Below are 536,178 nucleotides of genomic sequence, written 5' to 3' on the forward strand. Positions count from 1 at the left end.
AAGGCACATTGTATTGAAGCTGTCTAAAATCAACGACAAAGAAAGAATCCTCAAGGCAGCCAGGAAAAGAAGATGGTAACTTACAAAGGAAAGCCCATTAGATTATCATCAGATTTTTCAGCAGAAACTCTACAAGCCAGGAGGAGTGGAACCAAATATTCAAACTATTGAAAGAGAGAAACCATGAGCCAAGAATAATATATCCAGCAAAGATATCCTTTAGATATGAAGGAGGAATAAAGACCTTTCCAGACATACAGAAGCTGAGGGAATTTTCTAATACACGACCTGCACTACAAGAAATACTAAAGGAGGCTATTCGACCACCATCAACAGGGACAATTTGTGGCAACCAAAACTCAAAAAGGGGAGAGTAAAGGCCTGAACCGGAATATGGGAATGGAGAAAGTAAGCGTGCTGAAGAAAATGGAATACTCTAAATATCAAACTTTCTTTTACATAAACTTAAGGGTAACCACTCAAAATAAATCCAGAATTGAAATACATACTGAAATAAAAAAAGAAACAGAGGGAAACATCATAGAATACCACCACACAGAAATAATAGACAACAACAAAAGGCAAAGAAACAATGGAGACACAGCCTTACCAGAAAACTAAAGATAGAATGACAGGAAATCCTCACATATCAATAATCACCCTAAATGTAAATGGACTGAACTCACCAATAAAAAGGCACAGAGTAGCAGATTGGATCAAAAAACTAAACCCAACCATATGCTGTCTCCAGGAGACACATCTCAGCTACAAGGACAAGCATAGACTCAAAGTGAAAGGGTGGAAATTGACACTCCAAGCAAATGGTACCCAGAGAAAATCAGGTGTAGCCATAATGATATCAGATGAAACAGACTTCAAGGTGAAAAAGATAACAAGAGACAAAGATGGACATTTCATAATGGTGAAGGGACTGTACAACAAGAAGACATAACAGTCATCAATATTTATGCCCCCAATCAGGGAGCACCGAAATACACCAAGCAACTACTAACAGAACTAAAGGGAGAAATTGACCAAAACACAATTATACTAGGGGACTTAAATACATCATTGACAGCTATGGATAGATCATCCAAACAGAAAATAAATAACGAAATAGTAGCCCTAAATGACACATTAGATGAAATGGACATAATTGACATTTATAGAGCACTTCATCCTAAAACATCAGACTATACATTCTTTTCTAGTGTACACGGAACATTCTCAAGGATAGACCATATATTGGGACATAAAATCAGTCTCAACAAATTTAAGAAGATTGAAATCATACCATGCATATTCTCTGATCACAAGGCTTTGAAATTGGATATCAACTGTAAAAAGAAAGGGGGAAAAACACAAATACATGGAGATTAAACAACATACTTTTAAAGAAGGACTGGGTCAAAGAAGAAATTAGAGGAGAGATCAAAAGATACATAGAAACAAATGACAATGAAAATACATCCTACCAAAATTTTTGGGATGCAGCGAAAGCAGTTTTAAGAGGGAAATTTATCTCATTACAGGCCTATCTCAAGAAACAAGAAAACTCCCAAATAAATAACCTCATGTTACACCTTAAAGAACTAGAAAAAGAAGAACAAGTAAAACCCAAGGTCAGCAGAAGAAAGGAAATAACAAAAATTAGAGCAGAACTAAATGAAATAGAGAACAAAAAGACAATAGAAAAAATTAATGTGACAAAGAGCTGGTTCTTTGAAAAGATTAACAAAATTGACAAACCCTTGGCTACACTTACTAAGATAAAAAGAGAGAAGACACTGATTAACAAAATCAGAAACGTAAAAGGGGAAGTTATCACGGACACCACAGAAATACAAAGGATCATCCAAGAATACTATGAAGGACTATATGCCACCAAATTCAACAACCTAGAAGAAATGGACAAGTTCTTAGAAACATATAGCCTTCCAAGGCTGAACCATGAAGAACTGGAAAATCTAAACAGACCGATCACCAGTAATGAAATTGAATCAGTCATCCAAAACCTTCCCAAAAGCAAAAGTCCGGGACCAGATGGCTTCACTAGTGAATTCTACCAAACCTTCAAAGAGGATCTAATACCAATTCTGCACAAACTCTTCCAAAAAATTGAAGAAGAGACAGTACTCCCTAACTCATTTTATGAGGCCAACATTACCCTGATACCAAAACCTGGTAAGGACAGCACAAAAAAAGAAAACTACAGACCAATATCTCTAATGAATACCGATGCAAAAATCCTAAATAAAATTCTAGCAAATCGAATACAACAATGCATTAAAAAGATTATTCATCACGACCAAGTGGGGTTCATCCCCAGGGCACAAGGATGGTTCAACATACGCAAATCCATCAATGTGATACATCACATAAACAAAATAAAGGACAAAAATCATATGATTATATCAATTGATGCAGAAAAAGCATTTGACAAGATACAACATCCATTTATGATTAAAACACTTAATAAAATGGGTATAGAAGGAAAATACCTTAACATAATAAAGGCCATATATGACAAGCCCTCTGCTAATCTCATAATTAATGGAGAAAAACTGAAGCCCTTTGCTCTATGTTCAGGAACACGACAGGGATGACCCCTATCACCTCTGCTTTTCAACATAGTGTTGGAAGTCCTTGCCAGAGCAATCAGGCAAGAGAAAGAAATAAAAGGCATCCAAATTGGGAATGAAGAAGTTAAATTATCACTCTTTGCAGATGACATGATGCTATATATAGAAAACCCTAAAGACTCCACCAAAAAGCTATTAGAAACAATCAACGAATACAGTAAAGTTGCCGGCTACAAAATCAACGCACAAAAGTCCATTGCCTTCCTATATACTAACAATGAAATCTCAGAAGAAGAAATAAAATAAAATAAAACAATCCTTTTGCAATTGCAACAAAAAGAATAAAATACCTAGGAATAAACTTAACCAAGGATGTGAAAGACCTATATGCTGAAAACTATAAGACACTTTTGAAAGAAATTGAAGAAGACACCAAGAAATGGAAAGACATTCCGTGCTCATGGATTGGAAGAATCAACATAGTTAAAGTGGCCATATTACCCAAAGCAATATACAGATTCAATGCAATCCCCATCAAAATCCCAATGGCATATTTTAAAGAAATAGAACAAAAAATCATCAGATTTGTTTGGAACCACAAAAGACCCCGAATAGCCAAAGCAATCTTAAGGAAAAAGAACAATAATGGAGGTATCACACTTCCTGACTTTGGCTTGTACTACAGGGCTACAATAATCAAAACAGCATGGTATTGGCAGAAAAACAGACACATAGACCAATGGAATAGAATTGAGAACCCAGAAATAAAACCACATAAATATGAACAGATAATTTTTGACAAAGAAGCTAAAAACATACAATGGAGCAAAGACAGCCTCTTCAATAAATGGTGCTGGGAGAATTGGATAGCCACGTGCAAAAGAATGAAACTGGACTGCTATTTGTCACCATGTACCAAAGTTAATTCAAAATGGATCAAAGACTTAAGCATAAGACCTGACACAATAAACTGCATAGAAGAAAACATAGGTACTAAACTTATGGACCTTGGGTTCAAAGAGCATTTTATGAACTTGACTCCAAAGGCAATGGAAGTAAAAGCTAAAATAAACAAATGGGACTATATGAAACTTAAAAGCTTCTGCACAGCAAAAGAAACCATTGACAAAATAAAGAGGCCACCAACTGAATGGGAGAAGATTTTTGCAAACAGTGCCTCCGATATGGGCTAGTGTCCAGAATATACAAGGAAGTCATGCAACTCAACAACAAAAAAACAAACAACCCAATTGAAAAATGGGCAGAGGACTTGAAGAGACATTTCTCCAAAGAGGACATACAAATGGCAAATAGACATATGAAAAAATGCTCAACATCACTAATCATCAGAGAAATGCAAATCAAAACCACAATGAGATATCACCTCACCCCAGTCAGAATGGCTATCATCAACAAGACAAATAGTAACAAATGTTGGAGAGGCTGTGGAGAAAAAGGAACCCTCATACACTGTTGGTGGGAATGCAGACTGGTGCAGCCGTTATGGAAGGCAGTGTGGAGGTTCCTCAAAGAATTACGAATAGAATTGCCATATGATCCAGCAATCCCTCTCCTGGGTATCTACCCAAAAAATCTGAAAACATTTAGAGATAAAGACACATGTGCTCCAATGTTCATTGCAGCTTTGTTTACGGTAGCCAAGACATGGAAACAACCAAAATGTCCTTCGATAGATGAATGGATAAAGAAGTTGTGGTATATATACACAATGGAATACTATTCGGCAGTAAGAAAAGATGATATAGGAACATTTGTGACAACGTGGATGGATCTTGAGAGAGTAATGCTGAGCGAAACAAGTCAGACAGAAAAAGCAGAGAACCATGTGATTTCACTGATATGTGGTATATAAAACAAAAACAACAAAAGAACAAGACAAACAAATGAGAAACAGAAACTCATAGACACAGACAATAGTTTAGTGGTTGCCAGAGGGTAAGGGGGGCAGGGAGTGGGGGTGGGAGATGAGGGTAAGGGGGATCGAATATATGGTGATGGAAGGAGAACTGACTCTGGGTGATGAACACACAATGGGATTTATAGATGATGTAATACAGAATTGTACACCTGAAATCTATGTAATTTTACTAACAATTGTCACCCCAATAAATTTAATTAAAAAAAAAATTTAAGAAGATTGAACTCATATTGAGCATTCTTTCAATGACAATGGTAAGAAACTAGAAATCAATTACAAGAAAGATGGAGAAATCACAAGTATGTGGAGGTTAAACAACATGTTACTGGACAACTATTGGGTAAATGAAGAAATAAAGAGAAAAATACATAGAGACAAAGGAAAGTGAAAATACAACATACGAAAATCTTTGGGATGCAGGAAAAATAATATTAAAAGGGAACTTTATATACAAGCATACCTCAAGACAGAAGAAAAATCTCAAATAAGTAACCTAATTTTACACCTTAAGGAACTGGAAAAGAAGAACAAAGAAAACAGTCAGAAGAAGCAAGAAAATAATAAAAAGAGTGGGAATAAATTAAATAGAGACAAACAGAAAATATTAATAAAACTAAGAGATGGTGCCTTACAATGACAAACAAAATCAACAAACTTTAGCTAGATTCACTAAGGAAAAAAGAAAACTCAAATAAATAAAATCAAAAATGAAAGAGAATAAGTTACCATGGACACCACAGAAATGCAAAGGATGATTTTAAAAAGATTATGAAAAGCTATATGCCACCAAATTAGACAACCTATATGAAAATTCTTAGAAGCAGAAAACCTTCCAAACAGAATAATGAAGAAATAGAAACTCTGAATAGACTGATTACTAGTAAGAAAATTGAACCAGTAATCAAAGAATAGACTAATTACTAGTAAGAAAATTGAACCAGTAAACAAAAGCCCATGACCTGATGGTTTCACTGATGAATACTACCAAACATTCAAAGAAGATTTAATGATCATCCTAATCAAACTCTTCCAAAAATTTTAAGAAAAAGGAACGCTTCCTAACTCATTTTATGAGTCCAACATCACCCTTATACCAACACAAAGCAATAACAACACACACAAAAAGAAAATTAGAAAATTACAGACCAATATCTCTGATGTTTATGGATGCAAAATTCTCAACAAAATACTAGTAAATCGAATACAACAATATATAAAAGGATTATACACCACAATCAAGTGAGATTTATTCTTGAAATGCAAGAATAGATTAACATCTGCAAATTAATAAATGTGATACACCACATTAACAAAATGAAGGATAAAATCATATGACCATGTCAGAAGACACAGAAAAAGCATGTGACAAAATACGACAAAAACCTCTCAATAAAATGTGTAAAGAAATAAAGTACCTCAACATAATAAATGCCATAAATGACAAACCCACAGCTAAAATCATACTCATGGTGAAAAGGTAAAAGTGTTTTCCTTAAGATTATGAATAAGATAAGGATGTCCACTTTCACTACTTTTCAACATAGTATTAGAAGTCCTAGCCACAGCAATCAGAAAATAAAAAGAAATGAAAGCATCCAAGGTGGAAAGGAAGAAGTAAAACTGTCATAATTTGCAGATGACATCATAGTATATATACCCAAAGACTCCATCAAAAAACTATTAGAACATGTCAATGAAATCCGTAAAGTAGCAAGATACAAAATTAATATTCAGAAATCAGTTGCAAACTATCAGAAAGAAATTAAGAAAACAATCTTACTTACAATTGCATCAAAAAAATAAAATACTTAAGAATACATTTAACCATGGAGGAAAACACCTGTATTTTGAAAATTATAAGACCTTGAAGAAAGGAATTAAAGAAGATACAAATAAGTGGAAACATATATCATGATCATGGATTGGAAAAATTAACCCCCCAAAATGTCCATACTACCCAAAGAAATATATAGATTTGATGCAACCCCCATCAAATCACCAATGGCATTTTTCACAGAACTAGAACAAATAACCCTAAACTTTATATGAAACCACAAAAAATTCCAAATAGCCAAAGCAATCTTGATAAACCAGAACAAAGTTGGAGGTACCAGGCTCTCTGATGTCAAACTACAAGGCTACAGTAATCGAAACAGTATGGCACTCCAAAAAACAAATAACCCAATTAAAAAATGGGCAGAGGTCATGAGGAGACATTTTTCTAAAAAGGACATACAGATGGCAAACAGACATATGAAAAAATGCTCAACCTCACTAACCATCAGAGAAATGCAAATAAAAACCACAATGAGATACCACTTCACTCCAGTCAAAATGGCTACCATCAACAAATCAACAAGTGCTGGCGAGGATGTGGAGAAAAGGGAACCCTTGTGCACTGTTGGTGGGATTGCAGATTGGTGCAGCCACTATGGAAAACAGTATGGAGGTATCTCAAAAATCTGAAAATGGAACTACCTTATGATCCAGCAATTCAACTCTAATTCAAAAAAATTTATGCACTCCTATGTTTATTGCCGCACAACAGCCAAGACATGGAAACAACCAAAATGCCCATTGGTAGACGACTGGATTAAGAAACTGTGGTACATTTATACAATGGAGTATTACACAACCATAAAGAAGAAAGAAATCTTACCATTTGCAACAACATGGATGGACCTAGAGTACATTATGTTAAGTGAAATCAGTCAGACAGAGAAAGACAAATGCCACATGATCTCACTTATATGTCTCAGAGACATAGAGGAAAAACTGAGGGTTGCTAGATGGGAGGGGGGCTGGGGATAAGGAGGAAGGTGAGGAGATTAGAAAGCACAGTCAGTAACCACAAGATTGCCACAGGGTTACGAAAGTCAATTTGGGGAATGTAATCGATAATGTAAAGATTTTGTAGGGTATCCGATGGACACTTGTCTCGTTAGGGAGAACACCTCAGGGATGATGTAGATGCTTGATCACTGCACTGAACACCGGAAGCTGAAGCTGAACAATAATGAATGTCAACTACAATTTTATATATATATATATATATATATATATATATATATATATATATATATATATATATATATATATAAATGTATATAAGTATATATATATACATTTATATATTTTTATATATACTATATATAATATATATAATATAATATACTATATATAATATATGTATTTATATATATACAGTTACAAGAATATATATATACTATATATACATATACTATAAGTATACATAGTATATTTATACACATATACTATAAGTATACATAGTATATTTTTATATATATATTATATATATACTATAAATATACATTATATATATATACTATACATATACAACTACATATATACTATATATAAATATTATGTATATTTATATATATATTATATATACTATATACACTATATATTATATATATAATATATATACTTATAAGAAGCAGAGCACAGCATTAGGAATAGATACAATGGAAATGTAATGGCTGTGTGCGATGTCAGAGGGATAGTGGATGGGGGGAGGGAGGTTGACACTGTCAGGTATATAAATGATAAATGTCTAACTGTTACATTGTTTTGTGCACCTGAAACTAATTTTAAAAATGTTAAAACGAGAAAACAAAAACAAAAACAAACCAGTGTGGTACTGGCATAAGAGCAGACACATAGATCAATGGAACAGAATACAGAACCCATAAATAAACCTATATGTTCACTGAAGTTAGGACAAAGGAGGCAAGAATATACAATGGGGTAAATACAGTCTCTTCAATAAATGGTGTTGGGAAAACTGGACAGATATATGCAAAAAAATGAAACATACCACTTTCTTACAACATATACAAAAATAAACTCAAAGTGGATTAAAGACTTAAATGTAAGGCCTGAAACCATAAAACTCCTATAAGAAAACAGAGGCAGTAAACTCTCTGACAGTGCTCTTAGTAATATTTTTTTTTTTGGATGTGTCTCCTAGGCTAAAGAAACAAAAGAAGAAAATAAACCAATGGGATGACATCAAACTAAAATGGTATTGTATAGCAAAGGAAACTATCAGCAAAATGAAAAGACAACCTACTGAATGGAAGAAGGTGTCACAAATGATACATCCAATAAGAAATTAATATCCAAAATATACAAGGAATTCATACAACTTAACACACACACACAAAAAAAAAAAAAAAACCACAAAAAACAAACAATCCAAAAAAAATGGGCAGAAGACATGAACAGACATTTCTTTAAAGAGGACATACAGATGGCCAAAAGACATGAAAAGATGCTCAACATCACTAATCACCAAGGAAATGCAAATTAAAACCACAATGTGATATATCACCTAACACCTGTCAGAATGGCTGTCATCAATAAATTAAAGAGCTTTGGAAATGATTTAAAGAAAAGTGAATCCGGGGCCGGCCGGTAGCTCAGCGGTTAGCGCTCCCTGTTCCTAACTATGAAAGCTGTCGGTTGGATTCCCACATGGGCCAGTGGGCTCTCAACCACAAGGTTGCCAGTTGAACTCCTCGAGTCCCGCAAGGGATGGTGGGCTTCACCCCCTGCAACTAAGATTGAACACGGCACCTTGAGCTGAGCTGCCGCTGAGCTCCTGGATGGCTCAGTTGGTTGGAGCGCATCCTCTCAACCACAAGGTTGTTGGTTCGACTCCCGCAAGGGATGGTGGGCTGTGCCCCCTGCAACTGGCAACGGCAACTGGACCTGGAGCTGAGCTGTGCCCTCCACAACTAAGACTGAAAGAACAACAACTTGAAGCTGAACGGCACCCTCCACAACTGAGATTGAAAGGGCAACAACTTGTCTTGGAAAAAAGGCCTAGCAGTACACACTGTTCCCCAATAAAGTACTGTTCCCCTTTCCCAATAAAATCTTAAAAAAAAAAAAAAAAAGAAAAGTGAATCATCATGCATCAAAGTGATGGAAAAGAAAAGCCTACAACCTAGATTGCTTTATCCAGCAAGGCTATCATTTAAAATTGAAGGAGAGATAAAGAGCTTCCCAGAAAAGAATAAGCTAAAGGAATTTAATACCACCAAGCTAGCATTGCAAGAAATATTAAAAGGATTTCTGTAAACAGAAGAAAGATGAAAACAATCTAACTATAAATTTAAAAAATGGCAATAATTATGGGGCCGGCCCGGCGGCTCAGGGGGTTGGAGCTCCGTGCTCCTAACTCCGAAGGCTGCCGGTTAGATTCCCACATGGCCAGCGGGCTCTCAACCACAAGGTTGCCAGTTCAACTCCTCGAGTCCCACAAGGGATGGTGGGCTCCGACCCCTGCAACTAGATTGAACACGGCATCTTGAGCTGAGCTGCCACTGAGCTCCCAGATGGCTCAGTTGGTTGGAGTGTGTCCTCTCAAACACAAGGTTGCCAGTTCGATTCATCGAGTCCCACAAGGGATGGTGGGCTGTGCCCCCTGCAACTAGAAAGGGCAACTGGACCTGGAGCTGAGCTGCGCCCTCCACAACTAAGACTGAAAGGACAACAACTTGAAGCTGAACAGCACCCTCCACAACTGAGATTGAAAGGACAACAACTTGACTTGGAAGCACACACTGTTCCCCAATAAAGTGCTGTTCCCCTTCCCCAATAAAATCTTTTTTTAAAATGGCAATAATTATGTACTTATCAATAATCACTTTAAATGTAAACAGATTAAATGCTCCTATCAAGAGACATAGGGTGGCTGAGTGGATAAGAAAACAAGACCCTTGTATATGTTGTATACAAGAGACTCACCTCAGATCAAAAGACACATACAGGCTGAAAGTGAAGGGTTGGAGTAAAATATTTCATGCAAATGGAAATGAGAAAAAAGCTGGAGTTGCAATACTTATGTCTGACAAAATTGACTTTAAAATGAAGAACATATTAAAAGACAAAGATGGGCACTATATAATATAAAGGGATCGATCCCACAAGAGGACATAACCCTACTAAACATCTATGCACCCAACATAGGAGCACCTAAATATATAAAACAGATATTGACTGACATAAAGATAGAGATCAACAGTAACACTATCATAGTAGGGGACTTCAACACACCTCTGACAACAAGGGACAGTTCTTCCACACAGAAAATCAATATGGAAACAATGCCCTTAAATGACACATTGGACCACTTGGATTTAATCGATATTTTCAGAGCATTTCACCTCAAAGTGCAGAATACACGTTTTTCTCAAGCACACATGGAACATTTTCCAAGATAGACCACATGTTAGGCCACAAAACAAGTCTTGATAAATTTAAGAAAATTGAAATCATACCAGTTGTCTTCTCTGACCACAGTGCTATGAAATTAGAAATGAACTACAGGAAAATAACTGGAAGACACGCCAATTCATGGAGGTTGAATAACATGTTACTAAATAATGAATGGGTCAACCATGAGATCAAGTAAGAAATCAAAAGATATCTCGAGACAAACGAAAATGAAAATGCAACGACCCAAAATCTATGGGATGCAGCGAAAGCAGTCCTAAGAGGGAAATTCATAGCATTGCAGGCCTATCTAAAGAAACAAGAAAAATCACTAATCAACAGTTTATCTTCACACTTAAGTGATCTGGAAAAAGAACAGCAAAATAAGCCCAAGGGAGTACAAGGAAGGAGATACTAAAGATCAGAGCGGAAATAAATGAAATAGAAACCAGAAAGACAATACAAAAGAACAATTAATCCAAGAGTTGGTTTTTAGAGAAGATAAACAAAATCGGCAAACCTTTAGTCAGACTCATTAAAAAAAAAAAAAAAAGAGAGATAGGACCAAAATTAATAAAATCAGAAATGAAAGAGAAGTGACAACAGATACCACCGAAATACAAAAAACTTTAAGAAATTACTATGAGCAACTATATGACAACAAATTTGACAATCTGGAAGAAATGGACGATTTTCTAGAAGCATACAACTTTCCAAGGCTAACTCAAGAAGAAACAGAAAACCTGAGTAGACTGATTACCACCAGGGAAATTGAATCAGTAATCAACAATCTCCCAAAAAACAAAAGCCCTGGATCAGATGGCTTTACAGGTGAATTTTACAAAACATTCAAAAAAGAATTATCACCTATTCTCCTCAAGCCCTTCCAAAAAACCCAGAAGGAGGGAAGACTCCCAAACACTTTTTACGAGGCCACTATCACCCTGATCCCAAAATCAGACAAAGACACCACAAAAAAAGAAAACTACAGGCTGATATCTCTAATGAACATAGATGCAAAAATCCTCAACAAAATATTAATGAACAGAATTCAGCAATGCATTAAAAAGACCTACACCATGATCAAGTGGGATTCATCCCTGGTATGCAGGGGTGGTTCAACATCTGCAAATCAATTAATGTGATACACCACATTGACAAAATGAAAAATAAAAATCACATGATCATATCAATAGACGCAGAAAAAGCATTTGACAAAATCCAGCAGCCATTTAAGATAAAAACACTTAAGAAAGTGGGAATAGAGGGATCATATCTCAACATAATAAAGACCATATATGATAAACCCACAGTTAACATCATACTCAATGGGGAAAAGCTAAAACCATTCCCCTTAAGATCAGGAACAAGGCAAGGTTGCCCACTTTCTCCACTCCTATTCAAGATAGTGCTGTAAGTTCTAGCCACAGTAATCAGACAAGAAAAAGAAATAAAAGGCATCCAAATCAGTAAGGAGGAAGTAAAATTGTCATTACATGCAGATGACATGATACTATATATAGAGAACCCTAAAGACTCCATCAAGAAACTATTAGAGCTCATAGATGAATTTCGTAAAGTAGCAGGGTACAAAATTAATATTCAGAAATCAGTTGCATTTGTACATACCAATAATAAAACATCAGAAGGAGAAATCAAAAAAACAATCCCATTTACAATTGCTTCAAATACTATAAAATACCTGGGAATAAATTTAACCAAAGAAATAAAAGACCTGTACTCAGAAAATTATGACATTGAAGAAAGAAATGAAAGAAGACACAAATAGACGGAAACACATACCATGTTCATGGATAGGAAGAATTAATATAGTTAAAATGTCCATACCGCCTAAGGCAATAAACATATTCAATGCAATTCCTATCAAACTACCAATGACGTTTTTCACAGAAATAGAACATATAATCCTAAAATTTATATGGAACCATAAAAGCCCCCAGATAGCCTCAGCAATCTTGAGAAATAAGAACAAAGTGGGAGGGATAACGATACCTGACATCAAATTATACTACAAGGCTACAGTAATCAAAACAGCATGGTACTGGCATAAAAACAGACACATAGATCAATGGAACAGAATAGAGAGCCCAGAAATAAATCCATACCTATATGGCCACTTAATCTATGACAATGGAAGCAAGAATTTACGGTGGGATAAAGACAGTCTATTCAATAAATGGTGCTGGGAAACCTGGACAGACACATGCAAAAAAATGAAGCTGGACCACCTCCTTACACCATATACAAAAATAAATTCAAAATGGCTTACAGACTTAAATGTAAGATCTGAAACCATGAAATTCCTAGAAGAAAATATAGGAAGAAACTTTGCAGACATTACCTGGAGTAAGATTTTTACTGATATATCCCCTCGGGCAAGGGAAATAAGAGAAAAAATAAACATATGGGATTACATCAAACTAAAAAGTTTTTTCATAGCAAAGGAAACCATCAATAAGACAAAAACGGATCCTACTGAATGGGAAAAGATATTTGCCAATGATATATCTGATAAGGGGTTAATATCACAAATTTATAAAAAACTCACTCAATTGAACTCCAAAAAAACAAACAACCCAATTAAAAAATGGGCAGAGGACATGAAGAGACATTTTTCTAAAAAGGACATACAGATGGCAAACATATGAAAAAATGCTCAATCTCACTAACCATCAGAGAAATGGAAATAAAAACCACAATGAGATACCACCTGACCCCAGTCAAAATGGCTGTCATCAATAAATCAACAAACAACAAGTGCTGGTGAGGATGTGGAGAAAAGGGAACCCTTGTGCACTGTTGGTGGGATTGCAGATTGGTGCAACCACTATGGAAAACAGTATGGTGGCATCTCAAAAATCTGAACATGGAACTACCTTATGATCCAGCAATTCCACTCCTAGGTATCTATCCGGAGAAATCCAATCTCTAATTCAAAAAAATCTATGCATCCCTATGTTTATTGCAGCACTATACACAATAACGAAGACATGCGAACACCTGAAATGCCCATTGGTAGATGACTGGATTAAGAAACTGTGGTACATTTATACAATGGAGTATTACGCAGCCATAAAGAAGAAAGAAATCTTACCATCTGCAACAACATGGATGGACCTAGAGAACATTATGTTAAGTGTAATAAGTCAGACAGAGAAAGACAAATACCATATGATCTCACTTATACGTGGAATCTAAAGAAAAGAATAAGTAAATGAACTAATCAGAAACAGTTTCGGAGACATAGAGGAAAAACTGAGGGTTGCTAGATGGGAGGGCGGTGGGGATAAGGAGGAAGGTGAGGGGATTAGAAAGCAGTCAGTAACCACAAGATTTCCACAGGGTTACGAAAGTTAATTTGGGGAATGTAATCAATAATGTTGTGAAGATTTTGTAGGGTATCCGATGGACAGTTGTCTCATTAGGGATACCACCTCAGGGATGATGTAGATGCCTGATCACTGCACTGTACACCTGAAGCTGAAGCTGAACAATAATGAATGTCAACTACAAGTTTATATATATAAATATATAAATATATATAAATATATATAAATATATAGAAAAATATATAGAAAAATATATAGAAAAATATATATAAATATATATATATTTAGAAGAAGCAGAGTACAGCATTAGGAATAGAGACAGTGGAAATGTAATGGCTGTGTGCCATGTCAGAGGGATAGTGGATGGGGGGAGGGGTGTCAACACAGTGTGAGGGATGTAAATGACAAATGTCTAAGTATTACTGTGTTTTGTGCACCTGAAACTAATAAAAAAATAAAATAAAATAAATTAACCCAACTAAAAAAAAAATTCTCATAAAATTTTTATATAGGTTTGGATGTTTTTTCATGAACAGTTTAAACTCTTAATTAAGTAGGATTATGTATAACTGAGAAAAAATTCTTTACAACTTGTTTAAGATGACAATAAAGTATTTTAAAAGCAAATATAGGGGGTAACATATTTGCAAACAAATGAAAAATGAAAATGCCTCAGCTCTTTTAAAAAATAGAATTGGTTCTCTTAAGTAATTAAGGACAAGCAAAATTGGTGGACTAGGAAGCTCCAAGCCCCTGTACTCCCACAGAAATATCAAAAAATAAAACCAGAATCTTTCTGAACAAACTTAAAGGAGCTCTGAAAAACATTCAAAAGTTTATAGCAACCAAGCAAATGCCTAACCAAGAAAAATCCCACTTCAAAATGGTAGGAAAGTTTGTGATATTTTGCTGATGCTGCCCCTGGTGCAGCTGCCATCTTGGTATTGAGCAGTCAGCCATCAGATTCCCAGCCCCTCCCATCAAACCAGAGGGAGGAGAGCAGACATTATCGTGTACAGCTGCCTGAGATGTACCTGAAGGACTGATTGCAAGGTGCCCCTTTCACATAACTCACAACCCAGGTGGAGAAAGCAGCAGGCACTGCTCATAAAAGCCACAAGAGAGAGACTACAAACCCGCAGATGCCTGGGGCAAGAGATTACAGATGGAGACGTACAACGGGCCATCTAAACCCAGAGAAAAGGTGGGGGTAAGATTCTTTGGGAAAGTAGGATATCCAGAAGAAGCCATGTATATGGGGAAATTTAGAAAGCCATGTACACACCGTGGGCAAGATCCATGCTTGGAAAAGTTCTGAGGTATTAAGTTTTCACCTAAGGACAATTCCAAGGCTCAGAGCCAGCCTCACTAAGTAGTGAAGGAAGCACCCTGACACCACAGGGAGAGGTGATTGCTCTCTCTCTCTCTCTCTCTCTCTCTCTCTCTCTCTCTCTCTCTCTCTCTCTCTCTCTCGTGTGTTTCAACCCCTGGCATTCAAAAAAAATCTGTCAAATATTAGCTCGACATGGGTGTATTAAGTCTGTTCAGGCTGCCATAACAGACTACAACAGACTGGGTGGCTTAAACAACAGAAATTTTCTAACAGTTCTGGACCCTGGAAGTTCAGCATCAAGGTGCCATCAGGTTGGTCATAGCCTATTGATAGTGATATTGCCGGATAGAAATGCCTGAGGCACTCACCTGGGCTGTACTATTTGTGACAGCCCCACAGACATTTTTTCAACTGGAGCCAATGTTGTGGCTAGATCAGCCTTTGTGGTTCTTATTATGATTGCAGGACGCACCTTAGCAACAATGTTCTCACCAGGGAACTTTGAAAAACTTTTATGACTCACAGATCCTGGAGGGTACACAAGATGCCAGGGGTCACACAGAAAGGGCACAGTGTCACACAGAAAGAGAGGGCATGGACCTGGGGCTCTGCCTTTATTAGGGGTCAATGGTGGGGTACCTAGTGTTTCATGGGTTCACTCTTTATTGGTGAATTTAAAACATAAGGGCAGGAATTAGGGCATGGGTGGGAAAGCAAGTGTCACTCTGTTATCTATGTCACCCACGGCTTTCTAAAAGGGGAACTTCATGGGTGGTGGTGGCCTCATTTCTTATCAAGTAGTGTTGCTAGTAGCTGTGTCATGCAGCTGGCTATATGCTTAGCCCAAATAGATGTCTTTGAAATTGATGCCTTAGCAATCAAAAGTTTAATGTCAGACATTAATACTACATATAGGATTGTTTCTGGGGAGACCTATCTCCTCAGCTTGTACATACCTGGCTGCCTTCTTACTGTGTCTCACATGCCTCTTCTCGGTGTGCATATGAAGATACCTCTGATGTTTTGTCCTCTTCTTATTTCACCTTAATTACCTCACTAAAGGCCCCATTTCCAAATATAGCCACAGGGAAGGTTAGGGTTTCAACCGTTGCATTATGAGGGAACACAATCAGGCCCATAACATTCTGCCCTCTGTCCCCCCATAATTTATGCCCTCACATGTGAAATATATTCACCCCATCCTAACAGCTTCAGAGTCTTTACACATTATACCATTACTTCCAAGTGTCAAGTGTCATCTAAATATCTAAATCTACTGTGGGTAACCCTCAAGGTATGATTCATCCTGAGGCAAAATTTCTCTCCAGCTGTGAACCTGTGAAACCAGACAAGTTATGTGCCTTCAAAATACAATGATAGGATAGTCATAGAATAACATTCTCAATCCAAAAGGCAGAAATAAGACTGATGAAAAAGATAATAGGTACTACTGTGTTTCTCCGAAAACAAGACCTAACTGGACCATCAGCTCTAATGTGTCTTTTGGAGCAAAAATTCATAGAAGATCTGGTCTTATTTTAATATAATGTAATGTAATATAATATAATACCAGCTCTTATATTAATTTTTGCTCCAAAAGATTCATTAGAGCTGATGGTCTGGCTAGCTCTTATTTTCAGGAAAATATGGTAAGCAAGTCCCAAATCTAGAAAGGCAAGCTTCATTAGATCTTAAGGCTTGATAATAATCCTCTTTGGCTTCATGCTACTCTTTCTGGGCCTACTGGGACTATAGCAGTGTCCTCAGAACCCAACGTGGTAACTGCACCCATGCAGCTCTTTGTGGCCGCCTTGCTCACATATGTCTTTGCAGTGGCAGCCTGGCCTGATGAAACTGAAGAGGTGGGCCCAGCCTCTGAAACCAAGGAGGAAAGTCTTGCCCCATTGGTCTATGGTGTGTGTGGAAGTACTGATGACCTCTAAATTACCTTTAGGCTATTCTACCATTTTCTTGAAGGATAAAAAAAAAAAAAAATGTGCACAATTAAATTGTCCCATCCTATAGAATCCTAGATGTCTAAAAACCTTTTTTTGATTTCATCCTGTCTCTATTCCTCTTAGTCCAAACTGGCAGTGTCTTTGCTACCGTATTTCCCTGAAAATAAGACCACATCTTATACCATATTTCCCCAAAAATAAGACCAGGTCTCATATTAATTTTTGCTCCCAGAGATGCATTTGGGTGTATTTTCAGGGGGTGTCTTATTTTTTCATGTACAACAATCTACATTTATTCAAATACAGTCATGTCATCTTCTTCTGGAACATCATCATAGCATACTAAATGTGTCCATCTGGCTGACGATCTTAACTCGGCTTATTTTCGGGGAAACACGGTAGTATAATCCCATCTCTACTCCTGGCTTCTGCTGACATGCTGATTAAATCTGTGATCCACACCCATTATCTTCCTATGATTTTCCAGCCATATTATTGGTGTTTTCTCCAGAACATAATTTCCCACTTTTTGCAATATGGATAGGCTGAGAATTTTCCAAATTTTAACATTCTGGTTCCTTTTTGCTTACCAATTCTTTCAGTTTATCTTTCCTCTTGCATTATACTATAAGCACTAAGGAGAAATCAGACTGTACCTGGCTTGTAAATATCCTCAACTAGATATTCAATTTCATCACTCACAAGTTCTACTTTCCAAAAAACACCAGAACACAGTTAAGCCAAGTTCTTTGTCACTTTATAACACGGATCACCTTTCCTCCAATGTCCAATAACATGTTCCTCATGTCTGTCTGGGACCTTTCCAAAATCACCATTAATGTCCAACAATCTCTTCAAGGCAATATAGGTTTTTTTTCTAGTATGCACCTCAAAATTCTTCCAGCCTTCACTCATCACCCAGGCCCAAAGTCACTTCTACATTTTTTGGTATTTGTTACAGCAGCACCCCACTTCCTGGTACTAAATTTTGTATTAGTCTTCTTAGGTTTCCATAACAGATTACTGAACATCATGTGGCTGGAAAAACAGAAATTTATTTTCTCACAATGCTGGAGGTTAGAAGTCCAATATCAAAGTGGCATCAAAGTTACTTTCTAATAAGATCTCTCTTCTTGGCTTATAGATAGCCACCTTCTCACTGTGTCCTCACATGGTCTCTTCTCTGTGTACACATCAAGAGAGGGCTATCCATTGTATAGTGTCAGATGTTTGCTGGACTTATCATGGTGATCAATTCTTAAAGTATATAAATGTTGAATAACTGGTGTACACCTGAAACTAATATAATATTGTATGTTAGCTATATTTTAATAAAAATCTTTAAAACTTCTTTCTGAACAATACAGCTAATGTTTTAAATAAAATTAACATTTTAAAATTTTAAAAAAGAGAGAAAACTCTTTTCCTAAGAGAAGTCTCTCTTCCTATTTTTATAAGGACAGCAACCATATCAGATTAGGGCCCCACCCTAATCTTCATTTAAATGAATATAACTTCATTTAATATTATTTCCCCAAAAACTCTATTTCCAAATATAGTCACTTTGGAGGTTAGGGCTTTAATTTTAAGGGGGGACACAATTCAGTCCATAACAATGAGCTAAAGGAACAAAGACTTCAGTGATCACACATAACAAGCAATATTTTTTTGCAAGAATGCTTTGAAAAAATTTCAAACAAATGGACTACTACAGTCTACAACAACAAAAAACAGCAAATCCTGGGGAAAGGGAGAATTTGATGTCCAGTTACCATATTATAATAGTGAAACGCACAATTTTATACAAAAAAAACATGAGCATATGAAGAAAAAGGAAAACATGGTTCACTCAAAGGAACAAAATTAATTAACAGAAATCACCTAGCTCAGACATCAGAACTATTGAACAAAGATATTTTTTAAAATGTCTTAAATATGTTCAAAGAACTGAGGGAAAATTTGACCAAAAAAAAAAACTAAAAGAAATCTGGAAAATTATGTATGATCAAAATGAGAATAAAAACAGAAAGGCAGAAATTATAAAGAAGAACCAAAGAGAAATTATGTAGCTGAAAAATAACTGAAGTGAAAAATTCACATGAAGAATTCAAAAACATTGACATCATAAAAATGGCAGCATGAGCCTTTGGAAATCTCCCATGGAATTTACAACAAATTGAACAACTATAACTCCACAAAGGACTCCCTGCACAGCAGACAGTCAAGATGAAGAGGCTCACTACTGAATTCACCTAAAGGTGGGCAAATTGTGCAAGCAGGGGAGGAGGGAAGGGAGAAGTGCGGAGACGGGCCGCATGGGCGAAGGACGCAGACCTAGCTCAGTGCTCCGAGCTCGCTGCTTCCCGGAACTACCGCAGCTGCGGGAGAGGGAAGAACTCGGACTGCTAGGGCTCCGCTTATGGCCCACAGGGCTGAGGGGACAGCATATAACACAGCTGAACCCAACACTCACGGCAGAGACCTTGCAGAAAAGACTGAGGGAAGAAGTCTGAAAACGGTGGTTTAAGCCCTCACTGCCGAGCAGAGAACGGAAGCCTTAGGCACTGAGACTAGCCGCCCCCTCCCTCCCCTCCCAGAGCTCACCCTGCCCCCACCTGCCCGGTGCTAGAAGCGAAACAGTAGCAGTGTCAGAACAAAAGGACAGAATATTTGCTGTTCTGAGACTGTGGTCCGCAGACACAGATTCTCAGCCCAACTAGTTTCGGCAAAGAGGAGGGAGCTGTGGAAGCACGACTGGCTGTGATGGTAGTCGCTGTCATTGCTCTGGGCCACCACTCACCACCAGCCCCGCCCCTGTCCTCACCTATCTGGGTGGATCCCTGCAGGAGTAAACAGAACTGCTGAAACACACGGGCTCTGAACCTGGTGCAGGAAGAGCTTTGGAGCTCCAAAAGCTCTCCACATCCCCACACGGATGCAGCGCTCTTTGACCCAGGCGAACTGTTAACAGAGGAGAAGCCCACCTTCCAGGGAATCGCCCCCCCCCCATTGTGTGATAAGCTGGAATAGTGCAGAGAAAATGTAACACTACAGTGTGAGAGAGAAAAAGGCTGCAGTCAGAGAGAAAATAAAACATTCCACTAACATGTACTGGAAAACAAAAAAAAGACCTCTTCCTATCAACCTGTTGCAGAATCCATTCCTGTTGAAGTCTAGGAAGAGAAATAATATCAGCCCTAAATGACACATTAGATGAAATGGTCATAATCGACACTTATAGAGCACTTCATCCTAAAACGTCAGACTCTACATTTTTTTCTAGTGTACATGGAACATTCTAAAGGATAGACCATATATTGGGACATAAAACTAGCCTCAGCAAATTTAAGAAGATTGAAATCATACCAAGCATATTCTCTGATCACAAGGCTTTGAAATTGAATATCAACTGCAAAAAGAAAGCAGGAAAAACCACAAATGCATGGAGATTAAACAACATACTTTTAAAGAACGACCGGGTAAACAAGAAATGAGAGGAGAGATCAAAAGATACCTAGAAACAAGAATGAAAATACATCCTGTCAAAATTGTGGGGATGCAGCGAAAGCAGTTTTAAGAAGGAAATTTATATCATTACAGGCCTATCTCAAGAAACAAGCAAAACCCCAAATAAATAACCTCACGTTACATCTTAAAGAACTAGAAAAATAAGATCAAATGAAACCCAAGGTCAGCAGAAGAAAAGAAATAATAAAAATCAGAGCAGAACTAAATGAAATAGAGAACAAAAAGACAATAGAAAAAAATAATGTGACAAAGAGCTGGTTCTTTGAAAAGATTAACAAAATTAACAAACCCTGGGCTAGACTCACTAAGATAAAAAGAGAGAAAACACTAATAAACAAAATCAGAAATGAAAAAGGGGAAGTTATAACGAATGCCACAGAAATACAAAAGATCATCCAAGAATACTATGAAGGACTATATGCCACCAAATTCAATAACCTAGAAGAAATGGACAAGTTTTTAGAAATATATAGCCTTTCTAGGCTGAACCATGAAGTACTGGAAAATCTAAACAGACCAATCACCAGTAAAGAAATTGAATCAGTCATCCAAAACCTTCCCAAAAGCAAAAGTCCAGGACCAGATGGCTTCACTAGTGAATTCTACCAAACCTTCAAACAGGGTCTAATACCAATCCTGCTCAAACTCTTTCAAAAAATTGAAGAAGAGACAGTACTCCCTAACTCATTTTATGAGACCAACATTACTTGATACCAAAACCTGGTAAGGACAACAACAAAAAAAAGAAAACTACAGACCAATATCTCTGATGAATACAGATGCAAAAATCCTAAAAAAAATTCTAGCAAATCGAATGCAACAATGCATTAAAAAGATTATCCCAGGGGTATAAGGATGGTTCAACACCCGCAAATCCATCAATGCGATACACCACATAAACAAAATAAAGGACAAAAATCATATGATTATATCAATTGATGCAGAAAAAGCATTTGACAAGATATAACATCCATTTATGATTAAAACACTCAATAAAATAGATATAGAAGGAAAATACCTTAAAATAATAAAGGCCATATATGACAAACCCCCAGCTAATCTCATAATTAACGGTGAAAAACTGAAGCCCTTTGCTCTACGTTCAGGAACACGACAGGGCTGTCCCCTATCACCTCTGCTTTTCAACATAGTGTTGGAAGTCCTTGCCAGAGCAATCAGGCAAGAGAAAGAAATAAAAGGCATCCAAATTGGGAATGAAGAAGTTAAATTATCACTCTTTGCAGATGACATGGTGCTATATATAGAAAACCCTAAAGCCTCCACCAAAAGCTATTAGAAACAATCAACGAATACAGTAAAGTTGCCCCCTACAAAATCAACGTACAAAAGTCCACTGCATTCCTATATACTAACAATGAAATCTCAGAAAAAGAAATAAAAAAACCCAATTCCTTTTGCAATTGCAGCAAAAAAAATAAAATACCCAGGGAGGCTGGCCCGGTGGCTCAGGCGGTTGGAGCTCCGTACTCCTAACTCTGAAGGCTGCCGGTTCGATTCCCATATGGGCCCGTGGGCTCTCAGCCACAAGATTACCAGTTCGATTTCTGGAGTCTCACAAGGGATGGTGGGCAGCACCCCCTGCAACTAAGATTGAACATGGCATCTTGAGCTGAGCTGCCACTGAGCTCCCGGATAGCTCAGTTGGTTGGAGCATGGGCTCTCAACCACAAGGTTGCCAGTTTGATTCCTCGAATCCCACAAGGGATGGTGGGCAGTGCCCCCTACAACTAAGATTGAACACGGCAACTTGAACTGAGCTACTGCTGAGCTCCCGGATGGCTCAGTTGGTTGGAGCACAGGCTCTCAACAACAAGGTTGCCAGTTCGATTCCTCGAGTCCCACAAGGGATGGTGGGCTGCGCCCCCTGCAACTAGCAACAGCAACTGGACCTGGAGCTGAGCTGCACCCTCCACAACTAAGACTGAAAGGACAACAACTTGAAGCTCAACGGCACCCTCCACAACTAAGATTGAGAGGACAACAACTTGACTTGGACAAAAGTCCTGGAAGTACACACTGTTCCCCAATAAAGTGCTGTTCCCCTTCCCTAAAAAAGCTTTCAAAAAAAAAAAAACACCTAGGAATAATCTTAACCAAGGATGTGAAAGACCTATATGCTGAAAACTATAAGACATTTTTAAAAGAAATTCAAGAAGATACGAAGAATTGGGAAGACATTCAGTGCTCATGGAGGTGAAGAATCAACATAGTTAAAATGGCCATATTACCCAAAGCAATGTACAGATTTAATGCAATCCCCATCAAAATCCCAATGGCATTTTTTAAAGAAATAGGACAAAAAATCATCCGATTTGTTTGGAACCACAAAAGACCCCGAATAGCCAAAGCAATCTTAAGAAAAAAGAACAGTGCTGGAGGTATCACACTCCCTGACTTTAGTTTGTACTAAAGGGCAAAAATAATCAAAACAGCATGGTACTGGCAGAGAAAAAGAGACACATAGACCAATGGAATAGAATTGAGAACCCAGAAATAAAACCACAAAAATATGGACAGAAAATTTTTGACAAAGTAGCAAAAAACATGCACTGAAGAAAAGACAGCCTCTTCAATAAATGGTGCTGGCAGAATTGGAAAGCCACGTGCAAAAGAATGAAACTGGACTGCTATCTGTCACCATGTCCAAAAATTAATTCAAAATGGATCAAAGACTTAAGCATAAGACCTTAAGCATAAACTGCATAGAAGAAAACATAGGTACTAAACTTATGGACCTTGGGTTCAAAGAGCATTTTATGAACTTGACTCCAAAGGCAAGGGAAGTAAAAGCTAAAATAAATGAATGGGTCTATATCAAACTGAAAAGCTTCTGCACAGCAAAAGAAACCATCGACAAAATAAAGAGGCCACCAACTGAATGGGAGAAGATTTTTGCAAACAGTGCCTCCGATAAGGGGCTAGTATCCAAAATGTACAATGAACTCATGCAACTCAACAACAAAAAAGCAAACAACCCAATTGAAAAATGGGCAGAGGACCTGAAGAGACATTTCTCCAAAGAGGACATACAAATGGCAAATAGACATATGAAAAAATGCTCAACATCACTAATCATCAGAGAAATGCAAATAAAAACCACAATGAGGTATCACCTCACCCCAGTCAGAATGGCTATCATCAACAAGACAAATAGTAATAAGTGTTGGAGAGGTTGTGGAGAAAAAGGAACCCTTATACACCGTTGGTGGGAATGCAGACTGGTGCAGCCGCCATGGAAGTTCCTCAAAAAATTACAAATAGAATTACCGTATGACCCAGCAATCCCTCTCCTGAGTATCTACCCCAAAATTCTGAAAACATTTATCTATAAAGACACGTGTGCTCTAATGTTCATTGCAGCTTTATTTACGGTGGCCAAGACATGGAACAACCAAAATATCCTTCGATAGGTGAATGGATAAAGAAGTTGTGGTATATATACACAATGGAATACTATTTGGCGGTAAGAAAAGAAGAAATAGGAGCATTTGTGACAACATGGATGGATCTTGAGATTATAATGCTAAGCGAAATAAGTCAGACAGAAAAAGCAGAGAACCACGTGATTTCACTGATATGTGGTAAATGAACCAAAAACAACAAAAGAACAAGACAAACAAATGAGAAACAAAAACTCATAGACACAGACAATAGTTTAGTGGTTGCCAGAGGGTAAGGGGGGTGGGGGGTGGGGGGTGGGGGGTGGGAGATGAGGGTAAAGGGGATAAAATATATGGTGATGGAAGGAGAACTGACTCTGGGTGGTGAACACACAATGGGATTTATAGATGATATAATACAGAATTGTACACCTGAAATCTATGTAATTTCACTAACAATTGTCACCCCAATAAATTTTAATTTTTTAAAAAAGTGAATATAATAAACAAGTTTTATAACCAAAAAAAGTTATACTGCTTCAATCTCTCTAATAATTCACAGTTAATTAAAGATTCCCAATGTTAAACTAAAAACAAGATTCTTCAGCCTAGATTTTTTCTTCCTTACTTCCTAGCTTTCCAGTTTAACAGAACTTAAGGAAACTTCTCATTTCTCTTTTATTCATTATTATAGATATTACCTCATACTGTTGCCTACAATGTGTCTCAGCTTACAGTTTACCCACTGGCCTACAAGACAACAACATCCTCATCTGGATGTGCTCATCTACCTGGACCCTTAGATAAACCTCTGGACAAACCCTAGCTGCCGGTCTCTCCCTACTACGCCCCTTCTCAGCCTGAAGCAGCCAGAGCGGTTGTTGCCCCTATTCCCTAACAGCAGTTAGGGTTTTGTCTTCAAAGCAGGGATTGAGACAGGATAGTTAGCATGTCCCTAGGTAGATAGGGGGGTCCCTGGTGGAATAAACAAAAGACAGCTGTGGGGACAGAGCCAGGAGTCCAGTTTCCAGGCTCTCAGCCTCACGTGGAGGGGTGCTCACTCGGGTAGTAAATGGCCATCAACTGTGATTGGATGGCCATCAGCTGTGGCTAGTTGGCCGTCAGCTGTAACTGGTGAGCCATTGGCCGCTGATATAACTGCCATGGCTACTCTAGCAGAAAATGGGGACTAGCAAGAAGATGCTGGCTGAGCTAGCAAGCACGGATTGCAGCTAGCAAGCGCGGAGTGCGGTGGAGTGTGGATTGCGGATTCTGTGGCTCCTGCTTCCTGTGTCTCCAAACCAGCTGCCAACGAGACTGTAGTGAGATGACTCCCCTATCTATGGCTCCGTGGGTGTTCCTTTTTGGCCTCACCATGTCCTGCGTTACTATGTGGGTAGCGGGACAGGAGACCCTGCCTGCCACTCTGCATGACAACAGCCATATCCTAAAACTCCAGGTTTTGAAATCACTTCTTCTCTCCAGGACGAAATGTAACAAGGACTTGAGATTAATCATAAAATTCCTTTTGGCCTAACAAATGGAGCTGATCTGATAGATAAAAGTGGGTTACTTTGCTAATTCCTTCAGGATGGGCAAGCAAAACCAACCTGGTAGACTAATTTAATTAGAAGGCGCCAGTTCCCTTCTTCAAACAGTTCCCTTCTTCAAACAACTCCCCTTCCCCAAACAGGCAAAGGGAAGGTGTTGTGCGGGAGACTCTGCTCGCTGAGCCATTTGTCGGGCTATTTTCTTCCTATCGACCCCTGCTGCCACGAGATCATGCCACATCTGTGCGCGTGTTACTCTCTGAGGCCCGCGACCTCGCCCCTTTACCTTTGGTTTGGGCTTCCAGGTCTCAACTGTGCGGACCTCCTGTCTTAACTTTCTTCACCTCCGGCTTTCTACATCCCCTAGGGTGGCCATGGCAGTTGTAACTTCATGGATCCGTCGTCCTACATACGGTGTAAGAATAGCAACCAAGGATCCAAAAGCACTCGCAGGTGCAGTATCCAAAACCAGATCTCTCATGCTGGCAGTAAAAAGCTCGTTATCTGGGCCCTGCATGTTGAGGTCAAAAATAGCATGTCTCATACCCATTTCACAGATTATTTGTGTAAGTTCTGTATATGACTGCCATTGACTCACAGTGTCTGGCAGCTTGCCAGCCTGTCCCCATACTGTGCGTACTGCAGCAGTGAGCCACGCCATTAGAGAATGGTTGCCCTGGTTGTTGGCCAACCTATGGCAGTTTTGTAATCTTTGTCACAGGGACGGATGCACTGTCACGAAGGCTAGCTTTTCCATCTCGCCTGGGGAGCAGAGAATGCTGTCTGCTCCCTCATCCCATAAATGTAATAGCCAAGCCGAGACTGGCTCTCCAGGGTGCTGTCTGTACCACCTCCCCAGCTCCTGCAACTCAGTGGGAGTGTAAGGGGTGTAGGTCGTGAACTCAGTCACAGCTGGGTTGCCGGCAGCAACGCCCCCGGGGCCCAAAGGTTGCTCATGTTTTACCCTTTGCTTCAAGATTGGCCGGGCTTGGGGGTTGGGAGCTACGTTGTCTCCACTTGCTTCCTCCGCCTCTGCCTCAGAGTCTCCACCTTGGGGCCCCTGTTCTAACAGGCAGACCCGGGCTTCCAGCGCTTCCAACCGGGACACCTCATCCTGCACCTGGACCATTTCATTAAGCGCATTTTCCGTGTTGAGACTCAAGGCCGTGAGGAACATCCAGCCCGTGCGGCCTGCTGTAGCCTTCTCCTCCTCCAGCAACCGCTCAGCCAGAGCCTGCAGGGCCCTCTCTACACTGGCCGGAGAGCCGTCCATGTCCTCCCACCTCTCCTTGGGGGTCCAACTTCTGAGAAAAGTGGCCACCGAACACCATATACTGTGTGGGGGCCACACGTCCTCCTGCCCAGAGTCAGACGCCATTCCTACCTGGTTGGAATCTTGTCGCCGTGCCAGGTGTCTGAGTGGGTGGAGGCCTCAGTGTAAGATGTCCACAACCCTCGGAGCCTAAGGCCGCAGCAGATCACCAAAATGAAGACAACACCGTCCATGGCCAAGAGGGTGATGTGCCAGCTGGAGGCTTGAGTCTCCCAGGCAGACCATGCCTCCTGCTCCCGGCGTCGCTCCCCATGGGTGTTCCGAAACTGGGCTCTCACAAGCCGCTCCACCATGCTTCGGTAGGTTTTGGCCGGCACCGTATTCTGCTTACGAAGCTGAGCTTTTATACGTGTAAACTGCTCCAGTATATTCCGGAGAGTTTCAGCCGACACCATACCCTGCTCACTGCGCCATTTGTCGGGAGGGGCGGCCTGTGGGTTCTCTGCTTGCACTCCCCACACAAGAATGCAGGATATGGTGAGGCCAAAAATGAACACCCACGGAGCCATAGGTAGGGGAGTCATACCACTATGGTCTCACTGGAGGCTGGGTTCACTGGACGTGCGACCTGCTGTCCGTTTTTTTGCCAACCCACCAATGACTCTCCTCCACTCTCCTCGGCTCTGTTCCTCAGCTCTCCTCGGCTCTCCTCGGCTCTCCTCGGCAATCCTTGGCTCTCCTCGGCTCTCCTTGGCTCTCCTCGGCTCTCCTCGGTTCTCCTCGGCTCTCCTCGGCTCTCCTCGGTAGCCGCAGCAGTTATATTAGCAGCCAATTGGCTAACTGGCCACAGCTGACGACCAACCAGGCTCAGCTGACGGCCATTTACTACCCGAGCCAGCACCCTTCCACGTGAGGCAGAGAGCCTGTAAACTACTTTCTGGGGCTCTGTCCCCACAGAAGGTATAAAAGTAAGAGCTTTTGCCTCAGTCAGGGGGCACCCCTATTCGAGACCCCCTCCCGCTCGGGAGCTTTGACTCTTTGCTTCCAATAAACTTTTAAAACTCTTTGCGTCTCCTTGGTCTGTGTTTCCATTCTTTCGGTCTCACGAGACACGATCCCGGCCTACACCCAGAAACTGCTGGCAGATCCAACATCATCTACGTCATTTGGGGACTCACAGGAAAATATTCCTCCATCATTATCCATCTCACACATGTGCGGCCATAGTCCTGTCCCTATTAGTAAACAACTTGTTTTGCAAACCTCAATCCAACATATATAATACATTTTATATGCTCTGTACAATATATCACAGACTCAGAGCTGAAGAAGCCAATAATCAGCAGGAGCAAGCTCCTCCCCTCCCCCACCTCCCCAAAGCTATAGCCCAAAGGCCAGAAAAGGAGGGGATGGCCTTTGGAGAGAAGTCCTCCATCCTCCCAGAATATCGGCATTTTGGATAAACCTGCTTTTCTTTAAAAAAAAAAAAGAAAGAAAGAAAGAAAGAAAGAAAGAAAGAAAGAAAGAAAGAAAGAAAGAAAGAAAGAAAGAAAGAAAAAGCCAGAAAAAGGAAAGCCTTGCAAGACAAAAACTTTAGACAATATTTAACAAAAACCTCTTACTCCAGCTAGATAGTATAAAAAACACTGTGGCTGCACTCCACTACCCTAGCAAAATCCAGACTTCTACCCTCTTAAGATTATAACAAGCTATTCTAAACCACCCCTGAAACTGGAGGCAAAATGTGTCCGGGCTCGTGCTGCCTGTGCCGCTCAGCCAATAGATCGACACAGGAGTTGGGTCATAGAATAAGCGATTATTATCAGAGCACCGGCGGTGTGAGAAAGCAGCGGGTTAACACCTCCAAAACCTGCCTTAACATTCTCAGACTGGCTTGGGGTTTTTAAGAGAAAATTTGGGTGTTCCTCTAGAGCACGGGTGTCAAAACTGTGGCCCGCGGGTGTCATGCGGAGTGTTATGTGGGGTCTCAGCTCCCGCTCCCTGCACAAGAACACAGGTGTCGTGCAGGGCGGCCTGCGGGGTCTCTGGTCCTGTTCCCCATATAAGAATGCAGGATGTGGCCAGGCCCAAAAGGAACTCCCACGGAGCCATAGGTAGGGAAGTCATACCACTATGGTCTCACTGGAGGCTGGGTTCACAGGACATGCGACCTGCTGTCTGCTTTTCTGCCAACCGACCGACGACTCTCCTCCACTCTCCTCGACTCTGCTCCTCTACTCTCCTCGACTCTCCTCCGTAGCCGCAGCAGTTATATTAGTGGCCAATGGCTCACTGGTTACAGCTGACGGCCAACCAGCCACAGCTGACGGCCATCTACCACCTGAGCCAGCACCCCTCCATATGAGGCCAAGAGCCTGGAAACTGCTCTTTGGGGCTCTGTCCCCACAGCGGGCCAACTGCGGTCCGCAATCCATTGTTAATTGGCCTGCAGCAAATTCCAAAAATATATTTAGTTTACTTAAATAAACCAGGTGAGGCAATACGTACTTCACCTCAAGTGAGTGGCCCGGCTGTTTCTGTATTTTACAGCATATGGCCCTTGGTAAAAACGTTGAAAAAAGTTTGGACACGCCTGCTCTAGAGGCCACAAGATGGTTCCGAGGTCTGCATGGAGCCTTCCCTCTGATGATGTGGCTCTGTTACTGGAGATTGGGCCCTTCTCGGCATGGTGTCCAGGTTCTTGGCGTCTCGAGCAAAGAATTGAATGAGACACAGAAATACAGTGGTGAAAGAGCAGTTTATTAGAAGCGAAAATACACCCCAAAGAGATAGATACAAGAGGGCGGCTCAAGGGCACCGACAAACAGGGCCTTGGTGGTTTTATTTTTTCTCTAGGATGGGCTACTCCTTTCCAGGTATGGGGCCATTTGATTGGCACCTGTGATTGACAAGAGGCTATGACCTCGTCTTTTTAGACTGTGCATGTTCCTTCCCAGAGTTCAGTCTGTTATAATGATATTAATGAACTTCCGGGCATATGTATGATATAATGACGGTATAATGAGGCCCAGGTGAAATGAAAGTCGTTGTGGCCTTTACTGCACAGGTGTGAGTGACCAGTCTAATCCAGTTAGGTAGTCAGTGTCTTCTAGTGTCCTCATAGTGGTTAATGGTTATGGCAGATAAGGGAAAAGTTTGGGTGTAGAGGGGAGGTTTTGGGGAGGTCTCTGGGCGGTTGCTCTCCATAGGCCGTGTCAAATGTGCAGGAATGTCTGGCGACACCATTCCTATCTCTAACTGCCTGCCCATGTCCCCTGAGAGGCATGACCCCCATAAATCTCTGTGGGAAGTTGAGGGACAGGAGGTCTCTTCTTCTGTATCTGTTTCCTGCTGAATGTGGTTGTTGTCCCTGCATATCAGGGATCCATGGAACTCTCGCCCTATCTGATCTTAGATGAGAGAAAGGGGTCTCGGGATCCCATGTTGGCCTCCTTTGCGGGGTGCACTGGAAGCCTTGCTGGGACATCATTTGTATCCTGATGGCTCCTAGATGAGGAGAGAGCGATTTTGGTTAATAGATTAAAAGTGCTGGCCCGAGGAGCAGGACTCAGAGCTCCTGACACAAGGTGGAGTCCATTTTAGCTTCATGGGGCTTTAACTAGTCACTCAGGTGGCGTTGTTTACCCAGGAATTGGGTCTGGAAAGGCCAGGAGAGAATGCTGGGCTACAATGATTACAATCAACAAGCTTAAGTCACAGGCTTCTAAGTAGTTATCTGAAGCAGGGGGTGAGAGACACTCCATGATCTAGGCTAGGAGCAATCTCCAGTTTAAGACCAAGAAACTGATTTAAAAGTGATTAAAACTAGGGATTAGGAGCTAAGAAACTAGGGAAAAGGAGACTTAAAATTCCTACAGTGAGGGGGCTCTCCTGTATCAGCTCCCCTTCATGGTCATCAACCCAGGAGCAGTGATGACAATAACCTGGAAAGAATGCTAGTGAAGTAGGAATATTTTTCCATGAGTCCCCAAAAGATGTAAATGATGTTGGACCTGCTGGCAGTTTCTGGGTGTGGGCTGGGATCGTGTCTCGTGAAGCCAAAGAATGGACACACGGACCAGGAGAGGCAAAAAGTTGTAAAGGAAGATAGTTTATTAGAGGCAGGAGAAGAGGTTGCAGCTCCCGAGAGGGAGGGGCTCCCAAATGGGGGTGCCCCGTGACTGAGGCAAAAGCTCTACTTTTATACCTTCCCTTGCCTGCTTGGGGAAGGGGGCTGGAGCCTTCTAATTAAATTTATCTATCAGGTTTTTCCTGTTTGTCCATCCTGAAGAGATTAATGAACCACCCCATTCTTATCTATCAGATCTGCTCCTTTGTCCAGCCAGAAGGGATTTGAGATTATCTATTAACCTCAAGGCATATTCTCATATCCCTGTCCAGGAGTGGAGACATTCCAGGACCTGGAGTTTCAGGATATGGCCGCTTTTTGTTTATTCCACCAGGGACCCCTCCTGTCTACCTAGGGACATGCTAACTCTCCTGTCTCACTAGGCCATAAAGATTGTGATCAGTAAGCAAGCATGAGTTTCAGGGTAATTATCTAAAACAGGAAACGGGGACAGGGGACATTCCAAGCTCAAACCGCAGGGAGGGGGGTTGATCAATTGTTAAGCTCTAGGGCAGGGAGAGGTGAGGCCAGGGACATTGCAAAGCCTCTTTTGTGGGGATCCCAGCTGGGCCCTGCTTCACCCCCACCCCTACCCACTAGGATGGTGTCAGAGAAGACTGAGTACAGAGAATGGGTTTATTTCTTTCTAAAATATTTTCTTTTTAAATTTATTCTTACAAATTTTATTGTTTTGATAATATTATAAATGGGATGGTAGGCAGAAAGAATAGGGCCATGGGAGAGAGGGGAGAAGAATGGAAGGAAGAGGAGAAGAGAGACAAAGAAAGGAGATCATTCTTAAGAAAAGGTGCAGCTACCAGACCAGCCAGAGCTAGATTTTGGTGACTCAGGATGCCATCTTGTCCCTCAAGGTGAACTTCAGCTAATTGTAACAGATTATAGTACTATTAGCATTGTGGGTATGGAAAACCTTCACCCCTGTGTCACCAGGATAGTTCTAACAAGGGCCAAGTAAGAACAAGAGAATCACTCCTCCTGACTGGGAGTAGTCAGCCAGGACCCACCTAGGAACGCCTATAATGCCACCCCTAAATTTCGAATATTTAACACCCTCTTTTGAGGGGAATAAATTTCTGAGCCTCTTTGTTCTTCGATACAGTTGCTCTTCTCCTGGCCTGCTGTGGGGGCGGAGCCCCAGAGAGTAGTTTCCAGGCTCTCGGCCTCACATAGACAGGTGCTGGCTCAGGTAGTAAATGGCCAACTGTGATTGCATGGCCATCAGCTGTGGCTAGTTGGCCGTCAGCTGTAACCAGTGAGCCATTGGCCACAATATAACTGCTGTGGCTACGAGGAGGAGAAGGGAGAGGGAAGAGAGGAAGAATGGAGGCTAGCTAGAAGATGGCGGCTGGCCTGGCAAGTGTGGACGGCGGTTTGCGGACAGTGTGAATCCAGCCTCCAGTGAGAGTATAGTGCCGCCAGAGAGAATATAGTGGTATGACTCCCCTATCTATGGCTCCTTGTGTGTTCCTTTTTGGCCTCACCATATCCTGCGTTCTTGTATGGGGAGTGGGAGCAGAGACCCCGCCGGGTCTCCTGCACGACAAATGGCGCTGTGAGCAGGATCTCCCACATGACAAATGGCGCAGCGAGCAGGGTCTCCCACATGACAAATGGCGCAGCGAGCAGGGTATGGTGCCGGCCAAAGCTCCCCGAAGGGCGGTGGAGCAGTTTGTGCATATGAACACTCAGTCTCATGAAGACCAGGAGGAGCAGCTGCCGGAGAGCTGGACCCCCGTGGAGGGGTGGGAGGATGTGGACGGTTCTCCCACCAGCACAGGAAAAGCCATGCAGCTGCTGCAGAGATGGAGCCCTGTGGAGAGGTGGAAAGATGTGGACGGTTCCCCAACCAGCACAGGCCGGAGAAAGCGAAGGTCGTTGCAGCCCTGTGGGCCGGGGAAGTTCCTGCTCAGGCAGCCCGGATGCAGGACTTATAGTCCCAGGAGGTAACGCTTGCTGAGTCCTCCGTGGGAGATGAGGGTGAGGTCAAGGTCATCCCTCACCCCCAGGACAGCCCTGGTGAATGACTATGGACTATGGGGAATTGCCTTCCATCCCTAATTTAATGGACCGCTTGACTGTTTGTTTGGGAACTGTAGTTAGTGGAACTGGGGGATATTTGCTTTTGTCTCTTGACTGGCCACCATTGAGAATATGTAAGCACCTTGATTGTGAGTCGCTGTTGTTCCAGCAGGGTACCCTGAGAGGCACAGAGAGAGTGGCAGTGCCCTGAGAGCCCTGGCTGAGTCCAGGAAGTCTGGCTGAGCCCTGAAGATACCCTGGCTGTGCCCAGGAAGTCGGGCTGTTCCCAGAGAGAGTGGCAGTGCCCTGAGAGCCCTGGCTGAGTCCAGGAAGTCTGGCTGAGCCCTGAAGGTACCCTGGCTGTGCCCAGGAAGTCGGGCTGTTCCCAGAGAGAGTGGCAGTGCCCTGAGAGCCCTGGCTGTGTCCAGGAAGTGTGGCTGTGCCCACAGAGAGTGGCAGTGCCCTGAAAGCCCTGGCTGTGTCCAGGAAGTGTGGCTGTTCCCAGAGAAAGTGGCAGTGCCCTGAGAAATCCTAGCTGTGCCCGGGGAAACTAGTGGTACCCTAAGAAGTCCAGGAAGTCTGGCTGTGCCCAGGAGTACTGGTGGTGCCCTGAGAATCCCTGGCTGTGTCCGGGAAGACAGGTGGTACCCTAAGAAGTCCAGGAAGTCTGGCAGTGCCCAGGAGTACTGGTGGTGCCCTGAGAAACCCTGGCTGTGTCCGGGAAGACAGGTGGTACCCTAAGAAGTCCAGGAAGTCTGGTTGTGCCCAGGAGTACTGGTGGTGCCCTGAGAAACCCTGGCTGTGTCCGGGAAGACAGGTGGTACCCTAAGAAGTCCAGGAAGTCTGGCAGTGCCCAGGAGTACTGGTGGTGCCCTGAGAAACCCTGGCTGTGTCCGGGAAGACAGGTGGTACCCTAAGAAGTCCAGGAAGTCTGGTTGTGCCCAGGAGTACTGGTGGTGCCCTGAGAAACCCTGGCTGTGCCCAGAGAGCCTGGCTGTGTCCAGGATATTGCATTCACCCCCAGGCTCCTCGCACAGGTCCCCTCGCGGAAGACGCTTGTCGCGTAGATTGTGAGGCGAGAGCCTGTAGGGGTGGAGTGTGGGGGCGGAGCCCCAGAGAGTAGTTTCCAGGCTCTCGGCCTCACATAGACAGGTGCTGGCTCAGGTAGTAAATGGCCAACTGTGATTGCATGGCCATCAGCTGTGGCTAGTTGGCCGTCAGCTGTAACCAGTGAGCCATTGGCCACAATATAACTGCTGTGGCTACGAGGAGGAGAAGGGAGAGGGAAGAGAGGAAGAATGGAGGCTAGCAAGAAGATGGCAGCTGGCCTGGCAAGTGTGGACGGCGGTTTGCGGACAGTGTGAATCCAGCCTCCAGTGAGAGTATAGTGCCGCCAGAGAGAATATAGTGGTATGACTCCCCTATCTATGGCTCCTTGTGTGTTCCTTTTTGGCCTCACCATATCCTGCGTTCTTGTATGGGGAGTGGGAGCAGAGACCCCGCCGGGTCTCCTGCACGACAAATGGCGCTGTGAGCAGGATCTCCCACATGACACCTGCCCACTCCATTTTGGGAGTGTACTCTTGTAAGGGTGTGTTGTGAGCACCTGGAAAGGCAGTTGCCATATTTCAGTCTCTTCCTGAAAGTCAAGGGGACATTTACCCCTGGGCAGGGCCCTGCGTCCCTGCGTGGCACTCGTGATGCAAGTGGGGAACAAAGTTCCGGCACACAGGTTCAGATAGAGTAACACAGCTTTATTTGGGAACCAATGTCCCTCCAGAGGTCAATGCTTGGGTAAGCACAGAAGGTTATACTGAATAGAATAGAATTTCAGAACGAACCAAGTCCCAGAGTCAATTGAGGTGGAGAAGGTCCCTGGTCTGGGAGAGGCGACTGGGCCCACGTTGGGTCTGAGGGGAGCTGGTCTTGCGAGGAAGAACTTCAGAGAGTCCCGGTATCGCGGCTTGCATCCCACAGAGGACTCTGTCGGATCACCCAGAGGAATGTTCCAGAGGATCGTTCTGGAGTGTCTCCCTCAGAGCCTCACACAGGGTCTTAGCCAGAGCACCCAGTCAGACCACTTATGGCATTGCTCTGAACTTCTGCTTTTATCCTCTTTGCCTTGGACTTGTTTATCTCTTAGATGATAACCAGTAGTTGTTTGCCAGGAGTTGTTTACCTCTTAGGTGATAACCAGAAGTTTTTTTGGTGAAGGTGTTTATCACTCAATTTTGTTATGCTCAGTTTCACACAAAAACATGTTTTTTACTTCACTCTTATCAGTCTCACATATGTGTGGTCATAGTCCTCTCCCTACTAATAAACAACATGTTTTGCAAACCTCAATCCACATATATGATACATTTTATACGCTCTATACAGGGTGAAATTTGGGAATCAATAACACAGACTAAGGTCGTTTACAGTTTGACTCACCACATATCTTGCTATCTAGCCTCCTGTAATTAGACTTAGTTTGCACTTAGATCCATCCTGATATTCAGCTTTTTTGTTTCTCCCCTTGCTGATTAAGAACTCTGTTTTGTTGCCTTTCTCATGGCTGCCCGTACCTCATTAATCCATTTAATTAGCAGAATCCTAACCTGGAAAGGGCAACTTCTTAAGCCTCATGTGTCCAGACACAGGAATCCAATATGCAACTGCCTTGCAGTTTTTACTGGTGACGCATAAAGTCCCAGGCCATGGTGGCTGAGTCTGGAGTCCAGAGATAACATTATCTTCAAACAGACCAGACCCCAGGAAGCAAAGTCTGCCCTCAGACCTGTCTGCCTGACTCCCCCTTCCTTTGTTCTTCTTGTGTACTTATTGAGGACGAAAAGGGGTTACAAGTTAAACCTGACAAGCTGAGGAAACTGAAAATAACCACGTAAGACGGTGTGAACATAAAAGAATTCATAACTAAGGTGGGCCATGGTGAGAAGTCACATCTTTAGCCTGAAGCTTCCTTCATAAAGTCAATCTTCACCTGAAGTGAGCCTGTCTATTGTCTTTTTGCACCTGAGATGACATCCTCAGAATGTCAGTAATCCCTTTTTCCAGACCGGAGCAGGAAACTACAGAATCCCTCATTATTATTCTTGTCCCTTGATTAACATCTCTATGTGAACTATTAACTATCCCGCACCCACCTATGTGAAAGAAGTACCTGTCTCTCCAATTTACTTTTATCCAACCCCAGTGATTTCCCTGCTTTGCTTGTTCCCATTCTCTTAACCTACCACCAATGAATTTCATGTAACCCTCCTCCTTTAATTCTGTGTATAAAATAAGCTGCAAACCGCCATTCTCTGGAGCATTTTCTCAATCCATTAAGACTTTGCTTCCCTGCAATTGTCATCAGTTTGGCTCAAATAAACTCATAAGCTTTCTGTTAGGCTGGATGTATTTTGTCGACACTATACAACTTCCTAACCACTTTAGGAACAGGAAGATGGCCTTTGGACAGGAGTCCACCGTTTTACCAGAATGCCTGCATTCTGAATAAACCTGCTTTTCTTTCCACCAACCATGTCTCTTGATTTTTAACTTTTTCAAGCAGCAGGCAGCAGGACCTTAGCATGGCATCAACTCTTCTTTTCTTTTAATACATCCTCCACTCACTTGGTTTATTCAGTGCGTCCTTGAATTCTTTCTTGTGATGTCCACCAAGAACCCGTTTCTGGCAAGTTTCTTTTTATATATATATATAATTTGTCATTACTGTATAGAAATGCTACTAACTTTTGTATGTTAATTTTGTCTATCCTGCAACTTTACTGAATTCATTGATTAGATCATGTTCTTTATGTTACAAGGGTTTCTTTGTTTTGTTTTTTCAGGTTCTTTCTTTTATGCTTTCCTATTTCAATAACTTCCTCTAACCAGTCTTTAATGGTAGATCTTCTAGTGACAAATTATTTTAGTTTCCATTGTCTGAAAATATCTTTGTTCTCCCTTAATTACTGATGGATAGGGAATTTGCAGTTGGAGGTTTCTTTTGGGGTTTTTTTTGTTTGTTTGTTTGTTTTCAGCTCTTAACAAAATATTGTGTCACTTATTTCTGGTCTCCATGATTTTAAGTGATAAATCTATTCTCATATGATTTGCATGATGTTCTCCTAGAGGTAATGCACTATTTATCACTGGCTGAGCACAAGATTTTTTTTTTTTTTTTTGTCTTTTGTTTTCAGAAGTTTAGTTATGATGTAATCTTGGTTTGGATTTCTTTGGGTTAATCCTGTTTGAGATTTGCTCAGCTTCATAGCTTCATGAATCTCTAGATTTGTGTCTTTCAGTAAAGTTGGAAAGTTTAAAAACTTTTTTTTTTAAATTTTTATCGGGGAATATTGGGGAACAGGGTGTTTTTCCAGGACCCATAAGCTCCATGTCAAGTCGTTATTTTAATGTAATTGTGGAGGACGCAGCTCACTGGCCCATGTGGGAAACAAACCAGTGACCGTGGTGTTATGAGCACGGCGCTCTAACCACTGAGCATACTGGCTGCCCCCGTATTTCTTGATATACTCTTTCAGCTCCATTCTATTTCACTTTTATGATACAATGGGAGGGATTGACCTTCAGGCTCATTGGTTCTGAGAACTGGCTGTGACTAATGTGGAAGAGCTGACCCTACAGAGCAGGATCTGCCTCAGCAGGGCTCTGGTGCTTGCCCAATCTACCCCTTGGGTGTGTCATTCTTGGAGGCAGCTGGGTAATGTTCCAGCTCGTTTTCCAGCTCCAGTACCACTTTGGAGGGGATCCACTGCTGGTCAAGTTCAGCCGCAGACTGTGTCCTACCTGGAGCCACCCAGCAGGAACCACAAAAAAATCCGCAGATGGCTGTCACCTGTGCCATTTCTGGAAGTGCCTCAAGGGGCCGAGTCACAAACCAAGGCTGGCTGCCACTAGTGGTGGGCTTAGGGCTGCTCAGCCAGAGGTACAGGACACACTCAAGCCAGATGATGCTTGTCTGGGTTCTGCAAACCTTTGAGAGACCCTAGGGAAGTCTGCAGCATGAACTAAGGTAGGCAGTTTGTATGAAAATCCACTGGAATCAGCTTTCTGGGTGTGCCAGAAAGTTGGGTGGGATGGGGTCTTGAATCACTGGGGGGTGTGGGGAATGAGAGGCATGAGCCAGTTTGATGGAGACTGAGATACAGCTTTTGCATGCCAGGAAGGGGGAGGGCTCAACAAAGAAACAATAGTTTCCACCAGCTCCTCTGTCTGGAAAACAGCTGCTCCCCACACCCTGGCCTTGCCCCAAGCCAGACAACTCAGTTCCCCCTGTATGTCCCTGCCCCCTTCTCAGCTGCTGCCCCAGCGCTGGAGCTGAGTCAGTGTTTCCTTCAGTAAGTCTGTGTGCAGTCCCTTTAAGAGGAGCATCTGGGACTCCAGCCACCCTACGTCTCACTCAGTCACAATCTCTGCAGGTTTTTACAACCAGAAATTATGGGGACTTCTCTCCCTGGCACTGAAACCCTGGGTTTGGGTGGGGCTGGGTCCCCTTGCTCCTCTAGTGCAACCTCTGCAGCCACGATACCTCTCCTAATTTTTCATGGTCACACACGGGTGTGGGACGAACCCGTTCTGCATCTCTGTCCCTCTGTGGGGACAGAGCCAGGAGTGCAGTTTCCAGGCTCTTGGCCTCACGTAGAAAGGTGCTGGCTCAGGTAGTAAATGGCCATCAACGGTGATTGCATGGCCATCAGCTGTGGCTAGTTGGCCGTCAGCTGTAACCAGTGAGCCATTGGCCACTAATATAACTGCCGTGGCTACTCTAGCAAAAAATGGGGGGCTAGCAAGAAGATGGTGGCTGGCAAGCGCGGATTGCAGTTAGCAAGTGGGGTTGGTTGGTTGGCAGAGAAGTGAATGGCAGGTTGCGGATAGTGTGGCTCCTGCTTCCTGTGTCTCCAACCCAGCCGCCAGCGAGACTGCAGTGGTGTGACTCCCCTATCTATAGCTCCGTGGATGTTCCTTTTTGGCCTCACCATGTCCTGCGTTCTTATGTGGGGAGCGGGACCAGAGACCCCGCAGGACACCCTGCATGACAGTGTTTATTACTTTCACTTATTTTAGGACAGTATTAGTGTTGTGCAGGGAGGCCTGCGGGGTCTCTGGTCCCGCTCCCCACACAAGAACGCAGGATATGGTGAGGCCAAAAAGGAACACCCACGGAGCCATAGGTAGGGGAGTCATACCACTATGGTCTCACTGGAGGCTGGGCCCAACGGACGCGCGACCTGCTGTCTGCCTTTCCACCAACCGACCAACCAACGACTCTCCTTCACTCTCCTCGACTCTGTTCCTCTACTCTCTTCCGCTCTCCTCGGCTCCTCGGCAATCCTCGGCTCTCCTCGGTAGCCACAGCAGTTATACTAGCGGCCAATCGGCTAACCGGCCATAGCCGATGGCCAATCAGCCACAGCCGATGGCCATCCACCACCCGAGCCAGCACCTTTCCACGTGAGGCCGAGAGCCTGTAAACTACTTTCTGGGGCTCTGTCCCCACACTGAGTCATACCACTATATTCTCACTGGTGGCTGGGTTGGAGAAACAGGAAACAGGAGCCATTCAATTCTCAACCCTCACTGCTCCGCTTGCAGGCTCAGCCACCATCTTCTTGCTAGCCCCCATCTTTTTTACAAGCCTAGCCACAGCAGTTATATTAGTGGCCAATGGCTCACTGGTTACAGCTGATGGCCAACTAGCCACAGCTGATGGCCATGCAATCACAGTTGATGGCCATTTACTACCTGAGCCAGCACCCTTCTACATGAGGCCGAGAGCCTGGAAACTGCACTCCTGGCTCTGTTCCCACACCCTCCTACTAATCTCGAGGTGGCTTCTTTTGCATGTCCTTAGTTTTAGGGCTTCGGTTCATCAAGATTTTAGGTGATTCTCAATGATGGTTGTTCTGTAGTTTAGTTGTAATTTTGATGTGGTTGTGAAAGAAGGTAAGCACAGTGTTTACCTACTCTGCCATCTTGACTGGAACCTATTTTGTTATGTTTAACGTTTATGTTTGTATTTTGATGTAGAGCTAGTTTTTGTATATGGAGAAATATAGGTCAAGATTCTGTATGTGTGTGTATTTATGACAATCCACTTTTCCCAGAACAATTTTGGGATAAAGATTATCCTTTTCCCATTGAGGTCCTTGGCATCATTTGAAAGAATCAATTGAAAATATCCATATGGGTCTATTTCTGGATTCTCTGTCTTAATGATATATTTGTTATCTTTATGCCAATTTCAGTCTTAATTATTATAATCTTATAAGTCTTGAAATCAGGTTAAGTCCTCCATCTTTCTACTTCTCTGAAAATTTATTTGGCTCTTAAATCCTTTGCTTTTCCATATCAAATTTAGAATTAACTTGCTCATGTCTATGAAAAAAATCCTGCTGGGATTTTGACTGGGATTACATTGAATCTATAGATCAATTAGGGAGAACTGTCAGCTTTAAAATATTGAGTCTTTGAATCCATGAACACTACTATGAACTAAATTGTTCCCTCAAAATTCATATGTTGAGGCCTTAGCCACCATGTGACCATAATTACCTTCATAAAGGTAATTAAGGTTAAATGAGATCAGAAGGATGGGGCCCTAGTTAAATAGAACTGGTATCCGTATCCTGACAAAAAGAGGCAGAGACATCAGGAGTGCGCATGCACAGACAAGAGATCATACGAGGACACAATGAAAAGGTGGCCATCTGATAATGCCAAGGCGAGAGCCCTTAGGAGAAACCAAACTTCCAGACATATTGATCTTGGACTTCCAGACTCCAGAACTGTGAGAAAATTTCTGTTGTTTAAGCCTCTGTCTGTGGTATTTTGTTATGGCAGCCCTAGCTGACTAACATGATACATCAGTTTCACTTATATAGGTTTTCTTTATTATCTCTAAGCAATATTTTGTAATTTTCAGGTCAAAGGTACTGCACATCTTTGGTCAAATTTATCCCTGAGTATTTCCTGGTTTTTGATGCTATTACAAAAAGAAATTTGACTTTTCTTCACTTATTAAAAATACTTTTAAATTGTTTCAGATTCCCATATACCTCATACCCAGTTTACCATATTGTTAATATCTCACATTATATTTTTTCAGCTATTTAACAAACAACAACACACACACAATACAGGCAGACCTCAGAGATATTGCAGGTTTGGTTCTAGACCACCACAATAAAGCTAAAACAGCAATAAGGTGAGTCACACAAGTGTTTAGGTTCCCCAGTGCATATAAAAGCTATGCTTATGCTATACTGTAGACTATTAAGTGTGCAATAGCATTATATCTAAAAAACAGCATACATACCTTAATTAAAAAGCATTTTATTTGTAAAAAAAATTCTAACCATCATCTGAGCTTTCAGTGAGTTGTAATTATTTTTTGCTGGTGGAGGGTCTTGCCTTCACTTTGTGAAAATCACAATATCTATAAAGCACAATATAGTGACACAATAAAATGAGATATGCCTGTATTGTTAACTAAAGTCCGTATTTTATTCAGATCTCATGAGTTTTTTCCTAAAGACATTTTCCTGTTCCTGGATAACATCCAGAATGTCACATATTTAGTTTTTATGTCTGTTTTGTCTGTGACAGTTTCTTAGACTTTCCTTATTTTTGATGAACTGTCCTTTAGATGAGTGAGGCATTCAGAATCTCTCTGAATTTGGGTTTGTCTGAGATTTTTTTCTCATGGTTAGACTGGGGTTAGACTTCTTGGGAGAAGCAGAGAGATAAAGTAGCATTCTTATGTCATATTGAGGATTGAGGATATGCTATCATGACTGGTAATGTTAACATTTATCACCTGTCCGAGGTAGTGTTTGCCACTTTTCTAAACTGTGAAGTTACTTAAAAAAAAAAAAAAATCAACATTTTAATAACATACATGAAAAAGAACATTAAAAAAATTACCTTATACCTAACAAAATAATTTCTTGTGTTTGATGAAGACTTTAGTTGGATTTATCTTTGCAGTGTTCATTTATGTAAAATTTTTGTACTGCATTTACTCCATTATGATGAAGTTCAATCCTTTTGTAATCACAGAAGAGATGAAACCAATACGGCTACAATATTGTGCCCTCCTGAAATGCTTCTATTCACTTCTGAGCCAAGCTGTGAGGAAGTTACTTTTTAACCCTCTTCCATACTCTACTCTTTGGAAGTAAGTCATTAAGCAGAGCCCACTTTCACAGTATGGGGAGTTAAAATACACTGCCTTCATGGGGACTATGTATATAAATTATTTGGAATTCTGTACAGATTTGTCTTTTCGCTATGTATTTAATCATTTATATCAGTATGGACTCATGGAAATTTATTTTATATAGTCCCCCTAAGTGGATGTATAAGCCCCACCCCTAGTGGATGCATGAAACAGGACAGTATCAAAACCTATATATACAGTTTTACCCCTTTAGGTGCTTATCTATGATAAGGTTTAATTTATAAATTAGGCACAGTAAGAAATTAACTAATAATAGAACAACTGTCACAATATACTCTAATAAAAGTGAATGTGGTCACTAATTTCAGGGGATCCCTTGCTGAAGTCCTCATACTGACAACTAAGTTTGCGAACTCATCCTAGAAAAAGTGCGACATACCTTATTGCTAAGTATCACCATGGTCACATTCGAAGTACTCCCCTTGGGAAGCTAAGCACCAACACCAGTGCCTAGTCCACCCTTCAAAGACAGTTTGGAACTTTTTTTCTAGAATGGTCATTAGAGCTATTGCCATATTAATGATGTCCTGAATGTCATCAAAATTTCTTACTTTTAATATTTCCTTTATTTTCGGGTAAAGAAAGAAGTCACTGGAGGCTAGATCAGCTGAGTAGGGAGGGTGTTCCAATACAATTATTTGTTTACTGGCTAAAAACTCCCTCACAGACAGTGCCGTGTGAGCTGGTGCATTGTTGTGATGCAAGAGCCATGAAATGTTGGCGAAAAGTTCAGGTTGTCTAACTTTTTCATGTATCTTTTTCAGCACTTCCAAATAGTAAACGGTTAACTGTTTCTCCAGTTGGTAGAAATTCATAATGAATAATCCCTCTGACATCAAAATGGTTACCAACATTGTTTTGACTCTTGATTTGGAGTGACGAAACATTTCTGGTTGTAGAGAATTGGCTGGCTTCCATTGTACACTTTGACACTTTGTTTCAGGGTTATATTGGTATACCCATGTTTCATCACCAGTGATAACATGGCCCAAAACATCGTCTTATTTCGCCAAAGGTCTTGGCGAACTTCGACTCTCCTTCGCTTTTGTTCATTAGTGAGCTCCTCAGGACCATTTTTGCACACACCTTTCTCAGGCCAAGATTTTCAGTTAAGATTTTCCCAATTGTTTCTCTATCAATATTTACTTGGTCTGCTATGCTTCTCAGTCAGCTGATGATTTTGACGCACAAGTCAACACATTTTTGCAATGTTTTCATTAGTTCTGCTCATTACTGGCCGCCCTGACCTCTCTTCATCAGTGACACATTCTCTCCCCTCAGAATGCTCTTTTCTTCATGGCATTATCCCCATAAACTTGGACTAACATGTTCCTGATTTCACTTTCACTCTTGCCCAAAACACGCAAAAATAATGAATGCAACTCAGCAAGAAACCGCCACACATTGACACAAACGCAGCCATGAGACACTGATATACCAAGGTTATGAAACCTTACTGAGCTGTTATTTGTACAGTGCTGCAATGTAAGCACCAAGTTCGCGAACTTAATTGTCAGACCTTGTAGAGCTTCCGTGCTTTCTGTGCAACATGCTGCTGTTGATTGGCACACATTTTTTGTTCATGTCTTATACCCATGAATTTAATGCCTTTTCCATCTGTTAAGCATTTATCATGCACTGTGGTTTTAACTTTTGCAGTTTGATGTGGGAGAGTAAAACTAGCATAAATTTTTTTCCTTCTTCACAATTTTCACAGGTAGAAACATTTGTTCTTACTGTAGATCTTACCAACCTCAGTATACAATTTTTCCTTTCCCGTGTCAAGAACTTCCACCTTTTCACTTAAAGGAAGCACTTTATAGCTTCTCTTTGGCATCTCCAAGTTGCCAGCATCACTACTCTTGTGCTTTGAGGCTGTTATTAAGTAAATAAAGGCGACTTGAACACAAACATTGCAATATTGTGACTGTTGATATAATTGAGACAGCTACTGCTGTGGTTCCCCAAAAATAAGACCGAGCCGGACCACCAGCTCTAATGTGTCTTTTGGAGCAAAAATGAATGTAAGACCTGGTCTTATTTTAATATAAGACTGGGTCATATAATAAATTATAATACTGGTTCTTACATTATTTTTTGCACCACAAGACACATTAGAGCTGATGGTCTGGCTAGGTCTGATTTTTGGGGAAACACGGTGAGTGACTAGTGGGCATGGATATGCTAGACAAAGAGATGATTCATGTCCTGGGTAGGACAGAGGGGGACAGCTTGAGATTTCATCACACTACTCAATTTAAAACTTATGAATTATTTATTCCTGGAATTTTTCATTTAGTATTTTTGGGCCACAGTTGACTGTAACTGAAAACATGTAAAATGAAACCACAGGTGGGGGTGGGGGACTGCCATACTTTGGATTTAATCCAATACTAATTTTTTTCTTGTTCAAATTGTTCCAGCTTTGGCTACTGGGAGCAGTTACAGGTTGGCTTCTTCCTTTAACAATAACAAATCTAAAAATTGTTATAAAAATTACATAAAATTTACCAGCTTAATCATTCCTAAGGATAGAGTTTAGTAGTATTAACTGTATTTACATTGTTGTGCAGAGGACTTCTAGTACTTTTTCCTCTTGCAAAACTAAAACCATTCCATTTTACCAACTCCCCATTTCTCCCTCCCTGCAGCTGCTTGCAACCACCATTGTATTTTGTTTTAATGAGCTTGACTATGAGGTGTGATCAAACAATAGTGTTTAAATGAAAAAATTTCAGTAAAAGACACATTGCCATTAATCCCCCTCAAAATACTCCCCCTCGCTTCGAACACACTTATCCCATCATTCTTGCCATTTTCTGAAGCAGTTCTGGAAGTCCTCTTTCATGAGTGTCTTTAGTTGTGCTCTCATAGCTACCTCGATGTCCTTTAAAACTTAGGAGTTATTTATTTCTGGAATTTTTCATTTAATATTTTTGGGCCATAGTTCACTGTAACTAAAAACATGTAAAATGAACTGCAGATGGGGTGGGGGACTGCCATACTTTGGATTTTAATCCAATACTAATTTTTTTGCTTGTTCAAATTGTTCCAGCTTTGGCTACTGGGAGCAGTTACGTTTTGAATTGATTCAAAACGTTTACCTTTCATGGTCATTTTGACTTTGGGGAAGAGCCAGCAGTTGCACAGTGCCAGATCCAGTAAATAAGGTGGATGAGGATACACCGTAATGTTTTTATTTGACAGAAATTGCCATACAGAAGTGATGTGTGACACGGAGCCTTTCCGCTGTGATTACAAAATACGGTGAATGTTGCTGCCAAGTGCCATCCAACAGACAGACAGGGATCTTCAATATGGGGAGTGGTGCGTCAGACCTTAGTAACTGTGTGACAAGTTTCACCTTGTTCAGTGCTGTCAGGTGTAAGCTACAGTTGAAAGGTGTGTTTAAAAGTGGGCTGTAAGTCATCCTCCATCATGACAATGTTCTGTGTCATACATTGCTTCTGGTATATGGCAATTTCTGTCAAATAAAAACATTACGGTGTGTCTTCATTGACCTTATTCACTGGATCTGGAACCGTGCGACTTCTGGCTCTTCCCCAAAGTCAAAATGATTCAGGACATCCAGGCAACCATGACAGTGCAACTAAAGACACTCACGAAAGAAGACTTCCAGAACTGCTTCAGAAAGTGGCCAGAATGCTGGGATAAGTGTTCAAAGCCAGGGGGAGTATTTGAGGGGTATTATTGGCAATACATCTTTTACTGTAATAAATTTTTAAATTTAATCTTTCACAGTATTGATCCACCTCGTAGGTACTTCATGTAAGTACAATCATACAGCATTTCTTTTTGTGCCTGGTTTCACTTAGCATAATGTCCTTAAAGTTCATCCTTCTTTCTAAAGACTGAATAATATTCAATTGCATATATAGACCCCATTTTCTTCACCCATGTATCCATGTATCCCGCAATGGACGTTTGGATTGCTCTATCACTTGGCTGCTGTGAACAATGCTATAATGAACTTGGGTGTGGAAATAGCTCTTCAAACTCTGCTTTCAGTGCTTTAGAGTATATACCCAGAAGTGGAATTGCTGGATCGTAAGGTTGTTCTATATTTAACTTTTTTTTTTTTAATTGGACATAGGAGTATCTTTTTTTATTTCCTTTCCTTTTTTTTTTTTTTTCAATTGGGGAATGTTGGGGAACAGTGTGTTTTTCCAGGGCCCATCAGCTCCAAGTCAAGTCGTTGTCCTTTAATCTAGTTGTGGAGGGCGCAGCTCAGCTCCAAGTCCAGTCCAGTCACCATTTTCAATCTTTAGTTGTAGGGACGTGCAGCCCACCATCCCATGCAGGAATTGAACCAGCAACTCTGTTGTTCAGAGCTCGCGCTTTAACCAACTGAGCCATCCGGCTGCCCCTCCGGCAGCTCAGCAGTAGCTTGTTGTCTTTAATCTAGTTGTGGAGGGCGCAGCTCACTGGCCCATGTGGGAATTCAACTGGCAACACTGTTGTTAAGAGGTCATGCTCTAACCAACCGAGCCATCCGACTGCCCCTATATTTATTTATTTTTAAAGATTTTATTGGGGAAGGGGAACAGGACTTTATTGGGGAACAGTGTGTACTTCCAGGACTTTTTTCCAAGTCAAGTTGTTGTCCTTTCAATCTTAGTTGTGGAGGGTGCAGCTCAGCTCCAGGTCCAGTTGCTGTTGCTAGTTGCAGGGGGTGCAGCCCACCATCCCTTGTGGGACTCGAGGAGTTGAACCGGCAACCTTGTGGTTGAGAGCCCACTGGCCCATATGGGAATCGAACCAGCAGCCTTCGGAGTTAGGAGCATGGAGCTCCAACCGCCTGAGCCACCAGGCCGCCCCCGCCCCATATTTAATTTTTTTAGGAACCTCCATACTGTTTCCCACAGTGACTGTACCATTTTACATCCCCACCTACAGTGCACAAGGGTTCGAATTTCTCTGCATCCTTGTCAACATTTATTATTTTGTTTTGTTTCTTCCAACCTTGTGGGTTTGGATTTGAATAGTTATTGTAGCATCCAGAGAGATGCACCACGCAGATTTCCCCTTAGGGGAACATGATGCAAGAAGCATAGCTGGTTGAAAGCTTCCAGCCACTACACATTCAGATCCACCAAGGCGTTCGTGCTGAGACCACGCCTACCTGGGGCTGCGCCAAGCCACTGACTAAACAATGCAGCAGTACAAAGACAGGTCATTTATACCCAACTCTGGACTCTTTCTAAAAGGAATCCTAGTCCTGGGACTCTTGATTGACCTGACCAAGATTTTCTGAAAGTTGCACTGCACTCTAGGCTGTTTCTAATTAATCTTCCTCTCATCTTTTCCCAGGTGCCAGACCTAAATTGTAGTCTGCAGGCACCCTCTATTCTTGCTCCTTCTCTTTACTCCTCATGTATATTTCCCCCAGTGAATTCTTGAATATCTAATTTTGTCTTGGCATCTGCTTCTTTGCCACACAGGATTTTGGGAAGGAGTAAAATGAGATGTTTTAGTCCATGTTTTAATACAGAAGTCACCATGAAGTTTCTGTGTTCTTTAAAGATTATAAATTTCAAGTTTCATTAAACTATGAGAGAATGAATTACTTTTAATACATCTATTATCTGAGAGAAAGCATGTTTATTGTTATGATTTACTATTCCATCAAATTACCCAGGAAAATCCAGGTAGCTGAAATATATATAACAGTGTCCATTCCTTCAAGAGGTCTTATATTTAAGTTTTAAAAGACCATAGAATTATATATACCATGCCATTTAAATCACTTCTACCTTCTATACTTAAGAGTTTAAGCAGAGAAATGAACTCTGTAATGCTGAGGTAACACTGTAACCTCTATCAAACATGACTGCATAGGTGTTTAGGTTAAGTGTGAATATTACTGTGAGGTGTCAAGCCACTTGTTGAATCAATCCCATTTCATATTCAGACCAAAAACGGAATATTATGCTTGTACATGCACCTGAAGGAAATATCTTCTGTGTGTGTGTGTGTGTGTGTGTGTGTGTGTGTGTGTTTGTAGGGACAGGTACACGCCAGGAAAAGGCTGACTAACGACACTGATAACTGAATGTTAGAAGTCAGCTGTTGTCGGTAATACAGAAATATACACAGTCTTCGCGTTCAAAGTCTTCATGGGAATTTCCTCTGTAATTTCTGGAATAGAAGGAAGTTAAAAAATAATAAATTTTCTACCTATTCTGGATATTTAAAAAATGTTAACTGCCCAAGTAGCAATGAATTTGGCCTCACCTTAGAGAGGTGTGACCTTTGTCCCAGCTCCTGGGGAATCTAATGAGTCAATCATGCCTACATAACGAGGGCTCAATACAAACTGGACGCCAAGGCTCGGGCAAACTTCTCTGGTTGGTCACACACTACATACTGATATGCATCAGGGCCAGGACTCCTTGGAGAGAAAACAACTGAAGCTCTGTGTTTGGACCCCTCCCAGATTTGGTCCTGAATATCTATTCATTTGCCTCGTTCTACCTTTATCCTTTCCCTGTAATAAATGTAGTTGTGAATGCAATAGCTCACAGTAAGTTCTGTGAAATGTGTTAGCAAATTACCAAACCTGAGAGTGGTTTTGAAAAACCCTCTGAATTTGCAGTTAGTACCAGAAGAGACAGTGGCCTTGTGTGGACCCTTCCCTTTGAGGCTGTAGTTGGACCCTAACCTCTTACAGTTGGGATTAGAAGTCTTGGTCAGACTTATGGAGCACTGTGCCCTCAACCAAACTAACTCGGTATTGCCCAAGATGTCCCCATAACCCCTCACTCCATACCACCACACAGATATTTCCTATGTTTACAGAAAAGGCTTAGACATAAAGCCAAGCCAGTAGCCCCGATTTGTGGTTCCTGTAACAGGAAGAACAGCCATTTCTAGGTCTGGGGAAGTAAGAGTACATGGTAAGACTAGGACATCTTGTGATGCCAGAAAACAAGATCTTTTCCAAGACTGAAGGGCTCATGTCAAAGAATATGGGAGGCAATATGGCCAAAGGTAAAAAATTTGAGTATCCAAAGCATAAAGCAAATGCAGTTGAATATATAAAAACTCAAAAAGGGAGAGGGAATGAGAAAAGAAAAAAAATTCATTACCTAGTGTGGGGCATTTTGCTTCTAGTGAGATCTAAATTCAAAGGAAAGGATCAACTTTCTCCAGAAATGGGTCCTTCCTGGCAGGAATATTGACTGTAAAAATATTCTCAATGCTACCTTCTTAATAGATTAACTACAGGATCTGGAGATGATATTTAGAATCTAGTGGAATAAGCAAGAAGGCATCAGTGAGTTTTTAAAACTGTAAGCCTTATGTGATCCTTCTAATTTACCAAATTATTAACATTTTATGAAAGGCAATTTTCAGAGGAAAAATACAGTGAAAATGAGGCTAAAGATACCAGCTTGTGTGTCAGGCTGCTTCCTTGCTTGGCGGTGGGCCTAAAGACAGCAGCCCATCTTCCCCGCATGGGACCCTGGCACATAGTTCCAGGAGGAATAGAGCGACAATACTGTGTTACTATTCTAACCTGTCTGGGGGCTACATGAAATGCTTACATAAGGAGCTTATCTTTGTTTTGCCTAACTTGGAACTCACTCAGAGCAGAAAGTGGTAGGTATTGCTTAAAAATAATGTAAGGCAAATAAAAAGCTCACAGCTGTGTTGGCAAAAGATTATGATTGAAATATACATAGATTGCGTGAGGCCTGGGAGGAAAAGCAGGAGAGTTTCTGTGGACAATTAGGGCATTAAAAATCGCCCAGGCCAGGATGCATATACAGAAAAGACCTGAGAAGACCCAAAGCTTTGAATACTGAAAAAGGTAAAGGCTTTTCTGGCCAAATCTGGCTGCTCCTCAGGCTCAGTGCAAACAGGACATGAAGGCTGAAGCAGAGTTGTAAACAGCCTGGTTGTGCTGATGGAGTGACCCACACGGAGCCAATCCGCAGATTGGGAGAGGCAGGTATTCTGTTTTTAAACTTGAAGCTCCTGGAGGTCAAAAAAATCTCTATCAAACAGTAGCTGGATACAAGCTAAAGGAACAGAGACTTCAGTGACTATAGACAAGCAGGATTACAGTCTTTGCAAAAAATCATTGGGAAAAGTCATAAAACAAATGAACGATTATAGCCTTTAAATATCAAAACCAGCAAATTCTAGGGAGGGGGAGAAACTGATTTCCAGAGTTACCACAGTATAGTATTCAAATGTCCAGTTTTCGACAACAACAACAACAATAACAACAAATCACAAGGCAGACAAAGGAAAGTATGGCCCATTCACAGGAAAAAATAAATTGATAGTATCTGTCCCTGAGGAAGTACAAATACTTGAACTTGCGAACACTCTAAAACAACCCTCTTAAATGGAAAACCACAGACCAATGGAAAGGCCAATGGAAACCACAAAGAATTAAAAGAAAACCATGGAAACAAGTATCAATAAATTAAGAATATCAATAAAGAGAAACTATAAAAAAGAACCAAATAGAGATTCTGGAGTTGAAAAGTACTATAAATGAAACCAATTCACTAGAGGAGCTAAACAGTGTATTTAAGCAGGCAGAAGAATCAGTGAGCCTAAAGATAGGACATCTGAAATCATCCAGTCAAGTGGATCAACATACAATACATTATGGGAGTTTCAGAAGTATAAGAAAGAAAAAGGTAGAAAGAATATCTGAAGAAATCATGACCAAATCTTGAAAACAGTGAAAAAGAAGCAACGTAACAGGGATATTCAGTAATATTAACAACCTATTTCTAATCAGAAAACATGGAAGCCAGAAGGCAATGGGATAACATATTTAAAGTGCTGAAAGAAAAAACTATCAACACAGAATTCTCTATCTGGCAAAAGTATTTTTCAAAAATTAAGGAGTGATTAAAACACTCCCAAACAAAGCAACAAAAAGCTTGCAAGTTGAAATGCAAGGACGCTAGACAGTGACTCATAACTATGTGAATGGTTACTGCATTTTTGGTTTGTAGCTCCAGTTTTTGTTTTGTACATAATTTAATAAACATAAAACACAATTAAAAATTTATATTTATGTATAAAGATGTAATTTCTGACAAGAATATAAATGGGCAGAGATGAATAGGAGCAGAGTTTTTATAAGTTAAATTGATATTATTAATTCAAACGAGATTGTTATAAATTAGAATGTCAACTGTAATCTCCATAGTAAACACTAAGAAAATATCTAAAAAAATACACAAAAGGAAGTGAGAAGAGAATCAAAATGGTATACTACAAAAAATCAAATACACACAAAAGGTGTCAGTGAATGAAGGAAATGAGGGACAAAAAAGGTATAAGACTTTCAGAAAAGAATCCCTGCAAAATGGTGGAAGTCCTTCCTTATGAATAATTACATTTTATTATTTTAATTTTTTTAAAAATCAGAGCCTAACTGACCCAGGGGAAGGGGAATACCCAACTCTAGCCCCTTATAGCCTTCCTTTCTCACCTAAGGAGAAAAAAAATTAAAAAGCTGAGAAACACCTGTGAAGGTCACAGCCCAGAGCCACAGGCTCACTGAAGACTGAGTGAGACCTAATCATAAAATTATAGATACATTCCCACTTCCCCTCCCTCCACACCCTACCAGGACATCACACGGAGCCCTGTATGATAACGGGATTACAGCTGAAAGAATGGAAATAAAGGACATTTCAGAAATCAAAACAGTGTAACAAAAATGAAGAATGCCTTATACGCAAGCATATCATATTCAAACTGCAGAAAATCAAAGGTAAGAGGTAACTCTGGAAAAGATAAGGCCAGGCAGTTTTCCACCAGTGCTAGAAGACAACACAAACCCTGATTCTGAAAGTCCAATAAATCCCAGGCTATAAGACTGTATAAATAAAAACATGGAATGGTAAAAGGTTTTGAGTTGGGATGATAAGGATGGCTATAAAGAGAAAAAACAGACACCACTGGAAACTTTGGGGAAATGATTTCAATGACAGCAACATTAAAGCGAACATGCCCGATGTGCAATACGGATTATAGAGCAGAACTTAGAGGGGAGGGCTCAGATATCAATAGAGAAGTTGTCAGGACAGCATGGACGCTGATACCACAGAAGTGGATGATGCAAAGTGGGGTATGAGAGAGAGAACATTTCCTTGCAGACACTGGCCTGTGCCTGTGCAAGCCATCGTCCTGAATCTATCTTCTGAATCAGTGGATGGGGAGTATGTCAACTGATGGCCTAGCTCTTCACATTCTTATGCAACTCATTGAGAAAATGCATGTGAGACTGCTTTATAAACTGTAAAGGAGGAGGCACAATGTGTTATAAGTTTCCTGCAAGCTGTTATTTTACAACAGTGTTATCATTTTGATTCAAAGAGAACAATTTAGGATCTGCAAATATGCTAATTTTTCTAGAAACAGGGATTTTTAATAGCACACCAATATAATTTTTAGATTATTTCTAAAGCAAAAAGTAATCATCCTTTTAAATACTATATTTATAAAGATTATATTATGGCTAATTTCTGGAGAAAGCGAAAAAAAAAAAAAAAAAGACAATACTAGCACCACCTTTCACACACATAATCTACAATTGGTCAGTGGTATCAAACCTATTTTCAACAAAAGAAAAACAGACAAAACAAAAATGTGGCATGTTCTACTATCTCACCATCCATCTGAGTCTCATTCAGAAACAGCTTTAGCTTCCTGCTGCGAAGGCCAAACAGCTTGGCTGCTTCATTCTGAAGACCTTGGTAGGTAAGTCCATTCTGCCCAAGTGGGTTTTCAAGGAGGAGAGTACCCACTGTTCCCATTAAACCCTCTGCAGAAGAAAGAACAAACTGGATTAAATCCTGAGCATTCACCTCTAGGTACTGGAGCTCTAATGGAGGTGGTGACTGCTGAAGGCTTGGAAAGCCAGCAGCAGTAGGTTTAAGAGCACGAGTGGAGTGGGACAGCTGTACAGTTTCCAGAAACAGCCTTAAACATCTCACAGAGGGAGAGGGGGACGGGGAAAAAGAAAAACCAACCAGCAGAAAAAGCCCAGCAGCTTGGGGAACAGATATTCAGTAAACAGTCAAATGAAGAACCCGAGGCTTTGGTAACAAATGTGTACAATGAGGACCCCAAAATAACAAGAGAAAAATAACAGTTTTCAAAACATTTTCCAAGAAAGAAAATAAGGCAAAATTAAAAAGTTTTGGCATTTAAACTATTCAGCTTCATTTAGCTGTAACTTTACCTAACCAATTTATCTCATTTCCTCACCAAGTCAAATGTTCCTACATAAATACGCCAAAGGAAACAAGCCCTTGTGTGCCACTAACGCAGGGTGGGACTTAAATCACTACAATGATGCCAACCTGAAAAGTCCACATAAAACAGAGAGATTGAATATTCAAGTAAGCCTTAATGCCCAGCACCCACAACCCACCTGCCGAAGGTGTTCACAGCAGAGGCACGCACCTTGCGGGTTTGTGTTCAGGAGCTGTAGATTGATATACTGACAAAGAAGAGTACTAGGACCAGCAATCAGACAGGGAGCTGATCCTGCAGTCACACACAGTGTTTTTCCACTAAGACTCAGTAAGTTGGTTTGGCTTTCTATTTCTAAAAATAACAAAAACAATAATAAGAAATCATTCTTTCAGGGGTGGATAGTTCAGAGCTGAAGTCATTCACTTTTTCCTATTTAATTATTAAACTATCATATATCCATCTTTACAGGGATTCTTTCCACTTAATTGTTTATCAAAAGACATTGCCTTTTCTATAAAATCAGGCTTCCTGAGAACTCACCAGCTGACAGAGCTGTGTGAATGGTTCTACACAATATGCTACACCATTGAATGGGCGGCCCTGAAGAAGTGTGGCCAGGAGTCCCCAATGGGCATAGCTTCATTCACCAAGCTGTTCATGATGCTCAGGTGAGATGGTCAGGGAATGGATCTACACTGATCCGTGGGCAGTGCCTAATGGTTTGACTGATTAGGAATGACCAGGGACTTCGAACAGAATTGAAAAACTGGTGACAAGGAAGTCAGGGTAAAGGTATGTGGACAGATTGCTCCAAATGGGCAGACTGTGAATGAGGATCCTAAAAACCAGGTAGACAGTATGACCCATTTTTGGAAGTCCTTGCCCAATGGACCGACAAACACAGGGGCTGCTCTGGCTGTGAGGGGGTCATACAGGGCTCAAGGAACTCGACTTCCACTCTGAAGGCTGATTTTGCTGGTTGCACAGTGCATCCCACCTACCGTATCGTATGATTGCCAGGGAGAATGAGGGCACCTGCTGGCAGATTGGTTACTGGGCCACTTCCATCATGGAAAAGGCAGTGCTTTGCTCTTATGGGAATAGACATCTGTTTTGGTTGGTCTTTGTTGCCTGCAATGCTTCTATCAAACCCATTATCCATGGACTTAGGGAATGTCTGGCATCTCACACAGCATTGCTTTTGCCCGAGGAACTCGTTTTTTCAGCAAATGAGGTGTGGCAATGTGTGTGTTCAGGGAATTCACTGGCAATACCCTGTTCCCCATCATGAAAGAGCTAGAAAAATGGTGGAATGGTATTTTAAAGTCTGTTTCAGGACCACCTAGGCAGCAACAGTTTGCAGGGCTGGATACCCTTTACACTTTAAACCTGGGATAGGCAGAATATGGTCCCTGGCTGGTTGCCTGTTTATACAAATAGTTTTAATAAAACAGCCTTGATCATTTTTGTTTTTTACATTTTTAGAAATATATGCTCATGGCTGCTTTTGCACTTTAATGGCAGCTATAGCTCCTAGTCTAAAATATTTACATTCCCTTTGAGAAAGTTTGCTGACCCCCGCTCTAAATCAGAGACCCACATATGGTGCATAATGGATGAAAACTTTGACCACGTGTTCAGTTACAGAATTGAGATTGTAATGGTTATGACTTCTTATTTAGATAATATATTTGTGTATTTAACACCAATTCTTATTTTTCTACTCTCTTACTTTCCTACCACATAGCATAAAACATATTAACAGAAGTTAACTACATTATCAGTAAAGGACAGTAATGGGGAAAATGTAACTCAGGCTAGAAATCAACGTCACCTAAAGATGGGTAAGGTGACTTTTTATGAAGTTTTGGGTAACAAGTTAGCCAAACATGGGTAACATGTTTTCAGTTGAAAGAATTTTTTTATTTTATGATGGTCCTATCTGTAAGTTAGATATAGTTTACAGAGCCTAGTATAGATGCCAAAATCACAAGGAGTGGACTGTAATAGTTTTACTGTTAACTTAGCTAAGCTAGAAGTTTCCCAGAACTTTCTGACTGACCTTGTTGGGTTGGGTTAGAGGTGACCATAGAGAAAGGTGCACAGGATTTGGAAGGCAGTTTAGTTACAACCATTATGTTCAAAAGGTCAATGTGGGGTCCTGGCACCATGCAGCCTTCACAGGCTGTTACTCAGGGGGTCAGAGGGGCCAGCAAGCAGCCCATACACGTTCTGTGCTCTTCCGACTCCTGGGCCAGGTGCACGAGCAGTTACCATGCAGAGCTACTTCTGCATGTCCTGACGGTGGGTGTTAGATGTGGCCAGACAGGTATGACTTCCAGTCTGCCCTTGATGTCCCCTCTTTCTCATCCGACAGCGACTTCAGGTGGAGACCCAAACCTTCCACTGATTTACAAACCAGCTCCCCTGGGAGGATCCTGGCCAGATCCTCCAACTAAGCACCCTCCTCCAGACCTCTGCTTCCCTGGTTTCTCCCACATCACGTTTGCTTCCCTTCTTCACCCGTTAACGGGTACGATAGCGTATGGTTTTCTATGGTGGTTCTAACAATTTACAATCGAGCAGTGAATTAGAGTTCCTCTTACATAATACCCCCGACAACATTTAATACTGAAAAATTTTCCTAGTTTTGGCCAATCTGGTGGCAAGTAATAGTACCTCCCTGTGGTTTTTACTATTGAGGTTCAGCAGGTATTCCTTTATTGGCCATTTTTATTTTCTCTATTTAAAAGTTTCTGAAAATGAACATTTGGATTCATAAGATGAGTGTATTACTTTCCTAGAGCTGCTGTAAGAATTGTAAACTAGGGGTCTTAAAGCAACAGAAATGTATTGTTTCAGTTTCAGAGGCTAGTGTCTGAAATCAAGTTGTTAGTAGAGCCATGTTCCCTTCTGAAACCTGCGGGTGGACCCTTCCTTTCCTCTCCCTAGCTACGGGAGGTTCCCAGCAACCTTTAGTGTTTCTCTGCTTGCAGCTGTGCAATTCCAGTCTGCCTGTCATCACACGGTGTTTTCCTTGTGTGTCCATGTCTTCACATGGCTGTCTTCTTATAAGGACACCAGTCATGTTGGAGCAGGGCTCACCTTACCTCACCTTAACTCTGCAATGACCCTATTTCTAAAGAAGGCCACATTTAGTGGTACTGGGGTAAGGACTCCAACATGTCTTTTTTTTTTTTTTTTTTTTGCAAGATGTGTCTCACATTTTAACCCATGATGGGGAAAGAATGTACTTACAATTTTTAAAAATTTTATTTAGGCTTACCTTACTGAGAATCTGGATTTAGCAAGATGCAGGCACTAAGTTTAATAAAGTTAAAACTCACCAAGAAAGTCTCTGAAGCCCAGAACCCATCACATGGCTAGGAGGTGAGAGGGTAGGATTGGAGCTTTCGCCTCCTAATAAGCCCAGTGTGCTTTCAGCTGTGTCACACAGTGCAAAGGTGCAGAGACAGTGCGCTGATGCACACTCAGCAGGAAGGCAAAGGCTGTGGGGCATAACTGCTATCAAATTACCATATTCACAAGTCCGCCTCGTGTCAAAGGCCATGGGTGTCCTGCAACTTCTCACATACCTGTTTCACCATGGAAGACAGCCAGCTCTGCATCATTCACACCAAAAATGCTAGTAACAACACTCTTCAGCTTTAAAAGGTCCAACCTATTATCGCCTTTTGGATTTTCCAGAAGCAATACGCCACCTAAAAAGTCACATATTTGTCACTTATATTTAAGTACAACGGAAGAAAAAAGTTAAATTGGAGTAACAAGTGAAGGGAAACTGGGTGCTCAAGCTCGGCTTTCTAAGTATATACTATGGCTTTCTAAGTGCTCTCAGTGTGTGCTTCGGCAATCCTGGGTAGATGAGTTCAGGCATAGAACCCATCGGGCAATCTTCTCAATTCAAACTTTTGTCTTTGTGACCCTCAGTTTTCATTTTGCACCATTTATAAATCCCTAGAGTTCAGCAGTCAAAAATATTATCTAATTTAAAAATAATACCTTCAAATGACCCTTGATATTGATTTATCATATACCTTAGATTTAACCACAGATATTTACTTTATTGATTTAAACATTTTATTTTGAGATTTCATTAAAGAGTCACAGTCACATGCAGTTATAATAATAATAATAATAATAATAATAATAATAATGGAGATTTCCTGGGCCCCTTGCCCAGTTTACCCCAATTAACATCCTGTAAAAAGTATAGTACAATATCACAACCAGGGTATTGACATTGACGTAGTCAAGACTGAGCAGTCTGATCCCAAGACTCGTGTTGCCTTTATAATCCACACCTAATTCCCTCCTGCCCCTACTCCTTATTTAGCCTCTAGCAAACAATCTATTCTCTATTTCTATAATTTTCTCATTTCAAAACTGTTATGTATGTGGAATCATACAGTATATACCGTTCTGCAATGGACTTTTTTTCACTCAGAATAAATCTGTAAAGATTTACCCACGGGGTTACGTTAATAAAAGGTTTGTTCCCTTTTATTGCTGAGCTGTGTTCCATGGTGTGAATGCACCACAGTTCGTTCAAACATCACCTGTGAAGAACATCACTTGTGTACAGTTGTTGGCTATTATGAATGCAGCTACTATAAACATTTGGGTAGAGGTTTCCTGGTGAACATAAACTTTCATTTCTCTGGACTAAATAACCAGAAGTGCAGCTGCTGGACCACTGTGGAAAGCACATGTTTAGTTTTTAAAGAAACTGCTAAATGTTTTCCAGAGTGGCTGTCCCATTTTACATTTCTAGCAGTAATATATATGGGAGATCCAGTTTCTCTACATACTCACCAGCATTTGGTATTGTTACTACTTTTTATTTTAGCCATTTTGATAGGTGTGTAGTGATCTCATTGTAATTTTAATTTGTATTTCCCTAATGACTAATGATGTTGCATATTTTCATGTGCTTGCCTGTCATCTGTTTATTCTCTGTGGTAAATGTCTATTCATGCCTTTCCCATTTTCTAACAGGATTTTCTTTTCACTGTTGGGTTTTGTGAGTTCTTTATATATCCTAGATACTACCTTTGTTGGATATGCAGTTTGCAAAGATCTCCTTGTCTGTATTTTGTTTTTTCATTTCACCCTTTTTGTCCCCCCACTGGTTGCCAAACGATCTTAAATTGAAATGTTTTCCTTTGTAGTCTTAACTAGCTGGGCATTCCACTGCACCACTGTTGATGTCATGAGGGTGGCGGCCATCAACATTGCAGCCCACAAGCTGGGCAGTCCCTAAGACTGGTTCCAGAGAATTCTCTAGCTAAAGATCGGTGCCGCATCTGTCGGGCAATGTTGACAATCTCATCAAAAGGGATATTCCCACTTTGCTTAATGTTTTTTTGCTTCTTTCTGTCTCTTGGCGGTTCTTTGAGCGCTTTGATGATCAGAGCAGAGGCAGAAGGTACCACTTCAATTTGGGCCTGTCATTTCTGAATGGTCAGTTTCACTGTGATCCTCAGACTCTTCCAATCACCGGTTGCTTTGGCGATGTCATCACCAACCTTTTTTGGAGACAGACCTAGGGGGCCGATCTTGGGGACCAGGGCAGACCTGGCACCGACTTCCCCACCAGTGCACCTCAGATATACGACTTTGATCTCGTTGGGGTTGAATGTCGGTGGCATGATGGAGGCAGCTGGTGTTGGATGAACCTGGATTCGGGGTGACCAAAGAAAGTTGCACCGTGGCCTCCTCTGCGCTGAAAGCCGAAAACTGTTTTTTCATCCTTTACACGATCATTTACAAAGCAGGATTTTTAATTTTGGTGAAGTTCAATTTATCAGTTTTTCTTTTCATGGAATGGGTTTTGGTGTCAAGTCTTAAAAACTCTTTGACTAGTGCTAAATCCTAAAGATTTTCTCCTATTTCCTTCTAAATGTTTTACATTTTAATATTTTGCATTTAAGTCTGTGATCCATTTTGTGCCAATTTTTGTATGAAGAGTAAAAATTAGGTGAAGGACATTTTTTTTGTGTGTGTGTATGGGTATCTAATTGCTCTAGTGTCATACAATGAAAAGACTCCTCAATTGAAATGCTTTTGCTTCTTTCTCAAAAAGAATTTGGCCACATTTTGTGGGTCTATTTCTGTGTTCTTTATCTGTGACACTGATCTAAATGTCTATTCTATGTTGATGCCACAGAGTCTTCAGATATGTCTTGAAATTGGGTAGAGTGATTTCTCTCATTATGTCCTTATTTTTCAAAATTGTTTTAGCTATTTTATTTCCTTTACCTTACCAGATAAATTTTAGAATAATTTTGTCTATAGCTACAAAAAATATTGCTGAGATTAGATAGGAATTGAGTTAAACATGTATATTAATTTGGGGAGAACTGATGTGTTTCCTGTACTGAACTTTCCATGGAGCATCTCTCCATTTATTTAGATCTTTTGGCATAAAAGTCCTGTTACGTGTTTTCTTATATTTATACTTATGTGTCCTTTATTTGGGCAACTATAAATGGTATTACATTTTAAATTTCATTTTCCATGTGCTCATTGCTAGTATACAAAAATTAGATTTTTGTATATCTTATATCGTGTTAATTTTATTAAAGTTTTATTATATAAGCAATATGATTGTACTCAATTACTTTGGAAACAAAATTCCCCAATTAATGCTTGAACCAAAAAGACATACAAAACTTGCCAAAAGAAACTTTCAAATAAATTTAAAGATAATTTGTAGTTTTTTCCCCTCATGAGCGCTTTCAGCAAGATAGTAAACTATAAACCAAATTAAATCATTTTAATGCAGATGATTAATCTATGGTTGCATGTGGGAACCACTAACTATTCTTGGGGAAATAATCTTGTTGGAGTTGGGAGCTATTCTTCCCAGTTGTTTGGTCCGTTGGCCTCAAAAAGTGCAGTACCGGAGCCACCAGATGGGGGAGCTTGGCCCAATCTGTTTTGTCTGCTTATTCTGCCCGCCCTGTGACTGAAGCTGACACAGAACCCTGGCGGTGTTGACATCACTCATGCACATCCATTGCCCATCCAACAACTGACTCATTTCACAGGTTCACCTCACTGCCTCCATCCAACATGGCCAGGATGTTACATGTAATGATCAGCTCACACGTCACACATCATTGAATTTGTGCAGTTTAGGGGACCACATATAGCCTGAGGCATTATCACAGCTCCAAAAGAACACATGACCATCCTGGAAACAGCTGGTGCTGGTGCAAATCAATGGAGGGGTCCTACGAGACATCTCAATCTGTAGATTCCTTGGGATTTTTCTATGTAGACAATCATGTCATCTTTAAACAGGGAACGCTTTTTTCTTCCCTTCTGATTTGAATGCTTTTTATTTTTCTTTCTTGCGATATTCCACTGGCAAGAACTTCTACTACAATGCTGAGTAAGAGTACTGAGAATAGGCACCATTGCCTTGGTTCCGATCTTAGGTATAAAATATTCAATCTCTTCCCACTGAGGATAATGTTAGCTGTAGGTTTATGTTGTAGATGCTCATTATCAAGTTGACTTGCAATAGAGAGAAGTTCCTCACTGTTTTTCTGACAGATTTTTAAAAATCATGAATGGATGCTGAATTTTCTGAAAATTTTTGTTAACAGTTGGTATAATCATGCAACCTTTTAACCTGTTAATATGGCAGATTACATGTTGGCTCTTGAATATTGAACCAGCCTTGCATAACTGAAAAAAGAAAAGTCATTTGTCACGATACATAATTCTTTGTATATGTATTTTTTTTTTTTTATCACTCTGCCAATTTAAATGATATCTATGAGAGATATTAGTCTGCAGTTTTCTTTTTGTGGTACTGTCTGTATCTGGTGTTAGTGTCAACACTACCTTAAAACAGTGAGTTAGTGGAGTGTTCATTCTCTTATTTTCTGGAAGAATCTGTGTAAAATTGGTGTTAAGTTTTTAAAATGCCTGGTTGAATTCTCTAGCTAAATCTTGGGCCTGAAGATTTCTTGAGAGTTTTTAAATTACGAATTCAATCTCCTTACTAGCTGGGGGGTACTGAAATTACTGATTTCATATTGGGTGAATCGAGATAGTTTGTGCTATTTAAGAAATTGGTTCATTTCATCCAATTTGTCAAATTTAGGTATGGAGAGTTATTGATAGTATTTATCTTTTTGATTTGTGTAGTCTGTATTGATAACCTTTTTCATTCCTGATATTGGTAATTAGTGTCTCCTTTTGTTCTATATCAGTCTTGCTAGAGGTTTATTGATTTTATTCATTTTTATAAAAGAACCACATTTTTGTTTCATCCATCTTCTCTATTTTTCTATTTCCAGTTGCATGGATTTCTGCTCTTATTTTCCTTCTTTCTGCTTGCTTTGAATTAATTTTATTTTGTTTTGAGATTCTTGACGTTGGACCTTAGATTATTGATTTGAAATCTTTTCTTTCTAAAAAATATTTATTTTTTCCAGTTATAGTTGAAATTCAATATTATTTTATATTAGTTTCAGGTATATAGCATAGTGGCTAGATATTTATATATTTATGCAGTAATTTCCCCCTGCCCCAACCTAGCACCGTACAAAGTTGTTGTAACATTAAAGACTATGTTTTCTATGCTGTACCCTAAGCAACGACCAATTTGTATTTCTTAACCCCTTCACCTTTTTCACCCAGACCCCCAGCCGCCCTCCCCTCTGGTAACCATCGGTTTGTTCTCTTTATTTGAGTCTGTTTTCTGTTTTGTCTGTTTATTTTGTTCTTTAGATTCCACACGTAAGATCATATGGTATCTGTCTTTCTCAGCCTGACTTATGTCACTATTATAATACCTTCCAGGTCCATCCACATTGTTGCAAATGGCTAAATTTCATTCTTTTTTTATGGCTGTTCATTTATCAGTTCTAATAGTTTTTTTGATGGAAACTTCAAGGATCTCAATATACAGTATCATGTCATCTGCAAATAATGACCGTTTTACTTCCTCCTTTCCATTCTGGATGCCTTTTATTTCTTTTTCTTGTCTGATTGCTGTGGCTAGAACTTCCAATACTATGCTGAATAAAAGTGGTGAAAGTGGGCATTCTTCTCTTCTTCCTGATCTTAAGAAAACTTTTAGCTTTTCCCCATTGAGTATGTTAACCATCGGTTTGTTGTATATGAACTTTACTATGTTGAGGTATGTGCCCTCTATCCCACATTGCCGAGAGTTTATATCATGAATGGATGCTGGATTTTGTCGGATGCGTTAGGATTAGGATCAGGGTCACGGTCAGGGTCAGGGTCAGGTTCAGATTCAGGGTCAGGGTCAGTTTCAGGGTGAGGGTGAGGGTGAGGGTGAGGGTGAGGGTCAGGTTTAGGGTTAGGGTTAGCGTTAGGGTTAGGTTCAGGGTCAGTGTCAGATTTAGGGTTAGGGTTAGGGTCAATGTTAGGGTGAGGGTCAGGGTTAGGGTTAGGGTCAATGTTAGGGTTAGGGTCTGGGTTAGGGTTAGGGTCAATATTAGGGTTAGGGTTAGGGTCAATGTTAGTATTAGGGTTAAGGTTAGTGTTAGGTTTAGGGTTAAGTTTAGGGTGAGTATTAGGGTTAGGGTTAGCGTCAGGGTTAGGGTCAATGTTAGGGTTAGGGTTAGGGTTAGATTTTTGGTTAGGTTTAGGATTAGGGTTAGGGTCAATGTTAGGGTTAGGGTTAGGTTTAGGTTTAGGGTGAGGGTGAGGGTTATGGTTAGGGTCAATGATAAGGTTAGGGTTAGGGTTAGCGTTAGGTTTAGTGTTAGGGTCAGGGTCAGGGTGAGTTTAAGGGTCAGTGTCTGGGTCAGGTTCAGGGTCAGGATTAGGGTTAGTGTTAGGGTTAGGGTCAGGGCCAGGGTCAGTTTCAGGGTCAGGGTCAGAGTGAGATTAAGTGTCAGTGTCAGGGTCAGGTTCAGGGTCAGGTTTAGGGTTAGCGTTAGGGTTGGTGTTAGGGTTAGTGTCAGGGTCAGGGTCAGGGTTAGGGTCAATGTTAGGGTTATGGTAAGGTTTAGGATTAGGTTAGTGCTTTTCCTGCATGTATTGATGATACGACTTTTATCTTTTATTTTGTTTATGTGGTATATCACGTTAATTGATTTGCAGGTTTTGAAACCACCTTACATCCCAGGAATAAATCCCAACTTATTATGGTTGTATGATCTTATTAATGTATTGCTGAATTTTTTTTTTTTAAAGATTTTATTGGGGAAGGGGAACAGGACTTTATTGGGGAACAGTGTGTACTTCCAGGACTTTTTCCAAGTCAAGTTGTTGTCCTTTCAATCTTAGTTGTGGAGGGTGCAGCTCAGCTCCAGGTCCAGATGCAGTTGTTAGTTGCAGGGGGCATAGCCCAGCATCCCTTGCAGGTGTCAAACCGGCAACCTTGTGGTAAAGAGGACACGCTTCAACCAACGGAGCCATCCGGGAGCTCAGCTCAAGGTGCCATGTTCAATCTTAGTTGCAGGGGGCACAGCCCACCATCCCTTGCAGGAATCAAGGAATCAAACCAGCAACCTTGTGGTTGAGAGCCCACTGGCCCATGTGGGAACCGAACTGGCAGCCTTTGGAGATAGGAGCACAGAGCTCCAACTGCCTGAGCCACCGGGCCAGACCAATGTATTGCTGAATTTGGTTTGCTGATATTTTGTTGAGGATTTTGGCATCTATGTTCACCAGGGATATTGGCCTACAATTTTCTTTTCTTTTTTTTTTATAACATCTTTGATTTGGAATAAGGGTAATGGCTTTGTAAAATGAGCTTGGGAGTTTCCCCTCCTCTTCAATTTTTTGGAATGTTTTCAGAAGGATAGGTGTCAATTCTTTGAACGTTTGTTAAAATTCACCTGTGAAATCATCCGGTCTAGGACTTTTTTTTGTTGGGAGTTTTTGATTAATGACTTGATTTCATTATTAGTTATCAGTCTGTTCAGATCTTTGTTTCTATTCGACTCAGTCTTGAAAAATTGTATGTTTCTACGAAATTATCCATTTATTCCAGATCGTCCAACTTGTTGGCATATCATTGTTTGTAATATTTTCTTATAATTTCGTATTTCTGTGGTGTCAGTTGTCATTTCTCCTCTTTCATATCTGTTTTATTTGGGTTCTCTCTTTTTTCTTTGAGTTTCGTTAAAGGTTTATCCATTTTGTTTATCTTTTCAAAGAACTTGCTCTTGGTACTGATCTTTTGTACTTTTTAAAGACTCTATTTCACTTATTTCCACTCTGATCAATAGAACTTCCTTCTATTTCCGCTTTTAGTCTGGGCTTTGTTTGATGTTCTTTTTCTAGTTCCTTTAAGTGTAAGTGTATATTTGAGACTTTTCTTTATCCTGAGGTAGGCCTGTATTGCTATGAATTTCCGTTAGGACTGTTTTTGCTGTGTCCCACCGATTTTGGGTTGTTGTGTTTTCATTGTCATTTGTCAAACTATCTTTTTATATCTTCCCTTGATCCTGCTGACCCATTCATTACTTAGTAAAATGTTATTTAGCCTCCACGTGTTTGTGTTTTTCATTTTTTTTCTTGTAACTGATTTCTAGTCTCATACCACTATGGTCAGAGAAGGGTGCTGATCTTCTTAAATTTCTTGAGACTTGTTTTGTGGTCAAACATATGGTCTATTTTGGAAAATGTTCCATGTGCACTTGAAAAGAATGTATATATATTCTGCTGGTTTGAGGTGAAATGCTCTAAAAATATCAATTAAGTTCATCTGGTCTAGTGTGTCATTTAAGGCCGCTGGTTTCCTCATTAGTTTTGTCTAGATGGTCTATTAATTGATGTCAATGGGGTGTTAAAGTCCCCTACTATGACTGTATTACTGTCCAGCTCTCTCTTTATGTTGGTCAATATTTGCTTTATATATTTAGGTGCTCCTCTGTTGGATGCATAGATGTTTAGTAGGATTATGTCTTCTTGTTAGATCGATCCCTTTATCGTTATGTATATCCCTTTTTATAGCCTTTGTTTTAAAGTCTTTTTTGTTTGATGTAAGTATTGCTATCCAAGCTTTTTTCCCATTTCCATTCACATAAAATACCCTTTTCCATCCTGTTACTTTCAGTCTGTGTGTCTTTCAATTTGAAGTGGGTCTCTTATAGACAACATATATAAGGGTCTTGTTTTCTTATCCATTCAACAACCCTGTCTTTTCATCGGAGCACTTGCTCTCTTTACATTTAGAACAATTATTGATAGATACATAAGTACTGCCATTTTATTTTTGTTTTTCCCTTCTTAAAGAAGTCCTTTTAACATTTCTTCTTTAGTGATGACAAAACTCCTTTAGCTTTTTCTTGTCTCAGAAACTCTTTATCTCTCCTTCTATTTTAAATAATAGCCTTGATGGAGTAGTAGTATAGAGTAGTCTTGGATGTAGGTCCATCACTTTGAGTATTTCTTGCCTGCAAAGTTCCTGTTGAGAAATCAGCTGACAATCTATGGGAGCTCCCTTGTAGGTAACTAGCTGCCTTTCTCTTGCTGCTTTACTGTCTTTCTTTAACCTTTGCCATTTTAATTATGATGTAGCTTGGTATGGGCCTCTTTGAATTCATCTTGTTTGGGACTCTCTGTGCTTCCTGGACTTGTATGTTTATTTCTTTCGCCAAGTTAGGCAAGTTTTCAGTCATTATTTCTTCAAATAGGTTCTCAATCCTTGGACCTTGGTTTTCCTCTTCTCCTTGTGGCAAGCTTTATGATGAGAATGTTGTTATGCTTGATGTTGTTCCAGAGGTCTCTTAAACTATCCTCATTGTTTGGAGATTCTTTTTCTTTTTGCTCTTCCAATTGGGTGTTTTCTGCTACCTTGTCTTTCCTCTCTTCTTCCGCCTCCCTCCTCCCCCCACTGTGGTTCAAGCCGTTGTTTCTCAGTCTAGTTGTGTAGGACACAGCTCCCTGGCCCATGCTGGTGGTATTATGAGCCTTGCGCTCCCCCCAGCTGAGGCAGTCGGCAGCACACAGCAGCCCTTGGCTGCTCATACTACATGCTGGCCACTCACGCTGGCCACCGGCCGATCTGGCAGCACACAGCAGCCTGCGGCAACACACAGAAGTCCACGCCAACCTCCGGCTGCTCATGGTAGCCCAGCTCCAGGGAAACGTTATTCATAATCTTAGCTGTTAGAGGGTGCAGCTCACTGGCTCATGTGGGAATTGAACTGGAGACCTTGGTGTTAGGAGCATGGTGCTCTAACCACTTGGGCCACCAGGCCAGCCAGCCTGCTACCTTGTCTTCTAAATTGCTGATTTGATTCTCTGCTTCATCTAGTTTGCTGGTGTTTCCTTGAAGTGCATTCTTCATTTAAGTTACTGCATTCTTTATTTCTGGGTTTTTTTAAATGGTTTCTGTCTTTTTTAATGCTACTATCATTTTGTTGAAGTTCTCACTAAGTTCATCTGTTCTTTCCTAAGTTAATTGAACATCCTATAACCATTGTTTTCACCTGTGTATCTGGTAGGTTGCTTGCTTCCATTTTGTTTAGTTCTTTTTAGAGTTTTCTCCTGTTCTTTCATTTGGGACATATTTGTTTCCTCCTTTTGGCTGCCTCTCTGGATTTGTTTCTATGGTAGAACTGCTACGTCTCCCAGTCTTGGTTGGGTGGCCTTATGTAGTAGACGGCTAATGAAGTCCAGTGGTGCAATCTCCCTACTCACCTGCTATGGGTGCTCAAGGCATACTCCTTGTATGGGGTATATGTGCCCTCCTGTTATAGTTGAGCCTTGGTTGCTCTTGGCATGTCAGTATGTGAGATTGACCCTCAGGCTTACTGGTGGTGGGGTTTGTCCACATCCACAGCTTCATGGCTGCTGTATAGGGGGCTTACCCCATGGAGCGGGATTTGTCCCAGCAAGCTCTGGTACCTGCTGAGACTGCCCTTTGTATATGCCACTTATGGTGCTGTGTGATGCTCCGCTATGGTCTGAAGCCAACCGATAGGTATGTTGGTTCTGGGGCATCTTGGTAGAGGCTCCAGTGCAGGCCCTGGTCAGCCACTGCCTTGACTTAGGACTACCTGGTAGGTGGTACAAAATGATCCATGGTCGGTTGCTTTGTTGGAGCTGGCACGTATGGGATAAGCCACACTGTGAATTGAGTGAAGCCACTAGTACCAGTAGCTACACAAAAAGGCCAGGGAACCCCATGGAGTGCTGTTGCCTGCCAGCTCCCACAAGGCTCAGAGGCTGACAGAGCCTCACGCAGTATGCGAGTTGGGTGAGGTGGAATCTCAGGGATACACCAGGATGGCATGAGTCATGTTTACTACGGTGTTTCCCTGAAAATAAGATGGGTCTTATATTAACTTTTGCTCCGTTAGGGTTTATTTTCAGGGGATGTCTTATTTTTTCATGTACCACAATCTACATTTATTCAAATACAGTCATGTCATCTTCTGGAACATCGTCATAACATACTAAGTGCATCCGTCTGTCTGAAATCTTAATTGGGGCTTATTTTCGGGGAAACAGGGTAGTTAATGTAGATTCTAGTTTGGTGGCAGTGCTGAACCTGGAGCTACTCAGTAAGTCTCAGAGCACAGTAAGTCTCAGAGACTAGCTGCCAGCCACCTGTGGACTGAAAATTCCTGGGAGTTGTCCAAGAAAGAATGCGAAGTGGGCAGGGCTGGCTACCGGCTGAGAATATGCCTGTGGCATTGCACGAATAGGATGAGGTGGGGTTCCAGGGAGTCACCGGGGTGGGGTGAGCAGAGCTCATCAGACCAGTACAGATTCAGGTTTGGCCATGTGGGGGAGGGCTAAACACCGGAAAGATGGTGCCCCCGTGTAGGCTGCATGAGAAGACTCTATCTACACAGGAAAAGTGGCAAATGTCCCGTTAGTCCTTGCCCTGAAGCCAGACAACTCAATCTCTCCCTTTATGTCTCTGACTCCTCCCAAGTCACCATCCCTCCGATGAAGCCCAGGCTGAGGGCCTGCAAGTGAGTGAGTCTATGCACAGACCCTTTAAGAGGACGTCTGGATTTTCAGCAGCTTTCTGTCTCACCCCGATGGTTGGGTTCCCCAATGTTTTTCATCACCAGCTTTTTTGGAGGCTGGGGAACCCAGTATGGGGTTGGGTCCCTCACTCCTTTGGGGCAGCGGGGGAACTCTGTGGCTGAGATATCCCTCCTCTCAACTGCTGTATGCAGGTGTGGGGCTGGCTCGTTTTGTGTCTCTGCCTCTCCTACCAGGGATGATGTGGCTTCTTTATATTCTTAGTTATAAAACTGTTCAGCCAGACTTCTGATGGTTCTCCAGGTTGCTTGTTCTATAATTTAGTTGTAATTTTAATGTCTCAGGAGGAGGGAAGCACAGCATTTATCTACTCTGCCATCTTGGACCTCTTCTAGTCATCGGAATCTTCTCTTCTAATGTTAGTCCTTAGACATATAAATTAGCTGCACTCTACATAATTTGATATGTTCATTTTCCCTTTCACTCAGTTTTATTTATGATTCTTTGATACTTTTTCCCAGATCATGGGTTATTTAGAAGTATGTTGTTTCACTGCTAAGTGCATGTAGATTTTACTTTTATCCTTTTTTTTTTTTTTTTTTTTTACACATTTATGGGTTGATTCTATGGTGGTCAGAGAACATAACACTATATGATTTCAACTCTTAAATTTGTTGACGTTTGCTTTAAGGCCGAGGCTATAATGTGTTTTGATAAATGTTCTGTGGGAGCTTGAATAGAATGTGCATTCTGCTACTGTTGGGTGCGGTATTCCATAAATGTTGATTCTGACTTTCTGTCTAGCTGTTCTATCAATTGTTCAAAGAGGTATATTCAATTCTCAAACTATAATTCTCCTTTAAGACTTATCAGTTTTGGTTTCATGTATTTTGCAGCTCTGTTAGGTACATACACAGTTATGATCATTTATTTTCCTTGTGGATTGACAGTTGTATCATTCTTTAATGTCATTGGTGACTTTCTTTGTTATGAAATCATCATTATTGAAATGAACATAGAAATTCCTGCTTACTCTGATTAGTGTTTGCATGGTATCTCTCTCTAGCCTTTTACTTTCAACCTACCTATACTGTTATATATGAAGACTCCCATATGAAGACTGCTATATATGAAACCCAGGTAATGTGGTTTTTAACACTCTGCCAATTTAAACCATTCACATTTAGTGTAATTAAGTAAGATGTTAAGCTTAAGTCTTCCAACTTATTTTTCTGCTTTCTGTTTGTTCTGTTTTATTTTTCCAAGCATCCTGTGGGTTTTCTGAATGTATTTTAGAACTCCATTTTTGTCTAGTGTTTTTGTATGTATCATTTGGTATAGGCTTTTTTTAAGTGGTTGCACCAGGTGGTACGTTATACATATATAACTACTAGTCTACTGGTCTTGACATTTTACCAGTTTCAGAGAAGTGTAATAACCTTACCTCCCTTTACATCCCTTTGCTTTTCCCTATTTATCAATGCCTTAAATATTTCTTGCACATGCACAGAAATGTTAATTTCTGTTTCAACTATCCAACATAATTTTAAAAATTCGGGAAGGAAAGTCTGTTGAATTTACCTATAGTTTGGCTCTTTCCATTGTTCTTCTGTCCTGATGTCCCAAAATTCCCCTTTGTATAATTTTGTTTTACAAATTTCCTTGAGCTATTCCTTTAGGAAAAGTCTTGCTAACAACAAATTCTTCTACTGTTCCTTCATCTGATAATGTCTTAAAAATTTTCTTTTCATCCTGAAAGATATTTTTGCTTGATATAAAATTCTTGGTAGTTAGTACAGAAATGTTGTCCTTTTACCTTTTGGTCTCCATGGTTTCTGATAAGAAATCCAGTATTATTCAAATTGTTTTACCCCTGTAAGTTAGATGTTACACATCTCTCAGCTTTCAAGATGTTTTCTTTACCTTAAGTTCTCAGAAGTTTGACTATGCTATGTCTTGATGCAGATTCTTTTGGGTGTACCCTGTATGCATTTCCCTCAACTTCTTGAAATCTTTAGTTCTACATATTTTGCCAAATTTAGGAAGCTGTCAGCCGTTATTTCTTTGAATACTTTTTCAGTCCTGTCCTTTCTTCTCTTTTCCCCAGAATTCAGTGACAAGAATATTAAACATTATTCCACAGATCCTTGAGGCTTTATTTTAATAAACTCTCTGTTGGAGCCAGCCTGTGGCTCAGGTGGTTGGAGCGCCGTGCTTCTAACGCTGAGGTTGCCGGCTCGATTCCCACATGGGCCAGTGAGCTGTGCCCTCTACAGCTAAGATTGTGAACAACAGCTCTCCCTGGAGCTGGGCTGGCGTGAGCAGCCGGAGATTGGCGTGAGCTGCTGTGGAGCTGCCGCGGGGTCCTGAGTCCTACTGTATGCTGCCATGAGTAGCCGGTGGCCAGCAACCATCATGAGCTGCTGTGCACTGCCGTGGTCTCCCCTGTGCTGCCATGAGTGACTGGCAGCCAGCGTGAGTGGCAGGCAGCCAGCGTGAGCTGCTGTGTGCTGCCGTGGGCTACCGTACACTGCCACTGAGTGAGTAGCCAGCATTCAGCATGAGTGGCTGGCAGCCTGCAAGAGCTGCCGTGAGGTACTGTGAGTGGCCAACCTATGACTGGTGACTGACTGCCTCAGCCGGGAGGAGTGCAAGGCTCATAATACCAGCATGGGCCAGGGAGCTGTGTCCTACACAACTAGACTGAGAAACAATGGCTTGAGTCGGTGGTAAGGTGGAAGAAAGGGGAAAAAAACACACAAAAAAACTCTCTGTTGTTCAGGATGGGTTAATTCTATTGTTCTTTCAGTCCACGGATTTTCTACCATCTCTTTTGTTGTTGAGTCTATCTACTGAGTTTTTATATTTTAGGTATTGTATTTTTCAGTTCTAAAATTCTTATTCTTTATGTCTTCTATTTCTTTGAGGAGGCTTTTAGTTTCCCTTGTTTCCATTGTGTTTGCAATTGTTTTGTGAAGCATTTTTATTCTGGCTGCTTCATATTCCATTAGATAATTTTAATATTTCTGTTATCTTGGTGTTCACATGTATTGATGGTCTTTTTACATTTAGTTTAAGATCTTCCTGGTTCTTGATATGAGTGTAATTTTCATTTAGAACCCGGACACGTTAGGTTTTATGAGACTCTGGTTCTTACTTAAACCCTCTATTTTAGCTGACTGTGTTTGACATCACACTGGCAGGGGAGAGGTGGCATTGCTTCATTATTGTTTGGTGGGAGCATAAGTACAGGTTCCCTATCATTGACACTGAGGTTAGGACTCCTTGTCATTTTTTGGGGGGGAGGAAGATTGAGTTCACACTTCTCTAGGCCTCCACTGATACTTTTCTAGGTGTGAAGAGATGGAGTGCCTCCTTATTGCTCCCTATATGGCTTTCACTGACACCTCATCAGGATGATGGGGGTATGTGGCCTTATTGCCACTGGGCAAAGGCAAAGGGAAGAGACGCTTTGTTGCTGCCTGGTGGGGATGGAAGTGCAGGCTCTCCACATGATCTACACTGACACTACTAGGCAGAGGGACTGCTTACCGCCCAGGCAGGATGACAGCCCCAGCTCCCTATAGTCTTCTCTGACACCACCATGGCGGTGAAGGCTTGAGGCTCTTCAGCCTGCCAAAGGTGGAAGTGTAGGCTCCCCACCTGAACTTTGCTGGTGTAAGTGGTATTAGGGCCATGGTTTTGTTGTCGTGTTTGGCTGGAGGATAGTATTGTTTATAAAAGCTTTCTGACTTGCTAGGCTGTCCTTCTCCTGGTCCTTCGTCTACAGAGAACAGGATTTTGCTGGGGTGTTTTTGTCTCTGCTTATTGACATTTTCAGATTTCTGGCTTCTTCATCTCCAAGTCTGGGATACATATGAGGCAAAAAGGAAAACCAGAGAATACAGTGCTGTTTTGTTGCTTGGTCCCAAAATCCCTAGCTGGTCTGCCTCCTTCCCTCCACCTTTAAGAGTCTTTGTACTATAAGCCCTGACCTACCTTCCTCTACCTTCCCTTCTTTCTTTTTTGAAAGGCAGGTGTTTGACTTAAGCTTTGATTGACCAGGCATCCATTTTAAAGCCAGCTATCTCCAATAAACACATTGATAGCCACATTACTAGACAAAAAGTCAGGCTAAGGCAGACTGCCTCCACACACTGAGGCTCCTTTGTTTTAGAGATCTTGGCTGATTTCAATAACTGATCATTTGGGCTACTTGTTGTGTTCTCTTCCCATGCTTTAAATTCCCACTTTTATGTTTTAAGGACATCAATAGAATGAGTCTGTGAAACCCTTGGCCCCTACCCTCGACTCCAAGAAAAGCAGAACCTCAGGCTTGTGCATGTGTGTGCTTGCGTGCTCTCTCTGTCTCTCTCTCCCCACTGCGACCTTGCTGTGTGGCCTCAGATATGTTGTGCAATTTCCATGTTTTATAAGTAATAAATCTATACCTTTTCAAAGTTTCCTGATGGTCACTGCTGAAGGGTGTCTTGCAATCATAATACAAACAAAAAGGGCTGGTCCACCAACAACACTGATTATTGACAGAAGGAGACCAGTACAAAACAGTCTTCTGACGTTGGTTTTTATATATAATGTGCAGGGTATTTAGCTGTACTTTGAGGGAAGAATAGGGAAAAGTATGTCTACTCCATTTTCCTAGTAGTGCAAATCCAATAATTTACTTTTGTGGGTTCATTTTGATGACAATTAAAAAGTTACCCGATTTTACCAATTTTGTCATAGCCTTTAAGATATTCAGAGGTTTAACTAAAAAATAAAGTACAAATCATGGAACTCTTACCTTGCTCACTGCCATTTGTACAGATGTTAAGATTGACATATGCACAAGCAGGGCCCGGCTTGGATGATCCTCTGGTGAGTGTAATTTCCAGGTCAGACCCCTTTAACTGAGCACATGGGAACATGAGATTGAGTAACCACAGCATCTGACCAGTGTTACCAACTAACACAGAAACTATTTCTTCTACGAACAAGAGCTCTATACAATTCTGAGAGCTAAACTCTGTCACTGTAAGAGTCAAGAACTACAATTCTTGCCTCATATTTTTCTTTTTGCCTTGTTTTTTCCTTAAACTATGCAAAATAGAAAATGAAACCATCTTGTGACTTGAATATAGTGACTCCAAAAGTGACTTGAAGATAGTCACTTTTAGCCCTTGCTTGTCAGTCTTATTTGTCCCATATAAAGTTGGAACAAGACAAGGAGTAAGTAACTGAATAAATGACTGACTGACATAGAATTTTTTCCCCTGTTATAAATGACCAACTTTGGCCATGTCTTGCTATCGGATTTCCAGTTACATCTAAAATGTACCAATAAGAAATGAAATTTTAATTTTATGTATAACCTACTCCCATAAAAGTTAACTGCTTTCCAAGTCAACTGCCATGTACTTTAACAATAATTTCCAGAATCCACAATATTGACTTTTCTAGTTTTAGATGCAACAGGACAATATAGCCATTCAATCTCCCGACAGTTCTTAGGTACTTCCTGGCGATCTTCCCCAAGAGAACTGCCATGAGAACAGCTCTACCATCCCACCCCGTCTCCTATTCTGGACATCATCTCTTTGACCCTGCTGACCACCATCCAGAACAACACTTCAGGACTGAACCCTGTATCAGTCGCTCCTGAGGGGACAGACTCTCAAGATGTGACTAAACAATCTTAACATAAAGTCTAATTAATATTAAATGTCTTAATAGCTCAACAGAACTCAGAACTCACCTGCATTTTTTCTTGAATAAGGATTTTATCTGATGGAGGAACTGGATATGGTTTCAAGGGAGCCTTTATGGTAGCACATATGAACTCCGTGTGGCTTTCGATAATGGTATTTAGATACTTTCCTTCAGACTTTGCTGTGTAATAAACTGTTATTTCATCAGTTGGAACCAGATTGCACTGAAAGCACATACAGAAAATTTAAAAAGGGAAGTACTTTGTTAATCAAAATGTAAGGTGTCACTGAACAAGGGGTGACAACCCCATGCTGAATCATTATGGAAGGTACAGTTTCCTGCCCCGTCCTTCTCTGAAACAAAGGAGTGACACAGCGAGAGCCCACTCACGAAGCTCTGAACTAAGACAGAGCTCACAAGCAGCCTGTGTATCCACTGGAAGTGGCCTCTATAGACCCCGAGCTGCAGACCTCAAACACGGCCTATGGAGGGCTGGTGGGAGCCCTCCTTGGGGCACAAGTCTCCTGCCTCTCGCATGTGGTAGGGGCAGGCAATGGGTTCTGGGTGCCTGCCCTGGCCCTCAGCTCCCAGATAAAGAAGAGCCAGCTCTCTCTCCAGATCCAACAATCTCCCCACCGAGCTAGAAGCCCTTCCATGCTGACTTCACTGCACCTCTGCTCTCTTCAGGGAAACCCAGTACTCTCTGATGCCTTTATGCACCAGTCAGGATGGCTATTGATTCAGATGATTTTGTGGAAGCCCCAGGGAACTGCAAGAGGAAGACAAGGGGCACAGGTTGGTTGAAAGCTCCTGGTCAGAGAAACAAAAGAGCCATGTCCAGCTGGGGAGTGAACAAGTAGGGAGGGGAAGGGGCCTAACTGTCCTGCAGAGTACAATCTGAATGGACTATAGATTAGTAACTAATTATCATTAATCTATTACTATTGTTTATATTACCTACCTCTCCGATGCTCCCCAACAACCAAAACAAACAAACAAAAACCAAACGAAACTCCAAAACAGTAGCTTGTTCTTAATCTGACAAACCTTTTTGCGAAGTTTCTGGATGCGATTGATGACTTCCCGAGCCATCCCTTCATCCACCATCGACTGGTCAGGGCTGACATCTAAGAGAACCAAAGCCTGTAGGAATGAACAGAGTGTACCATGCCATGAACCAAATAAGGAAAAATGGTTCTTTTGAACTCAGTGAAATGCTATTTAAAACTAAATTCTGGCAAGTCTAATATGCAGCGTTATTTTTTCACAAAGGACATTGTTAATGTAGTTTCTTCACAGTTTGGGTCCTTGTTTGTAAGCAGGGATTTCTTCCTCTCTGGAGAGAGGCATAGTTTCCTTTCCTTCCTCAGGGTGCTTCTCATAGGAGATCCCGAGACCAGCTTTGTTAGTCTCTCATGAAACTCTGCTGTTTGTCTATCTAATAAATAATATCACCTCTTCTGATACATAAGCTCAACAGTCATGAAGCCCTGACAGCAGCACTTCTCACAACGACTCCACCACATGAATGGACTGAAGGCCTCCAAGCAGCCATCTGTTATTTTCTTAAACCATGACCTCTTTTTATCCTTTGGTTTATAAGTGTGATTCAAGAAAATTTCTACAGTGGAACAAAGTACTTTTTACATGATTGAGTTTAAATAGCCATCTTCTTGTCAACTTTGTATACTTTTCTGTCTCATCTGTTCTGAAGGTTGTCAGTGATCATGTGCTAATAATGAGTGTCACTCCTATGACAGAGGGGAATGTACTGTAAATTAGGCATCACCCCCACTTACCTCTGAAGAAGCTCAATCAGAGAAGTTAAACTTCTGGAAGATGTAGAAAGTAGAACTGGAAATGGATGATGAATCAGGGCAGGGCGACCACAGCCGCCAACACACAAACCATGTCAAGAAACTCAGAAGCATCGCAATACACTCCCTTCGGTGTAGACCACTTCTTCAGGCCCTCCTTCACACTGGCTGTACTCAGGAAGAACTGCACCCTTTCAATGTCTAAATCACCCTGCACTCATTCCTTCTTTCCTCGCTTCCTCACCAACGGCTCCTTATCAGTCTGCCCACATGCAGTTATGTCTACATCTAATTCAAGCCCCTGTGCAAAGGCCTGAGGAGGCTGGCCTCTTCACACAAGGTACCCCTACTCTCCCCTGCATGTGGCATGGTAGGCACAAAGGGGATCCACCAAGGCCCCTATTCCCACACTGGAGGTCCTACAACATGTCTGCCTGGAGAAGTCTGGTCAGGAGTAAAAAGATCCATCGCAATAAAAAAATGCTCACCCCAGAATCCCAAACTGCCTGTATACCCTCTTCAGGAAGGCTACCTAACCAGTCCCACCTTTACCCCAGACTTTGGAGAGGAGCTCTTCTGTACTTATTTCTGCAAGATAACTTATCAGGCCTCAATAACTGGCTTACTTTCCTGTCTCCATGACTGACTTATTCCTTAAAGGGTGGGATTACATCTTACTCATTTTTGTACAACCCAACACTTAGGACAATTACTCGTATGTGGAAATCACAAAATGTCTATTTATGCACTGGTTAAAGAAATGCCTATCTAAAGAGTATCTAATAGAGGAGTAACAAGCCAATCTGAAATGAATAACTGGTTTATTTTGCCCTGAGACAAGCCATCAACACTGTCAGGAAAGGCACAGGTAAATACTTTCTCCTCTATGTTCTTATCATGGGGTAAAGAAATGTTCTAGGGAACAGAAAAATACCTGAGCATCCGAATGTGCTTCAAACTGCGCCGTCCCACCTGGTACCTGATCAAAGGTGTACATGAGACGAATGTCTTCCTCATGCAATTCATGGCCTCCCACAACAATGGTCCCTGTGGAGAAGCAACTGCCACTGTTACTCAGTCCCCGCCCCTCCTCCAGCCATCCTGCTATGAGCATATTGCACCATTTTTTGATAGAAACTTCCCAGCATTAAATTACAGAGGCTTCAAGATACCACGTCCTCCTGATACACGTCCTTGTTGTCCTCAAGGATGTAACAAATCTTTACAGTGCACCATGCTGCCTCGAGGACAACTAGGTCACCACCACCAATATCTACTGTATATATAAGCTCCCAGGTTGGAAGATACATGTCAGGAGTCCACGAGGCCTTCCGTAAATACAGAGCATCGTGATGTCTGCAGAGTCCAATCAGACTTAGGCCCAGCACTCACTGATGGTAGGACCTGCTACAATTACTATGAGCAGGTGCAGTGTGGTGGGTGAAATGAGGTGAAGAGTGTGAAATTCTGAGTGTCACGCCCGTCCACAGCAGGCAGAGTGTATAAACAGCTGAGGAGGGCAAGTCCCCCTTTCAGGAAGTGCGCTGAGATCACCCACAACAACGTTCTTGCTCTCCGAGCATTGGGCTGTCATTCTCACCTCATGTCACTGTGTTCTGAAAAACTATTTTGTTTTCCATCAGTGCAGAACAGTCTATTCAGAAAGTACAGTTTAAAAACTGCAGTTTTTTTGGTTTCAAATAAAGTTTATTTCAGGAATTTTTGATATTTTGGCCACCTGGTGAACCAACTTAAATTTGTGACTTGAAGATTGATAAAAAATTTTATTAATTTAATATACCATATTAAATTAGTTATGACTCAACTTTTACTTGCTAGTCTCTTATACTTGATAAATTTTATCTAACAATTTTGGGGAAAATTAGGGACATTTTCCCCAATTTCCATAACCACTCATCTGACTGGAGTCTTTAAATGTCTCCTTATGTCACCTCTGTACTTACGGTTTTCAGCTTCAGAGGGAGCCCTAATACTCAAACACCTGTGCCCTAGGAGAGCTACAGGACGCCAAGCAGCCACAGTAAGACCAAGTATAATTCTAATCATGACGGAGCTGAGAACTCCTGGGCGGGCACATGGAGGCTCTCTAAGGGAGATGGGGCAGGACTGAGTCCCCTTTCCTAACCTCCTCACACTATCCTGCACGTTTCCTTCAGAGCACTTATCAAAACTATGATTATTTCCATGTATCTTCAGCACCATGAGGACAATGTTAGTCTTATTCAATTCTATGTTCCCAGGACCAGCCAAACAGAAGGGCTTTAAAAAATGTTTGCTGAATGAACAAATCCAGTCTTGCCCAATTAAGAGACCAAAATATGGATTCTAGCTAGAGAAACTGTGATAAGCTCTGACCCAGTTCTCTTTCACAGAACGCTCCAAACCTCAATGTTAGAGCTCCTTCTCCAACAACACTTTAATCTTTTTATTTATTTATTGGAATATTTTCGTCTTCATCGTGACACCTCTAAAAGTAATCATCTGTTTTTCTCCACTAGCAACATTTGATAACAGTGACAGTTTATGCCACTGGCTGGTAATGAAGCCTCCGAGGGCTCTGTTCTCTGTTGCACTAAGGTAGACTTCCTAGGGTACATGAGCATTTATAGAATTCAATGGTAACCTACGGGCTACCCATCTGATTCAGTAATTTCTATCTAGAAATCTAGCCAAAAGGAATCAATTCCATAAAATATTTACAAGTGAAAACATTCACTGAAATATTATATATAATATTAAAAGAATGGAAACAACAGAAAGTACCAACAATACAAGACTGGTTAAAAACATTATCAGGTATCCATATGAAGGCAAACTATGAAGTTATTGAAATAGTATTTTAAAGATTAATACACAGAAATGTTTATACTGTAAATTAAAAATACAAAATAAAAAAAATAAAAACAAAATGTAAAAATGAGTGAAAAACATGAAATTATAATGTGATCGCTATTTTGCAATGTTAATTATATGACTATATGTGTAAGTAGAAGGAAATAAATCAGGATTTTAACAGTGCCCCAGCACCTAACAGCGGAGAGTGGGCACTCAAAATATATTAAATGGTGGGGAATGGGTCATTATTATCTTCTTTAATTATTTCTAAAGTTTCAGAATTATTCATAATAAACATTTTTCTGACCAGAAAGGCTTTTAAGAAAAGGCTGTGACAGTAAATATCTAAGAGTAAGACCCCACCAGGCTAAGGAGTGCCCCGCTGGAGGAAATACACACCACTCTTCTGGAATTGCTCCAGCTCCTCACTGCTCAGCTGCTTGATGCATGCCATCACTGCCTTGAAGGCTCCCTTCAGGCGCTTCCCCAAGACCATGTGATCCGGTTCTGCCCTTAGGCGAATACCATACTTAGTTTTATCTGTAGACAGTGTAACTTTTCGAACATTTAATTCCTATGGTTGGTGGACAAGATGAAACAAAAATGAGAGAAATGAAAACATATGTCCACAAAAAATTACACGCCAATGTTCATAGCAACATTATTCACAATAACTAAGAAGTGCACAACCCAAATATCCATCAGCTGTGAATGGATAAAAAAGTGCGGTCCATCCACACAATGGACTTATTTAGCAACATAAAGGAAAGAAACACTGATTCATGCTATAACATAAATGACCCTGGCACTAAGTGAAACAAGTCAGACACAAAAGACCATATATTATGTGATTCTATTTATATGAAATGTTCAGAGTAGGCACACCCAGAGACAGAAAACCTATTCAATGGTTGCTAGGGACGGTGGGATCTTAAAGGAAAAATGGTGCATGGAAGCCAGTGGGTATTGGGTTTCTTTATGAAAATGTTATAAAATTGTGGTGACTGGTTGCACAACTCTATAAATAATACTAAAACCCATTGAACTGTATGGTATGAAAAAATCTTTCTCGTCCAGATCAGTCAAGATAGTTGAGCATACCTTAACTAAAAAGACAGTAGAATTAGAAATATGCATTTCACCTCTCAGGGGTAACATTTTTTCAGCAATTACAAAGCACAAGGTTAACTAACCAGAAGAATCAATCATAATATTTCATGCCTCCATTGTGCTAATTAAGGATTACTAACGCAGCAGGAAATGGTGAGAGCACAGGAAATATGAAAAAGATATCATGAAATTGTTGATTGAAGCAAGTTGTAGGGAAATGTCTAGTTTTGCCATTATGCTTAACTGTATCATGTGACCTCATTATAGTGATTAAGATATCCACATTTGCGAGCATTAATTACAAAATTTACCTCTTTAGTTTCTAATATTTACCTGGAATGCTCAAGTAATTCAAAACCAACATAGATATTAATATTTCTACAATAGTAAATTTAAATACCACTGGTGAAAGAAATAAAAATAAAATTTAAAGTATGATATATTTGTTTTTAAAACATTATGGGATAAAGCTTTTTGGAAGGACAACTGACACTAATTTAGACTCTTCACTTCTAGGAATCTATGCAACATCCATACCTGACATATGCACAATGATATACACAAATCTTTTGTTTATAATGAGTAACCTACATTTCCCACAATAGGAGAGAAATTAACTAAATTATGATATAGCCAGAAATGAACATTATGCAGATGTTAAAAAGAATAAAGTAGATCTCTATGTCTTAACATGGGATGCCCTTTAAGAAATTCTAAGTGGGGGAGGCCAGATGGTTCCGTTGGTTACAGTGCGAGCTCTGAACAACAGGGTTGCCGGTTGGATTCCCACCTGGGCCAGTGAGCTGCGCCCTCCACAACTAAATTGAAGGACAACGACTTGGAGCTGATTGGCCCTGGAGAAACACACTGTTTCCCAACATTCCCCAATTGAAAAAAAAGAAAAGAAAAACCAGAAACCAAGTCTGTATTTCTACAAAAAAAAAAATCTAACTGGAAAAAGCAAGTTAAAGACTATATACACTCTGTATGCACAAACAAAACCAATGGTGATGCATATGTCTGTACAAATGTGTGTACGTGTGTAAAGCGCTAGGAACAACTCTGGCAGGAGATACCCTAGTGAACAGCCCTAGGAGGGGACGGAATTACTGCGAGCCAGTGGGATAGGAAGGGACTCAAGTTGTACTCTGTGCTAGTGCTACAACTGTTTACAACTAATGTGTTCATTTGTTACTTGTATAATTTGAAGGAACAAAGTCTTTTTGTTAATTATCAAAAAGTACTTTGGGGAAGAGAAGTGGATGAAGGTATAAATGATCCAACTAAGTTAAGGAAATTCATTGACCTTGAAATCATTTTTAAAGAATTATAATTACATTGTAAAAATTCAGGATGATTTTAAACAAAGAGTCAAATTTCATGGATAGTTAAATTTACGTATACAGCTATACACAATAAAAAGGATAAATTATACATTAAAGTGTAGTTCACTGAAAAGTACTAATCAAAATAATCTCAGGGAAAGAAGTCTATTTGGGCTCAAAGAGACAAATCATCTTTCTTACCTCAATGATATACTTCTCCAAAGATCTGATATCATTCAGAGCTTCTGGATCTTGATGGATAACCACAATTTCTTTCAAAGGATACTAGGAAGAAAAGGGAAGGAAAAGCTCTCTAAGCAGCTAGTCCTCAAAACTGCAGAAAAATGGAATTTTACCCAAATGGCAAGCTCCAGACTAATTAGGCTCAACTAGTAGTAAGTCATTTAAACCCTTATTGCAGAAAAGAATAAAAATGTATGCCCCTGCTGGAAGCTGTCTATATTAAGAAAACACTCAAAAACATAATTATTTAGGTCCATGCGATGTAAAAAACAAAAAAAAATCTCAAACCTTTATAGGAAGAGTTTTGCGGTCTCGAATCACTCGCCCAAGTTCAATCACAGACTGCATTCGAGATACTGCACTCTCAGTTTTCTTGTCAATCAGTTCCTCTCTAATTGGAAGAAGCAGGGATGTGAAAGAGATTAGATTTAAAAGGAAAAAAAATCCCAAACAGGAGACATGCCTAAGTGAGGAAGAGGGTCATACTAAACATTGGATGGTGTGGTGAGGCCTCCTGGTGAGGCACCTGGGGACAGCATGTGCTGTTGGCTTTGGGGGTATGTAGCGAACAGTAGCAAGCCTGGGTGTGCTGCTCAGTATCCAGCAGATCCCCAAGGTGACCTCACGGACCTGCCCACACCCCCTGCTGCAGTGCTGCAGGTGCTTCCACACGGAGCATCCTCCCACCCATTCTGAAGCCTCAGATGAGTGGCAGGAACTCCACTTGAGTGTGTTTCTTCCCCAGCCATGGCCCAAGTGAGCCTTACTATTTGATTCTTACCGAACATGGGGCAGCATGAGGTAGTGGATGCTGAGTGTGTCCTTGTTCTGGATAGAAACCGGGTCTATGAGCATTTTTAGATTCTGGTACATCAATTCAGTAAGAAACGGTGTATAGGGCGCCTGTATGAGGACAGGGGACATCATGTCATTCACACGCAGCCATCATTAACTGATCTGAGTGGAAATCAGGAACTAAACATTTTACAGATTGACATAGGAACACGCACACAAGTGGACACGAGCTTACTACACATGTCTTATGAGAGAAATGACTGCATCTTGAACTTGGCGAGATGAACTTCCCGTGAAGCACAACAGGGGTCAAGCCAGGACCCAAAGCATCCTGGAGGATGTTTGTAATAACACAGGAGTCGCTGACATGTGCCAGCAAAGTCAATGTAAGGAGAACTCAACGTCTGTAACACTCGGAAACGTCATCTGCAAACTGGGGGAACACTACCTGCGTCATGGAATGAAAGTGAATGAGGTCATAAGTGAAGAACCAGGCACAGGACCTGGTATACAAAGTGGGTTTGCATTCCGTATATATTCAGAAAATAAATAGAAGGCTTATAAATTATACCGGAATAGCAGAAATAGAATATGGGAATTAAAACTAGATTGTTTTACTTGTATGTCATTTAATTTATATTAGATCAAGAGCTTCACTGTTACTCACAGTCAATTATAGGAATCCACATGAAGATGAGGGATGTTATTCAAGGGAACTGTGGCAATTCAGTCTAGATGCAAGAACCATGACCTGAAATGTACTGTCAGTGGTGAAAAGAAACAATCCAGCTTTTGAAACTAATGTTTCTAAGCCCTTACTTGACATATGTAACCTAAGAAGACTTCTGAAAAGGAATTAGAGATGTCTTTTAAAACTTCTATTTCTATTTCTGGTGGAACAAATACAGAATAGACGGAGGTACTGCAAGCAGCCCAGAGGGCTGGAGTTGTAGAGTGGGGCAACGCCTCTCACCATAACTCTGCACAGAGAAAGCAGAACACTAAACAAGGTCTCCAGGGCCATGACACAATCCCCCTTCCCATTTTCACCCTGGGGAATAAAAAAGAAACACATATTAAATTGTTAAAATAAGTTTATTAAAAAGAGGAAACCCATAGAGAGCTAATGGTGTACAGACAGAGCAAGAACAAGTGGTCACAACCACAGGTGGTCTGGGTTCAGCGCAGAAATGCCACCTCTGAGGCCCAGCTGACAGGGAATGGGTCTATAACTATGAGGTAAGACCAACTAGAGAACCTGAAGGCTGGCGGTGAGGTTCACACACAACAGACAGGAGTTGCTAACACAACAAGTTAAAGTACTTTCAGATAAAATTTCTTGTTTTTTAAAAAAGCACTAGTATATGCCGTACATTTAAAAAATAATTATATTAATTCGTTACAGGAAAAAGTAAAGATAACCAAAAAGAAAACTCAACCCTAACGAAGTTGTTACCCAGACTACCGTAAACATTTTAGTGCACATCCTTATAGTGTGTATTTACACACATACATGTATAACGTGTGTATTTTAACAAATGAAATTACCATTGTGTTACAGGCTTTTATCATGAAGACATTTGAAGGCAAAGCTGATGGGTAGCGGGAGCTTCCGCCTGGTCTGTGCTATGACATCCCTCCCTTCCTGTCTTCTATCATCTCTGTCATGCTCGGCATTAGTCCAAGGATAGGACCCATGCTTCACTCACTCTAAATCCCCAACAAGCTTAAGGATGACTTTTGTCCATAAATAACACCCAGAGGTACAAACAAAGAGGTGTGCCTCATGTCACAGTTGTACATAACATTGGAAAATATTTGCATAAATTTATTTTGGGTTTTAAGAGGTCTGCTCAGTTGAGACCCACATGGCCCTGAGACTTTCCCGTCAATATGACATGGCCATAACTGTGTTCTGAAAATATGCAAGATGACTTTTAGAACTTATAGGTCCCTATCCATCAAATGACGAAAATACAGTTAATATGCAATATGTGAGTAAATAGAAAGGAAAATGGTAGCTTCAAAAACTGAAAGCATTTGAAAATGTTCCTTTTCCTTTTGGCTTTGCTTATTTTCCCTCAATTTTCACACTTCCTGCACTTTCTGCTCTTCCCAACAGCAGCCTGGCTTACCTTTAATCTTCTGCGGTTCATTCTGACATACCAATTGGTCAGAACATCCACAAACTTGACGAGGCGAGGCACCACAGTATAGAGCCTATAAGCTAAAAGTAAGACCAATCAATCAGGCAGCGAGAATATACTAAGCCTCTGGAGTACTTGGGGTAGGGGTGGATGCCAGAAAAGAACAGTTAGCCTCCTGCCACGCAAGGGCTGCTCTGTTTGTTAAGGAGACAGGAAGAATCAAGTGAAGCAACCACAACCACTCACTCCCTGAGCACATATTATCTGGCTGTCAAGTGTCCAGAGATGCACACAAGTCACCCTGTGAGCCACTGTCAGCGAGAAAAGTGGAAACCCACGTGTGGCGGAGAGGCCGAGGCTGCCCACACATGATTCCATGAGGCTCGTGTACCTGGGGCTGGGCAATGCTGCAGCCCAACGAAGGCCCAGTTTCCTTCCTGTGCTGCCCTGCACCTCAGCTAAGACCGAAACCAAAATCTCAAACTAGAGGCTAAGGGGCATAGCATAGGCCAGTGTTTCTCAACCAGAACAACTTTGTCCCATAAGGGACATTGGCAGTGTCTGGAGAGACATTCTGGTTGTCACAACTGGGGAGGTGGGTGCTCCTGGCCTCTGGGCCCCAGTGATTTTACTCAGCCTCCCCCCACCACAGAGAACCACCCAGCCCTCACCCAGCCCTAACTGTCTGCAGTGTTGCCGCGAGAAACTCAGCAAAAGCGATCAATAAAACAGACAGGCTTTCTAAAGATCAAAATACAGGCACACCTCATTTTATCGTGCTTTGTTTTATTGCAATTCGCAATAAAGAAGAAAAAAAAATAAAAAATAAAATATATATATATATATATATATATTTTTTTTTTTAAACAAACTGAAGGTTTGTGGCAACCCTGTAAGTCTATGGTATCATTTTTCCAACAGTCACACTCTGGTAATCCTCGCATTATTTCAAACCTTTTCATTATTATACTTGTTCTGATGTTCTGCGATCAGTGACCTTTGACGTTACAATTTTAATTGTTTTGGGGCACCACGAACTGCGCCCACATAAGACGGCAAACTTAGCCGATAAATGCTGTGTGTGTTCTAACTGATCCATCGACTGGATCTCTCTTTCTCTCTCTCTCTCCTTGGGTCTCTCTATTCCCTGAGACAAAACAATATTGAAATTAGGCCAATTAATAAACTTACAATGGCCTCTAAGTGTTCAAGTGAAAGGAAGAGTCGCATGACTACTCCTGGTCAAAATGTGGCAAAAATTGTTGAAATGACAACGAAGCATTTAGAATATTATATAAACTTAGCTGATAAAACAGCAGCAGGGTTTGAGAGAATTGGTTCCAATTTTGAAAGTTCTATCGTGGGTAAAAAGCCATCAAACAGCACCACGTGCTACAGAGGAATCATTCCTGAAAAGGAAGTCAACTGATGCATCAAACTTCATTGTTGTCTAATTTCAAGGAATTGCCACAGCCACCCCAACATTCAGTGACCACCATCCTGATCAGTCAGTGGCCATCGAGCCATCCATCCTCCACAAGCAAAAAAGATTACAACTCCCTGAAGGATCAGATGATAGTCAGCATTTTTCAGCAATAAGGTATTTTTTAATGAAGGTATGGACATTTGTTTTCTTAAAGTGTGCTATTGCTCACTTAATAGTGTAAACATAACTTCTATACCCACTGGGAAACCAAAAAATTTGCGACTTGCTTTAATGTGACATCCATTTTACAGTATTACCTCGGTTTTCGAACGTCTCCGTTGACGAACATTTCGGTTTACGAATGCCATAAACCTGGAAGTAAATGCTTCGGTTTTCGAACACGCCTCGGAGGTCAAACATGTCACGTGGCTTCCGCTGAGTGCAAGATCCTGAGGCCTAGCTGTTGGCTGTTTTCCAACGTTTCAGAACTCGAAGGGTCTTCCAGAACGGATTACGTTCGAAAACCGAGATACCACTGTATTGTGATATTCTCGATTGGGTATTTGCTTTATTGTGGTGGTCTGGGACCAAACCCGCTGTATATCCAAGGTATGCTTGTAAGTCAAGGAAAGAAAGCTGAAGGAGGCGGTGGAAGGAGAAAAGAGCCTTGAGGAATTATGAGTAGAAAGATTTGAAGGCTCCTCTGAGGAACTCAGAGGGCAGGCAGGAAAGTTAAGGGCGTCTAGGTAAACTTATTTGAGGCACAAGCTTATTTTAAGGATTTTCCCATTCACCTTCCTTTTAACTGATACTCTGTTGCACAACAAAAACACAATTTATATTAGTGAAAAGAGTTCAGTGACTGTCAATAAAGCTCGTGGTCTAAGTCAGCAGCAGAAGTTGCCAAAGACAGAGCTGCTCTAGGCCAGGCCCATCACTGGCTGGCTGCACGTTCCTAGATGGGATTTCTGTGATCAGAGGCCTAAGTTATTTCTAGGTTTCCCAACACTTTTCGACTTCTAGGAAGCCAGCATTTCCTATGTTCAGGTTTTAAAGCTTACAGAGTAAATTATGCCCACATATAATGAGCACACAATAAACAGAAACAGCAGCAGCTACTGCTGAGATCACTAACATAAGTTGTCGATTCTTCAAGGATGCTCCTCCTACAGATGCTATGTTGACCAGGGAGCTGATGGCACGAGCTGGGAGGCTGGTGCATTGAGTCTGGGTCCGAAGCCCATCCCGTCAGCTGTCCGCATACCCCTTGTTCTCCCCTGGCTCTTCCTACTCAGCTCACGTGCACAGCTGCTGCTTAACGTCTACTCCCCACGCGGTGGCCAGGCAGCCGTGTCCCGGCCAGAGTGTACACTCTGGAGGGCATGGCAGCCGCCCAAAGATGGCAGGGGCCCCAGGCAATAATCCCAGCACTGTTTCCCACCAGCTCATCTCACTCAGGAGGGAAAAGCAAGCAGGTGTCCCCAGGAGCGTGAACTCCCAGCTCAGGAGTCTGCCTCCCACATACATTTCCAGCTTCACGTCTATCAACAGCTTGACAGTCACATGATCCTTATTATGAATGTTTACGGGTGTGGACACAGTCCTCCAAGATGACTGATAAATATGCGCAATTTCCTCAGCTAACTGTCCTGCTGTGCCCAGTGCAGAGGCAGCTACTGCAGTCAGCCACGGACCGGCTGAGGAGGGGCAGACCCCGATGCAGCACAGGCTGCTCCGCCTGCCCTACCCACTGGAGTGCTGTAACAACACCACAGCCCCAGCAACCACAGGGCGCTGGCGGAGGCAGGTAGGCCAAGCCAGGGTGTGCACAGGGAAGCCCACATATTCTCAGACCGGTCTCAGGTGTCCTAGTCAATAACTTTCTGCAATTTCTCACCTTGACTTATGGTTGTTCTATCTCTAACCTCAAGGAAACCAACACAACTGACTTTTCCAACCTCTATAAAACCAAATTCGTTGTTAGGTAATGGAAACATGGGGAAATGTCTACTCCATTACTGCTTTTCTGTATTTCCTAATTTTTCTGGACTGAACAAGGACGACTTATTTAATAATTATAGTAGAACTGAAAATAAAAAAAAAGATATTAACAAGTACTACTTATTGAGTAGCAATTATCTGCCAGCTACTTTATTATGTACATGATCTCTATTTGAGCCTTGTAATAACTCTAAGTAGGCATTTTTCACAGAAAGAAACTGAGGTTCATACACTAGGCAATGCTTCCCCAGGGATACCTGGTAGAGTTGGGTTTTGAACCCATAGCCACCCAGTACTAAAGCCTGTGATTCCACAGGCCCATGTGATACCTGTTGAGGGGTGAGGCTGCTGGATATTCTGACACAATTGCCTAGGCCTTGGACCCATTTCTACAAGTAACAAGCCTTAACAAAATTATATTTGAGTGTTAAAAGAAACAATTGCTTATCTACTATTCTGTATCTCTTAAAATTTCTATAAAATTTCCTCTATGTTTTTAGTAAAAAGTTAAATATCTAAAGAGCAATCCTAAAGAGAAGAGTCTTTAGTCCTGGGAGGACGGCCAGGGAGAGACGCACCTGCCATTTCGGTCTCAAAGAACGCAATGAGCGACTGCATGAAGGACAGGACCCACCGGTCTGTGATGTTGGCACTTTCTTTAACTGTGTTCTCATTGTAGAGGAATTCCATTTCTTCCTCCTAGTAATTGACAATTATTGAAACGTTCTGTATGCTTGGGGGAAATTAATGTAAAGAAATGAACTTTTTAAATCATTTAAACTGAAAAGCAAGAGCCAACCAAAAAACCCCAAAAAACAACAAACACACAACAACCAAAACCGCAGACCCACTGGCAATCTAAATTTCTGATTCTTAGTAATATTTTCCAGCTAAGCTCTAAACTTGGGATATTAAGTCATCAATCAGTGAATTACATTTTTGAGTGAAGGAGAATTTAGGAAAAAATTATTCCTCTGCACAAAAGAATGACCATGAATAGAGACATAATCCAAAATCTTGTCAATAGGTACAGGGTTTAGTTGCTTTAAATCTGAGGAGGGAAAGACAGTAGAATTGGCAAACACTGGGTAACTGTCTCTAAACTGAAAATGAGCACCAGGAATTAATGTCTCTGCTTATATTATTCGTTTTACCCCGAGTGCTCCAGTCCACCCCTTCTTTTTCCTTTGCAAAATCTTCCTCAGTTCTGAAGGCCCAGCCCACCTGTCCCTGCTCACACAGCATCACTACCAGGCTGGCAGGCAGCAGCCATGCTGACCCTTGCCCTGATTTATGTGCCTGATGGTGGAGCCTGTGTCTTGCTGCCATGCCCAGACGAGACTGCAGACCAGCAGAGGCCTGCAAGTGGACCTGCCCAAGGACTGCTGGCCTTGAGAGGCAGCAGGATCAAATGCCAGGAACACACTAGGGGCCTGGGGAAGATGACTGCCTTTCTACATTCACAGGGAAAAGTGCTCACTGGGAAGGTTTGTCAGCAGACCTAGACAAGCAAGAGGCAGCAGGAAGCAAGTGACCAGACTGATGGCGTGTGATGTTCAAAGCTCAGTTTTCCCATGAGTTTTTCAGGAAGGAATAACATCACATGCTTAGTCAACAGTAACTTAGTACACAATTCTGCTGGTAAGGTGCTGGAGATACAAAAATGAGAGGTATCTGGGCCCTGATCCCAAACGAGTCCTGAAAGCACAGACAGGCACATGTGTCATGAAGCCTGCTAGCCTGAGAGCAGTCAGCGGTGCAGGGGAGGTGGCTTCTCAGAGAACGCCTCCAGGGCCAGCAGGTAACGCTCTGAAGGCTCTTTCACATGTATCACAATCGGTATTTTAAATCCTAACAACTCAATGAGAATTTCTGTCTCAGCCCAGATGCACCCACTGTGGGACCTTCCTTAACCACACCTACAGCGCGGCCTTTACCAGGCATTCACTCTTCACTGGCTCCCCCACACCCCACCCACCCCAACTGGTTCCACGAGGGGAAGGGAATTGGCTGACTAAATGAACATCCAGGTGAGGCCCTGTGTCCGCAGAGGTGAGCCTGCACAGATGGTCTAGCTCTGGGCCCATGCTCCCAGCCTAGCAAGGACCCTAGATGCCTTCATTTGTGCCCTCCCCAGTGGCTCTGAGCCCCCACCCACAGTGCCGCAGCTCACACCTTCTGCAGCCTCAGGACATTCTGGATGAAGAAGCGATAGGCGTTGTACCAAGGGAGCAGCACGTCCTTCAAGACGTCGCGCACACCCTCCTCTTTAAAACGGAGGTTTTCTGCTCTCACCACCGGGGAGTTAATCAGATATAATCTAGAAGAGAAAAATTATACAGAAAAGGAACGCTGACAGTAACCAAGATGACCTGACATTTTGGCAGGGCAACACCAAACTTAGCATTTTTTTTTTCCTACTAAAGGGGATTGTTTGAACTCTTCTAGTGGTCTATTTAAAACCGACAAAGCTCTCACTTTGACATGTAAGAGACCTATCCAATTATAAGGAAGATGTCACTCTACACCAATCTAGATGATGTCCTGGGCTGGCTGCAGTGCAGGCCATGGCGGCGTGGCAGAACCCAGAGGAAGCAGCCAGCGTTCTCCTAGGTCACCATAGACAGATACCGGAGACTCACAGAGCAGCTGTATGCTCTGACACCACAGAGGGGCTGGCAGAGGGGGTGGCTTTGAACCTGAACACTCAGTATTCATGACTGTGGCTACTTCAGACAGCAGCTCACATTCTCTAAAAGCTTTCCAGTATTCGTTTTTATTTGCTCTGGCATGAATATACCTCCTGTGGCTCTTGTGGAGATTAAGTGCAAAACTGAAATAAAGGATGTAACTCTAACGAGATGGAGACTTTAGAGAGGGAGTGAGGCGGAAACACCAGCAACTGGCCTGGGAGTCCCTGGCTGCTCAATGAAACCCAGCACAGGTCCTCATCCTCCAAGGGTCTCTAGATTTGGAAATGTCTTTATTATTTAGAAAACTACCTTGGGGGTTTCAAGTCAACACCATACAAATGTAACTCTCCCTAATACAGAGATACATTTTTAAAAAGCTGATTATAAACCAAATCTAACGAACATGATTAACAGAAGGAGAGATGTTTACATAAAAAATGACAAATACACACAAGGCAGAGCACTGGTTTGTACCTGAGAGCGTCGGCACCATATTTATGGATGATTGAAAGTGGATCTGGATAATTCTTTTTTCGTTTGCTCATTTTTTGGCCATCACTTGAAAACAAAAGGGAGATGTCAATTAAAATAAGTCAACATCACAATTTTTCTTTATGTATGGTTACAGATTATTTTCAGTTGGAATACATAAATGCAAATGGCACACAAGCTAATGTTCAAGTTGTTCTGTTAATATCAGCAAGCTTCTTTTTGAATACTGTGTTGAGTCAATGGAGAAGCTTTAGGACAGATGAAGGCAAGAAGACATAATGTAACAGTTAAAAACACAGGCTCGGCATGTACCCCAAAGAAATGAAAACTTACATTCACACAAAACCCGTAACAAAGCTTATAGCTTTGCTCATTGTCAGCAAACACTGGAAACAATCCTGATGTCCTTCAGCAGGTGAACAGTCCAATTGGTCACCCTCCCCAAGGGACTCTGCTCAGCAATGGGAAGGAACTATGGATACACAAGCATCTGAGGAACCTCTGAGGAATCACACTGAGTGAAAAAACCAATCCCAAATGTTGTATACGGTATGATTCTACTTATGTAACACACTGGAAACGACAAAATTCCACAGATGGGGAACAGATTAGTGTTGCCAGGGCTGGAGATGAGGGTGGAGGGGCAGGAGAATATGGGCAACAGAGGGATCCTGTGATGCTGAAAGGGTCCAGTATCTTGACTGTGCTGATAGTACAGGAACCTACTCATGTGATAAAGCTGTACTTAACTAAATACACACAGCAAATCAGTACACACAAAACTGGGGAAATCTGAAGAAGATTGGTGGATTGCATCAACACCCTGGTTGTGACAATGTAGTAGTTTTGAAAATGTGATCATTGGGGAAAGTGGGCAAAATTCGCAAGGGGTCTGTTATTTTTTACAACTGCACACAAATCTGCAATTCAAGAAAATTTTCAATTAAAAATTTAAAAAAGCACAGACTGTAAAGTCAGACTCATTTTGCTGTGTGACCTTGGGCAAGTTACTTAGTTTTTCTGTACCTCAAATTCCTCAGAGTCAAAACAGGGTAATTAAAGAACCCATCTCCAATAGTTCTGGGGGTAAAATGAGGTAAGACATCTACATGCTCACAACAAGGCCTGGCGTAATGTGTTAGGTATCCTCCTCCTCCTCTAACAGTACACAAAGCAGGGTATCTATTAAGCATCTCTATTCATTTACGATTTTACATTTAGTGACTAGAGGCATTAGAAAATAAGACTTCTAAATAATAAAGAACCCATAACTTCCTCATATATTAAAAAGAGGACAACAGACGTCTATCTTAAAGGAGCACTGCACAGATTACATAAGAGCTGTAAGCCAAATACTTCATAAAATTCTAAAATGACAAATATTGTTTTGACTAGAAATACCACAGGAAATTCCTGCCTCCTCCGTGAGGCTTAGCCCTCAGTCCTGCCCTTCTCCCTAAGCGAGAGGGGTGTGTGGAGAAGGCATGCTGAACATAGAGAAGTGCACAGGACAGGAGCTGGATGAAAAGGAGGATGGCAAGGAGTAGCAAAGCAGAGGGAAAACCATGGAACAGAACTGGGGCATTCCTAAGCTCCAGAATGGTTAGATCCAACCAGAACCTGGCTGCCAGAATGAAGGGGAGCTAGAGCCTGGCATTACACCAAGGGGGCACCTGCCTCGCGAGGACGAGCCCATTCACAATCACGTTCCTGAAAGGCGGCTGCCCAAACAGAGCTGTGGAGAGCACCAGCAGGGTGTAAAACCTGGAAAAAAAATCGAACAAAGAAATAGTTAAAAAAAAACCAAACAAACAGAAAAGGAGACCAAGTATAGGCAAACACTGTTGACTTATTGAACTGAATTTCTATTTTAGATCTGTTATAGCTTGTGATAACATGATAATCATTTAAAGCAAAGGTTCTTATTTCTGGTGACACATTAGAATCACATCTGGATTGCTGAAAAATTACATGCAGGACCCACAGTGGATTAGTCACATTAGAGCTTCTGATTAGGGAAAACATGTGCTTTATTTAAAGCAAGCGAAGGCCCAGAGAGCTGGGCGGACAGCCATAAGGCAGGGCAGGGCAGCACTGGGCAGTCTCTCAGGACCTCCCCAAATGCAAGGCTAATCATCAAGAGACGGGTGTCGCCTTTAGCACAGGGTCTAGGGGACAGTCTGATGATAAAAAAAAGATCCAAAAGTCAAAAGATGGACTACAGGAACATAGAAAATGTTTTATTCTGTCAGATATCATGTATGTCATTTATTTGCTAGCTAGCTTATTCCCTAAAAGAACTGCATCACTTTCATGTGATGCTCGTATCACCTCTAACCTGATCTTGCACCTCAAGACCCATCATAGGATGTGAACTGATGAGGATGGAGACCACACCCCATGCCTAGTAAGTACCTGACCAGACATCCCTTCCTCTAGGGCAGGTCACGAGAACTCTGGTGCCGAGGAGAGGCAGCCACACCTGAGGGAAGGGGGCCGAGGCAGTGTGTACACAGGTACCCACATAAGGCGAGTTGCCAAGCGCACCACTCCTCAGAGAAACAGCCTCCTGGTGAGTCATCAGGCCCTTCCTAAGAACAGCAGTTTGTGCCTGGGAGCGGCTCCTACAGGTAAGTGGATTGGAAGCTGAAAGCAGCACAGTCCAAAGCACTAAGGCTGGAATTCAATACCTTGTGATGACCACTGTGATTTGTTAAAGCAGAAAACGATAGCCACATTCCTGAACACTCCTGCAGAAACATCACTGATGAAAGTGTAATTAGAACCTGGCCAGCCAATCTCATCCACAAACAGAATGTGACTTACCTTTTGATAATTAAGAGGATGAGAGTAGTTTTAAATAGGCACCAGATAAAACTGATGCTAAAATCTCCTCCCCATGTTTTTTTCTTAATCTACATTTTTTCAGAATGTTAATTTTGTAAGGCTAGCCGAACATTTGAGCACATTTCCAAGTCTCCCCCAAATCTGTAGCACCCAACCCATTATCTTGTATGTAAATACTCATTAAACATGTGAATAAATGATTTGAAGAAAACAAGCAATGACACATATTGTGTTTTGTATAACTTAAACTTCCAGTAAAATAAATCTCTATATTCTAAGATGTCAGTGAGATAATTCAAACATTAAACTACAGCCCAGCATAGTACGAGATTCCTACTCAAAAGCCACTTTAATGGTTTGATTGGTGGTGAGGAGCAGGGGGCAGGGGCAGAACCTGTCTCATGGGACACAAGCTCCCTAGCAAACAGCTGATAAAGGCTAGCTAGGTGCTCAGTATAATAACTGCTAAATAAAATCAAATCAACGAAGCACTTGAAAGAACAAGAACATACCATCCTCTGGTCTGGTCAATGCCTTCGGCAATGAAGTCTGCAGGAAACACATCCTCAAACTCCCTCTTATTTTCAAATGGATAATGAACTTGAGCATAAGGCATGCTGCCACTCTCGAACCAACAGTCAAACACTTCAGAGATACGATGCAACGATCCCTTCCCACAGCGTGAAGGAATAGTCAGATGGTCGATGCTAATAAACAAAAAAGTAGCCATTTCTATTAATTTTAAGCACAACAAAACTTGCTGTTTAATTGCCAGCAGGAAACACAACGTCCTGACAAACTTTTTCTTTCAATTTCCATTTATTTCTGGTACGTGGGTAATGTCATTTTTTTCCAATATGAAAAAAAGCAAGTTCAATAAAAAACAGAAATTTGAAGTGTAGGGTAGGACAAAACCAGGGGTGAGGGTAAATGGCAATAGCTAAAGAGATGAGTTGTTGCCAAAAGATGGTGTGCTGTACCCTCTTCTCTGGGGAATGACTCAAACATTTACGTGGCAGGGCGTATACCTTTCCACACACAAGCTTTCATATGCATCTACAAACAGAAACATTGGCAGTTATGACAGACTTAAGGTTATATACCAAAGTCCCCTGTCACCTAACTCAGGACAGAGGTAACCACTCCTCAGTAAGACACAAGTCAGCAACAACCTGGAATTCGGCAAACCGGTGTTTCATTCCTACATGGAGCTCTGTGATCTGCTATACAGACTATGTCTTAACAGGCTAGGACCTAGCCTGATCCTCTCTGAATGACAGAACTGACATGAATCAAACATCCAGAACTGACCTCTCTCTGTGGAGATCTGAGACCTTTGCTCCTGACAGTTCTTCAAGTTCTGCTGTTGACCCAACGCATACCACCTGTCAAAACAAAGTTAAAAAGTAGGAATCACTGAGCCAGAGATCACACAGAGTTAATTTGTGTAATGCTCACATTTAGTTTTAAAACTGAAGCACAGTTGTCATCAACGTGTCTTACCCTCATGGAAGGCTGTATGCAGGTCACTGTCTGAAGAGGTGAGCAGATTTCACTTACTTGCTACCTACTCCTACATCAGACGGAGGCCGTACATTGAGAGGATTTTAAACATTCACAGCCATCATCTCTACAAGTATTTCCTGAGGGAGTACTATGTAGAAATCTTTGCCAACAATAACCAGAAGTAAAAAGCCTAGACTATTATTCTAAGGCATCTTAGTTTCCTCCTGGCACTTAAGTTTGGCTCTTTAATCTGAATCTTCCCAAGTCAAAGCTAGAACTAAATTACTGTGATGAATAAAAAGAATTATGTCACAAGATGCTAGGATTATGTCCAGGTAAGGAGGCTGAGAGATGGGCCCCGCTGGGGTACTCACAAAGGGGGGAATCACCTGACAGGGGCTGCACTGCCAGGCGCCGCTGTGGGTCTCAGCCAGGGCTGTCCGCTACCTAGCGAACAACCACGGCCTCTCCCGATCAGTCCTGAAAAGGATTCTGATCCAGCGGCTTCTCTGTTGCCTTTCAGGTCCCTCCACACAGAAGAATCACAGAGGTCCCTGGGCTGCTGCGGTTCACGACTGCTCTAGTGCTCTCAGCTGTCAGGGCTGGATGGAAGGGCCCATCATGGGAACATGTCTATAGTACTACCTACATAGGTTTATATAGACAGACACACACATACACTCACATAATCACTTGGTTTATACAGGTCTGCAATGCTTTGGTAATGTTTTTTAACTCTTCCTTTTTTTATAAGGTAGGTTTAATGCACTATAACTTAGTGCAGGGGCCAGAGTCCATGTTTTGTTCATCAGTAACTCACAAGAAGAAAAAGATCTGAGCAACACAAACAATTTACTGTGTGGTTTCCTTGAGAAAAAGACAAATTGCGTTCTCCGCTTTTACAAGGGAAATTTTAAAAAATTCTCTTAAATTACTGTAAAGTAAAAATTAAAAACCCTAATAATTCTTATTTATGTCATAATTATACGAAGCAATAATGAGGAAAAATAGATGAAATAAGAAAGGGGCAAATAAAAATAAAAATCATATTCTTCTACCCCATGTTCCAACGGCATGAACAAAAGTCTCCAGCAAAACCAACACGGGGACACACTGCCAGCCTCACCTCCTCGAAGTCCTCGCTGACCCACAGTGGGATAGGGGTGCCCCAGTATCTGTTTCTAGAAATTGCCCAGTCATGTGCATCTTTCAACCAATTTCCAAATCGCTTTTCTCGCACAAACTCTGGGACCCTGCAATAAACAGGTCAGATACACAATCACGTAAGAACATCAGTAAGTAAATTTGTAAACGAGGTCTGTACAAACCTTTGTATGACACTTTGTGAACCTAACACCCTGGAAACGCTGAGCTCACACGTAGGAAATGGTCTTTTGCACAGACAGACCAGGCGACCCACAGTGGAAGCTATGAACTCATCCCATGAAGAAGTTCTTTAATAGGAAACCCCACAGCACCCCCGCCCCCCTTTGTTCTTCAACTGGAGGACTGTCACAGTCCTTTGACCAGTCACCATGGTGTTAGTTAGCCTGGTCCCACTCAGGTCTAGTCTCTAGGTCATCGACACAATAACGCTTTACCTGTAACTCACTAGGAAGAGGCTCCCAATCACCTATGAGTCCCAACAGGCTAGGCTACCGGTAGCCGGTGGGTCGCCGCCTGTCCAGGCTCACCTACACTCAGTCCCCTTGGCATTGCACTTCAGGCTCTAGCAATGAGGCTCCTTAGAATGCAGCTTCCCATCCTACCGCCTTTGCTCGCACCATCCCTCCCGTTATAACCTTCACTCCATTTCAACCCTCCAAGCTCTACTGTCTCTGACTGGTAAATGTCTCCTTATCCTTTGAAGTTTGGCTTTGCAGGAAACCTTCCCAAGCTCAAGGCTGAGTTAGGTCCCAGATATCCTGTTGTCTGAGGTACTATGGTTACAGTCCTATATTATAAATGTCAGTTTATGGACCTGCACCCACCACGAGGCTACCCTACTAATATTCCATACCCAGCACTTCACACATTAGGGGAACTAAAGAGCTGCCTAGGTATAAAAACGGAAAAAACTGCTTTTTCTTGAAAAATTAAGTCACTTTGCTAGAAAATATAGAAAACTATAGCCATTTCCTTTTACAGCCCTGAGTTCTCCCCATTGTTCCAAAATCAAATGCAGTTTTTAAGGTGAGTTGGGTTGTAGTGGGAAGTAAGAAATAGTGATTACCCTCCAAACTCAGTGAAAAACATTCTTCTGGAACCATATATGTAGCCTTACTTCACTTTATGTTTGTACCTCTAGGTTGAAGTAACACCTGTCTGCAGTCAGATAGAGCTAAGACCTCGGCTTCTGTCCCCACAAAGCTTCTCCATGAAGCCAGCCTGCGCAAGACACCATCACCCCCATGGAACTCCATAAGAGTCACAGCAGTGCAGCTGATCCCTGAACAACATGGGTCCACTGAGACGCAGGTTGTTTTCAACTGTCTGTGCAGTTCAAACCCGTGTTATTCAAAGGTCAACTCGGAGGTCGGGAATCCACAGATGTGGAGGGTGACTATAGTTATACAAGGATTTGACTGCGCAGAGGTTGGCGCTCCTAAATGCCTGCGTTGTTCAAGGGTCTACTGTAATTATAAATGGCTTTTGTAGGTACATCCAAAAATAAACGTTTATCCTCAAAACGACTATTATTTTATTAAAGCTGACAAACTCTGAGAGTACAGCCAGATTTTTTTCAGTCATTCCATTCTGTAAATTAAATAAACAGCAGTTTCTCATTTCCACTGTTTTTATTTTTCTTTTAAAAAGCTTCTCTATATGCCTTATCATAAGAAGGACGCTACTTTGTTATATAATATCGATTTGTCCTCCTAAAGGTGCAGAATAAAAAAATAGGCATTCTTACAATATACAATAAAAGATGGCTATTAAAAGTATTGTAATTTGGGGGAAGTGCGAACCCATACTCACTAACTACAAGACAAAGGACATAATGAAGACACGTGTCACTGCTCACCAGTAGCACTGGTCGTTGTTACTCAGCAGCTGGCCCACCATGTGCTCTACCCGCACGAACCAGCTGGGCACTGCCTTGTAAATGAGGGGTGTGTCAGACCTGGGGAAGCAAACGTGAGAATGGGCTGGTGAGACAGAGGGATGAAGGCACCAGGCTCACAATGACCTTTATTTTCCTCCTGGAATCACCTCCACCCCTCCGGCTTTCTGCTCATGTTCATTCCCACTGCAAAACTAATGTGCAGGTCCTCAGTATTGGTCATTTCCCTCCAAAATACCAAAAAAGGCAAATGCTAATAAAAGAACAAGACAAGAACAAAAGTATAGTTCTGTTGCTGTGTGACAACTGTCTAAAAAATGAAGTCAACTTCAGCAAAGACGAAACGTGGAAACATGCCACTGAACATTCCATTTTCATCCATATCTTTTTTTTTCATCCATATCTTTATAATGCTCTTGTACGAAAATTTATATCACATATTTTTCACTAAATTCCATTCAAAAATTTTAGTGATGTATCTCATCCTAATGTGGCCACAATACAGAACATATTTGTATATATGAGATAACAGAAAACACACACACATACACAGGTCTCTGCCCCTGGTTCCTGGCACAGAGCTCCTGAAACCCTTGTAATTTCCTGGGTTATACCGTAGGACTGTCTTTTGTTCTAATGAGGTGACTCTGTGTGGGGTCCTGGATAAGGGCTGGTCACCAAAGAACAAGCCATGATAGAAACTTGGAATTTTCAGCCCCGCCCTCCATCCTTCTGAGAGGGAAGAAGGGCTGAAAATGGAGTTAATGATCCATCATGACTCATGATGAAACCTCCATAAAAATCTCAAAAGTATAGGGGTTAGGAAGCTTTCAAGTTGGTGAAAGTACTGGGAGGGTGACACACCCCTACTCCATGGAGACAGAAGCTCCTGTACTCAGGACCCTCCCAGACCTCACTCTATGTATCTCTTTATCTAGCTGTTTATCTGTACCCTTTATTATGTCATTTAATCAACTGGTAAATGTAAGTAAGTGTTTTCCGGAGTTCTGTAAGCCTCTCTAGAAAATCAGGAGTCGGTAGTTGGAACCTCGGATCTACAGTTGGTACGTCAGGGGACAACCTGGGTTTTCGACTGGCACCTGGAGAAAGAGAGACAGACAGAGAGACAGAGAGAGAGAGAGAGAGAGAGAGAGAGAGAGAGAGAGAGAGAGAGAGAGGAGGAGAGAGGAGAGAGGAGCTAGGAGAGAGGAGAGAGGAGCTAGGAGAGAGGAGAGAGACAGACAGAGATGGAATCTTATGGGACTGAGCCCTTCTATGGGATCTGATGCTATCTCTGGATAGATAGTGTCAGCATTCAGTTAAATTGTAGGACATCCAGCTGGTATCGCAGAAACACTAGTTGGTGTGGGGAAAAACCTAAACAATTTTGGTGACCAAAAGTGTCAGAAATGAAGTGTTTTATTTGAGTGGTAAAGGAGACTAACAGGATAAAGAAACACAGTAGGAAAGAACTGGGTTTTTCTCTGTGGCACAGGAGACTACTATATTTCTCACACTACTCCTGAGGAAAGAAATAACTGTATGCATTTACAAAATTCTTCTTGAAACAAGAAGGCAGTTTCTAAACACTAACTCAAAGAATACAAATGAGATGGGAACCACAAACTGATGGGATGGGCACACGTATTAAGTGTATCTACAAATCTAAAGCTCTAGCTGCAACACAGTTTTCATTTCATTTCTTCTCACCTCCAGCAGAAAGGGTAGTTGTGAGTGAAGGTGGTGGCGACAAGAAGTCGGCCTTGTTCCTTCAGGGTCCTGATAACATTTTTGTCAGCATCCTGTCAAAAAAATTAAAATCCAGCCATTAAAATATCCTATAATACTTAGTAACACAATATAATTACTAAAATCTGATATTTGGATACCTTTATTATGAGTAAAAGGCACAAATAAATTATAAAAATATTTGGTCTGTATTTTAGCCACTGTGTCACTTCACATACTTTTAAGTACATTCCATACATTCAAGGTAGTGAAGTTTTCGATCAGCAATGATTACCCCATGGTCACAAAGTTGCTTCATAAGTCCCAAAAAAAGAGCCCCGTTTTTCTAATTCCTATGCTTGAAACTATAGCACGCTTCCTCTGAAGAGACTAGACCCTTGGAATGTAGCTGATAATATCTGTCTATCTTTCCTGATTTTGTGCTGAAACAAAACAAAACAAAACAAAACAAAAACAACTTCCTGGAAAAAAATCCCAGATGTGGAAGCTATCTGATAAAAACTGATTAATGAAAAAAGTATGACAAAAGTGACATCTTTCTATGTCATCCAGTCACAGAACAGACCTTCACATACTGTCCCACGAAATCTGTCACTTCAGCTGTGAAACAGCCTGAAGCATCCACAGGGCAAACAGGGACAGAGTCTTTCTGAATGATGTTGAAGTCCATACAGACTCGATAGTCATCCTGGGAAAGGAAAGGCGGTGGGGGAAGGAAGGAAGAATGAAACAGTTTAAGTGGGTGGGGCAAGAGGGGACAAAATGATCAGGCCGAGAGGAGTCTGTGGGTCCCCAGTGGGTACTGCATTGGCAGCTGTGACTGTGTACACTCTCACGGTGCCAGGCACTCTTTACAGAAGATTCCATTTAATCCCTGCACGTCTCCAGACAGGCAGGTCCTAACACCCTGTTACAGAGGAGGAAAAGGAAATCCAGCCAGGCCAAGTAACTTACCCTGGGACTACCCAGGTCTTTGACTGAGCACAAGGTCTGGTTTGCTCTAAAACACGTGCCCTTAATCCCTACACTCTTCTATTTTATTCATTTACAAATTACATTAAAAGGATTATATTTTTTAAAAAATTGCTCTGGGCAAAATTTAAAATTAGCCACACTGTAGAGCTCTGAGAAGAGAGGTGAAATTCTCCCTTCAGATCATGAAGTATTTTGTCAAGAACACAGCAGTGATGATGGAACCTGTCCACAATTTGATGGTTATGGTGACAGCACACCCCTATGCCATTGTCCAAACTCACAGAACTGCATACCACGAAGAGCAAAGTGTACGGTAAGTAAATCATGAAGGAATGAAAATACAGCCTGCCTTTTAGAAAGACTAAACACCTAACAACACATAGAAGTTAGCCCATCCTTTTCAGAAAACAGCTCTGGGTGAAAAGGAATCAAAGACGCAAATTTTATAAGCTGTCCCTGGGGGCATGAGCCTGAAAACAGGCTGACCCCATGGCTTAAACGAGAATGGTGACGACAATACACACACACACACACACACACACACACACACACACACACGGTGATGACTCAGTGGCCACTCACATTTACTTCTTATAAATACACTTGCAAGATTTATACTACTCACAGCGCCGAAGTAAGGAGCTTGATGTACAACCCCGGTGCCTTCTTCTTCCCTCACGTAGTTGTCAACAAGCACAGTAAAAGCCCCATTCTCTTTACACTGGAAAAGAAATGTTAGCAGGCTTAAAGGATGAAACACTACCATACGACAATATTAATTTAGTAAGTTTTTAAAGCCTGAAAAAACATTTAACATGCGAAATTATTTTTAGCAATGGAAATGACAATAACTCAGATTGGGAAGAAATATGCTAATTCTATACATTAATTCCATGAAAAATGATTCATCACTTGTAAGTAATTATCTGAGACTTGCAGAGAATTTTCTAACTTCCTTAGTACAAAATGGGCTTTGTCATTAATTCTTCTGGACATGCTGCACCCCCAGCATGTAGTTTATCAAACAGCCTCAGAGAATATACAGACTCCTAAACTCTGCCGTTCTTGCTATACAGTTGACCGTTGAACAATGCAGGGGTTAGGAACACCGACCCCCATGTACTCGAAACCTGAGTATAACTTTTAACTCTACAGTTGGCCCTTCGCATCCTTGTATTCCACCAACTGCAAATAGAAAACCGTATTCTCAATCTGCAGATGCTCTGGGAATGTGAAAAACTGTTTTTGATCCACGGTTGGTTAAGTAAAATCTGTGTATAAGTGAACCCGCACAGTTCAAACCCTTGTTCAAGGGTCAACTGTATTTTCAATCACTGCATATGCTTTGCTTCTCTTTCTCCTTCCAGACCAACTCAAGTTATTCAGTTGTAGAAGGCAAACCTTGAGGGAGCTAAGAGTTACAAATTGTATTTACAGGCATTCCACCCTCTGTAACACTTTGAGGGGATTTCCTTTGCAACAATAAAGTCAGGTTAATAAATATAAGGCTATATACCTACCTTTTTCTCCCTTCATCTCTTAGTATTTTTCACCTACCCTTTGTTTTAGCCAAACTGACCCTTTGCTTTCTCCTCTCTACCTTTGTAAAAAGTACTTTCAGAAATGATTTGCACAATTAAACCTGTAATCCTGTGAAAAAGGTATTAGTGTTTCCATGTTTTAAAAATATTCTGGTTGTATTTGCATCTCACGGGTGAACAACTCACAACAAAGATGAGACGGTTTGCCCAAATCACATAACCAGCCATGATGAAGGCAGGACCTGAAACAAAGTCTTCCGGTTCCAAATACAGTATCATCTTCAACTACATCACAGCTCTGTAACTGTTTAACACTTGTTTAACACTAAACATATAAAATCACCATAAATTTTTAATTGCTGTGACCCGAATCACTTGGGATGTTGGGGCATGGTATAACAGGTGCCGAAAGGTATTTCTTCCATGGTTTACACATGGAGAGAGAATATGTGTGTCCTTAGAACCTTAGAGTCCATAGGAAGGAACAAGGAACCCAAAGTATCTTACTGTTTGTAACTGTAGAACAAGATACCCCACACTGATTCCTACCTCTCAGGGTTCAGCTCTGGATCTGGCCCTGCTGAAGCTGAGGGGGGTCCGCAGTCACCAGACAGCGGCAGTGCTGCCTCCCAAACATATACAGCACCCACTCTCATAGCTCCTATTTAATATTTCAGAACACGTGTATTGTAGGTATACAACAGAATTTGAAGCATCTATCTAAAATTCATGGAAGGTCCCGGAAATTTCAGGAAGCTAACTGAGTGGATGGGTGTTATTCAACTTAATTCTACATACTGAGTACTTATTCCAGACAGACCTCTGACTGAACTGAAAGTTCCTATCTAGAGTGTCCATGTGCATTTTCTGAGAGGGTTGAGCTTTCCACAGGTTCTCAACAGGGTCTGTGGTTCAGAAAGGTTAAGAGTCACCGATTTACTGGAAGAATTTTAAAACAAAAACAAATACAAATATGCAATTATATATGAGAAGAATGCAGTAATGACGTTTTTTCAGAAGGAGAAACCAAAGGGGCATTTCAGAAAACAGTTTTTCAGGTGGCATGAGTTCAGCCTTTACAAGTGGGTTGAACTCCAGCAGATACCACATGACAGAAAGATGAGGGATTTTTTTTTAAACAGAAGGAAAACTTAATGAAAACAAAGGCAGGGAGGGAGGGAAAAAAAGGCAGTTTGCGCAAAAGATATATTTAGAGCAACACTAAGGGCTGTGACTAGGAAGCATGTCTGACTCGTGGAGAATGGAAAACACCAGCGAGGAACGTGCTGGCAAGCGTGTACAGGAAGGGGCCACACCAGGCAGGGCACAGGGGGTCCCACTCAGAGCAAGGAGACCAGGAGCATGGGGAGACCTGTGTGCAAGAGAAAGAGGTGGGTGGGAGCAGTACTGTCTGTGGTAACCAAGCTCTATCCCGCACTGAACCAGGACAGGCAGGTGGGAAAACGTTTTATCCTGGCCGGGGGCGTACGGTGTGCCAGCTCCTGCTATGCACAGCTGAATGTAATCTTTACCCAAGTGAAAAGGCCATCTGAGGGTGCTGCTCAGCATTTTACTCCAAGACCTATTAATAAAGACCAGCAGGGAACTCCTGCTGACCCTGTTCCTTTCTTGGTGGCGGGGTCTGCAACTACAGATGAGAATTCTGTTGTCAGAAAATGAAAACTACATAAAACAGCTTTCTGATTCCTAAAAAAACTAAGTTACTAAATGTCTGAGCTTTGTTGCGGTGCTAGATTTCAAGCACCCACCTTGTCAGCTTCCTTGAAATGAACTCTATTTACTTTTGCACACAGTTTTATTCTGAGCACTATTCTAAATCTATAAAACACAAAAAAAACCCTCATTCCTGGGTGGTATGTAGACTATAAACAATAAAAATATACACACAGAAATCTTTTTTTTTGTTTTTTTTTCTTTTTTGTTTTTTTTCAGAAATCTTACCAAAGTGATTTTGTTATGTAATTTGAGAAAAAGATTTTAAATATCCTATAGGATTTTAATTATTAGAACAAGAAGGCAATGCAAACAGAATTGAATTTCGTTTTATACTAGCAGACTTGAATTCAGGAACACTCATACGAACAATGTAACAACAAGGCAATGCGAATACCACTCCAGTTACCACCATATCCCTCCAGTTAGCAGATACAGTGGTACCTCGGTTTGCAAACGTAATCCATTCGGGAAGTCGGTTCGAGTTCTGAAACGTTTGAAAACCAAGGCACAGTTTCACCATAGAAAGTAATGCAAAATGGATTAATCCTTTCCAGACCTTTAAAGTCAACCCCTAAAACTGCAAATTTAGCATGAATTTTACTATCTAATACCATAGATCCATAAAATTTACAGCGTTCGTACACCGAAAAGTTCATCAACGTAGACATTCGAAAACCAAGGTACTACTGTACTGTACATTGGCTGTGGAAACCCCTGCAGTAGAGGTCCCTATGCTCACCTTCACAAAATAGTCAAACAGGGGCCTGTATTTCTTGCCTTTGAGAGAGGCACCAGGAAATCTAGAAAAAGGAGAAAGGCAAACACAATTAGATTTAAACTGTCAAAGAAATGAGGCTGCAGCCACACATCAAGTCACTACTCCCTTCTGGTTTACTTGTTCCTTAGTCACAATGCTTAAGTACTCAGTATTTCAACCAACACTAGTAATATAAGGAAGGGGCATGAGGACTGGTTTTCAGAAGAAACTAGGAGCTTGGATTCCAAGCCTGCTGCCTACAGCTCCAAGACACAGAACTCAGGCAGACGCTAATCAATGACATAGCAAATCAGTGAAAGACCAGAGATTCCATTAGGACCATCCACGTAGTAAAGGCCATGGAAAGAAAACACAGTTTGTGCTTTACAAGAGTTAAAGACAAACCTGCCCCTATCCTTCTTGCATCTTACTGAAGTTAAAGATAAACTTAACCATAGTTTTTCTCCCTTCCCCCACTCCCCCATACCAATGAATTCTCCATGGAAGCAGAAAATACACATAAAAACCCTAGCCTGGAATGGAGGGAGTCTCTCTTCCACTAGCCACAGAAAACCACTCTGGCTATAGAATGGCCTTTTTTTTCCTAACTGACTCTGCTAAATAAACTTATCTCTACTTTAAACTCTGTATCGGCTCACATTTGAATTCTTCCCTACATGAAACCAAGGACCCTCTTTTCCTGCAACATTAGCACTTAAAACTAAACTTGAATAATACAGCTTTTAGATAATAGAGTGTTTTACTTTTTCAAACTAAAGACACACACCTATGCACAAATCAATGACTTGTTTATTTACCTTTCAAGGATCTCATAGTCACTCTCCAATTTATAGAGGGCTGGTAATCGGGCTTCCATTAAAATGAGTAATTTTCCTCTGACAACATCTATAAGAACAATGGAAAAAGTGGACTTCAGTGATATTCAGACTTTAGCTTACTCCAAAAACATACATCAGCATACTTTTTTCTTCAGGTTCTCCTCTATCATCTTGTATCACACTGCATCCAGTGTGCTCAGCACTGACAGAAAAATACTAAAAAGAATGCTAGGACACGCTGCTTCCTAGACACGAAAAAGACAAAAACATCAAAAGCTATAAGGCAGCTCATTAGTTGTTGTGAATTGCACCTCTGTCCATTTTAAGTAAATCAATATTTTCTCCTACCAAAGGTAATATATGGGAATGTTTCAAAGTCATAATGTGAACATGCCAAGAAGCTCACAGATTAACTTGGTAATCTCACCCACCCTTAGGCACTCATTTGAGTGCCTGTTCTTCCAGGCATTTTTCTACATATATAGTAACATACATGTTATGTGAATGGGTTATTTTAAAAAAAATAATTGTGGGATATAACTCAATATAGTTTTGTAATTTGTTGTCATGTAATATATTGTGAACATCTTTTCATGTATCAGCACACATATATCTTTCTCATTCTTCTAGATAGCTCTATAATACTCCATTTTAATGGAAGTACAAGTTAGTTTTTACCATATCAACCAATACTAGACATTTCAGAAGTTTCCAAATGATTACTACTATAAACAGCAGGATAATAAGTATCCTTATATGTATCTTTGTCCTTACTGGAACAGAAAAACTGGAACAAATGTATAAACATTTAAAATTTAATAGATACTGACAAATTGCCTTACAAAAACTTAGGTAAGTTAAACTGCCACCTATAAAGTATGACATACCGAAGAATTTACTAGAGTCTACGATATACATTTAGCTCGCTTTAAGAAAAATGAGAATCTATGATTCATTCATTAAAAAACTGCTATAAATAATTCTGCCAATCACTAGCTCTGACCCCCAGAAACTTCTTAATAAATGGACCCTACATTTTTGGAATAAAACTCAGGACACATGGTCCACCAAGTACCAGAGGGCACATCCAGGCAGAGGAAAGACAAGATGATTGAAACCTCAGCCAGAAGGCCCCTAAGACTGTCAGGCTCACACAGAATGGCCACATCTCTGAGGTGACACAGGTAATCTGTGCAGACGGGATGAACCTGTCCGGAGAAGTAGCTGGGCACCAGACCCAGGTTCTGTGTGGACAACAGCCCTTTCCCAGCAGGTATCCCCTAACAAACCAACTCTTGGTCCTCTTCATTCCCAAGGCACAGCTAAATAATAATAAAAACACCTGTTTTCTCACCCGCAATTCTCTCCCATTCCTTTCTCAGTATTTTGCTCTTGCCAGCAAAAGCTACTGTGGATCAAGCAAATTGTCATCAGGCGGATTTTCTTTTTTTTTCTTTTAAGATTGTTTTTTTTATTGGGGAAGGGGAACAGGACTTTATTGGGGAACAGTGTGTACTTCCAGGACTTTTTTCCAAGTCAAGTTGTTGTTCTTTCAGTCTTAGTTGTGGAGGGCGCAGCTCAGCTCCAGGTCCAGTTGCCATTGCTAGTTGCAGGGGGCGCAGCCCACCATCCCTTGCGGGACTCGAGGAGTTGAACTGGCAACCTTGTGGTTGAGAGCCCACTGGCCCATGTGGGAATCGAACCAGCAGCCTTCGGAGTTAGGAGCATGGAGCTCCAACTGCCTGAGCCACTGGGCCGGCCCAGATTTTCTTTTTCTGGCTATGCATTTTTATTTCCCTGGCTTCCCCCTCCCTCCATAAACTATCAAAACCTGAAGGTATTGATCTTCCTTTTTCATATAAATCTTTCTGGAAAGGGCCTCATTGAGACTACAGTTAACTTTCTACAAGGGAATATTTGAAAGGCACAAAGTCAAGGTCTGGTACTGGTTCTGTGATATTAAAATTTGTAACATATAGCGGGGGTGCCAAAAAAAGTATACACATGAGTAGTATTCATCTTTTATTATTGAGTATTACAATTTTAATACAGTTTTTTCCTTTCTTAAAATGTGTATACATATTTTTGGTGCCCTCTGTATTTGGTCTTAGTCCCTGTTCTAGGCAGAGCTCCTAAAACCCTTAGACTTTCCTAAGTGATGAGAGCCACATTCGTCCCACCCTTGTTCCATGGGGACAGAAGCTCCTGTGCTCAAAACCCTTCCAGACTTCACCCTCTGTACTTCTTCGTCTGGCTGCTCATCTGTATCCTTTATCATACCCTTTTATAATAAACTGGTAATCTAATAAGTACAATATTTCTGAGTTCTGTGATCTGCGTAACCAAATTAAATGAACCTGAGGAGGCCAGAAGCATAGGTGACGACCTGGACTTGTGTGACTGGAGTCTAAAGTGGGGATGCGGTGGTGGGAGAGTCTTGTAGGACTGAGCCCTTAACCTGTGGATCTGATGCTAACTCCACATTCAAGTATCTGAACTCAGCAAACTGCTTGGCGGTATTAAAAAAACACACACCAGAGATTCCTAATAATGATGAGATGCCACCACTCTAATTCTCTGTTTTATAATAGGGGCATGATGTGCAAAGGTGTATTAAAATCTGAAAATTATAAGGAAAGTTTACTTTTTGTATCTGTGTACTATTTTAATTTTTTTTGTTACATTTTCAATCTGTTAAATAGAAAACCACAGGCCCAAAATGGTAACTCAGGCTAAAAGCCCATGATACCAAACCTAGACTTATTACCTGACCTAATAGCTGCTTCAACTTCTCTCAGAAACATAATCTTAATCGACCAGTTTGGAATTTTCTGGTCAACACCAATGAAGTAATCTGTCACCTGGGCTCTCTCCATCCCTTCCCATCCCCACAGAAAGATGAGGCAATCTGCATGATAAAAAAAAACCTTGCCATTCACCTCCCACCCCAAAGACGTCCTGGTCTAAAAATGATCCTTCCTTTTCTTCCCCTAATAGCTCTATTTCCCCACCATTCTTCCTACGGAAACCCGCCATTTTGTACAACCCTAGGAGTTCTCTTCTAGTGGTTAGACAGGATACTGCCCACTTAATAAGCCAATTAGACCTTCAAATTTACTTGGCTGAATTTTGTTTTTTAACAGATTAGAAATGAAAAAACAAAAAACAAACAAACAAAACCCCTCAAAAAAACTCTTTTAGAGGTTATTTTCTGAATGTCTAGCACTTTCTCAAAAACTATTATTTTTACTCCAAAAAGAAATGTCAATTTCATTTTTTCCCCCCAAAACATGTCAAAATTATCTTATCCATACCAATCATGAGTAACCAGGCTCACACTTACCTTTAATCTTCACATATTGCATATCTGGATTAACACACAGGGCAAGGTTACTAGGTAGAGTCCAGGGAGTAGTTGTCCAAGCAACCAAAGATATATTTTCATCTTCCTCCAAAGGGAAAGTTACAAATACTGAAGGATCTTGAACATCCTGAAATAAAATGACGTGAGTATTTTTTTACAAAATGCATAATAGCCACGAAAGAAAAAGGAATTAATCCTCAAGAATAAATCGATTTCATAATAAATGGCCTTTATAAAACCATTTGCCATATTTATAAAAATAAAATACAAGGCAAGAAATTTTTTTCTAATGTACTTTAAAAGTTTTAACAATTACTTTAGTAAAATTAAATTACATGTCGCACAACATTTTGGTCAGTGGACAACATATATAGTGGTGATCCCGTAAGACAATAATGGAGCTGAAAAATTCCTACCATCTAGTGATGACATACCCTTCCTAAGGTAGTAAGGCAAAACTTTACACAAGTACTTAGCATTGTGTTAAAGTTGCCTGCAGTATTTAGTACAGTTAACAGGCTGTATAGGTTTCTAGCCTAGGAGCTGTAGGAGAACAGAATTTGTCATCCCCAAATATGTCTATTTGGCAGAAGGATTATTTTAGGCTGATTAATTTTGAGACATGGGAGAAGCTCTGAAAACCAAGTAGCAGTTACCCTTTGTAAAAGACATTTATACTTGTAAGAGAAATCACCATTTGTAAGGGTGTCACCTCTCCAGGCAGAGGAAGTATATTTAGAAACTCTTATCAATGCATAAGACAACTATGTAAATCTGCAGAACAACTTTACCTTTGTTTACTTTGCTTTTCCTTGTCACCTCCCATAACTGACTGCCCCCACCCCCAGCATATTTTGTCTTTAGCTGAAGAGGGTAGTTAAGGTGGTGACTTCAGCTGTTTTGGCAGGTTACTTGGCTTTCCTGGGTCTCTCCCATGTATATAAGACATATACATGTTATTAAACCTTTTTTGTTTTCCTCCTGTTAATCTTTTATTACAAGGATGTCTCAGCCAAGAACCCAGAGGAGTACAGGAAAATTATTTTTCCTCCTCTGCAGTGGAATAGGCTATACCATACACCCTAAGTGTGTAGTAGGCTATACCACCTAGGTTTGTGAAATTGCACAAAAATAAATTCTCCTAAAAGATCCTTAAGCAAAGCATGACTGTAGTCACAAACAAAACATTTTAAGTGTATCAAGAGGGATATATAATTGAGGTTTTGCTATTTCAATGATCTATTTTATAAGTCCAGAAAGAGGTAGGTCAACAAGACAATTGTTTTGGAAAATAGTTATTCTTTATTCCAAAAGTCACTTTGAAACATCATATACTTGAAATTGCAATATGCCAAAACTGTAACAGGGTGAAATGGTTGGCCTCTCTGACTCCATCTTGCTTATGCCTGCTTTGTTCCCATGGCCTTCAGGTTAATAGCTTCTGTTTGGTCTTGCATATAGACATGCTAATCATTAGAGGAATTCTGCTTGTGGCTTGAGTTATATAAAAATAGTCCCTTATGGGGCGGCTGGCTCAGTTGGTTAAAGCGCGAGCTCTTAACAACAAGGTTGCTAGTTCAATTCCCGCATGGGATGGTGGGCTGCGCCCCCTGCAACTAAAGATTGAAAATGGAGACTGGACTTCGGGCTGAGCTGCGCCCTCCACAACTAGATTGAAGGACAACTAGTTTGAGCTGATGGGCCTTGGAGAAGCGTGCTGTCCCCCAATATTTCCCAATAAAATTTATTAAAAAAAAACACACAAAAAAACCAGGCCCTTATGGGAAACTACCTCTTCTGTGGAGATAAGGGAAGTATGTGCAAAAATAATGATTTGTCTATCAAAGATTTGACCTGCTTCACATCAACTAGAATCAACAGACTAAGAACAAAGAAGTTTCACATCTAACTAGGACTCCTGCTGGCACCCAGGTGTCTGTGGGTGTCAGTCACCTCTTGCCCCACCTGTTGCCCATTCCCTTGACTTAAAAGAAGGCTGAATTCTGTATTTTCTTAAGAGGGTCCTTTAGGACGCTAGTCTGCCATCTTCTTGGCTTGCTGGCTTTCCGAGTAAGTAGCTTTCTTTGCCATAACCCCTTTTCACTTGACTCATTGGTTGTTATGTGGCAAGCAGTACGAGCTTGGACTCGGTTACAAAATTAATTCAGTTCATTAAAGAAAAACAACCAAAACAAACCTTAGTGGCAACAAATATACAATCAGTGAATTCCTACAGTGAAAAAGGAAAATGCCAAGTCTTGGCAGGATGCAGGTAAGCAGAACTGTCTAGTGGGAGTACAAATCAGTATAACCACTTTGGAGCACTCTGTTAGAATGGGGAGAAGCAAATCACAGCCCACAAGCCAAATCTGGCTGTCATCTGTTTTCATACAGCCCAAGAAGTAAGAATAGTTTTGACAGCATTGAATACTTGAGACAGAGACCATCTGGCTCACAAAGCCTAAAAATATAATATTTACTGTCTGGGCCTTTACAGAGTTTGCCAACTCCTATACTGGAGCTAAATGTAAGTGTACCCTATGATTCAACAATTTCATTCCTGGGTATGAATAAAACAGAAATGTGTGTATTATATGCTCCCCAAAAGACAAGTTCTAGAATGTTCACAGTAGCACTATTGATAAGAACCACAAACTGAGACTTACCCAAATGCCCATCAACAGTAGGATAAAATACTAGACAGTAATTAAAATGGTGATCTACAAAACACACAACATGGATGATTTTCAGAAACAGAATCTTGAGCGAGAAGCCAGACACAAAAAGAGCACACTGTATGATTTCATTTATAGTTTAGCATCAACAAATCAATCAATGATGTTGGAAGCGGGGATAAGGGGTGTGTGGCTAACCTGAAGAGACCACGAAAGGGGAGAGCTATTGACAGGTCAATAAGGTTCTTCCTGTATTTTATCTGGATGTTGGCATCGCAGATGTCGTCACTTTGTGCAAGTAAATAGAGTAGAGCAAGTAAATGAAAAGAGAAAAATGTTGCCTTATCAATAAACCAGGCAATGGGTACTAAGATGTAAAGCATTAATGTTAGGATGTATACTAATGAATATAAAAAAATTAAAATAAAAACCCTCTCAAGGGAAACCTAAATAAAACATTAATAATAATTGCCTACGGATACTAGGATTATAATTTTTTTCTCCTTCTTTATATCTTTGTATGGTTTCCAAATTTTTCACAATGAGCATGAATTTCATAAATAATCAAACCAACCAGACTTCTAAAAACTAAAAATTTAGACAACAAATAAATAAATATTTTTATATACTACAAGCTGGTTTACAGTTGGAAGGACTTTCTCCTATAACTCAATTTACTGCTGCACTGCTTGCTCACTCCCAATAAGAGAATGTAATCTTTGAAAATTCTAGGGGCTCATAAGACATTACAGGGGTCTAATAGTAAAAATTCTTTTTGTTTTTTTTCGTTTTGAAATTTTATTTTATTTTTTTTAATTTTTTTATTTTATTTTATTAAATTTATTGGGGTGACAATTGTTAGTAAAATTACACAGATTTTAGGTGTACAATTCTGTATTACATCATCTATAAATCCCATTGTGTGTTCATCACCCAGAGTCAGTTCTCCTTCCATCACCATATATTCGATCCCCCTTACCCTCATCTCCCACCCCCCACCCCCCGCCCCCCTTACCCTCTGGCAACCACTAAACTATTGTCTGTGTCTATGAGTTTCTGTTTCTCATTTGTTTGTCTTGTTCTTTTGTTGTTTTTGGTTTATATACTACATATCAGTGAAATCACATGGTTCTCCGCTTTTTCTGTCTGACTTGTTTCACTCAGCATTACTCTCTCCATCCATGTTGTCACAAATGTTCCTATATCATCTTTTCTTACTGCCGAATAGTATTCCATTGTGTATATATACCACAACTTCTTTATCCATTCATCTATCGAAGGACATTTTGGTTGTTTCCATGTCTTGGCCACCGTAAACAAAGCTGCAATGAACATTGGAGCACACGTGTCTTTATCTCTAAATGTTTTCAGATTTTTTGGGTAGATACCCAGGAGAGGGATTGCTGGGTCATATGGCAATTCTATTCGTAATTCTTTGAGGAACCTCCACACTGCCTTCCATAACGGCTGCACCAGTCTGCATTCCCACCAACAGTGTATGAGGGTTCCTTTTTCTCCACAGCCTCTCCAACATTTGTTATTATTTGTCTTGTTGATGATAGCCATTCTGACTGGGGTGAGGTGATATCTCATTGTGGTTTTGATTTGCATTTCTCTGATGATTAGTGATGTTGAGCTATTTTTCATATGTCTATTTGCCATTTGTATGTCCTCTTTGGAGAAATGTCTCTTCAAGTCCTCTGCCCATTTTTCAATTGGGTTGTTTGTTTTTTTGTTGTTGAGTTGCATGAGTTCCTTGTATATTCTGGATACTAGCCCCTTATCGGAGGCACTGTTTGCAAAAATCTTCTCCCATTCAGTTGGTGGCCTCTTTATTTTGTCAATGGTTTCTTTTGCTGTGCAGAAGCTTTTAAGTTTCATATAGTCCCATTCGTTTATTTTAGCTTTTACTTCCATTGCCTTTGGAGTCAAGTTCATAAAATGCTCTTTGAACCCAAGGTCCATAAGTTTAGTACCTATGTTTTCTTCTATGCAGTTTATTGTGTCAGGTCTTATGCTTAAGTCTTTGATCCATTTTGAATTAACTTTGGTACATGGTGACAAATAGCAGTCCAGTTTCATTCTTTTGCACGTGGCTATCCAATTCTCCCAGCACCATTTATTGAAGAGGCTGTCTTTGCTCCACTGTATGGTTTTAGCTTCTTTGTCAAAAATTATCTGTCCATATTTATGTGGTTTTATTTCTGGGTTCTCAATTCTATTCCATTGGTCTATGTGTCTGTTTTTCTGCCAATACCATGCTGTTTTGATTATTGTAGCCCTGTAGTACAAGCCAAAGTCAGGAAGTGTGATACCTCCATTATTGTTCTTTTTCTTTAAGATTGCTTTGGCTATTCGGGGTCTTTTGTGGTTCCAAACAAATCTGATGATGTTTTGTTCTATTTCTTTAAAATATGCCATTGGGATTTTGATGGGGATTGCATTGAATCTGTATATTGCTTTGGGTAATATGGCCATTTTAACTATGTTGATTCTTCCAATCCATGAGCACGGAATGTCTTTCCATTTCTTTGTGTCTTCTTCAATTTCTTTCAAAAATGTCTTATAGTTTTCAGCATATAGGTCTTTCACATCCTTGGTTAAGTTTATTCCTAGGTATTTTATTCTTTTTGATGCAATTGCAAAAGGAATTGTTTTTTTATTTCTTTTTCTGAGATTTCATTGTTAGTATATAGGAAGGCAATGGACTTTTGTGCGTTGATTTTGTAGCCGGCAACTTTACTGTATTAGTTGATTGTTTCTAATAGCTTTTTGGTGGAGTCTTTAGGGTTTTCTATATATAGCATCATGTCATCTGCAAAGAGTGATAATTTAACTTCTTCATTCCCAATTTGGATGCCTTTTATTTCTTTCTCTTGCCTGATTGCTCTGGCAAGGACTTCCAACACTATGTTGAAAAGCAGAGGTGATAGGGGACATCCCTGTCGTGTTCCTGAACGTAGAGCAAAGGGCTTCAGTTTTTCTCCATTAATTATGAGATTAGCAGAGGGCTTGTCATATATGGCCTTTATTATGTTAAGGTATTTTCCTTCTATACCCATTTTATTAAGTGTTTTAATCATAAATGGATGTTGTATCTTGTCAAATGCTTTTTCTGCATCAATTGATATAATCATATGATTTTTGTCCTTTATTTTGTTTATGTGATGTATCACATTGATGGATTCGTATGTTGAACCATCCTTGTGCCCCGGGATGAACCCCACTTGGTCGTGATGAATAATCTTTTCAATGCATTGTTGTATTCGATTTGCTAGAATTTTATTTAGGATTTTTGCATCGGTATTCATCAGAGATATTGGTCTGTAGTTTTCTTTTTTTGTGCTGTCCTTACCAGGTTTTGGTATCAGGGTAATGTTGGCCTCATAAAATGAGTTAGGGAGTACTGTCTCTTCTTCAATTTTTGGAAGAGTTTGTGCAGAATTGGTATTAGATCCTCTTTGAAGGTTTGGTAGAATTCACTAGTGAAGCCATCTGGTCCCGGACTTTTGCTTTTGGGAAGGTTTTGGATGACTGATTCAATTTCGTTACTGGTGATCGGTCTGTTTAGATTTTCCAGTTCTTCATGGTTCAGCCTTGGAAGGCTATATGTTTCTAAGAACTTGTCCATTTCTTCTAGGTTGTTGAATTTGGTGGCATATAGTCCTTCATAGTATTCTTGGATGATCCTTTGTATTTCTGTGGTGTCCGTGATAACTTCCCCTTTTACGTTTCTGATTTTGTTAATCAGTGTCTTCTCTCTTTTTATCTTAGTAAGTCTAGCCAAGGTTTTGTCAATTTTGTTAATCTTTTCAAAGAACAAGCTCTTTGTCACATTAATTTTTTCTGTTGTCTTCTTGTTCTCTATTTCATTTAGTTCTGCTCTAATTTTTGTTATTTGCTTTCTTCTGCTGACCTTGGGTTTTACTTGTTCTTCTTTTTCTAGTTCTTTAAGGTGTAATATGAGGTTATTTATTTGGGAGTTTTCTTGTTTCCCTCTTAAAACTGCTTTCGCTGCATCCCAAAAATTTTGGTAGGATGTATTTTCATTGTCATTTGTTTCTATGTATCTTTTGATCTCTCCTCTAATTTCTTCTTTGACCCAGTCCTTCTTTAAAAGTATGTTATTTAATCTCCATGTATTTGTGTTTTTTTCCCGCTTTCTTTTTACAGTTGATATCCAATTTCAAAGCCTTGTGATCAGAGAATATGCATGGTATGATTTCAATCTTCTTAAATTTGTTGAGACTGATTTTATGTCCCAATATATGGTCTATCCTTGAGAATGTTCCATGTACACTAGAAAAGAATGTATAGTCTGATGTTTTAGGATGAAGTGCTCTATAAATGTCAATTATGTCCATTTCATCTAATGTGTCATTTAGGGCTACTATTTCGTTATTTATTTTCTGTTTGGATGATCTATCCATAGCTGTCAATGATGTATTTAAGTCCCCTAGTATAATTGTGTTTTGGTCAATTTCTCCCTTTAGTTCTGTTAGTAGTTGCTTGGTGTATTTCGGTGCTCCCTGATTGGGGGCATAAATATTGATGACTGTTATGTCTTCTTGTTGTACAGTCCCTTCACCATTATGAAATGTCCATCTTTGTCTCTTGTTATCTTTTTCACCTTGAAGTCTGTTTCATCTGATATCATTATGGCTACACCTGATTTTCTCTGGGTACCATTTGCTTGGAGTGTCAATTTCCACCCTTTCACTTTGAGTCTATGCTTGTCCTTGTAGCTGAGATGTGTCTCTTGGAGACAGCATATGGTTGGGTTTAGTTTTTTGATCCAATCTGCTACTCTGTGCCTTTTTATTGGTGAGTTCAGTCCATTTACATTTAGGGTGATTATTGATATGTGAGGATTTCCTGTCATTCTATCTTTAGTTTTCTGGTAAGGCTGTGTCTCCATTGTTTCTTTGCCTTTTTGTTGTTGTCTGTTATTTCTGTGTGGTGGTATTCTATGATGTTTCCCTCTGTTTCTTCTTTTATTTCAGTATATATTTCAGTTCTGGATTGTTTTTGAGTGGTTACCCTTAAGTTTATGTAAAAGAACGTTTGATATTTAGAGTATTCCATTTTCTTCAGCACGCTTACTTTCTCCATTCCCATATTCCGGTTCAGGCCTTTACTCTCCTCCTTTTTGAGTTCTGGTTGCCACAAATTGTCCCTGTTGATGGTGGTCGAATAGCCTCCTTTAGTATGTCTTGTAGTGCAGGTCGTGTATTAGAAAATTCCCTCAGCTTCTGTATGTCTGGAAAGGTCTTTATTCCTCCTTCATATCTAAAGGATATCTTTGCTGGATATATTATTCTTGGCTCATGATTTCTCTCTTTCAATAGTTTGAATATTTGGTTTCACTCCCTCCTGGCTTGTAGAGTTTCTGCTGAAAAATCTGATGATAATCTAATGGGCTTTCCTTTGTAAGTTACCGTCTTCTTTTCCCTGGCTGCCTTGAGGATTCTTTCTTTGTCGTTGATTTTAGACAGCTTCAATACAATGTGCCTTGGAGAAGGCCTGTTGGGATTGAGGTAACTAGGTGTTCTATTTGCTTCTTGGATTCGAGGGTCCAGTTCTGTCCACAAATTTGGGAAGTTCTCATCGACAATTTGTTTGAATATATTCTCTGTTCCCTTCTCTCTTTCTTCTCCTTCTGGTATGCCCATTATTCTTATATTGCTCTTTCTGATGGAGTCAGAAAGTTCTTGTAGAGTTCTTTCATTTCTTTTAAGTCTCAAGTCTCTTTCTTCTTCTATTTGTGTCATTTCCAGGTTTCTATCTTCGATGTCACTGATTCTTTGCTCCATCTGGTCAACTCTACTACCTAAGCTGGTTATTTCATTCTTAATTTCTTCTATTGAGTTCTTAATCTCCAGAAATTCTATTTGGTTCTTTTATAAGATTTCAATCTCTCGTAAAATGCTCATGCTGTTCTTTGATTGAGTTTCTGAGTTCCTTTAACTGCCTATCTGTGTTTTCTTGTATCTCGTTGAGTTTTTTCAGAACTGCAATCTTGAATTCTCTGTCATTTAAGTCACATATTTCCGTATCTTTAAGTGCCTTCTCTGGAGATTTTTCACTTTTTTTTTGAGCTATCTTGTTGCCTTGGTTATTCATGGCGATTACTGGTTTACTATTTCTCTTCCTAGACATCTACAGGAGTGACTTCTGCAACAGGTTGATAGAAAGCGGTCTGTCTTTTGTTTGCCAGTACTTGTTGGTAGAATGTTTTATTATTTCTCCAACTGCAACTTATTTTTCTTCTCCCACACGGTAGTGCTATGTTTTCTCTGCACTATTCCAACTTCTCACACAATGGGGGGATTCCCTGGGAGACGGGCTTCTCCTCTGTTAATAGTTCGTCTAGGTCACAGGGCGCAGTGCCCCGGTGGGTATGCGGAGAGCTTTTGATGTTCCAAAGCTCTTCCAGCTCCTGATTCAGAGCCCGTATATTTCAGCAGTTCTGTTACTCCTGCAGGGATCCGCCCAGATAGGTGGGGTCAGAGGCGGGGTGAGTTGTGAGAGGTGGCCCAGAGCAATGGCGGTGACCACCACCACAGCCGGTCCTGCTTCCACAGCTCTCTCCCCTTTGCTGGAACTAGTTGGGCTGTGAATTTGTGTTTGCGGCACACAGTTCTCAAAACAGCAAATTTTCTGTTGTTTTGATCTGACACTGCTACTGTTTCACTTCTAGCACCGGGCAGGTGGGGGCGGGGCGAGCTCTGGGAGGGGAGGAAGGGGGCGGGTAGTCTCAGTGCCTAAGGCTCCGTTCTCTGCTCGGCAGTGAGGGCTTAAACCACCGTTTTCAGCCTTCTTCCCTCAGTCTTTTCTCCGAGGTCTCTGCCGTGAGCGTTGTGTTCAGCTGTGTTATATGCTGTCCCCTCAGCCCTGTGGAGCCCTGGCGGAGCCCTAGCAGTCGGAGTTCTTCCCTCACTCGCAGCTGCGGTAGTTCCGGGAAGCAGCAAGCTCGGCGCACTGAGCGAGGTCTGCGTCCTCCGCCCGCGCGGCTCTGTCTCCTCGCACTTCTCCCTTCCCTCCTCCCTCCACTCACGCGATTCTCCCACCTGTCGGTGACTTCGGTAATCAGCCTCTTCGTCTTGCCTGTCTGCTGTGCAGGGAGTCCTTTGTGGAGTTTTTATTGTTCAATTCTTTGTAAATTCCAGGGGAGCTTTACAGAGGCTCACCTCACGCCGCCATTTTTCCGGAAGTCAATATGTAAAAATTTAATTGCCAAAGGAAACGCTAGCACAAGTACACAAGGATTTATATAAAAATGTTTAGGGCAAAACTGTTTGTTACCATTAAAAAAAGTTATGTCCCTTCAAAACAACTCAAATGTTTATCAAAAGAATGAAAAAATAAATTGTAATCTATTAGTTATGTGAAACACTATACAGCAGTTAAATATAAACTTAAAGCTACAAGTATCAAGATGAAGAATACTTAAAACATAATGTGTAGCATAAAAGACAAGGTACGGAATTAGTACAGTGGGTAAGATTTAAAAACACGCAGAACAATGCCAATACTTATGTAGATAGTAAAAGTACAAAATATACATGGGAAAGAAACACTGAAATCAGCATAGTGGTTACCTATCAGAATGTATGGAAGGAAATGGAAAAGACAAAAGTACTGTAAATAAATAAATTGTGGTACATTCACCTACACAGAAATTAGAACAAAAGCTCTGTAACGACACATGACATAGATCACTGTCAGAAACATAATGTTGAGTGCGAATAGCCAGATACAAAAGAATACATAGTGCATCTTTCCTATATTTCTATAAAGTACAAAAACAAGTCAAACTAATCAACTGTTATCTGTACTATTTGATGCATTTTTGAAAAAAGACACCTTTGTTGGAACCCATCAAATGGTACACTTAACATTTGTGCATTTAATTGTTTATAAATTTTAATCACCTTCCTTTGACCACCCCTCCCCTAAAACCATAAACAAAACACTGACTTCTATTAATGACATATATAAAGAAGGAAAAAAACAAACATAAAAATAAAGTTGTAATTTCTATAAAATACAGAGGACAGAGAAAACGTTAAATTAGACCATGGAGAAGTAATCAGGAAAATTTATATTGTGGAAAACTCTACAAGACAAAAACACCGGTCTCCTAAACAGTAATTTTTAAGGGGGGAAAAAAAAAGAGAGACCAAAAAGACAGTTATTACCATGTATGAACTTTCCTTAGATTCCAATACAAACAATCTAACCCAAAAAACTAACAATAACCAAGGGGCAAAGGATATGATATTTATCAGATAAACACAAATGTGAACATTGATAATATCTAGAAATTAAAGAATGATAAAGTATTTAATACTAAGGATAATTGATGATTATTTTTTTAGGTGTGATAATGGTATTACAGTGATGTTAAAAAAAGACAGTGCTTAGTATAAGATTCTCTACATTTACATGTGCTTAAAATATTTTCTTAAACAAATATAACAGAACATGAGCGCTGGCATAGAAGGGCATTTAAGAGACAACGGGAATCATGCTCACCTCACAAGGATTCGCAAAGATCAAATGGGATATATGAAAGCATTCTGCAAGGTGAAAAGTACTTTCAGAATGCAAGTTTTAATAATTTAATTTCCAAATCTGAGCCATGATATAGAATTCCAAAAAAATCAATCTCCTTCAAAAACAGAGAGAAACTCTCAGAAATGATAACACCTCCTGCATATACACACACGAGAACAGCCAGCTCACAGAGAGTTTCAGGAGACTTATTGACTGCCTTCACTATCTGTCTAGATAAGGTAAAGCAGAATACTTTGTAAACATCAGGCATGTCTAAACTCTTCTACCATACCACCAACAGCAGAACATTCCCTTCATCAGAGAAAAGATCATAATACTGTGTACTGATCCCTAATCAAATTTTTTCCAAATATTTTTAACGAATAAAGGAACTATGAGGTCCCAGATGAGGCATAACAATCACCCAAACCAACAACGCCTCTGACACAGTGACTAAAGGCAAACAAGGCAGAGCTGCACTTGTTAACCAAAGAGAGGCACAAAAATATGATCAAAACAAGCATAACCCCTCACATTAAGACACATCATTCATAAATCTCATGGGGAAAACCCCTCGTTTTTAATCTTAACAGAGCCTTGGTTGGTTCAGCGACTGGCGACGTTAGCAGCACTCAGTAAGGAATGATCAAATTTACAAGACGCCCCAGGCTGACGTCCCACCTCTGGAGGAGTGACTGGTCACCACAGTCACCTAACTTCCATGTACGTAACTCAATGCCCAATGATGCCATACATACCTTGTAATTCTGGTGAGATTCGAAATTGGAAAGTGGAGTGTTGCACGCAGTAGAGAAGGGCATGACTTTTACACCTCTATAAATAAGGCCTTTATCATAGAGTTGTTTGAAAACCCACCTAGCAAAGTAAAGAGACAAAGTTTTATAATGATTATAAATCAAACGTCTGGTCTGTTTCCCCAAATGCAAATATTTATGCTGGTTTCTGTCAACCAAAGAGGTGAAAACACAATGTCTCTCAACTGAAGACTAGCTAGTAAATTACAATAGATCAGTATAATTAGACATTATATAGACATAAAAGTGCTAATATCTGTTGACATGGAAAGATGTTCATGACTTAATGTTGACTGGAAAAAGTTAACTGACACCATATTATAATGTGAAGTATTGTACAATTATGTAAAACTGTACATTATCAGTATAAATAGTTGCATTTTTTTAGGAATGCTAAAAAACAGATTTTCACTAATATCTTAACTACGGCTGGAATTTCAGTTTTTGTTTTTTTAATAGATGTCTGGTGTTATTGCTTAAATTTCACTATAATGGGTAGTTTTACAAAGCAATTTAAAAAGTACAGTATAGACCACTGAAATTAGGACCAGGCATCTCTCCTACAGCTAATCAAAAACTTTTATTGAATACTTACACATGTTGCTTTAAGCTCAATGTACCAAGGCCCTGCAAATGTCAGTAACTGTCATCCCAACTTCTCCCGTGGTGACTACTCACTTCTAGGTAACTGGATGCCAGAATGCATTGGTGCCATTTTAAAATTAATTTTTATAGTCCAATTCCTATGTGCCTGTCATAATAAATGTATTAAACTCTCTCCCCTTTGCTAAAATATATTTTTGTGAAAACTGTGCATATGTTTTCATCCTATTCTTTTGGCTTTAAATAAAGCTTAAAAAGTAATGTTTTATAACACATTTCCCAAGTTTAACCTTGATCTTAAATTATATACTTTGATGCAAGGACATTCACAGGGAACTAGAGGAAGAGTGTTAGATTGCTATCATAACACCCAGTTTTCAAGCCTAAGAGCCATAAAATTAGCTGTGTGATCTCAGGCAAGTTAGTCACCGGCCTTCACCCCAAACAGGGTCCTAACCCAATCCACACGACTGTCTGGATCTAGGAAAATTCATGCGGAACTACTTCACACACTCCAAAGCAGAGCTGCAATCTCAATTGCCACCATCACTAATGTTGGTATCTGCTACTATGTAGTAAAGGAAGCTCCTACTATTTTTTATAGTCACCCTAGGTCTATGTGACTTATTTACATGCCAACACATTCGTTCCTCAGTAACATTAACACTCAAATACCAAGAGGTTTTAGAAACTGTTTTCCTGATTCAAGTAAGTTTTGTGTAAATTAAGAATATGACGCAGAGCTATATTTCCCAACATTCAGGCACTTGCCACAGGTGCTCATTTAAATTTAGATTCATTAGCATTAGAAATTCAGTTTCTCAGGGCAGAAACCACATTTAAGTGCTTAACTGCCTTGATCTAGACCATAAATAGTACTCCTTTTTCAGATGTTTAACACAAACCCTGGTGTTTAGATGCTCTAATCCTGAGAACTCCAACTGCTCAGTGAATGGGAAGCCCCACCGTTCCAAGTCCCTGGTATGTCAGAGAAGCTGATCAGCTTCCACCCATTGGTCCATAGACTTGGAGGTGTATGCACAGGGACACATCAGAGCCAAAGGCTCCGAGAACTGCCCCCAGGTATGTAGCTCCTCAAAGGCAAAGAACACGTGCCAGCAGGTGCAGCAGATGCTGACTAATGGATTTGAGCAGGTGGTCAGGAAAGGGGAAGGAGCCACAAGCACCTGCGAGGCAGTGCAATGAAAGTGCATCCTACAAAAGACCTTTGCAACTCCTCTGTAATTATGCATAGTTCGATAAAAGCAGGACTTCCTCAAGGCCTGAGTTATGCACAGAGGACATTTTACAACCATAATAATGCTACTTAGCCACTGATGAGATGTAGTGATTCTCAGACTATAGTAGGAGGCTCAAGTTAAATCACCTATGGAGACTGGCACTGCAACAGTTGTCTTATAATAGTAAAAAGAAAAACCCATTTTGAAACTTATCGAACAGTGACTGCACTATACACCTTCTCTCAGTATAAAATTTAAGTACACAATCTCTTAGACTTAATTCTTAAAGAACAAACTTCTGAAACCCAAGTTTGCCTAAATTTTCTATCAATCCATTATGGCAAAAAATCCCTTTTAATATCAGGCCATTTATATTCTTTATTCTACTTAGTGCAAACAATTGTATGTTCTGATGCAGAAATACTAACGTATTTGATTACAGGTTGCTGCTCAATCTTCTGGAGCCATTATATATGACAAAACACATGCGTATCTTATTACCCATCTAGAATCTGAAATTTACTGAATTAAAAAACCAATCTCTGTATGATACTAGAATGATGGAGATATGTCATTACAAATTTGCCCCAAACTATAGAATGTACAACACGAATGAACACTAAAGTAAACTATGGACTTTGGGTGACTGTAAAGTATCCATGAAGGTTCAGTTGTAACAAATGTCCCGTCTGGCGGGGATGCTGACAGTGGGGCAGGCTGTGCACGTGGGGGCACAGGGCACATGGGAATCTCTGTACCTTCTTCCTAATTTTATTGTGAACCTAAAAATGCTCTATAAAAATAAAGTCTTTAAGAACAAAATCAAAACATATCCATCCCCAAAGATTTCAGATAAATAATTATGGACCTGAAAACTGATTCATGCTAGAGAATCTCTCCACTAATATAACAGAATATTTATTATATTTATAATTTCAAATAAACCTACCAGACAGATTCCATGAATTGAGGATACAGAGTTTTATAGTCATTGTCAAAGTCAATCCATCGACCAAGTCTGGTAACAGTAGACTTAAAAATATAAATATTAGAGTTATTAGAGAATGATATTTATTATTGTACATCAATGTATTTTACTTCTATTATCACCACATATAATGATTTTGAGAAAACAGAACAAATAGAATTGCCATATGACCCAGCAATCCCTCTCCTGGGTATCTACCCAAAAAATCTGAAAACATTTAGAGATAAAGACACGTGTATTCCAATGTTCATTGCAGCTTTGTTTACGGTGGCCAAGACATGGAAACAACCAAAATGTCCTTCTATAGATGAATGGATGAAGAGGTTGTGGTATATATACACAATGGAATACTATTTGGCGGTAAGAAAAGATGATATAGGAACATTTGTGACAACATGGATGGATCTTGAGAGTGTAATGCTAAGCGAAATAAGTCAGTCAGAAAAAGCAGAGAACCATGTGATTTCACTGATATGTGGTATATAAACCAAAAGCAACAAAAGAACAAGACAAACAAATGAGAAACAGAAACTCATAGACACAGACAATGGTTTGGTGGTTGCCAGAGGGTAAGGGGGTTGGGCGGTGGGGGGTGGGAGATGAGGGTAAGGGGGATCAAATATATGGTGATGGAAGGAGAACTGACTCTGGGTGATGAACACACAATGGGATTTATAGATGATGTAATACAGAATTGTACACCTGAAATCTATGTAATTTTACTAACAATTGTCACCCCAACAAATTTAATAAAAAAAAAAGATAAATTAAAAAAAAAAAAAAAAGAGAGAAAACAGAACAATCAATGGTTCAAGTAAATCTACATTACAATCAACACACAGTAAGGTTAAGAACCAGTTTTTTGTGTGGCATTCATCCTCTATGCAGATAATGTTATTTACAAATATTAATATTTCTTTATGAAAGTCTAGCAAAACTACCATTCAGAAAATGCCACAGGTATAACGGTTGCTAGCACAAATTATCAATGGATGCTAAAATTACTGAGTTAAAGTATAAAACGGGATATTTGCAAAGAATCTCCCCATAGGATACTTATTAAATACAAAGGAAAAACTCCAACTTTACAATGAAGAAAGCTGACAGAGATCACCTTAGTAAACACAGTTAACATCACCAATGAGACATATTAGCATTACAGGCCTCTTGATATGATAGACTTAGAAAGGCATAATGTCACTTTTGAAGCCTTCCTTCCAAAAATGCAAAACTAATATCTGAGGAAATATCAGATATTGAGGGACGTTCTACAAAATAACTGGTCTGTACTGTTTAAAAGTGACAACTGTCTCTGGGTGATGAACAATGGGATTTATAGATGATGTAATACAGAATTGTACACCTGAAATCTATGTAATTTTACTAACAATTGTCACCCCAATAAATTTAATAAAATTAAAAAAAAAAAAAATAAAAGTGACAAGGTCATAAATGATAAAGAAAGACTAGGGGAATATTCCAGATTAAAGGAGACTAAGAAGGTATGACAACTAAATGCAATGTGTGCTTCTAAATTGGATTGTGGTTCAAAAATAAAAATCAGTAGGACAACTGGTTAACTGAATAAAGTCTAAAGTATTGTATCAATGTTAATTTCCTGCTTTTGATAATTATACTATGGTTATTGACGATGTTAGCTGGGAAGTGGGTGAAGGATATAGGGGAGCTCTTCAGACTACTTTTGCAATTTTTAATAAGTCTAAATTATTTCAAAATGAAAAGTTAAAAAAAAAGATTTTTATGGAAAAAAAACCACCAAAAACCCATGCATATTATCATCATCAAGATTTTCTCCTACTGGTGACCAGGCAAGAAAGTTAAAGAAAATTAGGTTAGGAGAAAACTGAGAAGCTTTGATTTTCAGGTTGATTAAGTAAAATTTTATTCACCAACGAAGAGAAGCAACTCAATGTTTTGAGCAGGAAAGAGCAAGATAAACAGTCTTGTGGGAGAGAGAACTCGGCAGGCTAAATGGGAAGAACATGAGCAAGAGACCAGTTAGGAGACTGTTAGAGAAATAGAGACAATGGTGGGTGAGAAGCTAGGGAAAGGTTGTAGGAATGAAAATAAATGACTAGATAAGAGATATTAAGGAGAAAGACCTGATAGGATTTGGCACTTGATTTGAACATGCGGATTAATGTTTGAAGCCTGGAAGACTGATACCATTGGCAGAACAGGGAATTCTGAAGGACAGTAAGTTCGAGAAGTCCAAGTGGTAAGATGGAGAAGATGAAAAAAACAAAAGCCAGACCTGTTTTTAAGCTATAGAGACATACTCATCAATCTAAGAGCCCGGGAGGAAAACAGGGAGTTGAGGACCTTTGTTTCTAAGAACAAGAACTCTGAAAGCACTTGACAGTTACTTAAGAGGTACCAGCTGTGGGAGCTCTACTACGAAAAGAAGTGGGCGAGATAGGAGTCAAATGAATGTAACAATGGGTACAAAGTTGAATTGATTTGCACATCTGAATTTTTTTATTACAACATTCAAGTTAATGTATTAGTTAGGACAGCCTCATTCCTGTCCTATACTGTGAGTAGGTAGGAGATTAAAAATGCAAGACTAATCAAGCACTCAGAAATAAGACAGTTTAAGCTACAATCTAATAGGGTTGGAGATGGAAGCTAAACACTCCTTTAAAAGGATGGTCGACCCCTCTAAAGTCACAACCTTACATGGACATAATTTTGAGAGCATCATGAAAAGCAAAAAGGACCATAAACCATTTTAACTCCCATTTAAACTTAAAATTTTTGTTCATTCTACTGAAAATAACATACCTTCCACTCAGTAGAATATCTCATCACAATTGCTCGGCACTGGTTGTTATACTCTACAATCCCCATTTTGGTTACATCCTCTGGTCCTCTGATTCCCAGAGCCTTGTCGATTTCATATTCCTGAAAATTTACGGTAAGATTGTTAACACTCCTGCCCTATGGAACAAATACAATTCAGCAGTTCTAGCAAATAAAACAGATTTAAATAAATTAGTTTTCAGAAAATCTACAGAGAAAATGAACTATAAATAGTATCACAGAAATGAAGTAGAAGGTCTGTTATAGTAAAAGTTCATCATACTTTAACACACTATATGATGAAATCGAATGCTTAAAAAATCAAAACATTATAAGGCTGGTTACTCAAACATACCACAGGTAAGCCATGACAATCCCATCCAAATCTTCTGTCAACATGAAACCCACTCTGGTGAGCATATCTTGTAACTATGTCTTTAATTGTCCCTGCAAGTATATGTCCGTAGTGAGGTAGTCCAGTTGCAAAAGGAGGACCATCATAGAAGGTAAATCTAATAGAAGTGATAAAAATATGTTAAGTTGCTTTAAAATAGCAAAAATTTAGGACATTTTTCTATAGCTGGCTCCTGTGACAGTGGAGTCTTCAGGGAGAAGAAAAGCAGTGAGACCAGGAAATTCAGATAACTAATTAGATATTTACTAGAGGTCTACAGCGGAGCTGGAGAGACCTCCATTGGGCCATCCATTCTTCATTTATTAGTTCTACAACATAATCCAAGTTATTCATACTGATGTTGAATGAAGTTAGTCACTAGAAAAATAGGGCAACAAACACCTATCTCACAGTTTCTGAGCACATGAGATACATGATAAAAACAGTAATTAAAGAAAGGACTGGACTTCAGGTGAATGGAGACTAGAGGCAGGAAGTACCCTAACAGAAGGCTACTACTAGTCTAAATACTTAATGAGGAGGTGATAATGAGAAAAATGGAAAGGAAGAAAGTGATATATAAACTCTATTCAACAACAGGTCCAAATTTGAATTGTTTGAGAACATCTTACTTTTATTAGAACATTTAAGTTAATCTATTCAGAAGAACTCTTAAAGAAACTGAATCTACCCTAATAACTAAGAACTCACTCATTTAATACACAGGGTGTGATCCAAAAATACAGTGAATGTCTAAATTTAAAAAATTTATTACAGTAAAAGACACATTGCCATTAATCCCTCTCAAAATACTCCCCCTCGCTTTGAACACACTTATGCCATCGTTCTTGCCACTTTCTGAAGCAGTTCTGGAAGTTCTCTTTCATGAGTGTCTTTAGTTGCACTGTTGTGGCTACCTCGATGTCCTGAATCATTTTGACTTTGGGGAAGAGCCAGAAGTCACATGCTGCCAGATCCGGTGAATAAGGGGGATGATGACACATGGTAATGTTTTTATTTGACAGAAATTGCTATATACTAGAAGCGATCTGTCACACGGAGCATTGTCATGATGGAGGATGATTCACAGCACATTTCAAAACACACCTACTCTCACCCATAGCTCACACCCGACTGCATTGAACAAGTTGAAACTTGTCACACACTGTTACTAAAGTTCGACGCGCCACTTCCCATATTGACGATCCCTGCCTTTCTGTTGGATGGCACTTGGCAGCAGAATTCACCGTATTTTGTGATCACAATGGAAAGGCTGTGGGTCATACATTGCTTCTGGTACACCAATTTCTGTTAAATAAAAACATTACCATGTGTCCTCATCCACCTTATTCACCAGTTCTGGTACTGTGCGACATCTGGCTCTTCCCCAAAGTCAAAATGACCATGAAAGGAAAGCGTTTTGAATCAATTCAGGACATCATGGCAGCCATGACAGCACAACTAAAGACACGAAAGAGAACTTCCAGAATTGCTTCAGAAAGTGGCAAGAACAATGGGATAAGTGTGTTTGAAGTGAAGGGGAGTATTTTGAGGGGGATTAATGGCAGTGTGTCTTTTACTGTAACAAGTTGTTTTTTTTTAATTTAAACATTCACTGTATTGTTTAATCACACCTGTATACCTACTATTGAGAGTATCCACAATATAAAGAGCTAGGAGACACTGGGACTACAAAGATGAATAAAAAGTTCCTGCTTTAATGGAATGCAGTCTAAGAAATGACTATTCTTAAGGACTCTACCTTTACCAAAGAAATTCACATACTTAGGCTTATGTTTTGATTGCTTTAAGCATTCTTGAAAACAATTAAATTCGGACCAGAACTGCAAGATTTTCTCTTCTTCGGCAGGAAAATTGATGTTTTCTGGAACTTGCTGAACCATATTGTTGCTGCAAGAGAAATCAAATGTATCATTCTTAAAAGATAAGTCTAGGAATAATAGAGTACCATATACTAAAATGACTACGTATTACTACCTATACTACATGGTATTTAAAAAATAATTACAGCTTTTTTGAGGTCAAGTTCACCTACCATAAAATTCACCCTTATAAAGTGTACAATTCCATAGTTTTTAGTATCTTTACAAGCGTGTGCAACCATCACCATGCTCTAATTCCAGAACATTTTCATCACTGCTCCCTCTTTGCCCTTTGAAAACCTGTACACATTAGCAGTCACTCTCTAGTCCCTCCTTCCCAATCCCTCTGACAACCATAAATTTGCTTTCTGCTTCTATAGATTTTCCTATTCTGGACAATACATCTAAATGGAATCATGTATCTATAGCCTATTTTGTCTGGCTTCTTTTGCTTAGAATTATGTTTTCAAGGCTCATCCATGTTGCAATACACATTCATACCTTATTATTTTTATGACTGAGTAATATTTCATTGTATAGATATATCACATTTTGTTTATCCACTCATCAGTTCATGAACATTAGGACTGTTTCCACTTTTTGGCTATTATAAATAATGCTGCTATGAATATTCATAAGATTTTGTGTGGACACATATTTTCAGTTATCTTGGGTACATATCTAGGAGTGAAATTGCTGGGTGATATGGTAACTCTGTAATGCACTTTTTAAGAAACTGCCAAGGTGGCCAGTTGGTTCAGTTGGTTAGAGGGCGGTGCTCATAACACCAAGGTTGCCAGCTCAATTCCCACATGGGCCAGTGAGCTGCACCCTCCACAACTAGATTGAAAACGACGACTTGACTTGGAGCTGAGCTGCGTCCTCCACAGCTAAACTGAAAACAACGACTTGACTTGCAGCTGATGGGTCCTGGAAAAACACACTGTTCCTTAATAAAAATTAAAAAAAATAAATAAATAAGAATAAAGGATGACAAAAAGAAAGTGCCAAAATGTTTTCCAAAGCTGCTACATCATTTTACATTCTTCCAGCAGTCAATGAGGGTTCCAGTTTCTCTAAGTCCTCGCTTTATCATCCATTATTGGATTACAGGAAATCCTAGTGGGTAAGAAGTGGTATCTCATTGTGGTTTTGATTTGCATTTCCCTAATGATTAGTGATGTTGAGCATGTGCTTAATCGTCATTTTTGTATTTTCTCAGAGAACTGTCTATTCCTCCTTTGCCCACTGTTTAACTGGGTTGTCTCTCTTTTGTTGAGTTGTAAGAGTTCTTTACATATTCCAGATACAAGCCCCTGATTATCAGTTACATAATTTGCAAAAAATTTCCCCTATTCTGTGGGTTGTCTTTTTATTTTCTTCATGGTATTCTCTAAAGCACATACATTTTTAATTTTGGTGAAGTCCAGTTTATCTATTTTTTGTCTTGTTACTTGAGCTTTTGGTGTCATGCCTAAGAAACCACTACCTAAAACAAGGTTGTGAATTCTTAGCTCTTGATTTAGCTCGTTGCTCCATTTTGTGTTATTTTTATAAACAGTGTAAAATAGGGATAAATGTTATTTTTTAAACTGTTGCAAAACTTGTGTCCAAATCATACTTTTCACCTATTTTTCAACTATAGTATAACATTTAGTAATTGTAGACAATATACTTCTAAAAGTAAACAAGAAAATATTGGGAATTCTATCTCATCACAAGAAAAATTCAGTAATAGTAATCTGAAAAAAATAATCAAAGTAGGTAAGAATTCGTATCTACACTCACAGGACAGAAAGCAATTCTGTTGAAATAACCTCATTTTGTTAACCTCAATAACAACAACCTGCTATTGAGGAATAACAAGAAAGACCTAAAAAAATTTGAAATTCAAAAGATGAGACTGTCATATTCAAATAATTCCTAGCTCATTCCAATTTTCCATTTTATCCCTTTTGTTGTTTATTCATGGTTTTTGGAAAGGACAAATCCTATACTTCTCTGATTTAATCACTAGTGAGAGAAGTCTTAAAATGTCCTTTTAAGAGTTTTACTAATAACCTCATGTAGAAACACTTGCCCAATCCATGGCTTAACTATCTAGCAAGCATTCTGGAGCCCATTCCTCCTCAAAGCTTATTTCGTCTCTCCTTTCCTTTATTTTTGAGATGTGAGAGTGCCTTTGAAGTTTACATAGGAAAAAAATAACAAAAGAACAGGCGGGCTGTTTAATTAACTCAACTATCCATTTCTGATTAGTGTGCCAGTAAATAGTACTAAATAGAAGTTGAAAGTATTTTGGATCTTCAGCTCTTTTTACAGCCTTTCGGGAACAGAAAGAGGTATTGGTTTGTGCATTTACTGATTTATTGAGGTCCTACTGGTTTAGTGACTACCTTATTAGAGACCAACAGAAACTTAAGGGAACTCATTGGAAGACTAGTAGATGTTTAGAAATCAACACATTTACTTCTGTCAAGTCTAATGATTACCAGGACCTACGGGAGCTATTAGAGTAGATTCACCAGCCCCACCTCTGAACAAGGAGTCAGAACCTGCATTTTTAACAAGATCCCAGGGGATTAGCATGCACATCAAAGTTTGAGTCACTATTCTGAAACTGTTCTAACCATTATTCAGGAATCCTTTTTTTTGAGAAAATGATATTTAAGCTTTCTGTGAAGATGGCTCATAACTCTTATAAATTTTTCTAGGGAGCCTCTACTCCCCCTAAGATTAGGATCCACTGCATTATGCCAAACACAAAGACCAATGTAATCGCATTGAGTTTTCCAGGAAAAGCCATGTATCAGTGACCGGGCTATGGTGGCTACTGAGAAGAAACAGCCCCCATGCATAAATCACAGGATTGCTCTGGCCCCTCACTTCCACTGGAGAGCTGTACCTGCACAACAGCATCCAGTAACCACAGGGCGCTGGGAGGGAGGGCGGGGGGGAATGGACCTCACCAGGTTTGCTGAGGAAAGCAATCACCTCTTCTTCCCTCACTACAATCCAGGCCTCCACACTTCCCTCCAACTCCTTCAGAGCACATTAGTCTCAACTTTCTGTTCGGCAATTTCTTGATATCCTCCTTCACCTTTACTTGTGCTTACCTCAGTAGATCTTGGAAAAGCAGACAAAAAATTTTTTGTTAAACTAAATCTCATGATCTTCCTTGTCACCTGCTCCCATTTTTAATTCCACTGTAGTAGTTCCATTACTCATTCCCATTACCTGAATTTTCTGTCATCTTTACTACCAGATACCCACATTCTACTGATCACCAAGTCATATGGATCCGAGTCTATTTTTCTGTTCCCCTTTCTTCATATCGAGGTCTTCATAACTTGTTACATTAAGTCAAATTTAACCCCAGAGGTTGCCATGTTCAGCCTTTTCTCAGTTTAGTAATATCGTAGTAACAAATACCCCAGATATACAAATATAGAAAATATGTACAAACACAGTAATTGAAGCATTGTTTCTATAAACAAATATCTGAAAATAACTTAAAATATTCATGAACAGATGACTAAAATAAATTACGGTACATCAACACCATACAGGCATTAAAAATAAGTCATAATATATCAAATATACATATTTCCTATACATATTAAGAGGAAGTCATAGTTATAGCAATTTATACTATGTGTATCACAGCATCACTTTCAAGAGAATCTTTATTTAAGTAATTTTGTATTTGAATAAAGAAGGCTATCCACCAAACTTAACTATAGGTACCATCAGGGAATAGAATTTGGAGGGGAAGGCATGAAAGAACAGATCTTTATTTGTTACTTCTGACAAGGGGAAAATTCTGAGATGTTCTAAATTAAATTACAGTGGCCAGAGAGTGAGAGACAGAACTCTTAGGTTGTTAATGAACTTCCAGGTGACTATTTCCACTTGTTCAACCAGGCACCATCTAACTCCAGGAGCCTCTGCTTGTTGTTTCCATGTGGGTTTTCTGGACTGCTGCCCCCAGCAATCTACAGGAGTGGACATTTGTTCATGCAGACTCTGTGCCTATCCCAGACCTGGCCCTGCTTCACCTTCTCTCATCCTTTGCCCATAGTTAACATTAATTCTTTCAGTTTACCTTCCTTCCTCCTCCCCCCTAACTTAATGTATAAAAAACGCTTGCTGCCTGATCACTGCACTGTACACCTGAAGCTGAAGAATAATGAATGTCAACTACAAGTTTATATATATATATATAAACTATATATATATATGTATATATATATGTGTGTATATGTATGTGTGTGTGTGTATATATATATATATATATATGTATGTATATATATATGTGTGTGTGTGTGCTTACAAGAAGTGGAGTACAGCATTAGGAATAGAGACAGTAGAAATGTAATGGCTGTGTGAGATGTCAGAGCGATTGTGGATGGGGGAGGGGGGTTGACACAGTGTGAGGGATATAAATGATAAACGTCTATTACTTTGTTTTGTGCACCTAAAACTAATTAAAAATAAAAGGATTAAAAAAAAAACTGGACTTCTCAAGGGTATGCCAGTGGTGGAGGTGAGGGGCAATGGCTGCCCACAGAAGCTTGGTAAGAATTATCCCAAGTCAAGTTTTCTCCTTCTTTGAGGAAGATGTAAAAAGTTTCAACCAGATTTCTATATCAAGATGGTAGATTCAGCACATGAGTTTACCTGTCTTCTTTCCCCAAATCGATTTAAACTTTATTAAATATATACAATGTTAAGAAAAAAATGCTTGCAAAATTCTGGGATTATGGACATGCTATCTTTTCTACCTAGCCACGCTGCTGGTAGTAGCCACGGCCCAAGACCAGTCTTCTTTTTGGCTAGCATTTTTGGCTCAATAAAACCTTACTTACAAAAGACTTTCAGCAGTGAAAGTTAAAATTTTTTTTAACACTTCATAGTACTCTGCTTTGATTTTTGTTTTGCATTACATACTAACTTTATCACAAAATAAAGAGAAAAAGAAATATTCTATATGCTACATACCACTGTAGAGTAGTAACCTTAATGGAAAAGCTCTGAAAGTAATATTTCTGTATTAAAAAAAAAATCCAATGCCTCCTCATTCCCAACAGAATTCGGTAGACTTTTCAGTGGAACACTCAGGGCCACCATGATCTTACCCCAAATTATTCTTACTCCTGACTTTTATGCCTATAAAACTCAAGCTACAGCTATATCACACTCTTGGTCACTGTTGAAAAACAAAACCGTTTTCCTCTATCAGGCCCTTTCTCTTAATACTCTAACATTACACAGCTTAAATGTATTCTCCTTTAGGAAGTTTCCACCAATCCCCATTTTTCAGAATATCCCCTCCCCTGAATCTGTTCCTCTCCTACACATTGTGGTTTATTTGCACCGAAATGTCCCCTACACCCTCCAATTCAACTGTAAGCTTGTTGCCGGCAGTAGGATTTTACTATCTAACCTCCAGTGTGTGTTTACACATGGTAAGTGCTCAAAAAATGTTTGTTTAAATGAATCCCGCTGTCACCATCCTTAGTTTCCTCTAGTGACACTCTTTCCACCTGCCTTTCCAATCTATCCCACTCTATGAGCTCTTCCTAGCCCAAGATAATGGTTAAGAGGATTGGCTTTGGAATTTGACAGTTTTGGTGTGAACACTTAATATGTGAGATATAAGAAAAGTTATTCAACCTTTAAACCTCAGTTGTAGCATCTGTAAAATAAATGTCATAAACACAATGCTAACTTAATGAAATAATGGCTATTACAGCTTACAGCAATCACATGTCATCTATATAAATATTACTTCTTTGCCCACAAATTCCAGTCTATTGCCCTTGCCCAGCCACTGTATCATCTTTCTCAGAATATTTAAATAGTACAACCAATGGTTAGCTTTCTCTCCCCTACTGTCCACCATTTTACCGATAATTTACTTTTCAAAAGTTCATACTGGCAGGCCCCGTGGCTCAGGCGGTTAGAGCTCCATGCTCCTAACTCCGAAGGCTGCTGGTTCGATTCCCACATGGGTCAGTGGGCTCTCAACCACAAGGCTGCCAGTTCAATTCCTCGAGTCCCGCAAGGGATGGTGGGCTGCGCCCCCTGCAACTAAAGATCGAACACGGCACCTTGAGCTGAGCTGCCTCTGAGCTCCCAGATGGCTCAGTTGGTTGCAGTGCATCCTCTCAACCACAAGGTTGCCAGTTCGACTCCCGCAAGGGATGGTGGGCTGTGCCCCCTGCAACTAGCAACAGCAACTGGACCGGGAGTTGAGCTGCGCCCTCCACAACTAAGACTGAAAGGAGAACAACCTGACTTGGAAAAAAGGCCTGGAAGTACACACTGTTCCCCAATAAAGTCCTGTTTCCCTTCCCCAATAAAATCTTTAAAATAAAAATAAAATAAAAAATAAAAATAAAATAAAAAATAAAAAACAAATAAAAATAAAGAAATAAAAAAAAGTCAATACCCAGTAAAAAAAAAAAGTTTATATTACTAGAAATCCCCGAAATCTAGTATTTTGCCTCTAGTTTCATCCTTCCTGAGATCTCTGCAAAACCTGAATGCTAAAAGAAATACTGTGCCACTTTATACAAACTCATCTTCTCTCTGGACACATTTCAAACACCACTTTTCAGGAAGGAAACCATAAATTCATAAGGCTGGAAGCTAAGTGATTACTGCCCACTTCCTGAATCAAGTTTGAAATCCTGCTGTACATAAAAGTCCAGAGGAACCTTTTTAAAAAAAATTAAAAGTTTATTCAGATAATGATTTGCAAACCAGGAGTGTAGTCCTTGGTATGAATGGAAAATCCAAAACAGGATTGATAAAGGCAAAAGTTGCAAGGTGCTGATGATCAAAGAGATAGGTTGCCAGGGGAAACAAGATCCTAAACCTACATCACCGGTTTTCTAATTGGAGGAGGTAACTGGACTTTCAACCCTGGGCTGACTCTGCGGTTGTTAAGATCAGAACAATGGGTAATACGTGATTAAGCATTATCAACATTTGTTGTTTCAGCCCAGGCCTGTAGAACAAAAAACTGTCTTTGATCACACCATTATAGTGCAGGGAGTATTATTTAAGAACCATGCAAGGAGTACAATTTTACTACTTGATTTATCAAGTAGTAAAATCAGCACAGGGCCGTGGGAGGAAAGGGCTGCTTGCTCTGCAGGCAGTTTGGGACGCCAAAAAGGCCAAGTTATGCTCTGTAAGCAGTTTTAGAGCGCCAGCTGTAAAAAATCCAAATATTGGGCCACAAGTTATGACATTAAAGTTCTTATGTCTTCACTGCTATACTTTACTAAGGTCCCCTGGCCCTCTCACTCCCTCCCCTAACTCCTTATCTTCAAGGCCCCAAGCCCATCGCAGCTCCTGAGAAGCCATCTCCTTCCCCCACTTTCAAATCCCACGGAAGATGTGCCCTCCTTCTCTGTGCACAATGAACTGCACCGGCAGACTGTATGCGAGTCCGGGACGAGGACGCCGTGCTTACTCTCCTCTAACCCCAGGCACCCAGCAATAAACGCTCCTTCTTCCAGCGAGCCTCGGAATTGATCTGTTCATACCTCGACTTCCAAGTCATTTCTAAGTTCGCCCACTTTCTGCACTTACTCCAGCAAGCTCTATCACACCAAATTCCACAACCACCCAACGGTTTAAGCGTTACCATGATCCCCGTCTGAAGAGGCACTTCCCAGGGTTGCCACCCTCCGCCCGAGAGCCTGGATTCGTACCCGGTTCTGAGGTCTTTAGCTACAATTCCTCCCAATTTTCTACTTGGAAATAGATATATTCGCAACTAACCCACAGCTCTGAAGAAACATTAAAAAAAACAACCTTGCGTACCACACAGAGGTGCCGTACCTGAGAGGGCCCCGGGCCCGAGCGCCTCACAAGGAGCCGCGTGCACGCCACAGTCAGATGTCGCGAGGTGATGCAAGACCCTGACAGCGGCCCGCACAGAGGACGGAAGGCCTCATCGTCTAATCAGCGTGCGCGGCTGCAAACCCATCAACAAGCCGGACAACGATTGGCTGCGCGGGGCTCTGGCTATGCCCATCCAGGTCGCGCTCCGCGGTGCCTGCTGGGATGGCGGCTGGATGGTTCCACGCCGCTGGGGCTGAAGTGGAGGAAATGACCATGTAGTGGTTGGTCTCCGGCGAGGGGCCGGACTGGGACAGGCATGGAAGGGCGGCTGAAGTTCTGCATCCTGACCGGGCGTTGTTTCACAGCTGTACGCGTTTGTCAGTGTTCACCTCTATGTACATTGGACAAATCAAATCTAACGACAGTGGCCTCAGTAATTACACTGTGGGGCCATAAGCATGCAATCCCAAGGTTGCATTCCTAGGTGACCGTTAAAGGAAAGCAGCTTGGCTCTAGAGCTATGTTTTTCATTGTGGTGGAGTCCTCCAAATCAGGACTTTGCAAAAATGCGGAGTACTGGGCCGCGTTCCAAGCCTGCTGAGACTGGAGGTGGGTCACAAACATCTGCATTTTAACAGGCATCCTGGATAATTCTACACACTAAAATTCCTGACTCACCTAGAAAAACGCAGGGGCCACAATACTATGTCTGGACGGAGCTGAAGCACTGGTGGGCAGTGGTGTTCCAGCGAAGGCTCCTTTTCTGTTCCTTCAGTGCCACCGCTAGAGTTCTGGATTTTACTGCAGTGATTATGGTAAACGGCAATATGGAGAGAGAAAACAAAAAGGAAAGAAATACCTGGTAACCAGCCTTAAAATTGTTTTAATGTTTCCTGTTATGAAAACAAAATTATTTATCTGCTTATGTATTTAATACTGTTGTGTGTCTGCCTGGCACCAATGCATCTGCTGGTTAAAAACCAAAGAATCTGGAGTTATGCAAAGGACAGTAGATCTCCAGCTTTGGCACCAAAGACGATGAAGGAAATTTTAGGCCTTGACAACTTGAGAGTAATTCTGCATGTGACTGTTTATTGTACCCATTAAAGGAGTTACGAAACTCAGGTTCTGCTGCTTGCTGCTCCTGAGCCAATGATCAAGAGACAAGGTTGGTGGAAAGAAAAGTTCATTCAAAATGCCAGCATTCAGGGATGGTGGACTGCTGTCTCAAATACTTTCTTCTCCGTTACAAGAATGGCCAGGTTTTATAGGCACCTTAAGAAAAAAAGAAAAGAAAAAGGGGAGTTAGGAGGTTCCTGGGTGCTGACGCTTGGAAAATTCCTACTAGGGTCAGTTTTGCTTCCGGATAGTTATCTAGAACTCGGTCATGGGGGTGTTGTGTCATCCGATGGAAAACTGCAAGGGAGTTGCAGGCTGGTTTTTGGCGCTCAGGTGTTTAAGGGCTGAGTTAGTTTCTTCCAAGTTAGTGTTTTGGTGATTAACCTGATTAATACCTTTACAAGGTATGCATGTAACCTTGGGAAGAACAGAGCAATTGAATCAGGCAGGAGAGGAAGGCAACAAAAACTAAATTAGATTGTTAAATCTTGAAAAATATACCGTCACCCTTATAAAGGGACAGAAAAACTTGATCTGGCCAGAATATGTAGAAAACATTCCCATAGTAAGTTAAAAGAACAGTTTGATTGTCTATGTAGCGTTCATTCAACAGTCACTTAAGGTCTAGGAACACCCTACTGAGTGTCAGGGACAAGAGTAAAGTGGGTTTCATGTCCTTCCTCAAAGGGGTAACTCTTGACCCAATAACTTATCTCACTTACATATATTTAGTAGTTATGTGTCTTCAGCTTATTAACTAGAAGTACTTGGAGTGTTTTAAGTCTTTACATTCCTCAAGTTGCCACCTTGTTCAGATCCTTTTTATTATGTCTAGACCAGGGGTGTCCAAACTGCGGCCTGTGATCCATTGTTAATTGGCCCGCAGCAAATTCCAAAAATATATTTAGTTTGCTTAAATAAACCAGGTGAGGCAATACGTACTTCACCTCGAGTGAGTGGCCCAGCTGTTTGTGTATTTTACCGCATATGGCCCTTGGTGAAAAACGTTGAAAAAAGTTTGGACACCCCTGGTCTAGACAGTCCAGATTAGAGCAGGACAGAGGGCTCCCAGACAGATGAGACCAGGGGAAAAAGGCAGGGGTGAGGATAGGTATGATTATTTAAAAATTGGATTGAGAAACATTTTATGGTACTGTTGGGAGGTATGGGAAGACTAGGTCTAGAAAAAGCTGAGCAAGTGAGAAAAGGAGATTCTAGGAAAAAAGTTAAATGTAGTCCAAATATACTACTTGGATTAGAGTTAAATCCTGTTTTCGAGTAGGAAGTCAATAAGTAATGTCTAAAATTGAAAAACCAGGAACTCATAGCATAAGCATGTTAGGTAGAAATACTGAGTTAAGTATCAGGAAGCAGATACAATTGTTGAAGGTGGTTGTATCTTGGGAGCAGGAATTTGGGTTAGGATGCCTACTTGATGTTGCTTTGGTTTGGAGATGTAGAGCATGACGACAGATTTAAACATGATCACAAGTTGACACTCCTCCCACTGAGAGGTGAGGGTCTATGTCCCCTCTACCTTTTTAACAAATTCTTTTTGTATTAGTTTCACGTGTATAAAACAACATAATGATTAGACATTTACACCCCTCACATAGTGATAACCCCAACAAGTCCCTCTGACATTGTACGAGGTCGGACAATTAAGTTCACGAACTCATCCTAGAAAAAGTGCTACCTACCTCACTGCTGAATATCACTATGGTCACCTTTGGTGAAGTGCTCACTCCCCTTGGGAAGCTCTGCACCAACACCAGCACCTAGTCCACCCTTCAAAGCAATTTTGGAACTCTTTCTGGAATGGCCATCAGAGCTATCTTCGTATTACCTTTGATGTCCTGAATGTCATCAAAATGTCTTCCTTTCAATATTTCCTTTATCTTCGGGTAAAGCAAGAAGTCATTGGGGGCCAGATCAGGTGAGTAGGGAGGGTGTTCCAATACAGTTATTTGTTTACTGGCTAAAAACTCCCTCACTAACGGTGCTGAGTGAGCTGGTGCATTGTCGTGATGCAAGAGTCATGAATTGTTGGCAAAAAGTTCAGGTCGTGTAACTTTTTCACAAAGCCTTTTCAGCACTTCCAAATAGTAAACTTGGTTAACTGTTTGTCCACTGGTACAAATTCATAATGAATAATCCCTCTGATATCAAAAAAGGTCAGCAACATTGTTGCAACAAGTTCACGAACTTAATTGTCAGAGCTCGTATATAGCTGTTACAATACCATTGCCTACATTCCCTATGCTGTACTTTACATCCTGAGACTGTGTGTGTGTGTGTGTATATATATATATATATAAATATATATATATATATAAAATCGTTGCCAGTCAGTATTATTCTACATCAGCTTCAGGTGTACAGCGCAGTGGTCAGGCATCTGTAGTCTATGAAGTGATCCCCCTGATAAGTCCAGTGCCTCCTTGCACCTTACACAATCTTTACAACATTGTTTATAATCCCCATACTGTATTTCACTATTTTGTGACTACCAATTTGTACTTTCTAATCCCTTCACCTTCTCCCCCATCCTCCAACCTCCCAATGTCCCCTTCTTTTGAGTCTAGGTGGGCTCTGTTGTTTTGACCTATAGAATATAGTGGAAATGACTCAGCCAATTGCTGGGCTAGGCCTTAAGAGACTGGCAGCTTTTGCTTCCTGCTCCTGAAGCCTGTGTCCCTACCGTAAGGAAACCCACAGGCACTGAGTGAGTGTGCCATCTTAGAAGTGGATCCACCAGCTGAGCCACTCCAGTGACACTACATGGAATAGAAATGAGCAGTTCCTACTGAGTCCTGAATAATTGCTTATTTGTGAGCAAAATAAATGAATGGGATGACTTATCATACAGCAAGAGATAAGAAGGTATAAATGTAACACAACATGAGAAGGTGGAACATTTGGATTATTTATCCTGCTAAGTGACTTTCCATTCTCCCTGAAATCTGAAGTCTTAGAAACACAGGAATGACTCTTCAGCTACTCAGTTCCTTGGACCTTGTTTATTAAAAAATGTATGTACTGAGGACCCACTATGTGCTAGACACGGTTCTAGGCAGTGGGGACTTAATCGTTAACCAGAAGACATTCCAGCCCTTATTAAATGGATATTCAATCAAGATATAAACCAATAAATTCTTAATGTCAGATATACACTTTATGGCTCAATGATACTCCCTTGGGATTGTCTATATAATGCAATTTTGTACAGATCCCAGTTTCATAAGAGGTTTATCTTTCATTCCAGTCAGGTTGATTTAACAAGGTATTAAATCTGCTTCCCTATATGGACTTAGGGTCCTGACTCCTGACTGTCTACATACCTTTTAGGCACTTGGACTTTTCATAAATCTCTGGTTTAAGTAGAATTTTGGGATTGATGAGCCTGCCTCTATCAATTCCTGGAGGCCAAGGACAGAAAAACTCTGTATTTTGCATCCCTTTCTGGTCCTCACAGAACTCTCCCATGATGTTGGTGGAAAATATCCTGCAGTTCAGTAAGTTATTCATCAGAATGCAAGTACAGAACTCAAGTTTGACTTGTGTTCAACCTCTTAAACAAAAAACACAAAGTGGAGGTAAGATGTAGTTGATACAATCAGAAATAAATATTTTAGGTAGCCTATAATTCACACAAAGCCTGATTTGAAAAACACAAGTGTCTGACTCAAAAGGCTTTATGTAAATCTTAGATCAGAAGATGCCATTAGTTATTGGGGATGGAGGGCAAAGAGATTATATACAAAAAATATTTCTTGAGGGACTATTTTGTGCTTTATTAAAAAAAAGTTCAGGTTAATATTTTTTGAAGTAATTGGTCCTAAGGAAGAAATACAGGAAATCCACAGAAAAAGATAGCAACCAGAATGATATCAGCCAGCTTTTGTATACTCCTTCACTCTGACTTGTTGTCCACTAAAAATATTTTCTAGTTTATCCAATTTCCATAGGTGAGTCAGTCTTGTTCACAATCAGTATCAAAAGCAATAATGATGACACTTTATTTTGGTTTCACTCTCCTTTTGGCATCTTTATGTTTCTTCCGACAATCCTAGAAAAACAAAATCAAACGCCTTTTAAAAAAATAAATGTAAATTATTTTCAAGTCGTTCAGTAACTATAAAGTAAAATTTAGGATTATTCAGTATCAAGGTAGTGGAAACCACTTTGGAGATGCTCAGACTATTTAGACTTTAGCTTTAAGTGTTTACAATGGGAACTCCAATGCAGTCTTTCAAAAGTCTCATGATTTCCTGATACGTAGTGAGCGTGGCTGAAACTTGGGACCAGTAACGCAATTCAGCAAGTCTTCAATCTTCTCACCTGTACCACGTATGTTGGATTAAATACCTCAAAGTTTTAATACTTCGGCATTATAATTCTCAGTGTTTAAATCATATTCTCAGTTGTCATCCTTTCTGTCTTAAGTTTCATACCTTATTCCCATATTCTTACACAAGGCAAATATTAATACAAAGATAACATCGTATCTATTTTAGGAGATAATCAATATGAAGATACAGTTACTCACCATACGCAAGTTGTTTGTTCTGGCCTCCCAAGAATTCCTGCTAATATTACCTCCCATTCCACTCCAGAATAAGTCAAAGCCTAATAGGGGAAAATCAAGAAAGACAAGGCAGCAAATACCAAAAAACACAATATTCTAGTGCTGGCATTATCAAGGTCTTCAATTCTAGTTAAGACCTCCCCCCATCAATTTACGCTAATTAAAAAACATTTTAGTTTTTTTTTTTTTACGAAACGAAAATGTAGAACCACTAGGATTTTACTGTCTATAAACCATTTACTATTACGTAACTTGGTTTATGCTTGTACTAGGCTTTAAGAAATGAGTTCACCAACAGCCTCAGAGTTGTTATTATTTTTTTTTAAATTGGGGACTGTTGGGGAACAGTGTGTTTTTCCAGGGCCCATCAGCTCCAAGTCAAGTCGTTGTCCTTCAATCTAGTTGTGGAGGGCACAGCTCACTGGCCCATGCGGGACTTGAACTGGCAACCCTGTTGTTAAGAGGTTGCTGCGCTCTAACCAACTGAGCCATCCAGCCGTCCCCAGCCTCAGTTTTCACATGAACTTTTAGAGTACTGAAAACAGGAGTTTTTGTCTGGCATCTAAGCAAGTCCTCGAAGCAAAACAAGCCCTTGAAGATAATGAGTGAGGGAGGTAGTGAGTGGGAACCCCTAGCCCCCCAGAGCTTTTCATGCCGACATACATCAGTCTAACAGAGGGGGCTAAACCACGTGACATTGTAAAGGGTCAGCATTTTTGCCAAATGATTACCTGTTCTGTACCTTTTAATCGAAAAATGGACTTACCATGAAGTCTTTCATCATTCTTACAGAAAAAGAACAATCTAGTAGTCTTTTTCTCCGGTAATGACACTCCTCTGTGGGGGGGGGGTGTGTATGGGGGGGGGGCGGTGGGGACACATGGGGGAGAGACAGAGAGAGAAATTGGCTGGTGAATTTCAATATTTAAGAAGAATGTTTACATTGAAAATATACTACTCCTTAAATATAGCTGCTCTGTATGTTGCTTATTTTGCTCTGAGTTAAGGTGCCCCCACGTTCTCTCTTCAACCTTCTTCTCTTCTACTTGTACTTGTTTAAGTACAAGCTCTGTCTTCTCCATACTGGTTGCTGATACTCTCACTCTACCGCTGCCACCCCGTCTGCCAGTGTTTCCCACGGGGTAGCACCCAGTCAGCTGCTGCATCCTCTTGGCAGACCAGGGACTTCAGTGTCAGGCTTCCTTCCCTGTACCACATCACCACCCCCATCCCGTGATATCCAAATCTCAAGAAAAGGAAACATGCTCCCCATTACAGAAAGCCTACAGAACTCTCTAAATGAGCTGATAGAATAGTCTTGAAAAGATAAACTTAGATACTTCAAGAATATTTCCAAAGCATGTCTAACTCAGATTTTACAAATTATGAAGTGTACCTGTACAGAAACAAACTGCTTACCCAGGGCTGGGCATTCTGTCATCTGTTTCTTCAGTAACATCTTCCCCTTCTGAACTGCTGTCTTGGAAACGAGGGGCTCTCTGCCAGGCAGTCTTAGCAGGATTCACTGTCTCAACTCTATATGTCTCTATATTGTCATGACAATGAAAGAAGACGGGATTGTAACCAACAACCAAGCATTTCTCAACACACTCATTTGATTCCTTTCACCATGCATGCTTATCTCTAAATTTCCAGTATCTTAATCATTAATTAAAAACAGGTAGTATCTTTTAAGCTTTTCAAATATTAATTGAGAGAAGCTACTATATAATATTTTGGCATTGCTAGGGTGATCTGATAAGGAATATAGTAACACTGTAAAAAGATACAAAAACTAAAGGTTTATAAATGGGCAACATAGTTAAAAAAAAGCAGAAACAAAATGTGGCACTGTGCTAGCATGAGAAGCCTAAAATATAACACAATGTAGTGAAATCAGTTTTCCCTCCTGCTTATTCATAAATGAGAGAAGGTACATATGTTTACAGTTTCAATTTCCAAAACCTCTTTCTAGAACTGCTAAAAAAAAATTTGTAAGATGTGGATGATCATCTCACGAGTCCCAGAGTGTCCCAAGTGCTTAAAGCACGTCCCCCAGATTGCTGAATTTTCTTAGTACTCATTTCAAGACCAATTTCTCACAGTTGGCTCTGTTATTAGAATTATCGCCAATATCCAAATCACACCAACTCTGCTCCACAGGTTAGGACTTAACTTTGTACTCAAATGGACAGCACAGGAAAGACAAGGTAAGGAGTGATATATTGTGTCTTATTTAGGACAATGCTTGAAAAACTCCTAGATTTTTGTGGCTCCTGCTGGAATACTACAGAGCTGAGATTTAATACTTATCTGCTAAACACCGATGCCCTTTTACCAGCTGATCTTTAAAGTAGAATCCACTGTAGGTGTGCTTATATTGTCCTGTAGAGGCATACCCTGCTTTTTGTAATGAAGTTCCAGGAAAGCTGCACTTGCATTCTGAACACTAGGTGAAGAGCAGCCTTTGAAGGACCAGGTGTTTTTAACTTTTGGCCCATGTTGGCCTTCAGAGGTAACCCTCCTGAAATGGAATGCAAAACTGTACATGCTGGAGTTGGTGCTTTTCGCTAGGTTCTGGCAAATGTCCAAGGATGAAGTTAGAAAACAACTGGCATTTCTATGACATAGCATATTTGTACAAAGCCAAGGTTACCTATTTCTTCCTTTCCCCTATCATACAGAAGTCATGGCTTCTCCAAATACATTTAAGATATGAAGCTATTCAAATATACTATACTTACTATACTTCTTCATGACTATTTCTTTCTACTCAACAGAAGGGATACTGTACATCATTCTCCAGCTTCTAGAAGCTGGCACCCTTAAAACAAAATACTGAATCTCATATTGTTTACCTAGGTGGAAGGAAGAATCTGCTCTTCAGCTAATGTTAGATCATTACATTTAATGTAGACTCAATCAAAATTGAGTTTAAACTTTCTGGAATGAAAAAGTTAAAAAAAAAAAAAGTACCTTCCTTTGCATCTCTGGCGTCTAAATGAAAAAAGGAGAATGTGAACTCGCTAGGCTGCTGGGCCCCGGTCACCAGAGTGGGAGGGTCATGGACTTCCTCGGCTTTCTCTCCACCACAGTCCTCATTCCAGGGCATGTCTTCCTTTTCACTGGTATCTTTCATAGTTTGGAATATTTCTTTTAAATCCGTAGCAATGTTATAATACATTTCTTTAGACACCTCAGGTAGCTTCTCAGCTTCCTCTCTCTTCTTCTTTCGCTTTGCTTTACTGCATTCACAGACATGTGCATCACAACAAAACAGTCAATTTTTGGAAAATTTCCAGAAATCAAGAAAGGAAAATACCTTGGATAACTTTAATTCCATCCTTCCAACAAGCAGTAGGATCCACATATAAAACTCTACTCATAAAAGCAGAATCTTGATCAATAAGTTTCTTATACACAAAACTATCTCAAACAGCTCCAAGTATTAAATATGATACTCTCCTATCTCTATCCTCTAAACTAAAATTCAGAAATTACTCCTAAGATACTAGCTTTGAGTAAGAAAAAAAAAATCACTTCACAACATTGTGCCTCAGTTTCCTCATCTGCAAAATGAATGCAATAAATCAGGTGACTTCTAAGCCCTTCCCAGGTTCTAAAATTCTTTAATTTTATAAAACCGGCATAAAAGGATTTAGTCATAGTTCAGTTTTAGAAATGAATTATAAATATGCTAAGTCTAGTTTGTTTTGGAATGAAAATTTTATATTACCATAAACCTGCTCTATATTTAGGAATATGCTTTTCTCTTTGATCTTAGATAAAAAGTTACGTGGCAGTTTCTAATATCAAGTTTTTAGCTAATAAAAGATTAAAATCCTTTTTCTTATTAGAGTTGACAGCATATATATTGTTGAGTAATATTTGGCCAAAATTCTGTGTTCTCTAAAATGATGAGATGTCCTAAATGATCATCTTATTGGTGGAGACTATTTCACAGTGATAACTTTTCTATACTTCATTAAATAAACCAATTTGGCTAGGATTTAAGGCAGATATGCCTCCCCTGGAAGCAAACTCTGTAATACCTGGTGTTCTTTAGACAGTTCCAAGGGATTGTCACTGAGCTATGATGTAGTGGATATCAAAGTGGTCCAAAGATCCTCTGATACTTCTTTACGCAGTGGAATGAATTCCCCCAATCCTGGAGTGTGGGCTGGGCTTAGTGATCTCTTGAACCAGCACAGGAAAGCAGATGTAATGGTGTGTGACTCCTGACACTAGAGTTAGAGAATGCACTCTGGCTTTTTCCTTGCTCTCACCTTCTTCTGGATCACTGGAGCAGCTGCCATGTTGTGAGGGCACTCCAACAGCCAAATGGAGAGGCCAACGAGGCAAGGAACTGAGGCCTCCTACCAATGGTCACATGCACACACCACCTTGTAAGCAGATCTCAAGCCTTCAGAGACTGCAACCTTTTGAGACCCTGACCAGAACCACCTAAAGAAGGTGCTCCCAAATTCTTGACTCATGGAAACTTTGAGATAATAAATATTTGTGGTTTTAAGGTGCTAAGTTTTGGACAATTTATTATGCATCAATAGATAACTAATATACCCTAGATGGAAATAAAAACTAGTATGTTGAACAAAATACCTCCTACTTATGTACCATGTTCAATGTGGATTATCCTAAAACTCATATGAAACTTCTATATTGCAGGGAATATTTATGTTACTTCTACTTTGGTCTGATATTGATTCTTTTTTAAAAAACCTTTAATTTTGGAACGATTTTGGAATTACAGAAAATTTGCAAAGATAGTACAGTGTTCCCAAATAACCTTCACTTAGTTTCCTCTCATGGTAGCATCCTATATAACTATGATAGAATTGTGGAAACTAAAAGATTAACGTTGTTACATTCCTATTAGCTAAATGCAAACATCATATTCTCATTTTACCAGTTTCTCCACAATGTCTTTTTTGTTCCAGGAGCTAATTCAGGATAACACATTGCCTTTAGTGATTTTAACAGCAGGAAAATGAAGGTGGTTAAACCAGGTGAAGTGACTGGTTGCTCCATATATATGGCCTACTTATCAAACTAACAGGATAGCCCTAACTCCTGGCACCTGTAAATATTATTATACCTTAGTGGGAAACAGGGTCTTTGTAGAATAGTTAAGGGCCTTGGAACAAAGAGATTACCCAGCACTATCCAGGTAGGCCCTAAATGCAATCAAAAGTGTCCTTATAATAGATACAAAGATGACATCCACAGAGAAGAGAGGAGGTCATGTGAAGATGGAGGCAGAGACTGAAGAAAAGCAGCTGGAAGCCAGGGAATGCCATGGACTGTTGGCAGTCTCCTGAAGCTAAGAGAGAGGCGTGAAATGGATTTTTCCCTGAATCTCTGGAAGGAACGCAGCCCTTCCAATAAACTTGATTTCAGAGTCCTAGCCTCCAAAACTGTGAGAAAATAATTTCTGTGGTTTTAAACCACCAAGTTTGTGGTAATCTGTTACAGCAGCTAATATAAATAGCTAATATAAGAAACTAATGTAAGTAGGAGGTGCCATAGTAGATTAGGAGCACATATTATCATTTATATGCATAAGATTCCTTTGTCAAAGTTAAGGCTCTCTCTACCATGTCCATAATTCCACTCTAACTGCTCCCTCCCTAGTCTTAAACTAAATACAGTGGAGACCAATGGATGGGATATTGGTTACTATCTACTCTTCTCATTATCCAAAATGAGATTAATTCATACGATCCTGCTACTAAAAGAAGTAGCTTGATTTACCTTTCTTTTGGTTTATCATCTCTTTTTCTTTCATAAGTGGCATGGTCATGCTTTGTTGGATCATAGTGTATGATGTCCCTATGTAAAAAAAGGAATGATAAATTGGAAGAGATAAATCAGAACACACATGCAAAATGTTAATAGCAAATTATAATTCAACATCAGAATGATTCTAATTTTGAGCAAGGCAAAGCTACACAACATCAAAAATGAGTATTAGGATCTCATTAGAAACAATCACATTTTAAATTGTCTAGTTTTGAGTTTCTCCGGATTTTTCTGTCAATATTAAAATTCATTTTAAACATACTAAAATAATTTAAGATTAGTTTCTTGAAGTTGAATCACTGGGTCAAAGGTAAATATATTTTTAAGGGTCTGATACTATTGCCACTGCCCTCCCCAGGAAATTTAAAATGGCCTAGTTTTAAACTGGCAAAGGAAAGCAGGGTGGGACGGGATAGAACATAAATCATACTTGAATTTCTTAGCAGCTGCTGCTGGTCCTTTGTTTGCAGGACCTCGTAGGCTGGCGCGCAGGACACTTTGTACAACGCCCAGGGCTTTCAGCTTTTCTGCAGCAAGCTCTTCCTCCTCAGTGGTCGTCTTCTCATTTACCTCTTAGAGGGAACGATCATTAGCAATCTCTAGGCAAACGTACTTAAGAAGTCTCAATCATCAAATATTTATTAATCACCTAAATATGTGCAAAGCACATTAAGATAGGAAGAAAAGTTAAACCTCATTTTCCTAAGCTCCCTACCCCCAGGCCCTCAATGCCACAGTGAATCAATCCAGAAGATGCATGACAAGCAAATAAGTCCCATTTTTATTTCTAATTATAAAAATTGAATCTGGATTTAATGGCTTTCAGTGGCAGTCTAACAGTTTTTAATGTAAAGACTGACAAAGACTAATTACAAAACAAATGATTATAGACTCATTTTTTTACCTTCTAAAAATGTGAAAAATTAAATTACATGTAAATCTAAAAGTGAAAGATAGTAATTTTACGGACTATTAATATGTATTAGTAGACAGTTGTTTCTGCTTTTGATTCAGTAATATTGCGGGAAAGAGCCATAGGCCTATCCACACAGGGTATCATAGAAGCCTGTAAGCTGTTATCCTCAACTACTAGAAAAAGACAAATACCAGAGAATAAAGTTAAACAGCTAGTTTGGATTACAATTGAAAAGAAGTCTAAGCCTTAAAAACCCTTTCAATATAGCACAGGATATGAACCAAGCAACAGAAGCCGGCACAAAATGCTGATTTGAACAAGTTCTCTACAGAGATGCTCCCGCAGTTCCTAAGGTTTCAAAGGAGGTAAAGATTATGTTCAATTAGATCAAGAAATGCTTTATAAACCAGGTAGACTATAAGGGAGGAAAGACAAAGTGGATTCCCTGAGGTGGGAGGAGAGCCTGGCAGGTGTAGGAAACAAAATAAACATGTACGTTAAAGAAAGTACAGAAGAGTTTTATACTGCAGTAGGTTGAGCCATATGAACTACTAATATTCAACAACTTTTGACTTCAAAAATGGCGGGCAATTTCAATTTTAATCTAATAATGACCACTAGGAGCAGAACTTATACCAAAGGGCTCACGGTGTTTGTAGGCTGGCCATGCTGCTTACTTGCAAGAGTCTTTGCAATTCACAAAAAAATTGAGCCGTGGGAAGGAAAGACACAAAAGAGAGAGGTTCCATGTCTGAGTACCTAAGAATGGAAGTACCATCAACAGAAATAGAAGGGTCCAAAGGAGATGAAATTCAATTTGGGAGTTTTAACACGGGCCCAAGAACACCTGTGAGAAATATCCATCCGGCACTCAGAAAAGAATGGCTGGAGCTCAGCAGAACAGTCAGGAGCCAAGACGACCCCAATTTGGAAAATATCCACATATAAGAGAAGACTAAAGCCACAAGAACTTAAAAGAACCTTGAGAAGAGCCTACCTCTGGAGGGAAAGGGAAAATCAGGAATCAAGAAGAAGAAAACCAGGATATCATGGTATAATGAAGCCAAGAAGGGAAAGAGAACATTCAAGAAGAGATGGTCAACAGTGACAAACAGTATGGGCAGGCTGAAGAGGGTGAAGCTTGAGAAAATGCCCCTGCATTTGGTGAACTGGTTACTCACAGCTCTGAGGGACACATACCAGAATTTGGAAGGACAGACCAAGTGGCAGAAGTTAGGAAAGTAACCTCTAAATGCAGCTCTAAACGGAGTCTATATTCCCAAGGTTCTGTCCATTCCTATGTTTCAAACATGGAATTTTGGGTGACAAGCTCTGAAACATAAGTTCATATGGATCCTAGAGAATTTACTCTTTGAACCTGAGCTTCTGGAAATGTACAATACACATGATAATCATCTCAAAGAATTGAGAGCGTCAAATCACAGACTGTATGTATTTTCAATAAAAAGTCAACGGCTTCTGAATTAGATGCAATTTTCTTTTTTTTTTTCATTTCAAGTTTAAAACTAAAAAAAAAGAAGGGAGTGGCAACTTGAAAACTGGCAGGGCTGAAGAAATGGCTTTTGGACCTCTGAGAGCAGATTTCGTAGAAAGAGGGAAGGGACTAGAAGAAATGTGAGAAAGGGGGGAACGGGATGTATAAATCGAGGGATTAAGATGCAGGTTAGGTGAACTCAGGAAGGAGATAAAAAGAGATGTAAAGAAAAGAGAAGTTCTGAGACTGGAGAGGGAAGCAAGGAGCTCACTGGAGGATAAGAGTAAAAGGTCTTGTAGAGGAAGTTTAGAATCACTGCTACAAAAAAAGCTAAAGGAAGTCAAAGAGTAGAATTAGCATGCGTCTGATAGCATCGTTACTGTTAGATATACCCTAAGCAGGATGAATTCAAGTAGAGTAGCATTCAACAGCATATTGCTTTTTAAAAACCTGCACCAGCACACAAAGAAGGGAAGCTGAAGACTCTCTTGTAGAAGGCCAAGTGTGACTTACCTGTGTTCCATGGACTCACCTGGACCTCCCAATCTACTGCTAGGCAGGGACCACCTTTTCTCTTATGCCAGAGATAGAATGGAGGAAGATGGTGCCTCTGGTGGATGCTATCTATTCCTGTCCTCTTTGGCAGCTTCAACTAATTTAAATTTTCTAAATAAGTTACTATGTACAAACAAACTCAGGCAGTACTGAGTAAGCGAAGCAATGGATTATAAGCTCCACAATTCACTGTCTTGGGGTGTAGAGTTTCTCCATGTGTTAAGTGACGCAGCTAAACTAGGTGACTTTTCAGGATGTCCCAGCTCTGACATCAGGACTGTTTGGACAATGAGGCATTTACCTTCTTGTTCCTCTTCACTGTCACTTTCTAGAAATCGGGAGTCCATGCGAAATCTGTCATCAGTGGCAAAATGAGACTGCAAGTCCATGAGCTCAAAGACAAAACACACACACAAGTAAAGGCCACATTCCCAAGAAATTGCTTCTAAAGAAGACCCCCCAAGTGCCCTCCCACACCTCGAAACTCCAATTGCTGTCTGCATATCCTCACCTACCCATGAACCAATCAGAACAGGTTGTGCAGGACTTACTCCCAAAATAAATAAACAATGGTGTATGTCAAGGTCGGCCTGCATTTACCTAGACTGATGGACTATGTCAAAAAATAAGGACACATTGCAAGTTTTATTATTTTCAGTCTTCACTAACCTTCTTTCCAGATCTACCCTCAAACTGAGGTTTAATTCTGAACCTGCTACTGTCGTCTTCGGAATCAGATTCCTCACCATCACTGCTGTCGAACAGCTTCCCAGATGCTGCAGCCAAGGACTCCTGTTACACAGATGAAGACAGAAACATTTATTAAAAACTGAGGCAATCAGTGTTTTCTTCATGTCATCTTCTCCTCACGTTTAAGAACGAACAACCCAGATGCATCTCCCAGGAAAGGGTGGATGGTGGTGAGAACAGAAACTCCCGACTCAGGGATATCTACTTGGCCTCTTAGTGCACTGGTCCAGAGGCTCCCACATAGCCTGAATGCGGGAGGGGGGTCAGGATAGTTATTACATATGTGAGAATACTTTCTGCAGGATTTCACTAATACTGATGTCACTGTCCGATGATGTGGAGGATAGGTGCATGCGGGAGAAAATCTCAAAGGTCCTGTAGGCTCTGGGTGGGCTGGAATCTCCTCACAGCGCCTGGAAGGCTATACGTTGAGCCTGGCAGTTGTGGGCATGTCTTGGTATGTGAAAGGCAGAACTGGATCTGCAACCACAGAGGAATGCCCACACAGACAATCTGAACTTCTTACTTTCACTGGTTTCTCTCCCAGATGGCTTTGCTCCCAAGTGGCTGTCTCCACTGTCTCACTTTCACTGTCGGAACCAAAGATGACGTGTGTTGGTTTGTCCTCTGGATGATCGTCCTAGAGCATTATATCAAAAGCATTACATCTTAAGACAACCCCCCGGCTCCTTTCCCTGCCAAGTCTACTTCTCATCCTCTTTTCTTGTCTAGTCGATGCCACTGTCCACTTATTTTCCCAAGACAGACACTTGTGACTTCTCTTTCTTTGCATATCCAGTTGATCGCCAAGTCCCATCAAATGGACCTTCTTGGTAACTTTTCTGTCTATTCCCACTGTTACCATCTTGGTTCTGGCTCATGACCTCCCAAAGGCTGACTCTGGTTCCAGATTTGCCCCAATTCGATCTGTTGTTTGTCGTGGCCTGAACAATGGTTTCCCAGAGCTTGGCAAACTTTTTCTGTAAAGGACCAGAGAGTAACTATTTTAGGCTTTGTGGTCTTGGTCCTGTATTCCTTTTTTAAAATGCTTTAAAACATAAAAACCATTCTTAGCTTGGAGGCTATACCAACATGGGCTGGATGGCCTGGGAGCTGTAGTTTGCCAATGCCTGTTCCAACATACACACAACCAGCCTTCATTTTCTTGCTTAAAGCTCTTCATTCTTCTCAGTCTTAAGACTATGTCTAAACTCCGTAGCCTCTTCACAACTCCCCCTACTTACCTCTGTAGCCTCATTTCTTGCTACCCCATACTGTATACATCCCAGTCACACTGACTGGAAATACTCACTTCGCCTTTCCTCTCCCTTCGCACGCTTTGACCTCTGCCGACCAGTTCACTGACCCGTCACACCAGACTCTGTTCAGGCTGAGGAAGGCCCTACCCCATCCTCCCGACCAACCTGGTGTTCCTCCCATGTGCTGCCAGGGCTCAGGGGCATACTTGTCTCTTGGTCAGTGGCACTGAACTGTTCCCTTCTGCTCACCATACTATGAGCTAATAACCACCTGCGGCGGGGACCGTGAGCCTCGGTCCTCATTCTGTAAACCCAACACTTATTGAAGGCCTGGAACCTCCTAGGTACTGAGCAGTTGTTTAAAGAATGAATAAAGCTCATTATAGTAAATCTTGGGATATAAATCACTTGGGAAATGATTTATATGTAAATTCAGACATCAACTATACCACTTCTAGTTTCTAAAGGAAATTATGAAAAAAACGTTAGATAAAAACAAATGAAAATGTTTTATAAATAGTTTAATCTCACTTCCTTTGGGATATACTAAACATATACGGTGATAAAAACTTCTAACTCAATGACTCAGCACATGGAAATGGTGGGTGCTAAGATACTAACCTCTGAAGGGGCACACCTGCCTTCATGGGAAGGGAAGAATGAAATTTGAGAGCTCTTGTTAAACCCATAGACTGCAGACACTTACCAGATTTGCCAGAGCATCATGAACCAGCTTCTTCTGCAGTGCTTTTGCCTTCTGCCTCGCCGCTAAGGCTGCCAGACGCTTCTGGTTATCCTCAGCGTGCCTGGCCTCAGCATTAACACCTGATGAACCACCAAGAGAACGTGGGATGTCAGCTTCACCTCCCTGAGACTGTCTCCTGGAGACCTCTGGTGACTTCTCAGGGGCCACGTGGCTGTTTAGATCAGGCCTCTTTTCAGAGCCTTCTCCCATCTTTGTGCTCCTGTGGCAACAGTCTTCATCAAAGGGAGTCTCTACACCAAGACTTAAAGATTTCTTATCTTTTAATGGCAACAGACTAGAAACAGAATTTCTACTTCCCTTTCCTGAACTGCCAGGCAACACCACTTTTTGATCCTGGTTCTGAGAAGTGGACTGTCTCTTTTGAGGCCAGATATGATTTGGGTCATCTGCTTCTTTTGTACATTGGGAAGGAGTCAGTTTGCTTGATGAGCCATTAGCATATGGAAACCCCATTTCCATGGACACACTAGTGGGATCCTCAAGTTTCAAGGAATTCTGATTTTTATTCATATTGTTAGAGGCAACACTCTCTTTCAAGGATTTTTTCACTGATTTCTTCCCATAGAGACAGCCTACTCCCTTGAATGCCTGGAATTTTGGCTTTAAGTTGTTTTCCTTTTGTTTCTGTTTCCCAGGGGTATTCTCTTCTCCCTTGAAAAGGGAAGCCAAAATCTCCTCAGGATGAATACACTGTTGACCTCTGTGGAGGCCACCAGAACTCCTGTGGAGGCTCTTGGAGGCTCTGTGACACTTGGCGGTGATTTCCCAGCCATTACTCTCAGTATCTTCTTTTGGAGCCTCCAGGTCACCACCAGCCAACTGTGCCAAATCAGCTAAAGTGAGAGTCACAGAAAGACAGTTTTTCATCATGGCATTATACTCATCTTCCCCAGACTCGGCTGATTCTGACACAGACTCAGTGTCTTCACTGCTACTAGAGTCGGACAGAGATTTATGACTAAGACACTTCACTCTATGACTGCTGGCTAGCTCTACGTTGGTTTTTTTGGGTAGTTTAATATAATGATCAGAAAGTTCACAGTTTTTCCTATTTTTGAAAGAAATTTTCTTATGCATAGGCTTTTCCATTTGTGAAAATTCTGTACTATTTTTGACTTTACCAGCATTTTTTTTCATTGCAATGATTTCATCTGTATCTCCTGAGTCATAGTTGCAATCATTTCCCACATTATCTTCACTATCAAGGCAAGAAATGTTATTTTTGATGCCTAAACCTGTTAAAGAACAAGTTTTGTGAACACCTGATTTGAAATCATCCCTTACAACTTCAAAGGGATCATTTCCAGACTCATTTGTTAAGGACCATGCAGTTCTCTCTCTGTTTTCCTCTCTTGCAATCATTAGTCTTAATTCATCTTCAGAATCAAGATCATCACCAGACATGCTGTTTTTGCTCCCGGTAGTTTCCAGGCCAGAAGTCTGAAAAAATGCATGTTTAACTTTCTGATTATCAGAATCAGGTGCATGAGGTAACTTAGGAGCAAAGGGGTTATTAGGTATTTCTTGTATGGCCTGTTGCTGTGTCATGTGTGGACTCTCCACTATTACCCTACTGGGTCTTGGTCTCACAGCCACAGACACAGTGGAACCCTCATCCTTCTGCGCTTGTATTATCTTCTTGGGAGGGCTGTAAAAGTCAGAAAACTCTCCTCGTCGTTTCTTACTCATAGGATCATTCCCTCCTTCCAGTTCCCAAGTGAGGTTAGATATAGGGACGACATTTGTGAAATCCTCCCCTATTTTCTTTAAGTTGTGGCAGTATTTTGATGGATCATATTTCATGATGTTACCAAAGTCAAGGAACAAAACAAAGGCACTAGGTTTTAGGAAAATCTGTCAATCTGGTGAATCAAAAGGAATAGTTTAATTTTACCCTCAGTTTCCTATCCAATAAAATGAGAATTTCACTGGATGACCTCAGGGGCTTTGGAATTGAGCTGTCTTTCCAGAGTTAAAACAAAGCACCATCACTATTAACTGGCAGAATATCTACTTGAATATAGATATTATAGTAATCGGATTCAGATTACATTCTAGGTATAGAGGCCCCATGACTATTGTATATAAATCCAAGAAATCCATCCACTGAATTGATGCTGTAAAGCAGAGTAGAGGGGCACCCCCAGAGGGAAACAGCTGGACACTGCATGTCCTCGAGTTTCAAATTCTTTTGGCCATTTCTGCCTTCTCAATGCTGGCCTATCCTAGCTCCGATTCTCCTAGCTCAATAACCTCTGTTTCACATTGTACTCACTCTCTGCAGAAGTCTTTATTATAGGTTGGTGCAAAAGTAATTGCGGGTTAAAAAGGTTAAAAATAATTGCAAAAAGCGCAATTACTTTTGCACCAACCTAATAGAAAGCTATTACTTCTTTACCAGGCCTGTTCTGTTGCTGATATTATCCAGAAAGATTCTAGCTAATGTCTATACTGTGATGACAGCTGGCATTTGCTGATTTCCTAAAACATACAAATAGTCAAGTAGAGTTGCTGTAAGTTATCACTCCTGAAAGTTTCTTTGTTCACTTAGTAACTACTGAATATATGCCAAGTATGTGAGATGTGCCCGTGTCCACTGTCTCTCAGCTTCACACTTCCCTTCAACATTCTCCTCTGCTGTTAGTGGCTGCCATTGGTGGGAAGCCTGCAGGTAGAGCAGTAGCAGATGTGGCCAGGGCTCGAGGCCTGTGGCATAGAAGCCACAAGCAATGAGGACACACCTGTCTACTTGTCTAGCCCCAGGCTGGCAGCAGTTTGCTGCATTTATTCATCTTTGGACAACCAATCAACTTCTAGCTCCTCCTGCACTTTTTAAACTAACTGCATATATTCTATGCCCTCTGTTTGAAATACGTGGAACTGCTTCTGCTTCTCTGACTGACACACACTGTAAGAGCTAAAGGATGCACAAGCTGTACCCTCTGCCCAGAAGTTCATGACACTAGGAATTCAAGGTCTTAGACAATTTGACCTCATTTTCTCAAGGGAACAGGTGTCTGAATTTGCTTATCCTGGGTTCCAAACTATTTCTCCACCCACCTGCTTGTCTACATATTTCTATCTACTAATTTCCTTTTTCTTGGAATCTTTCCTATCACTTTTCTATTAATGTGAAAACTACTCCATTTTCTCTACAGCCTACCTTACCAATGGCCCCATGTTCACTTGCCCTACTTTAGCTCTTTTAGCAATGACTTTGAATCCATGAGAGGAAGCACATACAATAAGTGAAAAGGCTTCTCTGACAATCATCATTTGTATTACTCACTTGTATAAAACCTTGTTACATTCTCTTATTATTCTCTTAATTTTTCTATACATGTAGGCAGGTAGATCTTACCTTGCCTAGAAATTAGGAACATAAAACTGTTAAACATCTAAAGATTTCCTGACAGAGGCAGGGAAATTCTAAAGTAGGAATTAAACTTTTGCAATTAGCCATCACTGTGGTAAATAATAATTACTCTAAAAACCCAATTGCAAAGGATATTTTATGTTTATGTTGATTCTTTAGGTGAAGGACAGGTAAGACTCTTCCAAATTTACTCACAACCCAATTCTAAAAGAAAAACAATATATTTACTAGATGTGTCACAAATGGAAAACATTCACCACATTGCATAAATGTAACTTTTTAAAATATTGAACACACAGTTGGCCATGATTACTGTTGGGTTTACTTTCCTGATAAGGAAACATAAGTTCTCAAAAAGAAGTTATGAGGAAAGTAAAAAGAAGGAAAACTGGGGCAGCAACCGATCCCATATAAACACATAGGATGCTACACAAAAAACACCAGTTGTTAGTGATGTCAGCAGCATGGTGGCATGTAGGACGTCCAGGTCTCCCCCTGAAATTACAAGTTGGACAGCTGTAATTCAATAAAGGATTCCCTGCTCAACACACAAATGCATCCTAGGGACGCATCTACCATTACAGCAGAGCCTGGTAGAGGCAGCTGAGACACCCGAGGCAGAGTAGTGTGGCTGGTGGCTTCTGGATGCAGGAAAGTGATGCCGGGAACACAGACCAGGAGACCCATAGCCTGCCACATATCACCATGGAAGTGGTACCCTACAACAAAGGCGACGGAGTTAGAAAAAGGATGGCAACCTCCTTGGGGATCATGGGGTGTTTTCAATGGCTGAGGCAACACCAACACACAGAGATCCTGAAAGCTCTAGGAGTGCAGGTAAGAGAAAACAAAAAAAGTGTACTTCACTGCCACCTACTGGGAAAAAAAAGAGACAACTATCAACCTGATAAACAGGAGTCATATACTTAAAACAGATTTCCTTCCCACAAATGCCCAGGCAGAGAAATAATTCACAAGCACAATGAATAATCAAGGTAACAAGGGAGCTCAGAAACAAAATGAAAAATATCCAGAAAATAAACTTAAAGGCACAGAAGACGATGATTTAAATGACCTAAAATTCAAGACTACGTTCTGCAAAAACTTAATGATATACAGAAAAACTGAGAAAAGCAATTCAAGAAAGTCAGAAATAAAATCAATGAACAAAAGGAGTACTTCACCAAAGAGAGTGAAAGTATAAAAAAAAAACACAAACAAAAATCCAGAAATTCTGGAGGTGAAGAACTCAGTAAGTGAGATGAAGAATGAACTAGCGAACTTAGGAAATAGAGCAGACCAGATGGATGAAAGAATCAGTGACACAGAAGATAGAAATCTAGAAATGACTAGGTGGAAAGAGCAAGAGAATTGAAAATAAAAAACATGAAAGAACTGAATGAGAACCATGTGATCTATTCGAAAGAGCAATATAATAATGGGTATACCAGAAGGAGAAGAGCAGGAGAAGGGCACAGAGAGCCTATTCAAACAAATAGTTGAGAACTTCCCAACTCCATGGAAAGAACTAGATTCTCAAACCCAAAAAGCTAACAGAAAACCTGATTATCTCAATCCCAAAAGGCCTTTTCCAGGGCACATCATAGTAAAACTGTCAAAAATTAATGACAAGGAAAGAGTTTTCAAGGCAGCCAGGGAAAAGAAGACAGTAACCTACAAACCCCCATTAGATCATCATCGGATTTTTCAGCAGAAATCCTACCAGCTAGGAGAGTGGAATCAAATATTCAAAATATTGAAAGAGAGAAATCAACAGAGAAGAACAATTTATCCATCAAAGTTATCCTTTAGATATGAAGGAGAAATAAAGGCTTTTTTAGACAAAAAGCAGCTGACGAAATTTACCATAATACCTGTATTACATAAAACAAATGTTAAAAGGTGCTCTTCTACCTGAAAGAAAAAGACAAAGGGATACAAAAATGTGAGTTCACTAACAGACAGGAAATTGCAACCCTTTTTCAGAACGGTATTAAACACTTAAATATAAAGGTTAAAGGAGGTAAAAACATTAAAAAAGAAGACAACAGCTCCTGCAATTTGGAAATGAACTCACAGCGTAAAAAGGGATAATTTGTGACACAAAAATATAAGAGAGGAGAGGGTAAAGGACTGAACTTGCTCAGGACAATGGAGATAAGCTACAATCAGAAGAGAAAGTACTGCATACATGAAACTGTCTTTTGCATAAACCTAATAATAACTATAAAAGAAAAATCAAGACCTGAGATACATAAAATAAAAAAAGAAGAAATGGAGAAAACTATTAGAGAATATCACCGAACTAATATAACTGAAACACAAAAGAAATGAAACAATGGAGACACAGAGCTACTAGAAAACAAAAGATAGAATGGCATCAGAAAATCCTCATCTATCAATACTCACCCTAAATGTAAATGGACTGAACTCACCAATAAAAAGGCAGGATGGGTCAAAAAAACAAAACCCAACTATATGTTCCCTTCAGGGAGATACATCTCAGCTGCAAGGACAAACACTGCCTCAAAGTGAAGGGGTGGAAAATAATACTCCAATCAAATTGCAGAGAAAAGTGGGTGCAGCTGTACTTAAATCTGACAAAATAGATTTCAAGACAGAAAGGTAACAAAAGACAAATATGAACATTTTACAATAAAAGAGACAATACATCAACATGACATAACTTCTTAAATATATATGCACCCAACCAGGGAGCACCAAAATATGTAAAGCAACTACTAACAAAACTAAAAGGAGATACTGACAAAAACACAATTATATAGCAGGGGACCTAAATACTCCATTGACAGCTATAGACAGATCATCCAAACACCAAATTAATAAGGAAATACTGGTCTTAAATGACACATTATTCCAAATGAACATAATTGATATTTACAGTTTCACCCCAGAACATTGTAACATACATTGTTCTCTAGTGCACATGATACATTTTCAAGGATAGGCCATATGTTGGGATACAAAACTAGCCTCAACAAATTTAAGCCTGAAATCATATCAAACACATTCTCTGATGACAATGCTTTGAAATTGGAAACCAACTGCAAAAAGCAGGAAAAACCGCAAATGTGTAGAGATTAAACAACATGCTACTAAACAATGACTGTGTCAAAGAAGAAATAAAAGAGATCAAGATACATACAGACGAATGAGAATAACAATACAGCATATAAAATTTTGGGGATACAGCAAAAGCAGTAATAAGAGGGATGCTTATGTCATTATAGGCTTACTTCAAAGAACAAGAAAAATGTCAAATAAATAACCTAACATTTCACCTTAAAGAACTAGAAAAGAATAAATGAAGCACAAAGTTAGTAGACGGTAGGAAATAATAAAAATTAGAGCAGAATTAAATGAAATAGAGAACAAAAAGACAACAGAAAAAATTAATGCAACAAAGAGCTGGTTCATTGAAAAGATAAAAACTTGACAAACCTCTGGCCAGGAAAAAAAGAGAAAAGACACAAACAAAATCAGAAATGAAAGAGGAGAGGTTACAAAGGACAGCACAGAAAAACAAAGGGCTATAAAAGAATACTATGAAAGGCTATACACCACCAAATTAAACAACCTAGAAAAAATGGAAAAGTTCATAGAAATTTGTAAACTGCCTAGATTGAATCATGAAAAACTGGAAAATTTAAATAGACTAATCAACAGTAATGAAATTGAAACAGTCCTCAAAAACCTCCCCAAAATTAAAAGTCCAGGACCACATGGCTTCACTTGTGAATTTTACTAAACATTCAAAGATTTAATACCTATCCTCTCAAGCTCTTCCGAAAAATTGAAGAGACAGTACTTCCTAACTAATTTTATGAGGGCAAAATTACCCTGATACCCAAATCTGGCAAGGACAACACAAAAAAAGAAAATTATAGACCAATATCTCTGATGAATATAGGTGCAAAAATCCTAAACAAAAGACTAGCAAATAGAATACAACAATACATGAAAAAGATTATACATCATGATCAATTGGAGTTCAATCCAGGGGTACAAGCATGGTTCAACATACACAAATCGACCAATGTGATGCAGCACATAAACAAAATAAAAAATAAAAATTATATGATATCAATAGATGCAGAAAAAGCATTTGACAAGAAACAACATCCATTTATGATTAAAACACTCAATAAAATGGGTATAGAAGGAAAGTACCTCAACATAATAAAGGCCACATATGACAAACCCTCAGCTAATATCATATTCAATGGGGAAAAACCGAAAGCTTTTCTTCGAAGATCAGGAACAACACAAAACGCCCTCTCTCACCACTGTTATTTAACAAAGTATTGAAAGTCCCAACCCAGAACAATAAGGCAAAATAAATAAATAAAAAGCATCCAAATTGGGGATGAAGAAGTTAAATTGTCACTTTTCGTAGATGACATGATTCTTTATATAGAAAATCCCAAAGATGCCACCAAAAAACGATTAGAAAAATAAACAAATACAGTAAAGTTGCAAGATTCAAAATCAATGTACAAAAATCCATTGTGTTCCTATATACCAACATGACATTTCAGAAAAAGAAACGAACAAATTCCTTTTGCAATTGCAACAAAAAGAATAAAATATCTAGGAATAAATTTAACAAAGGATCTGAAGGACTTATACACTGAAAACTACTAGACATTTTTCAACGAAACTGAAGACACAAAGAAATGAGAAAACATTTCATGTTCATGGATTGGAAGAATCAACATAGTAAAATGGCCGTATTACCCAAAGCAATATTCAGATTTAATGCAATTCCCATAAAAATAATGGCATTTTTTAAAGAAATGGAACAAAAAATCATCAGGTTTGTATGCAATCACAAAAGACCCAGAAAAGCCAAAGCAATTCTGAGAAAGAAGAACAAGGCTGGAGGTATCACATTCCTTAACTTCAAATACTACAAAGCGACAATAATCAACACAGCATGGTTTCGGAAAAAAAGAAAAAAAAAAAAAAAGAGATACACAGACCAATGGAACAGAACTGAGAGTACAGAAGGAAACCCCCAAGTATATGGGCAACTAATTTTCGACAAAGGAGCCAAAAATATGCAATGAAGAAAGAAAAGCCTCTTTGGTAGTAAATGGCGCTGGGAAATTGGAAAGCCATGTGCGAAAGAATTGGAAAACCATGTGTGAAACTAGACTGCTATTCGACACCATATGCAACTCAAAATGAATCAAAGACTTAATATGAGACCTGAAACAATAAAATACATACAAAAAAACACAAAGGTACTAAACTTATGGATCTTGGTCTTAAAGAGACTTTTAAGAACTTGACCCCAAAGGCAAGGGAAATAAAAGCAATAATAAATGGGACTGTATCAAACTAAAAAGCTTCTGTACAGCAAAAGAAACCATCCACAAAACAAAGAGGCAACCTACAGAATGGGAGAAGATAATTGCAAACAATACCTCCCAAAAGGGGATAATGTCCAAAATATATAAATAACTCATGCAACTCAACAAAAAAACCAAACAATCCAATTAAAAAATGGGCAGAGGACCTGAACTGACACTTCTACCAAGGAGACATATAAATGGCCAACAGATAGCATATGAAAAGATGCTCTGCTTCACTAGCTACCATGTTTCCCCCAAAATAAGACCTAGCCGGACAACTAGATCTAATGTGTGTTTTGGAGCAAAAATTAATATAAGACCAGGTCTTATGTTATATAAGACCCGCTCTTATTTTACTATAAGGTCTTATAGTAAGGTCACACACACACACATTTTTGCTCCAAAAGATGCATTAGAGCTGATTGTCCGGCTAGGTCTTATTTTCGGGGAAGCATGGCATTAGGGAAATACAAATCAAAACCACAATGAGATACCACCCCACACCTGTTAGAATGGCTATTATCAACAAGACAAGAAATAACAAGTGTTGGAGAGTCTGTGGAGAAGAAGGAACCCTCATACATTGCTGGTGGGAATGTAATTTGGTACAGCCACTATGGAAAACAGTATGGAGGTTCCTCGAAAAATTATGAATAGAAGTATCTTATGACCCAACAATCCCTCTTCTGGGTATCTACCCCAAAAATTTAAAAACATATGTTGGTAAAAATATAATTACCCCTATGTTCATTGCAGCATTATTCATGGTAGCCAAGATACAGTAACAATCTAAGTGTCCTTTGATGGACGACTGCATAAAGATGTGGTACATACAAATGAGGGAATACTGCTAAGCCATAAGAAAAGATGAAATACTGCCATTTGCCAGATCTTGAGATTATCATGTTATGCGAAATAAGTCAGATGGAAAAGGACAAGAACCATATGACTTCACTCACATGTGGGATGTAAAACTGAAAGCCAACAAATTAACAAACAAAACAAAGAAACGAACTCATAGACACAAACAGTATGAAGGCTACCGAAGGGTAAGGGGGTTTGGGGGAGGATGAAGAGGGTAAACGGGGTCCAATATGGGAATGGAGGGAGACTAGACTTTGGGTGGTGAGCACGCAGTGCAATGTACAGATGATGTATTATAGAAATGTACACTTGAAACATACAATGTTATTAACCAATGTCACCCCAATAAACTTCATGAAAACCCAAAACAAAATACCAGATGTTAAAAAGGCAAACCTGGGTACTCCCTGACTTCCTCACCACCTAGTTCCCTTGGGAGACCCACCTCTATTTCAGTTTTGGTTTTTCTCTCTGTAAAATGGGGTGAACAGTGCTTACCCAAGAGTTGTAAATGCACTTTAAAAACCATAAAGCACTATCTGTGTTAAAAAGCAACTGCTTTAGACAAGACACCCAGTCACGTGGTCTTAGGAGTCGGTTCCTCGCCTAGTCAGGTTGCCAGAGGAGACTCACTTTGTGCCCTGGTACTTCTGTCCCTGGCACAGCTTTCACATGGAAATCCACCACTCCCATCTTTTCTAACAATTTGGGGTTGCCTATTGTTGATTTTTCTTTCTTTACTCTGGCTTCTTGTCTCTCTTGTGCCAATCTGAATCAAAGAGAAAATATAAATACAAGAGTTAAAATAACTAACCACACTATTAACGGTGCTTTTGTTTTGCTTTTAACACTATAATGCTGTTTAACTTTACAGTCGTCATTTAGCGTCTCTCAACTTTCCCCTTCAACTTGTGTACTTTTGGCATTTTGTCCCTTCTCGATGCCTTCAGTTCTCCTCATGAGGAGGAGGTGTCTTCAGAGCCCAATCTGCCAAGTCTTGACTATGTCTATACTCATAATGAAGAAAATGCAGAGTGCCATGTCAACCTTTTGATTCAAACTCCACCACCTTCTTTAGGCCTGTACAACTGTGCTGAACAATTCTCGCTGGCTTCTCTGCCTCTGGTCTGTCTCCTTTACACTCTATCTTCCAGAATGCCTGTCAGATTTCTTCTCCTCAGGCACACCTGTGGATACCTCATGGCGGTAGCACTGTATTCTCACCCTTCTCTGGACTGGGGTCCCAGTTCCTGCACACAGTAGGCACTCAAATGCTGCTGAATGAAAGTCTCCTGACTACCCTGTTCAGAGGTTTCCAACTGAAGAACAAAATCAGATCCTCACCTTTCTCACCAGACCCCTCCCTCAAAACACGCCTCCAGTGGCTGCTTCCCACTTGCCTTAGATTTTATTTTTCCTTGTACCAATGCCTTGGTCTAGAACAATCTTATCAATGATCCTGGATGCTCCATCTGTACATTCTTAAAATGCTTTCTGTTTTGAAAGTTCCCAAACTTACATAATCTTCCCTCCCTGAGAATACCATTAGGGTCTTAAAATGCTCTAATAGTTGTTACAACCTTTTGTTCTTAAGTCACTTGCCTAATGAATCTTATGTTTACCATACAGGCACTTCCTGTTATTTCATACTTTTGTATGACACTAGCATTAATAGTCAAAAACAACACAAGCAACTTGGTAGTATCTGTTAAACTTCTAAATGTATATAACCCCATGACACAGCACTCGCCCCCTTGCTGATGTCAACTCCAGAGAAAACCTTGCACAATGGAGAAGCCATCCTCAAGGGCCATCTATTATCATGAAGACATGGAAACAGCCTAAATGTTCATCAGTGGGGGATGGCCAACTACACTGTAGTATAGCTATTTTCCCAAACGTTACTAAACAGTCAATATGAAAAGGGGGAAAGACCTACATCACCACAAAAGATTGTGTCAAAAAAGATGAAATAGGCATCAATTTTTAAGGCTAAGAACATTACATTATGTAAATACATTGCATTATTGTTTTTGGTGGGGTTGGGTTGTGAGGAGTCACAGCTGAGAGGCATTTTAGCTCTACTTGTCATGTTGAATTGGCTAATACCACAATATATTACTCAATAGTTTCAAATTAATTAAGTGAATATATGAAACCACTTACAATATAAATAGTGTTTAAATTCATGTATAGCAAATCTTACCTGTGCAAAAAACTTTCTTTTGCTAGCTGAATTTGTAGTGTTCCACCTTTCCATTTTGTTTTATTTAGAACAGACATACCTGTAAAATAAAGAATTATTACCCAAGTACATGGCAATGCCAAAATACATTTCAGCATGTGCTTTTTCTAATTATTTAGTACCAAAGAAAGTAATTTGTTAATCACAAGGAGATACAGAGGAAACAGAATGAAGAACTTGAGACCTGGAGTGAGAAGTCCTAGGTCCCAGTGTCATCCTGATCACTTATCAGAATCTTTATATTCCCTGTATTACTACCATGTTTCCCTGAAAATAAGACCTAGCCGGACCATCAGCTTTAATGCGTCTTTTGGGGCAAAAAATTTAGTATATGTGCTGCCGAAGCGAGCACAAGGAGCAAAAATTAATATCAGACCGGGTCTTACCTGGTCTGATATTAATTTTTGCTCCAAAAGACGCAGTAGAGCTGATGGTCCGGCTAGGTCTTATTTTCAGGGAAACATGGTATAATGAAGCAAAGGTATAACCTATAAAGCAAAATTCGTCATTTGTTTATAAAGTAATTTCAGAAACCTCTGCTGAATGACTGATATTTCCTTAACATTTCATTGTTATGTCCCACACTAAAATTATAAAGTATTAATGTAATTTTTCTAAGGGAACCAGGACACTTTGGAATCCCGTAGTACCTCACTTTTATTTATCACTTAATACTAGTTATCACTGCGCAACTTCCAAACAAATTAGCTGCAAGTGACTAAACTGTGTTTGAACTGCTATGCCCCAGTAGTTGATGTTTATCAGTATCTGCTACCAGCTTCCTTATAATAACCACTAACAGAAAGAAGTTTTCATTGGTAGGTACTATTTTAAATAGAAAGGTACTGTTCAATTTAATCTTCACAGTAATATTATGGTGCAAGTGGTATCTTTGTCATACATCAAATAAGCAAAGTGGGGCCTAGAAGTTTAAATAACTTGCCACAGTTCACATGCCAGAGCTGGTGCGTTCTTAACTACAATTTATTTGTCATATCTGTTTCCTCACTGGACAATAGAATAAATCAATTTCTTTTTTTTTACAATTGAAATGCAAGGCCGATGGCCGCCTTTCTCTATTAGCATGTTCCCTTTTCAGTATCTCTTGACTTTTCAGCCTCCAAATAACTAGAATACATTACTGCATCAGTGGCAGTATGGATTATCTCCCCTTTCTTCTTCAATAAAGACCACCGTTTGCCCTCATCTTTACTAAATTTATTGACAGATTTCATAATTTCCAGAACATGGTCATATAAGGACATACGTTAAAGCGAGCCCTCTCCTAACAGCATTTAATGACAAGAAAATTAGCTACCCAAGAAATGGACACATTGGGAAGGAGGCTATACTATCCAGTGGAATATGTGTAACAGACAATTTCTATGAAGGTTTTGTCTCTTGTCCAAAACATTTGAAAATACCATTTTTGAGCAAACCCATTAGTGATGTGTTACCACAGGTTTGCTAACACCAACTGGTATGAAAACTAAACCTGCTGAACTGTAGGATACTGGAAATCTCTTGATCATGGTTGTCTCTCTGGATGATTTAAAAGTGGCTGTTATGGTTTAGATTTAGAACAAAGTTATTTCAAGTTACACAGTGACATAAATTGGCAAACAGTATAAAAAAAATATGACCTTACATTTTTTCAGGTCTGTTTCTGCTACTCTGATGTTGATATATGCAAAGACTTTCTGTGGGTTTCCTAAAAATAAATAAATAAATAAATAAATAAATAAATAAATTTATTTAAATTTTTATCCAGAGACCAACGTAAAAATGATTAAGTTTCTAAATTTAAAAGATGAACTCTTGAAAACTTACTCTTTCAAAGAAAAACCTTGTTTATTTTTCACTGGACACAAGGATTGCCTTTTTTCTAAGTGTGATTATTAAAATATTCCAAAAGAAAATGAGTAACAAAAAAATGTCAAGTGGTCAGTTAAGGTAACATTTTGATTATGAGTTAGTGATAGTCTACTTAATAGGGCATTTAATGAATATTAGAATGTTAGCTCTGAAAACTGAAAGTTACATTTCTGAAATTGGATGCTTTAGAATTTTGCATTTTTTTTATTTCAGAAATATAATTCTGGGCAGGTTGCGCATCATAAGTAACACCTCCAGGGCATGGGGTGGTGTACATCAGACAGCATCCTACAATGAGATGCACATCACTTTAGTGTTCAGGGTTAACATTCATCTGTGGGGGTCCTTTATTTTGTGATAACTGACTTTAACTACCCATGAAGGACTATAAGTTTACTTTGGATTTGCCTTTAACTACCCATGAGGGACTACAAGTTTACCTTGGTCATCTTTCCGAGTGATGATCTCCACATCAGAAACTTCTCCAAATCTGCTGAACTGATTTTGTAGGTCTGCCTCAGAAACGTTCTGGCCAAGTCCACCCACGAAAAGGCGCTTTGTTTCTCTGTTGGTTTTCATGAAGACTGGGCACACACTCAGTAAATTTTCTATTTACAGAGAAGAGTTCTTTCTCTTCGTTCGTCTCAAACCTAAAAAACAAACAAACAAAAAACCCAACTCCTTTCCTTGAAACTTCTATGCTAAATTGGTTGCCTGAACTTTCACTTATTATTTCTAAATTTTATCCCTGGAGATTCTGGTCAAGTCCTACATCTACTTTCTCCACGAACACACCTTGGAACAGCACCTCTGCACACACATACACACATATACAGGCAGATGCTTTCCCTCAAATAAGCACAGTATTATAGGTGTCCACCCCTCCTCATTTACTTATCCGCGTTGTTAGGTGTTTTTTCTTTGTTCATTTATACATTCATGTATTCACTGTAACAAACGCTGACAGAAATGAGATGTGGCAGGTTAATATGCTAAAGGTTAAAAAGACAGCTCCATCTGGGAGCTCCTCAGTCACGTGAGAAGTAAACAAATAATGCAGTTACAATACTTTGTCACAAGAGAAGCATCTGCAAAATGCTGTCCAGGCAAAGAGAGAAACTGATATAGCCAATACAGACTTGTTTTGTTTTTCACTATGTGAGGAGAGGTTAAGTCACTTTCCAAATGCCATTCAGAGAATTAGTGGTGAAGCCAGAATTACAAACCAAGTCAAATTTCAGAACCTATAAATTTTAGCACTATACTAGGAAGGTTGTTGGATTAGAAGGGACTCATGAAAACTCTTCCAGAAGTACTAAGATTGAGGCCCATTACGAGACCCTCCAAGCTTAGTACCAGGAAGGCGCTCATCTCCCACACCCTGTCCTTCCCCAAGAGCAGACAGCCTTCTCCCATTCATGACCCCAAAACTGTGCCCAGAAGCCCGAAGCGTGGCTCGTGTTTCGGGCGAGAGCCACGGCCTACATCTTCCAGGTAGACGCCTCCGCCCCTAACCTACAGACGCCCGCCTTCATCCTCCTGAAGACCCAAAGACGAGAAGGGAAAGGGTGGACCAAATGGCTCGGTCATTTCCCACGTCCAAACACACTCCTTACCAAGTCTTCTTCCACACCCAACACCGCTTAGGCCCCTAACTTCTAGTCACGTGTCCCAACAGGCGCAATCTCTCTTCCTTCCTACTCGATTTCCAACCCATCCCCCTAAGGTTCCGTTACCATATTCAGTTCCTGAGTGCTCTTTAGTTAGTTCCCTGTCCTCTTGGATGCCACCATGCCTCCGCCCCCTGCCCTCAACATCTTCAAAAGACCGAAACCAAAATTCCATAATTCATACTTAAGGTTATCGCCTTGCGTTTATCCACTCCTGGACTAGGCTGCCGGAAGAGAGAGAGGGGAAGATAAATAACGGCGCTCCCCTTCACATAGCCGGGAACCTCCTCTTTAGTGACGTACAAATCCGGGTTGTTCCAAACCTTGATCAGCGTGGGGTGGACGGCCGTGCGCTTGTGCTTCGGCTTGAAGCGAACGAACTCTCTCGAAGTGTAGTGACTGCTGGGGACAGGTGTGGCAATGTGTCCAGGGACTGCAACGAGCCCGGGATAATGTGAGAGCTCGGGCTGTACTCACGAAAGTCGCGTATACTCCCTCGCCTCCTCCGTGGAGCTCCTGGGATGGTCCACGCCTGGAGCGCGGGAGGTTTGAAGCGCTGGGTGAGGCGCGCGTCTATCAGGCCGCCTCCTGTCAACGTCGCGCCATGGATTCTGAGCTGGCGGAGGTCCGCGCCCTGGAAGCCGAGATTGCGGCCTTGAGGCCGGCGTGCGAGGAGCCGCCGGCGCCCCGGGGAGACGCCGCCAGTGTCCAGTACGTGGCCCTCCTTTGGCCGGGTGGGGCGAGCGAAGGTCTCTCCTCTTGGGCGTTCCGGATCTCCCTGCAGACATTTCCCAAGCACCAAACGTGGGTGGGAACACATATTTTTTAACTGGGCGTGGCATGAGTCGGCGATCGGCCGGGTTGCAAGCGCCTTGACGTGTATGAACAGATTCAATCGCAGTCATGGGAAAGTGGTTTTCTTTTACGTTCTTTCTCTTGTGGGTAACTATCAAGGCGAAAGCCTTGCTTATCTCCTTAATTAGCTTGTCTTTGATGGGGAGCTGTATCTAGTTGGGATTTAATAAGTCTGGTTTCACGGTATTTGTTTTTATGGGTTACCTATGGCAAGTGATAATGATTTTTCCTTTATGCTAGTGATATAAAATTTCCTTTGAGAAGTAATTTAGGTAAAAAAGTAAGTTGATGTAAATAAAAATAACTAATATAGTCTGCAGGAGAATTTTGTAAACGTCAGGCAGGTGGTTGTCAAATGCCTGCAGCTGGGGAACCACGCTGTAAAGAAAGTAGGGGAACTCCCTGCCTAAAGGAAAACAGCCGTTATGCACTAATAAGCAGAGATAAGTGGAGAGTGCTGTTTGCCACAGAGTGATGGCATCTTAATAATGTCTTCGTTACTATGTAGTAATAGTCTATCTGGATGCAGAGGTCTTTATGTGCAGCATCTCTTTTAGTGCCTATGACAATCTTTTGAGGTAGGTGCTTGTGGGGACAGCCAGGAGTGCAGTTTCCAGGTTCTCAGACGCACGTGGAAAGGTGCTGGCTCGGGTAGTAAATGGCCATCAACTGTGATTGAATGGCCATCAGCTGTGGCTAGTTGGCCGTCAGCTGTGACTAGTGGGCCATTGACCACTAATATAACTGCCGTGGCTATGCTAGCAGCAAATTGGGGCTAGCTAGGGCTGAGTGTGGATTGCGGATCGTGTGGCTCCTGCTTCCTGTGTCTCCAACCCAGCCACCAGCGAGACGATAGTGGTATGACTCTCCTACCTGTGGCTCCGTGGGTGTTCCTTTTTGGTCTCACCATGTCCTGCGTTCTTATGTGGGGAGCGGGAGCTGAGACCCCGCATGACACCCCGTGTGACAGTGCTGTTGTTAACCCCGTCTTAAAGTTAAGGAACCTGAGACCCAGAGAAGTTGCTTCCTCAAGTTCTCAGAAAAAGAGTCAGAGCTGGATTGGAGCATGTCAAGAACGACTGCTAGGCTCACAGTCTGCACTGCAGTCTCTTCCTGCAATTCAGGGGGACTAACCCCCAAGATCTCAGACCCCCCAGGATCTACCTGGCACTGACTGAGGCCTCCGCGGTAGCCGTGGCACGAGCGAAGAACAGAGCACGCAAGACCTTAAATGCCTTTCAGTATGCTCTTTACTCAGACATCAATCATCCATGCACCACTCAGTAAAGCAGGCACAGTAATCCAATAATTGGGTAGAATAGAGTAACGAACCAGTCCCAGGACTCTGGTGAATCAGCATCCTGGTGGAGGGGGTGGCTGGTCCGGGAGGTTGGTCTGGCAGAGGTTCAATCTGAGTCTGCTGGAACAAGCAGGTTTTTGGAGCAGAGGAGCAGCATGAGCCACTCAGTTGGGACTGGCTCTCTGAGCTGCAAAAGTCCTTAGTTCTTACGCAGTTCTGAGTGCCTTCCTGACATCACCTTATCAGGGCAGCTAGTCAGTGACCCTGACATATCTTCAGTAGCAGACCTTCGGGGTGTAACTGGTTACACCCAATTACCAGGGCAACTGGGCAGTGGCTTCCTGGGCGTTGTCTGCTAAGTTCTTTGTGCATGTCCAAAATGGAGTTACTGATGCTCACACGAAACTCATTCTAACAGCTTCCAGGGGTGTTCTACACAGAACCCAAGAGTAACTTAAAAGCTCAGAAACTGCTTAACTGAACAAAAAGAAGAAAAAGGGCCTAGAACAGTTATGTGCATATCGTCTCAAACTTGCAGGCTGCTTGAAAGCAGAGACTATCTTCCTTTTTTTTCAGTCAAGACTAATTTGACATAGGTGCAGAGAGAATGAGATTTTCCTGAGCTGACTGGACAAGACTTGGTAGAAAATGAGGAGGAGTTCTAAAGAAAATGTTTGCATGCGTGTTGGATGGGATCTTGACGTACAGGAAGTAGTGACTGGTAAAAAGAGGGAGGGAAGCAGGTGAATGGGAACAAATATGTACCTCCTCAGGTACTCCACGGGTGCCCCACGGAGTGGAAGCATTAGCATCTCTTGGGAGTTGGATAGAAATACAGATTTCAGCCTCACCCTGAACTACTAAGTCAGAATCTGCACTTTATCAAGACTGCCACACTATTTTATGTACCTTTGAAAATTTGAGAAGTGCTGTATCATATTGTGGGGAAAAATTATTTTTCTACTAGCCACAAGATGTTATTATTAGCCCGAGATAGTATGTAGACTATTAAGATAATCTGAGCTTCCTCAGTGATCAAGTTGGAAAAATCGCAAGAGTCCAAATTGTGGAAGACATTAAGTTAGTTCTGGGTATTCAGTTTTAATGTGAAGTTTCTTTTCACTTTGGTGAAAGGAGGAAGGAGAAGGAAGATTGGGACCTATGTATCCAATATGTTTTTTTTTATTGTGGTGAAATACCATAAGTTTTGCCATCTTAACCATTTTTAAGCATACAGATCAGTGATGTTACGTACATTCATAATGTGCAGTTATCGCTACCATCCATCTCCATAACTCTTTTCATCTTGTGAAACTGAAACTATACCCTTTAAAGAAAAACTTCCTATTCCCCACTCCCCTTAGCCTCTGGCAACCACTATTCTACTTTCTCTGACTTTAACTTCCCTAGGTAACTCATGTAAATGGCATCATACATATTTGTCTTTGTGTGACTGTCTTGTTACACTTAGCTTAATATCCTCAGAGTTCATCCATGTCATAGCATATTGCAGAAGTTCCTTCCTTTTTTAGGCTGAATAATATCCCATTATATTTCGCTGACCCATTCATCTGTGGATGGGTGCTTGGGTTGCTCCCAGGTTGTAGCTGTTGTGAATGATGCTGGTATGAATATGGGTGTACACATGTCTCTGAGACCCTGCTTTCAATTCTTTTGGATATACACCAAGAAGTGGAATTGCTGGATCATATGGTAACTCTACTTTTAATTTTTTGAGGAATCCCATACTGTTTTTCACAGTGTTTGTACCATTTTACATCCCCACCAATAGTCCACGAGGGTTACAGATTCTCCACATCCTCACCAACACTTTGTTTTCTGTGTTATCTCACTGTAGTTTTTGTTTTGCATTTCCCTAATGCTTAGTGATGTTATACATCTCTTCATGTGCTTATTGGGCATTTGTATGTCTTCTTTGGAGAAATGTCTATTCAGATCCTTTGTCCATTTTTGAATCAGGTTGTTTGACTTTTTTGTTGTTGAGTTTTAGGAGTTGTTATATATTTTGGATATTAATATCTTAACAGATATATGATTAGCAATTATTTTCTCCCATTCTTTGGGTTGCCCTTTTACTCTGTTGATAGTGTCTTTTGATATAGTTTTCTTTTTTTCCATGCAGTTCAATTTGTTTAGTTTTTCTTTTGTTACCTGTGCCTTTGCTTTCACATCCAAGAAAACATTGCCAAATCCAATATTATAAAGATTTTGTCCTGTACTTTGTCCCAAGAGTTTTTATTGTTTTAGGTCTTACATTTAGACCTTTCTTCCAGTTTAAGTTAATTTTTGTACATGATTTTAGGTAAGGATCCAACTTCATTCTTTTGCATGTGGATATCCTGTTTTCCCACCACCATTGAATGGTACTTGTCAAAAATCATTTGACCACACATACAAGGGTTTATTTCTGAGCAATCTGGTCTATTTTATATGTCTATATGCCATTGCCACACTATTTTGTTTACTGTAGCTTTGAGGTAAGTTTTGCAACAGGAAGTGTGAGTCTTCTAGTTTTGTTAGTTTTCAAGATTGTTTTGGCTATTGAGGAACCCTTGAGATTCCATATAAATTTTAGGCTGGGCTTTTCTATTCCTGCAAAAAATTTAATTGGGATTTTGGAAGGGATTTCATTGAATCTGTAGATTGCTTTGGGTAATATTGACATTTTAATAATATTGACTCTTCCAATCCATGAACACGAGATGTGTTTCGATTTATTTATATCTTCTTTAATGTCTTTTCAGTGATATTTTATAGTTTTCATTGTACAAGTCTTTTATCCTCTAGGGTAAGTTAATTCCTAAGTATTATATTCTTTTTGATGCTATTGTTTACAATATTGTTTCGATGGAATTGTTTTTGTGATTTCCTTTTCAGATTGTTTGTTGTCGATGTATAGAAATGCATCTAATTTTTGTGTGGCTACTTTGCTCAATTCATGTATTCTATTTTTTTTTTTTTTTTTTGTATGTTTGCATGTGGAATTGTTAGGGTTTTCTACATATAAATCATATCAATAGCAAACAGATAATTTCATTTCTGTCTAATTTGGATGCCTTTTATTTCTTTTTCTTGTCTATCTGCTCTTGCTTGGAGTTCTAATACCATGTTGAATAAATGTGAGAGTGGGCATCCTTGTCTTGTTCCTGATCTTAGAGGAAAAGCTTTCAGCTTTTCATCACTGAGTATGCTTTTCACCACTGTGTATGATGTTAGCTCTGGGCTTTTCATATATGGGCTTTATCATGTTGAGGTATGTTCCCTCTATACCCAGTTTGTTGAAAGTTTCTATCATAAATAGACATTGAATTTTATTAAATGCTTTTTCTGCATCTATTGGGATGACCATATGATTTTTATCCTTCATTTTATTAATGTGGTATACAATTTTGATTTGCAGATTTTTATCCATCCTTGCATTCATGGACTAAATCCACTTAATTATAGTGTATGATCCTTTTACTGTATTGTTGAATTGGGTTTGCTAATATGTTGTTGAGAATTTTTGCATCTATATTCATCAGGGATATTGGCCTGTAATTTTCATTTCTGTAGTGTCCATGTGTGGTTTTGTGTTCCTCCTCTTCTGTTTTTGGAAGTGTGAGAAGATTGGTATTTTTCTTTAAATGTTTGGTAGAATTCAACATTGAAGCCATACGGTTCTGGACTTTTGTTTGTAGGCAGGTTTTTGATTATTGATTCAATCTTCTTACTAGTAACTGGTCTATTCAGATTTTTTGTTTCTTCATGATTCAATCTTGGTAGTTGTATGTTTCTAGGAATTTTTCCATTTCTTCTAGGTTGTCCAAGTTGCAGGTATATAATTTTTTATAAAATTTTTTTCTTTCAGCAGTTTGAATATATCATGCCACTTCCTTCTTGCCTGCATTGTTTCTACTGAATAATCTGCTCATAGTCTTATGGGGTTACTTGCGTGTAACAAATTTCTCTTGCTGCTTTTAAAATTCTCTCCTTGTATTTAACTTTTGACACTTTAATTATAAAGTGTCTTGGTGTCTCTTGGAGTTCCTCTTATTTGGTACTGTCTGGCCTTCCTGGATCTGGATGTTAGTTTTCTTCTCCACATTAGGGAAATTTTCAGTCATTTTTGTCTTCCCATAAATTTTCTGCCCCTTTCACTCATCTCCTTCTGAGACACCATAATTCAAATATTGGTCCATTTGTTGTCTCATAAGTCTTTTAAGCTCCTTAACTCTTTTTCATTCTTTTTTGCTGCTCTGACTGGATCACTTCCACTGCCCTGTCTTTGAGTTCCCTGATTCTTCTTCATTTAGTCTGATGTTGAACCCCTGTATCAAATATTTCAGTTCAGTTGTAGTCTTCAGCTATAACTTCTATTTGATGCTTTGTTATGTTTTTTAACTCTGTTGAAATTCTCACTTTCTCCATCCATTGCTCTCCTGAGCTTGGTGAACTTTTAAATTTTTTTTTTACTGTTATTTTGAACTCTTTATCAGGAGAATCACAGATCTCTGTTGCATTAAAGTCTTTTCCTGAGGTTTTATGTTGCTCTTTTGTTTGGAACGTATTCCTGTGTTTCTTCATTTTCCTTGACTTTCTGTTTCAGTTTTTATGCATTACATAAAGCAGCCACCTCTTTCAGTCTTAAAGGAGTGGCCTCCTGTAGGAGCTGAACCTTATTGTTCAAGGCTGCCCTTGGTTTTCTTGTCTTTCAAACCATTGTGATTGTCCAAGCAGACTATATTCTTACTGGCTCCCAGTAATTAGGGTATGTCAAGACTTGTCAGTGTCCCAAAGGAGATCTCACCTATACATTCAGGCTGTTTGGAAACGAGACCCTCAAGCAGCAGCTGTTAAAGTATGCAAATATACCTCTTTCAGGAAGACTGGGTGATGGGCATTTCTGTCTCTTCCCTCTACATGGAGCTTTGGTGTGATAGCGAGGTAAGAAGTGTTTCTTTGCTATTTTCCTATTGAACCTGTGATCACAAGCCCCACTGGCCCCAGAGCCAGGTTTCATGGGATGTGTCCTCTGGGCGGCACCCACAGCAGCTGGGGTGCCAGAGGTACCCAAGAGACTTTCTTGGAGACACTGATGACTTCCTGATCCTCAGGCCTCAGCTACGAAGGTAAGCTAATAAGCCTTTGTCACAGAAAGACTGAAGTGTGCTTCATTTGGCTGGCTCTGCGCTGTGCCGGGGCAGGTAGTTAGTAAATAACTGTTTCTCCATTTGTTACAGTCCTGTGGGACTTGTGATTATAAGTTCTAGCTACCAGAGCCAGGCGATCATGAGGTGTTCCCTGGTGGCAGCCACAAAAATTGGGGTGCCAGACAAGTGCACAAGCGTCTTTCCAGGAGATATTGGTGATTTGAGTCAAAGCAGCAAGAGAGTGTGAAGTTGGTGTCCACTAGCCTTTGTCTTTGGAGATTATTTCAGGTGGCACTGGATGTGTGTTAAGTTAGAAGTATGCCCTTTGGGCTGAAGCACTAAGGTAACAGAACAGGCCTCTTTCTCGGAAAGACTGGCTGCTTTGCTGTTGGCTGCCTCTGTGCGAGTCCTGGGGTGGGTGAGTCCGCGTTTGTGAGCCCGATGAGAACTGTTTCTCAGTTGACTATAGCCTTGTGGGTCTCATGGACACAAGCCCCGTTGGCTTTCAAAGTTAGTTGTTTTGGGGACTCATCTCTGACATGCTGGTCCTAAAAGTTAGGGTGCCAGCTATGGTGCTCAAATCTTTGCTCCTTAGGGAACAGCTCAGGGTTGTTAGTTCCCTCTTGGTGCCTGGGGTGGTGTTTATAGTGGGATTGTGCTGTTCCTATCCGTTTTGATACGGATTTTTTAAATATATATCATTTGTTCAATGTATAGGAATTGCTTAGCTAGTTTTTGGGTTTCTTTCAGAGGAAATTGTTCCATATGAAAGTGGATATTTGGCGAGTTAGTGGGAGGAGGTGAGTTCAGGATCTTCTTATGTCGCCATTTTGAACTGGAACCCCAACTATTATTGTAGAATTGTTTGCTATTTGTTTTTTATATGCCCTTAAGCCTTTTTGTTCCTCATTTCCTAAATTTCTGTCTCATATTGGGTAGTCGGAGTGAATTGTTAAAACCCTTTCTCATTTTCATTTGTGTATATTCTATAGTAGCTATATTGTTTGTAGTTACCAGAGGGATTACATATAATATCCTAAAGTTAAAACACTGTAATTTGAATTTACACCATCCTAATTTCAGTCATGTACAAAATCTCTACCTGTTTGCACCTTTGTCCCCACTTTTTTTTAAATTAAAGTTTATTGGGGTGACAATTGTTAGTAAAGTTACATAGATTTCAGATGTACAATTCTGTAATACATCATCGATATATCACATTGTGTGTTCACCAGCCAGAATCAGTTCTCTTTCCATCACCATGTATTGGATCCCCTTTACTCTCATCTACCAACCCCCTCCTCTCTTACCCGCTTATAACCACTAAACTATTGTCTGTGTCTAAGAGTTTTTGTTTTCTTCATTTGTCTTGTTTTGTTGTTTTCCTTTTTTGGTTTTCAATGTCAAAATTACATCTTTATACATTGTGTGGCCCCAAACATAAACTAATAATTCTTTTAAATGCATTTGTGTCTTAAATTTTGTAGAAAACAAGATTTGGAGTTACAAATGGAAGTTTCAGTAGTAGTAGTTTTAGGCTAATAATTTTTTGAAATGTTAATGTCTTAATCACATAGAAAACAAGAAATGCAGTTACAAACCAGTAACTGCAATAATACTAGATTTTATAATTGTTCATGTATTATCCTTAGTGTAATCTTTATTTCTCTGTATGTCTTCAAGTTACTGTCTAGTTTACTTTTATTTTACCTTGCAGGACTCCCTTGAGCACCTTGAGCATTTCTTGCAGAGCATGTCTAGTGGTAACAAAGTCCCTCAGCTTTTGTTTATTTGGAAATGTCTTAATTTCTTCTTCACTTTTGAAAGATAATTTTGCCAGATACAGGATTGTATTTTAGCATGTTAAGAATATAGCAGCCCATGGTCTTCTTCTTTTAAATTTTATTGGGGAATATTGGGGAACAATGTGTTTTTCCAGGACTCATCAATTGTTGTCCTTTAATCTAGTTGTGGAGGGCACAGCTCAGCCCCAAGTCCAGTTCCCGTTTTCAATCTTAGTTGTAGGGGTCACAGCCCACCATCCCATGAGGGAACTGAACTGGCAACCTTGTTGTTGAGAGCTTGCACTCTAACCAACTGAGCCATGTCGTGCGGAGTAGCCTGCGGGGTCTCTGGTCCTGCTCCCCACATAAGAACGCAGGATATGGCTAGGCCAAAAAAGGAACACCCATGGAGCCATAGATAAGGGAGTCATACCACTATATTCTCTCTGGCGGCCGGGCAAGACACATGCAGTAATAGCCACACGATCCGCAGTCTGCTATTCACTTCTCTGCCTGCCAACCAACCAACCAATCAACGCAGCCCCACAGTTACATCAGTAGCCAATTGGCTAACTGGTTACAGCTGATGGCCAACCAATCACAGTTGATGGTCATTCACTACCTGAACCAGCACCTCCCCACTCAAGGCCAAGAGCCTGGAAACTGTTCTCTGGGACTCTGTCCCCAAACTCCACCCCTCTAGGGTCTTGCCTCACAATTTACACGACAAGCATAGAAAAAAACATTGGCCAAGTCCACTACACAGTGATATGTCCTCAGGCGGACAGTCAGATGATCCATCAAATCTTGAATTGAAGGTACTGCTGTGTGCAAAGGTGGCGTCACCTTATTTAACTCCCTATAGTCCACAGTCATTCGCCAGGTCCCATCTGGCTTCTTGACAGGCCATACCGGGGAGTTAAAGGGACTGTGCGTTGGCCTCACAATATGTGCTTTCTCCAATTCCAATATTGTACGACCAATCTCCTCCTGCCCTCCTGGCAGGCGGTACTGTCGCACTGTAACCACGCGCCAGGGCTGTGGCAACACTTGAGGGTGGTGAGCATGCCCACGTGTCACCGCTTTCACCACCCGGATCCGGAGACAGAACTCTCCTACCGACGTCTGTAAGCTGAAGCCATGTAGCACGTCCACCCCTAGAATATACTCCGGAATGGGGGAGACATAAACCTTGTAGGTAGAAGGGGGAAGCCTTCCTATACCCAGTGGTAAGGAAACGGCTTTCACAGTCACAGTCTTTCCCCTGTAGCCATCAATGCAGATTGCTGGTCCGGGGAACAGTTCTGGGTTCCCATAAATAAGACTGCAGTCTGCTCCAGTGTCAACTAGGGCCAAAACCCTCTGCACATTAGAAGGGGACCAATGTATGGACAGTTCCACGTGGGGCCTCCGGTTCCCGCTCGTCCCCTCTGACCAGGTACATTGGCCCCACCCCTAATCAAGCTGAAAGGAGTCGGCCTCAAGTGGCTGCATGACGTACTGGAGGGACATGGGTCGCGCTTTTCCAGACTTCTCCTTTAGACTTCTCCGGAATTGCTGTTCCGGATGCAACTGTTTCCAAAGTTCCCACAAGAGTGCATTGGGTTGTCCGTCTATTTTCTCCAGATCTACCCCTGCTGCCATGAGATCACACCACATCTGTGCACGTGTTACTCTCTGAGGCCCGCGACCTCGCCCCTTTACTTTTGGTTTGGGCTTCCAGGTCTGAACTGCGCGGACCTCCTGTCTTAACCTCCTTTGCCTCCAGCTTTCAATATCCCTTTGGGTGGCCATGGCAATGGTAACTTCATGGATCCGTCGCCCCACATAGGGTGTACGAATGGCGACCAAGGTTCCAAAAGCACTCACAGGTGCAGTATCCAAAACCAGATCTCTCATGTAAAAAGCTCGTCATCCGGCCCGTGCACATTAGGGTGGAAAATAGTATGTCTCATACCCATTTCACGGATGATTTGCGTAAGTTCTGTATATGACTGCCATTGACTCACAGTGTCTGGCAGTTCGCCAGCCTGTCCCCATACGGTGCGTACCACAGCAGTGAGCCACTTCATTAGAGAGTGGTTGCCCTGGTCTTGGGCCAACCTATGGCAGTTTTGTAACCTTTGTCGCAGGGACGGATTCCCCATCATGAAGGCTAGCTTTTCCATCTCGCCTGGGGAGCAGCGAATGCTGTCTGCCCCCTCATCCCATAAACATAATAGCCAAGCCAAGACTGGCTTTCCAGGGCGCTGTCTGTACCGCCTCCCCAGCTCCTGCAACTAAGTGGGAGTGTAAGGGGTGTAGGTTGTGAACTCAGTCACAGCTGGGTTGCCGGCAGCAATGCCCCCGGGGCCCAAAGGTTGCTCACGTTTTACCCTTTGCTTCAAGATTGGCCGGGCTTGGGGTTTGGGAGCTACATTGTCTCCACTTGATTCCTCCGCCTCTGCCTCAGAGTCTCCACCTTGGGGCCCCTCTTCTAACAGGCGGGCCCGAGCTTCCAGCGCCTCCAACTGGGATACCTGGTCCGGCACCTGGGCCATTAAGCGCATTTTCCATGTTGAGACTCAAGGCCGTGAGAAACATCCAGCCCACACGGCCGGCTGTAGCCTTCGCCTCCTCCAGCAACCGCTCAGCCAGAGCCTGCAGGGCCCTCTCCACACTGGCCGGAGAGCCGTCCATGTCCCCCCACCCCTCCTTGGGGGTCCAGCTCCTGAGAACAGTGGTCACCGGACACCACACACTTTGTGGGGGCCACACGTCATTCTGCCCAGAGTCAGACTCCATTCCTACCCAGCCGGAATCCTGCTCGCCATGCCAGGCATCCGATTGGGTGGAGGCCTCAGTGCAAGATGTCCACAACCCTCGGAGCCTACAGCAGCAGCATTACTAAAAGGAAGGTGACGCCTTCTATGGCCAGGAGAGAGGTGTACCATCTGGAGGCTTGAGTCTCCCAGGCAGACCTTGCCTCCCATTCCTGGCGCAACTCCTCTTGGGCCTTCTGAAACTGAACTTTGACATGCACAAACTGCTCCACCATGCTTCGGTAGGTTTTGCCTAGCACCATACCCTGCTCGCTGGCCATATGTCGTGCTGGAGACCCTGCTCGCTGCATCATGTGTCATTCAGGGAGTCCCAATTCCAACCACATGGAAGCAGGTGTGCACATAGTCCTGGAGCAGCTTGCAGAGCTTAGAGAAGCCAGGGTGAAACAAAAGGACTCAGTCCCCCAAAATACTGAGTATCTACTCCAGTTGCTGCTTCTGATTACAGAGGTGCAGTCAAAGAGAAAGGCAGTGTGAGGAAAGAAGCAGGAGTGCAGTTTCCAGGCTCTCTACGTGGAAAGGTGCTCACTCGGGTAGTAAATGGCCATCAACTGTGATTGGATGGCCATCAGCTGTGGCAACTTGGCCGTCAGCTGTAACCAGTGGGCCATTGGCCACTAATATAACTGCTGTTGCTACACTAACAGAAAATGGGGGCTAGCAAGAAGATGGTGGGTGAGCTAGCAAGAGCGGATTACAGTTAGCACGGCGGATTGCAGCTAGCAAGTGAGGTAGGTTGGCAGAGATAAGCGGACGGCAGGTTGCAGATCATGTGGCTTCTGACTCCTGTGTCTCCAACCCAGCCGCCAGGGAGACTATAGTGGTATGACTCCCCTACCGATGGCTCCGTGGGTGTTCCTTTTTGGCCTCACCATGTCCTGCGTTCTTAGGTGGGGAGCGGGACCAGAGACCCCGCATGACACCCTGCGTGATGTGCAGCCATTATTGCTGCGCCTCCCGCAGTGTTGCAAGCCCTTCCCCTCCAGCTGAAGTGACTTCTAGATTTGAAAAGCCATAGCTCTTTTTCCTTCATCATTTTTGGTTTTATACCCTTCCAGGAACCAGATAGTTAAAGACTAGGACATTCAAAACAACTGACTATACGGAAAAAAATAAGAAAGTGACTGTGCATGCCCAAGGAAGGGTCAGGAAAAAAACATAAGAAGTCATAATAAGGTAGAATAGCTATGTGAGAGAGCTGCTACTGTGCTAAGAGCCAGAATTGACCACAGTTTATGTCCAAGCTTTCCCTCGGAAGTTGCAAGCCTTCAGCAGATTCCAGAGTTCCAAAAAGTTATACAGATTCCACCAGTGCAATTGTTATCTAGGTGGGGAGATGGATTCCTGGTGCTTTGTATTCCATCATCCCAGAATGCTAGCTCATTGACTTCAAAATTCAAGTCTCATGTAGATTGGTTTTAAGAGACAAGTTGCTTGTGAACCTCTACTCTTGACCGAAAAAAATTTATGCTAGTAAAACAAATTTATAAATAGTAAAACTACAAAACCAATAAAATTCATGAGCCCAAATCATTCAAACTAACATCATTAATTGAAATGGACCAATTATATTTTGCTTCAAGTAAATCACTGCTATGAATGAGAATATGCAGGTTGTCTTTTATGGGGTAAAATATGCATAACATAAAATTTACCATTTGAACCTTTTTAAGTGTGGAGTTCAGTGGCATTAAGTACTTTCACATTGTCATACACCATCACCACTATCCTTCTCTAGAACTTTTTCAGTGCCCCAAAGTAAAACTCTGTACCCATTAAACAGTAACTCCCCATTTTCCCCTTTCCCTGCCACACGGGTTTTTGTTTTGTTTCTGTTTTTTGTTTTTTGAGTTCTGCATGTCTGTCCTGTAATGTGATGACTTAGTTCTCTTATCACTTTGCTCTTTTGGAAATACCTTGACATTTCATTCATAGTTAGTGATGATATTATTTGCTATTCACTGGGCAGGAACTCATCATTTATATATGAAGATTCCATCTCTCCTTTTTTCATTAAGTTTCTGTATTTAAAGTAACTTTTTCTTTTTATCAATCATGATGGCAAATACAAAAGAGCATATGGTAGTCTCAGAATACATGAAGTGTGATCAAACAATACGGTTAATGTTTAAAAAAAAATTATTACAGTAGAGGACACATTGCCCTTAATCCCCCTCAAAATACTCCCCCTCACTTCGAACACACTTATCCTATTGTTCTTGCCACTTTCTGAAGCAGTTCTAGGAGTCCACTTTCATGAGTCTTCAGTTGCGCTGTCTTGGCTGCCTCGATGTCCTGAATCATTTTGACTTTGGGGAAGAGCCAGAAGTCGCACAGTGCCAGATCCAGTGAATAAGGTGGATGGGGACACTGTAATGTTTTTATTGGACAGAAACTGCCGAACCAGAAGCGATGTGTGACATGGAGCATTGTCTTGGTGGAGGATGATTTATGGCACACTTTAAAACACACCTTCTCTCAACCATAGCTCACAACTGACTGACTGCACCAAACAAGTTGAAACTTGTCACACACTGTTACTAAGGTTTGACGCGCCATATTGAAGATCCCTGCCTTTCTGTTGGATGGCACTTGGCAGCAGCATTCACTGTAGTGTGATCACAATGAAAGGCTCCATGTCACACGTCGCTTCTGGTTCGGCAATTTCTGCCAAGTAAAAACATTACGGTGTGTCCTGATCCACCTTATTCACCGGATCTGGCACTGAGCGACTTCTAGCTCTTCCCCAAAGTCAAAACGACCATGAAAGGTAAACGTTTTGGATCGATTCAGGACAACAAGGCAGCCACGACAGGACAACTAAAGACACTCTCGAAAGAGAACTTCCAGAACTGCTTCAGAAAGTGGCAAGAACGATGGGATAAGTGTGTTCGAAGCGAGGGGGAGTGTTTTGAGAGGGATTAATCGCAATGTTTCTCTTACTATAATAAATTTTTTAAAATTTAAACATTCACCATAGCTTTTAATAATACCTCATACTTACATTAAAATTTCAAATTAGCATTAAAACAAATTTTAAAAATTATTACCAACTTTGTATAAGTTTTGGACTTCCCCTGTGAAGAATACAGTTAGGTTATTCCTTAGAGACATAGTATAAGGTCATAAGAGCATAGACTAATGCGATTTAGGAATAGAAAAGGAAGGATAGCTATGTGAGGGAGCAGAAAGTATGGCAGTAGATCCACTTATCAAGAGAGTAATGGAGCCAAGGATGACTCGAAAGATACGGAGACTGAGCTATAAACGGACAGATTTTACCATTAATAAAAGTAGAGTAATTTGGAGGAAAAGCTAATTTGAGGAAAAAACATTTGGTGTTTTTGGCTAAATCTACTTTCAGGAAGAAGAGATATTTGATTGGAGATGTGCTTTAGGAGTTACTAGCATGGAGGAGCTGAGATTAGTAATTGAGTATTTCTCTGAAATGAAATAATACATATTTAGGATAGCAGAGGCAAGAATGTTTTCTCCTAAGGTTGGAGGCAAGTAGGGGGACAGTGGAGGGCCAAAGACGTAAGATGAGAATTGGGATAATCATGCCCCAGGATCCAAGGAAGGCATGTTTTAAGATGGCTGAAGTCAGCAGTGTAGGATGTGGCAGAGAGTATGAGGGCAATAAAGAGTGACAACAGTAAAATGCCACTCAGTGTGATTATTAGCTGAAATTTCACTCTTTTTCAAGGAAAGTACAGTTACATGTTCTCAATGAAGAATATCTGATTGCAGTGTTGTTTTGGGAGATTATACTATTTCTTATTCCTTTGGAATTTTTACTCCCTGTAGTCTCAGATTTACTGAGAATCTCTTTCTTAATATGAAGTGCTCTGTGAAACTTGTTTTGGAAGTTAAAGCTAACTAATTCATTGTGTTTTTAATTTTATGACATCTTTTAAAATAATTTGAGATGTCTTAGGATATCAGACATTTAGGTTGGAACATTTTAATTCTGCAAAGTACACCTGTGATGATTTATTTTACAGTTGTTTCCAATACGTAGAAATACGGTAGTATAATTTGGTTAGGTTTGTTTTATGTTGTGATTAAAGGTTGCACTGTCATCATGTTGATTTTGAATTGGTTTTAATAGGAAGAGAGTAAGAAGGACAAAGTGGGAATGGTTTGAAGAAATTTGTAGCTATTAGATATTTTCTTCACTGGAGTAATTATTTCCAATATTTGCTTTTTAGAAAATCATTTCCAGAAATATACCAATCAGATTCTGAAGGATGGGAATCTTCAAAAGACCTGAGAAGTAATCGTGGACATTTAGAATCAGAACTTCTATTTCTAAGTACGCTTACTGGCATCAGTATAAGAAATTACTCCAAGAAGACAGAGAACCTAACAAGCCCTGAGATGGCAGAAAAGAGTAAGTGTTCATTTCAGTCTAGAAGTGGTGGTGAAGTTTACCTTGTTAAGCATAGGAAATTGGTTGGGATATGGTTGAATAAAATTGTAGAAGGTAACTATTTGAATGTGTGGTTCTGTAGGGTTGAAGCTTGTTTTGTAGGGTGTCTTTTGACCATCACACTTTGTATAATACTCTTTTAAAAGGTGCCTGAGGTGGATACTAAAGAAGATACAGTCTCCCATTAAATAACGTAATAGTCACAGAACAGAGATAAGTATTGGATGAACAACAGTACCATTAATTTTGTAATTCTCAGGAGAGTTGTCCCCCACTGACTTGAGAGCTGCCCCATATGCAGTGCTGTCCTAATGAATATGGCCTGGGGCCAAGATAAATGTCTCAGCATCTGGACCATTTTCTGGAGGAGGGTTTCTGGTCTCAATAACTAAGTTTTATTGCCAAGGATCTGTGATGCACTAACAGGAAAGGGGAAGCTAATTCAGCTGTGCAATCGCATGTCAGGAACTTTGTTTGGACTAAGGTAGCATTTCCTGAAGAAAGAAGTGCTTTTGGAAATGCTTCCTGACTTCCACCAAAATAACCCTCATGACAGGGGAAGAGGGAGAGTGACCCTCACAGGGTCTTGGGCAGCTCACCTCAGTGGAAGTTTGAATGGCATACAGAAATGAGTGATGGCATTTAGATATTTCAGGTACTTGAAATGGAGAGATGGGATACAGAGAGGATGGAGAGTGAGGGTAGGTCAGGTATGAGACTTGTGCTGGTACAGAAGTCTCAGTCTCCCTGTTTTCAGAACCAAGTTCACCCACATCTGTTGACACTTGTGCTGCTGGTTCCGAATGTCTTTCTGGTCCTCTGCTATGTAAGTGGGCTTGATTTGGAGCTTTCCCCATTGCTGGCTTAGGTTTTGGTTTGCCTGGGTCTGCCAGGTCAGTTCTACTTTTCCTTGTGATATCTCACTCATCCATCTGATTTTCAGCTTCCAAAATGGTGTTATTCTCATCTTTCTCCCCTTTATCCTTGTAGAATTGTGCCCTTCTAAAAATACTTTCATTAGCAAAACTAGATGGTGATAAAGTCAGAAAAGTGGCTGTCTCTTGGGGTGGGGTAGCGTATAGCCTGGAAAGGGCATGGGGCAACTTCATGGAGTCCTTTAAAATTTCTGGATCTTGATTTCGGGGGCAGTTACATGGGAAATACATATGTAAAAAAATATTGTGCTGCATATGTAAGAATAGGGTATTTTATGTATTTAAGTGTATTCATGTTATACCTCAAAAAAATAATCTTGCTATCATTTTAGTAATGTTTTGAGAGATAACAGAGGTAAATACATATATTCAATTTACTGTCTTTAGAACCAGGTAATGTCGAAAAACTGAAAAACATCTAACAGTTGTCATGATTCAAACTTGTCTAGGGTTATACTAGCATATTTCTATTTCTTACCTTAATCTTTGGTATAATTGAGAACTAGAAAGTACAAGTTGATTTACTCCTATTTCACAAAGGTAATCAGTTGGATGTACATTATTCTAGATATTTTCAAGGCAAATACTAACATATACTTCACACATATACCAACATGAGTATTATAGATAGTCACACAAAATTAAATAATAAGTATTTGAAGAATCTTGTTATTTGCAAATAAAGCATTTGTTCTTCTGACTTACAGGTATAAAGAAAGTTCTACAGAGACACAGATTATCAGGAACTTGCCACATGATTTCCTTTCAACTTGAATTTCAAATTCTGGAAATCCAGGTAAATTAGGATCTTGTTGTGATAACAGAGGCTCTGTTGCTATGTAATAAAAGTTCCCCTCCCACAGCCTCCAGCAGGGGCTGCGCTGTGGAGGAGTTTATGAATCAGGATCTTCGTAGAGCACATTTCTGCAAAGTGGTGCATTTCACCACAATTTTAAAGGATAAATACAGTACTGCAGCCACTACAGATGGTAGAGCTGTTGCTGAGGGTGCTTTACTGACGGGTAGGTAGCAAGACGCCCCTGGGCTTCCAGTGCAAGGCTTGAGATCATGGGAGCAATGCTGGATGCCTTCACTAGTCAGTTGGTGTGCCACATGTCTGTTAGCGGTTATCTGTTGCTGCTTAACAATTTTCCCCAAATGTAACGGCTTAAAACAACAACAACACTAACGTTTATTATGTCACCCATTTTCCGGCGATCAGGACTTTGGGAGCAGCTGAGTTGCGTGTTCTTGCTTAGGGCCTCTCGTGAGATGATGGTCATCTGGGACCACAGCCATCTGCAGACTGCTCTGGGCTGGAAGATGAGACTTCCGGGTGGGTCACAGTGAGCCGGACTGCTGAGACACAGCACAGGAGGCGGATCCTTCTGCTAAGGTTCTCCATAAAATCAGGAAGCAGACAGAATGGTCACTTGTGCACCTGGCCAGGATGGGGCAAAAGAACAAGGCTCAGACACTTTTAAAAGCTGGCGCTGAGAAGAGTGTGATCCAGGTATAATTTTGAGAACTGACAGGGGAAGGCTCATGCTTTGGTAGCAGAAAACACTTTCGACCAGTTGGATTTGCCAGCTGGGCCTTCAGGGAGTGTGCAGAGGCCAGGAACAAGGAATGGCCTTAGCCGCAGCTCATGAGATGGCTCAATGGGGCATAGACTAGTCGTCATACCAGGGTCACGGACAAGGTGCTTATGTGCAGTCATGTCGTGTACCAGGTTTACACATCCTTGCCCTCAGCCACAGAAATAGCCCCAAGTTTTCCCTCTTTTATCTGGGACAGATCATGACTCCGTCACCTTAGATATCAGACAACCACCCCCACTAGTGAGGAGCGCCTGGGTCCAGATCCTGGGATAGAGGTTTCGCTTCTGAAGAACTCTTTGCAGTCCATGTCCTCGACTGTCACCACTGACCCTGGCGGGCTGCAAATAAGCTGAGGGATTTCTAGGCCCCTCATCTGATGTCAGAGCTCCCAGCTTGCTCTTACCTCAGTGTCCTCTTTCAGCATTGCCAGGGAGACCAGGAACATCCACGGTTCGGGCTTGCCGAGGCCGCTGGAACAGAATATGACACAGTCAGAAGCACAGGTCAGGAATGGCCCTCAGGGCTGTATACTGTCCCCAGGTTGGCACCAGGCCTTGGGCCATGCAGGGTCACCAAGGTGCTGTCCTTGTTCTGCATGACCTCAAAGATCATCTCCTGAAGACTGAAACAGAAATGGACCCAAATGGATTAGTCTCATTTGGGACGGACAGCCTCTGGAGTTGCTTAAACAAATTGTAGAGTAAGTTTTCAAGGGCCAGTATGGTGGCTACATGATCATCCGGCTTTGCCATCACCCACGTGACTTCCCAATCACGGTGTGTTTCACTTTAGCATCTCAGGCATCAGGAAGGGGAATGGACAATCAAAGGCTCACCTTTTCCATTGAAGGACACTTTCTAGAAGTTGTCATGTCCATAGTTTTCACCTACATCCTGTTGGCCAATAAGTTAGTGCAAAGGAGGCTGGAAATTTAGTCTTCATTATGCATGACAATGTCTCATGAAAATTTGGGGCAAGAAAGAAGTACAAAATTGGAGAATACCAGAAGTTTCTGTCTCTATGCTTCGGGGGATGCAGGAAAAAAATCTAAAGAGAGGAAGAGTTGATATTCTTTGAAATTGCCAAATCTGTCAAGAGATGTGAGCTATCATTGTTCACATTTGAAAGTATGTAGGTGTTTTTGAACTACCAAGCTTTAATTGTAACAGAAAGCACGTTCTCCCTGGCTGTGTTAAGAATACTCACTTTCTCTACTCCCCTTTCCAATTTCATGATTCTTCTTGAGGACCACACTGGTAAGCAAGGTGTTGGAAGCAATCACAAGCAACTCTCAAATCAGCAAGATTTTAGGGATAAGTCACATGTGGCTCTCAGGCTTTTTTGGAGAAGAAAGGCACAAAGAGAACTGTCCTTTATTTTGGTTTTGTTTTGTTGCTTAGAATTCTGATGTAGTGGGGTAATGAGAATTACTTTTTAAATTTTTATTATTATTCTTTTTTTATTAATTTTTTTTAATTAAATTTATTGGGGTGACAATTGTTAGTAAAATTACATAGATTTCAGGTGTACAATTCTGTATTACATCATCTATAAATCCCATTGTGTGTTCATCACCCAGAGTCAGTTCTCCTTCCATCACCATATATTCGATCCCCCTTACCCTCATCTCCCACCCCTCACCCCCTGCCCCCGTTACCCTCTGGCAACCACTAAACTATTGTCTGTGTCTATGAGTTTCTGTTTCTCATTTGTTTGTCTTGTTCTTTTGTTGTTTTTGGTTTATATACCACATATCAGTGAAATCACATGGTTCTCATTTGTGACAACATGGATGGATCTTGAGAGAGTAATGCTGAGCGAAATAAATTTTTATTATTTAATAGTAAGTCTTTATATATTCTAAGCCTACTCGTATAAGTATACCTATAGAAATATATTTCTAATAGAATTGCTAGGTCAAAGGAGACGTACGTGTACATTCTGATTGATAGTATCAAATTGCCTTCTAAAACGGTTTGATCATTTTATGTTGAGATTTTTATCATTGAGACTGATAGACAAAAAAACACACACCAATGAAGACAGTAACCTTGTGTTCTAAAACATGTTTTTAAACGAAACTTCCACTAGAGGGAGATGTTTAGCTATCAGAAAATTTAAAATATAAATAATAAAATTGCCTTACTTATAGAATGTTATAATAAAATCATAGTAATACAATGTTAGAAGCAAAAGTGACCTCAAATCATATTAACAGAATGTTGGAACCAAAATGACCTTATAGATTATCTACGGCAACCGCCTTTTTTTATAGGGAAATATACCTGGAGAGTTGCTGCCCATGTTGGCACAGCCGCTGTTGTCAGAGGTGGTGGGATGCGCTGTCTCCAGATTGACTGTCTGACGGAGTGAGCGCTGTCCTCTCTGTGTGGAGTTGCAAGGATGGCAGAAGTGCCATGTCAGCATTCGTACATAGTCCATGCAGCATGATGAGTGAGGGGGGTGGGAGTTTGTGGGAAAGGGACAGATAAAGTATATTTTCATAACTTCTGTCTCTAAAGCGCAATGAAATGAACAAAGTGATTCAAAAATAGGGAAACTTTTTTTTAAAAAGATAAACCCTACCATTCTTCTCCTTTTTTTTTTTTACAGGACTTTATTGGGGAACAGTGTGTACTTCCAGGACTTTTTTCCAAGTCAAATTGTTGTCCTTTCAATCTTAGTTGTGGAGGGTGCCGTTCAGCTTCAAGTTGTTGTTCTTTCAGTCTTAGTTGTGGAGGGCGCAGCTCAGCTCCAGGTCCAGTTGCCTTTGCTAGTTGCAGGGGGCACAGCCCACCATCCCTTGTGGGAGTTGAACCAGCAACCTTGTGGTTGAGAAGACGTGCTCCAACCAGCTGAGCCATCTGGGAGCTCAGCGGCAGTTCAGGTCAAGGTGCCGTGTTCAGTCTTAGTTGCAGGGGGCGAAGCCCACCATCCTCTTGAGTCGAGGAGTTGAACCGGCAACCTTGTGGTTGAGAGCCCACTGGCCCATGTGGGAATCGAACCGACAGCCTTTGGAGTTAGGAGCACGGAGCTCCAACCACCTGAGCCACCGGGCCAGCCCACTAATAACCATTTATACTAGTTTTTAAATAGACGTGTTTTCATTTTTCTTGGGTATATATCTAGGAGTAGAATTACTGGGTCAAATTGAATAATCAGATGATGGCTGGTGATGCTGAGCCTCTTTTCATGTGCTTATTGGCCATTGTATGTCATCTTTGAAGAAATGTCTGTTGGGATCCTTTGTCAGTTGTTGATTGGGTTGTCTTTTTATTATTGAGTTGTAAGGATGCCTCAGGAATGTATGTTTCTAATTATAGTGGTAGATGCCCGCAGATAGCCTAGTGAAACTGCAGTTGTTCCTAACAATTCCCACTATACCCTCAAACACCTGAAAAACTAAACAAAGATTATAAACCATCAATATCCCTTCTTCAGCAGCTCAAGATACAAGGATACAAATCAGATAGTATCCAGACAAATGGGGAAGAGTCAAGGAGTATCCACTCACTCTGTTCCTGGAAATAGCAAACATTTCTAACCTACTCCTGTTAACAAGTAGGAGCCACAGAGTTCAAAGCCCAAAGATGGTACAGAGTTCTTTCTTCATCTTGTAGGACCTACCTATGCAAAAACACTACTATGAAAGAAATTAATAAGAAAATGGAGATAAGTTCACTTTATTAACCAGGAAATACAAGAACATGCTATATAAAAATTGCTCTGACTCTCAAATGAAAGGCATTTAAAGAAAATTAAATAAGAATAGAAGAAAGCTGAGAGGGAGGCAGAAGGAAGGAAGGAAATAATGATCACAGTGCTGAGAACTACAGAAGTAGCCAGGAGTAGAATATAATATGGAGGATAGGCTTGAGAAAAATCACCTGTAAGAGCAATTGAAAAAAAGAAAAATCTGGAAGATAGACAATATATGATTTTTCCAAAATCAAGAATATAAAAAAAAAAGAAAGAACTTATAGGCAAATATGTAATAGAAGAAAATTGACCAGAGTAAAAATGAAAACCTGAATTTGCTGTTTAAAGTATGTAGCAGTTTGTTTAGCAATCCTCATTATTGAAAATAGAGTTTTTTAGGGTTTTTATAATAAATAACCAGAAGTTTTTGTCTTCATTTCATAATACTTTAGGATAGATTCTTAGAAGTCAAATTACTGAGACAGAGACTATGAATATTTTAAGTTATGCATTGCCTAAATGATTTTATAGAAAAAAAAAGGTCATCTCATTGCTTTAATTTACATTTATTTTATTACTAGTGAGAACGAACAGTATTTTCCATGTAAATTGGCATTAACCTGAGTTTTTTGTTCATGTCCTTTGCCTTTTTCTTTGCACTTTTCCTATCTCCTTGTTATGTTTATGGTAAAAATTTTCCTTAGTTTATTGTTTCTCTTTTAGTTACAAAGTCATTTTTAGATAGATATTTTGAGTTTTTCATGTAATCATATTTGCTTAGATTTTCTATTACCATTTGCTTAGAGAGTTCTTCCTTGCTCAGTTATCTGTTCAATGTCTATATTTCCTCCTAATATTTTATGTTTTCAGTGTTTATATTTAAGTAACAATTAATTTGGAGTTCATTTTGGTTTGATATGGAGCAAGATTCTGATTTTATTCTTTTAACAAATAACCAATATTTTCAGTACCTTCTGTTGATTACCTTTTTCTATTACTTGGTGGCATTTTATTTTTCATATTTTTAAGTTATTTTTATCTTTTTATTTTATTTAAAAGTTGCTGTGCTCTGACGCATAAACTTTTTTTAAATTTTAGAATAAGGAGAATTTATCTTCTGTTATTACTGACCTCAACATAATAATGGAGCCCACCACCACATATTCAGAATTAAAGGAATTTGTATCTAGGTAAGCTATTTTACAAATTTATTTTTTTTAGGGAATTTTTTTCACTGTGTACTTTTGAGTTTACCTGTTCTCTCTTCTTGATAAATAAATATCAAAATATCTCTGAAAGCATGACAGCATTATTATGGCTTATATTTAAGACTATATTCTCTATATCTATTATTCTGTCATTCAGTAAAAATGTGTTATACATTCACTGTGCCCTAGGCATTAAAATTAAAATGTGAGCAAAAACAGATGTAACCCTTGATCCTGATGGAATTTATAGCCTAGTGGAGAAGTCAGGTATTAAATAATCACAGAAATCTAAAGGCATGCCTGGGTTAAACGCTGCACAGAGGAGTTGCATAATGCTGTTGAAGCAGATATGCGTACATCTGGGAGACTTTCTGGGCGAACATGGAATGATTTCCTGAAACTTGTGCTGACATCTGAAAAATTAGTAGGCGAAAACAAAGAGATCTTGGACCGAGTAGTTTGTGTGTAGGAACTGTGCTCGGAGGGGGCATGGCATCTGTGAACAACTGGCAGGAGGCCCGAGAATTAGAGGAGTGTGGGGTAAGATGAAGCTAGCAAACTATGGAAGGTCCACATTGTGTGAACTTTGGTGTAAGGAGTTTGGTCACAGTCCCAAGACCAACATGAAGCTATGGAAAGGTTTGAAGCAGAGTGTAAGGAAGGCAGAAGTGTGACCCCCTAGAAAGAATTATTCTGGATGCTGCAGGGAGAAGAGATTGAAGGGGTGCCATAGGGGAACGCAGTAGGTTCAATGAGTAGCCAGTGAAGACCATTCAAGCAACAGAAGTTTGTAGTTTGGATTAGAATAATGGTAGTTGAAGTAGAGAGCTGGATGGGTTTCGGGGATATTTAGGAAGCACAATTGAATGGATATAGCGTTGGTTGAATAAGAGGGGTCAGGAGTCCTTGACAGGGAATAACTTCTTGATGATGGTGATTGCATTTGTTGAGACAGGGAAAGTTGGAAGAGGACCAAGTCAGATGAGACTGTGACATGTTGGACTTGAGTGCCTATGAAACACTGAAATAAAAGTATGAAGTAGGCAGCTCAGAAAAGGTATAGGTGGGAGATATAATACTGGAGTTATCTGTCAGTGGATAGAAGTTAAACACTTGAGCAGGAATGAGATTGCCTATGGAGAGAATATAGAGTGACGATAGGAAAAGGACTTGAACTGAACCATGAGGAATTCTAAAATGTACTGCCGAATGGGCGAGAAGGATCCTGCAAAGGAATTAGAAAAGGAACTGTTTTTGAGAGGTGGGAAGAAAACCAGGAATGTGTTGTTGACCTTTGACAACTGCCTTGACAGTTTTTCTTCCAATATTTTCTGGATTGCATAGGTTGTGACAAGTCAGTTCATTTTGTTATTTTCTGTGTGTGTATTTTTTTGGCGCCTTCAGACCTTTCTCTTAATTTTTCTTTTCCACAGTTTGTATTACATCTAGGGTGTATTTGTGTGAAAATTTCCCACCATATCTTTTCAGATACTTCTGTCCTGTTCTCTATTCTTCAACTCTAATTACACATACGTTAGACAATTTGACATATTGTCTCAGTGTTTGGATGCTCTGTTCTGTTTCTTTCACTCTTTTTTTGCCTTCGCATTTCAGTTTGGATAATTTCTATTACCCTGTCTTCAAGTTTACAGAGTCTTTCCTCGGCTGAAGTCTGCCAATGAGCCCATTAAAGGAATTCTTCAGCTCTAATGTAATGTTTTTTAGTTCTACCATTTTCATTTGATTCTGAATTTCTCTCTCTGCCGAAATTCCCCATTTGTTTATGCATGTTGTCCAACTTTTCCACTAGATCTTTTAATGCATTAATCATAATTATTTTTAACGTTTTATTATGGGAAATTTCAAATATATGTAAAAATAATAGTATGGTAATTAACCTGCAGCTACCCATTAGGCACCTTCAACAATTATCAATATTTTGCCAACCTTACTTCATTTATTCTTACACACGTGGTTTTTAACTTTTAATTCTGAAATAATTATATGTTCACAGGAATTTGCAAAATAACCAATATACAAGGAGATTTCATACACACTTCATTTAGTATCCAACAATGTTAACATCTTGTATAATTGCAGTATACTAGCAAACCCAGAAACTTGACAGTAAAACCCACAGAGCTTTTTCAGATTTTACTAGTTCTATAAGCACTTTGTGTATGTGTGTGTGTATGTTCTATGCAATTTTATCACCTGTGTAGCTTTATGAAGCCACCACCACATTCAAGATACAAGATCATTTCATACTCCTTTGTATTAGCTCCTACTTTTTCCCTCAATTTTTTTTTATTGTGATAAAATGTATCTAACATAAAATTTACCTCCTTAACCATTTCTAAGTGTAAAGTTCAGTGGTATTAAATACATAACGCTGTACTACCATCATCATTATCCATCTCTATAACTCTTCATCTTGTAAAACTGAAAGAGTATCTCTATTAAACAATAATTCCCCATTCCCCCTACACCAGGCCCTAGCAATCACCATTCTTCTTTTTGTCTGTGATTCTTAATTATGGTTATTTTAAAGTCCCTGTCTGATAGTACCAACCTCTGAATCATCTTTGAGTCTAATTCTTCTGATTATTTTAAAATGGGTGGTTTTTTCCTTGAATTTTTGTCATATAATTTTTTATTGAGTGATGGGCATTATCTGTGGAAAAACAGTAGAGAGTGAAGCAAATAATATTTATGCCAAAAGAAATGGGTACATTTATCAGGCCGTTAGTATGGGCATTAATTTAAGATAGTCAGCAGTTGAGCTGGATTTGTGATTTTTGTTGCTTTCGTTACCTTCAGGCACCATAGGCTTCAAATTCTTCCAGCAGTGAATTCAAATTCACTTCTTCCTCATGCTTAGAATGGGGTTTGGGAACTGGAGGGTTTTCATTGGTGTTCCAGCCTCACTCAGCTCTCAGCAGTCCTACGTGTCTGTACCTCATCAGGGAATCTTTCTCTGCACTTGACTCTCCACTAGCAGTTGATGTTGCTGCTTGTTACTTGGTGGGAACAAAGGGAGTTCTGTGTTTTCATGGTCTGTCCTCAGTATTGGACAGGTCCCAAGGACCTGTGCCTGGGGGGTAGGACTCCCAGTGTTCCTTTTCCTTCTTCCCAGTGCGGCCAAACCCTCAGCCTGGGCCTATGAATGGTCTTGGGTGAAAGAGCTCCTTGTCCTTCCCCCAGTGGTGGCAGATGGAGGCTTAGTATTGGCGTGGGTCCTGGGCCCAGTGGGTTTCCCGTCCCTCCACAGAACAGAAGGCTTTTTCTCTGCCCCTTTTCCAGAAGCCATGGATCTTTGTCTTGGTAGCAGGAGTGTGTACTGCCCTTCTCCCACAGTCAGATGGGTTTGACTTCTGCTCGTCCCCTGGAAGTAAGGGATTTTTTCTTCCATAGCTTTGCTGCCTCTCCTTCAATGGCTTAGGGTTTTTGCTTCCCACCGGAGAAGAGTTCTGGCTTCATTTTGTACCCCAATAGCTGATTAACTCTTTACGCCTATAGCACTGAGGGGAGCTCTCTCTACTGCCATGACCCCAGTGTTTCTGATGGAGTCCCTTTGTTTCTGGGGTTCCCATCTGTGGAGTTCTCAAATGACAGTCTACTTCACATTTGTCCTTTAAGAATCTGTTGAAATTTTAGCTGATTTCTTGTTACCCACTTGTGTGGTTGTTGCTTCCCTTTAACCAAAGGTGAAGAATAATTTATGTGTCGTGTTCTCCTTTGAGGGAGAACAATGTTAATTTTCATGGTTGTCTTGTGACTTCAGGTCTTTGATGGGCTCAAGATTTTATTCAGATTTTACTTGATATTAAGTTGAGAGTGATCTTCTCTGCAGCTTTTTACATCCTAAGTAGAAGCAGAACTCTTTCCTGATTTTCTCTGATTCTCATTCTGGAATTTGAGACATATTATCCTTTTATCTTCTGCGTTTGACTTACCCTTTCTTTATATTTTCTATCTCTTCATATCTTTGTGCTTATTCCTGATTATTCCTCAGATCTATACTTCAGTTCAGTGGGAACTGAAGTATAGATCTGTAATTTTTTGACTAACTTGCTCTTAAACCCCCTTCCACTGAGATTTTTCAATTTCACTGATAGTACTTGTCATTTGTAAAAGTTCTATGTATCTCTCTTTCAAATTTTCCTGTCCTTTTTTAAAATAAAGAATCTTGATTTTTCAATAGTTGCTTTCCCATGCAATTATTCTGAATTATCTCCTTAGATATGTTCCAGTAAAGGATAATTATTTCTTCAAATTGTGCCTAAGTTGCTGTTACTAAACCCATCTATTTTTTTTTTTTTTTAAAGTTTGGGGAAGGGGAACAGGACTTTATTGGGGAACAGTGTGTACTTCCAGGACTTTTTTCCAAGTCAAGTTGTTGTCCTTTCAATCTTAGTTGTGGAGGGCACAGCTCAGCTCCAGGTCCAGTTGCCATTCCTAGTTGCAGGGGGCGCAGCCCACCATCCCTTGTGGGAGTCGAACTGGCAACCTTGTGGTTGAGAGGACGCGCTCCAACCAACTGAGCCATCGGGGAGCTCAGCGGCAGCTCAGCTCAAGGTGCCGTGTTCAATTTTAGTTGCAGGGGGCGCTGCCCACCATCCCTTGCGGGACTCGAGGAATTGAACTGGCAACCTTGTGATTGAGAGCCCACTAGCCCATGTGGGAATCGAACCCGCAGCCTTCGGTGTTAGGAGCACGGAGCTCCAATTGCCTGAGCCACCGGGCAGGCCCTAAACCCATCTATTGATCGTTCAACCTCACTGTCAAGACTAGAGATGTCTCAAAGTTATCCTTTGAACTTTGTGACCTCTTTCATAATTAAACTTGTTTTTCTTTTTCTAAAATTTTAAATATTTTAATTAACATACAATAAAATTTACTTTTTTGTCATAGAAGTCTTACCAATTTAATACAAATATAAGTATATATTCATGTAACTACCACCATAATCAGAATAAAGAACAATTCCATAAAACCAAAAAATACTCTCTCATGCCTCCCTTTTTAGATCTAACCCCCACTCACCCTTCTATACCCTGGCAACCATTGGTCTGTTCTTCATCAGTAGAGTTTTGCTTTTTTCAGATGGAATCACACAATATGTAAACTTTCAGGACTGGCTTATTACACTCAAGATAATGCCTTTGAGATGCATCCATGCTGTTGCATATATCAATAGGGTTTTCCTTTTATTGCTGAGTAGTATTGTATGGGTATTCCACAGTTGAGACATTTACCTGTTCAAGGGCATTTGAGTTGCTTCCAGTTTTTTGCTATTATGAATAGAAGTTCTATAAACCTTTGTGTAGAGGGTTTTGTAGAGGGTAAATGTAAGTTTTCATTTCTCTTAGGGATGGGCAAACTTTGATTTACAGACCAGCTGCCTATTTTTATAAAAGAAATTTTATTGAAGCACAGTCATACCTATTCCTTTACGACAGAGGAAAGTAATTGTAAGAGACAATGTAGCCTGCAAGCTTGAAGTATTTACTGTTGGACCTGTTAAGGAAAGTTTACTGATTTCTGCTCTAGGATGAACACCTGGGAGTTGAGCTGTTCGATCATACGGTAGGTGTAGTGTATGTGTTACTTTATAAGAAACTGCCAGGCCATTTTCCAGAGGGTTGTACCATTATGTATTCCAACCAGCAATGTATGAGAGTATTGGTAGCTCCACATTCTCTTCAACACTTGGTGTTTATGTATTTTTGAATTGAGCCATTCTAGTAGGAGTATAGTATATCTCATTTTCCTAATGGTTAGTAATGTGAGCATATTTACATATGCTTAATTGCCATCTGTTCATCCTTTATGTTCAAGTCTTTTACTCATTGCTTCATTGGGTTGTTTTCTCACAGTTGTTCTGAGAGTTCTTTATATATTCTGCATATAAATCCTTTGTCATATATACAATTTCCAAATTTTCTTTCCCATTCTGTAGCTTGTCTTTTCATTTTCTTAACCATATCTTTCAAAGAACAAAGTTTTTTTATTTCGACAATATCTCATGCTTTTGGTATAATGTCTGAGACCTCTTTGACTAACTTCAGGTCATGAAGATTTTCTTCAAAATTTTTAGAAATTTTTATTATTTTATTGTTTATATTTAGATCTATTATTCATGTACATTTAATGTAATAGTTGATATGTTTGGATTCAGGTGTACCTGTTCAGTAGTCAGTTTTTGTTCTCTCTCATGTTTTGTTCTTCTGTTTTCCCTTTCATGCCTTTTCTGGATTATTAGAATGCTTTTTAATATTCCATTTTAATTTGATTTTTGATATCACATATATGAAATATGTACTATAAAAATATACATATATATTATATATATTACAGGTTGCTATAGAGATCACAGTCTACTTAGAATTAATATTTTGCCACCTCAAATGGAATAGAGAAAACTTATACCAAATAGATCCCTTTACTCTCATCTCTTCATGTTGTAATTTTCATGTATTACTTCTACATACATTGAACTCCCCATCAGACGATGTTATAAATATTATTTTCTGCCTTTTTACATATTTTAAGGAATTTAAGAGAAGTATAGCCTGATACATTTACGCAGATTTTTACCATTTTGGATGCTCTTCCAGGTTGCCCTCTGATACCATTTCCTTTTCATTTGATGAACTCTTTTTAGTATTTCTCTTTAAGTAGGTTCACTTGGACAAATTCTTGTAGTTTTCTTTCATCTGAGATTGTCATTATTAAACCTTTGTTCCTGAAGGATGTTTTCACTGGATATTGAATTCTGGATTGACAGGTCTTTTCTTTCAGTATGTTAAAAATGTACATTCACTTCCTTCTGGCCCCCATGGTTTCTGTTGAGAAATCTACCATCTTTGAATCCATGTTTTCTTATATGAAATGTGTCTGTTTTTCTCTTAACTGATTTCAGGATATTTTCTTTTTCTTTAATTTTCAGTAGTTTGATTATGATGTGTTTAGGCATGGATTTCTTTGTGTTTATCCTCTCTGAAGTTATCTGAGCTCTTTGAATTTGTAAGTTTGTCTTTTACCAAATTTGCTAAGGTTTTCAGCCATTATTTCTTCAAATACACACACACACACACACACACACACACACACACACACACAATGAGGTCAGACAATTAAGTTCTCGAACTCACCCTAGAAAAAGTGCTACATATGTCATCACTGAATATCACTACAGTCACCTTCAAAGTACTCCCCTTGGGAAGCTATGCACCAATGCCAGTGCCTAGTCCACCCTTCAAAGCAACTTTGGAACTCTTTCTGGAATGGCCATCAGAGCTGTTGTCGTATTACCCTTGATGTCCTGCATGTCATCAACATGTCTTCGTTTCAATATTTTCTTTATCTTCAGGTAAAGCAAGAAGTCATTGGGGACCAGATCAGGTGAGTAGGGAGGGTGCTCTAATACAGGTATTTGTTTACTGGCTAAAAACTCCCTCATAGACAGTGCTGTGTGAGCTGGTGCATTGTCGTGATGCAAGAGCCATGAATTGTTGGCGAAAAGTTCAGGTCGTCTAACTTTTTCACACAGCCTTTTCTACACTTCCAAATAGTAAACTTGGTTAATTGTTTGTCCAAATTCATAATGAATAATCCCTCTGATATCAAAAAAGGTTAGCAACATCATTGCAACAAGTTCATGAACTTAATTATCAGATCTCATATACATATATACTGGGGGTGCCAAAAAATTGTATACAAGTGGACACTTTGGTCAACGTTGCTCAAGCAGTAGGTCGCCGTAATCAGAAATGTCTGGACGCTGACAGTAACCTCTTTGAGCACCTCTTGTAATTGCAGAAGTCAAGTGTGACTTGTATTCATCTTTTGTTATCAGTATATATTGAGTATTACAATTTTAATAGTTTTCCTTTCTTAAAATGTGTATACATTTTTTCAGTACCTTCTGTATATACATATACATATATATGTGTATATATAATTCACACACGCTTCTGGGTCTTGGATGACATAAATATAAAACCTTCTAGTATTGTTCCACATGTCCCTGAGGCTCTGTTCATCTTTTTCAATCTTTTCCTTTTTGTTTTATTCAGATTGGATGGTTTCTGTGTAATCACCAACACAATCAGAATATTGAACAGTGCCATCAACATAAAAAAATCTCTTATGTTCTCCCTTTTTAGTCACACCCTCTCCCGACTCTTAATGCCTGGCAAAAACGACTCTGATCTTCATCACTAGAGGTTTGCCTTTTACAAAATGTCAAATAAATGAAATCACATGTATAACCTTTTGAGACTGCCTTCTTAGCATAATGTCTTTGAGATTCATCCATCTTTTCACTTCTGAGTAGTATTCCATTGTATGCATACAGTTTGTTTAGCCATTTGCCCATTGGAAAACATTTGGGATATTACCTGTTTTGGTGATTATAAATAGAGCTGCTGTAAACATTCATTAGAGGTTTTTGTGTGTCTGTACCATGTTTCCCTGAAAATAAGACCGAGTCTTATATTAATTTTTGCTCCAAAAGACACATTAGGGCTTATGTTCAGGGGATGTCCTCCTGAAAAATCATGCTAGAGCTTATTTTCTGGTTAGGTCTTATTTTTGGGGAAACATGGTAAGTTTTCTTTCTCTAGGGTAAATAACCAGAAGTGGGATTGCTGTGTCACATAATAAGGATATATTTAAATTAATAATAACTGCCAAGCTTTACCAAAGCAACCATACCATTTTACATTCCCACCAGCAATGTGTGAGAGTGACTAATAATATTTTGGGAATTTAACTATGGATGTTCACTTGATTTTAGACCTGATAGTCCTAGGAATTTATTTTTGAAATTAAAGTTTAGAATTTTTATTCTAAATTTCTCTTTGTTTTGCTATATCCTTGAGAAAGAGACATTGGGGTTATTTTATTTTTCTGACTACTCTAGTTGAAATGTATCATTGCCAACATTTTGTGAAAGAAATTCATGGCATCTGTTTTACATTTAGTGAAGTTTGGACTGTGCCTGGAAAAAGCAGATAAATTACAACCACTCTTACAGCTATACGACATACACACACATGCAATTTCTTTCTATAATGGAAAACTGTGCTGTCATAGAGTACCCTTTGTGGAGATGTGAATGGGTTTGAAGAAATTGTGACTTACTCCACTATTAAATAAAGTTCTTTTTTAAAATGTATGTAACGGAACAGTCTCGTTCTCTTTCCCTGTCTCTGAGTATCTGTAGTCTGTAGTTTACACTTTGGCCATTGTAGATTATAAGATTTTTTTCTTGGCTCACTTCCTTAGCACATGACCAAGAGCTTATTTTTGGCAACCTTGTTTGATGGAGATTAAAATATGTCACTTAGATCTGTAAGCTCTAATGAAGTAACTGCTTCTCTTTAGACCTATATTCTTTGGAGAGTGACTTGTTCACTCAGACATTAAAAGGGTATTTGTAATAGATGTTGGAGTAAGTTTTAACACTTAATCTTGAGTTTCCCTGTAAAATACTGGTATATGCTTATGTAGCTGTGTGTTAAATGCAGCTACTCTTTTATTTTCTTCTTTGTTTTCTTTGTGTCCCATTTGGGCTTTTGTTCCTCTGTTCCCATTTCCTGCTTTCTTTTGGACTATTTAAATATTTTTTAGTATTCCATTTTAATTTATCTACTGACTTTTTGGCCATATCTGTTTGCATTTTTTTTAATTGATTACTAGAGAGATTGCAATATACATAGCCTAACTTTAACAATCTACTTAGGTTTAGTACTTTACCACTGCAAGTACAGTCTGCAAGCCTTATAACCATAGATCTCCTTCCCCCCCCACTTCATGTTAGCGTTTTCACACGAATTACATTCATATGTATGCACTGAAAACCGGATCAGACAATGTTAATAATTTTTTACTTTCGACCATCATACATAATTTAACAAACTTAAGAGAAGACTAATAGTTTGTTATATTTGTCCAGCTTTTTACAATTTCTGTTGCTCTTCCTCATGGAACCTTTTTAGAACATTTCACATATGACGACTGTGTTCTCCTGAAGATGATGGTGTGCATTTCTAAGAATAGAGATATTCCCTATAGACTCATAGTGCAATGATCGACTTCCTGAATTGACATTGATATAATATTTTTTTCTAACTTGCCATCCATATTCAATTTTGTTAGTTCACCTAATAATTTCCTTTATTGCATTTTCTTTTCCCCTGTAGTACGTGATCCAGTGTAGTATCAAATATTGTATTTAGTTGTCATGTCTCTGTAGATTCTTTTATTCTGGAACAATTCCAGAGCCTTTCTTTGCCTTTTATGACTTTGCCATCTTTAAAAAATACTGTTCTTCCACCTCCTGCCCCCATAGAACATTCCTTATTTTGTCCTTGATCTTTTCTTATGATCAATTGCTATTAAGTATTCTCAGGTAAAACATTGTATATGTGATATTTTATCCTCAGATATATATCCCTAATAGGTGATGATGATTTTGATCATTCAAACGGTTGCCCGATTCTCCACTGTATCATCACTGTTACTGTTTTTTTCCCTCTCTTGCAACTAGTAGGCAGTCTGTGGGGAGACACTTTATGACCATGCATTTTTATTTTTTTAAATTTATTTTCTAATTTTTAAATTATAGTTGACACACAATATTATATTAGTTTCAGGTGCACAACATAGTGATTAGACATTTCTATAACTTAACAAGGGATTGCCCTAATAAGTCTAGTACCCACCTGGCACTATACATAGTTATTACAATATTATTGACTATATTCCCTGTGCTGTACTTTATATCCACATGATTTTTATAACTGCCATTTGTACTTCTTAATTCCTTCACCTTTTTCACCCAGCCTCGCAAACCCCCTCCCATTTGGTACCATCAATTTTTTCTTTGTATCTATGAGTGTTTTTTTGTTTTTTTTTGTTTTGTTTTTTAGATACCACATATAAGTGAAATCATATTGTGTTTGTCTTTCTCTGTCTGACTTAGATTCCACATATAAGTGAAATCATATGATGTTTGTCTTTCTCTGTCTGACTTATTTTACTTAGGATAATATCCTCTAGGTCCCTCCATGTTTTCGCAAATGGCAAGATTTCATTCTTGTCTGAGTAATATTCCATTATACATATCTACCACATTCTTCTTTATCTAATTATCTATTGAGAGACACTTAAGATTGTTTTCATGTCTTGGCTACTGTAAATAATGCTGCAGTGGACATAGGGCTGCACATACCTTTTTGAATTAATGTTTTAGATTTCACTGGACAAATGCCCAGAAGTGGAATTGCTTGGTCCTAAGGTAGTTCTGTTTTTAATTTTTAAAGGAATCTCCATACTGTTCTTCAAAGTGGCTGCACCAATTTACGTTCCCACAAACAGTTGCATGAGGAGGGTTTCCTTTTTTCCACAACCCTGCCACTGTGTGTTGTTTGTTGATTTTTTGATGATTCCCATTCTGACAAGTATGATGTGATATCTCACTGTGGTTTTACCTTGCATTTCCCTGAAGATTAGTGATGTTGAACATCTCTTCATATGTCTGTTGGCCATCTATATGTCCTTTTGGAGAAATGTCTACTCAGTCCTTGACCCATTTTTTAATCGGATTATTTGGTTTTTTGGTGTTAAGTTGTATGAGTTCTTTGTAAATTTTAGATATTAACCCATTAATTGGATGTATCATTGATGAGTAACTTTTCCCATTCAGTAGGTTGTCTTTTTTTAAAATTTTATATTAGTTTCAGGTGCACAAAACAAAGTAACACTCATTTATATCCCTCACACAGTGTCAACCCCCCTCCCCCCATCCACTATCCCTCTGACATCACACACAGCCATTACATTTCCACTGTCTCTATCCCTAATGCTGTACTCCACTTCTTGTAAGTATATACATATATATATAAACTTGTAGTTGACATTCATTATTGTTCAGCTTCAGCTTCAGGTGTACAGTGCAGTGATCAGGCATCTACATCTTCCCTGAGGTGGTCTCCCTAATGAGACAAGTGTCCATCAGATGCCCTACAGTATCTTTACAACATTATTGATTACATTCCCCAAATTGACTTTCCTATCCCAGTGGCAATCTTGTGGTTACTGACTGTGCTTTCTAATCCCTCACCTTCCCCCTTATCCCCACCCCCTCCCATCTAGCAATCCTCAGTTTTTCCTCTGTGTCTCTGAGACTGTTTCTGATTAGTTCATTCATTTATTCTTTTCTTTAGATTCCACATATAAGTGAGATCATATGGTATTTGTCTTTCTCTGTCTGACTTGTTTCATTTAACATAATGTTCTCTAGGTCCATCCATATTGTTGCAAATGGTAAGACTTTTTCTTCTTTATAGCTGCGTAATACTCCATTGTATAAATGTACCACAGTTTCTTAATCCAGTCGTCAACCAATGGGCATTTCGGTTGTTTCCATGTCTTGGCTGTTGTGTATAGTGCTGCAATAAACATAGAGGTGCATAAATTTTTTTGAATTGGAGTTTTGGATTTCTCCGGATGGATACCTAGGAGTGGAATTGCTGGATCATAAGGTAGTTCCATTTTCAGATTTTTGAGATACCTCCATACTGTTTTCCATAGTGGCTGCACCAATCTGCAATCCCACCAACAGTGCACAAGGGTTCCCTTTTCTCCACATCCTTGCCAGCACTTGTTGTTTATTGATGATAGCCATTTTGACTGGGGTGAGGTGGTATCTCATTGTGGTTTTTATTTGCATTTCTCTGATGGTTAGTGAGATTGAGCATTTTTTCATATGTCTGTTTGCCTTCTGTATGTTCTTTTTAGAAAAATGTCTCTTCATGTCCTCTGCCCATTTTTTAATTGGGTTGTTTGTTTTTTTGGAGTTCAATTGAGTGAGTTTTTTAAATAAATTTTGGCTATTAACCCCTTATCGGATATATCATTGGCAAATATCTTTTCCCGTTCAGTAGGATCCCTTTTTATTTTATTGATGGTTTCCTTTGCTGTGAAAAAACTTTTTAGTTTGATGTAATCCCACATGTTTATTTTTTCTCTTACTTCCCTTGCACGAGGGGATATGTCAGTAAAAATCTTACTCCGGGTAATGTCTGTGAAGTTTCTTCCTATATTTTCTTTTAGGAATTTCATGGTTTCAGATCTTACATTTAAGTCTTTAAGCCATTTTGAATTTATTCTTGTATGTGGTGTAAGGTGGTGGTCCAGCTTCATTTTTTTGCATGTTTCTGTCCAGGTTTCCTAGCACCATTTATTGAATAGACTGTCTTTACCCCACCGTAAATTCTTGCTTCCATTGTTGTAGATTAAATGACCGTAGAGCAATGGATTTATTTCTGGGCTCTCTGTTCTGTTCCATTGATCTATGTCTGTTTTTATTCCAGTACCATGCTGTTTTGATTACTGTAGTCTTGTAGTATAATTTGATGTCAGGTATTGTTATACCTCCCACTTTATTCTTATTTCTCAAGATTGCTGAGGTATCCGGGGTCTTTTATTCTGTGAAAAACGTCCTTGGTAGTATGATGGGAATTGTGTTGAATATGTATATTGCCTTAGTCAGTATGGACATTTTAACTATATTAATTCTTCCTATCCATGAACATGGTATGTGTTTCCATTTATTTGTATCTTCTTTAATTTCTCTCTTCAGTGTCGTATAATTTTCTGAGTACAGATATTTACTTCTTTGGTTAAATTTATTCCCAAGTATTTTATAGTCTTTGAAGCAATTGTAAATGGGATTGTTTTCTTAATTTCTCCTTCTGATGTTTTATTATTGGTATATACAAATGCAACTGATTTCTGAATATTAATTTTGTATCCTGCTACTTTACTAAATTCATTTATCAGCTCTAATAGTTTCTTGGTGGAGTCTTTAGGGTTCTCTCTATATAGTATCATGTCATCTGCATATAATGACAATTTTACTTCCTCCTTACCAATTTGGATGCCTTTTATTTCTTTTTCTTGTCTGATTGCTGTGGCTAGAACTTCCAGCACTATGTTGAATAGAAGTGGAGAAAGTGGGCAACCTTGCCTTGTTCCTGATCTTAAGGGGAATGGTTTTAGCTTTTCCCCATTGAGTATGATATTAGCTGTGGGTTTATCATATATGGCCTTTATTATGTTGAGCTATGATCCCTCTGTTCCCACTTTCTTAAAGGTTTTTATCATAAATGGTTCTGGATTTTGTCAAATGCTTTTTCTGCATCTATTGATATGATCATGTGATTTTTATTTTTCATTTTGTCAATGTGGTGTATCACATTAATTGATTTGCGGATGTTGAACCACCCCTGCATACCAGGGATGAATCCCACTTGATCATGGTGTATGATCTTTTTTATGTATTGCTGAATTCTTCGCTAATATTTTGTGAGGATTTTTGCATCTGGGTTCATTAGGGATATCGGCCTGTAGTTTTCTTTTTTTGTGGTGTCTTTGTCTGATTTTGGGATCAGGGTGATAGTGGCTTCGTAAAAAGTGTTTGGGAGTCTTCCCTCCTTCTGGATTTTTTTGGAAGAGCTTGAGGAGAATAGGTGATAATTCTTTTTTGAATGTTCTGTAAAATTCACCTGTAAAGCCATCTGGTCCAGTGCTTGGGTTTGTTGGGAGATAGTTGATTACTGATTCAATTTCCCTGGTGGTAATCAGTCTATTCAGGTTTTCTGATTCTTCTTGAGTTAGCCTTAGAAGGTTGTATACGTCTAGAAAATTGTCCATTTCTTCCAGATTGTCAAATTTGTTGGCATATAGTTGCTCATAGTAATTTCTTAAATTTTTTTTTTTTGGTATTTCTGTGGTATCTGTTGTCATTTCTTCTCTTTCATTTCTGATTTTATTAATTTGGGTCCTCTCTTTTTTTTTAATGAGTCTGGCTAAAGGTTTGTCGCTTTTGTTTATGTTCTCTAAAAACCAACTCTTGGATTCATTGATCTTTTATATATATATATATTTTTTGGTTTCTATTTATTTATTTCCACTCTGATCTTTATTATCTCCTTTCTTGTACTCCCTTTGGGCTTATTTTGCTGTTCTTTTTCTAGATCCCTTAAGTGTGAAGATAAACTGTTGATTAGTGATTTTTTTGTTTCTTTAGGTAGACCTGAATGCTATGAATTTCCCTCTTAGGATTGCTTTTGCTGCATCCCATAGATTTTGGGTCGTCGTGTTTTCATTTTTGTTTGTCTCGAGATATCTTTTGATTTCTTCCTTGATCTTATGGTTGACTCATTCATTATTTAGTAACATGTTATTCAGCCTCCATGAATTGGTATGTCTTCCAGTTTTTTTCCTGTAGTTCATTTCTAATTTCATAGCACTGTGGTCAGAGAAGACAACTGATATGATTTCAGTTTTCTTAAATTTATCAAGACTTGTTTTGTGGCCTAACATGTGGTCTATCTTGGAAAATGTTCCATGTGTGCTTGAGAAGAACGTATATTCTGCAGCTTGGGGTGAAATGCTCTGAAAATATCGATTAAATCCAAGTGGTCCAATGTGTCATTTAAGGCTGTTGTTGCCATGTTGATTTTCTGTCTGGAAGACCTGTCCCTTGTTGTCAGAGGTGTGTTGAAGTCCCCTACTATGATAATGTTACTGTTGATCTCTGTCTTTATGTCAGTCAATATCTGTTTTATATATTTAGGTGCTCCTATGTTGGGTGCATAGATGTTTACTAGGGTTATGTCCTCTTGTTGGATCGATCCCTTTACTATTATATAATGCCCATCTTTGTCTTTTAATATATTCTTCATTTTAAAGTCTATTTTGTCAGATATAAGTACTGCAACTCCAGATTTTTTCTCATTTCCATTTGCATGAAATATCTTACTCCAACCCTTCACTTTCAGCCTGTGTGCATCTTTTGAGCTGAGGTGAATCTCTTGTATACAGCATACACAAGGGTCTTGCTTTCTTATCCACTCAGCCACCCCTGTGTCTTTTGATGGAGCATTTAAGTGATTACTGATAGGTACATAGTTATTGCCATTTTTTAAGTTTGTAGTTAGATTGTTTTCATCTTTCTTCTGTTTACGGAAGCCTTTTTAATATTTCCTGCAATGCTGGCTTGGTGGTTATAATGTCCTTTTGCTTATTCTTTTCTGGGAAGCTCTTTATCTCTCCTTCAATTTTAAATGATAGCCTTGCTGGATAAAGCAATCTAGGTTGTAGGCCTTTGTTTTGCATCACTTTGAGTATCTCCTGCCACTCTCTCCTGGCCTGCAATGTTTCTGCAGAAAAGTCATTTGATAGTCTTATGGGAGTTCCCTTGTATGTAATCCTCTGTCTTTCTCTTGCTGCTTTTAGGATTCTCTCTTTGTCTTTAACCTTTGCCATTTTAACTATAATGTGTCTTGATGTGGACCTGTTTGGGTTTATCCTGGTTGGAACTCTCTGCACTTCCTGGGCTTGTTTGTCGGTTTCCTTCATCAGGTTAGGGAAGTTTTTGGACATTATTACTTCAAATATATTCTCAATCCAGTTCTTCCTCTCTTCACCTTCTGGTATTCCCTATGATGTGCATGTTGCTGCACTTGATTTTATCCCAGAGGTCTCTTAAACCATCTTCATTGTTTTTTATTCTTTTTTCTTTCTGTTGTTCTGTTTGGGTGGTCTCTGCTAACTTGTCTTCTAAGTCTCTGATTTGATCCTCTCCTTCATCTAACCTGCTGGTAATTGCTGGTAAAGTGTGTTCTTTATTTCAGTTATTGTATTCTTTAGTTCTAACTGGTTGTTCATTATGATTTCCCTGTCGTTCTTTACGTCATCACTAAGCTCCTTAAACATTCTTGTCATCAGTGTTCTGAACTCTGTCTCTGATAGGTTGGTTACCTCGATTTCATTTGGTTCCAATTCTGGAGGTTTCTTCTGTTCTTTTATTTGGGACTTGTTTCTTTGTTTCCCCATTCTGGCTAACTCTCTGTTTGCTTCAATGTATTAGGTAGATCCCCTAGAGTTGTTAGTTTTTGCTGGGTTTTCTTATGTAGTTTGTGTCGTTTATATTTGACTTGCACCACTTCCTTCTTCTCTGCATGTGCTCAAAGGTGACTCTTGTGTTGTGTATATTGTCCTGTTAAAGTCGATCTTTTGTTGCTGCTTTTAGCTTGTGAATAGGTGGGGTTGACTCCTAGGCTGATTAGTTGTGAAACTTGGCTCTGCCCATAGCAGGATGTTCTGCTGCATGAGGGTTGACCGCTGAAATGAGGTTTGGCCTCTAGGGGCTCTTGTGCCTGTAGAGAATTCCCTCTTGGTGTGTCACTTGTAGATCAAAGCCGGTAGTACTCTGGTTTAGTCTAGAGTTGGCCTCTGGGTGTGTTGAATCTTATGTCTCTTGAGCTGGGCCCTGGTTTAGGACAATTTCAGAACAAAGCAAATCACCAAGCACAACACAACATCAACAACAAAGGAAAAAACAAATACATTCACATGTAAAAACAACTGATAACCGACACTCAACACAGGCAAAAATATCAAAGATATAAAAACAAAACAAAACGAAAAACGTAGCGCCAGTCTTGGCTTAAGCCCACCAAATAAGCTCCAGGTTGTCCTCTGCTGTACCAAAGAGTCCTCTGCGTATTGTGCAGGCATAGCTGGTCACTTGGTGCTCAGAGTGACCTTGGGACTGCTGATTTAGATGAGTAGGGCTATGGAGTTTGGATGGTAGTTTCTACAAAGTCCAGTTTCTGCTCTTGCCTGTACATATTCGCACTGAGAGTACCACAGCCAGCCCTGTGCCCAGGTCTCCTGAGTCTTAGAGCACTTCTTCTGTGTGTGTGTTTGTGTGTGTGTGTGTGTGTGTGTGTGTGTGTGTGGAGGGTGGGAGATTTCTGAGCTGCTGAAAGCCCAGAGCTGCGTCTGCTGCCTTCTGCTGACCCCTGGGGGTGTCTCCACAGTTGTAATTGCCCTGCCCTAGGCAGGCCAGAAAGAGTGGGGGCTGGGGATGAAGAGGTCTTCTCTCTCCCAGGGCAGCAGTGTCACACTCTTCCCAGCCTCTTCCCTGGGTCACAGCAGCTGCAAACCAGGTACTCCCAGATCCTGAGAGCTACGGCTCCTCTGTAATCTGACACTACTCCTCAGTTTGAGTCTCTGGAAGGGCGGGTGTAGGATTGGGAGAGTGGGGGGAGGGGCCCAGGTGTGGCGTTTACATCCTTTGTCCGACCTAAGGCCCAGCTGGAGGTGTCAGCTGAGGTTACTGCCTCAAATGCTGGATATGCTGCACTCTGAACGGGAGAGATCAGCTGTGGGATGCAGGGAAAGAGCCTACCTCCTGGCTCTTGTGATCTCTGTTCCGTCCTGGGAGCCCCTGCATCTCTGCAGCCGCCGATGCGGGCCGCATCTCCACTCCGCAACCTTCCCTCTTCCCCTGCTCGCCCAGTTTGCCCACCTTCAAGTAATCCTCATATGAGTCTCTTAGCTGTTCTGTGTAATGGGTTATAGATGTTCAATTTGTGGTAAGCTCCGGAGAACTCAAGAAGTTCTCCTCGCTGCCGCCATTCCTATGATGTCACCTCTCCAGTAGGTTGTCTTTTTGTTTTGTTAATAGTTTCCTTTGCTGTCCCAAAACTTTTTAGTTTGATGTAGTTCCATTTGTTTATTTTTTTCTTTTGCTTGCATTGCCCAAGGAGATATATTAGAAAAATATCACTAAGAGCAATTTCAGAGTTACTGCCTATGTTTTCTTCTAGGAGTTTTATGGTTTCAGGTCTAACAGTTTAGTCTTGAATGCATTTTGAGTTTATTATTGTGTATGGTGTAACAAGGTGGTCTGGTTTCATTTCTTTTTGTTAGACTTGATTTTGTCATAGAGGTTTCTTAAACTATCCTCATTTTTTGGATTCTTTTTTCTTTTTGTTGTTCTGATTGAGTGTTGGCCACTACCTTGTCTTCCAGATTGCTGATTGGATCTCCTGTTTCATCTAATCTGATGTTGATTCCCTCTAATCTTGATTCTCTTTAATTCTTATTTCAGTTATTCTTCATTTCTGACTTTTTTTATGGTTTCTGTCTCTTTGTTTAAGTTCTCACTGAGTTCATCTATTCTTCCCCCAAGTTCATTGAGCATCATTATAACCAATATTTTTATCTCTGTATCTGGTAGATTGCTTGGCTTCATTTCATTTATTTCTTTTTCTGGAGTTTTGTCCTGTTCTTTCATTTGGGACATGTTTCTTTTTCTCCTTATTTTGGCTGTCTTCCTGTTTTGTTTTTTTGTGTTTTTTTCCTATGTGTTAGGTAGATCTGCTATGCTTCCCAGTCTTGGCAGAGTGGCCTTATGTATTAATAGTAGGTGTCCTGTGGGGCCCAGTGGCACAGTTTTCCTGGTCACCTGAGCCAAGTTGTTCAAGGATGTCCCTTGTATGTGTTGTATGTGCCCTCCTGTTGTAGTTGAACCTTGATTACTGCTGGCACGTCACTGGGTGGGATCCCTCAAGTGGACTGGCTGTGACTAAAGCCAACAAACTGTTGTGTGTGGGCTGACTCCATGGAGCTGGATTCACTTTAGCAGGGCTGTGGTACCTGCCCAGCCTGCCCTTTGGGTGTCATTTGTGGAGCTTGTTGGCTGGAGTTCTGGTGTGGTCTGAAGCCAGACACCACCAGATGTGTTGTTTCTGGGGCCTCTTGGGAGGGGCTCTGGTGTAGGTCTAGGTCAGCTACTGCCTGTGTTCAGCCCGTGGCCACCTGCTTAGAGCTACAAAGTAATCTGCATTTGGCAGCTGCCTGTGCTGGGCTTGGAGGCACATGGGAGAGGCTCTATTGGGAACTGAGGCCAGCTGCTATGAGTGCCAGGCTTGGGTCCACTTAGGAAGAGGTACAGGGCACAGTGAAACTGGTTGCTGCTTGTTTGGGGTTTGCAGACCTTTGAGAGATTTTTGGAAAGTCTGCAACGTGATACACAGCGGGCAGTTCATGTGAAAAATCTGCTAAAAGATGTTTGGACTGGTAGTGCAATTTGGGTTGGGTGGGTTCTCAGGAAATCACCTGGGTGGGATGAAAGGTGTTTAGCCAGGTTAATAGAGAGTACCTGCCTGGGCCTGCAAGATGGGTAAAGGGAGAGCTCCCTGGAGATAGCTGCCCTGACCCCTCCACCTCCAGCTCTTGCCATGAAGCTAGTCAGTTCATTTCCTTTTTGTATGTCTCTGGTGCCTTTTGAGCTGCTGCTTCTGCACTGTAGCCCTGAGCAAGCGATTTTGTGAGTCAGTTGAGTCTGTGTGGGGCCACTTTAAGAACTGCAGTGCCTCTGTTTCTTGCAGCCTGTTGTCTGTCTCAGACACAATCTGCACTGGTTTTCGTAACCAGATGTTAAAGGGACTTCTTTTCCCACCACTCGTGCCCCAGATGGGGAGCCTTGTGTGGACTGGGACTCCACACTCCTCAAGGGGGACCTCTGCAGCTGAGATATCTCCAGATTCTTAATCACCACACTCTGGGGGTGGGACCAACCCATTCCACATCTCTGCCCTTCCTATCAGCCTGGATGTGGCTTCTTCTTTATATCCTTAGTAATAGGAATTCTGTTCAGCTAGTCTACAGAGGGCTCTCAATGATGGTTGCTCTATAATTAGGTGTAATATTGATTTGGTCATGGGAGGAGGTGAGTACAGCGTCTGCTTACTCTGCCATCTTGACTGGAAGTTTCCATTTTTTAAATAGCATGGTCAGGGAAGACCTCTTCGAGAAGGTGACGTATGAGTAGTTCAGGAAACTAACCTTGCCTAAGTTCACCCAGTTGGCTATCAACTCTAGGTATTGTCTAAAAATGTATCACATTTTGCCTTGTAAACACTCAATATGTATATCTTATCCTTAGTGTAAATATATAATAAATATGCGATAAGGATGGTGTACCTTCATATATCATATTTCTTTTACTTTTTTCCTTAGACTCATGGCTAATGTCACTGAATTAGGAAAGATGTTTAACCTCTGTGGAGCATTTTCTTTATCTACAAAATGAAGAAACTGGATAAAATTATTTGCAAAGTTCCACCTCTTTCCAAAAGTTTATATGTTTATAAATCAAAGATTAAAAATATTTTGAGAAATAATGGAACTTATTGGAGTTGGAGTAATAGAACTTTTAGAGGAACATCCATGAGTTTACAACACGGAGTGATTGCCAATATTTGTGGAATGCTGTTCAGCAAAACTGGATCTACAGAACACTGTTCCTAGGGCCACCCACTCTGCATGGAATTACTTCATTTTACAGATTGCTTATTGTGTGGTATTGCTTGTGGCCCAGACTCCTAAACTCCTTCACTAAGCATGCATGCCCACCACTATTTACAACATACTCAACTGAGCTAGTTGCAAAAATTACTGAAGAATGAATTGAATTCTATGTGTCAGTTAATTAATTAATTTATTTTTAAAAAAGCTATAACTTGGAAGGATTTGGGAAGAAACTGTTTCTCAGATTAAGCATAGTACAGGTAAGCTGAATGATTACACACACGCTCATTTTTCATATGTCTGAGGCTATTTCTAATACATTTTTAAAGAATCGCGATTCAATTAATCCCTTTATTGACTTCTACAATTGCCCTCATGGAGCTATTATTCCAAGTTCTAATATGCTCACCGAGATTAGCAAAAAGTGGCTGCACAGGGCCACTTACTTGATGATCAAGAGCTGCCTTAAGTTAGTCACCTTTATAGAAATGTAACTATGGTTTCCATGAAGAACAAATTATTGAGGTCTCTGAGAAGTTTTCCCAATGGGCTTGTCATCTGTTAGAGAACCATCTGCCAGAGTGATCAAGTGTGGAGAAAATAAGCCTCACCACTGCTGTTTATGTATTCTGGGGTAGTCTTGCTATCTGTAGGAGCAAGATAGGTGTTTACATTTGACAGAAACACCGATTCTCATATGTACTGCATGGCTAATATGTAAAGGTTGAGAATAAATGCATGGGAGCCTGTTTTGATAGGTGTCCTTATTATTTGATTACGGCCAACAGACCAGGAGATACTGCCATTGAAGGACAGTTCCCAAGAGAAGGGGAAGACAGTGACACCGCGGGCCGCAGGGAGAAGTTCTGGAGCCCATCAGGAGGCAGAGGGAGGGGGACGGGGCAAGAGCCTTTGTTGTGGTTTCTGAGGGAAGTAACAGGTGACAGCATGAGCAGGCTTTGGCTTGGTGAGTGGAAATCATTTCAGGAGAGTCTGGACCGGAGGTGCTTTCCCTAGTTGTCTGGTACCTGGCCGTAGTGTGATTAGGGCAGAGGGTAGTGGCCAGAGCTGGAGAGCCTGATTAAAGGACGTCCTCGGGGTGTGGGCACTGGACTGGTGGGATGACATTTGAAAAGCAAGCCTAGGAGTGAGTTGTGTACTATCTCTAGGAATTGGTGAAGCCTGGGCCTGTCGGTAAGGCCCAAGGTGTCACAGCATCGGGATACAGAAATAAAAGATGGAGCTCTCTCTGAGTTGTTTTAAAATCCAAGGCATAGATATCAGTGAAACTAGCAGAGTGAGTAAGTACCTTTGAAGATTCTCACCTCCATAAGAACAGCAAGAAAACTGGCAAAAATGGCAAGAATCAAATATTTCAGAATTCTAGAAATGAACCAAAGGCTTGTAACTATCCAGGGAGCATTTATTCAGGAAAAACAACAGAATCTTGGTAAAAAGAGTGAGCTTTGTGGCTGTCTAACTGCCCTGTTCCGATCTGACTGTTACCAGCTCTGAGGTAGCCTTGATAACCCAAAACCTGCAATCACCAGAGGGAGCAGAATAGGTTCAAAATCTTTCAAAGCCTCGTTGTCATTATTTGACCTGTTTCTTGGTTCCCTGAAAAAAATCTTACTTATAAGGCTGTCTGTCTTTGAGCTGACTCAGAATTCATCTAGCATGAAAGCCTTTTCTCTAGGAGCATTTGTTGAAGATATTTGGAGGCAATTTTTAAACTTCCTGGCTACCTGAGGTGGTGAATAACAGTTGTAGTAATTAATAGGATAACCAAAAGCTTCAAAGGAAAAGCTGGAGAATGGGATGGCCATAGGGACATTGCAAAGCTCTAATGTACTCCTGGGGAGCTGCCCATGTGTTGGGATGTGTGCATGCCCAGCATATGCAATGGTCAGGAAGGACTTGGCAGCACCCGATGTTATTGCTCCTGGCTAATCCTGTGGCTCTGCCAAAGCAGGAGTGAGGCTGAGGTAGTCGTTGGTGGCCTTGCTGAGTACTGAAGGTGTTCCCAGCAACATGAAGGGCCCTTTGGCAAAGATGGGGGGACATGTGGGTCCTAGGTGTTAAGTAAATCTCTGTCCAAATGTTAGCTAACTGGGCAGAGACTTCAATAGCCACACACATCAAAGAGTACACACTTTACAGATTAGTTCAGAGAAGTAACTAAACAAATAGAAAGAACAAAAAACAAACCCTGGAGAGCGAGGCAGTCTGATTTTGAGAATTGCCACAGTACGTCGTTTAAAATGTTCAGTTTTCAACAAAAATTACAAGACAGGCAAAACACAAAACCAAAAACAAAAAAGAAAGTATGGCTCACACACAGGGAAAAAAAGCAATCCATAGGAACAGTTCCTGAGGAAGCCCAGACACTGGATTTACTAGACAAAGACTTTAAATCAGCTATTTTAAATATGCTCAAAGAGCTAAAAGAAACCATGTGAATGATGATGTTTCTGGGAATAAAATACCTTAATTTTTTTTCTTATGAGAATGCATTTTACTTTCATTTCTGAAGAAGATTTTCTCTGGTTATAGAATTCTAGTTTGACAGTTCTTTTCTGTCAGCCCTTGGAAAATGTTTTGACACTTGCTGTGGTCTCCATGGTTTTTTGATGAGAAATACACAGTTATTCAAATCATTGTTTCCTTATTTGTATTGCCTCATTTCTCTCTGCCTGCTTTCAAGAACTTTTCAGAAATTTGGTCTTTGTTTGTCTGGGCTTAGACATCTTTGTGAATCTGTAGGTACTTTTTAAATCAAATTTGGGAAGTATTCAATCCTTATTTCTTCAAATATTTTTTTCAGCCCCAGGCCCTTTCCCTTCTTCTTCTAAGATTGATGACATGAAGGTTAAAATTTCTGTTCTTCTTTCATAACTATCTAAGGATCCCTCTCTCCCTCCCTTCCAGTCTGTTTCCTCTCTGTTGATATTGGATAATTTCTATTGATCTATCTTTAAGTTCACAAATTCTTTCCTCTGCCATCTCCATTCTACTATGGAACCCACCTGGTGAAATTCGTATTTACATTATTGTCAGTTCTAAATTATTCACGTCGGTCTTCTTTTTATCTATTATTTCTTTCTTGATACTTTCTATTTTTGCATTTCTTTCAACAGTGTTCATGATAACTTGTTGCAGCATTTTTATGATTTTTATGTTGAGTTTTAAGAGTTCTTTGTATACTCTGGGCAATATACCCTTGGCAGATATGTTTTGCAAATATTGTGTAGTTTGTCTTTTCACTCTCTTGATAATGTTCTTGGATGCACAAAGTTTTAATTTTTATGAAGTCTATGTTTTTCTTATTTTTTTTTATTTTGAGGTTCATGATTTTGCTGTTATATTTAAGAAACCATAGCTAAATCCAAGGTCAGATATTTGCCTCCATATTTTCTTAAGACAGTTTTATAGTTTTAGCTTTTATATTTAGGTCTGACTCATATTGAGTTAATTTTTGTATATGGTGTGAAGTAAGGGTACCATTTCATTCTTTTGTATGTGGATATCCAGTTGTCCTAGCACCAGTTTTTGAAGACTGTTCTCACCGCCATTAAAAGGTCTTCACACCCTTTTCGAAAATCAACTGACCATAGATCTACGGTTTTACTTCTGGACTCTCCTGTCTATTCCATTGATCCATATGTTTATGTTTTCCCTATTCCACCCTGTCTTGATTACTGTTGATTTATAGTACATTTTAAAATAGGGAAGTCCTCCAATTTTTTTCTCCTTTGTCAAGATTGCTGTGGGTAGTCAGTGTCCCTTTAAATTCCATATGGATTTTAAGGTTAGCTTTTCCAGTTTTGCAAAAATGACCTTTGGGAGTGTGATAGAGCTTGCATTGAATCGGTAGACAACTTTGGAGTTAAGTCTCCTGAACATGAACAGAGATGTCTTTTCATTTATTTAGGTCTACTTTAATATCTTTTCGGTAATGTTTTGTTGTTTTTGGTATACAAGATTGAACTTGTTTGGATAGATTTATTCCTATGTGTTTTATTTTTTGGGATGGTGTTGTAAATGGAATTGTTTTATTAATTTTATGTTCACATAGTTCATCACTAGTGTATAGAAATGTGATAATGGTGCATTGTCCTTTTATCCTGCAACTTTGCCAAATTTGGGTTAGTGTTAACAGATTTTTGTAAATTATTTAGTATTTTCTAAATATGTCACATCTTACCATCTGTGAATAGTTTTCCTTCTTCCTTTCCAATGGATGCCATTTCTTTTTTTGTTGCCTAATTTCCCGGAATAGAAATTCCAGTGGCGTTGAATAGAAGGGTCAAAAGTGAGCATCCTGCCTTGTTCCTCTTCTTAGGAGGAAAATTTGTAGTCTTTCACCATTGAGCATGATGTTAGCTGTGGATTTTCTTATATGGCCTTTATCATTTTAAGGGAATTCCCTTCTATTTTTAATGTATTGAGTTTTTATCATGAAAGAGCACTGGATTTTGTCAAGAGCATTTTCTGTGTCAATGTAGATAACTGTGGTTTCTTTCCTTCATTCTATTAACGTTGTATATTACACTGATTGATTTTTCTTATTTTGACAAGAAAAACATCCAGCCTAAGAGAAAGCTTATAAGAAAAAGAGTTTATTTGATCCTGTTGACGCAAAACATCCAGCCTAAGAGAAAGCTTGTTTCCCAGCCTAAGAGAAAGCTTTTATTTGAGACAAATTGACGACACTTGCAGGGAAGCAAAATCTCGACGGATTGAGAAAATGCTCTGGAAAATGGCGGTTTGCAGCTTATTTTATACATAAAATCAAAGGAGGAAGGTTACGTGAAATCCACTGGTAACTTAAGGGGGTGGGAGAAAGCAAAGCGAGAAATCTCTGGGGTTGGATAAAAGTAAATTGGAGAGACAGGTACTACTTTCACATAGGTGGGTGCGGGATAGTTAATAGTTCACATAGAGATGTTAATCAAGGGACAGGAATAATAATGAGGGATTCTGTACTTTTCTGCTCTGGTCCAGAAAAAGGGATCACTGATATTCCAAGGATGTCATCTCTGGTGCAAAAAAGACAACAGACAGGCCCAATAGAGACACCGATTAACTTTATGAAGGAAGCTAAAGATGTGACTTCGTGCCATGGCTACTTAGTTATGAAATTTTTTATGCTCATGCCATCTTATGAGCTTTTTAGGTTTAATCTGTGGCCCCTTTTCCATCCACACTTATATTGAAATCACCCTTGTATTTCTGGGATAAATCCTACTTGGTCATGGTATGTAATCCTTTACATATGTTCTTGGATTTGTTGACCAGGGTTTTTGGAGGATTTTACCTCTGTATTTGTAAGAGGTATCAGTCTAGAGTGTTTGCGTTTTGGTGTCTAATTGTGCACTCCTGCCAAGGCCCTTCACAGCTCTGCATAGCCTCTGCTTCCTGCCCGTCTGGAACCTAAAGAGCAGCCAGAGGTGACAGCTTACGGTCTTCTCAGGTCTTTTCTGAGTGTGTGTCCTGCCCTGGACATTTGTGTGGCTTTCTAGGTCCTTGATATATAGGGGCTCTTTTCAAAGTCCTCCTTCTCTAAAGATCCTCACTCTGCACCTTTTCCTTCCTTGGCTTTTGGCATGTCTTAACTGTGACTTTACCCCAAGCAACAGCAGCTTGTTCATTTGACTTTCAGTGTGTTTGAGAAATGTCTTCTGCATATTTGTGTCTTTACTCCAAGAAAGTTCTGAATTAGGTGAAAATAGGCCCCTTTTGTTAGTCCTAGGGACCCCACAGAGAGACCCAAACAAACACAGTTCGCTTGGGAACAAGATGTACTTTCCTGTGGTTAAGACAAGGGTCCCCTGCCAAGAAAGCGGAGTGCCACCTTCAGGACTGCCACCAAGTCCAGGATGGGGTGTACTTGGCCTCAGCTAACATACTACAAAACTTTCTTCTCTGCTCAGTGGCCCTCTCCTGGTTCAGTGTTTCTGTGGTTACTGTAACCATTTTACTACCTACCCGAATGCCAGGAAGCGTGATTTTGGCAGGGATGGCGATGGTTTTCAGTGTTTCTGAGCACGGAAGGCCCTCCCCTGGTCTCTGCTTTGCCGTTTTTGCAGTTGTCCTTGTCAACACACTTTTATTCAAAAGCAGGTCCTGACTCACTTTTGTTGTAACAGACGGGATTGTAATGGTGGCACTATGTATGTATCTTCTATTTTGAGATTTGGATCTCTGGTGTAATTTGATTTAACAAGTGTAATTTAGCTTGGGACTCTTTGAAAGCTTTTTCTTTCTTTGCCTCTTAATGATTCTGCTTCTTACACACTTACTGTGCAGACCAGTTTCAATGTTTCTATTTACTTCAGCCCAGTGCTGGACCTGTGACTTGGGAGAGGTTTTGCATCTGTGTGGGATCCACTCCTGGCTCCAACTTACATCTATGTAACATATGCAAAGGTTGCCGTAACCAGCTTAATTTCACCTTCCCTCGCCCCAATGGACAAAGCTGAACTCAATAGAAAATTCCACTACAGGCCGAAGCAATTTACATCCTGGTTAGAAAATATAAAACTTGAGACCAAACAGACTCCACGCAGTAGTTTGCAGTAGTTTCCAGCAGACTCTTCTCTTCCTTTAATAAATCTTCCTTCTGTATTTCTTCCTGACTCGTGAATTCCTTCGCGGCCCTCGAGCGAGCAGCCACAAATTTTATGTGCGATAGTTTAAAGAGTGCTCTTTTGGTTTGCCCCTCTTGTACACTCCCCTGAGAATCTGAATTCTGGGCAGCATTCTACACCATAGTTCAGTTCTCAGCATTGTTTTTGCTTTATTGTTTCTGGTCAGATTTGTTTGTGGGCCTTTTGGTGGTTATCTCATGACTTCATCCCCTGATACAAAGGATCCCTTTTTTCAGGTTTCTGCTCTGATCCTACTCTGTGCTTGGGATCGCTTAGTGTAGGGTGTTGAGGTTGGAAAAGGGGCCAAGGGTGAAATCTGACAAGCTCAGGAGACTGAAAATAACCACATAGGATGGTGTGAGCGTTATAAAATATCCTAACTAAGGTGAGCCATGGCGGAAAATCACATCTTTAGCCTGAAGCTTCCTTCATAAAGTCAATGTTCACCTTAAGTGGGCCTGTCTATTGTCTTTTTGCTCCTGAGTTGACATCCTTGGAATGTCAGTCATCCCCCTTTCCAGACCAGAGCAGGAAACTACAGAATCCCTCATTTTTATTCTTGTCCCTTGATTAACATCTCTATGTGAACTATTAACTATCCTGCACCCACCTATGTGAAAGAAATATCTGTCTCTTCAATTTACTTTTATCCAATCCCAGTGATTTCCCCGCTTGGCTTTCTTGCATCCCCTTTATCTACCACCAGTGGATTTCATGTAACCTTCCTCCTTTGATTGTATGTATAAAATAAGCTATAAACTGCCATTTTGCGGAGCATTTTCTCAATACGTTGAGATTTTGCTTCCTGCAATTGTCAGTTTGGCTCAAATAAACTCTTATAAGCTTTCTTTTAGGCTGGATGTTTTTTTGTCGACAGTGCGAAAATTTTAGAGTATCTTACTGTGTGTTGAGATAAGAAACATCCAAACCTGTAGAGAAGTTAATGAGTTTATTTGACTAAAACTGATGAAAATTGCTGGGAAGCACAATCTCAATGGATTAAAAATATGCTTTGGAGAATGGCAATTTTACAGCTTATTTATACATTAGAATCAAAGGAGGAGCCATAAGCAGGGTTACATAAAATCCACTGGTGGTAGATTAAGTGGGTGGGAGAAAGCAAAGTGGGGAAATCTCTGGGATTGGATAAAAAGTGAAATGGAGAGACACACACTTCTTTTACATTGGTGGGTAAAGGATAGTTAACTAACATTTACAGCACATAGAGATGGTATTTGGGGAACAAGATAACAATGAGGGGTTCTGTGGTCAGTTCTTTGGTGCAGTGAGCTGTGCCCTGAGTGGTCTGGGAAAGGGGATTACTCTGACATTCTAAGGGCATATTATCTCAGATGGGAAAAAAACAATAGACAGGCTGATGGATGCTACAGGCCAAGTGATGGGGAAACTGACCTTAAAATGGTTCCCTGCCACGTGGAACTGACCTAAAATGGTGGCCCCAGCGGAGAGAGAGGTCCCCAGCCTAAGCCCCAGCCCACTTCCGCGTAGCCCCCTCCAAGCCACACCTTGAGTCAATCACCAGACGACACCTACCCCTTCCCCGACTCGAAGTCCCCAACCCATAAAAACCTGCTCAAAACCTTGCTGGGGGCTCAGTCTTTTGGGAAGGATCCCGCTGAGCCTGCTGGCGTAATAAAGCTGTGTTCTCCCTGATCTCTGCGTGCCGCTTGAGTTTCTTGGTCCTTGCCGTTTTTCTGCAACACAAGGACATGACTACCAGCAATGACCCTCTTTTAGTTAAAGATTTTTATATTCAGACCTTCCTATGTGCTTAATTTCAGTCTCTGAGTTTGTAGGGCCTGCCATGCGGGCCTCCACTGAGCTTGTCAGGTTTAGTATGTGGCCCCTTTTCATCCACATGTGTTTGTGGGAGCCATTCTAGTGGAAACAGAATAGCACTCCCTCTTTCCTCCAGTTTGCTTGGTGTCCGGTGGGGCTTGTTGGCAGAACTTCCTCCCACAGTCCCCTAGCAGCACGTTCGGTCAGGAAGTGAGGGCCCTGCTTTTCCTGGTGTCTGCTTATTGCCAGCAGTGCCGGTCGCCCAAATGGGAGAAAAGGCCTCAGCAACTCTTCTGTGTCAGAGTTCTGTCCTGCATCTCCTCCCTCTTCTCTTCTTACATTATGTTCAGTGGATTAAATTGCATGATTTTGAACACTAGTTTCTTTTAAATTGCCATATGGTTGACATGTAACATTATATTAGTTTCAGGTGTACAACATAATGATTCAATATTTGTGTATGTTGCAAAAACGGTCACTACAGTAAGTCTGGTTAACATCCATCACCACACGCAGTTTCAACTTTTTTTCTTCTGATGTTCGGATGAATTTTACTCTCAACAACTTTCAAATATACAATACAATGTTATTAACTATAATTGTTACCATGCTAAAGGTCCAGCTGCTCTCTGCATGAAAGCCAAAATTCGAGAGATGAGGTTGGTGGAAAGAAAAACAGGTTTATTCAAAATGCTGGCATTCTGGGAGGATGGAGGACTCCTGTCCAAGGGCCGTCCCCTCTCTCCCAGCATGGCCAAGAAGTGTTAGAGGCACACAAGGAGAGGCAGAACAAAGGAAAGGGGAAGTTGGTCAGGCAAGTCCTGGAAATAGGTGCTTCCCAGAGGCTGGTGTGTTTCAGGGATAGGAGCGGATCTAATGCAGATGTGAAAACTTTCAAGTCAGTGTCCTGGAGGTTTTCTTGAGGAGCCAGGGTCATTGAACCTAGTATGCAGACAGCCTGGAGTAAACAGTCATGGAAACCAGCTCGTATAGTAATGTATAGTAAACAAAATCATTAAGGTTTGGTGGGAGGGAAGAAAAGCAAAGAAAAGAAAAACTTTCAAAAGTCCCAGCTAAACTACACTGTCAAATCTAATTACACTAGGTTTAAATTTCAAGCTAGAAGATATAGTGTCATTGTTACATAATCACCATGCTGTCCATTATATCCCCATGACTTATTTATTTTGTAACTGGAAGTTTGTACCTTTTGACCACCTTTACCCTTTTCGCCTACCCCCACCCGCCACATTTGGCAACCAACAATCTGTTGTTTATATCTGTGAGTTCCATTATGGGTTTTTGTTTTTGTTTTTGTTTTTGTTTTTGCTATTGTATTGTGTGAGTTCTTTATATATTTTGGATATTAACCCGTATCAGATACATGATTTGCAAATATTTCTTTCCATTTCGTAAATTGCATTTTTAGTATGTTGATGGTTTTATTTACTGTGCAGAAGCTTCTTAGTTTGACGTAGTCCCTTGTTTATTTTGCTTTTGTTGCTCTAGATTTTGGTGTCAAATCCAAAAAAATCATCAGCAAGACAAGTGTCCTCCCTCTTCTTATCTTCATGGCCTCTGCTGGCTAGAGGGAGCAGTCTTTCCCCTGGCCTTGTTTTTTTTAAACTCTACCCTATGGCAGTCCTGGGTTGCAGTGTGCTCCAGGATTGATTTGGAATATGTATACAGGAGGCAAAAATAAATCCTATGGAACTTAACACCTGGTCCTCCATTAATTCCTGAAGTGCCTGCCCATTCTGCCTTCCGTCCTCACTTCAGTCTTCCAATACTTGATCTGTGTGTTATGTCAGTGGTTCTAAAGTGTAGTTAATGGAAGTTTGTGGATGAAATGTGCTTACTCCAGCATGACTAGAATGGGGACTCTAGTCTCACATTTATTGAATGAATGATTAAATTAATATGAGTTGTGACAATTAAGTTCACGAACTCATCCTGGAAAAAGTGCTGCACACCTCATTGCTGAATATCACTACGATCACCTTCGAACTTCCTATTAATACAGGACCTTGAAATGACCTTTCCATTGTTATAACAAAGTAGTATTCTCTCCTGGGATATCTTCGCTCACAAACCAATACTTGATTGCAAGTTCTGCCCTTTTCTCCTATTTGCTTTGTAAACAACTTTTTCCCAATCATTTGTGAAGAAACAGCTTTTGCTTCTTCTGGAGAGAAAACTAGCTTTACTCCTCCTTTGAGGCCACTTTCAAATGTTCCTTTTCCTCTAAAACCTGTGCCTTTATCACAACATCTTTTGAACCTAATTTTTTGGCAATTGCATAAGCTTCATCTGGTAACTTAGCCACGTGTCCTTTGGGAACGACAACTCCAGCTTCTTGCAATAATTCCATACTCATGTATTCATGTAGGGAGAGATTCCTTTGTTGTTGCTGCTGTACTTGGAGTCCATGGTTGTTAAACAATCCAGAACTTCCCAGAACCTGGGCAGCGGCCCGCAGCGCCGTCCGGGGCAGGTGGCTCCTAAGGGTGGCAGCGGCCAATAGCTGACTGTAGACTATGGAAGCAGCCATTTCTCCAATATTTCCTTTATCTTCAGGTAAAGAAAGAAGTCATTGGGGGCCAGAACAGGTGAGTAGGGAGGGTTTTGATACAGTTATTTGTTTACTGGCTAAAAACTCCCTCACAGACAGTGCCGTGTGAGCTGGTGCGTTGTCGTGATGCAAGAGCCAGAGCCATGAATTGTTGACAAAAAGTTCAGGTGGTCTAACTTTTTCATGCAGCCTTTTCAGCACTTGCAAATAGTAAACTTGGTTAACTGTTTGTCATTCTTACGATGGCACACAAAAACATGCAACAACAATAATGAACTCTATCAGCAAGACACACTGCCACATGTCGACACAAACAGAGCTGTAAGACACTGATATACCGAGATTATGAAACGTTATTGAGCTGTTTGTACAGTGCTGCCAATGTAAGCGCACGTTGGCAAGTTCACTAACGTAATTGTCAGACCTCGTACACGTATGTTGCCTATAAGTTGCTTGTGTTTGTGTTGTCAATATAACAATAGGTATAATATTAAGAGAATTAAGATAAATTCCTATGGGAGCTCATAGGCATAGAAAGGAAATCATGTTTAGTGAATTTGGAATGGGACATGTGGTGTGGTGGGTAAGGTCATTTTTCAGACAAGAGTTCTCTGACACTGACTGAGTGTCCTTTAATTCAGTTCAATCCAGACATAGACACACAGGTTAAGGACCAAGTCCTCCACAAGATGCCTCATTTCAGATGCCAGCCACAAGTCTCAGGGGCCACCTGAACTTCTGACCTATTTGGCTATAATTTGAGTATCCCCACAATCCCCTAAGATTTGATAATTTGCTAGGACTCAAGAGAACTCACTGAAAGTGCTATATTAAAATTATAGTTTTATTGTAAAAGCTACAACCTAGAAACAGCTCAATGGAAGCAACGAATAGGCCAAGGTCTGGGCCTGGGTGGGGTTGGGGCCTGAGGTGAAACGTAGAGCTTCTGTGCTGTTTCTCATGAAATCCATGCGCATCAGTTTCCAGTCATGTCATTGTGTTTGTTCACCCACCAGGAAGCTCCACTGAGCTTTGTTGCCCAGATTTTAATTGGGGTTTCCATCCTTACATAGGGATCATTGATGAAATGGTTGCCCATGTGCTGGAGCCCCTCCTGCCCACTCTCCTCCCTGTAGGTCTGCTTGGTCCAAAGTGTCAGTCTCTTTAATCAAATGGTTGATTGATTTTTGTGGTGACCAGCCCCTGTCCTGAGGTGGCTAGGGACCACTTTGAGTCACTAGCAACATAACAAAGGCACTCTTCTCACTCAGGAATTTTAAGGGTTTTTGAAGCTCTGTGTCAGCAACTGGGGACAAAGACAAGATATACCGGGGGTGCCAAAAAATATATATATAATTGGACACTTTGGTCAACGTTGCTCAAACAGTACTTTGCCATAATCAGAAGTGTCTGGACGCTGATGGTAAATTGCAGAAGTCAAATGTGAATTGTATTCATTTTTTGTTATCCGTATATATTGAGTTTTACAATTTTAATACAGTTTTCCTTTCTTAAAATGTGTATACATTTTTTGGCACCCTCTTTATTATACCACAGTCATCAAATAAGATTTCAAGGAGAATATGGCATTTGAGTGATGCTTGCAAGATGGGTGGGATTTAAACATTTGGAGATGGGCTAAAGGGCATTCCAGGCTGAGAAAGCCACATTAGCAATCACACAGGGCACGTAAATCAAAAGTGCAGAGTTCAGTATGGAGAAATAGATCTTTCTTTTTTTTGGCTTTAGTGGGATATATAAAAAGCGGTAATAACAAGTAAAGCCAGGCTGGGGCTCTCATTTAATGATATTTATTAATCACAGAATTTCTTTATTCTTACAGAGCAGAAGAAAGAAGAGATCTGTTTATGTTTTTCCGAAGCCTACACTTTTTTATGGAGTGGTGTGACTATCGGAAGCGCACATTTAAACATTTCAAGGTAGAGTCTAAAGTCTTTACATTTAAACATATATGAAAAAGTAAAACTCATGTGAACTTGGGGATTTAGCATACCATTCTCAAAGTTTTTAAACAACAGAAACTGTTCTCATGGGATTTTGGAATTTGCCTGTTTGGAATAAATGAAGATGGAATACTTCTGTACAAGTCATTGAATCTCATATGATAGAATATCTTGAAGGAAGTATATATAGTTATATTATTGATTTTATAACACATATTTTGAAAAATTATTCTGTCAAGGGTACTTGAAGTACAATGACAAATGCTAATATAGAATACAGTCACGATAGGCTTATCACAGAGCATTATAATCTTTTCTTCCTGAGCCAGACTGTATTTTGACCTTCTTAATTATCGTATATTTCAAGTTTAAATACTGAAGCCCCCCATTCTTGTAAAGTGGTGCTTCTTAAGTCTGATGCTGGTTCATTCAAAGGCTCCTTTTTATTCCCTTTGTTTGTCTTCTGGCATAGCTAGCATTACATTTGGCTGTATTGTAATCCCCCAGGTCCTACTTAGGTGGATAGCATTGAGTTACTGACAGCAGTGATCCACACAAGCAGCACTGAGAGTCAGCAAATAATGTCTCACTGTTTGGGTGCCCTCACAAGCCAAACTGGGTCAAGACTGCTGTTTTTATGGCTGGTAATAACTCTCCTTTATTTTGGATTGTTATTATTATTATTATTAGCATTGTATTTGGCTGAGCTAATGAAATCTGTCAGGCACAGGGTTTTCTTTAGAACAAAATGTGCGGGTACCTATCCTGTACCTGTACCGTGGTCCCTTGAGCAGTTCTCATGATTATGTTGTTGACTTGCAGGTGCTCTTGCACCGGAACTATCAAATAGATCTGCTTCACAAATGACTGAGGAATATGGTGGAGGTTATGGTTATGAATCACCTAATGTGGTTGTTTTACTTATAATTTTGGACGGGTTGTGGGAAATGTGAGTGCTAGCCCCGTTTCCAAAGCCAGTTGGCCTTCAAGTGCTTTCAAGGCAGGTACGGAAGTATAATTGATGTGTTTTTCCTCTGGAGGGTAGGGTGCTTCTGTGAGCTGGTCATACGGTTGCCAGAAAGAAAGAAGCACATGGCTGTGCAGCCCTGACCAGGGTCTGTCTCTGGAACTTCTTCGTCATCCCTCCCTGACCCTCTGTCCCCATGACACTCAGCTCGCCGTTCCCTCCTCCCCCAGCTCCTGAGAACTGCCACTCTGTCTTCTGTTTCTGTGAATTTGATTACTCTAGGTACCTACCTCATTTAAGCAGAAAAATTAAATGTATTCCTTCTGCCCAGCTTATGTCACATCGCATAATGTCCTCAGGGTTCATTGATGTTGTAGCGTGGGTCAGGATTTCATTCCTTTTTAAGGCTGAATAACATTCATCTATTCACATTTTGTTTATTTGTTCATCTGTTGATGGACACCTGGGTTGCTTCCACCTTTTGGTTGTTGTGGATAATACTTCTATGAATAATGGTGTACAAGTACCTGTTCGAGTCCCTGCTTTCCGTTCTGTATGTGGAATTGCTAGATCACATGGTAATTCTATATTTACGTTTTTGAAGAACTTAAGATTCTTTTGCACAGCAGCTTCACCCTTTGCATCCCTAACAGCAATGGACAAGTCTTCTGCTTTCTCCACGTCCTTGCCAACATTTGTGATTTGCGGTGGGATTTTTAATTTTTTTGTCAGAGCCAACCTGATGGGTGTAAAGTGGTATCTCATTGTGGTTTTGATCTGCATTTCCCTGATGATTAGTGTGCTAAGCATCTTTTCATGTGCTTATGGGCCATTTGGGTGTTTTCTTTGGAGAAATGCCTATTCAAGTCCTTTGCCCATTGAATCAGGTCGTTTGGGGTTTTTGTTATTGTTCAGTTGTAGGAGTTCTTTATATATTCTAGATATTGATCCCTTATCTAATATGTAATTGGTAAAAAATGTCTCTTTATTCTCTTGATAATGTCTTTTGTTGCACAAAAGTTTTTAATTTTGATGAAGTCAATTTATTTTTTCTTTTGCTGCCTGTACTTTCGATGTCATATCCAAAAAAATCATTGCAATATTTAATGTCATAAAATTTTTTCTGTTTTCTTCCCTAAGAGTGTTGTAGTTTACTTCTTTAGTTTAAGTTCTTGATCCACTTTGTAAACTAAGGGTCCAGCTTCATTTATTTGCATGTGCATATTCAGATTTCCAGCACTGTTTGTTGAAGAGACTCTTTCTTTTTATATTGAGTGGTCTTGGCACCTTTGTTGAAAATCATCTGACCATATATGCTCAGTTTTGTTTCCGGGTTCTCTGTTCTAGTCCCTTGATCTGTATGTCTGTCCCTATGCCAGTGCCACACTTTTGACTGGTGTAGTTTTGTAGTGACATTTTGGAAGGAGGATGTATGAGTCCTCTAATTTTGTTCTTTTGAAATTTGTTTTGGCTATTTGGAGTTTGTTGAGGTTCCTTATGAATTTTAGGTTCCTATTTCTTCGAAAAATGTGACTGGGGCTTTGATAGGGGTTGCATTGAAGCTGTTGATTGCTTTGGGTAATACTGACATATTAACTATTCAGTTTTCAATCCAGGATCACAGGATGTCCTTTTATTTATGCATGTCTTCTTTAGTTTCTTTCGGGAATGTTTTTAAGGGTAAAATATTTTTAATTTTAAGCCTCAGTTTCTTTAATTATCAGTGTCAAGAATGAAGCAATATCTATTTAAGATAATGAGATCAGCATGTTTTTACTGTCTCATTATTTTATTTGTGACTTAAGGATGTATAAAAGGTTGTCAGGTACCCATGTTCATGTCTTCTTTTTATATAGAAGTCTCAAAATTATTTTTTAATGATAATTCTATAATTCAGAATTTTCCCCAGTGCTCTTTTCGAATTATTATTTTATCTAAACCTCTGGCCTTTAAATTCTCTAAAATTTGAGAGTTATTTTATGATTTTTTTTCTCCTTAAGTTAAATTATATAAAGAACATAAGATATTATTTGTCTGGCATTTGGAAATGTGACGGGCGTCCCCGCTGACCGTTCTCCTCAGTATCAGTCCCATGGCGCAGGGCTCCTTATCAAATTTATTATTCCAGATAAAGATACAGTTTATTTCTGTTGATTTAATCAAGATTGCAATGGTTCAAAGATTCTATTTTTCCAAGTAAAACAGGGCTCTTCTGTTTGAATGGATTTTATTTTGCACTATTTGTTTTATATTCAAATCAAATGTGCTCACTCTTATGCTAAGCACTTTAAAAGTATAAAGAGAATATTGAATGTGCTTAGTGTACTCAGCTTTCAGTCATAGAGAAATGAGGCATGCATATAAAATAATGAGAAAGCAGTACAATATTTATGATTATCAGTTACCAAAACAAGTGAATGAGTGTTATGGGGTAATTACTGTGGCCTTAAGAGATCACAGATCATTTAATGAAAAAGTTTCATTTTGGGGTCATTGAAAAGTTGGGGAAAAATTGAAAATAGATAGGTCATTTTAGGTAGGGAAAACAGAGGCAAATGCTTAAATCTAGGAATACGTATTTGTTCTGGAAATAGTATACAGAGACCAACTTGATTCTAATGTGTAATTTATGTTGAAAACAGTGTTGGTAATTTTTAAATACATAGTTCAAACTCATGTTTCTAAAGCACTGATAATTTTGTATTGTAACCCCAAAGCCATGTGGAGATTGTGACTTTTGAGTGAGGTTTGGGCAAGTGGAAAGTTATTTTCGGAACTTCAATCTGACAGCATTGTGTTATCATAAATCATCAGTATTAGATTAAAGATGATTTCTCAGCGTTAAATGTATTAGTTAATTATGGGTCTTTAGAAGATGTGGCTCAGAAGCTTTCTTGTTAATATACAGTCTGTTTGTATGACCATGGATCTGTATTGGTTGGTGGCACGGTAGTGTGTAATAAACCACATAATTCATTTTGTTTTCATGTCTTATATTCGGACAAATTTATTAATAAGAGTCTCATTCCTATAGTGTAAAAGAAAATAGTTTGCAGTATTTATCATGTTTGCAAGGCTTTACAATAGAAAACTTCATGGCTATTTTTTGAAAAATGGGATACACTTTCAGATTTTTTTTTTAATAAGCATACTGATTTTGGTCTGCTTGACTTCATAAAATGTTTTATACTAGATTTAGAATGTTAATATAAAGATAAAAGAAAATGTTGTACTATTTTACTAAAGCCTTTAACTGTGTGACTACAAAGCAGAAAAGGTTTGAGCGTTACTATATTAGCTCTTTATCAGAGAGTAAAATTACACTTTATTTGGAAAGTGTTTCCTAGGTATGAGACTATGCTCTATTTCTCATGCTAAATAAAAATATAATAGCTGCCTTAATAGAAAGACAACAGAGTTTCTATTTCATAATTAACAATGTGTGAATCATAAAAGAAAAATGGGAGATCATTGGGAATATTTATCTTTTCAAAGGTTTGGAACATTAGCCTTAAATTCTTTCTGGATCCAGTAAAGGCCAAATAAGACAAACAGTTATAAGTTTCTTGGACTTATCCTCTTGCTTCTTTACTAATAGAAATAATGCTTCTTAAATTTGAGTATTTATATAAAAACATACCTTTTAAATGGCATTCTACTATAAACAACAAGGATTTTGTAATGTTGTTTAAATATTTTTCACATTACTTTGTTTTCAACTTAGAGATTCAGTCTTAGTTTTTACTTGTTATATGTGAGCTTTTTGAACATCCTTGCTTAAAACATAAAATTCCTTCATAGTGGGATACAAAGTTAATATTAAACAAATATTTATGCTCCTTTAGCCATTGTTGAGACAGATTATACGTACATGTGTACTTTAGTTTATATGTTGCATTGACAGTGGTTAAAAGTATGACCCTACAGGTAATCTTTTTAAGCAGATGAAACTGTTGGGGTGCTTTCCCAGGATGATGGGATTTCCCTCCAAACGTATCTCTTCTATGCGGTCCCGAATGTAACGGGTGTCATTAGCCTTGCAGAACGTGTCATCTGTAATTGAAGTTATGTTGTTAAACTGGAAAATAAAAAGGAAACATTTTTCAGATATCAGAAATCAACCTTTGGTATACTATGTATGTGGGATCTCACAGAATATTTTGTTTAAAAAATGATTTTTTAAAACATTGTGCATACTGTGTATCCATGATAATAAAATCTTCTCTGTGCAATCTGAGCCTTTTTTAAAAGCCTATAGTGTGACCTTGGAAGAACAGATTACTTGTTGTTACTCCGAGTAATATCCATGTTAATGGAAAGTTCTGAGTCTAAGATTATACCAGCTGGAAAATGTATCGTATTTTAGAGTATCAACTCAAAATGCATACTGTGTCCTTAAATATTCTTTAAAGAAGTACAGTAAATAGGAATTTTGGTGATGCTGAAAGACCAATTTTAGTTTATTTTCATTCCCTCTTCACTTTTCTATTACCACAAGTTGATGTTGGATAATAAATTCAGTTGAAAAGTCTCCAAAAGCAAATATTTACTGCTATTTGGAGAAAGAAACAGAAGCCAGAGGTCGTCGTGTCCCCTAAATTTAAGTCCACATGCCAGAATCCCTCGGAAATACTAATGCATAGCTGGAGACAAACCCTGGTCTGAGAGCAGAGCTCACTCACACCTAGTGTTGCTGGGCCGCTCCGGCTGCTCCGGACAGAGCCGGGGCTCCAGGGCAGGAGAGTGCATCGGGCTCAATAGGAATACTTGGGACAGGCAGACTTTACCTGAGAATGTGAGTTTCCTAATGAGTCATAAGACTGACCCTTAGTGATTTAAATTGAAGTCAGAGATTGTGAAAGGGGCATCATACCTGAAGATGAATTACACGTAAGCTTTCTGGTAAATTCGGAGGCACGGATTCCAGTGCATTGTGGTCCAAGTAGAGGAAGGATAGCTTATTCAGTTTCTGTAAGGAAAAGGCACTTTTGTTGTATTTTTTGCATTTCTTCACAAGATTCAAACTCAACACACACATATATGTACACTTGGATATATACATAGATACTGATATAGACACATATCAGTACTATTAATCATTATTTGGCTTTGGGATTGTTTTGGTTTTGCAAATTGTATATTTTGGTCCTTTACGACGGGCAGCAGAGCCTTGCTGCACTCCCACATTTCTGTCCACTTATCTCATCTCAGAATACCCAGCTGTGCCCGGCTCAACCCTCGTGCCAGTTTCTGAGGGCTTCGAGTTTGTCTTAGACACAGCTGATGAGGTCAGTCCTCTGCAGGATTGAGTTTGGATCCTGGTGCCGCTATAACTTCTCTGAGCCTCCAGAACTTCCCATTTTAGCTCCAATTTGTAGCAAAATGAACACTCCTAACAGATGTGTGTGCTTATTAGTAAGCTGTTTCCCAAAGCAATTTAGTAAATACCTCTCAAGTTATGACTCTTCCCCCTAAGAGCCTAATATTGGGTTACCCTTCATCATCAATAATCCAGTATTGTGTATAATTTTATAATATGATTTCAAGATGTAGTTTCCTCTGACATTAATCTTTTAACTTTCTTTGATATGTGTCCTATGGCAGAATTTGCTAATCTTGTTTTTTTAGAATTAATTTGCTGGTATTTTGATTGTTTCGTAAGCATTCTACCATCATCCACCATACCTTACCCAAAGAGCCTCTTTGCATAGGTTGGAGTAACCTGATTTTACCAATGGCTTTTGCAGCCCAGGGCATTAAGCAAAACTACAGAGTAGCTTAGTTTATCATTTCTATGCCAGCTTGCCGTGAATCCCTTCTGTAATGCATGTGCAAAATCCAAAATATTCAAACATTTCTTTTCTGAAGTGTTCACAGTTCCTGTAGGTCTCAACATGCCAGTTAGTAAAAGGCCTACCAGCTCAAATTACATAGCTTCAAATTACAGGGTTTTTTGTTTGTTTTTAAAGTGAGTCCAGTTTTTAAAAGTCCCCTAAGGGTCCCTTAAATTCTGAGGAACTTCGATGTGTCTCCAGATAATCCCTTAAATTTGAAAATGGATTCTTTAAATGTAGACAAAAAGAAAAGAAAAAATAGTTTTACATTTCTGGCAGATTGTACACTTGTGTGATTATCATAAACTTTATGACAGTGACTATTTGATAGCTTGAGGTGCTTCTCATTAGAAGCTACAAATCTTCCTTTTGACTGAAGTTGTCTGTCGCCAACAGTAGAATGACCCTTTCATCTGAGGCTCCTTCCAGGCCTGGAATGAGAACATCAGCTCTCAGCCGAGGTCATTACTTCTCCACAGACTGTGCATTTTGAGACAACCTGGTGACCCAAATCAGAGCAGATCACCTTCCCATTTAGGTGATTTACTCTACATATATTTTCTTGAATTACTAAGTTAAGAAATGTGTTTAATTTTTGCTACATGCACAATTTTGTATCAGATGCCATGTGGAATTCAAAAGAAATCCTCCTTACAGAATTCTGTGGCCTGATACATTTAAGTATTAAAAGTAAAATTCAGTGTTTACTTCTAGAACTTTGTTTTTTCTGGCATTTGTAAATTACTAATATTGTAAGGAAAAAGAAACAGGAAAAATTCCCATTTTGAGGTTTTATACAGTCTTGGTGCCACGAGGGTGTGAACCATGTCTGTACAAATCAATACTTGCTGAGTGAACAGATGGAAAAGATGGGACACAGTGTTGTCCATGAAACAAGATAACAGTTCTATAATTTCAAGTGAGGTACAGGCATAAACTAGACAGAGTGAGCCTAACAGTATGGCTATTTGTTATGTAAATAATGTCTTTGTTTATTAAATTGAAGTAGCTTAATACATAAAACCAAATTCTAATGGAGATTTTTCTCTTTCTTTTATCATGTTCTATCATGTGATTATTGGCTGTAGAAAACTGACACTGTGTGCAGTCATGCTCTAAAATACTTACTTTGAATGTATTTGCTTTGATCCCTCTACTCTTGATTTTGTTGTACTTTGCATTAAACAAAGTAAGCTTAGGAGGAAGAACTGGAAGTTTTAGTAGTTGATTTTCAGCTAGTGTAAGTTCTTCCAACAGAGAAAGTTTTGAAAAAGTGCCGTCTTCTATGTCCTCAATCAAATTTCCCGTAAAATCGAGTCTTCTTAAGTTAGCTTGAAAGGAAAACATACAAAACATACAGAAAATATACAAAATAAGAAGTTAAATTCTCCTTTGTCTGGACTGAAGGAAAGCATTTGTTTAACAGGTCATTCAAACATCTTTTATTTTTAGTGTCTAGTAGAGTGTCTGCAATTAGTAGCTTGGGGAATTTTGTTGAATGAATAGATGCCGAGCATCTATCTATTCTATAGTTGACACTGATTGATGGCCTTTCTCACTGGAGTCCTAGGATCTCAGGTTTGGAAGGGAACTTCAAGTTAATAGAGTCCTTCAATCCTTCTCTGTGTGAATTCTCAGGATACTCAGGCAGTTTGAAAGACATTCTTGCTGCAAGTCAGGGAACATAAGCAGCACAAGTAATTGAATAGAATCCTGTAAATATTTTGGGATATTTTGGAAGTACTGGGGTGTTGCATTGTCATTGTGGGTATATTATCTTAATCTCTCGGTGCCTTTCTGCTTAACAACAATAGACAAAAATGTTCCCTAATTTGTTAAAGTAATGCAAGCTAAGAGAAATTCAGTGTGTGTGTATATGTGTGTATAACTTTTGTCTGTCTGGGGCGATTAGAAAATATAGTTACTTGCCATTTGAGATAGTCGTATCTATAAAATTGCTGCAAACACTGAATTAGTAGATACGGAACCATTGCTCCTATGGAAAATACAGGTCTAGGTGCCTTCGAGCATCTGGTCACACGTTTTCATCAGCTAATCAGTACTATATAGTTTTATGTGTGTTTCTTTTAAAAGATGACTTACTAGTATATATTGTTGATACACTAACAGTGAATTCAACAGCCACCAGCACTATAACACGCATTTGATGATTATTTAACACATGTATTTTTTCCGTAAGGCGCATCTCAGCCCTCTCGCACTTGGGAACACTAGAAAGCACTTCAGCACTACATTTGGGGACCATTTTAAACAGCAAAAAGTACAATAATGTGAAAAATGTGGCACTAAGTAAACTGAACAGGACTCTTGTTTACAGTATAAAAGCAGAAACAACAGATCAGAGCACCACCTTGTTCGACCGTGGCTGGGGAATTCCATTTTTCCCTTTTGCCACTGTGCACATATCTGCCAATGACTGTGACAGTGGGGCAGATGTTAAGTGGAGTTACAAATCAATTGTAGCAAGTAGGTGAGTTTGGAAACTTGCAGTCCACAAATGATGGGAACAACTACTTCAGCCAGTCGGGCTGAAAATAAATTGCTACCTAGCGGTGGCAGCCTGAGCCCAGTTATGGTTCGTTGTGTAAATGCAGCGGTGCCAGCATTTCTTGGTTTGATTTTCTTCAGAAGCACTTGACAACACAGGAATCTGAAAAACTTAGGGCTTGGTGATCCAGGACTGGGACTAGGCACCGAGGAAGTGCAGGGTTTTGGTGCTCAGCCTAGAGGCGGGTGGTTGTAAGGTTTGGTAGGATGTCAGAAGGCCGGGTGTTAACCACCTGGGAAGGAATTACACGGCGCTGTTCTCAGTACAGTTCCGTATTAGAATCATGGGAGGCATTCAGTTGTGTTTCATGGTGATGCCTGGGCCTCTCCCCAGACCTAAATTAGAACCTCTGGGGATGAAAGCCGGTGTCAGCAGTTTACAGTGCTTCCCCAGATACTTTTAATCGTGCAGCCATATCCAAGAACCATGAGTTAAAGTAAGGAAAAGCTATTTCTGTGCTTTCATAGTGAAGGTAGAAAATAAGACGTTGGAGAAGCACCCTGACGAGGTTGGTGCTACTGACTGGCTGAGGCAAATGCATCTGGAAGTACTGGGGTTGAGAAGGCATTTGCCTGTGGGTTAGACTGGCTGTCAACAGAGACACCAACGTCACCGGCAGAGAAAGAGGACAGGAGCTCTGCATGGGAAGGAGATTCCGATCTTTGTGAAATGTGATGGGGACATCAGGACTCCAGCAGAGACTGTCCTGGGAGTGACAGGCCACAAGTGCTTACTCTTGTGTTTATGTGACTTAAATGCTAACATGAGTCAATCAATACTGATATCTTATTTAAAACTAACTTCCAGGGAGCATTTGAGGTCTTGCTTCCCAGCATGTCTTCAGTTTGGCTCAAATAAACTCTAATAAAAATTTAAAAAATAAATAAATAAATAAAATAAATAAAACTGACTTACGTATTTCTGCAAAATCTTTGGCAGTCAGCTTTTTAATTTTGTTGAATCGTGCATAAAGATAGGCTGATTCTTTTGGCAAGGGTGGGACAACATCAATGTCGACTTCTTCACAGTATACAGAGCCACTTAAACAAACACACAACAGGCACGTAGGCATTTCTAAATTGGGGCACAAAATCATAAAAATAGAAACAGTAGTTTAAAAATGTTTGGCCTCTAGTGGCAACATTTTTGCTATTTTGAAAAGATACTTTACAGAATTATAGGTGATAGTAGGAAAGATATCATGGGTATGATGGGCTAGTAACTGTGTTGTATTGTAATTTATAATTCACCAGAATTTTATTTTAGATTTTGTAATCCACAATCTCTTTTATTCTGTTTTTTCATTGATCCCTTAATTGCTGAATTGATTTCTTCATTTGAATACCAATAAAATTCATAAAGCCGGACTTAAGATAAACACAAGCTTAATTTATCACTTGGTATGGCACAAACATATTTCAGATTGGTGATAGCTAACAAGTTTAGAAACCACTAGTTATATAAGCAGACTCTTAACTGGCAAATTAGAGTCATCGTAGGCACCATTGGGATTCCGTTTCACTCTACCATCATTCATTGCGTTTACTTGTCATGCCTCTTTTGTCTCTGTCAACCTGGAACAGTTTCTCAGTCTTTATTTTTCATACCTTTCACTTTTTTGAAAAAAAATTAATTTTTTTTAAAAAAATTATTTTTCAGGGTATTTATTTTGCAGAATGTCTTTTAATTAAGTTTTGTCTGAGGTTCCCCATTTTTGGCAAGAATACCATGGAAATGATGTTGGGTCCTCAGTGCCATGTGTCAAGGAGCACACGGTACCTATCCATTCCTGATAATGCTGTCTTTGGTCATTGGTTCATTAGGTGTCCACCATGTTTCTCTCTCTGCAAAGTAAATATTTTTCACTTTGTAATTAATAAGTATCTCCCAGAGAAGTACTTTGAGATTTTAATCAGCTGGTTTGTCATTAAACTTTCACCCACTAGTTTTATCATCCATTGATTCTTACCTGAATTGTTTATCACTAAGATAGTTGCTAAATAATAATTTTCTAATTCCATCATTTTTTTCTATACTTGTTATTGGCATTCTGGTTAAGGGTGGACCATTCCCTTCTTATTTATTTCTGTCAGTATGAACTTATAAATTCCTCATCCCATGGGTCATAATACATTACCATCATAGTTATTTTTATAGTCAATTGTCACAGATTAGCCAATGAAAGCTCTTTTAAGATGTTTTTTATACTGCCACAGCTTTTTTTATGGTTAAATGATGTACAATAAATTGCACATATTTAACTTGTATAAGCGTTTGACAGTATATACCCATGAAATTATTACCACAGTCAAGATAATTAACATAACGATCACCTCCAAAACTTTCTCACACCCTTTGGTAATTCCTCCCTCCCAGTCTTGTCCCCAAGCAACCACTGATCTCCTTTCTGTCGTTATACATTGGTTTACATTTTCAAAAATTTTATATCAAAAGAATCATGTAATATATGCTCTTTTGTATGGCTTCTTTCACTCTGCGTAGTTATGTTGAGATTCATCTGTTGTTGCTTGCATCAGTGGTACGTTCCGTTTTATTACTGAATAGTATTCCATTGTGTCAATATACACAATTTAGTCATCTCTAACTGATATTTCGGTTTCCAGTTTTTGACTATTTTAAAGAAAGCTGCTAAAAACATTTATGTACCAGTTGTGTGGACTTAGGGGTAAATTCCTAAGAGTAGAATGGCTGAGTTGGTATATATATACCTTTTGAAGAAAGTCCCAGATGGTTTTCCAAAGTGGTTGTGCCATTTTTATTCCCTTCAGCACTGCATGAGAGTTCCAGTTGCTCCATATCCTTGCCAACATTTGGTATGGTTGGACTTTTTAATTTTAGCCATTGAATCAAGTAAGGTGTGTTGTGGTAACTCGTGTTTTAGTTTGCATTTTCCTAATGACTAATGATGCCAAGCATCTTCTTACATAATTTGCCATCTACAAATTTTCTTTGGTGAAGTATCTGTTTATGTCTTGTGCCTGTTTAATTTTTTAATGGGATTTTTGTATTATTATTATTATTATTATTATTATTATTGAATTATAAGATAAGACATTATAGATATGTCATTTACCATATTTATGTTTTGCAAATATTTTCCTCCAGTCTGTGACTTGTCTTTTTGTTTTCTTATCAATGTCTTTTGAAAAACAAACATTTTAAATTTTAATGAAGAACAATTGGTTTCTCTATAGTTGTGCAAAATCTTTGGCAGTCAGGTATTTATTTATTTATTTATTTATTTATTTATTTATTTATTTAGAAATAAATCTTTGCCAACCACTAAGTTTTTATCCTTTGTTTTCTTTTAAAAGTTGTGTAGTTTAAGTGCTTTATATTTAGATATAGGGTCCATTTTGAGTTAATCGGTATATATGGTGTCAGGAAGTGTTAGAGTTTTTTTTCTTTTCTATAACTATTTGGTTCTTTCAGTACCATTTTTTGGAAAAGATTATCTTTTCTCCATTGAATTGTATTGCCACCATTGTAAAAAGGGAGTTTGCCATATTGTGTAAGTCTATATCTGGACTCTGTTCTGTTCCATTCATCTATTTGTTTATTTTTATGCTAATACCACAATATCTTTATAATAGATAGTATAAATCCCCCAACTTTATTCTTCTTCAACATTGTTATGACTATTATAGGTTCTTTGCATTTCCACCTAAATTTTAGAATCAGCTTAATTAAAAAAAACCAACAACCTAGGATTTTAATTGGGATTGCATTGAATCTACAGATAAATTTAAGAAAAATTACCATCTTAATGACATTTGAGTTTTCTTGTACTTGAGCACAATATATCTATCCATATGTTTAGGTCTTTTTAATTTCTCTCAGCATTTTATCATCTAGATTTTACTGTACAGGTTTTATACATCTTTTGCAAATATATACGTATGTATATTTAATATTTTGATTAATTCTTTAAAAGTTAAATGTCTCCTTTATTCTTTGAAAACTTCCTTATTTTCTGGCTTCATAAGATGTCCCAGACCAATCTTGCCTTTTTCCTACCTCAAGCCTGAAATCAGCTATTTCTTCAAGGAGTACTGGTTACTTTCAGTAGGGAGTGGTATTTAGAAACCAAGATCTAGATGTGCACATGCTCATTGCTACTGGGATCTCATTGCTTTAGGCTTTTTCAGCAGAGAGAGCTAGGAAATATAAGTATGTATATTTGTGTCCTCTCCATATATAATGCACATACATACACACGTGTATAGGTATAAACTATATTTATACACATATGCACACATATAGACATACATATACACACACACAACATATACATATATACACAACACATTCACACTTACACAGAGAGACAAACACATCTATATCTATTTCTGTATACAAGCCATGAGTTGATGGTACTATCTTCCATTCCAATTCAATTTCACAGTATTCATTCTAGCCTTCTCCCTTTCCATATTTGTAACACTCTTCTCGGATTCTGAGAAACCTAGTTCGCTTATCACAGTGTGTTTACTTTACTTTGATCAGTCCTAGAACAAACATTAAGTTGTTTTATTGTTGCTAACCTGTAACACTGTGGAAAACAAACCTATTCACTGGAATTTTAGTATTTGTCTATTGTTCTTTTTTATGTTTATCCTGAAGGTACATAGTCAAAATACTGTGTTCAAGGTGTACTTGGATTAGATTGCCCCGACACCCCGCCACCTCAGTGTGTTATGTTATTCATTTGAAATGGAATTCAGTTTCTATTTTTCTGTTTGTATTTCAGGTTTTTTTTATGTTATCATTGAAATTTTTTTTTTTAATTGGGGAACAGTGTGTTTCTCCAGGGCCCATCAGCTCCAAGTCGTTGTCCTTCAATCTAGTTATGGAGGGCATAACTCAGCTCCAAGTCCAGTCACCGTCCTCAATCTTTAGTTGCAAGGGACTCAGCCCACCAGCCTATGTGGGAATTGAACTGGCAACCCTATTGTTCAGAGCTCGTGCTCTAACCAACTGAGCCATCCGGCCACCCAGATATTATCCTTCTTAATTTTATTTATAAATGTATTTGTTTGCCTGTGTGAAACCTATCATTGTTCTAAAATCAAATCTACACAAAAAGTGTATACTCAGAGAAGTGTCACTGCCCTCCCCACAATACCCTTCATTTCCCATTCCTCCTCCTTTTTGCCACTGGTCCCATCTGTAACCTGTAGGTAATTAGCCTCAGTGTTTTCATTACCCTTCTTGATTTTCTTTTTCACACAGGTGAGCTGATACCTGTATATGTTCTTCTACTATCCCCTCCCTTGTGTGACGAAAGGCAGCATACTATAGATACTCTTTTGTACTTTGGCTTTTTCACATGACGTATTCTGGAAATCATTCCATGTGTTCATAGAGATCTTCCTTATTTAGTTTTACAATTGCGTAGTATCCCATTGTGTGGCGGTACCATACTTGATTCAGCCACTCTTGAAGGCATGGACAGTTAGATTCTTTCCAATGTTTTGCAATTGCAAGCAATGCTTCAATGATTTTGAATATGTATTTTCTTACTTTTGGGGTTTATCTTTAGGGTAAATTCCTAGAAGTTGATTGCTATGTCAGAAAATAAATATATATTTAATTTTGTTAGATATTGCCAAATTCCTGTCCAAAAGTGTTGTATGAGTTTGCATTCTCATCAGAATTGTAACAGAGTTTGACACCCCATAGCCTTGCCAATGGGATACAGTAATATATTGCCACACTTTTAATTCTTTTCAGATAGGTTAAAAATGCTATTTCAATGTAATTTTTACTTACATTTCGCAGTGTGTGAGGTTGAACGTCTTTTCATGTTTAAGGGTCATTTTTATATCATTTAGTGAATTGTCTGTTCATCTCTTTTGCCTATTTTCTCCAATGGATTTTTGGTCAGTTTCCTTTTCCTGGATTTTTATGTGTTTTATTTTATTTTTTCTTTAAATAAATTAGAGATATTAATTCTTTATCAGTGGTATAAGTTGCAAATAGCTTTCTCAATTTTCCATTGTCTTTGACTTCATTTATGCTGTTTTTTTGCCATGCAGAAGTTTCATTTTATAGAGACAAATTTAATGATTCTTTTTCTATTATTGTCTCTAGATTTTGAGGCACCTCACACCCACGTTATCTTTAGTATTTGTATGGTTTCACTTTTTACATTTAGACTCGAATTTATTTGGAATTTGTTTGTCTGTGTAAGGTATAGATCTAATTGTATCCCTTTTTAATCAACTTCTCAGTTGTCCAAGCACCATTTCGAAAACACATAATCTTTGATTCAGTGATTTAAGATGCTGACTTTATTATATACTAATTTTCTACGCATATTTCTGTCTGTTTCGGGACTTTCTAGTCTATTAATGCACCAGTATCACACTTTTTTAAAGTGTAGAAACTTTGAAGTATGTTCTAATGTGTGGCACATCTGGTTCTTGCAGGTGCCTGTCATTTTTCAGTGTTTTCCTGGCTGTTTGTGCGGGCTTGATTTTTCCATGTGAACTTGCGATCAATCTTACCAGATCTTTAAAGAAGTTTATTGTTATAAATTTAGGGAGAGCTGACATTTTTATGATACTGAGTCATCCTATCCAAGAGCCAGGAATATCTTTCCATTTGTTCAAGGCTTGTGCTATGACACTTTTCGGGTTTCTTAAGATACATTATCTCTTTTGGTCAATTTTAATTTTATTGTAGAAATATAGAAATTAGTATGTGATTTTTTTTCATGTTGTCATGTGAAACAATGTTCTGTGATAGAGCAAGAATAAACCAAATAGATAAGAACTATTAAGTAGGACTTTGTAGTTTGTTATCCATTTTCTATAGTTTTAATTGAAATGTACATTATTACTATTTATGTACAGTCATGTACCACATAATGATATGCTGGTCAGTGATGGACCACATATACGAAGGTGGTCCTATATGGTTAGAAGGGAGCTGAAAAATTCCTATTGCCTAATGAAGTCGTAGCCTTCGTAAGGTCGTAGCACAATGTATTTCTCATAGTTTGTGGTGATGTTGGTGTACAACCAACATACTGAGCCACGAGTATAAAAATATTGCACATACGAGTATGTACAGTCTTGATAATGAAAATAAGTGACTGTGTTACTGGTTTATGTATTTACTACACTATACTTTTTGTCATTATTTTAGTGTATGTACTCTTTCTGCTGATTAAAAAATATTTGCTGTAAAACAGCATTTCATATTACACTGGCAGCAGCCTCATCCATCTTATTTGCCATGTCTTTTGATGGCATCATTCTCTCTCTGGGAACAATAGGCTAAGCCATAAGTATGTAGTAGGTAGTACCATTCAGGTTTGTGTGAGTCTGACGTTTGCAGGATGAAGTCACCTAATGATGTATTTCTCAGAAGGTATCCCCAGCATTAAGCACAACATGACTATATACAGATACTCCTCAACTTACGATGGGGTTATACCTGATAAACTGAAACTTGAGAATATCCTAAGTCAAAAGTGTTTTGATATGCCTAACTACTGACTATCATAAGTCAGGGTCAGTCTGTATAGCCATCTCTTCTGTGAGTTTCTTGAAGGCATGAATTACATTTTGTTTACCTTATCCTAAGACTGTACATAATACATATGCTCCTCAACTTATGATAGGGTTACATCCCGATAAATCCAGCATAAGTTGAAAATATTGTAAGTTGAAAATGCATTTAATACACCTAACCTACTGAACATCATAGCTTAGCCTGGCCTACCTTAAATGTGCTCAGAACACTTAAATTAGCCTACAGTTGGGCAACATTATCTAACATGAAGCCTATTTTATAATAAAGTGTTGAATGTGTCATGTAATTTACTATGAGTACCACTTTAGAACCATTATAAAGTTGAAAAATCAAGTTGAATCATCGTTAAGTCAGGAACTGACTGTGTTTGAAGATAATTGGTATTTAATAACTATTTTTTGAATTGTTTTTATGTAGGCAGAAAGACAATTTTTAAAGGCTAAACTTGGACTAAGCCTTGATTGTTCTTGAATGTTCCTCATTCATTACATGGGACGGGATAAGATGTGCACTCCTAATATACCTGTTGGATTTTATCTAGTAGATAAAATTCCAGTGTTTGGATTTACTATATCCTGAGGCAATTTTTGATTACTATAGCAAATAAAATTCCATTACAAGCTGTTTTTTAAAGCTCTTTAAAATAATTAGATAATAAACTATTCATACTTACCATCGTTTTCTTTCTTGGTGGGTAATGGTGTTAAACTCTCATCTTTTTGTAACTGAAGACTTTTCTCGTCAAGTATTATCATAGTTTCTTTTTCCTATTAGAAAAATCAAAATTTATTGTCAAGTGTGATAAAGTCTAATTTTGACTATAAAACCGAGGGAATCACAGATAAAATCTGTCTTCTTATAGTCACAGTTAATGGCATTTCTTTTGTGTTGCAGTAGGATTTTATACATAATTCTATTTCATCATTATTAAATTATAATGTAAATATTTGTTTTGCTTGGTTTTATACCATATTGTGAGCTTCTTGTATAAAAGAACTAGGTCTTTTTTTATTTTTATATCTCCAAAAGCCAAACTCAGTGCTTCCTAAATGTTGAACATATTGAAATTCCAAATGGGAACTAGGAGAGAATTCTCTGACTTGGAATTAAAGTTTTTCTGAGGTGAAGCCTAAAATGAAAATGGTGTCTTGAGATTATTTTTATGTAAAGTAGCTATTCTTTATTGTTCTTGTCCAAACTGAGTTCTTGATGTCATATTCTACCATGTTGAACAGAACTAAAGCAGAATAACCAGTCATGTAAACTCTTTCTGTCTCTTCTGGAAGTGACCCTTAACTACCTACGTGCCTCTATTAAGTCCTGGCCCTTGGAGTCCTTTTTATTCCTGCCTACCCACTGGCCACCGTGCCAGGCTATTAGCTCTAGGAGAACTGGGGTCTTTATAATTTACTCTCTCATATTCTGGGAGAGAATGTTTTCTGCCTTACACTAAAGTATGTTATGTGGAGTCCTGGTTTCTCTACCCTTTGGAAGCATTTTCCACCTTTAGTCTTGGCCTTGACTCCTTCATTCTCTTGTGTGTGGTCTGGTTCAACAGTCCCTTCCACTCTGTTTGTGTATTAAGTGCTGTTGAATTCTACTCCTTTTCACAAATATCTTAGTTCCTGCATTTATATTAAGATAGACTTCTAAAGCAACGTAAATAAATGAAACAGATAACTTATTTTACTTATTACATTTTCGGACTAGGAACTTTGAAAGTATTCTTTTAACCGATCGATAGATTCAAATTATCCACGTGGGAGGGGGGTTATCACTTTGTGAGGGGTGTAAATGTCTAATCATTACATTGTTTCGTACACCTGAAACTAATTTAAAAAATTATTCATGTAAGCCAATAGCTTATTATGATGGGCTTTTTCTTTTTAATTTGAAGCTATGACTAGTGATACCTATATTTTTTGTCTTAGTTTTGACCAAGAATAATACTAGTATATTAACTAATAACCCCATTGAAAGAAACTGTTAACATTTGCTCATGTGAACTAGAAAGAAAAGAAGGAAAGGAAGAAGGGAAGGAAGGAGGGAGAGAAGGAGAGAGAGAGAAAGACATAGTTATAACTGGTCACTCTTAAAATCTTTGCATCTTATTTATAGTGGAGAAGCACTTTGAAGCAATTAACATTGCTATATATTTGGCTGTGTTTCTCATTGTTCCATTGTGTTTGTGTGTATGTGTGTCAAACACAGTAGGCAGGCAACAGATACTTATGTGCTGTATTAACTTTTTCCTTACCCAGTGTTCATTTCTGTGTGCCAAGAAAGCCACAAGTAATTGCTTAGCTCATACAAGTGGAGTAGGAAAGATTTGGTATAGTATTTACTCAATTACAATTACGGATACTTGGTACAAATTGACAGAGTCTAAATTATTGAAACTGATTTAAAAAAGAAAGCTGCATATTAAGTAGTTTCTCATTCTTTTGGTACTGTGTATAGTTGACATATATAAATTATTGTGAAATACTATACATATCAAAATAACCAGTACTTTTTTATTTTCTTGAACCACTACTTCCTAAAATAATACACTTAAGCTGGTAATCCATTGTTATTTCTCCTAATAAACATTTTTCCTATTTTGTTTTGAGGCAGTGTGATATGCAAATGTAGGGCATTGTGTAACACTACTTAACATATAAATCTCAACTGGTCAGGGATCATCTTAAAGTTTAGTTTTCCTTAAATTTTATGTATTGGTTACTATAGATACTGTTCGGTTGCCATAGGTACTATTTATTAATTTAGGAGGCATGCATACTTTAAAAATATAATCTTAGAGACACTTATTTTTATGTTTTCAATTACTTTGAATCACATAAAGTGCTTTTTCTGTCCTCTTAGAAAAAAACAAAAACATGCATTTAAATGGGCTAGACTGTTTTAGAAGTTAAATTTAGAGTAGAAATAAGGTACCTTAATATTTTTTCCATCCAGGTATTTATCCTCATAATCTTGGGTAAATAAGGTTTCTTCAAAATTATCTGTCCCATAATCATAGATGATACGTGAGTCCTGCTGCGTTGGTGGTGCTGGCTTTATCAGAGGCACAAACAGTAACAGGAGAAGAAGTGTGGACTGCAGAGTCTTCATTTTAACAAACATTAAGGTGACTGGAAGTTATTAAGCTAGTGGCCTGCTGGCTGGGATAATACTCTTTTTTCCCTGGAAATAAAAATGCAGACCATCGAAGCAACATTTAAAAGCTTAGAGGACTTTTTGGCAGGGTGTACGCAGTAGGGACCAGAGAACAAGTATTTAACCCTTAGTGATCTTTAATTAGATGCTGTAAGTTTTTATGTATCAGTGACATTCTGAAAAACAGTTTCAGAAACTGGTTTTATTTATTTTTTAATCAAAAACCCAAACATTGTTGACAATTTCAGTTTCTTAAAAATTAGGTACCTTGAACAAAGGTACTTGTATGCTTTTGAAATTGTCTTCAGATACCTGTAGTATAAATAGTTAAAATGAAGACCCAAGATCCTGTCTCATGTGAGTTTAAAATATCATATTTCAACTTTTCTACTTTATAAAAACACTTGATTTGTATTGGTACGAACAAAATCAAATTCCAAGAAAAGTTTTAAAACTTAGACTTTAAATTTAACGTTATGAAAAGTAGTCACTAGCACTTCCTTTTAGGTGGCACAAAATATAATAAAAGCCATAATTTAAATTTTCTTTAATTTTTAAATTTTCATGTATATCATTGTTTTTAGTTAATAGCATTGCTTTTTAAATTTAAACTATGAAAAATGAAAAAATAGTATTGCAGACTAGAAAAATATAGAACTTTAATCAAGGATTCAGGAGGATGTAATAGGAAGGGCTTCCCAGTGGGTTTTATCTGGTAGTGCGCATTTCAGACATTTTTTTAAAGTAGTAACTTCAAACACAATCACTCAGAGTTGCTGGTGCTGCATTGTAGATGCCAGTTCGTCAAAAATCAATGGTTGAAAATTAAGAATAACATGGTTTACGACATTTGCAGCACCCTGTTCTTGCCTGCATGGATATTAAAGTTATGCAATGGTATATATTAAAGTGCTTGTTAAAAATAATTGTTCAATGTAGCTGAAACTTGAAAAACAATTAGAAATAGCCTTTACATTTATTCGCATTGTTAGATGAGTCACATCTTCTAAATGCTATTTAGAATAAAATGTGAAAATAGAGCCTACCGTTGTAGCTATTTTGAAGTTTTTTGTGGTTTTTCTCAATAGATGTTCATGCCTGTGCAGAAATCCAAGTGGGAGGGTGAATGAGGAAAGCTGTGGAGTGATTTCAGACTGCAGAACAGAATTTCAGGGCCCAGCAGTTTAGAAGCAATTTCCATGTGGTGGGATCTTTGCCGACATTCTTTCTCGGGGTGAAATACAGTGTGTGGTGCTAGAGAACTGTGCTTAGAGTGTTTATAACGATTGTACTCAGTCTGCTTCTACCAGTTACCTTAAGTTCGTGTTATTTTCACCTTGCAAAATAAACACTAATGTTTTTGTGAATATTAGTTTATGAAGATGACATAGTTATAAAATCATGCCTTCATTTCATTGCTTTCCCAGGAGATGAAACATCTGCTTTTTGAATGAAATAAAACACCAAACCAAAGAAGAGTTTATGATCTTAATTTTATGAGAAGTAAAACATTGTTCTAGCACGACAGTATATAGCTAAGAAATTTCCAACGTAAAAATTAGTTTTAGCACAAATTATTTTATAGTTTAGTCATTTGGGGTGCCCTCTCCTTTATTTTAGTTACACATAAAATAACCCAAGAGTCAAAATCAGCTTTTAAAAAGTAAATTTGATTTATAATTTGGGTTTGATAATAAAATGTATTTTTGTTTGCTAAGTGAAGAAAACTATAAATATTTAATTTTTTGCCTTTTTCTTAATTTTTTTTTTAAAAATTTATTGGGGTGACAATTGTTAGTGAAATTACATAGATTTCAGGTGTAGAATTCTGTATTATAACATCTATAAATCCCATTGTGTGTTCACCACCCAGAGACAGTTCTCCTTCCATCACCGTATATTTGATCCCCCTTACCCTCATCTCCCACCCCCCAACGCCCTTACCCTCTGGTTAAATATTTACTTTTTAAAAGTTTAAGTGGTATTTTAGATAACTATATGATGATCTTTAAAGATTCACTTTTATTTTTATCATTCTTTCATGCTTTTAGCAAACATTTATTTCTCCTCTCAGCTAAATATTCAATAAACATGGATATGGATAAATATTTTAAAAAAAGAAAATGAAAGAATACGTATTCTCTTTTCTATTCAAAATTGGCTTTAGGTCCTTTCAAATAAAGCTTAGATAACCTAAGACTTAAATACTCATGTTTTTATTTGACTGTGTGTTATTTTAAATTTAGTTGTGACATTTTCTGATTTTGGTTGATATAAATCGTCAATTTTATGGTTTTAAGGATACAATAAAACTTTTAAAGTCTTTGAAAATATCTAATAATGAAACAGCAGTTACTGATTTATTTTTGCCTTGTATGGAAGGTTTAACAGGATGTGGAGAAGTAAACTGGATAGATATTAAATGTCATATATAGAGGATCTTAGAAATTCATAGATTTGCTGATAGTATACACAGTTTGATACTTTGTACTACAAAAAATTACTTGTGGATTGTAATATCTTTTCTTGAAAAGTTATGACCAGTTAATGATATAGTTTTATTAACATTCATTCATTTAGTAAAAGTTTATCGAGCACCAACCAGTTGTCTGCCAGAATGACAGACAAAATAAGCTCAGGCAAGGAACTTGTTGTCTGAGTCAGCAGGAAGGGCAGCAAACACAGCATAGCACGCGCAGTGGGACCTGCTCACAGAGCCTGGGACACGGGGAGACCACGGAGGCTGCGCCAAGCTGACTTACGTAGAGAAAATGGGTGAGGAGTGGGGCTGAGGGCAGAGGGTGAGGTGTTCTAGGCAGGGAAGCATCACAGGCTGGGGACAGTAAATCACTGAGAAATTTGTAATAAGTGGTATATGGCTGGAGCTTGGAGGGAGGGAGAAAAGAGGTGAGAGGGGTGGGGCATGTCAGATGGGACTAGAGTCAGATCACAGAGTCTTTTATATCTTGTTAAGGTGTTTGGGCTTGGTGCTGTGGCCAGTGAGAGACCACTGAGAGATTTGTTTTTAGCCAGTGAGTGACATCCTATTTTCATTTTATAAATATCCCACTAATGTTGAACTTTTGAAGAATACCACTACTTGTCTGTTGTATTGGTTATTTATTACAACTTTAGAGGCTTAAAATAACACATGTTCATTATCTCACATTTTCTGTGGGTCAGGAGTCCAGGCATGGCCTTGCTTGGTTCTCTGTTTCGGGATGTTACCTCGAAGCTGCAATCCAGGTGTTGGTTGGGCCTGCAGTTCACTTCAGGAGCTGGCTAGGGTAAAGGGTTCGTGTGTGAGCCCATGTGGTTGTCGGCCACAGCTTCGTGCAGAGTGTGCAACTAAGTGCCTCAGTTTCTTGCTGGATGTCAGCCAAAGGCCACCTCCAATTCCTTGCAGCATGGCCTCCTCCATCAGGCAGCTCCTAACATAGCAGGTTGCTTCTTCGCATCCAGAAACGGAGATAGTCTCCAGCAAGATGGGCATTACAGTCTTTGTAGCAGTCATGCACACATAATCACATGTATGCCATCATCTTTGCTATGTCTTTTGGTTAGAAGCAAGTCAGAGTTACACCCAAATTGAAGGGGAGATGACTACACAAGGCTAGATTCTAGAGATATTCAGAACTGCACTGGAAAATAAACCATCTTCTTTCCCAGAGTTAGCCAAACTTTAAAGTTTGTGGGCACAGTCCTCAAAACCGCTCTCACATTTGATAATTTGCTAGAAGGACTTACAGAACTTACTGAAAGCACCATTATAGTTATGGTTTATTACATGAGAAGGATGCACCTAAATATCAGCCAAAAGAAGGGATGCATTGGGCAGAATCTGGGATTGTTCAAGAGTGCAGAGCGTCATTGTTCTCAGGATGCTTTACCCTCCCGGCATTGATGTGGGACAGCATGGCCTCGCTGTTCAGTTTTCACTGGGATGTTCTTACATAGGCATCACTGGTGAGTGTCCTTGTGGTTGCACTCAGCATCCAGGTTGACTGATGCTGAATGACCCAAAGTCCCCATCCTAAATCACATGATCCTTCTGTCTCTTTCTGGCATGGTCAACCCAACCCTAAGACTATCGGATATGACTAGTCCCACCCTACCAGGCAACCGAAAATGTATTGAATGGAATTGAATGTTGGAAACAAGGGTTTCCTAGGAAGAATATTGTTTTGGAGGAGGCTTAGTTCTACTGATAGAGAACACATAATTACCAAGTGGATTAAGTTTCAAAAAAACCACAATCTGGAAGAGTCTTCCCTCTATCTTCTTCGTCCTGTAATTTTATAGGAAGTAGTATAATTTAGGAGTCAGAACACCTAGGCATTAGTTTTCTTCTGTCGTTAACCTTCCCCTGCTCTGGCTGAGTTAACTTCTTTGTGGTTTATTTTCTTTATCTTTTGGACTAGACTCTAGTTCCTGCAGAGTTTCTCAACCTCAGCACTATTGAAATTTTGGACCGGATCGTTCTTTGCTGTGGGGACTGTCCTGTTCATTGGAGGACATTTAGCAGCATCCCTGCCCTCTGCCCACTAGATGCCAGTAACACTCCTCCACGCCCTCGTCCCTGCTGTGACAACCACATTGTCTCAAGACATTGCCAGTGTCCCCTGGAGGACAAAGTCACACCCACTGAGAGTCACTGAGTTGCCAGATATTTATAGATGCTTTAAAACCCAGTATTCTAGGATTTTATGGAAATCGGTGATTTGACTCTCATTGTCAAATCTTGTTATATCCTGAAGTCCAGTCATTTGGTGAAATGAGATAAAGAGGAGAACCTAGTACTTCCCAGACTAAAGGGTGAGATTTAAAGGGAGGGGAATTATGATTCAATGTGAAGAAGGGTTCATGTTAAAAATATATCATATTTGTGAGTTTAATTTTTCTGAGTAATACATAAATCTCCATATAGTGGGTTCACAACCTAAATATGTAATGTAATGGCAGACATGTCCATGATTTTATAATAGTTACATGCTAGGCATAGTTATATTTAAAGAAACTTTGTATATTTTAGCTACTATGATTTAATTTTGTTTCTAGCTGCTGTTAAACTTTATTTCCAAGATTTAGAAAAAAGGATTTGAAATCAGGAAACCAGGATTTTAGTTCTAGCCGTCCTTGGGGTCATACGAATTCTCTGCAATAATAAAAATATACAGAAGAGACAATGTTTGTTTCTTCTATTTTGTTCCCGTGGAGTTGGTTAAGTGTGTTATATGATATGCATACATCTGCATTTGAGTTCAGTGGTCCCAGCTTGAGGAATAAAGTCAAAATGTTTCAGGTAATATTTAAACACCAGCTTAACATTCTCAACTAGTAATATTGTGAGCAAATTTATGAAATATCCTTTATTTTTATGGCCTTTCTAAAAGCTAAATAAATGTATGTTATGCTTTTATGTTTGTTAATTACGCTTTGATTCGTGGGATGATTTGGATTTGTTTGTTAGTGGTCACAAGCACAGTTCAGCCTAGTAATTAATATAATGGGTATTTTGAAGTGTAATGAGAAAGTAGATGAATTTTCATCTTTTTCTTTCCTGTTATAAATATCAAATCAACTGGTTTTAATCTGTAATCTTGATGTGCTTGTTGATGTTGCTGCACTTTCTCCTAGGGAAAGTATTGGGGGTTATTTGTTTTCAATGGGAAATACTTGGGGTGAGTATGAGTTCCTTAAGGCATTTTTAAGTAACGAAGATGTTTGTTAACCTGCTTTCTTATTAGTCCTGCTGCTGAAGGCCATTTGCGCTGTGTTTGCAGATATGCACCTTTGGAGGGAGGGACCAGAGCAGAGCTGATCTCGTTTTCCTCCTGTACAGGAGTCTGAGCACGTGCTGGCCAGAGTGCCTTGGGAGGGATTGGAGGAAACCCTGCTCTCCTCCATGGCAGGCGTCCAGAGGTGTTTTGGAAAGCTGAACTATCAGATAGTGAATTGTAATATGTTTGTTGTGCATGTATGATTTAAGCACCCTCCTCTCTCTCCCTAGTGAAACTTTTAATAAAGTCTCTCTCGTTCACTAATCTTTCCTATGAGTATAGTCTTGGAAGGAACCAGAAGGTTGCTGACTCTGTTCTAGGGGCCCTGAGACAGCACTGAAGTGTGCAGAACACAGCTGATATTTGGGGAGCACATGCGAGGTGTGATCACAAATACGGTAAATGTTTAAATTTAAAAAAATTACAGTAAAAGACCCATTGCCATTAATCCATTCAAAATACTCCCCTTGCTCTGAATACACTTAGCCCATCATTCTTGCCACTTTCTGAAGCAGTTCTGGAAGTCCTCTTTCGTGAGTGTCTTTAGTTGTCCTGTCATGGCTGCTTCGATATCCTGAATCATTTTGACTTTGGGGAAGAGCCAGAAGCCACACTGTGCCAGATCCAGTGAATAAGGTGGATGAGGACACACTGTAATGTTTTATTTGACAGAAATTGCCGTACCAGAAGGGATGTGTGATACGGAGCATTGTCATGATGGAGGATGATTTACGGCACACTTTAAAACACACCTACTCTCAATTTTAGCTCACACCCGACTGACTGCACCAAGCAAGTTGAAACTTGTCGCACACTGTTACTACTGTGTTTACCCGAAAATAAGACCTAGCTGGACAATCAGCTCTAATGCGTCTTTTGGAGCAAAAATTAATATAAGACCCTGTCTTATTTTACAATAAGACTGGATATAATAATAATATAATATAACATAATATAACAACATAACATAATATAGCATAATATATAATATAACATAACATAATATAATATAGTAATATAATACCAAATCTTATATAATATAAGACCAGGTTGTATATTATTTTTGCTCCAAACGACGCATTAGAGCTGATTGTCTGAGCAGGTCTTATTTTCGGGGAAACAGGGTAGGTTCCACGCATATTGAAGATCCCTGCCTTTCCATTGGAAGTTACTCGGCAGCAGCACTCACTGTATGTTCTGATCACACCTCGTAGGTCTAGCAGGTGGCTGGGCTGGACATGCTGAAATAATGGTTCCTGCTTGTTGGGTGCCTGTGACTGGCATGGGCTTTGTTACATGCTTTGTTACGGACACTTTCTCTTTATTCCTCTAACTATGTGAACCACCTTTCGTAGAAATGTGGAAAGGGGGCCTTCCAGCAGTTAAGTAACTTACTCAGAGTCACCTAGCTTAGTTAGAAGTATGAAGTCAGGCTTCTTCTACTCAGGCACATCTGATTTCAAATTCCTTCTTCTGAATTGTTAAATTGTACTGTTTTATTCTTTGTTAAGGCTGTTCTTTGAGGATTAAAATGTATTTTATCAGTTTAGGAGATAGAAGCCCCCAAATTCTGAAAATTGTAGGGTTTTTATTTTTTTTAACTGTGCAAGAGGTGGAATAAGTAATTACCACATCTCTGTATTAATCTCGCCCTGGGAATATGTTTTCTCCACTCTTGCCATTCAGTTCCTACTCACACATCTTCCTTGAAGCCTTCAACTACTTCACCACATCCCAGCCAAGTTAGAATATCTGTGTTCACATTGCTTTTCATAGTTACTGCCACTTCAGCATTTTATTTCTTTCCTCGTGTTAGAATGAGTTGTTTTATCTTATTTTCTTTGTTAAATTTTTTTAATAACAGCTTTGAGATAATTCACATCTCATACAATTTATGCTTTTAAAGTATACAATTCAATAGTTTTTCAGACTTGTACAGCCATCACCACAATCAATTTTAGAATATTTTTTTCACCCCAAAAAGAATCCCTCTACTCATTATCAGTCACTCTCCACTTTCCCTCTATTCCCCTGCCACCTAGCCCCAGGCAGCCAATAATCTCTCTGTCTCTGTAGATTTGGCTCTTCTGGACATTTCCTATAAAAAGATTGATACAATATGTGGTCTCCTATGACTGGCTTTTCACTAGTATAATATTTTCATGGTTCATCCATGTTGCAGCAGGTGTCCTTACTTCATTCCTTCTTTCGGCCGAGTAATATTCCATTGTGTGGATAGACCACATTTTGTTTATAAATTTATCAGCTGATGGACATTTGTGTGCTTTCTGGCTGTTAACGGATAAGGCTGCCATGAACATTTGTGTACATGTTTTGTGCGAACATATGTGTTCAGTTCTCTTGGTTATAAACCTAAGAGTGGAATTGCTATATCATAGTTACTGTAATTTTGTGAAGAACTGCCAGACTGCTTTGTAAAGCAGCCACAGCATCTGACATCCCTACCAGTGGTACACGAGGGTTCCACTTTCCCACCTCCTTGCTAGCAAGTGTGATTGGCTGTCTGTTTGCTTAGAGCTTCCTATGAGTGTGAAGGGGTATCTCATTGTGGTTTTGATTTGTTCTCTGTGATGTCTTTCATTAACTTAAACCATTCTTGGTAAGAAATAGTCTTGTCTTATCTCCTAAAACACCCACAGTGTTTTCTACATATTAGATCATAGTAAATGTTCAAATTTATAGCCCTATTTTTAAGAAATTCAATGAAAGGGTAGGTGGTCCTTAAAATTTTTTACCTCTGTTGAAAGTGGGCATTACCCACATCGCCAGCATTTTGCTCTGACCTTTATGCTCAGCCCTACATCTTACGATGTGCCAGGTATACATGGGTATTCCATTGCTAGACCTCTCATTGCTGAGCCCTGCATACCAAATGACTTGATGAATGTTAATTAAATGAATGAATGGAGAGTTGCCTGTGTTCATTCTGGATTGTTGAGCTTGTCCCTGGGCTCAGGTGGGTGTTCTGTTTCTGCAAATGCTAATAACCTACTCAAAGACATAAAGAGCATTAGAGGCTTCATTTTAAACTGTCATCTCCAGAAAAATAAAGACTCGCCATTTGAAAACTGCTTCAAAATATTGTTTTACTTAACTGGTCTTTGCGTATCGTCCAAATTATTGTTTGTTCTTTGGCTTCTCTGTATAGACAGCCCTATATTTGTGTTTATTCTTTATCTGAGGAATTCTATGAAATGTTAGTCAAGAAACATTTCTGGTAAATCAAGAAACTTCATTAAGCAATTAGATCATCTTCATTACAAGGCATACTTAAAATACTTCAAAATGATAGATTAAATAATATGTGATTTTTAAGATTTTAAACAAGATATAGAAGCTGGTCTATTCAAATTTTAAAGGAACTCTATTCAACTTTAACCCTATGTAAATAAACATTGGCTGATACACATAGATGTTTCTAATTAATTGTGCTAGAAAAATAGAAGTGTTTAATAATGTTGATATACTTTCTTGTGCCAACATTAACTTAACCTTGTGAACAAAGCAGTCATTTATTAGGAAATCTTTATGTAACTAAACCAAAGAAACCTTTTTCTAGTGAATTTACTATAAAAACATTTATCCCAGTTATAATGAAGCACAGTAAAGATTGTTTTGGACAGTTGCTGAAATTTGCTAAATACAGATTTTGATGAAATAATTTGGTGTTTTTTAGTTGTCCAAACATAGGGTTTAAAATTTTGTTGCTTTGGTGCTCTGAGAGAAAAACAAGACTCGTTGATTTTATGAATTCCATGCCTTGGATACTTAGTAGGATGGCCTCTTTTGAAAATAAAAAATATCCGGTGCTGTAAGTGGTAGGGTCATGGGGATGACATCTCAAACACAAGTGTGAGAGCTTTTTCGGAGATCAGGTCAAAGAAATAAATCTATTCCTTAAATGAACGTCTGCCTATTATTATATTAATGTAACCTCCAGGCATTTAAACACTATCCTCATAATAATTCAAAGCAAATGGCTTACAGTTCTCAGCTTCTAACACTATTTCTTTCATCATTCTTAGAAAAATTACATTCCCTATTACTAGAAATGGCCTACTCGCTGTTTTTCTCAACATGATAAAATTGTTTAAAGTTTAGTGTTTGATTCCCGCTTATCATTCTAATTTATATTCTTAAAGACTTGTATCATTTTGAGTTAAGTTCTAATTCTATGTAATGATGAAGATGTTACCAACAACTTAAATTCAAGTACTTGATCTTATACTAATACATAATTCTGGATATATTACCGTGAGCGGTAAGATTTTGTGAAGTTACACATGTATATCTATATAGTTTCTTGCCATTCTTGACTTCCATAGTAGTGAGGGTCCATGTTTTCTTCTGTTTCTTCTTGTTCTGGGCCTTCATGAGCATCATCATCATCATCTTCACTATCAGCATCATCGTGAAATCTCCTTAAAACTTGGGTCTTCAGTTGTATTGTTTGACCATTAGTGCTTCTTTGTTCACCATAATAAATACTATGTATATGAGGGAAGCAGAGGAAAATATATGAGCTTATTGGCTCTTTTAGCTTATTTTGGTCCACACGAATGTATGTTAAATGGTGGTAAAATAGTGGGTCAACAGATGGACACATCACTGTAACATTGATATCTGAAAAATACAAATTAAAAATTAATCCTGCTATATTACATTCATAATCCTATGTTGGATTTTATTAAAATGTTTTATGAATATAATTTTATTAATCAGAATACTTATAAGTGGAATTAGGTTTAATTATTTTTACAATAATCAAATATTAAAATGAAGAAAATGAAACTAAATGAATTTTATATTATCAAAATAAATTATGACTTCATTGGATATTTAATAATTATTTAAGTAATAAATTATTTAAGTAATAAATTCTGAGTAGAAACAATCTCAAAAATAAATAATGAAAATCACCTGTAGCCCCACTACTCCAAATACTCATATTTCTTCATATACTCCACAGTACTATTTCTCAATGTTCAAGGTGATAAAATTTAATAGAAAAGACTATACATTTTATAGTACACCTTTCTCTGGGGCCAATTTCTGCCATTTTCCTAGCTAACTTTAAAGCAACTATTTTCTACAATGTGTAAAGCATAGCTTTATAAAGATTTGTTCTTTAAAAGGTCAAAATACTATTCTTTCTGTCTTTAAAATATAATGAAATTTTACATACTTTCAATTTCATTATTTTCTAGGTATAGGTGTTCTAAATTTCTTGGAATATAGAATGCTTGCTTCAGTTTGTTGTGTCCAACATTGAGCTCTATAAGGTTGGAAAGATTAAAAATATTGTATGGAATGTCTTGTAGTTTGTTGTGTGACATTCTCAGAGCATGAAGTTTCGGAAGTTCACTGAAGTAATTTTCTGGTATAGAAGAAATTGAATTGTTTTCTAAAGACAGATACATAAGTGAAGAAGGCAACCCAGGAGGCATTGATTCCAATCTGTTATTACATAGGTTGAGCTGCATTAATTTTTCCATTTTGGCAAGGTTTTTGTCTTGTAACGTGGAAGCATCAAGATGGTTATAACAGAGATCGAGCATGGTCAAGTTTACTAGCCCATCCACGGCATTTGTCTGCAGTCTGGAGATCTCATTGTAACCAAGAAGAAGTCTTTCCAAAGACCTCGGAAGAGGAAACGGAAATTCTTCTAAACTGTTATACTGTAGGTGAAGTTGTAGTAGATTTGACAACTTAGCAAACACGCCATGATCAATCTTTGGAGATTTAATTTTGTTGTGGCTGAGATTGATTTCTTTAAGATGAGTTGCATTCATGAATGAATCTGCAGTCACAGCCTCAATTTCATTGAACTGAAGATAGACTTGCTGAATGTGTGACGGAATATTTGGAATAGTCTGGAGTTTGCGATTATCACAGTACATTGATGATGGAAAGTTGGGTGGACAGAAGCATTCACTGGCACAGCCTAAAGTATGCTGATGAAAAGGTACTCTATAGTCTACATTTTGATGATACTGGAATTCTGGTTGGTAGACATCATCTGATTCTTGGTCATAATCTTCATCCCATTGATAACTTTCATATTGGCAATATACCTTGACTCCAAGAAATAAGAGAAGGACACATACTGGACCTAAAAAGCCCATATTCTTTTTTTGTCCTATTGCAAGGAGAAAAGGAAATAACATTGTTCGAAAAGTGAGTGAAGCTTAGAATAATTCTTGTATAAATTAACAGTTATATAAAGCACATAATATCTATATCTGTACTGAAATTACAAAAGAATGTCCAGAATAAATGGGCAATGCTCAAGTCAACATTGATGTTTAAGTACCAGTAAGGAGTTTTTTTCTTTCTTAAAGTCACATATTGCATTGAACAAGAGGAAATAATCTTCTTTTAAGATAATCTGTTTGCCTTGCTTACGAGACTACAGATTTGCAACCACAGCATGATTCCTCTGCTCTCGATGCTGGGTGTTGTCACTGACTGGTCCCTCAGTGACGGTCACCACTGATGAGAGGGGAGACCCTGTGCTTTAGCTGCAGAGCTTTTGTCTAGGAGATTCTTCCTTAATATTAACCACAATTTTCCCACTGCAACTTCTGTCTGCTGATGTTCTTTCTGTCCTTTGGGAAGACATGAGAGAGCTATCATGTTTTCCTTGAGAAAAAGTTGTGTTTCCTCTTTGTGTTTTCTTTCCAAGCCTAACCGTGACTTCAGATTTTCCCCATGAAACATTTTCCAAAATCCAGTTATTTTTGTCTCTGAGTCTACTTGAACAACGACTTCAAATCCCAAAATACACACAATATTTACATTCTGCTAAGTTATAATATCGCATAGGTTATTCTATACATTTCGCGTATTACCTTCCTAGATTCCTTCTTTCTACTAATATTTTTGACTTACGTTCTACGTATACAGATATTTAAAAACAATCTGTTCTGTCTCCTAGGAGTTTGACCCCTTGGAGGATCTGGAGAGACATGTAATGTGGTGAATAGAAAGGTATGTCCTCGTAGATTAAAGGAGGGAGCACTCAGCTCGAGAAACACAGACAGTCAAGGCTTATGCTGAAACTTGAGGTTGTAGTGAATGGTGGAGGCTGAAAACCTTCATTTCAGTCCTGTCACAGGATGGTCAAGTCACTTAACATATCTGCCTCTTGCCTCATCAATGAAATGACGGATATAATTGCTTGCCTGTTTATCTCACCTGGTAGTTGTTAGGGTCATATGAGATAGGCACATAAATGTGCTTCGCAAATTGGAAAGTGATCCAGATGGAATAAGTATATTATTTAGGAAAAGGTTAAAAAACACACACAAAAAGGAAACCTACCTACCGTGTTTCCCCGAAAATAAGACCTAACCAGAAAATAAGCCCTAGCATGATTTTTCAGGAGGACATCTCCTGAACATAAGCCCTAATGCGTCTTTTGGAGCAAAAATTAATATAAGACCTAGTCTTATTTTTGGGGAAACACGGTGTTTTATTCTGAGGCCATTTTTCTCTGTCCTTCTCAGCCAGAGTTTCATGAGAGAATTAATGTCGTAATACATCACTGTATGTAATGAAGTGACTTATCTCCTGTTTACCTAGAGTGGTACTAGCTATTTTTCATCATTGGGATAATTGAGGAAGTAGTTACTTCAGTCATTTTCCCTGATAGAACCTAATTTTAGAAAGACTGTTGTCTTTCTAAACATCTCAGTTTCTTGTTTCTTTTCTTGTAAGAAACTAAAACTTGGTAGAATGTAAATATTGTGTGTATTTGGGATTTGAAGTAGTTATTCAAGGAGAGTCAGAAGCCTATGATCTTTTTTCCTTTATGTTTCCTGCAGTCTTCCTCTCCAGTCCTTCCTGTGACCCCACGCCGTGGGCCTTGTCATTACTAGTGCTGCAACCCTTCCTACTCTGACCGCTCTCTCCTATTTTTATCCCTTCCTCCAGTAATGCTTCCCCTTCAGTGGCACCTAAATGATAGTGATCCTGTAGTTCTTTCTTAGCACCCTAGATCCGTAGTGCGTTGCTGTTGTCACTTTGCACCGGCCCTAAACTTTCTGGTCCCATCCATCCCCGAATGCTTCTGGTAAACCCCAGCTCTCGTTACGTCGCTTCTCCATCTATTCTTGGCCTGAGTCAGGAAACTGAATATGACAAGAGAAAACCAGGATCATGACAACTGGTCTCACTTAAATTCCTGACTGTTCAAGTGCTGCCGGCAACATCTGTTTAGTGCATTCTTTCCCCTTCTTTTTTAGACAAGCCTCTAAAACCTCCTTCCCCATTGGTTTTGGTGATGATGACCTTATTTCCTATTTTTACCAAGGAAATAGGATCAAACAATCGTATAGTTCTAATACATTTTCTTGTATTTAGTCTTGTCACTACCTACAGGAAATGCCAAAATAGCAATGGTTTGATCTTTTTAAATAACCTGTGATTTTGAGACTCATAATTTTCTATTGCAAATCTAAATTGACTTCATCCATTGTTCTTATATGTGGGATTCAAGGAAGATGTGGCATTTGAACAGACTTTGAAAGAATATTAGGGAGCTGCTCACAGAAAGAGAAGAAGATTTCCAGATAGAAGAGATGAGCAAAAATATATAAGCAACAAAGGGAGGGGTGTTTGGGAACTGGTGGTTAACCAATTGAAAGAGCCAAGTAAAACCACTATGAACCTTGTGGACCAGAATCTGGAGGGCCTGGATTCTGACCTGAGATGCACTCTGGGAATGAACACCTGATTTCACTCATTAGTACAGCTGGGCTGTGATCTCCACGCTGCAGTGTTCGTGAACTAGCAGAGTCCTGGCAGCTGAAGCCTTATTCCAGAGGGTCGTGTTCAGTGCTGGCAGAGCCACACGGGGATTGGGAAGCTCCCAGTGGACCTGACTGGGAGGGCTATCACCTGCTGTGGTTAGAGACCTGTACTAGGTGCTGTGTGAGCCTGGTTAGGAAAGCATCTTACAGCTGTTAGTAGTTACTTAGTTTGCTTGGGTCACTTCAGTTAATCATCGTCTTGAATTATTTCTAGGTGTAAGGCACTGCTAGGTGGGGAACACAGAAATGAGGTTCCTTCTGTAATGAGCATACAGTTTAGCAGACAAGAGACACAACACAGCGAACCATTTTCTCAGGCAGAGGAAAATATGGTTTATAGCAGAGACACCAGGCCTTTGGGAGTCCATGGCTTAACCCTGCCTGGGGGGGAAGGGAAGTCTTCATAGGCATCGTTTGGCCCAGACATCATGAGGTTAGCAGGCCTGGGTATAAGATGTCCTATTTACTCACTAGTTGATAATAACTTATGTATTACATTTGTAGCATTATTCTCATTATAGTAGCATATAAACTTTTTGAAGTACTTATCACACTTCATGTCAATCTCACTGCACCATGGAGCTCTGTGAGTTTGCCGCCTCCCAGAAGGTGGAAGTAGAAGCAGAAGCAGACACGTGGCTGCGAAGAGTCAGGCCATGTGGGGGTCTCGCATGCTCCCTGGTACACAGGGGAACTTTGTAAAGAGCGTTGCTCATCAGAACTCTGAACCTTATCCTTGTGTTAGGAATATTAGCAATCATTAATTACATGATTACATTTGAGAATTAAAGTCATGACTCTGTTGTTCAATAATTATGAGAAATTATTGGAAAAAAAGGAGACTTGGATGATACTTTTGATCCTGCACCTTATTGCATACCTGTGACTTGGAATCAAGACCTCAGAAGGGGCCGCTCTGGAAGTAAAGGGATTCTTGTGGTCTTGGCCACGAAGAAGAAAGGTTTCTCTTTTGAACTTAACTCATCATCATTGTCCTCATCCCTCGAGAGGGTGGCCCTGTACCTCCCCCTTGCCCCACTCCCTGTGACTGTTGTTTGTGCAGCTTTCTGGTCTGGAATCCATCTCTATGTCCATTATTTTCCATTCCCCTTATTCTTCCATTTCACTCCTGAGATTTTCCCGTTACAATGATCTCATTTCTTCTCGTCCAAATGTTCATTCAACTAATCTCTTCCCAGCCATTTGCCAAGCATATTTTTATCACTTCTGACCTTTCATGTTTTACAATTTATGCTTGTTGGCTACAGGCTAACTATAGCAAAATAGTGTAACTCATTATCAATTATCTCATTTCCTGACCTCTAATTTTTGACAGAATCTAGTAAAATGCTAAAAAATTTGGATTAATAAGTTATAGATTCCATCTTGTTAATGATACTTATCACTATTAATGTTGATTATTTCTAGGCATTTATTTTGCCACGGTGATTTCTTTAAATGAACAGTCACAGAGAATGTGGCTGTTCTCTTTTCTGTTGAATATTTCTCCATCACAATATACTACATTCTTCACTTTCCTATTGCATTGTGTAGTTTAAAAATAACAAATGTAAAAAAGAAAGTTAAAGTAAAATACAGGTTACCAGTTTTAAAAAATATCCATTAATATGTGAATTTTTCATATTATAGCTACAAAAGTTTCTAGGTCATAACATTTCTCTTACTTGGAAGAAAAGCACTCATACTTTTTATCCAGAAAGTTTTAATTAAAATTATTAATCAAAATAAGATAGAAGTTTGTTCTTCAAAGTTTAAAGTAATTGGAAAGCCTCATAGCATTATACTAATTTAAAGACTTAATTGTTTTATTAGTATGCCACAGAAACTAGAGTATAAGAAACCAAATATTAATATATGGTTCAGAATTTTTTCCAAAGCAGTTTTCAATTTAACTCTTTAAAATTAGTGTACATCACTATTACACCCAAGGCCTAAGGAAGTAAGACTCTTTTGCTATTAAAAATATGAAAGTCTTAAAATTATTTTTAGCCGTAATACATTTAAATCTTAATTAACCGAAACCCAAGAAACTAGATCCTTCAGAACTAGATACAGTATTCATGTCTTCCCTTTGAGAAACAGGCAAATGAAAACAAAACCATTCTAATATCATGAATTTGGTTAATGGAGAAATTTTGAAAAAATTTCTAGTGAAATTTGTACAAATATCCATCTTCCCTACCACCAGAATCTCTAGCACTGCTCAGATGTATGGCCTAAAATCATTTGTCAATTTTTTTGTCATTTAAAGTTGAGAGAGAGAAAGAGATAGAAAATTATTCCATTAACCTGAGAATCATTCATTCAAAACAATTAACAATAAGAACAAAAATATATACGAGTTTACAAAGATTATTTGTTGGGTGGATCTTAAGTTAGAAAATTAAATTCACTGTAATACTTCTTTCCCTGAATATTTTGGCTAATCAAAGTTTTAATGTAGCTTTTACCAGCTATTGCTTCCAAAAATTGTGCTTTTATGATGCCTACAATCTATTTTAATGTTAAACACATCCAATATACTTTTTAATTTTTAACAGTAGGAATACTTTCTTTAAAAATTGAAAAATTATTTTATCATCATACCTGTTGAGTTTGCTTTAGTTTTCAGGGGTTGATGAATTTGCAAATCCTGTAAGTGAATCAGAAATTCCTAAATTCTTTAACCGAGTCTCTGAAAAATCCACAGTAACTGTATGTCCAAACAGGGCTGTCTGTTGAATTACTGAAGCAATTTAAGCAAATATAATCTGCCTGGAAAACACTTGGGATGAATTAAAATTATGTATTTCTTTTCATTATCCAAAACTTTGTGGATTCAAATTAAGATTCTTGTGTTCTCGGTCAGATTTATGTGGCTTACTTCTTTCTTTTCCCCTGAATTTTGGTTTGAGGTGTGGCAAGAATTTCCTCTAATATGAAAGGCAAACAGAACTAAATGAAACAGCGTGTACTGATTACTGTTTTTATTTTCATTTTCATGCCAAAGAATTCCTTAAATTAAGGTCCACTGTAACATTTCTCAGCAATTTAAGGTGGAACGCGGAGTCGTCTTGAGACTGGTTGTCTGATACCCTGTGTTCACACCAGTGCTTCCCTTCATTAAGACAAGGACCTAGGATTAGAAACATAGCATTTCACATCTAGTTTATTTTTAAAGTGAAATAGATTGTCACTGGAGACACAGGTTAAATGTATAACTTCTCCATGCAAAGAATTATACCTCCTTTTCTATCACCTGTCCCCTTTCTCACCTTTCCTCGCAAATACACCCACAAGAATGGCTCTGATCACCTTTGAAATAAAAATTCAACTCTTGGTTATAGAATTCAGTGTCTTGCCTTCAGAAGGTATATTTCAGATTTGTCTGTTTTTAGGAGTACAAAAATAATTTTATAGTATTGAATAAGATGGAAATAGGAACTTCTGCTGACCAACTACTATTGCCTTTATTTTGCAGATGTAGAAAATTTCCTGATTTCACTGAACTGTCTCTCCTGAAGAGCAGCAATTAACTGTTGAAATGCTATCTTTTTATACTAATGTTTTCACCCTTAAACAGCGTTAACTTGTATTTCTCAGCAGTGAACTTTGAGTTCATTCTTTGGGAGATTCTTTCAAGCTTGTGCAAACTAATAAGGTAAAATGAATCCTGGAATTCATTTTCGTTTCTTCAAAATAGTGTTTTCCATTAAGTTTCTACAAAGAATTCACAAGATTTATTTTGTTACATTTCAGATTTTTAGAAAGTGTACAGTGTTTCAAGTGATGTTTTGGCAATATTTAAAAAGTCTCCTCTATTATTTGAGACACTGGTATGTAAAACGTGGCAGACTGTGTTTGGACTAAGAGTTCATCTTGTTACTAATCTTTTCCATATGTTTTCTATTAGTCTTTGTTCTTCAACCTCAGTCTTCCACACTAAGGAAAAGAGAGCAAGTCTGTGTACTTTTTCCAAAAAGTATTTTACATGCCCTCTCGGTTCTTTTGGAAGATTAATTTAAAGTCAACACTTAATTTTTATAAAATTCCTCTTTTAACTCTGCAATTTGAACTTATGGTAGTGATTATGTTGTTCATGTTCCTCACAAATGTGGAAAGAATATCAATAGACAGCTCAAGCATACAGAATCAAAGGTGTCCACGAAATTTACGTGAGGTTGACCGTGTCCAGGAGGTGTAGGTTTGGGAGGGAAGGTGGAATGGGGGGGCGTGAGTCAGGCCTTAGAGGGAAAGTAGAAGCTGTGATTGTGATAGTTCACTGTTTCAGCAAGGTGTTTATAATTGAAGCAATTGAGGAGACAAGTCAGTTGAATTGCTGAAAAGTCTAAATGATATTCTACGATTATAATTTGATTGAAGTAGATACAGTATTTCAAGGCTAAATAACATGTTGCTGGCTCAGAAAGGCCTGATTGAGACCTGCTTAATTATGATCATAAGCATGAAGATGATTTTTCATTTACTTAGTCAGCTAATGTTTATTGAGCAGCTACTTTGTTCATGGCAGTTTTCAGTGCTAGGGACTCAGCAGTAAAAGTGCCTGTGGTCATGGAGGAGGAAAACAGAAAGTAAATATGCTCCTGATGTGCTTGGAAGACTTAGCCTCCCAGCATTCCAAATCAAATCATGTTTAGGAGGCAGGTGAGCTGTTTCTATCAGGAAGACCTCAGGCAGCCCTACAAAATAGTCCAAACACTGTGTGTCACATGTGCCCAGTAGAAATGGCTAACCTTTTGCATCTGCCTTTACGGGCCTGTGAGGAACGCACACTGCTGAACTCATGGCTGGTTTCCAGTTCCCTCGTCATTCACTTCTCCCATAAAATGGTGCCCGCGTTCCAACCTCACCCATTCTTATGGAAGCCCAAAGTTTGAGTCCTGAATCAACGCATCCCCAAGTGTGGAGGGAGGCCCATCAGTATGCTAGTTGCCAGGGCTGCTAGCTTCAAAATTCAGGTTCCAGCATCTACACCCAGACCTGCAAAGTCAGAACCTCTGAGTGTGGGCCCAGGAACTTCTATTTTAACATGTGTCCCAAGTGCATGCAGCCTGGAGAACGACTGATCTATCACCTTCTGGCCCTCACGTCCTGATCGGATCAGCTCCCGAGCCCTTTGTGCCCAGTACCTAAGGAACTTCCATGTGTGTCTGTGGCTCTTGGTCTCTGCTGCCACCGTCTTCCTTCCAGCCACTGCTGTCTCTCACCCAGATGCTCCCAGTCGTGTCTCCACCGGTCTCCCTGTGTCCACACATCTCCTTTTCCAATCCATTTTGCATCTTGTTCTATATAGAAACCAGTCTAAACTGTACAGTGCTTCCTCTAGTGGCGCCTCATATTTAAAATCCTAAGCATGACCTTCACGTCTGGGGAAGCGCTGATAGCCTGCCTCTCGCCCGTTCTTGGAGCAGCTGACTGTTTCTGGGCTGTGCCCACACTGGCCCGGTCCTTGCTCACTAAGGCCTCGGCACGCGCTTTTCCCTCTGCTTGGAACGCTGTGCAGTTGTTTGTCTGATTTCTCCTTTCCATCTGGACTCTCTCATGTCCCCACATTGTCTGTTCATAGTGGGTACTGAGTAAATATTATGTGAATGAATGCACAGTACCTTCCAAGCTTCTCCCTCTTCTCCGTTTTCTGGATATCTTTCTAACTTCCTGCCTGATGGAGAAAAGGTGCTCCTGGAAAGCTACCCTGTACCAACACAGAGATTATCTTTCTAACTTCCTGCCTGTTCTCTTGCTGTTGGCTCCCGGACATCACCTGGTCAGCTGATCAGTGGACATCATATGTCCTGCATATAGAACATATCTTTGTTAGCATAAAAACATAAATACAGTAACACTGAGAACAGAAGACACTCTTGGTAACTGGTTGGCTGCTGTCTACAGAAGAGAGAAAAGGGAAAGAAGAAATGAGAAGTTCTTATCCTTAACACAGCATCTGAATCACCTGTGGAGGTTTGGAAACCAGGTCTGGATGGAACACAGCCAATATTATGTTAATATTATGTTTAAATATTATGTTAAAAGGAAAAATGTCATTTCCTCTACTTATACTCACAGTACTGACACCATATATCTGGGGTTTTTTCCACCCCTAACCACTTCTCTGACACCACCTGGGTATCCTACAATTCAACTCAATTTGGACACTTTACCTGCAGTTAGCATCAGACCAGACCCCACAGGGAAGGGCTCAGTCCCTGAGCTGCTTCCGCCCACTTCAGACGCCAGTTGCAGTTAGTAAGTCTTTAGGTTACCCACACTTCTGTCTGACTTGACTACAAATCGGGGGTTCCCAGGACCTCCTCCTCAGATTAGGTAATTTGCCATAATGGAATTTAGAGAAACACCATGTTTAGTGGTTTATTACATAATAAAGCATATGATAAAGGATACAAATGTACAGCCAGAGGAAGAGATTGGAGGACAATTAAGTTCGTAAACTTGTTGCAACGATGCTGCTAACCTTTTTCTCACATTAGAGGGATTATTCATTATGAATTTGTACCAACTGGACAAACAGTTAACCAAGTTTGCTATTTGGAAGTGCTGAAAAGGCTGCCTGAAAAAGTTATTCGACCTGAACTTTTCACCAACAATTCATGGCTCTTGCATCACGACAATGCACCAGCTCACACAGCACTGTCTGTGAGGGAGTTTTTAGCCAGTAAACAAATAACTGTATTGGAACACTCTCCCTACTCACCTAATCTGGCCCCCAGTGACTTCTTTCTTTACCTGAAAATAAAGGAAATATTGAAAGGAAGACATTTTGATGACATTCAGGACTTCAAGAGTAATACAATGACAGCTCTGATGGCCATTCCAGAAAGAATTCCAAAGTTGCTTTGAAGGGTGGACTAGGCCCTGGACTCGGTGCATAGCTTCCCAAGGGGAGTGCTTCAAGGGTGACTGTAGTGATATTCAGCAATGAGGTATATAGCACTTTTTCTAGGATGAGTTCGTGAACTTAATTGTCCAACCTCGTACATATGGTGAGGTCTGGAAGGGTCTTGAGTGCAGGAGCTTCTGTCCCCATAGAGGTGGGGTGTGCCCCTCTCCCAGACGGTGCATGTGTTCACCAGCCTGGAAGCTCTCTGAACCCTGTACAGTGGGGGGCTTTATGGAGGCCTCAACATGCTCAGCTCCAGCCCCTCTACTTCCCTGCAGGATGGTGGGTGGGTGTGGCTGAAAGTCCCAAGCTTCTAATCCTGGCTTGGTCTTTCTGGTGACCAGCCCCCCTCCTGAAGCCATCCCGGAGCCCACCCAGAGTCACATGCTTAGAACAAAAGATGCTCCTGTCATTCAGGAACTTCCAAAGGATTTAGGAGCTCTGTGTCAGGAATCGGGGTCCAAGACCAACTATTAGAACAAAAGATGTTCCTGGTGTTCCTATGGAAATTACAAAGTTTTAGGAGTTGTGTGTCAGGAACGGGAGCAGAGACCAACTATATGTTTCTTATGTCACAAAGGTATACCATGAAAACTCACTCTGCAGCTTCTGTCCCCCAGCCACCTGGTTCCCACACCAGCAGTCCCTGCGAAGGACCACATTGCATGACTCCAGGAGACACACTGCTGAGACCTTCAGTAGAATACAGTGTTGTCATTTTTGTGTGAATCATTTCAGAATATTTTATACGTCTAGAAGCCAGTGTGCATATTTTTAAATCATTAAGTTGAAAAGAATTCTTACATGAAATCTGAGAGGTTTCTAATCTTTTCCTAATATAAACAGTGATTCAATTAATAACCTTCTGCATCGCTTTGCACGTGAATGTGAGCACATTTGAGGGATGAGCTCGCGGCCGTGGGCATGCACCTCTGTAGTTGTTCCTGTTAAGTCCTCGGGATAGTCTTTATCAAGTTTTTATCCTTTGGTGTCTGCTAGGTTAAATGGTATCATAGTTGGAGCTTTCATTTCTCATACTGTGTGTCTGTTCGATTTTCTTGTCTTACATTTTGCAGCCAGGCACGCTTCTTTTTCTGGACTATCTGTATCTTTTACTTTTTTCCCATTGTCTTGTAGGTCTTTTCTGATTGACTCTTAGGAGTTTTTATATATTAGGGCAATAAAAACTAAGTACTGTGACTCATTACTGTTGTTTTCCAGTTTGTCATTTGTCCTTTGACTTTGCTTTTAACAGTTTCACCATGAAGACTTTTAAGTTGTTGAGTTTATACATTTCTGTTTAAGGACCTCCTGGCTTTTGTGTCATAGTTAGAACCACCTTCCTTACTTCCACATTGTCAGAAAAATTCTCCCATGGTTTCCAGTTTCTTCTAGAAACATTATGGTTTCTTTTTTTGCATTTAAATTTCTGATTTGTTGGAATTTACAATACCTATTATGAGGTGTCCCCTTCCTGAACGTTTTGCTGGATGACTCTTTCAGGTGTGCCAATGGAATTAACTGAACAGCTGGCTTCCCCTGTCCTATCTGACGTGCCACTGTTACCAGGCATTAAATGAGTTGTTTCTTAGCGTCCCACTGTTTCCCCTTGAGCCGTCTATCGACTCTCGCACCACCAGTACTGTGTGACTAATTATTGCAGCTTTTTAAGTATCTGCTTCCCTCATTACTCTTCTTTTTCAGGATTTGTTGAACTATTGTCACTTGCTGTTACTGCTGCTACTGCTGCCTTGTTTCATTGAACTTGACCTGCATATTTTCTTTTCTTTAATATTTTCCACTATTAAAGTTATCCATCTGTTTTATATTGTGGGTAATTTCTTTACTTCTGTTCTTCAGCTTATTTTTATGTGTGATCGACTCATTAAGGGTATAGTTCATATATAGAAAAAATAAACATGAGTATAAGATACCAAGACTAATGAAGCAAACATGTATTTACTCACCATCCAGCTTAAGAATCAAGACATTATCGATGCCTTTGAAGCCCCTCTACTTGTTTCCCTCTTGCTTTGTGCCAATGGGAAACACTGTTTTGAGTTATGTATCGAATATTCCCTTGCATGCCACATGTACCACATATGTATGGACCTGTAAATCATATAGTACTTCATTCATGCAGTTGCGTTTTCTATAGATGAGGTACTACTATAAGGTATTCTTGTATAATTTGCTTTTATCACTCAACATTGTGGCTCATTCATTTCACTGTTGCACACTGTTCATACTACTGCATGAAAATACTAGCATTCATCTGATTTCTTCTATGAAAAGACATTTAAATTGTTGTCATTTTTTTGCTGTTATGGAAAAATAATCCCATCACTATTCTTGAACATGTCTCTTGGGGACATTTGCATGGTTTCATTGGGGTATACATATACCTAGGGATCATTTCCTTCAACTTTACAAGATGCCAGGTTATGTTCTAAAGTATTTATACCAGTTTGCACTCTCACTAAGAATGGGTAAGGCTACAGTTGTAGATCTCATTGGTACGTGGTATTACCTAACTTTTTCCACAATTTCAGAGATATACATATAATGGCATTACTTGATATTTTAATTTTTATTTCCCTGATTACTAAAGAGGTTGAACATCTTTCTAACCATTTGGATTTTCTCTTCTGAGATATGTCTTAATATTTTTTGCTCATTTTTTATTGTGGTATTTGTCTTTTTCTTATTTTTTGTTAGTTATACATGTGACTGTGTGCCATCATTTTTCAGTTTATTTTCTTGGGTTTTTGAGGGGATAGCTCTTTGTTTCAAAAAGACATTTTACAAATCTTTAGTATCCAGATAATTGGACTGTAGTTTGTGTTTCTCCCAGTTAGCTCCCAAATAAACCACATGAGATAAAAATACACTTCTAGTCAATAAGCCACATGGTAACAAAACGATCAGACATCATAGAAACCTCATCAAATAAGGAGGAACAGAGAGAAGAATTTTAAAAGACTAGCACACTACTAGCTGCAGGAGGCAGAGAGAGTGAGGGAGCATTCAGAGGCAGCTTGAAACAGCCAATACTCTCCACCCTGACAGAGCCAAGTTCCAAGATAATATGTACAATTAAAAAATACTTGTCTAAATGATCCATTCAATGTTTCTTTTGCGTTGACTAAGAATGAGTAAAGAGCAATAGCATTTTCAGACCCAGGAAAGGGTGATAAGATGTGTTTCCCTTGGCCAAATTAGTAGGAAAATATTCTTTTGTGTTAAGGGGGGAGGATGGGACATATGGACGCAGGAAGCAGAATTCCATGAATTCCATTATGTTTATTTGGTTTGCAGTTATTAAGAAAATTTATAAAAAGAAAGTTTTGAGGAGAGGGTGATACTTCTGGTGGCAAAGTTCTGGGGTGAGTATGTGTGATTGGTGGCGTGAATGGATGAGTGGGTGTTTGCTGGGGAAGTGGATGTACAGACTGGAGAGGACCAAGGAAGAGCCTCCTAGGGTGATGGAACTTTTTTCTATCTTGATCTTGATCTGCTTTGAATAAGTGGTACTAAGACAACTGGATAAGCACATCATACCATATGCAAAAATTAGCTCAAACTGGGACAAAGACCTAAGTTAAGAGCTAAAACTATTACATTTTATAAGAAAACATAGATGTCAGGATTTATGACTTTGGATTAGGCAACAGTTTCTTAGATGTGACAGTAAAATCACAAGAAACAAAAAAATAGATAAATTGGATATCATCAAAATTTTAATTTTTTTGTGCTAAAGGACAGTGTCAAGAAAGTGAAAAAAAAAGCAGCATACAGAATGGGAGAAAATTTTTGCAAATCATGAGTCTGATAAAGACTCGCTCAGAATAAAGAGCTCATACAACTCAATAACAGCAACAACAACAGATACAACAATGACACCAATCAGTTGAAAAATGGGTGAAGGATCTGAAGAGACATTTCTCCAAAGAAGATAATAAATGGTCAATAGACATCTGAAAAGATGCTCAGAGTCACTAGTCATTAGAGAAATGCAAATGAAAACCATAATGAAGTACCACGGCACATTCTCTAAGGACAGCGGGTGTTGGTGGAGAAATTGGAATCCACACGGATTTCGGATAAGAATATACAATGGATAGATATATACGATGTCAGAGGGGCAATAGATTGGGGGAGGGGGTTATCACTTTGTAAGGGGTGAAATATCTAGCTATTACATTGTTTTGTACACCTGAAACTAATAAAAAACAAAAACACACCCAAATTGCCAAAAAAAAAAGAAGAAAAAAAAAGGAGAATATACAGTGGTGCAGCCACTTTGGAATACAGCCTACAGTTCTGAAAAAGTTAAACAGAGTTGCCATTTCACCCAACAATTCCACTCCTAAATATATGCCCAAGAAAAATGAAGACACATGTCCACACAAAAACGCTAACATTTATAGCAGCATTATTCAGAATAGCCCAAAGTGGAAACAATTTATATGTCCATCAACTGATAAATGGATATGTAAACGTGGTCCATCCATACAATGGAATATTACTTGGCAATAAAAAGGAATGAGGTACTGATACTGCTGCAACATGAATGGACCCTTAAAACATTATGCTAAATGGAAGAAGCCAGTCATAAAAGACCACGTAGTATGTGATTCCATTTATATGAAATATCCAGAATAGAGACCAAAAGTAAATTTGCAGTTACCTAGGGTGGGAGTAATTTTAATGGGTGCAGGGTTTCTTTTTGGAGTGATGAGAATGTTTTTGAAATTGATTGTGGTGATGGTTGCTACCCTGTAAATAAACTAAAGACCATTGAACTGTATACTTCAAATTGAATTATATAGTTTGTAAATTATATCTCAATGAAACTATTATTAAAAATAATGGCGATGGGAGTATAAATGAATATGATTGGCTGTGAGTTGATAGGTTTTGCATCTGAGTGGAAGTATTGTACTTGGAAGTTCCTTATATTGTTTTGTCTACTTCTGCGTCTGTTGTCAGTTTTCCTTAATAGAGAGGAAGTCTCCAGCACTCAACTTGCAAGTCTTAGTATCAGGACTCCACATAACTGTCCTGTGCGTAGAGCTGTGAATGGCACCTCGCCTGATGTGCCCCTGTGTTTCTGCCTCTCTAGTCTCTGGAAGCTCTTCCTCTCTCTATGGAAGGGCTCATTTTCAAGCCATTCTCTTTATTCGTGTTACTGTTTCACCAGGAGAGGGATGTCACTGCTGGGAATGCTTACTTTCTTACAGCAGTAGTTAGAGCTGATTGGGTGGGAGGCTCTGCTTCAGAGTTCCCCAGAGACTGAGATAAATCCCTTCAATAACACTGAATCATTGGGAAAAAATGTCATCTGCGCCTACCTCTGAGTAATGCAGAACACACAGCTTATCTGTAGTGCCGGAGAGCTGGAGAGCAGGGTGGGTTGTGGGGTAGGCGGAGGAAGTGGGATCCAACACACCATGTTCTTAGGGGAAGATAAACGCTTTTTCTCTCCCGTCCCTAATGAGCATCCTTCACTGATTTAATTCAGAAACGTGTATGGAGCATGGTAGTGTGGTATCCTGTAAGGGGAAGAGAGGGTGCAAAGGTGATTCAGTCACAGGGCTTGCAGCCAAGATGTCTACACATCCTCTGGAGAATGTGAAAGAAAAGACCAATGTAATAGCTGTAATAAGTTAGGTTGTGAAAGTGCAAAAGAGAAGCACAATCAAAATACTAGGAGAGACAGGGTGGGAGGGGTGAGAAGCCACATCTGTTTATGAAAGAATCAGGCAGGTGAGCTGAGATGGGTGACTTTTGACATGGACATCTGAGACTGGGGAAGATTTTGATAGATTCAAAGGAAGCATGAACAGAAAAAACCCACAGAAGCCAGAAAACACAGAGTATGTTTGAGAAACAGCAAGTAATATTGAGCTGGAGCATAAAGAGATGTAAGCATGAAAGAAAAAGCTCACAAATCATTATTTGAATGTAGATCACAGACTTGAAAGGTAGGTTTAAGACGTTTTTTGTAATTTAGCAAACAGTGGTAACTGTTAACAGGCTTTTGATGAATAATCAATCCAGATAGCACAGAGATCTGTTTAGTTGGTCATGTTAGAGCTGGACTGACGAAATGAGGCCAGGAGCTGATTTTGATATCCCAACAAAAAGATAAAGTGATGCGATCCAAGTGAATGAGAATGCAAAGGAGGGAGTGGATACCAGCTGCATGCCAGGTCAGGCAGAGTTTGGAGCCAGGTGGCTGTGAAGGAGCCAGAGGGCCAGGAAGAAACCAGAATAGCTGGAGGAAAGAAAAGGTCAAGAGGGACAGTGTGGATTTGAAGGACATTGTTTATGATGTTGATTGTGATTGAGTTTTATGGCTCCAAATGTTTGAGTTTGCTTTTGAGAGTTTGTTACTCCAATGCGAGGGTCGTGTTTGAGAGGTGGATTTCAGCGGCCTCACCTTAGAGGTTATGGTTGGATGCATAGAAATGGATGAGACTACCAGCGGGCAGAGAAAAGAGGCCAAAAGCATAATATTTAGTGGACACCAGCCTCTACAGAACAACCCGAAAGATGGGGTGTATGGAAGTCAAGGAAGTAAAGGGTCTCCAGAAGGAAGCACCATGTACTATTTTATAATGACGATCACTGTCTAAAAAAATGACTGTGCCATTGCAGTTGAAAGCACAGAGTTAGACTGCTGGGATCAAATCCTAGATCTGCCACAAGTTATTCAATCTTTATTCCCCAGTTTCCACACAGAAAAATCCAGGTGTGAATAAAGGCACCTGCCTCATGGGGTTATTGTGAGGATTAAATGCATTAATGCAAGTGAGGCACGTGGAGGAGTGTCTGAGACTGTTCTTTAAACGCCAGCTATTACTGTTTAATATCATTCATACAATATGATTTTGGGAAAATACATTAGGAGGATTGTTAAGTCAATTGCAATAGGTTAAGGACCATGTGAGTGACGAGGTAATTAAGACGGAGGTAAGATAATTCTTTTTTTTTTTTAATGGAATTATGAAGGGCAGAGAAATAATGCAATATTTTAAGGAGAAACAAAATTGATTTATTTTTGTTTTTATTTATTTTTTATTTTTTTAATAAAAGCTTTAGTTTTGGTGACTTCAAGTGATTTATCTAAAACTATTAGGTTTCATGAATTCAGTGATCATTTTTTATTGTATTATTTCAAAGAAATAAGGATAGATTGATGGTCACTGAGATATTTTTCTCCCTTGATATCCTTCATAAACCCAATAAGTTGTAGTAATTCATTTGTTTCCAAACTTTAATGGGTAATATTTTGTAATTACCACAAAATGGGTTTGTAACAGCAAACTTTAGTACAGCTTTGGTTGTTACGATTTTTATTAGCGATTTGTTTTTTGTAAACTGATAACCAAAAATGGTTAACAGCTGTGAGATGAAAAACAGAAACATTAACTACAGGAAATTAGTTGCGGGGATGTCAGGAATCATGTCCAGTGTTTAAAAATTTTTGCTGTCTTTTCTTTTTAGAAAAAGATGAACTTAGCTACTTTAAACTCCAGTACTCAGATCACAGACTAATCTGTTTGTTTAGATGATTCTAACCTTAGTATTAGCCTTATGAATTTAATTATTTTAAGAACGGGATTCTTAAAGTTTCAGTGAACATTTGACTTTTACTTATGTTCTTATAAGTGCCATGATATCACAATTGTATTTTTATGATATATTATAGAAAAATGTATTTTATTTATTAAAACTATTGGAACTTTAGAATATTTGAATTTTAGAATGATTGTCATTGTAATGTGTTTTACTTTTAGGGATTTTTCTTGTCAGTAATTGTCCAGTATAATAGTTACTCATATTTTATGAATTTTGATGGTTTACAAAGTGTTTCATATGCATTTTTATCATTTTAGCAACCTAATTGATCAGTATTGTCACCCCTACCCTTTATAGATGAGGAGACAGTTTCAGAGAGATTGTGACTTGCCTAAGAGTGTAAATGGAACTGGATTTCTGGTTACGTTCTTCCAACTCAGAGCTCTACATCCCTGGACTCTTTCTGTTACATCACTACTATAATTTTACCAAATAAAAATAATTGTTTGTTCCAAGTTTCCAAACTTGTGTCAGAATTTAGAAACTAAGGACATTTCCTTAGGGTTTCCAGGTGGGAATTCCCGCCCATTCTCAGGAATTTTTTTCGTTTTCTCGTTCCCAAATCCCAAGAAAAGTTGGTCAGGAAATTGGGAAAATTGGCTCCTTGAACCCAGGTGTTTGGCAGTATCGGCCGTCACTTTGTGGAAACAATTCATCATGGAGAACAGAAAACAGTTTATATCTCGGGATTTAGAAATGGAAAAGCGAAAAACATTCCTGAGAACGGGCGGCAATTCCTGCTGGAAACCCTACATTTCCTATAAAGCAGTTAGTTCTCAACCAGCTGCAGTTGGGCTTCCCTCACCACACACACACTTAGGCAATGTCTGGAGAAATTGTTCATTGTTGCAGGGACGGGGGTCGGGGGGGCTGGGGGTGTACAGGTGCTACTGGCATCCTAGTGGGTAGAAACCAGTGAGCTGCTAGATATTCTGCGAAGCACAGGACAGGCCCCCTCCCCACACAGGGAATGGTCCCCCCAGAGTGCCAGCAGTACCAACGTCAAGGAGCCTCCTCAGGGGGAGCAAGGCCTATTTACCTGTTCTTCACCTGGCTATCCGGACATCCGACCCCTTCTTATGTATCTGCAATGTTTTCTACTCCCCCAAATTATTTAAAATCTAACTTTCGAGGTAGTTTAACATAAAGCTAATTTTCTTTCACAGCACAGGCATAATTTGGAGGATTTCAGTACTGTTATTAAGAACAAGCATTAGTACTGTGCTAAAAATGCTGTATGTAAGTTAGAGTTTTCTGAAAAATAGTCCTTGGGTGGGAGAAGAAAAATTAAACCAAAGCACAAATGTTTTATTTCAAACCAATATTTTAATGTTTTCCTTATTTTCTAGTTTTACCTCTGTTGATGCCAATAAAAAATACATTAAGTACTCTTAACTTTTATACAGAGCTCTTTACTTCCTGTGTTTTATTCAATGCTCTGCCTATTTAGTTAAACCCGGTGTGTTTTTCAGTTATCCAGTCTGTGCATATTTGAGGAAACAATTTGGTGTAGAATTTATAGTGTCCAGGCTTTTCCCACCAAGTTCTTACAAAGGGACATCTTGAAAATATTCCTTAGTGTTTAGGTGATAATGTTACACAACCTAACAATTGACGTACTGTTAAAAGCTTATAATAACTGATAATAAAAAATGTGTTACAGATTTTATATAAACATTATGCATTCTACACAGGTTTTATAATTGGGTAATAATAATTATAAAAGAAAAGCATGTGCTTTTCTAGCTCAAACCCAACTCTTAGGAAATAGTGTCTGTCGAGTTGGTAATAAACACGTACTGAAGCTTCATTACAAATGGTTAGTTTTAAACATACAGACAGTAAGGCTCTAAGACATGAGAACGTGACTAAGATTATATCAAGCCATACTTCAATCTTATTAGAAATATACAGTTCTACTGAGTTATTAAAGAACGGATAAGAATAGTACGTACTCTTCATATCACTGTCCTTGTCAGTTTTGTTTTTCTAACAGCAAATGAAAGAGCATAGATTTTGTAAGTCAAGCATTCCATTTACAGTATAGTTCTTTTTAAAATGCACTTGATAGCAAAGTGTTAAATATCGAATGTCTTTTTTTTGTTACTGAGAAAAAATGTTCAAGCATGAGATTTATGCAAAATCATTTGTATGCAAAAGAAAACTGCAATAGATACTTCTCTTAATCCTGATGTAGCAATAGTTTTGCAAAATTCTGTTGAAATTTTTTGTCCTAAAGTAAGTCACTGGACTTACTATGTGGGAATAGATTTTTGCATCTGTACATAATACCACCATTATTAATAGAGTTCAAGTATTCCAAATGTAACAATTTTTGCATTTTATATTAAATGGATATTATTAATTACTACTTATTACTTTCTAAAGTTTCCAAGCTGAACACTCATTCTGCTCAAAACACAACGAAATGTTGCGGGTTGTACTTCCCAGTACTTCACCGGGTTGTGGAATAAACTTATTGCACTATATAAAGATTTCTTCATCTTTGGCACTGTTGGGCAGAAGTCATTCACTCCCACTTTCGTAATTGAATTAGAATGAAGGAAGATTATCTGTTATAGTGGGAAAAAGAAAGAATTAAAAACACAGTAAACGTAAAAAGAAGATATTCTGTTTATAGTTAGCATTTGTTCATAAGTTTTACACTGATTTGAATATATTTCATTTAAAATATATGTACTCATTTGTGCCTGTTGAATTCTTAATATAACAACTCAGGCTCGAGTGTCAGACACAGAAGTGTTCTGTGTGCAAAGTACGTGTAAGATTCAGGAAAATCCCAGAGCACATGCCTGGTCAGCACACACCACTCCCCTCTGAACACGGATTAGGTGTGTGTGAGGTTACTGCAGTGCTACATGCACAGTAATGTGTTCTAAAAGGATTAGAAATGAGCAGAGGGATAAAATGTAATGCTTTAAGAATTAGGCTTGCCGCTATGGAAGGCAGTGTGGAGGTTCCTCAAAAAATTACGAATAGAATTGCCATATGACCCAGCAATCCCTCTCCTGGGTATCTACCCAAAAAATCTGAAAACATTTATCCATAAAGACACTTGTGCTCCAATGTTCATTGCAGCTTTGTTTACGGTGGCCAAGACATGGAAACAACCAAAATGTCCTTCGATAGATGAATGGATAAAGAAGTTGTGGCATATATATACAATGGAATACTATTCGGCGGTAAGAAAAGATGATATAGGAACATTTGTGACAACATGGATGGATCTTGAGAGTATGATGCTGAGCGAAATAAGTCAGACAGAAAAAGCAGAGAACCATATGATTTCACTGATACATGGTATATAAACCAAAAACAACAAAAGAACAAGACAAACAAATGAGAAACAAAAACTCATAGACCCAGACAATAGTTTAGTGGTTACCAGAGGGTAAGGGGGTGGGGTGGTAGATGAGGGTAAGGGGGATCGAATATATGGTGATGGACGGAGAACTGACTCTGGGTGATGAACACACAATGGGATTTATAGGTGATGTAATACAGAATTGTACACCTGAAATCTATGTAACTTTACTAACAATTGTCACCCCAATAAACTTTAATTTAAAAAAAAGAATTAGGCTTGCAATACGACTGCAAAGAATTGTTAGCTAGCATTTTCCGTGATCAAGGGAGAGAAGGGTAGAGCTGCTTCTTTTGTAAGTTGCTTTATAGAAAAATATATCTATTGGTATCTTAAATACATATCTGTAATACAGCATCAATAGTTGAATCTTTATGTGGGCCAGTGGACAAAATCCAATTTTATAGTCTTTTTAAATTAAATTATTGCTCAGAATGGGCAATGTAGAAACTTCCCTTCATTCTCTTTACCACCTCTTTAAATTCCTTCTTTGGTCTTTTTTGGCAACTGAGATTTCTGGGAAGTAAAAACAATCTCCTTAATTTTGGGGCATATGAAAAAGTAGGAGCCTTTTGCTGGCAAAGCTCGGATATTGGTTCTGGCTGTTGTTACCACTAGATTCTGCCTTCATTTCTTGGTGAGATTGATCTGAGCCAGTCATGAGAACTGTTGGCATTATTAAAACCTTTGAGTTTGGTGTCGTAGTCCCCTCCACCCTCCGTTGTGGCGTGCGTGGCGTGTTAGGACAGACACTGTCTGTGGTTCCTGTGCATTTCCCTGCAGCTCAGGGTCCGTACAGAGGTAGTTAACAGCACGGACCTCACTGGGAAAGAGAAACAGTGCCGGACGTGTGTCTGTCTGCTGCGCCGACATTTGTTCAATTGTACCCTTAGGACTTGTGTTCTTGTCTGTGTGTGTTATAATTCTGTTCATTTAAAAGGAAATGCTAGCAAGAAGCTGGAATCAGTTGTGGAGTGAAGTACACAAAGATGGGACAGCTTGAGAGAGGAAGGATTCAGGGCGTGGTGCTGATCAACAATAATAGACTTTTAAATGTATCGTCTGAAAAAGTCAAAGCAAAAGTTGTAACCAGGAGATGAATACGTGTAGATAGCACATCCACTTTGACGGCTTCTGTCTCAAAGGAGTGCAGTTAACAAAACTGGTTTAAAGTAGGAAAGAAATCTAGAATAAGCAAGTGGCTTGAAGCCCAGCCTTGTTCTCAATGTGTTTGTGTTTCTTGGACTATGAGAACGTTGTATAGCAAGGAAAGACTAAAGTAAAATGGGATTAAGTAGGGATTCTTAATTTGAGGTCCACAGGTGAGAATCAGGGAGATCTGTGAACCTCCTAAAGTCTGTTCAAAATATTGTCTTCATTTTTGTTCTTGGGAGGCTCTTTAGATCCTTTATTAGATTCTCCAATTACTCTGTGCTCCTCCCAGCAAGTCAGGAGTTGCCAGATTAGGAGGAAATGATTTCTAATAATGAAGAACAACAAACGTGTATTCATGAGGCTCCAAATACTGACTTTTGATTTTATATTCTGGCCTGAATTTTTTTTAAAAAGTGTATACACTTCCAGTCTAGCACCACACTGGCAATACCTGGGACCTTGTCCACATAGTCGCCTTCGGGAAATGTTTCCAGAACAAAAGGATATGGGATTCTACTTGGTTTCCTCCTGACCAGTCAGTCCTGCCTTTGCATAGCCATTACCACCCATATCCCTGAAATTAGCTGGGAAATTAGCTAGTAAGTCTGCCACAATGGCTTTCTCAGTTTCAGTAGGAGAAAGGGAAGGATGAGTGTTTTCGTTGACCTTTCTGTAGAAACCATTCTCCTAACCACTCTCCTGCATAAAATACCTCAGGCAACCTAGAGGGTCATTATGTATGACCTACCCTTGCAAACTTGCTTGGTCTTTGCTTCAGGTACTATAGTAATGGGTTTCATAAAAACAAAGAAAAGTGCTAATATCTATAAAACACAAGTAGAATGTTTTACCTGGAGGTATTTCAATTGCTGTAATCCTGGGGGGATTTTTTTTAGTTTATTGTTTTCCAAGTGTATTTCTCTTATGCGTGGTATGTTAGCAAGACTTCCATTTTCAACATCCGTGATTCTGTTGTTTCCTAGGCCCAGCCTAAAAGTGATATAAAATTCAGCTCTTAAGCAGATGGTGTGATAGTTAGCTGAAAACCAAGTTAGAAATATAAACCTGACATATATATATATAGAAATGGTTTTATTTAATAACCCATTTCAGCATGTAACAGCCCTCTCCTTCAGTGACCGCAAATTCTTTAACCTGTAATCAACAAAAGGGACATTTGAAATATGTCGTCTTCTCCTTCCCCTCGGTGCCCTCTTCTGTTACCGAGACAGAGTAATAGCAGTTTTTTCCAGTTTTCACCTTCACACTCTCCAGTAGCAAGAGTGATAACCTAGGTCCCTATGCATGTTCTCCAACAAGTTTCAGTAATGTCTTCATCGTGTGGACCTCCAATTCTAAGTTAGGATTTTGGAAACTTTTACCTTTGCAGATCTTTGTATCGTTTAAAATCCTCCAGTTCCACAGTTGAAATTTTATTATCATCTAAATGAAGCTCTAATAAAGTTGATGGTAGTTCTAATGACAAGGAAAGAAACATGTGTGTTAGATGGAGTAGGATCATGACCCATTGATTATTTACTTGTTAAGTTTCACTTTACAGACAGGCAATTTTTTAAGGATCTGCTCTTTTTTAACTTTTTATTATGGAAAATTTCAAACATATACAAAAATAGAAGCTAGTATTGTGAACCACCATGCTGTTGCCCAGCTTCAACAATCATTTCCATCTTTCCAGTCTTGTTATTGATTAGTTATTGATGATTGATTTACTTATTGGTTTGTTTTTATTTAAAACAAATATTAAAGTATTTAAAATTACATTTTATACATGATGTCATTTCACCTATGAAGAGATGTCTCTAACTCATAAAGTCATCTTTTATTTACATAATCATCATGTCAGTATTACATCCACCAAAATTAACAACAATTCTTTACTGTCATCTAATATTAATTTCCCTAATGATCTCAAATATATTGTTTTACAATTGATTTGTTGAAGGCAGGATCCTAATAAAGTTTACATTTGGTTCTTATATTTCTTAAAATGTGTTCAACTACATTCTCCCTCCGTTTTCTCCCTCTTCTATTGACTTGTTTCAGATACTGAGTTGTTTGAGATTTGCGTTTGTGGGCTAGGCTTGATGGCTTCCACAAGATAGTTTCTCATGGTCCTCTGGCCCCTTATTTCTTATGACCTAGTGGCTAGATCTGGAGACCAGGTTAGACTCAGAACATCACCCTTCCACCTGATGGCCTTAGCACTCATTGATGACTGCTGGTTAGGTCTGTTCCTCATTAAGAGTGGAAACATGGTGATTTTTCTGATTTTGTCATTCCTTATGCATTTATTAGGTGGACTTCTTCTCTAAAGAATTTTTCATCATCAATTGTTTAGTGTGTAATACAGTTTTATACAAAAGGCAGCACAGATTCTTGATTCTTTCAAGAAATGAATTGGTACAGTGCCCAGAGGTGACTACTAAATATTTTTTTAGTATCACTATGAACACATGGATTTTTACTCCATCTGATATGCTTGGTCCATTGCAGTATTCATTCTTTTCTTTTAATAGTAGTTTCTGCATAAATTAAGACAAGCATCTCTTAATTGCTTAATCTGCCAGTACCACCTGGCACATGGCGGGGATCCTGTGAATGTTTGCACCTCTCTTCTCCTTTCACCTGTGTGTCTTGACTCTAGGCCTCCCCAGATTAATAGACTGATCAGAAAACTCAGTCAGATTCATTTTATTAGTTCTATATATGCCCTGGTATTCTATCTCATACCTAGAATTAAAAATGTAAGGCATTATTTGCCAACCGAAGGTTCCAGTTACCTAGCTGGGAGAAGTGGGTTTTTTTCAACTCTTACTGAAACAGTTACTTCCTAGATAAGTGGTAAAAACTGATGAAAGTAATCGAAACATCTTTATAAATATCAATATTTTAATGGCTGAATTTATGTTGATTCCAGAATCTACTTTGGATTTTAAAAGTAAATTAAGTAGAGAGCAGGAAAATAATTCTGAACTCAGAGGGTTCTAATTTCTTGAATTCTGATTAGTTGAACTTAATTATTTGTATGGAATGACCACATACTGACTTTCATATGTAAAAGAAAAGGTTCTACTTTCAAAGACCTTAAGTATTAGTTGACCAAATCAATCTACATACAAAAGCCACTAGAAACATTTCATAAAGTGTGCCAGACAGTTCTCGAATATGTTATAGCAGGTCAAAGAAGAGAGAAATCTGTGTTCCCATTGAGAAGTCAGAAAAACTACTTGGATTTGTAGAACATGAGGGGACTGTTCCGTCCCCAGGGCCTGGAGAAGGCAGATCACCAAACAGAAAGTGTAGCCTCAGGAGGATAAATGAGCAAAGGTGTGAATTTGGGTACAAGCTCCTAGCTGCCAACAAATATTAGCGAACTTTTGTATAAATATTTCTATTCCTACCCCATCTTCAAACAGGTCTTCCCTTCACGCAATACAATTATGAAGTACAATTTTCCAAATGGATAGGAAGGAGAACATTTTTCACTCTCTTTACGTTAAATTGTTAGGTGTGGTAGGACCCTTTGTTTCTAATTCATTCTGTCACAAGGGATAGTAATGATCGATTGTAGCAGTTAGGCAGTCAGTCAGTCATAACATTTTTAGCAAATAAGTTATAAAACAAAAAACTGGATTTTGAATGTCATAGGGATTATTTATTTATTTATTTATTTATTTATTTATTTATTTATTTATTGCAAAGTGAAAGTAGTTTATTGAGTAAAGATCTACTCCACAGGCAGAGTAGAGGTTGCCTCCAAAACGAGAGACAACCCAAATTAATTAATTAATTAATTTTTTATTAGTTTCAGGTGTACAAAACAATATCAGATGTATCCTTGACAATTATCTTCTCCCATTCAGGAGGCTGCCTTTTTGTTTCATTGATGGTCTCACAGCAAAGGAAACCATCAGTAAACGAAAAGGCAGCCTACTGAGAGAGAAGATAATTATCAATGATACATCTGATAAGGGGTTAATATCCAAAATTTATAAGACACTCATTCAGCTCAACACCAAACAAACATGCAGCCTAATTAAAAAACAGGCAGAAGACATTCAGATTGCCAACAGACATATGAAAAAATGCTCAACCTCACTAACCATCAGAGAAATGCAAATAAAAACCACAATGAGATACAAACTCACCCCAGTCAGAATGTCTATCATCAATATATCAACAAACAACAAGTGCTGGTGAGGATGTGGAGAAAAGGGAACCCTCATGCACTGTTTTTGGTGGAATTGCAGATTGATGCAGCCACTATGGAAATCAGTATGGAGGTATCTCAAAAAACTGGAAATGGAACTACCCTATGACCCAGCAATTCCATTCTTAGGTATCTATCCAGAGAAATTCAAAACGCTAATTTAAAAAAATATATGCACCCCTATGTTTATTGCAGCACTGTAATCAATAGCCAAAACCTGGAAACAACCGAAATGCCTATTGGTAGATGACTGGATTAAAAAACTGTGATAGGTTTATACAATGGAGTATTACTTGGTCATAAAGAAGAATGAAATCTTACCATTTGCAATGATATGGATGGGCCTAGAGAACATTTGTTAAGTGAAATAAGTCAATCGGAGAAAGACAAATACCATATGATCTCACTTATATGTGGAATCTAAAGAACTGAATAAATTAGCAAAGTAAATAGAAATAGTCTCAGAAAAATAGAGGAAAAACTGTTGGTTGCTAGATGGGAGGGGGGTGTGGATGGGGGAGAAGGGGAAGGGATTAGACAGCATAAATTGGTAGCTGCAATATTGCCACAGGGATACAAAAGACAGTTTGGGGAATATAATAAAAAATGTTGTAAAGATTTTGTAGGGTGTCAGATGTACGCTTGTCTCGTTAGGGAGACCACTTCATGGACAGCGTAGACGCTTGACCACTGCGCTGTACACCTGAAGCTGAAGCTGAATAATATTGAATGTCAACTATAATTTAATATATACATAGTCACGGGATATGGAGTACAGCATAGGGAATAGAGTCAATGGAATTGTAATAGATATATACCATGTCAGAGGGGCAATAGATTGGGGGGGGTTATCACTTTGTCATAAGGCTCTTGAAGGCATAGTTATGTAAGTTGAGGGATTTGATTCCAATGTAAATTTCTAAAGACATAACATCTTCTGTTAGGCTTTGGAAGAACCTTGAGAAGAAGTTAAACCTTCATTTTTAAGATCCACGTTGGAACTTGAAGAGAATTGCATTCAGGAAGACTGCTGGTGGGAATCTAGGGCAGGGCCACCCCCCACCCTCCCCACCCCCGCCCCCAGCAGCTGCCTCTGCAGGGCCCTCCCTCACTGTTAGCTTGCAGCCTGCCAGGGGAGGTTATGTATTTAACTTGTTAGGTAGGCTTTGTATTTTTGTTCTAAGGATGAGAAGGTAAATATGTATAACATTTTAGGTTTCTTGTAGAAAAGCTGACACATCCTTGAAAGCTAAATTAAGGTGGTTTTTTAAGTTGCCGTAGTTCTAAATTAAACAGATTTTTCCTGTATATAAAACAAAGTCTTTCCGCTTTTACTTTAGATCATTTTTCTCCTAAGCAAAACATTGTCACTTGATTAATAATAGCAGCTCTGCTGTGTCTTTTACATTATCAGTTTGTATTTGTTTTATCTTCTGGATCAGGTGGGTAGTCAAAAGGGAGTTATGGTAAAGTTGCTGCTTTTGCTGTGGATACTGAAAGACAGAGCTACGAGAAAGAAAAATAAGTTGTTAACCTTAGGGGTTCTTTCTGATCCAGGTGGTGACCACAGCAGAGAGTAGGCCCTTGTCAGGGGTAGGAAAGCGGACTCTGAGCATGGGTCCTGACAAAGCCAGTGCTGCCTGCCTAGGTCATCGTCAGACTGGGCGCTTGAAGTGATGCACTGGAAACTAGCCTAGTAGCTGATAAGAAGCATTTTACTTTGAGGTACGCGCTTCGTGTCACATGATAAAGAGCGTGGTACTCCTTCTGGTGACAGTTACGTCCTAAGAGGGCGTTGACCATGTCCTCAGCGTTGTCCTCAGACCTTTCTAGGCACTTACTCATTAGTCTGCACAATCCCCACGTGAAGAAACGGTACGGAGCCCTTGGCCCAGTTCACGCTCATGAGCACCAGAGCCCCTTGTCCCAGCCTGGCCACAGAGGCCCGCCCCATCAGCTCGCGCTGACAGCTGGGCCGAGGGCCTCTGGCCTGGGTACCCGCCTCTGCTCTCAGTACAGATTCTCACTCTAACGGGTACTTCACAGAATGACAAGGCTAGGTGAGTAAGTTTCAGGAACGAGAAGGAAAAGAAAAAGTCTATTTCTTCTTAATGTTTGTTCTCACTGGAGAAAAAACGAGTTTGGTTTCATACTGACAAACAAACAAACAAAACCCCACTACATATGGCTCTTTATGTGTGCATGAGAAAACACTAACTTTCATACTACACCAGCAGGATATACTGGTAAAAGGATTCTGATTATAGTGTGGTATTAACAATTATACAATTTACAGCATTACACTTAATGGTCCTTTAAGGATGACAATAAAAAAAAAATACTTTATCTTAAAGGAAACACAAACCTTTAGGAATCGAAGTCAGTTTTGCTTCTGCAATTCTGATATGGAACACTGTCACCCCTTCAAATGCCCCTGGTTCAATCCCGTTATTGTCAAGAGGGTTTGCACTCATTTCTGTGGGGGAAATTACATAATTTAGTATACATGTGTTGTATAAGAAGGAAACTGACTATGCAGAGGTACACATCCGAAAAAAGTTCTGAGAAGTAGAAGCATTGCTCAGACTCTTTCACTCAGTATATTTGTCTCTATGCCTATTTACTCCCTTTCTGTCAATCTCAGGAGAACACTGCGTTATGTTACCGAGGCTGGAATATATAACAGTTTCACTGTTTAGCTTTGAATTACTAAATCAATAACTTACCACTGTCTTCCAACCATGAGCATGACCAAGGATTCATTGTAGTAATTTTACATTAGGAAAAAAGATCATCCTTCATATAACTCAAAACGTTTACGTTTGCCAGCGTGCATTTATTTTTCAACTAAACTTTTAAAATTATAAGTCAATTAGAAACTGTTACTTGGTTAACAAATATAACTGAGGAAATGCCAGTGAGGCGATTTAATAAGTGCCAGGCACTTGGTTGAATTAAATAAATGAATTAATGAATGAGGATATTAGTTAGGAATGTTGAATGGATATTGCAGAGGGAGATGGGATCATTATTCCATAGGTGTTAGAAGTAAAATAGGATAGAATTTTAAATATACAAGGGGCGGCCGGATGGCTCAGCTGGTTAGAGCGAGAGCTCTCAACAACAAGGTTGCCAGTTCAATTCCCACATGGGATGGTGGGCTGTGCCCCCTGCAACTAAAGATTGAAAAAGGCAACTGGACTTGGAACTGAGCTGCGCCCTCCACAACTCCTTTGAAGGACAATGACTTGGAGTTGATGGGCCCTGGAGAAACACACTGTTCCCCAATATTCCCCAATAAAGGTTATTAAAAAAATAAATGAATAAAATATACAACAAAAAATTCCTTAGCTCAGTAATCTTAAGCAGATAATAATGAAAAGTGAGATGTACATTCCAAACAACAGCTGAATTAATTTTGTACACTATATTTGAGTAGTTTGTACAATATCTTTAAAATAATACCTTTAAATTAAATGAGAATAATAGATTTTATCAATTAGGGTGCAGTCAGAAAATAGAAACCTCACTAGGTGTTTCAGAAAGGATTCTGGAGAGTGCATATGTGTGTGTGTATTTTACAAAAGGCACCTTTCAGTGCTATGAATTTTGTTTAATATTTAATTGATTTATAAATGGATTAGCTAGGTAAAGATTATTAGATTTAGAAAATTAATTTGGGAAATTATCAGTCTTAACAGTTGTTAATGATGATAAAAAGCTGTACCTTTGCATATTACTTACAATTTCTAAATGTTCCATTCATTTGCAAAAACTTACCCAGAACATGTAAAGCATTCATTCCTTTGAATGTCTCCTTTTGTATTTTCTTAACTTTGTTATCATGAATTCTGAGTTCTGCTAGAGATTTGGGAAGATTAAGTGGTATTTCATTTAGTTGGTTGTGGGACAAATACAGCCTTCTTAACTTCTTTGTGGTTAGAAAGGCTTTTGGGTGAATCTTTGTTAGCTTGTTGTTGTTCAGAATCAAAGCCTAGATAGAACACAAAAAATTACACCATGGTAGGAAGCAGGTTTGATTTACAAGTATTCTACAGTAATTAGTCACTCATGGGAATCAGTGCAAATTATGCCATTTTGTATACCTGATTAGCCATGTAAATAATTCCTCAGCCCAATCTAAACTGAAAAAGAATATTTACTACTGAGTTGGAGCAGTGTTCAAAGCTTTAGTGGTTGCTTTTGTGCCTCTGTTTGTCTCTGAGCAGGTGATGTGTTCACGTGAGCCCCCCTCCTGTTTCCCTTTCCCTGGATGAAAGTGATTGATGGTATTATCTTCACCTTAAAACCTATTTACTCTGCAAAATTAACTTTAGTGCACACAGAACACACTTTTGAATGATTTTGTCTAATTTTAAAACTTCACTTCTTTCATGTTTCCTAATGTTTACCATTTTCCCTACAATGTGCCCTGAGACATATGTCAGGGACTGGTGAGTCCTGTGGAATAACTGCACCCTTTCTCGGTTCTGTGGATATTTCTCAGTGTGATGGGGCAGCACCTTTTAGAGGAGACGACAACCCCACTGTCAGAGAGCTTGTAATAGCACATCTGCATTCTCTACTGCCAAGCGCCTTGTGCCATGCTGAGGGTTCTGATGGCTGCTATCTCTGTCCGCTGGAAAATGGGAACTTCAGAACCCAAACTGGGCAGGTCCTTGGCAACCGGATCTTGTCACCCTAGTAATTATTTTCACTGTAAACAGGACATGGCTTAGCCCTTGATTTACTGCCAGATTTTGCAGAAAGAATTTTCGATGTTTCCCAGGGGTGATGGCAGATGGCTTAGCAATCCTTAGGACTTTCTGTCTCTTTCCACTACTCTGGTCCTCTCGTTCTTTCAGGGAGCAGCTCTAGATTCATTCCTTGTATGACTTTTCTCCCGGTCCCATTCTGCAGCAACCTTCCCGATGTTTCCAGACTGAGTTTGTAGCCTCTCTGGTGCTATTGTTGTTGTACAGAAGAAATACAAATGCTTTGGCAGGTCAACGCCCATTACTGTGTTCAGTCGTTTCACTGTAGGTGCTGTGCTTCTCCCTGTTCTTACCCTCTTTTCGGACATATCACTACTGTTATATTTTTGACCTGAGAAAAGTTAAGCCTAGGAGAAGAGATGAAACTACATTTTGTTACCAGCTGGTTACCAACTGGTAGAATGTACTCCTTTCCAAATGTATAATGCCACTGAAGAGTTTGTTCTCTTTTCCTTTGGTTATACTGAAATATGGGGTTGGGGGGGTGGGGTAACGACCTAGTGAATCCTCACTCAACCCCATGAGGTAAATTTAGTAGAAATTATTTCTTTCCTTATATTGTAGAGGAAATGGGCACAGGGAAGAAAAGTGACTTGCCTCCTGTCAGGCTGGGCCCCTCTGCCCACATTTGGCGCTTCCAGTTTTGTGCACTTCCTGTGGGCTACCGTATAAGGAGCCCCCACGGGAACGTGTGCGTCAGTGAGGTCACCATCATACACAGTCCCCCCGCCCTCATGTCAGAGATGCATGAAAGAAGTATAAGTCATACAAAATGGGGGAAGAGTTTTTTACGTAGAGCCATCAAATGCTGCCCCAGCAAGTTAGGTGAGCAGAGTGTCTCCAGTTAAACTGTACTTCCAGTGTTGGGTTTTACATAAAAATTCCAAAAGTGGTAGTCACAGAGCCCCAAACAATATGGTTCTATGTAAGGACAGAAGATGAGGAAAATATAGCCTTTCAGAAGTAGGACAAAAATTCTTCTTGATGAATGTGGCTATAATCATAGACTGGAAATGACCTGGTGTGTGTGTGTGTGTGTGTGTGTGTGTGTGTGTGTGTGTGTGTGTGTTGATCTCACTTGTTCCCTAATGCTGGATTGTCCTTTGTATAAGAACCACAGTGCCAAATAAGCAGCTGAAACACAATATACAGAATTTATAGGATATTTAAAAAGCATTTTGATTCCCTTTAAAGACAGGCACCTATAATTAAATAAATGTTTTCTGAATTCTACAATATGCCCACAATTTAAGTATAAAGTAGGTGCTTTCAAAAGTGCTTTGCATTAGTCCACTGGCCATTGTGGAAACACTAGACTTGTGGCAATAGTAGTTACCAGTTGGGCACCTTGCATGGATTCACTCATCTAGTCTAAATGACCACTCTGAAATCCATGCTACTTTCACACCCCTTTTACAGCCGAGGAAGGTCAGGCTTAGAGAAGTAAGCCACTCTCCCAGCGCACACTTCTGGGAGAGCCACGATTGGAGCTCAGGTTCTCCTCACTGTAGGACACTCACCCTCCAACGTAACACCTTGTAGAAATTAACTAAAAGAGAATTAAGGAGGCCTAGACAGCTCCTGACACCTTTTAGGTTGTCATTTCCGAGTCATTAACGGGAGTCCATGTGGACTAGGTCCCTGGAAGGCTCCTAAAATGTAATGAATAATGATAAGGCAAATTCAAACCTTTTTGTGATTTCAGTATTAAATATAGCATTAGTTATTCTCGTGGTTATAGCTGAATATAAGTTGAAGAAGTGGTAGAAGCCTTCATAAGCTGTATTTCATAAGCTGTATTTCCAACTTGGGAGAGTGGAAGAATGGCCTTGCTGTTCTCCAAACGTTCTGTGGTCTGAAGTGAGTATGCGGACTGGATAGCGCCTTGATGGGATCCACCGCTACTCTGATTGTCCTGATATTTAAGTGAAGCCTCTGTTAAAGGTAAATACGTGCTCTTCTAGCTGCTGGATCTCTAGCTACATAGGTATCTGGTATATAGATGGAAACGATAGCAGGGTGGAGCCCAGCCAAATCCCCGCTGTCTGCACTGCACAGTTGAAAGGGAAGGGAACAGTCAAGGCCCCACGAGCCCAGCTGCCCGGGCAGAGGTTGGCTTTGTGGGAGGCTGTCTTGGCTCCTTCCAGGCAGGCTTGGCATGAGGAGTGAGCAGGAGAGCCAGGTAAGGAGCATGCCTCACGGTCTTAGGACATGATCTCCTGTTTGTCCTCGCTCATCCAGCTGACCAATAGGCGCTGGTTTGCATATTGGGACTCAGTGGTCCTCTTTCCCTGCCTGCTGGGAACTGACCCGAGGATAGTGGGCAGGCAGGGTGGCCTCCCGTCTCAGACACAGGAAGGTAAGAGGCTACATGCATGGTAGCAAGAGAGGTATGGTCATGGTGTGTCTCCCTTCTCTTGGTGCTGTAGCTCCACTGACATGACACTTTTACACTTGTTCTCTGCAGCACAGCATGAGTGTGTGGGAACTGGCCTGAAGGACCGTGCTGACTTCCCACCACAGCTTTGTGCAGAAGAGAGGCTGTCCCACCCTCCACGCTGAGGGCAAGAGATAGCACCCCAAGCCTATGACACGGTGGGATCAGGCCATCTCCCAACTTAATTCCAAATGAAATGAGAAATTTTACTTGCTAAAATCTAGCAGCTCAAAATGTTAAAAAGATATAAAATTCTTTCTAAAAGAATTTTAGAAAATTAAAATATTAATATAGTAAAGAAAAATTCTTTTTCACCTTAAAGATCTAGAAAAAAAGCTATACAACTATATATTAGTCAATTAGATACGTTTGTGATGCCTTAAGATAAGTCAATGGGTTTGGGGACAGATTTTCTTATACTGTATGCTAATGAATAGGAACTCATTAATAAGTAAATAATCATTGTCTTATTCAGTATTTTAGTGTGTAGTTACTGTGGTTACCTAAGTAGATCATAAGATCATTTAAGGACCATTTACTTAATTATTAGCCCACCGCCTTTCACCTGGCTGTTATTAAGTAAACATCAGTTGCATTAAATTATTAATTGACTTGGTGTATAATTTTTCATTAACTAGAACACCGTTGAATAACAGGGACTTTGTCATTCTTCACATACAAAAGTAAGACTTGTTACACAAACACAATATGAGTGATCATTTTAGCAGTGATATTTTCACTTAAATATTTGAATATATGAGCACAGATTCTTACATAAAGTGAAGTGAGTCCTTTAAAATCATTTTCTTTGATTTCCTTAATTTTATTGTTTTGAAGGTCAACCATTCGAGTATCAAGTGGAATGTTGCTTGGGATGGAGGACAGACCTGAGAAGTAAACAAACATGTTACATACACATATGCTGAAGATTAGATTGCTCATATGTTAGAAATGTGCATTTGTTAAAATCCATGGTTACCATTAAGTAACTGATGACTTAACATATAACAGATAACAAAAACATGGTTATTTGGGAGCCTAAAGACCTTTTCAAGTAACTTATTTGTTTTTACAAGGTGTCTGACTGGGTCTAGCTGTTGCTGCTTGTCTGCTGCAAGGTGACATGAAATGGAGGTCAATTGCAGCATGACAGTATGACTGTGAGGAAGTGACCAGCAGCTGAGGCATGGCTTCTCTGATGCACTTTTGGCTGAGGAATATTCAAGTTCTTTGCAAATTTTCAGGCTGCTGTAGTGCTAAATTGGAGTCTTTGAGTTTTGATCATTTTAAGAAGCCTTAACATGTAGGAAATTGTTCTTAGGAAATATGAATTAGATTATTTTCATATACATTATCACAAATTTACTACCCATTTCCTTTAATAATAAGCTTCTCTAATCAGTCATGAATTATTTGATTTTCAAAAACATACGCATCTATAACTTATGTTGTCATCAGGGCGTGCGGTATACCTTACTGATTTCATCACCCCCCCAGCCCTGTGCTCCAATCTGCAGATACCTGGGCCCCCTGTTATTCCCCATTCCTCTTTACAGGTGCAAGAACACCTTCCTTTTCTGTCGTCTCGGGTTCAGGTGCACCTTCTTTTTTACGTGAGTGTAGTGTGGTGAAGACACACCATCCTCAATAAATGTTAATTAAATTATTTAAACGATTTAAATGTGTTTTTTCCCTCTTGAATTAAAAACAAAAAAGAGCAGAAAATTGCCAGGACTAGATGGTGCATTTCTTCCTTCCTTTTTTTGCTGTCCCTAGATGGCTGCACATGCCCACCCTGCTTCTTGTTAGTCATTCCATATAGTAGTTATGCTTGATGAGCACTGGGCCTTGTTTTCCCCAATATTTTATTGTTGAAATGTTCAAACATACAGAAAAGCTGAAAGAATTTTACAGTGGAAACCAATATTCTCTTTCCACCATCAACATTTTACTATATTATACTTACTGTCCATCCATCAGTTCATCTTTTTTTATGCATTTTAAAGTGAGTTTCAGATATTGGTGTACTTTCGGTGGAGCCGTCCTTACTCCTGAAGGTAGTATTATATTTAATAGCCCCAGTTGAAGAATTCAGTATCTAAATATTGTGAATAGCAATATTTAACTCTAAAGCCTTCCCTCCATACTTTAAAATTGACAACTCTTTTAATAAGTTTGACCACAGATAGAGGGAAAGGGGGGAGTAACTTGATAGGCTAACAAGGTAGCAGTTTTGTTTAGAAAGTGAAATGGAAGGTCTTGTAGGAAGCTGGGTGCCCTGCAGAAAGGGCCTGGTAACATACGAGGTGTGATCAAACAATACGGTAAATGTTTAAATTAAAAAAAATTATTACAGTAAAAAACACATTGCCATTCATCCCCCCAAAATTCTCCCCCTCGCTTCAAACACACTTATGCCATCGTTCTTGCCACTTTCTGAAGCAGTTCTGGAAGTCCTCTTTTGTGAGTGTCATTAGTTGCACTGTCATGGCTGGCTCAATGTCCTGAATCATTTTGACTTTGGGGAAGAGCCAGAAGTCACGTGGTGCCAGATCCAGTGAATAAGGTGGATGAAGACACATGGTAATGTTTTTGACAGAAATTGCTGTATATCAGAAGCGATGTGTGACACGGAGCGTTGTCATGATGGAGGATGATTTACGGCACATTTCAAAACACACCTGCTCTCAACAGTAGCTCACACTTGACTGACTGTACCGAACAAGTTGAAACTTGTCACACATTGTTACTAAGGTTTGATGCACCACTTCCTATTGTTGAAGATCCCTGCCTTTCCGTTGGGTGGCACTCGGCAGCAGCAGTCACCGCATTTTTTTATCACAACAGAAAGGCTCCATGTCACACATCGCTTCTGGTACAGCAATTCTGTCAAATAAAAACATTACCGTGTGTCCTCATCCATCATATTCACCAGATCTGGCACCGTGTGACTTCTGGCTCTTCCCCAAAGTCAAAACAACCATGAAAGGTAAACATTTTGAATTGATTCAGGACATTGAGGCAGCCATGGCAGGACAACTTAAGACACTCACAAAAGAGGACTTCCAGAACTGCTTCAGAAAGTGGCAAGAATGATGGGATAAGTGTGTTTGAAGTGAGGGGAATAATTTTTTTAAAAATTTAAACATTCATTGTATTCTTTGATCACACCTTGTAGACTTTGACAGATCTTCTCCACCCTACCCCAATGAAATCAGGAGCTCTGAGATTCATTTCCTGAGGGAGAAGGAGCCACAGGTGTCCCAACCCTTTCCATTGTCAGTGGTCATGGGGCAGATATAGCATATGCTGCTAACTGTGACATGCCATTTTAAAGGTATGTGTCAGGCTAGTACAGACAGTCTTAAGTGAATTTCATTCAGTAAATTTTTTCAAAGCTAAATATTCAGGAAAACACTATTTGCAACCAGTTGTCTGTCATGAGGTAGTTGGTTTTTCTGTTCTTTGATGACAGTCAGGCACTGGAGCAAAGCTGTGTAGTGTTTCCTCTGGAACAGATATGAAGGCCGTCACCTGCAGATGGTGTATGCTAAAGATGGACATTTCTTTTGTCACAATCTTACCCTGAACCCGCTCAGTTTACATCAAGCTGTGTCAAAGCTGATACATTTTTATCGTGAGTTTTGTTAAAGTCTGTAGAGTGGATTATAATAAGCTTTGATTATTGCCACAAATGCTGTAGTAGTAGGAAGTGAGTCTAAAGCTTTCAGAGGCACCATCTGCTCGTATGCACTCTGGACGTGGCCCTGATGGGAGATGGGTTCCAGACCTCGGCTCCCTGCCACGTGGCAGGTTTGAACCACCCCCTTTGAAAGTAGCTGGGTACAGCAACTCTTGTTGTGAATTTCCCTCACACCCTCTCCCCGAGAAGCATATGAGTATCCCTCTATTTGAGAATGCCTTCATTAGAAGTATTAAAAAATAAAAAAATACTCAGCAGATATTTTAGAAAGTAATTTAGTTCAGCCACTTCTTTTCTAGACAATTCTAAATTCAAATCACTCAAAACAAATAGAACGTTACATTTAAAATGTCTAGATTAGAGATTTCACAACTCTATAACCTCTTTATTGTCCTGCACAGTCAATTTATTTTGTTATTGTAGAATTTTACCAGAAAGCATAGTCTCAACCTGCTGACACCCTAAGGTAAAGAAGAAAAGTAAATGAAGTACTTTGGTTCAAATTTGGGAAGCAAAGGAAATGTTCTCTATATACGAAATTTCCATTGTTTTCCTCTGCTCTGATTTTTGAAATAAGTTGGGATGTACTTTGGAGTTTGTTATACTTCCCAAAAATTTAAATGAAAAATCCCTTTACAGTCAATCAGCTGATTTTTGAAATTTCAGTGAGGGCTTTTCCTATTCTTTTAATTTCCCAGAATGATGTTATTCTTCCAAACAAGTTGACATATGTTCTTACCTAGATCAGAACAGTGTACAACTCTTGAGTAGCACTGGCATCCAAACGGACACGTTGGAAACAGATCAAATGGGAAGAAGGGGTTAATTGACTCCCTTGTTGGTAAAAGAGAGTTGTCAGGGTCAGTGTCACCATTGCCTTCATCTTCCATGTCCTTCAGCATCATGTTCTTCAGCGTCATGTATGAAGGGTGAAACAAAGGTTTGGCGGAGCACAAAGCCAGGAGCACTAGGAGCATACACTCCTTCATGTCGTCTGGTGTAGGGGACCAACCTGAGATTGAACAGACACTGAAGAGTAAGTTAAGGTTTAAACAGATACAGTTCCTGCGTCTGTACATCTCTCGGAGCTGACAAGAGTACAGGTAATCCCTGTACAACACGGCACTTCTATAACACAGCTTCGCTCTAACACGGTTCGAGAATTGGGGAAACCCCTCGTACAACACAGCATCCTAGAACACAGTCTCACTCTAACACAGTTTGAGAATTAGAGCAATCCCTGAACAACACGGAGCGTAATAAGAGCTTTCAAGAGCAAAAAATATCTCATTTGAAATTTTTATTCAAGTGTGGATATCGTATCAGATTTGACTGCAGAATTTAAAAATTCAGTAGAATTTTAAATCCATTTTGTTCGTGGCCTGTTAAGTTCAGAGAATGAACATATCTTGTCAAAATAAAACGCCCTCAGTTGATGGTCCTTAGTAGTGATGATGAAGAAAACATTGTTTAATACATATTAATATGTTATACTTTTGGTGAAAACTGCTTTAATAAAGATATTTCTCTTAATTATAAAAATATAATAGTATGTTTTTTTAATTTTTGGAACCTGACCCCCTTTTTTATACTAGTTCTTTGTTTCATATAACACAAATTCACATAACACAGCATTTTTTAGGAACCTAACAACCATGTTATACAGGGGTTACCTGTACAGTGAAATGGCGTTCTTATCCATTACCATTGTGTGAGTAAATTTATAAGAAGTCGTGGGAAACAATTGAGTATTCACTGGAAGCTTTAAAAAATCTTTTATTTTTTTATCCAGTAATTATACTTTTTGGAATCTAATCTCAGGAAATAATTCTAATGTGCATAAAGATGTTCATCACAAAATTAGATATCTATAATAGCAAAAAATTAAAGATAATACTATGGTTAAAGTGAGATATTAAAATAGTGTAAATTCATGAAATACTTTGTTTCCCACAAAATATTTGCAAAGATGTTTAAAATATGAAATATTCTTTTTTTGGAAAAAAAGCAAATATAAAAAATCCATACATAACAAATACACAAACAAAAACCGTGATATAAGTATACTTCATCGATGATAATCTATGGGTAGTAAAACCATGACACTTCTTGTGTCTTCTTTTTTTTTAAATTTTTATAATGAGCAATAAGTGCAACTTTTATAGTTAGGAAACTAGTAAATGTTTTTAAGAACAAAAGCAGATTGCCATACCTGACTGTTCCCCAAATCCTATCATTGCCTTAATATCTATGTCACTTGCAAAGTAAAACCCTCATGCCCCCTTAGCATAACATCTGGAAGTTTTCTTTAACAGATCTCTCTCTCCCACCTTCCTCCCTACCCTCACTTTCAGAGCTGGTCACTTTTTCCAGTGTTTTGAACTTCTTCCTCCTAATGGGTTCCATTGTCTAATACCTGATCCAAAGCCTCTGAAGTCTAGACTGTTCTTTCTTATTCATCTTTTCACTGCATTCTGTTTGGTTTTTTGAGGGGATTTGTTTTCAGTTGTATTTTTCAAGGCCTACACAATACTGGAATGTACGAACAAGAACCCTTGAACATAGATTTGTTGTTATCTGATGGTGGATATTCCCACAAGTGTGTTTACATATCACAGTTTCTTAACCATCACCTGTGAAACATACATTCTTTATAATTTTTAAAAATTAAAAGCATTATGAAATCATCCAAAACAGATGCGTGCCAAGCTTCTCTTTGGGCTGCATTTGGCTACACAGATGCCAGTTGGTGAGGTTGTGTCCTGGCAGGAGGGCATCCACACTCACCCAGATGTCCTTCAGCCAGGCCACCAAGCAGTGCTGCTGGCCTACCGTGCCTGAGCACCAGGGTGTCCAGAGTCAGTGAGAGCTGGTCCCACCTCAGGAAGACCTGGACCCCCAAATGGTTGAATTATGCCAGCTGTTTACAATTTCTCAGAACCTAGAAATCAGCTTTAACTCTCTTTTACTGGACTTAGGGATCAGAGGTGAATTAATTAAAATATTCATTTTTTATGTGATATGTCTTTTAATCACCAGAGGTAGTTAAAAAACACACACACAAAAACAGCCCTACTGTCATCGGTTATTAACCTGACAGTTAACATTATTTAATTCTTCGAAACCTAAATGGCAACATGAACATTTTGCCCACTGGGTGGCTGGACATCACCAGCCTGATACTTGAGGTTTCCCTGTGATAATCCACACTCAGTTGTGCCAGGGAAGAGGAGATTATAGGACATATCTGAGAAAAGCCAGAGCTTTTTAAATTTTAACAGCCTTATTCTAAAATCCCACCTCAGAACTCTGCACTACCTTGTGGAAGTGTCAATTCAGATTTTATTCTAGGTGCATCCCTCACGTTAACCAGGAGTAATAGGATGTGCAAAGAGCTCCAGTGGCTTCCCCAAGGCCACACAACCAAAGAGAATTAGAAACCGAGTTAGAGCCCATGTGTCCTAACCCGTTCTCCGCATCTGATGCAGCCCACATGGGAACACTACTTTTATCCCCAAATCTAGTGTCCTTACAGGCATAGTCTGTCATCTCTTCCTCTCCAGCCAGTCCACACATTGTTTTCTGTACAGATAGGGGTGCATGCACAGCTTGGGTTGGGAGAGTGGGAGCCAGAGTGGTTGTATGGTCAGATTTGGATGGTGCAGAAAGAGAAACTGTGCTGGCAGCTCAAAGCCCAGCAGCTTCTGTCAGCCATCCTGGGAGACAAGTAGCTTAGCATTCCCTATTCCCGTCACCATGGAATCCTGGCCTGGGTGGCTGGCTGAGGTCGACTGGGCTTCTTTTCCAATATCACTTTGTCTCTGGCACATTATATCTGCTGCTTGGCTGCCTGCCTCACTTTGATCCATCATGTTTCTTGACCTTGGGCTTCTTTGTGGTTCCTGGCTCTTTAATGCTTGGTTCCCAGTTTTGCCTCGACCTGCAAAACTCTCATTCCATAGCTAATTCAGTTCTTGATCCTTAGCTAAACCAAAGCTTATCCCTGGTACCAGTTTATTTAACATTGTTCTGCAATGCAGCTGTCTTCTGTGTCCATAGCTGTCCCTAAACTCGGCAGAGGAGCTGTTGAATTAAATGTCATCTGAGATCCTGTGTCTGGCTTTTTTTGAGGTTGCTGGAGTCTTTTAGTGGGCATCTGTCAGGTGCCCACTCTGTACCAGGCACAGTGTTAAGATGTGGACTCTGTGGCATAGACAGGTCAGGGTGCTCTGGATGGGAACCCCATCCTTACCCTCTTCCTTGCTCAGAAACCAAAACCACAGCTCCTACTCCACTCCTCTCAAGTAAGTGTGGGCTTGTTGTAAAAGTTAGTACGTAGGTGCATTCAGGGAAAAACTAACCAGTACATGTCCAGGTTAGCAAACAGAACTAAAGTGCAGCCGTCTCTGCTGGCTGTGCACACGCTGGCTCAGACAGTTTGGAGGGGCTGCCAGATGTGCAGTCCCCAGACTCTGAAAGGAAAGCTCTTTACCGTAGCTCCATCTACTCTTCATAACCCTCAGTTTACTCTTTGAAACTAATAGAAATGAAGACATCCATAAAATACACAGGAGAAAAAGGTTGAAATAGAACACACAAACCTAAGAGAGCTCTTGGGATTATGAATGAAGGATTATTTTCCTCTCTGGTCCATATTTTTAACATTATTATGTTGCTTTCCTAATAGTTTAAATATCAGCCTGCCAACAAAGTTGTCTTAACTCTGGTCCTCCCTGTACTTCAGCCTTCCCTATGATTTCTGTAGCATTAGCACAGTAAAGTTCTCCTATAGACTGGCCCCCAAAAGTGCAGTAGCGGTGCCCACCTGGGAAATTCTTTGGGGCCATACCCTCTGGAAGTCTAGCCCCGTTTGCTCTAGTCCATGGGAGATGAAAAGTTTAGTTAAAAGTTGTTTTTGTGTTGGCTGGTTGTTTGCATTTCAATATTGTCTTACAGAAACTTAGAGGTATAAGGGCTCTAGTTTCCCAATCTAGACCAGAAAAATCTATTTAATACTTAATATACCTGCAATATAGACCTAAGGAAACCATAGAGCTTTTAAAAATATGTATAGCAAGAGGAGTGTATTAGAGAGCCAAAGTGGGAAAGCAGGGCACACGGACCCTCCCTGCGCCTGGCAGTCAGGGGCCACCTCCACTCCTGCCACCCCCTCCTTCTGCTCCCGGCGGCAGTCATGCGGCCCTGTGACCTGAGAGAGCCTGGGAGTGGGGTGCAGGCCAAGGTGAGGAGCAGAGCTGTGAGGAGACAGAAGCCAGGGCACAGATGAAGAGGCCAGACTTGGCGGGCATTTCTCTCCTGACCAGCCCACCCATGGGGTCAGGGGCCGCCTCGGCCAGTGTCCCTCCCTTCCTCTGTCTCTTCCACTGACTGATTATGTGAGACCCTCCCTGCCGTCCATGAGGGGGCACTCCGGCCCGCTAGCTGAGACAGTGGCACATCTGTGGTAATCAGGAAGCTTTCCATTGCTGGTGGTGAAAGCATGCCTTGCTGGGCCCTCCCTCTGGTGAGTGAGAGAGGAGACCCATAGAAGCAGGACATGCCATCTAAGTAAACTCCCTGCTGGTGTTAGAGGCTCCTCCAGAAGATTCTGGACCAGATAGCATGTCCACTCTCTACATGCATGACTCCAGTGAGAGGAATCAGACAGCACACCTTCTCAACAGGCATCTAGTTCCACTGTTCGTCTATGGCTGATAGGAAATTCTTTATTGAAGCAAAAAATGCCTTCTGGCACATTTGTCTCTACTAGTTCTGTCTTCTGTTAGCTGTAGAAGATTAATCTTATGTTTTTGCATTCCCATATCCTGGTTACTTGCAAAGAAAAGTCAGGCAAACCTCAATACCATGAGGAACTCACCTTTTTTTTCACATCCTCAATCTGAGATGACAAAGCCCTGATAAAGTACAAGTGATTGTAGACCCCAAACCGCACCTTATTCTACTTCAGCAATTTTTTTACCAGTAGAAAAATATTGATATGTCCAGGAGGGAATACTACGTAGCAATGTTTTTTCCCCAGTTATTCAGAAAGAATATAGAGAATATTATTTCTCATTTAAAATGATGGGAATTTTAGTTGTTTGTCTTATTTCAAAATTTGAGTTTATTACTATGGCTCAAGTTCTTACTTGATTAGTTTGGGCAGTAGATAGTGTTGTTTTTAAAACCTTTAAAAATATTTAAGTCTTGTTCTCAAGAAGACTCAGTATTTTCCCAATTTAGACCACTTTTGCCAGAGCTTACTCATGAAAAGCTTTGGATTTTGTTTTCAAGTGTCTCTTAATCAGAATACTATTTGGAATATTATTTCGGTACTAATGCTCTTATTAATAAACCATGGCATCTTAGAGACTTTGCTCCCATTGCTCCTTGTACATCTGAAAAGTCTGAGGCTGGCCTCTAGCCCTGCACTGTCCACCCTTCTGCACGGCCTCCTCCAAGGGGGTCAGAATCCCACAAGTGACTTCCAGGGACCAACTGGACTCTCCTCGGACAGGACGGGGTGAGGTTTGCCCAGGTTCTCAGGATGGGAAATGCAGCTAAGAAGTGTCTTTCTGAATTTGCATAAGCTCCTATTTTCCACTTAAATGTTCCACAAACGTAGAATGGAAAATCTGTGTAAGTAAAATGGCATTTCCTCTCAGACACTATTATTAGGAAAATAAGTCACTGTGCTTTTAAATCCAGTGCTTAAAGGTCTGCTTGGCAACTTTTCCCCTTGGCTGAAATAGTTCTCTCAGCTCACAAGAGCCAGTAGTAGTTTTCAGTACACAAGTGTTATAGAACATAATCTGTTCACAGAAGAAATCAGACTACATTCAGGCACAGCCCTGGAAGTGAATAAGTAAGTCCAGTGTCCCACATGCATTTGGAAACTTAGTCACAGAACCTGCTGGACATGGAACCGAACACCTTTGTAGACTATACTGTCCTTAAAGAAATAGTAACTTGACCTTAGAAGTATAAAGAGCACCTGAGTGAGTGCTCGCCAGCTGCTTTCCTCTTACACCAGTTTTGTCCTTCATCAGTTTTTCAGGGCGTCTGGCAACCTAGCTGCTGTCTTCAAACGCAAAACACTCTTGCCTTTCATTGCTCTGCTGTTTCCTGTAGTGCCTTCAGACTTGTACTTACAAAATTAATCATTTGGTCTCAAACCTCAGGTTAAGTATCGAATACTCTCTTTTTAATGAAGTATTTAGTTGTAACAGAAGATTGCACACACCCTCATCTTCCCACCACTGCGCTGTTGCTAAATATAAAAAACAAAACATCAGGATGCTTTCACATGTATGTGGGTGTATGACATGTTTTTATTTCTCTTTTTTAAAACAACTCAGTGATTCTTGGTGGTATTTTAAAAAACCACTTTATTTTTAAAGAGATACAGACCCCTCAGCTTTGTGATTTAAGCCTACACCATGTGGCCATTATTTGTGGCTGTCACACCTCTGAATAAATTAACAAGAAAGAATGATGTATTCCATTTAGATTTTGAGGGACTGGAATATCAAATACATTGTTTAATTTTTAAAATATAAGATTTAATAAAAAAATTATTTTGGGATGGGACAAAGGCAATCTTTGTTTTAAATTCAGACTGGATTTTGTGAAAAGTTTCTAATTTTTCATATTGAATATAGAGCGAATTAAGCTATGATGACAAATACTCTGCCTTGGAATTATACATTTCCATTTCAACTGTACAGTGACATTTTATTATATAAGAATAAGGAAGACATATATCAAGGGAAAATATGAATATTCAAATGTATAAGTAAAATGACATTTGAGTAATCATATATTTAAAAATGTATTAGAAAATATCATAGTTTTACATTTTGAAAGGAATATTTAATCTTTCACTTAATGTATTTGTGATATTCTTAAACTTCCTTATCATTAATTATTAAGGTAATATTATTTTCATAAAAGAACGTACAGATACTTGTTTAAATCAATCATGTTTATATTTATGGAAAAGGATAATGACAGGTTTTCACTTAATTGTTAAAAATAAGTCATAATTATATTGAAAATAAATTAATTATATATAAAACATAAAAAGCTATAATAATTTTAGGTTGATATGTAATTAAGTGCTGATTTTTAAGAAATTATACAGATAATCTTTACATTTCATCATGTAATTTATAAGCATTTGTGTTAATAATATTAATATCCCCTTAGTATCAAGTATAAAATAACTGTGAATGGTATATGAAAAAAAAAGACATGAAAACATACCTTGTAAGAAGAGAATAAGTCCTCTTGAAAGAAGAATTTCTCCACCATGTACCACTTATCTGTAATGAAATTGTTCTCATATACTACTTACGAAGAAAGGTGAGGGATTACATTGAAGAGGAAAGCACCTTTCAGCAGAGCCTGGTGTGGCTGCACCCTGGGTGACACTAGAATAAGCTGCTTCCACAGATTAGTCCATGTTAGTACTGAGAAGCAAGATTAAAACTTGTAACTGCTCATGTGTTTTCCATCACTGTTTGTATTGTAGCCAAGACTTCTAGCTAAACTCTAGACGTCTACTGGAGATTCTGAAGAAAAAAAGAGTGTTTAATAATGCGTGGCAACTGGCCATTGAACATGCAGTCAAAGTCATTCAAGAAATACCTGATTTGAAAAATACTTTATGAAATTCTTAAACGAATGAATACTTACAAATTACAAATTTAAAAACTCACCCTATATAGACCAACAAAATATTTATCAATCTTAGTAAAGAGAACCAGCATTACTGAGTATCTGAGATGTATCTGAGAAAGGAGCCATGCTGTTTTTTTCTTCAGATAACATTAAGCATACTTCTCAATATTTTCTTTAAAACAGCTTTTAGCTTTGCCACAGGTGTGTCAGGGACGCTGCAGACCAGGCCCTGCAGGGTAATGCCGGGCCTCAGCCTGTGTGCCCTGATACAGGCACACATGTGGATTCAGGTGACACTTGCTGGGACTTCCTTTTCAAGAGAGTATCAGCTGTGACCACACAGTTTTTAGGGAGGACTCGGGAGCAGGTTGACACCATTCTCTGAGCAGAAAGGCATGGTTAGCGTACCCTGATTCCCAAAACATCATCCTTTGAGAGAGGACATTTTCCTATGTGGGCTGAGAAAGCCTCACCAGTGCTAGGTGGTACGCCAGGGTCTTCCTGATGTGCAGACTTTGGGGCCATGCTGTTTGCAAAGCACATTTCCAGACAGTCCGTTAGCAGAGTCTGTTCTCTCCTGCCATTATCAACCTGACTAGCCTTTCCTGCCTCCTAGAGAAATGGCAGCTATAGCCATAGAGAGAATCCTATGCCTCAGGTCTGCAGGGCGCCCAGGCCCCTCTAAATTCCATACCCTCCCTTGGACCTGGAGTTGACCAGTTTCATGCACTGCCACTGAGGAGCGTCCAGGCACAGTGCCTGACGGGGTGGCAGGCCCCCTGTTGCTTAGAATGCTCATGTTCCCACTTACTCGGCTATGTTGAGTTCAGAACCTGGACCTATTACTTTGATGGATTGGGCCATCTTGAAAGTTGAACTGGATTTGATTTACCTGAGTCCCATCAGAGCAGCGACTATATATGGGAAGCCCTTGGGCAAAATCCTGTTTGTCCTGCACAGTGTTTTGTTGTTTTGTTTTTTAACTTTTAACGGAAATACATATTACAAAAATATAAGCAAATCATAATGGTACAGCTCAATTAATTTTCACAAACTGAATCCTGATCAAGAAAGCCTTGAACTCCCAGAGCTCCCAGGGACTCGTTCTCCTCAGAGGGGCCACTGTCTGACTTCAGATACCATCGCTTGTTTCCTGAACTTTACGTAAGTGGATCAATCATATGGTACATTCTCCTTTGTGTCTGGCTTTCTTCGTTCAACGTTATGTTTTTGAGTTCCATCTAGGTCACTGTGGTTAGCAGTTACTTGTTCATTTTTGTTATTGTATGGTATTCTATTGTATGAATATACCACAAATTATGTATTTCATTTATATATAGTCTGTGGTGTTAATTCCTGTTTGGAGTGCCATGAACATTCAAACATTCTTTATCATCTGAAGCTCGTGTGTATAAATTTTGTTAGGTGGAATGGCTGCATTTAAAAATGATGAGGTTTCAATTTCTCTTGAGTAAAGTTTTGCCAGTATGTAGCTCCTGTTTTTACATGGCGCCACTTAGCTAGGGCTGGTGGCAGCTCCTCCTCCTCGTGGGACGTGCTTCCCACCCCTACCTTTGCGTTTGTCTGCTCACACCATTTATCCACGTCATTCTCCATGGTCATGTTGCCTGCACAGCCCTTCCAGTGGAATTCTGCCTGTATCTGGAGAGCTGGGAGGCAGTCCGTGTGCGGTGGTTATTCTAAAGGTGCATTACAGTATCCCTCCTCTCTCCGCGTGTGAGCCCTCAGCTTGTCTTCCTCCAGCATCTTGCTTTGATCTGTGGTCAAAGGACTTGGGGAAGGAAATAAGCCCTGGCGTACAATGCAAACTGGGAGGAGTGTATTTGGCTTATTCCCCCTATTCTGCAGTCAGTGTGGCTAGGAATCCAGCCCAGGGCCCAGACACCCCCATAGTCTTGGGACTATAGGGTGTGAAGCCTCACATCACAACTGCAGAGGTGGCCCAGCATGTGCAGACACACCACTTAGGAAGAAACTGAAGTTTCTCCCCACACCTTCGCGGGTTGTCATTGCAGATATAGCAGTGCACTGCTTCTTCCCTAAAGGAATGTGGGGAAAATCTTCTGGTTTTGGTTCTTGTAGGGGTTCAGTGGAGGGGAACCTAATTCTTTTCTACGTGTTTCTTTGTTATTCTTATTGTTTGGTTTTTGCCTCATCAGGCTTTGGTCTAAATATTGGAGAATTAGTTTTACTATAGCAGACAATATCTTTAGGAATCATGAGTAACCTGCACATTGTTACATGGTAAACAAGAAAATAAATGACAAAACTGAAAAAGTGATATTCTCTGTACTAACATTTTATGAGCAGAGACATGGATTGCCATAAAAGGAACTTCAACACAAATTTCTTGCATGGCCTGATATATTCCATCCACGTAAAAATAAATTGCTAAGGCAAGCTCACATATAATTTCTCAGACCCTTTCCTGACCTTCTCTTACTGTAGAAATGGAGTGGTCAAGGTCCAAACAGATGAGAACTGGAAAGGACCTTAGAAATCCTCTTGTTCAAATTAAGATCCAATGGGTGAGGGTTAGGGGTGACTATGGCCACATGTGACGCTTCCCAAGCTCAGGTGTTGCTCAGGTGATTGAAATTTGTGGTGTTCACCAGCCAGTATCTGGTGTGTCCTCACTTCTCTGCCCTCTCCTTCTAAGTCCATTGGGATGGATTATATAACGCTCCCAGGTAGTAGTAGCTCCAAGGAACCTGTGTGTCTACCGTTTATTCAGTGAGAAAAGCAAGATGGGTCGGGGTCAGTTGTCGGGGAGTCCCGAGGGATATGAGGGAGCATGACTTGCAGATAGCTAGTTAAGAATGTTCTAGGCCATTGAATCCTAGGGTAATTTTAAATAACACATGTTCTACATGCTGTATATAGTAGGCACTCACAAGGCTTCTGCAAAGAGTGGCTGGTTACGACTGCACAGTCTGTTTCGAGTGTTCAGGCGCCTCTCATAGTGCACTAGACTCTAGTTTATCATGAACCGACTGTATACAGTAGGTCATGGCTGGGAGGCCATATTCAGCCTGCAAATGTGTTTTGTGGGGAGCATATGGTATTTTTAGAAATGAGGAAATTTTATATCAAGGTCCAAATTTACAGAATATCTTAAAAAATCAATCTGACAAAGCACGCTCTTAATTCCTGTGCAGTTCCAGCCGTTGGCCGAGCTCATGGTGGTGACGTCCTTCACATGGGTCCCTGGTCCCTGGTTCTCAGCTCCCTTCCCTCCTCTACCCCTGTGCTTCCGAGGGCTCATTTCTGTGACTCAGAGGCTGAGAGAGATTTCACTCTGAAAATGAATTAATGCCACAAATTTTTATTTAAATGAATTATGTTTACTTTATCAAACTTATACAGTTTAGTCACCCCCCATTCTTCCGACTCCCTTCCCCCCCTTCCAGTTCAAGCCGTTGTGTCTCAGTCTAGTTGTGTAGGACACAGCTCCCTGGCCCATGCTGGTATTATGAACCTTGCGCTTCCCCTGGCTGAGGCAGTCGGTCACCAGTCGTCGGTTGGCTGCTCACAGCAGCTCATGGCAGCTCTCGCCGGCTGCTGGCTGCTCACCATGGCTGCCGGCCACTCACACTTGCCACCGGCTGCTCATGGCAGCACACAGCAGCCCATGGAAGCACACAAGCAGCTCACAGCAGCCCAGCTCCAGGGAAAGCTGTTGTTCACAATCTTGGCTGTAGAGGTCGCATCTCACTGGCCCATGTGGGAACCGAACTGGCGGTCTTCCGCGTTAGGAGCACGGCGCTCCAACCGCCTGAGCCACCCGGCCGGCCCCAGTTTAGTTTAAAATACTGTGTGGGTGTCAAATGTTTTAAAATAATGCCTCAAAATAATGTCAGTTTGTTGTGCAACTCACATAGGCAGGGAATTGCTGCTCTAGATTAGAGATAAAGGGTCAGGATGTGAACTCTGATTAGATCTTGAACCATACACACACATGCATAGAAACTTAAGACGTTGTTGGAACTACTGGGGAAATCTGAATATGGACTGCATTTAGGTGATGCTTAATAAATATTAATTTCATTATGTGAGAGAATGGGATCATTGTCTCATGGTTATGTAAGAAAATGTTCTTGTTTTTAAGCAATTCATACAGAAGTGACATGTTATAATATCTACAACTTACATTCAAATGGTCCAGCCCATGTCCCCCACAAATACATATATGTATTTGTATATGTAGGTATAGATATGGATATGGAAAGAGAGAAAGATAAAATGAATGTGACAAAACATTATTAATTGGTGAATGTAGGTCAAGAGTATATAGATGTTCATTATATTATTTCAACTTTTCTATAGCCTTAAAAATATTGTTAAATAAATGGGGGAATAAATGCTAAATAATTCTTGGAAATAGGCAATTTGCCTTAAATTCATTTTAACTCTGATTTAATCCCTAAAGGACTTGGGAAAGGTTTATGAATCTTGATACATGCAGTGTTTGTATGTGTATGTTTTCTGTATAGAGATTCATATCCTCAAAGGGGTTCATCCTTGAAATAGTTCAGAACTGCTGCCCTAGAATAGATTTGCAGTTTATAATTCCTTCTTTATTCTGAGTGTCAGAATACTAGTTAAATTAGCATTTCAGACAGTTCAGATATAAATTTGGTAATTGTGAACGTAATTCCTAACTTATTCAAAACAAATGAACCTTCAGGAGATTCTAACTTTTAAAAAGTTTGGATCAGTTGATAGTTTGATGTATGTTTATTTGACCACAGAGATTCTGTTACTTAGAAACACACAATGATATTTTAATAACATGATGTATTTCTATTCTTTTCCAAACTAATGTGTATTTAGTGCAATCACTTGTTATTTTTAATACAATCTGCTTTCCCTTGTGTGGACTCACATTCTTCACATTTTGTGCAAAGGGAAAAATATGCCAGACTGTAAGTTTTGATTTTATCCATGTTCATGTAGAAAAACATTAACTTCAAAGAAGAAATATTCATGCCTTTATTTTTCAGTCGTGTGATCACTAAGCTCTATTTACTAAGTTAGAAACATTCACTTCTTTGCAAATGACTGTGTGACAGAATGGAATTCAGCGTGGCTTATAGTTTCAGCTGTTCCTGTTCAGCATGTTGGAGCAGAGGCATGAGTACTAGATTAGAATGTGCCGAAGCCTCGTTTCAGACACATAGGATCATACATGTACTAATGTGGGACTACATGGGTTATGGTGGATTTTAGTTTCTCTGAAAATCTTTTCCACATGCCTGTGGATCTGTTGGATTAGGTTCAGTCAGAGTTGGTGTTCACAGGGGCAGTAATGAAATAATTAAAGTCCCCAGGAGAACTATCGCCCAGAGCATGCTGCACCCAGCTAAAGGTCAAGCTCACACACAGACTTTTCCCCTACCCCTGCACACCCACCCGGGCTTATCTTGGAGATAAGAATCCATCTGCAGGACAGGTTTACTGATCAAATAGTCCTCGAGTATGGCTGGCTATTTTAAGTATGGTTTTTACAACCCCCTTTTTAGGTTTATAATCACATAAGTCAGACTTAACTTTTCTTTCCGATAATCAGGATTTTATTAAAAACCTGCCTCTAAAGTACTCCCGTGTCTATGACAAGAAGTAGTGTAGACTCAGAGTCCCAGTTTCACTGGGCTTATGGAGCCCCTGCTCGAGCACATTCTGCTCTGGGGTGGACATGAGCACGCAGTGACACAGGAAAGGCAGCCATGCTTGGGAAGGCTGCTGACATGGCCACAGTTCCCACTGGGGCCTGGCGCTCCATAGAGTATCTGCTGACCCGTCCTAGCGTAATGGCCCACTCATCTTCCCAGCGATTTCACAATCTAAGGAATCAGTTTCCTTGAATATTTAATACCTACCATATTAAGAGGCCTGGCAGCCTGGCCACCTGCCTGCTGGGTTCCTAGCACCTGTCCATGAAGGAATGGACACTCACCTTATGTGACATTCACCCTATGCCTGGCACTATCATGGACATCACCTCATGTCTCCTTGCCAGCAGCCTTGGGAGATGGATGTCGTTCCCCCCAATTTCATGGGTGAGAAACTGGAAATCACGGTCTGACTGGCTAAGTCCACAACTAATAAGGATTCCAGTTCAGAATCACCATGCTTGTGCTTGTTTAACTACAAGAGATGGGCCTCTAGGGTGTGAGGGCCCTGGAGTCACCTGGTAGAAGTTAGAGCTGGCCACAAACTTCTGACTGTTTTCATGGGCACTTTTAATTTTTTTGTTTCAAGCTGACCAAGGATCCGAATTCACATTCAACTGTGGACAGTTAATAGTTGTCATCATCAATCTGTAAATATTTCTCCTATGAGGAAACTTTGTTTTCTAAATAAGAGAAAGTGGTGGAATAGATATCATAGGAGGTTTTACCCAGTCCTTTGAGGTTTCACTTAAACAGCAAAATTTGAGTATTTCGTTCTTTTATGCCGGTGTCTACAAACCTCGTAATTCACGGTGTGTTTAAATGGTAGCTTTGGAAAGCACAGCAGTGTTTCTGTTATGCAGAACAACCAGTCGATTCCTAAGTATTCCCAGTTGTCAAAGCATGACTTAATTGTTTATAAACTGTGCTTCCTGATGTCCATATCAGGAAATATTAATAAATGACTCCTTATTAGTTTTATGACTATATAAATCTTTTTCAGTTCATTTTCTCATTTTTCCTTTACAGATCCTTAAAATTTGCAGATTCCTTTTTGTTTTGTTTTGAAGTAGTGTTAACATCAACTTTGAAAAACTTAGGAGTTGATTCAGTTTAAACTAGGGGAATCAACAATCATTTTAGTACTTATTTTATGCACAGAATACAGGGATCCAAGAAATGAATTGTCTCTGTTTTAAGTTTTACACTCTTTGGGGGCAAACAAAATACAGCAGGTCCTTGAATAATCCTTTCATTCAATGTCATTTTGTTACAGCATTGATGAGGTGCTGTAGGAACTTGACTCTTGCTATGTCAGTGGTATAACTGGGTTTGTTGTGTATGGTGTAAAGTCACGGAACCTATCGATCACATTAAGTGAAGACCTAGTGTATACCTCCTATCTGTCTACTGTGCAACACCCCACGTGCAAAGACATAATCAATACAGACTTAACTCCTAATACCAGACCTGCCTGTAACCAGGATACTGACACAGACACCAAATGCCAAGGGGAGAGGGGCGTTTCCCAACGAGCCAGGCTTCTAGGCACAGCTTGTCTCATGCCCTGGAAGCTCCACGAGGCCAGACCACAGTTCAGGTCAGATGCAGACTTACAGTGCATGTGGCTCCTTCGCTCCCCTTGACATTGGGAGCTGGCGCCCAGTGGAGGTCTGCTTTCCTGTCATCCTTACGTGCCCCTCAGGGTGCATCCTTGCCTGTGGATTCTGCTCCAGCTGTTTGCCTTCCCATCTTTCCCTGCTCCCGTCCTTGTGCCTGGCATCCATGGTGGCTCCATCTTCAGCATATTCTTGCCCAGATGGTCCCTTTCTCTCAGCCTCTCTGCCTCACCACTGAGCAAGTTTTCTGTATTCCCTTCTCTTCTTTTTCTGTCTTACCTGGCAGGCAGCTACACACTGGTATTTTCTTGGTAGTCTCTGCCATACCTGCTCCTATTTCTGTGTGTTCCTTCTGTTACCTGTGCTGTGTGGATCCATGCTAGATTATTACAGTGGTGGCTCTTTTCCTGAAACCACCGCTTTCATGACACACTTCTCCTTTCAGAATTTGTCAGGGCCGGCCCAGTGGCTCAGGCGGTTAGAGCTCCATGCTCCTAACTCCAAAGGCTGTTGGTTCGATTCCCACATGGACCAGTGGGCTCTCAACCACAAGGTTGCCGGTTCAATTCCTCGTGTCCCTCAAGGGATGGTGGGCAGCGCCCCCTGCAACTAAGATTGAACACGGCACCTTGAGCGGAGCTCCCGGAGCTCCCGGGTGGCTCAGTTGGTTGGAGTGTGTCCTCTTAACCACAAGGTTGCCGGTTCAACTCCTGCAAGGGATGGTGGGCTGCACCCCCTGCAACTAGCAACGGGCAACTGGACCTGGAGCTGAGCTGCACCCTCCACAACTAAGACTGAAAGGACAACAACTTGAAGCTGAATGGGCATCCTCCACAGCTAAGATTGAAAGGACACCTTGACTTGGAAAAAAGGCCTGGAAGTACACACTGTTCCCCAATAAAGTCCTGTTCCTCTTCCCCAATAAAAATCTTAAAAAAAAAAAAAGTACAAATTGGTAGTTACAAAATAATCATTAAAAAAAAAAGAATTTGTCAGTGGTGCCTACATTTCTCATCACTGTGAATCTGGTCTCCCTTGGCCTCTGGCCTCTCCTGGGCCTTTCCTGACCACAGAGCCTCAGCCTGCGTGGCCCACACCACTCTCGTAGTCATTCCCACCCTCAGCTGATCCAAGTCTTAGTTCAAGACCCCCTCAAGCCTGTGGATCTGTTCTCCTCCAGGTGGTGTGTGTGCATTGTACGATTCAGCACTAATCATTTCCTGTATGAGAGTGCCAGCTTCCTTGCTACTCATCATCTGAATTTGTCAGTGTGGAGACACCAGCTGTGCCTGCTACAGTGTGCTTGACACAGTGTGTGCCTGACACAGTGTGTGCCGTCAATAAAAGTTAGGGTTTCATTCTTTAGGTGTGTAGCCATTGTCTATTTGAAGGCAGTCATCTTAAGGAGTAATTAGCTTGGCCTTCATGAGGCTAACTTCTCAGGTGATGGTGGAGTCATCTGACAGTGGAAGCCCAAGGAGAGTATGGGAACAGAGTCCCAGAGAGCAGTTTCCAGGCTCTCGGCCTCACGTGGAAAGGTGTTGGCTCGGGTAGTAGATGGCCGTCAGCTGTGGCTAGTTGGCCATCAGCTGTAACCAGTTAGCCAATTAGTCACTGATATAACTGCCGCGGCTGCGTTGGTTGGTCAGTCGGTTGGGTGGCAGGCAGAGAAACGCACAGCAGGTTGCAGGTCATGTGGATCCAGCTTCCAGTGAGACTATAGTGGTATGACTCACCTATCTATGGCTCCGTGGGTGTTCCTTTTTGGCCTATCCATATCCTGCGTTCTTATGTGGGGAGCGGGATGAAAGACCCCGCAGGCTGCCTCGCATGACAAATGGCGCAGCGAGCAGGGTCCTCTGCATGACAGAGAGATTACTGTGTCCTCCTCACCCCGTTGGCAGCACCGCTGTACCAGATGCCCTGCGCCCTCAGATTCACAGGTGCGTCACGCCCACTCTTGGGTGTCCAGACCTTCCTTCCACTTTGCGGGCTTCAGTCAGATGGTGCAGGGTAAGGCTAGACTCAGCCTTGAGTCCCTGTGGCTCCCGGATTCTGCCCACTTACCTTCCCTGGCCCAGATCCGGACATGCCCACTCCATAGGGAGCCAGAGTCGGGCAGAGGTGGAGGACGTGAGCCTTATCTGTGCCTTGTGGCACATGGCGCCCCATTGTACCCATCCTGTAGAATATGCACCCAGCCAACTGCCTTTCAGAGGCTCGGGTCAAAGGTCAGCTGTCTGGTTGTTGTAGAGCTGCTCAGGGCTGACGCCACACGGTGGTGCCGGAGCTCCAAAGGTTCACCCCGCCAAACTTTCTTGCCCAGATCCAGTGTGGCTACAATACAGGCCAATGTGATCTGCGCACCTAGGAAGGGTTTGCTCTGGCCAAGGCCATCCCGCTGGTACTGCCACAGGCTTAGGGAGGGGCCAGGAACCTTGACTGCATGTTCCTTGTGAATCTTACCACTCAGTGTGTGACTTAGGTGGTTTGTTGTCTGTTTATTTTCAGAAACAAAAGGGCAACAGTGGCAGCTAGCCCTTTCTGATGGTAGCAAAGCTGCTGTGTCTAAAGGGGGAGTCCATGAACCCTACTGAGCCAGGCTTACAAACCACTGGTCTGGTCCAAACATGTAGTTTTATAAGCAAAGTGAAAATGAATGAAAATGAATCACAGATAAGTAAAATGGCTGCATAATTAATCATCAGAGACCAAGATGGGCACCAAGGTGTCCCGATTCCTGGCCTAATCATTTCCTTACGATTCCAGGCTATATGTGTCTTTTACCATATCATATCTTTAGTGCTTTTTAAAATAGCCTTATCTACAATAAACCAAATCTCAAAATTAAAAATGTAGTTAGTATTTCTTGTATTTACAAGGTCTGACATTAAGTTCGTGAACTTGTTGCAACGACGTTGGTAACCTTTTTTGATATCAGAGGGATGATTCATTATGAATTTGTACCAACCAGACAAACAGTTAACCAAGTTTACTATTTAGAAGTGCTGAAAAGGCTGTGTGAAAAAGTTAGATGAACACGACCTGAACTTTTTGCCAACAATTCATGGCTCTTGCATCACGACAATGGACCAGCTCACCCAGCACTGTCTGTGAGGGAGTTTTTAACCAGTTAACAAATCACTGTATTGGAACTCCCTCCCTACTGCCTGATCTGGCTCCCAATGACTTCTTTCTTTACCTGAAGATAAAGGAAATATTGAAAGGAAGACATTTTGATGACATTCAGGACATCAAAGGTAATACAATGACTGCTCTGATGGCCATTCCAGAAAAAGAGTTCCAAAGTTGCTTTGAAGGGTGGACTAGGCGCTGGCATCAGTGCATATCTTCCCAAACGGAGTACTTCGAAGGTGACCATAGTGATACTCAGCAATGAGGTATGGAGCACTTTTCTAGGATGGGTTTGCGAATTTAATTATCTTATATTGTATGTACAAAAATGACACTGTTAGTATTTCCAGACCATTGCCAGGCAGGGACTTCCTTAGTGGACATATGTGTTAGTAATTACAGCATATTTCTGAAGCCAGACAGAACATCTGTTTGTTTTTAACATTGTATTGTGATGTGTTTGCTATAAGGACATTTATCACTTTCTTTTAATGGAATTAAAACTTCCTGTTCAGAGGATGAAATTTCAAGGCTGAAAAAGTTCAATGATAGACATATTTTCTATTTTAAATGACAAAATCAATTGAAATGAAAGCATTGTCTGACTTAAGAACAAGCTTCTATCAGTCATTCTGATTTTCAGCCTTCCTCGAGATTCTGCTCCCAACAAGGCGTGTTTGAGCACACACACAGTAGGTCTTAGTATGCTCCTGGGCCTGGTATCTCTCCAAGGCTGTGAGGCATGGTGGGTCTTCCTGGGACTTGGGAGGCTCAGACACTCTTGAGACCCAGGAGTCTGGGGGTGCCTGTGGGAAGAAGGAGCTCAGGACCCCAGCGTGCTTCATCACATCTCCACCCTGTTGTACTGATTTCATTGACCCGACCTGTTGATTTGATTGTCTCATTTAATTTCCTGCTTATTGCCCCTCCCACACTAATGCACTCCCAGAGAGTAGAGACCTTGTCTGATCTGTTCGTCCCCGTCTTTCTCTAGAACAGGGGTGTCCAAACTTTTTTCAATGTTTTTCACCAAGGGCCATATGCGGTAAAATACACAAACGGCCGGGCCACTCACTCGAGGTGAAGTACGTATTGCCTCACCTGGTTTATTTAAGTAAACTAAATATATTTTTGGAATTTGCTGCGGGCCAATTAACAAAGGATCATGGGCCACAGTTGGCCTGCGGGCCGCAGTGTGGACACCCCTGCTCTAGAACAACATCTGGAACACAGCCGATTAAAGTCAGAATGAAAAATGAATGCAGGAATGGTTCAGTATCCCTCTGTGTTGTCCCAGGTTACTAATTCTATTGGTTCACCTTACTCAGTTTGAATCCCTCTGACACTAATTTTGTTTACTGCTTAGATTGCCTTAAACCATTTATGTCTGTGCATTTATATTCACACAGCAAGAAACACTGCACAAGCGTTCTTGTTAAATGAATGGATAACCGTATCTGCTTGTATTTACCTGTCTCTTACATTCAACTTGTCCAATTTAAGTTAGTTAATGCTCCTCCGTTCCAAAACTAGTTCTAAATCTCAGCTTTTTGTCCCGTAAGATTCTGTTTTTAGTTACTTGGCTTAAGCCTTTGACTCATGATTCTAACAGTCTTCATCATATTATTCTTTTTCATGCTGTAATCTTAAAATCCTGGATGTTAAGGGAAGGGGCTTAAAAAGAAGGGCTTAGAAATAACATTAGCTCATATAGGCAAATGAAACTTTTACATCCTGAAAGTTGCCCAGGAAATAGTCAACGTTGGTTGAATGTACTGGTTGCTCTCAATTTCATATGAAAGGTTGATAATAATAAATACAATTATGCATACCGCATTTTCCAGATGCTTCATTCCTGTTCTCTGGTTTTCTTTCTTCCCTGTGAAGTGGGGCTGGAAGTTTCTGAGGGTAGTGAGAGAATTGTTAAAAGATTAAATAAGTGAAGTTTGAAAAATTAGAGTTACCTGCTCAAGGGTGCCAAGACGTGAACTTGAGTTCCTAGTCTGGTGTTTTGTAAGACACGAAACTGATAGTAACAAGAGAAGTCAACACAGTTTCTGCATGTGTCTTATAAATTATTTTAGAATTAGAGCTGAAAGATCATTATATAATGAAAAATTTAATATGTTGTTTAGTATATAGTAAATACTAATAGCTTCATGTTAAATTGAACTGAGTGAAAGGATACACTTGAGCAAATTAGGGCAAATAGGTGCTAAAAATGACCAAGGAGCAAAAATTTTCAAAAACGTGTGTATTAGGTTTACATTTACATAGTCAAGGATAATTAAATTATATTTTAAACAAACTCCACTGCTTTCCGTAAAATCTTTTGATCTTGAGTAAACAATAACAAGGATGACCTTAATATACTGTTACACTTTTTAAACTTACAGAAAAGTTTCAAAATAGTATGGAAGTTACATGTACCCTTCTCCCAGCTATCCCTGATGTTAATAACCATGTAAATAACCATAGTACAATTCTCAAAACCAGGAAATTATCATTAGAATAGGATTTTAATTTCATACATGTAATTAATAGAAGGAACTAAAGTTAACCCAATAATTAAGTTCATTTGTACCAAAAAGTGTAGCATAGGGTCTTAAAAAAAATTAATTATTGTTTTAACTTTAGAATAATAAACAGAATACTCATTCATAAATTCTACCTGTTATTTTTCCCTGTCTTTCACTTCTTCGTCTTGAACCATAACATACATAACTTTTAAACAGACTTAGGAGGTTCCCAGATGATAGCAACACTCACCCATCTGTTATAAAGGACATGCTTATTTTGTTCCAGATTCTCCCAGTCTAGCTCAGTGGTGCATAACATCCTATTTCCATGAGAAAAACTTTGCAATGAGATAGCTTCATTCTAGAGCATGAAACTGAAACCTCCTCTAAAAGTGCTAGAAGACTAAATCTTCTACATATGTTTTTGTTTGTTCATCAGTAGGCTGGTGAATCAGGTAGACTAGCATAATGATACTGAGTATAACATGACATGATGTCTCTCTTAAGGATGACAAATGCTACTACATAAGTACATGAGTATAGTTTATAAATCACAAAGGAAAAAGTGAAGTTACTTGATATTCTGTGGTTTAAGAACAATACTTGAATATGATCTTATGCATGAAAATGCATAGGGTGATATTTCTCTTGTTTTAATATGATTGTGTTCAAGATGAAGATATTCCAGGTTTGAATCACCATCTTCTTCAGCATTGCAAATTTGTTCTGGAAGAATATTCCTAAGGAAAAATAGACATGAAAGTCATAAATGGTCCAAGTAATATTCTGCCTTCATAATTTAGGAGTTAAGTTTTATATTTGTTTAAAAATTATTTTGTTCTTTAATAAAATTGGATCCCCCTTTTTATATTATATACCAGAAAAAGTTCCAAGTACATAAGAGATCTAAATGTGAAAAAAATGAAGCCACAGATGTATTATAATAAAGAAAGCATGACCATACCCTGGAAGCAGAGAAAAATCTTCCTATTTCTGACTCAAAAACTAGAAGCACTAAAAGAAGAAATTAATAAATTGACCACAGTGTTTAAAAAAATGTAAACTTAAAAGACAAATGGCAAACTAGGAAAAAGTCTTTGCAACTTATATTATAGCTAAAGGGCTCCTAAAAATATAAAAGCAAAAAGAGAAGAGAAAATAAAAGAACTGGGTAACCAGTTCCCAGAAGAAAGCATGAAATGATGTGTAAACATGAAAAGGTGCTCAGTTTTATTCATGATAAGAGAAACATGAATTGAAAATATAGTGGCATACCACTGTCACCAGATTTGCCACAAAAAATGTCCAGAAGCTCACCAACATGTTCTGGCAATGAAGCTGTGGAAAACCAAACACCTTTAAAAGGAATTCAAAACAATACAGTCCCAATCGAAAGGAATTTTGCAGCATCTGGCAAAATTACATGTGCATTTTATCTTTTCACCCAGCAATTCCACTACGAGAAATCTATCCCAAAGCTAGACTGGAAAAATACGAAGTGATGAACAAAATTATGCAGTGTGGCCTTATTTGTAGTAGTAAAAGAATGGAAACAATCAAATTTCTATCAATAAGGAACTGATTGAATAAAATGTCTGCAAAATGGAATACTATTCAGTTGTAAAAAGAAATGAGGAAATTCTCTATATACTGTTATGGTGTAATATCCATAATATACTGATAATTTTAAAAAGTAAAAACATGTACTGTCTCTTTCAAGAGAAAAAAGAAAAGTCCTTCTGTGTAATAATTTGTGTAATAATTGTGGGAGAGGATGGGGAAATATGAATATGTGTATGCGTATATTTGCAAAAAGAAATACTGGACAGTGTGAGATATAGATGATGTATTACAGAATTGTACACCTGAAATCTATGTAATTTTACTAACAATTGTCACCCCAATACATTTTAATTAAAAAAAAAGAAATACTGGAAGGATATACTAGAAATTAATTTAAAATTTTAACCTATGGGGAAAGGTGGAATACAGTGTAAGGGACAGGCATAGTAGAAAGACTTCTCTTAATAATCCTTGTTACACATTTTTGACTTTGGAATTACATAAATGTTTAACAGTAAAAATATTAATCAAATAGAAAATAGCAATTCCAAAAATAAAGACCTTTTCTGAATATGTATTAATTGTAGACATAGTGTTGCAGAGAAGACCACTGTATTTCAGCTGTACATCCTTTGTGGAACGTATTCTAAAGAATGTATTCTAGAGAACATATTCTCTAGAGCTACCAAATATATCATAAATTTTCTGTTGTTAGTCATAATAATGGTATTATTATTTTGAAACTAATGTTTATATATCGTAAGATAACAAATTAAATTAATATTGTTGGGAACCTAGATTTTCAGTATAAGAAAAACAAGTTTAAAACAAAAGGAATACTCTATAATGTTAAATTTCAATTGGGAATGTCAGTATGAAGTCATATTCTTTTTCTTCACAAAATGCATATTTCCTGGCAGTTCACTGAAAGTCCTTCAAACAGTAAAAACACATTTGAGTCACCCCAATAAATTAAAAAAAAAAAAAGCAACATTTGAAAGAAACATACTCGGTGTCCAGATTGGGGCCCCTGTGTACTGTCCCCCTGTGAAAGGCCCTGGAGCTCTTTGCAGGAGGCTGGCGCAGATATGCAATGGGAAGAGTAAAAGCGAGTTATCCATGGTCAGTGGTGGTTTGTCCAAGGACACAGGAGCCAGCTCGAAGGGCTGCCATTGGCTGAGGTAGGGGCAGTTTCAGAGTGATAATTGCAATTGATCAAAACATTCTGAATCATAAATTCATGTTGGTTATGCATAAAGAGAGAAGGCCAAAACTAAAACACTTAGGCACCAACTTACTTTTTTTCCTGAGACAGCCACTATTAACATTTTAACATATATTTATACTCTTTCTTGTTCATATATAATACATATATATAATTTTTCCACTTTTATAAGAATATAATTGACATATATTGTATTACTTTAAATGTACGACATAATGATTTGATGTACTTGTATGTATATACTGGGAAATGATTGCCTCAATTAGTTTATTTAACATCCATCACCTCATATAGCTATAAATTTATAACCAGTTTCTCACTCCCGCAATTTAAAGGAAAGAACTGATCATTTATCCTACCTTTCAGAGTAACAAAGTGGCCCTTCTTGATAAGAAAAAATTCTTTACAGAGGAATTCCAGTTAACAAATATGGAAAGAATGACAAAAATAGAAATTCACCGTTTTTTACCCCTATGGAAATAACAGATTCAAGCAACAATCATCTTTGAGTGAAACTATTGGTTCAGTGGTGGAGGAGAAAGGTGATACTGGAGGTATCTGGCCATGACCACCTAAATCCCTCCAGAAGTGGGATAAACAAACATATGCCTCCAGTTGCAATGTAATAAGAAGTTTATACCATGATCTATGAGGTATTTTGGCCAAAATAGTTTGAAACCAAATCTTACAACGCGCCCCTCACCTCATCCCCCAGGGCTTTCATAAACAACCCCTTCTCTGTCTTGTTTTGGGGGAGTTTAAATGTATTTGGGATTTCAGAGATAGGGAAAAGCATAAGGGTGTAAACCTCAAGGCCCCGGCTGCAAAGCTCTGCGATCTGCCACTCTTGGTGACACACTAACGAAGTGTTCCAGCTTCATTCTTGAGACACTCATGCTTTCTAAGCAGACGGAAAACATGCAGGAAAGTGTGTCTCCAGAGGGGAAGGAAGCTGAATCTCATACATTTATTTAGAACTTTGCTTTCAGAAGAATCTAGATAGAAGTGATTTTAATTTTAGCATAAGTAGTTACTTGTATTTTGTGCTCCGCAGGATAGGGTGTTTATGATTATATGCGGAGATGGGAGCAGGACCGTAATGAACTGCCTTTAATGCCTCACTGTAACCTGTCTTTAAGGTTCTAAGTATTATATAATAATACTCTATTTTTTTAAAAGTTCTTATTTTTTTTAAAGATTTTATTGGGGAAGGGGAACAGGACTTTGTTGGGGAACAGTGTGTACTTCCAGGACGTTTTTCCAAGTCAAGTTGTTGTCCTTTAAGTCTTAGCTGTGGAGGGTGCTGTTCAGCTTCAAGTTGTTGTCCTTTCAGTCTTAGTTGTGGAGGGCACAGATCAGCTCCAGGTCCAGTTGCCATTGCTAGTTGCAGGGGGCACAGCCCACCATCCCTTGCGGGACTCGAGGAATTGAACTGGCAACCTTTGTGGTTGACAGGATGTGCTCCAACCAACTGAGTCATCCGGGAGGCAGCTCAGCTCAAGGTGCCGTGTTCAATCTTAGTTGCAGGGGGCGGAGCCCACCATCCCTTGCGGGACTCAAGAAGTTGAACCGGCAACCTTGTTGTTAAGAGCCCACTGGCCCATGTGGCAATTGAACCGGCAGCCTTCAGAGTTAGGAGCATGGAGCTCTAACCGCCTGAGCCACCGGGCCGGCCCAATACTCTATATTTTTTAAAAATTTCCTATGGAAGCTTGCAAACATGTATAAAAGTAGAAAAAATTATAATGAATCCCGATGTACCTATTATCATTTGGTTTCGACAATTGCTAATATTTGCCATTCTTGTTTAGTTCTTGTCACTTTTTCCTTAAAGGCAACCTCAGACATCACGTCATGGTGGTTTAATCATGTACCTTGTCAATTGCAACAATTTAACCAGATACTTGAAAAAGCCAGAATTTACCGTATCTTGTTGTTGTTTAGCCTCAGAAAATGCAGTGCTTTCATTTCTTGTAGCCCAGGTGGTATAGATTTGAAGTCATTGTGGTCCAGAAACAGCTCTCGCAACGAATGATAAGCCCCGTAGAAGGAGACTCTGTCCACGCCGTCATCAGAGAGTCTGTTAAATGACAGGTAGAGGTACTCCAGGCCTGGCTTCATGTGGCCAAACACATAGCCAGGGATGCGCTCGATCCTGTTCCCCAGGACCACGAGCCGCAGCAGAGATTTGGGGAGGTAGGACGGGACCTGGTAGAGCCTATTGTAGGACAGGTCGATTGACTCTAGGTTTCTGCAAAAGGGAAGATAAAGAGGGTGGCATGTCAGGGCAGCAACGTGTGCTCTGGGCTTTTATGAGGCCCGTGAGGGTGCTGTTGGTGTCAGTTATGACCCCTAGGTAACCATGGCTGGGTGGCAGCCTGGCTGCCGGGCACGTGCTCTGACCTGGCACCACACAGCTGCTCAGGCTCCATTAGAGAGGAGCACGAGTCCAGGGGTAATGGCAAGGCCCAAAGAGGCCTCCAAATACCTCTAAGGTCACATGTGAATCAGAAATGAGATCCGGGAGCCCGGGCGAAAGCACACTGCCTGTCCCTAAGATCGTCTCTGGCTCCAGCAAGGAAGCGGCTGAGTTGTAGGCATTTGTGTTCTCATTCTACATTTGCTCTGACCCCGCACCTGGGACCTGAAGTGAGACAGGGATCTAGAAAAGATTGTTCACTGGCTAGAGAGATGGAAATGTGAGCTGCCTGGCTGGTTTCAGGAGTCTCACCTGCAGCCTCTGCCTGCCGTAGGCTGCTCCTGATGAAGACTGAGCCACCTACTGCTACCACATCCCACTGACCCCACTGGCCGTCACGGCCTCTTTCATCTCTCTGCATCCTGCTTCTGAAAGGTCTCTTTCTGGGCTGTGCTAGTCAGATCCCTCGTTCCCTCACCGCCTGCTGGGCCAGCTGACAGGGCTCCCTGGCTCCCTGGCTCCCTATGTGGCTCATCACCACCCCACCCCCCATCCTGACAGCAAGGTCGCCACACTGGCCCCTTTACTGAGGGCCGCAGCCTGGGGCCGCTACTTCATCTCCAGCAAGACGGCTCTGCTGTCTGCCTAGACTACCAGGCCAGGCAGTCTCCAGTCAGGTTTGTAAACCATGAGATAGTTTAGGAACAAAGGCAGTGTGCTTCGGGTGGTGAGTCCTGGGCTTGGTCCTAAGGGGGAGCCAGGCAGTCCATCCTCACTCTGGGCTGGGGATTATCTCACTAGACTTCAGGCCCGCCAGCCCCACCCTGGGAGGCTGACAGAGCAAGGGGGAGGGGTACAGTGATCACACCTCAGGCCACACTGCTCAGGCTCAGCACTTCCTGTGGGGCGGTGTCCACGTAGCAGTGACCACACTCATCCTCGCACTAGTCATATCATGAATGGTTTGAACTCTACAGAAGTGGCTAAGTTGGGGGGAGGGGAGGTTCACTAAGAAAGGACGCTGTCACCATGTTCACTCACAACCTTTGTAATAATGACAAAATAAGAACCTGTCCAAGAAAGTCAAATTGTAGCATGTACTTACTCGTGATTTATCCAAGCTAAGGGAGCAATCCGATTTTCTTCAATGTTGTTATAACATAGAACAATGACATTGATATTTCTGGTTTGATTGAAACAAATTTCGGTTATTTCCTCAATTTGGTTATTTTCTAGGTATAATTCCTATAATTAAGAGAAAGAACTATTATTTTGATAAATATATTCAATTTCACAGAAATTAAAATGGTATTGTAGACTATTCTCAGTGTTATCTAAAAAGTCTTTTTACTGCTCTTCCAAGTGAGTTCATTTTTTAAGCTGTCAAATTTTCTAATTAGAAAAAAAATATATCTGTCATGCTTGTGGAATTAAATGAATTTTATTTCATTATTTTTAACCATAAAATGTTGCAAGGTAGAGCATGCCATAATAATTATATAAAGCTTCCTAATTTACAAAATTTATTCACATAAATTATTTCATTAGGGCTTCAAAACCCTGGATAATAGGTAGAAATTATAATCCCCACGCAGCAGTGGAGGGACGCTGGCCTAGAGAGAAGAACCGAGCCCAGGGCTCCACGGCCGATGCGAGGAAAACGCATCCTGGCTGGGCCCCATCAGGCTATGCTGCCTGTGGTTTTTTTAGGCTCACACTTTTTATACAAAAAAATGTGTTGCGTTGTATAAAATACAACGCTTGTATTGTATTAATTTAATAAAAAGTTAATTAAGAGCATTCATTTAACATCGGGTTGAAGTTTGCTAGAACTTGAAGTAAGTTTTCAATAGTTAGCTGCCTTCAAGTTAAATTCAGTTGGCATTAGAGTTTTTCACTTAACGATCTTGTTGGAATTCAGAAGGAGAATTGGTTGGTATGTTTTCAGTGTAACTTTCTATTATAGTGATTTCCCCTCTTTGTCACTTAATTTGGGTATTTGTTAGAAGAGATTTTTAGCTTTTTGCTTTTACCTTCGCATGTATTTGGGGGTAAAGTAGATTGGTGGTTCCCAAACTTGGTTGTATATTAGATCACTTGTAAGCTTTTTAAAGTGTAAATTGCAACCTAGATGTCCCCAGTCAAAGCACACGCGTCCATATGTCGACACTGTGCAGCTCTGAAGCGGGGCCTGGGATGGATTCCGAGCACACGTGCCCTTGTGGACAGCACCTCCCACGCCCTTTGGAAAGAGAAACCAGGGACAGGAGGGTCAGATGTGGAATGGACACACGTTGCTCTTTGTGTTATTCAAGGTGTGTGCTTGTGTGTGTGCGCGTGTGTGGGTGTGTGTGCGTGTTTACTGTGTGCATGCATTAGCGATTGAAAATTTTAATTTTTAAAAAAATTATAAATCGCTGACTCTACCTTACAAAGAACTTGATTTAACTTGTCTGGGATAGGCCCAGGAGTCAGCATTTCTTTGGAATCCAAGTGATTGTGATGTAAAGTCAGGTATTGGAACCTTGGTCTTTACTCTTAATGAATTCTAAGTTACGTCTTAATCTGCAAATCGGAAGAGGAAGCGTGGTGGCTGTGGCAGTAGCATCAGCTGGAGATCAGTGTCCCCTTCTGGGTTCAGTGGATCCACAACTGTGGGAAATTTCATGGTTCCTTCTTGCTGGGTGATGGTGTATGTGGTAGAAATGGAGCTCAGAGGAGGTGGTCTGGATTTCAGCTGAGTCTGCCAGACCTCCATGTCCCTAATGCAGGAAGTTGGAGTGTGCACCTGATAGCAGAAGCCACCAGGAGTCCCCCTTTAGTTAAGTGGGCCCCTTGCTGCAGCAAAGGAGACCATGCCTGGGTGGCAGGGGCATCTCCAGGGGGGCTGGAAATAGGACAGCACTTGGGCCCTTGGCAGGAGCTGGTGAGAACTGGTTAGTCGGCAGGCAGCTTTCTCTGTAGCCTGCGTCCGTCCGTGAGGGGTCACTCAGTCCACGAGGGACTCGGTGGAGCAGACTGGGATGGACATCACAGTTCCTGTTTGGAACAGTTTAAACTGTCTTGCAAGTCAGAGTACTTTTTGCAAATTGTAGTTTCTGTTTAAATTCTCAGTTCATGTTCCCCAATCCCTTGCCAAGAGCTGTCAGCAGGACCATTTATTACTTTATCAAGGTTTTCCACTCCTAATTATAATTTTGTATTACTTGAAGAGAAAACATTGTTCAAATTATAGTAAATTCTATATGTAGCATCAAAACTACTGAGTTTAATATGCACCACAATAATCTCTTAAAATATATTGTTCGTTTTGTTTTGTAGTACTATATTTAAAATATTAAGCATTAGAAGAAATATATTGGTACCTCAATAGAAGCAGGAAGACCCTGTGGTATAACTCTAAATTTATTTCTTCCCAGACGCAGGTAGGATAGGCTCTTCAAAGGTTTAAAAGCTAAAGGATTAACATTGATTTCACTGAGATTATTTCCTTCCAGTTCTAAGGTGAACAACTGATTTAAGTCTATAAAAAAATAAAATTATCAGGATATTAGGATAATTGGAAAACCATGCAATTTCTATAACTTTTCAAAATGTCTTGTGAAATGTTCATGTATTTGGAGGGCAGATGCAGCTTCTTTCTTTGTGTCTCCCTATAAAGCCTTTGGCCAAGTCCTTTGTACATCCCAAATGTGCAGACCAGCTGAGCCTGATCGCTGAGTGCATAGTCCCACACAGGGGCCTGCAGAGAACTCATTGAACCTCTGATGAAAGTCTGCACTATAAGGAACTGGGGCTTGGAGGCAGGGAGAGTCTGGGCAGGAAATAGCGTGCTGCGGAAGGTCCTTTGCAAAAACAGGCAGATATGAAATGGCAGTATAATTGGGGTGGACCAGGAGAGTTACACTGAGGGACTCCTATTCTAGGACAAAGGACGAGCTCTCTTTGCCTGGCAAAGCCTCGTCTCTGGACATAGAGGCTGCTATCACAGTGAACTCCCATCACAGTTGTTCACTTCCTGGCAGAGAAGGTCAAATGGACGTTTTGAAAGGAAAATGATAAAAAAAAATTCTCCACTGTTCAGATTGAGCTCCAAGAAAAGTCTTTATACAAACAAGTTGTTTTTTCTGTGGCCTCAGGAGTGGTATGATCCACATTAACTGGAAGCTGAAAGAAGAATGGACAGCTCAGCAGTGATGATTCCCAGAGGCCTCTGAGTCAGACATTCAGGGTGTAACTCTGGAATTTGTTCAGTGGCCAAGATTTCCAGAATAGGGGATGTTTTCATATTCAACTCAAGTCAAGGGCATAGCCCTGAGTGCTCTGTGCAGCTCAGTTCCTCCTCTAGGGCCTGTCAGGAAAGCAGGCCGGTGCCCTCAGGAGTGCAGGTCACAGACAGTAGGAGAGGACCCCAGGACATGGCCGGCAGTGTAGGCCTGACAGGTGGAAGAGCGGGTGGGCTCAGCTGTGCTCTTGGCGGGAGGGGGGGTCAGTGAAGGACTGAGCAACAGGACTTAGAGGCCAACCAGTAAAGTATGATAAGCGATTATGTTTCCTCATATTTTCTTTAATTTCCAAAACTAAAGATACTTGAGAATCCAGCATATTTAGTACATCGTTGAGGTTTGGGAATATAATAGAGGTTTTCCAGTAAAAAACAGATAATGGGGTAGACATCACAGAAGAGACAGAAATGTAACACACAATGCAAATTCATGATGTCACACGTCACTTTACAGTTATCCTCTGTTTTTTGTGTATATTGTTTATGTAGGAAGCACGCATGGTATGTATGTGTGTTCCTATATGAAACAGGAAGCAGGATAGAGGTAGAAGAGGTTAAAAGGCTCTTGTAGGTTAGACTTGAGGTAGAAAGAGCATTTGTTAGCAAAGAGCTGGTAGGAGGCCTTCTGTTGTGGGGTCAGGGAACGTGACAGGCTGTGGACGAGGACGGACATGCCTGAGAACACGATCTCGTAGGTGTCCCAAGTAGATGGCCACACACAGTACATATATGTAACCCAAAAAGTCAAGAGTGAGGACCTGCCCCGGGAGATAAAGGAAGAGCAACAAGCCATGGAGGTGGCCTGTCCTCAGGCTCACCCTGCCCACTGCTGGCCTGCTGGCCTGCCATCTGACCATCCACAGCCGCAGGACTGACAAGTGCTGAGGAGCCTGCGGCTGCGGCAGTCAGTCAACCCAGCACCCCGGGGGACAGCACGGCAGCCGGGCTAAGATCTCAGCGAAGAGTGGGGGCTTCGTGGGGGAGGTGACAGAGGCAAGTCTCCTGGACGCCTGCACATGCCGAGGCCTCCAGGTACCTGGGCGATGGACACCGGAGGGGAGCACCCAGGAGGCCAGTTTGCCCTGGACCACAGTGACCCTGTGCAGATGGGCCATTGTACACGAGGGAGAAGAGGTGCTGAGCGCTTGCAGGAGCATGTGACGGCTCCTCCTAACTGTGGCCTTAACGTTTTAGAATGATACTTGGTAACTAACTGCTAGAAATGGGCTCTCACCGTTGTTCACATACAGCTCGGTAGTCTACTTCTTCTAAATCAAGGGTTCCTTTGGGCTGTTTCAATTTCTAGCAGTTAGAAATTGAATCTTTTAATGTCTTGTCCATATGACAAAGCCCATCCAGATTTGTGTTTATTAATGTTTTTCTTTTGTACTATGAAATTCCATCTGGAAATAAAGTATTTCCATAACCCTGGAATCCTCAGATTTGGCAATTCTCATTATTATTGTTTTTTTCGCCATCACTAGAAGTGTTTTTTTCCTATGAAGTTTTCTGGGAGTGAAATGAAATAGTTGAATTATTTTATGCCTTTAAAGGCTTAGGTTTTTAACATTAATAGAATAAATATATTTCAAACCAAATAAAAAGTGTGGAGCACTATATCTCAAGAACTACACTGGACTGCTAGGAAGATAAAATGAAAAATTAGGCAATCATTGTCTTATAAAAGCATATAATCTATTCAAAGACATCAGCCAGAATTCATGAAAAGCTAAATGTAATACCGCCTCTTTTACACAGAGTTCATAATATGACAACTTCAGTTATCCAGCTCAGTCCAGAAACAACTGTAAGCGTCAGTGCCAGGTGTATCACGTATATGGAATGTAGGCACCTTCGCTAAAGCCCGTTTATAAGAAAGCCAGCTGTCATGGCAGCCACACACCAGGGCGCATCAGCTGTCCCGCCCTGTGGCATGAGTATACAACCTCATTGACACCAAGTGGCAGAAGTGCCAGAGCAGCCCTCTTGGGGACAAGACTGCCAAAGCCAAGTGACCACCATGGCATATGTGTACTCTGATCATGGGACAGCCCCAGCCCCACATACAGTGCCTGTTACTTAGCTTGATAGATAATTCTCACATGCCAACACGTGACAAATTAAAATAGCAAAGTATGTGGAGGCAGCGGGAATTGTGCCTGGGGTGTACTGCGCCTCCAAGAGTGATAAGGGAGACCAAGACACCAAACCCTGGTACTGTCTTGGCACTAACCACCACCGAAGCATCAGTGCGAACACAGCAGAGCACAGGGCTGTGTGTGGACACTTAGTGTGACCTCAGGATATCACAGGTTTGGAGTTAAGTTATTGATTGTATTGAAAATGATGAGAACCTGAAATCACTGAGAGTTTTATTTCTATTTAGACTGCTTTTTAAGACAACGGACAGTTTAAAATTCTTTTTAAAAAGTTGCCCAGTCAACAGTTAAAATATGTTTTATCAACTTATACATTAAAGTGATCTAGAAAACCTCACTAACTACTCATTTGGCAATACTGCATATAAAATTCCCACATGACTACAGAAGAGAGGTTCTAAGGACACATATCATGAAAGCAAATGCTCAATACCTGCTAAGCTTTCTTCGTCAATGGCCTGAAGGTTGTTCTCATTGATTTTAAGTTCTTCTAATGTAGACGGTAGTTCTGAAGGAATCTCTACCAAATGGTTTCCATCCATATTCAGGTGCATTAACTTCTTCAAAAGCTTAAAAAGCAAATCTCAAAATTACTTGTTACTCTGGTCACAGATGTACAGTAACGTATGTCAGTGAGTGGTCAGTTTGTGGTAGTTACTGAAGCCTTCCAGATCTGCACTTAGTCAGTTTGAGACAGGAATCCCCATGTTCTCCCTGCCAGGTAGATGTTGACCATGTTAACTTATTCCTGCCATTTTCAGTAAATGGCACTTGATTTTGTTCTCCACTCACCCATATTTATTTACCACCCATCATTGTGGTTTTAGTAAGCAAGAGAAAGCTCCTCTTGCCACTGGATGGACCTATTTTGCTCCATCTTAGGTTTTCACCCTCTCAGCAATAGTCACAGAGTTGATTAAATCATGCAATAACCTGAATCTCTCACGGATGCTCAAATTAGGACACCAGTTCGAATCCTTTCAATGTATTTGTAAACCTCAGTTTTCTATCTTCATCAAGTAGAAGCAGAATCACGAACAGCACTAATTATAGTGGAAATTCTTCAAAATGAAGTGCTACAAACATCACCAGTCATTCCTGTGAGGTACCCAAACAACCCCAACTGTCTGGGAAGTGTACCTCCATTTGACACGCTCATTTAGCAGGCCTGCCTGCGCCGCTGACATGGGGCCGCTTTTAGTGAAACCGCATAAATGAGTCACTTCAGTGGTGCTCACCGTCAAATTTCAGCAGTTTGGGGATGGGACAGAAGACCTCAAAACAAGTGAAGAAGGTAATTTCCTATAGTGTCTTCCTTTTTGATCAAATGCAGCAATGTGCGAGTCCCAGGTTTTATATCAGAAGGATGGCTAGACTGGCATGAGGCACATGCTCCGGGTCTGTGACACAAACGTGACACCAGGTGTCTGCTGCGCCTCTCTCATGTGCCAGTCCAGAATCTGAATGAGGGACTTGTCGAGAGAATGGACAGAAGACTGTCCAAGGGGGTAAAGTTTGACCTTTTGGGATGTATGTGTTTTACATGGGGTCTTAAAGCCTCCGTATTTATAAGTATGTGTTTACATCTGCAGAGCTTGCCTTTGTTTGAAACTCCTTGATCCTCTCTCCTCCTTTTTAGAAAAACAGTTGGTCAAATCTGAGTCTTTCAGAAGTTTCTTCTGTGCTGTTTCCTATCTTCTTTCTTTCTCTCTTCTTTTTCCAACCTATCTCCATGCCAGTTTTCATCTGAGTCCATTTGTTTTTCCAGAAGCCCCTCTTGCTAAAGTATCCTTCATCAGGTTTTTTTGCCCATGGCATAAAATAGGGAAGCTCTGATTTTCTGGCTTTCAAATGTTAATAGAATTTCCAGATAAAGCTATCCTTTCTTCCCAGAAATACCTCATGTCCTAAGAGACAACATTTCAACATGATTTCAGCTACTTGGGAGAAAATGACTACAAATTCACATTAATTTTGTCATCGATGCTGTTTTTGGTACTCTAAGGGTGAAGCATACAAAAACCAGCCAGAAACATGTGAAACAACAGCTCTATTCAAAATAAAACTTGAATACAGTTTAGGGACATCAGAGAGGAAACTTTCTTAGGAAAAAACTATCAGTTACAACATTTAACCTTTCCTCCCTTCCACCCACTGCCAGTACAAGTCGTAGGAAAGACGTCTGAATCGACTGTTACACATCAGAGCATGTATTTACCTTGAATGCTTTGGGACCTATGCCGGAAGAGGTGATATTATTCTTGCTCAGATCAAGCCTTTCCAAATTCTGCAATCCATTAAATGCCTCATCCGGAATGGAGGTGATGGAATTGCCTAGGAAACACAGCAGTTGTGTTTTAGGACTCTGTGCCTATACATACATGTACACATGTGTACGTGTGTGCACACACATATATGTGCATGTGCACATGCTTTATCTGGAGGACAGAGCAATACTCCTAACAGGTAGAATATATGTTATATAAACAAATGTATACTTAGGAAAATAACAAGACTGGGATTCCACTGTTTCACATAGTCAGAATTTTCACTTGAAGGGCTTGTCATGCTCTAGTACTTCATGTTTTACATAAAGCTACTTAAAACGGCCAGAATAGGGTTTGCTAGACAGTTCTGTTACCAGTATACATTTTACAACAAAGATGTGTTTCTGGAAGGTTATTAGAAACTGATTTTTATAGTTCTTCGTATTTTCCCATTGACATTTCCTAGACCCTGGATCAGAAATATGATACAATTTTTAATCATTAAAATCTTGGGCATATTCACTTACTTTCTCTGAGCATCAGTTTCTTTCTCTAAATAAGCAGCTTGGGGAGATAACCTCTCCGATCGCCTCCAGATATAATGTTTTATGACTTTATCTACAGAAGTCCCTACATGCCTTAAATGTATGAGGTTTTGTTTTGACATTTAATTAAGCACAGTAGTCAATGATATTAAACCCAGAAAATGAGCTTACCAGAGATAGCACTGTAAGGACCACATGCGACCTTGTAAAACCAAGGCAGTGTGACCGAGCACAGCTTGTTCATCTTTCATAAGGCTTTAGACTTTCACAGAGTGAGCACACCTGGCATGCAGGCTGCGGGAGGGGGGGCACTGCTGGAGCAGGGGCCTCTAGGTCTAGGACTCGTTTAGGAGGTCCTAGGAGCAGGGTGTCAGGAAGTCCACGACTCCGCTGCTGTCCTATTGCCATCAGGACCAGCCATCCTGAACAAAGGTGTCGGACTTTTTCTATTGACTGTTTATTTATAGGGTCATTTATATTTTTGATGGTAGTTTATGCCTGTGATTTCCCCCAAGACACATCTGAAACCCTATTCAGATTCTGTCAGCCCTGCATCTGTAGGGCCACCCCTGGCATGGGCCTTGTCGCCCAGACCAATGCCCAGGCCCGTCACCTGGCCCAGTCTCCACGCCAGCCAGCCTCACACACCCACTTGGTCATGCTGTTGTCCCACTCAGAACCCTTACAGGTGGGCCAATAAAAAACATGAGCAAAAGGTCTGGACAGCTCTATGTCCATCAGGGTGGCTAAAATGAGGGGAAAGACAGCTGACAGGAGCAGACGCTGACACTGCTGACAGGAATGTGGCAGCCACTTAGGGAGTGCTTGGTAGTTTCTTAGGAAGTTAAAATGCATTTGCTGTATCACTCAGCACTCCTACTCCTGGGTATGTGCTCTAGAGAAAAGACAACTTAGGTCCACACAAACAACTGTATGTGGATGTTTATAGCACTGTACACATAATCGCCCCAAACTGGAAGTTACCCAGATGTGTTTCAGCTGGTTCACCCAAACAGTGAGACACCGGTCAGCAGCAGGGAGGGGGCAGATGCTGCTGAGGGCAGCGGCCGAGGCCCCAGAAGCAGTGTCATAGGTGAAGGAGGCCCATCTGAATGGGTGCCATGCTGAGTGATCTGTCTCTGGGACGCATGGGGAAAGGCAGAGCTGCAGAGGGTCCATGAGTGGGAGCCACGGCTGGAAGAGAAGGACGTGAGGGGACTCGGGGAGGTGATGGAAATGTGCTATATCTTGATTGTGGTGGTGGTTACCTGACTATGCATGTGTCAAAACAACATGCTAAAAATAAGTTGGACTGCATATATAAATTATACCTCAGTAAGGCAAACTTTAAGAAAAATGTCCATTGGGAAATCATGATTTGATTCGGAGGAATTTGCTTTATACCTGACTGTGTTATTCTATAATAAACACCTATCTCTTCGGCAAAGTCTGTGCATTGGAAGATTGTGAGATTAGTCTGTGTGGAGTCAATTTATATTATGAAATTAAAATGTAACATTCACAGGACAATGAGAGTTATTTACTTCAAAAGCACAAAATCAAACAGGCCTCAGTGTCTCTTACCAACAAGTTCCAGACTCGTTATGTCCGGTGCTGTCAGCAGCGGTATCTGCGTGAGGTCAGCAGCCATGCAGCTGATGGTCCTGTAGGACAGAGAGCACCCGCTTGGAACCGGCGGCGCGCCTCTGGGAGGGGCGGGGGCTGCAGGGCCGGAGGGCGTCCCGAACGCGGCTCTTCTGCGGGCCTGGGCCGCTTCCTCCCTTGCGGGGTGTCCGTGTTGGTGGGCCTGCCGCCCCTCCTCTCGAGGTCTCTGCTCTGTCCCTTCTCTGCTCTGTCCCTCTCTGGGAAATATCCCCCCATCTCCAGGTCCAGAGATTGTTTTCTTTTGCTCCCTATCTTCATTATCTTTCATTTCTTCTTCTTCCCCCTCAAATTGAAGTTCCTCTTTTCTCAGTGCTTGATCTATTTCCACCTGAGGAGGTGGCAGCTGCTTATGAAGTAAACTGGTAGCTTCTCTTTGTTCTAAAGAATCACCAGAAAATTCAGTTGTGTCATTTAATGCTGTACCATTGAGTAGTGAATAGGTGGCTACTGACCACGTGGGAGTAGACAGTGGGGGCAAGTTGTGACATTGATAAAAGGGAGAATCAGTGAAAATGAGGTTAGTAAGTCGTATTTTTCCTCCAAGTATCTGAGTGCAGTTTAAACATGAAATGCATGTTGACATTTTTACTTGAATACTTTTAATAGTAACTTTATTTCTACTTTGTACAATCTGTCATAGACGATTTTTGTTTTGCCTGTGGGCTTACTATTTATTTTTCAGTAAAGTATCATACTACCTGGTGACTGAAGAGGGAGTAATATTGCCACTGATGCAAAGTGGTAAGCAGTCCTATTGTGAGATTGCAGTATGATCAGATATGACACCTTTGTAATAGATACTGCTAAGTTAATTGGGGTTATTGATAATACGAGAATTTGTACACTATTAGACATAAAAATGTGAAACAGATACATATTTTACTGGCTTTTGGTAATGAAATTGGTTTTTGTTTACAGATTTGTTATTTTTGTTCTATTTTCTTTCAGTTCCATGGGTCTAAAAGCATCCTCTGATAGAAAGTTCTCTTCTATTTTCCTCCCAGACTCTATTTAAATCATTTTTACTTCTTGACACTTACAGAAGACTTCCTAGGCTTAAATGATGTTGTTTTAGCCTAGACATATGCATGAGAATACTGTTTATCATTCCATGATAATAGTAGAAAGTTCATCTACCTTTGTATTTAGCCATTAATATCTTTAACTAAAATGGGGAAGATGTGACTAAGACGGGACTTCAGACTCACCCTCTGAATGAAGACTTCTAGGGAGGAGTGAGCTCAGTGCATAGATTTTCATCCATCAAAAAGTATATATTTACTTAAGCATCTCCCTGCTTTTCTTTCATACTGTGCATATATCACTCCCAAAAGAACTCAGAAAATATAATTATTTCAAAGAATTATTTGAGATTTCAATTCAGTATATATTATAAAGTCTGTGAGGGTTTTTTTTTCACATCTCTGACAGAAAATACAAAAGGACAATAGGAAAAAATTAGCAGAAGGAAACTAAAGCTATAATATTGAAATATTTAAAATCCTTTCTATAGATGCAAATTTATTTTTCCAAAATAACCATAGCATTTCAAGGATATTCCAAGTCCTTTGAAAAATGTTTGAGAATTTCTGAATCTTGCCTTTTTAAACTTTGTGGTTCACCCCCAAGGAGTCAGTTTTATTAAACACTTATTTTCTAACATTTTTAAAAGTCATAATACCTTATAAAATAATTGGTAGTAGCCATCAAAATACAATTCCTGAATATTCTAAAGTTCTTCCTGGCAGGAGACTACCTGTGATCACCTTGTGTGAGGAGACAGTCTACCTTGATGGGAGACAAGAGAAAATACCCCACTCCTTCCCATCAAATTATTTAACATGTGTTTGTTTATTTCATAAGGCATTGGCCAGGCTTTTCTTGGGGCAGGCCTGAGCCTCCCTCCTGGGGATTCTTTACTCCATGAGGTATGAGCCTCATAGGATGAGGGGACAGTGAGCAGCCAACAAAACGCATAGTGTGACCTGTCTGCGCACAGCAGTGCCACAAGAGGAAGTCACTGCTCCACATAAACTGGAGAGTTGGGCTTTATTCTCTCTAGATGCAAACCGCTTCTCCTATTGTTCACCATGAGTTCTACATCTTCTTTTGGGATAATAGTTGTACCCACATTGAGTTGCATTAAGTAAGATAACGCATGTAAGGAGCTAAGCAGAGCTCTTCCTATATATTAAGAACTCAGGGACTATTGGCTCTGTTAATTCTGTCACTACCTTTCTAAAGCTGAGACTCAAATGTGAAATGTGAGGTGGTCCGAGTTTCCTCATTCTGATAGAGCTAGAACTAAAGTCAAGATCTTTTATTTCTGTCCCCTACGATACTCTTTCCCAAGTAATTTCTATGTTTATCATAATTGCACTAATATTTTAAATGCTCTGATGAATAGTTACCATAACTTAAAAGTTAAGGTAAGTTACAAAATAAAAACATGTGGAAGTTAAGGACTAAATCGCATGTGATATTTTTTTTAGCTAAATATTTATACCGGTATCAGAGCAGACTGGGCAGCATTCTCCTTCAGGTATAACTGCTTGGGGGCACGTCTGAGGGTGGCACATGGTTTCATCACAAAGTACTCTTCCATTCAAGCAAAGGCAGGTAGTACAGGGCTCAGGAGACCATACAGCTTTGTTGTACATGGTCAACCCATTCACCAAACAGTGTCCTTTCTTTCCTAGGAAAGAACGTAACACATTTAAATTCTTTGTGTGGTTACCAGCATTTGTGAATAGAACTCAGCACACTATGAAGTCAAACTGATAGAACCACACAAGCATAGTGTTCTGTGTGCATTCATGCTTAGGGTAAGGTTATAGATATAACCCTTTGAAATGCTTTTTCACATGCTCTGCTCTTAGCCTTTCACTCAGGCTCTGAGAGTGACCTCCTCGTGGTAACTGGGCTCTGTGAATTGTGCTTCCATCTTGTATCTGTCAGGATGGCTAAGTTGCAAAAGAGTAGATATATGGATAAGTACCGTGTTTCCCCGAAAATAAGACCTAACCAAACAGTCAGCTCTAATGCGTCTTTTGGAGCAAAAATTAATATAAGACCCGGTATTATACTATATTAACTATATTATATATTATATTAACTATATATTATATTATATTATATTATATTATATTATATTATATTATATTATATTATATTATATTATACCGGGTCTTATATTAATTTTTGCTCCAAAAGACGCATTAGAGCTAATTGTCCGGCTAGGTCTTATTTTCAGGGAAAAACGGTATATCAAATAAGCAGGCCATTAGACAGCTGATTTGAATATTGAACTATTTTCCTTCTGACCCTAGGGTCATTCCTAATAACTCTCCATCTGATGAGCTATTGTCCCCAAATTCCACCCCCAAATGAGCTCTCGTATTTGTCCCCTCCTTTCTCTTACCACTGTCTGCCCAATTCAGGCCCTACCCATCTCTCATTTGGATACTTGCAGCAGACTAATCCCACTCACCCAATTCCTCCCCTGGAAAAACAGATAACATAGATACATTTTCCTGATTGTAAAAGCACTATACTTTATCAAAATTCCAATAGCTTTTTTTTTTTTTTTTTGCAGAAATGGAAGTTAGTCCTCAAATTCATACAGAATCACAATGGGCCCCAAATAGCCAAATAATCTTGGCAAAAAGAACAAAATTAGAGAACTCACACTTCCAGATTTCAGAACTAACTACAAAGCTGCAACAATCAGTTGATGGCAGCGAGGTACTAGCAGAAGGATAAACTTATAGACCACAGTAATATTGAGAGTCCAGAAATAAACCCATACATCTATGGCCAAATGATTTTTGATAAGAGTGCCAAGACCATTCAATAGGGAAAAAGTAGTCTCTTTAACAAATTGTGCTCGGACAACTGAATATTCACATGCAAAATATATGAAGTTGTCTTCTGCCTCACACCAAATGTAAACATTAACTCAAAATGGATCAAAAACCTAAATATAGCACTAATAGAAGAAAACATAGGTGTAAATCTTCATGACCTTGGATATTTAGATATGACTCCAAAAGCACAAACAACAAAAAATAAATTGGATTTTATCAAAATTAAAAATTTCATGTATCAAAGGGCATTGTCAAGAAAGTGAAAGGACAGTGTACATAATGGGAGAACATATTTGCAAATCATGTCTGATAAGGGCCTGATATCCACAATGTACATAAAGAACTCTTATAACAACAGAAAGACAAATAACACAGTGTAAAAATGGGCAAAGGATTTGAATAGACATTTCTCCAAAGAAGATATAGAATGGACAACAAGCACATGAAAAGATGTTCAATATCATTAGTCATTAGGGAAATAGAAATTAAACCGCAATGAGATAACCACATCCACAAGAATGGATGGCTATATTTAAAAAAATGGAAAATAACCAATGTTGGCAAGGATACGGAGAAATTGGAATCTTTGAAAATTGCTGGTGGGTATATAAAATGGTATCACCTTTGTGGAAAACATTTAGTGGTTTCTCAATAAATTAAACGCAGAAGTACCATATGGCCCAGCTCCTAGGTACCCATGTCCACTTCTAGGTATATACCCAAGAAAATTGAAAACAGGAGTTCAGATAGAAACTTGTTCACAGTTGTTCATAGCTGTGCTATTTTCAGTAGCCAAAAGGTAGAAACAACGCAAATGTCCATCAGCAGGTGAATGGGTAAACTATATGTGGTCTGTCTATATGATGGAATGTTACTCAACGTAAAAAGGAATGAAGTACTGCCATGTGGTGCAACGGGGATGATCCTTGAAATCATTATCCTGAGTGACAGAAGCCAGACACCAAAGGCTGCATATTATATGACTCCTTTCATATGACTTATCCAGGATAGGCAAGTGTTAGAGACAGAAAGACTAGTAGTTGCCAGGGGCTGGGGTTAGGAGAAAATGGGGAGGGACTGCTTAATATGTATGGAGTTTCCTTTTGTGGGGAAGAAAATGTTCAGGAACTGTAGTGATGATGGTTGCACAACATTGTGAGTGCACTAAATACCAGTGAACTGTACACTTTAAAATGTTAAAATGCTAAGTTTGATGTATGTTTTACCACAATTTTAAAAAGTACCATAAGACCACTGGAAAACATTTTAGGACAATTGAGAAATGTTTAGCATCCATTTTCTGTGACCGCATCATTCGTTAGCAGTTGTGAGTACACTGTTATTATCATATCGTTTTAGTAGATTTCCCTGCCTCTTGACTCTTTTCCCAGCCATGCTGTAAATGTGACCTAAATTGTATATTTTCATGGTAATTGTATGTTATTTCTGTTAATTTCATGGAAATAACATCATTTAGAAGCATTTGGTTTTCTTGAGACAATATATGAAGTATTGGCCACAGAATATTATGTGGTGATATTTTCTTTTGTCTTCAGAAAGTTTTATGTAATGGTAACATGTATAATGTAATTACTCTTTTTTTCTTCCAAACCTGCAAAAATGTGCACTATTAAATACTAGTGTTTAAAAATGCCTAGTTGAAATCTTTGGCAGAATTTCCAATATTTTCAACCCTTAAAAATTCAGTACTTTATATAAAATAAAATCAAATATAAATATATACAGTTTATATAAAATAAAATAAAATCCATTTTTTGTTGAAGAATTTTGATTGAAAATATTTAATAGCCATGTATTCATAGAATCATCTGAATATATTTCTATATCCTAGGTGATATATCATTATAAGTGAAAAAGCAGTTGACAAATTCATGTGTATATTATCTATATTATGATTACAACTATTTAAAATACATGGCATAGTAAACAGACTAGAAATAAAACAAAATAGTAACTATGGTTTTATAAGTATAGTAGGATAACTTTTTTTCTGTTTTCCAATTTTATAAGTACATTCTATAAATGATTTTAAAATGTTGTTTAAAATGTATCTTCATAGATTAAACCAAAATATAATAATATAAGTTGAATTTTTTTTTTAAATTAACTTCATGGAAATTCCTTCTGTCCCCCTCTCCCTAGTACTGTTTTCTTACCTGGTAGCACATTATAGCTTGATTCTACTCCAAGAAACTTTAAAAAGGATTCAAACTTCTCCATGCCATAATCCAGGTCAACCATGGGAAGTGTCACTGTTGGTGTCACCGTCGTTGTTTGCTGAATCCCAAGCTGTCTACTGGGTCTGTGGTTAGACAAAAAACTTTTCCTCAGTTTTCTGTAATGCATCTTCCTTTTTTGCTTCCTTGGAGTTCCTTCATTTTGTCCAAAGTCAGTTTGAAAAATGATAAGCAGAAAAAAACAAAACAAACCTGCAAACTTCATGCTTGCTTTTTCACTATCCAATTCCTAGAATGAGAATGAAACAGAATTTCAGAGTTAGTTGTAACTAAATTTTTACCTCTGAAAACTGGCTTACAATTGCCTGTATTCCTCAGCTGCGAGTCTTTGGGAAATAACACGCTATATGGGCTCTACGCTATAGTAATACTGCAAAATCAGCATGTAGAAATTTTCTGTCAAAATCAGAGAATATTTAATATCATTATCTCCACACCAGGCATGAGCAGACTTTTTCTGTAAAGGAACAGATAGAAGTATTTTACGCTTAACAGGCCGTATGTTTCCTGTCATAACTAGCCCACTCAGCCCTTGTAGCACGAAAGCAGACAATATGGACAGAGATAGGTGGAGCTGTCCACCAGTAAAACTATTTACAAAAACAGGCAGTGGGCCGTGTTGGCGCCTGGGCCAGCGTTTGCCGACCCTTCTCTGGCGCCCTGTGTGGTAGGCTTTCAGAGGTCACTCGGGATTCTCTCCACCTGTCTGCCAAGTCATCTTGTGACTGACATCATCCATAACCCAACTTCCTAGCTCTTCTGTTTTGTTCTTTTATTCTCCAGCTTTAGAATTTTCTTTTTTGAGGGAGAGGACCTGATTGCACCATATAAAAATAACAGTAAACGAGCATCTGTTATAAAGAGGTAAGAAGAGACAGTAACTCTTAGCTGCTCTCGAGAGCAGCACAGGGCTCTCGGTGTGGTGAACTGAGACATGTATTTGAGCCGTGACTACTTAAGTACTCTTGCTGAGGAAGACTAAGTGTGGTAGTGGCATTGTGGTCTGATGGGATGGGCCAGGCCCTTTAGTCAGGTAGCAAGGACAGGTAGAGAGAAGCCCTCCACCGTGTGTTCGCGGGGGCTGGTGAAGGATCAGCAGGCATACGCTCCGGCGTCACTTAGTTCCACAGGGAAGGTTTGCACATTGTCATTGTCCCTCTGAGCATAGGGCCAGTGTCCCTACCCTTGCTCTTCCCTGGCAGCTCTTCCCACAGGTTCCCTCCCTGTCAGTACTCGCTGAGTTGGAGTACCCTCTCTACACAGCCAGGGAGTGTGGAGGAGAACCTGAAAACCCAGGGACCCTAAGGACCCAGCATCACCAGTTAAGTGCAGCTTTGCTCACAGGCCTGCCTTGATCACCTCTGTCAACGAGAACAAAACTCCTACTTCAGAAAACACCACTCTGGCTGGCAATGGGCAGGAGTGGTAAAGGTTCAAGGTGATGTTACATACAGAGATGAAAACTCCAACTGCAAAGGAGGGACTTGGAAGGCTCAATGGGCCAACAGTGGCCTCAGGCTGTCAACCAGCAGTTTTGTGGGGACCTTAGAAAATAGCCCAGAGACCCACTAAGCATGTGATTCAGCCTTTCTGTATGAAATAAAGTGATCCGTTGACATTCAGCTACTACTGTCTTACAGGTCTATTTCAAAACCTGTGGGTAAGCTGTGGGCATCTCAAGGGCATCTGAGTAGAGGCTGTGTCCTGGGAGTACAGCAGGCCTCCACGCCTCAGTGCCTGCCACCCAGATGTGTAGGAGATGGGGGAGCATTTTCAGGTGCCGCCAATATCGTGATCTCTCAATAGGAACCTACCTTGACTACCAAACATCGGGTTGCCACCCTGGTTCCTTTGCCTAGGTACAAATGTCACTCGCTGACCTATTTTGACATTCTACCATAAGGTACATCACCTGCAGGCCAAGAATACGAGCACTTGTTTGTGGGAGGCTTGCATCCCTGCCTTGCCAACATTCTTGCGGATGGACAGCTAATAACACAGTGACTCCAGGAAGTAGTGACTCCTGAAGAAGTGCAAGTTAGTTTATGGTCACTTCCTAGAGAACCCATCAGCCATTACACCAATGTTGTGACAGGACTTATCAAATCTGACTTCTGCTTCCAGCCAAGATGGAATTAATAGACCAGATAAAACTTCCCTTCTAAAACAACTTAAAATTCAGACAAAATACATGAAACAACATTTTCAAACATTAGACATGGAATAGCACAGACAGAGCTCTCTGAGAGGTGAAGCCCTGCTTACTGCCTGGAGGGAACTCCTTCCCCGACAGCAGCCCAGAGAGGGCGCCCAAGCGGAGCCCCAGTCTCCCTCAGCTGAAAAGACAGACCTGGGGGTCTGGGGATGCCAGAGAGGCAAGAGCTTACAGGGCAGGGTACAGAGAGGTGAGAGCTACCAAGAAAACACCTTCCAGAGACCTCAAACCTTCACCTGAGTACTGACTAAAGTACTCAACACTGGAGAAACAACTCCTGTAAAAAAAAAAAAAAATCCCTGAGGCTCAAAAAAGGCTGGGGAGAGTTTGTGTGCACACCAGTCAGAGTGGAAAACCTGTACTTCACAGGGCATCAGGATACTGGCACAGCAGGAGAAATAGTTAACCCTAGACTAACAGCTGCCCTGATCCCATTTAACAACTGAACAACAAGCCTTCCTGAAAGGAAGAAATGAGGTACAATAACTTAACCATGTCCCAGAGCACCTAACAGTGCCTGAGACTCCAGCAAAAATTTTCCAAGCACACAAAGAAGGAAGAGTTGACCCACAATGATGAGAAAAATCAATCTATTGAAACCAACTCCAAAATGGTAAGCTGACATAATTATTAAGTAGGCCATTAAAAGTTATTATAACTATATTCCAGATACTCAAGAAGGTAGAGGAAAGATATTTAAAGAGATCCAAATCAAATATCTAAAGATGAAAACTACAACGTGAGAGATGAAAACTAGACTACAAGGGATGAATAGCACATTAGACATTACAGAAGAAATTAGTGAACTTGAAAACATAGTCATAGATATTATCCAAAATTAAATACACATATATTATACACAAAAGGCTAATGAAAAACAAGAACAGAGCATCATTGAGCTGTGGGATAACTACAGGCAGATCAATTTATGTCCAATTCCAGTCCCCAAAGGACTAGGGAGGCACAAAAATATTAAGAAATAAAGACCGATCATTTTCCAAGTTTGATGAAAATGATAAACCCACATATCCAAGCCTGTTGAACCCCAAACATAAGAAATATAAAGAAAATTGTACCAAATATTTACCATATTCAAATTGTCTTAAAAGAGAAAATGTTAAAAGCAACCAGAAAAAAAAAGACACAAAGTTATAAATAAAGGCAGACTTCTCTTCAGAAATAGTACAAGCCAGAAGACAGGAGAGCAACATCTTTAAGGTACTCAAAGAAAAGATAATTGACTAATACACTCAACTGTTTAACAATTACATTAATACAATAATACTGTGTTTGGGTGTTTATCACATAAGTAGAAGTAAAATGTATGGGAACAGAAGCAAAGTGAAAGAAATAGGAAATGTCAATGTACTGTTGTAAGTTTCTTATACTATAAGCAAAGTGGAATAATATCACTTGAAAGTAAACTGTAGTAAGTTAAAGGTGCATATTATGAGCCTGAAGGTAACCAGGAAACAAAAAGAGTTACAGCTAATAAGCCAATAAAGGAGATAAAGTGGAATGATAAAAATAATCCAAATCATATATGTAAATTATATTAAATGTAAATTGATTAAATGCCACAATTGAAAGACAGAGACTGTCAGATTGAATTTAAAAAAACAGGACCCAACTAGATACTGCCTACAAGAAACTCATGCTAAATATAGATACAAATGGGTTAAAATTAAAAGGTTAGAAAATATATACTATGGTAACACTAATCAAAAGAAAAATTGAATTCTGGGATGTAACATACAGCATAGGGAATATAGTCAGGTAGGTACCAGACTTACTGGGGTGATCACTTTGTAAGTTATATAAATGTCTAATCACTATGTTATACACTGGAAACTAATACAATATTGTATGTCAACTGAAAAATAAAGTGGAATGGGTATTATAATATTAGATGAAGTAGATAAGATGAAGAAGAATATTATCAAGCATAAAAAGAGCCATTGCATAATGATAAAGGGATTTTTTTTTGTCGTGAAGATGTAACAATCCTAAACCTTATATACAGAGCAATACAGCTTTGAAATGCATTAAGAAAAAAACCGATAGAACTGCAAGAAGAAATAGACAAATCCATAGTTATCATCCAGAATTTCTATTTTCCTGTCTCAAATATTGATTTTAAAATAGTAGATTGCAAGTTAAAACAAGATAGCACTATACAACTATTAGAATAGCCAAAATCAAAAACGCTGACCACACCAAATGCTGGCAATGATGTGAAGCCACGGGAACTCTCATTCGTTGCTGGTGCCAGCGCAAGATGGTACAGCCACTTTGGAAGACAGTTGGGCAGTTTTTTAGAAAACTAAATATATTCTTAATATATGACCCAGCAATCATGCTCCTTGATATTTACTCAAATGGGTTGAAAACTTATATCCACACAAAAACCTACACGTGGATGTTTACATCAGCTTTATTCACAATTGCCAAAACTTGGAAGGAACTGAGATGTCTTTCAGTAGGTGAGTAGATAAACTGAAGTCCATCCAGACAATGGAATATTATTCAGTGCTAAAATGAAATGAGCTGGCAATCCATGCAAAGACATGGAAGAACATTAAATGCATACTGCTAAGTGAAAGAAGCCAATCTGAAATGCTAATGCTGTATGATTGTAACTATACGGCATTGTGGAAAAGGCAGTAAAAAAATCAGTGGTTGCCAGGAGTTGGTTTCATGGGGGAGGGATGAATAGATGGAGCACAGAAGATTTTTAGGGCAGTGAAAATATTCCATGATACTGTCATGGTGTATACATGTCATTATACATTTATCCAAACCTATACAGTGTACAACACCAAATGTGAATTGTAAATTATGGACTTGGTCATAATGATGTCTCAGTGTCAGTTCATTGATTTTAACTTACTGTAAACCTAAATCTGATAATTGTCATATATAAAAAACATGTTGGTAAACCTCATCCTTAATTGTTCAATACAATGTTTTCCCCTTAAGATCAGGAACAATGAAAGGGGGTCTGGTCTCACCACTTCTAGTCAACATTTTACTGAATGTTATAGCCAATATAGTAAGGTAAGACCAAGAAGTAAAATGCATCCAAATTGGAAAGAAAGAAGTAAAACTGGCTTTATTCACAAATGTCATGATCATCTATGTAGGAAATCCTACAAAAAAGTTTCACAAGTAATAAGAGCTTAGTGAAGTTTCAGGATTCAAGATCAAGATCAGGGATACAAAAATCAAGATTATTTCTATATACTAATGACAATCAGGAAATGAAGTTAAAAATGAAACTGTTTATAATAACATAAAAATGTGATATCCTAAAGGATAGTTCTGACAAAAGATGTGCAAGATTACTGCTCTGGAAACTAAAGAATTGCTGAAATAAATGAACGAAGACCTATATAAATGGAGATATATAATGTATATATGAATCAGACCACTTAGTTTTAAATTCTCAATTCTCCCTTAAATTAATCTATAAATTTGTCACAAATCCAATCAAAATTCCAGCAGACTTTTTAAAAAAATTGACATGGTGGTTCTAAAACTTAAATGGAAATGCAAAGAGCCTAGAACAGCCAAAACAACTTTGTAAAAAAAAGAACAAATTTGGAGGGCTAACACTACCTGATTTCAATACGTATTAAAAGCTAGAGAAATAAAGATGGTGTGATATTGGTGTTAAGATAGACAAGTAAATCAACAGAATAGAGAGTACAGAAATAGACTAAACATACACAGTCAATTGCGTTTTGATAGAGGTACCAAAACAGTTTTAATGGAGGAAGGGTTATCTTTTCAACACAGGGTACTAGAATAATTGTATAGTCACATACGAAACAAAAATACAGTATAAAAAATTGTCGTAGATAATGTAAGAGGAAAAATTATTTGTAGAAGTAAACAAAGGAAAAACTTTTGGGGACCTTGGGTTTAGCAAAGATTTCTTAAATACAGCAATGAAAGCATGAAATATTTTTAAAAATAAATTGAACTTCATCAAAATAGAAATCTTTTTCTCTTCAAAAGACACTGTTAAGAACATGAAAAGTCATGCCACATAATAGGAAAATTATTTGCAAGATGTACAACAAAGGACTTGTATCAACAATAAAGATGTCTTAACTCAATTATTAAAAAAAGAAAAACCACCCAATTTTTTAAAAATTGCACTTTATTTTATTGCGCCCAACAGATGTTGGGTTGTTTGCAAATTGAAGGCAAGACCCTCTACCAGTTAAAAGATTACAACTTGCTTTATTGCAGTGATCTGGAACCAAACCCGCAATATCTTCCAGGGACTGAAGACCTTTGAAGCTCCTGCAAGAGCTTTCCCTTGTACCATCTGGTACGGCTGGAAACTGCTCCTTTTACAAAGGTTCCTTGACAAATCCTACAGAGGGTTTTGTTTTCACCTTGGCATTTGTATCAAAATGGTCATGACCATTCAGAATGGTCACTTACTGTGGAGAACAATACATATGTTCTAGTAGCGTCCAATTTTGGGTGCTGAGAACTTTGTAAAACCACCCAATTTTTAAAACAGCCCAAAACTTTGAACACACTTCACCAAAGATGATCACAAATGGCAAATAAGCCCATGACAGGGTACTCAAAATCATGAGTCATTACGGAAATAGAAATTGAAACCTCAATAAGACACTGCTACACACCTATTGGAATGGCTAAAATTAAAAAGGCAGACCATAGCAAGTGTTTGGCAAGGATATGGAGTAACTAAAGTTCTCACACAATGCCCTTGGTGATGTAAAACAGCATAGACATTTTTGGAAAACAGTTTGGCAGTTACTTCAAAAGTTAAACATGCACCTGCTACTTACCCAGCCATTCCACTCCTAGACATTTACCCAACAGAAAGAAAGCATATGTCCTCACGAAGACTCTTTTATAAATGTTCATAAAAGCTTTCTTCATACCAGACAAAAAGCACAAGCCATTCAAATGTCCATCAACATGTTAGTAGGTAAACAATCTATAATCTGTATGGATATGCAGTGGAAGACTACTTAGCAGTAACAGCAGGTGAATCTAGAAATGTTGAATAAAAGAAGTGTCACCCAAAAGGATACATACTGATTCCATTTATATAAAACTGTAGGAAATACAACCTTTGCTACAAGGAAAGCACCTCAGTGGTTGCTTAGCAACTTCTGAGGGACGGGGACTTGGCAGCCTGGTAGGTGGAGGAGGTCACCAAGGTTATGAGTGAACTTTGGAGGTGCTGGGTGTATTCCCTGGATTGTGGCCACAGTTTTACAGGTACACTTTAGATATATGCACTTTCATTTATAATAATTTTTAATTTATAATTTACAGGTACACTATAAATATATGCACTATAATTATCTCTACCACTATATTTGAATCGGGCTACCACTTTGATGTTCAGAGTAAGAGAGCAACTGCAGAATCAAACATGGAAATCATGTGATAAGTCAAATCCATACTCCCTGTTGGTCCGAGGCACTTAGCAATGTTGTGTGACCTCAGACCTCTCCTCGGGTGGAGCTGAAGTGAGGGTCTTGAGGACCAGGCTGCGAGGTTGAGAGTAACTTAGACCAGGTGTCAGGAAATGAAGCGCTCAAGGCCAAATTGGGCTTGCTGAGTTCCTTTGTACAGCCTATAGGCTAAACATAATTTTTATATTTTCATGGTTTTAAAATTTAAAAGAATAATATGACAGATTAAACTATAAGAAATTAACATTTCAATATCCATATATAAGGTTTTATTGGCACAGCCACCCTCATTTATTTATATATTGCTTATGGCTACTTTTTGCACAGCAATGGCAGAGTTGAATAGTTAAGACAGACTAACAATGTAGTCTGCAAAATCCAAACTAGCTTGCAGCAAGTTTGCCAGCCCACAGTTTATAGTAGTGGTTCTGGACAGGGAAGGATTTTGCCCCAGGGGACACTGGGCAACCTCTGGATACATTTTCAGTAGTCACAAGCGAGAGGGGCACTTTGGCTGTCAGTGTGTAGAGGCCAGGGATACTGCTAACTGTCTTGCAGTGCCCAGGACGGTCTACCACAGCACGGAGTCAGCCAGCCCAGAATGTCAGTAGTGCCCGGATGCAGAAACCCTGGTTTAGAGAAATAGTTACTGAAGGTTTTTAATCAGGACAGTCCCTTGTTGCTTATAGGCAGAACCTAATGAGTTGTAACTAAATGGGGTTAGTTATAAATGAATTATTTCCATATGGTAACCCAAGCTATCCTACTAATTCCAAGGCATTCTTTTCTTTTGATCTGTTTCCAAGTCTCATACATAAGCTCATGTCGTCAGAATTGCATATTCTTCAATTTATGATCCTCCTTTCAGTTTGTATTTCTGTTGTGCTCAGGTGATGCTGTTGTTTCCTAACAATCTATATCATTTATAATGGTGCTTCACTGTGTAGAGCTCAGATTTGGAATGAGTCTTTGAAGTCATGTACTTTTCTAGTAGTGGGGAATTCTTTATCTTCCATGTTCAGACAACTCTGTCCAAAAGGTCTTTCTTAGGTTGAGCTATAATTGGTTGTCCACATGATAGCCCATAAGAGATTTAAAGATAAAAGCCATGTTCACACAGTTTCTCTCTCCTAAGGTCGTCTTATTTTTTTTTTCTTTTAGTGATACGTGTTGTTGTTTTTTAAGGAGGGCACAGCTCACACGCCTCATGTGGGGATCGTACTGGCAATTTTGGTGTTATTAGCACCACGCTCTAATCAATGGTCGTCATCATTTTTTTCTCTAATCCTTTTTAGGATGTGTTTAAAATTATACAAATAGTGTATTAAAAAAACAACTCGAAATGATACATATGTGTATAAGGCATAAAGGATTAGTTACCTTAACCATAATTCATAGTTTAGTACAAAATAGGCACACTTTTTCATCAAGGTCAAGAGAGTCAGTATTTTTAGCTTTGTGAGCCAACAGTCTCTGTCAAAACTACTCAATTGCTGTTATTGTAGCCCCAAAGTAACCACAGAAGATAAGTAAATGGATGGGCGTGGCTGTGTTCTGATGCACTTGGGCTATAGTTTCCCAACCCCTATTTTAGTGTATCTTTCCTAACCCCTTCTAAACACATATGCACATACACATTTAAACACAAATGGAATGGTTAGGTATATGTTATGCTGCAATTTATTTTATTTTTACTCAGTAATAAATTGTGTACATACGAGGTCTGACAATTAAGTTTGCGAACTTGTTGCAACGATGTTACTAACCTTTTTTGATTATCAGAGGGATTATTCATTGTGAATTTGTACCAACTGGACAGTTAACCAAGTTTACTATCTGGAAGTGCTGAAAAGGCTGCATGAAAAAGTTAGATGACCTGAACCTTTTGCCAATAATTCATGGCTCTTGCATCTTGACAATGTACCAACTCACATGGCACTGTCTATGAGGGAGTTTTTAGCCAGTAAACAAATAACTGTATTGGAACACCCTCCCTACTCACTTGATCTGGCCCCCAATGACTTCTTTCTTTACCTGAAGGTAAAGGAAATATTGAAAGGAAGATATTTTGATGACATTCAGGACATCAAGGGTAATACGACAACAGCTCTGATGGCCATTCCAGAAAAAGAGTTCCAAAATTGCTTTGAAGGATAGACTAGACACTGGCATCGGTGCACAGCTTCCCAAGGGGAGTATTTCGAAGGTGATTGTAGTGATATTCAGTGATGAGGTATGTAGCATTTTTTTCTAGGATGAGTTCACGAACTTAATTGTCAGACCTCGTATATGTCAATGTATGTAAATCCATCAGGTTTGTACACTATTTTCATTCCACAAGTTATTGAACAAACAATTTGATGGTGGGCATTTAATTTTTACCAGTTTTTTGTTATTTTAAACATTTGTCCATATATCTTCTGGAAGTATTTTTGTGTTTTAGGTTTAATTTACAAATAATGTAATAATAGAGTCTTCATTGTTTTTGAACTATATTATCCCTTAGGTTTATTTTTGGATGTAGTTTAATACTTATAAGTCACTTTGATCATATTTACTAACATATTTTGAAGCTATGTTATAGGTAGATACAAATTTAGAATTGTTATATGTTTCTGGGGTTATTATTGTTAAGTACTTTCTGTATCTCTAGTAGTGCTTTTTGTCGTAAGATCTACTTTGTCTAATAATGTTGTTGTGTTCTTTTGGTTAATGTCTGCTTAATATATTTTTTGCATCATTTTATTTTTAGCTTTAACTGCCCCCAGTTGAGGTTTAGTTTACCTAAACATTTATCCTTTTTGTTTCTCGTTATTCCTTCTTGCATCTCCAATCTTCTATTGGTATTATTTTATTTCTGTAATTCCTTCAGTGCTAGAATACTGATGACCAATTCTCTTTTTATTTGAAAAAGCTTATCTTTTTTGTTTATTCTGAAAGGAGGATGTATTCTCTAGATATGGGATTCTAGGTTGACAAGTGTTTTTGTTCAGCACTTTGAAGATTTCATTCCAGTGTCTTCTTGTTTCCATAGTTTCTACTATTAAGTAGTCATCTGTCAGTCTAATTATTTCTTCTTTAAAAGGTTTTTTTTTGTGTGTGTGTTTTTTCCTGCCTCTTTGTTTTAAGATGTCCTCTTTGACTTTGGTTTTCATCTGTTTTACCTTGTTGTATTTATGATTTTCTTGTTCTTATCCTGTTAGGATTCACAGTACTTCTTGAATCTAAAGCCATTAAATTTGGAAAATTCATTAAATTTGGAAACTTCTCAGCCTGTATCCCTTCAAATAATACTTTCTTGCTTTTCTCTCCTCTTTCTTTCTAGAACTACAATTACATGTATGATAGCCTTGTTATGTCTTGTTTTGTTGTTTAAATTTTTTTTTTTTCAATTACAGTCAACACTCTATATTAGTTTTAGGTGTACAACATAGTGGTTAGACATTTATATAACCTACAAAGTTATTCCCCTGATAAGTCTAGTACCCCCCTGACACCATACATAATTATTACAGTATTATTGACTATATTCCCTATGCTGTACTTTACATCCCTGTGACTGTTTTGTAACTGCAAATAATCCCTTTACCTTTTTCACCCAGTCCCCCAGCCCTCCTCCCATCTGGAAACCATCAGTTTGTTCTCTGTATCTATGAGTTTGTTTCTGTTTTGTTTGCTGGTTTCTTATTGTGTATTTTATGTCTCTTTCCCTCTCTTGTATTTTTCATCCTTATGTCACTCTGTGATTCATCCTGGTTATTCTTTAATCTACCTTCCAATTGACTAACTATGTCTTCAACTGTGGTTTATCTGCTATTAAATCCACTCTTTGACTTCCTTATTTCTTTTGTGGTTTTTTTTTTTTTTAACTGTTTTTAATTTTCCAGTGGGTTCTTCTTATTGTTTCTGATGCTATTGAAATTTTCAATCTATTCTTTTACTTTTTTAATATATTTATCATATTTTTTTAAAAGTCTGTGTTTGAAGACTTCATTTTCTGGACCCTCTGTATGTCTATTTGTATAGTCTGTATTTCGTTTGGTTTTTAGCCATGTTGTTCTGTTTCTTCTCATGCCTGATGGCTTTTGATTTAGTGCCAGACATTGTATATGAAAAGTTATGATAATACTTTGAAGCCTAGGATAATGTATTGTTTATCCCAAAAGGATTTACATATGCTTTGGGCATGAGGCTAAGGGTACTACCAATCATAGATTGAGTGACTTGAAGCTGAGCTTCACTATCTCCAATTAGTAATTACAACACATTGGGTCCCAAACCAAAGTTTGGTGATTTCACTGGCATGACTTTTCCCCGCCACCCCTGCTGCTTGCTTGGCCCTTTGATTTTTGTTTCTCTTTTGGCTCATGAAGCTTTTTTTTAAGCTACACTAAGCTTCTCAGCTACCTCTGCTGGATCCACAGATGCCTCCAGAAGAAAAGCTGTTCCAAACTTCTTTGGGTTTCAGTCCTACCCTATATATTGGCCCTGTAATTTTCCTTTCTTGTCTAATTATTCTCAGCAGGTTGATCGATCTGAATCGCCTAGCCTGCCATTATTAGAAGCAGAAGTTCCCTGAGATTCATTTTATTTCTTGCTGAAATACATCCTCTTTCTTCAAAAGAATGTTGTGAGTTATAAAAATTTGGAATTCTTCTATGTCAGAAAACATCATTCTGTTTAGTTGGAAATAGAATTATTTCAAAATCATCTTTTTCATAATTTATTGATATTATTCCACGAATTTCTTACATCTGATATTACTGGTGAGAAGTTTAACTTAAATCTGATTTTCATCTCTTCCTAAGAAATCTTATTTTCCCTCTTAATAGAAGGGTTTTTTTTCATATTTTCAACTCATTTTTAATATTCAGAAGTTTTACCATAATGTATACGGTTGTATGGTTGTTGTTTTTTAATTTATCCTTCTTGGCACCTTTTACTCTCATGACTTTTTTTCCCCACCCAAGCTCTCTTTTACTCGGTTATCTGCCATATTAAGGTTGTGTTTTCCTTCTTTAAATTCATTCCCATCTTCTTCCGTCTTTGAAGGACTCGTCACAGTTTCTGTCTCACCAGAAATTTCCCTTATATTTTCTAGTGCAGCTATATATTCATGTGTGTATTTGTTTGTAATATATCATGTGTTATTTCTAGGGTTCCTGGTGAGAGAAGAGGGGGTGATACTTTCTCATTTTGCTCTCCTGGATCTCAGTGGTTCTTTTTATAACTTCTTCCAGCAACATCATCCTCCTCTACTCAGGTTACCCTTGGATCATATTCTGACTTGCCACCACTTTACCTTAGCTCAACAAATTGAGCTAAGGTTATCTTTATGTCAGCTAACCTCAGCATGCTAACTTCAGTATATATGTACATTACTACAGTCATTTCAAAACCCTTGCTATAGGTCATTGAAATGAACCTATATTAGAACAACTTTTTGTAATCTTTTAGAAAAACATGCAAAATGCAAGGAAGGAGCAAACCCCTTAGCTGGTTGGCAGCTAAAAATGTAAAAGTCAATTCAGAGAGCAAGCTAATGTTGGAAAAGAAATGGCAATCGCAGCAATGCAAACCAGTACAAATAGCTGGACTGTGAAACAGGCTGGAAGTACAATTTGCTGAGTTGCAAGGAAGTGGGCTCTGGTAGAGAACGTAAATGCTGTGCTCTGCATGAACACATACAATGAATTATTCTTGCCTTGGTAGTCATATGGGTAGGCTCTCCGTCCTGTGCTGGGTAAGAGTTATGAGGAGCTGGGCCCTGGATTTGAGGGCCCTGGAGATAACTCCCGTTGGGGAGCAGGTGGGGGGGTGTCTCAGGTTTCCTGTTGTCCCTGGGCCTCCTCTGAGCACTCACTCACCAGGGTACCTGAGCTCGCCTCCCTCCCACTTTCCCCATCCTGGAAACTTGGTCCTTAGTCTTTCTCTTTTTCTTCCCTTAAATTGGCTGACTTTTACTTGCCCAGAAATCTAAATAGATATGTTCAGAAATATATTTGCAGAGTATCTTAATTTTAACAAAATCAGAATCTAAATAGTCTCACTGAAATGTTTAAATAATTTTTATGAAATGGCCTTTCAATGCCAGTTTTATAATTGATGCCCAAGCCTTTGTTTTTTTCAGTGATTTATAGAACTTCGCATTGCTTTTACTCTTTAATAAGTAATTTTGCAATTGAGTGAATATGTTTCTAGAGATAAGATTTTATGGCACTCTAATCACAGTAGCTATTATTTTGACCAAGTAAATTCTTCCTTCTGGCTCTTACTATGTTTATACCAACATTAAATAACCTCTGTAAACTTTGGTTAACTTACTGTTTTTCTTTCCATTTCAAGTTTTCATCAACTGTCTTAAGTAAGATTTTAAAATATTAAATTTAGAATTTAAACTTCTACACAAAGCTATGAGATGCCTATTGTCCCTTTTAACATCACTCAGCAGGCTTAAAACGAAAAACAGTTTTCATTAATCCTGTTCTTTTAGGACTTAAAAATAGAGAAAGAATAAAATTTTCGAACCCACTTACACTTCTATTGAGCACGTAATTATATTTAAACATATAAAAATATATATAATCCTAATTCTGTAAAGTTTGAAATATTTGGGAAGTATTCATCCTGAGAAAAACTAGTAAACAGAATAATGCACATTTTAAACTTCAAAAATCTATTAGTAAGAGCTAATTTCCTCAAGAGTTAAACATTTACAACATAACACACCCAAATATTAAAACCATTCCACATGCTGTAGTAGAAACTTAAAAGTGAAAAACTTTTTTACCTTGAAATCTAAACTAAGTAGGCTTTGCTTGGTGTCATTTAAGTCTCCAGCTGAAAACGAAACAAAAATCAGAGCTTTCTTTAAAACAAAGGACAGAAGGGAATGTTGAAAAATGTAAACTGACTTCTTAGTAAAATCTGAAATAACTGCCTCCCTTGGGGATAAATGCCTTTCAGTTTTTTGTGCAGAAAATGAGCCAAGGGAGTAACCAGGAAAAATGGTTACCAAGGGAAATATTTTTTCTAAATCACAGGAAAAGTGGAAAGCAGCAGCAGGGGGAAAACATTAGGCTGCAGGCTGAGAAGGCGGAGTTGGAAGCACAAAAATGGAGCTTGATTAAGAAATCTGGTTTTCATAGATGACTTGCATCAAAAATTCCTAACATTTATACTAGCCTACATGATACCATTTGAATTTTATCAGATTATAGCGATGCAATTGTCTCCGATTTAGAGTAACTGCATTCCTGGGACTCCTTTTGTTGGGGTAATGTTAATTAATTCTCTCATCATCTGTCTGCCCACCCCAACCTCACATGCAGTATTGTGAGTAAAACACAAAAAGCTGTTACATGTTGATGTTATTGAAATTATGTAACTTCCAACCTTGAAGCAATAACAAGAAAATGTGCAAGGGGCCTGTGAGGCTTCTGCTTCTGGCTACTCTGTTAAATTGGTTATATACTTCGTCCTCAGTTTCTTCATGTGCAAGTGAGCAGATCAGAGACAGGTCGGGGTTGCAGGCCCATCGCACTGCTTACAGGTGACCTTGGGTGAGTTACTGTTGTTTCTGACTACAACGGTGATGATAATATAATACCTACCTTTCAATTTTTTGTGCAAATAAAAATAGTAACGTATGAGTATATAAGGTGCCTGTCATAGATTAGGTAATGATATATCTTTTTTTAAAATTTATATTGGGGAACAGTGTGTTTTTCTAGGACCCATCAGTCATTGTCCTTCAATCTAGTTGTGGAGGGCGCAGCTCACTGCCCGTGTGGGAATCGAACTGGCAACCCTGTTGTTCAGCACTTGCGCTCTAACCAGTTGAGCCATCTGGCTGTCCCTAATATCTATTTTTTAAATTCTTGTTTATTCTATGTTAGGGGTCCAAATTATTTGACAGAGAGGAGCCACATTTTTGTTTTCCCCAAATCTTAAAATGACCTGGATAGATCAAATCAAGATGATGGACTAATCAAATGGGCCACCAATATTCCTAAAAATAGTAAAAACTACATTTGTTTTTTTTAAAAAATGCAACACTGAACTACAAAATAATTAGTACTATTTGAAGACACGAACTTTGAGAAATTCCTTAAAGACTGAAGGCTTATAGGCCCTGTCTGACAGATGACACTATAGCTTGAAACATGTGGAAGAATAGCTCTGTTGGTGTTCCAGGTTTAGAAATTACAGATCCTAGGAATGGTGAGGTTCATTGGGAAATTGCACTGAAGTGTAGCAGGACAGATGAGCCCAATCCTCCTGATGTCTCCATGATTTGTTTCAAGTATTAGGTGTTTGTCCCTAAATTGAACTTATGTTCTCATCTACTTGGCCTTGGGTGAGTGGTGGAACAATGAGCCCCCATATTCAGTACAACCCAGTCTAAGCACAGAGTTGACCATCTCCACCCAGATGTTCAGAGCTTTTGGTCAGTGTTTTAACCCTGTTTTCTCAGTGATAAGCAGACAGCAAGGATACCAAACATTTGGGAAGCTTCTAACAAAGATTGGAGTCTCTCCTCTTCTTCCCAGAAAATACATATACACAACCAGAAAAGAGCTTTTGGAGACTAAATCAACAATGACGTACCATTACTCACCTATGAGAATTGCAACAATCCAAAACACCAACACCACCAAATGCTGGTGAGGATGTGAAGCAACAGGAACTCTTCATTCATTTCCGTTGGGAACGCAAAATGGTGCAGCCACTTTGAAAGACAGTTTGGTGGTTTCTTACAAAACTAAACATACTCTTACCCAACAATCCAGCAATCGTGCTCCTTGGTATTTAACCAAATAAATAACATGTATGTCTGCATAAAAACCTGCACACAGATGTTTACGAGTACAGCATCTTTATTCATAATTGACAAAACTTAGAAACAACCAAGATGCCCTTCTGTAGGTGAGTGGATAAATAAACGGCGGTCCATCCAGAAACAGAATATTAGTGCTAAAAAGACATGCGCTATCAAGCCATGGAAAGAATGGAGGAAACTTAAGTGCACATTACTAAGTGAAAGAAGCCAATCTGAAAGCCTACATACTGTGTGACTCCAACTGCATGACATTCTGGAAAAGGCAGAACTATGGAGACATTACAAAGATCAGAGGTTGCCAGGGTTGGGGAAAAGAGAGTGATGAACAGGTGGTGCACAGAGGATTTTTAGGGCAGTGCAGACACTCTATGATACTGTAGTGATGGATACATGTTATTATGCATATATCCAAACCCACAGGATGTACACCACCAAGAGTAACTCTAACATACTATGGACTTGGGTGATTCAGATGGTCAGTGTAGATTCATCAGTTCTAATAAAGCACCATTATGGGGGGGAGGGATGGGATGATGGGGGGAGCCCTGGGAGGGGGTACTGGGGATATTTAGGAAACCCCTGTACCTTTCTCTTTATTTTGCTGTTAATCTAAAACTACCTTTTTAAAAAGTAGTCTTAAAAAATATGTGGCGTGATTTGAAATACATATATTGCTTGGGGAGGAAAAACTGTTGATGACATGCAGTGTTGGATGCAGTGTTTAAGGCAAACAGAAACACTTATATTCTTTGTGGGCAGCTTGATAGCTATATTCTGTCCCAGGCTTTCACTTCTATGAATCCATTATAGAAACACATCTTTCTCTGCACAAGTGTGCCTCTAGGAAAACACCTTGTTTTTTTTCTTTTGGTTTTTTTGTTTATTAAATTTATTGGGGTGAAAATTGTTAGTAAAATTACATAGATTTCAGGTGTACAATTCTGTATTACATCATCTATAAATCCCATTGTGTGTTCATCACCCAGAGTCAGTTCTCCTTCCATCACCATATATTTGATCCCCCTTACCCTCATCTCCCCCCCCCCCCCCCCCACCCCCACCCCCCTCCCTCTGGCAACCACTAAACTATTATCTGTGTCTATGAGTTTCTGTTTCTCATTTGTTTGTCTTGTTCTTTTGTTGTTTTTGGTTTATATACCACATATCAGTGAAATCACATGGTTCTCTGCTTTTTCTGTCTGACTTATTTCGCTGAGCATTACTCTCTCAAGATCCATCCATGTTGTCACAAATGTTCCTATATCATCTTTTCTTACCGCCGAATAGTATTCCATTGTGTATATATACAACTTCTTTATCCATTCATCTATCGAAGGACATTTTGGTTGTTTCCATGTCTTGGCCACTATAAACAAAGCTGCAATGAACATTGGAGCACACGTGTCTTTATCTCTAAATGTTTTCAGATTTTTTGGGTAGATACCCAGGAGAGGGATTGCTGGGTCATATGGCAATTCTATTCGTAATTTTTTGAGGCACCTCCACACTGCCTTCCATAACGGCTGCACCAGTCTGCATTCCCACCAACAGTGTATGAGGGTTCCTTTTTTTCCACAGCCTCTCCAACATTTGTTACTATTTGTCTTGTTGATGATAGCCATTCTGACTGGGGTGAGGTGATATCTCATTGCGGTTTTGATTGGCATTTCTCTGATGATTAGTGATGTTGAGCATTTTTTCATGTGTCTATTTGCCATTTGGATGTCCTCTTTGCAGAAATGTCTCTTCAGGTCGTCTGCCCTTTTTCAATTGGGTTGTTTGTTTTTTTGTTGTTGAGTTGCATGAGTTCCTTGTATATTCTGGATACTAGCCCCTTATCGGAGGCACTGTTTGCAAAAATCTTCTCCCATTCAGTTGGTGGCCTCTTTATTTTGTCAATGGTTTCTTTTGCTGTGCAGAAGCTTTTAAGTTTCATATAGTCCCATTCGTTTATTTTAGCTTTTACTTCCATTGCCTTTGGAGTCAAGTTCATAAAATGCTCTTTGAACCCAAGGTCCATAAGTTTAGTACCTATGTTTTCTTCTATGCAGTTTATTGTGTCAGGTCTTATGCTTAAGTCTTTGATCCATTTTGAATTAACTTTGGTACATGGTGACAAATAGCAGTCCAGTTTCATTCTTTTGCACGTGGCTATCCAATTCTCCCAGCACCATTTATTGAAGAGGCTGTCTTTGCTCCATTGTATGTTTTAGCTTCTTTGTCAAAATTATCTGTCCATATTTATGTGGTTTTATTTCTGGGTTCTCAATTCTATTCCATTGGTCTATGTGTCTGTTTTTCTGCCAATACCATGCTGTTTTGATTATTGTAGCCCTGTAGTACAAGCCAAAGTCAGGAAGTGTGATACCTCCATTATTGTTCTTTTTCTTAAGATTGCTTTGGCTATTCGGGGTCTTTTGTGGTTCCAAACAAATCTGATGATTTTTGTTCTATTTCTTTAAAATATGCCATTGGGATTTTGATGGGGATTGCATTGAATCTGTATATTGCTTTGGGTAATATGGCCATTTTAACTATGTTGATTCTTCCAATCCATGAGCACGGAATGTCTTTCCATTTCTTTGTGTCTTCTTCAATTTCTTTCAAAAATGTCTTATAGTTTTCAGCATATAGGTCTTTCACATCCTTGGTTAAGTTTATTCCTAGGTATTTTATTCTTTTTGCTGCAATTGCAAAAGGAATTGTTTTTTGTATTTCTTTTTCTGAGATTTCATTGTTAGTATATAGGAAGGCAATGGACTTTTGTGTGTTGATTTTGTAGCCGGCAACTTTACTGTATTTGTTGATTGTTTCTAATAGCTTTTTGGTGGAGTCTTTAGGGTTTTCTATATATAGCATCATGTCATCTGCAAAGAGTGATAATTTAACTTCTTCATTCCCAATTTGGATGCCTTTTATTTCTTTCTCTTGCCTGATTGCTCTGGCAAGGACTTTAACACTATGTTGAAAAGCAGAGGTGATAGGGGACATCCCTGTCGTGTTCCTGAACGTAGAGCAAAGGGCTTCAGTTTTCTCCATTAATTATGAGATTAGCAGAGGGCTTGTCATATATGGCCTTTATTATGTTAAGGTATTTTCCTTCTATTCCTATTTTATTAAGTGTTTTAATCATAAATGGATGTTGTATCTTGTCAAATGTTTTTTCTGCATCAATTGATATGATCATATGACTTTTGTCCTTTATTTTGTTTATGTGATGTATCACATTGATGGATTTGCGGATGTTGAACCATCCTTTTGCCCCTGGAATGAACCCCACTTGGTCGTGATGAATAATCTTTTTAATGCATTGTTGTATTCGATTTGCTAGAATTTTATTCAGGATTTTTGCATCGGTATTCATCAGAGATATTGGTCTGTAGTTTTCTTTTTTTGTGCTGTCCTTACCTGGTTTTGGTATCAGGGTAATGTTGGCCTCATAAAATGAGTTAGGAAGTACTGTCTCTTGTTTAATTTTTTGGAAGAGTTTGTGCAGGATTGGTATTAGATCCTCTTTGAAGGATTGGTAGAATTCACTGGTGAAGCCATCTGGTCCCGGACTTTTGCTTTTGGGAAGGTTTTGGATGACTGATTCAATTTCGTTACTGGTGATCAGTCTGTTTAGATTTTCCAGTTCTTCATGGTTCAGCCTTGGAAGGCTATATGTTTCTAAGAACTTGTCCATTTCTTCTAGGTTGTTGAATTTGGTGGCATATAGTCCTTCATAGTATTCTTGGATGATCCTTTGTATTTCTGTGGTGTCCGTGATAACTTCCCTTTTACGTTTCTGATTTTGTTAATCAGTGTCTTCTCTCTTTTATCTTAGTAAGTCTAGCCAAGGGTTTGTCAATTTTGTTAATCTTTTCAAAGAACCAGCTCTTTGTCACATTAATTTTTCTATTGTCTTTTTGTTCTCTATTTCATTTAGTTCTGCTCTAATTTTTGTTATTTCCTTTCTTCTGCTGACCTTGGGTTTTACTTGTTCTTCTTTTCTAGTTCTTTAAGGTGTAACATGAGGTTATTTATTTGGGAGTTTTCTTGTTTCTTGAGATAGGCCTGTAATGAGATAAATTTCCCTCTTAAAACTGCTTTCGCTGCATCCCAAAAATTTTGGTAGGATGTATTTTCATTGTCATTTGTTTCTATGTATCTTTTGATCTCTCCTCTAATTTCTTCTTTGACCCAGTCCTTCTTTAAAAGTATGTTGTTTAATCTCCATGTATTTGTGTTTTTCCGCTTTCTTTTTACAGTTGATATCCAATTTCAAAGCCTTGTGATCAGAGAATATGCATGGTATGATTTCAATCTTCTTAAATTTGTTGAGACTGATTTTATGTCCCAATATATGGTCTATCCTTGAGAATGTTCCATGTACACTAGAAAAGAATGTATAGTCTGATGTTTTAGGATGAAGTGCTCTATAAATGTCAATTATGTCCATTTCATCTAATGTGTCATTTAGGGCTACTATTTCGTTATTTATTTTCTGTTTGGATGATCTATCCATAGCTGTCAATGATGTATTTAAGTCCCCTAGTATAATTGTGTTTTGGTCAATTTCTCCCTTTAGTTCTGTTAGTAGTTGCTTGGTGTATTTGGTGCTCCCTGATTGGGGGCATAAATATTGATGACTGTTATGTCTTCTTGTTGTACAGTCCCTTCACCATTATGAAATGTCCATCTTTGTCTCTTGTTATCTTTTTCACCTTGAAGTCTGTTTCATCTGATATCATTATGGCTACACCTGATTTTCTCTGGGTACCATTTGCTTGGAGTGTCAATTTCCACCCTTTCACTTTGGGTCTATGCTTGTCCTTGTAGCTGAGATGTGTCTCTTGGAGACAGCATATGGTTGGGTTTAGTCTTTTGATCCAATCTGCTACTCTATGCCTTTTTATTGGTGAGTTCAGTCCATTTACATTTAGGGTGATTATTGATATGTGAGGATTTCCTGTCATTCTATCTTTAGTTTTCTGGTAAGGCTGTGTCTCCATTGTTTCTTTGCCTTTTTGTTGTTGTCTATTATTTCTGTGTGGTGGTATTCTATGATGTTTCCCTCTGTTTCTTCTTTTATTACAGTATGTATTTCAGTTCTGGATTTTTTTTGAGTAGTTACCGTTAAGTTTATGTAAGAGAAAGTTTGATATTTAGAGTATTATATTTTCTTCAGCATGCTTACTTTCTCCATTCCCGTATTCCGGTTCAGGCCTTTACTTCACCCCTTTTATATTTTGGTTGCCACAAATTGTCCCTGTTGATGGTGGTCGAATAGCCTCTTTTAGTATTTCTTGTAGTGCAGGTCATGGGTTAGAAAATTCCCTCAGCTTCTGTATGCTGGGTATATTATTCTTGGTCATAATTTCTCTCTTTCAGTAGTTTGAATATTTGGTTCCATGCCCTCCTGGCTTGTAGAGTTTGCTGAAAAATCTTATGATATTCTAATGGGCTTAGGAAAGCACTTTGAAGCATGGTAACCATGAAAAAATAAAGAAGGAATTAACCCAGTTTTATGTTGTAGCAGAACGGTGGGCTGCCATAAAGCTATGGAGAGAGATGGAAGTAACTGTTATACAGGTGTGCTAAGCTGTCCACAATATACTAAGAAGAAAAAGGAAATTTCAAAATAGTACAGGTGCTATTATCTTACCTTCTTTTAATGTATGTAATCTAGCATCTTTACTAGACAGTAGTTGGAAGGAATAAAGAACAAACTGTTAATAGTGGTTATCTTGCTGATGGAATTATGGGGGAACTTTACTATGTAATTCTGTATGTCTGTAATTTGAGCTTTTCATAACCATATCAGAAAACAAATAACTTTTTAAAGAGAATTTAAACAATCAGAAAAAGAAGTAACTTCAAGTAGCAGTGGAGAGGGGGAGGAGTAGGTAGTTACCACGCCAAGGTTGCAGAGACCAGGTTGCAGAGAACCAAACTGTACAACTTCTGAGGACCTTTCTCTAAAATGTTGTGGTTTAATGGGCTGTTACATGAGTCCTTCTGCACACACTATTTTAACTACAGTAGCACATGGAAAATGCTGGTATTAGAGTTCTCTTCCCCTTTATTATTATAGCTATAACAAGGTTCTGAAACTAGGCTCTGAACAGCTGCTCTGCAGGGTTTAGTGCTGGCTGCCCAACAGGATGTGAGCAGGTCCCTCGGCGCCCAGGCCACATGGACGACTAGTGCAGGTAACAACTCCAGAACACATGTCAGTTCTTTTAACTATCTTCACCTCTCTGGTATAGAGCACCAATGAGGTAGTTTTTCTTTTAAGCATGCACTTGTTTTCCATGTGACAATTTTATAGATAACACCAAGATAAAGCTAAATTTTGGAAATTTTAAGTTGGGCTGCTCTCAGAACAGGAGTCCTATCTTGCCTCAGGCCCAGTCTGTATCCCTGACCTAGTCAATTGCTTTTTCAGCTAATTCACACTGAAGCATGACAGTTGCTTCATTTGCTTTTCCTGAATTTGCCCTCTCAAAGGAATATTCACTGTAAGTGGAGTGATGATGTATACACATGCTGTGATATATTCAACCATTCCCTTATCTGTGGACATTTGGGTTGTTTCCCTTTTTGAGTTTTAGTGCATGTTTCCAGGTTGCTTTCAAAACCATTATAGTAATGTACACTCCCACCTGCAATTTATAAAATGCCCATTTCCCTGCCACTTTATTTTTTAAATTATTTTTGTATTCTTGAACAGGTAATACATGTAAGTGGCATAAATTTTTTGAGTACACAGTTAAAATTTTCAGTTTTCTATACCTAATATTGATAGAGTTGCCATCAAAGACATCTAAAAAAGCTGGGTCACTACGAAAACATCTTAAAATCATCAATGAGGTCTCATTGGGCCCAGATCTGAGAGGGCTTGTGAGCAGCTTTATGCCTTGGGGATGTTTGCCAGAAATATTAAAGAGCAAATATATCACTGGGAACCACTATATAGCAGAGATGATCAACAATGTGAAACATTATTTAAAAAAATAAATAAAAACCAACTAATAAAATCAGTAGCCAGATCAATGCAGGGAAAAAAAAAAAAAAAAAAAAAAAGGAGAAACCACCAGGTCACCAGTAGGAAGACTATAAAAATTGCTCACTACAGATTCTGAAAACATTTAAAGGAAAATAAAAGTATATGATGCACAACTTTATGCCAGAAAATTTAGATATTATTGTGTGTGTTCTAGAAAAAACACACACAATAAAACTGTCAGAAGAAGAAATAGAAAAATCTGAATTATCTATAACTATTAAATTGAATTCATCATTTCAAACCATCTCACAAAGAATACCACAGGCCTATATTATTTATTAACAAATTCTATCAAGCAACTTGTATGCTTAAGACCAGCATAACCATACTACAGACTGTCAAAGACAGTACAAGAAAGGAAAATTATATATCACTCTTAACTAATGAATACAGATTCAAGAGAAACTAAAATATTAGTAAACCAAATAGCCATATATAAATAGGATGATGCATCTTGACTACATTAGATTTATTCAAGAAATACCTGGTTGATTTAAGGATAAAATGCAAACATTATATGATTATCTTAATGTTTATAGACAAAAGAGGGGAATAATGGAAGGAAGGCAGGTGGAAAGGCAGACAGCCTTTTACCATTCTAGAAGTAGAAGGGAACTCCTTAGTCTGACAGAGTATCTACAGAAAACAACATTCGTCCACTCCTAGCCACATACCCAACAGAAGTGGAAACATATATCCACATGAAAACTTATACACAAATTTTTTAATTATGCTGCACTGTCCATAATAGCCAAAATGTGGAAACAACACAAATGTCCATCAGCTGATGAATGGGTAAATAAAATGTGAAATATTATTTGGCAATTAAAAGGAATAAAGTGTTGCCACATGTCACAACATGGATGAACCTCAAAAACATTATGCACACTGCGAGAAGCCAGACACAAGAAGCCATGTAGTGTATGATTCCATTGATATGAAAAGTCCAGAACAGGCAAATCTGCAGAGTCAGAAAGTAGATGAGTGGTTGCCGAGGAGAGGAGGGTGCGAATTGGAGCACGATGGGGAGTTGCTGCCAGTGGGTGTGGGGTTTCTTTATGGGATGATCAAAATGTTCTCAAAATAGGTGGTGGTGATGGCTCCCAGCTGTAAATTTATTCAAAAGCAATGAATTGCGTACCTTAAAAGGGTGAACTTTATGGTATGTAAATTATACTCAGTAAAGCCGTTATTTAAAAAAATACTCAATGGTGAAATATTGAAAATTTTCCCTTTCTGGTAATGAGACAAGCAGGTCCACTGTAGCTCCTAGCCAGTGCAATAAAGCGGGGGGGAAAAAGTATAAGAAGAAAATTTTAAACTCTTCTTAGTCTCAGGTGATATGGAAAATCTGAAATAACTTTCAGATAAGTTATTAAAATCATCTGAAGAATTTACACAGCATAAAAATCAATTGTGTCTTTTTGCAGTTAGAGAAAGAAATCAAGGAAAGGATGTACTTTATATATCAAGTATATTAAAAATATATATCAAGTACATAGGAATAATCTAACCAAAGATGAGCAAAGTAACTTCAGAGAAAATGTTGAGAGAAATTAAAGGAGACAATGTGGGGGAAGGGAGGTACCACCCTCAGGGAGTGGAGCACTCAGGATTGCAAAAATACCATTTGTACATAAACTGATCCGACCTGATGCATTTTCAATCAAAATCCTAACAGTTTACCTTGTTGGGTTTTTTTGTGGGGGTAGGCACAAGAGGGGGGCAGGGTTGGAACTTGACAAATTCTAAATGTATATGGAAATACAAAGGCCAAAGAGTTGCCAAACCATTCTTGAAGAAGAACAAGGCTAGAGGACATTCTATCTTAAATATCAACTCTTATTATAAGAAATGACAGTAATTAAGACAGTGTAGAAATGACGTAAGGATGAACAATGAACCAGTAGAACAGAAAGCAGCCCAAAGGACTCGTTCACATTGGGCTACTTGGTTTATGAGAGAAGTGGCCCTGCCAGGTATGGGGACGCCTCACCTCAGCCAGGATGGTTTAGAGGGACTGAGGGATGAAGACAGAGAATCTGCAGATGTGAAAACAGGCCTGGACTGGTTCTGTTATGCTCCTGAGACTAGAACCAGCATCAGTGGACAGAGAGTACAGACAGGCTGATTTGGGCTTAGTTTAAAAACAAACAAACAGCCCATCACCAGAACTGCCTTACTAAGCTGCCTGATGAGGTCTGAGTCTGTTTGAGGATTCTGGTCAGACCAGACGACATTGTGCTGGGAATGCCAGAGAAGGCATCGCTGAAGGCCCGGAACGCCACCGTACCATTTGTGCGATAAGGTTCCATGCTTCTTTGAGTCTGCCTCCTTAAGATAGTGTTGTCAGGCCACAGGGACATTGGAGGCCCGTCTTTCTCAGGGACTTCCCTCAGATCCTGAGCAGAGTTTGATCATGGGCCAGGTTTGGTAAAATGGTCCACATGGAATGTCAATGGTGGGTTCTAGGTCAGGTTCTCCGTACATGGGTTCTCCAGCCCACTGCCATCCCCTGACGTCCCACGTCTGGAACAGATCCTGAGTCTCCATGCTAAACACGTCAGGTGGCGGACACATCGATGGTTCCTCTGCATTACATCTGGGTGTAGAGAGAAACTCCAGCAAGCAGATAGTCAAGGTGCTTGCTGAGGAGGTCTAGTTGCTGAGGTCTTGATAAGAGGAACTAATCATAACAGTTCCTTGTTTTTGAGAATTAAGTATAAGAAATAACATTCAATATAGCAGCTGTCCCTGACAGAGCCTGTCATGTCTTCATCTCAGCTTCGTTTGATTTCCTGTCCTGCGGCAGGAATGTTCCATCTGGAGGCTGGAAAAGGAGAAGGGACTGAGGCAGGAGTCCAAATGAAAGTTCTCATACGAAGTTCCAGGGTACATAAGTTACAATCAAGCGAGCAAGACGTTAAATAAATTGGGGTTCCATTCTCTCACCTTGACAAGTATCCTTTACAATGACCTGGAGATCTGGGGTCAGACTTCGAACCCTGAGCTCCTGAGTATTCACCTCTAGAGAAGCATGGCGGCTCGTGAAGGAATGGCTGACCCCTCCCACCCCAAGAAGGCGGCCACCCAGGCTGGGAACTGCCGGTGGGGATGCCTACCTGTACTCCCACACTCCTCAGCCCCCACAAGCAAAAGCTTTGGGGCAGGGTTTGCTCTCTCAGCAGAGTGGTGTGTCCTCAGGGTGACAGAGCCAGGGAGGAGGCCTGCATGGGCCCAGAAACAAAACCACATGGCCAGGGGCTCTGGGGTGTCAGGTGCCCAGAGCATGATCTTGAGGGAGGCGCTTGCTGGGGGAGAGGTCGTGGGCACTTTGCTTAGTGGGGAGTGGCATGGCCAGAGGAGAGCCAGCACGGTGCCCACTGAGAGCCCCCCCAGAGATCCCTTCGCCCAGGTCTAAGTGTGAGACTAGATTAAAAGCCAGGAAGTATCATGAATGGTAACCATAGTTTCCAGAGAGAGAGCAAGTATAGGAGTGTGGTGAGGACTTGGGTGGGGGGTCTCCGTGTAATGCAGCATGCTTCCCAGACGATGCCTTCCTTACGTGATGACACATTTCTAAATGTACTGCGCTCGGGATGCGGGAAGTGCGATCATAAGTAACACAAATCAGAGAAATTGTTCTGAAGTAATCTGGTTTGGGGGATATAAAAGGTACAGCAGATACACATGTGAGAAGCGAGTAGGTTCTCGTACATGCCTGAAGACAGCATCTTTGAACTTGTCCACAAGTCCAAGGAGCAGACCTTTACGTTCACCAAGCCCGTCTTGGGCGTGGAGTCACACCTCTATCTTTTTGGACTCATGAGCTGAACCTGAATGACTTGACTATGTTAAGAGAGTTACATTCAAACCCAGGTGTTAAATGATGGCAGTGACTACATCTTGGAGGGCTCACAGTGCAGCCCTTTTTTGGACCCAGAACCTGGCTTTTTTGCATAATCAGAATTTGTTCCTCCTCACCTACTAATATACTCACGCTTCTGTCAGCCAGAAAAGACTCTTCCTATGTCGTGCCTGGCTGTCCTCAAACTGCCATCTATTCCTTCTTCCCATTCTCTACTCAATTTCTTGAAAAAGTAATCTACAGGAAATGCCTCCACGTATTTACCTCCCATTTGTTTTTCATTCTATTGCAATTCTGCTGCAACATTTTTGGCTATCGTAAAAGTGTCCTCTCAAACGTCCCAGTGGCCCCTGAAGCCATCTAGTCGGCCTTCTTTTTTCTTATGTTTTCTTATTGTCATATTCTTGGAAGTCGATCTGCTCTTCTTTCTTTCTTATCATCTTTCACTGCCCCACCGCTTGTTTACATTGTAAATGTTGATGCTCACATCCTTCCCCCCCCCCATGATCTTGTTCATTCATTAAGCAAACATCAGCGAGCACTGATTACATCGCTTTAACAGACGCCAGTGAGCTGCAGATCTAAGTTCTAAACTGTTTCCTGAGCTTTCTATTCAAATGGCCAACTTCCATCTGGTCAGTGTGGTTTGGGTCTCTCCCCAGCACTGCCTCAGCACACAGAGAACAAGACGTACTGTCTCCCCCCAAACTCGTTATTCCTCCTTATCCTTAGCATAGATACTTCATGAAAATGCACAAATGCAGGATTTCGGCCACCGTAGCCTGGGACTTTATGTGTCACCAGTAAAAACTACAAGGGAGTTGCAAATTGGGTTTTTGTGTCCGCGCACCTGAGAATTAAGAAGTTGCCCTTTCCAGGTTAGGATTCTGCTAATGAAATAGATTAACGAGGTATGTGTAGCCTTGAGAAAGGCAACAGAACAGAGCTCTTAAGTTAATCAGTGAGGGGAGAAACAAAGAGAAAACAGCGTGAATATCAGGGTGGATCAAACTGACAAGTGGCTAGATAGCAAGCTATGTCCTGAGTCAAACTGCAAACAGCCTAAGTCTAATTACATTATTGATTTACCGAATTTCACTCTTACACTTCGATTTAGAGGAGGAAAGCTGGAGCATTGCATGCGGAAACTAAAGCTTCGCAGAGTTAAGTCATTTGCCTAGTTTGCTGAGAAATGGGAGAACCGAGAGGGATTCCAGGTTGGGCCGATTTCTTTTTCCACAACAGTCAGGCTGGAGTCTCTGGTCAGCTCTCTGCAGCATTCCTGCCCCAGCAGACGCCTCAGCACGGCAAAGCTGTATTCCACAGCCCTCAGCAGCATTATGGCTCCACACACCCATAAAGCCTGAGTCAGATGCCTTCGAGATGAAAACCAGATTACCCGGGTGCTTGGAGGGAAGATGCAGAGAGTCACTGCAAAGCTGTCCAGGCTGGAAGTCATCTCTGCCACCTGCTTCCCAGTGAGGACCGGGTGAGTCACACCCTCCTCTGGGATTAGGTTCTTAGTCTTTAAAGGGGGACCACTATGGACTACTCAGGTGTTTTTCTCTTGCATTCTGGATGTGGTGTTCCCGTGTTGGAGAAAGCCACCACCGCAGCCACAACTACCAGAACTAGTCTTTTCCTGTCATTTTCCTTCTGCAGACCCTGAAACCCATGATTAGCGTGAGGTTTATGAAAGGATTCCACATATGGTAGTTTTAACATTTGCTACAAATGGGGATTCTTTTCCTCTGATACACTGTCTGAAAGAGATGGCTATAAACCAGAGTAACCACAATATTTACAAAGGTATTTAGTGAAAAAGACGACTTTGGCAACCAGTGTAACCCATCACTCTTGGGGGATAAAGCTCGACTGAGGTTTAATAAATCAAAACATAGTGTGTTTGTCCACAGCTTCATTTTTTCCTCATTACTGGTGGGTGATATCATCTTTTTCGTTTCCATTAGAATCTTTTAGCATCCAGGAGTAGGAAAAAATTAATGTTAACTTCATTTATTATTCTGTATTTCAATTTTTAAAGAGAAATTTAATTTTAATTCTGCCAGATATATGAATGAAGTTTTCAAACTGTTCTCATGGATTTATGAAATTTTTATAAGAATAGTATTCTGGAAATTACTGACTTTTTTGTATATTTGCAAGGATATTGTTTTGGAATTATGTTCTTTCCTCATTTTGCCCAGATGAGACTGATCTTAAATAGAACATAATTAAGACTACTCCCCCCCACACACACACACACAATATAGAGCAAAAAAGAAAATTTAGAAATTGCTAGAAAATGTAAAGACAAACGTCATCCATAATCATACCACTGTTGAGATTAATTGTGCATAAATAATAGTATTTTAAAGTACGATACTCGTCTTTCCCTGAGTTGTTCTGCCAGAGTGCCGAGTTTGAGTGTTGCCGCTCACCAGCACAAGTGTACATAACCGTCTTGCCACAATGAAGTAAATTAACAACATTAAAAACAAACGTACTTTTAAAAAAAAACTCAAGTCCCCGTGTTCTGATAGCCTGCACTTTTCTTCAGGCCCTATCTTAAGTACCTTCTTTTCCACAGTTCCCCATAATGCTCTGGTTCTGCTGCTTGGCCAGCACTGAGGTCACCCTGCTTTGTATTATGAATAGTGGTTTCTATCTGTTTTCCCCCAATAGGATGTAAATTCCGTGGTGACTTATATATACCAGTGATTAAGTCATGCAAGTTTTTACTGAGTGAGCCTTGAGCTCATTACTGAAATTTGTAACAGCAAAGAAGGGTGACATACTTCTTACAGTGCGAGTCAGTTCCAACCAATAGCTGCCTCAGCATTAAGCAGTGTAATTATTTCTGTGCTGGGGAGTGAGGTGTTATGGAAATATGTAGGACGTACCTGTGTGGACTTGTTAGAGCAGGCTTTAGAACATTCTACCCAGATGATCCTCCACTCCTTTCAACACTCAGTTCTCTTGGCTTTCACGGCCCCACTCCTGTGTCTCCCGTATCAATCTCTTCTGCTGGCTCCTTCTCCTCGTCCTGATCTCAGGCCTGAACCTCTTCTCTATCTTTAATTTTTCTCAAGGTGAGTTTGATCATCCATGTACTATCTGTATGCTGGTAATTTCAGCTGCTTTCTTGACAAGTCTGTTTGAATGTCTAGGAAGCCTCTCAAACCTAATATCCAAGTATTTATTAAATATGTCTACAGTCATATTTAAACTGAACCTTGAAGGTTAAATAAGAGTTTGGTCACAGAGGGATAAGATAAGGGATAATGTTCTAGGCCTAGAGGAGAGTGGGAAAAGGTCTGTGATGTGATGACACAGGCACCTTGTGGGAAGTGGAAGTGATCGCGAGGTCTGGAGGGTGCGAGAGAAGTGTCTTTGGAAATGGTGTTGAAGGTGTGGGGCTTTCCCCAAAGGCTGCTGGGGAGGAGCATAACCAGTTCTGCATTTCAGAGGATAACTCTGTGGTGTGGCTTAGGAAGCAAGTGGAAAAATCAGTCTAAAGACAGCACCGCTGCAGTGCTTTTGTGAGGATGGGGGGAACTCAAGAGATACTTGAGTAATTAGGTAAAATCAACAAGACTTAAGATGGAGGGGCCAGGGAGGAAGAAGATGAGCAGCTGCCTGGTGGTAGAGCCATTTCCTGACATGAGCACAGGCAGAGGAGAAAGATCACGTCATCAGTTCTGCAGATTGGAGAACCCTGGGCCGGGTACTGCCGATCCCATGGCATGTGGTTCGTGGTGCTCAAGACTGAATGAGATTAAAGACCAGGGTATATAATCAGTCCTTTGGACAAGATTTACAACAAGGACAGGAACTTAAGAGAATTTTAAAACTCTGCAAAATAAGCACTTTCTCACTTAGTTGATAGAAATGAAAGTTGATAGATTCTTTATATAGGTCATTTCATTAGCCTTTACTAAATGTTAAGCCATTCTGCTTCTAAGATTCTATCTAACAAAAATTTCTGCATGAATGTAGAAAAATGTCTTACAAGGATATTCATTGTAGTGTATAAAATAGTGAAAATTACAAATAACTCAAGATTGTCAGTGTAAGACTGGCTAGATTACAGTGTATTGTATGTTTTTGCAGTGGCTTAGCTAATTGCCTTAAGTATAACCAAGTAGATTTGTGTTTGTTGGCATGGGATATATCTTAGATAAATTAAATGGCAAAAGCAATCATAAATAACATGTATTGCAAGTGTGTTTTATTGAGCATTTTGTATATCCCAGCAATATATGTAAAGAACTCCAAAAGGCGGTAAGGAAAAGACAGACACCTGGTAGAAAAATGGACAATTTGAACAGAGTAGTCACAAAAATCAAAATTCAAACAGCCAATAAATGCATATGTTGACTCCAGCAGTAAAAGAAGGAAAAACTGTTTGAATTCACCATGAGATAGCATTGCACACCCACCAGAACGATTAATAGTAAAAAGACTGAAAGTACCAATTGGTAGAATATGGAACAATGGTATTCTCATACACTGCTTCTTAAGTTGGTACAAACACTGATATTTTGTGTAAAAGCTGAAGGAACACAAACCCCTTCGTATATATCCAAAAGAATTGTGTGCACATGTATATCAAGAAACATGCACACAAATGCCACTGCAGCATTCTATGTTATAGCTCCAAACTTGAAATAACCCAGATGTTCTTTAACAGGAGAATGGAAAAATACAAATTATTATATTTTCATGTCATGAAATACTCTTTATGATTAAAAAGAACAAACGACGTATTTGTAGAGCTGCACACAACATTGTAGATGGATCTCACAAAATCCTGGGCAATAAAACTAGACTGAAAACAATGTATACTTTCAGGTTTAAAACTGGGTGGAACTAAACTATAGTGTTTAGGGTTGCACACTTAAGTAGAAAACTGTAAGTTATTTGCATAAAAATCAAGGTAGTCTCACCTTTAGAGGAAAGTGAGGAGCACGTGATTGGGAAGAGGACTGCCAGCGGGCTCCGGGGGGGCTGGCTGGATTCTGTTAGGACATACGTTACATTTTATGTATTATTTTGTAAGTTAGTTTCAGGTGTACAAAGCAACTATAATAGGTAAGACATTCACACCCCTCACAAAGTGATAACCCCCTCCCCCAAGATGTCAGGGGTCTCTGACATCTTACATAGCTGTAACAATACCATTCACTATCTTCCTCCACCCTCCTGCCCTGTGACAACATATATGTAAACATATATATTAAATTACAGTTGACACAGTGCAGCGGTCAGGCATCTACACAGTCTGTGAAGCGATCCCCGTGATAAGTCCAGTGCCCATCTGGCACCTTACATGATCTTTACAACATTGTTGATTATATTCCCCATACTGTATTCCATAAACCCATAACTATGTTGTGTCTACTAATTTGCTCTCTTTAATCCCCTCACTTCCTTCCCCATCCCCTTCCCCTTCCATCTAGCAACCAACAGGTTTTGTTTTTTTTTCTGTATCTCTGAGTCTATTTCTGTTTTGTTTGCTCATTTATTCTGTTCTTTAGATTCCACATATAAGTGAGATCATATGGTATTTGTCTTTCTCAGTCTGACTTTTTTCACTTAGCACAATAGTCTCAAGGTCCATTCTTGTTGTTGCAAATGGTAAGATTTCATTCTTTTTTATGGCTGACATTTTATGCATTCTTAAGACACATTACATTCTGTGTTTTATCCAAGATCCGGTATCAAAAAACCAAATTAAATCTTAAGCAGGAAAAAAAAGGGAAATTCACACATGAATACCTTATAATGAAACTGTAGATACTAAACACAAGAAAATTTTTAAAGCAGCCAGAAGGAAAATGGATTGGAGCACCTTAAAGGAGCAAACTGACTTTTCAACAACTGTGGTGGAAACTAGAAATCAGACTGATAGCTTCAGTATGTGGAGAGAAAATATTATTTGAGAGAAAACCTATACTCAGCAAAAAAAAAAATCTCTTTCAAAATTGAAAGTGAAGTAATATCTGCTCCCTCACGTTCATTGTAGCATTATTTACAGTAGCTAAGACATGGAAACAACAGAAGTGTTCATCAATAGATGAATGGATAAAGAAGATATGGTACACGCATGCACACACACACACACACACACACACACACACACACACAGGACTATTAATATTATTCAGCCCTAAAAAAGAATGAAATCCTGACATTTTTGACAACATGGGTAGACCCTGAGGGCATTATGCTAAGTGTAATAAATCAGACAGAGAAAGAGAAATCCTGTGTGACCTATCTCACTTATATGTAGAATCTAAAAACTAAAAAATCATTGAACTCATAGATACAGAGAACAGATTGGTGGTTGCCAGAGACCAAGGGGTGGAGGATGGGTGAAATGAGTCAGAAGGTACAGACTTCCAGTTATAAAACAAATAAATCCTGGGGGTGTAATGGACAGCATGGGACACAATATACTACATTGATTATTTGAAAGTGGCCAAGAGAGTAGATCTTAAAAGTTCTCATCACAAGAGAAAAGATTGTAACTATGTGAGGTGACAGATGTTAAAGTAGACTTATTGTGGCGATCATTTCACAATATATATAAATATAGAATTATGTTGTATACCTTAAACTAATACAATGTGATATGTCAATTATATCTCTATAAAACTGGAAAAAATTATAATGAAAGAGACAATATCCTGTAAGTAGATGCTGACAGAACTCATCTCTGATAGAATCATTGTGGAGTGAAAGGGTTCCCTTAAGGCAGAAAGAACATGATCCAGAAGGAAGGTTGGAGATGCAAGAGGCGATAAAGAGCAAAGAATGTGGTAAATACATCAAACAGTGACTGAAATGATAATAACATCAAGTGACATCTTTATTTTTAAAGCTAGAATTTAAAAATACACAGTGATACAAGGGTGACTGAAATTTAAATGTTGTAAAGTTATTTCTTCATGAGGAGTATTGAAATGTGGATTAATTTAGACTTTGATGAGTATGCATGATAAAATAAGTTAACCATTTGACAAACAGAAATAGAGCATGTAACCGTCCAACTGATATGGGGCGGGGCGGGGGAAGATGTGTAAAAAGCTAATCAAAAAGAAGGCAAAGAGGAAAAAGATTTAAAAGAAAGCTGTAAAGTCAATTATGGTGGGACTTCCAACTATAGCAGAATGAAGAAATCAGTGAATCTTCTCCACAGGAAAATAAGTATAAAGCTGGAAAAATAGTTTTTAAAAAACAGCTGTTTCAGGGTTCTGGGGATTGACCAAAGGCAGAGAACAAATAATTTGGAGCTTGATTCTGCCATCTCTTTTAATATTTATGTTCACTCATGATGTTCTAGATCAGGGGTGTCCAAATTGCAGCCCGCGGGCCAACTGCGGCCCACAATCCATTTTGAATTGGCCCACAGCAAATTCCAAAAATATATTTAGTTTACTTAAATAAACCAGGTGAGACAATACGTACTTCACCTCGAGTGAGTGGCCCGGCTGTTTGTGTATTTTACCGCATGTGGCCCTTGGTAAAAAACGTTGAAAAAAGTTTGGACACCCCTGTTCTAGATAGTCTTTCTGAAAAATATATCTCACGTATCCATCCCATACTCCTCGTTGTCACTAATGGAATTAAAGACCATTGTGTGTGTTAAGACATTTTGGTTGCAAGTAATAGAAACCCATTTCAAATAAGCCCAGATACAAAGGGGATGCATTGGAAGGACGCTGAGAATACCCTCGCCTGGGAGGGCAGAAGCTCCCAAGGGCCTGGGACCAAGAATGGGGTCACCTTCACAGTCCAGGTGGCCCTCGGAGACTCTTGCTGCCTTTTTCTGAGTTGCCTCTTCCCTTACCACTTTCTGTAAATTTAGTTTATTCCCTTTTGGGTAGGTCTCGCATTCTGCAGAACAGCTCCCATCATGCTGACAGACCTCTATCTCCAAGAACCCAAGCCTGCTTACCCTCAGTGGAGCATCTTCCCAGATGGGTAGTCTGGCCCTCAATTTCCGGTTTCTCCAGAGAAACTGATTGGGCCAGTGTGGCTCAAACGTCCACCCCTGGTCCTATCAGCTAAGATCTCGAGTTGAGGTTAAGTGTGGATCAAATGAGTGTGGCTGGGTAGCATAGAGTTAAACACATATTCAACAGAAGAACTTTCACATAGACTATCCCATGTAAAGCTTTTGTAACAAAGAGAAAAGTTATTACGGTTTAATGTGACTTTCTTCTTCAGTCAGCGTGTGTTTGTCTTCTCGAAGGAACAACTTTTTGTTGGAATTCTCTTTGTATAGCCTTGTACAAGCATTTATTGATTATTTCCATTTAGTTGATTCATTTACGATATAAGTGGTTATAGAAAACTTATATAGTTTTTAGCTCTATCTCATGAGAATTGTCCTTAAATTACATACAAGGTACATACAAGGTTCAAAGACTATGGTTGCTTTATTTTATTCTTGGCCTTTTATCTGAATAATTTTGAACAATTTTGGGGGGTTTTTTTTGGTTTGTTTGTTTTGGAGGGAGATTAAAAACCATTAGTTATACAAAGAGCAAAGTCCTTGCTGGTTAAGGGTGGTTTTGCTTTTCAGCTGGCTAATTTCAAGCCGGCTTCAGTGAAACAAACAATATTTTCCATCTGAAGTCAGCAGCCCAGTAGCAGGAGGAGCCATGCCATCATCTATTTATGACAGGGTGCCATTTGGTGGCTGTACTTCAGAACAGCCAGAGTAAATGTGAAATGATTTCATGCTGAAAATGGATTATTTACATCTTTGGAGGGGAGGATTTGCAGTGGTGGGGCACTTACGTAGCTTTCTGTCTACACTTCAGTGACAAGCCCGGTGCCAGCATTATGCTCTGTGCAAATAGGAATGAAACCATGGTGACTGGTCCTGCTCCTCACACTTTCTCAGGGCCCGTTCACACCACTCCACGGCCCCTCAGTCCCAGCTGGGCCCATTTCATGATGCTATCTACAGCTGGGCACAATTTCCTTCCAGACAAGCCTCTTGGATTCTCAAAATGAGCTGAGGATCTTGCTTAGTATGTGTTTGACATACTTCGTGCACAGAGTAGGTACCCAGCAATGTATATCTTCGTTTCTATGTTTGTTTTAACTAACTAGTCACATTGTTTATTCAGCAGGCACTTATGTGCCAGAAATAGCACTAGTTGCTTCTGTCTTGGGCCAAGTATCTTTCCTAAAGTTCTAGAGATTTTATACTAAAATATTTATCTGAAAACTCTTCTATTTGTACTTTCTTGTTTAAAGTGTTGTTTCTCAATCACTCTCCCATACGTCCCAGTTGTACTAACTCCCTTTTAGTTCCTTTAGCTTTTTCATTTGTAGGTCACCTACATTCATGGATTCACTACATGTTTATCAAGCACCTACTCTATGTCAGCCGTTCACAGCGAACGAACCACTGTTATCACACTGTGTGTTACCGGGTTGCTTCAGTGCTTCATTATTTAGCTGGAAGAACATATACGTGTGCCTGTCGGTGAGGCACAGGTTGACTCTGTGAGCACGGGTGACATGAGATGTGCAGGAGCTTCTTGGAGATGTGGCGTTTGAGTAGTGACAGGAATTATTACAAGTGCGGGAAGGCTGACTGTTCACTGGGAGACTGGGGTGAAGTATGAGAAGCAGAAGCCGTGGGCAAGTTTGGAGACATTGCACAGAGGACCTTGAATGCCACATTTTAGAAATTGAGCCTTTATTCTAGGCTCTACAAAATCACTTTAAGTTTTTGTGAAAAATAGTGACATAAAAACATTCATGTTTTAGGAGGATGATTTTGGAGATGTGTGAATGATATTGAGAGAATCAAGAAATTAGGGATGATACCTAATAAAGAGTTTGAGCCCATTTTTGATACTTGACTCCTGATATCTCTTAAACCATAACCTCCTTCTTCCCCTCTGTCCACATCTGGGCAAGGTGAAAAGGAAGGCTGAATGCTCGCTACCTGGCGCCAGCAGATCCAAAGCACACAAGTCCTAGCCCAAGCCCAACCACAGTAAAAGCCAGAGCCAGTCGCCCACCCTACCCTTCCGTCGCAAGTGCCTCATCACAGGAGCAGGAAACATCTACCACCGTGGTGGTACCGTGTGGCACCACCAGTCTCGGCGTTCGTACCCAAGTCTGGCTGGGGGTCTTCATCATGCTCTGTAGAGCGGCCCCAGCTCCACACGTGGTGGAGAGAGAGTGGACGTCTGTCGTTCGGTGCCAACACTCCTCCCCTTCTTATAGCACCCCCTCCTCTGAGGCCGACACACCCTGACTAATACATACAGTGTCAGACTGCACAGCCATTCAAAAGAACCAGCAGCTCTGTGCCTTCGCAGAAAAACTCTTCAATATACATTATTGAGTGAAGAAAAGAAAAAAAAGCAGGAAAAAACAAAATGATTTTATTCACTGATACATACTGAAGTACAAGATCTGACAATTAAGTCCACGAACTTGTTGTGACTATGTTGCTAACCTTTTTTGATATCAGAGGGATTGTTCATTATGAATCTGTGCCAACTGGACAGTTAACCAAGTTTACTATTTGGAAATGCTGAAAAGGCTGTGTGAAAAAATTAGACAACCTGAACTTTTTACCAACAATTCATGGCTCTTGCATCACAACAATGCACCAACTCACATGGCACTGTCCATGAGGGAGTTTTTAGCCAGGAAACCAATAACTGTATTGGAACACCTTCCCTACTCACCTCAACTGGCCCCCAATGACTTCTTTCTTTACCCAAAGATAAAGAAAATATTGGAAGGAATTAATTTTGATGACATTCAGGATATCAAGGGTAATATGTCGACACCTATGATGGCCATTCCAGAAAAAAGTTCCAAAATTGCTTTGAAGGGTGGACTAGGCGCTGACATCAGTGCAATGAGGCATGTAGCACTTTTACTAGGATGAGTTTGTGAATTTAGTTGTCCTCATATTTTAATTGAGATGTAACTTTTATACAGTAGTTTTGACAAATGCATAGTCATGTGACCACCACCACAATCAAGATACAAAACTCCGACCATCCCAACAAATTCCATCATGTCCCTTTGCAGTCAGCCCTTCGTCCCACCTTCAGCCCTGACATCTACTCGTCTCTTTTTTGATCCTATAATTTTGCCATTTCCAAACTCTCATACAGTATGTAGGCTTTTCAGTGTAGCATCTTTCACTCAGCAGAATTTGAGTCACCCATGGTGTGTGTGAATCCGTAGTGGGGTCCATGGTATGGATGGAGCTCACCAGTTGAAGAACATTTGAGTTGTTTCCAGATTTGGGTGATTAATAAGAAAGCTGCTATAGACAATTTAGTACTTTTGTGTGAACATAAGTCTTCATTTTACTTGGGTAAATACTTAGAAGTGGGACTGCTGGGTCACATGGTGAGTTGGTGAGTGTGTGTTTAACGTTAAGAAACAGCTTCTCCAAAGCAACTGCATCATATGCATTCCCGCCAGGAGCACGTGGCCGCCATAATTCCACCATTTTCTGTGGGTCCAGAGGTCTGTAATGTGAGACAGTAACCGGCGGGAGAGGGATGGAGACAAGAATTGGGGTTACGTCAAAGGGGAGTTTAGCTTTAACCGTTTAATTTTAGTAGTGAGAATGTATCTGTTAATTACTTATATAATTAAAGAGAAATGAAAATGTGATACGTCTTACCAAAAAGAAAGAAGGGGAGACTTAGAGAAATATGGCAGGTTGAGATAATCATGTCCACCCTTCCCCACCATTTTAAACACACAGAAATTCTAGATTAAGTATAACGTGTTTTAAGTACATAGTTAAGTTGAAGAGAAAGAAGTAAAAATGTCCTGAGAGCCATAAATAAAGAGCGAAATCTGGGCCAGAACCAGAACAGGAGCTGTGTTGGGCAGCCTACAGGGTCTCAGAGCAGATCTGGGCCCTGAGCGGCAGCTGAAGTGCTCCCGCCCACCATCGAGATGGGAGGATGGCTTGACTGCATCAGAGGGAGCTATAGGGTACCCTCTTCCAGAGCTTGGAGCCTCAGAGTCTTCTACTGTCAGTTGAAAGGGAAGGAGAATAACTGCCAGCCAGACCCAGGAAGCTGCAGCGGGCTTGGAGCGTGGAGAAACCCACTTCTCCAGATCCCTGGCCCAGAACAGGGTCTCAGTTTACCCTGCCTACTGTGGTCTATTTAGGAGCCCACTCCAGGAGGGAATGTAAATTGTAGCTACAGGGCCTCCCACTGGGTCTGGGAGAAGCCACCTGGCAGCTGCCCTCGAGGGACATTCTCACACCTACTCACAGAAAGGTCACAGAACAAAATGACCCCACTGAAGCAAGTGCACATTAAAAATATATACATTTATTGAAAAACAAAAACAAAAACCTCTGTTAAGTGAAAGTTATGAACAATCTGCAAAAAACTACAAAGTAAAAGGCTGAAAGTTCTCAAAATGATAACTGAATAAATTGAAACCTAGTAGTTAAAAATATAGGACATTGTTTTTTTGGGTTTTTTAACAAAAGCCTAGTTGAAAAAGAACCAAGTTCACATCTAACAAATCTTTTTAAATGTCATTAGAATTTTAAAAATTTAAAAACCAGTGGATAAGTCAAATAATAGGTTAGCTATCACTAAAAAGAAAATTAGATTTATTTGAAGAAATCACCCAAAAGAACAGAAGAAAGATAATTAGATGGAAAATATATGAGTTCGGGTTGAGAACTGTAGAATGAGGTGGTTCAACATAATCTAATAAGAGTTCCAGATAGAGAATGAAAGACATGCTACATTTAAAGAGAAGACTGTTACCTTGGTTTGGACAGCTGTGCCTCCAGGAAGCAGCGCGGATACCCTTGCCCAGGTTCTGGTTACAGGAAGGGAGATGGGAAAAGTCACTCTCCATTCGGAGCCCAGTGAGGACAGGATGTGTGTGAGGTTACTAAGAAATTTAAAGGAACAGTTACAAAGTGCCTGAACCATTTTACATTCTTAGCAACCGTGTCTGCGAGTTCCCCTTTTCCACATTCTCACCAATACTTGTTATTGTCTGTCGTTTTTATTGTAGCTGTTCTAGTGGGTGTGAAGTGATTTCAAACTAAGCATCCTGCAAATCTGTTTTTTACATTGAACTATTTTATTTCAAGCTGTTTATGATACTCCAAATTGTTGCTGAATGCCTTTCTAAACTACCTTATCGTAGTTTAAAAATCTAGTTGTAATTTAAATTGAAATATGTTCCACATATCCTTACTCTTTCTCAGTTTTTATTCAGTCTTCAATAATGATTTTAATGTGTTTAAAATAGTGTATCTGTCTGATACACACAAACTGCACAGGATTACCACCACCCCCTGCATAACCGCCCCCCCCCCAAGAAAAAGGTTGATTATATTTTTGCCCCAAGAACTTGAAGGTTCAAGAGAAGCATGTTTGAGGTAATTCCCGTCCTCTTGTCACTAGGTAAATTATTCACATGTCCCTAAGCGTGCTGCATTAAGTCCGGTCTTTGGGCCAGCCACTTGTGAGCCCTCACCTACAAGGTCACGGTCACGTGAGTCCACATACAGAGGTGTGCTCAGAAAAGGCCCAGGTAAGTGCCCTTGGAAGCTGTGGGAGGGCCCTGTTTGAGCAAATTCACTAGTAGTGTGTCAGTAGGTGGGGCTTTCAGTTACTATAGTGAGTTGTTATCTACTTGCTGTGTGATTGTTTCAAACTCTAGTTTCTTTTCTGTACTTTTTCTTGCCTTATGAGAGCCAGTAAAAGACATCTGGTTAGTATTCAGTGCCTATGGCACTGGTAAATAAAGGACGTTCTTTCTGTTACAAATGTGTAAACGCTGTACTTACAGCTATTTGGTTTTAAAAACAGTGTGCAATTTGTATTTGTCCAAGGCTGAAATTTGACTTTTGGGAAATTGGAATTTGTCCTTTGGCTGTTTTGTCTTTTTTTTAAACAACAGACAGCCTGACTTTGTTTGCGCACACCCTCTGTTTTCATTTCCTCCCGTTGCCTGGCTGAGTAATGCACATCGGACAGTTGTTGTGCAAGCCCCTGGGGTCCTGGGTCCATGCTTCCCTCTAGCACTTAACAGCGGTTCTCTGTTCCCAAATAAAGCTAAGAACTGTACAGGCCTTTTCCATCTTTGTGGTCAGCCTCGGCTTCTGGGCAATAGTATGTTTCTTCAAATATTATTTAAGCTTGCAGGTTAGCTGAAGTCCTATTAGAAGATTATAAAAAATAAGTAGAAAACTCACATTCAAACAAATATCTTTACAACTAAAATTTTCATGTAACAAGGACTGACAAGCTACAGCTTTTCTCCCATTTATTTCAAATGTGGTGCAGCTAATTCTAGTTGTACACAATCATATTTTCAGGATAGAGGAATGTTAAGTAATTGAACTTGGTATAAATGAGCCAAGAGGGAGTCGACAGTAAAATCTCCATATTTTCAGACAACTTTAAGCCGTTACACACATTGAAATACCAGGAGGTTGGAAATGCACTGAAAACATTATTCAGAGCACACAGAAAAGTAGTAAAAAACCGTCATGCATCAGATAAGGCCTTCATGGGGAAAAGGTCCACAAACTGCCTATTGACAAATGAGCCAAGAAAAGGCACAGTGTCTGCTCCCCAAATAGGACTTCAGAGACCTCCTCCACATCAGGAAAGGCTTGCAGATCGCCAGTCTCAGTCCAGGAAGGTCAGGGAAAACAAAGTAGATTTTGTGTTCTTTGTATCAAATCCTAGAGCATCTGTACACAATATTTCATACATTATGGTGACTGCTCTGAAACAGATATGATGCTCAGATATGACACAACTGGAATAGACCCAAGGAGAGACCGCGAATTCATCGAGACAGCCCCGGGCTTCCAGGTGGAAACGAACCAGCCTGTACCCTGGCTGGCAGTGGCATTTGTGTGTTTACTTACTGATTGTCTTTCCTGCTAGATCGTATGCTTTAGGGACTCAGGGCTACTATCTTTTGCGTTTTAATTTTTTGTTGAAATATATACATACAGAAAAGGGCACACATAAATATACAGTCGGATAATTTTTCACAAAATGAATTTGTAGAACCACCAGACAGACAATGAAGCAGAACACGAGTGGGCCCCAAAAGCCCCTGTGCCCTCTTCAGTCGTTTCCCCATGGGGCCAGGGCCAGGCCCACCCACCTGCCCTAGAACTTCACAGGACAGGCTGGGGTAGGCGCCTGTGGCTCCACACTGGGCCTGGCAGTTCCATCTTTGTGAGCTGGAGCTGCTGCTCACTGCTGTCGTGTGGAGGGGCCACAGCATTTACCCAACACTCTCTTCCTGGGCCTCCCAGGTTGTGACGATTGATTGGAAATAGTACTGGGGATACATGTCTTGTGACACGTGTACATATTTATGTTGGGTGGAATCGCTGATTCTTAGGCTAGACATATATTCAGCTTTAGGAGGTGTTGCCAAAGAGTTTTGCAGAGCAGCTGTACCCGTTTACACTCTCTCCAGCAGGGTGTGAGAGTCCCACTTGCTCACCCTGGTTGTGTTGTATTCCATTGTGTCTTTTATTTGCATTTCTCTGATGATTGGTGTTACTTTGTTCACAGTGGGTATTCAGCATTTAACAAAGTGCCTGGAGTTTTCATTAGAGTTCTTTCAACTCAAGTGACAGAGGATGGGGCAGAAACCTAACTCACAGTGTGAACCTAGCTCAGAAACCTAGCTCAGCAAAGAAGGAACGTGATGATAAAATGGACAGTGAATATCTGGAATATTACTTTCATTATCTGCTTGCATTTTATTATTTTGCTTGCATAATTACATATTAATAACTGTATGAAGAGAAAGTTGTGAATTTACCTCTAAAGAGTTTCTAGCACTGATTATTATGTTTATATCTGTGTGCGTATTCAGCTTCTTAATTATCATTTCTGATTATTTTAAAAGAAACCAGCTTGGTTACCTTTGTAATTATTAGTCTAGGAGGGAACAGAACTACTTTTCAAAGCATATAATTGCCACCCAATTCGCTTCGGACGCTACTCTTTTAAACAAACCCACTGCTAGGACTTACGTTCCCACCTGCAGTCATGGTTACTGTCTGGGTACATTTGGGTGCATTTAATTCAGGATGCATTTGCCTTCAGATTGATGGCAGGGCGTGTGTTTCTTAGGGGCCCATGTGACTGAATTTGCTTGCCTACCGGTAATTGACCCCTTTTCATTCTCAGATGGGAAGGTACAGAAGACTTGTATTTGTAGGCTTCCTGCCTTTCCTGGATTCCCACAGCCCTCTCCTCCCCCTTCTGTCAGCTCCATGTCCTAGACAACGTGTTTACGGCCATGTGTCATGCTGTGATCGTCCCACCAGCAACTCCATGATTTCCTAAAAGTGCTGCTTGCTGTGGAGGGGGTTTTTCCAAACTGGCTGAGGAGGAGTTCTGAGTGCTTTGTGCGTTTGGGGAGCCAGAAGGGTTTCTGCCTGTCTGGGCTGGGCTGTCCCTCTCCCGGTGGAGTGAGTGAGGGCAAAAGGTTTATCCCCTCAGCCCAGTGCTGTCATCCTTGCTCCTCAGAGCTGCTTTCAGTAATCGCTCCAGCAAAGGTAGAGGGACTCCAGTGAGAAAACCCTCGTGGACAGTCTGGGCAGGGGAAGAGGAATTATGCCAGGATGGGAGAATTAGATGAGGAGAGTGATGATTGCGTCCTGATTTTCTGTGGGAGAGTGGTGTGCTATTCGACATCGAAAAAGGCAGTATTGGTCTCACTGTTGAATAGATTCAGTTGGATTGAAGTCAAAAGATAGAGCGTCCTGTGCGACAGGCCAACTAGGGACACGCTGTGTCTCTTGGAACAGAAATCACTATTATTACCAAAGATTACAGACAAACAAATACAATTTAAACATGCAATTATAAAATAAGTAACTGAGGCAGAAGGATTTTTTCTAGCTTAATACAATTAAAAGGAAATTTGGAAAAAGTGTTGCAAACAGTAAGGAAGCAGAAATGAATGCGGCAGTGGCAATCAGGGCTTTCTCCTTAGAGTTCTGAGCACCACTGGTAACCGACACAGAAGCACAGGAATGACACTTGAACTGGGCACTGAAGGGAGTCCTGGAAACAGGAAGGCATTTGAGGAGTGGAAAACAGGACCAACGAAGAAAAAGCAAGTACATTTTGATCTTGGGGCGAAGGAGGACACTGGGCAACGTGGAAAACAAGAGGGGGTGAGACGCTTATTGAACAGAAAAACCCCACCGTGTGTCCTGGTTTATTCCAAGGGCCACACAGGACAGACGTGTCTAGGCTGCATCTGCCCCCTCTCCACAGGCCCCCAGGTCAAACGGTCACTAGGCCATCCAGGTGTGACTTGGGTGGTGAGGCATATATATATATATATATATATATATATATATATATATATATATATAAATCTGCTATACTTCTGCCTCGCAGTGCCACTCCTCAAAGGAAACACCATTAAAAACCATGGTGTGGTGCCCCCCCCCCACCTCTCGGGCCCTGCTCCCTTCACTCCTTGGGTTCCCTCAGGACCGACCAGGCCACCTCGGGTACACGTGTCCTCTGGGTGACCTGGTCTCCAGATTTCTTCTGCAGCACAGCCAGACAGTCACACTTTGTCCTCGAGCTCCCTGTCCCGCAGCACAGAAGCAGCCATGGGCTGTGCCCAAGGGGTGGGCGCGCCTGCTTCCAGCCAGACTTCATTGTGGACACTGAGGTTTGAATTTCATGTCGTTTCAAAGGGCACACTGTTCTTTTGATTTTTTCTGTTGACCATGCGCAAATGTAAAAACCATTTTAGCTGGCCAGCTGTGCAGACACGGGGCTGTGGAATCTGTGGTAGCCTCGCTGCAGCACGTCTCCCACTGGTGCACAGCGACCATGCAGTGGAACTGTCTGTTAGTCAGACCCCCAGGCCTTCGCTTTAAAAAGGCCATTGGAATATACGAGGTCTGACAATTAAGTTTGCGAACTCATCCTAGAAAAAGTGCTACACACCTCATTGCTGAATATCACTATGGTCACCTTCAAAGTGCTCCCCTTGGGAAGCTATGCACTGATGCCAGCATCTAGTCCACCCTTCAAAGCAATTTTGGAACTCTCTTTCTGGAATGGCCATCAGAGCTGTTGTCGTATTACCCTTGATGTCCTGTATGTCATCAAAATGTCTTCTTTTCAATATTTCCTTTATATTCGGGTAAAGAAAGAAGTCATTGGGGGCCAGATCAGGTGAGTAGGGAGGGTGTTTCGATACAGTTATTTGTTTACTGGCTAAAAACTCCCTCACAGACAGTGCTGTATAAGCTGGTGCATTGTCGTGATGCAAGAGCCATGAATTGTTGGTGAAAAGTTCCGGTGGTCTACTTTTTTAATGAAGCCTTTTCAGCACTTCCAAATTGTAAACTTGGTTAACTGTTTGTCCAGTTGGTACAAATTCATAATGAATAATCTCTCTGATATCAAAAAAGGTTAGCAGCATCGTTGCAGTGAGTTCGTGAACTTAATTGTTAGTCCTTGTATGTCCAATAAAGTTGGTCCCTGAGATCCTCTGGTTCTTCCCAAACCTCACAAAACAAGAAAAGGAGGTTAAAGGGGGATGGGGCAAGGTGGCTGGTCTGTTCTGGAGCCACCTAGGGAGCAGACGGCACCACGAGCGGGTCGCACACTGGGCTGGACATGCCCCTAGGGGCTCCAGGGATGCTGGTACCAGAAAGCGACCACGAGTCAGGCCCAGAGGTGTGTGTGACCCGCAGTCAGTACTGCAGTGACATTCTGGCTTTCTCAGGTTTATGAGCCACCGTGGGCTTGGAATAGAGGTGTTCTGGTTGTTTTAGCAACATTTAGGACACATTTTCACCTCTCTTTGAACCATTAATACCCTAGAAGAGATACAGAGCATTTCCCAGTTATTTCCTGGGCGCTTCCGGTGGTGCAGGGCCCCCAGGGACCTGTATCTAACAGAAGTCAGGGACACTGCGTTAGCCCACACATGGGTCTGGTCTCTGCCCCCCACCCTGGCAAGCTACTGTGCCCCTTATTTTTACCAACTAGAGCCTCTCGTGTATAGACACGTGTGGAGCTGGGTCTGTGTCTCATCCCTAGGAACGCGTCCAGGAAAGTTGGGGCAGTGTGGTTTACAAGAGGCAGTTTGACAACATAGCACTTCATCTTACCTCATGGGATGTTTACTTAAACCACATAAATAGTCTAGAAAAACTGGACCATTAGACTTGGAAATGCAGTCTTTCCATCCTCTGTGTCATCAAAATATTTAAAAGTAGGGCTCTTTTTATCCAGTCTTGTAGCTTGGGGGTTTTGTTACAATTTCACCTGGATGGTGTGTCCTGAGTGCACTTTGTTAAAATGAGAAGCTTCCGTCTTTCCGGTTGTTGTGTTAATCAGGAAATTTCCTAATGGGACGTGGAATGCCAAAGCCCGCCGGTTCTGTTAGCCAGACAGTTGTGATACGAAGGGTTTGCCCTCCAGCACTGCCCTAGGGTAGTCATCCGTTCCCTGCGATAGTTTGTCATGGTCTGAGACCCCTCCTCACAGCTCCAGCCCTTTCTCTGACCAAGGGGACAGAGCCCCTGGCTGGCACTTGCCTGGAACACTCTCTCAGGAAGTGCTAGGTGGATGTCTGCGGTGTTGTACATGGTTGTACGCGTGGGAGATAATGTTAACAGGTAATATGCTTTCCTGCCCCCTCCTTCTCCTCCCTGTCTGAGGTGCCAGTGTGCCCAGGGCGGGGGACTTCTGGGAGATCGTGGATTGGCTGACCCAGTACACGCACTGAGGATGGGGAGGGCAGGAGGAAAGCTGGAGGACCCTGGAGGGGTGACTCAGGTGTCAGGGTGATCTCACGCTGGGTTTCCTAATACGTGCACACAGGAGGATGTGGAGGGGGCTGGGGTGTGTGAGCTAGAGCGTGTGTCACACCACCTGTCATTCTGAGCACTTTCCCAGGAGGGGTCCTAAAGCCTACAGCCCCGGGAGACATGATCCCAGGTCTTGGTTTCTAAATGCCCTTGGTTCTTTGGAGAAACACTGATTCCTGCTGAGTAAATTAGTAATGTATGAGTCAGTGCCAATCTAAAATAAATAGGGGAGAAGGAGAACTCAGTCTTCAGGTGGAAAGTGACCAGTTGATGTGGAAGGAGTGAGGGAGACAGACAGTCACCCTTTGGCAGACTTCATGTGGTGAGCGGATGTCCAACGAGGAGCAAGGCAGTGGTCTGGTCTCAGGATATGCCCAGAAAACAGCAGTTACAGAGGGAAAAGGGTGACTTTGGGCACGGGCGTAGCAGCACTTCCATTACACTCCCAACATGACATCGGGAGGTGTCAGAAGCATACAGGCCTGTCCACAGCCTGAGAGGCCTGCACTCTGCAACCTGCCGAGACCTGGGACGGGGCAGACGAGGGCATGGGGCTGTGGAGGGCAGGAGGGAGCTGGGGACTCCAGAGGGGCATTTTCTGCTTGGGCTGCTCAGGTTTGGGTAAAGCAGAAGGATGGCCCTATTTGAAGGAATGCCCACTGAGTGAGTGTCATGGTTATAGGTGAGCCTGCAGGGAGGTGACAAGTCCCACCCAGGCAGAGTGGCCACAGACCTGGAGCCCCTGGCACTATACGTAAGAGCATGATTATCATGGTGATCAGACAGACATAATATGGTGGAAAGAAACTGCACCCACATCTGGCACAGAGGAGCCACTTAACGTGTCAGTTTCTTTTTCAAAATGAGAGCAGATCACTGTTCTTCCTATTGTGGATGTCATAAATGTTTGTAGGCTTGACGCTGGGAAGGACTGGAACACTTGTCACAGAATTTGGGGTGCTCTGGTTGACAGCCCGCCCTCTGAGATGCACACGTATCCTTCCTGGAACCCAGGAAATCATCAGTCTGTGTCATGTGGACCCCCACCTGGGCCGCCGCCTCGAGCTGCTGTGGGCACTTTTCCCCTCTTCCTGCACCTACTCCTTGGAGGCCAGGTGCTGAGTCAATGACAATATGATTTAGTCCTGAGTTTGATATCCTTTATTCAAGGGAGATAGTGCATGGATTGTGGGAATCCAGTGCCTCACAAGCAGGGATCACTCTAACCAAGAGGGAGTGTTCTAGAACATTAAGGAGGCCCACGCAGACACAGGACAGGGCTGGCCAGCAGGTACTGTTTTCTTGGGTGAGTTGGAGAACTGTGATTGGCATCAGGTGTTGCCCATCATTGAGTGCGGGCTGATTTAGATTTAAATTTAAACGGGACTTGGGGATGGCCTCCCTTTCGTGTGCTCAGTCTACAACTGAACATCTCTGTTGCCCCGCCGCTGCCCAGCCAGCCTGTCCCTGTGATGATCTGAGAGTGGCCTCCTCCTCCCTCCTCTCCTGGTCATTCCAGTCAGCAAGCACCCAGTGCCAGCTGTCAGCTCCTGGTTCCCTGCTTCTCCTGGCAACAGGATCTCCTGAGGAACTGCCTGTACCTGAGTCCCACTCCTCACCTTGGGTTCTTTTCACCCACCCGAAGCCTCACAAGGCCCCGTACCTCACTAACACCCTTGTCCCAGCACCCCAGACGGAGCCACAAGTTCATTGCACTCTTTCCTCCCTGGGCCTTCCTGGCCTCCTGCCCCACACTGGGCACTTCCTCCAGAATGCTGGTGGCAGCGATCTGCAGATTGCTTTGTGGCTACTGCCAGGTGGCCCAGGGCAGGGCACAGGCTGCCGTTGAACTTGGCCTGCAGTGGCCAGCTTCAGACCAAGCCAAACATCACCTGACCACCTACAAGAACGATACACCCAAAGGGTAGACTTTGGGTGTGCACCAGAGCCCTGCTAAAGTGAACCCTGCTCCATAGGGTCAGACCCTGCACAACAGCTCCTCCACTATAATCACAGCCAGTCCTCTCAACCAATCAGCCTGAGGGTCAATCCCTCCCATTGATGTGCAAACAGCAACAAAGGCTCAATTATAAGAGGAGGGCACACATAACCCACACCAAGGACACACCTGGAGTGCACAGCTCTGGTGACCAGGAAGGCTGCATCACTGGACCCCACAGGACACCTACTACCGAAGACCACTCTACTAAGACCAGGAGACATAGCAGCCCTACCTAATACATAGAAACAAACACAGGGAGACAGCCAAAATGGGGAGACAAAGAAACAGGTCTCAAATAACAAAGCTCCCAAAAAAGAACTAAACAGAATGGAGAAAAGCAATCTACTAGATGCAGAGTGCAAACACTGGTTATAAGGATGCTCGGTGATCTCAGGGAGAACTTCAACAAAGAGATAGGAAACATAAAAATGGAGATAGGAAACATAAACAAGTACCAGTCAGAAATAAAGAATACAAAAACAGAAATGAAGAATACACTAGAAGGAATCACCAGACTAGATGAAGCAAAAGATCGAATCACTGATTTAGAAGGCAAGGTAGCAGAAAACACCCAACCAGAACGTCAAAAAGAAAAAAGAATCCACAAAAATGAGGACAATTTAAGGGGCCTCCAGGACAACACTAAGCATAACAATACTCACATTATGGGGGTATCAGAAGGAGAAGAGAGAAAGCAAGGAATTGAAAACCTATTTGAAGAAATAATGACTGAACACTTCCCTAACCTGGTGAAGGAAATAGATATATAAGCCCAGGAAGTGCAGAGTCCCAAACAAGATGAACCCAAAGAGGCCAACACCAAAATACATCATAATTAAAACGGCAAAGGTTAAAGACAAAGAGAGGATCTTAAAAGCAGCATGAGAAAAGCAGTTACCTACAAAAGCGCTCCCATAAGACTGGCAGCTGATATCTCAACATACATAGTTATATATGGCCAGAAGGGATTGCATGAAATATTCCAAGTGAAAAGCAAGGACCTACAACCAATATTACTCTACTCAGCAAATCTATGGTTTAGAATCGAAGGACAGATAAAGAGCTTCCCAGACAAGAAAAAGCTAAAGGAGTTCATCACCACCAAACTAGTATTACAAAGAATCTTAGAGGGACTTCTTTAAGGCAAAAACAAAAACACCCTCAAAAATATGAATAATAAAATGGCAGTAACAATTACTTTAAATGTTAAATGGATTAATGCTGCAACCAAAAGATGGCTGAGCTGAATGGGTAAAAAACTAAAACCCTTACATTCAAGTATGCTGCCTACAAGAGACTCACTTCAGATCTACAGACACATACAGACTGAAAGTAAAGGGATAGAAAAAGATGTTTCATGAAAATGGAAACAAACTAAAAAGCTGGGGTAGTAATACTTATACCAGACAAAATAGACTTTAAAACAAAATCTATAACGCGACAACGAAGGGCCCAGTAATCACACTTCTGGATATTTATCTGAAGAAACCCAAAACGCTGCTTCTAGGGGACGTGTGCATCCATATGTTCTTTGCAGCATTGTTTACAATGACCAGGATATGGAGGCAGCCTGTGTGCCTTTCGATGGATGAATGGATAAAGAGGAGATGGTACATAAATACAATGGAATATTGCTCGGCCATGGAAGGGAGGGGTTCTTGCCATCTGCGGTGGTATGGATGGACCTGGAGAGTATTGTGCTGAGTGGAGTATGTCAGACAAAGACAGATGCAATGAGATTTCGTTTATATGTGGAATCTGAAGAACAAAATGAACAAACAAAACAGAAACAATCTCATAGATACAGAGAATATTTTGATGGTTGCCAGATGGGAGGGGGTGGGAATGGGTGAAAAGGGGGAAGGGATTAAGAAGTACAAATTGGTAGTTCCAAAATAGTCATGAGGATGTAACATAAAACATATGGAATATAGTCAATAGTATGGTAATAAGTATGTATAGTGCCAGGTGAGTACTAGACTAGTCAGAGGGATCACTGCTTAAATTATATAAATTTCTGACCACTATGCTGTACATCTAAAATTAATATAAAATAATATTGAAGGTCAACTGTAACAGAAAAGTTTTAAAAAGGGGTGGGGGGAGTGAAGGAGAATAAGAGGTCCAAATTTCCAGGTATAAAACAAGTTAAGTCACGGGGATGTAATGTACAGCATGGAGAATAGAGTCAATAATATTGTGATAGCGTGGTACGGTGTCAGATGGTTTCTGGAGTTATCATGGTGATCACTTCCTTAGGTATATAAATGTTGGATAACTCTTGTGTATACCTGACACTAATATAATATTGTATGTTAGCTACATTTTAATAAAAACCTTAGAAAAACTATCATGATAGAAACGACTTTAGCTTTACTGTACTACTCTTATATAAATATTGTAAAAAACAAAAAAAAAGCACAAGACAACTTGAAATTTCTAAAGCATCAAAGTATTTACATCTGAATGTAAAATACTGCTGACCCTCTGCAGCATGTTTTGCTGAGGGCTCACAAAACTCTCCTTGTTCAAAAAAAGAAAAGCAGTAGTTTCTAATTATGAGAAAATGAATTTTTCAATTACCCAGTTTATTTTTCTCTTATGGATCCTGCTGTTCGTTTTGTATCTGAAAGATCTTTGGCTAACCCAGGATTACAAAGATTTTTCTCCTATGTTTTCCTTCAGAACTTTTGTAATTTTAACTCTTACATTTATATTTATGATCCATCTTAAGTAAATTGTCCCCAGCACCATTTGTTGAGAAGTCTGGGATGAGTTTTTGTCCCACAGTTGATCTCACTTATCTCACATATCTCTTGACCAGGCTGTCTTCAAGATACAAAATGTTATTACAATGTGACTGGAGCCAAGATAAATGGGGAAGGAACAGTGTTTTCAACAGCTGATGCTTGAACAATTGGATATTTACAGGCAAAAGAATGAAGTTGGACCTCTACCTCATACCATATACAAAAATTAACTCAAAATGGATCAAAGACCCAATTTTAAAACCTAAAAATACAAAACTCTTAGAAGAAAATAGGTGTAAATGTCTGTGACTTTTGGATTGCATTTTTTACCTGTGATTCCAAAAGCACAAGTGATAAAAGAACAAAAATAGATAAATTGGTCTTCATCAAAATTAAAAACTTTATACAAGTGACACCATTAAGGAAGTAAAAAGACACTCTACAGAATGGAAGAGCATTTTAGGAAACCCTGTATCTGACAAGTGGTTTGTATCTAGAATATATAAAGAACTATTACAACTCAATAATAAACAGGAAAATAACCTTGTTAAAAAACAGGCAAAGGATCTGAACAGACATCTCTCCAAACGTGTACAAATGGTCAACACTCGTCTGCACGTAACAGTGAGCAACATCACTGGCCATCAGGAAAATGCAAATCAAAACTACAATGAGATACTGCCAAACACCTACTAGGATGGCTAGAATTTAAAAAAAAAAAAAAAAAAAAAAAAGGAAAATAAGAGGTGTTGGCCAGGATGTGGAGAAATCAGAACCCTCTAACACTGCGGAAGGAATTAGGGCAGTTTGGCAGTTCCTCAAGTGGTTATGTAGAGTTAGATGACCAGCAGTTCCACTCCTCGGTATATAACCAAGAGAAATGGAAACCTGTCCACATGAAAAACTGTATACAAATATTCATCGCAGTGTTATTCCCGACAGCCACAAAGTAGAGACAACCTGAGTGCCGCCTGGCCGATGAACAGACAAATACATCAGCATGCCCACGCAGTGGGATGGGAAGTCTTCAGCAGGGGCATGAAGCGCTGACACGCGGGTGAGCCCTGAAAACACACTTGGAGAGGCCAGTCACCAAGGCCACATTGTATGACTGATTCCATTTGTATGAAATGCCTGGAACAGGGAGGTCTGTCGAGACAGAAGTAGATTAGTGGTTGTTTATGGCTGGGTGGGGATGAGGGCGTGCTGAGGGGGTTCAGGGGCAGTAGCTGAAGGGTACAGAGTTTCTTTACAGGGTGATGAAAACGCCTGGCTTTAGAAAGGGGTTGATATTGATAATTATAGAACCTTACGAATACACTGAAACCCACTGAATTATACACTTTAAAGGAGTGAATTTTGTTATGTAAATTATATCCCAATTTTCAAAAAACAAAATCACTGAATCTTTGGGAAAACACTAAAGTCAAATAGAATTATTAGGTTGGTACAAAAGTAATTGTGGTTTAAAAGGTTAAAAATAATTGCAAAAACCGCAATTACTTTTCTGTGGACACTCCAGGGTACATTTATACTCAGGATTCAAGGTTTCCCATCTGGGCTGGTACAATTGATAATGCATACGAGGCTGGTTTGCCCTAAAGCTCTGTTTAAAAATGTATTCTGTTGGGACCAGCATACAGCAGCCATTCCAACAGCAGTGAGTCTCAGGCATACTACTGGGGCTGCATATTAAATTGCCAACATTCTCCAGCCACCATTTTCCTGTTATAAACACCAGGGAGTCCTGCGTGCAAACCCCAGCCATATGGCAGGCAGCTGAATAAACAGCCATGAAGTTGCCGCTCACGACAAGCTACCTGGGGAAGCCGGGCCGCCTGTGCAGAGCCCGTGTCACAGAGCTGCACCATGGCTTCCCAGACATGGCGAACGCACAGGCCTCCCTCCTGTTCACTTCCTTTAGGTCCTAGACCTGGGCCTTGGTTTATTGGGGGCAGAATGTGAAATATCAGAGGTGCTTTTCAGATCAGGCTGATAATTTTACAAATAACCTTTTTTGGGGTAGCTTTTTCATGGAAATTATTCTAAACCATATTGGCCAGATCTCCTTCTTAGCAGTGACAGCCATCTTAACCCTTTCTTGGTGATTCTGCTGTCTAATACAGTAACGTAAAACTTTCAGTGGCTGTTGAAATATGCTAATCTTATGCTCAAGCCCATTTCACATTTAGAGTTGTATCATTTTTCACAACTTTCTGTCTTCTCTCTCCAAGCCACCCGTTCCCTTCCATTGATGAGACCCAGTGTGTATTTCTAAGCAGTTACAGTGGCGAGTCTCTGCTCTTCACGTTGTCTCCCCAGGGTGCTCATCAGCTTTCTTCCCGTCTGTGTTGTGCTCTGAACATATGTGAGGTCAGCAGGGAAATGAATGAAACTGAACAAACGGGGCAATATTGTTAATTTGTGTAAAAGGAAACTTTCCATACATCCCTTCAAAGCTCTCTAGAAACAGACTGAATGCCTTGACCTCTTCCTAATGTCAGCATTTCTACTTTTGGTGTTTGTTTTTTAAAAGAAAACCTGAACGGAGTAGTTTATTTTTTCGTGGAAGCTTCCAATCTGTAAGTCCTCCTGTGGCTCACAAGGCCTGGAGAGTCTGTGAGGGCCACTTGAAGGCTGGGCTGCAGCCTTGTGCCCCCTCAGGCCTCGCGCTGGACCAGGCCCAGACCACACGCCGCTGCATTCCTGAGTCTTCTCTCGCTATTCCTTACACAGTTGTTACTAATATAGAGAAGCTTGAGGTTTAAAACTCAGCCAGCACTTTCCATTTGAAACCCTAAGGTATACATTTTCAAATAAAAACTGTTGCTGTGAAATGAGACGTCGTCTGTAAGCTTAAGCTTAAGCCAGCATCCTCCTCCCCCCCCGCCCAGCATTTGGCCGGAACAGCTTGGGGTTTGGACGCGTTCTTGCCCCGTCAGCCAGCATCTTTCACACACAGGTCTGAGAGCGCTGGACTCTCATGCTGGGAACAGGCTCACTGATATGTGGGTTAACCCTTTGAAAGCTATGACCCATTTTGTAGCCACGAGTCCTCATTTGACAGAGCTGAGTTCACTCCACCAAATGGAAGCCTGTGGCCTCAGGGAGGCCTGTCCTCTGAAGCCCACAGGCTCTGCCCTGGGTCCCATCTTGGGAGGTTCTATGACTGGCTTCTAGAGGGAGCGTTTCTCAGATGAAGCAGAACCTCACTGTCCTGCTATGGGGCCTGGAGGGGCCAGTGGTTACATGGGTTTGGGTTTGGGTTTGGAACACGCGAGCCTGAGTCTGAGTTAAGCATCGGCCTACGTGCTGTTTCTGCATCAGGGCTGTGACAACAACGAAAGAAACGTGTCTCAAAAACTGATCCTAGGAACTCGAAATCTCACTCTGCAGCTTACTTTAATGGTGTCTGTCCTGTCACCCAGCCCTGCGATCTGTTCTCACAAAAACAGACTGACGTTTTTCCAACAACCGATAAGATGGGGTCGCTCGTTCCTCTACCCACTGTGAACGTTCTGTTCAGATTCCCGCAAGGCTTTGTTGTTGTTCCAATGACCTGAAGGCCAAGTCTAAACTCAGGTGTCAGGTCTGACACCCTAAAGATTCCTTGATTATCCTACATGGGGAAAACCAGCCCTACCTAGAAATTTGTGAAATTCCACTTCATTTCTCTGTTTCAGACAGAATGCTTTTGACTCTAAAATGGTGCAGGAGCTCGTCATGAAGCTGCCTTTCCCCAAACTCATTACCCAGATCAACGGGGGAGACAGACAGTTTGACAGGAGAGTGGGCACCGTCTGCCCTCTGTTACTGGCATGCATGCCAGGGCCATTCGGTGGCCAGGGTGAGATGGATGTGCTGGGGGTGTCCACTGTGGGGGGCCAGCCCGCAGGACTCAGTCTGAAAGACTTCAGGCTAATTGCTAAAGCTCTAGAGAAAAGCAGCTGCTTTACAGCGAGAAACTGGCAGACAGTATTACCTGTCATCTGGGCCTCACCTTTGTGAGTCAGTTGGACTCTGGCCACAGGGACACTCCACAGCACGACTGGCCTCAAGGACAGACAAGGAGCGGCCTCAGGTTGGAGGGGACCAAGGAGGCAGGATGGGCATGGGCTTCAGGACTTGGGTGGATAAGCTGGTGAAATCAGAAGGAAGTTATTCTGTAACATGCCAATACTGGGGAGTTGACAGTGCGGCAGCCTGGAGGCCATGTGGCCATGGAAAGCTCTAGAATGGCAGCACCAGTGAGCACATGAGTGTGGATGGCCATGGCCAGGGTGCCACAATGCCGTGTGCTGGACAAGTGACTGGCACGTCGAAACTGAGACTTCCAGGAATGTGAGCGACACGTTAGGAAGGTTCGCTGCTTCTCAGTCACTTCCTCTGTGACCGTTTTTTTCCCCACAGGAGAAGTACCCAGAGGCCGTGCACCTCCCGGAGGGGGCCTCTGCCAGCTACATGCGTGTCCAGAGCACCAGCCAGCCCGGGTGAGTGCAGATGCCCTGTTGGACCCGGGACTGTCCCTGCCAGCCAAGTCCCTCCCCAGCAATCAGAGCGTTGTTTCCTGTTAAAAATGGGGATTATGAATAGAGGACAAATGTAAACTACCTAAGTGACATCTTAAGAAATGTCTATGGAGTAATAACAGATATGCAGCCAATGGCAGGAAAGCAGGAGGGGGGCCTCGCTGAGGGAGGGAGCAGGGGAATGTCGGGACAGTAAATGTCTGCACAGCCATTGCTGGTCTCACTGCAGGGGTCCTTTGGGGACCAGAGAGGGGAGTCCAGGAAGAGGTGGAGCGTTCAGATCAACTTATTTCAGAGAAGTTTAGCGGCAACGAGCGCTCGTCTGGGCCTTTCAGCCGCCTGCATGTGGAGAGAGTACCTGATGTGGTGGGCGTGGTGATGGCACACGAGCGCCAGAAGATGGTGCCATAGTTACGTAGGCTTCTGGGGCTTGGCTTTTCATAATAAATCAGTTTGCACACGTCCCCTCTGGTGTGTGGAGCTGTAGCACATTCATTTTCAGTGCTTAGACTCTGCTTGGTGAATGTGTATGTTTCTGCGTTTTTCAGGGCATGAGCACTTGGGTTACTTGTCTTGTCCTACTGTTTCTACCCTTCCTGTTCGTGTCTGCAGCACACGGGGCACAGCTTCCCTTGGGCACACACCTAGAAATGCAGTTCCTGAATCACAGGGTACATTCAGCTGTCACTGCCGAGTTCTTTTCAAAGTAGTTTATCAATTTGTATCATTTTAAGTTCCTGTTGCTCTACGTCTGTACTTCACGTGTGCCGTCATACTGATGCTCGTGGGTACAAGACAGTATCTCCTGTCGTCTTCGTTTCTATTTTCCTGTTTGTTTGTGATATCTAACGCACCATTCGTCCTCTTCCATGGGTGACGCCTTCAAGAGCAGGCCGTGTCCTCCCACCGCAGTTTACTCTCTCCACCAGGTGTCTAAGGCACTTAGTCATGGATCGTACCTTTCAGGTTTGAACTAGTGATCGTTTGGAGGATACAGACAGATGAAGAAGGGACGGTTCTGCCGAAGCTGGATCTTCTCACCAAAGTGCCGCATCAAGGTAGGCAGGGCCCATAGGTGTTCTGGTGATAACGTGCCCGACAGACACGCCTACTTGTGTTATCTGGTCTTACACAGCAAGAATCAGAAGTTGAAATCTCATTATTGTGCATTTTATATCAGTTTTTAAAGTGTTTTTATCACTGATCACTCAAAAAGCACATGTGGGGGCCTTACGGCCCCAAGACCCTCCTGCCCGGATGCACGGGGGTGGCCTGTCTGCCTTTGGCCCACAGGTGAGTGAGTGCTTCACTCCCAATCCCCAAACAGTCCCTTCAGGGCGGCCAGTCAGTGAGGACAGAGGGGTCTCAGGGATGTCTCTTAGCTAATTTGTTTTCTTTACAGCCCTGGAGCTGGACAAGAAGGGAGTCGTAGAAACTGCTGCTGTCGGCTTCCGAGCCCTGCTGAGCGTGCTGGGCATTGAGGCCGCTCTGGAGAGCCTGCTAAGCGTGCTCTGCACGGAGCACGGCGGCCAGTCCCCACAGTGAGCAGCGGGCTGGCCTTGCACTGACTGGCAACGCTTGCTGTTTTCCGCTTAGAAGACACACCTTTAGAAGATGTTGTCTGTGCAGTTGCCACAGTATAACTAACCTGTCAGGACATGAAAAATAAATACAGCTATTTAAATGCAAAATGCCAAACAAGTGATGTGGAGTGTATTTTTTTTTAAAGTTAATATTTGAGACAGTCCAGGAGTGGGCGTGTGTCCTTGGACTCGAGAGCTGTGCCCCCAGCCCCACCCAAATCCCAGTCTGAGGGCGGAGGCAGCCGCCCGCCACCTGGGGCTCTTGGAGCCTCATTTCATGGACACGCCTCAGAGCCCTGGGAGACGTGCCCCAACCTCACCACCAGCAGAAACCACTGGAAAGCAGCACTTGGAAGTGTTCACAGCGCCTCTCAGCATGTCCTCTGCTGTTCACCCTTCGTGGTGGTACAAAAAGTGAAACAGGAGCTTAGAAAAGGCAGTGAGAGTGAAGACTACTGCCCATTGCACGGGGCCTCGGACCCCGGCCCCTGCACAGGGCTTAGTCCTCAGCGCTGACCGACTTCAGTCACCCACTGAAATGTTACAGCTGCTGACAACATGGCATCAGTGGAACGAATACCACCAGCTGGGGAGAGGCTGTGGTGGGGTGTGCACAGCAAAGGGTGGTACCCAGACTGCCTGGCAGGGGTGCCCAGCTAGCTCCTCTCCCCCCAAGTTTCAGATTGTCCAGCCAGGACAGCCCGGGGGCCACCCAGCCCACCTCCTTGAGGGGCCAGGGTGCCAGAGCCCCGTGCATGGCAGTGGCGGGCCTGACCGGGCCCTATCCCCCCCCACCCCCGCCCCAGACTAGCCACAAGAAACACCCTCCAGCCAATTCAACACTTCCCTCCCCACGCTCCAGCCTATGACCTGCCCGTGGGAAAGCAGCTCCACGCATGTCCCTGCATGTGGAGTCTCCAAAGCCCCCAGGCCCCAACACACAGAGATGAAGCGTGTGTCATTTCAGTAGCTATTTGACCCTCCGAGTATAGATGTAAGAAGTAAATGTTAGGACACAACTGAAGAATAAATTCTAGACGAGCTGGCTTGATTCAAACAAGTATAATTCTCAAGTTATCGCAAAATTCCCCACAAAAATGTACAATCAGCAAAATAGTTTCATTTTTCATGTAACATTTTCATATAATTCCATGGTTTCACTAATGTTATAATATGTTACAATAAGCCTTCATTAGTCCTTCAAAATGATGATATAAATAACCAATCTGTACAACCTACCATAGAATAAAAAAACCGAAGCCAAGATCCCCAGCAGTTTTCATAGCAGCCAGGTACACCTTTGGTGACCCTGCGGTGCCAGCCAGGAGTCGTGCGTTGTGCAGAAACAAGGCCTTGGGCAGCCAGCAGGGAGGTGGCCCAGCACCACTCGAGGCTGCAAACACCATACGTCTCAGTGAGACCAGGGGAGGAACAGGCACAGGGAGGCGGGAAAAATCTGGCTCTCACAGAACTGGCTGAGGTTCCCCAAACACCCCAAAATGCCAGGAACACAGAGCTGGAAGGAACACAGCAGCTGTGACATCTGCCCTGAGCACAGCAGCTCAGTGTCGCAGATGCTTCCAGCTTCCACAGCAGCAATTTCAGGTGGGAAAGAACGCCTGGTCTCCCCTAAAGTTAGAGATAAAGTCATTCAGCAAAAAACAGAACAAAAGAATGGAAGTCAACGCTCAAACGAGTGGTGTCACCCCTGACCTGAGTCTGGCCATCCCTGCTGAGCCTTTGCAGAGTGGGGGGCCCGGGCACCTCTCAAGGGACCCGAGTCACACTACTCAGAAGCGACATCTTCACCAACACCCATCGCTCTGCAGCAGGGAACCACCAAACCTGTGCTGACGTGTGGCTTCATTAAAAAAGTGACCAAGTAACTCAGCCGGGAAAGTTCCAGTAGTATCCATGTTTTCTTAAAAGTCCAAACTAACATGTATGTGACGATTCAAGTTTTCTATGCTGGGAGCCTGGTGGTAGGAGATCCAACGCTCGGGTCTTACGATAAGGCTGTTGCTTTAGAGAGTGGACAGGAGCCCTGGGCAAGAGGGAGGGCCACCCAGCACGGCCTCCCGGGATAGCCCCCCACAGGGCTCACGTGACATTCCTTGTCCCGGGAGATGTTCCTAGTGCTCTTCCATTCCGTGTCTCCCAGAAATAGTCCCACCCGAACAGTGGTTAAAAAGCAAAAACATTCACAGCAAAATTCACCCAACACAAAAGAAAACAGCTCTATCTTTCACCCTTCACATTCCATGTTCAAGTTTCAAAGACACCACAGGGAAACACTAGACCTTATGGAGAACCAGTGTGCAGTCTTCGCTTTCCTTGAACTTGGTGGGCACCCTGGCGGCGTCGGCGGTGCGCACAGCCTTGGAGTAGTAGTTGACTATCTTGCTGTCCAGTTTGTACTGATGAGGGATGCTCTCGTAGGGCTTGAGGTCGAGGTCCAGCACAGACACGGAGAAGGCAAACCTGGACCTGGACGACGGGACGATGGGCCTTTGATCGGAGCTGGAAGTAAAAAAGCAATTTCAGACCCCCAGGTGCTGTCATCGCCACTCAGAGTGCGTCCACACACCCCCATCTAGTTGTGCTCAGAGCTTCTGCAGTGACACCCGCCACCCAACCCGATGGAGGGGCTTAAAGTGTGGAAAGGTGGGAAAAGAATTGTGTACAACACGCAAATCGCTGTTCTCCATAGCCCCGCAGTATACGTGAATGCTGAAAAGGTGACTTTATCGTGGGCCAGGCATTACACAACCTAAGGAAAAGCACAGAGTAGGTCTGGCGATTCACAGCCAAAAGGACAAAGTGACAAGACAGACTCCTGTCCACGCCTCCCCATGTCTGTGAGACCTGGGCTCCTCTCTGCTTTTTCACGTGGGGACAGAGCTGGTTTCGTGCTTTCTTCTCAAATCATATCTGTGGAGTTTTGTATTTTGTTCCATAGGGCTTAGTTTTGTGGTTTCTCTAAACATCAGAATAGTCATATGCTTGTAACAAAATATGAACAACTGCTTGTACTTAGAAGCACGTGCAGACTAATTCTGAGTTTTGTGCTGAGCGCTGCGGCCCACGGCGCTGTGTGTGCTCAGTGAACTGTCTGCATGCAGACGGCTGGTTGCAGGCGTGCGGCGAGTGCAGTGTGGCTGCAGGGACGAGTCCGGAGTCCTGCTTTCCTCATGCTCACTACTATTTAACTAGTAGTAAGAAATTATAATAACAAATCAATCAAACAACACACCAACTTCAAAAGCTCCTGCCTGGGAGAGAAAGCCGCCGCACACAGTCCTGCTCTGATGACGCTCATTGAGGCCTAGACTCTGGCTTAATTCTAGCTCCAAAACACAGCTGACAGGAAGAACGGATTCCGGCCTTGTTGCTGGGCTCTTAAGTTCCTCCTGAACAGCAGAGAGCACATTTGCAAATCAAAGTCTTGCTTCGTAGTCTCCTCTCTAAGCCTAAAACCTGAGCTCCCTGCAGCTGGGCTTGGGACAAGCCACGTCTCCAGCCCTCAACAGGGCTATACATTTTAAAGGACACCTCAATTTCTCACTTGAGAACCAGCACCCAACAAAATTATGTGAACCCACACAGAGGCTGGTCACAGCCCCCTGTGAGCCCAGGGTGAGGCCCCTGATGCCTAAATGCTTTGCCACCCTGGCGCCGAGACAGGTGGCCCTGTGGCTCTGAACGTTTTAGACACGTGTCCCCACTCCTCTCCCAATGTGTCAGTGTCTCCTGAGGGCCTCAGGGCCCCAGGTCCTCAGCCAGCCCCTCACGTTTCCACAGCTAAACTGCATCCTCGCCTCAGGCAGGGCGGTATCTGTGTGCTTTTCTCTCATCCAACACTAGCTTAATCCAGTGAACAGATTCCTCATAGCTAAGCACTGGGGGCATTTTCTTCAGGGATAACAGGAGTTTCCAACAAAACAGAACAACCTTTTTTATATTTCATAAATGTCCCCGCGTAGCTCCCATCAGAAAATGGACAATTCTGTGCCTGCCAGGAAGCAGGACTCCTGGGAATGTGTAGTTCAAAAACATCAGAAAAACAGGTGGCTGGAAGCCAGTGACAAGGTCATCTTGACCCAGGATCATTTGCCAGAAGGATGCAGAACATTCCACAAATACTGTGTGTGAGGTTCTGCACCCTGCAGATCAGCGCTGAGACGGCCGTCTCATCACTAAGGTTCCCAGGTTCAGTCTGAATTCCTAAAAACAGCGGGGAGGAGACTGGATGACAGCGCTGTCTAGGGAGAGAGGCTGCAAGCTGGAAGCAGAACGGGCATGTGCTGTTGCAAAGGCTTTGAAATGGCTGGAGGCCAGCACCTCAGGCCCGGCAGAGGGGAGGAGAAGGCCCACAGGAGCCTCTCTCAGGCCCTGCCGCCTGGACAGGAGCTCAGGGCTGCCTGAGAGAGAGAGGGGTGCATACTACAGGGTCCAAAGTGCTTCTGAGTCCTCAGAGTATTTTCTTAGAAAATAAAAGTAATCTTCAAGTTAGCAGAACAATGTTTTAAAACTGTTCTCCATAAATGGCTTTTTGACTCAATTAACAAGTGTCTAGCGAGCAAGACTTAGTAAGTGGCAGCCTCGGGGTCAGTAGCCTGGGGTCAGCCTCGGTTAATGAAAGGGACCCTGCCTGGGGCTCTGAGTGTGAGTGTGGGGGAACCCTTTCAGACCACAGATGGCATGCGACACAGCGGGGGGGGGGGGGGGGGCGCCTCACCTCGCATCCTGCAGACAGGGGGACAGCGCGATCATGATGGAGCAGTCCTTCGCAGTCATGGCGACCCGGTACTGCTGCACCTGTGGGGGGGACAGGTGAGGTGAGGGGGCCTGCCAACCTGCCCCCGACCTCGCTGCAAGCAGCCTATGGGCCGCGACCCCAAGCCCAGGGAAGAGGCCTTGTCTTCCGTGAGGCAACCGCGTCACCTTAGGAAAGGGGCGTAGATGCTTCGGCTGCTGCTGTGCCGTGCTGAGCAAGCATCGCTCCCACCTCAGCGTGGCGGCACCTCAGCGTGGTCCCCCAAGGCCTGCTCGGAGCAAGAAAACCTACCTCAGGTCACACGACGCGCCTGAGTGTCAAGCAGCCTCCTAGAATGACGCCACAGACAGAGGGGTCACCGAACTGTGTGTTCAGTCACTTCATGCCTCACAGTGACCCCACAGGCAGACACTGCTAGTGTCCTGGCTTACGGATGAGGAAACAGACACAGGCCAACATTCCGCTCTGCACTGCCACATACACCAGGACAGGACTCACACCCAGGCATCTGGGCTCTGAAGCTTGTGGTGTCCAAGCACAGGAAGGTGGGTCCACAATGACCCAGGATGACCCCTACCAGGTCTGTCGCCTCACACTGCATAGTCTGCAAGGCCTGACGTGTAAGGCCATGTATGTGCTCACATGTGTGTCACAGACAGCGAGGAGCTCAGCACTTCTCCCCTTCTTTTTTGAACTTTCATGTATCATTTGAATTTTTTTAGATTGAATAGCTCTCACTTTTACAAAAATAAACTAGTTCCCAAAAAGTAACTGGGCCTTACACATTATCACTGGCCCCAACATTTGTGTGATGTCTCCCTTTCAGTCGTCCCCCTACATGTCATTCAACTAGGAGGACCCACGCTGAGAAAACATCCAAGCTTTACCTCCCACACACAGGACTGTCCAGGAAGGGCTAGGGGGGCCCCAGGTGTGTGTTCTCCAGGCCTAAGGACTGCTCTGCTCAGGGCCTGCAAAACCTTTTGACAGAAAAAATGGCTCCTCTCCTTCCACTACTCATGTAGCTAAGAAATCAGATATTTCACAAAATATGCAAAACTCAGTCCTAAAGAATTAAAGAGATAAATATAAAAAAATGAAGTCTAAAATATTTATTTTGTCCTAATATGCAAGACATAAAACCTAGAAGCCACGAAAGACTGAACGATTTGAATACCTAAAAACTAAAATGTTTTTATATGACATAGTCGTAATTCAAATGTAAAAAACCTGTGAAAGAGTGGGAGAAAATATTTGAAACCTATAAGAATATATAAAGTGCTAGAGAAGAATGGAAAAAGAAAAGTATCCAAAAGATATGGACCAAATAAATTGACCAAAGGCAAAAAATAGCCAATAAAGATAAGAAAAGATGCCCAACCTTATTAGTAATAACGGAAATGCAAATTCTAACAGTGAAATATTTTTCACTCATCAGATGGACAAAACTATAAACATACAGAGGGTGCCAAAAAAATGTATACACATTTTAAGAAAGGAAAAACTGTATTAAAATTGTAATAGTCAATATATACCGATACCAAAAGATGAACACAAGTTATGTTTGACTTCTGTAATTACAAGAGGTGCTCAAAATGGTTACCGTCAGCGTCCAGACACTTCTGATTACAGCGAACTACTAATTGAGCAACGTTGACCAAAGTGTCCACTTGTATACGTTTTTTGGCACCCCAAGTTTATACTTGTATCAGACATAGAATGAAAGGGTTAGAATTGGAGTAATGCTGGACTATGTAATTGGGCTGAGGTCAACTAGGAAAAGCTGGACAAAATATTGAAAACAAGCTTAAAGGCAGAGCTAAGAAGACCAGGGGGAAGACAGAGATATTTGGATATTTTTGCCCAGGAAAGGGAGTGACAATTTTGAAAAGTCGGCCAAGAGACACTTTTAACCAACCTCCAGGACCATGGGGACAGTGACCATGATGAACCTCCTCTTTGGCTGAGTACCCAAAATACTGCGCCTTAAGATTAAGTCAGCCAGAGTCCACAGGCCTTACAGGACCTGCCACTTTATTTCAAAGACATCAGTCACCAAACTGAGTTAAGACGACCTCAGCTTGCTAGTGCTTCCTAGGCCCTTGGCAGAAGCAGACCTAAAATTCTCTCTGGAAGAAGCTATCATCCTAGGCATCAAATTATTTCTGAAATAACTGTACACATATAATTTCTGACACACAAGCAAAAATAAGCACAAAATAAGATGATATGAATGAAAACCAGCAAAACAACGACAAACACAATAGTAGAGATACATATGGACTCTAGCTATTGGAGGGGCCAGACACACATGCTGCTCTGTTCAAAAAATAAAAGACAAAATGGAGGACTTCAAAGAAAGACTGTAGATTATAAAAATGAACCGTTTGGGGGTGGCTAGTGGCTTAGCTGGTTAGAGCACAGTACTCATAACACCAACGTCGCCGGTTCAATTCCCACATGGGCCAGTGAGCACAACTAGATTGGAAATGACTTGACTTGGAGCAGATGGGTGCTGGGAAAAAACACTCTTCCCCAATATTCACTAATAAAAATAAAAATAAATAAATAAAAATAAATAAAATTTATTAAAAAAAGAACTGTTTGGAAATTCTAGAACTAAAAATGATAAAAATCAATATTAAGAATTCAACAGGTAGTTTTAACAGCAGATTAGGAAAAAACTGAAGAGATTTGCTAAACTGAAATATATATATTTATTTTGGTTAAAGCTTGCATTGTATATCTTTTTTATTTTTCGTTTATTTTTAATCTTCTGTGTCTTTGTATTTAAGGTATGGTTTGGTTAAATAAACGAAAAATAAAAAAGATATACAATGCAAGCTTTAACCAAAATAAATATATATATTTCAGTTTAGCAAATCTCTTCAGTTTTTTCCTAATCTGCTGATATATATATATATATATATATATATATATATATATATATATATATATATATATATGAAATGAAGCATAGAAAAGAAAACAGCTGGAAACCTTCAAGGAAGTGGCATGAGACAGAAGATAAAGAAAATGTGTTTAATATACACGTAATTAGAAGAAGAGAGGGACTGGGCGGAAACAAAATTTGAAAAAGTTAAAGCCAAAGATTTTCCAAAACTGAGGAAAGAAATCAAGTCACAGATTCAAGAACAAGCTTATACATGTCACCAAATAAAAACTAAGAGTGAAACACCAGCAGCCCTGCACTAAGGGAACATAAAATGGTGTTCTTCATTCTGCAGACAAAACCAAAATGATTTCAGATATAAGGGCAGAGAGGCAGGGCAGAGGGAAGGGCAATGCAAGAGGTAACTAAGTGGGCAATGGACACCGACTGTACAAAGCAGTAACAATGTCTTCCTGAGTTTTAAAATAATACACAGCAACAACAGCAGCATAAGTAGGAGTAATAGTAAACTGTACTCTCAGAACTTCGCATTGTCCCAGAAGAGAGTACAGGCACTAAATAATGTTAAGTCAACAGCTTGCCGCAATGGCTAGGATAAACCACTAAAACAAAAATAAAAGACTCTGTAATGTTCAAGCTAACAGAATGGGGAAATGGAATGATTAAAGTAAAACGAAAACCCAAGAAACAATAAGAGAGAAAAAGAACTCTAAAACAGGTCGGAAAAATTAAAAGGTTTAAGCCCAAGTATACTCGTAAGTCCAGATAATAACAAAGACACAATGTCAGAATGGACTGAATACCAAACCATACCTTAAATACAAAGACACAGAAGATTAAAAATAAACGAAAAATAAAAAAGATATACAATGCAAGCTTTAACCAAAAGAATCTAGAGAAATTACACTAATATCAGACAAAGGAAACTTTAAGGTAAAAAGTACTACCAGAGATGAAAACACTGAAAATGATAAATGACACTTGAAAATGAAAAATTAAATTCACCAGGAAAATGTAACAATTCTAAACATAAGACACCTGACAATACAGCCTCAAAATAAATAGGAAGAAACAGAAAAATACATAATTAAAGTTTCAAAACATCCTTCTTATGTAATAAGCAAACAGTGAAATCAGTAAGAGTACAGAAGATCTGAGTAACACAATTAATTTGACCTAATGGGCAAATATAAAACATTGCACACAACAATTTCAGAAGATGCCTTCTTTTCAAGTACATACACCTAGAAGCACTTTTCAAAACAAATTAGTCAATAAAGCAAGTCACAAAAAATTTTCATGGACAAGAGAGAGTATGTTCTCTGATTACAATGCAATTTTAACTCAATAAAGATAATGAGAATCCCCACATTTGGTAATTAATTCTCTTTTAAATACTTGCATGGGTCAAAGGAGAAATCTTAATAGTAATCACAGCATATTTTAATTGAATGACATTGAAAACACTATAGAATGTAGCTAAAGCCATGTATACAGGAAAATATATAGCTTTAAGTAGACATTTTAGAAAAAAAGGCCAAAACTTAATTATGTAAACATTCATATCAGGAAGAAGTTACAGAAAGAACAAGTTATCCAAAGAAACAAGAAAAAGGATATAATTAAAAGTAGAAATCAACGAAATAGAAAATCATACAGTAAGAAAGGATCACAATTTAATTTTTATAAAACTAACCTGATAAAGTCTTGGTGGGATGGATTAAGAGGAGAAAACAAATGCCATATATCATTTGTCAGGAATAAAAGGGTGTTCTTCAGATCTTATAAAACAGTTAAAGAATATTACAAAAATATGCCAAAAGTTTGAAAATTTTAGATAAAACAGAAAAATTTCTACAAAAATGTGACTTCCAAAACTGACAAAGGAAGAAAGAGAAAATCTGAAATTGAGATCACAATTTAAAATTTTCCTACTGTGGCCCAGATGGTTTCACCTGTGATTCTACAAGATATTTAAGGAAGAAATAATATGTCTTCACCTCTTTCAGAGAAAAGAAAACAAGGAAACACTCCTCAAATATTTTATGACAGTCATACCCTTGATACCAAGACCTAACAGAGACATTATGAAATACACATATATGCAAAAAATCCTAAGCAAAATATTAACAAACCAAATATTATAATATATAAAAAATGATACCAATTGTACAGTTAACCACATTAACAGAAAATAAAAGACGTGTTCATCTCAATATCACATATTTAATGCAGTTAAGCAATTATCTGAGAATAAATCTAATAAGATAAAAGACCTCTCTAAAGACAATCATAAATTATTTTTATTAGATCTTAAATAACACCTAAAAAAGTAGCAAACACCCATGGTAGAAGGCTTAGTATTATATTGATGTCCACTCTTAGGCATAATTTTAATGCAAAACCAATCAAAATCCCAAGTTTTGTTGTTGCTTTTCTTTGTGAAACTGAACAAGCTGATTCTAAGATTTATGTAGACAAGCAAAAGGTCAAGAAGAGCCAAGGCATTTATGAAAGGAAAGACATTCTTGAAGAAGAAAGTAGAAGGATTTGTTCCACTTGGTATAAAGACTTGTTATGACTCTACAGTGATCAGTACAATTCCTATGATTCTGGGACAATTCCATACGGAAATAAAATAAAGTCCTACATCATGCCATACCAAAATCAATTGCAGATTGTTACCCACCAAATATGAGAGGCAAAACAATAAAGTTTCTAAAATATCTGTAGGTCTTTAAGTTAAATAAAAGATAAAGACTTAAAAGGAAAAATGACGTAAATCAAACTACCTTAAAATTATGTATGAATTCGCCTTCTTAGAAGGACTCCATTAAGAGGTAAAACAGCAAGCTACAGGCTCTCTGTAGCACATACATCTGACAGTGGGCTTCTATCCAAATACATAAAGAACTCCTTCAAATCAATAAGAAAATGACAGACAACCCTACACTGGGCAAGAGACTTAAATAGGTACATCACAAAAAAGAAAATGCAAATGGCCAATAAACTTATGAAAAGGTGCTTACTCTCATTACCACAACGAGCCACCACTGCACACACACCAGAATGGCTAAAGTTAAAAAGGCCCACAACCAAGTGATAGAGAGGGTGTAGGGCAACGGGAACTCCCCTGGCCTGATGTAGGGAATGGAAACAGGAGGCCTGTTCTGCAGTGTCTACTAAAGCTCAATACGCTCAGCCCACTGGCCTAGAAATGCCACTGCTAGGAACGTATCCAAGAGAAACATGTGCATAGGTACACCAACAGATCTGTGTAAGAATGTCCACAGAAGCTTTATTCCTAACAGCCCCAAACTGGGAACAACCCAAATGGCCACCAACAGTAGAATGGATAAACTGTAGTAGATGCGCTCAATGGATCTACCATAAAGCAGTGCAAATGTGGAAATGCTTGCAGTAGTGTGAGAACCTCTCCTAAGTGTTATATGCAGCTAACACAAAGACATGAGAGCTGTACACACGATTCCATATATAAAGTTCAAAAACAGCAATCTAGACTGTAGGGATACACGTCAATACAATAGTTAACTGCAGGGAGAAAGGAAAGGAATAACTAGACATGAAACCAACAGGGGTTCTGGTCGGCCACCTGTGCTCCATATCGGGACCTAACTAGTAGCTCCAAAAGGGACTGCTTTGTGACAAATCATTGAGCTGTACATTTTTTTCTGTGCACTTTGCTGTGTGCTATGTTTCATAATACAAATGGTTAATGAAAACAAAAGTTTAGAAAATTAAAAATTTAAATACTAGTAATACTTATCTAGTGTTTTTGAGGGCATGAAAGAAACAAGGGCCCTCAATGTTTGCAAGAAGGAACGAGAACTGGCAAAATCTTTTTAGGTGGACAATATGACAGAATCTATCAAAAATAAATCCAGAAGTACAAAATTGTGAATGTCAACATTACCTTTAACAGTAACAAATTCAAACAACATCCAAATAAATGACAATGTTATATGAGGTCTGACAATTAAGTTCACGAACTTGTTGCAATGATGTTGCTAACCTTTCTTGATATCAGAGGGATTATTCATTATGAATTTGTACCAACTGGACAAACAAGTTAATGAGGTTTACTATTTGGAAGTGCTGAAAAGGCTCCGCTGAAAACTTAGACCATCTGAACTTTTTGCCAACAATTCATGGCTCTTGCATCACGACAATGCACCAGCTCACACGGCACTGTCTGTGAGGGAGTTTTTAGCCAGGAAACAAATAACTGTATTGGAACACCCTCCCTACTCACCTGATCTGGCCCCCAATGACTTCTTTCTTTACCTAAAGATAAAGGAAATGTTGAAAGGACGACATTTTGATGACATTCAGGACCTCAAGAGTAATACGATGACAGCTCTGACGGCCATTCCAGAAAGAGTTCCAAAATTGCTTTGAAGGGTTGACTAGGTGATGGTGTTGGTACATAGCTTCCCAAGGGGAGTACTTTGAACGTGACCGTAGTGATATTCAGCAATGAGGTATGTAGCACTTTTTCTAGGATAAGTTCACGAACTAAATTGCCCAACCTTGTACATACTGAAGATAAAAACATAAATCCGCAAAGCAACAAAGCATAACATACACCAAGCAGGATAAATAAAAAGTACACCACATCTAATCACATTGCACTAAAACGTCAAATAACTAGAGAAAGAGAAGACATTAAAAGCAGCCATAGAGGGAAAAAAAAATCACCTCCTGAGAAAGGACAGGTAGACTGACAGAAGACATCTCAGCAGCAACATCCAGTCAGATGATGTTACATAAAATGGTTAAATGTTAGGAGAAAAACAAACATTTAACCCTTTCTTTGTACCCAGAAAAAAACTGCCTTTTAAGACTGTGGACAATAAACATATCCAGATAAACAGAATTTACCAAAATACTTTCACTAATGTAACTTCTAAAGGATATGCTTCAGAAAAAGAAGAAAAACTAGAAACAATTATTGGCCAATAAATTAAACAACTTAGATGAAATGGACAAATTCCTAAAAGACACAAACTACCAAAACTGACTCATGAAAAACAGACAATGTGATTAGACCTATGACAAATGAAAAGACTGAGTTGGGCATCAAAACACTACTTAGAAAGAAAATCCCAAACTCAGATAGCTTCACCAGTGAATTCTAGCAAATATTTAAAGAAGAATTAACATCACTCCTTCTGAAGACCTTCCAAAAACAAAAAGAGGCTGGATTACTTCCCAGCTCATTTGACAAGGCCAGTATTACCTGATACCAAAAATAAAACAAAAAAATCATAAAAAACGAAAACTGCAGGCCAGTATCTCTTATGAATATAGACACAAAAATTCTCAACAAAATAAATTTAACGCAGCAACATGCAAGAAGAATTATACGCATGACCAAGTGGAATTTATCCCAGGAATGCAAGATTGATTTTAACATCCAAAAATAAATTAATGTACTATGCCATATCTATAAAATAAAAAACAAAAACCACATGATAATCTCAACTGGTGCAGAAAAGACATTTGACAAAATCCAACACCCTATCATTATGAAAAAAAAAGCACACACCAAATTAGGAGGAAAAGGGAACTTCTTCAACCTGATAAAGGACAGCTACAAAAAACACACAGCTAACACCCACATAATGACAAAAGACTGAACACTGTCCCAGTAAGACCAGGAACAAATCAGCGATGTCTGCTCTTGCCACTTCTATTCAACATTGTACTAACGGTTCTAGCCAGGGCCCTTATGCAAGAAAAAGACATAAAAGGAATCCAAATTGGAAAGGAACATTACCTCTACTCACAGATTATCTCATATAGAAAGAATCCTAAAGAATCCACCAAAAAACTATTAGAACTAATAAAAATTCAGCAAGGTTGCAAGTGACAAGATCAATGTACAAAAACAAATTGTACATATGTGTACATATGTGTACACATATGTGCAATGATCAATCTGAAAACAGAATTCAGAACACAACTCCATTTACAACAGCATCAAAAAGACTAAAACATTCACAAATAAACTTAAAGAACAAAATGTATGCTCTGAAAACCACAAAAGATTGTTGCGAGAAAAAGATCTAAATAAAGGAAAAGCCTCTCATGTTAAATTGGAAGACTTACTGTCATGAAAACCATGCTACCTAATGCCATCTACAGATCACCACAATCTCAGTGGATTTTAGAATTGGCAAGCTGATTCTAAAGTTCGTAAGAAATTATAAGGGGTGCCAAAACAACCTTGAAAAAGTAGAACAAAGTTGGAGAACTTATACTTCCCATTTTCAAACTTATTGAAAAGCAACAGTCATCAAGACAGGGTATAAGCGTGAGTATAGACATACATACAGATCAATGGAACACAAAGGTGCCACGAGCATTCAACGGGGAAAAATCATCTCTTCAACAAGTGATACCGGGACAACTGGATATCACATGCAAAGAATGATATTGGATCTCTTGCTCAAATCATACAAAAATTAACTCAAAATGGGTAAAAGAATTAAATATAAGAGGTAAAACTATAAAACTGTCAGAAGAAAACGGAAAAATATTCATGACCTTGGATTTAGCAATGGATTCTTAGATATGATAACCAAAAGTATGAACAACAAAAGAAAAAAATACATAAGCTGCACGTCACTAAAATTAAAAACATTTTTGCATCAAAGGACATAATCAAAAAAGCAAAAAGACAACTGACAGGATGGAAGAAAATATTTGCAAATCATATATCTGATAAGGGGCTACTACCCACAATACATACAGTTCTTACAACTCAACAACAAGACATATAATTAAAAAGTGGGCTACGGATCTAAAAAGATTCCTCCAAAGAAGATATGCAAATGAGCAGTAAGTACATGAAAAATGTTCTTAGTCTTCAGGGAAATGCAAATCCAAACCATAATGAGATACCACTTTACATCCACTAGGATGGCTAAAATCAGAAGGACAAATAACAAGTGTCAAAGATATGAAAAAAGTGGGGCCATCCTACATTGCTGGTGGGAATGTAAGTCACCACGTGACCCTGCAGCGTCACTCCCATGTATACAACCAAGGAAAGTAAAAATATATGTCCACACAAACATTTGTACACAAATATTTATACCCATGTTATTCACAGCAGCCAAAAAGTGGAAACAACCAAATGTCCACCAATTGATACATGGATAAACAAAATGTAGCATATCTATACAATGGAATATTATTCACCAATAAAAAGGAATAAAGTATGGATATATGCTACAATACAGATGAACTTTGAAAACATTATGCTAAGTGAAAAAAACCAGTCATAAAGGACCACATATTGAATGACTCCATGTACATGCAATATCTGCAACAGACAAATAGAGACAAAAAGCAGATTAGTGGTAGCTTGGGGTTGGGGGTGATGGGGAGATAAAGGGATGACAGCTAAAGGGTACGGCATTTCTTTTTGAGTTGAAAATGTTTTAAAATTGACTATGGTGATGGTTGCACATACCTATGAAGGAAAAACCACTGAATTGTGCACTTTAAGCAGGTAAATTGTATGGTATGTAAGTTGTACCTCAATAAAGCTGTTAATAAAAAAAGGACAAAGAGGAAAGATCTGAGATGCAAGAATGTTGGATAAAGATACGGGCAAACACGTGATAGCTCTAAACACACCTCTGTTTAAAATAATACTGTAAATTGTGATTTTTAAAAAAGAGCAAGACAAAAACAAAATGACAGACAAGAACTGCATGTATGTCGGGAGAGAGAACTGGAATGAAAGTATCTCATTTCCTTACATCGTGTGTTTGTGTGGCCAGGCTTGAGCGGTATGGAGGGCGGTTAAGTTATGGACTGACTTTAGACTTTAAATATGCATGGTTAAAGTGGACCAGTAACCACTAAAATGATAGAAACAAGGTGTAACTTCCAAACTAACAGAGAAAATGGACCATAAAAACTAACTAGCAGAAGTGAATAGAGGTCAGCAAACTACAGCTGGGAGCCAGATCCAGCCGCCACTTACTTGGGGTTTTATTGGACAGCGGTGCTCATGTGTTGTCTGTAGCTGCTTCTGAAGGACAATGGCAGAACCAAAGAGCTGCAACAGAGACCAGATGGTCTAGAAAGTCTAAAGCATTTTCTATCTGGCCCCTTACAGAAGTATGCTGACTCCTGCTATAGGGTACTGCCTAACAGACAGCAAGCAAGAGTCCTCTGAGCTGCAGGGTCCTGAGCCTAGAAATGATGACAATACCCCTCCTCTTTCATTTCCTCAGAGCTACATTAGATAAACGGCGTTTGAGAAAGAACTTGAACAGCCTGTGGTGGAAGAATATTCTCAAGCTACTCCCCAGAACAGCCCTCTTCTCGTTGCAAGCACAGAACCTAACTCGCTAGGACAAAGAGGGACACTAATATTCCAGCACAGACACCTCAAGCCACGTTACATTCATACAAGCTGGTGAACAACACATGTAATGTGGACATATCCCCCGAATGGCGTGTGTGTGAGAGTGAGTGTGTGAGGGCGTGTGTGTGTGTGTAGTTCTGGAACGATACATCTGTTAGCCATGGATAGCTACTGCTTGGACAGGAATACAGTCACGTTTTATACATATATTCACTGCTTGAATCTTTTCATTAAATTATTTGTTTAGAGATATGGTAGGTTCACACGCAGTTTAAGAAACAATGCAGAGATGCTGAGTGCCCTCCCCCAATGGTGACATCTAGCAGAACTATATAGCACAATTTCACAGCCAGGATCGTGACACTGATACACTCCATGATCTTACTCTGATCTCCCAAGTTTTACATGTAGCCATGTAAGAGTGTGTGTGTGAGTGTGCGTGTGTGTGTGAGTGTGTAAGAGTATGTGAGGGTTTGAGTGTGTGTGTGAGAGTAAGTGTGTGAGTACATGTGTGTATGAGTGTGAGTGTGTGTGTGTAAGAGTGAATGTGTGTGAAAGTGTGAATGTGATTGTAAGAGTGTGTGTGCATGTATGAGAGTGTGAGTGTAAGCGTGTGTGTATGTAAGTGTGTGAGTGTAACAGTGGGTGTGCGTGGGTGTGTGAGTGTGAGTGTAAGTGTGTGTGTATGTAAGTGTGTGAGTCTAACAATGGGTGTGTGTGTACATGCGTGTACGAGTGTGTGTGTGTGTGTGTGTATATGTGTTTTATCACACATTCGTGCACCCAGCAGCAGAGTCCAGATACAAAGTAGTTCCATCAGCCTCGGATCCCTCATGTTGACCTTTTAAGGCCATGCCCACCTTCTTTCTACCTCCTCCCCAACCCATGGCAACAATGCATCTTTGTCATTTCCAGAATGTTATCTAAATAGAAAGACAGTATGTGACCTTTGGGGTTTGGCTTCCACCAGTCATTGCAGTCCCCCTGACATTCACCTGGGGTTCTGTAAGTGTCCAGAGTTTGTTGTTTTTCATTGCCCAGCAGCGCTGGTTTGGGCCTGCTGTAGTCACCTGCTGACAGACACTTGGGTTGTGTCCAGGGTTAGATAGCATAACCATGTAAGGCTGCCAGGCACACTCCTGCAGTTTGGGGTGAGCAAAGTCTTCCCTTCTCTGTGACAAGTGCCCAGCAGCGCTGGGTTACAGACTACTGCATGTTTAGTTTGTATGAAGCTGCCATACTGTTTCCCAGAGTGGCCAGTCCCACTCTACATACCACCAGCATCTCTGCAGCAGCATTCATGCTCTCCCAACTTACTCATTTTAGCCCTGCAGAATTGTATAATGACTGCTCGAATCTCTTACAAGATTATATTTACATCTGAGGTTAAAAACTGAAATAAAATTAAAAAGTAATCCACGCTTATTTAGAAGGAACTTTGAAAAACAGAACTGTATAAAAAAGGAGGTAAGGTCATATGTTTTCATCCTTGGGAAAAGAATTGATGCTATTATTTATTCCTAAATCAATGTACCCAAGTTCCAGACAACAGAGGGCAGATTCGGTCACATTATTCTGAGGCAGAGGCTCCATTTTGGATCTCTCCCCACCTTGAGGACAGCTCTGGCTTCAGAGGGGACTTCCTCAGTCCTCATCCTCAAAAACCCGACAGCTACAGAAGAGGGAGCAGCCAGCCTCGGCCAGAGACACAGTGGGAACCACCTGTCCTGGCACATTGTCAGCACCAGGACAGGTGAACCAAGGGATCCAGGGCATGCCCAGGTGCATATAGAGGAGGTCACTCCGTTTTGCTCTTGCCTTTTGTCACCTCGCTCCCACTAGAAAAGGGTTCTTTAACCATTTTAGCATCTAGCAAGACAAGACCTCTGGCAGCCCAGTGAAGCTGACGGATCCCTCTCAGAATAACATTGTTAAATGCAGAAAATAAATACAGCAGGTGATCATATCAGACGCCACATTTTTTTTAAACAAACGTGTTGCACAGAACTACATAACAAAACCTCAGGAGTGGTGAATGCAAAGCTACCATGAAATGTCTGCCTCAACAAGTGTGAAATGCTAACGTCTGGTGTCTCGTGGTGCGGCTGGGGGTCCTGTGACACTGCAGTGATTGCTGCCATATTCATAATGGAAGGAAACATCAAACTTCAGTGAGAGGTTAGCAAAAGATGTAATTTTTTTTCTATCTAAGTTCATGGAGCCTCTGAATTCCCTGATTTAACAGAACCAGAAAGAACAGAATCAGGGCTCTCTTCCCTACGAGATTGTCCCAGGCTGCCCCTTGGCCTGAGTTCTGGGGGAAGGAAGCCCCCACCCCCGCCCCAGCTACGGAAGGTCTTGGCCCCCAGTGAGGGCCACAGGGAGAGAGATGGTTGGCTCCAGCTGGTTCTAAGGCTGCTGAGAAGGAAGCACAGAGAGGTGAGCCCTGGACCCCAGCACGGGATGAGGAGAGGGCTGACCCCGGGGGTGGCTGGAGCCAACTGAGCAAATCCTCACCTGGTCCAGTCCATCTGGGGGAAACTTTAGCTGTTTTTTTTTTTTAATTCCCTAAGTTTTCTGTTTTACTCATCAGGGGTAGTAGTGGGAAACAATATTTCCCAGTAAAACCCCAACTTAGTGTTGCTAAGAGCCTAAGGAGCACACAGTGTGTTTCCGGAAAGGTCCACCCACCTTTGTCAGCGCAAAGGCCACAGTCCCATCATCCTCAGTGGACAGATCGAGCAGCTTCTGGTAAAATGCTTCATCATAAGGCCCATCTATTTGCAATGTTTTTCTAAAGGAAAAGGCACAGAAAAGCAGGATGAGAAAGCTGACTGGAAATTGTTTCTTAAACTGGTAACAATTTAACAATCACACGTCCGCTTTTAAAGAACACTTAAGGGATCCTCTTCCTAATGCTACATTTTATCCTAAAGCATCCAAGTTTTAAAGAGAACTTGCAAGACCAGAACCTAGGGAGCAGAGTCTGGACGTGATCTGTTTATGACAAACGGCGTCCAAATGGCGTCGGGGGCAGAGACTCCAGTGAAGGGGCAGTGGGGGGGGGTCCCAGCCCCCCACACGCCGCAGGTGTGGACCCCAGCGACCTGTTAGGAGGCCATGGACGCTCTCCTGCTGCACACGGAAAGGCTGAGCCGTGGAGCAGCACTGCCCCCTGCAGGCTCGGCCCTGCTCAGGACCGAACGGCCTGACACGGACTGTCTGTCACTGGATGTGCTTTCTTTTCCAGAAACCGGCTAGTGACCAGTGATCTGACAGGACCCTGATCCTCGTCACGCAGTACTGAATCCTTGCGCTGGGCCTGACACCAGGGGCAAGGAAGGGAGGCGGCCAGGGTGGGTCGTACTCCTGGGAGGCCTGTGCTGTCCTCCCCATCTCATTATCAGCGCTGCTCCGGGCCCCACAGGGGCTCAGGAGGGGCAGGGATGCCACGGCCAAGGCTCACCTCTGCTCAGGAAACTCCTCCAGGTAGCGCTCAACCCGCCGGTACAGAGGGTAGAGGCCCTCGATGTCCAGCAGGTCCAGCTTCTGCACCTGGAGGGTTTTGTACAGAAGACAGCCCTTCGGTAACCCCGAGCGCTCCACGCTGCTTCTTCCTACCAGAACAGGAGGGGAAAACAAGAGGTTTACTGTCAAGCACTGCAGAAGGCGGTGGCACAGGCTGCACCCTGACCCACGGAGTAGCTGGGGCTGCTGGCACGTGCCTGGGGCCAGGCCCAAAGGAAAGGGCAGGTGCCCACGTCTTGCTGGGCCTCTGTTCCGTCTCAGCACCCTTCAACTCCATCACTCCAGCCAGCTCTAAGTTTAGAAAGATGGCCCTCGGTCTAAATAACACTCCCCACAAGGCATAAAATTTAAAACAACCATGTTGACACTCCCAAATCTGTGAGACAATGTCTGTGGTGCCACAGCCCATGTGGAGACGGGGGTGGTCACACAGGACAGTGGTGATCTGTTGTGCCCGGGTGGCCAAATGGCAAAAATACCTAAGACCCACACAGGGGCAGGGCTGCTGTCCTCTGACGTCACAGCCTCTGAGGGCTCTGAGAGACCACAGGGCTCAGCACAGAAACTGAAGAACCACAGTCCTGCTGGTCGGCCCCAAATCAGTTCCTGGCTATGGCTCCACAGACCTGAGTGTGTTGTGGAGCTGCCAGCAGATGACAAAGGGGAGAATGAGGAGCCCACAAACACTCATGACAAAAACCCAAACCACCATCAGACTGCCTCGAAGCTCGAATGTCACCAAGTCACAGCCAGCCACTGGGAGTCTGTGAGAAATGAGGTTTCAAGTAGGAGGTGCCCAGAGACAAAGGCCCTGCATGCCTGTGTTCATGCCTGTCTGCAAACCGCAGGCCACTGCGGCCACCCCCACCCTGAAAGGCCTGCGCTGTGGGACTCCAACTTCTGTGCCTCAGTTCTCCACATATAAAAAACAGGCTGAGGAAAGCTAACCCCAGGGTCACTGAAAGGATAAAGTAGCATAATGTAAGAAAGCCCTTAGGAAACCGCAGAGGAGGAATAGGCATGTGGAATGGTGTTTTAGGGGAACCCTACAACCCAAACGTGTGCTGCAATTTATAAACCCAGACTGAAGAGGAAAAAGGGAGTCTCCCCAATAGGGCTGAGAGGCAGGGGCTGGCTTTGGGGAGCCCTGCCAAGGCCCAGGCTGCTTCTGCAGAAGCCCCGTGAAGCCAGGCAGGACCCACGCAGGCCTCACCCCAGACTCGGCCTACCTGCCCGCCGCCCACCTGGCCTACCTGGGTGACGCAGGCTCCTGCGGTAAGGGCTGGCTTCGCAGACACCCGGGCCCCGTGACCCGGGCCCCAGCCTCAGGGCACTCGCCCAGCCCTTGTCCGAGCCACTGAGCAGCACCCGAGTGATGACACGCACCAGCTCCCGTATCACGGCCCTCGTGCAGTGGGGCCCGCTGGCCAGGCCGTTGGATGGGAAGAAGAAGGGCTTCAGGTGATGTGCCAGCTCACTCCAGTCAGCCGTGGGGCTCCGGGCGTCCTTGCAGCCATAGATCAGCTCCCCGTTCTTCAGGAGGGAAAGGGGATAGGGAAGTGTTACCTCCAACAGGCGGGTAGGGGGATCACCTCTGTCCCCACCCTGGGCAAGCAAAGGGACCTGACATCATATATTTGCCCACTCTGGGGTCCTTGCACACTGTGGCCCTGCGGGGAAACCCAACCTCAGGCACACTGTCATTGACCAAGAAGTAAATCCCACTGGAACGTGGAAAAGAAAACAAGTTCTCAAAAACTGAAGGCCAGAGACCTGGCCTGAAATGCAAAGCCTCAGACCAGAACACGCAGCACGCTGGCAGCAAACTCAGTCCAAAGCCCAAACTCCCAAAGACCCCAGCCCAGTACTCGAGAGGCTGTGTGACACACATGCTCCTGAAGGACACATGGTGTCAGTCAGACCCTGAGCAGGGAAGCTTCTGGGCCAGTGTGGACATCTGTAGGCAGCCAGCTTTCCAGAGGGCTTCTGTCCTCTGTGATGAACTGGGCCAGGCTCTCCCCAGGGCCGGTGAGGTCACCAGCATCACTACTGTGGAGATCTTCGTCTTCAAGGCCATCCTGTCTTCTAAATCCAAGTCCAACAAAGAATCTCCTTATGGCACCGTCGTTCGCAGGGCTGTGGGCAAGGACACCCAGTGGGCCCAGCCCCACGACCTTTACGGGGTCAGGAGGTCCGTGGTGTCTGTTGGGAAAGCCCCTAAGAGAACCCTGGTCCACCACCCCTGAGCTGGAGCCGACTCCAAGAGAGTGGCGGACACTTTGCCCCTCGTTTCCTCGTCTGTGAGATGGTGTGGTCAGCAGCTTCTGGGACGGTCCCCAATGGCCCCCATCCCTGATACTCACACTCTATAGTCCTCTCCACACTGGAGGTTTGGTCTGTGTGACCAACAGAATACAGGCAAAGCAACAGCACATCCCCGGCAAGAGTCCATTATAAAAACGCCTGGCTTCTATCGTGGAGGTTCTCTTCTCAGATCACAGCAGCCGTGTTAAGCAGCCCCATGGAGCCCCGAGTGGCCAGGAACGAAGACCTCCTGCCCAGGCCGGGGCAGGGGCGCCTTCCTGGGAGCAGAGATTCTGGCCCCAGCCAGGTCTTCAGACGGGGTGCAGCCTCCAAGGGACCCTGAGTCAGAATCACCTATGCTGCTCAATTCCTGGCCACAGGAACTGTGAGATGGTAAGTGGCTGTTACACAGCGGTAGATAATATCGAAGATGACAAGCCCTGCTGTGCCCCCAGGTGGCAGGTGGGAGTCAACTCAATCCAACAAAGAGTATGGACAGGGCATTACTCCCTCGGTGAGGTCCTGGGATTCAGCAGCATGGTGCCGCCCCTGGGAATCCCTTGTTGGCACTGTCAGAGCTCACAGAGTGGGTGTCCAGGACGATGGGGACACACCGAGGCCACTCTAGGCACAGGGCCAGGGGAATCCTGACCTTGATATGGGTCTTTACAGTGGGAGGAGACTGTGCCAGGTACAGGGAAGGCAGGAGCTCCCTGAAGGAAAGCAGGTGGAGAGGCAGTGCTGAGCCGAAACCAGGCACCATGGGTGGCAGCTATCTGGTCCCTCCTCCCAGCCCACGAGCAGCTGAGTGACCCTGGAAATGTAAGGGTCACTTGAGTGACCTCTTCTACAGTATCTGGAGTCCGAACAGACGGGACTTTTACATGTACAAATACAGTTGCTCAAGAACCTCATGTTACATTTGGCAGAGACATCATCCAAGGCTACGTGACTACCCCACATGTCCCCCAGCAAGTCTCCCAAGTGACCAGTGTTGGGGTGGGCGGAGCTACAGCCGTGTAGTATGAACGATGGTGGCAACGACCATGACCCAGGAAATCTCTCCACCCCTGAACTTCATGACGGAAGGCGCGGGCTTCAGAGCCAGAGTGTGCTCATTATAGGTGATAGCACTTGGGGAAATGTCCTCATTTCTCCTGGTATTATCTTAAAAAGCCATTCTGCATCCCTTCTCTTAATCCATTTCTTGTGAAACTATTAGCTCCACCTCCGGACTTTCTTCCATGCTGACTTTAACAGAAGCAGCAGAAGCAGTAGACAGTTGGGTTCTCAGGCCCAGGCCCCAAGCCCTGTCCGCAGTCCGTCCAGGGGCCGAGCCAGACCCACCACTCAGCTTAAGTGTGGGCTGACAGGTCAGCCCAAGCAAAGGCAGCAGAAAAGGGTCCATGTGGGACAAAATGCAAGCCAATTAATTGGTTCCAATTAAATCCCAGATGAAAGGAAATTTATCTTTAGAATTTAAACATAAAATTCCTGAAGTCTTTATAAGAATTAAAAATATAAACTGATTTTGAAATATGTCCTCCTTTTCTAGAGCTGGGAAGGTGGAGGCAGGTGGGGTAATGTCGATTCACTCTGATCAGATTGCTAAGCCAGATGGGGGAAGTGAGTCAACACTAGACCCTCCTCCACCCACACCCCCAAGCCCCCTGAGGGGCACCCAGTGTGCAGAATGGCGCCATCCACAGAGCTGGATGCACAGGGCACACAGCTGGTCTGATCCAACAGCCTTACTTCTCTCCAAAGCTTTGAGGCCTGCAAGCCTGAGCCTGTCGCAAATGCTCTTACGTGTTACACTTTATTAGGACATAAACAGGACTGGGGACAGAGTCAGTGGCAAGGAGAAAAGGAGATGACAAGGGGAACCCCAAGGGACACATTTCCAATAAAGGCCATGCCTAGCTCTCTTCCAGAGTGGGCCAGCCCTGCTCCCTGCTTCCCTCACCCCTTCTGATGACAGCACTCCTGCCAGCACCAGGCCAGGGCACCCATACAGGTGACAATGAGGAAGCCGAAAGTGCCTGTGCCAGATAGTGAATGTTCCATGTGCTGAACCCTTTCCTTACGTGGCCAGGACACAGAATGATCAGAACTGCCGGACTGTGAGAATTCACTAACTGACAAGGAGGTCTCCAAATTACAAGTTCCCCAAGTTAACCAGGAGCAAATGCACAGGTGTGGCCACTGGCCAGGTTGCGCCACGTAGCTCCTGCTCCCACCTCAACCACACAGGCCTCAGGGACACACAGGATGACTGAAATGCAGCCTGACCACGTCAGTGCCGTCCTCACCCTAGAACCAGAGTCCGGTTCTGTGCATCAGGGGAGCCTGAGGCCACCCAGTGGTCAAGGAGTTGACATCACATATCGGAAGGATCACAGCATGTTGTGTCAGTGGAATCAATGGGCCTTGGAAAAAGGACCCAGAGGACCATGCCAAGCCAGACCCAGTCCAGATGCCCTCGTCTACAAGGTCACAGAGACCCGTTAGGCACCAGAGTGCCAGTTCACCTGGCTCAGTCCAAGACTCACTGGTTCCATCCCCAAAAGGGTCATAAAACAGGAGCCACTCTTACCTTAAATATCTTTAAGTTGTTCTGTGCCTCCTGCAACAAGCTTTTCAAGGCAAAATACATTCTCTGTTTATTTCTAAAAGGGGAAAGGATTATTGATGGAATTATAAGCAGTCTTTACATTCACCTGCCTGTGTCTCAGGGGACATGACTGGGAGTGGCTGCTTCAGGTATCTGAGTGTTGTGGGTTAAGGAGCCACAATCTCCCCAGCCCTCCTCACAGAGGCACCCCATCCTTGCTCCTAATCCCCATCCTGCTTTTGGCCCCTTCCCTGTGGTAACATCTCCCTAGCTGCTGGCACCCACAGGTAACTTGTAGGAACCCACGGAGACAACCCAGGCAAGAACCTGAGCCCTGCCCAGGGCCCTGGTTATAGGCAGGCCAGCAGCCCCCACCTTGCAGAATATCTGCTGGAACCCACCTCACAGAACACCAACACCCTTCACACACCAACCCTTCACAGAACATCACCCCACAGAACACCCCCCATGGTCCCCCTCACAGAACGCCCCCCCATGGTCCCCCTCACAGAACGCCCCCCATGGACCCCTCACAGAATGCCCCCCCGCCGTGGTCTCCCTCACAGAACTTCCCCTCCAGGGAAGGCAGCACCAGGGGCAAAGTAGACGCGTTCTCTTACCCTGAGTAGAGATCGAGGGGACAGTATTTACTTATCTGCTTCCACTTCCCAGTTGCCACCTGTTAAGAAACCACCACGTGTGTCAATGACTGGATTGAGGGCAGCACAACTCTAACACAGAACAGCCAAAGTGACTGAGATGGCAAAGGTCTCAAGAGATGCCACCACCTCGGGTGCACATCTCGAACTGGGGTGGACGGCTGACTCCAAACCAGGAAACCTTGGCCCTCTTCGGAGAGCCTAATCATCAAGATTTAGTCAAGGAAAAAAGCAACTGGCAGAATGAAGCATATGATGTTACTTTTGTTAAAAATAAATTTTAAAAAATATGTGCATCTATACATGATATCCAACTATGCAATGAAAAAGCCTCAAAGGATACACAACAAACAATTCCCAAAGATTCTTCAAGTGAAAAGAACAATTATGAGGACAATTACTATGGCAAGACCCCATATTTGCTTTAGAAATGATGTGTGTGCATGCACATGCGAGCACACATCGGCATACGTGTGGAGACAGGCAGCACCTCACTTTCACTTGAACAACGTGCATTTTTGTTAGCACAGGAAGAAGTGTGGGAGGATGTGCAAACTGACAACGAGAGTGATCTCTGGGAAGGCACGTGACCTCATTTATACAATTCCGTATTTTCTCAGTTAAATGAGAAAATACTTCTTCACAGTAAAAAATAGTTCTTAAAAATCTATCATATATGTTGAAAACGAATGGTGACCATAAAAACCATTTCCTAAACGGAATGGCTCATATACTTGCTTTTCCCTAAGCACTTAGCAAGTTATAACAGCACAAAGGAGAAATAAAGCACATCAGCAAAAATGGTAGACTAAGCACCTCTGAAAATTCTCTCCTCTATGTGGGTAATGAGAAACTAGCAAAAACTGTGAGAAGCAAAATTTTCAGAACTCTGAAAATTAAAACCAGAGGCTTGCAACAATCTGGGGAGCATTTATTCAAGAAAAACAGCCAAATTTAAACAAGAGTGAATTCCCACCCCCTCTCTCCCTAGTTCCATGGGAACCCTGAAAACCAACAGTCCCAATCATGGTGAAAACAGTCCTCCAAAGGGGGCTAAACAGGTCGGGAGCCTCTCCAACGCCTCATTCACAGAGGATGGTCATTATTTGACCAGTCTCTTGGTTTCCTGTCTTCATTGACCTATCTCAGAGCTTACCAGGTATAAAAGGGGCATTTCCCCCAGGGGCATTTATGAAAAATATTAACTTCAAAACTGCCGGAGATCATGGGTAACAGTTGCGGCAAACAATACGCTAAAACCTAAAGCCGAAAAGAAGAAGCTGAGGAGTGAGAAGCGCACAAGGCTCTGAAAACTGCAGCACAGCTTGGGCATGGAGGAGGCCGCACACAGGTTCCAGAGGGCCCTGAAGGCCCCACCTCCGCTGATCAGTGCTGAGGAAGTGCAGGCTGAGGCAGAGCTGCAAAGTCCTGCTGAGGCCGCTGGCAGCCTCAGCAGGCACACAGAGGCCCTGACAAAGCCTGACAGGCTTACTGGTTCCAGGCATTTAAGAAAGTCTGTCAAACCATTAGCTGCCCACTAAGCTAACCGAGCAGAGACTTCAGAGGCCACACACAACAAAAAATAAAGACTTCTCAAAGTTAGCACAGAAAGGTCACTAAAAAAAACAACAACAATTACAATAAGCAGCAATAAAAATCCTAGAGAGGTTGTAGAACCTGATTTTTCCAGAGTGGCAACATTGTATTACTCAAAACACCCATTTTCAGCAAATCATTACCAGACATGCAAAGCAACAAGAAAGTATGATCCACACGCAGGAAAAAACAAACAACAGGCTGTCCCTGAAGAAGCTCAGACACTGGACTTACTACACAAAAACTGTAAACCGACTACTGTAAATATACTTAGAGCTAAAGGAAACCAAGGACAAAGACCTAAAGGAAACAAGGGGAACAATGGCTTAACAGAGACTATCAATAGAGACAGAATTTATAAAAGGGAACCAAATAGAAATTCTATAGTTGAAAAGTACAATAACTAAAATGAAAAAGTCACTAGAGGGGATTAACAACAAATCTGAATAGGCAGAAGAAACAATCAGTGAATTTTAAGATAAAATCCAAGAGATTCACACCTAAACACATCATAAAAAACTGTCCAAAGACCAATACAAGAGACTGAATTGGTAATCAAAAATCTTCCAACAAATGAAAACTTAGGACCAGAGGGCTTCCCTAGTGAATTCTTTCAAATATTAATACTTAAAGAATCAACACGAATACTCAAACTCTTCCAGAGAAATTGAAAAGTGGAGAGAAAGGAACACTTCCTAATTCATTCTATGAAGCCAGTTATTACCCAGATACCAAAACCAAGGCAAAAAGATTACTAGAAAGAAAAAAAAAAGGATGACAGCCCATGTCCCTTAAGCAAACATCCTCAATAAAACTAACAAATGAAATTCAGCAGCATGTTAAAGGGATTCTACACCTATAAACAAGTAGGCTTTATCCCAGAAATACAAGCATGGTTCAACATGAAAATCATCAATGAAATACACCATGATAATAGAAGAAAGAAAGCACCTCATGATCTTTTCAATCGATATAGGACAAGTATTTGACAAAATCCAAAATCCTTTCATGATTAAAAAAAACAAAACACTCAAAAACATTTATAACAAACTCAAAGCAAACATTACACTCAATGGTAAAAAACCTGAAAGCTTTCCCCCTAAGATAAAGATGTCTACTCTTGCTACTTCTATACAATATTGTACTACTGTGTTTCCCCGAAAATAAAAACTAGCCGGACCATCAGCTCTAACGTGTCTTTTGGAGCAAAAATTAATATAAGACCCAGTATTATATTATATTATACCCAGTATTATATTACATTATACCCAGTATTATATTATGTTACATAATATTATATTATACTATATTATATTATATAAGACCCAGTCTTATATTACATTATATTATATAAGACCTGGTCTATTTCTCTGGGTCAGTTCTCTGGTGTTCTGATTCCTAGAGGATAATCTATGGCTCACTTCTGGTCTTATATTATATTAAAATAAGACTGGGTCTTATATTAATTTTTGCTCAAAAAGATGCATTAGAGCTGATTGTCCGGCTAGGTCTTACTTTCGGGGAAACACGGTACAGGTTCAAACCAGAGAAATTAGGCAAGAAAAACAAATAAAGAGCATCCAGATTGGAAAGAAAGAACTAGAACTATATCTATCTGCAAGTGATCTGATTGTGTATACAGAAAATCCTAAGAAACCACCAAAAGAGAGAGAGCAAGAGAGAGAGAAAATAAACAAGATCATCAAGGGTGACAAGATAAAAGATCAAAATGCAGCACACAGTAGGCACTCATTCTGCGTGGTATTTTTCTTCAGGTGTTCCAGGGTCCAATTTTTAGTTCCGTGGTTTTCCAGAGGCAGTTGAGTCTGCGGGGGTCTCCTGATCCCTGGATTACAGAATTCAGTAGCTTTATCCTGATTCTCCACTACCTTCCTGATGACGGTAAAGGCTGTAGCTCCCTGGTGGGTCAGTTCTCTGGTGTTCTGATTCCTAGAGGACAACCTATGGCTCACTTCTCCAGCTTTCCAATGAGTCTATAAACACTTATTTTCCTGTATTAAACTTTTCTGCTTAGAATACCTAGAATCATTTCTATGTTTCCACTGAACACTGAAAAATATAAGATAAGGTTGTTGGGCCAATGATGATCAAAACTGTATTTTTTTCTGATTGACTGGGTCTTAAGTATAAATGAGCCAAGGAGAAGAAATTTCAATCCGTGCCTTGGTTTTGGAGAAGGTGGACCAGTGACTACTCCAATGGAAGGGAACAGAAGAAATGCTTTAAAAGAGCTGAGTCAGAAGTTGGCCACACAGAGGGGTTACTAGAGCTGGCATTCTACCTCAATTTTGCCAGATGATATCCCTGAGACCCAACCTCACTCCAGTCCCTACCCTCCATCTTTGACAGTTGACCACAGTCTATGAGGGGCGGTTAACATCACATCTGTCACTAGCTAGTCACCTTAAGAAAATAAATGCCCCAACTGTGAAAGGATCCTGCAGTAGAAGGGGTGGAAGTACAGCATGAAAGGGTAGCAGACGCATTTTTGTCATTGTGTACTCTACCTACGAAATAAGCCTCTTTTCCTTTAAAAAAATCAATATGCAAAAATCAACTGCATTTCTTACCTCACACCCATTAAGATGGTTACTATCAAATACAAAAAATAGCAAGTGTTGTTGAAGATGTGGGGAAGTTGGAACTCTTGTATACTCTGGTGGGAATGTAAAATGGTGCAGTTGCTGTGGACAACAGTACGGTGGTGGTTCCTCATAAGTAAAAATAAAATTACCATATGATCCAGCAATTCTACTTCTGGGTATATATGCAAAAGAATTGGAAGCAGGGTCTCAAAGAGCTATTTGTACACCCGTGTTCATAGCAGTATTATTCACAATAGCCAAAAGGTGGAAGCAACCCAAGTTCAATAGATGAATGGATATATATCTATTGAACACTGTGGTGTATACATTCAATGGAATATTATCCAGCATTAAAAAGGAAGGGAATTCTTTCTGACACGTGCTATAGCATGAATGAACCTTGAAGACATTAAGCTAAGTAAAATGAACCAGTCACAGAAGGACAAATAAGGTATGATTCCAATTATATGAGATACCAACAGTAGTCAAATTCATAGAAACTACAATGGTGGTTCCCAGGGGCTGAGGAAAGGAAGAAATGTGGAGTTGTTTAATGGGGACAGAGTTTCAGTTTTGCAAGATGAAAATGTTCTAGAGATGGATGGTAGTGATGGTTGCCCAAAAGTGTAAATGCATTTAATGCCAGTGAACTGTAATCGTTAAAATGGTAAATTTTCTGTTACATGTATTGCACAACAATTTTTAAAAATATGTATTTTGAAAATCAATTGTATTGCTATGCAATAAACAACCTGAAAATGAAATACAAGAAAATTCTACTTATAATAGCATCCAAACAAATAAAATACTTAGGAATAAATTTAACAAACAAAGTACAAGACTTATACACTGAAAACTAAAGCATCACTGAAAGAAATTAAAGACCTAAATAAATGGAAAAACATCTTGTTATTCACAGAGTATTAATACCGGCAATGCCTCCCAAATTGATCTGCGATTCAATGGGATCCCTATCAAAAGTACCAGCTGGTTTCTTTGAGAAAATTGAGAAGCTAATGGCATCGAAATTGGAAAAGAGGAAGTAAAACTCTCTATTTACAAATGACATGATCCTATACACAGAAAATTTCAAAGAATCTATAAGAAAGCTACTACAGCTAATAAGAAATTCAGCAAGGTTGCAGCGTACAAGATCATCACACGAAAATTACTTGTGTTTCTATACATCAGCAATGAACACTCCAAAAAGGAAATCAAGGAAGCAATTCCATTTATAATCACATTTACAACATTACAAAAGAATAAAATACCTAGAGGGGAGGGGGGTTATCACTGTGTGAAGGATATAAATGATAAATGTCTACTACATTGTTTTGTACACCTGAAACTAATAAAAAAATAATTAAAAAACAGAAATAAAACAGTTTTAAAAAAAGAATAAAATACCTAGAAATAAACAACCAATGTGGTAAAAGACTTGTACATTGAAAACTACAAAAAGTTGAAAGAAATTGAAGAAAACCTTAATAAGCAGAAAGACAGCCTGTATTCATTGATTACAAGGCTTAACATTGTTAAAATGGCAGTACTACCCAAAGTGATCTACAGATTCCTGCAATTTTCATGTTTTGCAAAAATGAAAAATCCAGGCTTCAAATTCATTCGTAATTGTTAAGGGGCCCCAAGTAGCCAAAACAATCTTGAAAAAGAAAAACAAAGCTGGAAGACTAACACTTTCTGATTTCAAAACTTACTACAAAGCTACAGCAATCAAGAGTGTGATGCTGACATAAAGACAGACATATAGACCAATAAAATAGAGAGCCAAGAAACAATAAGGGTGCTAAGACCATTCAAAGGAGAAAGAACAGTCTTTTCAAAGAATGGTGCTAGGACAACTGGATATCCACATGCAAAAGAATAAAGTTGAACCCTTACCCAACACCATATACAAAAATTAACTCAAAATGGATCAAAGACTTAAACATAAGAGCTAAAACTATAAAACTCATAGCACAAAACATAAGGGAAAACCTTCATGACCTTGGATTAGGCAAAGATTTCTTGGAATGATATCAAAAGCACAGGCAACAAAAGAAAAAGTATACAAACTGGACTTTACCAAAATTAAAAACTCTGTGCATCAAAGGACACAATCAACAGAGTAGGAAGGCAACGGACAGAATGGTAGAAAATATCTGTCAATCATCTATCTGATAAGACACTAATGTCTAGAATATACAGAGAACCCCTAAAACACTACAATGGAAAAACGAACAACCTGATTCGAAAATGGGCAAAGGACTTGAATAGACATCTCTCCAAAGATGTACATGAAAAGATGCTCAACATCACTGTTGGGGAAATGTAAATGAAAACCATAATGAGATACCACTTCACACCCATTAGGATGGCTGTGCCTACAAACAGGGACAACAACAAGGGTTAGCGACGATGTGGAGAAATTAGAACCCTCATACATTGCTGTGGGAATACAAAATGGTGCAATAGCTGGGGAAAACAGATGTTTCTCAAAGAGTTAAACATAGAATTCCCCTAAGACCCAGCAATTCCACTCCGAGAAATCTACCCAAGAGAACTGAAAACAGATTCTAACTAGCACAAGTACACGCATGCTCGCAGCAACATTAGTCACAATAACCAAAGGTGGAAACAAACATACGTCTGTCCCTCAGTAGATAAATGGATGAACAAAATGTTCCCACACAATGGAATGTTACTCAGTCACAAAAGGAATGAAGTACTGATATTGCTACAACATGGAAGAATCTTAAAAAACATTTGCTAAATAAAAGAAGACAGTCACAAAAGGCCACATATTACGTGATTCCATTTATGGGAAATGTCCAGAACAGGCAAAGCCACAGAGACATGTGGTTAACAGCGGTTGGCAGGACAGGAGATCAGAGAGTGACTGCTCCTGGGGTAGGGTTTCTTTTTGAGGTGATGACAATGTTCTGGAATTAGAGCATGGCTGCACAACTCTGAGTACACTAAAAGTACACTGAATTATACACTTTGAAAGGGTGAATCTTAGGTAAGTGAATTGTATCTCGATTTAAAACAACAAAAAGGTGAACAGAAAGTACTTGTGGAATAAAAAGTAAATAATAAGTACTACATCTTCTGTTATTCTTCTGAAATCTCTCAGTGGTCACACCTCGGCCCAAGCACCTTCCCCCCTCTCCCGGCCCACCACCCCCTCCCGCCCCCTGCAGCTGTACATGGAGGCACCCGGCTGCTGGGCTCTTCTCACCTTGAGGTGCTGGTGCATGCAGTAACGGCACACCTTATGCTTCATCTCATGAGTAACATCGCTGGACAAAGGAATAAACCCACATTTTGGCTGCAAATAAACAAGTGAGGAAGAAAAACTTCTTAGGGAGAAATCACACACCTTAAGTGCACATATAATTAACTACGAGATAATGGAGGGCAACACCCAAGAACAGAAATAAGCGTTAGACAGAAATATCCCCCAAAGTTGTTTTTCTCTCCAGTCCCCAGTGAGAACTGATGCTTCCTTCATCGCATCATATAAGCATCTCCTTGCTGCTAGAGCATCCAAGGCCAGAACACACACTGTAGCTTTGTATTTTCATTACAAAGTTGAGACTGGAAAGACTCTAGGAGTGTGCAGACCTGCCCCAAGCTCCCAGACCCAAGGAGCAGAACCCTCGTTCCCTCTGACAAGACTTCGTGAACGGGAAAGTGCCGTCTGATGATTCCTAGGCTCCCAGAACCTCTGGAACTCCAGCTGTTTTCTAAAAGCCCTGGATTGTCGGCACCCTGTGCTTGGCGCTCGGGCACTGTTATCTCTGCCGCCCAAGACACTCACCCTCCGGTTGGGGAAGCAGACAATCAGTCCCCACTGAGCACCCGGGGTGACAGTGCTCAGGGCCAAGGGCATGACCCAGAGTCACCACCACAAAGGTTTGGAGGAAGGAGACAAACCACGGCCTGGGCTGCCTGGGAAGCCTTCTGAGGAGCACGTGGGTGGCCGCCCTACACACTGGGCAGCAGAGCTGGAGCCAGGGGCCTGGCCCTACCCTCGACGAGCAATGCCCTTTGTCTGCCCCCTTAGGATGCCCGTCCATGACAAACCAGGGCCCTGAATCACACAGGCTTCTGTGCCTCTGGGGAGGTCTCTCTTAGGAGGACAGAAGCAAAGGAACAGAGTGCCACCCAGTCTAAAGAGAGACCCTTGAACTGACCTCCTGGAGTAGATGTAGTGCTACCAAGTAAGTGCCCAAGGGGGCATGGCAGAGAAGGTCAGGAGGGGGCCTGTGAGCTGCACCCTGTAAGGAAACAGGGCGGAACCTGACATGCTTCCTTCTGCGGGCCACTGGCCAGGGCTTGTCCCTGGCTGGCTCTCCATCGAAGCACCTGGGAATGGGTCTAAATCTGGACGTGTGAGAAGACATGCCCCTCGTGTCTGCCAGTTGGGAGGAACTGAGGCAGTAAGGTACAGGTGACATGTATGGAAGGAGTAAGAAGCAAGTCGAGTCTCTGGGAGCTGGGGGCCCCTGAGGAGGGCTGTGAGGCCCAGTGTGGGGACCTACCAGGAGCTTCTGTGGGAAAGTGTGCTCCCGACAGATAAGGATTTACAACCTGGCCCGACCCTTCCCTTTACCCCCACACACTTCTCCCTTGACAAAACTTTACCTTGATCTCTACACACAGAATTGGCCGGTGCTCCGCAAAATGGTAGGTCTGAAGTCTGGCTAAATTGGGAAGGCACAGAGCATAACCACTGAGAGTGTCCAGGTCCTTGTCACAGCGAGATTCTAGAAAACAGAGCAGTGCAAGGATCAGTGCGAGAGATACAAGATGATCTCACTACATCCCACGATTTGGCAGCTTTCTGTTGGGGAAGGGTCAGCCTTGCCTGAGAGAGGGCTGGCCTTGGCCTCAGCTCCTGCGAGGTCACCTCTAAGCCTGGGACGTCCTGCCCGGGACGTCCGCGTTTACCTGGGGCCTTTGGGTCACATGGGGGCAGCACTGTGATTCACGGTGGGAGTCGTGGGTCCCCCAGTTTCAGCTCAGCCTCCAAGGGGCTGCACATGGAGGGCATCCAGTCAGCTGCGTCTGCATGCTCCAGCCCCAACAAATCCTAACCCCCAGGCTCGGGGAGCCCCACATCGTTGCAGTAAGTGCTACCCATATGACTCTAGCCGGGGAGGCCACCTGGAACCCCATGAGGGTCTCCCAGGACCTGCCCCCAACACCTCTTCTCTCAGCTAGTTTTAATCTGTGTCCCTTAGCTGTGATAAGCCATAACCATGAGGCTGAGTTCTACGGGTCCTTCTAGCAAATTATCAGATCCTGAGGTCAGTCTTAGGGAACCCCAAATGTGCAACTGTCATCAGAAGTGAGGGCGATCTTGGGGACTTCCCCCCAATTTTGTGAGTAACTTAACCCAGGAGCTCAGAGAGGAAGGAGGCAGCAGCCTGTACCTTCCTGTGACAGCTGGTCCCTTCAGAATACTCCAAAGGCACTATTTCCTCAGCACTGACTACTGGAAGCTGTGTGGTGCCAGTCACAGAAGACGCATGTGGCCTCCAGACCCCAGGAGAAGTCAGCTTTCCTCCCTTCACATAATAAGGCTGATTATGATCATTATTACCATGGGGCACAGTTCTATTACTGTCATGTAACAGAAATGTAATTGCTAATTATAAAATAAAATAACAATACTGAGCGGCATTAGCAGCTGGATGGCAGAACCCTAGAGCAAGGCCCAGTCCTCTCTGTCTAGACAAGGAAATCAGAGCCAAGATAGTCCGGGCCTAACCTGGCCACGCCCCCCTTCCTCCAGGAGTCACTTACCCACACAGGGCCCTGCTCCTCAGTGCTTCCCACACCAGAGGCTCCAGGGCACAGTGTCCTGTGCTCTGTTTCCTAATCAAAGGAAGGGATTTTGTATTGGCCAACTAACTGCACACCCTGACTGCCTGGCTGACCTTTTAGGAGGAGGGATTTCCATCGCCAGTAACAGGGATTTTATATCTTTGTCTCTAACTGTGGAAGGAAAGGCTTTGACATGGTTTCTGTCATTACTGCCACGACCACGTTCAAGGAATGTATGTGAGGTGACGGGGAAGGGTACACAAGATGATGGGAAAAGGTACCTGAGGTGATGGGGGCAGGTACGCAAGGTAATGGGGGAGGGATGGGAGATGATATTGGGGTGTGCAAAGGTATGTGAGGGATGGGGGCAGGCACTGCCTTCCCCCAGGAGCACAAGCAGGCAGGGTGGATCCAGGTCCTCAGGCTGCAGGCCCTCCCGGCCCTGGCTGCTCCTCTGTGCTGTGGATCTACCCCGGTTTTCCTTCTGCACCCTCCAGGCTCCTCAACAGCCCACTTTCCCTTCCCTATGTCTCCCCCACCTCCTCCAGCTCCCTCTCTCTCTCCCAAATGCATATTTATTTTTATTAACTAGTTCTTGGTCATGTATTCTCTGCGGTGACCTGGGTATCTGATACCCAGAACAGTATTCATGAGCTCCTAGGATTTCTACCCCGATAATCAAGTTTCTGGTAAAAGAATCACTGAAAATGGCATCTACCTGAGAAATACTGTCAAACACTTTTCAAATGGGATGTTTTAAATTACAAACAATATTTGTAGGTTAGATTCCCTTACCTGGTCTCTCAGATTGTATCTTTAAACACAGTTGTTTCACAAAATCTAAAGGCAGCTGAACAACTTCCTGTAAGAACAAATGCAAAATACTCAGTGTGGGGTACACAACAATGTGATTGTACTTAATGCCACAGAACTGCACACTTAAAAGTGGTTAAAATGGTACATTTTATGTTATGTATATTTTAGCACATTGGAAAAAACACTCGACATGTGGGTCTTCAGAATAAAAGCTGCTCTTTTACCTTAAGGACATGTCCAGATTAAAGAGAGACACTAAGGGCGACAGGCCCTCCTCAGGACACCTGGTGCCCGTGCCGGTGGTGACCAGCAGCAAGCCCAGGGCACGTCCTGTGCTCACAGGGTCTGCAGGGGCAACGCAGGGTCAGAGGCAAATCCCCAGCGCAGACATTTCTCACCAGCTGTCTCCACAGACAATCTGAGGCTTTCACACTCCCACCTGAGACACAGCTCAAGGGAAAGTCTGATTGAATATTAATCTCCGGGTGAGAGATCCTGTGTGCCCATCAGCCACAGGACTCAGGGTGGCCAATAGTCAGTGCGTTTAGGAAAAAAACAAAGAGCAACCTCTCTACACTTCACTGTTTCTTTGCAATTTCCCGATGTTAGAGTTTTTATTTAATCCACATTGCTCCCCATCTTTCTCGTGTTTCCAGGGTGGCAAAACTCTGACTTCTGAAGAAGTCCCAAGAAGAGGCAAGAGACCAGCCTAGAATGAGAATGCCAGGACCCTGTCTGCTGACACTTCACGCCCATCCCATCCTGTCCCGCCCATGTGTCAGCACCAGCCTGTGACTGCCCTGTCACATGGAGGCACCCATACCAGCTGAGGCTTCCCTGTCACATGAATCCAGGGGCCCAAGGTCATCCCGTCGCACAGACATGCTTCTGCAGTCTGCCCTGGTCCAGTCAATCGTTGCCTCCCAGCTGGCTATGCCAACTTAAATGATTTTTGTCATTTACCTAAACATGGTAAGCGAAAAAAGGTAACTTGCTAAGAGATTTAGTTCTGAATTAGGTAAGGTGAAACAATGGAAAAGAGTGGGAAGTATAAAACTCCAAAACTTAGGTCATCTCACAGAAGTCCAAGTTCTCACTCCACTTGAAAGAAACCAAACGCATGAAATGTGCAGATGGCAGATGGCAGACGCTGTGCGGGAAAGATGCACCCATGTTCTCTCTCAAGGACACCCGGAGGCCACCCAGCAGGAGGGCAGGGCCAGGAAGTCACCACAACTACCCACATCTCAGGCCCACGCACAGCAGGATCCGCATACTCCCCAGCTGGGAAAAGAAGTGCAGGCAGACGCGGTGTCATCGACGCCATGACAGAAATGTGGACAGGAGCAGGTGGGGTCAATCAAGTTCAGGGCCCAAGAGGCTCAGCTACTCTTGACCCGTGTCTGGGCAGCGCCCGGCCGGGGTTCATAGTCACCAGGTGAAAAGCAGAACTGCACTTCTCTAAACAACCTGAAATTCCTGACTTTAGAGTGATTCCTATTTGTGTTTTAAGTCAGACAAGATGTTTACAGTAGCATCCTTCTCAGCATTTGGCTGCATTTATTAACACTTGATCCAGGTTCATGAACCATGTGATGCAGCCCTCCTGCCTGCCTGATGGACGGACAGACAACTCCTACGGAACCTAGGAGGACAGTGGTCATTAGCAGAGCGCTCAGCGGGCACCTGCACAAAGTATCAACTTTGGAAAAACTGTAGTTAAAGACTACAAAATTCTCTCACGGAAGGGTAACTTGGAAGTGTGGCCATACCAGCTCCCCTGCTTAGAGGCACCTGCCCTCAAAGGGACGAAGGGACAGCTGCAGAGGACAAACGGCCACCAAAGCTTGAGGTGCCCTGGCAGGTGAGCAACATGTCTAGTCTTCTAAACGCTCCCTCAGGAGAAGAGCACCCCCTCACTTGTCATGCAGTGGCCTGGCAATGCTTCCCTCAAATCAAGTTAAATGTGAAGTCAAGGCCGCCCCAGTGGCCTCCTCCAGCCTCGGGAGGACTGGCTCCATAAAAAACTTCTGTAATTCCACCAGTGTCTCGGCTACTCTGGGATTTAAGGTGCAAAACACCTGTAGGCATCCAATGGCCAATTCCACATCTGCATCATCCTTGTCAGGCTGACCTTGAATCACTTTATTCCTTGGCTTCCAGGGTATTAAACTCTTTGGTTTTCCTCCTGCCTCAGTGGCTGTTCCCTGCAAGTCTCCTTTGCTAATTCCTCTTCATTTCCTTCACCTCTAAGTACGGCAGGGCTTAGAACTTGACCTCTTCTCTATGCCCAATCACACCCATGGTGATCTCAACCAGTGCTTGGTTTTAAATACCGTCCATGCTGCTGACTTCCAAATGTATACATCTAGGCTGGGCTTAAGTGTTGGACTCCAGACATTTATCCCGCTCCTACGCTGCCTCTCTACTTGGTCGTCTCATAGGCAATTCAAACTAAATGCGTCTAAAACTGAACTACTCATCTTCTCCCCTCCTCCAACCTGTTCTTCCTATTGTCCTGTGTATTTCATCCCTCTTATCCCAAGCAGGCAAATGATGTATTTATTTACTCATATTCTGCATCATCTAGAATAAACCATTGTTCACATTTTGGGGGGAAAAAAAACAAACACCTGCAGGCATGAGGGAAACAGCCTCTTCCCTGTTTCTGAACCTCCAGCTCCCACGGGGACTGGCCCAGACCAGTTCTCAAACCAGCCGGGCAGGCCCAGAGGCAGCGTGGGCACGAGGGGTGTGTCTGTCGCTCTGACTGGGCCTCGCGCTCTCATCACTGGGCTGGTTGTATCTTGTCCCAGGGTACACAGGAGGGCAATGCTCTCACCAGGGCTCTCTGCCCTAATTCATGGCAGTGGTCACAGAAAACAGTGGCATTTACACATCCTGCTTCTGCCTGAACGCAGTCTGTGAGGACCAGAGATATGCTCTGCAGCCCACATCTCAGCCGGGACAGCACGTCTACCTGGAGGAAAAGCAGGTTGTTTTCATGTTGGTGCTGTGTTCATGAGAGGAGGTGTGTCAGTGGGATGGACATTCCCAGAATGCGACCTTGTGGGCTCACCTCACACCCCCAGAGCCCCATCCACTGTACAAACAAGACCAAACCTGGAGCTAGAGCACGAGTGCCCAGGGCCCTCAGGGGACATTCCGATGCTGTTCCCACAGCCAGGCCACCTTCGGCTGGAACCCTGAGCCCTCCAGCACCCTTCTTCATGATGACCCCTCCCAAGAGAAAGGTCTAGAGCCCCTGAGCACTTTCAGACAGAGAAATGCTCCCACTCAGCCAGGCAAGCACACTCTTTCCTCAAGGAGGAAGCTGACCATTGTTGGCATTCTGCATTCACTCAGACACCATCCAGGTAAAAAGTAGGTGGCACCAAGAGCACGAGGCTCAGCTCTGGGGCCTCATAATTCAACTGGACAGAGAAGACCTCACTGGGAGTGGTACTAGCCCCCAGGTGGCCCTGGTGAGTCCTGCTGCCAGGCAATCCCTCCCACAATGCCTAGGGCTGAGCTGTGAGCAACCAGGATGCTGTGGAAATGACAAACACGACTCTGGGCCAGGCCATCTCTCAGCGTGTACTAGCAAGCCATGGCCGGGTCACGAGGGTCCTCAGAACCCTGCACCCCGTGCCAGCTCCACAGCGGGGCCAGCTGGGAGAGGCTCTGTTGCTTTCCAATGAGACAGCAGCCCCAAGGGCCCCCAGCAGCACCACCCACAGTACACCCTAAGCTTCTCAAGGAACCTCCTTGAAGGAAGTTTGCTGGCAGAGCTATTTAAATTCTACTCGGCCAGGTATTCCTTAAGCTTCAAAGAAACTTTCCCTTGACCTCCTTAATACCACTGTTTTCGGGATGGACACAAAGTACAGTATGTGCCACATGGAGGCAGTGCTCTGTGCTCAGAGTGACACACCTGCTAGTTTGTTCAGGGCTCTGCTCTAAGACCAGCAGCAAGACCAGCAGAAGCTGAAACGTAAGAACAGCTGTCCCAGGCGTGCACTCAGGGTCACCAGGACCGCAGGGCCACTGGGCTCCTACACTGCCCCCTCCCCGCACGTCCCACAGCAGACCTGGCCTGTCACAGGTGCTCCTCTGGCCACCGAGACCAGAACGAGCTAGCAGGCAGACCACCTGAGGCCGAGGGAAGCACAGGGCTCAGGGATGCTGTCTGGACCTCCCTTGAGAGCCCTCACTGAGCTGGATGCCTCCATGACGGCAGGGTGGTGGAGACGGGGGGGTCCTCGCAGGTGGGGGGGTCTCATGTGGTCTCCGTGAACCTCATGCTTTTCAGCTAGAAAATGGAAAGAACACTATCTGCTCTGTTACCTCACGATTCAGCAAATGAGAAAAGCACTTGGAAAGTCTGTAACTAACGTGAGGAGATACCATTAAGTACAGAGTTCCACATGACAACTGAGAAGTTACTGACACAGACTGTACCCATGAGCTTAGACTACATACATGAAAACCACTTACCCCACAATGAACATAGTTCTCTCCCAAAAACTCTTTCATGACATTTTTGCCGAAGTCCACTATGTTCTGGAGGTGCTGAAATATCTCTTCTGAGGTCTGTGAAAGAGAAGCACACACAGGCCTCAATGACCAGACCTCCAAGGAAGTGCTAGAGGGAGCAGACTCTGACACCATCACGAGCCTGTCACACACAGGGCTACCGTGTCCGTGGCTACAAACAGAAGATGGACTCGGAGGAACGGGAGCCTCACCACAGACACTGCCAGACCCACCGGAGTTCTGTCCCCTCGGCCTCCCAGGACTCCCTCTACATTCTAGCCAGGGCCCCGGGTGACCCACACCTGCGCCCACCCTGCTCACCTGCCAAGAAACTTGTGAATTCCACCAGTAGCCCATGTACACCTCCTAAGGAATTTGACTTTAAAAATCTCTCCCATCCAAAAGTCATTAGGTATTTAGATTTTATTCTTCAGCCTCCAAATACAGAACAAAATATTTTATTCCAGATCAGATGTTCTTAAAGAGATAATAAACTGTGAGATTTAGGGGAGACAGGAAATCAGCCTTGTGTCCCTCCTTCCAACCTGAGACAATGAGTCTGAAGGTACACCATAGGTCTGTCTCAGCAAGAGGACCACTGTCGTCGAGGGCAGCCGGGATAGGCCTGACACACAGGCCAAGACTGGGAAGGTACTCAGCTGAGCGGCCCCCTGCACCAGTGAAACGGCAGACCACAAGCCGACATCCTGGGCGTGTGCAGCGTGACTACGTCAGAACGCAGCCCGACAGAAAAGCCTGAACACACCCAGTGGTCCACACAACTGGCCACAGCATTTCTGACAGAAAGCTCTTCTTGTTGATAGAATCACCACCCACAATTCTCCATCGATAATGCGGCCAGGATCATACCATGCCATTTATGTAATAAATAAAGGCAAATTGTTGCCTTGGAAGAAGACATTGCCTCAGTAAATCAACACAGGAAAAGCTGACAGAGTCTGGCCTTCACCGAGTCTGGGCTCTGCAGATGCTGAGTGGGAAGGAGGGGCTGGAAGCCGCCTCCCAGATGGTTCTAGATTCCACTTGAATTCCACAGAAACACAACACCCTACATGGCTCTCCACAGCAGCCGAGGCGGGGCCTCCCCTCCACCTGCGCCCTCCCATCCTGGGCTTTCCTTCTCTGCACTGTGACACCGTCCCCAGATCTCACAGCAGCCCTGTCCACCCCGGCTCTCCCACAGACCCCCCTTCTCTTTCTATGCGGCTAACCTTCATGCCACAGTCTAGCCAAAGGCACCCATTAGCCATCACCTCCCCTCTCGTGCTGGCCGCCTCTCCATAACTCAGTGACTCATCTCTCTTACACCCTGATCTTGCACCCAATTTCTACCCACCACCCACCACTACTGCCCTATACCCACTGTGTGGGGTGTGCCCCCCAACTCTTGCCTTTGCTCCCCTTTTAAGGTAAGAGCCTGTGCTTTGGAGCGGGGTTCACCCCAACCTCCCTCCCTCCCCACCCCAGGACCACAGAAAAGAGGAAGGGCTCTACTGGTCTCTCCGTACTGATCCTCATGACCACAGAGATTTAGATACATACTACAGTGACATCCCGTCTCCAGAGAGACAGGTGCTACAACTCAGGGGTCAGCCAGCATGCAAGGCAACAGCAACAGCTTTCTGAGGGTGACAAGTACTTTGGATCACTCAGCAAATGGAAACCAATGCTCCAGCTGAACTGCCTATTGGGACCTGTAACGCCGACAGCCTTCATTTTCATAGATTCACATGGGGAAATGGAGGTAGCAGGGCAGCAGGAAATCACCACAGCAGAGCTGAGACCTGGTCCTGAGAGTTCTGGCCACCAGGAGAGCTCTCTGAACTACATGGGGCACCTCCCAGCTCAGCACCGAGGGACTCACCCCAGCAAGTCAAAGCACTGGGTCCTGCAGGACTCAGGGACACACACTTTCTGCACGGAATGCTTGTATCATGTTTACACTTCTACAATTAGTACTAATAATTCTACATCATCAGAAATAAAACCAAAGTTTTCTTAAGCAATTGTTTCAATGACTGGGTAGCAATCCCCCCGCTCTTACCTTCTTCCTATTTGGAGGAAACTTCAGAAAACGCAGTACCACACAACGCTGTTGGAAAACAAAACGAAGTCTGGTTAGTACATGCTCAAAGTCTGGGGAAAAGGGTGGTAGCTGTGGAGAAGGGGCTGGGGCGGCTTGGGGGCTGTCCTCAGCAGGACGGACGCTAGAACCCCGAATGACAGTCCACTGGCCTGGAACACCCAGTGCCCCTGGGAGGGGCCAGAACTGGGTCACACACATTGGGGTCACAGGGCAATCAGGAAAACCTGTGTCCCCTGACCTAGCCAGCCCACTCCCAGGAATTTGTCTCATGAAATAATTAAGGATGTGCAGAAGATTTTAGCTACTGCTTATAAAAGTACTATTTATAATTTTCAATACAATGGAAACAACCTAAATATCCAACAACAGTGAGATGGTTAAATACAATGGGGCCCATTCCAGACCGTGAAACACTGTGCTGTCATTGACGAGAATATAGAAGAGCTGTATTTACAGATGCTGATGTACAGATATCATTTATTGATAAGGATACAGAATAGGACTTATAGAATGAACCCATTTTTATAAATATACAATTATACGCGTGTGTGTATACCCCGTTTCCCCAAAAATAAGACCTAGCTGGACCATCAGCTCTAATGCATCTTTTGGAGCAAAAATTAATATAAGACCCGGTATTACGTTATATTATATTATATTATATTATATTATATCTAAGACCGGGTCTTATATTAATTTTTGCTCTAAAAGACGCATTAGAGCTGATTATCTGGGTAGGTCTTATTTTCGGGGAAACACGGTATGTATGTGTATGTATACATATGCATATATATGTGTGTGTGTGTGTATATATGGAAGATGTATAGGTAAGTTCTATTTATGTGACATTCAAAAACAGGTAAGACTAAGATCCGGTGATCACCCCTCAGGCAGGTGGGAAGGTCCCTGAGAAAGGTTCTAGATGGGGCTGGTTATGGGGTTATGGGTCCACATACTTTGTAATAATCAAACTATAGATATACTTATTATCTCAGCACTTTTCTGTAGGTTTGTGACACTTCATTTTTAGAAGTTTGTAAAACAAAAGTGTTTAAATAAAGTATGTGCACACCCCATTTGTATGAAACGTCTGAAAGGACTTCAGCACAGTTAACAGTGTCTCCAGGTAGCAACAATTGAGACAACTAATTTTTTGTAAAACTCTGCTTATTTCGGTTTTCCAATTTTTTGTAATGTTCATATAATAAACAAGAATGTGAAAAAATAACTTTGTAAACAAGTACAGCCTTTGAGGGGGTCATTCTCCAAGGAAATGCCCTGGAGACACCGTGGAGCCTCAGTAACCAGGCAGAATCATCCCATTTGGACACCTTGGGAACCATTCCCACAGACACAGGCGTTCCAGGCAAAGGATGGAGGCTGGGGAGGTGGGCTGTGCCCAGAGAGCATCCACGAGCAGGGGGAGGGCACGCGTGCCCTGGGACCTGGGTGGGCAATTGAAGAGGATCAGAAGTGCAGCTTTCTGAACCAAAATGTGCCTGAAGAGCAAGGAAGGCCCCTGGAGACCAGACACTTCTCCCCAGCCCACAGCCCCTCCGGTACCTCCTGCCCCACTCAGAGACAGCGCACCGTCCTCTCAAACCCAGGATACCTGTCACCTGCTTGAACCACAAGGCCAGACTTGGGGAAGCCAAGGTCAACAACATGTCCCTGCCCCCATCTCCTGCCAAGTCCAGTCACACATCAACACTTGACTGTGGGCATCAACCAGCCAAGGATCATTTCAATGGAACTGCAATTCCATCAAAATTCAAGGAAAAACAGAAGGTGACATGCAGAAACCTTAATTCGAGGCAAATTTCCAGAAACTCAGCTCCCAAAAGTGCATCAACTCCTCACTTGGACGCCACTATTCTGTTCAAGACCCGCCAAGAAATTCTGAGTCATGTGTGTCTGTTCCAAGGAAAACTGCTCTTTCTACTGACCCATTTATCATCCAAAAATTGTCACAAGAAGTCACCAGCCCACCCCAGGGAGCTGCAGTGTCAGCCTGAGGGCCAGTCCCACAAACGTGAGCACTCAGGTGGCCCACCTGTTCCCAAAGGGGAGTGTTGCCTGCCCCTCGTGAGGGCCTGACTGGGCTGGGCTCGTGGGCCTGGGATCTGCCAAGAGGCCGGTGGTGCGGCCCGGCAACACCCATTCAGGGGGACGGCAGAGGGGACGGAGAAATCCACCTTACCAGCCGTTGCTGGCAGAAAGACACCGTTAGTCCAAGGGCCACCTACAGCAGACGGGTGGGACTGCCGCGGCCACCCACGGGAAGATACCCACGAAGGAGCCAGCACCACTGCCCAACACAGTAAGGGCCAGGGCTCTGCCCAGTCACCTGATCTTAACCAGCTGTGAGGAAATGACTCCTTTCCTTTCAAAACGAGTATCTGAAACCAGATGTTTACAATGTCCCTTGTTCTTAATGTCTAGGATAAAATGCTAAGAAAGGGAAGAGAAAGGGGTGAGATTAAGGAGACAGGGATTATGCCGGGCACAGGCCAGGGCAGCTCTTCACCACAGCAGGACAGGGAATTGAGGTGGGAGCTGCACTTCTATGTCCTTGAGGATAAAAAAATGTGGCACAGTCATTCATACCTTGGAACGAACACTAGCTGAGAATCAATGATGTTCACAAGCTGAAAACGCCACTATTTGGAGCAATGGCACATATAAACACACACGTACATTAAACCACCTCAAAACATACAAAGTTAACGGTACCAATTGTCACTTATAAAAGAAGCAGAGAGCACTCAGTGCGGCGAGGATCCCAGGTGTGGTGGGTGGGGGTGCACTGGCATGTCGTGTGCCAAGGGGCCCCCATCTTTGTTGTCCAAACCCCAAGGCGTTCTGTAAACCCAACTTGGAACAGCTCTAAAAGCAGAACCATGCAAATGTCTGACAGCATAGAAACAGAGACTGGCGGCCTGAGTGCTCTGCGGCCCTGAAGACACGCATGGAGTATTTTCTACATATTTAGGCTGTAAAGTTGAGTCAAAAAGCAGAAAAAAATGGACACAGGATTCTTAAGTACTCAATAAAAATGTATAATGGAAGGAAGTGCACCAGAGTGCTAACAAAAATTATGTTCTTAGTGTGGAAACGTTGGGCGCATTTTACTTCCCTCCTTCTAATATTCAGTATTTTCTGGAACAGAGGGGGGAAGCAATAATCTGTATTAAACAAAAATAAAAGACCACAAAAAACTATATTAAAAGGCACATCTGCCCACCTGAAGCCCGAGGGAGGGAAGCTGTGGGTAGAAGTGAAGGCTCCAGGGCCTCCTACCAAAGTGCAAGGGGAAGGCCACCCTGACACGCAGGCACCCCGCACTGGTCGTCTCAGGCTGCAGCCTCGCTGCCGCAGGACAGGCCCAGGCCTGGTCTTCCAATGGGATGTCGAGATGACCCAGGACAGGGCTCCAAGAAGACCCCACGGCAGCACAGATCAGGCAACTTTTAAGGGAAACGGAGAGAAAAAACCCAACAACAGAAGGAATGGCCCCTTGGGTGCTGCCCTGGATGTCTGAAATGGCTCAGGGTGCTTCTCCGTGAGGCTGCCTTCCGCAGCCACCCTCCTGGCCCACACCTGGGCCAGGACACTTGTGACACAACACCAACTCCCTCACCTTAGGCGACACGACCAGAAACGCACCCTAGGGCCCGCAGTGGGATTAGGGGGACAAGGGGATGGGACAGGGTGGGACATGGTGCTGGGTGGACAGCCTCAGATGGAACAGATGAGGCTGAGTGAAGATGCCTGGCAGAGGGGAGCCCAGACAGGAGGACACGTTCTCTCCCCAGCTTTGGTGGCCCCATGTGGACCCACAGCTGCTGCAGAACTGAAGCTAATGCAGATGGAAGCCACGAGGTAGGGATGGAGCAGGGAGGTGTAGACCCCGGCAATGCAGGTCCGGGACACTCGGGGCTGCAGCAGAAGAGGCGCTCGGCAGTCCCTAAAGGGGTGCACGATGTGACAGCCAGACGAGAGGCAGAATGATCTGTAAAGACAAACCAAGCCGCATGGAACGCACAGTGGGACTACAAGGAGCCATCAAGACCCAACACCCTCCTAGGCCACATGAGGGCCATGGAGCAGGTGGCCAGGGACCTGGGGCTGCGGTCTCGTCCTTCCGCAGCAGACACAGAAAAATTCCTCACCTGCCTGACAAACAGAGGTCACTGCTATCCTCAGGTCGGACCAAGGAGGAGGAAGGGGAGCAACAATGTCACCCTGGGAAACCAGGTCTAGCTGGGCAGACCCTCCTCCACCGCCTCATATGCCAGGAAGGCAGAGCTCAGCGCTTGCCAAGACCAGAACTGGAAACCGCCAAAGAAAACCCAGTTGTGAGCTAACAAATCCTAATATTCACCTGCAGGTGACCCAGGAATAAAACAGGTGGGGCTACGTGCAGAGCTCGCCCATGAGCCCTCAGCAAGAAAGAAATCACATCAGCTGTATCAACCCGTAGGGATACTATTAAAAACCTCAAATGCATTGTAAGTTACTTGTTAAAAAAAAATACTAGAGGTAACAGAAAGTTAAGACTCTTTCAACTAGATTCAGGAGAAAAATTAAAGGCAGTGGCCCGGGTCTTGGGAAAAGCCATATTTTAAAAAAAAATCCCAGAACGACTCTTATTGCTTCCAACATGTCCATTAAGAAGTATGGTCTCTAAACCAGAAATCCTAAGATGCAAGACAAGAAGGAAAGAGTCTGCCAACCCCTGACACCTTCAGGACCCAGACAAACACCCCAGGGCATCAAAACACCGGCTCCTTACAGAATCTCAGAAAGGCTGTAAAACCTGAAAGATCAGGCATGAGCACTCTTCATGCTTTTGATAAACGATCTTTGTTGGAAGGTCTTTCACATTACCTCTGTCACAACAGCTTAGTGACATGAAGGGAGTGAGCCACTGTATGCCCTGCACGCCACAGGTGAGGGCAGCTGGAGGACAGCTCAGGGACAGGTGATGGCCTGGCTTGTCCCACTGACTCCCACCATTGGAGACACTTAAGAGATCGAATGACAAACCAGGCTACAGGGACCTTCCCAGGGCAGGATGCTGAGCCAAAGCCAACAAGGAAAGGAAAAGAATGGTTAAGTGCAGATGTGAAAGCAACAACACCAGATAGACAGAAATCCCAGCGATGCACATGAGCGCAGACCTGAGCTCGCTAACCACACTCAGAGTGAGCAAGTGTGACAAGGCCACTAAGACAAGTGACAGTGCCCTCACCGGCCCACAAGGGAAATGCCCTTGCGGCATGACCCACCATGGGCTCAGTGGCTAGGCCTCCACGCACCCACAGGAGCACGGTGCCAAGCTGGGCACAGCCTTGGAGCTGACCTCAGAGGGTCTGCGTCAGGGCCAGTGCCTGGGAAAGGGTTCGATGGCACAGCTGGACCCAAGGATGCTGAGCACCAGACTGAGGGTGACAGACACAGGATGCCTAAAGGGGTCAGGGGCAGCTGACAGCGGCCTGCCAGGTACCGCCCAGGCCTGAGCACACACCCCACACCCTATGGCTCTCCTGTGGCCTGCGCTTAGCTTCTCCGTCTCCAGGCCCCACTTTACAAGTCCCATGCCCCTCAAAGCTCCTGATCCACCAGCCCAGAAGGCTGTCTGTCTGTATGTCTGTCTGTCTGTCAGCTCATATGACTTCAGTGCAGCTGGGCCCCAGGACTGGCTACCTGAAGGCATGCCATGTTCTGAAGCTGGAGAGGAGAGTACAGACTTGTCCCTTTTTAAGGACCTTTCCATTCTGAAAGTAAGTGCTGCCCTCTCCGATCTGGAAGAAATGTGAAGGAAGTCCTCCACCTTAGAACGAATGAGGTGGGCCTGCGAGTCCACCAGCAGGCCAGGGGAATCCGCGGCCTCCCTTGTCCTCCTTTTCTCTATTCCACTCGCACACACACCTTCTGTTTGGGCACGTCACAGACCTGAAAGACTGCCTGGCAGGACTCTCTCCACCTGTCCGTCCTCAGGCCCAGGCAAAGCACAAGACTTCTCCATACCCAAAGGGCACAGTGCTCCCTTCACTACTGCCTTCACTTGGTGGGAGGCTTTTCTTACAAGACTACTTGCAATGATAATCTTCAGGCTCAAATGATGGCTAAAAAACAACCAAGCAGGAATGACCATATTAGAGTACATTTAGATTTAAAATGAAGAACACAGGTGCGGGGTAGCCTGATGACTGAGTTTAAAAGGCAAAAAGGAAAGGGAAACAAAATACAACCCTAACAACAGGAGCTGTGCAGTAAGGGAGGGGGCCAGGCTGCCCTGAAGGGTGGACACCTACTTGTCAGAAATGGTGGAGAAGGCACTCAAGTGCCCAAGGCCTCTGATCTTCCAGCCTTCAGTCCTTTTACTCCAAGTCTGCAACTTCCTCCTTCGTCTGACACTACTTTTGAAACTCAGTACATTAGCCCCCCCACTAAAAGAAGGCTTAGCTCTACATAAAATGAAGATACACCATCCAATCTTACTAAGGAATCGGAAGATGAGTAGTTGTTTTGTGAGAGTTCAGGAGTCACCACAATACCCCGACAACAAAAGCGACTCATGCTGGAATATCCCATGCCTTACCTGACCTTGAAACACTGGGGCCCAGCAGACTGCACAGAGAAGAACCGCTTCAGGTTAAGCCTTGTCCATTATTAATTCATCTAAAGATCTCAGCAAAGCCTGTTGTTTCAGTTCTTAAGTTTCCTGACTGTGCTAATGGGCAATAAAATGCAAAAGCGGGATACAGGGTCACCTGGGTGACTGCAGCTTACCCAATAGCTGACCCAGCACACCCAGCACTTGGAAGAGCACCACCTGCACCATCCCGGAGGAGCAATTTGGACTTGGTCAGGGCTCTTAACCTCACTTGCCAGGCATAACCTGTCCAGCTCCTGCTCACCTCATTTTTCTAGCAAGTCCACAAAAGGAGTTCTGTTACTACTTCACTTTGCAAATGCAGAAACGGAGCCTGAGCCAGGCAGTGGTAGAACTGGGACTCTGCCCAGCTATGTGTGACTCCAACCCCATGCTCTTAGAGCCTCCCCCAGCCCACCACATTCCTGCCTGCTTGTATTAGACAGCAGGATGTCAGAGAGGTCTGGGCTTTCACACAAATCCCCAGGCTTCTCTTCCTGGAATTCACCTCCCTGGGAATCTTTACTGCACTTTCTGAAACTCACCCTCGCTTAAGAAAGGAAAGATTAAGACAGGGAAACTTCTTCAATTGTAAAAGATTCTGCAAAAGAATCTGCGGGCAATGGTCCATTATTAATAACAGCAGCAGCAGGAGAACCGCAATTCTGACATCTCAGAGGCTGAACTGCCTCGGCGCTGAGAGGTCAACAGCATCCGGGGCACTTCACTTCTTCCCCCCGAGCTGCCCAGGCCCTCCATGCCAGCCAGCGAGTTCCTGGCGCAGCGTCTGCCCCACCGCGGCTGGGCAGTCGGAGGGGCACCCACCCGGCAGGCGGCGCCGGGCGGGCGCCTGGGGAGATGTGCAACTGATCCAGGGAGAGGGGGTGATATTGGGGTAACACGGAACTCACTCCGGGGGAGGGGGTGACACTTGGGGGACCCGGAACCGACTCGAGAAGGGGTGATGCTGGGGAGACGCGGAACTGACCCGGGGGTAAGGGTGACGTTAGAGGAACAGGGCACCGACCTGGCGGGGTTGAAACTGGTGGGACGTGGCACTGACCTGCGGGAGGAGGTGACGATGTGGGCACGCGAACCTGGCCCGGACAGAGGGTGATGCTGGGGGACGCGAAACTGACCCGGGGGGAAGGTGTGCCACTCCGGGCGGACGCGGAACTGACCCGGTGGGGTGACACTGGGGGGTCACGGAAGCGACCCTGTGGGGATGCTGGGAGGACGCGGAAACGACCCTGGGGGGTGCTGGGGGTACAGGAAAACGACCCGGGGCAGGGCGAGGGTCGCGGACCGCGCCGACCGTCTGCCGCTCACCTGCGTGTGGGCCACAACCAGGCTCTTGTTGCCTTCGCCGTGGTACCCCCATTCATTCTCATCCATCTTCCCCTCGTCCATACCCCGGTGGAGCTTTAGCGCCTCGTGGGGCCGCGCGTTTGGGGCCGCCAGTCCACCCGGGCAGTCGCCGCCGGGTCGCAGTCGTCGGGGGAGGAGCGCCTGTCAGCCGCCGCCTACGCACGAACCGGCTGCGGGACTCGCAGGCGAGGGCGCCGGAAGCCACGCCCCCGGCGGCTGCCATGGCAGAGCCGGGCAATGTCTGGTTCCTGTTTGCTTCTTCTCCATTGACCACAGCGGCGGAGGAGCCAGCGGCCATCTTAGCTGCTGACATAGTGACTCCAATCCGGAGCGCGGTCTTGACAACCGGAAATGAGGTTTCTAGTCTGGGCGACGGAAATGAGGCGCGCTTGAGAAGCCCTGTGACTTCTCCGGGGCCCTTGGACTGGTGGGGCCCAGAGAGCAGATACAGGCGGACTTGGGGTTGGGGGGTCCAGGCGAGTGGGGAGTAAGATCTGTGTCTGGGTTCACTTTTTGCGTGATGTCCACTTGTTCCAGTATTTCTCTGTTCAAGATACCAATACCCGAGCATCTTGATTATTCTAGCTTTATAGTAAGTCTTGAAGTAAGTATTCCCTGAGCTTTTGCCTTCTGGAAGAGACTATAGAGAACTGGTATAATTTCTTCCTTAAATATTTGGTAGAATTCACCAGTGAATCCATCTGGGCCTAATGCTTTCTAGTTTGGAAGGTTAATTATTGATTCAAATTCTCTACTAGATATAGGCTTATTCAGATGGTCTGTTTGTTCTTGTGTGAGTTTTGATAGATTGTGCCTTCCAAGGAATTGGCCTATTTCATCTAGATTATCAAATCTGTGGTCATATAATTGTTTATAGTATTCCTCTATTATCCTTTTGATGTCCATGGGATCTGTAGGGATGCCCCCTTTCGTTTCTTGTATTAGTAATTTGTCTTTTTTTTCTTAACCTGATTAGAAGCTTATCAATTTTATTGATCTTTTCAAAGAACCAGCTTTTAGCTTTGTTGATTTTTTTTTTCTATTGACTTCTTGTTTCTAATTTCATTGATTCTGCTCTCATTTTTATTTCTTTTCTTCTGCTTACTTTGGCCTTAGTGTGCTCTTCTTTTTCTAGTTTCCGAAATGGAACCTTAGATTATCGGTTTTAGTTAGATCTTTTTTTCCTAATATGCACCCAGTACTATTAATGTCCTTCTAGGCATTGATTTAATGCATACTACTAATTTTAGTGTTGTATTTTCATTTTCAATTTCTTCAAATTATTCCAAATTTCCTGTTGCGATTTCTTCTTTGACCCATGTGTTATGTAGAAGTGTATTATTTAATCTACAAGTATTTGGGGATTTTCTGCCTTTTCTGTTACTGATTTCCAGTCAAATTTCATTGTGCTCTGAGAGCATACATGGCATTTCTATTATCTTAAACTTGTTAACATGTATTTTAAGGCCCAGAATGTGGTCTATCTTGGGAAATGCTCCATATGACCTTGAGAAAAATTGTATTCTGCTGTTGTTTAATCAAGTAGCCTACAGTTGTCAATTATATCCAATTGATTGTTGGTACTGTTGAGTTCAACTACGTCCTTACTGATTTTCTGACTTCTGGATCTTTCCATTTCTTATAGAAACGTGGTCAAGATTCCAACAAAACTAGTGAATTCATCTTCTGCATCACAGTCTGATGCTTTCCTGTTAGGTGCATACACAGTAAGGATTGTTATGTCTTCTTGGAGAATTGACCCCTTTAGGTAATAACCCTCTTTATCCCTGATAACTTTCCTTACTCTGAAGTCTGCTACAAAAAAGTGGGTATAGCTATACCCACTTTTTTTAAATTAGTGTTAGCATGATATATCTTTCTCCACTCCTTTGTTTTCAATTTATTATGTCTCTGTATTTTAAATGTTTCTTGGCGACAACATATAATATAGTTGGGTCTTGTTTATTGGTCCACTCTGACAGTCTCTTTTAATTATTTAAACCACTGATGTTTAAAGTGATTATCACTCTTGTTCTTCCTATTTTTGTCTTCTCCCTTTCTTAGCATATCAGTTATACGTATGGGGGGGGGGGGTGTTAACCTTTTTTTAGTGGTCACCCTAGAGTTTATAAAACACATTTACAACTAAGTCTACTTTCAAATAATAGTATACCACTTTACTAAGTGGTATAAGGTAGTGCAAGTACCTTATAACAAAATATTTCTAATTCTTCCCTCGTGGTCCTTGTATCTTTCATTTCACTTATAATCTATATTTATTAAATATAGCTATTTTGAACTGTTATCTATTAGATAAGTTAACCAAAATAAAGGGTTTTTATTTTACCTTTATTCTTTCTCTAATGTTCTTTTCTTTATGTTGATCTGAGTTTCTGACTTACATAATTTTCCTTCTTTCAAAAACTTTTCATGTTTATTGCAAGGAAGGTTTGCTGGCAACAAACTCCCTCAATTTTTGTTTGTCTGAGAAAGTCTTTATTTCTTCTTTACTTTTCAACAATAATTTCACGGGATACAGAATATTAGTGTTTTTTTCTCTCTCACCAGTTTAAATATTTCACTTTCTTCTTGCTTGTGTGTTTTCTGAGAAGTCAGATGTAATTATGTTTGCTTTGATAATAAGACTCCCCCCACCCCCCAGCTTCAAGATTCATTTTCTGCAGTTTTAATATCATATGCCTAGGTATAGTTTTATTTGGAGTCCTCTTGGTGTCCTCTGAGCTTTGTGAATCTGGTTTGGTGTCTGATAAATTTGGGAGATTCTCATTGTTGCTTCAAATATTCTTCTCTTTCTTTTGCTCTTTCTTCTCCTCTGGTGTTTCCATTATGTGTCTGTAACACCTTTTGTAGTTGTCCCACAATTCTTGGATATTCTTATCCATTTCTTGTCTTTTTTCTCTTCAGTTTTGGAAGTTTCTATTGACATATCCTCAAGCACAGAAAGTCTTTCCTCAGCTACGTCCAATGTACTAATAAGCCCATCAAAGGCATTCTTTATCTTAGTGTTTTTTAATTTCCAGCTTTTTGATTCTTTCTTACAGTATTCCATCTGTTTATATATTACTTGTCTATTCTTACACTGTCTAACTTTTCCATTACTGCCCTCAATATATTAAAGTTATTTTAAATTCCTGGTCAGATACTTTCAACATTCTTGCCATATTTAAGTCTGGTTCTAATGTTTGTCCTGTCTTTTTTGTTGAAAGTTTTTGTTGAAAGCCAGACATGATGTACTGGGGAAAGGGAACTGCAGTAAATAGGCATTTAATAATACCATATTTCCCTGAGAATAAGACCTAGCCGGACAATCAGCTCTAATGTGTCTTTTGGAGCAAAAATTAATACAAGACTCGGTCTTATTTTACTATGAGACCTGGTCTTTATAATATAATGTAATATAATATAATACCAGGTCTTATATTAATTTTTGCTCCAAAAGACAGAGTTCATTGTCTGGCTAGGTCTTATTTTTGGGGAAACACGGTAAAATGGTAAGGTGTAGGGGAAGGGGAAGCGTCCTATAGGATTGTGATTAATCTGTTATTAGTGACCCTGTGCATCTCAGTTTTTTTCTTTTCACCCTTTTAGGTGGTAAGGTATGGCCAGAAGGGACTGGAGTTGGGTGTTTCCCTTCCCCCATGTTAGTTAGGCTGTGATAAAATAGTTTTGTCTTGAGGGTAGGCCTGGTTAAGAATGCTGTAGGGTATTTCAAAATGGCTACTTTTTCCCTTCTGTCGCTGAAAGCCTGGCGGGGAGGAAGGAGGGATTTTTCTCCAGTCTTCACTGTGAGAACCTGGTAGAGCTCCTGGACGTAAAGCTCATTTAAGTGTGAGGGTCCCACTATGACTGGGTCTTCCTGTCATAGGAAGAGCTTTTTTATCTCTCAGATTTGTCCCACTGAGCCTACAGCATATTTGTCAATTACAGATCAGGTTTTCCTACCCAGGTACTGGTTACAACTGCTCTGCTAAGTTGTGACTCTGTACTTGTCTACAATTGGGGGGGGGGGGGGCAGTGGCATACCCTGTGACCTCACTTTTATGACAAATGTAAGAGTTGGTTTTCCAGTTTGTTCAGCTTTTTACTTATTGTTAGGACAAAGTGATGGCTTCTACGCTCCTTATATGTTGGACCAGAAACTAAAAGTCCTGTTGGAAGTTTTTTATTACTGATTCAATTTCTTGTCTTAGGCTTATTAAGATTATTTCCTTTGGAGTCAGTTCTGGTAGTTGGTGTGATTCTAGTGATTTGCCATTTCATTAAAGTTATCTAATAAAGTTATCTAATATGTCAGCATTGTTATAATATTGTCTCATAATCTTTTTATTTATGTAAGGTCATTAGTAAGGTCCCCAGTCTCATTTCTGGTTTCAGTAACTTCAGTCATCTGTTTTTGTGTTTGTCGATTTGTTTTTAGGAAACCACTTTTGGTTTTGTTGATATTCTCTGTTGATTTTTCTATTTCATTCATCTCTGCTCTAGCCTTTACTATTTCCTTCTTTCTGCTTGGTTTGGGTTTAGATTATCCAATTTTTTGGTGTATAATTATTCACAGTACTCTCATAATCCTTTGTATTTCTGTAAAATTGGTAATAATTTCTCCATTTTTATTTCTGATTTTAATAGCATTTTTTAATCTAAAGGTCTTGTCATTTTTTAAATTCATTTTTGCTAATCTTTAACAAGAAACAACTTTTGGTTTTGTTGATTTTTCTTCATTTTCCCCCTATTCCTATTTCACTATCTCCACTCTAATCTCTGCTTCCTTTGGGCTTAGTTTGTTCTTTTTCTCATTTCTTAAGGTGGGAGGTTAGATTCTTGATTTAAGAGCTACCTTTCTTTCTTCTTGCTATCTTCGTTGACCCGTGGATTATTAAGAAGTGTTTCATTACACATATTTGTGAATTTCCCACATTTCATTATTTCTAATTTTATCCTTGTCATTAGACAACATAGTTTTGTATAATTTCAACCTTCTTTATTAAGACTTGTTTGGTGGTCTAACATGTGGTCTATCCTGGACAATGTTCCATATGCACTTAAGAATATGTATTCCGCTGTTGGTAAGAGTGTTCTACAGATGTATTAGGCTTTGCTTACAGTTCTGTTCAAGTAATCTTGGCTTATAGTCCTGTTAAGTATATTATTTCATTTTTGCTATTCTGTTTTGTTTTATTATTGAAAGTGGGGTACTGAATATCCAACCATTGTTTAACTGTTTCTCCCTTCATTTCTGGCAGTTTTTGCTTATTGTATTATTATGCTGTTGTTTGGTACACATGACATTTAAAAATCTTCTTGGTGAATTGACTTATATAATGTCCTTCTTTGTTTCTCATAACAATTTTTGTCTTAAATAACAATTTTTGTCTTAAAGTCTATTTTGTCTATTAGTATAGCCACTCCTGTTCTCTTTTGGCTACTGTTTGCAGGGAATATCTATTTCCATTCTTTTATGTTCAACTGATTTGTATCTTTGAATCTAGTGAGTCACCTGTAAATTCATAGTTCAAACAGGGTGTAAGAAATCCGTAAGTAAATCTATCAAAGCTCTGGGGCTCTACTGTATGCTTCCATTTATATAAAATACAGGAATAGGCACAGGTGACCTGCACTGACACACTCAGGGAGTTATCCCTGGGAGGAGTGGGTGCACAGAGTATGAGGGTTTTGGGGGGCCGCCCTCAGTTGCTTCTCATTTGGATGGTGGCTGCTCGTGTTCAGTTTGCAAAAATCCAGCCAAAGGATACCTGTTTGTGTTGGACACTTGTTTGCATTCTGATGTATGTGTGCTGTACTTCACTAACATGTGAGGCTAAATAAAACAAATCTGGATTTTTTACTTGAGATTGAGATGAACAAACGGGATGCTGGTGTATGTGTGTGATCGATTCCCTCTTGGAAGGGAAGGTTGAGCAGGTTCTCTCCTAGGAGGCCCATGCAGGAGTGTGCTCACAGTACTCATGCAGGGAGGCCTTTTCTGGGCGTGAGGCACTGTGGCATTGCCTCTGTTTAAGGGGAGGAGCTCTGTGGGGGTGGGGGGCCGTTACCCCTGGGACCTGGTCTTACAAAGGTGAACTCACGAGAGCCAACGTGCTTGCCCACAAGAAACCTGACAAAATGACAACACACAGAACTTACAGTTCTGCTGTTTGGCCACAGCTGAAAGGTGAACACACAGAGGCAAACCTAATGGCAGCCCATCCCTGCCAAAATCCCACGCCAGGTGAGGTCAGAATGCAGGCACATCTGTTCTCCAGGGAGGCTCCCATGGCAGGAGCAGCCCAGCACCACACCGGGGCTGGCACACAGAGGTGTCCCCCGAATGTGTCCTGAGAAGCACTCCTAGGGGAACCCGGGACTCTGGCTATTGATCACACAGCTGTTTCCTGTGTGCAGATCTGGCCTATACATTAGACGTGCACACTTTCCTGAATGCAAATTATGCTTTGATAAAAAGCTGACTTAAATCGCACTCCTCACAGGACAGAGGCCACGCCGTGGCGTGGCTCCCAGAGCTCGGTTATAAGGATGACGGCGCTAGAGCTGCATTAGCAGCACTCATCGACTGTTCTCCTGCCACATGCTGGACACCTAGGGCTGGAAGAAACAGCATAACCGCTGAGCAAGGAACTATAGTCCTCAACCTATAGAAGAGAAACTGAGGCTCAGAGAGGATAAGTCAGCCAGGATATGTCAGCTACCAAAAGGGGGTGATCAACCAAAGGTCTGTCTCCAACCTGACACTTTCCAGCTCTGCAAACCTGCTGGGGGTGGGTAGTGGGGGTGGGAGGATGAAAACTGCTCCAGGGAGGCAGAGGTGGTAGGAGTGGAGACATTCCCTCTTGGAAGGGAAGGTTGAGCAGGTGGCTTTTCATTGTCAAATGCCCCCTCCCACAGGCTCCTGGGACACTGTCCACTTGGCAGGCTGCCACTCCACCCCTGAAATGAAAAACCACATGAGTGAGCACCTGGAGCACTCTGGTGGACAGGGAAGGCCTCAGCACCTGTGCTTGTGCAAATCAAACATTCCAACACATGGGACTGGGCCAGGGCCACAATACGCCACACATATGGTGGGGGCCAAGGGCCAGGTGGTGTCCCCTCCTGGAAAAGGGCCTGCCCTGCCTGGCCTACTGCCAGTGTCCCATCCTCCTATTCTCAACCTCTTCCAGGGACCCGTTGGGGCAACATGGGTCAGCAGGGGAGAAGATTCCTTCTGGCTACAGAGTTAGAAAAACAAGTCTCTTTTTGAAAGAAAGTTTCAAACTGAAAACAAGTTCAGGCCAACGCTAGCAAAGAAGGATGGAGATCATCAGAGGGGGGAAGGGGAAACTCCCGGTGGAGGGAGGGGTCCTGGGGAGATGCCAGGGAAGGGAGGCCCTGGCCTCAGACAGCCTTTGCCCTGAGGTTTGGGTGAAGTCGCTCAGGCCTGACAGGCTATCAGAAGGAGGGGTAGCAGAGCGTCCTAGGGGCACCTTGTTCCCTCATCCAGGACTTGTCCCCTATGCTCACACACCCACAAGCAATCAGCAGGAAGGACTCAACATGCCTTGTACACATTCCTGCAAGTGAACATGCTTTTGTGATGATGACAAACAGGTAACTCTTTTGCGTGGATCTATTCATTCCTGGGATCAGTGAGCAGGAGTTTGGACAGCAAAGGATGCCATGTTACCCAAATCTCTGCTTTCTGGACAGGATGGTGAAGGCAACGTGCTCTCACTGCTAAGGTACTGGGTGCTCACTGACACCTGATGCCCCTCTCGAGGGACACCCCATACCCCCTCACCTCCCCACACCTCCGGATTTGGGCCCAAGGTCGCTTCCAGCTCTCACCAACAGGGTTTCCGACAGGCTGGTTTTATTGTTTTAGGCACTGGAATTACAGTGTATTGCTGGGCCCACAGGCATCTGGGACGGGGAGTGAGTGCAGCCACAGAGAACAAGCCTTGTGCTTTGTCTTTGTATCATTCTTTATTTATTGGTCCTACCAATGTGACCCTTCATTAGGCCTACTGTTCCCACATGCACTGGCTTTGCAGGCTTTTGTGCCATGTCTGTTCCAAGTCGCGACTGATTTCTCCTTCCTATTCCTTTTCCATGCTCTGCCTCATTTTCTCAGAATCTGAAGGCATTTTTGTTTGTTTGGGTCTGTGTAAAAGTTCCTTGGCAGGAGAACATGCATATGATCTTAAAATAAAGACAACATTCTGACACTAAGGCAATGCACAGGAAAAAAAAATACAGTACTCAGACATCATTGCAAATAAATACCCCATACAGATGAAGTTATTGTAAATGTAACATTGTTTCTTATGAATCAACACTGTAACAGAAGGTAAAAATAGGGGTCCCTACAACTAGGAATAAGAAATGCTCATTCCAGGAAACAGAACTCTTATTCTTGCTACTTACTATAATTTTTCCTTTATTTTGGAGGAGGGAGGACACTTTCTTCTTCCTCTTTGAGTACCAATTTGACCATTCACACAACTTCACTCAGCAAACTGGACAGGCCACAGACCTGGTTTGCTAAGGAGCTTGAGCGAGTTCGGTTTCCTGAAATTAACAGTGATTAGTTACACCAAGCAAGAGAATATATAACGTCTTTCTCTCACATCTGCAAAGAATACTATGGCTAGCCCTCACCCCCTGCATGAGGCCGATGGCACCGGCTCCCCGGCTGCCCGCGGCCCTTCACAAACGTGGCATGTTATTCACACCACTTGCTTAGCTTCTCCCATAAAGTCCATTTGGTTCCCAAAGCACACTCAAGGTTTGTGTTCACTTTCGTTTCTCAACCCCTGGATCTGCAAGGATCTGCAAAGAATCACTGACTAACAGAATTTTGCACAATTGCTGTTTTCTTTCCCTCAGTGAAGACGCCCAGGTTCAGGTGTGAAGGTGTAGTACACCCACTCACACCTATTGGTCCACACTGGCCTTCAGCATTCCCAACTAGCTCTTCACTGTCCATTTTAGAGAATAAACTATGCCGGGACACCTCCCTTACCTGATGAAGGCACTACTGGCAATGATCACTAACAAAAAGGTGTTGAAACAGAACACCCTAAAAATTGACGACTGTAGAATTTTCTAAGTGTACCACAATTTGGCACAACAACCAGAGTAACAAAACAATTCCAATTTGGAATGTCACTGGTACAGTTGTATAAAATTCTGTTAATCAGTCATGCTTCACAACGTCCTAAAGCCCAGAAAATTCTGGAATTTGTAGGTAATACTACTCATTCAATAATTTATCTTTTTTGTTTTCAAGTGCCTATAACTGTTTAACCAGAGCAAAGGTCAAGTTTTCTTCTTGTTACATTGAACTATTCCTAAGAATAATAATAATACAATATGAAAAACCCCAGAATCAGAATACCCTGGATTTCTTAATGAACATGGCATTTAAAACCTGCAATTTCCAACATGAACCACAATGCCGTATAATCCAAAAGGCTGCTGAACCACAGCGTGGATGTGTTTAGCCGAGCTCCTTGCCAGGTCGAAGCCTTCATCTAAACAGTCTAGAGCTACACACTAGGACACAACTGTGCCACGTGCCAACATCAGATTACCACGTCAGGAGCTAAGACAGAGCGCTACAGGACCACGGACAGACCACGGCATCTGAGACCGTCTCTATGCGAGGGACTAAGCAAATATAATCAAAATATCAAAAGTGCACAGGTTGATCAAATGAAAAAGCAGTATCTGTCATAGGGAGACCCCAGTGGTGAGCGTTTCTAGCAGGTTCCTAAGCGAGCCTGGCGGTTGCTGTCCCAGCAGGTTCTTCAGCGCTGTACAAAGGCCCTTCGAGCAGCAGCTGGTGGCTTTCTGAACATTAAAGCTTTTTTCCTCTGCCATTAAAAACTTGGGAATGCTATTTAAAAAAGAATTGCAGTGGCATATCCAAAAACGTTTCTAAGTGGACTTTTAGGCAGCCCTTCCTTCCTCTGCGTGGGCCCATGGGAGGGGAGGGGAGGGGTTGCAGTGTGACAGGGCCGGCGGCCGAGTTCTCCCGGCAGCTAATCTACAGCTGAAAATGGGAGAAAACAAGACAGTGTTAGAACCAGTCACCTGTTGGACAACTAAAGCTGTCGCCAAGCTGTGAGGCGTGGGCACGTTAGCAGCAGAGAAAACCTGCATGTGTTAGGGGGCCGCCAGCCCCGAGTGCCTCACGAAGATACCTTACAGGTACAAAGAGAAGCTGCGTGCCAGGCATGGCGAGGGGGGCACAAGCAGTGTGTGGGGCCAGCAGGCAGCCATGCCCTTGGAAGTCCTGCTTACACAGGCACGAAGACCTGACCTATTCTCAAGTGGGAGGGAAATCCAAGACCCAGTGTCCCATCAGCAAAGCAGCCAGAGCCGGGGACAGGCAAACAGAGGGGAAAGATGTGCCCCGCCCGCACCTCTCAATTCCAGTGGTTTGCAAAACCCAAGGCAGTCTGTGCAGCACCTGGAGTCTGGTGGGAACCGAGACACACTCGGGAACCAAGGGGAAGGGGGAGTGGGGGCACACGCTGTTGTGAAGGGACAACACAAACTCTCCCTCTGGGCCACAGAAAGATGAGGCAAAGAGCCCCTTAGGGCGAGGACCACAGCTTCAAGCCCGATGGCTCCTGCGGGGTGACAGGGAGTAAAATACTGTGGGGTTCTGCTTCCGAAAGTGTCAACTCAGACGGCCTGACGCCAAAGCTCTGGTGTGGATGCGGCCTCTGGGAACAGAAGGGCCCCACAGCCACCTTTCCTGCCTGTCACCACCCCTGCAATTGCAGTGATGAAGGAGAACCGCATTCCTCCTCAGTGAATCCTCGGACGGGCCCTGGGCCCACACAAGGCTCCTTGCCCACGTCGGCCTGGAATCAGGCTGGGGTTTTCCAGAGCCCTGTTTCTTAGTGTCGAACGTCACCTGGGAAGAAGGCCTGATAACGGACAGAGACTAGAGAAATGTGCTCTGAAAGCTGCCCCCCCCACCCCGAAGTACAGGATGGGCTCCCCCCAAGGACAGGAGTTGGGTCAGTCACTTGGCAAGTCTTTCTCACTGAAAAAATCCGAGGCCTTGGGCCTGCCAATCTGTCACCTTGTAGGCCACCGGACCAGTGCGCAAATCTCCTAGAGAGGCCCAGTCTGCGAGCTCTGGCCTCGGAGTGTGGCCAGGGGAGCGTGTGAGTGTGACTGCTGCCAGGGCCAGAGGACTCGGGGCTCAGGGCTGCGCTTTCTCTGGGTGTTGGGGAAGGAATTCTGTCCTTTTGTGCCAAAGGGAGTTTGCTCCACAAACTACAAAGTAATTCTCTCCATCCTGTGAGGCTATAGCTGGGACCTGGGCAGGAACCTCTAACACTGCTCCCTGGCTGCACTAGAGACATGTGGAGAACATGCAAGTGTCACCTCAGCTCTGTCCCAGCCTGAGGGAGCTGCTGACACCTAGGCCCTGGGAAGCCACGTTTTTGCGAGGACTCGTGGTTCTGACCCCACCCTGAACCCCAGGTCCCCTGCCAAGTAACAGCTGCTGTGAAGGGTGCTCCCAGGGGTGAGAAGCAGACACGAGCTCGCCGTGTCCAGGGGGAGCAGCATGCCGATGCCGCCGGATAAATCGTCCCCTCTGTGCGTTAGTTATGGTTAAGACCAGCCTAGCACCACAGTCCCGCCGCCAGGTTAGTCAAGGTGAAGCAGACAGGTGACGAGTGGCAGGTTAGCTGTAGTGTGCAGCCCTGTGGCCTTAATCCCAGCAAATGTTATACTTCTCGCCGCAGAGCACCTGAGCAGTGAGCCCAGCGCCCTCGGTCCTGTTGCTGGCACAGGCACAGGTGTGACTTACGCTCGGGGTGCTGGGCTTGGCCTTGGGGGTGGCCTTGGCACGGCCCCGCCGGCTCTGCTCATGGTCCAGCTCGAGCAGCTCCAGCCGCTGGGTCAGCGCCAGCTTCTGCTGGATGGCCATGCGTAGCAGGGAGTTTAGCGTCTTCTTTTCATCCTCGGCGGCTGCCAGCTGCCGCTGCATCTCATCCAGCTGCGTGATGTATTCGTCACACCTGCGGGGTGTGAGAGATGAGAGTGTGGCTGAGGGACCTGGGCAGGAGACGGGGGCACAAGGTGAGAGGACCTCCATGGGGTCCCTCTGCTCATGGGGCTGGAAGAGGCCCACCCCTCAGCAGGCGGCCTTCTCCATGAGGGTCCTGTGATGCCCACCGCTCAGCAGCTGGCCTTCTCCAGGAGGGCTCTGTGATGCCCACCCCTCAGCAGGCGGCCTTCTCCAGGAGGGCTCTGTGATGCCCACCCCTCAGCAGGCGGCCTTCTCCAGGAGGGTCCTGTGATGCCCACCCCTCAGCAGGCGGCCTTCTCCAGGAGGGCTCTGTGATGCCCACCGCTCAGCAGCTGGCCTTCTCCAGGAGGGCTCTGTGATACCGTCTCCACTAAGGGAGGCAAACACTGCCCCTCAAGGCCTTCAAGTGACAGGACAGCTGGTTAGAGGCGAGATGCCCCCTGGCTCAGGGTATATGGGTAGCCCGAGGTCAGTGCGTGCACACAGAAGGTCTCAGTGAAACTGCATGGGACAGCCAACCAGAGCCTGGGAAGGGTAAGTGTGGACGCTGTGAACAGTCCATTTTGGCATCTGCTTAACTGTGACATGTGCCCCCCGCCCCCACCCAGGTACGGGGCTGGGAGACAGAAATGCCTTCTCGGGCTCTGTCCCTGAGAGAAGGAGTGGGGCCTGGGAAGAGGGGGCAGTGGGAAGTCTCCCTTCTCCAGGGACCAAGGGTCTACAGTGAGTTGTAACCCTTTCCCAGAGATGAGTGGGTTTGGGACCTCAGCTCCATCTGAGAAGTTGGTCTGGTAGAGAAGTGAGGAAGTGAGGGTGGGCACAGCGGCGCTGAGGGGGGACTGAGGTCTTTCCCACACACTCTGCCAGGAGAAAAGGAAGCTTTCCGAGAAGCCTGGGCCTTTTTCCCCCTGTTTCCCCATGTTCCCATCCCACGTCTGGGGAGTGCGGAGCACCCTGCACCCAGGTGTGAGCACAACCAGGTCCTGAGCTCAGTTTCAGCTCCATTTATCAGGGGGTCTCAGCCTCCCCACCGCCTAAGCCATGCTCGGACAGTCTAGGGACCGGTCCCCCAGCGCCTGCCGACACTGGCCAGCAGATGGCACTGCCCCTCCGGATGGCAGAAACACCAGGAAGCGGGGACTTCCTCAGAGGCTTTCCCCACCTCTAACTGGCAGGCTCAGAGAGGGAACACCAATGGGGACAGCACAGCCCTCCTTTTTAATCTACAAACTTCCTGCCAAGTTCTGGGAGGAAAACTCCTCACTTGTCAGTTACTGGCCCCAAATCCAGCTGTGTAACCTGCCCACTCGCAGCCCGGCCACTGGGAACCTGTCCTCTTCACCTCTTGCCTTCAACTTCCTCGTCTTACACGTAGGGCAGAGAACAAAACGGGGCCCTCTGGGTTTTCACCAACAGCAGGAATGGCACAGCGCCTCCCCAGGGAAGGCTCCTGGGCCCCGGCCAAGCAACCACAGGGACCGTGTGTGTTACCTGGTGGCAAACATGGCACGCAGTGAGGAGAAGGTGGCCGCGTCCTCCTTGAGGGCTTTGAGCTCGTTGCGCAGCTTCATCATGGTCTCCGTCACCATGGCTTTCTCGTTCTCGTACTTGCTCTTCAGGTTGGCAAGGGCCACCTCGGCCGTCTGCAGTTCAGAGACACAGGGTGGGTGGGGGAGGAGCACAAGGAGCGATCTGCCTGCTTCAGCAAGTGCCACAGGCCAAGACCCCGCCTGTCCCTGGCCTCAGTGGCCCAACCCCCACATGGCACCGAGTTGGGGCTCATGCTCATCTTTCCTTCAGTAGCACAAGCAGTACTGCTGCAGCCTGAGGTCTGAGCCATTAGTGGTGACACAGGCCCAGGAGGGAGCCGAGGAGTGTGAAAACCGCTGCCCAGCTCCCCATCTTCCCCCACACCAATGTGCACCTGCCCGCCCACCACCCCAGTGCACACCTGCCCACACACTCCCCCCACAGTTCACATCTGCACCCACCCCCCACAGTGCACACCTGCCCACCCACTCCCCCCCACAGGGCACATCTGCACCCACCCCCCACAGTGCACACCTGCCCACCCACTCCCCCCACAGGGCACATCTGCGCCCACCCCGCAGTGCACACCTGTCTGCCCTCCTCCCCACAGTGCACACCTGCCCACCCACTCCCCACAGGGCACATCTCGCCCACCCCGCAGTGCACACCTGCCTGCCCACCTCCCCACAGTGCACACCTGCCCACCCACTCCCCACAGGGCACATCTCGCCCACCCCGCAGTGCACACCTGCCCACCCACTCCCCACAGTGCACATCTCGCCCACCCCCACAGTGCACACCTGCCTGCCCTCCTCCCCACAGTGCACACCTGCCCACCCTCTCCCCCACAGGGCACATCTGCGCCCACCCCCAGTGCACACCTGCCCACCCACTCCCCCACAGGGCACATCTCGCCCACCCCCAGTGCACACCTGCCCACCCACTCCCCCACAGGGCACATCTCGCCCACCCCGCAGTGCACACCTGCCTGCCCACTCCTCCCCACAGTGCACACCTGCCCACCCCCCCCACAGTGCATTTACCCACCCATCCCAACCTCAGCAGTACACACCTGTCTCCCCCCAACCCCCACCCCCACTTTCCCTCGCCAGGCGTCCCTGCCCGTCCAGCCCCAGCAGCGTGCGCCCCTGCCCGCCCGCCCCACTGACCCGGCACGGTGCGCACCTGCTTGTTGGCCTTGAGCACCGTGCGCAGTGTGGTGATCTGCTCCCGCTTGGTGCTGAGAAGCGACTTGAGCTTGAGGATCTCCTCCATGAGGGCCTCCCGATCCTTATCTGCCGCAGGGCCCAGCTCCTGTGATGCCAGGCGCTGTCGCGACAGCTCCGTGGTGCGGTCCACAGCCGCCTGCAGGTGCCTGATCTGGTCGCGGATTATAGCGATCAGGTTGTAGATGTTCATGGGCTCCCGGCGCGGGTCACTCAGGGGCGAGGGCAGCGAGGAGCCAGGGGGGGGGCTGCTGTCCCCAGCCCCACCTTCTGTGGCCGTCAGCCCCTTGGGCAGGACTGGTGAGCGGCGCCCACGGGCCTCGGGGCTGCAGCGGCCAGCACCAGCCGGGCCCTCGCGGTAGTAGTCCAGCACGACACGGGTGGGCGTCTCGTTGTTGCACATGCACACGTGGTGGTACAGACTGGCCAGCTCTTCACTGAAAGTCACCAATTCATCCTGGGCCACACTCAGGCTGCCCTGTGTCTCACCTGCGACATCACTGACCTTCTTCAGCTCTGTCTGCAGCCGAGCCAGCAGCTCACGGTCCTGGCAGCTGGCTTTCTCCAGCAGGGACACCTTCTCAGTGAGAGCCTGGCTTTCGGCCTCGTGTCGGCCCTTCTCCTCGGCGTGCCAAGCTTCGCTGGCCTCGTGCGCACTGCACAGAGTCTTCAGCTGCTCCCGGAGCTCAGTGGCCTCTGCCAGGGCCACGCGGTACTTGCAGGCCAGGATCTCGGGCCCATTGATGTCCACCTCATAGTAGTCGCCATCTTCGTGGCTGTCACGCTCCTTCTCGCTGTCCAGGGCTGTGCGCCGCTCCTTGCCGGCCTGCAGGCGCTGCAGAGCACTCAGGGTCTCTGTCAGGCGGCTCACCTCCTCGTGCCGCTCCGACAGGGCCCCCCTTGCCTGCTCCAGCTGCTTCTGTGTGTCCTGCAATGTTGCCAGCAGGCCCCCCTTCTCCCGCTCCATCTGCAAAAGCACAGAAGGGCCTGTCAATAGCCCGCGGGGTCCGTGCAACTGGAGGACCCCCAGGCAGTCCCAGTAGTGACCCTGCCTATCATCCTGCTGGCCTGTCTGTGACACTGTTAGACAGGACAAGGGTCTCCAGGTCTGGGCAGTTCTTACTAAATGTTCTTCTTACTAAATGTTAAAATGTGGCACGTATTTTACAGATGCAGCTGTAAGCAGATGAGCTTGACCAACCCAACAGGGTAAGTTTAGTGAATCGCAAAAAAAGAAATCAACATGTAACAAACCAAATAGTGTATATAAGCAATGGCTAAGCTTCCTTCCGGCAGACAGAGCTTTGGATGTCTCCTTTACTGGCAAGTAAATAAAACTACCTAATGACAGCCACATCTTGTTTTTGAATAGAACATCCCAAGTGGCAATCCCCTGGAGTTCGGGAACAACTTGCTGAGAAAGGGTGCCACGTGTGGGGCCACCGTTGGTCCTCCCCTGCCCAGAGGTTTGAGGGGCCAGGCGGGCCCCTCCTCAAAGACATGCAGCAAACTTGGGGCCACAGTATAGACCCTGGGATTCCACTGTGACATGTCCACAGGACACAGCGAGGAAGACAGCACATGGGCACCACCGAGGGACATGAGAAAACCGTGACTGGCACCCAAACTTCAATCACATAATTCAGAAGCCCACTTCTCTGGCACCTTCCACCTGTAGTGCTGCAGTCCCACTCATGCAGTGAAGGAGTTGAAGACAAACTAAGCTAAGGTTTGGGACATCCACAATGTGTGTGTGTGTGGGGGGCAGCAGTGGAGGTGAGCGCCGCCCACCCGCTGGCTCTCCCACTCACCTGCATCAGCTGCTGCTTTAGCTTCTGAATCTCGGAGAGATTGAGCTCACTGAGGAGGTCGGACACGAGGCTGGGACAGGGCGGGGCCAGGCCGTCTTTGGTGGGCATAGAGGCCTTGTTGTCCAGGGGCAGCTTGGCCAGGCTGCCGTGCTCAAAGCCGTTAGCCATGGCCTCAGCATCATCACTGAGCTTGAGGCCATCCAGGGAGACGTGCAGGTGGCTGGTGTAGAGGGAGTCGTTGATGCTCATATAGTGCGACAGCTCCTTGCGCAGGCTGTTCTTCTGCTCCCGCTCCGTTTTCAGTGTCTCCAATGCCTCCTCCAGCTGCCGCTCCGAGATCTCCTTGAGCCGGATGGCGTCCTCCAGCTGACTGTTGAGGTACTCTGTCTCCTCCTCCAGACGCTTGATCTCATGCTTGAGGCCCTCAAACTCCACCTGAGAAAGAAAGGGTGACACTTGGCTAAGCCTGAGCAATAGGAGGCAGCACCAGTGTGCTGACTCCATGGCTGCTCAGAGGCGTGAGGTGTGAACACAAAGGACAAGTGTGCACAAGGTGTGAGTCGGTCAACAGCCAGAGCTCAGAGCTGGCGACTGTGGAAATCAAAGCAAGCACAACCACACATCAGATTGGCTAGCTGACTTCGTATGCTACCAAGTGTATAGTGATTTTAAATTCTACAAAATACTTACATCAATAGTTGACTGAATAATTTAAGATACATAAAATACGTATTTAGATGTTCACTATGACTACTACTTCTAAGGATATTTCAAAACAAAGGAATTCAAGTTCCCTGAGATGGGATGTGTAGCAGCTGCCCAGCACCCACAGCCAGATGCCTAAGGGAGTGAGTGGGAGAGGTAGCACCCAGTCATGCCTGCTGAAACTGTCTGCAGATGGACAAGGAAAGAGCAGACAGAAGCCTGTGCTTGATGTGGGGCTCAGGATCTACAGGCAATTTTAAAGACCGTTTCTTATTATTCTGTAATATTTGTGCAAAACCTGAGGAACAAGCCACTTAGAGGCGGGACTGAGCAGGTGTCTGTGGACTGCAGCCTGAGGAAGGGGACTCCCTGGAAGGGGGCCGGACTCCACCAGTGCCACCCAGGGTCTGGGGCGAGGTCTCTCTCCCCTCAGGTCCCTCTGCGTGACTGATGTCACAGCAGCCCCTTGTGCAGCCTGACGCGGAGCTCCTAAGCCTGTGTTCTCAGGCAGAGGTGTGCCCTCTAGAGGTTCTGTTGCCGGATAAACACATGGGCCCACACGTCCCGACGCAGAATTTAAAGTGGGACAAAGGTCCCCCCAGCTCCCACCCCGCAGGGCTGTGGCTCTTGGAGGTTGGTGACAGGGGCAGGCATTGAGGGAGCTGGGTGCCCAAGACCACCCGGGGGTCTCATCACAGGGGAAGGCGGCCCTCCTCATCCCATCCATTGCTAAGATTACTCGAGAGCAGGAGATGACAGCTTGGACATCGCCACACTGCTCAAGAAAGGCCCACTGGCTTTACCCAGAGGGCCCCCCGAGGCCCAGGACCACAGGGGACCCAAAGGGGCTGGCAAAGTTGAAACAGCAGGAGGAATCAGCAGGCCAACAGCTCCAGGGTACCAAACGGCCTGGGGATGCCTTGGACCTCCTGTTGGCACTGGAAAGGCATCTGAGCTAGACACCCAGCCCCAGAGTTTTTTGGTGTCACCTCTTCATCAGCTCCTATATCTTTCCCCATTTTGCTGGCTGGTTGGCCAATATTCAGCCAACACTGCAGCGAGAGGCCTTGCTCTCATGGTTGTGGAGGGAGAGGTCTGCCACCACACCCCCGGTCCATGGGGTGTGCGGCTCTGGGCTCAGGTGTGCGGGAGGAGGCAGGGATCTCCTTCTGAGCATGGAGGTGGCCAAATGAGGGGGTGCGAGGGCCCCCCCACCCCGCCCCCTAACCAGAAGCTCACCTGGTTCTGCCTGAGCACAGACACCTGTTTCTGCAGGCTGATATTCTCTTCCTCCAGCTCCGAGTAGTCCTGCAGCAGGCGGGCCTCCCGGAACTTATACTCCTTGATGTCGTCCCGAAGGCGGCCCCGCTGCAGCTCCACATTCTGGTTGATCTGCCAGAAGGAGGCAGATGTGAGCAGCCTGCCCGGCTGGCCCACCCCTCCTGGAGCACGGGCTCAGTGCAGTCAGGCCTGGCAGCATGGGGGGGTAGGGGGGGCAGCCAGGGTCTCAGCTGGCTCTGACCCTCGATTTCTTCACGCTGTGACACAAATGAACCTTGAAAATGTTATAATGAGTGACAGCAGCCAGACCCAAGAGGTCCCACATTGTATGATTCCACATATACGAAACGTCCAGAATAGGCAAATCCAGGGAGAAAACAGGTAGATTTGCGGTTGTGGGGCAGGTAGGGGTATATGGAGACTGACTGCTAACCTAACACCGACTGAACTGTACACGTTAAGTGGGTGACTTGTAGTGATGTGACTCAGCTCATAAAGCTGTTAAAAACAGTTCCTGCCTCCAAGTTGCGCTGAGGACTGCTGAGGACTGAGACACCCGGTGAGGCAGAAGCGAACAGACAGCAATGGAGTTCTCACCCTGCTGCTGACACACAGCATGTACTAAAACCTGGTGCCTCGGCCCCAGACCCCACAACGTTCTGGGGTCATCCTGTACGTCGAAGGGTGTTTAGCAGTTCCCTGACCTCTGCCCACCAAATGCAGCCCCCCTGTTGCGACAACTGAACCGGTCTCCAGACACAGCCAACGTCCCCTGGGGGCAGAACAGTCCCCTAGACAAACCACCTCCCCCTCACTTCCCCTGTCCTCCAAGTGGCCTCCCTGCAAAGATCTCTCTGCAAAGACCTGGTGCCCCCAGGGCAGCACCACCCGAACTGGGCGCTTACCCATGGCCCTGCAGCTCCATCTGTGCTCTCCCAGCACACTGGCCTCTCCTGATTGCTCCCATAAACACGCTTTGCTGATAAGATTCCAAGCAGGCACACACAGAACAGCAATGTCACACTGCTACAATTAAATAGAGCCAGAAAGAGAGAAAAGGACAGCAGCAGCAGAGGGAGAGTCTTCAGGCACAGCTAGCACTCTGACAAATCTTACTGCCACAATCTTCAGCAAACGGAAGGATATAGCCTCCTCCATAAGCGACCCAAGGATGTGTAGGAGAGCCGGCAGCAGAGGAAACAGACACCACGTCACTGACTGGAGGAAAAAACCCATACCCCACAAAGCAAAACTCCTGGTAAACAGGCAAAAAAAGCACAATGGCATCGTGAGCAGCACCAGGAGGGAACACACACAGACTCGCTCTCATTTGTCTAGAGAGGCAGCTGGAAATCGCTAACAAAGCACATGCAACCTTGACTGGTCATCATTCATTTATAGCCCGACCGACTATGATAGTTAATTTTAGTGTCAACTTGGCTTGTCCCCAGCACCCAGATATCTGGTCAAACACTAGTCTAGATGTCGCCATGCAGGTATTTCTTAGATAAGACTAACACTTAAAATAGCCAACTTTGAGTAAAGCAGATAAGATGACCCTCCATAGTGTAGGTGGGCCTTATTCAATCAGTCGAAGGCCTTATAAAAAAGACTCTAGTTCTCAGGAAGAGAAACTCTGCCTCCATCTGGCTTTGGATTCCCCCTGGGTCTCCAGCTGGTACACCTGCTACATCTCACATCATATCGGCCAGCTGCTCACAGTAAATCTCCCTCTACACACACACACACCCTCCACCTCACACACACACCCTCCACCTCACACACACACACCCTCCACGTCACACACACACACCCTCCACCTCACACACACACCCTCCACCTCACACACAAACCCTCCACCTCACACACACACACACCCTCCACCTCACACACACACACACACACCCTCCACCTCACACACACCCTCCACCTCACACAAACACCCTCCACCTCACACACACACCCTCCACCTCACACACACACACTCCACCTCCCACACACACCCTCCACCTCCCACACACACACACGCCCTCCACCTCCCACACACACACACACCCTCCACCTCCCACACACACACACCCTCCACCTCACACACACACCCTCCACCTCCCACACACACACACACCCTCCACCTCCCACACACACACACCCTCCACCTCACACACACACCCTCCACCTCACACACACACCCTCCACCTCACACACACACACCCTCCATCTCACACACACCCTCCACCTCACACACACACACACACCCTCCACCTCACACACACACACCCTCCACCTCAAACACACACACCCCCTCCACCTCACACACACACCCTCCACCTCACACACACACACACACCCTCCACCTCACACACACCCTCCACCTCACACACACACACACACCCTCCACCTCACACACACACACACACACCCTCCACCTCACACACACACCCTCCACCTCACACACACACACACCCTCCACCTCACACACACACACCCTCCACCTCACACACACACACCCTCCACCTCACACACACACACCCTCCACCTCACACACACACACACACACTCCACCTCCCACACACACCCTCCACCTCCCACACACACACACACCCTCCACCTCACACACACACACACACACCCCCATCTCACACACACACCCTCCATGACACACACACACCCCGACACACACATCCTCCATCTCACACACACACCTTCTATGACACACATACCCCATCCAGCACACACACACACGTTCCCCATCTCACTCACGCCCTCCATTACACACACATACCCTACACACACGCGCGCACGCGCACCACCTCTATCACACCCCCCCAGCTCTATCACTCACACACACACACTCTTGGCCTGCTTCTCTGGAGAGCCCTCACTACTAACACACTGATCTATCAGAACCACGGCCCTGGCTCACCACATCCACTTTGGTCAGGCAGGCTGGGTGCTGTTCACCTGAGGTTCCAGCTGCCCTGGCCAGAAACACTTGCTGGGAGCATCTGCCCACTGAGCGGGGGTGGACACAGGAGGTGAGATTGAGGGGGGAGGGTTGGCCATGAGCAAATTCCACTCCTATCCCTGTAAACGGGCTTGATTTAAACTCAGCAACTCCCCTCTCAGCAAAACCAAGTGGCCCTGAGGTGGGTGGGAAGAGGACAGAGGGAGGTCGGAGCAGGGCCAGTGTGAGCACCCAGCTGCCCCCGGGATGTGCGCTGGGCTGGGCCTGCACAGCCTTCCTGCACAGGGGCCACCTGTGCACTTTATTGGTGTCACCCACACCCCAGACGCTCACCCACTCCACGTGGACACAGAGCACTTTTGGTGTCTTCAGACCTGTGCTCATTTTCTAGTTCCCATCTCTGAAAAAGAAACTGCTCACCAATTAGCAACCACCAGTCTGCTTTCTGTCTCCATGGACCTGCCTTTTTGGGGAGCTCACAGAAATGGACCTGGACCATGTGTGGCAGCTGCCGGGCCCAGGGACTCTTTACGGGCGCCACACCTCCAGGCCATGCGCTCCGCATGTGGCCAGCCAAGGAGCACCCCCATTCCTTCACTGCTGAGGCTGCCAGAAGCTGCCCACGGATGACACGCTGGGGAAGGCACATGCTGGTCAGGCAGGAGGCAGCACGCATGTCACACACACAGAGCACTGTCACTGCAGTGCATGGAGGGTGCTGCCCGTGCAGGAACCCCCACAGCGGGTCTGTGCTTTCCCCGGAGGGTGGCCCCAGGCCGAGCCCCAGCCCTGTCAGAGACGTGGGGTAGCACAGGGAGAAGGTGACCACCGAGGCAGAGACCAGGGCGGTGCAGCCACAGGACAAGGAAGACGGAACGCTGCCACCACCCGAGGCCGGGCACAGCCCCACCCACACCATCATTGCAGACTAGGAAATCCAAGGGGATGAGTATCTGCCTTTTAGCCAGTGTTCTGTGGCAACTTGCTACGGCGGCCCAAGAAACAAAGATAGGTTTGGTATCAGGACAGAGGTGCTGCTGTACCAAATACCTGGAAATGTGGATGTGCCATGGATTTGGGAAAGGCCAGAGACGGAGTTCTGAGGAGCATGACAGGAAGACGCCAGGTGCCGTGACTGCCAGTAGGAACACAGTCGTTTCATATGATTCTGCTGAGGCACAGAGAAAGCTCCCCCAGTCTTAGGGGGGGTCATCAGAGCCCCGAGAGAGGGAACACAGGGAGGTGTGGCCGTCAGGTAAAGGAAGCCGAGGTGCAGCTGCCCCCGTTGGCGAGCAGCAGGAACCCTGGCTGAGTTGTGTGCCCCTGCAGGGGCAGGGCAGAAGCAGGAAGGAACACGGATGGACGCGTGGCTACGGAGATTTTTAAGCAGTGCTAACAGTGCAGCCTGGCTTCCCCTTGCTGCTTATAGTAAAAAGTGTGCGTGAGAGAGAGAAAGAACTGGTAAGCAAAAAGGAACCAGGACTTTAAGATTTGGAAAATTCTCAGCTTGTCCTTGCCGCAAAAGATGAGGAGTGTTCTGGAGAGAGCACCAAGGGGTGGCTCCCAGTGACCAGCCGGCTGGGAGGCCGGCCGGCCCCCAGTGCCCTGGGCTCCAGAGGGCGGAGCACGGAGCTTGTTCTCAGGCCCTTAGATCCAGTGCACCCTCCTCCACTGGGAGCACTTGCTAGGACCTGTGGGCCCTGGACTCCTTCCGTTTTCTCCCTTTGGAAATCAGTCTGTCTCTCATGGCCTGGGCCATCCCTGCACTGGAAGCAGACAGCTCGCACAGGGAACAACTGTGCGGCAGGACGGACCATCCCTGACTGAGGGACTTAGAGTTGATGCTGGACAGGTTACGACTTTGAGATGTTAGGATGGAGTGAGTATATCTTGCATGTGGGAAGGATATGAATCTGGGGGCACAGGACAGACTTGTTATCGATTTAACTGTGTTCCCCAAAAAGATATGCTGAAGTGCTAATCCCTAGAACCTGAGAATGTTACAGATAGATACAATCAAGTTAAGATGAGGTCGTAGGGGATTAGGGTAGGCCCTAACCCAATGACTTGTGTCCCGAGAAGAAGAGAAGATGGAGAGTGGAGATACAGACTCCCAGGGAGGGGCCATGGAAGATGGACACACACCCAGTCTCTACTGGATGAAGAATCTAGAACAAGGATGGCTGACAGGAGCGCACAGAGACGTGGGATGGGCTCTACCACAGAGCCTCCAGAAGAAATGAACCGGGCCAACACCTTGATTTCGGGCTTCTGAACTCCTAAGCTGTGAGAGAATAAATTTCTGTTGTCTTAAGCCCCTAGTTTGCGGTAATTTGTTACGGCAGCCACAGGAAATGAACATGGACTTTTGGTCTTGGCCCCCTGGAAGCTGGGGTCAGATCAGAGGCAGCTCAGAGAGCCTGGACTTAGCTGAACTGAGTGTGGGCCGTTAAATTGGGCTAAGGGCCCCCAGCAGCGTCAGCACCACGCCACGCACCCCACTTCTCGTGGACAGGGCGGTGTGGTTGCTCCCACTTGATAGGTGCCAAGGAGCAGAGGACGTGACCCCAGACAGTCCTGCTTGGCAGCTCCCACCTTTGGCACGTGAGCTGAGGAGCCCAGCCATCCTACACGCTGTCACCGGATGTCCCCACATCTGGAGAGGCAGGAGGAAGCAGCTGTGACAACAGCTCAGACTGGATCAGGCAGGTGTGGAGCCAGCTGGGCTGCTGAGAGGACACAGGAGGCAGGCAGGAGCCTGGAAAGGCCACTGCCCCCACGCAGTGGCCACACCTCGGCACACCTCTCAGGGCCTATTTGCCACTGCGGACGGTGGTGAGCGAACCTGGCGGGGAAGCTGTGGCCTTTCCACACACCCATCCACTGCACCACCCACTGCTGCAGGCCGCACACCTGCCACAACTGGTCAGTCTGCCCAATTGTCTTCCCACCTCTCCTCTCGACAGCCAGGTTATAGTTACACAATTGGCTTTGCTCTCTCCTTTCAGTTTCTCCGCTGCTTACGTGCTGCTGGAGCCCCTCATGGGCTCCCATGGCTCTGGGCAGGCTGCAGCCATGAGCCCCTCACCTGAGCCAGCCCTTGCCCTGCACTTCCTGCTGCCCGCACAGCCGCCCCACTTTCTGTGAACACAGAAGCGGGCAGTTGTTCACCCCTCTGCCAAAAACGCCTGGGCTCTAACCTCCTGCGCTGTGAGAGAACAATGTCCTCCCTCCGTCATTGCTAAGTCACAGCACTTGGCATGCAAGAGATGCCCAAACATGGCCACTTGGTGGGGTGGAAGCCAAGGGAAATGTCTGAAACCCACCAGCTCCCCACAGGTCTCTCCGCAGGACTGAAGACCTAGACCTTCCAGGCTGTGGAAAGAGAAACTCTGGGCAGCTTCCCTTGTGGCTGGGCAGACACGCCTGCGGCAGTGTGGTCCCCAGGAGTCCTGTCCCGCCTTGCTCCATTGCCAGACCCCGTGGGCAGTGGGTGAGGCACCTCAGTTCACAAGCTGGCCTGGGACACCACACAGCAGGGGAGGGCGCCGTCTGCTGACACTGCAGGCCCCACAGGCCTGCACTCTGGTTGCCATAGCGACCGAGCTGCCACCCTACCACAGGCATGGGCGCCTCCACCCAAAACACGCCCAAAATTCGTTGGCTCAAACAAGCTCTGACTGGCCCCCATGGGGTGTGGTTTTCCCCCAGAGGAGCACCTTCTCCCAGCTGAGCCTGTGGATGGAGGCCCTGATGGCAAAAGGAGGTAGGCAAGTGGGGTCCCATCGCAGCTCCCCCTTCCAAGGAGCTCCTGACCTTAGGTTACTCATTGGTAACAACGGTATGACTACAGTGCCCTGCTGGACTCAGGGGCCCAGCAGGTACCTGACGGGGTTGGCCACCGTTTCCTGTGCCACTCAGGGCCCCTGTCCTGTCCACCCAGCACACTCACAGCTTCTCCCCTCAGGAGCCCAGAGAGGGATGCCCGGGCAGACACGCTCCATCAATGAGGAAACTATGCAGTACCCCGAAGGAACAAGCAGAGGGGATGCATGTCAGAGGGGCCAGCATCCTCAGACCAACAGAGACGCAGCTTCGGGGCGGGAGGTACTGGCTCTTCACAAGGGCAGGGCCAGGCCGAGCCAGTCCTCTGACCTCTGGCCAGGCCTCCACTCACTCTCTGACCACCCCAGGAGGAACCGGGGCCCAGGGTGGGGTGTCAGGCCTCAGGACAGACAGGGCGGGGGCTTGGGGAGAGCAAGGTGACATGGACAAGAGGGAGTGTCGAGAGGGAACCGGGGACCAGCCTCAAGTAGGTGCCTATGATGACTACGCAAGCCAGTGAAGCTGGGCTGGGGCCGTGACCACACTGCTGGGGGCTCTCTCCTCCCGGCTCCATGGCCCTGGGCCCTGGGCCGCACTTCTTTCCGTCCTTCTCCTACCGGGTTCTAAGGAGGTGATGAATGACTGCCCAGGCTGGACACTGAGGTCAGGCAATGTGGTTCTGCATGGATGCGGACAGTTCCAGAGCTGTTATGCACACTACAGCCATGGGGCATGCAGGACCAGTCATACTTCATCAAAATTAAGTAAATGCAATTTGGCTCCTAGGAAGCCCTGTGCCCATGACTGCTAGACAAAGGCCAGGCTGGGGAAGGGGAGGGAGCAGGAGAGGGGGCAGGAGTGCGCCTGCCTGGGGCCAGGGGTGCCTTCTCCTGGGTGTGCCGGCCATCTGGGGTACAGCCAGGGTGTCTGGGTAGGAGAGTGGTTTCCATGAGCAATTACAGAGGTTGGGAGCAGACTGAGCATCCACTGTGCAGGCTGCCCAGATGGCTGTCCACCCTGGTCCTGCGGACTCTCCCTCACCAATACCCTGACCTCCTGGGGGGCTACCGGACTTCACACCTGAGCAACTCAGGTCTAGCCCTACTGCCTGGAGGAAAGTGCTGCCTCATGGGCTTGTTCCCTCAGGAACCACCCAACCCCCCAGCTCCTCCTCCCCTGCAGGGCTCCACCCCTGCTGCCTACTCTATACACCCCAGCCCCCACCCCTACCGCCTTCAGGCTGTCCAGCCACACAACAGCCCCTCCCCTTCCATTCCGCTGGCTCCTAACATGGGTGTCCTCCTATCTCAGCTCATCCATCCCACGCTATAGAGCTCACCTGGCTTCTGGCACTGCTGCCCCTGGCCCATCACACACTTCAGCTTGTGCCCAAACACCCAGTTTCCATCCAGCAGGTCCTGGTGGCCCAGATACCACCACAGCAGGAAAAAAACCCTTTCTTGGCTCCTGGCTTAGGCTGGAGGGGATTGCTGCTGGGACATCCCTGTCACTCACTCCTAGGACTACAGAGGGCCCGAGACACACAGGGTCCATCAGGAATGCAAGACCAGCGTCCCCCAGGAAGGCATGGAAAAGGCCCACCACGACAGGAAGACCAGGTGTAAGGGCGCCCAGGACAGGAAGACCGGGTGTAAGGGCCCCCAGGACAGGAAGTCCAGGTGTAAGGGCCCCCAGGACAGGAAGATCACGGGGGGCCGGGGGGCCCCCTTGGCAGACGATGCTTGGCAGACGATGCTGACCCCTATCCAGCCAGCAGTTCTGCTTCTGAAAGGCAGCACCCTGCATGTGCACAGGACCTGACTCTGCCTCCAGCTGCAGCTATGCCCCACTTCCTGGGACTCTGCTTCTCCATCTGCAAAACAGGGCTCAAGGCCATGTCCCAGGACCGAAACTAGTCTGGCCTGTGCACACAGTAAGTGCAGAGGTCAGAGGTCAGGACCCTAGAGCTGCTGGCTCCATGACCTTAGCTACATAGACAAACCACCTTGGTGTCCCTACCTGTGAGGTGAGGGAAGTAACCAGATGCCAAGAGGGTCACCAAAAGGGTGAGTTATGAGACAGACGGAGCCATCCCATGAGCTGAGCATGTTTATTACACAGGTCACATGACCGAGGCCACATGATTCCTCCTGACAAGCGGGGCATAGGGGACAGACACCTCAGGCAGCCGTCAATGGGAGGAAGGACAGGGTGGGTCTGAGGGCACAACATGTAGACGGGTCAGGACCGGGCACCAGGACGCAGAGGCCTTCCCGTGAAAGGAGCGTCTCATGGGATGACCCCTGTGTGGCCCAGTCATCCTGAGGCCCCTGCAGGTTGGTTTTACTGGGGACAGTGTTTGGCGCTGTGTCCTCATGGTCCCGGCTCCTCAGCCATCCCTGAGCCTTGGGCATGAGCCTCATGCCCAATCAGGGACAGCCATGCCAGAGGCCACAGAGGAGCTTGGCACAGCAGCTTAGGTAGAAGCGGCAAGGCCAGGACTGGTGGAGGAACCACAGGAGAGAGAAAGGGACGAGTGGGAGAAAAAATGGAGCGGGGTACAGACAGAGCCAGCAATGAGGGGACACTGACCAGGAGCGTGCCTCCACTCCAACCAGGAACCCCAGAACGTTCCACGTGGCCTGCCCCACAGGGATTTTTGTAGGTACAGTTGGGCCTCGGGAGAAAGAGGTTGCTGAGAGCACTTGGGAAGTGGCAGGCTTCCTCCTGCAGCACTAACAGGAGCAGCAGGGATCCCAGCCCTACCAGACCTGTTCTTCTATAACATCCTGTGGGACTGGCTGAACTCATTTCCTGGCACCCAAAGCCAGGAGTCAGCAGGTCTCAGACTCTCCTCACAGCCCAGGACAGGCCCTGCTGGAAGAGGGAAAGGGTGGAATGCACCTGGGCTGGGCAGCGAGGTCAAATCCTCCCTCAGTGACAGCCCCTCTTCCCTACCCACCCAGGGCGTCTGTGGGAGGAAGTGAGATCACAAATCTGGCTCAAGGTCTCTGAGGGCTGCCCACCGCCAGATCCAAGTAAAGCTCCACCTAGGCCCAGAGGACTCAATGACCTCTGATCCAAACAAACCAGGGTGGGTGACTGCTCCTCCTCACTGCTGCTGGCCACTGGGCTCTGCTCTAGCCCATGGGACCCTCATGTCTGAGGTGTGGCCCTTAGAGCTGGCCACCACTCAGAACCGTCTTCCTGTCTGGTCACCTGCCCTCCCAGGAGAACAAAGGACAGAGGATGGGTCTCTCTGTGGCCCAGAACAAGGCCCCCACCCTTCTGATGAGAATCCTGGGGCCATGGCTGGGACTGCAACTCATGTAGACTCCCAGCTGCGCCTGCTGCCCTATTGCCATCCCACCCCATCCTGGAGTCGGTGGCCCACCCTCTACCTCCCTCAGAAGTCAATGGCTGTTTGCTCTCTGCTCTCAACTCGGCCCGGCCCCCTCAGATGCCGAGCTGGTCCCAGGTGCCGCCTGCGGCAGCCCCTTCTGACTCTGTCATCACAAGCTGGCACGTGGATGCTACAGTCCCACCTTCCACCTGAGGACCCGGCTGCCCAGGGGACCCAGGATACAGCAGCTCAGGAGCAAGAGCCAGGACGACTATGGACCCGCAAGGGAGCATGTGCGGGGCGGGGGGAGGTGAGCGGTGGTGACCCTCCTGACAGGGCTGTGTCCTCACCCACGCGGCAGCCCGCCCACCCGCCTGCCCGCCCACGGACCTCCTTCAGCTCCTGCGCCACGGAGGCCAGGCGCTCGCCCTCCGACTGCGCGTTGGTGAGCACGTTGCGCAGCTGCTTCAGCTCCGTCTGCAGCTCCAGCACCCTGCGCTCGTAGTACTGCTCCTTAGAGGCCGACTCCTGGATCAGACTCTCCTCCCGGCTCTCGCCATCCGCAGCCACCTTCCTGTGGTTCGTGTGCACCTGGCCAAATGCCTGCGTGGGAGAAGAGACCCCGTGAGAGTGGGCCAGGCAGGCTGTCCTGGAAGGTGCATGGAGCTGGTCATGGAGGGAGCCCAACTCCTGATGGGGAACCAGGCTCCGGGACATGCCCTTCTGCTGCCTGATCTGGACCCATCCGTCATTCATCCTGGGTGACACCGCTGCCCACGCGAGGGGACTGGAGTATGAAGCAGGACTCAAAGCCAACCGACAGGCCCCCATGCATGCCTGATTTGGGGGACCCTCTCTGCCTGCCTAGGACCTGGGGGCAGAGATGAAACTGCGAGATGGAGGGGAAATGATGCCGCCACCCCCAGACCTGGTGAGGTCTTTGGGCTATGAGAGGTGAAGAGGCACAACGTGTGTGTATGGGGGGGCGCTCAGGGAGGAGCTCCCATGGGTGACAGCACCTGGGTGAGGATCCTGGGCTGGCTAGGGCTTCCCGTCATGTCATGTTCCTTCAGGAGAGGGGCCAGGCCCCCAGGAAGTGCCTTTGCTTCTTCCTCCCCACCCTGCACCCCCAGGAGCCAGGACTATGCTGTGTGTCCTTCCTACTGGCCAGCACATGCAGACCCTGTCTCTCCACATGGCTCCTGGCTCATAGAAGGAAAACAAAATTGAGAGAAGGCTACTGAACAGCAAGGAAATGGATGTCTTGAGAAAAAATATGAACATTTCCACTCATTTACTGTGTCTAGGCTAATAGGCTAATATGACTAGACTGCTATAACAGACTAATAAGACCAGGAATTCAGTCCAAGAAAACAACTGGGAAAAGTGCAGAACTGTGTATAAGGATGCTACTAGGCAGGGCTGTTTAAACATGCAAACAACTCGTTGCTCTATAGTGGGAGACTAGACAAATGAAGCGGGGTCTGCCCAGGGTAACTGCTCACCCTCCCGAGGGCAGGTCTTGCCCATCTGCCGCCCCCACCACCACCACCACCACCAACCCAGCCATTCTGTGAAGACACTGGTTCCTTTTCAAACTAAGTCAGCTCAGCCCTGTGATTTCTGTTGCTTTCTTCTGCTTCCACCCTGGTCCCAGGGAAAGCCTGAAGCACAAATCCTGTCTATGGAGGACCTGTCCCATCCTGGGTGGCAGCACTGACTCCGGGGTGCATGCCAGCCCTGGGCCTGCCAGGCTTCCAGAAACTCAGGAAAGCACTGGCCAGCTCAGGGTGTCTCTCCAAAACTCCAGATGAGCCTAAGTAGGCGAACAGAGCAGAACACACTCACAAACCTCAAACTGAAACGCAGGCATCTCACAAGGCATGCTGTCACCCTCACAGGCCACCCTGAGGCACGACAGCTAAACGCTGCAACAGGCACTCACACGCGAATCCAGGCCTGTCAGCTTCAGCTTGCATCTGCCTCACCCAGCTCCCAGCTGGGGGCACTGAGCAGCAGAGCAGCTTTTCAGAGACAATGGAGAGTTGCATCCCCTACCAGACAAGGCCGTGGAAGGGACTGGATCTACCTCCCATGTGCAAAAACTAAAAACAACCGGGAAATTGATGTGAATAACCATGGTTTACAAGTCAGTGGACACAAGGCAGTAAGAGGCAGGGCACAGGTGAGCTCCGTGATAGCCCCACTCCTCCAAGAAGGAACGCTGACCACAGAGCAGAAAGCGCGTGACTCTGGCAGCAGGTCTGAGTGGAGCAGGAGGTGCTGGAAGACGGTGGACAGGTGGCAATGGCAGCACACCTACAGACAGAGGGGCCCTGAGTTTTCTCAAGGACAGTCAGTGCCAGCATGTGAAGAAGCCACTGAAGCTGGAGAAGGGCCACCAGCAAGACAGAGGGCACCATCCCATCACTCACACAGGCCCTGGCCAAAGTGGAACCAGGTAAATGCTTTCTGGTCAGTCCTGACCAACAAAAGCGGAAGGGCAAAGCCTGAAAGGACCCAATTACATCCCAGAACAAAGCACGAGCACACACAGTAATAACAGTATCATCTCCCAACAGGGGAAAGCCAGAGCCCAGCACCTCATCCCAGGTAATGTAGCCCACGAAGGGGCAGGGAAGCAGCCTCGCAGGACGTGCAGATGTGAGACTGAGGCCGGGAGACGGCAGGACTGACTGCACAGGTACAGAAGCCGGAGACAATGTGTGAGACGAAAGGGGCACTGGATGGGATTAACTGCAGGTTACATGAAGCAGAAGAAAAGGTGAGTAAACTAGAAGAAACAGCAGTAGACTACCCAAAAGGAAATACACAGAAAAAAAAGGCTGAAAAGCAAAGAGCGTGAGTGAGCTGTGGGACTTCACGAAGCCTGCTACACAGGTAGCTAGAGTCCAGGGCGGGGGGGTGCAGGGGTAGAAGTGAGGACAGAAAATAAGAAATAATGGCTGAAGAATTTCCACATTTGATGGAAACTATAAATTGACAAATACTAGCAACTCATCAACACCCAGGCACAAAAAATATGAAGAAAACTACACCAAGGCACACCACAAAACTGTTTAAAACCCGTAATGAAGAGAAAATACTAAAATCAGCCAACATAAAAAGAGGATACAACTTATAGAAAAGCAAACGGATGAATGACAACGGATGTCTCCGACAAGACTGGAGAGCAGAGCAACATCTTGAAAAAACAAAAACCTATTAACCAGAGTGCTATACACCCAGTTCACAAATAGAGGTGAAATAAAGACTTCAGACATACAAAAGCTGACAGATTTTATCACCAGCAGACCTGCATTACAAGATGTTAAATAAAATCCTTCAGGCAGGAAAAAACAATACCAGATGGAAATCTAGATTTACAAGGAGGAGTGAACAGCACCAGAAATGGTAACTACAGTATGTGGGGAAATATAAAAGACTTATTTTTCCTATTATTTAAATTCCTTTAAGAGATAATTAACTGGAGATTCAATGCAAGCGCTATCAAAATTCCAATGGCCTTTTTTGTAGAAATGGAAATTCATATGAAATTGCAAGGGGCCCAAAATAGCTAAAACAATATTTAATTACTCCTAAGTAATTAAAAAGAACAAAGTGAAAGGCCTCAAAGTCTCTATTTTGAAACTTACCCAGTATGAGGCTCCAGTGATCAAAAAAGTGTGGTTCTGGCATTAAGGAGACAATCTAGACCAATGGAACAGAAGAGCCTAGAAAGTAACCCTCCCACATGTGACCAATTTGTTTTTGACAAGGGCACAAAGATAACTCAATGACGAAAGAATAGTTTTTCAACAAATGGTGCTGGGACAAAGGAAAACCCACACAGAAAATAATGAAGTTGGATCATATACACCATATACAAAAATTAACTCAAAATGGATCAGAGCCTTAAATATAAGAACTAACACTACAATGCTCAGAAGAAAACAGGAATAAAGCTTCCTGACCTTGTTGGCAATGGGCTCTCACATGTGACACTAAAAGCATGAGCAACAAAAGAAAAAAATAGAGAAACTGGACTTCATCAAAATTTAAAACTTTGTGTATCAAAAAACACTATCAAAAGTGAAAAGACAACCTGGCCAGCTCAGGGTGTCTCTCCAAACCTCCAGACGAAAATAGGAGACAATATTTTCAAATCTTTATTTGATAAGGATCTACCCAGAATATATAAAGAATTCCTATAATACAACAATAAAAAGATAAACAACCCAATTAAAAGATGGACAAAGAACTTCAGACATACAAAATAGATATTTCTCCAAAAAACAAACAAATACCCAAGAAGCACATAAGGACGCTCAACATCAGGAGACCTAGTTAGGGAAAGCAAGTCACAACTGCAATGAGGTAGCATCTCATACCCACTAGGATGACTGTGATTTTTAAAAAAGAAAATAACTGCGGGCGAAGATGTGGAAAAACCTATACATTGGTGCAGCTGCTGTGGAGAACAGTCTGGTAGACCCTCCAAAAAGTTAAACAGAACTACCACATGATCCTGCAATTCTAATCCTAGGTATAGATCCAAGAGAAATAAAAATACATGTCCACACAAAAATTTGTACACGAATGTTCACAACAGCCAAAAGGCAGGAACAACCCAAATTCCACCAACTGATGAATGGACAAATAAAATGTGGTCTATCCATAAAATGGAGTATTATTTGGTAATAAAAAGAAATAAATTACTGATACATGGTACAACATACATGAACCTTGACAACATTCTGCTACGTGACAAGGCCCATCCGTCCCAAAGGACCATAGGCTGTGTGACTGCATTGACATGCAATGTCCGAAACAGGCCCTACAGAGGCAGAAGGCAGATCAGCGGTTGCCCTGGGCCGGGGGTGACACTGGGAGGCTGGAGGGGGTGACAGCTAAGGAGTGCGGGTCATCTGTTGGGGCTAATGAAAATGTTCTAAAATTATTTGTGACAGATGCACAAATGTGTGAATATACTAAAAGCCACTGAACTGTACATTTCAAATGAGTGAATTGTGTGGTATGAATTATGGAAATAAATAAAGCTATTAAAGTGCAGTTGTTTTTAAAAGTCAAAGGATGGAAAAAGATAAACCATGCTAACACTCATCAAAAGAAAGCTGGAATGGCTCTATTAATATCAAATAAAGTAGATTTCACAGTAAAGAATATTACCAGAGATAGTCATTTCATAATAAGGAGGTTAATTCACAAAGAGAACATAACAATTCTAAATGTTTACAAACCTAATAACAGAGCTTCAAATTACATGAAGCAAAAACTGATAGAACTGTGAGGAGAAATTGACAAATTCAGAAATATAGCTGGGAGAGTTCAACAGCTGTCTCAACAATCCACAGAACAAGCAGACAGAACATAAGTTAGGACACAGGACACAGACGGCACTAACTAATCTGACCCAATTGACGACGGCAGCAGCACGTTCCTTCTTTTCAGGGGCATGTGGAACATTTACCTAGACAGACCAAATATCTGAGCCATTAGACATGCCTCAAACTTAAAAGGACTCAAGCCATAAAAAATATGTGCGCTCAGCAAAAGAAACCATTGACAAAATAAAGAGGCCACCAACTGAATGGGAGAAGATTTTTGCAAACAGTGCCTCCGATAAAGGGCTAGTATCCAGAATATACAAGGAACTCATGCAACTCAACAACAAAAAAACAAACAACCCAATTGAAAAATGGGCAGAGGACCTGAAGAGACATTTCTCCAAAGAGGACATACAAATGGCAAATAGACATATGAAAAAATGCTCAACATCACTAATCATCAGAGAAATGCAAATCAAAACCACAATGAGATATCACCTCACCCCAGTCAGAATGGCTATCATCAACAAGACAAATAATAACAAATGCTGGAGAGGCTGTGGAGAAAAAGGAACCCTCATACACTGTTGGTGGGAATGCAGACTGGTGCAGCCGTTATGGAAGGCAGTGTGGAGGTTCCTCAAAGAATTACGAATAGAATTACCATAAGATCCAGCAATCCCTCTCCTGGGTATCTACCCAAAAAATCTGAAAACATTTAGAAATAAAGACACGTGTGCTCCAATGTTCATTGCAGCTTTGTTTACGGTGGCCAAGACATGGAAACAACCAAAATGTCCTTCGATAGATGAATGGATAAAGAAGTTGTGGTATATATACACAATGGAATACTATTCGGCAGTAAGAAAAGATGATATAGGAACATTTGTGACAACATGGATGGATCTTGAGAGAGTAATGCTGAGCAAAATAAGTCAGACAGAAAAAGCAGAGAACCATGTGATTTCACTGATATGTGGTATATAAACCAAAAACAACAAAAGAACAAGACAAACAAATGAGAAACAGAAACTCATAGACACAGACAATAGTTTAGTGGTTGCCAGAGGGTAACGGGGGCGGGGGGTGGGGGGTGGGAGATGAGGGTAAGGGGGATCAAATATGTGGTGATGGAAGGAGAACTGACTCTGGGTGATGAACACACAATGGGATTTATAGATGATGTAATACAGAATTGTACACCTGAAATCTGTGTAATTTTACTAACAATTGTCACCCCAATAAATTTAAAAAAATAAAATTAAAAAAAATTAAAAAAATATGTGCGCTGACCAAAGGGAATTAAATGAAAAATGAGTAACTGGAAGGTATCCAGAAATCCCTAAATATTAGCAACTAAATAATAGACTTCTAAGTAATTAATGGGTCAAAGAAGAAACCAAAAAGGAAACTAGAAAGTATTTTGAACTGAATTAAAAATGAAATGAATATGGGAATCCGTGGGATGCCACTAAAACAAGTACTCCGGAGGATATTTACAGCACTTAATGACTGTCAGGAAAAAAAGAGCAATCCAATCAATAAACTCAGCTTCCATCTTAAAAACTAGCCCGGGGACTGTGCAAAGCTCAAGATACAGCTCACAGCCCTGTGGGGTTGAGCCCTTTTAACAAATGAAAAGACTGAGGCTCACCAAGCCAAGCGCCTGGGCTCCATGCACACAGCTGTAAGAGCCCAGCTCCTCACGGTTGGTCTTCTCCTGACAACACTCCCCCCGGCCTTTACTCCAATGGCCCCTGGGCCTTCTACAGGCCGAGGGAAGAAGACCTTCAGGCCTCATGGCTGCCATGCTCCTCACCTCCATGTCCCAGACACCACAAGCTCCCTTGTACTGCACAGCGAACTCTAAAATCCTGCGGGAGCACAGTTTTGAACCTCCACTAGACTGTGAGTTCCTTAAGGGGGAGAGGGGCTTTTTCTCGTTTGGTCTGGTCTTTGGGCCCATATGATGTCTGATGAAGAGTTCAGCCAGCCCCAGTCAGAACACTCTCTCTTCACTCAGTCACTCAACACACACTGCATAGCATCGATAGTGGACCAGGCCACAGCTGGTCACGCCCCGCCTCCCCTGCTCTGGCGGTAGAAGCGTCCATGGTACAGCCACTTAGGAAACCAGTACTAGGTAACACTAAGCACACACTTGTTCTATCATCTCAGTCCTACCCCTACTGGGGAACGCATAAATGTGTGCATGAAAAGACATGTTTATAGGAGCATTATCTACAAAAGCCCCAATCCACAAAGTTCCAAGTGTCTGTCAACAGGAGAAGGAAAACTGTGATACAGTCACAGGACGGAAAACTACACAGAAATGAAAACAAGCAAATTACTGTTATATAGAAAACAGAGAAGAATGTCACACAATGTTGAGTGAAAGCCAGACATGAAAGAGCATATATTGTGCAACTTTCTTTATATATATAGTTCCAAGCATAAGGAAAACTAAGCTATGCTGGTGGAAGTCAGGGCAGTGGTGACCGTTGGGCGAGGAGAGGGTCAGTTCCTGGGAGGGCGCTCGAGGAGGGTTTCTCTGATTCCTGATCTGGGTGTTGATATGTGAGTGTGCTCAGCTTGTGCAAGGTCACACTTATGATTTGTGCTCTATATGTTTTTCCTCAATAAAAAGTAAAAAAACCAACCAACAAAAAAACCCTAGAATAAGAGTAAATAAAACCCAAGGAAAAAGGGAATAATGACGATCAGAGTAGAAATCAATCAAATAGAAAAAATATAGAGAAAAATAAATTAAACCAAAAGCAAGTTCTTTGAGAAGATCAATCAACTTGATAAACCTCTAGAGCCAGACTAATTGGACAATATCAAGAAGGATATTGGCACAAATTGCCAATATCAAGAATGAAAGGTGGTAGCAATACAGATATTAAAAAACAAGGGAATGTCATGAACAGCTTTATACCAATAAATCTGATAACTAAGATAAAATGAACAAATTCCTTGAAAGACATAAACTACCAAAGTCCACTCAAGAAGAGACAGATAGCATAAATACTCCTATATCTGTTAAAGCAATTGAATGTGTAGTTGTTAAAAACCCACAGAGAATATGCTGAGCCCAGATGGCTTCACTGGTGAATTCTACCAAACATTTAAGAAAGAAATACAGAGGGTGCCAAAAAAATATATACACATTTTAAGAAAGGAAAAAACTGTACTAAAATTGTAATACCCAATATATACCGATAACAAAAGATGAATACAAGTCACATTTGACTTCTGCTACACACAAACTCTTCCAGAAAACTGGGGGGAAAAAAGGCTTTCCAACTATTTTTACCCTGTAACCAAAACTGAAGACAGTACTAAAAAAAGAAAACTACAGACTAAACCCCAGATGAACATAGATGGAAAAATATTCTTCATAAAACTTTGTCACATAGAAGCCACCAGTACATAAAAAGGACAAAGAATCATAATACAGTGGGGCTTATCCAAAGAATGCAGGGTTAATTAACAGTGGAAGAAAAAAAGGCAATGTAATTCAGTACATTAACAGACAAAAAGGACAAATCCACATAATCATCTCAAAAGATGCAGGAAAAAAAATCTGACAAAATTCAACACCCATCCCTGATAAATACAAATAGGAGGGAGCTTCCTCAACCTGATAAAGGGCACCTTCCACACACCTTACCGCTAACATCATTTAGGCGTGAAAACCGAGTCCCCCTTTGCTCAACACTGCACTGGGATCCCCAGCCTGCAGTGCAACGAAGCAATCAAAATCAAAGGCATCCAGACTGCAAAGGAAGACGTAAAACCGTCTTTAATGATGCATCACATGAAAAATCCAAGGACGTCACTAGAATAAGGGAGTGTAGCTAGGTTGCAAGATATAAGATCAACATACAAAAATCAAACTTATTTCAATATACTAGGAGTGAACAATCAGAAAGTGAACATTTTTTAAATTGTATTTACAATAGCATCAAAAATATTAAATGCTTATGTTTAAATCTGATGGAAGATACACAAGACCTACACACTAACAACCACAAAATATTGCTGAGAAATTAAATAAATGGAAAGATACACCTTATACGTTGTTCATGGGCCAGAAGACTCAATATTGTTAGATGTTGATTCTTCACACATTGATCTTTCAACTCATCACAATGCCAAATAATATCCCAGCATTTTTTCAGTAGAAATTGACCATCTGATTCACATGGAAATTCAAAGGACCTAGAATAATCAAAATGACTTTGAAAAGAAAAAGTAGGAAGACTACTTTCTCACAATCTAAGCATGTATGTGAGATATGACTTCAATACCGATAAAGCTTTTAGTAGTTAAGACAGTACAGCACTGGCATAAAGAAGACAAACAGATCTGAGCAGAACGGAAAATCCAGAAACAGACCGAAACGTACGGCCAACTGATTTGACAAAGGTACAAAGGCAATTTGGTGGAAAAGGGATACCTATCCATACCTCACAGCATGTATGAAAATTAATTAAAAATGAACCACAGGCTTAAACATTAAAAGTATAAAACTTCCAAGGAGAACAAGAGAAAATGTTTGTGATCTTGGACATGACCCATAAAAGAAAAAACTGGTCATCTGGACTTCAAAACTAAGAACTTATGCTGTTTTAAAGACAAGAGAATGAAAAGACAAGTTATAAACTAAGAGAAAATCTTTGCAAATCACGCATCTGATAAAGGATTTGTACCCAGAATATAAGAACTCTCAAAACTCAGTAAGAAAAGACTACCCAATAAAAAAATGGGTGAAGCCAATGCACAGATACTTCCCTTAAGAAGATCTACATACAGGAAGGACGACACAAAAAGATCCTCGACAGGGGACAATGAGCAGATACTACACGGCCCTGCCACCAAGTGTCCGCATGAGCTGAGCAACTGGAATTCTCCTACACTGCGGCTAGGGAATGTTAAATGGTACAGCCACTTGGGAAAATAATTTGGCAGATTCTTAAAATCTAAGCATGTATGTGAGATATGAAACAGCCACCCACCTCTGAGTATTTACCTCAAAGAAATGAAAGCACACGTCCACACAAAGACTCGTATAGGGGTATCTATAACAGCCAAAACAAAACAAACAAACTGAAAACAACCCAACGACCATCAATAGGAAAATGAATTTTTTAAAAAATGTGTGGTGTGGCCACACAACGGAATACCACAGGCAGACCTCATTTTATTGTGCTTCACTGACGCATTTTTACAAATTGAAGGCAAGACCCTCCACCAGCAAAACGATGCTGACTCGCGTTATCTACTCACTTAATTTCGGTGCTCTGGAAGGGAACCTGCAGTCTCTGAGGTCTGCCTGTACTCGGCAATCAAAAGGGAGCGGCTACTGATAAGCACGTATCAATTCACCTCAGAGTTACGCTCAGTGGAAAGCCAGACAAAAACCACAGTACATGCTATATGATCTCATTTATATAAAACATTAGAAAATGTAAACAAACGTGTATCGGTCACCTGGGGAAGAAGAGGGACAGCTTACAACTGGGTGCAGGGCACATGGGTGGGGGATACCTTCATTGTCTCGATCGTGTTTGACCTCTTGAGTATTACACCCATATGAAAACACATCAAACTGAAAATTTATCTATTTCAATTACAGCTCAATAAAGCTGTTTAAAGACAACTCAGGTGTTTTAAAAACGTCCTACCCGCAACCTGGAGAATGTGAACATAGAGCCCCTGTGGCTGCCCCACTCCCAGGCCAGGAGGCTGAGGGCCAGGGAGGTGGAGACCCCTGGCCACCGCCTGAACTGCTTTCCGACCAAAGCACCCTCACTCCCACCTCGCACCATCCTGTGCGACCTCAAGTCCATCTCAAAACTCTGCCTCCCTGTCCTGGGAAGCGCTCAGAGCAATGACCTTCATTCGCCACCTAACGGGATTCCCGCTGTGGGTGCACTTGTCCTCACAGCTTCCCGAGCCTCACTGGCACCTCCCAGGCCAGTGCCCCGCTGCCAGGCCGTCCACCGCAGCCCTGCCCACGACCCCCCCAGCTGCTGTGGAGAAGAAGGGCAATGCCTCCTGGACTACAGGGCACTTGTCCAGGCTTCGAGGAGTTAGTGGCAGCATCTCTGTGATGTCCCTCCAGGGCAGCCTTGGTGTGGGGATGGGTGACTGCTGCTCCTGACAGCGACGACCAGCCCACACCCTGCCCACCACCCTGCAGCTGCCCAGACTGGACGAGCCCCGACACAGCCCGGGGAGCCTAGGCGTGAAGTCCCAGCCGGCCTCCCTGTGGACACTGCACAAACACCTGGGGCCGGGGCCAGGGCCAGGTGGGGTGGGGCCAGCGGCCCAGGACACGCTTCAGGCCAGGACTGAGAGTCACAGGGGCTGCAGAGGCAGAATTTCAAAGCCCAGCATGGTGGGCAGGGGAGCGCTCAGCAGACAGAGCAGGAGCAGCTGAGCGCAGCCAGGCAGGAGGCCCTGGCTCTCTGGCCGCTCAGTGGGTAGCTGGAGACCTGGAGACCATGGGGAGGGCCCAGCAGGAAGGCCCAGGGGGGAGCAAAGGGCTGGGTGGGGGTAAGTCAGGCCGGGGGCCTCTGGGACCAGGGCACTGGCATACAGCAAACAAGAGCGAGTCCCCTCGCTCACCCGGGGACCCGTGGAAATGAGGCAGTGTGGTCCCCGTCATGAGGTTCAGGCTCTGGGCAGCCATCCATCACAACGTGCTTCACTTTCCTCCTCTACGACCTGGGTTAGTCCCCCACCCCCTACCCCCGCCGGGCACATGGTGAAATGTGTCAGTTACAGCGCTCTGACCAGACCCTCTACGCCACCCCCAACAGCAGAGCTCCCTCTCTCCTCTCCAGGGATCCCCACTGCCTCCTGATGTGGCACTCTGGCCACGGGCCTCCCCTCACACACACACACACACCCCTCAGTCACACACACGTATGTACACACATCCTGTACAGCATCCTCCCTGCTCCCACGCAGCCCACCCCCTTCCCTCTCATCCCCACTCAGCCTCAGCCTCCCGAGGAGCCACTCCCTGAGCTCTCTCATGCCATCCCCCCGGACCTGGCCAGCACTGGGGGGTGACCAGTGCAGCCCATCTCTGGATAAGGATCGTTTGAATCCAACAATCCAGCCCCCCACGCAGGGGGCAGCAAGGAGACACGGAGGTCTGGGAGGTCTAGGCGGGAGGGGCAAGGAGGCCGGCCCTGGACCACCCTGACCAGAGCAAGGAGGCCGTCAGGAGAGCCCAGAGGTCCAGGCTGAGTGAGCCCCCCATCCAGTGGGCGCCAGCAATGCGGCACGGCGTAGCACAGCAGCTACCCTCAAGAGAGCCCACAGGGTGATGCAGCTGGACAAGGTGCCAGCACTCGGGGTACCCACAGAGCAGGACCAATAAGGATGGAGTGAGCATGGGGCCCCAGAGCGGTTCCACCTGGGGGTCTGCTGAACTGGGCACCGCTGATGAGGGCAGGGGCTTGGTGGGGACACCCTGCAATACAGCAAACCTCTGCTCCCCCGCAGCTGGGACCCACCAGCAGATGGGCAGCCCTCCTCCTGCCTCCAGTGGAACCAGCACCTCCAGAACCAGCATTTCTGACCACCATCAACCTGCTGAGACCCTCAACAGTCCCCGGGGAATGAAGCAGCACATGGGGTCCTCACCAGACACCTGGGCCCCCACTGTCCGACGAGGCCAAGACCCAGACACAGAAGGAGACACAGAAGCAGAGGCGACAATCAGACAACAGGCCTCCGTTGACCACCGAGGAAAAGCACTCCGGGACCGGGGTCGGCACACTGCGGCCCCACGGGCCGCCTCTGGCCCAAACCCGATTCTGCAGGAAACTGTGCTCAAACACAAATAAACGGAAAAGCAGGCCAGCATGACGCTGGGGCCATCGCCTGGAGTCCATGGGCATGAGAGCGGGGTCCCAGGCCCACACAGGGGACAGTCAGCAACCCAACAGGAACCAAAAACCTGGTGTCTACAGGGAGAGTGTGGGTTTTCCAAGCAAAAGGTCTCATCTGCCTCTCCATAACCCGTTGGCTCAGGGCACAGGTTTCCTTGGGAGAGAAGGTCCCTTTGGAGAGGCCATGGCCCTAGACCCCACCGCACCCCCAAGGGAGGATGCAGGCAGCCCCTCTGGGTGTGGCACCAGGGCAGGGAAGGATGGGAGGCTGGCAACAGGGAGGCAAACAGGACTCTTGGTACCAAAATCTGTGTTAGTTATGATTCCCCAGAGAAACAGAACCGAGAGCCTAATACAGAGATTTATTATAGGGATTGGCTCAGCTGGTTGGCAGGCTGAGGTCCCACCATCGGCCGCATGCAGGCTGGAGACCCACAAAAGCCAGTGGTGTAATTCAGTCCGTGTCCAAAGGCCCCAGAACCAGGAGTTCCAATGCCCAAGGGCAGAAGATGGGCATTTCAGCTCAAGAAGAGAGAGCTCGCCCTTCCTCTGCCTTTTGTTTCATTTGGGCCCCAACGGATTGGCTAATGGTGCCCACGGGAAAGGGGTGGGGGTGTAGGCATCACTGAATCCAACACTGACATCTTCAGGAAACACCCTCACAGGCACACCCAGAAGTGACGTTTCACCAGCAACCTGGGCATCCCACAGCCCAGCCAAGTTGACAAATAAAACTGACCACCACACAAGCATGGGTCTATCGTATGGATATCAACTCCACAGCTGTGGTGTGAAAGCAGCTACACACCTGTGCAGGACTGAGTAAAACAATCTTTATAGGATGAGGCCGAGGGCCAGACAGGCCCGCAGCGGCCAGCAGTTCGTTGTCACCTGACACCCACCTCTGGGGCTCATTATAGAAAAACTGTCGGTGTACGCTGGAAGGCCAGCCCCGAGCCAGGTGCAGAGGGGGAAACGTGCATCCAGTCAGAGCTGGAAGGATGGGGGGTGCTCCAGGTGCAGGGACAGGGGTAGCCAAAGCCCAGGGACCTGGACAAGAAGCCCTTTCCTGCTCGGCCATCAAGACCCCAGCACCCCTCAGGCCGGGGAGCAGGCAGGAGCACTGTGGAACTTGCCTGCTGCCTGAGCTCCGTCATGGCTGTGGGTCCGGGCAGGTCCCACGCCGTCACTCAGCCCGGCTGTCTGCGGTGGAATGCCCAGCCCAGTGCTGACGCAGGAGGCAGGAAACAAACCACGTCGAGCCCATTTACGAGGAGTGCCAGGGCTTGCAGAGTGACCCTGCGAGTGTCTGCCCCTCCACCCTCGTGGACCAGACCCTTTGGCCCCCATAGGGCAGTGTGTCTGCTCTGCAAGGGCCTTGCTGTCCACCCATCAAGAGACAGGTGCGGGCCTCTGTGCAGGGAGCGCTGGTCATCGGCCCCAGTGCGCAGAGGCTACGTCTTCGCCTGGCACGCCTGTGCTGGGCCTGGAAACAGTTCCCCACGGAGGCTGAGAACAAGCCCCGCTCCTGGGCCCAGCAGAGGGCCAGGCCTGCAGGGTGGCACCTGAGGCAGCAGGCACAACACAGGCCGCGCCAGGAGCTGGCTTCCACATTCCCATGAGGTAGGCACTCTTCCAGGAAGCAGTTCCCAGGAAAAAGGAGGGATTTGGGATTCTCAACGCCTTTGTTGTTGCAACTCCTAGACTGACCCAGCCCCACCCACCAACAGCAGGTCCCACCTCCCCCTGGAAGGGCCACCAGCCTGCAGGGGTTCCCAAGCTCTCCCAGCTGCCTGTCCTGCCCTTCTACTGGGCTCCTTGCCTGATCTTCATCTGCTCCTGGGACCAGGGGCTTGGAAGGCCCCTGACGTGCTGCCCCCGACCCGCTTTCCTATGCAGACTGGGTGAAACCCCACCATGTGGCTTCACCAGGACCTTACCAGGGGGCCTTCAGAGCCCTGAGCCCTGAGCAGTGATGCCTGCGCACTGGGGGCCTGGCCTCAGCGGGCGCTGCTGGTGCAAGGGTGCACACACCCAAAGCCTGGCAGCCTGGGGAACCATCACATGACCAGAAGCACCGCCCCCTCAACTCACCCATGGGCTTCATTACTGATCAGCAACCATCAGTACCACGGCCTCTCTATCCCCCAACGAGCATGAGGAGCCCCAGAAGCATCCAGCACCACTTTCCCAGTCCAAAGGGTGTCCCTACCAGGGCCCTTCCTTGGGGAGCAGCCCCTCAGAGCAAGTGTGCCCCGGGAGGGTGCGGGCCTGGGGCAGAGCTGTACCCAGGGCGGCTGGTGACAGGGGGGACTCCTGCCAGTCCCGCTGCATGCAGTCACCACTGCCAGCACACTGCCCGCTGGACCTGCTGCCAGCCCCACCTAACGGGCTGAGGCTGGAACTAACTGCTTCTCCATGGAGGGAGGGGATAGCAGCCTTGGGAGCCCACCTCCCTGCCCTTCCTCACATGGGCTGAGCAGGGAGCTGGACTGGGAAGAGGAAAAAGCAACTCAAGCCACACGCTGTCTGCCACAATCTGTTCAACAGATACTGATCAATTGATGGGTCCCCACAAAACTGGTTCACAGAGCCCCAGGGCTTCATCACTCGCTAGAGTCCAAGAACTGGGAAGAAGGCATGGTGGGGGCACCTATGACGCGAGGGACACAGGCAGGCGTCCATGTGGCCAGCTCCCTCTGCAAGAGCCCTCAGCCCTGCAAAACCCCATTTCCACAGGACGCTCATCAAACTCAAGAGGGGGCTCAGGCCTGTGAAGCAGATCCAGACACAAGCTCAACGATATTATGAAATAAAGATTGTCTGCCCTTAAGAGATAAAGTCTCTGTCAAAGGCTGATCAAACCTCTCAGCGTGGAATCTGCCCAAATGGCTTAGTCAAAAATACATAGTAAAGGCAGACATGCAAAAACGTGTTAACTAGGGATCTGGAACTTAGCAATCACAATCATTTAGCAATACACAAACAAATCCGAATTAGCGCTACAAAGAGAGGAGAACAGCAGGATGAAGGGCACAACCTTCAGGACGGAGCTTTCCCCTAAGGAAACAGTATAACAATGGGATGGAATGACATCACCGTAATATAAACAGGGAAGAAATGCCACACACAGTGTGCACTCACCATAGAACAAAATAAAAAACATATATTTAGCAGTTTTCGTACTTCTAAACCCATCCTTAAAAAAAACGTATTAGCATGCACCCAAACACATGGAAGCTGATCTCTTCAATTCTGTCTGAGGGCACACAAACAACACGAAGAGGAAATCCAATAAACAAACAATAGAAACATCTCCTTTCAGAACCTGGGCATCACTGCCAAAGCCGTACTCTGCTGAGGGAGGGGCTGAACGAAAAATACACATTAACCATAAAAGAAACACAAACACTGAACAAAGTAACGAGGCTCGTCTCACACCGGGGAGGGGGAAGTGACACAAAAGAAAAAAGGAAAAACAACTAAGTTAGTGTATTTTCTCAACCTGGTAATGATTTCGGCCTGGTGGACAGTCTGTGTGAAGCTGCATCACTAAACCAGGGATCCATCCACAGGCCAGCGCTTCCCCTCCCCCACCCTGGGCTGGCAGGCTCCCCGCGTGGCAGGACAGGGGCTGGAACCCAGAGCTTCTGTCCACTGCCACGTCCACTTATAGCAGGAGACAGGATGGGGTGGGGGAAGGAGGGTGGTCACTACAGGCTCAATGGACATGCCGCAACTCGTACAGCAGCTCCACCAATCCTCCCTTCAAAGGGGGGGTTCCTGGACACCCATGCTGACCGGGCACGAAAGACCTCAGCGAGACCTCGGCAAACAGAATCAACAGTCTACCTTGAGAATCATTCACATGCCCCAGGAACACAAAACCAGCGGCACCCATTCATTTCAATTTAAAAAATACTGACTGGGCATCTGCCAGGCCTCAGCATTAGGTGAGCACAGTAAGTAAACCACACAACGCAGTGTGTCAGAAGTGGGACCGCAGACAGAGTAACGTTTACAAAGGAAGTAAGGATGCCGTCTGCACGAAGATGCATTCACTATGACCTGGCCCCACCTCTCAACTGAAGCTTTAGAAAACTGGATGTGGTTTCTTAATGTCATTAAAAAAAAACAAAAGCATCTATAGCTACAGTAAATCTACTGACACAGATTTTAAATGACAGCAAACATTAACAGAGAACAGAATGCATCAATAAAGTAATGGACAAGCACTGGTATCACTCCCTTTAAAAGCACGAGGCAAGAGAACCTTCCGCTTCACAGAGACCAGAAGAAACAGAAGAAAGGATAAATTCCGTATTGTTTGCAGGTGATTTTTCTCTAGAATATGCACCAAGAAACACCTCCAAAAATGTCATTTAGACATCTCCAATTCCTCCAAATTAAATTGTTAGATTCGGAATATATAATTAAAAAACAGCAATTATATTTATATTCATGATGTCAAAAAACATTAACCCTTGAATATTACTTCACTAGAAACATGACACTTACTCAAAGGAAACCATGAGCACGCTAATGAGAAAGGCTGAACCTAGGTAGGAAGGTAAGGTGCCAGAGTATTCCACGGAGCTCACATGACACACAGGCACCACAGCCGAAAGGCTGAAGGCAGCTGCCCGAATCCTCTGGGATTACTTCGTAGTAACAGGGAAATGTACTCAGCCCATTTAGCAAGCAAAAAGACTCCATCTCATCTCCACAGAAAAAATTCAAAGACACGATTCACATATCCTCACATGCACCCTTTTAATGATGTACAACTCAGTGATTTTAGTATATTCACAGGATTGTGTGACCATCACGACTAATTCCACATTTTCATCACTCGAGAAAGAAGACCCTATCCCCATTACCAGTCACTCCCCAGTTCCCTTCCCCCAGACCATAAAATCCACCAACGTATTTTCTCTCTAAGGATTTGCCTATTCGGGACACTTCCTACAAAGGAAACCTCACAACACGTGACCCTGTGACAACTGATTTCAAGGCTCAGCCACGTGGTAGGTTGCAGCTGGCATGTCCCAGCACTTCACTTCTTAGTGTCAAATGCCAAACACTGTCCTGTTGCATGACTGGGTCGCATTTTATGTAGCCATTCATCTGCTAATGGCCATGTGGACGCTGCTGTGAGCACCAATGTATGCTTTTGTGTGGATACTGTTTCCAGTCCTCTGGGTATAAACATAGGAGTGAACAGCTGGGTCTTAAGGTTACTCTATGTTTAACACTTTGAGGAATCACCAGACTCCTTGCCAAAGCAGCCTCACCATTTTTCATTCCACCAGCAAAGTGTGAGTTAAGATTTCTCCACATCCACACTAACACTTGTTTTTATCTGTCTTTTGATTTTAGCCATCCCGGTGGGTGTGAGGTCTCCTCCCGTTTAAAAAAAAAGAAAAATTAGTAACAATAACACCTACTACTCTTATAATTCTCTGTAAGTATATTACTTCACTTAACGCCCACCTCCGAGTTCTCAGGAGAATTCCCATTTGTGGATGAAGAAACGAAGGCTCCCCGACGCCACGGCCTCAGCCATTTGGGCAGAGGTCCATCTGGAATTCTGGGCCATGTAGACCCCTCACACCACTCCTTCCACTGCAGCAGAGTCAGAAATACTGCTGGAGGGCAGGAGGACCCACGTTCTGAGGGTACGAAGAACTCTGACAATTCAGTAAGGAAAAGGCAGATGCCCACAGGAAAACTAGCCAAGGTCCTGAATAGGCTCTTCATGAGAGGGTCTCCCAGTGGAGAAATGCAAACCAGCCCCAGGATGGGGACAAGGACACACCACGGATCAGGAAGGCTGGGACTTAACACAGCAAACACCAGTGCAGGTGGGAGGAGGGAGAGCCAGAAGCACACACTGCTGGTGCAACTGCCCTGGAAAACTCCTATCCCCCACCCTCCCACAGCCCAGCCAGTGCCGTCCACACGCACATTCACAGCAGCGTAGGGTCCAACAGCCCAAACCTGGGTATGACGCACGGTGAGTCCACAAGAAGCCTACCAGTGACAAACGCTGACAATCTGCAAATGCAGATGACAACGCCCGACGACACAAAACCCAATGCTGTGGGGCTGCCTCTAGCAGTGGAAACAGGGGCAATGTGCCGGGCAGAGCCAAACCAACACTCCTGGACAAGGTCAGGGGACAGCACTGGGGTGCCGGCAACATGCGATGTCTCCATTGGTGGGGCTTCATGGACCCAACAAGCTGTACAGTCACTAGCTGTGTCGTTTCTATAGCTACCTCATGCTCCAAAAAAAAAGCTTACTTTAATTAAAAAAGAGCGCAATATGACATTTTCTGAACTATTAAAATAGGGTTTAACAACAGTAAATTAATCTCAATAAAAAGTAAACAAAATGACTTCTGAAACTGAGTACTGAAATAGAAGCAAACCAACCTAAAACGTTACCCAAAAGCACATGGCTAGGAGACCGACACTGCGAGCCCGGCCGTGGGAGAAGATGCAGCAGGAAGGCCAGCATTCCCGGGGCAGTGCACCTGCGCTTAGAGCTGTGTTTTCCTGCATGGAACCACAGCTAAAAGATCAATGAAACCCAAACCAATGTACCCCCAGTGGCAAAACACCCCCGGGAGCACAGTCACTCCTTACTGATGAGACAGAAAGCTTCACAGACAAGATGAGGGGTCGATTTCCCATAAATGCACTTCAGCAAAAACCTGACACAAGAACGAAGGTCCAGTGAGGAAGGAGGACGAGAAACGGACTGCAGGGCCACTCTGGGCCACACGCTTCCCTCCCATCACCCACACAGCACACAGCCTTGCTGGCAACTGGGGAGAAACAAGTTAGGCCCCTACAAGGCACGTGCACCAACAGACAGGTAGGGCAGAGGGGCGTGAGAATGGCTGCAGCCACAATCAACGCACCCAGGATAGCCGTCCTGAGGAAGGCCCCAAAGCATCCAGAAACGGAGCAGCTCCAAGGCCCAGGGCCAGTTCTGCTCGGATCCCCAGCTCCCGCCAGGCCCTCTGCAGCCTCCCCGCTCCTAGGGGGTCCCAGGAGGGGCAGCAGAGCAGGCCTGTGCACTTCACGGTCTGGGCCAATGTGAGCCCATTAGCTTCTCTCCCAGGAGGGATCTCCTTTCACAGGTGAGAATGAGAAACTGAACTCTGAGAACAAGCAATTTCGTACCATTTCCCGGGGAGACCGTCACAAAGACAGGAAAGAGGCAGAGAAGGTGGGTGCAGAGCCAGGACCTGGACCCATGGCTCACTGCTCAGCGGCCTGAGCCTCAGAATCACACGGGGAGCCAGAAGCGTAGGCTCCCAGGTGCAGGCATACCTGCCAGGATGCCTTCCCAGTTTCGGGGTCTGGGACCGGGAGTCTGGAGTGCTCTGGCTTACGGGGGCAGTGCCTGCTAACGCCCAGATCTGGCTAAAGCTGGGCACACTCGGCTCCCGCTGACTCCCAGCCCTACTTCACAAGATTTATGGAGGTTATGCCCCTCCTGGCACTGAGCCCCACCACCCCGAGGCACTGGGTAACTGAAGGGGCAGAGCCCGCAGACGGGCTGGTCGTTTTGCCAGGGACCAAGGTTGCTGTATGTGTGTCCATCCTGGACAAGGGGAGATGGCTCGCCTCATGGGAATTGCTGAAAAAGGTCTAAGCGCAGGCCCACCAGCCTCACACACGGGAGACCTCAAGGGCCTGCACAGGGAGGTTCTGGGGACTCAAACATCACCGCACAGTGTGGTGCTCAGAGAAAACCAACCGGACTCCACGCCCAGAGGAGCCAGACACAAGGCGGCCAGGACACAGCTGTCAGCATGGAAGTCTAGCATAGAACCTGCTCACTGCAGGAAGGCCACAGGCCTGCCGGGCGTGGGACAGGGAGGCACACGAGGGGCACCCACGAGAGGGGAACCCACAGGAATGCAACAACCCTGCATCTTCTTGTAGGTAAATTATGTCCCAATTTTAAAATGAGAGCTGCTTACAAGACAGACTCTTCTGGGTAGCAGCCGGAGTCACTCCAAAAGCACCCCTCCCCTAGGTCACCGGTGGGCCCGAGCCATGCAGCCCACCCACCTCCCAATGAAGCCCACCCATCCTGACAGGTGGCCAGCTGGGTCTCCTGGGCGAGCAGGACTGGCGAGCAGGAGCTGCAGGAGCAGCTCACTGGAGTCTTCAGCGGGGAAACCACCGTGATGGGGCGGGCGGGGCTTCTATAGGAGACATACCCTTTGGGAAGGCTGACAGACCTGTGACGTCCCCGCTGGGTCCCCGTTGGGCCACATCTCAGAGCCAGGGCGTCATGAGGGGGACAGCAGAGGCAGGCAGGGAGAGTACTGGGGCTACCCCGGGAGCTTCCCGCCCTGTAGAACTTCCTCAGTCCAAGGCCACCCGAGGGTGCTCTCTAGTCACAGACACAGAGTGGGGCCGGGGGCAGGCAAGGCCCACACCCTCAGACACACAGTGCAGCCTCCCCGGGAAAGAACACTAGCACCGGTCACCCAGGCACCCCACGCCTAGCACCACGTCTGTGCCTCCTCAGTGGGGTGCCTGCTGAAGTGGCAAGCCCACACCTGGCAAGCGATGGGTGTTCGGTAAATACCTGTGGATGAACTGGAGGACACGGGAGACATGGGGACATTGCAGGGGGTGATAGGCCCACACCACAAGTGGGTGGAAGGGGACGGCAGGTCCAGTGAATGGACAGGTGTCTCCCCAGGTCTGCTGGGGAGAATGGTGGGCTGCACTTTCTGTGAAAAAGGCGCCTCCTCTTTACCGTTCCCCAAGCCAGCATAAGACACACCCCAGGACATACCCTCAGTGACCCGGACACAAAATGGCCCCAGCCTCACCCCTCTACCTGGGTTTGTCCTCGGCTCACACACACCTCCAGAGAGGGGTTCTCTCCAGGCCCAGCCCTAGGGCACCTGGTGGCCCCGTCCTGGCCAAGATGCAGACATAGAGGCGGGCCCTTCCACCCGCATGTGGGCAGGGGCTGGGGCATCTGGGGCCCCCAGCGCGGACCCATGCGGACAGATACAGACAAAATACTGCCATTTGCAGACACATGCAGAGTGACTCCACCTTCGTGGGCAAGGAGGGCTCCAGTCCAAGGTCAGTTGTGTGGCAGGATGTGACTCCCAAACTCACCTTTGCACAGGGGTCCTTTCAGGCGTGAACGCTGCTGCTTCCCGAGTCCCACCCATGTCCCACCCCAGACTGATTTGGCCCGTCTGGGTGTGGCTTTGGAATGCCCGAAAGCTCACCAGGTGACCCTGGTCTGCAGGAAATTCCCTCATTACACTGGCTCTGCAGGCGCTTCCACCGGAACCCAAGTCAACAGAGACCCACTGCCCCCCAGGTTCTCATGGGCCTGCCACCACCCAAAGGGAGCCCGTGAGCACTCCATGAGAGACCTCAGCTCACCACCCTCAGCCAGCTCTTCCTGACCTCTCACCTGGGTGAGGGGGCGCTCCAAGCAGGACCCCCAGATCCATTCCCTCCTCCCTTGCTCAAAGGGCATTTTCCTGAGAAGGCCTGGCTACCACCCCAAGGAGACAGGTGGGTATGATCTCATTTGATCTTCACAACAGCCCTGCAAAGTAGAAACTTTCATCATTTCCACTTCACAAGTGAGCAAACCAAGGCTCAGTGAGGTCAGATGATTTGCCCAATTGGCACCACAAGGCTTCTCACTCCAAAAACCACTTTTCTTCTTTGTAACAAAGTGGTTCCCAGAGCTGAGATGTCCCGGGAGGGGTGGGGTGTGCTGGGGAAAGAGTGGGGTGGGGGTAGAGCTGGAGCCAAAGGAGCCCCAACAGCCTCACCAGGCAGGGGGGCAGGGAGGAGCCTGGGAAGAGTGCTCAGGTCCCTGTAGGAGAGGGCGGGCTCCTCCTGGGAGTGGGGGCAGGACGGAGGCTGTGGGCACACTTGCACACGCCCTGCCTGACAGACAACGCTCATCCATCAGACCAGCATGCTAAGGGCCCACACCCATCCCAGGCCAAAAAGGGGCACGTGTGTGACATGTCCTCCACCAGCCATCCCTTCCCACTGTGTGGCTTCCGGCCTCAGTTTCCCCTCAGAGCACCGACACACTGGCTGTGGGGATCAGAAGAACAGACTGTGGTGGTTCTCAATCACCCCATTGCCGTCCCATCACCAACTGTTCATTCCAGCTGCCTTGGGCAGTGTCCAAACACTAAGCTACTTTTAGAAAACTAGGATCCACTCTTAGGCATGAGGGATTTAGCCAGAATGGGGCGCCATTTAGAGAAGATCACATCCCAATTGCCTCAGTGTCAGCAGACAGGCTTTTGGCCAGCTGAGCCCCAGAGCTGGTAGTGGTCTCCACAGACCATGGCTCCTCCACCCAGGGACACAGAGGCCAATCCTAGGGTCTGGGGACAAGCCAACATCTTCCACAGCAGCTGGCTGCCTGACACAAAATCCTCCATTCAATGGCCTACAGTCAGGGCAGCTGTCCAGCTCCCATTTGTCCCAGGCCTGGAGCACGGCTCTGGGGCAGGGCAGCTGGGACGTGTTAGGCTGGAAACATCAGGAGAGCGGCTGGGTTGAAGTGACCAGGTTTTCTCATTCTCAGCACATTTTCTCAAGTTATTAGCCCATTTTAGGAAGGTCAGCAAGTGCCCAGAGAGTCTAACTCAGGCTGTGTCCCCTGCAAGGACCCAGAGTTGTGTGGCCTTGGGACAAGAGCAGAGTAGGAACGGAGCCTCTGGAGAGGCAGGCGAGACTGTGGTGATTCGATGCTCACGTGTGCCCAGAGGGGCTCTAGGAGGCAGGAGCCAGGATGAGAGGAGGGTCTCAAGGGCCGAGTGCCCCCACATCTGGTGTCTGTAAGTCACCCCGGCAAGGTCAGTCCCAGGTGCCCCAAGGCACCTGCCACAAGGGGCTCCCGCACGCCGAGGAACTGAGGACACTGAAAGGAGATAGAAGCTGACGCCCTGAGAGGGGAGCTGGGACCCCAAGCTAAAGCCAGACGTCTGGTCTCCCAGCCTTGACCCTCCACCTTGCATACCTGGGAGTTGGGGTGGAGGGTAGGTGAGGCCTGAGGGATCCTTCCTGTGCTCTCTGTGAGGCGCACACACGCACACACCCCAGCACAGGGTGGCACGGGGCCCAGGACCCACCGCTCCGCACTCATCCTGGGTCCACTTCACAGCCGAGTCACAACGGCAAGCGCCACTCCCTGTGCAGCAGCCTTCCCCGCAAACTGCAGCCAAGGACAGTGCGACACCAACACCTGGCCTTGGGCCCAGATGCGCTCCCTCCCCGCGCCTCACTGCCCCCAGGGCCCTGAACACAGGGAATGTTCCAGACATCAGCGTCACAGGCACCACCGTGGACATGGGACTGACGCCAGGAGAGCAGGGAAGAGGTGTGCGCCTCCTAGACCAGCCACTACCCTTGGATTCCTGCAGAGCTGCCCGGGGCAGCCAGAGGGGGAACAGGACAGGGGAGAGACTGCGCAGGGGGTCTCCCGGAAGGGGCCCGACTCCAGGGGCCGGCAGGCAAGAAAGGCACTGCTGGAGGGTGGCAAGCACAAGGCAGTCAGTTAAGCAGCCTGCCCATGGTTTTCCAGGAGTAAAGTCAAGCCTGGCAAGCTGAGCCCAAATGGGAGGTCCCAGGGACCACTTAACAGACGAGGGCACAAAGGCCTGGAGACGGAGAGAGCCTCACACTGAGCCTCTATCGAGAGTCTGACCAACTACGCTAGTGATTTTTCTTCTTAAACATGTGCATTCCATTACTTTTTCTCAGGATTAAAAAAAAGACTACCATTGATTGACAGTAACAAGAACTAACCCGAGTGCCGGGCTGAAGCCCGGGGCTGCAGACCCCAGCCAGACGTGCAGTCACACAACAAAAACCCAGGGCTGAACAAAAAGATTCGCCAGTGACACTTAAAAAAGATAGGAACCTAATAAAACCAGGACCACACAATCAAGACAGCAGCGTATTGGCAAACGGACAACTGCACAGGTCAGTGGGACTGAAAATGGGCGGAGGGCCGGATGCAGAGCCACACACACAGCGACTGACCTGTGATAAAGGAGCTAAAGCAATTTCACAGAAAAATCATAGTCTCTGCAATAAATGGAGCTGGAACAACAAATATCCACATGCAATAAATTAATCTGGACACAGACCTTATACCTTTCACAGAAACTACTCGAAATGAACTGTAGACATAAACATAAAATACAAAACTATAAAACTGCTGAATAAAACATAGGATGAGAATCTATGTGACCATGGGTTTGGTGATGACAATCTTAACACCAGAAGCGTGAAAAGGCAAGCCACAGACTGGGAGAAATTATTTGCAAAGACTTGTATCCAAAACAGGTAAAGAGCTCTTAAAATTCAACAATGAGAAAACAAACAACTCAATTTTAAAATGAGTAAAAGCTCAGAACACACACCTCTCCAAGGGAGAGACACAAATGGCAAAGAAGCACACGAAAAGATGCTCCACATCTGAAGTCAGCAGGCGAATACAAATGAAAACCACGAGACACCAGCACACCTATCAGAGCGGCTGAAACCCGGAAATCTGACCACACCCGGTGCTGACGAGGACAGGGCGCAACAGGAACTCTCACTCGCTGCCGGTGGGACTGCAGGATGGGGCAGCCACCTTGGAAGACAAAACACCGGTTTCTTACAAAACTAAGCATACTCTTACCCTACCACACACCAGTCACACTCCTTGGTGTTTGTTTACCCAATGGGCTGAAAACATGTCCACACAAAACCCGCACAAGGAAGTCTATAGCAGCTTTATTAATAAAGCCCCAAAGGGGAAGCAACCAAGAGACCCAGTTTGAACGGATAAACAAACTGTGGGACATGCAGGCAATGAAATATTATTGTGATTGTAAAAAAAGCTATGACATTACATTAAGGCGGATGAATCTTTAATGCCTACTGCTAAGTGAAAGACGCCAGTCTGAAAAGGCTGTGTACTATATGATTCCAATGACATGACCTTCTGGAAAAGAGAAAACTAGGGAGACAGTAAAACTATTGGGATCAGTGGTTCCCAGGGGTTCCTGGTGGGAGGGTGTTGACACAGGATGTTTTAAGGTAGCGAACCAATTCTGTCTGACACTTTAATGGTAGATCAATGCCACTGTTCATTTGTCATGACCCAGGTAACTCTATAGCCCAAAGAGTGAGCCCTAATGTACGCAAATTTTAAAAAATCATTTAAGAGGTCAGTGGATCCCAGGATGGAATATAGAATGCAGTAAAACAGTCCAACTGTATTACAAATGGACAAAACTACCTCACTGAAGGGGTAGGGGAAAGAAGATGCTTGCTTAAGGAACTTATTTAGAAATAAGTAGAGTATGTAAGACCAAAGCAAAGGAAATGCACATAAGACTATATACTCCAGTTGATAAACTGTTTCCCAAGGGGGTTCAGGTCAACAGTTCTGACAGCACCATGACAAATGCTGGGGACAGGATGGTCACGTACCTGGGCCGATAGGGCAGCAGGTGTCTCCCTGCTAGAGGGATGTTACAGATAAGTGAGGGGAGGTGGTGCAAACCACCATGTGGTGATGGATCAGAGCTGGACACAGCAAGACGAACTCACGTCAGCTTAACATACATGCAGGCGGCTACATCGCTAAGCGTTTCTAGATGCGCGTGTCCACAGGCCAGTGCACGTCCCCTCCCGGCTCTGCTGGCTGAGAGGGCCCAGCAGCAGTGACGCTCCGGGGTGCTTGGGTAAATGGCTGATTCCACGGCTGTTCTGACAGGATGGGCCCAGGGCATCTTACAGCACAGAAAAGGGAAGATGTGCTAAGAAAAGAGAGGGAAGGAGGGAAGGAATAAATCACGATGACAGGCATCTCAAAGGGGCACAGGAGACAAATGACAGAGCTGGCAGGACCCAAATCTGGAAGAAGTTGAGCAAGAAAATAAAGCAGTACTGGATCATAACCTAACAGACCAATAGAAACGCATGGATGAGTAAATAAAGAAAAAGGGAAGAGACAAGGCTCCCATCCAGAAAAATTCCAAATCCTGTATGTAGCCGCCCCGTCAGGGAGCGGAGTGTGACCCTTGGGTGGGCCGCACAGCCGGACGGCAGTGGAGAGCCCATTTACAGTGGAGACACCCACACACACCCCAGCCAGGGCACCGGCGCTGGCGCCACAGGGCGTCACTGAGCCCTGATGGGGTGTGAGGAGCACAGCACCTCACCTCTCTGTGGCCCTCCTCCCAAACCCACAACCCCACTGTAATCATGAGACAAATCTCAGACAAATCCCAAATGAGGGGCACTCAACAAAGTACCTGACCAGCACTCCTCAAAGTCACCAAAAACAATGGAAGTCTGAGAAACTGTCACAACCAAGAAGAGCCTGAGGAAATATGACAACTAGCTGTCCTGTGGATCCTGGATGCTGTTCCTGGAACAGAAAAAGGCCGGCAGGTAAAAACTAAGGAAATCTGAATAAAGTATGAACTTGAGTTAATGAAGATGCACGGACACTGGCTCACCAACTGTGACAAGTGTGCCACATTAACGTAAGACGCCAGTGAAAGGAGAAAATGATGCGGGACATGCAGGAACTATTAGCTTCACAATTTTTGTGTAAATCTAAAACTTTTCTAAAGCAGCTTACTTTGTAAAACTAACCAAGAAAGGCAGCAGGTGTTACACATTAAATAATTTTAAAAAGACATAATGCTATAACACACATGGCACTTTATGTTGACGCAGCCTTGAAGTCTGCGGTGGGAAAGGTGTCCCTGGTGGGGACGGTGGGCCTCCTGAACCACGACGGACAGGGGGCACAGATGCAAGTGGGGGGGGGGGGGTCGCTGGGTGCAGGTTCTGTGCTCACCAGTGTTTTCTGGGGACAAGTTCACACATAAGCAAATGCTAAAATCTCATTAAGCTCACATTATTCCATCAAACATCATCCACTCTGGAACAAATCTCACTTTCCAAACAAGTGTCACAAAAGACCTGACTGCTTCACAAAAGACATCCATCTAACCCAGTACAGCCCCATGTGTCCCTCACCACACTGGCCATGGTGGCCAAGTGGACAACACTAGACGACAACACAGGCTTGCAGAGACGCAGCTGTGGGAGTCTGCCCCTCCCCCTACCCCAGCCCCACCCCCACCCCCACTTGGAATACCCGCAACCCCATCTGCACCAGGCTACATGTGACAGCAGGCATGGCTTTGGGCTCACAACTGCAGACAGTCCGACTGACACACCCCCTTCCAGAGGCCAGTGTCCTCTCCGTCCCCCTGGGTCACAGCTCTACAACGCCCAGGGAATCCCTCAGGCTGGTGGGGAAACCCGGACCTCTGCAGCGTGTGTGAGACAGGGTGTGAGGGGGAAGGGAGGAGGGGCACCCAGGGCATCATCCCAGGCTGCAGATGACAGCAGCCTGCAGACGGGGCCCTGGTTGCACCCTGATCTGTCACTAAGGGAGCAGCTGGGCCACTGCCAGGGCTTCAGGGCTGCACTGGCCTAAAACAAGGAGACCGAGACCCGGGGAGGGGCCACTCTAGGTCATATCAAGCACTGCTAGCCCAGAGCTTGGGCCATCAGCCCTCCCTTTGAGCCCTGGCACCCCCATCTGTGGAACAGACAAGGACTGCTCCTCACTCCTGGTTCAGAGAGCTGGGCACCCCTCAGCGTCTGTCAGGACACACGAGGTTAGTGACCACAAGCCCCAGCACGCGCTGTAGGTGGAGTAAAGACTGGTGTAACGAACTGGATGGGCGACAATGACCCAGCATTGCAAGAGGCAGGCCACACATCAGCTGAAGGCATTACTCTGGCCAATTTTTAAGAACAGAAAACATTCAGATAAGAGCGGGGTGTCAGGCCTGCATGGGGCTGGGGAGTGCGGCGAGGTCCCCAGCAGGGAGGGAGGCAGGCTGGGTGGCTGCAGGACAGGCACATGCAGCTGTGTCTATAGAGAAGCGGAGGCCCTCACAGGTACACCAAGAGGACACTGCTTGGCTCCCGATGCAAACAGAGCAACCAGAAAGCTACATTTATGAGCCCAAAATGGGAGATCCAAATGATAGCTGGGTAGGAGACAGCATCAGGGACTCACTGGTAATTCTGTCAGGTATGAAAATTGCCCTATGGTAACGTTTTATAAAAAACAGCGCTTGTTTGTCTCAGTACGACACACCAATGCACTACTGAGGAAGGGAGGCAGAGAGAGGCAGCCAGAGCTGGGGCCGCCAGAGCGGCCGGGCGGGCAGACACACAAGCCAACCCCACTTTCCCTCCGCTCTGTTTCGCTTCCAACTTCCCCTAAGGAAGGTGGAAGCCATTTAGGAGGGGAGCGAGGCATAAAACGGCCTTTAGAAAAGCAAACCTGTAAACTGCAAACCACAACAATTTCACGTGCCACACACCAGATGGGAAGCGCACAGCTCCTTCCGAACCCACAGAAACTTCCGAGTCTTCATCTGTTTGAATGAAACCTGCTTCTCTGCAACTCAAGGTAACACCAGACTCTTTGTCTTTTTAAAAACAACTGTTACAGACGCACAAAGCACTTCCTAATTTCTATGGTGTCTTCTGTATCTCACTTACATACAGAGAAACAAGACAGCTAGAAATGCCCAGCTGTGCGCCATGCCTGTTACCATCTTCCTACGTAATTCCCCCAGAGACACTGCTCATTTCTACTTTCTGATGTCCCCAAAATGGACAATTGTTAAACATATTACACTGTAAAAAAGCAGCTGGGCCCTACTCCTCCTTGATGTCATCTCTGCCTGAGACTGAACCACCTGGCCAGGCAGCCCCATCTCTCGGTCCACCTGGGACAGCAGCTGGGCGGCCACACCGGGCCCTGTGCTCTGGGGGACGGCTTGGGAATCCACATTCTGAACACCAGAAAACACACAGGGCCCAGGGCCGCCTCATTTGTCAGAGGCTGCAGGGTCCCAGCCAGCCCCCCTCCCCTCACTAAGAAGAAACCCCATCTTTCTTTCTCCCCAGTGTGTAATGACCCTTCATTGTCATGGAGAAGTGTGTCTGATGGGGGGGGAAGGGGAGGCAGCTGCCCCAAACTGACAAGAGGAAGCCGATCTCCTCCTTCACAGGAAGTCAGGGGGTGCCCAGCTGGAGCCCATGCTGACCTGGCCACAGAGGCAGCTGCTCAGGTCCAGGGTGACTCACCCACCGCCCGCCACGGGCAAGCACATGACCCTCAGCATAGGGCCGCGCACCATACTCACTGCCCGGACCCCAACGGGCAGAGCTGTACGTCCCGGAGGATCCCATCCCTGCCTGCAGCAGGGTGGTACCATGGCCTCGACAGCACGCAGCTCCTCCTCCTGCCCAGGCAGCGCCACGGTCAGGCCACAGGCCCCCAGCCCAGGGAGGCCTCCCTCCTGCCCTGCTCGCAGGAACGCAGCTCTGTCACAGCATGGCAGCCCCGCGTGCAAGGCCATGCCTAGGGATGCTGAGCTGCACTGCTTCCCCCCCAGGCCCACAGAAGGCAACAAACGGCACAGGGGATGGAGCCTTCTTGGCGGCTTTCAAAGCGAAGAGGCCTTAACACTGATCGACAGCCAGACACACACTACATATACTCGTGGGACAGGGGACGATACCCAACAGTGCAGCTACAGTGCCCTGGGGACACTGCCTTTGGACGCCTGTAGCTGCCTCTCCTGGCTATCTATCCGTGGGGACAGGGCCACCTCAGCACCTCCACATTCCCCAGACTCCAAGTCTGACAGCAGAACACTGCACAGCCTGGCTCCAAAAGGTCCTGGATTCCCAGAGCCCCCAAGGGCTCTGTGCTCCAAGTTCCAGGGCAGTGTCAGAGGGACAGGAGATTCCCTACAGGCTTCAGCCAAACTCAGGACACAGACTCGAAGAGGCTGGCCTCGCACGGAAGCCTCCACTTGCCCCTCTCTCCTCAGCAGATACCTGCCCTCCAGGGACAGGTGCCAGGCTCACAGCCTTGAGTGAAGCCTAGCTTCTCTGCATCTCAGTTTCCCCAGGTACAATGAACACAAGAAGGTGGTGACCCGCTGGCTGGTGTGGGGACTGTGGGAGTCAGTGGGCCGTCAGGAGGCTATAGCAGGAGCAGCTCAGCTACGGGGGTGAGGCCCAGGGGCAGCCCTCCCACCACCCTCCTCCATGGGAATAAACCAGCTCATGACTGTGACTCCTGTGCAAACTATGGACAGGAGCCTGGTGCTGAGGACCCCTTCCCTCGCTGTCTGAGCTGCTGGGCTTTCCTCAGTCACTCCCACCCACCCCTACCTCCATCTCCCCATCCACTGGGAGAAATTATAAGACGGGTGGGATGGAGGATGCTTCCACCTGCTCTGCCCCGGCCTTTCATGCGTTTGCTGAGCCTGCAGGACAAGAAGACACCAAGGGTTGGGAGCTGAGTTCAGGCAAGACCAGAGGCAGGGGCGGTCCTCCTGGCTTCCATGCATCCAATGGTGAGAGCAGGGCAGACTGAGCCAAGCTGGAGGTCCCAGGCAGCAGACCTGGGGCCCTCTGGGAGATGCAATAGGGCCGTTCCAGACCTGACCAGGAGCAGAGGCCAGGTGGCTGAGGGGATCCAAGCCTGAGAGAGTGGAGAGGAGCTAAGGACACGAGCCAGCAGTCAGTCACTTACAAAGTAAGCACTTCCTGTGTGCCAAGCTGTGCCAGGCTCTGTGCCCCGCCCTTGGCACACTGCAGCTCACTGAACTTGCTGCTTCCCCGAGATACACACACCGCGGACAAGATCCAGAGGTGGCACCGAGGCAGGAGGGCGTCCAGACCTGTCTTCCCACTCTCTCTGGGAGCCGAGATGCATCGGGCCGCACCTGGTCTGAGGCATGCCCTCCGACCCTCACATCCCCACCCATTAGGACCACCCACTTACAGCACCTACCTAAGCCCACCAGACTGGAGCTGCCACCCCAGCACACCTGCCCCCTTAAAGCTGCAGAGGACACAGCGTGAGATGTCCCACAGCCACTCAGGACGGTAAACACTGCATGGCTGACCAAAGTCTATCCGATTCTCTTCCTCACCATGGCAGGGAGGGGGCTCGGTGGGACTTGGGACAGATGGGACCCTTACTAATCCAGGCTCAATCACTAGCAAAATGATTAGGCAAAATGGGCCAACAGGTCCCCCAGCCCCCCCCCATGGTGTCAGCGGGACACAGACAAGGAGATGTGCATACCCTCGTCAAGTGCAGAAGGCTGCAGGGCCAGCACTGCTGGCCACGACCACCGCGGACGCTCCCTTCTGGGCAGGACCCACTGACCTCGGCCAGCCAGCCAGTTTCCCTCCTTCAGACACAGGATTACCTGCAAGTGTGGGGCCCAAGTCCAGACAACTCCACTGGCAGCATAATTTGTTAGTAACTGAATCCACTTTAGTTCAAGAAATAAAATTTTAAGAGAATGAAGATAGTTCACCTCTCTACAGGACAAGAAAAAAAAAGGACCTAACAAATATTGTCTACTTAAATCTTGGTTTTTAAAATACAAGTTAATATTTTCAAGTATGACACTGGCCAAAACTAAAGAGATTGACAGAGCCTGTGCTGGCATGGGTGTGAGTGAACTGGTGCAAGCTTTCTACCGTGTTTCCCTGAAAATAAGACCTAGCTGGACCATCAGCTCTAATGCATCTTTTGGAGCAAAAATATAAGACCTGGTCTTATTTTAATATAAGACCGGGTGTTACATAACATAATATAGTATAGTATAATATAGTATAAAACAATATAATGTAACACAATAAAAGACCGGGTCTTACATTAATTTTGCTCCAAAAGACGCATTAGAGCTGCTGGTCTGGCTAGGTCTTATTTTCGGGGACACACAGTAGTAACATCACTGAGACTGATGCACCTTTCTCTGGCTTCTGCCACAATGGGGAGAAACTGAAGTTCAGGACATAGGGCCACGTGTCCAAGGCCATATGGCCAGTGTGTGCAGGAGCCAGGAGGTGACAACAAACTAAGCAAGCAGGTGCCTGAAGAACACCTGCAGAGACTGATACACCTGCCTCTCAATTCCTCGGGGACCTGCCGTCCAGACACACCCCAGTAAGCAGAGCCAAGATTCTTGCATTGGCCAAAATGTTTGTGTCCAATAGTAACGAGCTGACAACTGAAAGGTTCCTTAGTGGCAACTACTTCCCTCTGGGACAGAAGGTCTGGTCTGTTCTTACAGCGGACACGAACGTGAGCTTGTGAACACTGAAGGGGACTATGAGGGCTGTGGCGAGGTAGGATTGGGGGTTGAGCCCCATCCAGGGAGACCACAATGGGGCTGAAGATGCTCCCACTCCATACTCTCACCGTCTCCTGGCCTCCCTCCATCATGGTGCAGCGCCCCCTGCCCCCCCACACACACACACCCAGATGGGGCCCTTGCAGGAGGAGCCACATGTCACCTTTCTTGTCTAGATCCAGTGCCAGCCAAGCGGGCTCAGAGGAGGCACCAATACCTGCTGACAGGTGACAGGACCGAGGGTCAGATGAGCCGCCACCTGCCTCCCCCAACCCACAGATGTTCTTCACCGCTGCTTCCCCTGCACACCTGCTCTGCCAGGCAGGGACTTAAACGTTAGCGTGGATTCATTCATTCTCTCCTCCCCACTTCAAAAGACGAGTCTACTGGTGTCCCTAGTGGGGCACCTGCCTGAGGCCACTGGGAGCATTGGTGCCAGGAGATGGGCAGTGGGGAAAACACCTAGCATTGTGGATCCCAGAACCAAGGGCCAAGAGGCCACCAGGACGAGAAAGAGTCAGCGGGGCAAGGGGCACTGTCAGGCTACGCACCTGACACTGTGCCCCTCCTTTTCAAATATATGCCCCTCAAAACAACCCTTTTGGGTGGGCAATGCTGCAGAGGAAGAAGTTAAGGCCCCTGTCCACAGCCACGTCACCAACAAGGGGGTAGAGCCTGAGTCCAACCCTGGGTGTCCCACCAGAAGGCAACGTCTCCCTCTCCGCCCCCCACAACAGGGCTGGGGAAGTCAGCAAAGATTGGGAGAGAAGGGGTGTTTAAACCACTAAGGAGAACTACTTCTCGGGAGGACTGTCCAGCTCTCCTGCTGCTTGGCTCTTAGGCAGCCTGAGGGTCCCACCCCTTATCCCGGAGTGAAAACTGCACAGGAGACACAAGGCTCACTCTGTGACAAATACCCACAGACCTGTCACCAGTCTACAGGGAAGGGAAGGGTCCGGGAGGGCGGTCAGGACAGGAAGTGGGAGGGAAAAGCACTGCATCCCAGATAAGTGACTGGGGGGGCGGGGTTGGTATGGTCAGAGAGCTGTGCCTGGGAGGGACAACAGGGGACCCCCAACCTGCAGCAATAACGGCCACATGCAAGGCAAGCCCCTTTCCCAGCCCTTTTCTGGCCTCGGGGAACGCACTGAAACTACTGAAGACTGCTGCGCCCAGAGAGGGGAAAGTGATCGGCCTGGAGGTGATGCAGAACCAGGCCTGGCTTTTCCCTGCATCCATCTCACGCCCCCATCCCCCTCACCCGGGAAGCCAAACGTCGCAAAGAACTCCACCCCACCGTGCCCGAGGCCTGCCACCAGGAGCAGGTAGACTGGCGACAGGGCCCCACCGCAGACCTGGCCCGAGAAGACCAGGGCTCTCTTGCACGCGCGCCGCCACCACACCTTGGGGGCCTCGTCTCCCTCCCTGGGGCGGAGCCGAAGGGGGCGCAGCGACTCCAGGCCAGCTGTGCACGCCGACCCTGGACTCCCTGGAGCTGCCCGGCTAGGTGGTCGGCTCAGCCGGGCGTCAGGGGTCCGCTCGAGGGTCGGCCGGGCCCGGGTGAGGGGTCGGCTCAGGGGTCAGGGTCGGACGCGAGCCAGGGACGCCAGAGGGCGTGGCGGCGGCCGCCCACGCTCCTCACCTCCTTGAGCTGCTCCATCTCGCTACGGATGGCTTCGTAGTCCACCTCAAGCTCTTCGAACTGCAGCTTGAGCTGGTGCTTCTCCTCGAGCACCGCCAGACCATATTCGGCCGCCTGGATCTTCTCGCGCGTGGTCTCGGCCAGCTCGTGCGACAGTCGCTTCACCTCGGCGCGCAACCACTCGGGCTGCGCCTCCATCACCAGCCGCGCGTACTCCTCCTCCTCGGACGGTGCCGACATGGTGGCCGTAGCCCGGCTCGTGTCGCTTCCACCGGGGTTCAGGCCGGGATACCGTCCGCTTAGCCACCGCCCAGCCCGACGGCGCCTGGGCCGCCGCGCAGCCGCAGTGCGCTCCCCGCCGCGCGGGGCACTATGGGTGCGGTAGTCCCACCCAAGGGACTACAAGGCCCGTTGTGCCACGGGCCCGCCCGCCCCAGCCGGTGATTGGCCGGGTCCCACGCCGGGCGACCCTACCAATGCCATAGTCGCGGCCGCCACCGCCCAGAGCGTTGTGGTTGCCGTAGTCCCACCCGTGCGCCCACTACAAGTCTCGTCATGCCCTGCGCCCGCCCACCCCCGATCATGATAGGCCGTTGCGGAGCCGGAAGCACTGGAATTTTCCGGTGCCCGAGCCCTGGGCTGGTGAGGCGGAAAACCCGCGGTGGACGCACGTGTACCGGAAGTGCCGAGAGCTGGCCTCGGGTCCGTACCGGCCCACGTGGGACGCCCGAGCTTCTGGGGGACTGTAACCCAGCACATGTCGAGTGGGAGAAATGGTCAAGCTCGCGGTTTGAAGTTTCTAGTAAAACGGACGACCAGACAGGCATTCTGAAGGAAATGCGGCGTTCAAAAGCACGCTGATTGAGACCCGCTTGCTCAAGGGGCGCCTTCGCCCCCCCCTTAATTTCGAAATGCTCCGACGTGTTTCCGAAGAATTCGACCTTTCCATGTGCAGTCCAGCGATCCGATTCAGGACGGCCGACTCTGACGCCGCCCTCAGTAGCCACGGTTCCAATTCTTGGACCCAGCCCTGGATCACGCCTCGTGAGGCCGTCGTGTCTCCTTCATCTGGGAGACTTTCTCCCTGTCTTTTTGACCTTGACTTACTGAGCCGCGCTGGATAGAGATGTGCACACCGGTGTGTGTATCCCCAAGGTTGGATTAGGGTGTGCGCTTTGGCTGGAATATCACGAGGTGGTGCTGAGTCTCAGAGCGCGCAATTGCATCCCTCGTGTCGCCACTGGGTTTTCCTTTTTACCCTGTGACAAGACACTTTGAGGCTGCAAATATGCTGTCGCTCCTCAAACTTTTAACCCACTAGTTTTCATTGATATGTCTTGTCCAAATGAATTATTACCGTACTATTTCTTTTCTATTGCCGTAATTCCTTCTCCACTTACTAGCTTTGTATTCTAAAGAACATATTCATTAAAAGTATGGATCACTGGATTCTTATTTTACTCAATGAGTTGTAATCTATTACTCTCCGTGTTTACTTAGATGTTCAAATGGCAGGGTTAGCCAGTGGGGGCTTCTCCAGACTGGCTTCCATGTCCTTTCAATACATCATAATTTTTAGCACTTCCTTACTTTCTAGCTCAAGCTGTTTCAAAATCATCTTGTACTCTGTGTCCCAGACCTGGAATTAGCCATGGAGTCCTCATTCCTTTTAGTGGTTTAATGTTTCATTTGTATAAGAAGAATTTGTCATAATTTCACTTGTGAAATTTAAAAAAAAAAAATTAGGGCATTCAACCACAGTAGGAGTAGAATACCCAACTAGCCTGGTTGCCTGGGCTGTCCTGGTTTCAGCACTGACAGTCTCAAGTCCTGGGAAATCCGGCCTGGGCACCCCTTTCAGCCTAAGTGGGAGAGATCCTAGGGAAAGAAGGGAGGAGGAATAAGCCTTGTTTGAGCGAGCTTAGCATCGGAGGAGGCACTGATGCTCCGAGAATCGGCTTGTCCATGGTTCACAGCCTCCGGGACAATGTCCCCTTCTGACTCAGGATGGCCACACTCAGAACCCCCAAACCCACCCTCCATGCCTTCATGTGGGACCGGCCTGAGGAGGGAGAGGGGAAAGGCCATGGGAATATGGGGCAGGCATTGACCATGGAGCTTTGAACTTGGGGACAGGGTGGTGGTAGAAGGGGAACAGGCAGGCACTTTAGGTGCTGACAGAGGACCTAGCACTGCCGCTGTGGGCTTCCTGCAGGAGGGACAGCTGTTCTGGCCATCAAGGTTAGAGCCATGAGGGAGGAGTCATGATGTGTGACAGTGTTGGGGTTCATGGCCTCAGGGAAGGATGCCCTGAGAAGGTGACACCCAAAGGATGCAGTCAGGCTGCCACAGTAAGGTTAAGAGAAGCAGGGTCACCCTTGTTGAGTTCCCAATGGGCCCCAACATAGATAGGAACCTGAGCTATATCATCTTGCTGAGTCCAACGACACCCCAGGACGTAGGAGTCACGCTATTTTCTTTGACAAATAAGGAAATGGCAGAATCCTCAGTACAACGCTCCAACTCCTCACACCCCTCATCTGCTTTCTCAATCTGACAGCAAAGGATGGACCCACCTCAGCCTCCTACTGTCCCTGCTGCCCCTTCCATGGCCTGAGCCCTTGCCTCCTGCCTTGACTGTTGCAGCCACCTTCCCTCCGTCCTTCCCCAGGCCCCCAACCTTTTCTCTCACGACAGCAGAGGGTCCTTAGACTCAAGGCAGGTCACACCCCCTCTCAAATCCCTTTGAGTACATTCAGGCTGCTATAAAAATAAGACTGGGAGGCTTTTAAACAGCAGACACTTATTTCTCATGGTTCCGGAGGCCGGAAGCCCAAGATCACGGTGCCACAAGATGCAGTGTGGTGAGAACCCACCTCTTCCTGTGTTCTCATGTGCCAGGAGAGGTGCGGGAGCTCCCGGGGGTCTCCTTATAAGGGCACGAATCCCATCATGAGGACTCCACCCTCATGACCTCATCGCCTCCCAAAGACCCCACTTCTTACCAGCATCATCTTGGGGATCAGGATTTAATGAATGAATTGGGGGGGCAAGGCTAGTTATGGCCACTGCCCCCTAGGCCCTGCCCAGTCTCAGGAGTGGCCCTCCCACCCTTGTCCCCTCCTTCCCTCTGGGCTGTGCTCCCCTTCCTGGCTTCATCTCCCTCCATTTCATTCTGTTTTCTGTGGCTTATTCACCTTTGCACCTTTGTCCACTCGGGAGAGTCAGCTCCAGGAGGGCAGGGGCCACGATCCGACCCGGCCCACACCAGGGGCTCCAGCCAGGCGCCGTGGAGATTCAGCTTAGCTGGTGGACACTGGACTGTCATCACTATCCCCCACTCCCTGGACCCCCACCCCTCACCAAGAGGAGAACAGAGGCAGCCGTGGCATAGGGGGATGTCAGGGACTGCCCGCATTGTTTTCTGAAGAACACCTGGGTGACAGCCTGGGGGCAAAGGAAGTGATGTCCTCCCAGAAATCTGCTCTGCCTTTGGAAGCAGACTCCTGCCCTCGGTGAGAGCAGGACGCTCCTGTGCACAGGTGTCCAGGCTGGGGGCTGGCCTGGGTGTGGGCAGTTGGCAGCCTTGCAGCTCCTTCCTTGCTGTTCCCTCGAGAGCTCTGAGTGCCTGTGTGAACCCTTCCTCCTGGAATCCTGTCTCCTCTCTGCCCATGGCTGTCCAGTTGTGGGCTGAGTTGCAAAGCCTCTCCTGTTAGGTGTCCTTGGCCAGTTGCCAGCACAGTGAATGGCATGGTATCCCCCACATACTCATTCTGCTTGCCATAGGATGAATCTTTGGCCTAAATGTCATTCACTCAATAAACTCTGTGCCAGGCCCTGGGGGTTTAGACACAATGATGGGGGTGAAGACCCCAATGTGCTTTCTGAGCATTTACCCTGTTCCAATCCGATCAAGCACTTTGCATGCACATGCCATCTCTCATAAGCCTCACAAGTTACAAGGCAGGTATCACTGTTCTCACTATATAGGTGAGGAAACTGAGGCACAAAGAGGTCACAAACCTTATATGGGAGAAGCCCAGAATCTGAATCCAGGTGTTTGTGAGTCCAGAACCTGGCACACAGCCTTCCCTGGGGGAACAGACCACCAGCTAACTCAACCGATGCACCTGGGGCACTCAGGAGCCCTCAAGGGTCAGTACTGGCTCTGGAGGATTCAACACATCACAGAGTGGGTGGCAGTGGCAGGCTTCTGAAGGAGGCTCTAGTGTTTGCCGGGCACAGAAGGTGGAGAAGAGTATCCCAGAGAGGCAGAGGTGGAATCATGGACAAGCATGGCCTGCAGGAGGGTGGGGGATGGGGTGAATTCAGGACATGATGGAGTGCGTGTGTGTCCATGTATATACACATGCGTGTGTGTGTGCATATGTGCATCGGGAGGTAACGACAGGCAGCTAGTGGCATCAGATTGTAAAACTCTGCCCTAGCCAAATACTTGCATCATCAATTTCACGCTGGTGTTGACCAGATCCACTTGGGGTGATACCTTTCAGTTCTCTGGAAGCAGGAAGGACTGCTGAAGTAAAGTTTGTGGCGAAAGGTGGTTATTAGGGGTCAAGGCCTGAGAAGGAAAGAGGAAGCCGCTAGATAGGGCAGCAGAAGAAGCTGAACTTCGCTGTGCACTTGACTCACCAGCCCTGTTCACAGTTCACACCTGCCATGCGGGGGCTGCAGTCAGCTTGCTGGGGCAGGTTCCAGAGCACTGATTGTTACAGCCTAGCACAATTTCAAGGTGCATCCATGTTATAGCATGTATCAGAACTTCATTCCATTTTATGGCTGAATAATATTCCGTTGTATGAGTAGACCACATTCTGTGTATCTATGCATCTGCTGATGGACACGGGTTGTTTGTACCCTTTGGTTATTATGAATAATGTTGCTATACACATTGGTGTACAAATGTCTGTTTGAGTCCCTGCTTTCAATTCTTTTCAGTATATATCTAGAAGAGAATAGTTGGATCATATTGTAACTATGTTTAACCTGTTGAGGAACTGCCATACTTTATTTTCCATTTAAAAATATAATAGCCATCCAAATGGGTGTGAAGTGGCATATCATTGTGATTTTAATTTTATCTCCCTAATGACTACTGATGTTGATCACCTTTTCATGTGCTTACTGGACATTTGTATATCTTCTTTAGAGAAATGTTTCTTTAAGTCCTTTGACTATTTTTGAATTGAGCTATTTTTGTTGTTGAGTTGTAGGAGTTCTTTATATATGAGGTCACACAATTAAGTTCACAAACTCATTCTACAAAAAGTACTACATATGAGTACCTCATTGCTGAATATCATCATGGTCACTTTCAAAGTACTCCCCCTGGGAAGCTATGCACCGACACCAGCACCTAGTCCACCCTTCAAAGCAGTTTTGGAACTCTTTTTCTGGAATGGCCATCAGAGCTGTCGTCGTATTACACTTGATGTCCTGAATGTCATCAAAATGTCTTACTTTCAATATTTCCTTTATATTCAGGTAAAGAAAGAAGTCATTGGGGGCCCGATCAGGTGAGTAGGGAGGGAGTTCCAATACAGTTACTTGTTTACTGGTTAAAAACTCCCTCACAGACAGTGCCATGTGAGTTGTACATTGTCGTGATGCAGTAGCCATGAATTGTTGGCAAAAAGTTCAGGTCGTCTAACTTTTCTACGCAGCCTTTTCAGCACTTCCACATAGTTAACTTGGTTAACTGTTTGTCCAGTTGGTACAAATTCATGATGAATAATCCCTCTGATATCAAAAAAGGTTAGCAACATCGTTGCAACAAGTCCGCAAATTTAATTGTCAGACCTCGTATTCTAGATATTAATTCCTTATCAGATATATGATTTACAAATATCTTCTCCCATTCTGTAGACTCCTTTTTCACTTTTTGGAAGTGTCTTTTGAAGCACAAAAGTTTTTAACTTTGATAAAGTCCAATTTGTCTGTTTTTGTGTTTGTTGACTGTGCTTTTGGTGGCATATCCAAGAAACCATTGCCAAATCCAATGTCATGAAGATTCCCCACTAGGTTTTCTTCTAAGAGTTGTATTTTGTAAACTCTTACATTTAGGTCTTTGAACCATTTTCAGCTAATTTTTGTATACAGAGTAAGGTTCAGTGTCCAACTTTGTTCTTTTGCACATATTGTGTATCCCGTTTTCCAGCGCCATTTGTTTAAGAGACTATCAGTTCACCATTGAATATTCTTGGCACCCTTGTCAAAAATAAATCAACCTTATATGTGAAGGTTTATTTCTAGGCTCTCTATTCTATTCCATTGGTCTATATGTCTATGTTTATGCCAGCACCACACTTTTGCTTACAGTAGCTTTGTAGTAAGTTTTGAAATAGGAAAGTGTGAGTCCTCCAATTTTGTTCTTCTATTTCAAGATTGCTTTGGCTGTTCAGGGTCCCTTGAGATTCCATATGAGTTTTAGGATGACTTTTCTGTTTCTGTAAAAACTGCTGTTGGAATTTTGATAAGGATTACATTGAATCTGTAGACTGCTCTGAGTAGTATTGTCATCGTAACAACACTGTCTTCTAGTCTATAAACACAAAATATCCTTTCATGTATATGAGGTCTGACAATTAAGTTCGTGAACTTGTTGCAACGATGTTGCTAACTTTTTTGATATCCGAGGGATTATTCATTATGAATTTGTACCAACTGGACAAACAGTTAACCAAGTTTACTATTTGGAAGTACTGAAAAGGCTGCCTGAAAAAGTTAGACGACCTGAACTTTTCACCAACAATTCATGGCTCTCGCATCACGACAATGGACCACCTCACACGGCACTGTCTGTGACAGAGTTTTTAGCCAGTAAACAAATAACTGTATTGGAACACCCTCCCTACTCACCTGATCTGGCCCCCAGTGACTTCTTTCTTTACCTGAAGATAAAGGAAATATTGAAAGGAAGACATTTTGATGACATTCAGGACATCAAGTGTAATATGACGACAGCTCTGATGGCCATTCCAGAAAAAGAGTTCCAACATTGCTTTGAAGGGTGGACTAGGCACTAGCATCAGTGCATAGCCTCCCAAGGGGAGTACTTGGAAGGTGACCATAGTGATATTCAGCAATGAGGTATGGAGCACTTTTTCTAGGATGAGTTCATGAACTTAATTGTCAGTTCTCATATGTCATCTTTAATTTCTTTTAGCAATGTTTTTGCAGTGTTCAGTCTACAGGTCTTTTGCCTCCTTAGAATTTTAATTCCTAAGTATTTTTATGCTATTGTAAATCTGTTTTCTTAATTTACTTCACAGGTTGTTCATTGTTAGTGTATAGAAATGCTATTGATTTTTGTCTGTTAATTTTGTGTCCTACAACTTCGCTGCATTTGTTTATTAGCTCTAATAGGTTATTTTGGGGGGTGGGTGCTGGGGAATCTTTTGGGTTTTCTACATACAAGATCATGTCATCTGTGGACAAATATAATTTTACTTTTTCTTTTATAATTTTTATGCTTTTTATTTTTCTTGCTGAATTGCTCTGGTTAGGACTTCTAGTACTATATTGAATAAAAGCAGCAAAAGTGGGCTTTTTTTTTTTCAATTACAGTAAACATACAATATTATATTCATTTCAGGTGTACATTATAGTGATTAGATATTTATATAACTTACAAAGTGATCACTCCAATAAATCTAGTACCCATCTGACACCATACATAGTTACTACAATATTATTGACTATATTCCTTATGCTGTACTCTACATCCCTGTGACTATTTTGTAACTTCCAATCTGCACTTCTTAATACCTCCCTGTTTTTCACCCATCCTTCTAAACCCCGTCCATCTGGCAAACATCAAAATATTCTCTGTATCTCTGAGTTTGTTTCTGTTTTTCGTTTGTTTGTTTGTTTGTTTTGTTCTTTAGGTTCCACATATAAGTGAAATCATATGGCATTTGTTTTTCTCTGACTTCTCCACTCAGCACAATACCCTCTAGGTCCATTTGTGTTGTTGCAGATGGCAAGATTTCATTCTTTTTTATGGCTAAGTAATATTTCATTTTGTTTATATACCACCTTTTCTTTATCCATTCGTTCACCGATGGACACCCGGGCTGCCTCCACATCTTGGCCATTGTAAACAATGCTGCAATGAACATATGGATGCACAGGTCCCCTTAAAGTAGCATTTTTGGGTTTCTTCAGGTAAATACCCAGAAGTGGGATTATTGGGCCCTTCTTTGTCTCTCGTTATAGCCTTTGTTTTAAAGTCTATTTTGTCTGCTATAAGTATTGCTACCCCAACATTTTTTGTTTGTTTCCATTTTCATGAAATATCCTTTTCCATCCCTTTACTTTCAGTGTGTGTGTGTTTCTTTGGATCTGAAGTGAGTCTCTTGTTGGCAGCATATGTAAAGGTCTTGTTTTCTTATCCATTCAGCTACCCTATCTTTTGATTGGGGCATTTAATTCATTTATATTTAAAGTAATTGTTGATAGATATGTAGTTATTGCCATTTTATTATTCACATTTTTGAGCTTTTTTTTTTTTAATCTTAAAGAAGCCCCTCTAAGATTTCTTGTAATACTGGTTTGGTGGTGATGAACTCCTTTAGCTTTTCCTTATCTGGGAAGCTCTTTATCCGTCCTTCGATTCTAAACAGTAGCTTTGCTGGGTAGAGTAATGCCTGTTGTAGGCCCTTCTTTTCATCACTTTGCATATTTTTGCCACTCCCTTCTGGCCTGCAAAGTTTCTGTTGAGAAATCAGCTAACAGTCTTGTGCGAGGTCCCTTGTATGTAACTAACTGCTTTTCTCTTGCTGTTTTTAAGATTTTCTCTTTGTTTTTAATGTTTGGCATTTTAATTATGATATGTCTTGGTGTGGGCCTGTTTAGGTTCACCTTGTTTGAGACTCTGCACTTCCTCAGCTTGTATATCAATTTCTTGGCGAGGTGAGGGAAGTTTTCTGTCATTATTTCTTCAAATAGGTTTTCAGTTCCTTGCTCTCTCTCTTCTCCTTCTGGTACCCCTATGATGTGACTGTTGGTGTGTTTGATGCTGTCCCATATGCCCTTTAAACTATCTTCATTCTTTTTTTATTCTTTTTTCTTTTTGCCGTTCTGATTGGGTGTTTTCTGCTACCTTATCTTCTAAATCGCTGATTTGATCCTCTGCTTCATCTAATCTAGAGTTGATTCCCTCTGATATATTATGTCAGTTGATGCATTCTTCATTTCTGACTTTTTCTTGTTTATGTTTTCTATTTTCATTTTGATGTTTCCTATCTCTTTGTTGAAGTTCTCCCTGACATAATTGAGCATCCTTATAACCAGTGTTTTGAACTGTACGTCTGGTACATTGCTTGTCTCCATTTTGTTTAGTTCTTTTTCTGGAGCTTTGTTCTGTTCTTTTATTTCGGACATGTGTCTTTGTCTCCCCATTTTGACTGCCTCCCTGTGTTTGTTTATTTATATATATTAGGTAGGGCTGCTATGTCTCCTGGTCTTAGTAGCGTGGCCTTATGTAGTAGGTGTGCTGTGGAGCCCAGTGGCACATTCTTGCTGGTCACCCGAGCTTGGTGCTCCAGATGTGTACCTTGTGTGGGTTGTGTGTGCCTTCCTGTTGTATTTGAGCCTTGGTTGCTATTTGAATGTCAGTGGGAGGGATTGGCCCTCAGACTGATTGGTTATGAGGACTGGCCATGACTACAGTGGAGGAGCTGTTGTGCAGGGCCTGACCCTACAGAGCAGGGTTCACTTTAGTAGGGCTCTGGTGCCTGCCCAGTCTGCCCTTTGGGTGTGTTGTCCTCAAAGGTGGCAGATGGTGCTCTGGCTCAGTCCTAAGCCAGCCAAAGGGTATCCTGGCCCCAGGGCCTCCTGGGAGGGGTCCTGCCACAGGCCAAGTTCAGCCACAGCCAGTGCCCTGCCTGGGTCCACCTGTCATGAGCTACAAAACAATCCACAAATAGCTGCCTCCTTCACTGAGCTTGGAGGTGCCTTGAGGGGCCAAGTCTCAAACCAAGGTCAGCTGCAGCTAGTGCCAGGATTGGGGCTGCTCAGAAAGAGGTATGGGGCATGCCAAATTCCAGATGCTGTTTGTTTGGGGGTTGTGAACCTTTGAGAGATTTTAGGAAAATCCACAGCATGAGCCACAATAGGTTGTTTGTATGGAAAAGCCACTAGAAGTGGCTTGGAGAGCTTACAAGTTGGGTGAGACAGGGTCTCGGAATCACCAGGGTGGGTTGCACAGAGTTAGCCAGGTTTATGGAGTCAGTCTCAGATATGTAGGCCACCTGTGTCTGCAAGCTGGAAGTTCAGAGGGCCCAACAAGAGATAATGGATTCTGCCAGCACATCTGTCTGAGAGAAAACTGCCCCTCCAGCCCTCACTCTATGCCAGACAATTCATTTCTTCCCTGTATGACCCTCACACCTTTTGAGCTGCTGCCCCAGCACTGAAGATCAGAGTGAAGGAGTCATCAATGAGAAAGTCTGTGCATGTTCCCTTTAATAGGAACACCTGGGACTCCAGCAGCCCTCTGTCTCACTCAGCCACAATCTCTACTGGTTTTCACAGCCAGAATTTATGGGCATTTCTCTTCCCAGGGTTAGGGAACCCCAGGCTAGGGAGCCCAGCATGGGGCTGGGACCCCTCACTCCTCAGGGGGGACTTCCACAGCTGAGATATTCCTCCCAATTTTTAACCACCACACATGGGAATGGGGACCAGCCCATTCTATATCTCTGTGCCTCCTACCAGTCTCTAGTGGCTTCTTCTGTATGTCCTTTACTGTAGAACTTCTATTCAGCTAGATTTCAGGCAATTCCCAAAGACTGTTGGTCTGTAGTTTAGTTATAATTTTGATGTGGTCATGAGAGGAGGCAAGCACAGCTTTTGCCTTCTCCACCATCTTGACTAGAAATAAAAAGTGAGCATTCTTGTCTTGTTCCTGATCTTATGGGAAAAGCTTTCAGTCTTTCACCACTGAGTGTGATGTTCATTGTGCATTTCTCTTATATGGCCTTTATCATGTTAAGAAAGTTTTCTTCTAGTTTTTTTGTCATGAAAGGGTGTTTGACATTATCAAATGGTTTCTGTAGCAATTGAGATTATCATGTGGGGTTCCCCCTTTCATTCTTTTAATGTATTATGTTATATTGGTTGATTTTCATGTGGTGAACCATCTCTGTATTCTGGGAATAAATCCTATTTGGTCATAGTGTATGATCCTTTTAATATACAGCAGAATTTGTTTGGCTAGCATTTTGTTGAGGATTTTTGTGGCAATATTTATAAAGAATAAATGGTCAGTAAGGAAGATACTTTAAAAGGTAAATGAAAAGCACCCAAGTCCCCTAGTTAAGCTGATGGTGCTACATGGAACTGAACTTGATACCATGTCAAGAGAGGGAAGAAACAGGAGCTAGAGTCCCTGTGCTTGCAACTCTGGAAGCTGTCCTTGCACACTTCCTGCAGAACTGGAAGAAGAGAAGTGGAATCATTGTGGTTTGAATAGTGGTGGGAGTATGGGGACGTATTTTTCCTTGAATATTTTTAAGAAAGGAATTATTGTTAATTTTAGGTGTAATTATGTACGAAATATATATATATTTTTTTTTTCTAAAGTATTTACAGGTGGGGGACATGATGTTTGGTGTTTGTTTTAAAGTACTCCAAATATAAAGGGAGAGAGGGAGAATGAAACAAACAGAAGTTGTTGATGATAGTTGGAGCTGGGTTGGTGCACACACTGTTGCATTAGGCTCTTGACTTTTGGGTCTATGTTCAAAATTGTTAAGAAATATTTTATTTTATTTATTTATTTTTTTTAGGTTGTCTATGGTTTGTTGAAACTATTACAGCATAGCAGGAAGATTAAAATGGGTCTATGCAGTGTTTTGAAATTCATCCCAACTGTAGGCTGAGTGACCTGCAGGTTGGATAGACTGCCAAAGTCCAAGAATTCAGCATTTCCTTAATGTCTGGATCAACTTCAGTGATCTCCTGATCCAGGGCTGAGACCTCAGGAACATCATTCTCTCTCCTTTCTTGCTCCTCTTCCTGCAGCTTGATGGAGATACCTCTGTGGGCCTCTCTGAACGCGCTTCATCAGTTGTGTGCCACGTCATGTGCCACGTTGTGGAGCTTCTTGCTGAGAATAGAGGTGATCTCCTCGCACACGCGCTTGTTGGTGTGCAAGTCATTGCCCAGTCACGCGCGTAGCACTTCTCGACGATGACCCGCGTCACCTTCTTCATGGGCTCAGTGTAAATGCAGCCCATCTTGGTGGGTTGCTGGTGATAAAGAAGAAAGATTTTCAAATGCTTTAATTTTATAATGACATTATCTTCATAAAGCATGAGAAGACTAAATAATGAAGATCATTTGCCTGTCTCTGCTCAGAAAGATGTCAAGCTGCCATCTAGTACCACTTGACTTCTAAATGGCTGTCCCTTCTAGGGACAGAGTGCCTGACCAGTGGACATGAATTCTGGTCTCATGCTTTGACCTACTTCTTATTATAAATGAATCCATTGGTATCCCATTTATCAGTTGCTCTCATGTGCCTCCTTATACGACTTTATTTTTAAAAATACTGTTATTGTTTTTAGGTAATATGAGTATACCAGTGAGGCAATAAATATCCCTGCCCATCATCTTTGAGGCCTGCATAATTCTCTTGTTCCTGGAAGGGGGACATTTCAGTTGGTAAAAGTTGTTGAATTAATATTGCTGTAGATGTTCAATGATATACCTGCTGGGATGGAGTCTGTTTGGGCACCTTTCCCAGTCCAGCTTCTGACTGAGGTTTTCGCTTATGCTTTCCTACCAGGACCTCACGTCTATCCTTAGGTGCCTGCTTGAGCCAGGACAGCTCTAGAGGGGACATCCAATTGGGACAATTGTCTAGCAATCAAGATTGTCTGCAAGCATCTCTCTTCCTCCACACATCTTTTTCTTTTGCCTTTCAAAGCTTTGACATACTCCCCAAGTTGATCTATAGATTAAACGCAATCACTATAAAATTTCCAGCTGGCTTTTTTTTCTTTCAGAAATTGATGAATGTAATAGAATTGAGAGTCCAGAAATTAACCCACACCTTTGTGGTGAGTTGATTTTCAACAAATGCTCTGGGACAATGGAGGAACTCTTAGAAGAAAACATACATATAAATTTTTGTGACCCTAACATGGTTTCTTAGATATGACACCAAAAGCATACGCAAAAAATAAAAATAAAGTAAATTGGACTTCATCAAATTTAAAAATCTGTGCTCCAAAGGAAAACATTAACAGTAGAATTAAAATTAATATCTCTTATTAAAGAGATATTACTTTCAAATTAATATCTCTTAAGGGTCAAGCATCCAGAATCCCCTGAGCACAGGTTAACTGAGAAGTCAACCTCCAAGACCCTGATATCCGCCCAGGACTCGGGCCGGCATCCCAGCACCCTCTGCTGGCTGATCATAGCTCTGCACCTGAGGACCCAGCTAGGGCAGGGCCTGGAGGGGAGGGTTTTCACCTGGGTGCAGGAGGAGAGGTTTGGTAGACATGAGGAAGAGGGGAGCAGGAAGGAGAGGGGAGCAAGAAGGAGGTGGGGCAGGAAGAGGGAGGGAAATTTTTCCATGCACAAATGCTGCACTTTATTAATGATACCACCAATAACACCAAGGGTCTTAGTTCAGTCTCCCATGAGAAAATACCACAGGCTGGGTGATTTAAACCACAGGCATTTATTTCTTACAGTCCAAGCGGTAGGAAGTCCAAGAGCAAGGTGCCAGCACAGTGGGTTCTGGTGAGAGCTCCTTTCCTGGCTTATAGACAGCCAGCTTCTCCCTGTGTCCTCACATAGCAGAGACACAGCGAGCTCTGTTGTTTCTTCCTCTTCTTATAAAGGCACTAACCCTATCGGATTAGGACCCCACCCTAATAACCTCATTTAGCCCTTTTCACCTACTCACAAGCCTTATCTCTAAATAGAGTCACACTGGGGGTTAGGCCTTTGACCTATGAATTTTAGAAGGCACACTTGTTCATAGCAGCAAGAGTAATAGATATCAGGAGGTGTGATGTTAGATTTTTAATAACATACTCTCCTGTTTTAAATAAAGCCCTGATTTGTAGGATTTTGTGATCTCTCCATAGCCAGTTTCAAGCTACCAGTGGCAACTCTACTGAATGGCCTTGGAAAGAGATGCACAGCAGCAACCATCACATAGAATTCCCCACACAGATAAATACACGTGAATAACCTCGAAAGCACAGTCATAGTAAAATGTAGCAAAGTAATTAGGAAGTGATGAATCTTCTGTATTTATTATAATCTATTTATTTATAAGTGTATATAATTGAATGTTTAATAGAGGCTGAGTTTAACAATAGGTTCCAGCATTCCTGCAAATTTAACAATGGCCAGAGTGGTTTAACTCCCACTTGCACCAACTCTGTGTGTGGGCCACACACACTAGACACTTTATTACTATTGTTATTTTCATAATAATTAGCTATCACTTGTTGAGCTCTTACTTTGTTCTAGGTTATCTTTAAAACACCAGCATTTATCTCATTTAATCTTACAAAAGCCTATGGCTAATTATTATCCTCATTTTTCATATGAGGAAACTGAGATTCAGAGTTAGAATAATACAGCCATGAATTTGAACTCCTAGACTCTGGGAAATAAAGAAGGGAGCCCATACGCCCACTCGTCATCACTCTATTGCCACCTAAACTATTGTTCATGTTTTACCCCACCCATCAGTCCTCCTGGACCCCCAGCCAACATGGCATTTCTGGATGGATTTCCAAGGCTGTGTTAAACACGACTCACCCCACGTGAGCTCCTCATCTTTCTAGGCTCTCACCCCAACTGCTGCTGTGAAGAACTGTTGTGTGTCAGAGCCCCCAGGACTGGAATCTTTTCCCGCGATGGAAAACTTCCCCATCATGTGGGTCTTGATAGAAGATGAGTCAACGTCCCAGTACTGAAGCCCGAAGAAGGGGCACATCCTCACCTCCAGGCTCTGTGCAGCTGGGGTCTGGGCATCTGAACTGAAGTGTTTGAGATTTCAACAACAACCCTTATCACAATCCCTGTCCTATACATGTACATTAATGCCAATGCCTACATAAAATACAAGGTCCACAATAGGCCGTTGGCATGGAAGAGCCACTGGAAGTGGCCTGGGTGTGCCAAGGTCTCAGGGAATCACTTGGGAGGGCCAGATACAAGGTGATAGCCACTTTGATGGTGACTCAGATATGGCGGCTGCCTGCATCTGTATGCAGGGAGGGGGAGGGCTCAATAAAGAAACAATAGCTTCTGCCAGCTCCTCTGGGAGAGCGCTGCCCCTGCAGCCCCTGCCCTGAAGCAACTCAGTTCCTCCCTGTATGTCCCTGATGCCTTTGAGCTGCTGCCCCAGCAATGGAGCTCAGAGCCAGGGATTCCATCGGTGAGTAAGTCCGTGTGCAGTCCCTTTAAGAGGAGTGCCTACAAATTAATTTTCAAACCCCCATGACCATCTTGTGGTTACCGACTATTTTTCAAAACCTCTCACCTTCCCCTTATCCCCACCCCCCCCGCCCCTCTAGCAACCCTCTGTTTTTCCTCCATGTTTCCAAAACTGTCTCTGATTAGTTCATTCACTTATTCTTTTCTTTAGATTCCGCATATAAGTGAGATCATATGGTATTTGTCTTTCTCTTTCTGACTTATTTCACTTAACACGTGTATACTTCTCTGTGATTAAAAAAAATCAATCTGGGGTGAAATCTGAACAAGACCTGCGGTCTAATTAACAGTATTGTGCCAATGTTAATTTCCTTGCTTAGATATATTGTACTTATCGGTTAAATTAAATATTACCATTGGGGGAAAAAAAAAGAGGAGTGCCTAGAATTCTAATGCCCCCACCGTCTCACTCAACCGTAGTCTCTGCTGGTTTTCACAACCAGAAATTACAGGAACTTCTCTCCCTGGCACTGAAACCCTGGGCTGGGGAGAGGCTGGGACCTCTCGCTCCTCAGGTGGGGACCTCCGCAGCCAAGATATCCTTCCCGGTTTTTAATGGTCACAGAGTATGGGACCAGCCCACTCCATGTTTCTGCCCATCCTACCAGTCTCAAGATGGCGTCTTCTGTATGTCCGTAGTTGTAGGACTTCTTTTTAGCAAGATTTCAGTTGAGTAGTCTCAATAATGGTTGTTCTATGGTTTAGTTGTAATTGATGTGTTCCTGACAGGAGGTGAACACATTTACCTACTTTGCCATATATTTTTTTTCAACTCTGCCATCTTGACTGGAAATTCATGGGAATTGGTTCTTGCCATCTGTAGTGGCATGGATGGTCCTGGAGGGTGTTGTGCTGAGTGGAGTGTGTCAGACAGAGAAAGACAGATGCAATGTGATTTCATGTATATGTGGAATCTACAGAACAAAACAAACAAACAAAACAGAAACAAACTCATAGACACAGAACATTTTGATGGTTGCCAGATGGGAGGGGGTTTGTGGTGTGGGTGAAAAGGGGGAAGGGGTTAAGAAGTACAAACTGGCTGTTACAGAGTAGTCATGGGAATGCAGGGTGTAGCATAAGGAATATAGTCAATAATATTGTAATAACTCTATATGGTGTCAGATGGGTACTAGATTTATCAGGGTGATAGATGGGAGGGGGAATAGGGGTCAGGGTGAAAATGGTGAAGACATTAAGAATACAAATTGGTAGTTACAAAATAGTCACAGGGATGTAAAGTAAAGCATAGGGTATATAGTCAATCATATGTTAATGACTATGCATAGTGCCAGGTGTATACTAGGGTAGTCAGTGGGATCACTTTTAAATTATATAAATGCCTAACCACTATGCTATACACATGTAGTTAATATAAAGTAATATTGAATGTCAACTGTAATTGAAAAATTTTAAAAGGCAGGGAGAAAAGTGAAGGGGAATAAAAGGTTCAAATTTCCAGGTATAGAACAAGTACTCATAAGTCATGGGGATGTAATGTATAGTATAGGGAATATAGTCAGTTATATTGTGATAGCACGTGCAGTGTCAGATGGTTGCTGGACTTATCATGGTGATCACTTCTTTAGGTATATAAATGGTGAATAACTATGGTGTACACCTGAAACTAATGTAATATTGTATGTTAGCTATATTTTAATGAAAATCTTTTTTAAAAAAAAGAAGTTATACAAAAGAGCCAAACATTATAGAAATTTTGGAATGGAAAGATATAATAACTAAAGTGAAACTTTTAATAATGGGACTCAAAAGCATAATTAAGATGACAAAATAAATAAATGGTAAATTTAATAGCTCGATAAAAATTGTCCAATCTGAGAACAAAAAGAAAAAAGATTGAAGAAAAATAAAGACAACCTCAGGCATCCCTTAAACAACATTAAGTGTACCAACATAAGTAAAATGGGAGTCTCAGAGGGAAGGAGAAAGAGAAAGAGACAAACATATTCAAAGATGTAAACAGACAAATTTCAGAAATTTGATGAAAAACAATTTACAGATACATGAAAGATAAACACATAGAAATCCACACCAAGACACTTCAGAGCCAAACTGTTGAAAGCCAAATACAAAATGAAAATCTTGAAAGCAATATAATAATAATACAGATGCCTTTTCAGTAGTAACAATGGAGCACATAAAAGTGTGGAAGGGCATATTTAAAGTGCTGAATGAAAAGATTGCCAAACAAGAGTTTGTTACCCAGCAAAACTGTGCTTTAAAAATGAAGATGAAATAAGGCTTTTTTTTTTGTTAGCATATTAGCCTAACAAAAATTAATAAAAGAAGTCCTTCGGGCTAAAAAATAATTATACTAGATAGTAACTTGAACATACAGGAAGAAATGAAGGAATGCATAAGTAAATATCAAAGACTCTATAGACATGTTGTTTTTTTCTCATTTCTTCTCTTTTTTTTTTTTTTTTTTTTAAAGATTTTATTGGGGAAGGGGAACAGGACTTTATTGGGGAACAATGTGTATTTCCAGGACTTTATTGGGCAACAGTGTGTTTTTTCCAGGACCCATCATCTCCAAGTCAAGTTGTTGTCCTTTCAATCTTAGTTGTGGAGTGTGCAGCTCAGCACTAAATCCAGTTGCCATTGTTCAATCTTAGTTGTAGGAGGTGCAGCCCACCATCCCCTGTGGGAGTCGAATTGGCAACCTTGTGGTTGAGAGTGCTCCAACCAACTGAGCCATCCAGTTGCCCAGTAGCTCAGTGGCAGCTCAGTGGCAGCTCGTTGTCTTCATTCTAAATGTGGAGGGCGCAGCTCACTGGCCCATGTGGGAATCGAACTGGACACCCTGTTGCCCAGAGCTCATGCTCTAACCAACTGAGCCACCCGTCCATCCCTCATTTCTTCTCTTAGCTTAATTAAAATGCATAACATTGCATAAGACATTAATTATAACACTGTATTTACGAAATATATATGTAATATATATGACAATAAGAGTGTAAAGGACAGGGAAGGAAATGATAATAAATTTGATCAGGTGCTTTCTATTTTGCCCTATTTTAGTTAGCATTATTCTAAAGTAAATTGTGATAAGGTAAGATGCATATTGTAATCTCTAGAGTACTCATTAATAAAATAACTCAAAATATAGTAAAAATAATCAATAGAGGAATTAACAGTGCTCTCTAAAAATATTGTTTAGGGCAAAGGAAGGCAGTAAAGAGGAAGAGAGAAACAAATAATGTGAGACATATAGAAAACAAATAACAAATTAACAGATATAAATCCAACCGTATCAATAATTACATTAAATGTAAATGTCCTAAATATACTACTCAAAAGACACAGTTTTTGAGAGTGTATGAAAAATAAAGACCTAACTTTGCTTTCTACAAGAGACACATCTAGATTCAAATAAATAGGTGTGGAAAACATATACCACACCAAAAATAAGCATAAGATAATTAAAAGGGCTATGTTCCAGTTTGTCCTGAAATTAGACAAAATAGACTTTAAGGAAAAAACATTACTAGAGAGACTTTCATATCATATAAAGATCAATATACAAGGAAAATATAAAAATTAAAAATATATACACTATTGACCTTAAACAAATAGACAGCCAGATTTTTCTCCAGCAAAATCAGTTTATTTGGGAACAACAAAGAATTGCAATTAGGGACATGCCGCCTAATAGCAAATCATGTGCAAGTCCAGAGAAAGAAAGGAGAGGAACAATCTTTTATGGACTTGGGAGCAGCCGTTGTAAAAGCCACAAAGCAATCGAGAGGTGGCTGCCGCCCGTGCCATGCTTGGAAATACCTTGAGAGGCCAAGTTGCAAACCAAGGCCAGCTATTGCTCTTCCTCTTCTGGTGGGGGTATCTCCACAGCTGAGATATCCCTCCCAATTTTTAATGGTCACAAGTGGGTGTGGGAGCAGCCCATTCTGGATCTCTGCAACTCCTATCAGTCTTGAGGTGGCTTCTGTATGTCCTTAGTTGTAGGGTTTGAGTTCAGCAAGACTTCAGGCAATTCTCAATAATGGTTGTTCTGTGGTTTAGTTGTAATTGATGTGGTCCTGAGAGGAAGTGAGCACAGCATTTACCTACTCCACCATCTTGACCAGAAATTCCCCAGGCTTATAACTTCTGTAGTAAAAGTTTTATCTTCGCCTTAAGCAAGCCCTGTCCATTGTTCCTGTGCATCTATGCTAATACACCTTTGAAATGCCAGAATAATCCTCTTTTTCAGACCCCTTCAGATGTGTAACCACCCTCAAGAGAGGTGAAAGAATGAGGGAGCTCTCTAGGGTCTCTTTTATAAGGGCACTAGTCCCACCCATGAGGGCACGCCCCGAAGACCTCACATCCTAACACCATCACATGGGCGGGGGGTTAAATTTCAACATGTGAATTTGGGGGGACACAAACATTCAATTGATGGCAGTATAATCCACCATATTGCTAGAACAAAGGACTGAAACTGCATGATCATTTCAACTGGTGCAAAAAAAAGCATTTGACAAAATTCAACGCACTTTCAGTATAAATGAAAACAGTTAATAAATTAGGAATAGAGGGAACTTCCTCAACGTATAGGGGCATCTATCAACAACCCGCCAGGAACATCATGCTTTATGGTGAGAGACTGATGCTTTCCCCCATCATCAAAGCATAAAAAGTAACAATGTCCATTCTACTTCTATTCAATATCAAACTGGAGAGACTAGCCAGGGCAGTTAGACAAGAAAAAGAAATAAAAGGCATTTAGATAGGAAAGAAATACGGAAAATCCTGAAGAATACACACACGTGTGCGCGCGCGCACACACACACACACACACACACACACTATGAGAACTAATAAGATCAGCAAGTTTGCAGGATCAATATACACAGTCAACCGTATTTCTACACATGAGAGCCTGTGGAGAGCATCCATAGCCACACAGACCTGGCTTGGTCAAACCTGAAAGTTTTTTGGCATCTGTAACTTGAGATAACCCCCCACCCTGAGTACTGACAGTGGGGATGGTGGTGGTGACCCCCATGGATCAGCGCACATCACACTGTGCCTTCAGCACCCCCAGGGTGCAGGGCTCATGTCACCCTCATTCTGTGGTGCAGATGCTCAGGCTCAGGCCGATGTCCAGGCCTCCTGGACTCTGGGGGCTTGTGGCATGGAGGGGGTGGTGCTTAATCCACTGTCATTGTGACATTACAAGAAGCATTGTTTGAGGAGTAATTGTTTTTATTAGTGAGTCATTACCTGTGAAAAAACAGGCCATTTTGATGCCAAGTTGCTTGCTTTCCTCATTTCTTTTCCATCTTCGAAATGTATGTTCATGTAAATGTTCCTATTTCAGTCTTGGTGGCCAGGCAGGAAATATAAGGCATGGTACCTATGCCTTAGCATTCTAGTTAGAAAAAATAAGAAATGAGAATGAAGGTTAATTATGGTTTTGCTCAAAAGAAAGGTTAATTTATGGTGTTGCACAAATTGGAACTTAATGTCGGTCCGGGTCACCTTCTTGGTGGCTTGAGGAGCAGTGGGGACATGTGTCTGTGTGTACGGAGGTGAGTCACCCAAGCTGCCAGGGTCTGCTCTGACTGTACTCCCTCCAGAGGCTCCACGGGTGTTTTCTTGGGAGGAGGGATCTTCCTTTCATCAGGTCCTGCCCAGGGCCCTGGCTTTATACAGGAACAAGGGGAGCTCTTCTCAGGAAAGACCCACGGGTCACCCCTACCCCATGGGGTGCTCACAGGGTAGCAAAATCAGCCCCCAGACATGTACTTGTCATGGAGGAGACATGTGGAAGAGAGAAAACAGGCCAGACATGCAGAGGTCTCTGCAAAGGGGTTGGAAAGGGCAGGTCAGGGAGGGGCAGTGGGAAGGTCAGATGGAGGTTCTGGGGAGGAGGCCCAGACCCAGCCTCTGGAGCTGGGAGGGTGCGGGTGGAGTTGAAGGTGGGATTGGGGTGGGGTGGTTGAGGGGGGAAGTTCCTTCCCTTCTCTGAGCCTCAGTTTCCCTTCTATAAAGTACGTTTGGTGTCCCGACATTGCTGTTGTCTCCCTGATGGCAGGGATTGGTTGGAGTTTTGCAGCCATCACCTGCAGGGTCATTTTCTGGGGCTTTGTTTGTGTTCTAGGAAGTTCCTGGCACAGCCTACAGTCTCGGAGACAGTTCCGCTGTCTCGAAGCGCCAGCTTGGCAGGTGCCCTGTTGTTGGGAAGAAATGTGGGCCCAAGAGTGTGGGGAGCCATGGTTACAGGAAACTCTGAGCTTTGCAGAATGGCTCGGTTTATGCTACCTGTTTCCTCCCCCTGAGGCAATTGTCTCTGCCTGCACCTGAGGGGATCTTGAGCTTGTAAGCTGCTGAGGAATTTGGTGGGAGCGGCCAGTTCCCGGACACAGAAGGCTGATGCCTATCAGGGCAATTGATAAGATAATTACTTGTGAGAGTTTCGGTGAATGTTGTATCCTCTACGTGAAAGTTAAAGAATTTACATTTGTTATGTTAATACATACTTGCACGTGCTCAAACTGCTTATATGGGAGCAGTAAAATAAACTTAGTGTCTTCAGGATCACTGAAGTCCGCGATCGCCATCATATGTGAGAGTGTCTTTTATTCATTCCCACTCCCCCATTCGGGAACCCATCGACTCGTGGCGGCTGGCCCGTCACAAAGAG

The 536,178-nt window shown here is 42.2% G+C and overlaps 9 protein-coding genes, 1 non-coding gene and 2 pseudogenes across 27 annotated transcripts; 1 reads left to right on the forward strand and 11 right to left on the reverse strand.

The window, feature by feature from the left end:
- Window positions 1-48,181: 48,181 nt before the first annotated feature.
- IARS1 (isoleucyl-tRNA synthetase 1) lies at window positions 48,182-137,752 on the reverse strand. 6 transcript variants are annotated; one of them, XR_012495644.1, is made up of 36 exons: window positions 137,634-137,752; window positions 132,746-132,902; window positions 129,679-129,804; window positions 127,855-128,011; window positions 127,482-127,601; window positions 124,638-124,720; window positions 121,788-121,905; window positions 109,775-109,922; window positions 106,411-106,498; window positions 105,575-105,635; window positions 102,183-102,278; window positions 101,148-101,270; window positions 100,544-100,635; window positions 98,795-98,893; window positions 96,896-97,022; window positions 95,575-95,648; window positions 94,776-94,970; window positions 93,094-93,180; window positions 91,399-91,482; window positions 90,407-90,551; window positions 88,810-88,930; window positions 84,793-84,884; window positions 83,631-83,708; window positions 82,644-82,765; window positions 82,151-82,253; window positions 81,821-81,904; window positions 79,584-79,758; window positions 77,263-77,375; window positions 75,559-75,654; window positions 74,558-74,734; window positions 73,607-73,712; window positions 57,435-57,560; window positions 54,046-54,189; window positions 53,249-53,401; window positions 48,835-48,991; window positions 48,182-48,738 (listed from the first exon to the last, which is right to left on the reverse strand). XR_012495644.1 is itself a non-coding variant. In XM_019713835.2 (35 exons), the coding sequence occupies exons 2-35, from the start codon at window positions 132,829-132,831 to the stop codon at window positions 48,656-48,658; spliced, it is 3,882 nt and encodes a 1,293-aa protein (XP_019569394.1). In that variant the 5' UTR covers window positions 132,832-132,902; window positions 137,634-137,752; the 3' UTR covers window positions 48,182-48,655. The 6 variants fall into 6 exon arrangements, 4 of the variants coding, with proteins under 4 accessions (XP_019569394.1, XP_019569397.1, XP_019569399.1 ...); XR_012495645.1 differs by lacking the exon at window positions 132,746-132,902 and having other exon boundaries at window positions 137,634-137,747; XM_019713835.2 differs by lacking the exon at window positions 48,835-48,991.
- Window positions 59,033-59,510, reverse strand: LOC109435771 (large ribosomal subunit protein uL11; annotated as a pseudogene).
- On the reverse strand, window positions 132,579-132,711 carry LOC141571444 (small nucleolar RNA SNORA84). Its single transcript, XR_012496184.1, has one exon. It is a non-coding gene; the product is annotated as a small nucleolar RNA SNORA84 (small nucleolar RNA).
- Window positions 137,753-137,850: 98 nt separating the features above from the next.
- On the forward strand, window positions 137,851-399,442 carry CENPP (centromere protein P). Of its 5 annotated transcripts, XR_012495646.1 has the most exons (9): window positions 170,533-171,023; window positions 186,438-186,619; window positions 188,301-188,389; window positions 193,992-194,083; window positions 228,150-228,246; window positions 382,030-382,159; window positions 397,623-397,702; window positions 398,708-398,799; window positions 399,144-399,191. XR_012495646.1 is itself a non-coding variant. In XM_019713830.2 (8 exons), the coding sequence occupies exons 2-8, from the start codon at window positions 186,607-186,609 to the stop codon at window positions 399,284-399,286; spliced, it is 606 nt and encodes a 201-aa protein (XP_019569389.1). In that variant the 5' UTR covers window positions 137,851-138,804; window positions 186,438-186,606; the 3' UTR covers window positions 399,287-399,442. The 5 variants fall into 5 exon arrangements, 4 of the variants coding, with proteins under 4 accessions (XP_019569389.1, XP_019569388.1, XP_074186264.1 ...); XM_019713830.2 differs by lacking the exons at window positions 170,533-171,023; window positions 382,030-382,159 and adding an exon at window positions 137,851-138,804 and having other exon boundaries at window positions 399,144-399,442; XM_019713829.2 differs by lacking the exon at window positions 382,030-382,159 and having other exon boundaries at window positions 170,593-171,023; window positions 399,144-399,442.
- NOL8 (nucleolar protein 8) lies at window positions 142,435-170,608 on the reverse strand. Of its 4 annotated transcripts, none has more exons than XM_074330159.1 (17): window positions 170,497-170,608; window positions 169,083-169,292; window positions 168,416-168,478; window positions 166,729-166,807; window positions 165,156-165,291; window positions 158,414-158,484; window positions 154,845-156,708; window positions 153,406-153,519; window positions 152,799-152,921; window positions 152,431-152,521; window positions 149,594-149,735; window positions 149,116-149,193; window positions 146,320-146,588; window positions 144,763-144,889; window positions 144,110-144,180; window positions 143,305-143,384; window positions 142,435-142,824 (listed from the first exon to the last, which is right to left on the reverse strand). In XM_074330159.1, exons 2-17 carry the CDS (start codon window positions 169,219-169,221, stop codon window positions 142,774-142,776), a joined length of 3,498 nt encoding a protein of 1,165 aa, XP_074186260.1. In that variant the 5' UTR covers window positions 169,222-169,292; window positions 170,497-170,608; the 3' UTR covers window positions 142,435-142,773. The 4 variants fall into 4 exon arrangements, with proteins under 4 accessions (XP_074186260.1, XP_019569379.2, XP_074186262.1 ...); XM_019713820.2 differs by lacking the exon at window positions 170,497-170,608 and adding an exon at window positions 170,259-170,332 and having other exon boundaries at window positions 154,845-156,710; window positions 158,416-158,484; XM_074330161.1 differs by lacking the exons at window positions 165,156-165,291; window positions 170,497-170,608 and adding an exon at window positions 170,259-170,324 and having other exon boundaries at window positions 154,845-156,710; window positions 158,416-158,484.
- OGN (osteoglycin) lies at window positions 232,227-249,610 on the reverse strand. Its single transcript, XM_019713828.2, has 7 exons — window positions 249,409-249,610; window positions 248,141-248,389; window positions 245,877-245,970; window positions 238,556-238,714; window positions 236,200-236,402; window positions 234,111-234,206; window positions 232,227-233,315 (listed from the first exon to the last, which is right to left on the reverse strand). Exons 2-7 carry the CDS (start codon window positions 248,327-248,329, stop codon window positions 233,145-233,147), a joined length of 912 nt encoding a protein of 303 aa, XP_019569387.1. The 5' UTR covers window positions 248,330-248,389; window positions 249,409-249,610; the 3' UTR covers window positions 232,227-233,144.
- On the reverse strand, window positions 253,389-265,946 carry OMD (osteomodulin). 2 transcript variants are annotated; one of them, XM_019713826.2, is made up of 4 exons: window positions 265,584-265,946; window positions 263,522-263,654; window positions 259,349-260,302; window positions 253,389-258,786 (listed from the first exon to the last, which is right to left on the reverse strand). In XM_019713826.2, exons 3-4 carry the CDS (start codon window positions 260,286-260,288, stop codon window positions 258,455-258,457), a joined length of 1,272 nt encoding a protein of 423 aa, XP_019569385.1. In that variant the 5' UTR covers window positions 260,289-260,302; window positions 263,522-263,654; window positions 265,584-265,946; the 3' UTR covers window positions 253,389-258,454. The 2 variants fall into 2 exon arrangements, with proteins under 2 accessions (XP_019569385.1, XP_019569384.1); XM_019713825.2 differs by lacking the exon at window positions 263,522-263,654 and having other exon boundaries at window positions 265,584-265,940.
- Window positions 278,844-305,761, reverse strand: ASPN (asporin). The gene is made up of 8 exons (XM_019713827.2): window positions 305,491-305,761; window positions 297,965-298,237; window positions 294,297-294,409; window positions 290,091-290,304; window positions 288,676-288,786; window positions 283,462-283,555; window positions 282,931-283,069; window positions 278,844-280,112 (listed from the first exon to the last, which is right to left on the reverse strand). Exons 2-8 carry the CDS (start codon window positions 298,212-298,214, stop codon window positions 279,915-279,917), a joined length of 1,119 nt encoding a protein of 372 aa, XP_019569386.1. The 5' UTR covers window positions 298,215-298,237; window positions 305,491-305,761; the 3' UTR covers window positions 278,844-279,914.
- ECM2 (extracellular matrix protein 2) lies at window positions 316,540-355,726 on the reverse strand. 2 transcript variants are annotated; one of them, XM_074330157.1, is made up of 12 exons: window positions 355,602-355,726; window positions 341,045-341,354; window positions 337,508-337,696; window positions 334,921-335,379; window positions 332,743-332,858; window positions 330,958-331,093; window positions 327,446-327,603; window positions 325,186-325,325; window positions 323,586-323,741; window positions 319,449-319,613; window positions 318,187-318,256; window positions 316,540-317,160 (listed from the first exon to the last, which is right to left on the reverse strand). In XM_074330157.1, exons 2-12 carry the CDS (start codon window positions 341,328-341,330, stop codon window positions 316,978-316,980), a joined length of 2,058 nt encoding a protein of 685 aa, XP_074186258.1. In that variant the 5' UTR covers window positions 341,331-341,354; window positions 355,602-355,726; the 3' UTR covers window positions 316,540-316,977. The 2 variants fall into 2 exon arrangements, with proteins under 2 accessions (XP_074186258.1, XP_019569382.2); XM_019713823.2 differs by having other exon boundaries at window positions 316,546-317,160; window positions 323,586-323,912.
- Window positions 399,443-400,371: 929 nt separating the features above from the next.
- Window positions 400,372-450,228, reverse strand: IPPK (inositol-pentakisphosphate 2-kinase). Of its 3 annotated transcripts, XM_074330166.1 has the most exons (14): window positions 450,011-450,228; window positions 445,265-446,032; window positions 441,979-442,026; window positions 439,875-439,970; window positions 435,357-435,423; window positions 433,377-433,498; window positions 431,968-432,057; window positions 424,489-424,547; window positions 423,851-423,923; window positions 420,204-420,483; window positions 418,889-419,039; window positions 418,114-418,216; window positions 404,063-404,142; window positions 400,372-401,844 (listed from the first exon to the last, which is right to left on the reverse strand). In XM_074330166.1, exons 4-14 carry the CDS (start codon window positions 439,911-439,913, stop codon window positions 401,619-401,621), a joined length of 1,290 nt encoding a protein of 429 aa, XP_074186267.1. In that variant the 5' UTR covers window positions 439,914-439,970; window positions 441,979-442,026; window positions 445,265-446,032; window positions 450,011-450,228; the 3' UTR covers window positions 400,372-401,618. The 3 variants fall into 3 exon arrangements, with proteins under 3 accessions (XP_074186267.1, XP_019569392.2, XP_074186268.1); XM_019713833.2 differs by lacking the exon at window positions 445,265-446,032 and having other exon boundaries at window positions 450,011-450,226; XM_074330167.1 differs by lacking the exons at window positions 445,265-446,032; window positions 450,011-450,228 and adding an exon at window positions 449,227-449,543.
- Window positions 450,229-458,028: 7,800 nt separating this feature from the next.
- Window positions 458,029-514,382, reverse strand: BICD2 (BICD cargo adaptor 2). 2 transcript variants are annotated; one of them, XM_019713832.2, is made up of 8 exons: window positions 514,014-514,371; window positions 479,199-479,411; window positions 468,634-468,786; window positions 466,690-467,124; window positions 464,838-465,845; window positions 463,614-463,765; window positions 461,901-462,111; window positions 458,029-460,118 (listed from the first exon to the last, which is right to left on the reverse strand). In XM_019713832.2, exons 1-8 carry the CDS (start codon window positions 514,251-514,253, stop codon window positions 460,113-460,115), a joined length of 2,418 nt encoding a protein of 805 aa, XP_019569391.1. In that variant the 5' UTR covers window positions 514,254-514,371; the 3' UTR covers window positions 458,029-460,112. The 2 variants fall into 2 exon arrangements, with proteins under 2 accessions (XP_019569391.1, XP_074186266.1); XM_074330165.1 differs by lacking the exon at window positions 458,029-460,118 and having other exon boundaries at window positions 461,656-462,111; window positions 514,014-514,382.
- An 11,449-nt stretch (window positions 514,383-525,831) lies between these two features.
- On the reverse strand, window positions 525,832-526,276 carry LOC109435758 (small ribosomal subunit protein eS17; annotated as a pseudogene).
- Between the last annotated feature and the right edge of the window lie 9,902 nt (window positions 526,277-536,178).

This window comes from Rhinolophus sinicus, linkage group LG04 (assembly GCF_036562045.2).
Source record: "Rhinolophus sinicus isolate RSC01 linkage group LG04, ASM3656204v1, whole genome shotgun sequence".
In the NCBI taxonomy this organism is placed as follows: Eukaryota; Metazoa; Chordata; class Mammalia; order Chiroptera; family Rhinolophidae; genus Rhinolophus; species Rhinolophus sinicus.

What these genes read in the sequence shown, in the direction of transcription:
- IARS1 (XM_019713835.2), bottom strand. Translation starts at nt 132,831, where the DNA reads ATGTGCTCTGAAGGAGTTGGAGGGAAGTGTGGAGGCCTGGATTGTAGT. An exon ending in GCAAAACTCTTCCTATAAAG is followed by an intron (nt 81,905 to 82,150) that starts GTTTGAGATTTT and finishes TTTTCTTCCTAG; the next exon opens with TATCCTTTGAAAGAAATTGT. An exon ending in TGTCTTCCATGGTGAAACAG is followed by an intron (nt 54,190 to 57,434) that starts GTATGTGAGAAG and finishes TGTTATTTTTAG; the next exon opens with AAATAGAAAGCCAAACCAAC.
- NOL8 (XM_074330159.1), bottom strand. Translation starts at nt 169,221, where the DNA reads ATGAAAACCAACAGAGAAACAAAGCGCCTTTTCGTGGGTGGACTTGGC. An exon ending in GATGATAAACCAAAAGAAAG is followed by an intron (nt 146,589 to 149,115) that starts GTAAATCAAGCT and finishes CTGTGAATGCAG; the next exon opens with TAAAGCAAAGCGAAAGAAGA. An exon ending in GACAGAATGCCCAGCCCTGG is followed by an intron (nt 144,181 to 144,762) that starts GTAAGCAGTTTG and finishes CCCCCCCCACAG; the next exon opens with AGGAGTGTCATTACCGGAGA.
- CENPP (XM_019713829.2), top strand. Translation starts at nt 170,917, where the DNA reads ATGGATTCTGAGCTGGCGGAGGTCCGCGCCCTGGAAGCCGAGATTGCG. An exon ending in CCCTGAGATGGCAGAAAAGA is followed by an intron (nt 186,620 to 188,300) that starts GTAAGTGTTCAT and finishes TCTGACTTACAG; the next exon opens with GTATAAAGAAAGTTCTACAG. An exon ending in CACCAAAGTGCCGCATCAAG is followed by an intron (nt 398,800 to 399,143) that starts GTAGGCAGGGCC and finishes TTTTCTTTACAG; the next exon opens with CCCTGGAGCTGGACAAGAAG.
- OGN (XM_019713828.2), bottom strand. Translation starts at nt 248,329, where the DNA reads ATGTTTGTTAAAATGAAGACTCTGCAGTCCACACTTCTTCTCCTGTTA. An exon ending in CACCAAGAAAGAAAACGATG is followed by an intron (nt 238,715 to 245,876) that starts GTAAGTATGAAT and finishes GCCCCAATTTAG; the next exon opens with AAATGCCTACGTGCCTGTTG. An exon ending in TCAAAGCAAATACATTCAAA is followed by an intron (nt 234,207 to 236,199) that starts GTAAGTATTTTA and finishes TTTTCCTTACAG; the next exon opens with AAACTGAATAAGCTATCCTT.
- OMD (XM_019713826.2), bottom strand. Translation starts at nt 260,288, where the DNA reads ATGGGCTTTTTAGGTCCAGTATGTGTCCTTCTCTTATTTCTTGGAGTC. An exon ending in AGAAAATAATGAAATTGAAA is followed by an intron (nt 258,787 to 259,348) that starts GTATGTAAAATT and finishes TGTATTTTTCAG; the next exon opens with ATATCAATGTTACAGTGATG.
- ASPN (XM_019713827.2), bottom strand. Translation starts at nt 298,214, where the DNA reads ATGAAGGAGTGTATGCTCCTAGTGCTCCTGGCTTTGTGCTCCGCCAAA. An exon ending in TGTACACTGTTCTGATCTAG is followed by an intron (nt 294,410 to 297,964) that starts GTAAGAACATAT and finishes TTTACTTCTCAG; the next exon opens with GTCTGTCCTCCATCCCAAGC. An exon ending in CGATACAAAGATCTGCAAAG is followed by an intron (nt 283,070 to 283,461) that starts GTAAAAGTTTCC and finishes TATCACTTTTAG; the next exon opens with GCTGGGCCTAGGAAACAACA.
- ECM2 (XM_019713823.2), bottom strand. Translation starts at nt 341,330, where the DNA reads ATGAAGTTTGCAGGTTTGTTTTGTTTTTTTCTGCTTATCATTTTTCAA. An exon ending in AAGCTATAATGTGCTACCAG is followed by an intron (nt 337,697 to 341,044) that starts GTAAGAAAACAG and finishes GTTCTTTCCTAG; the next exon opens with GAAAGAAAGGACACTGTTTG. An exon ending in TTAGCTTGGATAAATCACGA is followed by an intron (nt 323,913 to 325,185) that starts GTAAGTACATGC and finishes TCCCTTTTGCAG; the next exon opens with AAACCTAGAGTCAATCGACC.
- IPPK (XM_019713833.2), bottom strand. Translation starts at nt 450,091, where the DNA reads ATGGACGAGGGGAAGATGGATGAGAATGAATGGGGGTACCACGGCGAA. An exon ending in ACAACTTAAAGATATTTAAG is followed by an intron (nt 420,484 to 423,850) that starts GTAAGAGTGGCT and finishes TCCCTCCTGAAG; the next exon opens with AACGGGGAGCTGATCTATGG. An exon ending in CCCTGTCTGCAGGATGCGAG is followed by an intron (nt 401,845 to 404,062) that starts GTGAGGCGCCCC and finishes TTTTACTTCCAG; the next exon opens with CTCCGATCAAAGGCCCATCG.
- BICD2 (XM_074330165.1), bottom strand. Translation starts at nt 514,253, where the DNA reads ATGTCGGCACCGTCCGAGGAGGAGGAGTACGCGCGGCTGGTGATGGAG. An exon ending in TGGCGCAGGAGCTGAAGGAG is followed by an intron (nt 468,787 to 479,198) that starts GTCCGTGGGCGG and finishes TCCTTCTGGCAG; the next exon opens with ATCAACCAGAATGTGGAGCT. An exon ending in CTGTGCTCAGGCAGAACCAG is followed by an intron (nt 467,125 to 468,633) that starts GTGAGCTTCTGG and finishes TTTCTTTCTCAG; the next exon opens with GTGGAGTTTGAGGGCCTCAA.